Consider the following 412,778-nt stretch of genomic DNA (forward strand, 5'->3'; position numbering starts at 1 on the left):
AGGGGGGGGGGGGGGGGGGGAGGGGGGGGGGGGGGGCGGGAGAGAGATCATAGAGAGATAGTATGGGAGGGAGGGAGGGCGGGAGAGGGAGGGAGGGAGGGAGGGCGGGAGAGGGAGGAGGGAGGGAGGGCGGGAGAGGAGGGAGGGAGGGAGGGCGGGAGAGGGAGGGAGGGAGGAGGGAGGGCGGGAGAGGGAGGGAGGGAGGGAGGGCGGGAGAGAGGGAGGGAGGGAGGGAGGGCGGGAGAGGGAGGGAGGGAGGGAGGGCGGGAGAGGGAGGGAGGGAGGGAGGGCGGGAGGGAGGGAGGGAGGGGAGGGAGGGAGGGAGGGAGGGAGGGAGGGAGGGAGGGAGGGCGGGAGAGGGAGGGAGGGAGGGAGGGCGGGAGAGGGAGGGAGGGAGGGAGGGCGGGAGAGGGAGGGAGGGAGGGAGGGAGAGGGAGGGAGGGAGGGGAGGGAGGGAGGGAGGGAGGGCGGGAGAGGGAGGGAGGGAGGGCGGGAGAGGGAGGGAGGGAGGGCGGGAGAGGGAGGGAGGGAGGCGGGAGGGAGGGAGGGAGGAGAGGGAGGGAGGGAGGGAGAGGGAGGGCGGGAGAGGGAGGGAGGGCGGGAGAGGGAGGGCGGGAGAGGGAGGGCGGGAGAGGGAGGGCGGGAGAGGGAGGGCGGGAGAGGGAGGGCGGGAGAGGGAGGGCGGGAGAGGGAGGGCGGGAGAGGGAGGGCGGGAGAGGGAGGGCGGGAGAGGGAGGGCGGGAGAGGGAGGGCGGGAGAGGGAGGGCGGAGAGGGAGGGCGGGAGAGGGAGAGTGAGGGAGGGAGGGAGAGTGAGGGAGAGAGGGAGGGTGAGGGAGGGAGGGTGAGTGAGGGAGGGAGAGTGAGGGAGGGAGGGTGAGGGAGGGAGGGAGAGTGAGGGAGGGAGGGAGAGTGAGGGAGGGAGAGTGAGGGAGGGAGGGAGAGTGAGGGAGGGAGGGAGGGTGAGGGAGGGAGAGTGAGGGAGGGAGGGAGAGTGAGGGAGGGAGGGAGGGAGAGTGAGGGAGGGAGGGAGAGTGAGGGAGGGAGGGAGGGAGAGTGAGGGAGGGAGGGAGAGTGAGGGAGGGAGGGAGGGAGAGGGAGGGAGGGAGGGAGAGGGAGGGAGGGGGAGGGAGGGAGAGAGGGAGGGAGAGAGGGAGGGAGGGAGGGAGGGAGAGGGGGAGGGAGAGAGGGAGGGAGAGGGGGAGGGAGGGAGGGAGAGGGGGAGGGAGGGAGGGAGAGGGGGAGAGAGAGAGGGAGAGGGGGAGAGAGGTGGGAAGAGAGAGGGGGGGAGGCGGGTCGGGGAACAGGAGCGCGGGTCGGGTCAGTCAGGGGGGGAGCGGGTCTCGGGACTCGGGTCGGGGCGGGGGGGGGAAGCGGGTGTCGGGTGGGGGGAGCGGGTGTCGGGGAGCGGGGGGGGGGAAAAGCGGGTCTCGGGTCTCGGGTCGGGGGGGGGAGGGGGGGGAGCAGGAGCTGGCCGTGGGAGGAGCCTCATTCACGCAGCCCCAGTGAGGCCATTCAGCCAGGGCTAGGGGCTGCGTGCTTCGGGCCCCTCCCACACAGTTCGGCGCCTGGAGCTACTGCACTTGCGTGCCGACTGTAGCGCGCATGTGCAGAGGTCCCGGCACTGTTTTCAGCGCCGGGACCTGGCTCCGCCCCCCCCACAGCTTGTGCTGACTGCGCCGAGGGCCAGAGGACCTACAAGTAGGTGGAGAATACCGAGGATTTTTTTAGGCGCCGTTTTAGGCCCCAGCTCGGAGGGGCGCCCGTTTTTTTTCTTGTGGAAACTTGGGCCCCTCGTAACCATGATACGGAGATATCAATACCCCAGACCTACCTGTTCTGCTGGCTGAAGGATGATGAAACATTTTCCAACATTCTATTGACTCTGGATCAGTACCTATGGACTGAAGGGTAGCTAATGTAACACCACTTTTTAAAAAAGGGAGACAGAAAACGGGTAATTATAGATCAGTTAGCCTGACATCAGTAGTGGGGAGAATGTTGGAATTAATTGTTAAAGATGAAATAGCAGCCCATTTGGGAAGCAGTGACAGGATCGGTCCAAGTCAGCATGGATTTATGAAAGGGAAATCATGCTTGACAAATCTAGAATTTTTTGAGGATGTAACTAGTAGAGTGGACAAGGGAGAAGCAGTGGATGTGGTGTATTTGGACTATTAAAAGGCCTTTGACAAGGTCCCACACAAGAGATTAGTGTGCAAAATTAAGGCACATGGGATTGGGGGTAATGTATTGACATGGATAGAGAACTGGTTAGCAGACAGGAAGCAGAGAGTCAGAATAAATGGGTCCTTTTCAGAATGGCAGGCAGTGACTAGTGGGGTGCCGCAGGGTTCAGTGCTGGGACCCCAGCTCCTTACAATATACATTAATGATTTAGATGAAGGAATTGAGTGCAATATCTCCAAGTTTTCAGATGACACTAAACTGGGTGGCAGTGTGAGCTGTGAGGAGGATGCTAAGAGGCTAAAGGGTGACTTGGACAGGTTAGGTGAGCGGGCAAATGCATGGCAGGTGCAGTATAATGTGGATAAATGTGAGGTTATCCACTTTGGTGGCTAAAACAGGAAGGCAGAATATTATCTGAATGGCGGCAGATTAGGAAAAGGGGAGGTGCAACGAGACCTGGGTGTCATGGTTCATCAGTCATTGAAAGTTGGCAAGCAGATACAGCAGGCGGTGAAGGCGGCAAATGGCATGTTGGCCTTCATAGCTAGAGGATTTGAGTATAGAAGAGGTCTTACTGCAGTTGTACAGGGCCTTGGTGAGGCCACACCTGGAATATTGTGTTGAGTTTTGGTCTCCTAATCTGAGGAAGGACATTCTTGCTATTGAGAGAGTGCAGCGAAGGTTCACCAGACTGATTCCCGGGGTGGCAGGACTGACATATGACGAGAGGCTGGATCAACTGGGTTTGTATTCACTGGAGTTTAGAAGAATGAGATGGGATCTCACAGAAACAAAATTCTGGACAGATTAGATGCAGGAAGAGTATTCCCGAAGCTGGGGAAGTCCAGAACCAGGGGTCACAGTCTAAGGATAAGGGCTAAGCCATTTAGGACCAAGATGAGGAGAAACTTCTTCACTCAGAGAGTTATTAACCTGTGGAATTCTATACCGCAGAAAGTTGTTGAGGCCAGTTCGTTAGATATATTCAAAAGGGAGTTAGATATGGCCCTTACGGCTAAAGGGATCAAGGGGTATGGAGAGAAAGCAGGAAAGGGGTACTGAGGTTGAATGATTAGCCATGATCATATTGAATGGTGGTGCAGGCTCGAAGGGCCGAATGGCCTACTCCTGCATCTAATTTCTATGTTTCTAAACAAAAACTGCACAAAAGTTAAAAAAGGCGGTATTTCTAATCAATGTTTGGTTCTGTTCCATTTTTAAATTCCTTTACATAGTCATACTCCAGCAGGCAAACAAACATATATTACGCTCCTACTGGTGTAAAAGTAACTGTATACAATGTATGTTTCTTTTCTGTCATTTAGTCATAAACTATTCACTTCCACTTAAAAATGCGGTGCATTCCTCTTTACATCGCCTGCAAGACTTTTCCTATTTCTGACACATAATTTTCTCGTTTCTTCCAGGGGGTAACTCTATTTATGTTTTATAACATATTCTTGACAATGAATTGCTTTTCAACAAATTATTTCTCAATGAATCAGCAAAAATGCTAAAGCCATTCATCGTTTTGGGAATAAATTTTCTGGTCAACTAGGACAGCATCACTAGTGCTGGAAAATGGAACACTTTTTATTTCAGGTGTCCCGTCTCAGCACCATACATTCTCAGGTCAGGTATAATAGTCAGATACACAGGCAAGCGCTCTCAAATACAACCTTCAAAAAGAATTCCACCTAGCTGTGTCACAATTATCCACTGGCCAACTTGGTGTCAAATTAAGGGCTGTTTTTAATGCAGAGAGCCCACGCCCACCGAGAACTGGATTGATCCTGCCACAAGTCATTCCACAACGGACTTTTACTGTCAACAGATAGAGAAAATCATCCCATCAATTTCGGTGAATTTGGACTTAAGTCCCGAAGATGGTCTGTTTACCTGAGGGATGAAGGGCATCATCAACAGCTCCCATGTGCACAGGCGGCTGAAGAACAGGATATAGCCCCAATTTTAAAAGATCAATAATTATAACAAAGCTGTTGCCATGTTTATTTCTGATTGACAATTCAAGTTTATGCTTTCAATTCCCTACCTGGCAAATTACTGATCACAGTCACATCACTTGAGAAGGTGCCAAAAAGAGGCAAAATAACTCACCAAAAGAGAGGGTCAGAAATATCAGTTGGAGTGACACCCTTTCCCACTCCAAATGCACCTATCGCGTTGTGGACAGATCAAAAGCAAGGACAGAGCCCGAGCTCAGCCTATAAGCACACAGTCAAGGCTTCAAAGCCAATGATAGCCAGGAGCAATTACTGTTTTAGAGACTGTAATCTAACCTTGGTGTGCAGGTGACAGTTAAAGCCACGTGAGCTGTGCTCTCGCAGTCGAAGACATATGAACCCCTCAATTATGTCCCTGTGTTATAATCGTTCACAGAAATCACATGCATACAAAATTTTTAAAAACACAATCACGCCAGGTCTTCAAAAAGGTAGAAAAACAAAATACTGCGGATGCTGGAGATCTGAAATAAAAACAGAAAATGCTGGAAATACTGAGCACGGCCAGGTCAGGGAGCATCTGTGGAGAGAAAAAGAGTTCATGTGTCAGGTCCATGACCTGCTGTTCGAACGAAAGTTCATCGACCTGAAATGTTAACTCCATTTCCTTCTCCACAGATGCTGTATGACCTGCTGAGTATTTCTAGCATTTTCTGTTTTTACTTCAAAAGGTAGATATCTATTTGAAAATGTCTCACTACAAAGGCTAACTATATACCAATCAATAAATAGGGAGATATGCTCCACATGCCCGATGTCAACAAAGTACACCTAACTCACTTCCTTCTGGGTGCTTACGCACGAGACGCTCAACCAAGGGTTGTTCTGCAATGACAAATGGTAAACAGAAGAGCTCCCAGTTCTCATTCACTGTAATTCATTCCTACATATGTGTAGCTAGGTTTGATCAGGTTTGACTATACGATATTTTACGTTAGCATGTCACGAGCAATTGTTTCTTGCATCAGCCTTGTTTGGATCTCTGTGATACATTAGCAAGAGGTATTTGTAAACTCCATCAGGTGCAATTGCCTGAGCTGTTACCCACCCCACTAAAGACAAGCACTGTCAGTGTAGGTGGAAACACTCGAAGCACTTTGAACAATGCCCGGTGCAGTCAGTGGGGTGAAACAAAGCCGCTGTGCGATCGGCACCCACCTCACTCACCCAGAAAGCAGTTGCGCACCCAAAATAGCTCCAACCTGTTGTTTGCTGCCCGTCACCCAGCGCACGGGGAGGGCTGTCGCCCCCGGGGCCGGGGGAGGGCTGTCGCCCCCTTCAGCTCCAGCCGCGGTTAAAGGCCGCGGGACCGGCGTCGGCCTGTCAAAAGCTGAGAAACGCCCTATCAGTGTCATAACAAGACAAAGCTTCACGGGCAGCCAGAGAGCCGAGGCTGGGGGTCCGGAGGCCGAGACAGCTGCTCCCCCGCCTCCTGTCAGCCCATCCCCCGGGGGCGGGGAAGGCTTTGCCCGGTGCAGGGAGCTCCGCAATCAGCTGACAGCCTCGGTGTAAACAAGCCCGTCGCGGCCTGCCAGCGGAAGGGGCCCGGAAGTCCCACATGCCCGGGGCCCCGGGCTCTCGGCTCTCGGCTCCCCCTGACGCTGACCCCTCCTCTCACCTGCTCGCCGCCTCGCCGCCTGCTCACTCCCGGCGCCGCACCGCCGCACTCTTTCCCCGCCTTTCCCTCACTTCCGCTGCAGCGTGAGCCGCCGTGCTGGAAGTGTATCGGTCCGCCGCAAACAGTGCCCCTATTGTCCCGAGCACAGGCTGGATCTTGGCTGTTGTGGGACCAAGCTGCGCAATATGCATTCACATCAGCTGCACCAGCAACCTGGCTTAGGCAGTCCCAATATTTTCAGAGTGGGATAAACAGTGCAAGCTTTTTTTTTAATGTCATGAAAATAAAATAACTTTTCTCCAAATAGGCGAGATACTTACCATGTCTTTCGAAAGTGTTATGACTTTCTTTCGTCAAACAGTTGACAGGAGTGTGTGCATTCTGTATTGAGTTGCAACGCCAAAAATGGCATCCCATTGTCGTCATATTATGTCACCAGGTGTTTTGGCTTATCTCTTGTCAACAAAGCCCTTTAAAAGGTGTTAAGTTAGCCTCCTCAACTGAGGCATGTCACAATGGACTTTTTAAAAAATCCTCAGGATATTGGCATCCCTGGCAAGGCCACATTTATTGCCTTGAGAAGGTAGCGGTGGGCCAACCCTTCAGAATTATCCTCGAGTCTTCAGGAATTAAAATTAATCTCCTGGACACTGCTGCAAGCAAACCGGAAAGAAAATCACTGGCATTAAAAATTGTTTTTTTTTCATTGAACGCTTTCATTTATAAAAATATTGGAGATGGGAAAAATGCTGTTTGACTAGCAGTCAAGCATCATCCAATCAGGTAACAAAGAATCTGTTCACTTTCCAGTTGGCATTGGAAGGTGATGTGCCACGAGGATGGACGTGTCAGGCGACCAATCGTGGGAGGTTGGGTGAGGGAGACCAGGTGATGAAACCTCCTGGAATATCTCCAACCATTGAGAACAACCCTGTATTCAGCAGGTGTAAAGTCCTTACTCTACAGTATGAAACCACACGAGGCACATTATGGGGACAAGGTCACTGTGACCTTAACTCTTTATTCACAGGACTCCAAAGACGATGACCCTGCATGGGACCTCCCTTTTTATACCTGTGTGATCAGGTAAGAAGTGTCTCCCACAAGTTCACCCCTTGTGGTCAAGGTGTGCATCTAGCTTGAGTGTACACACAGTAATACAGTGGTGTTACATTGTGGTTACATACATGACATCATCTCCGCCCCCCTCCCCCCCCGCTCCCAAAGTCTTATTGGGATCATCATAGGTTTAGTCTTTCAGGTGTTCTACATTCCCTCGTAGAGTGCCGCAATTGGAGCTATGGTTGTTGGGCACTGACGTGAGTGTCTGTCACCTGTGGTGATTCCGGCCTGTCCGGGCTGACCGCAGGGACTGTGCATTCTTCTGATTGCTCTTGTTGCTCGTTCACTGGTGGTCATGTGAGCTCCATCTCATGGTCTTCTTCAGGTTCCTCCGTGTCGATGCTGAACCTTTTTTTTACTTGGTCCAGATGCTTACGGCATATCTGACCATTGTTGAGTTTTACCACGATGACCCTATTCCCCTCTTTGTCAATTACAGTGCCCTCAAGCCATTTGGGTCGCATGGCGTGATTGAGGACGAATACAAGATCATTTATTTCTATACCTCTCCCCCTCGAATTATGGTCATGGTACTCGTTTTGTGACTTGCGCTTGCCCTCAACTATGTCAGTCAGGACTGGGTGAATGAGGGACAACCGAGTTTTGAGTGTCCATTTCATTAGTAGCTCTGCGGGCGGGACTCCCGTGAGCGAATGCGGTCGGGATCTATAGGCCAGCAAGAGGCGCAATAGATGGCATTGTAGGGAGGGCCCTTGAATCCTGAGCATACCTTGCTTAATGATTTGAACCGCACGTTCCGCCTGGCCATTGGGGGCTGGCTTGAACGGCACAGTCCTGACGTGGTTGATCCCATTGCCCGACATAAACTCTCGGAATTCGTAGCTTGTGAAATATGGGCCATTATCACTAACCAGGATGTCCGGCAAGCCATGGGTTGCAAAGATCGCACGTAGGCTTTCCACGGTGGTGGAAGACATGCATGAATTCAGAATGATGCATTCGATCCATTTCGAGTACGCATCTACCACAATAAGGAACATCTTTCCCATGAACGGGCCCGCATAGTCAACATGAATGTGTGACCATGGCCTGGTCGGCCAGGGCCACGGGTTGAGCGGGGCCTCCCTGGGGGCATTAACCAGCTGGGCACACGTCGTGCACCTGCGAACACAGTGTTCCAGGTCTGAATCAATTCCAGGCCACCAAACGTGTGACCGGGCAATGGCCTTCATCAGCACAATGCCTGATGAATGCCTCCCTGCCTTTCTGGGGTATAACTACCCGGCTGCCCCATAGTAGGCAGTCGGCTTCGATGGCGAGCTCATCCATCCGTCTGTGGAACGGTCTGACCTCCTCAGGGCATGCTCCGTGTGCGGGCGCCCAATCCCCAGTCAGGACACATTTCTTAATCAAGGATAGGAGGAGATCTCTGTTTGTCCAGATTTTGATCTGGCAGGCTGTGATGGGGGAGCCTGCGTTGTTAAAGGCATCGACAGCCATGACCATCTCAGCGCTTTGTTCTGCTGCCCCCTCAGTGGTAGCCAGTGGAAGCCTGCTGAGCGAGTCAGCGCAATTTTCAGTGCCGGACTGATGCCGGATGGAATAGTCATAAGCAGCCAGCGTGAGAGCCCATCGCTGTATGCGAGCTGATGCGTTGGCATTGATAGCCTTGCTGTCCGACAACAGGGATGTTAATGGCTTGTGGTCCGTCTCTAATTCAAACTTCCTACCAAAGAGGTACTGATGCATTTTTTTTACACCATAGACACATGCAAGCGCCTCCTTCTCGACAATCCCATATCCCCGTTCTGCTTGAGAGAGTGACCTGGAGGCATAAGCCACAGGTTGTAGTTGACCCACAGCATTGCCCTGCCCACACCCAACCCCATAGGACGATGCATCACATGTCAGAAACAATTTTTTACAGGGGTCATACAGGGTCAACAACTTGTTTGAACAAAGTAGATTTCGTGCCCAATCAAAAGCCCGTTCCTGACAGTCCCCCCAAAACCAATCGCAACCCTTACGCAGGCGCACATGTAGCGGCTCCAACAACGTGCTCAAGTTCGGCAGAAAGTTCCCGAAATAGTTCAACAGTCCCAGGAATGAACGCAACTCTGATGTGTTGCAGGGCCTGGGTGCTCGTCGAATCGCCGCTGTTTTGGATTCAGTGGGCCGAATCCCATCTGCAGCAATCTCCCCTGCCCAGAAACTCAACCTCAGGAGCTAAGAACACACATTTAGACTTCTTGAGTCGCAGGCCTACCCAGTCCAGTTGGCGTAGCACCTCCTCCAAGTTGTGGAGGTGTTCCTCGGTGTCTCGACCCATGATGAGGATGTCGTTCTGGAATACGATCGTTGCAGGAATGGATTTAAGCATGTTTCGTTGAAAAATCGCGGCCACTGATCGAATGCCAAACGGGCACCTGTTATAAACGAACAGTCCCTTGTGCGTGGTGATGGTGGTCAGTAGTTTAGATTCGTCGGCCAGTTCCTGGGTCATGTAGGCTGAAGCGAGGTCCAACTTGGTGAACAGCTTGCCGCCTGCCAGCGTGGCGAAGAGGTCCTCCGCTCTCAGGAGCAGCTATTGATCTTGTAGGGACACCCGATTGATGGTGATCTTGTAGTCGCTACAGATCCTGACAAAGCCATCCGCTTTTAGGACGGGAACGATGGGGCTCGCCTAGTCGCTGAATTCAACAGGCGAGATGATGCCCTCTCTCAACAGCCGGTCCAATTCGCTCTCGATCTTTTCCCGCGTCACATACTGCACCACTCTGGCTTTGTGGTGCACTGGCCTGGCGCCTGGGGTGATGTACATCACTACTTTAGTGCCTTTGAAAGTCCCAACGCTAGGTTGGAATAGTGAATCGAATTGTTGTAGGACTTGTGAGCACGAACTTCGCTCCACAGCTGACATTGCATGAACATCCCCCCATTTCCAGTTCATCTCGGCTAACCAGCTCCTCCCCAATAGTGCGGGACCATTGCCTGGGACAATCCAGAGCGGCAGCCGATTCACTAACCCATTGTGTGTGACAGCCAACATTGCACTGCCTAGCACCGGAATGATTTCTTTAGTGTAAGTCCGTAATTGTGTCTCAATATGTGCTAATTTGGGTCTTCTGGCTTTAAGTGGCCATAGCTTCTCAAATTGCTGAATGCCCATGAATGACTGGCTGGTCCCAGTGTCCAGCTCCATGCATACTGGCATACCGTTTAATAAAACCCTCATTATCAGTGGTGGCGTTTTGGTGTATGAACTATGAATATTCGCCACATGGACCCGCTGAACCTCGGCGTCCATCGATTTGCCCCAAAAGTCATCCTGCCTCAAAGAACCCTCTTCTGGTCCATGCGCCTCATATATTAGTCTGGTTGCAGACTTCCTGCACATTCGAGCTAAGTGGTCACTGAGATTTCAGTTTCTGCAGACAAACTGTTGAAATCTGCAAGATCGAGCTGAGTGTTTTCCCCCACACCTCCAGCATGGGTTAAAGTTTCCATTGTTGGGAACAAAGGGATTATGGCCAGGCATCCGCGCTGACTGTCCCTTTGACTGCTCTTAAGTACCCTATTAGTGGTTGTCAATGGCCCCATCCCAGGCTGCATTGTCCACTGTGATGGTGTGAATGTCCTTTCAGCCTGCCATTGTCTCTGTTGAAGTCCTACTCTGGGATCTATTGCTACCTGGGGAGTGTCGGACTGCCCCTGCCTGCCTGCGGGGCTCTGAGTCGCATTGATGATGTTGACTCGTTGATCCATCGCCGTATTAGAGGCAGAATTGCGCGCGTATATTATTTTCGTCTCTTCCTCCCCCGCCATGAAAGTTTGAGCTATCAACGTCGCCGCTTCCAAGGTCAAATCCTTGGTCTCAATTAATTTGTGGAAAATTCCCGCATGACCGATGCCCTCAATAAAGAAGTCCCTTAGCATCTCCCCCCTGCAGGCGTCTGTGAACTTACAGAGGCTGGCCAAACACCAGAGTCCGCTATGCTCTGTCCTTCACGACTTCGGTGGGTGTAGAATCTGTGTCGGGCCATATGTTTGCTACTCGCCGGTTTGAGGTGCTCCCCGATCAATTTGCTAAGTTCTTCAAAGGTTTTGTCCGCCAGCTTTTTGGGTGTTAGTAAGTCCTTTATGAGCGCGTAAGTCTTTGGTCCGCAGCTGGTCAAAAGATGAGCCCTTCGCTTGTCGGCCACTGCATCCCCCAGCCATTCTTTCATAATGAAGCTTTGCTGAAGCCTCTCGACAAAATCGTCCCAGCCTTCCCCAACACAGTACCGTTCCTCTGTGCTACCGGTGGCCATTCTCGTGGGTCATGAATTCCCGTTTCTCGTCGCCAATGTAAAGTCCTTACTCTACAGTATGAAACCACACGAGGCACATTCTGGGGACAAGTTCACTCTATGACCTTAACTCTTTATTCACAGGACTTCAAAGACGATGACCCTGCGTGGGACCTCCCTTTTTATATCTATGTGATCAGGTAAGGAGTGTCTCCCACAAATTCACCCCCTGTGGTCAAGGTGTGCCTCTAGCTTGAGTGTATACAGTAATACAGTGGTGTTACATTGTGGTTATATACATGACAGTAGGAAATTCCAGTATTTTTACCTAACAACAGTGAGTATATCAGGATGGTATATGACTTGGCGGAGAACTTGAAAGTGATGGTTCTCATGACATTGCTAATTGACATTAGGCCAGCGAGGGGAAAATCATCCAAATTCAGTGACTCCTGCTACAAAGAGCTTGCGTGTGATATCAATTGCGAACAAAATCTGGCTTAACTATAATGGCCACCATGGTGAAGTAGCCTGCCAACTATCATTGTCCAGGTTCACACACAAATAATGACAACTTGGGTGAGATCACAGAAAAAGCTTGTAAAATATACCATAACATGAGCCAGTGCCTTCAAAACAGCAGGAAAGAAAAGTAGGATGGGGTGAAAAAGCATCATTTGGTCGTGGAAAGTTCTCACACAAGTTCTTGTAACAGATCAGATTAGTATGATGGGTACTAAGTATAAAATCTGTCAGGTTGGCTGTCGAACAAAGTTGACAGATTTTACCTCTGCTGAAACTCAGTTTTTAATGTTAGCTTTTAAGCAAACATTTATTTATGAAATAGTACTTGTTTTCGGGCGGGTGCAATGATACAATCATGTCATCAATCAAATCTCAGCTCCCGACTAGTCTATAATCAAAGTGTTTCTGTGCATTCCTCTGTTGTTTTAAACATCGTTCTGTGTACTGTCAAAAATGGCATACACTTGAAATACTGCAGATGTGGTACTATTTTGCTAAAGTGTCTGAGCGAAACTGAGGTTAATGCAGGTGAAAGGGAAAAGCCTCCAGTGGCTGGAGTCATTCCTGACACAACTAACACAACAATTGCATTTATATAGCATCTTTACCGAAGCACTTCACAAGAGTATTATCAGACAGAATTTGACACCAATATTAGGACAGGTGACTTTAAGGAGTGTCTTAAAGGAGGAAATATAGGTGAAATGGTTTAGGGATGGAATTCCAGAGCTTAGGGCCTAGACAGCTGAAAGCATGGTCGCCAATGGAGGGATGCACAATATTAGGGATGTATAAGAGGTCAGAATGCTGAGTTCTTGGAAGGTTGAAGGGCTGGAAGAGTTTATAGAGATGGGGGGGGGGGAGGGTGGTGAGGCCATGGAGAGATTTGAACACAAGGATGAGAATTTTAAATTTGAGGTGTTGCCAGACTGGGAGTCACTGTAGATCAGCGAACACAGAGATGATGGGTGAATAAGACTTGGTGTGAGCCAGGAAGGCATTGAAATAGTCAACGATGGAGGTAATTAAAGCATGGATGAGGGTTTCAGCAGCAGATGGGCAGAGGAAAGGGTGAAGATGGGCAATATTACAGAGATGGAAGTAGGCAGTCTTGGTGATGGAGAGAACATGGGATTGGAAGTTCAGCTGAGGGTCAAAGAGGATGGCGAAGTTGAAAACAGTCTAGTTTAGCTTCAGATAGTGGTAAGGAATGGAGATGGAATCGGTGGCTAGGAACAGAGTTTGTGGCGGGGCTGAAGACAATGGCTTCAGTGTTGCCAATATTTAATTGGAGGACATTTCTGCTTATCCAATACTGGATGTCGACAAGCAGCATGACAGATCAGACACACTGGAGGGGCCGAGATGTGGTGAGACAGGGCGGTACAAAGGAAAACCATTGTGATTGTTGAATGCCAATCATCACAAGCCCAGGACTCTTCGCTGCAGGAGTTACTCAGGGAAGAGTCCTTGACATAATCATTTCCAGCTGTTTCACCAATGGCCTTCGCTCCATCATAATATCAGGAGTGGGGCAGTTCACTGATCATTCCACACTGTTCAATTCCATTTATAACTCCTCCAATAATGAAGATGTCCATGCCGACCTACAGGAGGACCTGGATAATATCCAGACTAGGACTGAAAAGCGACAGGTAACATTTGTACCAGGTAAGGAGCATCTTTAATGAGAGAAATCCCAGCCATCTCCCCCGACTTTCAATTACATCACTATCACCAAGTCCTCCACCATTATTTTGGGTCACCATTGACCAGAAGCTTAATTGGATCAGTGATATTAATACTCTGATTACAAGAGCAGGGCAGGGGCTGGGTACTCTGCAATGAGTGTCTCACCTCCTGACCCCTTTTTGTCTTTCTATCTTCTACAAAGCTCAAGTCAGAAGCAATGTTCCCTTTAAGCTGCGCAGCTCTCGGGAACTCCCGCGCAGTTGGCTCGCCGGCTTTTCAATGTGAAAAGCCACGCATGCACAGTATTTTGAATGGGCCACGCAGCCGCGTACCCCAAAAAATTAAAAAGGAGTTTGACGGAAAAGCCACCACTTACTTGAATGGGTGCATCGACAACAATACTCAAGAAACTCGACACCAGTCAGGACAGAGCAGGTCACTTTATCAGCACCCCCTCCATCACCAGCACACTGTGGGGGCAGTATGTACAACCTACAGGTGGCACTGCAACAAATCACCAAAGTTACTTTGACAGCACTTCCTCCCTTGCGACCTCTACCACTGAAAATACAGAAGCATCAACTCCATGGGAACACTATCACTCCAATTGCTCCTTCAAGTCACAAATCATCCTTCATTGTCACTGGGTCAATATCCTGGAATTCTGTACTTGACACATTGTTGGAGCACTACCACCACAAGGACTGCAGTATTACAAGGAAAAGGCCCAACACCAACATCCCAGGGATGGGCAATAAGTGTGGTCCTGCCAGTGTCCCCCACAGTTCAAGAACAAATAAAAAAATGTCTGTTTTATAGCTGGTGGTTATTTGGATCTAATTTATGCTGCAAAAATATCCTTCCAGACCACATGCAGTTCATGCTGCTGATTTTGAGGGCTCACAGCAGAAATGCGGTAAGTGTCCTGTGCAGAACAAATATTAGCTAGCATTTTCCTGTGCGCATAGGAATTCTGATGTTATCTGGGTGCCTTGCGTCACTGCAGCTTTCTCTGTTTGCAAGACTGCTAAAGTGGGATGAAAGTGCAAAGGGTTTAGAAACTGATTATTCAGTTGATTTTATCTGGCCGAACCAGTCTTGAAGTTTTACTATAACAGTCTGAGAATGGTCAGTACTGTGAAATCCATCCCATTTATATTATGGTGGAATTCCACAACTGCAGAATAATAAATTGGTCACCTTGTGACTTTATTTTCTCGTTGATATCAGGTACCTTTTCCATTCAGACCAGCAAGTGGAAAAAAATCATTGCTGGCCAGGATTAGGAGGGAGGGTTGAACTGCTTAACTTTTCAGTGGCCTGAAAAACATAGTTGCATCTTCCTTCAACAGCAGCATTTCAATTGCTTGTGGCAGTCATATTGTCTTTGAAGACAGCAGCCAAACTCCATCACTTTGAATGAGTCTGGTGTCTCTGGAGACATCAGTACCACCTGATTTACTTTGCACTGGTCAGGCTGCTATTGGCTGCATTGTGAGGTAAATGGAGAATGAAACTTGTAAAAGATAAGAATGACAAAGGGATGGGCACATTGGATCTAATGCCCTTTTCTGGCTTCTAAACATTCTTTTGAGCAACATAAAATCTGAATATTTGCAATCTGAGGTTAGAGCATGAGATGTTAAATTTAAAACATCTCGTTCTCTGAGCTTAGGTTGTAAATATTCTAATTGCAGATATATACATACATCATATGCACACACACACACACACATATATATATATATCTACTATAGGGTGGGATCACTGATATGTAGGCAGTTTAAAAAGAGGGAAAACCCACTAAGTTCAAAGACTTTGGTCCCAAAAATCTGAGAGCTTATATTCCTGTTACTCAATTACCATTTCGTCACAAAAAGGGTCTATTGACTTAACTTGACCCGATTCTAATTTTTCACAACATGTCAGGTCAAAGCAATCACTAAAAGCTCTCCACAGTGGAAAGAAATCCATTCCAGACAGAACACTGATTAGTGATTACTTACATCAATTCTAGAGGAAAAAGCCAACAGTCTAAAACATTAAGAGAATTATGAAATTGAGCTACTATGCAACCAGTCATATAATGCCAATGAAAGCTGTTCTATTTCCATGCTGGATTGAAGGAATGGTTCTCGATTAATTCTGCAATATTCCTGTCTCCAATCAGCATCTAGATCTCCAAAAGCTGTATTATTGGATCTAATGTTTCAGCAGTTATTTCACTCTTTGTTCAATGTCCCTTTTCTATAATGACAACACAACACAGCAGTGCATCAGTGTATCAGATTCAGAAGATATCATGCTTCAGCACACTCCTGCTTCCTCCATTCCCAACTGAGTAGTATCTTGGGTACAGTGCAAGGTGAGAGGATGTGACAATGCAGCAGCAAATTATATCAAGTGTGTGGTACCCTGGACACAGTAGCAAGCTAAGAAAGAGTTTGGTTAGAGGAAGTGATTGTGACTAATAGTTATGTTCATATGAAATTGTTTGAATATTTTTTTGATATGAAATAAAAAACACTATCAAAGAAAAAAAGCAGAATGGGCAGTACTGCTGATATGTGACAAGGGATGGTGGCGATGGCAGCAATTCATATAGTCGATCTCTTTTGGTAATACGAGAGAGCATGGTGCTTTAACCAATGCCTCAGCACATTTCTTTCCCACAGAAGAGCAAATAAAACATTTGGAACATAAGGCCCTCAGTGGCTCAATTGGTAGAAAACTCCCCAGTGTAACTGTTAGAAAAATATCCTGGAATGAGATCAGACAACATATTTGAATATGAGTGCCTATTTGCTAAAAAAAAATTCTTTGCAGCAACTCACAAACATTGCCATAGCAACTATAACCAGACGACTGCAAGATCACAGATTTATTTAAAAGGGGAAAACCTGCTTTTTTCACAGAAGGAGGAAGGGAGAAATAATAAGAAAGCATCTGGAATAGCAGTATAGAACAATGAGAATGAGAGCAAAATGTGCAAGAGCCATACAAAGAGAGTTAGCTAGAAAACAGAAAATGTGAAAGACAAATAGAAAGATACAAAAAGGAAGATAGGACAAATTAGGTCCCCCCCCCCCCCCATTTACTGGCCATGTTGTGATGGATTCTGAGCAAATGGTGGAGGGAAAGTCAGTCTATAACCCTGTTGCATTTTCCTTCACCCTGATGTAGCATAGTGCCCAATGAAATCACACCGATGCATACACATTTTATTTAAAAAGCTTCTGAAGTACAACAGTGGATTTTCTTCCTCTACTGTCTATGGACCACCTCAAAAATCACTGTATATAAGAGACATTGCTGATTGCTAGATGGCATTAGTTGGACAACTCCAACAGCGACAGGCCGGAACGCTGCACCGCCATAGTTGCCTGGGAATATAGATGCTTCGATGTCGACATCGCCGCCCTAAGCAAGACCCGGCGGGCAGGGAAGGCCAGCTCAAGGAACAAGGTGGAGGTTACACCTGAATAGTGACAGATTAGGAAAAGGAGAGGTGCAACGAGACCTGGGTGTCATGGTACATCAGTCATTGAAAGTTGGCATGCAGGTACAGCAGGCGGTGGTGAAGAAGCATGTTGGCCTTCATAGTGAGAGGATTTGAGTATAGCAGCAGGGAGGTTTTACTGCAGTTCTACAGGGCCTTGGTGAGGCCACACATTGAATATTGTTTTAGTCTCCTAATCTGAGGAAGGACATTCTTGCTATTGAGGGAATGCAGCGAAGGTTCACCAGACTGATTCCCGGGATGGCAGGACTGACATATGAAGAAAGACTGGATCGACTAGACTTATATTCACTGGAATTTAGAAGAATGAGAGGGGATCTCTTGAAAGATATAAAATTCTGACGGGATTGGACAGGTTAGATGCAGGAAGAATGTTCCAGATGTTGGGGAAGTCCAGAACCAGGGGTCACAGTCTAAGGATAAGGAGTAAGCCATTTAGGACTGAGATGAGGAGAAACTTCTTCACTCAGAGAATTGTGAACCTGTGGAATTCTCTACCACAGAAAGTTGTTGAGGCCAATTCGTTAGATATATTCAAAAGGGAGTTAGGTGGCCCTTACGACTAAAGGGATCAAGGGGTATGGAAAGAAAGCAGAAATGGGGTACTAAAGTTGCATGATTAGCCATGATCATATTGAATAGTGGTGCAGGCTCGAGGGGCCGAATGGTCTACTCCTGCACCTATTTTCTATGTTTCTATGTTACACCTTCTTCTGGAAAGGGAAACCAGAGGAAGAACGCCACCTCCACTGAGTTAGTTTCGGTATCAAAAATGCACTGGTCGACCGCCTCAGAGACTCCCCCTGCGGAATTAACAAACATCTCATGATTCTCCGACTCACCCTATCCCAGAACCAATGCGCCACAGTCATCAGTGCATACGCCCCAACACTTGATGCAACAGATGAGACCAAAGAGGGTTTTTACTCCAGCCTCGAAAAATCCCTGTCCCGCGTCCCTACGGATGACAAACTGATCTTTCTCGGCAACTTCAACACCAGTGTCGGCAAGGACACAGCCCTCTGGGGAGGCGTGATCGGCAGAGAGGGGGTAGGGAAAACCAATTGCAGCGGTACCCTGCCCCTGACAAAATGTCTCGAACACGACCTTGTCATCACCAACATCTTGTTCCGCCAGAGGGACAAGTACAAGGCATCGTGGCAACACCCTCGCTCCAAACACTGGCACCTGCTCGACTATATCATCGTCCGAGCCAGGGATCACAAGAATGTGCACATCACCAGCGTCATGACAGGAACTGACGATTGCTGGACGGACCACCACCTAATCCATTCCTTCAGCAACATCAATATAGCCCCACAGTGGTGACGGCAGGAGAAGCAGTGCCGCAAATAAGTCAATGCCGGGGCACTCAAAGACCCAGCTAGGAGAGCCCTATACAGTCAGTGCCTCACTGCTAACCTGGCGTGCTTTGATGACCCCGAGACGCAGAATGCCCACAGCACTTGGTCTGTCCTCCAAGCCTCCATAACCAGTGAAGAGATGCTCGGTCACTCAACCAGGAAACACCAGGACTGGTTTGATGAGAATGACCAGGAGATCCAAGAGCTAATAGATCGCAAGCATAGGGCTTTTCTGAGCCTAAAACAACAACCCAAATCGGGAGCAACAAGGCAGCATTACAGACGGCTTAAGGGCAAGGCCCAACAAAAATCCCGTGACCTAAAGAACATATGGTGGGTGGAGAAAGCACAGGAGACTCAGCAGCTGACTGACAGCCATGATGTGCCCAAACACCCAAGGCCCCATCCCACTGCTGGGCAAGAACGGGGAGACACTCATCAAGGATACCGAGCCAGTCAGGACCTGCTGGAAGGAGCACTTCGAAATTTCAACCGAGACTCTGCCTTTGACACGAGTGTCCTCGACTCCATCCCACAGCATTCTACCCGCCACCACCTCAGCAAAACCCCAGCCCTGCACGAGGTAGAAAAAGTCATCCGTCAGCTTAAGAACAACAAGGCTACGGGAGCGGATGGAATCCCCACTGAGGCACTAAAGTATGGCGGAGAAGCACTATTGACATAAATGCATGACCTCATCTCTCTCATCTGGAAGAAGGAGAGCATGCTGGGAGATCTCAGAGATGCAGTAATCGTGACCATCTTTAAAAAGGGGGGCAAGTCCAACTGCGGCAACTACAGAGGAATCTCCCTGTTATCAGCCACTGGGAAAGTTGGTGCTAGAATCCTCCTCAATCGTTTTCTCCCTGTGGCTGAGGAGCTCCTCCCGGAGTCAGAGTGTGGATTTCATCCCCTACGAGGTACAACGGATATGATTTTTACAGCATGACAGCTGCAAGAAAAATGCAGGGAACAGCACCAAACCTTGTACATGGCCTTCTTTGACCTTACAAAGGCCTTTGACACTGTTAACCACGAGGGACTATGGAGCGTCCTACTCCGTTTCGGCTGCCCCCAAAAGTTCGTCACCAACCTCCGCCTGCTCCACGATGACATGCAAGCCGTGATCCTTACCAATGGATCCATTACAGACCCAATCCACATCCGGACCGGGGTCAAGCAGGGTTGCGTCATCGCGCCAATCCTCTTCTCAATCTTCCTCGCTACCATGCTCCACCTTACATTTAACAAGCTCCCCACTGGAATGGAATTTATTCCACTCCAGCGGGGATCCTGTTCAGTCTTCGTTGTCTCCAGGCCAGATCCAAGACCATCCCAACCTCTATTTTCAAGCCATACGCGGACGATGCTTGCGTCTGCGCACAATAAGAGGCTGAACTCCAAGTCATAGTTAACATCTTCACTGAGGCATACGAAAGCATGGGCCTTACACTAAACATCCTCCACCAGCCTGTCCTCGCTGCACAGCACTGCCCCCCAGTCATCAAGATCCATGGCGTGGCCCTGGACAACGTGGACCACTTCCTAAACCTTTGGAGCTTCTTATCAACAAGGGCAGACATTGACGACGAAATTCAATACCGCCTCCAAGTGCGCCAGTGCAACCTTCGGCCACCTGAGGAAAAGAGTGTTCGAAGGTCTGGCCCTCAAATCTGCCACCAAGTTCATGGTGTTCAGGGCTGTAGTGATACCCGCCCTCCATTATGGCTCAGAGATGTGGACCATATACAGTAGACACCTCAAATGGCTGGAGAAATACCACCAACGATGTCTCCGCAAGATCCTGAAAATCCCCTGGGAGGACAGACGCACCGACGTTAGTGTCCTCGACCAGGTCAAAATCCCCAGCATTGAAGCACTGACCACACTCGACCAGATCCGCTGGGCGGGCCACATTGTTCGCATGCCTGACACAAGAACCCCAAAGCAAGCGCTCTATCGCAACTCCTTCACGGCAACCGAGCCAAAGGTGGGCAGAGGAAACATTTCAAGGACACCCTCAAAACCTCCTTGATAAAATGCAACATCTCCACCAATACCTAGGAGTCCCTGGCCAAAGACCGCCCTAAGTGGAGTAAGTGCATCAGGGAGGGCGCTGAGCATCTTGAGTCTCATCGGCAAGAGCATGCAGAAACCAAACACAGGCAGCGGAAGGAGCATGTGGCAAACCAGTCCCACCCACCCTTTCCCTCAACAACTGTCTGTCCCACCTGTGACAGAGACTGTAATTCTCATATTGGACTGTTCAGTCACCTAAGAACTCATTTATAGAGTGGAAGCAAGTCTTCCTCGATTCCGAGGGACTGTCTATGATGATGAGTTAGATGGATGTACTGTTAAAAGCTGTCTTATTAGGATAGTGCACTTGGTCAAACTTTGCTATTGAAGAATTATTTTTATTTGGAGGCAGTGGGTGAGGAGGTTCTATCTGCAACTTGCTAATAGTTGCTACTTTGCCACTGGTACTGGAGATTTTTAGGGGATATGAACCACAGGACGCAATGTTGGTTCCATTGGGATGCCCCTACGACTTTTCATAGATTCATTGAAACTTATAGTACAGATGGAGGCCATTCAGCACATCATGCTTGTGCTGGCTTTTCAAAAGAGCAGTTGTGCTTCATTCCACATCCCAACTTTTTGTCCATAACCTGTATGTTGCTCATCCTCAAGTACCTTATCCAACTCTGTTTCAAAATTATTTATGGAATCAGCTTCCACCATCCTTTCAGATGGTGTTCAGAACCTGTGATGAGAAGTCAGAGGAAAGGGCAGTAGGGCAACAGGATAAGCAGGCAACTGAGGCCTTGCTTCAGGAAGCGGTCATCCAAGATGCAACTTGTTATGTCGATAATGTACTTATGAATGACTCCACGAGGCAATGTGTTGTCCTCAAACTGTAGTGACCTTGGTCCTTTATTCCAAACTACAGAATGAGGCACAAGCATGGTGTGCAGCCTTTTATACTGGGCCCTGCCACCAGTGCAGGAAACCCCCGGTCTCCACCATTTGCACCCTCTAATGGTGCCAGCATGTGTATATACACAGTGTAAATCTTATTGATAGTACATCAGGTAAACAAGTCTCCATCTTATGCAACCACACAGTGATTACACAGAGCGTACACCCATAGTCTGCATATACAACATAACTCATAAGGGACATCCTGACCTAAATAAGATCCATGCCAACTGCAAAATCAGTCCTATTGTGATCTCCGTCTGACAACAGCAAAAACTAATTTATTTACTGCCAAGTAGCTCTCCTGACAACTACCAAGGCTTACATTTAAAAAGCATTCTGCTCATTTTTTTCTGCACATATCCCATTAACGCTTTTGAAGGAAAATTAAACTGTGTCCCTTCCTACTGTTTTTTTTAACCACCATACCTCTCCTAGGTGCCTATAATTGTGTACGTTTTCAATCTAAACCTCCTATTTCTCCTCAGTGTTCCTTCGGTGCCAGAGGCTTTGTAGTGGCTGGCTGATTATATTCCAGCAAGAGTATTGAAGGACTGAGGTGACATCTTCTTTTCTTTCATTGTGGGCCATTTTCCCCTTTCAGAAAAAAGTAGAGAATGTGAAGACACTCAACGTGCCATCATGTAGAATGCGATCCAGTGCCAGAAAGCATAAGGAACAAGATAACATATCGTATTAGCCTTCCACTGTTTCTGCATATGCTGTGCTTGAAGAAACACTTCCGGGGAAAGAAGTGCGTATGAAGGGTATTGTGATACTTCCTGCATAGTTGATAGTGATCAAAGTAGTGAGGGCACGATGGCTGGAAATGAGAAATATGCTTATTCCAGTGCACTGTTACAAGATATGATTGCCTTCTGTAGCCTTGCCTGTTCTGAGGATGCCAGTAAACTTCTTCCAACATTGCATAGTCATGTGGGGGGGGGGGTTATAGAATTTTACAGCACAGAAGGATGCCATTTGGTCCCTCATGTCTGTATGGCTGTCTGAAAGAGCTCTCCACCTAATCCCATTCTTCTGTTCCAGCCCCATAACCTTTAAAATGTTTCTTTGTCAAATATTTATCCCCTTCCATTTTAAAAGCTATTATGGGTTCTGCTTCCCCCAATAGTTCTGGTTTGGCATTCCATGACATAATAACCCTCTGCTTAAAAAATGTTTCCCTACCTCTCCCTTTGTTTATCTGCTGATGATAATAAAGGATGATATCAGGGCAGTTGTGAGAGACGATATTGGCTCTAATGAACAAAATGTTGAATCGTTGTGGGTGGAGATTAGAGATAGTAAGGGGAAAAAGTCACTGGTGGGCGTAGTTTATAGGCCCCCAAATAATAACTTCACGGTGGGGCGGGCAATAATCAAGGGAATAATGGAGGCATGTGAAAAAGGAACAGCAGTAATCATGGGGGATTTTAACCTACATGTCGATTGGCCAAACCAAATCGCACGGGGTAGCCTTGAGGAGGAATTCATAGAATGTATACGGGATTGTTTCTGAGAACAGTATGTTACAGAACCTACAAGGGAGCAAGCTATCTTAGATCTCGTCCCATGTAATGATACAGGAATAATAAACGATCTCCGAGTAAAAGATCCTCGAGGAATGAGTGATCACAGTATGGTTGAATTTGTAATACAGATTGAGGGTGAGGAAGTAGTGTCTCAAACGAGCGTGCTATGCTTAAACAAAGGGGACTACAGTGGGATGAGGGCAGAGTTGGCGAAAGTAGACTGGAAACACAGACTAAACGGTGGCACAATTGAGGAACGGTGGAGCATTTTTAAGGAGCTCTTTCATAGTGCTCAACAAAAATATATTCCAGTGAAAAAGAAGGGCGGTAAGAGAAGGGATAACCAGCCATGGATAACCAAGGAAATAAAGGAGAGTATCAAATTAAAAACCAATGCGTATAAGGTGGCTAAGGTTAGTGGGAAACTAGCAGATTGGGAAAATTTTAAACGACAGCAAAGAATGACTAAGAAAGCAATAAAGAAAGGAAAGATAGATTACAAAAACATAAAAACAGATAGTAAAAGCTTTTACCGATATATAAAACGGAAAAGAGTGACTAAAGTAAATGTTGGTCCCTTAGAAGATGTGAAGGGGGATTTAATAATGGGAAATGTGGAAACGGCTGAGACCTTAAACAATTATTTTGCTTCGGTCTTTACAGTGGAAGACACAAAAACCATGCCAAAAATTGCTGGTCACGGGAATGTGGGAAGGGAGGACCTTGAGATAATCACTATCACTAGGGGGGTAGTGCTGGACAGGCTAATGGATCTCAAGGTAGACAAGTCCCCTGGTCCTGATGAAATGCATCCCAGGGTATTAAAAGAGATGGCGGAAGTTATAGCAGATGCATTCGTTATAATCTACCAAAATTCTCTGGACTCTGGGGAGATACCAGCGGATTGGAAAGCAGCTAATGTAACGCCTCTGTTTAAAAAAGGGGGCAGACAAAAGGCAGGTAACTATAGGCCGGTTAGTTTAACATCTGTAGTGGGGAAAATGCTTGAAGCTATCATTAAGGAAGAAATAGCGGGACATCTAGATAGGAATAGTGCAATCAAGCAGACGCAGCATGGATTCATAAAGGGGAAATCATGTTTAACTAATTTACTGGAATTCTTTGAGGATACAATGAGCATGGTGGATAGAGGTGTACTGATGGATGTGGTGTATTTAGATTTCCAAAAGGCATTCGATAAGGTGCCACACAAAAGATTACTGCAGAAGATAAAGGTACGTGGAGTCAGAGGAAATGTATTAGCATGGATAGAGAATTGGCTAGCTAACAGAAAGCAGAGAGTCAGGATAAATGGGTCCTTTTCGGGTTGGAAATCGGTGGTTAGTGGTGTGCCACAGGGATCAGTGCTGGGACCACAACTGTTTACAATATACATAGATGACCTGGAAGAGGGGACAGAGTGTAGTGTAACAAAATTTGCAGATGACACAAAGATTAGTGGGAAAGCGGGTTGTGTAGAGGACACAGAGAGGCTGCAAAGAGATTTAGATAGGTGAATGGGCTAAGGTTTGGCAGATGGAATACAATGTCAGAAAATGTGAGGTCATCCACCTTGGAAAAAAAAACAGTAAAAGGGAATATTATTTGAATGGGGAGAAATTACAACATGCTGTGGTGCAGAGGGACCTGGGGGTCCTTGTGCATGAATCCTAAAAAGTTAGTTTGCAGGTGCAGCAGGTAATCAGGCAGGCGAATGGAATGTTGGCCTTCATTGCGAGAGGGATGGAGTACAAAAGCAGGGAGGTCCTGCTGCAACTGTATAGAGTATTGGTGAGGCCGCACCTGGAGTACTGCGTGCAGTTTTGGTCACCTTTCTTAAGGAAGGATATACTAGCTTTGGAAGGGGTACACTAGGCTGAGACGATTCACTAGGCTGATTCCAGAGATGAGGGGGTTACCTTATGATGATAGATTGAGTAGACTGGGTCATTACTCATTGGAGTTCAGAAGGATGAGGGGTGATCTTATGGAAACATTTAAAATAATGAAAGGGATAGATAAGATAGAGGCAGAGAGGTTGTTTCCACTGGTCGGGGAGACTAGAACTAGGGGGCACAGCCTCAAAATACGGGGGAGCCAATTTAAAACCGAGTTGAGAAGGAATTTCTTCTCCCAGAGGGTTGTGAATCTGTGGAATTCTCTGCCCAAGGAAGAAGTTGAGGCTAGCTCATTGAATGTATTCAAATCACAGGTCGATAGATTTTTAACCAATAAAGGAATTAAGGGTTACGGGGAGCGGGCGGGTAAGTGGAGCTGAGTCCACGGCCAGATCAGCCATGATCTTGTTGAATGGCGGAGCAGGCTTGAGGGGCTAGATGGCCTACTCCTGTTCCTAATTCTTATGTTCTTATTCTGATCCTAAATTGATGTCCTCTCGTTATTGACTCACAGACTAGTGGAAAATATCTCCCTCACCCTGCCAATTTACCTTACCAAAACGCCTTACGGTTTTGAATTCCAAAGCATCTCTTTTCAAGCCAAGTTTCTGAAGATGACACTCACTGCCGATGCCATCTCCTTCTACTAGATCTGCATCAGGCCCTTTGTGGGACTCCTTCCTTCTGTTGAGGTCAAAAAGTTGGGTCCTCCTTTGCCGGATTTCAAACAGCAACACCTCAATTAAAAAGTCACTAAATGTGGTAACTTAATGCCCTGAAGACTTACTAGCCTCAAACAACGCTGTGAGCCAAAATGTTTCAGACACAAAATGGCTACCTAGTCTCTTTCAGCTTCTTTGGACAGTTTAATGCTGGATTTCTCTCCTCTGAAAATGGGCAATTAGCATTGGAGACACATTCTAAAGCCGGAATCTTATCAGCCCTGCCATTGCAGGTCGGAAGTCTGCTCTGAACCCGACTCCGTGTCAGTTTCGCAAGTGCCAGGTCTACGTGCGGATTGCAGACCCAACAGCAAGTGGCGGGCCAGTCAAATAAAATGCTTAACAGGTACTTTAAAGATAGTTAAAAGATTTTAACCAGGCACTTACCATTTTACCAAGTTACTGATGAGTTTGCTGTACCTCGGGGAACACGTCAGTAAGTATGTCAGTTTCTCAATGACTCTCCATTGCTTTGACTAATTGACAGCTGCAGAAGTGGTATAAAACCATTTCACAGCTGCTCACTTTCCAATGTCATAAGCTGAAGCCTTCAGAATTTGGAAGACACTTTTGAGCTGTAAGCAGTTTGGAAATGTTTGTAGTGAACGCTCTGTCACCTCCTTGAAGCAACCTCTCTCACCATTGACACATCGCTTCTGTCAATTCAACCTCACCTGCCATCTATTTCAGCAGCATCGCTGCCCTTGAAAAAAATCTCACTTTGGTCCTTAGAATCCCACCACGATCAGCCTTAACACCAACATTACTAAACACACCAGCATCACCAACAATAACCTTCTCCGCAATTACCTAATACTGCACAGGACACAGTGCATCAGCACCCAACCACCTTGCTGCCCGGGATGCCAGGGATGGCTTCACCATGGCCACATTTACTTCACTTGATGCTGTACACCCTGGCTGCCACATGATGTGTCAAGTTGGCACCACCCCACACCAGCTCCATAAAGCATCCCTGTAATGCCCAAACCATTCCTTTCCCACACATGGTGGCACCCTTATGTCTCACCATTCACTACAACTCACTAAGCCACTTCCAAAGATGCACACAAATCTGTCCAAGAATGCAAAGTTGAAAATAAAGATTTCAATGTTTGACAACACATCAACATAAACTTTACATGAACAATGGCTAAAGGACCCAACGCTTGTGTGTTGTTAGTTGGTGTGATTGGACAAGGTTGAGGGTGAGTATGAGGGGTGGCTAGTGAGATGGGGATGTGATGATGTAGATAGAGAGGGGTGGATGGAGGTGCTAGGTAAGTTGGTGTGAGTAAGGATGTGCAAGGGTAGATTAGGGAAGGCAGAGTGATGGGGATGTGATGAGTGACTCAGCAGGATGAGGTTGAGTGTGGCTTTGCAGTAATGTTTTGTGATCTACTGAGATCATTGAAAGGTTTGCATCACTGCAGCAGCTCCTTCTGATGAAATCCCTGCTTGTACCTGTGGAATTCCCTGCCAGTTCATTGGATATATTCAAGAGGGAGTTAGATGCGGCCCTTATGGCTAAAGGGATCAAGGGGTATGGAGAGAAAGCGGGAAAGGGGTACTGAGGTGAATGATCAGCCATGATCATATTGAATGGTGGTGCAGGCTCGAAGGGCCGAATGGCCTACTCCTGCACCTATTTTCTATGTTTCTATCCTTCTGTGCAACATGCAACCAGGTTGTGTTGGTGTCCTGGGGAAGTCTGTTCCTGCCCATTAGAAGGTACGAGGACCTCCCTGCATGCCGCAACTCCCTCCATAAGCATCCGGAGGGAGTGATGGGAGAGCCTGGGTGCAGGCTTGCACCTCTGTACATTGCTTGTCAGTGTTTGCAGCACCTCAATGCTGCAGAACACTGACAGAACAACTGTTAAAATGAATGTGGGCATGGTCCCTTTAACGAAACCGGCTGATAACGGACCCATTTCCTGTTAATTGGCCTGGAATCTCGCAGGGTGGGCTTAACAAACCCCATCAATGGAAGATTGTTTCAAGAGGGCGAACTGCAGAGAGGAATGGGTAACCCACATGCCGCTGATATCGGCTGCACCCGACTCGCCACAGGTGTCGAGAAACGCGGCCTAAGGGCTGGATTTTCACGGGGAAGGCGGGGGAGGGGCAGCTCCGAAGCAGGGTGGGAAACCCAGGAGAATGGGTTTCCTGCAGGCCCTGCCAACTTTAATGACGGGATCTGATTTTCATCCGAAGCCTCTGTTTGCGACCCACAGCCAGCCAGATGGAGAGGCTAGCTGGCTCTAGGTGGGTTTGCCTGCGGCACTAGGCCGCTCAGAGAAGGGAGGAATTGGGTGGAGGCTGGGGCCAGCCTGTGGAGGATCGGGGCAGTGGAGAGAAGGAAGATTGAGGCCAGCTTCAGGATGATCGAGGGCAGGGGGAAGGAAGATTGGGGCTGGCCACCAGGATATCGGCAGGGGTGGGGGGGTGGTGGCGGTGGGGGACTGGCCACCAGAGGATGGGGTCGGCCTTAGGATCATTGGTGGCAGGGGGTAAGGAAGATCGGGCCCAGTCACAGGAGGATCGGGGCCAATCTCAGGATCATCGCTTGCAGTCGGGGGGAGTGTGGAGTCTAGGAAGGCGATTGGAGGCCTTGTGAGGGGGGTCTTCGATCACAGGGGGTAGGTTAGGCAGGGACCCTAGATCCAGCAGGTAGCTATAAAGACATTTACCTCCTGGATGCAGCAGTCGTCGCCTTGCTGTAACTGCTGGGTTTTACGAAGTGTGTAAAACCCAACCAGCTACAGTTAAAAACAAAATGGAGTTTAAAGGAGAGGCTTTCAGCCTCATTAAAATATTTAAATTGATGTCCCGCCCTCTGGCAGTGGGTAGGCTGCCCACTGCCATCCTGCCCCACCCCCACCACCCCCACGGTCACCCCGTCCCGCCTCCGTAAAAACTGGAAATGGGCGGGTTGGCGGCAGATTCAGGTTGGGATTCCGGTTTTTAACAAGCTCCAACCCCACCTTTGTTTTAGATTACAACCAATGCATCCACTATCTCTGCAGCCACTTCCTTTAAGACCCTAGGTTGTAAGCCACCAGATCCAGGGGACTTGTCCACCTTTAGTCCTTTTATTTTACCAAGTATTACTTCATTAGTGATAGCGATTGTAGTAAGTTCCTCCCTCCCTATAGCCCCTTGATTATCCACTATTGGGATGTTTTTAGTGTCTCCTACTGTAAAGACCGATACAAAATATTTGTTCAACATCTCTGCCATTTCTCTGTTCTCCATTATTAATTCCCTAGTCTCATCCTCTAAGGGACCATTATTTACTTTAGCCACTCTTTTCCTTTTTATGTACCTGTAGAAACTCTTACTATCTGTTTTTATATTTCGTGCTAGTTTACTTTCATAATCTATCTTCCCTCGCTATCTTTTTTTTGTCGTTCTTTGCTGGCTTAAAACAATTTCCCAATCCTCTGGCCTCCCACTAGTCTTGGCCACAATGTATGCCCTTGTTTTCAATTTGCTACCATCCCTATTTCCTGAGTTAGCCACTGATGGTTATCCCTTATCTTACAGTCTTTCCTTCTTATTGGGATATATTTTTGTTGCGAATTATAAATATCTTCTTAAATGTCCGCCACTGCTCATCAACTGTCCCATACTTTAGTCTATTTTCCCAGTCCACTTCAGCCAACTCTGTCCTCATTCCTACTTAGGACGCTGGTTTGAGAACCAACTTTCTCACCCTCCAACTGAATTTGAAATTCAACCATGTTATGGTCACTCATTCCTAGAGGCTCCTTTACTACGAGATCATTTATTAATCCTGTCTCATTATACGGTACTAGATCTAAGATAGCTGTTCCCTGGTTGGTTCCGCAACGTACTGTTCAAGGAAACTATCCCGGATATGCTCTATGAACACTTCCTCAAGGCTATCCTTGCGATTTTGCTTTGTCCAATCAATATAAGAACATAAGAAATAGGAGCAGGAGTAGGCAATATGGGCCCTTGAGCCTGCTCCTCCATTTAATATGATCATGGCTGATCCGATCATGGACTCAGGCCCACTTCCTTGCCCGCCCCCTATAACCCCATTGTTCCCTTATCGGTTAAGAAACTGTCTATATCTGTCTTAAATTTATTCAATGACCCAGCTTCCACAGCTCTCTCAGGCAGACAATTCCACAGATTTAAAACCCTCTGAGAGAAGAAATTCCTCGTCATCTCAGTTTTAAATGGGCGGCCCCTTATTCTAAGATTATGCACCCTAGTTCTAGTCTCACCTATCAGTGGAAACATCCTCTCTGCATCCACTTTGTCAACCCCCTCATAATCTTATATGTTTCGATAAGATTATTATATATGTGGACTTGTATTTACTCTGTATAGCCACCAGAGGGCTCATCCCCTGGAGTCCCAAGGGATCCCATAATCCCTTGGGAGCACAGATATTTAAGAAGGCTTCACAGGTTGGAGAGGCACTCTAGAGACCTGCAATAAAAGACTAAGGTCACACTTTACTTTGAGCTCAGTGTTCAGTCTGACTCTTTCTCCATACGCAACAACTGGCGACGTGATACAGATAGCGAACCCAAAGATGCAGAGAACAGTGCACATCCTGGAGAAATTCTCGGAGGGAGATGATTGGGAGCGACTCAACCAATACTTTGTGGCCAATGAACTCGATGGGGAAGAGAGCGCTGCCAAACAAAGGGCGATCCTCCTCACTATCTGTGGGGCACCAACGTATGGCCTCATGAAGAATCTGCTCACTCCAGCAAAGCCCACGGAGAAATCGTACAAAGATTTGTGCACACTAGTCCGAGAGCATTTGAACCCGAAGTAAAGCATACTGGTTCTACACCTACAAAAGATCTGAAGGCCAGGAAGTGGCGAGTTATGTCCCCATGCTAAGACGCCTTGCAGGACATTGCGAATTTGAAGGACATTTGGAGCACATGCTCAGAGACTTTTTCGTACTTGGCATTGGCCACGAAACCATACTTCGCAAACTTTTGACTGTAGAGACCCCAACCTTGAATAAGACCATAGCGATAGCCCAGGTGTTCATTGCCACCAGTGACAATACGAAGCAAATCTCTCAGCACACAAGTGCTGCTACAAGTACTGTGAACAAAGTGATGTTGTTTTCGAATCATAACGTACAGGGCAGGTCACACATACCTGCAGCTGCACGTCCGCAGATGACTCAGAGTCCACTATTAAGGGTGATGACTGCAAGGCCATTAACACCTTGTTGGCGCTGCGGGGGTGATCATCGTTTCCATTCATGCTGATTCAAAGAGTACGTTTGCAAGGGCTGTGGAATAATGGGACAGCTCCAACGAGTGTGCAGGCGAGCTGCAAAGCCTGTTAAACCTGCAAACCACCATGTTACAAAGGAGGACAGATCCATGGAGGATCACGACAAACCAGAATCTCAGATAGAGGAGGCAGAGGTACATGGGGTGCATACATTCACCATGAATTGTCCCCCGATAATGCTGAATTTTGAACTAAATGGACTCCCGGTGTCAATGGAGCTGGACACGGGCGCGAGCCAGTCCATCATGGGCAAAAAGACTTTCGAAAGGTTGTGGTGCAACAAGAACTCAAGGCCAGTCTTAACTCCAGTTCGCACGAAACTAAGAACTTACACTAAAGAACTGATTCCTGTAATCGTCAGTGCTACCGTAAAGGTCTCCTATAATGGAGCAGTGCACAAGCTACCACTCTGGATGGTACCGGGCGATGGTCCCATGCTGCTCAGCAGGAGCTGGCTGGGAAAGATACGCTGGAACTGGGATGACGTCCGAGCGCTATCGCCTGCTGACGACACTTTGTGTGCCCAGGTCTCAAACAAATTTCCTTCGCTGTTCAAACCAAGCATCGGGAAATTCCAAGGAACAAAAGTGCAGATCCATCTAAATCCGGGGGCGCTACCCATCCATCACAAAGCGAGAGCAGTTCTGTACATGATGAGAGAAAGGATAGAGATCGAGCTAGACCGGCTGCAAAGAGAGGGTATCATTTCACCGATCGAGTTCAGCGAATGAGCCAGTCCTATTGTCCCAGTCCTCAAGGGAGACGGCACAATCAGAATCTGTGGCGATTACAAAGTAACTGTCAATCGTTTCTTCCTGCAGGACCAATACCCACTACCAAAGGCCGACGACCTTTTTGCAACGCTGGCGGGAGGAAAGATGATCATGGATCTGACTTCAGCCGACATGACGCAGGAACTGGGGGAATCATCGAAGGCCCTCACCTGCATCAACACGCACAAAGGTCTTTTTGTTAATTACAGATGCCCGTTTGGAATCCGATCAGCGGTGGCGATATTCCAGAGAAACATGGAAAGTTTACTGAAATTGGTCCCGCACACCGTGGTCTTCCAGGACGACATTTTGGTCACAGGTCGGAACACAGTCGAGCACCTGCAGAACCTGGAGGAGGTTCTTAGTCGACTCAACCACATAGGGCTCAGGTTAAAACGCTCGAAGTACGTTTTTTTGGCACCTGAAGTGGAGTTCTTGGGAAGGAGGATTGCGGCGGACGGCATCAGGCCCACCAACGTGAAGACGGAGGCAATCGAGAACGCACCGAGGCCACAGAACGTGACGGAGCTGCGGTCGTTTCTGGGACTCTTGAACTACTTTGGTAACTTCTTACCAGGTCTCAGCATACTGTTGGAACCACTACATGTCTTACTATGAAAAGGGGGCGAATGGGTTTGGGGCAAAAGCCAAGAAAATGCCTTTGTAAAAGCGAGAAAATTGTTATGGTCAAACAAATTGCTTGTGTTGTATGATCCATGTAAGCGTTTGGTACTAGCATGTGATACGTCGTCATATGGCTTCGGGTGTGTATTGCAACAAGCTAATGATTTCGGGAAACTGCAAACCGGTTGCTTATGCATCCAGGAGCCTGCCTAAAGCTGAGAGAGCCTACAGCATGATTGAAAAAGAAGCGTTAGCGTGTGTCTATGGGGTAAAGAAAATGCATCAATACCTGTTTGGGCTAAAATTCGAATTAGAAACTGACCATAAGCCAATTATATCCCTGTTTTCCGAGAGTAAAGGGATAAATACCATCGGCCCGCATCCAGAGATAGGCGCTCACGTTGTCCGCATACAAATACGCCATCCGCCACAGGCAAGGCACAGAAAACTGCACCAATGTTCTCAGTAGGCTGCCATTGCCCACCACGGGGGTGGAAATGGTGCAACCCGCAGATCTAACCATGGTTATGGAAGCATTTGAGAGTGAGCAATCACCCGTCACTGCCCGGCAGATCAAAACTTGGACAAGCCAGGACCCCTTATTATCTCTAGTCAAAAGCTGTGTGCTTCACAGGAGCTGGTCCAGTGTCCCAGTGGAAATGCAGGAAGAGATAAAGCCATTCCAGCGGCGCAAAGATGAAATGTCTATAGAGGCAGACTGCCTTCTGTGGAGTACTGGTCCCCAAGAAGGGCAGAGACACCTTCATCAATGACCTCCACAGTACCCATCCAGACATCGTAATGATGAAAGCGATAGCCAGATCCCACGTGTGATGGCCCGGTATCGATGCGGACTTAGAGTCCTGCGTTCACAGATGTAATACATGCTCGCAGTTAAGCAATGTACCCAGAGAGGTACCGCTAAGTTTATGATCTTGGCCCTCCAAACCGTGGTCTTGGGTACATGTCGTCTATGCAGGCCCGTTCTTGGGTAAAATGTTCCTTGTGGTTGTAGACCGCATACTCCAAGTGGATTGAATGTGAGATAATGTCGGCTAGCACGTCCGCTGCCACTACTGAAAGCCTGCAGGCTATGTTTGCCACACACTGCCTACCCGATGTCCTGGTGAGCAACAACAGGCCATGTTTTACCAGTGCTGAGTTCAAAGAATTCATGACCCGTAACGGGATCAGGGGAGCAGGATGTTTCGGGTCAAACTTTCAAATGGACTCATTCACCGGAACACTTGGACCAAATCAAACTCAGATTCACGGACTACCCTGAGCAACCCATCTTGGACTCTACCTTGTTTGATCACCAACATACACACCAGTGGCAACTGGCACCACGGTTCACCACGAAGCAGAACCCATCATCCATAGCAGCCCTGCAGGACCCAACACACCAGGCAGCCCAGCAAGGCCAGTTGCACAGCAGCCCAGCAAGGCCCAACAAATGATTCAACAACACCAGCTTTCACACCAAGACGATCAACCAGGGCAAGAAGGTCCCCAGATCGACTCACATTGTAAATAGTTACACTATTGACTTTGGCGGGGGTGGGGGGGGGGAGTGTTGTTATATATGTAAACTTGTATTTACTCTGTACAGCCACCAGCCACCCAATCCCTTGGGAGCACAGGTATTTAAGGAGGCTTCACAGGTTGGAGAAGCACCCTGGAGACCTGCAATAAAAGACTAAGGTCACACTTTACTTTGCGCTCACAGTGTTCAGTCTGACTCTTTCTCATACACAACAAAGATCACCTCTCATTCTTCTGAATTCCAATGAGTAGAGACCCAACCTACTCAACCTTTCCTCATAAGTCAACCCCTCATCTCCGGAATCAACCTAGTAAGCTTTCTCTGAACTGCCTATGAAGGTTAAAATCACCCATGATTATTGCCGTTCCTTTATTACAAGCCTGCATTATTTCTTGATTTACACTCCGTCCAAAGTGTAGCTATTGTTAGGGGACTATAGACTACTCCCGCCAGCAACGTTTTCCCTTTATTATTCCTTATCTCCACCCAAACTGATTCAACATCTTGATCTCATCCTTTATTAACAGTGCTACCCCACCTCCTTTTCCTTTCCGTCTGTCCTTCCGAGTTGTTAAATACCGCTGAATATTTAGTTCTTAGTCTTGGTCACTTTACAACCACGTCTCTGTAATGGCTATCAGATCATACCCATTTGTATCTATTTGTGCCGTCAACTTATCTATTTTGTTACGACTGCTACGTGCATTTATACAAAGAGCTTTTAAATTTGTTTTTTTACCATTTTAACCTGTTTGTTTCCTCTGTCCTTCAAATTCACTTTCTACATTTTTGTTTTCCAATTCCAGCTTTACTCCGCTCCCTACTGACTCCATTGTCAGGTTCCCATCCCCTTGCCAAGCTAGTTTAAATCCTCCCCAATAGCACTAGCAAAACCTCCCGCGAGGATATTGCTTCCGGCTCTGTGGAGGTGCATCCCGTCCGGCTTGTACAGGTTCCACCTCCCCAGAAGCTGTTCCAATGCCTCTTGAATCTAAAGCCGTCCTTCCTGCACCATCTCTCCAGCCACACATTCATCTGCTCTATCCTCCTATTTCTGTTCTCACTGGCTCGTGGCACTGGGAGTAATCTGGAGATTACTACCTTTGAGATCCTGCTTTTTAATCTCTCTCGTAGCTCCCTAAACTCTGCCTGCAGGACCTCATCCCTCTTTCTTCCTATGTCATTGGTCCCGATATGGACTGCGACCTCTGGCTGTTCACCCTCTCCCCCCAGAATGCCCTGCAGCCGCTCAGTGACATCCTTGACCCTGGCACCAGGGAGGTAACATACCATCCTGGAGTCACGTCTGTGGCTGCAGAAACGCCTGTCTGCTCCCCTGACTACTGAATCCCATACCACTAAAGCTCTTGCAATCTTCTTCCTCCCCCGCCTTGCATCTGAGCCACCCGTGGTGCCGTGGTCTTGGCTCTGGCTGCACTCCCCAGAGGAACCATCGCCCCCACCAGTACTCAGAACAAAGTACTAGTTGGAGAGCAAGATGGACTCAGGGGACTCCTGCACTACTGCCTAGTCCTCCTCTACTGATCGGCGGTCACCCACTCCCTCTCTGCTGGCACACTCTTAAGTTGCAGGGTGACCACCTCTAGAAATGTGCTATCCATGTAGCTCTCAGTGTCGCGGATGCACTGCAGCGACACCAGCTACACAGGACACAGGACATCAGTACCTGACCATGTTACTGCCCGGAACGCCAGGTTTGTCTCACCATGGCCACATTTACTTCACTTGACTGTGTTTATCCTGCCTGACACATGATGTGCCAGGTTGGCACCATCCCACACCAGCACCATAAAGCCTTTCCTTTCAATGACCAAGCCTTTCCTTTCACACTCATCACTATTGCAGGGGGTACCGTTATGTCTCACCATTCTCTGCAACTCACCAAGCTACTTCCAAAGGTGCACAAATCTGTCCAAGAACACAAAGTGTTGAAAATAAAAGTTTCAATGTTTGACAAACACATTAACAGAAGCTTTACATGAACATTGGATAAAACACCCAAGTGGTTACTCGTTTTAGTTGGTATGACTGCACTAGGATGAAGGTGGGTGTGAGGGGTGGTTAGTGAGATGGGGATGTGTAATGTAGACAGAGAGAGAGGGATGGGTGAAGGTGAAAGGTAAGTTAGTGTGAGTAAAGATGTGCAGGGGTAGGGTAGGGAAGACATAGTGATGGGAATGTGATGAGAGGCACAGCAGGATGAAGGTGAGTGTGGCTTTGTACTCACATTTCCTGATCTAATGAGATCACAGCACCCAGGCACTCCTGACAACATCCCTGCTTGTGACCCCCTCTGCAATGTGCAACCAGGCTGTCTTGGTCTCCTGGGGAGGTCTCTTTCGCCCATTAGAAAGGACGAAGACCTCCCTGCGTGCTCTGACTCCCTCTATAAGCATATAGAGGGAGTCATGGGAGAGCCTGGGTGCAGTTCTGTACCTCTGTGTAGGGATTATCAATGTTGTACAACATTGACGGCACAAATATCAAAATTAAGGTGGCTATGGTCCCTTTAAGGAAACTGGCTCAAGACGTGTCATGAATGATATCACCAGACCTGCTCCATTTACTTGGGCTGGGAAACTCGCTGGGCGGGCTTAATAGGCCCCATTAAGGTAAGTTGATTGTGTACAGCGGTATTGAGTCATCTATGGGGTTGGGATCTGACTCCACGGAGGTGTGTGGGGGGCCTGACCCATCCACCTCCATGGCACGAACCTGGTATTGCAGTACTTCCAGGAACGGTGCAGTGGCTCTAGGCCTTTTGGCTAAGAGCATTGGCGCAGAGTGATCCTTGATGTGTGCAAGGTGACCTCTGGCGTTTGTGATTTGACAAAGAATTGGGATCTGACACCGACATCGACAGCACCGGACCCACGATGGAAAGGAAAGTTCCGGTCAGTATTTTTCAAACTTTGGAACTGGTTAGATGGACTTTCACTTATTTTTTCTGGTCCGTTTTGAAATTAATTTGTTTTTAAATTCACAGATTATTTAGAACTTTCTATTTTCTTACTCAGCAGATCTTTAAAGAAAAATATTGATATTCTTTATAAGCAACAAAGCTTCCCGATTTTGATTTTAGACACATGATCAACTGGCTGAAAGGAAATGCTCTCTCCAATGCTGTCCTCCACGCACTGGGGAAGTGCTTTACAATGAAAATAATGTATTTTGTTAATGTACTCGGTTTTTCAGAATTATCCAACAGTTTTGGGAGCATCCCTGTGCACCAATGTTTCACAAACTGCTTTAATATCACAAAGGACAAAAATAACCTTACCGCCGATATTGTTTTAGAAGAAGAGTTATAGAAAAAAAAATGCTTGCAATTTATATAGAGCCATTCATGACCTTAGGAGGTCCCAAAGTATTTTACAGCTTTTGAAGCACTTTTGAAGTGTAGTCACTCTTGTAATGCAGGAAATGTAGTGTCTCTGCACCTTGTTACAAACTCACATATATCAGACACGGTCACTCTGTGACCTTCACTTTATTCCCAGGACCAAGGAGTGCTGACTCTGGGTGGGACCTCCCCGTTTATACCTGGAAACCCAGGAGAGGAGTGTCTTCCGCAAGCTCACCCCCTGTGGTCAGGGTGTGCATTTCAAGGGTACAGGTACAGTGTGCATGAGTTACAGTTACATAAATATTGTCATTGCAAGATGGTGAAATACATGACATCACCTCCCCCCTTAAGTATTTTGGTTTCAGAGGTTAAGTCTATCGGGTGGTCGACGCTCTCTCGTGGAGCGCCGCAGTTGTGGCTCTGGTGGCTGAGCCTCAGCACGCGTCTCTGTCACTTGAGGTGATTCCAGCCTGTCCGGGCTGGCTGAAGGGACTGTGCATGCTGCGGACTGTCTTTGTTCTCATACGCTGGCAGTGGTGTGGGTGCTATCTCATGCTCTTCTTCCGGTTCCTCCGTGTCTATGCTGAACCTTGTCTTTACTTGGTCTAAGTGTTTGCGGCATATCTGCCCATTGTTTAGTCTGACCACCATGACCCTGTTTCCTTCTTTGCCAATTACGGTGCCCTCAAGCCATTTGGGTCCCAAAGCATGGTTAAGAACAAATACCGGGTCATCTATTTCTATACACCTCCCTCTTGAGCCTCGATCATGGAGCTCGGTTTGGGACTGGCGCTTGCCCTCAACAATGTCTGCCAGGGCTGGGTGAATGAGGGACAGCCGCGTCTTGGGCGTGCGTTTCATGAGGAGTTCTGCTGGCGGGACTCCCGTGAGCGAGTGCGGGCGGGACCTGTAGGCCAGCAGGAGGCGCGATAGGCGGTACTGAAGGGAGGGTCCTTGGATGCGTAGCATGCCCTGCTTTATGACTTGGACCGCCCATTCCGCCTGGCCATTGAAAGCCGGCTTGAACGGTGCTGTCCGAACGTGCTTGATCCCATTGTCCGACATAAACTCCTGGAATTCATGGCTGGTAAAACACGGGCCATTGTCGCTGACCAGGATGTCCGGCAAGCCGTGGGTCGCGAAAACCATACGCAGACTCTCCACAGTGATGGATGTCGTGCACGAGTTCAATATGATGCACTCGATCCACTTCGAGTTTGCATCAACAACAATCAGGAACATTTTCCCCATGAACGGGCCCGCATAGTCTACATGAATACATGATCATGGTCTGGTGGGCCAGGGCCACGGGCTGAGTGGAGCCTCCCTGGGGGCATTGCCCAGCTGGGCACACGTCGTACACCTGCGAACCCAGTGTTCCAGGTCTGAGTCAATCCCCGGCCACCATACATGTGACCGGTCAATGGCCTTCATTAACACGATGCCAGGGTGCTCGCTGTGGAGTTCCTTGATGAACGCTTCCCTTCCTTTCTGGGGCATGACTACCCGGCTGCCCCATAACAGGCAGTCAGCTTGGATGGAGAGTTCATCCATCCGTCTCTGAAATGGCCTGACTTCCTCGGGGCACGCCCTGTGTGCGGGCGCCCAATTCCCAGTCAGGACACATTTCTTTATCATGGATAGGAGGGGGTTCCTGTTGGTCCAGAGTTTGATCTGTCGGGCTGTGATGGGGGAGCCTGCGGTGCCAAAAGCCTCAATGGCCATGACCATCTCGGCGCTTTGCTCCGACGCCCCCTCGGTGGTGGCCAGTGGGAGCCTGCTGAGTGCATCAGCGCAATTTTCGGTGCCTGGCCGGTGCCATATGGTGTAGTCATATGCAGCCAGTGTGAGGGCCCATCGCTGTATGCGAGCTGACACGTTAGCGTTGACAGCCTTGCTGTCGGACAACAGGGATATTAATGACTTGTGGTCCATCTCTAGCTCGAACTGTCTACTGAAAAGGTACTGGTGCATCTTTTTCACACCGTACACACACGCGAGTGCCTCCTTCTCGACCATGCCGTATCCACGCTCTGCCTGGGAGAGCGACCTGGAGGCGTAAGCCACGGTTGGAGTCGGCCGTCATCGTTACCCTGCTGCAACACACACCCAACGCCGTAGGTTGACGCATCGCATGTTAAAGCCAGTTTTTTACAAGGGTCATACAAAGTCAACAGTTTGTTGGAACACAGCAGGTTCCTCGCCTTATTGAAAGCCCGTTCTTGACAGTCCCCCCCAAAACCATTCACAACCTTTACGCATGAGCATGTGTAACGGCTCCAACAATGTGCTTAAGTTCGGCAGAAAGTTCCCAAAATAGTTCAAAAGCCCCAGGAATGATTGCAACTCCGACGTGTTGCCGGGCCTGGGCGCCTGGCGAATCGCCTCAGTTTTTGATTCAGTGGGCCGGATCCCGTCTGCGGCAACCCTCCTGCCCAGGAACTCGACCTCTGGGGCCAAAAACATGCACTTGGCCTTTTTCAGCCGCAAGCCTACCCGATCCAATCGGCATAGCATCTCCTCCAGGTTGCGGAGGTGTTCCTCGGTGTCTCAACCCGTTATAAGGATGTCGTCTTAGAATACAACCATTCCAGGGGTGGACTTGAGCAAGCTTTCCATGTTTCGCTGAAAGATAGCCGCTGCCGAACGAATGCCAAACGGGCACCTGTTGTAGACAAATAATCCTTTGTGCGTCGTGATGGTGGTCAGAAGCTTGGAATCTTCCACCAGTTCCTGAGTCATGTAGGCCGAAGTGAAGTCCAGATTCGTGAACAGCTTTCCACCTGCCAGCGTGGCAAAGAGGTCCTCCGCTCTCGGGAGCAGTATTGGTCTTGCAGCGACACTCGGTTGATGGTGGCTTTGTAGTCACCACAAATCCTAACCGAGCCATCTGCTTTGAGGACGGGAACGATGGGACTTGCCCAGTCGCTGAATTCAACAGCCGAAATTATGCCCTCTCTGAGCAACCTGTCCAGTTCACTTTCAATTTTCTCACGCATCACATACGGCACCGCTCTGGCTTTGTGGTGCACTGGTCTGGCGTCCGGAGTGATGCGTATCACTACTTTAGTGCCTTTGAACATTCCGACACCGGGTTGAAAGAGTGACTCGAATTTTTGCAATACCTGCGAGCATGAACTTCGCTCCACAGATGAAATGGCGTGCACATACCCCCATTTCCAATTCATCTCAGCTAGTCAACTCCTCCCCAAAAGCGTGGGACCATTTCCCGGGACAATCCAGAGTGGCAGCCTGTTCTGAAATCCATTATGCGTTACCACCAAGTTTGCACTGTCCAGCACTGGGATGGTTTCTTTGGTGTACGTACGTTCCAGTTTGGACCTGCTAGCTCTGTGAGGCCATAGTCTCAAATTGTTGAGCGCTCATGAGTGACTGGCTCGCTCCCGTATCCAGCTCCATGTGCACCAGGATGTCATTCAGTAAGACTTTCATCATCATGGCTGGCGTTTTAGTGTATGAGCTGTGGACGCCAGCCACATGAACTTTCTGAACTTCAGCATCCATGGTTGTTCCCCAGGCCTCATCCTGCATTGCAGACTCCTCGTCTGGTTCCTGTCTCGCAGACTAGCCTCGCTACTGCCTTTTTGCACATCCTGGCCAAGTGTCCACTGACGTTACAAATCCTACAGGTATAAAGCTGGAACCTGCAGCTTTTGGCAGTGTGTCTACCCCCACACCTCCAGCATGAGCTGAAATTGCTGTTAACAAAAGGGCTATTCCCAGGCATTCCTCTCTGATGGCCCGTTTGGCTGTTTCTAAGCACTCTGATGGAGGGTGTTAATGATCCCATCACGGGATGCATTATTCCCCGTGATGGCGTGAATTGCCGATCCCCTTTCCATTGTCCCTGTTGTGGGCCCACCCTGGAGCTTGTTGCTGCCTGGGCAGTGTCGAATTGCCCTTGCCTGCCTGCGGGGTTCTGTATCACTTTTACAACATTAACTCCCTGGTTCATCGCAACGTTAAAACCAGGGCTGCGTACGTAAATTAGCTTGGTCTCCTCTTGCCCTGCCATAAAGGTCTGAGCTATCAACGCCGCCCCTTCTAAAGTCAGGTCCTTGGTCTTTATGAGATTTCTGAAAATGCCGACATGATTAATGCCCTCGATGAAAAAGTCCCTTAACATCTCTCCCCTGCAGGCATCGGAGAACTTAGAGACTGGCCAAATGCCGCAGTTCCGCCACGAAGTCCGAGACGTTTTGACCCTCCCGACGCCGGTGAGAGTAGAACCGGTGCCGGGCCATATGTACGCTACTTGCTGGCTTGAGATGCTCACTGATCAGCTGGCTGAGCTCTTCGAAGGACTTGTCCGCTGGGGTGCGAGCAGGTCTTTCATCAGCGCATACGTCTGTGGACCACAGCTGGTCAGTCGATGCTCCCTCTGCTTGTCAGCCGCTGTCTCTTCCAGCCAGTCCTTTGTGACAAAGCTCTGCTGGAGTCTTTCCACAAAGTCGTCCCAGTCCTCACCCACACAGTAGCATTCCTCTGTGCCACCGGTGGCCATCCTCGTGGTTCGGTGATTCCCGTTTCTCGTCGCCAAATGTAGTATCTCTGCACCTTGTTACAAACTCACGCGAGGCATGTATATATCAGACATGGTCAATCTGTGACCTTCACTTTATTCGCAGGACCAAGGAGTGCGGACCCTGGATGGGACCTCCCCTTTTTTACCTGGAAACCCAGGTGAGGAGTGTCTCCCGCAAGCTCATCCCCTGTGGTCAGGGTGTGCATTTCGAGGGTACAGGTACAGTGTGCATGAGTTACAGTTACATAACTATTGTCATTGCAAGATGGTGAAATACATGACAGGAAATGTTATGGAACGTTCAGTATCCTACATTAGCAAAAAGACTAAGTGCCAAATATCACAATGGCTTAAATACCATTAGTATCTGCAAACATTGCTTGAGTGCTTTAAAATGGATACTGTGAGTTTGCTTTATCAGCAAATAGTAAGTACATGCACGTACGTGGGTTTGCATTTATTTTCAGAAGAAACTTTTAATGACTTTTATATTTGGGCTTTTTAAATGGCAGAGACGTTGAACAAATATTTTGTATCAGTCTTCACGGTAGAAGACACTAAAAATATCCCAATATTGGATAATTAAGGGGCTATAGGGAGGGAGGAACTTAATACAATCACTATCACTAAAGAAGTTGTACTCAGTAAAATAATGGGACAAAAGGCGGACAAGTCCCCTGGACCTGATGGCTTACATCCTAGGGTCTTAAAAGAAGTGGCTGCAGAGATTGTGGATGCATTGGTTGTAATCTACCAAAATTACCTGGATTCTGGGGCAGTCCCAGCAGATTGGAAAACCGCAAATGTAATGCCCCTATTTAAAAAAGGAGGGAGACAAAAAGCAGGAAACTATAGACCAGTTAGCCTAACGTCTGTCATTGGGAAAATGCTGGAATCCATTATTAAGCAAACAGTGGCAGGACATTTGGAAAAGCATAATTCAATCAAGCAGAGTCAGCATGGTTTTATGAAAGTGAAATCATGTTTGACAAATTGGCTGGACTTCTCTGAGGATGTAACGAGCAGAGTGGATAAGGGGGAACCTGTGGATGTGTGGGGGAACCTGTGGATTTCCAGAAGGCATTCGATAAGGTACCACATAAAAGGTTACAGCACAAGATAAAAGTTCACAGGGTTGGTGGTAATATTAGAGGATTGGCTAACTAACAGAAAACAGAGAGTCGGGATAAATGGGTCATTTTCCAGTTGGCAAACCGTAACTAGTGGGTGCCGCAGGGATCGGTGCTGGGGCCTCAACTATTTACAATCTATATTAATGATTTGGATGAAGGGACCGAGTGCAATGTAACCAAGTTTGCTGATGATACAAAGATGGGTGGGAAAGCAAATTGTGAGGAGGACACAAAAAATCTGCAAAGGGATATAGACAGGCTAAGTGAATGGGCAAAAATTTGGAAGATGGAGTATAATGTGAGGAAATGTGAGGTCATTCACTTTGGCAGAAAAAATGGAAAAGCAAATTATAATTTAAATGGAGAAAAATTGCAAAGTGCTGCAGTACAGAGAGACCTGGGCATCCTTGTGCATGAAACACAAAAAGTTAATATGCAGGTACAGCAAGTAATCAGGAAGGCAAATTGAATGTTGGCCTTTATTGCAAGGGGGATAGAGTATAAGAGAAGAGAAATCCTGCTACAACTGTACAGGGTATTGGTGAGGCCACACCTGGCGTACTGCGTACAGTTTTAGACTCTGTATTTAAGGAAGGATATACTTGCATTGGAGGCTGTTCAGAGAAGATTCACTAGGTTGATTCCAGAGATGAGGGGGTTGACTTATGAAGCTAGGTTGAGTAGGTTGGGCCTATAGTCATTGGAGTTCATGAGAGGTGATCACTCATGAGAGGTGTACTTATCGAAACATATAAGATATTGAGGGGCTCGATAAGGTGGATGCAGAAAGGATATTTCCATTCATACGGGAAACTAAAACTAGGGGACATAGTCTCAGAATAAGGGGCCGCCCATTTAAAACTTAAATGAGGAGGAATTTCTTCTCTCAGAGGGTTGTAAATCTATGGAATTCTCTGCCCCAGAGAGCTATGGAAGCTAGGTCATTGAACATTTTTAAGTGGAGATCGACAGATTTTTGACCGATAAAGGAATAAAGGATTATGGTGAGCGGGCAGGTAAGTGGAACTGATCAGATCAGCCATGATCTTATTAAATGGCGGAGAAGGCTCGAGGGGCCAAATGGTCTACTCCTGTTGTGTATGCAATAACTCCATATACTGAATACTCCAAACAGACCTGGCTGTGCTTTATTAGGGCCCAAAGTGATTACATTATATGATGGCTGGCCTTTTATACCTGGGCAGCACATGCGTGCGCACAGCCCAATGACCTCCCACAGTGGCACCACCTGATGGCTAGTAAACCCAAGCATACATACATGACAATATCCCCCTTTAAGATATTAGTAACGGTCTTTTTACAAATTGAGACGGTCCGGGGCTTTCCGCTCCCGAGTTGAATGTCTCAGTTCAACTCCAGCCTTGGGCGTGCATTCTGAGTCTGTTATGACTGGGGGCTGGGTAGCCGATCTGATGGGAGTGGCAATGACCACGTCAGGGATTGAAAGTCCACATTCATTGATGACAACGGAGTCCTCTGATGACTGAGGATAGGTTGGTTGGTTACTGATTGTGTCTTCCTGAGACTTCCGGTTCATCCATGTGCCGCAGCTTTATCTGATCAACATATTTCCTGCATGTCTGTCCATTCTTGAGCTTGACGATAAACACTCTGTTACCCTCCTTAACTGTACCAGTGATCCATTTGGGACCTTGACCATAATTCAGTACTTACACAGGATTATTGATCGAAATGTCACGTGACACAGTAGTGCGATCATGATACCCTTGCTGACTTTGACGTCTATTCGACACGATTATTCAAGTCAGGGTGGACAAGAGAGAGCCTGGTCTTGAGACGTCTCTTCATCAATAGTTCAGCAGGGGAGACCCTGGTAAGCGTATGGGGTCTTGTCCTGTAACTAAGCAATATGCGTGACAAGCGAGTTTGCAGTGAACCTTGAGTTACACGTTTCATACTCTGCTTGATGGTTTGGACCGCACGCTCTGCTTGACCATTAGATGCAAGTTTGAATGGTGCTGACCTCACATGTTTGATACCATTGAGTTTCATGAACTCTTGAAACTCCATACTGGTGAAGCAAGATCCGTTGTCGCTTACAACGATGTCAGGAGAGCCTTCGTGTCATGCGTAGCAAACATGACACGAAGGCTCTCAATGGTAGCTGTGGATGTGCTGAATGACATGATTATACACGCTATCCACTTGGAATAAGCATCCACCACAACTAAGAACATCTTTCCTAGGAAGGGACCTGCAAAGTCGATGTGGACCCTGGACCATGGTTTAGATGGCCATGACCACAGACTCAGCGGCGATTCCACTGGTGTTTTACTAAGCTGCATGCAAGAGTTGCACTGATGCACACATGATTCCAGATCAGAGTCAATTCCACGCCACCATACATGAGAACTGGCAATGGCTTCCATCATGACAATACCGGGATGCATACTGTGTAGATCATGCACAAATTTCTCTCTGCCTTTCTTGGACATAACAACACAATTACCCCCCAGTATACAATCTGATTGAATGGATAGTTTGTTTTTGCGACGGATGTAAAGTTTGGTCTCCTCACACAACTAAGGATACAACATTTCACAACCGATAATATCGAGTCCTGGCTGATCCAGGCCTTAACTTGTTGGGCCGTGACAGGGGTTCCTTCACTTTCAAAAGCATCCATGACTAACAGTAGGTCTGCAGGTTGTGGCGTTTCCACCTCCGGTATGGGCAACGGCAGATGGCTCAATACATCGGCACAATTCTCAGTGCCAGGTCTATGGCGAATTACATAATCATAGGCAGATAATGTCAGCGGCCACCTCTAGATGCGGGACGATGCATTGGTATTGATACCTTTTGTTTTCCGAAAACAATGAAATGAGTGGCTTGTGATCTGTTTCCAGTTCAAACCAAACAGGTACTGATGCACCTTTTTAACCCCATACACACAGGCTAGTGCTTCTTTCTCTACCATGCTGTAGGCTCTTTCCACCTTTGACAAACTTTTTGAAGCATATGCAACAGGTTGTAATTTGCCCGACTCATTAGCTTGTTGGAGCACGCAACCAACTCCATATGACGAAACATCACAGGCCAATACTAGATGCTTATACGGATCGTAATGTACCAGCAGCTTATTAGAGCAAAGCAGATTAGTAGCTTTCTCAAAAGCTCTATCTTGAGACGCACCCTAAACCCAGTTGTCGCCTTTTCTGAGCAGCATGTGCAGTGGCTCTAAAGGTGCTCAATATAGGTAAGAAATTACCGAAGTAGTTGAGTAGACCAAGGAATGAATGCAGCTCCATCACATTCTGAGGCTTCGGTGCATTTTTGATGGCCTTGGTTTTTGAGTCCATAGGCCTGATACCGTCAGCAGCAATTTTCCTCCCCAGGAATTCGACTTCCAGTGCCATGAAGACGCACTTCAAGCATTTCAGTCTGAGTCCCACTTTGTCCAGACGATGTAGAACCTCTTCCAGGTTGTTCAGATGTTTGGCGGAGACACGACCTGTGACCAGTATGTCATCTTGGAACACGACGATTCTGAGGACGGACTTTAGTAGACTCTCCATGTTCCTCTGAACTATGGCTGCAGCCGAGCGAATTCCAAAAGGGCACCTGTTGTAGATAAACAGTCCTTTATGAGTGTTGATGCACGTAAGTTTCTTTGACGTGTCGATTAGCTCCTGTGTCATGTAGGCCAATGTCAGATCCAGTTTAGTGAACGACTTCGCCCCGGCTAGCGTTGCAAACAGTTCATCAACCTTCAGTAACGGGTATTGATCCTGTTTCGAAACTCGGTTGATCTTAACCTTCCACAAATCCTGACAGTGCCATCACTTTTCAACATGGGAACAATGGGGCTGGTCCATTCGTTAAATTTGACTGGTGATATGGTCTCTTCGCTGGAGTCTGTCCAGTTCGATTTCGAACTTCTCCCTCATCATGTATGGAACTGCCCGAGCTTTATGATGGACTGATCTTGCATCCGAGTCCATGTGGATCTGCAACTTGGCTCCCGTGAAATTGTCAATGCCTGGTTCAAAAGGCAAGGGGAACTTGCTCAGCACTTGAGCACATGGAGTATCCTCCTCCGACGACAACGCTTTGATATCGTTCCAGTTCCATTTGAGTTTTTCTAACACCTTGATTACTGCACTGCCAATCACCGTTATGAGTTCTTTAGTGTACATACGCAACGTGGCATTGACTGGACTCAGCTTAGGCCTCACAGCGTGTCGAATGTCCTCTGGCTCATTATTGATTGACTTGCACTCGTGTCCAATTCCATCAATACCGGCACACCATTAAGTTTTACATTAACCATTATCGGTTGGCTCTTTGTTAGGAACGAATACAGTCCACACACTTCCTCCTCTATTATCTTGGATTGCATATCCAGATCCGCGCTAGACTGGTCATCATCCTCCATGCGGTGTGTCGCAGCACGCTTGCTCAGTTGCGAATACATGTGTTGGAGATGCTCCACTCTCGAACAGCCTTTACAAATATACTGTTTAAACCGACACTGATGATGCTGATGATTTCCCCCATAACGCCAACACGGTGATATTGGATTCATTCCCATTGGCGGACTTTGAGCAGCCACAGGTTTCACGTACACAGTCGGGCAGGTCTTGCCATATGCAGCTCTGCCAAACGACGATACTATCTTGTTTACAATACTTGCCGAGTTCCAATTTTTCAATGATATCTGCTTTAAGCTTTTGTCCGTCGTCATGCATGATTGAGCAATCGTGATGGCCTTGCTCGTCTCCGCCGCCAGTAGCTTATGCAGCATCGCCTCGTGGTTGATGCCGATTACAAAGAAGTCCCGCAGTATGTCTGCCAATGCAGTTTCAAACTTACAAGGTCCACAACGAAATCCGATATATCCTGGGCCTCAGAATGAACGTGCGTATAGAATCGATATCATGAGATGATGATGCCTTCATCTGGTTTGAGATGGTCACGTACCAGAGCGCACAGTGTTTCATAGTCCTTGTCCGTTGGACTTAAGGGCGAGAGGAGATTCTTTATGAGTCCATAGATTTTCGGACCGCAAACCGTGAGGACGACCGCCTGGCGCCGAACTGCGTCTACCTCTTTCTCCATTTTGTTGGCCACGAAGTACTGGTTCAAGCGGGCTACAAAGTCTGCCCAATCTTCTCCCTCCATGAATCACTCCAGAATTCAAATTGTGCTCATTTTTGTATGTGAAGGTTCTTGTTACCTCGTCGCCAAATGTTGTGTATGCAACAACTCAATCGACTGAATACTGTAAACTCCGAACAGGTATAAACCTGCTCTACTTTATTAGGGCCCAAAGTGATTACGTTACAAGACGGCTGGCCTTTTATACCTGGGTCGCACACACGTGCGCACAGCCCAATGACCTCCGACAGTGGCGCCACCTGGTGGCTAGTAAACCCAAGCATACATACATGACAACTCCTGCTCCTATTTCTTATGTTCTTAAAAGAAGAGACATTTGTATATTCGTCAGTCCTCTCAAATTGTTCTTCTAGGATGTACCTTTTTCATTATCTAAGGGATAGAAATTCATTATAGCCAAGGAATGGACAGTGTTTATATACAAAATGGTGAATTAGTGCCAGGTGAAAATTGTCTCGCCTGCACACAAAATTTGTCCTCACTCCTCATTAAAATGATTGCAGTCATGATTCTCGACTAATAACCCAGGGGTTGAAATTGCCCTGCAATCCAATTGGGGGCGGTAACCTGCTCGGGGCGGAACTTCCTGCGCCCGGCACGTAATTGGGCTTACCGCCCTTCAAAGGAAGTGGCGCACAATTGCGCGCACTCTACTTACTGATTGGGTAGGACCAGCAGCGCTAACGGAGCACGATCGGGACCGCTAAAGCAGAGGGCTGCTGTGCTCTCTGCAAGGCCTCTGATGGCCTCCACTGGACCACCAGGACAGTGTGTGACCGGGGCTGCAGTCCGGCACCCATAACAGAGATCCGCAAAGATGGCATCTGCCTCGCAGGCCGTGGGGCAGTATCCCCCACGGGGCAGAAAGGGGTCGGCCCGTGGCGCTGAGGGGTCCAGGGTGCTTCCCGCGAGGCGTGGCATTGCCGTGACAGCACCTTCGCAAACCACCGGGCAATTTCAGGGATTGTATGATGGGGATATGGTGTACTACGGGGATCTGGAGTTTCATTCATGTGAATCGGAGTCTGATGAGCCAGTCACAGACAGCCTATCCAGAAGGCCGATTGTCTCATTGATCCGCCCTCCCTCCTGTTCCTCGTCCTCCTCCGCCTTGTCCTTCTCTGTATTGTCCTACTCCTCGTCCTCTTCCACTCTGTCTGCCTCCTCCTTGTCTGTTTCCTCATTGTCCTCCTCAGTCTTGTCGTCCTCCTGAGGTAATGTTGCAATCCCACATTCCCCATGACTGTGAGGATGTGTGGTGAGCAGAAGCCTTTAGCAAATAGTGAGTGACTTCTGCACTTGAATTATCACTCCCTGTCACCAAAAAATCTTGCAATAACTAAAGACAGCTGTTTCAGTTGCAGGAAGTAGCAACTGCAAAACCCTGTCAGGTACAGCTGATTGGGGTTGGTACCCTTAAATAACGTTGCTGCAGCCTGCTTTCTGTTTGTAGACCCCAGTTCTCCCTGTCGTAGTTCTGTGCTACCGTTAAGGTAACGGCTAAATCCAATGTTGGAGATCGGGTGTCCAGTGAGCATTGCACACTCACTGATGTCACGATCTCCACAATGAGGAGCTCTCTGGTGCTAAGGTTTACCGGCAGCATTACCAACACCTCCGATATGGCATGCGTCGCTGGAACTGGCATCCGCCGGCATTACAGCTGTCAACAGCATTTCAGCGCCATCTCCTGATGCCAACATGTGGCGCAAACCACACAAATGTTTCCCCCTTAGTTTTTATATGGGTGGTAGTTCAAAGTTCCTGCTCCTGATCTCGATACAGTTACCCCTACTGGAAGTACATTTGTGTGGATGCTGGATGAGGACATGATTGGACTCGGCTGTGATGTTCTCCAGACTTAAATAACCACTGCCATATAAACAATGGTCACTTGGACAACATACCGGAGAACGATCGCTGCTAGTGGAACTTTATACCAGTGACCAAGTCATCTCCTTCTGAAGAGGGGAGAAAATGGGAGGATAAAAAAGGTGGTGAATTGCCTAAAGAGTCTTGAAAGAGACTGTTCACAACCTAGACATCATATTTGACCCCGAGCTAAGCTTCTGACCCCATATCCTCTCCATCCTATCCTCTCCGCCTACTTCCACCTCTCTAAATTTGCCCACTCTGTGCTTGGCTCAGTCCATCTGCTGCCAAATCCCTCATTTATGCCTTTGACAACTTCAGATTCAACTAATTCCAATGCTTTCCTGGTGGCATCCTCCATCCTCCATAAACTTCAGTTCTGCTGCCTGTACCCACACCAAGTCCCACTCATCCATCACCCCTGGACTCTCTGTCCCCCATAGCTTGAAATTTAAAGTTCTCATCCTCGGCCTTCATAGCCTCGCCCCTCCTTATGTCTATAGCCTTCTCCAGTCCTACAACTCTCTCAGAACTCGGACCTCTTGTATATCAACCAATCCCTTTGCTCCACCACTGAGCTGCCTAGGCCCTAAGCGGAATTCTCTCACTAAACCTCGCCACCTCTCTCTCTTCCTTTAAGACATTCCTTCAAACCCACCTCTTTGACCTAGCCAATATTTTCTTCTTTGGCTCAGTTTTATCTGATTGTGTGAAGCGCCTTGGGATGCTTTGATATGTTAGAGGCAATACATAAATGCAAGTTGTTGTTTTGACTCCACCAGGTTTGTTAACACTGTTCAAAATATAATCCCAAGTGTGCAATGACATTATGTCAGCTCACATGTGAATGTACCAGGATTTTTTTCGAACAAAAACACGTTTAATAATGATCTTGCCAAACTTTGACGTTCTGTCAATGTGATCTGTTCCAGTAAAAAGGTTCTCCAAGGATCCGATATGGCAGAATGTTATCCTGTGCTAAGAACTAGCAATAAAAAGCCCCCAACCAAACAATAATGTGCCTTTAAGAAGAATACTATCCATATGTCTACTTTGAAGAAGCCATTATTATTGTAAGTGCCTTTAACTGACATAAACTCAGTCTATGGTATTAATTTGCTTATAATGAGACTGATAAATAAGGATTTCTAAACTACATTATTTTAATAACAGAATGGTTTATAAATTAGTTATATTCATAACGGGAACTAGAACATCAGGATTATTAAGAGTTAAAGCCTAGCTTCTGGAATTATTTTTTGTATTCTAATACTAACAATCATTGATCTAATTGTTCTTGGAAAAACATGAACAGAAAGTATGTTTTGTTACTACAATTCCTCAGGAACATTGGCCCAGAAACTGCTGGAAAAATAATGGCGAGCTCACGATACCTGCCATTATTAGCTCGTAAAATGAACAGCAATTTGTGGCGAAGAAGAGATACACCATGAGTTCCAATTCTCCACAAAATTGCTGGATGATTTGTGCTGCTTCGAAACGAAAAAATTGGAACCTAGCTGTGAGCCTCCTCATTGACAATCATTGTGTTTCAAGAAATTGCTGGATTTGCGACATTAATGCAAATGAATCTCGCCGCAGCCATTTCGGGCTGGCAGTTACACTGTGTAGGGACCCTGTCAGTGGGATGATTTATGGTCCTGACATGCCACTCAACCATGGAGTCACAGAAAGGGAACAATGAAACTGAGAAGTCTCACTCCCACAGGTAACAAATTGTTCCCAGAGGTTTTTTCAATTTCAAATTTAAAAAAAAACTTACTTTTCTGTTTCTTTTCTGTATCGCTTAATCCACTCTTTCTTTCCCTCTTTATTTATATTTCTATCTCTGATTTGACTTTAATTTACCCCCTTCTCTGTTACTCACTATTTCTTTCTCCATCATTTTGTTTCATTGGTTATAGAAATTGAGCACAACGTTTACAAGGTCCCAGATGCGACGTTGCTGTCAATGCGTTGTTATCAATTTGCTTTTCCAGTAATTTGCAGCACAAATATCGTGTAATCTGAAGGGTGAGGAAAAACGTCCAATCACATCGTTCGCTGTGAGATGTGTCATTCCAGCAATTTATGGGACAGTAAGATATATATTTTCTTGAATTGAGCCAATTATAAACCAGCATCTTCAACTGCCTTCCAGACCTGCAAGAGCAATATATTTGCTTATTGTTTTTGTTAAGTCTTGAATAAAGAATCTGACCAGATACTGTAAGCTTAAAGTAACGTGTGATCGTAGTCCTTTATTGCAGGTCTCCAGAGTGCCTCTCCAGTCTGTGAGGCCTCGTTATGTACAGTTGCTCCCAAGGGATTGTGGGATCCCTTGGGACTCCAGGGGATGAGCCCTCTGGTAGTTAAACAAGGTATTTACTGGTTTACATATATAACAGTTTTCTTCTAGATTTACTTACAGTGCTGGGATTATGAATAATACACCACTAGAGAGAGGATGTTAACTGTATATATGATTTTGCAGTCAGCATTTATGTAATGTAGTGTATTATGTGTATACATTATCGCAGTCAGTGTATTATATATACATTAATTCTATCTATCTAGCTATATATATATATATATATATATATATAATATACATTTGGCAGTTGAGCTCAGGATATAGCATTTTTCTTTCCTCTGCAACTGTACCGAACATATTTGGAATCCCTAAGACCAGGTTCTGCACCAACTTTTCAGTTTATGGATAAAAAGCATCATTATAGAAAATTGTTTAAATACGTCTCATTATATACCCCATTTGTCAAGTTGTAGTGTGTTTTCTAATACTGCTGAGGGAGTTGCAGATGCAACAATCAAGGGCTTTGGTGAACTTTTTTTAATGCTCATTCTGACTGTTGCTGTCTGACAGGTTTGCATTGGGGAGTAAAACTACTTTAACTTGAGAATGTATTTCAAGATTGGACACTATTCAAGACGACAATATTACCATATGTAGCATTTTGGCATCACATGAGAATACTATCTCAAAGAATAACAGGGTCTTGAAGGACCTTTCCTCTTCATTTGCTACTTGCTCATTGTTATCATTTGAGTGTCTGTGTCAGTCACCATAGTAATGAGTATGTGTGATCATACCATGCATTTTAGCTTATAAAACGTAGTTTAAACCTTTTAACTACTGATTCCCTTTTGTTGAAACTCACAAGATTTTGATTGAAAATTCAATTTTTCCACAAACAATTAAGCATCACACAACAGAGAAGACTAATTTAAATGAATCTATTTAGACAGTTTTCTGCATGGCTTCAATGGGTAATTGTACCAAGTGATGTAGCATTTTGTCATTCAGACCCAATGGGTTCAGGTCCAATCTTCAGTTTTTGTTGAGCCGATCGCAGCCCAGGTGCTATGATTAATGTAACCCTGGGCTCGGGTAGACAAAAACAGGCACCATTTCTGCCCCTGATTGCCAATCAGTAACCCTAGAGCATGGCTACGGGCCGGGTCAGACTCGCTTCCCATGGATAGCCAGCTGTCACTTAATAGCTAAGCTCACACACTAGCCCATTAGTTGAGGTACTGGAACAGTATGACAGCATGGCTCAGCACGCTCAAGAGAAAATTGAAAGGAAATAAAATACAGTTTACTGAATTGCTACCTCCTACCCAATTTTCTTCCCACCTCTCTCCTGAAAACATTGCTGGGATATAAGAAAGAAAGACTTGCATTTATTTAGCACCTTTTACGACCACTGGATGTCTCAAAGTGCTTTACAGACAATGAAGTGCTTTTTTTGAAGTGTAATCACTGATAGTTCCATGGTCACCTCTGGAACCTCACACCAAGTGGGCAGTATTCATGTAGGAACCTAGAAAACTGGTACGGGGTGAATCAATAGGCCATTTAAGCACGGAGGATCACCACCCTACATCCACACATACTTTCCAATAGTGGTTATTGGATAGTGATCAAGAATGGAGTGCAATCCTCGCTATCCCAGGGGCACTGAGCCCAACCGTAGCAGCCCACCTATGGAGATCAGCTAACAGCACTGATTGGGAATCAAAACTAGGAACTTTTGGTTTGTATGGCTTAGTAATGCTAATTTTATGTGCTGTGCAGGGTTAATTATGTCACAAGTAGTGACATCAGTGGTGGTACCACACTGAAGGTAATTCAGAAATACTGCACTAATTGTATATCAGTGGGATATATGCTGCAATTTTGTGGTAACCACTGCTTAAGTTGCACTGTAACTAGGTTTACCTACATTTTTTAGTTTCTGGGATTTCAGATGAGACAAGATTGTTTAAAAAAGGATTGTGGGAGTAAAATGAGCAACAATACAATTTTTTAAAAAAACAGACGCACACACACAATTCTTCATTCAACACTAAGTTAAAAATGCTTCCTTAATTAGATCATGGGTTGTAGAATCACAGTATATGATTATGTTGTTAACAATCCTAATTTTACTATGCTCAGTATTTTATGAACATCCGAACAGAATGATGATTTGGAAAAATGTGAAGGTGTAAATATAGAGATTGAATCTTTGACCCATGGTACATAGTGTTGAGCTGTGTTTTACCAATGCATTTGGTAGTGCTTGTAGCTATCACAGCACCTCTGTATTTTTCAATTAAACTATTTTAACACAACACCTTTTTTAAAAAAAAAAAATCAATGCACCCATATTCATTTTCTGCAATATTTAAAATGTTACTGTGCCACTTACTTGAAATTAAACTACTTGGAAGACATAAGCAGTGATTCTGCATGCTTGGCACAGCAAAACGTTATTTAATTGAGAGCGCTCATCAAACACAGTTGACAATATTAAAGTGAGTTTTTGGCTTTCAGGCTCATTTGATTCAGGACGCATTCAGGTTTCAGTAAGGCATGCTCCTTTTACACTGTTTGGTTCTGCGTACTGGAACTTTAACTGTCTTGTTTAGGCCTCTGTACAGATCTCTTTCCCAATAGTTAGAAATTACAATTAGGGAGCATTCTGAACAATTAACAGGGGCTAGTTAGTTTAAAAAATTGTCCAGTAGGTCGAACAGACCCTTTTTGCACTTTACAAATCAAAACCGACACCATTTTGGATTTACACTCCATACAGTATGTAAGGGGACAAAAAGTATACTTGAGTAAGAAGCATAAGGGAATTAGGAGGTTCTGAGGAATCGGGAGTTAGAAACATAGACATAGAAAATAGGTGCAGGAGTAGACCATTCGGCCCTTCGAGCCTGCACCACCATTCAATAAGATCATGGCTGATTATTCCCTCAGTACCCTTTTCCTGCTTTCTTTCCATATCCCTTGATCCTTTTAGCCGTAAGGGCCATATCTAACTCCCTCTTGAATATATCCAATGAACTGGCATCAACAACTCTCTGCGGCAGGGAATTCCACAGCTTAACAACTCTCTGAGTGAAGAAGTTTCTCCTCATCTCAGTCCTAAATGGCCTACCCCTTATCCTCTGGTTCTGGACTTTCCCAACATCGGGAAAATTCTTCCCGCATCTAACCTGTCCCGTCCCATCAGAATCTTGTATGTTTCTATGAGATCTCCTCTCATCCTCCTAAATTCCAATGTATAAAGGCCCAGTTGATCCAGTCTCTCCTCATATGTCAGTCCAGCCATCCCGGGAATCAGTCTGGTGAACCTTCGCTGCAATCCCTCAATGGCAAGAACGTCCTTCCTCAGATTAGGAGACCAAAACTGAACACAATATTCCAGGTAAGGCCTCACCAAGGCCCTGTACAACTGCAGTAAGACCTCCCAGCTCCTATATTCAAATCCCCTAGCTATGAAGACCAACATACCATTTGCCTTCTTCACCGCCTGCTGTACCTATATGCCAACTTTCAATGACCGATGAACCATGACACCCAGGTTTCGTTACACCTTCCCTTTTCCTAATCTGTCATTCAGATGATACTCTGTCTTCGTGTTTTTGCCCCCAAAGTGAATAACCTCACTTTTATCCACATTATACTACATCTGCCATGCATTTGCCCACTCACCTAACCTGTCTAAGTCACCCTGCAGCCTCTTAGCGTCCCCTTCACAGCTCACACCGCCACCCAGTTTAGTGTCATCCGCAAACTTGGAGATATTACACTCAATTCCTTCATCTAAATCATTGATGTATATTGTAAATAGCTGGGGTCCCAGCACTGAGCCCTGTGGCACACCACTAGTCACTGCCTGCCATTCTGAAAAGAACCCGTTTATCCCGACTCTCTGCTTCCTGTCTGCCAACCAGTTCTCTATCCACGTCAGTATATTACCCCCAATACCATGTGCTTTGATTTTGCACACCAATCTCTTGTGTGGGACCTTGTCAAAAGCCTTTTGAAAGTCCAAATACATCACATCCACTGCTTTTCCCTTGTCCACTCTGCTAGTTACATCCTCAGAAAATTCCAGAAGATTTGTCAAGCATGATTTCCCCTTCATAAATCCATGCTGACTTGGACCTATCCTGTCACAGCTTTCCAAATGCGCTGCTATTTCATCCTTAATAATTGATTCCAACATTTTCCCCACCACTGATGTCAGGCTAACCGGTCTGTAATTACCCGCTTTCTCTCTCCTTCCCTTTTTAAAAAGTGGTGTTACATTAGTCCATAGGAACTGATCCAGTGTCGATAGACTGTTGGAAAATGATCACCAATGCATCCACTATTTCTAGGGCCACTTCCTTAAGTACTCTGGGATGCAGACTATCAGGCCCCGGGGATTTATCGGCCATCAACTCCATCAATTTCCCTAACACAATTTCCCGCCCAATAAGGATATCCTTCAGTCTTCCTCTGTCTTACGGTATGGATTGTAATATTGACCGATTTTGTAAAACTCGCTTATGTATGTAAAGCACACTTATACACACGCTTACATTGGGTTAAGAAGATGGAGGTAGCAATGCCTGATGGTTAATGAACCATTTTAAGTAGCCAACACTGCATTGACCCTTAGCACAGAAAATAGAAGATGAAAACATACACTCAGTACTGAATAACAAGGACAGTGGAGAATCAACATTCTAGAAAGATATGAAACCCTGGGAAGCAAGATCAATCAACATGTCATGAGAAACTGAGGCAAAGTTGAACACATTCCAGAAGGGTGATACCATGGGAGATGGACAGGTGGGGAAGAACCACTCAGAGCCAGTCTGAGCAGTAGGCCAATCGGTGGTTTTATAGGAGGGTCACACACCTCGGAGAACTGTATAATTGTAATTGTAAAACCTCTGATCGAAAAAGTGTTCATCGGAACATTTCTCGAGCATGTTCGAATAAACCGGTTAACCGAGGTTTTGTCTGCGTGATTCCGTGGTCGCTATACCATACGGGCAGGTGTCGATTCCTTATATCAGGGAGTCCACCTTGAGGAAGAGAAGTCTTCTTTTTACCCCAACACAGTGTCAAACTGAAAAGGTGCAATACTATTGCTTCCATGGAGTGTCACTCACTTTGCGCTGAAGTCAGATCTGGCCCTAACTCTGGATGTTCACTACAAACTCAGCATCAATGCAAAATGAAACACTAATGCTAAACTTGCAGCACAAGTGCACTCTTAGTAGTTAATAAACCAACGATTACAAACTAATCGTGGAATCACAGAAATTTTACAGCCATTTCAGTCCATCGTGTCCGCGTCAGCCGACCAAGAGCTATCCAGCCTAAACCCACTTTCCAGCTCTTGGTCTGTAGCCCTGTAGGTTATGGCACATTAAGTGCACATCCAAGTATCTTTTAAATGTGGTGAGGGTTTCTGCCTCTACCATCCTTTCAAGCAGTGAGTTCCAAACTCGCACCACCCTCTGGGTGAAGAAATTTCCCCTCATATCGCGTCTAAACCTCCCCCTAATTTCTTTAAATCTATGCCCCCTGGTTGTTGACCCCTCTGCCAAGGGAAACAGGTCCTTCCTATCTGCTCTATCCAGGCCCCTCATAATTTTATACACCTCAATTAGGTTTCTCTTTAGCCTCCTCTGTTCCAAAGAAAACAGACCCAGCATCTCCAATCTTTCCTCATAGCCAAAATTCTCCAGTTCAGGCAACATTCTTGTAAATCTCCTCTGCACCTTACCAGTGCAATCACATCTTTCCTGTAATGTGGTGACCAGAACTGCACACAGTACTCCAGCTGTGGCCTAAAAAGTGTTTTATACAGTTCAAGCATAACCTCCTTGCTCTTGTATTCCATGACTCGACTAATAAAGGCAGGTATTCCATATTAACCACCTTATTAACCACCTTATCTACCTGGCCTGCTACCTTCAGGGATCCGTGGACTGCACTCCAAGGTCCCTTTGTTCCTCTACACTTTTCAGTGTCGTACCATTTAATGTGTATTCTCTTGCCTTGTTTGACCTCCCCAAATGCATTACCTCACTTATCCAGATTGAATTTGATTTGCCACTGTTCTGCCGACCTGACCAGTACATTGATATCTTCCTGCAGTCCGCAGCTTTCTTCTTCATTATCAACCACATTAGTGTCATCTGCAAACTTTTTTATTATGCCCGCAACATTTAAGTCCAAGTCATTGATATATACCATAAAAAGCAAGGGACCCAGCACTGAGCCCTGCAGAACCCCACTGGATGCAGCCTTCCAGTTACAAAAACACCCTCAACCATTACCCTTTGCTTCCTGCCTCAGAGCCAATTTTGGATCCAACTTGCCATTTTGCCCTGGATCCCATGGGCTATTACTTTCGTAGTCTGCCATGTGGGACCTTATCAAAAGCCTTGCTAAAATCCATATAGACTACATCATAAGCACTGCCCTCATCGACCCTGCTGGTGACTGCCCTTGATTAATCCATGTCTTTCCAAATGAAGATTTATCCTGTCCCTCAGAATTTTTTCCAATAATTTTCCCACCATGAGGTTAGGCTGATTGGCCTGTAATTACCCGGTCTATCCCTTTCTCCATTTTTAAACAAAGGTACAACATTAGTAGTCCTCTGGCACCACACCAGAGAGGATTGGAAAATGATGGTCAGAGCCTCTGCTATTTCCTCTTTTGCTTCTCTTAACAGCCTGGGATACATTTCAACTGGGTCTGGGGATTTATCCACTTTTAAAGGTGCTAAGCCCCTTTATACTTCCTCTCTCACTATGTTTATCTCGTCTAATATTTCACACTCCTCCTCCCTCATTGCAAAGTCTGCATCACCCCTCTCCTTTGTGAAAACAGATGCAAAGTATTCATTAAGAATCTCACCTATGTCTTCCAGTTCCACACACAGATTTCCTTTATGGTCGCTAATAGGCCCCACTCTTTCTCTAGTTATCCTCTTGCACTTAATGTATTTATAAAATATCTTTGGGTTTTTCCCTAATCATGCCTTTTTTAGTAGATCACATGATAAATATCTTAATTACTATCTATGTAACTCAGGATGTGGTATTCTGCCCTTGTGTTTTTTGAATATATTGACATCACAATTTTAAGGTTTTTGCACTCAGGTTCAGCATCACCAGTTAGTCCCATAAGTAAACCTCCCTTACAATCTGTAATGCATACTTTACTGCCCAACTATGTAGTTAAACAATAGCATGACCCAGCAATCATAACAGAAAATCCTTGCTTTGTTTATAAGATATTAAAATGCTTCATGTGCCACTCCTCCCTTTATGGAAAACTGACTGAAAAGCACTCAATCATAACTTCAACAGTATAGGGTTTTCAAAGTATGATTAAGTTCCCTATGCTCCTCAGTTATGAAAAATAATAAAGATGCAAATTACTCAACATGGGCTCACCACTCAAACTTTTCAACAGCAAGTTAGTTCAGATTCTTAAAAGACATTGTTTTTCCTGTTGCTATGAGAACACAGCTCACCCAGAGAGCGAGGCAAAGAGAGAGAAAGAACAAACACTCGCTCAATGTACTGTCTCCATTAACTGTAAGATGAAAGGGCTTGGCCCTCTGAACTGCCAATGGTGGGGCTAAGAGAGAGAGGAATGCACAAGAGATCAGAGTCAGAGGAGCGGAGAGTTCGGGAGAGGGGAGGGGAGGGGGAGAGGTGATTGCAGAGTTGCTGGAGGAGGTTACAGAGTTAGGAAGGGATGAGGCCATGAAGGTGAGAATGTTAAATTTGTGACATTGGGGGACCTGGAGCAATGTAGGTCAGTGAGCACAGGGATGATGGACCAGGTGCAGGATAGAATACAGATAGCAAATGTTAGATGAGCTGAAGTTTAGATACGTTGGAGAAATGGAGGCCAGCCCAGAGAGCATTGGAGTCAAGTTTGAAGTTGACAAAAACATGGATGATTGTTTCAGCGACATATTGGCTGAGCTGGAATGGAAGTGGATGATGTTGAGAATGTGAAAGAAGTGAGTTTTTGCGATGGTGAGGATATGGGTTGGAAGTTCACCTCAGAGTCAAATAGAACACTGAGATTGCCAACACTCCATGTCAGCCTGAAATAGTGATTGGGGAGGGGGAATTGAGTCATTGGCAAGAGTATGGAGTTTGAGGTGATGGCAGAAGATTATGGCTTTGATCTTCCCAATGTTTAGCTGGAGAAAATTGCAGCTCATCCAAGACTGGATGTGAGACAAACAGTAGAGGAGTTGAGAGTTGGCTGGGTGTCATTACTGTACATGTGGAAGCTACAGATGGTGTCACCAAGAGGCAGCATGTTGATGAGGAAGAAATGGGGGTGTGTGGCAAGGGCAGGTTCTTGGGGGACTCTGGAGGTAACGGTGCAAGGGCTGGGACAGGAGCCATCGTTGGAGACGCTCTGGCTACGAGCAGATAGTTATACATGGAACCAAAAGAGAGCATTTCCACTGAGCTGGAAAATAGTTGTGAGGCATTAGTGGAGGATCAGTTACTACCCTTTGATGAGAGTAGGTGTCTCCCCGACATTTGTGTAACCATGCCCCTGTGTGAATGGAATAGAACAGCCTGTACCATCTGATGTTGCAAGGAATAATTTTCTCTCAATGGTATGAAAGGTTTGAGATTATACATAACGATCCTTCCACTGAATAACCTCAAAAGCAAGGATTAATTAGGAACAGTCAGCGCGGATTTGTTAAGGGAAGATCATGTTTGACTAACCTGATTGAATTTTTTGAGGAGGTAACCAAGAGAGTCAATGAGGGTAGTTTTTATAGGTTTTAGCAAAGCTTTTGATAAGGCCTCACATGGTTGACTGATCATGAAGGTTAAAATCCATGGGATCCAGGGCAAAGTGGCTAGTTGGATCCAAAATTGGCTTCGAGGTAGGAAGCAAAGGGTAATGGTTGATGGATGTTTTTGTGACTGGAAGGATGTTTCCAGTGGGGTTCAGCAGGGCTCAGTAATGTGTCCCTTGCTTTTTGTGGTATACATTAATAATCTAGATTTGAATATAGGGAGTATGATTAAGAAGTTTGCAGATGACACTAAAATTGGCTGTGTGGTTGATAATGAAGAGGAAAGTCATGGACTGCAGGAGGATATCAATCTACTGGTCAGGTGGGCAGAGCAGTGACAAATGGGATTTAATTCAGAGAAATGTGATGTAATGCACTTTGGGAGGGTTAATAAGGAAAGGATATACATAGTAAGCAGTAGGCCACTTAAAAGTGTAGATGAACAAAGGGACCTTGGAGTGCTTGTCCACAGATCCCTGAAAATAGCAGGCCGAGGCATAGATTACAAGAGCAGAGAGGTTGTGCGTAAATTGTATAATACTCTGGTTAAGCCACAGCTGGAGTACTGCGTGCAGTTCTGGTCGCCAAATTATAGGAAGGACGTGATCGCACTAGAGAGGGTGCAGAGGAGATTTACTAGGATGCTGCCTGGAATGGAGAATCTTACTAGAAGGACAGATTTGATAGGCTGGGTTTATTCTCATTGAAACAGAGGAGGCAGAGAGGAGACCTCATTGAGATGTACAACATTTTGAGGGGCCTGGATATAGTGGCGAGCAAGGGCCTATTTCCCTTGATGGAGGGGGCATAGTTTTAAGTGATTGGTGGAAGATTCAGAGCAAATTTGAGGGGAGGCTTCTTCACGCCGAGGGTTGTGGTGGGTCTGGAACTCACTCCCTGGAAAGGTGGTGGATGCAGAAACCCTCACCACATTTAAAAGGTGCTTGGATGGGCACTTGAAGTGCCATAACCTGCAGGGTTACGGACCTAGAGTTGGTAGGTGGGATTAGACTGGATCACCTCTTGTTCGCTGGCCAAGATACGATGGTAAGTACTGTAGCGAATAGAATACGGTCAGGGTGATCTCCTAGACTAGTTTCGATCGCCTGGATGGGTCAGAGAGGAATTTTCCCAGATTTTTTTTCCCCAATTAGCCTGGATTTTTATCTCGTTTTTGCCTCTCCCAGGAGATCACATGGTTCCGGTTGTTTCGATGCAAGGGGTGTCGTAGTTGTGTGGGGCGGACTGGTTGGGCTGGGTGCTCTTTATTTTCCCCATTGTTCATTGGTTTATATGTAACTTTCAGGGCTGCTGACCGAGGGCCGTGAGACTCTTTGTCGGCCGGTGCGGATACGATGGGCCGAAATGGCCTCCTTCTGCAATGTAGATTTCTATGTTTCTATCAGCGTAAGGCTTTTAAAGCACAGAATAATAAAAAAAGGCAATAATTTAAACATTAAAAATCCTACTAAGCTAAGTTTATTTTTAGACCCGTTAAAATATGTAAATTTATTTGACAAAAAATTAAATGTTTGTTTTAAATAATGAATTAAATTACATTTTGATTCATTTTAAATGTGATGGTTTTTAAAATTTATTTTCAGTGTTTGTGTGTTTTTAGAGGTATTCCCATTCTTACTTCATCATAGGCCGTCTCTCAAAATCGAGGAACAATTGTACATCCCTGTCTGGAGTAAAAATAAAACTGGGAAGGTCGCTCAACCATGGCTAACAAGGGAAATTAAGGATAGTGTTAAATCCAAGGAATAGGCATATAAATTGACCAGAAAAAGCAGCAAACCTGAGGACTGGGAGAAATTTAGAATTTAGCAGAGGAGGACAAAGGGTTTAATTAGGAAGGGGAAAATAGAGTATGAGAGGAGGCTTGCTGGGAACATAAAAACTGACTGCAAAAGCTTCTATAGATATGTGAAGAGAAAAAGATTAGTGAAGACAAACGTAGGTCCCTTGCAGTCAGAATCAGGTGACTTTATAATTCGGAACAAAGAAATGGCAGACCAATTGAACAAATACTTTGGTTCTGTCTTCAAGAATGAAGACACAAATAAGCTTCTGGAAATACTTGGGGACCGAGGGTCTATCGATAAGGAGGAACTGAAGGGAATCCTTATTAGTCAGGAAATTATGTTAGGGAAATTGATGGGATTGAAGGCCGATAAATTCCCAGGGCCTGATAGTCTGCATCCCAGAGTACGTAAAGAAGCGGCCCTAGAAATAGTGGATGCATTGGTGATCATTTTCCAACAGTCTATCGACTCTGGATCAGTTCCTATGGACTAGAGGATAGCTAATGTAACACCACTTTTTAAAAAAGGAGGGAGAGAAAACGGGGAATTATGGACCAGTTAGCCTGACATCAGTAGTGGAGAAAATGTTGGAATCAATTATTAAAGATGAAATAGCAGCGCATTTGGAAAGCAGTGACAGGATCGGTCCAAGTCAGCATGGATTTATGAAAGGGAAATCATACTTGACAAATCTAGAATTTTTTGAGGATGTAACTAGTAGAGTGGACAAGAGAGAGAGAACCAGTGGATGTGGTGTATTTGGACTTTCAAAAGGCTTTTGACAAGGTCCCACACCAGAGATTGGTGTGCAAAATTAAAGTACATGGTACTGGGGGTAATGTACTGACATGGATAGAGAACTGGTTGGCAGACAGGAAGCAGAGAGTCGTGATAAACGGGTCCTTTTCAGAATGGCAGTCAGTGACTAGTGGGGACCCCAACTATTTACAATATACATTAATGATTTAGATGAAGGAATTGAGTGTAATATCTTCAAGTTTTCAGATGACACTAAGCTGGGTGGCGGTGTGAGCTGTGAGGAGGACACTAAGAGGCTGCAGGGTGACTTGGACAGGTTAGGTGAGTGGGCAAATGCATGGCAGATGCAGTAAAATGTGGATAAATGTGAGGTTATCCACTTTTGGGGCAAAAACACAAAGACAGTATATTATCTGAATGGCGGCAGATTAGGAAAAGAGGAGGTGCAACGAGACCTGGGTGTCATGGTACATCAGTCATTGAAAGTTGGCATGCAGGTACAGCAGGCGGTGAAGAAGGCAAATGGTATGTTGGCCTTCATAGCTAGGGGATTTGAATATAGGAGCAGGGAGGTCTTACTGCAGTTGTACAGGGCCTTGGTGAGGCCTCACCTGGAATATTGTGTTCAGTTTTGGTCTCCTAATCTGAGGAAGGACGTTCTTGCTATTGAGGGAGCGCAGCGAAGGTTCACCAGACTGATTCCCAAGATGGCTGGACTGACGTATGAGGAGAGACTGGATCGACTAGGCCTATATTCACTGGAGTTTAGATGTATGAGAGGGGATCTCATAGAAACATATAAAACTTTGATGGGACTGGACAGGTTAGATGCAGGAAGAATGTTCCCGATGTTGGGGAATTCCAGAACCAGGGGTCACAGTCTAAGGATAAGGGGTAAGCCATTTAGGACCGAGATGAGGAGGAACTTCTTCACTCAGAGAGTTGTTAACCTGTGGAATTCTTTACCGCAGAAAGTTGTTGAGGCCATAGTCAAGAGGGAATTAGATATGGCCCTTATGGCTAAAGGGATCAAAGGGTATGGAGAGAAAGCAGGAATGGGGTACTGAGATGAAATGATCAGCCATGATCTTATTGAATGGTGGTGCAGGCTCGAAGGGGTGAATGGCCTACTCCTGCACCTATTTTCCATGTTTCTATGTTTCTATGTTAATCCCCTAGTAACGGGACCAAGACGTCTTGCAGCAGAGCACCTCAAGGGCTGCTGCTGTGATGAGGCCGGGGGGGTGCGGGGTGGGGTGATGTAGGCAGAATTACCTCAGTGGATCGAGGAGAAGATGTTTGCGAAGAAACGTCTTCCGAGTCAGAAGGAAGTTCTTCCTCCTGTCTCACATCTGTCGTGCTGGATGGTGGTACGGCACCTTGGGGTGCAGTGCCATATCCCGAAACTATCGCGTGTCGCAAGGCATCAACAGAGTCGGTTATTCACCCCATTGCCGCAACCATCTGCCCCATGCTCACCAATATTCTGGCAGATAGTGTGGCAATCAACCCACCATGCGCCTGGAGGAGTTCTCGACCTATGTCAACGCTCGCCCTCGACAGTGACACCATGTCCTCGTTGATATCTGCCCGTCTCAGCACGTGCCTACCTCGCTGACTCAACCTCCATGGAGTCGGCGTGGGCATTGGATGATTCGGAGTGCCCTGCTGCAAGCTGCTTGGCCCCACTACTTCATCCGTTGAGGATGATGTGGCCGCAGGTACCACAGATGGCATTTCCAGCTGATCATCTTCCTCCTCGATTGTATATTCTTCTTCTTCACCCCTGGTGAGCATGACCTGCAGTGATAGTGGTGATGCTCCAGGGGCCACCCGTTGCACTTGGGGAGCCTGGGAAGCTGGACAACATTATTGAGGTTGGTAGAAGAGAAGGGGAAACATGAGAATGCTTGTGCTGTGAGGAGCAACACTACTGCAATAAATGTGAACGAGAGATGTTACATATGATTAACATGAGAGTACAGAAGAGTACAGAAGCTGCATACATAACATTACATCATTCATATATTATAATCAAATGGCATTAAATTACTTTAAATTACCACTGGTTTACCACTGGTTTACACATTACTCACATGGCACAACAACGGGATCTGCACCACCACGGGTGGCAGAACGATTATGCCTGCCCACCAAGGCTGCGGCATGCTCCTCCAGATCAGTCAGAGGGTGCAGGTCAGCAGGCCCTCCTCCGGTCCGCCTCCGCTCTGCCTGATTCTTAGATATCTTTCTCTGCAAACGTGACAAGAGCATGGCATAAGCTAATTGACTAGATATTATTATAGAAACACAACAGATATTGTAATCCACAAGTAGTCACCCTACATGCTATTCATCATTAACGTTAACGTTATATGCTAATACGGTTTGTATCCAATGGGTGCATGGTTATAACATCTACGTTCAGAGAAAATATGTAATAAGATTGTGTTTAGGAACTAATGCTTGACACCAAACATCCCACTTACAATCTCCAGGAAAGGTCTCCATCCACGGGCTGTGCCATTCGTCGCCTGAGGGGAGGGAGGCGGTTTATTGAAATCGATGGTGGACCCCCAGGGGAGCGGAATCAGAATCGCCGGTGAGCTTGGCAATGACAAGACTGTAATGGGAGGGGGCACTGTGTCCATGGGCTGTGCTCGGAGACCTCTGTGTGGCCGGAGCTAATGTCCCAAAGTGTCCATGGGCATACAGTGAGCCAGGGCAGCTCTTCCCAAGTCCAGGCTGGGTCATTGTGTGATTGACAGCAGCCACAGAGCCTCACACAGTCTGGGCAAAGCTGACCGAACCCCTCAGTGCTCAGTCGTGCCCCCATATACCAACCTAACCAAAAAGGAGACGGTGCCCTAGTTAAAGGGTTGCTGACAGCACACAGGCAGTGATATAATTTAATAATTCACCTTGTAAATTAAAATGGTAGAAATGGCGAGTGTTTGTTTGTTTCCAGTCATTCCTTTGGCCCCAATTTTCCATCAAAGTGTTTAAATAATAATTAATACTGTCAATTAAGTTTAAGGCATCTCAGCAAAATTACAGTTAAAGGACGCAGGTTCCAACCTTATCTTATCAGTCCAAATCTTAACATAGAAGCTACCCAGGATTACCCAGCTTAATTACAATCTGGCAGATTTATATTCTAATGAATGACTCAGTACATTATTACAATTATAAATTTAATAATTTAATACTGACTCTTGCCGATGAAACACGACTGTTCCAGCACTTGCGGCACTGGTCTGTCTCTCGCCTATCGTGGGCCACAGATGAGACAACAGCGGCGTTATCCACTCATATTCTTTTGTAAATCTGGGGGGGGTAGGTTTCCCACGAAATTAACCTCGGGTTAATTTGCCCCACCGAGTCTCGACCTCGTGTACTAAGGCCTCTTTTTTGCTTCTTCTGAAAAGACTTTTGTCCTCCTTCTTCCTGCAACCTCCTCCACATTCTCCCCCAACTCCTCGTGGTCCATCTCCATCTTATATTCTTCTCAACTCCTTCAAAAAATGCCTCCTCAAAAACCTTCCTTCTCTCTCTCCCTCCCTTTGCCTTCAGAGAATGCACAGATGACCCCTGACCACCTGAATTGCAGGAAAAGTTCTTCGCCTGAAAAAAAAAACGCGCATGCGCAGAACTGCCATTGCTATGGACGCCAACCTTGCACGACTGAATACGTCGCTATCGCCCATTTCACATCGCTATGGCTATCGCCCAAATTAAAAAGGCGAAACATGCAGTTTTTAAAATGGACATGCGCCCATTTTGGGCGATAGCGTTCATAGTGGAAAGTCTAGCCCCATGTAGTAATAAAATGTCACTAAACTCATCTCTCAACATTGATTTATTTTTAAAAATTGTTGGGCAGGTGTTATGTATGCAACACCTTGTAACCAGCATTCTACCGCCACCAGAGGGCGCATCTGTTGGAGTCCCAAGAGATCCCAGCATCCCTTGGGAGCACTGCATATTAGCAGGCCTCCCATGCTGTGCCAGCACTCTGGAGTCAGAATAAAAAGACTAAGGTCACATTTACTCAAGTCTACAGTACTCAGTCACATTGCTTTATTTGAGACATAACAACTGGCAACGAGTAATAGATAACGAATCATCACGTGAAAATGCAGAGAACTGTTGGTACCCTGGAGAAATTCTCAGAAGGTGATGATTGGGAAGTTTCATGAAGCGACTCGACCAATACTTCGTGGCCAATGAGCTGGAAGGGAATGAGAACACTGCTAAACGAAGGGCGATCCTCCTCACCGTCTGTGGGGCAACAACCTATGGCCTCATGAAGAATCTTCTTCCTCCGGTGAAACCAACAACCAAATCGTATGAAGAACTGTGTACACTGGTCAGGGAGCACCTAAATCCGAAGGAGAGCATTCTGATGGCAAGGTATCGATTTTACACATGTCAACGGTCTGAAGACCAGCAAGTGGCAAGCTACGTCGCCGAACTAAGGCGCCTTGCAGGACATTGCGAATTCAATGGATTCCTGGATCAAATGCTATGAGACTTTTTTGTGCTTGGCATTGGCCATGAGGTTATCCTTCACAAACTATTGACTGTTGAAACACCGAACCTGAGCAAAGCCATACCGATAGCCCAGGCATTTACGTCCATCAGCGATAACACCAAACAAATTTTGCAGCATAAAGATGCATCGGCAAGTACTGTACACAAAGTAACGTCGTTTTCAGGCAGGAATGTATATGGCAGAATGTGCACGCCTACAGCTGCATGACCTCAGATGACTCAGTCAGCCATCAAGTGTGAATGCGAGGCAATTAACACCTTGTTGGCGCTGCGGAGGTGATCATCGAGCCCATCAATGCCGCTTCAAACACTACATGTGCAAAGGCTGTGGAACAACGGGACACCTCCAGCGAATGTGCAGACGAGCTGCAAACCCTGCAAACCACCACGTTGCAGAGGAAGACCAATCCATGGCGGATCAAACTGAACTAGAGACTCGAACCAAGGAGGCAGAAATGTACGGGGTACACACCTTCACCATGAAAAGTCCACTGATCATGTTAAAAGTTGAACTGAACAGAATTCCAGTATCCATGGAATTGGACACGGGTGCGAGTCAGTCTATCGTAAGCAAAAAGGTCTTCGAGAGGCTGTGGTGCAACAAGGCACAAAGGCCCAAGCTGAGCCCTATTCATACCAAGCTGAGAACTTACACCAAAGAGATGATCCCTGTAATTGGCAGTGCAGCAGTAAAAGTCTCCTATGATGGAGCGGCGCACGAACTACCACTATGGATTGTACCAGGAGATGGTCCCACACTGTTCGGCAGAAGCTGGCTGGGAAAAATCTGCTGGAACTGGGACGACATCCGAGCGCTTTTGTCCATCAACGATGCCTCATGTGCCCAGGTTTTGAGCAAGTTCCCGTCATTGTTTGAGCCAGGCATCGGAAATTTCTCTGGGGCGAAGGTGCAGATCCACTTGGTTCCCAGTACACGACCCATCCACCACAAGGCACGTGCGGTGCCATACATGATGCGAGAGAAAGTGGAGATCGAGCTCGACAGGCTGCAACGAGAGGGCATCATCGCACCGGTTGAGTTCAACGAGTGGGCCAGTCCGATTGTTCCAGTTCTCAAGGGCGTTGGCACGGTCAGAATTTGTGGGGACTATAAAGTAACGATTAACCGTCTTTCGCTGCAGGACCAGTACCCACTACCCAAGGCAGACGACCTATTTGCGACGCTGACAGGAGGGAAGACATTCACCAAGTTGGACCTGACCTTGGTCTCCATGTCGCAGGAGTTGGTGGAATCTTCGAAAGGCCTCACCTGCATCAACATGCACAAAGGTCTGTTCATCTACAATAGATGCCCATTTTGGATTCGATCGGCCGCGGTTATTTTTTAAAGGAACATGGAGAGTCTGCTAAAATCGGTTCCGCGCACCGTGGTTTTCCAGGACGACATATTGATCACAGGTCGGGACACCATCGAACACTTGCAGAACGTGGAACAGGTTCTAAGTCAGCTAGATCATGTGGGACTCAGATTGAAACGCTCAAAGTGTGTTTTCCTGGCACCAGAGGTCGAGTTCTTAGAAGAATCGCGGCAGATGGCATCAGACCCACCGACGCCAAGACGGAGGCCGTCAAGCACGCGCCGAGACCACAGAACGTGATGGAGCTGCGGTCGTTTCTGGGACTCCTCAATTACTTTGTTAATTTCCTATCCGGGTTAAACACCTTGCTAGACCCTCTATATGTGTTGCTACGCAAGGGAGATGACTGGGTATGGGGGAAATCACAAGAGACTGCTTTTGAGAAAGGCAGAAATCTGTTATGTTCCAACAAACTGCTTGTTCTGTATGACCCATGTAAACATTTAGTGCTAGCTTGCGATGCATCTTCGTACGGGGTCGGGTGTGTGTTACAACAAGCAAACGAATCGGGAACATTGCAATCGGTCACTTATGTGTCCAGGAGTTTGTCCAAGGCTGAAAGGGCCTTCAGCATGATTGAAAAAGAAGCTCTGGCATGCGTTTATGCGGTGGAAAAAAATGCACCAGTATCTGTTTGGGCTTAAGTTCGAGTTAGAAACTGACCATAAGCCGCTCATATCACTATTCTCAGAGAACAAAGCTATTAATACCAATGCCTCTGCTCGCATCCAAAGATAGGCGCTCATGCTGTCTACATATAACTATGTAATTCACCACAGGCCCGGCACAGAAAACTGTGCTAATGCTCTCAGTCGGCTACCATTGCCCATCACCGGGTGGAAATGGCACAGCCTGCAGACTTGTTCCTGGTGATAGATGCATTTGAAAACGAAAAGTCACCCGTTACGGCTGGCCGGATCAGGACCTGGACAGCCAGGATCCTTTACTGTCCCTTGTAAAAAACTGTGTCCTCCATGAGAGCTGGTCCAGCATCTCAGCAGAGATGCATGAAGAGATCAAGCCGTTCCAGCGACGCAAAGACGAAATGTCCATACAACTGGACTGTCTTTTGTGGGGTAATCGCTTGGTTTTGCCTAAGAAAGGCAAGGAAACGTTCATACGCAACCTACACAGTACCCACCCAGGCATACTAATAATGAAAGCTATAGCCAGATCCCAAGTGTGGTGGCCTGGCTATCGACTCAGATTTGGAGTCTTCCGTGCACCAATGCAACACTTGCTCTCAACTGAGCAATGCACCCAGGGAGGCACCGCTAAGTTTGTGATCATGGCCCTCCAAACCGTGGTCTAGGATCCACATTGACTTCGCTGGCCCATTTCTAGGCAAAATGTTTTTGATTGTTGTGGATGCTTATTCAAAATGGATTGAGTGTGTAATAATGTCTGTAAGCACGTTCACTGCCACCATCGAAAGCCTACGAGCCATGTTTGCCATGTCCTTGTTAGCGACAATCAGCCGTGCTTCACTAGCGCTGAATTCAAGGAATTCATGACCAACAATAGGATCAAGGACATCACATCTGCCCCGTTCAAGCTCGCATCTAACAGCCAGGCAGAACGAGCAGTTCAAACCACCAAACAAAGCGTGTCGGAAGGCTCCCTGCAGACCCGCCTGTCCCGAGTCCTGCTCAGCTACTGCACAAGACCCCACTCGCTCACCGGGGTTCCCCCTGCCGAACTGCTCATGAAAAGGGCACTCAAAACAAGGCTCTCTCTAGTCCACCCTGATCTCCATGATCATGTCGAGGGCAGGCGTCATCAACAAAGCAGGTACCATGATCGCACAAATTTGAAACGCGATATTGAAGTCAATGACCCTGTATTTGTACTCAACTATGGACATGGTCCCAAATGGCTTGCTGGCACTGTCGTAGCCAAAGAAGGGAGTAGTGTGTTTGAGGTCAAACTTGCAAATGGACTAACTTGCAGAAAGCATTTGGATCAAACCAAACTGCGACTCACAGATAGCCACGAGCAACCTGAAGAGGACACCACCAACTTCGACCCTCCGATACACACACAAGTGGCAATCGACATCACGGTTGACCAAGAAGCTGAACTCATCATCCCCAGCAGCCCAGTAAGGCCAGCTGTGCAGCAGCCCAGCGAAGGTCCAACCAACTCACCTACACCTGTGTTTGTACCGAGACAATCGACTATGGAGTGGAAAACCCCAGATCGTCTCACCCTGTAAATAAGTGTACTATTGACTTTGGGGGGGGAGTGATATTATGTATGCGACACCTTGTAACCAGCATTCTACCGCCACCAGAGCATCCTTTGGGAGCACTGCATATAAGCAGGTCTCCCATGCTGTGCCAGCACTTTGGAGTCAGAATAAAGAGACTAAGGTCACGCTTACTCAAATCCACAGTACTCAGTCACATTGCTTTATTTGAGACATAATAGCAGGAGTATACAAAATGTAGTTTTCAGCTTAACACGAGCAAAATATTCTTACCAACTAATGGCTATAGTACAGTTGTAATTAAATAAGGCATTAGATTCCATTCCATTTGCTGGCTTGTTATTAGCTACTTTAGGCTTGGATACAAAATGACCAATCACACCAGCAAATGATTCAACACAGATTGTCTCATCGTGCAATTTAGTTTATAATATCCAATTCACCACATATTCAGAACTTTAAAAAAGCAGTGATGAAACAACACTGCACTAACAAAAAATAAAGACCCCAAGCAAAAAAAAGGGGACACTGTACCCTCAGGATTCATCACAAGGTTACATTTTAAAAGTGCAAAAACCTCCTAAACTCACTCTCTGCCCTTTATAGAAGCACACTGCAACACAACTAGGTCCACCTGTTACAATCTGCAATCCTTTTTTTTCCTTTTCATCTTCTTCTCATTAGGTGGGGCAACATAAAAATATGCTCCACACTTCTCTCCATGTTCTGTGGCAGCTCATGGAATTGATCAGTAGGCTGGATGTAGTCTGCCTTTTCATGCTACTTCTATCATCTCTTGTTTGTGTATGCCTACCGATGTTCCTGGTGATTTTCTTTGGGGTGAAGAGGGGAGAGACAAACAGGACAGGAAAAGAAAGAGGAAGTCCTGATGACTGTTGCCACAGTTTTTCACTGACATGTGCTGCCTCTTGCATTGCACCACAGGAACTGAGTTGATAAATCACATGAATAACAAGACTAAAAAGGCACTGCTCAAATTGGGCTTCCTTCAGGTCCAGATCTGATCTAAACACATTGATAAGTAAAGGTTACCACCCAATAGTCTCTGTATCATCGGGCTAAATGACAACACACTGTATATTGACAGCTCATGAATTTAAAACTAATGTATCAGGGCTATTACCTCCATTTTGTGAAGGTGCCTCGATGAAATCAAGTGCTTTCCAACAAGAAGGGCAAATCAGAGTTGTCCCAGCACACATCCTGGTAGACAGAGTGGGATACCTGCCCACCCTTTCACCCAGGATGGGATGTAAGATAAGAGATCCAAGAGGAATATAACTTTATACAGTAGAAGTTATTTAAAAATTATATCACCTCGATGGGAACAGACTCATCACATTTAACTCAATGTCCTGCCCAATAACAACTTGCATTTATCATAGCAAACCGTTCCATGGTGCTTAACAAGAGTGTCATAAATAAAAAATGTTGACACCAAGCCACAGCAGGAGATATCAGGACAGGTGACCAAAAATGTCATGTTTTCAACTATCATTGTAACCCATGTATAAGCTGACATAAGTTGTACACCTTGAGAACACTGACCACAGGGGGGTGAACTTGTGGGAGACACTCCTAACCTGGACTTTCAGGTATAAAAGGGGAAGCTCCACCCACCTTCATCACTTGAGGTCTTGGTAATAAAGGCAACTGAGTGACCTTCTCTCTAGTATGGGCCTCGTGTGCATTTATACTGTATAGTAAGGACATATCATTGGCGACGAGAATCTGGGATTTAAACCACGCGAGCATGGCCACTAGCAGCACAGAAGAGAGGTACTGTGTTGGTGATGATTGGGACGATGTTACTGAGAGATACAGCAAAGTTTTGTCATTAAGGAATGGTTGGGACAGGATTCGGCCGACAAATGCAGGACTCATCTCCTGACGGTTTGTGGATCCAGAATGTACTCCCTAGTGCCAGAGAAGCTGGCGGACAAGATATTCGAAGAGCTCAGTAAGTTGATCGGGGAACACCTTAAACCGGCGAGCAGCATGCACATGGCGAGACACCGGTTTTACACGCACCGGTGGCGAGAAGGGCAAAGCGTTCCAGACTTCATGGCAGATCTCCGGCGACTGGCGAGCCTATGTAAGTTCCCAGATGCATGCAGAGCGGAGATGCTGCGAGACTTTTTTATTGAGGGCATCGGGCACGCTGGGGTTTTCAGGAAACTGATTGAGACCAAAGTCTTGACCTTGGAAGTGGCGGCTCTGATAGCCCAGACATTAATCTCAGGGGAGGAAGAGACCAGAATGATGTATGACAAAAAATCTTGGCTCAAATGCGGCAAACGACCAGGGAGTCAACATTGTTAACACGGCACGTAGTTCTCTAGGCAGACAAGGGCAATTGGACATGCCCCAGCATGTAGTCAAACCCAAAGGGAGAATTCAACAGAGACAATGGCTAGCTCAACAGCGATTCATGCCATTGCGATGGACAATGCGGCCAGTAATGGGGCCATCAACACCTGTATATGGTGCGCTTAAGGACAGCTACGGAGACAGTCAGAGACGATCGACTGGTAATGGACCTTTTGTTTCCAACAACAGGACCTCCAGATCACGCTGGAGGTGTGGAGGCAAACACCCAGCCAGAGCTTGCAGGTATCAGCAATGCACCTGCAGAAACTGCAATGTCAGCGGTCACTTGGCGCGTATGTGCAGGAAGCCTGCAGCCAGGTTCATGTACGAGGAGGACGGGCCCGATGTAAGCCCTACGAGGCCAAATGAATACTGGGGGAAATCGCTGGAAGCTGAAGTTCAGCGAGTTCATGTGGAGCACATATACAGTTCATATACCAGGACGCCATCGATAATGATGAAAGTGCTCCTCAATGGCATCCCAGTATTAATGGAGCTAGACACGGAGGCCAGCCAGTCCCTGATGAGTATCAAGCAGTTCGAAAGGATGTGGGTATCCAAGGCCAGGAGGCCAAAATTAGTGGCGATTGACGCACAGCTATGGACATATACAAAGGAGATCATTCCGGTGCTAGGCAGCGCCACGGTAGTCGTGACCCACAAAGATTCGGAGAACAGGTTGCCACTCTGGATTGTCCCGGGGGACGGTCCAGCACTACTGTCATGAATTGGAAATGGGGCGATGTCAATGCAATTTCTTCTGCGGAGCGAGTATCATGCTCACAGGTCCTGGACAAATTTGATTCATTATTTCAACCTGGCATCGGCACTTTCATGGGGGCCAAGGTAGTGATTCACATAAACCCGGATGCCAGGCCAGTACACCACAAGGCCAGAATGGTGCCGTACGTGATGTGGGAAAAGATAGAATGCGAATTGGACCGCCTGCTAAGGGAAGGCATCAACTCGCCAATCGAATTCAGTGACTGGGCGAGCCCGATCCTGCCGGTGCTCAAGGCGGATGGGTCGGTCAGGATATGTGGTGATTACAAGGCATCCATCAATCGGGTGTCACTCCGAGACCAGTAGCCGCTACCGAGAGCAGAGGACCTCTTTGCGACGCTATCCGGTGGCAAACTTTTTTCAAAATTGGACCTGACTTCAGCTTACATGACCCAGGAGCTGGCAAGTGAGTCGAAGAAGCTGACCACCATCATGACACATAAGGGGTTGTTTGAGTATAACAGATGTCCGTTCGGGATTCGTTCGGCCGCCGCGATCTTTCAGCGAAATATGGAAAGCCTCCTCAAGTCGATTCCAAGGACGGTGGTTTTTCAAGACGACATCCTCATCACGGGTCGCGATACTGAAGAACACCTCCACAAACTGGAGGAGGTGCGACGCAGACTGGATCGGGTAGGGCTGCGACTGAAAAAGGCGAAGTGCGTCTTCTTAGCTCGAGAGGTAGAATTCCTGGGGAGGAGGGTAGCAGCAGACGGGATCAGACCCACTGTGTCCAAAATGGAAGCGATCCAGAGAGCACCCTGTAAAGTCCTTACACAATACCACAAATTCACACGAGGCACATTCTATGGACAAGGTCACTCTGTGACCTGCACCTTTATTCACAGGACCAAGAAGTGATGATCCTGCGTGGGACCTCCCTTTATATACCTGGATGACCAGGTGAGGTGTGTCTCCCACAAGTGGTCAATGTGTGCATTTCTCAAGTATATACAGTATTGCAATGTTGTTACATGAAGGTTACATACATGACATCACCTCCCCCCTCAACATCTTATTGGGATCACAGGTTAAGTCTTTCGGGTGGTCTGCGCTCCCTCGTGGAGCGCCGCAGTTGGGGCTCTGGTTGTTGAGCCTTGGCCTGCGTGTCTGCCCCCTGTGGTGATTCCGGCCTGTCCGGGCTGACCGCAGGGACTGTGCATGCTGCTGAATGTTCTTGTTGCTCGTTCACTGGCGGTGGTGTGAATCTCATGCTTTTCCTCAGGTTCCTCAGAGTCCATGCTGAACCTTTTTTTTCACTTGGTCCAGATGCTTGCGGCATATCTGCCCATTGTTAAGTTTAACCATTATGACCCTATTCCCCTTTTTGTCTATTACAGTACCTTCAAGCCATTTGGGCCCAAAAGCGTGATTGAGAACAAATACGGGGTCACCAATTTCTATACATCTCCCCCTTGAATTACGGTCATGGTACTCATTTTGGGACTGGCGCTTGCCTTCAACAATGTCGGTCAAGACAGGATGAATGAGGGATAGCCGAGTTTTGAGTGTACATTTCACAAGGAGCTCCACGGGCGGGACCCCCGTGAGCGAGTGTGGTCGGGACCTATAGGCCAGCAGGAGGTGCAATAGGCGGCATTGAAGGGAGGGACCTTGAATCCTGAGCATGCCTTGTTTTATGATTTCGACCGCATGTTCCGCCTGGCCATTGGAGGCCGGCTTGAACGGTGCTGTCCTGACATGGTTGATGCCATTACCTGACATGAACTCCCGGAATTCGTAGCTAGTGAAATATGGGCCATTATCGCTGTCATGTATCTCACACTACTGTACATAACTGTATCTTACCATGCTATACATGACTGTAACTAGAGATGACCTGTAATCACAAGCTTACCTTACCACCAGGGGTGCACTTGCAGGAGACACTGGATACCTGTCCCAGACAGGTATATAAGGACAGGTCTCAGGCAAGTGAGGCATTCGAGAGCTGTGTAATAAAGGTGCAGATCCTGAATGACCTTGACTTCAGTATGTGCCTCGTGTGAATCTGTACTGCAGGGACAGGACTTTACAGTGGCGACGAGTTATGGGATTACAGAATCTACAGAATGGCGACCAACGGCTCAGATGAAAAATACAATGCTGGAGATAATTGGGAGGACTTTATAGAAAGGCTCCAACAAAGCTTCGTAACCAAAGACTGGTAAGGCGATGATAAGGCAGACAAGAGAAGAGCCCATCTCTTGACCAGCTGTGGCTCGAAAACATACGACTTGATGAAGGACCTGCTGGCACCCGAGAAACCAGCAAGCAAGTCATTTGAAGAGTTGAGCACACTGGTAAGAGACCACCTGAAGCCAGCGAGCAGCCTACACATGGCCATACACAGGTTCTACAACTACAGACACTGTGTGGGCCAGAGCAAACCCGATTTTGTGGCGGAACTTCGGAGGTTGACTAGCTTATGTGAGTTCTCCGATGAGCTAAGGAGAGAAGTACTGAGAGACTTTTTTATTGAAGGAATAAGCCACGCAGGTATATTCCGAAAGCTCATAGAGACCAAGAACTTGACCCTAGAGGCAGCAGCACTGGTTGCACAGATATTCTTGGCAGGAGAAGAAGAAACGAGGTTGATTTACAATGCGGGTACGACAACCAACGAAACATCGGAACAAGGGGTTAACAGCGTGAAACAAGCCACTACCCCCACACACAGACAAAGGCAGGAGAGCAGGCCCTCAACAGCAGGCAGTGGCGCCAGAAGCCATCAAGGGCCACATGAACGGCCGTTCACACCTCATCAACCCACAATGCGAGCAATCAACTACAAACTGAGAGAAGCTCAAGAGAGATCAGCCAGATGCAGCTCATCCTTTGGAAACAATGGAAGCATTCTGTGCTGGAGATGTGGGTGAAGGCACTCATCAAGGGGGTGTCGATTTCAGCATGCTGTTTGCAGAAACTGTGACTATACAGGGCATCTGGCCCGCATGTGCAGAAAAACGGCAGCTCGGCTGGTATATGAATCGGAAGGGTCGGAAAGCGGACCAGAAGATGGTGGGTCAGTACCCGGGACACCGAGGTACAGCGGGTCAACACGATCAATGGCCACTGCTCTTACAACAACACGCCTCCAATAATGATGAGGGTCCTACTCAACAGGATACCCGTCAACATGGAGCTGGATACGGGAGCGAGTCAATCTCTCATGAGCGCTCAACAATTTGAACAGCTGTGGCCGCACAAAAGAAACAGACCAAAACTCGCAACGGTCGACACCAAACTAAGGACCTATACCAAAGAAATCGTCCCAGTCCTTGGCAGTGCCATGCTCTCAGTCACACACAAAGGGACAGTGAACCGACTTCCCCTGTGAATTGTCCCCGGAGATCTCCCAGCACTGCTGGGGAGAAGCTGGCTGGCAAAACTAAACTGGAAATGGGATGATGTTCATGCCATGTCATTAGAGGAACGGACCTCCTGCTCAACAGTTCTAAGTCAATTTGAACATCTCTTTCAGCCAGGTGTGGGCACCTTCAAAGGGGCTAAAGTCAAAATCTACATCACACAGGATGCTAGACCGGTCCATCACAAGGCCAGAGGTGTACCCTATGTGATGAGTGAAAAGATTGAACATGAACTGGACAGGCTTCTGCGGGAAGGCATTATCTCACCCGTGGAATTTAGCGACTGGGCAAGTCCCATCGTCCCAGTCATGAAGCCTGATGGATCCGTACGAATCTGTAGAGACTACAAATCTACCATAAACAGAGTCTCCCTACAGGACCAATACCCGCTGCCCAGAGCGGAGGACTTATTTGACACATTGGTTGGAGGAAAACTTTTCTCAAAATTAGACCTCACATCTGCGTATATGATGCAAGAATTGACCAACGAGTCTAAGCTACTCACCACCATCAACACACATCGAGGCCTTTTCATATACAATCGATGCCCATTCGGCATCAGGTCAGCAGCTGCTATATTCCAGCGCAACATTGAGAGTCTGCTCAAGTCCATCCTTCGGACGGTTGTATTTCAAGACGACATACTCATCACGGGCAGGGACACCGACTCACATCTCCGCAATTTGGAGGAAGTACTAAAGCGGTTGGATCGGGTAGGCCTAAGAGTAAGAAATCCAAGTGCCTGTTTCTCGCGCCCGAGGTTGCATTTTTGGGCAGAAGGATTGCCGCTGATGGAATCCGCCCAACAGAGTCCAAAACCGAAGCAATTCGCCTGGCACCCAGGCCCCGGAATGTCTCAGAACTGCCCGCTTTTCTTGGGCTACTCAATTACTTTGGAAACTTTATGCAGAACTTAAGCACGCTGCTGGAGCCTCTCCACGTGCTACTCAGAAAGGGGTGCGATTGATTTTGGGGGGATGCCCAGGAACGCGCCTTCAACAAGGCATGCAATCTTCTGTATTCCAACAGTGTTTTGGCTTTCTTTGATCCAGGTAAAAAGTTAGTTCTTACATGTGATGCGTCAGCGTACAGGGTCGGGTGTGTTTTACAATGTCAATAGTGCGGGTAAATTACAACCCATAGCTTATGCCTCCAGGTCACTTTCGCGGGCGGAGCGCGGGTACAGAATGGTGGAGAAGGAGGCGCTCGCGTGCGTGTACGGTGTCAAAAAGATGCACCAATACCTTTTCGGGGCCAAGTACGCATTAGAAACCGACCACATGCTCCTCACGTCCCTACTATCCGAGAGCAAGGCAATAAACGGCAACGCCTCGGCACGCATTCAACGGTGGGCACTTATGCTGGCCTCTTACGATTACACAATAAGGCACAGACCAGGCACAGACAACGCGCTTAGCAGGCTACACCTGGCGACCACGGAAGGGTCTGACGAACAGGACTGTGAGATAGTCATGGCAATCAATACCTTTGAGTCCACAGGTTCGCCCATGACAGCTCACCAAATCAGAGCTTGGACGACCAGCGACCCCACGTTATCCCTAGTAAAAAGATGTGTCCTAACCGGTGACTGGACAGAGGATCGCGATGCCTGCCCCGAGGAAATCAAATCTTTCCAAAGGCGCATGCATGAGCTGTCACAACAAGCAGACTGCCTGATGTGGGGCAGCTGATTAGTTATGCCTCTGCGAGGCAGAGAGGAATTCGTCCGGGAGCACCACCGCGAGCACTCGGGGATCGTTCTCATGAAGGCCATAGCCAGATCCCACGTCTGGTGGCCTGGCATTGACGCGGACTTGGAGCTCTGCGTCCGATGGTGCACCATTTGTGCCCAACTCAGTAATGCCCCCAGGGAGCTCCCCCCTGAGCCCCTGGCCCTGGCCCACCAAACCGTGGTCGCGGCTGCACGTAGACTATGTGGGCCCATTCATGGGCAAAATGTCCCTCGTGGTTGTAGATGCATTTTCAAAGTGGATCGAATGCACCATTTTAAACTTGAGCACCACCTCCACCACTGTGGAGAGCCTTGGAACTATGGGTTCTGGGGGAGGTGGGACCAGTACAAACCGGACGGTCTGCACCTGGGCAGGACCAGAACCAATGTCCTAGGTGGAGTGTTTGCTAGTGCTGTTTGGGAGGAGTTAAACTTATGTGGGGGATGGGAACCAATACAGGGAGGCAGAGGGAAACAAAAAGGAGGCAAAAGCAAAAGACAGAAAGGAGATGAGGAAAAGTGGAGGGCAGAGAAACCCAAGGCAAAGAACAAAAAGGGCCATTGTACAGCAAAATTCTAAAAGGACAAAGGGTGTTAAAAAAACAAGCCTGAAGGCTTTGTGTCTTAATGCAAGGAGTATCCGCAATAAGGTGGATGAATTAACTGTGCAAATAGATGTTAACAAATATGATGTGATTGGGATTACGGAGACGTGGCTCCAGGATGATCAGGGCTGAGAACTCAACATCCAGGGGATTCAACATTCAGGAAAGATAGAATAAAAGGAAAAGGAGGTGGGGTAGCATTGCTGGTTAAGGTGGAAATTAAGGCAATAGTTCGGAAGGACATTAGCTTGGATGATGTGGAATCTATATGGGTAGAGCTGCAGAACACCAAAGGGCAAAAAACATTAGTGGGAGTTGTGTACAGACCTCCACAAACAGTAGTAGTGATGTTGGGGAGGGCATCAAACAGGAAATTAGGGGTGCATGCAATAAAGGTGCAGCAGTTATAATGGGTGACTTTAATATTCACATAGATTGGGCTAGCCAAACTGGAAGCAATACGGTGGAGGAGGATTTCCTGGAGTGCATAAGGGATGGTTTTCTAGACCAATATGTCGAGGAACCAACTAGGGGGGAGGCCATCTTAGACTGGGTGTTGTGTAATGAGAGAGGATTAATTAGCAATCTCGTTGTGCGAGGCCCCTTGGGGAAGAGTGACCATAATATGGTGGAATTCTGCATTAGGATGGAGAATGAAACAGTTAATTCAGAGACCATGGTCCAGAACTTAAAGAAGGGTAACTTTGAAGGTATGAGGCGTGAATTGGCTAGGATAGATTGGCGAATGATACTTAAGGGGTTGACTGTGGATGGGCAATGGCAGACATTTAGAGACCACATGGATGAACTACAACAATTGTACATTCCTGTCTGGCGTAAAAATAAAAAAGGGAAGGTGGCTCAACCGTGGCTATCAAGGGAAATCAGGGATAGTATTAAAGCCAAGGAAGTGGCATACAAATTGGCCAGAAATAGCAGCGAACCCGGGGACTGGGAGAAATTTAGAACTCAGCAGAGGAGGACAAAGAGTTTGATTGATTAGGGCAGGGAAAATGGAGTACGAGAAGAAGCTTGCAGGGAACATTAAGACGGATTGCAAAAGTTTCTATAGGTATGTAAAGAGAAAAAGGTTAGTAAAGACAAACGTAGGTCCCCTGCAGTCAGAATCAGGTGAAGTCATAACGGGGAACAAAGAAATGGCAGACCAATTGAACAAGTACTTTGGTTCGGTATTCACTAAGGAGGACACAAACAACCTTCCCGATATAAAAGGGGTCGGAGGGTCTAGTAAGGAGGAGGAACTGAGGGAAATCCTTATTAATCGGGAAATTGTGTTGGGGAAATTGATGGGATTGAAGGCCGATAAATCCCCAGGGCCTGATGGACTGCATCCCAGAGTACTTAAGGAGGTGGCCTTGGAAATAGTGGATGCATTGACAGTCATTTTCCAACATTCCATTGACTCTGGATCAGTTCCTATGGAGTGGAGGGTAGCCAATGTAACCCCACTTTTTAAAAAAGGAGGGAGAGAGATAACAGGGAATTATAGACCGGTCAGCCTGACATCGGTAGTGGGTAAAATGATGGAATCAATTATTAAGGATATCATAGCAGTGCATTTGGAAAGAGGTGACATGATAGGTCCAAGTCAGCATGGATTTGTGAAAGGGAAATCATGCTTGACAAATCTTCTGGAATTTTTTGAGGATGTTTCCAGTAGAGTGGACAAGGGAGAACCAGTTGATGTGGTATATTTGGACTTTCAGAAGGCTTTCGATAAGGTCCCACACAAGAGATTAATGTGCAAAGTTAAAGCACATGGGATTGGGGGTAGTGTGCTGACATGGATTGAGAACTGGTTGTCAGACAGGAAGCAAAGAGTAGGAGTAAATGGGTACTTTTCAGAATGGCAGGCAGTGACTAGTGGGGTACCGCAAGGTTCTGTGCTGGGGCCCCAGCTGTTTACACTGTACATTAATGATTTAGACGAGGGGATTAAATGTAGTATCTCCAAATTTGCGGATGACACTAAGTTGGGTGGCAGTGTAAGCTGCGAGGAGGATGCTATGAGGCTGCAGAGCGACTTGGATATGTTAGGTGAGTGGGCAAATGCATGGCAGATGAAGTATAATGTGGATAAATGTGAGGTTATCCACTTTGGTGGTAAAAACAGAGAGACAGGCTATTATCTGAATGGTGACAGATTAGGAAAAGGGGAGGTGCAAAGAGACCTGGGTGTCATGATACATCAGTCATTGAAGGTTGGCATGCAGGTACAGCAGGCGGTTAAGAAAGCAAATGGCATGTTGGCCTTCATAGCGAGGGGATTTGAGTAGGGGCAGGGCCTCGGTGAGGCCACACCTGGAGTATTGTGTACAGTTTTGGTCTCCTAACCTGAGGAAGGACATTCTTGCTATTGAGGGAGTGCAGCGAAGGTTCACCAGACTGATTCCCGGGATGGTGGGACTGACCTATCAAGAAAGACTGGATCAACTGGGCTTGTATTCACTGGAGTTCAGAAGAATGAGAGGGGACCTCATAGAAATGTTTAAAATTCTGACGGGGTTAGACAGGTTAGATGCAGGAAGAATGTTCCCAATGTTGGGGAAGTCCAGAACCAGGGGTCACAGTCTAAGGATAAGGGGTAAGCCATTTAGGACCGAGATGAGGAGAAACTTCTTCACCCAGAGAGTGGTGAACCTGTGGAATTCTCTACCACAGAAAGTTGTTGAGGCCAATTCACTAAATATATTCAAAAAGGAGTTAGATGAAGTCCTTACTACTAGGGGGATCAAGGGGTATGGCGAGAAAGCAGGAATGGGGTACTGAAGTTGCATGTTCAGCCATGATCTCATTGAATGGCGGTGCAGGCGAGAAGGGCCAAATGGCCTACTCCTGCACCTATTTTCTATGTTTCTATGTTTCTATGTTCGCAATGCACGGCATTCCTGACATATTGGTCAGTGATAATGGTCCGTGCTTCACCAGCGCAGAATTGCAAGATTTTATGAGTGACCATGGCATAAGTCACGTTAGGACGGCACCGTTCAAGTAGGCCTCCAACGGCCAGGCGGAGCGAGCAGTGCAGATCATTAAACAAGGCATGCTCAAAATCCAAGGTCCCACGCTTCAGGGCCGCCTGTCGCGACTGCTGCTGGCATACAGATCTCGTCCACATTCATTGACTGGAGTTCCTCCCGCGCAACTATTGATGAAACGGACCTTCAAGACAAGGCTCTCATTAATCCTCCCAGACATGCATGAAATCATTGAGGCAAAGCACCGGAAGCTAACTGAGTACCATGACCGAAATTCGAGGGGGAGGTGGAATGAGATAGGGGACAAAGTGTTTGTGCTAAACTATGGCAGGGGTCCCAAATGGCTTGCAGGGACAGTAACAGGCAAGGAAGGAAACAGGCTACTGGTGATACAAATGGACAATGGCCAGATCTGCCGGAGGCATGTAGACCAAGTCAAAAGTAGATTTACCAACACCACTGCTGAACCAGAAGCAGACTACAATGTGTAACTCACACCACACCTGGTGGACAGACAGAGGGAACAACCTGAGGAAAGGGCAATCCCAACAGACAGCCCAGGTGAGACACCAACAATCATACTGAATGAAACAGACAGCCCAGGCGAGATACCAGCAATCTCACTGAAAGAAAAACAGACACCAAGGCAAACAACTGAACCGCAACTAAGACGCTCCACGCGAGAGCGTAGACCACCTGAGAGACTGAACCTATAAAGACAATAAGACCTTGGGGGAGGGTGATGTCATGTATCTCACACTACTGAACATAACTGTATCTTACCATGCTGTACATGACTATAACTAGACATGACCTGTAACCACAAGCTTACCTTACCACCAGGGGTGCACTTGCAGGAGACACTGGTTACCTGTCCCAGACAGGTATATAAGGACATGTCTCAGGCAAGTGAGGCATTCGAGAGCTGTGTAATAAAGGTGCAGGTGCTGAATGACCTTCACTTCAGTATGTGCCTCGTGTGAATCTGTACTGCAGGGACAGGACTTTACAATCGCTAACAAGGATGTCTGGCAAACCGTGGGTCGCAAAGACCGCACGTAGACTCTCCATAGTGGAGGATGTCGTGCACGAATTCAAAATGATGCACTCGATCCATTTTGAGTACACATCAACCACGATGAGAAATATTTTCCCCATGAACGGACCCGCGTAGTCTATGTGAGTGCGTGACCATGCCCTGGGGCATTTCCCAGCTGAGCACACATCGTGCACCTGCGAACACAGTGTTCCAGGTCTGAATCAATTCCCGGCCACCAAACGTGTGACAGGGCAATGGCCTTCATCAGCACGATGCCTGGCTGCTCGCTGTGGAGTTCCCTGATGAAAGCTTCCCTGCCCCATCGTAGGCAGTCGGCTTGGATGGAGAGCGCATCCATCCGCCTGTGAAATGGTCTGACCTCCTCAGAGCATGCTCCGTGTGCGGGTGCCCAATCCCCAGTCAGGACACATTTCTTAATCAAAGATAGGAGGGGATCTCTGTTGGTCCAGATTTTGACATGGCGGGCTGTGATGGGGAGCCTGCGCTGTCAAAGGCATCAACGGCCATGACCATCTCAGCGCTTTGCTCCGTTGCCCCATCAGTGGTGGCCAGTGGAAGCCTGCTGAGCGCATCAGCACAATTTTCAGTGCCCAGCCAGTGCCGGATGGTGTAGTCATACGCAGCCAGCGTGAGAGCCCATCGCTGCATGCGAGCTGATGCATTGGCATTGACAGCTTTGCTGTCTGACAACGGCTTGTACATAAGAACATAAGAATTAGGAACAGGAGTAGGCCATCTAGCCCCTCGAGCCCGCTCCGCCATTCAACAAGATCATGGCTGATCTGGCCGTGGACTCAGCTCCACTTACCTGCCCGCTCCCCATAACCCTTAATTCCCTTATTGGTTAAAAATCTATCTACCTGTGACTTGAATACATTCAATGAGCTAGCCTCAACTGCTTCCTTGGGCAGAGAATTCCACAGATTCACAACCCTCTGGGAGAAGAAATTCCTTCTCAACTCGGTTTTAAATTAGCTCCCCTGTATTTTGAGGCTGTGCCCCCTAGTTCTAGTCTCCCCGACCAGTGGAAACAACCTCTCTGCCTCTATCTTGTCTATCCCTTTCATGATTTTAAATGTTTCTATAAGATCACCCCTCATCCTTCTGAACTCCAACTAGTAAAGACCCAGTCTACTCAATCTATCATAAGGTAACCCCCTCATCTCCGGAATCAGCCGAGTGAATCATCTCTGTACCCCCTCCAAAACTAGTATATCCTTCCTTAAGTAAGGTGACCAAAACTGCACGCAGTACTCCAGGTGCGGCCTTACCAATACCCTATTGGTCATCCCCCTGCAAAACAGATACACCGCTTTGAGTACTGTTGGGGGGGATGACTCATCATGGGAGGGCAGCAGCAGCCAAGTTCATGGCACCGAGGCTGGCTCTGCTGCACAGGAGGGCAGGAAAAAGAGTGGGAGCGCGATAGTGATAGGGGATTCAATGGTGAGGGGAATAGATAGGCGTTTCTGCGGCCGCAACCGAGACTCCAGGGTGGTATGTTGCCTCCCTGGTGCAAGGGTCAAGGATGTCTCGGAGCGGGTGCAGGACATTCTGCAATGGGAGGGAGAACAGCCAGTTGTCGTAGTGCACATTGGTACCAACGACATAGGTAAAAAAAGGGATGAGATCCTACGAAACGAATTTAAGGAGCTAGGAGCTAAATTAAAAAGTAGGGCCTCAAAAGTAGTAATCTCGGGATTGCTACCAGTGCCACGTGCTAGTCAGAGTAGGAATCGCAGGATAGCGCAGATGAATACGTGGCTTGAGCAGTGGTGCAGCAGGGAGGGATTCAAATTCCTGGAGCATTGGAACAGGTTCTGGGGGAGGTGGGACCAGTACAAACCGGACGGTCTGCACCTGGGCAGGACCAGAACCAATGTCCTAGGGGAAGGGTTTGCTAGTGCTGTTGGGGAGGAGTTAAACTAATATGGTAGGGGGATGGGAACCAATGCAGGGAGACAGAGGGAGACAAAAAGGAGGCAAAAGCAAAAGAAGAAAGGAGATGAGGAAAAGTGGAGGGCAGAGAAACCCAAGGCAAAGAACAAAAAGGGCCACTGTACAGCAACATTCTAAAAGGACAAAGGGTGTTAAAAAAAACAAGCCTGAAGGCTTTGTGTCTTAATGCAAGGAGTATCCGCAATAAGGTGGATGAACAAATAGATGTTAACAAATATGATGTGATTGGGATTACGGAGACGTGGCTCCAGGATGATCAGGGCTGGGAACTCAACATCCAGGGGTATTCAACATTCAGGAAGGATAGAATAAAAGGAAAAGGAGGTGAGGAAGCATTGCTGGTTAAAGAGGAGATTAATGCAATAGTTAGGAAGGACATTAGCTTGGATGATGTGGAATCTATATGGATAGAGCTGCAGAACACCAAAGGGCAAAAAACGTTAGTGGGAGTTGTGTACAGACCTCCAAACAGTAGTAGTGATATTGTGGAGGGCATCAAACAGGAAATTAGGGGTGCATGCAATAAAGGTGCAGCAGTTATAATGGGTGACTTTAATATGCACATAGATTGGGCTAGCCAAACTGGAAACAATACGGTGGAGGAGGATTTCCTGGAGTGCATAAGGGATGGTTTTCTAGACCAATATGTCGAGGAACCAACTAGGGGGGAGGCCATCTTAGACTGGGTGTTGTGTAATGAGAGAGGATTAATTAGCAATCTCATTGTGCGAGGCCCCTTGGGGAAGAGTGACCATAATATGGTGGAATTCTGCATTAGGATGGAGAATGAAACAGTTAATTCAGAGACCATGGTCCAGAACTTAAAGAAGGGTAACTTTGAAAGTATGAGGCGTGAATTGGCTAGGATAGATTGGCGAATGATACTTAAGGGGTTGACTGTGGATGGGCAATGGCAGACATTTAGAGACCGCATGGATGAACTACAACAATTGTACATTCCTGTCTGGCGTAAAAATAAAAAAGGGAAGGTGGCTCAACCGTGGCTATCAAGGGAAATCAGGGATAGTATTAAAGCCAAGGAAGTGGCATACAAATTGGCCAGAAATAGCAGTGAACCCGGGGACTGGGAGAAATTTAGAACTCAGCAGAGGAGGACAAAGGGTTTGATTAGGGCAGGGAAAATGGAGTACGAGAAGAAGCTTGCAGAGAACATTAAGGCGGATTGCAAAAGTTTCTATAGGTATGTAAAGAGAAAAAGGTTAGTAAAGACAAACGTAGGTCCCCTGCAGTCAGAATCAGGGGAAGTCATAACGGGGAACAAAGAAATGGCAGACCAATTGAACAAGTACTTTGGTTCGGTATTCACTAAGGAGGACACAAACAACCTTCCGGATATAAAAGGGGTCAGAGGGTCTAGTAAGGAGGAGGAACTGAGGGAAATCTTTATTAGTCGGGAAATTGTGTTGGGGAAATTGATGGGATTGAAGGCCGATAAATCCCTAGGGCCTGATGGAGTGCATCCCAGAGTACTTAAGGAGGTGGCCTTGGAAATAGCGGATGCATTGACTGTCATTTTCCAACATTCCATTGACTCTGGATCAGTTCCTATGGAGTGGAGGGTAGCCAATGTAACCCCACTTTTTAAAAAAGGAGGGAGAGAGAAAACAGGGAATTATAGACCGGTCAGCCTGACCTCAGTAGTGGGTAAAATGATGGAATCAATTATTAAGGATGTCATAGCAGCGCATTTGGAAAATGGTGACATGATAGGTCCAAGTCAGCATGGATTTGTGAAAGGGAAATCATGCTTGACAAATCTTCTGGAATTTTTTGAGGATGTTTCCAGTAAAGTGGACAAAGGAGAACCAGTTGATGTGGTATATTTGGACTTTCAGAAGGCTTTCGACAAGGTCCCACACAAGAGATTAATGTGCAAAGTTAAAGCACATGGGATTGGGGGTAGTTTGTTGACGTGGATTGAGAACTGGTTGTCAGACAGGAAGCAAAGAGTAGGAGTAAATGGGGACTTTTCAGAATGGCAGGCAGTGACTAGTGGGGTACCGCAAGGTTCTGTGCTGGGGCCCCAGCTGTTTACATTGTACATTAATGATTTAGACGAGGGGATTAAATGTAGTATCTCCAAATCTGCGAATGACACTAAGTTGGGTGGCAGTGTGAGCTGCGAGGAGGATGCTATGAGGCTGCAGAGTGACTTGGATAGGTTAGGTGAGTGGGCAAATGCATGGCAGATGAAGTATAATGTGGATAAATGTGAGGTTATCCACTTTGGTGGTAAAAACAGAGAGACAGACTATTATCTGAATGGTGACAGATTAGGAAAAGGGGAGGTGCAACGAGACCTGGGTGTCATGGTACATCAGTCATTGAAGGTTGGCATGCAGGTATAGCAGGCGGTTAAGAAAGCAAATTGCATGTTGGCCTTCATAGCGAGGGGATTTGAGTACAGGGGCAGGGAGGTGTTGCTACAGTTGTACAGGGCTTTGGTGAGGCCACACCTGGAGTATTGTGTACAGTTTTGGTCTCCTAACTTGAGGAAGGACATTCTTGCTATTGAGGGAGTGCAGCGAAGATTCACCAGACTGATTCCCGGGATGGTGGGACTGACCTATCAAGAAAGACTGTATCAACTGGGCTTGTATTCACTGGAGTTCAGAAGAATGAGAAGGGACCTCATAGAAACGTTTATAATTCTGACGGGTTTAGACAGGTTAGATGCAGGAAGAATGTTCCCAATGTTGGGGAAGTCCAGAACCAGGGGTCACAGTCTAAGGATAAGGGGTAAGCCATTTAGGACCGAGATGAGGAGAAACTTCTTCACCCAGAGAGTGGTGAACCTGTGGAATTCTCTACCACAGAAAGTAGTTGAGGCCAATTCACTAAATATATTCAAAAGGGAGTTAGATGAAGTCCTTACTACTCGGGGGATCAAGGGGTATGGCGAGAAAGCAGGAAGGAGGTACTGAAGTTGCATGTTCAGCCATGAACTCATTGAATGGCGATGCAGGCTAGAAGGGCTGAATGGCCTGCTTGTGCACCTATTTTCTATGTTTTTATACAGTTGCAGCAGGACCTCCCTGCTTTTGTACTCCATCCCTTTCGCAATGAAGGCCAACATTCCATTCACCTTCCTGATTACCTGCTGCACCTGCAAACTAACTTTTTGGGATTCATGCACAAGGACTCCCAGGTCCCTCTGCACCTCAGCATGTTGTAATTTCTCCCCATTCAAATAATATTCCCTTTTACTGTTTTTTTTCCCCAAGGTGGATGACCTCACACTTTCCGACATTGTATTCCATCTGCCAAACCTTAGCCCATTCGCTTAACCTATCCAAATCTCTTTGCAGCCTCTCTGTGTCCTCTACACAACCCGCTTTCCCACTAACCTTTGTGTCATCTGCAAATTTTGTTACACTGCACTCTGTCCCCTCTTCCAGGTCATCTATGTATATTGTAAACAGTTGTGGTCCCAGCACCGATCCCTGTGGCACACCACTAACCACCGATTTCCAACCCGAAAAGGAACCATTTATCCCGACTCTCTGCTTTCTGTTCGCCAGCCAATTCTCTATCCATGCTAATACATTTCCTCTGACTCTGCGTACCTCTATCTTCTGCAGTAACCTTTTGTGTGGCACCTTATCGAATGCCTTTTGGAAATCTAAATACACCACATCCATCGGTACACCTCTATCCACCATGCTCGTTATATCCTCAAAGAATTCCAGTAAATTAGTTTAACATGATTTCCCCTTCATGAATCCATGCTGCGTCTGCTTGATTGCACTATTCCTATCTAGATGTCCCGCTATTTCTTCCTTAATGATAGTTTCAAGCATTTTCCACACTACAGATGTTAAACTAACCGGCCTATAGTTACCTGCCTTTTGTCTGCCCCCTTTTTTAAACAGAGGCGTTACATTAGCTGCTTTCCAATCCACTGGTACCTCCCCAGAGTCCAGAGAATTTTGGTAGATTATAACGAATGCATCTGCTATAACTTCCGCCATCTCTTTTAATACCCTGGGATGCATTTCATCAGGACCAGGGGACTTGTCTACCTTGAGTCCCATTAGCCTGTCCAGCACTACCCCCCTAGTGATAGTGATTGTCTCAAGGTCCTCCCTTCCCACATTCCTGTGACCAGCAATTTTTGGCATGGTTTTTGTGTCTTCCACTTTGAAGACCGAAGCAAAATAATTGTTTAAGGTCTCAGCCATTTCCACATTTCCCATTATTAAACCCCCCTTCTCATCTTCGAAGGGACCAACATTTACTTTAGTCACTCTTTTCCGTTTTATATATTTGTAAAAGCTTTTACTATCTGTGGTCCGTTTCTAATTCGAACCTCCTGCCAAAAAGGTATTGGTGCATCTTGTTCACCCCATAGACACATACGAGTGCTTCCTTCTCAACCATCCCATATCCACGTTCTGCTTGAGAAAGCGACCTGGAGGCATAAGCCACAGGTTGGAGTTGCCCCTCAGCATTGTACTGCTGCAACACGCACCCAACCCCATAGGACGATGCATCACATGTCAGAACCAATTTCTTACAGGGGTTGTACAGGGTCAACAACTTATTTGAACAGAGTAGGTTACGCGCCCGATTGAAAGCCCGTTCTTGACAGTCCCCCCAAAACCAATTGCAACCCTTATGCAGGAGCACGTGTAGCGGCTCCAACAATGTGCTTAAGTTCGGCAGAAAGTTCCCGAAATAGTTCAAGAGCCCAGAAATGAATGCAACTCCGATGTGCTGCAGGGCCTGGATGCTCGTAGAATCGCCTCCGTTTTGGATTTGGTAGGCCGAATCCCGTCTGCAGCAACCCTCCTGCCCAGAAACTCGACTTCGGGAGCCAAAAACACACACTTAGGTTTTTTGAGTCGCAGGCCTACCCAGTCCAGTCGGCGTAGCACCTCTTCCAGGTTGTCGAGGTGTTCCTCGGTGTCCCGACCCGTGATGAGGATATCGTCCTGGAATACGATCGTTCCAGGAATGGATTTGAGCAGGTCTTCCATGTTTCTTCGGCCGCTGATCGAATGCCAAATGGGCACCTGTTGTAAACAAACAGTCCCTTGTGCATGGTGATTGTGGTTAGTAGTTTGGATTCGTCGGCCAGTTCTTGGGTCATGTAGGCTGAAGTGAGGCCCAATTTGAACAGCTTGCCGCCTGCCAGCGTGGTATTGGTCTTGTAGGGACACCCGGTTGATAGTGGCCTTGTAGTCGCCACAGATCCTGCCCGAGCCATCCGCTTTTCGGACGGGAACAATGGGGCTCGCCCAGTCGCTGAATTCAACAGGCGAGATGATGCCCTCTCTCAGCAAACGGTCCAATTCGCTTTCAATTTTCTCCCGTATCACATACGGCACAGCTCTGGCTTTGTGGTGCACTGGTCTGGCGTCCGGGGTGATGCGAATCACTACTTTGGTACCTTTGAACATCCCGATGCCAGATTGGAATAGCGACTCAAATTGCTGTAGGACCTGTGAGCATGAACTTCGCTCCACAGATGGCACTGCGTGCACATCCCCCCATTTCCAGTTCATCCCAGCTAACCAGCTCCTCCCCAACAGTGCGGGACCATTGCCCTTGACAATCCAGAGTGGCAGCCAGTTCACTGATCCATTGTGTGTGACAGCTAATGTTGCACTGCCTAGCACTGGAATGATTTCTTTGGTGTCCGTCCGTAATTGAGTCTCAATGCATTCTAGTTTTGGTCTGCTGGCTTTGAGTGGCCATAGCTTTTCGAATTGTTGAACGCTCATGAGTGACTGACTGGCCCCCGTGTCCAGCTCCATGCATACCGGGATGCCGTTTAATAGGACCTTCATCATCATAGGTGGCGTTTTGGTATATGAGCTGTGAATGTTTGCCACATGAACCCGCTGAACTTCAGCGTCCATTGATTTGCCCCACATGTCATCCTGCCACGCAGACCCCTCTTCTGGTCCATCCGCCTCGTAAATTAGCCTGGTCGCAGGCTTCCTGCACATTTTGGCACTGAGGTTACAATTTCTGCAGGCGAACTGTTGAAACCTGCAAGTCCTAGCAGCATGTCTGCCCCCACACCTCCAGCATGAACTGAGATTCCATGTTGTGAACAAAAGAGCTGTTACCAGGCATTCCTCGCTGATTGTCCCTTTGACTGCTCTTGAGCACCCTGTTAGTGGGTGTCAATGGCCCCATCCCAGAACACATTGTCCACTGGGATGGCGTAAATGTCCGTTCAGCCTGCCATTGTCTGTGTTGAAAACCTGTTCTGGGGTCTATTGCTGCCTGGGGTGTGTCGAACTGCCCTTGCCTGCTTGCTGGGCTCTGAGTCGTGTTTATGATATTGATTCCCTGATCCATCGCCACGTTGGAGTCAGGGTTGCGCGCATATATTATCTTGGTTTCCTCCTCCCCCGCCATAAAAGTCTGAGCCAGCAACGCCGCTGCTTCGAAGGTCAAGTCCTTGGTCTCGATTAACTTTCTGAAAATCCCCGCATGATCGATACCCTCAATAAAGAAGTCCCTTAGCATCTCCCCCCTGCAGGCGTCTGTGAACTTAGAGGCTGGCCAAGCGCCGGAGGTCCGCAATGAAGTCCGGTATGCTCTGTCCTTCCCGACGTCGGTGGGTATAAAATCTGTGTCGGGCCATGTGTACGCTGCTCGCTGGTTTGAGGTGCTCACTGATTAGCTTGCTGAGCTCTTCAAAGGTTTTGTCCACCGGCTTCTCGGGTGCTAGCAGGTCTTTCATGAGCGCATAAGTCTTAGATCCACAGCTAGTCAGTAGATGAGCCCTCCGCTTGTCGGCCGTTGCATCTCCCAGCCAGTCCTTCGTGACAAAGTTCTGCTGAAGCCTCTCAATGAAATCATCACAGTCCTCACCAACACAATACCGTTTCTCTGTGCTACCGGTGGCCATTCTCGTGGGTCGTTGATTCCCATTTCTCGTCACCACTGTAAAGTCCTTACACAATACCACAAATCCACACGAGGCACATTCTATGGACAAGGTCATTCTGTGACCTGCACCTTTATTCACAGGACCAAAAAGTGATGACACTGCGTGGGACCTCCCTTTATATACCTGGATGACCAGGTGAGGAGTGTCTCCCACAGTTCACCCCCTGTGGTCAATGTGTGCATTTCTCAAGTATATACAGTATTGCAGTGTTGTTACATGAAGGTTACATACATGACACACCCAAACCCCGTAACACGACGGAGCTGCGTTCGTTCCTGGGGCTCCTGAACTATTTTGGTAACTTTCTTCCCAAATTGAGCACGCTGTTAGAGCAGCTACATGTGGTCCTACACAAAGGTCGCGATTGGGTCTGGGGGGACAGCCAGGAAAGGGCTTTTGATAGAGCACGCAATTTATTATGCTCCAACAAACTGTTAACGTTATATGACTCGAGTAAGAAACTTGTTTTAACATGCGATGCGTCATCCTATGGGGTCGGGTGTGTGTTGCAGCGTGTGAATGCCAATGGTCAGTTACAGCCGGTAGCTTATGCCTCCAGAAGTTTGTCCTGGGCAAAAAGGGGCTACGGGATGGTAGAAAAGGAAGCACTAGCATGTGTATATTCTGTAAAAAAAATGCACCAGTAGCTGTTTGGCAGGAAATTTGAGCTGGAGACAGATCACAAACCCCTAACGTCCCTTTTGGCCGACAACAAGGCCATAAATGCGAATGCATCGGCCCACATACAGAGGTGGGCACTCATGTTAGCCGCCTATGACTACACAATTCGGCACAGACCGGGCACTGAAAACTGCGCCGATGCACTCAGCAGGCTCCCACTAGCCACCACTGAGGGGGGAACTGAGCATGATGCTGAGATGGTCATGACTGTTGAAGCTTTCGAAAGCAAAGGCTCACCTGTGATACAGCCCGTCAGATTAAAATCTGGACAAATAAAGACCCGCTACTGTCCTTAGTTAAGAAATGTGTCCTGAATGGGGACTGGGCAGCCACATACGGGGCATGCCCTGAGGAATTTTCTCCGTTTCATAGGCGCAAGGATGAACTCTCGATTCAGGCCGATTGCCTACTCTGCGGAAACCGAGTAGTCATGCCCCAGATGGGCAGAGAGGTGTTTATCAGAGAACTTCACAATGAGCACCCGGGCATTGTCATGATGAAGGCAATTGCCAGGTCACACGTTTGGTGGCCAGGGATAGATGCAGACCTGGAACTTTGTGTTCGCAGGTGCAACACGTGTGCTCAGCTGGGCAACGCACCCAGGGAAGTTCCCCTTAGCCCCTGATCCTGGCCCGCCAAGCCATGGTTACGCATCCATGTGAACTACGCAGGTTCTTTGATGGGAAAAATGTTTTTGGTTGTAGTAGACGCCCACTCCAAATGGATTGAGTGTGTCATTTTAAATTCAAGCACATCCTCTGCCACGGTAAAAAGTCTACAGGCAATGTTCGTTGCCCATGGTCTACCGGATGTCTTGCTCAGCGACAATGGCCCGTGCTTCACAAGCACTGAATTCCAGGACTTCATGGCAGGCAATGGAATCAACCATGTCAGAACGGCACCGTTCAAGCCGGCCTCAAACGGCCAGGTGGAACGAGCAGTGCAGATAATCAAACAAGGGATGCTCAGAATCCAAGGGGGTTCCCTACAAAGCCACTTATCATGCCTCCTGTTGGCCAATAGAACCCGACCATACTCGCTCACAGGGGTCCTACCCACAGAGCTGCTAATGAAAAGGACGCTCAAAACCAGGTTATCCCTTATACACCCTACTATGAAAGAAATTGCTGAGAGCAGGCGTCAGTCACAATGTGACTACCATGACAGGAATGCGAGGGCGCGATGTATTGATGTCAATGACCCTGTTTTTGTCCTCAACTACGCTGCAGGGTCCAAATGGCTCGCAGGCACTGTGATTGCCAAAGAGGTGAATGGGGTTTTGGTAGTTAAACTTACCAATGGACAAATCTGCCGCAAACACGTGAATCAAACTAAAAGGAGGTTCAGCAACCCCATAGAAGAAGCAGAGGAAGAGCACGACGTCGCGTTTACTCCACCACAGGTGACCGAACACCGGAACCAAGTGGAGGAGAGCCCAGTCACTGTGGGCAGTCCGGACAGGCCTGAGGCACCGCAAACAGCAGACACTCAGGCCAGCGCCCAACAACCGGAGCCCCAACTTAGGCGCTCTACAAGGGAGCGTAAACCACCAGAGAGACTCAACCTGTGATCCCAATAAGACTTTTGGGGGGAGGTGATGTCATGTTTTCAACTATCATTGTAACCCATGTATAAGCTGACCTAAGTTGTACACCTTGAGAACATTGACCACAAGGAGGTGAACTTGTGGGAGACACTCCTAACCTGGACTTTCAGGTATAAAAGGGGAAGCTCCACCCATCTTCATCACTTGAGGTCTTGGTAATAAAGGCAACTGGTCACAGAGTGACCTTCTCTCAAGTATGGGCCTCGTGTGCATTAATACTGTATAGTAAGGACATATCAAAAAGCTTGGTTAAAGAGGCAGGATTTAAGGAGCATCTTAAAGGAGGAGAGAGGGGTAGAGAGGCGGAGAGGTTTAGTAAGGGAATTCCAGAACTTAGGGTCAATGCAAGTGATAGCGTAGCTGCCAATGGTGGAGTGATTAAAATCGAGGGTGCACAAGGTGCCATAATTGAAGGAGCACAGAGATCTCAAAGGCTTATGGGGCTGGAGGAGATTAGAGTGATAGGGAGGGATTTGAAAACAAATGAGAATTTTAAAATTGAGGTGGTTGGACCTGGAACCAGTGTAGGTCAACAGTGTGAACGGGATGTGGTGCAAGTTAAGATGTGGGGAGCAGAGTTTTGGATAAGCACAAGTTTATGTAGAGTGGAAGATGGGAGGCCGGCAAAGAGAGCATTGGAATAGTAAAGCCTAGATCTAACAAAGGCATGGATGAGGGTTTCAGCAGCAGATGAACTGAGGCAGGGTCAGGATTGAGTTCAGACGCTGTTACAGGGGGGGATGTAGGCAGTCTTGGTGATGAAGCGAATATGTGGTCGGAAGCTCATCTTAGGGTAAAACACAACACCAAGGTTCTGAAAAGTCTGGCAAAACTTCATAACAGTTATGGGGCTAGAACCTCGACTTTTGAGCTTTTCGCCTAAAAATGGGTATTATTTCCGGCATGGGCGGTAAAAAAAGGGTTTTCAGATCGTTGGTTTCTCGCCCGTTCTCAAAACACCTAGTTTACATTTTTGAAAATAGGCGTTACCGTGAACGATATCAAATGGGCGGGAGCGTTAAATTTTTTTGACCTTCTGCCGTAAAGTGTGGCCGCCCTTAGCAATGGCATGGCAACGCTCAATTCCTGCGATTCAGGAGATCAAGAGTCACCATGACATGTGCAGAAGAGGAGACAGAGAGAGGGAGCTCAGAGGGACTGAAGTGTGGCTGGGTGTGGTGTGGCTGCTTTGGGAGGAAGGAGGGAGACTTTAGAGCTTCACAGCAAGTAGGCAAACAAAAAGTAGCTGTTAACTGCCACATATTTGATCGAATTTACTCTACAGTGGAGGGAGATGAGGAGGCATCACTGCACGCTGTGGAGACTGACGCTGGAGAGAGCAGTGAGGTAGGAGAGGAGCACATTGGAGACCGCAAAAGAACCAGGAGGTTCTCGGACGAGGCAAATGCCTCCCTCCTGCAGGAGGTCGAGTCACGCTGGGGTGATTTGATGCAGGAAGAGCATGGGAAGCTCACCCCAAAGGCCTAACAGAGGATATGGACCGAGAAAGCAGAGGTGGTCTCATCGGCGACCTACGAGGTGCGTGAGGGCAACCAATGCCGCAAACGATGGAACGATCTTGTGGGATCCGCTAGAGTATTACATTGATTTACATGTACTTATGTATTTATATAATTTCATTTGTAACAGTCATGAGTGACTATCAGCAGATGTGAGGTCTTGCACTTTGACCGGGAATGTTTTACTCAAAGCCTGCGGTCATGGTGTACGTCTTTAGGTAAAGACTGATAATAATCATAATAATCATGATTACATCTGTTGGTTATGTGTTGTATCAGTGTCTGTGACAGTACCTAGCAATGGTATCATGCAATGATCCCATGGCATGTCGTCCTGTCACCTTTTACAGAAGAAGCTATCGACGATGACGTCCATGCAGAGGTGAACGGGTGGGGGGCCACCAGTCCCCAGCGACATCACTGACATTGAGGAGCGAGTGCTAGCACTCGTAGGGAAGCACCCCCGGACAGCCACGGATGCATCTGCAGACCCTGAAGTGATGCCACGTGAGTAAAGCTTACACTATTGCGTGATGTAAAGTCAATTGATGCCACATCAACTCATATCCGACCAATCATACATGATAGGTGATTTCTAAAAGTGTCATAGAAATAATGCTGGCCTAATGAAAATCATTGCAATCCACAATGTGTTGATGGTCATGAAATGTGATGTTTGTGATGATTTTGAGAACAGTGGTGCTTTTGTCGTGCATATGCTATGTGTAGCGCTGGACTCACCTTGTCACCCTAGCACCCCACTCTCCTCTAACAACCTCATTTGTGTCTTGCAGCTCAGCCAGCAGCGCGGCCCCAGGCAAGGCCATAGAGACCAGAAGGTGGGGGCGTGGGGCAGGAGTCGGCGGACGATCCTACTACACCTGGTGTTGAGGAGCTCCGATTGTCGCCCATCAATCCGCTGGGTCTGTTCTCGATGGATGAGAGCTCGGACTTCGAAGAACCTGCATCGCCATGCTCCAGAATCCATTCCACCCCAAGGCCATCTATTGATCCTCCCGTCATTCTCGCCTCCACTCTGGAGGTGCCGGCCCCAAGCACCTCTCTACAGGGCACCCCATTTGTCCCCAGGACGTCGCCGACCCTGCAGAGGCCTCGTGGACGCAGCAGGTCTATTCCACAAGCGTGACATGACAGCGGAGAGATGGTTCAGTTGTCCAGGAGGACTGTAGACATTGGTGTCCAGCTCATTGAAGCTTTGGAGGGCATATCCCGACAGCTGGCCACAATGTCCGAGTACATTCCATGTATAGCGGAGTTCCTGGATGCGATAGCCAAGAACACTGCTGCCACAGGCCTCCCAGTGGTCCCAGAGCGCGGCACTCCACCCCTAGGTTCGGCACTACCACTGCGAACAACAGATGCGAGCAAGGACCAAGATCCTGCTTCTGCATCAGAGAATGTTGCCCCCTCGGCACCCCCCGCTCCCGTACCCTTCCAACCAACGCATCTGCCTTCATCTCCCCCCCAATGAGGCACCACCTGAGGAGCTTCTTGACCAGGTGTCATGGAGTGAGGAGGGGAAGGGATAGAGGTGGGGAGAAGAAAGAGAGGGGGGAAGGAAAGTGAGGTGCATGTCCGCAGGTGATGGCTGCTTTATATCTCCATCTGGATGTATGCAATTTGTTGCAATGTATGGGGGCTGGGGACCACGCTCCTGCTTTGCCTTTGTATTCTGTGTTGCTGGACATGTTGACCATGTGATTTATGCCAATGGTGGAAAAAGTGGGATGTGGGTGGGGGTTGGGGTTATTGGCTGTGTTACTTATGATTTCAATCCAATGCTGGTATTAAACTTTTGTTCTTGAACATAACCTTGTTGCGCACTGTCTCAGATAGCTGGACCATTACACACTGGTGATTCCTTACCGTGAAAGGATTAAATACAATTTAACATCAATCAACGTAAACTTTAACTGGCACCAAGTGATGGGCACCATTGATGTCTGAGTTGCACACACACAGCAGTGTATCAGTGTTGTCACTCACATCAGCGCTCTTTCAGGCAAATCTTTCCGAATTCAGCTCCTCATGTAAGAGTGGGACTAAACAAATGCCAGCCACACCGCTGGTGTCCGTCCCGGTTAGTTCCACTTTTTGTGGGCGGTTTTTTGAGCGGGCGATATTCTGGGCGATATGTGTGGAAGGTGATGAAATTGACGGTGGCCAATCTCCATGGCCGCTGGTTTGGGTAAATATGCTCTTTACGACAAAAAACAGTCGGCGGGCATTATTATTGAATCTTGGCGTTAAGTCCATGAGGAAAGTAACGCTGGGCGATAATATGGGTGTTGAAATCACCTATTCTGCTGATTTCACCCTAAAAATGTGGGTGGGCAGTAATATTTTTTCTCGGCGTTAAGCCCATTGGGAAAATAACGCTCGACGATAAGTCTCCTAAAAAAGACCGTCAGTTTCCATTTTGTGCCAAAATGGGCGATATATGGGCGTCATACATCATTTCAGCTATTAAATGGATGTTAAGTGGGCGTTAAGCATGCAAAAAAAGTGGAAGTTCTAGCCCATGGAATCATAAAATAATACAGCATAGAAGGAGGCCTGGTTCAAGGGAGAGAGATGTAAATGGTGGTCAGGATTTTGAGGCGGGGACCAATGACAATGACTTCAGTTTCCTCAATATTTAGTTGGAGGAAATTTCTGCTCATGTCGGCCAAGCAGTGTGACAGATTAGAGACAGTGAACCATTCAAGAGAGTTTGTGGTGAGAGAGAGCCGAGTGTTGTCAGCGTACATGAGGAACCTGATGATGTGTTTTCAGATGATATCACCGGGGGCAGCATGCAGATGAGAAATAGAAGGGGGCTAAAGATAGATCCTTCGGGAACTCCAGAGGCAACGGTAAAATAAGCCATTGCAAGTGATTCTCTGGCTATGATTCATAAGATAAGAATGGAACCAGGCGAGTGCAGTCCCATCAAGTTGGATGACGAAGGAGAAGCATTGGAGGAGGATGGCGTGGCAAGTGGACTGAAGGCTGCAGACAGGTTGAGAAGGATGAGGAAGGATAGTTTACCATGGTCAGTCACATAGAATGTCCTAGGTGACTTTGATAAGGGCTGTTTCAGTACTGTGGCAGAGGCCGATACCTGAATGGAGGGATTCAAACATGGAAAGATGTGTATGGATTTGGGAGGCGACAACACGCTAAAAGACGTTGGAGGGAACGAGAAGTTGGAGATGGGGCTCATGGAGTAAATTTCTGGACCTTTGGTAGTTTTCAAGAAGAGGGATCAAGGGTGAGTTTTTGAGGAGAGGATTACGGTAGATTTGAAGGAGAGGGAGACAGTACTTGAGGAGAGAGAACCGTTAACAAGGTCAGCTAACATGGGAGCCAGGAAGGGAAGTTGGGAGATCAACAGTTTGGTGGGAATAAGGTCGAGGGAGGAGGTGGATTTCATGGATAAGATGAGATAGAATCTAAAGATGTGAGTTCATGGCTAGGGCAGTGGGGAGCATTAGGAGAAGTTAGGTCCGGTGGGCTAGGGGAAGGGAGGGAAGCGGTAGAAGCAGTTGAATGGATGGTCTCGAACTTTGTGCCAAAAACGTCCATGAGCTCCTCACACTTATTATTGGAGGTGAGAGAAGGAATCCAATCAAGGGAGAAGAGTCAGATTCAAGTTTAGTAAGGGTACAAGAATCATATAAAAAGACATTTTGTGCTTAGATGGTTAATGCAGCGAGGGAATAATGAAATACGTGTCTACATTTCTGCAATCGTATCTGTTTAAGGTACTTTGTAAAGTGCTTTACATACTGACTGAAGAAATAAAGGTATTGAACCTGAAGCAACGACTATTTTTGTTACAAGTCAAGTAAAGAGACAGTATGTCTCATTACCTACATAATTGGCGAAGCTAGCCAGTCTGAACTTATAACTTATTGCTCTGATAACTGGGGTGGTGTTGACATCGAATGCAAGATAGAAACAGGAAAATTACACCACAAAGGGCAATTACCTCACCCGTTGTATTAACTACTTAATTGGTGTTCAAGTCATGCTTCAAAAAATGTAAGGGTGGTGTGGGGGGGCTGGGAGGCTAATTGGGAAGGTCCATATGAAGTTCATGGCATGATGGGTGGCTCTGCTGCACAGAAGAGCAGGAAGAAGAATGGGAGAGCTATAGTGGTAAGGGATTCTATTGTAAGGGGAATAGATAGACGTTTCTGCGGCCGCAATCGAAACTCCAGGATGGAGGAAATGTTGGAATCAATTATTAAAGATGAAATAGCAGCGTATTTGGAAAGCAGTGACAAGATTGGTCCAAGTCAGCCTGGATTTATGTAAGGGAAATCATGCTTGACAAATCTAGAATTTTTTGAGGATGTAACTAGTAGAGTGGACAAGGGAGAGAGAACCAGTGGGTGTGGTGTATTTGGACTTTCAAAAGGCTTTTGACAGGGTCCCACACAAGAGATTGGTCTGTAAAATTAAAGCACATGGTATTGGGGGTAATGTATTGACGTGGATAGAGAACTGGTTGGCAGACAGGAAGCAGAGAGTCGGGATAAACGGGTCCTTTTCAGAATGGCAGGCAGTGACTCATTGGGTGCCGCAGGGCTCAGTGCTGGGACCCCAGCTATTTACAATATACATCAATGATTTAGATGAAGGAATAGAGTGTAATATCTCCAAGTTTGCAGATGACACTAAGCTGGGTGGCGATGTGAGCTGTGAGGAAGATGCTAAGAGGCTGCAGGGTGTCTTGGACAGGTTAGGTGAGTGGGCAAATGCATGGCAGATGCAGTATAATGTAGATAAATGTGAGGTTATCCACTTTGGTGGCAAAAACACGAAAACAGAATATTATCTGAATGGCGGCAGATTAGGAAAAGGGGAGGTGCAACGAGACCTGGGTGTCATGGTATATCAATCATTGAAGGTTGGCATGCAGGTACAACAGGCGATGAAAAAGGCAAATGGCATGTTGGCCTTCATAGCTAGGGGATTTGAGTATAGGATCAGGGAGGTCTTGCTGCAGCTGTACAGGGTCTTGGTGAGGCCTCACCTGGAATATTGTGTTCAGTTTTGGTCTCCTAATCTGAGGAAGGACGTTCTTGCTATTGAGGGAGTGCAGCGAAGGTTTACCAGACTGATTCCCGGGATGGCAGGACTGACATATGAGGAGAGACTGGATCGACTGGGCCTGTATTCACTAGAGTTTAGAAGAATGAGAGGGGATCTCATAGAAACATATAAAATTCTGACTGGACTGGACAGGTTAGATACAGGAAGAATGTTCCCGATGTTGGGGGAGTCCAGACCAGGGGTGACAGTCTAAGGATAAGGGGTAAGCCATTTAGGACCGAGATGAGGAGAAACTTCTTTACTCAGAGTTGTTTACCTGTGGAATTCTCTTCCGCAGAGTTGTTGATGCCAGTTCATTAGATATATTCAAGAGGGAGTTGGATATGGCCCTTACGGCTAAAGGGATCAAGGGGTATGGAGAGAAAGCAGGAAAGGGGTACTGAGGTGAATGATCAGCCATGATCTTATTGAATGGTAGTGCTGGCTTGAAGGGCCGAATGGTCTACTCCTGCACCTATTTTCTATGTTTCTAAGTCATGGACAAATTGGGAGAAACAAACTTAAAGTTGGCCGTTCAGAAATGACAGAAGAAACCGTGTGGTATCATGGAGATCAGTGTAAACTGTACAAGAAAAAGAGGTCAGATATCTCATCATCATCACAGGCAGTCCCTCAGCATTGAGGAAGACTTGCTTCCACTCTAAAAATTAGTCCTTAAGTGGCTGAACAGTCCAATAAGAGAACCGCAGTCCCTGTTACAAGTGGGACAGATAGTCGTTGAGGGATAGGGTGGGTGGGACTGGTTTGTCGCACGCTCTTTCTGCTGCCTGCGCTTGATTTCTGCATGCTTTCGGCAATGAGATTCGAGATGCTCAGCGTTCTCCCGGATACACTTCCTCCACTTAGGGCGGGGCCAGGGACTCCCAGGTGTCAATGGGGATGTTGCATTTTATCAGGGAGGCTTTGAGGGTGTCCTTGTAATGTTTCCTCTGCCCACCTTTGGCTCGTTTGCCGTGAAGGAGTTCAGAGTAGAGCGCTTGCTTTGGGAGTCTCGTGTCTGGCATGCGAACAATGTGGCCTGCCCAGCGGAGCTGATCGAGTGTGGTCAGTGCTTCCATGCTGGGGATGTTGGCCTGGTCGAGGACGCTAACATTGGTGCATCTGTCCTCCCAGGGGATTTGCAGGATCTTGTGGAGACATCATTGGTGGTATTTCTCCAGCGACTCGAGGTGTCTACTGTACATGGTCCATGTCTCTGAGCCATACAGGAGGGCGGGTATTACTACAGCCCTGTGGACTATGAGATTGGTGACAGATTTGAAGGACTGGTCTTTTCCCCAGGCGGCCAAAGGCTTCACTGGCGCACTGGAGGCGGTATTGAATCTCGTCATCAATGTCTGCTCTTGTTGATAAGAGGCTCCTGAGGTATGGAAAATGGTCCACGTTGTTCAGCGCTGCACCATGGAGCTTGATGACTGGGGGGCAATGCTGTGTGGCGGGGATAGGTTGGTGGAGGACCTTTGTCTTACGGATGTTTAGCGCAAGGCCTATGCTTTCGTACACCTCAGTGAATACGTTGACTATGACTTGTAGTTCAGCCTCTTTGTGTGCAGTCGCAGACATTGTCCGCGTACTGTAGCTTGACGACAGAGTTTGGGGTGATCTTGGACCTGGCCTGGTAGCGAGGAAGATTGAGAAGAGGGTTGGGGCGATGATGCAGCCCTGCTTGACCCCGGTCCGGATATGGATTAAGTCTATAATGGATCGGTTGGGAAGGATCACGACCTGTATGTCGTCATGGAGCAGGCGGAGGATGGTGTCGAACTTTTGGGGGCATTCGAAATGGAGGAGGACGCTCCATTGATCCTCGCAGTTGACAGTGTCAAAGGCCTTTGTAAGGTCGAAGGGAGCCATGTATAAGGGCCGGTGCTGTTCCCTGCATTTTTCTTGCAGCTGTGGCACTGTAAAAATCATGTCCGTTGTGCCCCGTAAGGGATGAAATCTGCACTGTGACTCCAGGAGGAGTTCCTCAGCCACAGGGAGAAGACGGTGTGGAGGACTCTAGCAACAACTTTCCCAGTGGCTAATAACAGGGAGATTCCTCTGTAGTTGCTGCAGTTGGACTTGTCTCCTTTTTTAAAATATGATCACGCTCACTGCATCGCTGAGATCTCCCGGCATGCTTTCCTCCCTCCAGAGGAGAGGTGAGGTTATGCATTCGCGTCAACAGTGCCTCTCCATCATACTTCAGTGCCTCAGCAGGAATTCCATCCACTCCTGTAACCTTGTTGTTCTTAAGCTGTCTTATGGTTTTTTTCTACCTTGTGCAAGGCTGGGGTTTTGCGGAGGTGGTGGCGGGTAGCATGCTGCGGGATGGAGTCGAGGATACTCAAAAGCAGAGTCTCGCTTGAGGAGAATAACTCATAACTAGATGGAGAATAAATGCTGCATTTGATTTTTTTTTCAACAGGAACAGGATGTGGATAGTTCTTGTACTACTGCAATAAAGTGGATGAATTAACTGTGCAAATAGATGTTAACAAATATGATGTGATTGGGATTACGGAGACGTGGCTCCAGGATGATCAGAGCTGGGAACTCAACATCCAGGGGTATTCAACATTCAGGAAAGATAGAATAAAAGGAAAAGGAGGTGGGGTAGCATTGCTGGTTAAGGAGCAAATTAAGGCAATAGTTCGGAAGGACATTAGCTTGGATGATGTGGAATCTATATGGGTAGAGCTGCAGAATACCAAAGGACAAAAAACGTTAGTGGGAGTTGTGTACAGACCTCCAAACAGTAGTAGTGATGTTGGGGAGGGCATCAAACATGAAATTAGGGGTGCGTGCAATAAAGGTGCAGCAGTTATAATGGGTGACTTTAATATGCACATAGATTGGGTTAACCAAACTGGAAGCAATACGGTAGAGGAGGATTTCCTGGAGTGCATAAGGGATGGTTTTTTAGACCAATATGTCGAGGAACCAACTAGGGGGGAGGCCATCTTAGACTGGGTGTTGTGTAATGAGAGAGGATTAATTAGCAATCTCGTTGTGCGAGGCCCCTTGGGGAAGAGTGACCATAATATGGTGGAATTCTGCATTAGGATGGAGAATGAAACAGTTAATTCAGAGACCATGGTCCAGAACTTAAAGAAGGGTAACTTTGAAGGTATGAGGCGTGAATTGGCTAGGATAGATTGGCGAATGATACTTAAGGGGTTGACTGTGGATGGGCAATGGCAGACATTTAGAGACCGCATGGATGAACTACAACAATTGTACATTCCTGTCTGTCGTAAAAATAAAAAAGGGAAGGTGGCTCAACCGTGGCTATCAAGGGAAATCAGGGATAGCATTAAAGCCAAGGAAGTGGCATACAAATTGGCCAGAAATAGCAGAGAACCCGGGGACTGGGAGAAATTTAGAACTCAGCAGAGGAGGACAAAGGGTTTGATTAGGGCAGGGAAAATGGAGTACGAGAAGAAGCTTGCAGGGAACATTAAGACGGATTGCAAAAGTTTCTATAGATATGTAAAGAGAAAAAGGTTAGTAAAGACAAACGTAGGTCCCCTGCAGTCAGAATCAGGGGAAGTCATAACGGGGAACAAAGAAATGGCGGACCAATTGAACAAGTACTTTGGTTCGGTATTCACTGAGGAGGACACAAACAACCTTCCGGATATAAAAGGGGTCGGAGGGTCTAGTAAGGAGGAGGAACTGAGGGAAATCCTTATTAGTCGGGAAATTGTGTTGGGGAAATTGATGGGATTGAAGGCCGATAAATCCCCAGGGCCTGATGGACTGCATCCCAGAGTACTTAAGGAGGTGGCCTTGGAAATAGCGGATGCATTGACAGTCATTTTCCAATATTCCATTGACTCTGGATCAGTTCCTATCGAGTGGAGGGTAGCCAATGTAACCCCACTTTTTAAAAAAGGAGGGAGAGAGAAAACAGGGAATTACAGACCGGTCAGCCTGACATCGGTAGTGGATAAAATGATGGAATCAATTATTAAGGATGTCATCGCAGTGCATTTGGAAAGAGGTAATATGATAGGTCCAAGTCAGCATGGATTTGTGAAAGGGAAATCATGCTTGACAAATCTTCTGGAATTTTTTGAGGATGTTTCCAGTAGAGTGGACAAGGGAGAACCAGTTGATGTGGTATATTTGGACTTTCAGAAGGCTTTCGACAAGGTCCCACACAAGAGATTAATGTGCAAAGTTAAAGCACATGGGATTGGGGGTAGTGTGCTGACATGGATTGAGAACTGGTTGTCAGATAGGAAGCAAAGAGTAGGAGTAAATGGGGACTTTTCAGAATGGCAGGCAGTGACTAGTGGGGTACCGCAAGGTTCTGTGCTGGGGCCCCAGCTGTTTACATTGTACATTAATGATTTAGACGAGGGGATTAAATGTAGTATCTCCAAATTTGCGGATGACACTAAGTTGGGTGGCAGTGTGAGCTGCAAGGAGGATTCTATGAGGCTGCAGAGCGACTTGGATAGGTTAGGTGAGTGGGCAAATGCATGGCAGATGAAGTATAATGTGGATAAATGTGAGGTTATCCACTTTGGTGGTAAAAACAGAGAGACAGACTATTATCTGAATGGTGACAGATTAGGAAAAGGAGAGGTGCAACGAGACCTGGGTGTCATGGTACATCAGTCATTGAAGGTTGGCATGCAGGTACAGCAGGCGGTTAAGAAAGCAAATGGCATGTTGGCCTTCACAGCGAGGGGATTTGAGTACAAGGGCAGGGAGGTGTTGCTACAATTGTACAGGGCCTTGGTGAGGCCACACCTGGAGTATTGTGTACAGTTTTGGTCTCCTAACCTGAGGAAGGACATTCTTGCTATTGAGGGAGTGCAGCGAAGGTTCACCAGACTGATTCCCGGGATGGCGGGACTGACCTATCAAGAAAGACTGGATCAACTGGGCTTGTATTCACTGGAGTTCAGAAGAATGAGAGGGGACCTCATAGAAACGTTTAAAATTCTGACGGGGTTAGACAGGTTAGATGCAGGAAGAATGTTCCCAATGTTGGGGAAGTCCAGAACCAGGGGACACAGTCTAAGGATAAGGGGGAAGCCATTTAGGACTGAGATGAGGAGGAATTTCTTCACCCAGAGAGTGGTGAACCTGTGGAATTCTCTACCACAGAAAGTTGTTGAGGCCAATTCACTAAATATATTCAAAAAGGAGTTAGATGAAGTCCTTACTACTCGGGGAATCAAGGGGTATGGTGAGAAAGCAGGAATGGGGTACTGAAGTTGCATGTTCAGCCATGAACTCATTGAATGGCGGTGCAGGCTAGAAGGGCCGAATGGCCTACTCCTGCACCTATTTTCTATGTTTCTATCTCTGCTAGCATGAATCAACGACGAGAGACAATATGCAACTGTGTAATGTGCCCGGTCGATCGAGAAAGAACCGGGAATGAAAATATCTGGAGGGTGCAAGTATCAGAAGGAGATGGGTTACTAATACAATGTTGTTGTATGGGAAATAAACTTTTGGTATAACGACGATCACTTTTATGTGGGGTTGGGAAGGGGGAAGGGGAATGTTCCTGGAGGACAATACAAGGAAATGATCAGAGATTGCCTTATCTGTGATAGTCACGCTGGGAGTAGCGAGGCTATGTGATCGAAGTGGCATTCATGAATACGGGCAACAAGTTATGTTTATATAGCGCCTTTAATGTAGTCAAATGTCCCAAGGCACTTTGAGTATTATGCGATAAAAATTTGACACCTAGCCGCATAAGTAGAAATTAGCGCAGGTGACCAAAAGCTTGGTCAAAGGAGGTAATTTTTAAGGAGCGTCTTGAAGGAGGAAAGAGAGGTGGAGAGGTTTAGCCAGGGAGTTTAAGCTTGGGGCCTAGGCAACAGAAGGCACTGTCACCAATGGTTGAGCGATTACAATTAGGGATGTTCAGGAGGGCAGAATTAGAGGAGAGCAGACATCTCGGGGGATTGTGGGGCTGGAGGAGATTTACAGAGATAGGGAGGGGCGAGGCCAAGGAGGGATTTAAATACAAGGATGAGAATTTTGAAATTGAGTTGTTGCTTAACCAGAAACCAATGTAGGTTAGCGAGCACAGGGGTGATGGGTGAGCGGAACTTGGTGCAAATTAGGACACGGGCAGCCGAGTTTTGGATCACTTCTACTTTACGTAGGGTAGAATGTGGGAGGCCAGCCAGGTGTGCGTTGGAATAGTCAAGTCGAGAGGTTACAAAGGCATGGATGAGCTGAGGCAAAGGTGGAGATGGGCGATGTTATGGAGGTGGAAATAGGTGGTCTTAGTTATGCTGTGGGTATGTGGTCAAAAGCTCATTTCAGGGTCAAATATGACACCAAGGTTGTGAACAGTCTGGTTCAGCCTCAGACAGGAGGTGAAGAGAGGGATGGAGTCAGTGTCTAGGGAACGGAGTTTGTGATGGGGACCGAAAACAATGGCTTCGGTCTTCCCATTAGTCAACTGGAGAAAATTTCTGCTCATCCATAACTGGATGTCGGACAAGCAGTTTGACAATTTAGAAACCGTCATCAGCGTCAGTTTCCACATGCACGCTGTGTTTCCAGATGATGTCGCCAAGGGACAATATGTAGATGAGAAATAGGAGGGGGCCCAAGGATAGATCCTTGGGGAACACCAGAAGTAACAATTTGGGAATAGGAAGAGATGCCGTTGCAGGTGATTCTTTGGCTACTATTGGATAAGAATGGAACCAGGCGAGTGCAGGATGACAGTGGAGAGGCATTGGAGAAGGATAAAGTGGTCAACCGTGTCAAAGGCTGCAGACAAGTCAAGAGGGATGAGGAAGGGTAGTTTGCCTTTGTCACAGTCACAAAGGATGTCATTTGTGATTTTGATGAGAGCCATTTTGGTACCGTGGCAGGCACGCAAAGTGGAGTGGAGGGATTCAAACATGGAATTGAGGGAAAGATGGGCACAGATTTGGGAGGCAACAACAGGTTCAAGGACTTTGAAGAGGAAAGGGAGATTGGAGATGGGGTGGCAGTTTGTAAAGATAGAGGGATCGAGGGTTGTTTTTTTTGAGAGGGGCGATGACGGCAGATTTGAGGGAGAGGGGGACAGTACCTGAGGAGAGTGAACTGTTAACAATGTCAGCTAACATGGGAGCCAGAAAAGGAAGCTGGGTGGTCAGCAGTTTGGTAGGAATAGGATCAAGGGAGCAGGAAGTTGGTTTCATGGACAGGATGAGCTCGGAAAGGTAGGAGAGATTTGAGGAGGAAAAGAGGGCAGTAAACGCAGAGACAGTGTGAAGAGTAGAGATGAAGGTTGAAATTACCAAGGATGAGAAGTCACTCTATGCAGAGGCTGAGGGAGGAAAACAGAGAAGATATCCGAGAGAGAAACTTGGCATTGAAAGTTGGGTGGGTGGTACAGAACAAGGATTTTAAATGAAAGGCTTGAGGGGTGGAACAAGATGAGATGCTCAAATGAGGAGAAGTTGCCAGAGTAGAGAGACAGACCAAGGTGTGATTTAGAGACAAGGGCTACACCACCACCATGGCAGTATGAGTGGGGCAAGTGGTGGAAGGTAGTAGTAGTTACAGCTGACAGATCGGTTTGTGATTGTCCAGTCTACTGGCATTTCACTCAAGTGAATCAGTCAAGTTGCCTAAACGGAACAACAGGATCTGGCTGTCTCATTAAACCAGCAAATGGTTTCATAAGGCATCACTGAGGTAAAGAGATTTCAGCAGGTCCTTGCATAAATAACTTGTATCCTATCAATCCATATGTCGAATGTTCTATAAAAAGCATAGTACAGTACTTGAAAGATAGGAGGATCATAAGCTGTGAAAAGCAGCTGGAACAATTTTGAAATGCAAAGGAAAATAAAATAAGTGTATATTAAGCACATGTAAAATCAATGTCAGGTACAGTAATGGAGTCCCCCTCAATGGTGTGACTGAAGACATTGGCAGCTGTGGTTCAGTGGGTAGCACGCTTGCCCCGGAGTCAGAAGGTTGTGGGTTCAAGTCCCACTCCAGAGAATTAAGCACAAAAATCTAGGCCGACACACCAGTGCAGTACTGAAGGAGTGCTGCACTGTCGGAGGTGCCGTCTTTCAGATGAGATGTTAAACTGAGGCCCCATCTGCTCTCTCAGGTGGATGTAAAAATTCTCATGGCATTATTTTAAAGAGGAGCAGGAGAGTTATCCCCAGTGTCCTGGCCAAAATGTATCCCTCAATCAACATCACTAAAACAAAACAGATTATCTGTTCATTATCACATTGTGGTTCTGTGCGAGCTTGCTATGTGCAAATTGACTGTCCATTTCCTACATTACAACTGTGACTACACTTCAAAAAATACTTAATTGGATGTAAGCGCTTTGGGAAAGGTACTATATAAATGCAAGTCTTTCCTTTCCGTGGACAGCCCTTTACTGCTGCAGGCATCTTTAGAAGCTGAGATCTAAGGTATACTGTGACAATAATAACTTGTGTTTTACAAGCAAAATATCCTTGGCTTAGAGGGCCTATAAACAACTGGAATTAGAAAAGGCAGTCAGTTAACTGAACTATTTCTTCAGGAAGGTATCAGCTGTACTGCCATGTGTGCTCCAAATAAGAAGCAATGGACTATGCAGAAAAGTGCAAGTGACACCATTATAACAGTGCAGAGAGAAGTGTTTTTTCTCCACAGTTCTGAGGCTTTTTAATACTGTATTCGCTTCTCCTGATTTTTCAGGAATAAATTATTGTAATGATTAAGTATACTTTTGATCTACTGCTAAATAAGAAGTCCACAAAGAAATTTGTGTCTTGTTTTAAAGCAGAATAAATACAAATATATTTAACTTTGCATTTAATCTCATTCATAATTTATCGACTTTCTTTTGGTTAATGCAGTATCTCAGCATTAAATAGTTTACATCTCAGTGCAGATTCTGAAGTTTTAAGCATCAGATTTAAAGGTAGCATTTCACCATACAAGAGGAACCATGTCAAAAATTTGCATAATCAGCATTGCTATGGCAACACAATTTTATAAGCTAAAATACTTCAACCTTTACAGGTAACAAACTGTACACTCATTCAGCATCTGTATTTCAAACGTAACTGTACACGAGACTAGCTATAAATATATCTTCAAGCATATAAAAAAAGGACAGACAACTAACTTATGGTCAGACACTGAACCTGTCATTTTTGAAAAGTATCTTATTTCTTTAAAATCTGAGCTTTGGCTCTGTTAATTTTTTCCACAATTAACTGATCAGTGGCTGGTGTGCACTTTGCAAGAATAGTGTTCAACTCGCTTTCATTCTTGCGTTCTGTTGCAGTTTCCACAGCTTGGTCTAAGTCTCTGTGTCAAAAAAAAGATAAAACAGATTAGAACTACACCTGGAGCACAATTCAGAATGCAATACAAAGACCAAAATACCATCAGTTTAAAAGATAAGATCAAGTGCTGAAATCTGAAATAAAAACTGAAAATGCTGGAATTGCTGTAAGAAAAAAGGATAGGTTAATATTTTAGGTATCTTCAACAGAACTCTGGTGAAGGGCATCACTTCAAACATATTTCCTGATAAATCCATAATGAAATTTCAGATGGAATATCTATGTCTACATCTTTTTAAAAATGTTATATCTGCATGTATTTCCTATCTACAAAACGTGATTTTCTGCTGTCACACTTTTGAGTCAACTTTTTACTGTTACAAATTCCCATGTCCATATTTATAATGGGCTTTGCCTATTTAATTATGTCACTCTATAAATAAGGCTAAAGTAGCCTACAGATATTATACAGGCTGAGTGTCCAAAATCCGGAGTTCCAGGATCCGGAATATTCAGGAATCCAGACAGATTGGTGGCAGGGTCATCCGGAATCCGTAAAATGTTCCGGAATCCAGAACTGCCGACCTCAAGGTCCCACCACCGCCTGACCTCGGGCCTCACCCCACCCGATCTCGCCCCTCCTCGGGCCCCGCCCCTCCTCGGGCACCGCCCCACGGCCCGCTCAACTTCGGACCTCGCCCCACCCAGCCTCAGGCCTCGCCCCGCCCTGCCCTGCCCGACCCTCGCCGCTTGGCCTCCCGACCGGGCCTGGCCTCGGGTCACCCAGCCTCGGGCCCCGCCCGACCTCGGGCCTTGCCTCGCCGCCCTTACCTTGGGGCCTCCTCACTGGCCCGCCCGAACACCATCTCCACGATGGGGCCGCCCGACCAGCTCTTCGGTGGGCCCCACCCAAACTCTTCCCCAGCGGTGGGGCCCCGGCCGGTGACCCAAACAGCTCCTCGACAAGTACCCCCACCCCCTCTTTGACGATGCGAAATCCAGAAAAAGCCGAACCTGGGCGTTTCCGGATGTCAGAAACACGCTCCGAAGTCCGGAAAAACACGAAAACCGGCTTGGCCCCGGTCCCGAGGTTGCCGGATACGGGACGCTCAACTGTACTAGCAATCCAGAGGTTGAGAGTTCAAATCCTACTGTGGCAGGTTGGGTAACGGAGTCAATAAATCCAGTAATTTGTGGCTGGTATCAGATAAAATGACCATGAAAGTTGCTGGATTGTTGTAAAAGCCCAACTGGTTTGCCATTGTCTTTCATGAAAAGGACCTATTACCCTTATCTGGTGTGGTTACAGTGCTACATCACACTATTGACCTATAATGCCCTCAGGAAAAATAAAGGTGGACAATAAATACCTTCTTACCAGTGTTGCTCACATCCATAATTTTAAAAAACTTGCCACTTTCCTCATAAATTGATCAAGAAGCTTTCTGATCTGAAAATAATTTTTCTGAATGTTTTTGATCCACTAATTCTTAATTTTTAATTCCTATAACTGAAATTTCTAATGTCCAAAATAAAGGTCAAAAATAAAAATTCAACAAAATTACATATTTCACAACAACATTAAATTTATCCATTGAATTCACTTTTGTGTCTTTTTATGCTTTCATACTTGAAGGCCTCAGCCACTCCCAAAAGCCTGAACTTGGACCTGATATTTTAGTGAAGAGCTAAGTAAGATGCTATGAACTGAATTTGGATTCTGCACTTTGAGCATGTGCTGCGTACCAAATTTCCTAGGATGCACAAGTACCGTTCAGTTCGCTGTACTGAAGGGATATTTTTCTTTAACATCTAGAAATTCTACTCAGTTATTTTTCTAAATTATCTGGAGAAAAATAGCAAATGTTGGAAGCTTTACAATCATAGAATCTTACAGCACAGAAGGACATCATTAGCCCCTCATGACATGTTCTCCTTGAAAGAACTATCCAATTAGTCCCATTCCCCCACTCTTTCCCCATAGTTTTGCAAATCTTTCCTTTGCAGGTATTTATTCAATTCCCTTTTGAAAGTTACTACTGAATCTGCAACTACTGACTCTGATCTTTAATTCATATTAAAGTTTTTTAAAAAATCTGTGTGCACGAAAGGAAAAGTTAAGTTAACTTGTGTTTTTGTTTTGAATTCTATAAACTTCATAAAGTGCATTGTGCTAAGGGGGGGGGGGGGAGGAGACAGAGTTAGAGAGACAGAAAGAAAAACAGAAAATGGGTTCTAGCTGTACATCATGGAAATGGAGTCTTCAGAAGGAGATGAAAAAGTTGATTAAAACATACATCTCTAAACAGGTAGGAATATCTTTAGTGTTCAAATATTACCTACCACAAGCAGTGTGGGAGAGTACTTTATATTGAAGATGCTCTTCTACATATCCTACTTACATTTATACTGATCCTTTAATGTAGCGAACTGTACCAAAGTACATTAAGATTGTAAGGGGAGATGACCAAAAGTATTGTCAATGAGTTAGGTTTTAAGGAGGCTTTTGAAGGTGGCAGAAAGCGGTCACAAAGCAGAGGGGATTATAGAGAGTTCCATTAAGTTTGGATTCCTAAATATTGCAGTAAACTTCTTTCTACTTACCCAACTATTATATATCCTTTCACTTTCTGCTCTGGGCTGACTTTTGCTACGTATTTCTTAGCCTCATACTTGTTACGATGCTTTACGCAGATTTCAACAAAAGGCTAGTAGGTGGAAAAAAGAAACAAAGCTTTAAAACAGCTAAAAGAACAATTCCAGTAAACATTAACTATGAAAACACACTGTGGTGTTCTGGATCACAGAACTCATACCATATACCCTATCGGGGACTTTTTGCTTTTAGAAAATTTTTCAAGTTCCTCCCAATCTTCTTTCTTTGCCAGTGCAGCAATCTTCAGCCACCAAAACCTGAAGGACATACAAAAATAGCTGTTGCCCTTCAAGGTGATTCAGATTTTTATAATCTGATGTCCAAGATAAAACAATCACTTTTAAGCATGCTGTTTGTTTTCAGAGCTGAAAGATATAGTAACTTAACAAAATCAAAATCCATCATCGCCATGCATGCTGTATCAAAACAGAGGCACAGCAATTATTAATTAATATCCCGTTGAAGTAGCTAAACCAAAAATAAGTATTCCTTAAGATTGTGCCATTCTTAACTTTGTATCAGTATTGTTTCTCATAATCAGTTAAAATTACAAACTGTTTTCCCCATTTCTGGCAATGATTTAAAACATACACCACTTTTTTTTCCCTCAAGTTCACCTTTTTCTATTGTGGTCCCTGAATTATCAAAAATCTGCATCACACTATTTAACAGCTGAAACATTAAGTAAAGCTTCTTGGAAATAAAATGTTAAAATAAAAAAACATTTAGGAAGTGGTTTATTACAGCATGGTGCAACAGCAGTGAAATACACAGGTCTAATACTTGATCGAGTGGGGCATCAAGGAGCCCGAGTAAAATTGAAGTCAAACTGGAATTGGGGAAAACACTCCACTGGCTGGAGTCATACCTAGCACAAAGGAAGATGGTTGTGGTTGTTGGAGGCCAATCATCTCAGCCCTAGGATATTGCTGCAGGAGTTCCTCGGGGCAGTGTCCTAGGCCTAACCATCTTCAGCTGCTTTATCAATGATATTCCCACCATCATAAGGTCAGACATGGGGATGCTCGCTGATGATTGCATAGTGCTCAATTCCATTTGAAACTCCTCAGATAATGAAGCAGTCCATGCCCGCATGCAGTAAGACCAGGACATAGAAACATAGAAAATAGATGCAGGAGTAGGCCATTCGGCCCTTCGAGCCTGCACCACCATTCAAATATGATCATGGCTGATCATTCACCTCAGTACCCCTTTCCCACTTTCTCTCCATACCCCTTGACGACATTCAAGCTTGTGCTAATAAGTGGCAAGTAACATTTGCGCCACACAAGTCCCAGGCAATGACTATCTCCAACAAGAGAAAGTGTAACCACCATCCTTTGACATTCAACAGCATTACCATCACCAAATCTCCCACCATCAACACCCTGGGGGGAGGTCACCATTGACCAGAAACTCAACTGGACCAGCCCCATATATACCATGGCTACAAAAACAGGTTAGAGGCTGGGTATTCTGCAGCAAGTGACTCACCTCCTGACTCCCCAAAGCCTTCCAACATCTACAAGGCACAAGTCAGGAATGTGATGGAATACTCTCTACACGCAATCCAGGACAAAGCAGCCCACTTGATTGACAACCCATCCACCACATTAAACATTCACTCCCTCGACCACCTGTGCACCGTAGCTGCAGTGTGTACCATCTACAAGATACACTGCAGCAGCACACCAAGACCTCTTCGGAGCACCTCCCAAACTTGCAACCTCTACCACCCAAGTACAAGGGCAGCAGGCGCATGGAAATACCATCACCTCCAAGTTCTCCTCTAAGTCACACACCATCCTGGTTTGGCAATATATCGCTGTCCCTTCATCATTGCTGGATAAAAATCCTGGAACTCCCTCCCTAACAGCACTGTGGGAGTACCTTCTACCATAGGTACTGCAGCAGTGCAGTAAGGCAGCTCATCACCACCTTCTCCAGGGTAATTAGGGATGGGCAATAAATGCTGGCCTTGCCAATGATGCTCACATCCCAGGAAACAAATGTTTAAAAATTTCAGCCGTACCAGGTAGAGGTCAGGTTTCTCTTCATAAGGTGAAGGAAGAAGCACAAAAAAAGCATACGTAGGTCCCTTGCAGTCGGATTCAGATAAATTTATAATGGGGAACAAAGAAATGGCAGACCAATTGAACAAATACTTCGGTTCTGTCTTCACAAGGGAAGACACAAATAACCTTCCGAATGTACTAGGGGACAGTGGGTCTAGTGACAAGGAGGAACTGAAGGATATCCTTATTAGGTGGGAAATTGTGTTAGGGAAATTGATGGGATTGAAGGCCGATAAATCCCCGGGGCCTGATCGTCTGCATGGACTGGAGGGTAGCTAATGTACCACCATTTTTTTAAAAAAGAGGGAGAGAAAACAGGTAATTATAGACCGGTTAGCCTGACATCAGTAGTGGGGAAAATATTGGAATCAATCATTAAGGATGAAATAGCAGCGCATTTGGAAAGCAGTGACCGGATCGGTCCAAGTCGAGGTCGAGAGAGGCGGGAGTCGGCGAGAGGCAGCGGCCTATAAAGGCTCAGCAGTCGGGCAGTCCGGGGAGCGTCGAGAGAGGCGGGGCTTGTACAGCTCCAGCTGGGAGAGAAAGCAAAAAAGTAGAAAAAAATCAAAAGGGGACGTCACAGCCAAGGGGGTAAGTGATTGGCTGGTGATTGGTGAGTAGCTTTACTTTTTCTTTCTTTTTTTATATCAGTCAGTAACTTTTAACATTGTTGTTGCCAATTTAACTGCATCTAAGGGTTAAGTCATGGCACGGGAGCTCAGTCACGTGATATGCTCCTCCTGTACCATGTGGGAACTCAGGGATACTTCCGGTGTCCCCGACGACTACGTGTGCGGGAAGTGTATCCGCCTCCAGCTCCTGACGGACCGCGTTGCGGAATTGGAGCCGAGGGTGGATTCACTCTGGAGCATCCATGATGTTGAGAATGACGTGAGTAGCACGGGTAGCGAGTTGGTCTTGCCGCAGGAGAAGGGTCCACAGCCAGCTAGGGAATGGAAGACCAGCAGGAAGAGTAGTGCAAGGAAGGTAGTGCAGGGGTCCCCTGTGGTCATCCCCCTGCAAAACAGATACACTGCTTTGAGTACTGTTGAGGGGGATGACTCATCAGGGGAGGGCAGCAACAGCCAAGTTCATGGCACCGTGGCTGGCTCTGTTGCATAGGAGGGCAGGAAAAAGAGTGGGAGAGCGATAATGATAGGGGATTCAATTGTAAGGGGAATAGATAGGCGTTTCTGCGGCCGCAACCGAGACTCCAGGATGGTATGTTGCCTCCCTGGTGCAAGGGTCAAGGATGTCTCGGAGCGGGTGCAGGACATTCTAAAAAGGGAGGGAGAACAGCCAGTTGTCGTGGTGCACATTGGTACCAACGACATAGGTAAAAAAAAAAGAGATGAGGTCCTACAAAACTAATTTAAGGAGCTAGGAGCTAAATTAAAAAGTAGGACCTCAAAAGTAGTAATCTCGGGTTTGCTACCAGTGCCACGTGCTAGTCAGAGTAGGAATCGCAGGATAGCGCAGATGAATACTGGGCTTGAACAGTGGTGCAACAGGGAGGGATTCAAATTCCTGGGGCATTGGAGCCGGTTCTGGGGGAGGTGGGACCAGTACAAACCAGACGGTCTGCACCTGGGCAGGACCGGAACCAATGTCCTAGGAGGAGTGTTTGTGGTGCTGTTGGGGAGGAGTTAAACTAATATGGTAGGGGGATGGGAACCAATGCAGGGAGACAGAGGGAAACAAAAAGGAGACAAAAGCAAAAGACAGAAAGGAGATGAGGAAAAGTGGAGGGCAGAGAAACCCAAGGCAAAGAAGAAAAAGGGCCACTGTACAGCAACATTCTAAAAGGACAAAGGGTGTTAAAAAAACAAGCCTGAAGGCTTTGTGTCTTAATGCAAGGAGTATCCGCAATAAGCTGGATGAATTAACTGTGCAAATAGATGTTAACAAATATGATGTGATTGGGATTACAGAGACGTGGCTCCAGGATGATCAGGACTGAGAACTCAACATCCAGGGGTATTCAACATTCAGGAAGGATAGAATAAAAGGAAAAGGAGGTGGGGTAGCATTGCTGGTTAAGGAGGAGATTAATGCAATAGTTAGGAAGGACATTAGCTTGGATGATGTGGAATTTATATGGGTAGAGCTGCAGAACACCAAAGGGCAAAAAACGTTAGTGGGAGTTGTGTACAGACCTCCAAACAGTAGTAGTGATGTTGGGGAGGGCATCAAACAGGAAATTAGAGGGGCATGCAATAAAGGTGCAGCAGTTATAATGGGTGACTTTAATATGCACATAGATTGGGCTAACCAAACTGGAAGAAATATGGTGGAGGAGGATTTCCTGGATGGTTTTCTAGACCAATATGTCGAGGAACCAACTAGGGGGGGAGGCCATCTTAGACTGGGTGTTGTGTAATGAGAGGGGATTAATTAGCAATCTCGTTGTGCGAGGCCCCTTGGGGAAGAGTGACCATAATATGGTGGAATTCTGCATTAGGATGGAGAATGAAACAGTTAATTCAGAGACCATGGTCCAGAACTTAAAGAAGGGTAACTTTGAAGGTATGAGGCGTGAATTGGCTAGGATAGATTGGCGAATGATACTTAAGGGGTTGACTGTGGATGGGCAATGGCAGACATTTAGAGACCGCATGGATGAACTACAACAATTGTACATTCCTGTCTGGCGTAAAAATAAAAAAGGGAAGGTGGCTCAACCGTGGCTATCAAGGGAAATCAGGGATAGTATTAAAGCCAAGGAAGTGGCATACAAATTGGCCAGAAATAGCAGCGAACCGGGGACTGGGAGAAATTTAGAACTCAGCAGAGGAGGACAAAGGGTTTGATTAGGGCAGGGAAAATGGAGTACGAGAAGAAGCTTGCAGGGAACATTAAGACAGATTGCAAAAGTTTCTATAGATATGTAAAGAGAAAAAATGTTAGTAAAGACAAACGTAGGTCCCCTGCAGTCAGAATCAGGGGAAGGCATAACGGGGAATAAAGAAATGGCAGACCAATGGACAAGTACTTTGGTTCGGTATTCACTAAGGAGGACACAAACAACCTTTCGGATATAAAAGGGGTCAGAGGGTCTAGTAAGGAGGAGGAACTGAGGGAAATCCTTATTAGTCGGGAAATTGTGTTGGGGAAATTGATGGGATTGAAGGCCGATAAATCCCCAGGGCCTGATGGACTGCATCCCAGAGTACTTAAGGAGGTGGCCTTGGAAATAGCGGATGCATTGACAGTCATTTTCCAACATTCCATTGACTCTGGATCAGTTCCTATCGAGTGGAGGGTAGCCAATGTAACCCCACTTTTTAAAAAAGGAGAGAGAAAACAGGGAATTATAGACCGGTCAGCCTGACCTCAGTAGTGGGTAAAATGATGGAATCAATTATTAAGGATGTCATAGCAGCGCATTTGGAAAGAGGTGACATGATAGGTCCAAGTCAGCATGGATTTGTGAAAGGGAAATCATGCTTGACAAACCTTCTGGAATTTTTTGAGGATGTTTCCAGTAAAGTGCACAAGGGAGAACCAGTTGATGTGGTATATTTGGACTTTCAGAAGGCTTTCGACAAGGTCCCACACAAGAGATTAATGTGCAAAGTTAAAGCACATGGGATTGGGGGTAGTGTGCTGACATGGACTGAGAACTGGTTGTCAGACAGGAAGCAAAGAGTAGGAGTAAATGGGCACTTTTCAGAATGGCAGGCAGTGACTAGTGGGGTACCACAAGGTTCTGTGCTGGGGCCCCAGCTGTTTACACTGTACATTAATGATTTAGACGAGGGGATTAAATGTAGTATCTCCAAATTTGCGGATGACACTAAGTTAGGTGGCAGTGTGAGCTGCGAGGAGGATGCTATGAGGCTGCAGAGTGACTTGGATAGGTTAGGTGAGTGGGCAAATGCATGGCAGATGAAGTATAATGTGGAAAAATGTGAGGTTATCCACTTTGGTGGTAAAAACAGAGAGACAGACTATTATCTGAAGGGTGACAGATTAAGAAAAGGGGAGGTGCAACGAGACCTGGGTGTCATGGTACATCAGTCATTGAAGGTTGGCATGCAGGTACAGCAGGCGGTTAAGAAAGCAAATGGCATGTTGGCCTTCATAGCGAGGAGAATTGAGTACAGGGACAGGGAGGTGTTGCTACAGTTGTACACGGCCTTGGTGAGACCACACCTGGAGTATTGTGTACAGTTTTGGTCTCCTAACTTGAGGAAGGACATTCTTGCTATTGAGGGAGTGCAGCGAAGGTTCACCAGACTGATTCCCGGGATGGCGGGACTGACCTATCAAGAAAGACTGGATCAGCTGGGCTTGTATTCACTGGAGTTCAGAAGAATGAGAGGGGATCTCATAGAAATGTTAAAAATTTTGACGGGTTTAGACAGGTTAGATGCAGGAAGAATGTTCCCAATGTTGGGGAAGTCCAGAACCAGGGGTCACAGTCTAAGGATAAGGGGCGAGCCATTTAGGACCGAGCTAAGGAGAAACTTCTTCACCCAGAGAGTGGTGAACTTGTGGAATTCTCTACCACAGAAAGTTGTTGAGGCCAATTCACTAAATATATTCAAAAAGGAGTTAGATGAAGTCCTTACTACTAGGGGGATCAAGGGGTATGGCGAGAAAGCAGGAATGGGGTACTGAAGTTGCATGTTCAGCCATGAACTCATTGAATGGGTGTGCAGGCTAGAAGGGCCGAATGGCCTACTCCTGCACCTATTTTCTATGTTTCTATGTTTCTAAGTCAGCATGGATTTATGAAAGGGAAATCATGCTTGACGAATCGTCTGGAATTTTTTGAGGATGTAACTAGTAGAGTGGACAAGGGAGAACCAGTGGATGTGGTGTATTTGGACTTTCAAAAGGCTTTTGACAAGGACCCACACAAGAGATTGGTGTGCAAAATTAAAGCGCATGGTATTGGGGGTAATGTACTGACGTGGACAGAGAACTGGTTGGCAGACAGGAAGCAGAGAGTCGGGATAAACGGGTTCTTTTCAGAATGGCAGGCAGTGACTAGTGGAGTGCCGCAGGGCTCAGTGCTGGGACCCCAGCTCTTTACAATGTACATTAACGATTTAGATGAAGGAATTGAGTGTAATATCTCCAAGTTTGCAGATGACACTAAACTGGGTGGCGGTGTGAGCTGTGAGGAGGACGCTAAGAGGCTGCAGGGTGACTTGGACAGGTTAGGTGAGTGGGCAAATGCATGGCAGATGCAGTATAATGTGGATAAATGTGAGGTTATCCACTTTGGGGACAAAAACACAAAGGCAGAATATTATCTGAATGGCAGATTAGGAAAAGGGGGGGTACAACGAGACCTGGGTGTCATGGTTCATCAGTCATTGAAAGTTGGCATGCAGGTACAGAGGGTGGTGAAGAATGCAAATGGCATGTTGGCCTTCATAGTTAGGGGATTTGAGCATAGGAGCAGGGAGGTTTTACTGCAGTTGTACAGGGCCTTAGTGAGGCCTCACCTGGAATATTGTGTTCAGTTTTGGTCTCCTAATCTGAGGAAGGATGTTCTTGCTATTGAGGGAGTACAGCGAAGGTTCACCAGACTGATTCCAGGGATGGCTGGACTGTCATATGAGGAGAGGCTGGATCAACTGGGCCTTTATTCAGTGGAGTTTAGAAGGATGAGAGGGGATCTCATAGAAACGTATAAGATTCTGACAGGACTGGACAGGTTTGATGCGGGAAGAATGTTCCCGATGTTGGGAAAGTCTAGAACCAGGGGACATAGCCCTAAATGGCCTACCCCTTATCCTAAGACTGAGATGAGGAGAAACTTCTTCACTCAGAGTGTTGTTAACCTGTGGAATGCCCTGCCGCAGAGAGTTGTTGATGCCAGTTCAAAGGATATATTCAAGAGGGAGTTAGATATGGCCCTTATGGCTCAGGGGATCAAGGGGTATGGAGAGAAAGCAGGAAAGGGATACTGAGGGAGTGATCAGCCATGATCATATTGAATGGCGGTGCAGGCTCAAAGGGCCAAATGGTCTACTCCTGCACCTATTTTCTATGTTTCTATACCTTTGCTGTGGTGTGCCTTCCAGGCTGCAGTTATTGGGGCACTGATTTCCATTCCCCAGCTTGGGGTCCCCCATTATGGTAGACACTTGAGCTTCGCTGGATTGCAGATTTCTTCCACTATGGGGTACAACGGACATGATCTTTACGGTGCGACAACTGCAAGAGAAGTGCAGGGAACAGCACCAACCCTTGTACATGGCCTTCTTTGACCTCACAAAGGCCTTTGACACGGTCAACTGCGAGGGACTATGGAGCATCCTCCTCCATTTCGGCTGTCCCCAAAAGTTTGTTGCCATCCTGCACCTGCTCCGTGACGACATGCAAGCCGTGATCCTGACCAACGGATCCATCACAGACCCAATCCACATCCGGACCGGGATCAAGCAGGGCTACGTCATCGTGTCAACCCTCTTCTCAATCTTCCTTGCTGCAATGCTCCACCTCACACTCAACAAGCTCCCTGCTGAAGTGGAACTAAACTACAGAACCAGTGGGAACCTGTTCAACCTTCGTCGTCTCCAGGCCAGATCAAAGACTGTCACAACCTCGGTCGTCGAGCTACAGTACAGACTGAACTCCAAGTCATAGTCAACATCTTCACTGAGACATACAAAAGCATGGGCCTTACACTAAACATCCATAAGACAAAGGTCCTCCACCAACCTGACCCTGCCACACAGCACTGCCTTCCAGTCATCAAGATCCACAGCACAGCCCTGGACAACGTGGACCACTTCCCATACCCTTGGGAGCCTATTATCAGCAAGATCAGACATTAACGACGAGGTTCAAGACCGTTGCCAGTGCACCAGCGCAGCCTTCGGCCGCCTGAGGAAGAGACTGTTCAAAGATCAGGCCCTCAAATCTGGCACCAAGCTCATGGTCTACAGGGCTGTAGTGATACCCGCCCTCCTGTATGGCTCAGAGATGTGGACCATATACAGTAGACACCTCAAATCGCTGGAGAAATACCACCAATGATGTCTCCGCTAGATCCTGCAAATCCCCTGGGTGGACAGACGCACCAACATTAGCGTCCTCAATCAGGCCAACAGCCCCAGCATCGAAGCACTGACCACACTCGACCAGCTCCATTGGGTGGGCCACATTGTTTGCATGCCTGACACAAGACTCCCAAAGCAAGCGCTCTACTCGGAACTCCTACATGGCAAGCGAGCCCCAGGTGGGCAGAGGAAACGTTTCAAGGACATCCTCAAAGCCTCCTTGATAAAATTCAACATCCCCACCGACACCTGGGAGTCCCTGGCCAAAGACTGCCCTAAGTGGAGGAAGAGCATCTGGGAGGGCGCTGAGCACCTCAAGTCTTGTCGCCGAGAGCATGCAGAAAGCAAGTAAGGCAGCGGAAGGAGTGTGCGGCAAACTAGTCTTCCCACCCACCCTTTCCTTCAATGACTGTCTGTCCCATCGGTGACAGAGACTGTAATTCCTGTATTGGACTGTTCAGTCACATAAGAACTAATTTTTTTTTTTTTTTTTTTTTTTTAAAAAGAGTGGAAGAAAGTCTTCCTCGATTTCGAAGGACTGCCTATGATGATGGATTGCTATGTATAGCCATTTTCCAATCCTCATTTTACACTTGCTAGCCTGAAATACTAGTTATACTTTAACCGTCTTTTTACTTAAAATGACAAAAAAGGGCTGATTTAATCACTACATAAATTGCTACAGAGATCTAAATGAACGATTTTAATAGGGACTCGCTAATGTTTTGATCTTACCTTTTGTCAGGAATTTTAAAGTCTTTGTAAAGTTGCTCAGCTTGTTTGTGCTTGCTTTCCAGTAACAGTCTGTAAACAGTGTCATGTAAGGAGCAATCTAGGTAGGTTTTACCAGATTCTTTCTGCAAGCGAAACTGATATCGCAGCAATTTTATCTGTTCTTCTGTGATCTAGAATTTGATAAAGTGAGAAGAGTTTAAATACATGACTGGATTGCTATTTGCAATTGTCTCAAAACAAGGAGGCTTCTTCTGCGTATTCATTCTGTATTAAAGCTTTTGTTTTTCCAATGTTCTTGCCTCCTTTTCTGAATGCTCTGACCCTGGCAGGGATATTGTTCCGTGCAGGCCTTGGGTTTCTCCTCCAAGTGGTTATTTTGCATGCATAAACATAGGCAATGAGTGTTAATAGGCAGTTCAACTATAGAGGGCATTCCACTCAACCAAAACGCACACATTCCAGTACAGGTTACTGATTAGCAACCGGCAGCAAGTACTTTGGCTAAGTTTTCTCCCTGGTCTGAAGGCATCAAGGCCAATTGCAGTTTTCCAAATGCTGTCTAAACAAAGTCAATACAGAACATGAATCAAACTCAAGTTTTGATTATCTGGTCATTATCACATTGCTGTTTGTGGGACCTTGCTGTGTGCAAATTGGCTGCCACACTTCCTACATTATAACAGTGATTATACTTCAAAAGTACTTCATTGGTTGTAAAGCGTTTTGGGATGTCCTGAGGTCGTGAAAGACATTATATAAATGCAAGTCTTTTTCTTTACTATCATACCATGCACTACATTTACCCACAAAGCCACAGGTAGATGTGGGATGCGGGGACTGGGGGGCAGGGTGAGAGAAAGGGAAGGCATTTAGTCTACTAAAATTGTCTTACTGAATTATTCAATCTGTGAAACATCAAGAAGTGTATCAGACTGTAGGAATTGTGCACAACATACAATATAATTTAGAGTAGATTATGGAGTACTTTTCATAAGTAGTAGCTTGTCACTAGGGCATTTTGATTACACTGCACATTAGTTATGAGGATGATCATAAGCAATCAGCTGCTGCCACTTGCTGTTCAGGCAATGCACATATGAAAAATGATCACTTGGGTGATATCCTGGAGGGCCCCTTGTGGAACCATATCCCAGTACGAGCCCCTGCATTTAGGAGCGGAGGGGAAAAAATTATAGTGGGGGAAAAATTAGACACTTGACTGAAGACATAGAAACATAGAAAATAGGTGCAGGAGTAGGCCATTCGGCCCTTCTAGCCTGCACCGCCATTCAATGAGTTCATGGCTGAACATTCAACTTCAGTACCCCATTCCTGCTTTCTCGCCATACCCCTTGATCCCCCTAGTAGTAAGGACCTCATCTAACTCCTTTTTAAATATATTTAGTGAATTGGCCTCAACAACTTTCTGTGGTAGAGAATTCCACAGGTTCACCACTCTCTGGGTGAAGAAGTTCCTCCGCATCTCGGTCCTAAATGGCTTACCCCTTATCCTTAGACTGTGACCTCTGTTTCTGGACTTCCCCAACATTGGGAAGGAGACACTTTGAAGGAGAGTGTTGTAGCGCTGGTTGTCTGCAACAGTCCAATGTTCAACTGAGTCTGTCTTGGGGAATCATGCCACAAAATACTGAGAAACAGCCAGCAGATATATTGGGACAGTTACCTGGTTTCTGAAAGGGATCCCTCTTTACCTTCCTTCCTTCCTACCTAAAGAATTCTCAACAGCAACCACATTTAATGTGTGTACATAATCTGATGCTGCGAAGTGCTTACAAGTAAATTCCGAGGTATCTTCACGCACGCAGCAAGTAACTAATCATTGAAGAATTCCAGCCAACTCTTCTAAAGGGCAAGTTCTGAAGATACCTGAATAACGATTTTTGTAATTATACTTAAAATATACTCTATTTTGATGATGACGCTTCAAATTTCCTAGCCAATGTTCTTCTGTTCAGTTCCTATTTAGTGCTTTTCCCAAACTTTAAACCAGCTGTATTAAAGAGCCACTCTGATTGAATGACAAGGTAGAGCAGGTTTTGAAAGCATTATTACACCCTGTATGACATCCTCCATTACAAGGCAGATTTCCATTACTACAAATTGCATTTATATGGCACTGTTGATGTAGAAAAACAGCCCAAGGCCCTTCACAGAGGCATAATCAGACAAAAATGGACACAGAGACAAAGAAGATGTTAGCAGAAGTGAGGTGGGTTTTAAAGGCGGCCTGAAAGGAGGAGAGAGATGGAGAGGTTTAGGGAGGGAATTCCAAGTATGGGGCTTAGATGGCCATTGGCACAGCCACCAGTACTGGGGCGTAGGTCGAGGGGGATGCACAAGTTTCAGAAAGAGAGTTGAGGGGAAGGGTCATACAGCTGGAGGTGGTTACGGAGGTAGGGAGGAGCAAGGCCATGAAATGATTTAAATACAAGGACAAAAATTTAAAATTTGAGGTGTTGGAGGACCAGGAGCCAATGTAAGGATAGTGAAAATATTTAATCTGTTGAAATCTGCTGTAGCATTTCTAAATTATATATTTTTTTTAAATCATAAAATTAATTTCAGTGAAATTTTGGAAAAGACTTGCATTTATATAGCACCTTTCACAATCACCGGACATCCCAAAGCACTTTACAGCCAATGAAGTACTTGTTGAAGTGTAGTCACTGTTGTAATGTAGGAAACGCGGCAGACAATTTGCGCACATTATCATCAAGCTCCCACAAACAGCAATGTGACCAGATAATCTGTTTTTAGTATGTTGACTGAGGGATAAATATTGGCCAGGACACCGGGGATAAACTCCCCTGCTCTTCTTCAAAATAGTGCCATGGGATCTTTTACTTCCACTTGAGAGAGCAAACGAGGCCTCTGTTTTAACATCTCATCCGAAAGACAGCACCTCCAACAGTGCAGCACTTTCTCAGCACTGCACTGGAGTATCAGTCCAGACCTAAACAGCCTATAGTTTAGATGCATCTCTCCTAATAATATTCATGGTTAAAGGCTTCTAAAAAATTGCTCAGTGGCACATTGCGGCAATGCAATAATAGTGCAACACAGAGTATTGAAGAAATGACTTTGCCCAGAACAGAGACTGTGGACTTCAGTTGAATTGTCTGGTGATATCTGGGAAGGGCAGGGATTGGGACGAAGAAAACAAAAATAGGTAACTTGTGGCTAGTTGAAGAAAAGCATTGGTAAAACACTATTAGCTTCTAAAAATAAATATCCCTCACATCCATAAAGGAAAGAAAAACCAAAAAGGCAGCAGTGCAGGCTTGTGTTTGAATCCTGTTGTCATCACTGGGGCAGTGCTGATTGTTCACTTTACAGCACTGCATCGAGTTGGGCAAAGCCTGGCAAATTGCCACAGCACTGAATGCGATAGTCAAACTCGCAAATAGCATCAAAATGGAAGTAGAAAACAATGAAAACAACATCACTGTTTTCCTCCATGGGGTCTGTAAACATTACATATCTGCAGCATAACTAAGACCACCTATTTCCATCTCTAACATCTCCCTTCTCTGGCCTTGCCTCAGCTCATTCGCTGCTGAGGCCCTCATCCATACCTTTGTTACCTCTAGACTTGACTATTCCAACGCACTCCTGGCTGGCCTCCCACATTCTATCCTACGCAAATTAGAGGTGATCCAAAATTCGGCTGTCCGCGTCCTAACTCGCACCAAGTCCCACTCATCCATCACCCCTGTGCTCGCTGACCTACATTGGCTTCCGGTTAAGCAACACCTCGATTTCAAAATTCTCATCCTTATTTTCATATCACTCCATGGCCTCGCCCCTCCCTATCTCTAATCTCTCCTCCCGCCCCCCCACCAACCAAGATGTCTGCACTCCTCTAATTCTGCCCTCCAGAGCATCCCTTATTATAATTGCTCGACCATTGGTGGCCGTGCCTTCTGTTGCCTAGGCCCCAAGTTTTGGAACTCCCTGCCTAAACCTCTCCGCCTCTCTTTCCTCCTTCAAGATGCTCCTTAAAATGTATCTCTTTGACCAAGCTGTTAGTCACCTGCGCTAATTTCTACTTATGCGGCTCGGTGTCAAATTTTTCTCTCATAATACATTTGTGAAGCACCTTGGGACATTTCACTATGTTAAAGGCGCTATATAAATACAAGTTGTTGTTGGACACAAAGTTTATTGAAGGTCTTCTTCCAGTGGTTGCAGCGATGCAATTTTGTTGGAACTTTTTAAACTACATCTAGCAGAGAAACAAAACAAATATTTGTATTTTTAATACCATTTCTATACATACCTTGGCAGCAAATTCATTCTTAGCTTTATTGTATTCATCCACAGCATTCTGCAAAGCGGCTACTCGTCCTTCGATTGTCTGTTAAACAAGAAATGGTCATTTTTAAAAAAAGGAAAAAAAACTTTCACGACCTCAGGACGTCCCAAAGCATTTTACAGCCAGTGAAGTACTTGGAGTGTAGTCACTGTTGTAATGTAGGAAACACGGCAGCCAATTTGTGCACAGCAAGCTGCCACAAACAGCAATGTGATTGTGATCATGAGCAGATAATCTATTTTAGTGATGTTGGTTGAGGGATAAATATTGGCCAGGTCACTCGAACTCCCCTGCTCTTCTTCGAAATAGTGCCATGGGATCTTTTATAGCCACCTGAAAGAACAGAAGGGGCCTCGGTTTAACGTCTCATCTGCAAGACACCTCTATCAATACAGCACTCCCTCAGTACTACACTGGAGTGTCACCTTAGATTTTTGTGCTCAAGTCTCTGGAGTGGGACTTGAACTCATAACCTTCTGACTCAGAGGCGAGAGTGCTACCCACTGAGCCACGGCTGACACACCTGAAAAACAAGGGGGATACAATTTAAAACCAGAGAAAGGAGTAACTGACGACTAGAAAAAGGGGCAATTTAAAACTAGAAAATTCATAGGCAAGACAAGACAAGTGATCTGGTGCCATCTAATGATTTACGTTTACCACATTTACACTCATCACATGATCAGCAATTTGACGGCGAGATCTGTAATTTTGCAGAGAGCTCTGAAGGCTGGTAAAATGCCAATTTCTGATCAGCAGGATATGTTTTGCACAAGGCTGCGATTGCAACACGTTTAAAATTAGCACACTTTGCCAGCTGCCAACGGTTATCAATTGCAGCTTTGGAGAAGCGAGTACAACAATATAGGTACCAATACATAGAGACATAGAAAATAGGTGCAGGAGTAGGCCATTCGGCCCTTCTAGCCTGCACCGCCATTCAATGAGTTCATGGCTGAACACGCAACTTCAGTACCCCATTCCTGCTTTCTCGCCATACCCCTTGATCCCCCCTAGTAGTAAGGACTTCATCTAACTCCTTTTTGAATATATTTAGTGAATTGGCCTCAATAACTTTCTGTGGTAGAGAATTCCACTGGTTCACCACTCTCTGGGTGAAGAAGTTTCTCCTCATCTCGGTCCTAAATGGCTTACCCCTTATCCTTAGACTGTGACCCCTGGTTCTGGACTTCCCCAACATTGGGAACATTCTTCCTGCATCTAACCTGTCTAACCCCGTCAGAATTTTAAACGTTTCTATGAGGTCCCCTCTCATTCTTCTGAACTCCAGTGAATACAAGCCCAGTTGATCCAGTCTTTCTTGATAGGTCAGTCCCGCCATCCCGGGAATCAGTCTGGTGAACCTTCGCTGCACTCCCTCAATAGCAAGAATGTCCTTCCTCAAGTTAGGAGACCAAAACTGTACACAATACTCCAGGTGTGGCCGCACCAAGGCCCTGTACAACTGTAGCAACACCTCCCTGCCCCTGTACTCAAATCCCCTCGCTATGAAGGCCAACATGCCATTTGCTTTCTTAACCGTCTGCTGTACCTGCATGCCAACCTTCAATGACTGATGTACCATGACACCCAGGTCTCGTTGCACCTCCCCTTTTCCTAATCTGTCACCATTCAGATAATAGTCTGTCTCTCTGTTTTTACCACCAAAGTGGATAACCTCACATTATACTTCATCTGCCATGCATTTGCCCACTCACCTAACCTATCCAAGTCACTCTGCAGCCTCATAGCATCCGCCTCGCAGCTCACACTGCCACCCAACTTAGTGTCATCCGCAAATTTGGAGATACTACATTTAATCCCCTCGTCTAAATCATTAATGTACAGTGTAAACAGCTAGGGCCCCAGCACAGAACCTTGCGGTACCCTACTAGTCACTGCCTGCCATTCTGAAAAGTACCCATTTACTCCTATACTCTTTGCTTCCTGTCTGACAACCAGTTCTCAATCCATGTCAGCACACTACCCCCAATCCCATGTGCTTTAACTTTGCACATTAATCTCTTGTGTGGGACCTTGTCGAAAGCCTTCTGAAAGTCCAAATATACCACATCAACTGGTTCTCCCTTGTCCACTCTACTGGAAACATCCTCAAAAAATTCCAGAAGATTTGTCAAGCATGATTTCCCTTTCACAAATCTATGCTGACTTGGACCTATCATGTCACCTCTTTCCAAATGCACTGCTACGACATCCTTAATAATTGATTCCATCATTTTACCCACTACTGATGTCAGGCTGACCGGTCTATAATTCCCTGTTTTCTCGCTCCCTCCTTTTTTAAAAAGTGGGGTTACATTGGCTACCCTCCACTCGATAGGAACTGATCCAGAGTCAATGGAATGTTGGAAAATGACTGTCAATGCATCCGCTATTTCCAAGGCCACCTCCTTAAGTACTCTGGGATGCAGTCCATCAGGCCCTGGGGATTTATCGGCCTTCAATCCCATCAATTTCCCCAACACAATTTCCCGACTAATAAAGATTTCCCTCAGTTCCTCCTCCTTACTAGACCCTCTGACCCCTTTTATATCCGAAAGGTTGTTTGTGTCCTCCTTAGTGAATACCGAACCAAAGTACTTGTTCAATTGGTCTGCCATTTCTTTATTCCCCGTTATGACTTCCCCTGATTCTAACTGCAGGGGACCTACGTTTGTCTTTACTAACCTTTTTCTCTTTACATATCTATAGAAACTTTTGCAATCTGTCTTAATGTTCCCTGCAAGCTTCTTCTCGTACTCCATTTTCCCTGCCCTAATCAAACCCTTTGTCCTCCTCTGCTGAGTTCTAAATTTCTCCCAGTCCCCAGGTTCACTGCTATTTCTGGCCAATTTGTATGCCACTTCCTTGGCTTTAATACTATCCCTGATTTCCCTTGATAGCCACGGTTGAGCCACCTTCCTTTTTTTATTTTTACGCCAGACAGGAATGTACAATTGTTGTAGTTCATCCATGCGGTCTCTAAACGTCTGCCATTGCCCATCCACAGTCAACCCCTTAAGTATCATTCACCAATCTATCCTAGTCAATTCATGCCTCATACCTTCAAAGTTAGCCTTCTTTAAGTTCTGGACCATGGTCTCTGAATTAACTGTTTCATTCTCCATCCTAATGCAGAATGCCACCATATTATGGTCACTCTTCCCCAAGGAGCCTCGCACAACGAGATTGCTAATAAATCCTCTCTCAATACACAACACCCAGTCTAAGATGGCCTCCCTCCTAGTTGGTTCCTCGACATATTGGTCTAGAAAACCATCCCTTATGCACTCCAAGAAATCCTCCTCCACCGTATTGCTTCCAGTTTGGTTAGCCCAATCTATGTGCATATTAAAGTCACCCATTATAACTGCTGCACCTTTATTGCATGCACCCCTAATTTCCTGTTTGATGCCCTCCCCAACATCACTACTACTGTTGAGGTCTGTACACAACTCCCACTAATGTTTTTTGCCCTTTGGTGTTCTGCAGCTCTACCCATATAAATTCCACATCATCCAAGCTAATGTCCTTCCTAACTATTGCATTAATCTCCTCCTTAACCAGCAATGCTACCCCACCTCCTTTTCCTTTTATTCTATCCTTCCTGAATGTTGAATACCCCTGGATGTTGAGTTCCCAGCCCTGATCATCCTGGAGCCATGTCTCTGTAATCCCAATCACATCATATTTGCACAGTTAATTCATCCACCTTATTACGGATACTCCTTGCATTAAGACACAAAGCCTTCAGGCTTGTTTTTTTTAAAAACACCCTTTGTCCTTTTAGAATGTTGCTGTACCGTGGCCCTTTTTGTTCTTTGCCTTGGGTTTCTCTGCCCTCCACTTTTCCTCATCTCCTTTCTGTCTTTTGCTTTTGTCTCCTTTTTGTTTCCCTCTGTCTCCCTGCATTGGTTCCCATCTCCCTGCCATATTAGTTTAACTCCTCCCCAACAGCACTAGCAAACACTCCCCCTAGGACATTGGTTCCGGTCCTGCCCAGGTGCAGAGTACTGCGGCAAAATAAAAACATTTCTGGAACATATTTTTATACAATTTTAAGTAAACGGGATAAATGCACATTAAAAAGGTAATGTTAAGCAGTCCCTTTTTCTGTGTGTCAGGGCAGTGACTAATACATGAAATTGACCAGCTCCATCCACATTTTCAATGAGAGTTTGCTTGCATTGGTGGACTCAAACCAATTACTTTTTTTTTAAAAACTGTCAAACTACTCTTACTGTCATGCAGCTCTAATTTCAAGTTCTGTCATAATCTGTGCTTCCCAGATTTTAAATTTACATTACAAATTAGTATGTGGTTACTGATTAAATGCATATTGGTCATTGTACTAAAACCATCATTGCCTTAAATCAATTCTGCATTGAATTACCGGGGTGTCTAAATAAGACCGGGCCAAATCCAGGCCACTTCAAATTATCTTTGCACTAAGCTCCAACTTTGCTGTTAGTTATATTGTTTGATTCAACTTATTGAATACTTAATATTTTTAGTGTAAACAAAAACATCATCAAATCTGTCAAGCACAATGTTTTGATCCGTACCACCAGTTGAAATAACTGCTCTCCCAGCAGGTTTGTGGGAACAAACTGGGTTGATGTATAGCTCTCCATCTCAAGCTTTAGTCAGGACCTGCCTGAGGAATCTACAGCACCATAAGTGCTGACTAAGGAGGAGAGCAGCACTTGTGGGAGCAAGAACCACATGTCAATCTGTGCACTCCTGCTGATGAAGCCAGTAGTTAACGGGAAGATCAGCTGTTTCTAGCTGAGATTTTTCCTGAGACGAGTGCTTTTCATTACCACTCACGTCACCCACCTGCGGTTGTTACTGGGTGTCGGAGCAAAAGGAGGGCAGCCCACTCTGGAGCAGCTGACTGACCCAGGCTCCCAAAGGCTGAGCCAGAGGATGCAGGCAGCCCTGTGCTCTATAGGCAGCTACCAACCAACAGATGCTTGGATCCATGCCCCAGGAGAACATGTTGGATTTACATAATGCCTTTATCATAGAAAAAAAATCCCAAAGTGTTTCAGTGATATCAGACAAAAAAAGGTGCATGCTGAATCACCACAATTCCTTCCTACTATGCCCTAGACAATGATCAGCCGATCTACCAGAGTCCTGATGCTTGTACTCAACGCCCACATTTCTGCTTCCTAATGCCTCGGACTCGAGATTGATGATACTGTTTCTCATTGCCTACAGTTATAGAGACAAAGAGAGCTAAAAATAGAAGAGCAAGAATGGGAGAGAGAAAAAGAAGAGAAAAGGGGGACCGATAGAAATGAATGCAGAAAGAGACATGCAGCAGTAAGGGGAGAAAGAGAGAGAATGAGGGGGAAGTGGAGAGAATCAGTGGGAGCAGGGAGATGATACTGTCTACTGATAATTCAAAGCTATTTTTGCACTGCAAAATGTAATTATTCAATAATTTGAATGAAGTAACTTTGAATAAAGAGTAGCCTATATTGTAAGTTCACACTTTAAATCAGACACAAACCACTCACCAATTGCATTACAAGTTTCTGGCTCGTTACTCCAAAAGGTTGGACACTCCTGACCTCGTGAATATGGCCTCGATTTCTACAGCTTTTGTGCAACGTTGGCAGAGCCAGCATTCTCTGCACTTGATGTTGCATAAAAGTGCAGTTAGTGATCTTTATCACTGCCTCTAATGGTCATGAGGAAAATAAAACCTATTTCAGAAAGGTCATAGTGGATATCAGTGGAAACAGAATTGTGTTCTTACCGATTCATTGGAGTAACTGGAACGTACATAGAAGTTCCCAAGCTCCTGGTGGTTGTCATCCTGGTTGAACAGATCTTTGAGTGTCTCTGGCTCCTGGTGCTTACAGAACTGTTGGTAAACATTCAGTGGTCAATGACCTTCACAATTAAAACAAATGTATTCCCTTTTCAATACAAAATATTCAATACCTACATTACATGAATGATCAAAATTCGCTTATCAGAGAACAGCCAAAATGAAACAAAATGGGAGCTACGGGACGTTTGTTAAAACCACAATGATTCTATACTTGTAGTGAAAGTAAATAGCTAAAAACAGGATAACAGACAAACATATCAAATCAGAAGTTACTCAATCCTATCGGTATCTGGTAATTTTCCCTGCTGTGTATTCAAAAACTAATAAAAAGCAAATTGAATACAGCTGAAGTCACCTTGAAAGTGGGAACACTAAAAGAGGATTTCACCAAACAAATTTATACACCTTTATTAAGGTTATTCTACAACAATAGCATTTCGAATTAATGGCACACCTCATTGTACTAATATTCAGATTTATTTTAGAAGAGAGGTGCAGGGGTGGGGGAGAGAAAGACGGGTGGGAGAGAGAAAGAGGGGTGCCGGGAGAAGGGGAAGAAAGAGGGGTGCCGGGGGGGGGGGAAAGAGAGAAAGAGGGGGTGGGAAACGGAGAGAAGTGGACAGAGAGAGAAAGAGGGAAAGAAAGAGAGATACAAATAGAAAGAGGAAAAAAATGGAGAGAGGGGAGTGACAAATAATAAAGTACGTTTACCAGAAAGCATACTCGTGACTTCAAAATTTTTACACTCACCGTCCTACACATATATTTTGCTCTATTAATTAAAATTTTGCCCATATTGATAGGAGGCAAATCTCTGACTGCTGTCAGGGTGCTACATGAAACAGGTTTTGGCAGACTCAACCCAGTTGTGCCCTATAATGTAAATTGCTTTTTGACACCTTCACACCAAGGCCCTTAAGAATGACTTTCGTGGGAAGTGAAAAAATTCACATTGGTGCAAGTAGGGAAGGAACCACCAAGATTGGTGTTAAAATATACTGTTGGGGCAGATTAGGAGCTTTACTCTGCATCTGATCCAGACCACTACATGATCTTGTTGCATTGGCTCCAAATATCAGGTGTCAAAAGTGGAAAAGTATCCCATTGCATTCCCTTCACCTTCATTTTAAAGCAAACAGCAAAAATCACCCAAGAATATAAAATTGAGAAGGAGCAATGACTAACACCACTGTAAGACTACCAGAAATGCCAATATGTATGTACAGGTAGTACATAACACGGCACATAACCCATACCTGGCGATAAAGACTCAGTGCGACTGGTTGATTCTGTAGAGTCATAAAGAAATCTCCTCTGTTCATCTCATTCTTCAGATGTGTCACAACAGTATAGACTGAAACAGAGAAAAAGCTTCAAAACAGGAAAGGAATCAACATTCCCAGTGCAAAGTTTTAAACAAACGTCTAACACTCCTTACAGTATTATTCAGTTTTGTTTAGAAAGTTATTCCGTGTGTCGTTAGCCACTTAATTTTATTGTCAAAAATAGACTTAGTGGAATTAAATAATTCAACATGCATAAACTTCTTACCTAAGGTCTTAACAGAAGTCTGTTTATCTCTGTAAATGTTATGGGGTTTTTGCCAATCTGGCTTAAAAAGGAACTCAGAGGCATTTGCCATGGGTATGCTTCCAACCCGCATGACAAGAAGCATCACCAGACTATGTCCCCCTCCTCGACAGAGTCCAAATTACACCTTCCCAATAAATGCCACATCACACAGCATGAGCTATCCTGCTACCTCTAAACTAACCGTTTTCTACAAGACCCAACTACACACATAACTCCAATGGGAGCTGCCCCCCAGAACTGTACCTACACCACTCAACAAATTCCCGCAAACACAAATCCACCTTTTGTACCATATTTACTTTCAGATTAAAAGACAACACAAAAACCCCTAAAGCCTGGGAGCAAAACCTAGTGTGCCAACTAACAGAACAGGAATGAAGAAAATATGGAAGCAAACATTCACAAACGCCACCTGCAATAGAACGTGGAAGTGCCAGCTCTGGATAAGACATCAGTGTACCACACCCCACACTTGGTCCACACCTGGTTACCCGTCCCATGGCGATGAATGCTGGAGCGCTGCACCAAATGCAATACTCTGCTACACGTGTTCTAGATCTGTACCCACATTCAGCCTTTCTGGGCAACTATCTACAAATCTACAAAGCCACAAATAGCATGCAAACCCCAAAATCCCTGCAGTTGTAATCCTATGCATGTTGGGTTTACTCACTAAGACGGGGCCCCTCTCCCTCTCGCAAAGCAGACCAGTGCAATTGTCACTACCATGTTGAAGCACCCTCCACTATGAGGAAACAATAGTCTCCACTCAAGAAACGTGTGTGAAAAATCTGTGGGATATATTCAGTCAGAAAGGGTGATGTATGGATTACGCGCAGAACTTGGGAAATAATCAAGTAATCTTGAAACAATTGATGGAAATCGGCAATGCAGGATCCTTTACATCAGACCCACAGAACCCATTAAGAAAGGCAAAGTGGGACCATAAAAGCAGGAGCCATACTGCCTCATATTTCCAAGGTCCTCGACATCCCTTGGCCCAGCCAAACCTCACTGACCATTCCCTCCCCTCCCCACCTGATAGAACAGTGTGTGTAACATGTGCACTATGTACTGGCTGCCACAGTGCACCATGTATATCTCTAAGGGCCATGTGACAAACTGTACAATTACATCAGAAAAGTATGTACTGTAGTTTAAGAAAAAAATAAATCGACAAACAAGTTGGCCCTTCCCTTCTCAACCCGTTTGCCAGATTAGGCAAAATAAAACCGTTGCTCTTTTTTTTTTTTAAAAATCAACAACTCCTCCCCAAAATAAGGTTGTCCACATGTTCTATCCTTCCAAGGTTTTTTTCATAAAATTGAAGTTTTTACCAGGATTAAAAGCCAATCGCTTCTATACATTGCAAGTTTCAAGCTTGATTATTAAGAATGGCCTCAGGGATTAAAAAATGATGAAACATGACAAAGCTCAAGTGGAAAAATGATCCAATACAATAATTGTCATCAGTTAAAAGTAAAGGCTGCTAGTTTTACTTCTATATTAATATTTCAGTTACCTAAATCAGTGTCTCCACTTTCTATCGCTTTAAGCAGTGCCAACTGACTCCTTTTCATCTTCAACAGTAAGGGCACCTGCTCACCAGACCTTGGCTCATACTCTAAAAGCTAGAACAAAACAAGTGTTATAAATCCTATAGAAATGATGTCAACCTTCTTCAGTGATTCTCTCCATGCCTCAGTGCAGCTACACATCAAGAAAAACAAAGCTGTACTTTGCAATAAATTAGGAATAAAAATTACATCTATAATTTATCATATATTGGGCCAGAATTTACTGTCAAAAATAACAGTGAGGTTAACGGCATTCACTGTTATTTATGTGCAAACCACACAGCAACTTTATACGAGGGCAGATGCATGGTTAGACACAAAAATCCAGATGTTGCTGTTCGAGATGCGGCGCTCTGCTGTTAGCTGCCCAAAAACGGCATCTCGCTAACTGACTCACCATTCCAAGACATTCAACGACGTGAAGTTCCTATGCTTGCATGGTAGATATGAAGTAAACTCGCCACAGAAAGTTAGGGATTATCCATTTCAGTCTAAGTATCCTTTTTAACTGCATGATAAGTTTTAATTATTGTCAAACAACCGCTCTGAAAATTACCTTTTATAAGTATGGAGTCTCATTCCTTCAGCTTTTAATTGCTTTTGGAGATTAATTTTTTTTTTTTTTAACTTTTTCTTTGTCTCTTTTTTTCTCTCTTAATGCAATCTCTCTTTCCCTGTCTTTCTGTATCTGATTTGACATTGAATTCACTATTCTAACTTCTATTTCCTGTTCATTAACAATTCTTCAATCTGATTGGTTAGAGACACACAGTTACTTGTCCTGTTCACATAGATCGGAGATGTCCTGTAGAGGACACATCTTGATCTCCCACTTTACAGCAAGTTGCAATGCAAAAAGCTCATGGAAATTAAACGGGCAAAAGCAAGTCTAACAAATGGTGCCCTGTTCCTTTGCCAGCTACAGTAAATTATGGCTCAATAAAAATCTTAATGCTGCATGTACTTTCGAACTGTGCCATTTGATTTCTTGTTGCCATGTGTTTGCCACATTTTTTGTCAGCCTTCCCTTCATTATAAATGCCTACATCTACATTTATAAAATATTTTTCCTAGATAAACTTATAATGTTGATGTGCAATCATAGGTGGCCCTAGAGCAGCTTTGAGGAGCAGCCTGTACCATCTCAGCATTGATTTTATTTTTGACTGATTTTTGCCTAACTTCAAATTTCCTGTTTTAAAAGTTAGATTTTTGTTTCTCATTGGCACATTGATAATTCATTTATGTTTTAATATTTATTCATTTCAATGGCCTGTTCTCGGTTGTTGCTGGACCCAGCCAAAGCCGATTGGCTCAAAGTCTTGCCGGCCTGTTTCTTTATCTTTAAGTCTGTCCTCCCAGTCAGTAAAATGCAGGCTACAGTCACTGACCTGCTCCAGGTCAATGCTGCCTGCTTCATACACTCGCTAGCCATTGCCTGCACCCAGCAGTCTATCAGTTAGTCTTCGCAGGACGTAGTCTACCTCTCCACATTCTTGCTATTGAGTTCCGACACTCACCCACAAGCCACTGGTCGGCCACCCCATGCCCCTCTCAACTTGTGTTGTATAAAATTGGACTACATATCAGGCAGCTCGGGCTGCCTTCTGAGTTTTCTGTACAATCTCAGCTGCCATCTTAATTTTTTTAATACAGCAGTTTGGGAATCGATAAAAGTATTATCTCGCTGAGCCACTCAACCACTCCCTCGTTCTCCCACCTCACTGTATGTTGAACATTACAGGCAAGAGGGCACTTTAAAGGATCAAATACATCTCAGAGTTCAGAGGACACTGGTAAACCAATAAAGCTTCTCTTTTATCTTGTTACTTGCTTAAAATCTAATCTGTTACATCTCCAACTTTTGCCAGTTCTGATGAAGAGTCATCGACCTGAAACGTTAACTCAGTTTCTCTGCCTGACCTGCTGAGTATTTCCAGCATTATCTGGTTTTATTAAAGCTTTTCTCTTCTTGTTTATTTCATCATACCCCTACATGTACTAATACTTTGCAACATATTCTAGCCCATGTCTTATCCTTTATATTACACTGCATCTAAAATTGCAGTTTCCTTTGGTCTTTACTCCATTATCATATATTCAATAATGAATTGAACCTCAAATAAGAGACCACCTGCTTTTAGCAACACAGACTGTTCAAACTATTCTCAAAGTGCTGTTTCAAAATGACAGAACTTCTGTTGAGATACCATATTGTTTGACTAAGCCTGGCTAAATTCTGGCTAAACTTGAAATGAAGTAACATCTCCAGCAAAAGCATTTACATATTTATAAGCCACATATAAAGGATATGGCTAAAAATAATCAATCATCAGAAAATCACTCCTCCAATCTCCTGGAAACAACAGGAGGAGAGAAAGGAAAATTACAAGAACCACTAAATGCTTAGCTAAGGCAAGTGATATATTGGGGTAGAAATTCCAATCTCCAGTGCCCGTACGAAGTTTCTACGGACCCGGGACGGCATCGGAAAAGCCGGTTTTCAGCACGCAAACGCATGCACTGAAAGCCGGCTTTTCCGATCTGTCAAGCTGGAGCCCGACAGATCGTAGACATCTCGGGAGCGAGGACATTTCTTGGGCAAGATTGCAAGATTTATGCATAGCCTACTTTTACAGGCGGAAGTGTTTTAAAACATACAAAACCATGATAAAATTAAATTATAAACACATTTTATTGTTACAAACCCTCCCCACTATGCTAAGTTTATTTTTAACCATAATTTTCATTTTTTTTTTTTAAATTGGGAAAATATTTTATTTTTATAAGACATAATAACTTTAATTTCAATTAATTTTAAGTATGTGTGGTCTGTTTTTTATGTTTTATTATTTTGAGTGTTTAGTTTTGTTCCCATTAATAGCACTGAGAACTCGTAGATATGCGAGTCTCAGTGCTATTAATGGGAACCTGTGACATATGGACCTGACTGGCTGAGCAGTCACACGTAACTGCATCTTCTGCGTGGGAACCCTCCGTACCGGCATCCGGGGCGCCTCCTAGACCACCAGATAGATTCGTAAAAATCCTTTGGCGAGGAGGTCATTGCCCCGCGGGAAGACCTAGAGGGGAATTTCTGGGCCATTAAACCAATAACGAGGCTACATTGCTGGCATTGGATTTAAACTCTCCTTGTTTTCAGTAATACTGCATCAGCAGTACAATTATTTACAGAATACAGATTTTCTTTAAAGCTTCCTTCCCCCTACTCATTTACCATTGATACAGCTTATATTGCCGTTTTATTATTATTAGGTAGTGGGAACTGTACATAGTCAATTACCGATGTTTTTTTGCCCAAAACAAATACTCCTGCAGTTTCTGCTCTATCGCCAAATCAGAGCAGGCCGGAGAGTGGAAGGAGCAACATGGCAGCATAGCACTCCAGGGAGCAGCACGTACTGGAGCAGGAGAGCAACGGCAGCGAAGAGGGACGTCACCAAGATCCAGGTCGGTGATTGGAGCGTGGGCAGGTACAGCAGGAGCGGCGAGGTCCGGGCGAAGGAGCGGAGAGAGAATGTAGAGCGATGTGATCGGGGCCCCAGGAGAGGAGAGTGTTTGGGGCCCAGAAGAGGCGAGAGCCCAGGGGCAGCATGGGCCAGCCCACACTGCGATATGTGTGCGCACTAGGTCTGTGCAGCACAGCTGGTCTCCAGTCGTCTTGATTAATCTCTGCCACTGGAGCAAGACCTAGCGTGCAACGGTTACCACACATTAAAAAAATCCACGCACAGGCATCTTCCATCCTTCAAGGTTTAGTTTGGGAACTGGAATTTTAGGTTCTTCACTGAAACACCTGTGAACTTTTTGATGTGGAAGCAAGTCATCCTCGATTTGAGGGACTGCCTATGATGATGATGATAAGAAAATACAATGTCATACAGAGAACTGAAATCTAGCAGGATTCACTATTCCAAAGTGCTACCACAAAATATTTTGTGATTAGTAAATATTGTTTTAAAAATAGGAAATATAACATTAAGTTAATGCAAGGATTGAATTTTATTCACCTTTATTGCCAGCTCTGTTCTGCCACAATCATAAGCCTTGGCAGCAATTTCGGAATAGGAAATGCCAGGTGTGTCCCCAAGTTTGTTGTTGATTGCACGAGCAATGCTGTCATCAGGCTCCTCCTTTTGCTGGACCTGTGGATCACAGAAGATGGCAATTGTTTGGGGAAGGGTGAGGTTTATGCAAATGCCTTCCAAGTTATTTGCCCACTGCAACACTAGGCTGAGAGATTAAAAAAGAAACGTTCACAAATAATGGGCTGGATTTTCAGGTTTTTGTGATTTCGCCCGTTTTCAGGCGCAATTCGTAGCAAAATCTTTAATTTAGCGCCAGGTTAGCGTGAGCGCCAGAACGCGCAACTTTTGGCAAACGGTGATGAGTGTTAGCATTAGCGCTAACTCCGGCGTTGAACAGATTTTGTGGCGATGTTCACGTGGACGATGTTGCGTGTGGCTGCACAGCTCTCATTATAGCGATGCTCAGCTTCTGCCTGAGGGTTCCGGAGGAGGGTCATGAGCCAGATGGCGAGGCCGTAACCTTTGTCCCCGAGCATCCAGCCCTTGCCTTGTGTTTGACACTGCAACAAGCCTGAGACAGTGCTTTAACGCAAGATGAAAGTATCACAGATGCTCCCTGGCTATTGGCCAATGACTGCCATGTTGCGCCGAGTATGGCCGCAGACGATCTTAACATTCATGGAGTAGAATCCCTTTTGGTTTCAGTAAACCTCTTGATTGTGTAAAGGTGCTCGCAGGACGATGTGCGTACTGTCAATGGCACCCGTAACCTTGGGGAAGCCAGCAAATCATCCAAAACCTACAGCCCTCTCATTCTGGGCCTCCTTGGTCACTGGGAAGTAAATGAAGTCCATCCTGCGTGCGAACAGTGCAGTGGTCACCTCGCAAATGCTGCAATGCATGCTGGGAGATGGAGCATATATCCCCTGCTAATGTCTGAAAGGAGCCGGAGGCATAGAAGGCAAGTGCCACAGTCACTTTCACCTCAACGGGCAGTGCAGTCCTGTTGCCGCTGGTAGGCTTGAGGTCTGCCTTTATGAGCTGGCATATCTCTGTCAGCACTTCTTTTCGGAAGCACAGCCTTCTAACGCACTGTGCCTCAGAGAGCTGGAGATATGAGTGATGGTCCCTGTAAATTCTTGGGGTGTAAGGCCTCCTCCCCATACTTCTGCGACCTCTTCGATTACGTTGCAAAAGATCATCAATAAGCCTTCTTCCAGCTTGAAGCCGACCTAGCATGGCTCCCATCTTTTAAAATGTCCTTAAAAAAAAAAACAACTAGAAACTCACATAAACTTCACAATCAAAAGTATTCAGTAAGGCAGCGTTCGTCTGCTAATCCTTTTAATCAGTCGCAACTGCGGTTTTCTCCTCAGACTTCAACATGGCGCCGCTAGTGTCTGATGCGCCCTCGGCCGACTGGTTTTTCTTGGCGGGTTCCCAAGCAGACGCTAAATTGGGCAAAATGCTCAAAAGTTCCACCCGGGGCATTAGCGCAGCAATGCACGATGATTTATGTCATCCAAACGGTCAAAACAGTGGCACCATTGCCGAAAATTCTACCCGGGCGCAAAATCTTGTGTGCCTTATTTAACGGCCAAAAAAATCATTTTTACGCCCGCTGAGGCGTTAAATGGCGTGCAAATGAGCTGAAAATCCAACCCATTGTGTATATTCATGGCTGTCAGAAAATTTACTACTTAAAGAATTAAAACAAATGGTTTTGATTTTTTTTGCATGCTTGTTCCTGGGATGTTGGCATCATTGGCAAGGCCAGCATTTATTGCCCATCCCTAATTGCCCTTGAGTCACCTTCTTGAACCACTGCAGTCCATGTGGTGAAAGTACTCCCACAGTGCTGTTATGGAGGGCGTTCCAGGATTTTGACCCAGCAATCCATGCGGAAACTTCAAACTTGCGGCTACTATGTGGTCATAGGTCCTGGAAAATCCAGGTTGATATTTTCAAAACCTGGAACTACTATATATCTACTGTAGTGTTCAGTCTGATTCAATTGTAATGCTCTAACTATTCGGGCCAAAACCATAATCTCAAAACATCTGTGCAATCAAGGTCTACAATAAACCAATTACCATAGAACTGTTCATCTGCTGTGGCATAAAGGAACAGGCTTCACTTTGCAAATGTGGAATTTACAAAGCAAAGATTGACATTAACTGAAGATCAGAGCTGCTACTTTGTTGGAAATTCCAAGAATGAAAATAAAATGCTACAAGATCATTTACTTGAAGAGGGAAAAATTGCAAGGTTATGGGGAAAGAGCAGGAAAATGAGACTAACTGGATAGCTCTTTCAGAGAGCCGGCACAGGCACGATGGGCCGAATGGCCTCATTCTGTACGATTCTACAATTCTAAGACTATTGCCCAAGTCCTAATGCTTTGCACTCCCCACCAAGTTCTAGTGCTCGACACCCCCGCCCCCCCCTACCCCACCATCTGCTTGGGTCTCAGTGCTGTGCCCTTACCCTGCCCGCAGTTGCTGAAACAGGAGTGAGGGGTAAAAACAGAACAATAGAAGAATTGTGAAGAGATGGAAGCAGGCAGAAACTCCTGCCCCCATAAAATGCCTGCAATCCTTCCAGTGAATGCTAGACGCATTTACAAGTTATGTCACGCTTACAAGTTATGCAAGGGTAGAACTAGATTGGAAGTTAAGCAGTTCTTCTTTTCCCCAGAGAATAGTGAATCTGTGGAACAGGTTGCCAGCTCATGTAGTGAACGCTGATTCACTGTATTCCTTCAGGACTGAGCTGGACCGGTTCCTGGCAGGAGTGGAGTTCATCTTGTATAAGAGCTAGGTATCCTGTAACGTAAATCAGGAAAGAAGTGATTTCCTGGACTAGTTTCGATTGCCTGCTGAATGGACCAATTGGTCTTTCCTGTCTGTCATTTTCGTATGTTCCAATGGAACAGACATGAAAATAAGACGACTGATATCATTTCCAGTTCTGGTCTACCTCAAAAAAGACTGCTTAGGCCAGAACTGAGTGTATACTGAAAAGCAATCAGAACTCTGGGAGTTGACATAACTACATACAGCTTTGCCTGGTCCCTGGGGTCAGGGAATTTCAAAAAAATCTTGAAAACATAGGGAAAAATTAGAGTCAGGTATGAGTCACGCGAGATCAGGAAGGTCCCTGATTCAATTACTGATTTGTACTAAATTAGCTGATTTCAACCTGAGCAATGGCAGGGATATTTTAAAATGAATCAATGTTCCCGCTAAGCTGTCTGGAGGTCCCATGCAGCCCAGGACCAGCTTTTGAATGGGAGATTTCAAAATTTTGAATGTGTCGCGTAGCCTGTTAAAGGTACCGTGAACCACCCCCACCCCCCCAAAAAAAAAAGTGATGGGGAACACTGGCATCAATGACCCCATGCTGAATTAGCCAGCCGTGCTCTTGGTCACTATCCAGTAACTGCTGGAACACATACATACTTGGATGTAGGATGAAGGCAAGTGCAGTCTTGGCTTTCGAGACCTCTAATGGTCAGACACCTACTGATGCTCACTGTCCAGGCTCATACATGAAAAATGATCAGTAATGCAAAGCATTAAAGAGCTGCTGTCAACTACAGAATCTTATCCCAGAGTTGCCATTATCAATACAGGAGGGGCAAGAGATAAAAGTAGACATTTTTCATTTTATTGACGTTTAAAAACAAAGATAGATTACTGAACACTTATTCTTGAGAAGGGAAACAAAGATGAAACATTTACCTTATAGCAGGCCCAGTGAGCCAAGATCCGACTTTCTCCCTGAAATTCTGATATTTTCAGATACTTACAAATCCTTATTGCAAGAGGATAGAGTCTACGCAAAACTAATCTGAAGGGATGAAAAAGATAAACAGGACTGAAACTATTCCCTTTTTAAAACTTGGTCAATTATGTCACGTCTAGGGTGGCACATCAGCATAGAAACATTATATGCCATGGAATGGCCAACTGCAGAACTGTATCCAAGAATGCTTATATGGCAGGATTTTGGTTAACTACATCACTGCAGGAGGAATTTCCTTGCCAAAATGTTAGGAACATTGAAGAATATTACCCCAAAACACTCTCGCACGTTTAGGAGCCAGCTTGTCAACAGCATTAGAAGAGAGCAGTGATCAAATCAGTCAGGCACCATTTCAGTCGGGTAAAAAGTACTATTCTTTTTGAAGCAAATCATTACAAAAACAATAGGCACACCGACTACTTCATAAGTTACCTGTCTATTAGAACGTCAATAGTGAGCTGTTTATATCTGAATTTGTAAGTCAAAGGTAAACTTGAAAATAATCAAGATACAAGAATGCTTACTAGCTTTAATATACAAAATGAGCCCAAATACAAGAAGCTCTGAATAGATATCAAATGCCATAAAGTATGACACACATTAAAGACTTTGCTGGTGAGAAACATTAGAACCAAATGGTAAGATATACAATATCCCTTTACAAAATCCCCAAATCAGAGAGGTACCACTATTAAATTACTGTGATTGAGTATACCTCAATGTTATTCTGTATAATCAACTACAAATTATCACTCAATAAACTTGCATGAGATAGCAACGCTATTAGCCTACATCAAACACCGTTAATGTCTCACTACATTGATGTCATGGAGCCACTTGTCAATATTTCCTGCAACACTTGCTGAATCAAAAAGCAAGGGTAATTTTAAGACTACGATCTAACGTGGGTTCAGATGACAGCTCTGATCAATCCTCAGTTTGTGATGTCATCTCATTTACTCACTAAATCTTCCATTCACTTCCAAGTACAAGTATCTGGAACTCTTTATCTGTGATAGTTCCAGGATTATCAAAATCCTAGGTTCATCAAAATATCATTTAATTCACATCTTTTTTTCAAACAGGATGTTATGCTTTTTATTATCCTTGCTACTGTCACTTGTGGCAACACTTCCTCCCACAGTGGGGAGATTATATGTTCTGGAACATTCAGCTGGATTTTCGGCAAAAACGTTAGCAATACGTGAAAATGACCGTTTTCTCCGCGCTACCGTTTTTAGGCCGAACATTTGGCCTTTGAGGTCTGCGCCAGGGCCACGTCGGTAAGGGAGTCGTTCCGCGATTATTTGCAGCACAAAACGAGAGCTTCGGCAACTTTAGTCCGGGGTCGTTTGCGCTGCGAGAGGCCTTGGGAGGGGGAAAAAAAATTCCCCAAAACAATTACAAGACCCGTAACTAAGTAATCGCTGCAAAAAAAATTAAAACATAAAACTTTAACTTACCTTTTTTGCAGGTTTTCTGACTTATTGCTGCTGGCAGGGCTGCACCGACAGGTTTGACCTGTCGCTATTCTGGGTACAGCGTACGGGTCGGGAGAGTGCCGAAACTCGATCGCAAACGCAATCTGCGTCATTGCATGTCGCCGCACATCTCCCTGGCAGTACGTGGAAGCGCTGCCGCAAACAGGTATCCCGCCTGGGCTTTGCGACCGGATTTCCGCCGCGGAGGGTCAAATCGCGGCAAAACTCGGTCGCAAACCTCTCAAAAATCTGGCTCATTAACTTCTCCTGGACCACCAACATTGTCATTGTGATCAGCCTATAGAAGCTGTGCTGCCAGAAGCTCAGACTGGTCTGGTCTTCACCCCCAAAAACACAATCTATTAGCCCAGCCACTAGCACACAAAATCAACCATTGAAGGGAATCAAGATCAAATGACAGTCAAGACTGGGACGAGAAGCTGGGCCCTCTGAATGGGAATGGAATCAGTAAGCGGTGTTATTATAACTACAAGTCTGCTCTATAACTATTCACAGTTGAGGCTTTTTGCATTTTTGATTGCATCTTGAAAAGTACTGTTAAGTCTAAATGGACAACAGGAATTCTAGTAAGAATGATAACTAATAAAATTGAAAGATAGCATGAATCATATTTACTGAAACATCACAAGCAGAAATTAATATAACTAAATAAATAACTGGTAACAAAAACTTTTGTTGCAATATATGCAGTTCCAAAAAAGCCAAGTATCTTGTTTACAGCAGTTATGCAACAAAATCACCCTAGTCACAGATCGCATACAAGGATACTGGGGATAACTGAGAGGGATGCCGACGATATAGTCTCGAATAGCGTTCAATACCCGTAGATCTCGGGCCATCTTCACAAATGTATCTGGTGGAAAGTTGCTGATGAAGCATTTACCAAACGATGCTGCCTGTGTCCAAAGTAAACATCAACAAGGTCAGTTTATATTGTGCACTTGAATTTCATATATTATTTAACTCCTCCCCATTGAGATTAAAAAACAAATGAGACAGGTGGCATAGCTATTTATGTTATAAAATGGTCGCAAATTATCACAATATCATCACTTGTGAACCAGAGTGTGCCAGCTTTACAAGGTCTACAATATTGTGCAATAACACACTGGCAGTTACAAATGCAGGTTGAACCTGCCTTATCCGGAACCCTCGGAACCTGGCCTGTTCTGGATAAGGGATTTTTACGGGCGAGGGGTGGTCACGTTAAATTGGATGGTACATGTACTAAGCAAGGGGATATTGGGGCTGGGAGTGCGGCAGAGAGATTATTGGGGGGACGGGACGGCGGTGGATCATCGCGGGGTCAGACCAGCGATTGCAGGAGTCGGCAGCGAGGAAGGACTTCAATTTGTTCATGTCGGAGTTCTGCGCATGCGCCACCCGGTGGCCGGGAATGGTTCTAGACGAGGGGTGGTTCTGGATAAGGGAGTTCTGAATAAGGAAGATTGAACCTGTATTACAATACCAGCCAACTCATTACATTCTGTTATTAAAAATAAACAATCATTTCATCTTCAGGTGGTAATAAGAGAGCAAAAATAGTTGGAATTGCAGAAAACCTCAATCAGATATACCAATGTTAAAGGAGCAGTAAATTATTATAGTCTGGAACATCAAATTGCTGCTTTAGTTGTTATAGAGAAAACTGTCTCAGGGATATAGGTAGTGAACTGCATATTCCATTGTTGAACTCTGAAGCTGGTCAGATGCACTGAAATGTTCCAAGTCCTGTATACTCCTACACCTCATTTAAGTGTCCCTACAGGCAACAATGAGCTAAGTCAGTACATAGTGGGCTGATTTTGACACACCTAGAAAATTATTCTGCTGTATAAAGATTTTTCCTGTGACTTACAAAGAAACATGACTAAATAATGGAAAACTCCTAACTTTAAGGTAGGTTTCTGGCTAGTGGCTGTTCAGGCTATGCAACTGTCACATAGAGCTGCTGCTCTGAACTATTGACATTGTTCTCTCGAAGGATTTGCTGAGTAGAAGCTCAACAATACAACCATGCTTTTGAAGTTTCAAAAATCTAATGATCATGCAGAAGAAAACATTCTGCCACAACACCCCGATCTGGAATGATCCTGAATTGATGCCAGTTTTGATAAAATTATCACATTGCCTTCCAAACTCTCCAACATGTCAATAAATCTTTAATATAGTATTTTGTTTCACCCATGCAAACTTTCTGCCTTTCTGTCCTGAATGCGTTGATTCTTTGCTGGGGTACTGATTCATAACTATCAGTCACCTTACAGTACTTCCCAAATGGCCCAAATGACCATTCTTCACCCGTGAATGCAAATAGTGAATGTTGGTTGGCATTTGACTCTGGTGGGCATCACTACTGGGGCTGAACCTGCCTTCACCTCCAATCCACATTACAAACAAGTTTCACTAAATAGTGATCAGGAGCAGGAACTTGGATATTGAAGCCATTGTAACATCTTACCCACCACTCATGCTAAAACCAACCAGATACCGAACAGGAATGGAACCTTCCTGGTTTGTATGGCATAGTGACTCGTATTATGAGCTCACTAATCAATTGGAGGAGCTCTTTAACCCGATAGTTTTCAAACTTTTGTATGCAAGCGACTGTCTGCAAATTCCTATATTCCTTTGCACCTTCTGCAAATATTGGTACACTACCAGGGATCCCTCGAGTTAACTCTGAAAAAGTGTCAGCTGCCCAAAGAAGAAGTAAACAATGCAATCACTGCTGAAAATGCTGTTATTAGTATATTAAAAAAAATGCCAGGTTAGTAAAAGACAGAAGTCGAATGACAGGCTGATAGAAATCTGAAAACCTTGTGAAGCCCTAGGATCTGGGAGCATAATTTATCGTACCTTTTATCGCAATATTGTTGATGGCACATAAATTGATACTACTGTTATTGATCTGCACATCAGAATTTAAAATCAACATTATGGGCCCAAGTTTCCACATGATTTGCGCCTGATTTTTAGGAGCAACTGGTGGAGAACGGACTATCTTAGAAATCGCAATTCTCCACATTTTTTTTTCTGCAGTTCTAGTCAGGTAGAACAGTTCTACTTTGGAACAGAATTTTTTCTTCAAAAGGGGCGTGTCCGGCCACTGACGCCTGATTTGAAAGTTTCCACAGTGAAAACGTACTCCAAACTAAAGTAGAATGGAGCAAGTGAAGATTTTTGTAGAACTGAAAAAACCTGTTCTACACATTAAAAAATCAGGCGCAGGTTACAAATTAGGCGCCCAGAACGAGGTGGGGGGAGGGGGGGGGGGGAAGGGAACTCATTAAATTCTACAATAAATCCTTATTTATACTTCTACAAATATTATACAAATAAATCCAACCTGAATAAACATTTATAAGCAAAGAAAAGATTAAATAAACCATCTTCCTACCTGTGTGAAAGTGCTTCAGCCAGGGAGAATGCTGCAGCCGTTCGTTGCCACTGAGCGGGAGGGGGGGGGGGGGGAGAAAGCCGTTCGTGCCGCTGAGCAGGAGGGGTGGGGGGGAGGAGACAGCGGTTTGTTGCCGCGGAGGGGAGGGAGGGGAAGGAGACAGTGAGAAGGGTAGCCTCAGTGCCGATGGCAATGTGATTTTATTAAAAAATGTTCAAAAATTAAACAGCTACAAAGAACTACAAAAATGGCCGAGTGCCAATGTTTTTTTCACACTAAGCATGCGCGAACGCTCCAACGCGCACGCGCAGCGTTGCCGGCAGGAAAAAAACTAATTTAAATAGTACCCGCCCCCTCCCACTTACAAAATCGGCGCGAGTGTAGGCTCCGCCCCCCTGCGCGCCGCGCCAAACAGACAAGGAGCTGCAAAGCGCTCGAGAATAGCGTGTTTTTTTTCTGGCGCCGTTTTAGGCGCGAAATACGGGCGCCCAGCTCGGAGGGGCGCCCGTTTTTTATCCTGTGGAAACTTGGGCCCATTATTACAAGTTTGATTCAGAAGACTCTTAAAAGAACAAGGCTTCAAGAATTCAGTAAATTTTATTACTGTAGAAGCAAAAGTTCACATTTACCTACTATCTGAAATGTTCCAGCAGTACTCTTGGATAGTCCATTAGGCTGAACAAACTAGGTTTTATATTGCAGAATAGAAATTTTCCCCTATTCAATCACATTCTCACAACTCATTCACTTATGAGACTACTTATAAACTTGCATCAAAATTAATTACACTCGAAGAATAGCTGTACATGGGGAGAACATAAATCATAAACTTTGGTATAAAATACCTGTGATGCAAATTTATCAGACACCCCCTAGGGGTTAAACCACAATAATATTTTACAAAAGACAAGAACGGTCTCTTGCTTTTACTTCGTGCTGTGCCCCATCTGCCAGATGTGTATCATTTCAGTCTTACCCTCAGCAGAGTCTTCTGCATCTCAGGTTCATACTCATTGCCTGCTGCCTCAATGCACTGCTGTACAGCCTCAAACAAGAGGTTTTGCTCCTTTATCTCTCGTAGATACTCATCTGCCTTCTGACTCTCTTTCTATGAACACAAATTAAGATTGCATTTAATCTAACAGACACACTAAAGTTACATGTTCTCCAAAATTACATGTTAATTCCAGCAAGATGTAAATAAAAAGATACTGCTTTTTCCTACAAAAATTAATCAAACCCAGTTAATCCTAGGTCACTTTACAGAGGCCCGCTCTCTCTCCCCATCTTCTTGGACTCAGATACTATGTAAAGGTGACAACTCTCAACTGGGAGCCTCTGTCAAAGCTGATCTGTACTTGCACTTCACAAGTCAAAACCAGCTGACAGAGACAGACCTGAACCAAAGAGAGATCACACAAAGGCCTCAGTGTTTGGGACACTTCTCTCAGGATACATTGTGCTAAAATCAGCATAGCACTAACATTTCTAAACCACTCCCTGGGCTCGCAATCTGAACAGGAGGAATATAAAAGGAACTGGGGAAATGGAGTTACAGGAGAGCACCAGCACTGGCACAGACAAAGGGGGCCAAATGGCCTCCTCCTGTGCTGTAAATTCTATCATCCTATGAAAACTTTCCTTATTGAGTCCGTGACCAGGGAGTGGTTTAGAAATGTTGGTGCTGAGCTGAGTTTAGGATGACCATGTCGATTTCCCAGGCTGCGACCAGTAGTGCCTGGAATATCCATGTTCCAGTCCAGACTCCTGGGCAATTGGCAGGATTAGCAACCCTACTCAACACACACACCCATTTACCTTGCTCTTCTTGCATGCTCGCATACACTTCATGGAGAAGGAAAGCTGGGTGGAGAAAGACAAAGGAGACCAAGGCTCAGAGAGAGAGAGAGAGAGAGAGAGAGAGAGAGAGAGAGAGAGTGTGAGAGAGAGAGAGAGAGAGAGAGAGAGAGAGACAGACAATCTGCATCTTCCCTGATCTCTCCCCTTGAGTCACTCCACCCAACAGACATGTCTCAAAAAAGGGCTGGTGGCAAAGAGACAGGGGGAGATGTGTCCAAATAAAAGAGAGGAACAGCTAGCAAAGATGGGCAAAAGACATCATGAAGAAACAACTGGGCAGAGATTGGGAGAAAGATATACATCAGAAAGGCAGAATGATATTGGACATATGGTCCATGTTCCCCCTAAGGTGCGCACCAATCGGGAGGTCCTGCACAGGCCGCTCATCAGCAGTTGCCGCTGAACCGCAAATTAGAGGGAACATTGCATATGATGGACTGTGGTGGGAAAGGTAGCGAGATGATAGTAATTGACATTGACAAATCAAGGAACAGTCAGAGATACTGGGGCACAGAAAAAAAACTCAGTGCATAAAGAGGTACAGGCAACAAAGAGAGACGTAAACATATAAAAGGGAACATAAACACAGAGTTAAAGAGACAGTCACATAATTGGAGAAGGACTCACTGTGACCAATGCTGCAGGAGATCTACTAATGTTCAAGAGAAAACTATTTTAAAAAGTTAATGGACTGAAAGTAGAAAAGTAGCCAGACCCAGGTGGTTATGCATCCCAGAATACTACGGGAGGTTTGGAAGGAAGTAGCAGAGGCAATAACCTCTGGAATTGTGCCAAAGGACTGAAGGATGGCAAATGTTACACCATTCAAAAGAGGGGCATCCAAAATTATCGGCCAGTTATTCTCACTTCAGTCATGGGTTAAGCTTCTGGCGTCTCTAATATATAATGAAATTAGTGAACTTAGAAAGCCATGCCCTGGATTTGTAACATTGCTTCAATAATTTAACTGAATGTAACTTTTTGAGGGAAACCACAGTGCATAAAGGGATTGTGGTAGATGTATATATGAATACTCAGAGGTGATTGATAAGATGCAACGCAAGTTATTGCAAAAATGAAATCACGTGGTATTAATTAAAATGTAACTGCATGGCTGGAAAGATAGCAAGGTCACAGAAAGTAGAGAATAGTGGTAGATTGATTTGGGGAGGGAGGGGATTTTAGGGTTTTTAAAAATGCTTTTGTTGGCAGTGGTGAATCCTTAGATCTTAAATGATTTGAACATAGGTACAATTGGAATGATACTGATGTTAAAGGGCATGATGAACTGTGAGAAAGAATGCAGAAGAACATAGACAGATTACCAGAGTGAGCAGAGGAGTGGTAATGCAGTACATTGCAGAGGAATGTGAAGTGGTATACTTTGGGAAAAAGAACAGTGAAAGGAAATGTCCCTAAAACAGGAAGATTCTTAAAATATATGAACAGAGATCTAGACATACAGATACAGAGATCTTTAAAAGGTGAGAGTGTGCAGATAGAAAGGGCCACAAAAAAGTAAATGGGATTTTTTGACTCAGTTAAAAATCTATTTTCCTTCCAAAAGTGAAGTCAATCTAAAACAACTTTTAGTTATATAGCACCTTTAACGTAGAAAAATAAAGTCCCAAGACTTATTTTGTAAGGAAACATGAATGCCAAGCCAAAGGAGATATGAGAAGGGATGATCAAAAGCTTGGTCTTAGAGGATCATCTTAAAAGGAGGTGGAGAAACAGAGGAGGTTCGGGAGGGAATTCCAGAGCGTGAGGTCTAGGCAGCTGAAGGCACAGCCGCAAATGAGGGGTGGGTGGGGGCGAAGGGAGAGGGGTATTACAGAGATCGGGTAGGATGAGGCCATGAAGTGATTTAAACAAAAGAAATTGAATTTTAAATTTGAGGCATTGGGTGGACTGGGAGGCAACATTGGTCATCAAGGACAGGGGTAATGGGTGATGGGTAAGCGTGGCTTGATACAAGATAGGATATGGACAGCAGAGTTCTCGATGAGCTAAATTTTAGAGGGTGGAGTATAAAACATATGACTAAAGTTCTTTGACCCAATTTAATTTTGATCTGTCAAAATAGAATATTTGTGATTAAGGGGCAATGACTCGAAACACAAAATTACAGGAACAATAACAGCAAAACATACCTCATATTCTTTATGAGCTTCCAGCAGAAGTGCACCAGGTGCCATGGAGGCAATTTTGAATATATTTTGACAAGCAGCTGAAAGCAACAAAGTAAATAACCAATGACACAAGAAGCTAGCAGAACCACATACTTCACGGTCACCAAATGATATTTAAAGACAAAACAGCACTCTTAATTAAGACAGATACCCAATTTTGGAAAATGTAACATGGAAATAGGATTACGCTGATCTGAAATGTTTCAAATCATGTGATTTTTTTTGAAAAAGGGAGGTGCTGCTGATATGTTACTTATCATGAAATAAAATGTCTGCTTTACCCAATATGTTCATGATTTTGCATGTGGCTAGTCATCAACCTCAGCCATAGTATCACAGTGAGATGCTGAGCATAGACTTTAAATGATCCCATAAGAAGAAGAGAAATTGCAAAAGCCCTGCCTGGCACTTCCCAATGCCAGTTACAAAGAGTACTGATAGATGCATGGAGTAGGCCTAAGACTAGGGATGGAAAGGGGAGTCTAATCTTCAAGAACAGTTTAGAAGTTCAAGATAGTCAGAGAATACTAGGACTCTGAAATAACAGAAAATGCTAGAAATACACATCAGGTCTGGCAGTAACTAGAAGAGATAAAAATGGGATAGCATTCGAAATGTAGAACTGAGGGGTTAAACTTTCCTATCATTTTCGGCGGGTTCTCGGCGGTACAGCTCTTTTTCCGCCCGGCGAAAGTTTCCCCATTATTTTTTTTAGTGGTATCGCCCAAATCTGAAAACGCCCGCCGGAACCAAAACGCCAACATACATCGTTGAGAAAATCGACAGAACGTAAGTTTGGCTTCAATGAAAGCCCATCCAGATCGCCGAGGGAACTGCCCTGTAAAAGCTGCTTAAACAGGGCAGTAGGTGAGTACTCTGCAAAGAAAGGTAAGTTAAAGGTTCTTTTATTTAAATTTTAAAACAGTGATTAGGTGTAAAAGTGTCTTGGGAATGTTTTTTGTTTTTATTTATTTTTGTGAATGTTTTTTTTTAAAGTTTTTCCCCCTCCCTAGGCCCAACCGCAGCCTCGGACTAAATTTTTTTTTTAAACCGCCTGTTTTTCTTAGTTTCTCCTTAACCGCCAAGAATAAAGGTCGAAGCCCATTTTCTCACCGGGCGACTAGTTTTAACATAAGTGTAAATTTTCACCAGCGTTACTTACCAAACGTTAGCGGTTTTTCTGAGCAGGCAATCAGGCGTTAAGGTGCTCTCAGGAAAGTCTAGCCCTACCTCACTCAAAATGGGCTAGAATTTCCCCAGCCTAACGTACTTTTTAACGCGATTTTTCCCACGTTAAAAATGATTTTTTGTTCTTAAAATTAAGTGCACAAAATATCGACAAAAAGCAGATTGCCCTGGTGCAACGCGGAAAAAAAATACACCACCTAAGTTTAGCTTTTCGGTGAACCAGTTTTGGGATGAAAAAAAAAGCACGAGAAAATAAGGCGTTGCAGCCTCAGAAACGTCTAAGTAGGAAGACCTGCAAAAAAAGATAAGTTAAAATTTTTATTTTGAAATTCTTTTCAGCTATTACTTAGTTAAGGGTCTTGTAAATGTTTTGTGATTTTTGATTTTTTGTTTTTTGCAATTTTTTTTTCTTTCTCCCCTCCCAGGGCCTGTATTTTTGACGTTGATAAGCCTCAGGCTAAAGTTGGCAAAATCGCAGTTTTTAACGCCAATCGTCGTGCAACGCCCTTTTTCTTTTAATCATAAGGATAAACAAATTTACTCCCTTAAAACATGGTGAAATTTTTATTCTTATTTATTCACTAAAATGACGTTACTTATCAAATAACGACAGGCTGGGGAATTTCTAGCCAGAGTGTTTCTACACCTAAAACATTAACCTATCTTGATCTCTTCAGAGGCTTCATATTTCCAGCATTCTCTGTTTTTATTCAAAAGCTCCAGGTTTACACACAATACACTTGTAAAATTGAACTACATATAGTTAATACCAGCACTCCTTATTGAGTAAACACAGTACTTACGTGGGACCTCATGTAGAAATTCATGACTAGAAGAACTAATGATTCGAACACCATCAATTTCAGGCACTAAGTGAACATCTTCATCTAGATAAAATCTGAACTTCAGTTAAGGATTTAAATGTTCACAATGTTTATGAATAGTGAACACAAGGGCATAACTAACCAACTACATGTAATGACCTGCTTTTCGGTAAACCAGTTACATGCCACTTCACTTGACAGAAAGTTAGAGTCAGTACAGATTTTTTTTTAAAACAATGAAAAAAATATTTAGGATAACCCAGAGAACATTTTCTTTGTTCCAACTTTATTTTTACAAACTTTTGATTTTGCATTTGTCTCTCTCATAATATCCAGCGCTTGAGGCTAAAATCATTACTGTAAATGTTCTGCAATAGCAGCTTTATATATTTTGTTTGCTGATACTCTCTCTCCTAACACTGCAGTATAGTACCTACATTTTTAACATGGAGAATGGCAGCAGAGTCAGAGTATAAATTTCTCCACGACCTGAATCAATGTTGCTCCACGAGAGAGGACACCCTTGCCAGTTTTTCCTTGCTTCTCTCTATCCCCTTCCCTCTCTCCAATCCTAGAAATGTTCCACTCCCTTGGTCGAGAACTAGTAAAACTCTGGTTTTGAAAAACATGCAACTTCTGGCAGGTTGTGTTGATAAATTCAAGAGTGGGATGAATATTAGCTGTATATTTTTTGGACTCTGGTATTGACTTGATGGACTATCATAGTCTTTTCGGCCCTGTACGTCCCTACAGGCTGATAGCAAGAGAGGGAATTCAGTGATTACAGGGATTAATAGTAGCAACAGCATAAGGATACTTAATTGTCTCCTTTGAACTTCCTGCTATTAAAAGTAGTTTATCCCAAATACCAACTACAGTAGGATTGATGCTTTTGGGTCTGTTACACCTGAAAATGCAAAGAGAAAAATTACCAAAGCTACATTCCTCTTCTGTTCTTTCACATAAAACAAACATTGTTAAATGAGGGAACCCTGCGAGATTTGTGAATTTATTAAACACTGGCTTACTGCAAATTTTAAAGTGAAGGCAGTTTTGCTGACAAAGATTTATTGGAAAACACTGCACACCACACTGCGGGCCCAAATTTCCCCAGCCGCTTAGAGCGGCATAGTTAGCCGTGGTATGCCGACTTCGTGGGGGGGGAAAAACGCGGCGAAAACTTACCGGGATAATTTGGCCATTCCTGGATCCCTGTGGTCCCGTGGCGTGGCGCTTAGAAACCTGCGGGGGGGTGGAGCTTGGTCCGTGCTTGCTCAGCGCAGCTGGCAGGGGGGCAGGGCTTGGGCCCAGCATCTCCGACTGCCGGCAGGGGGACGCATGTTCGTTTCAGCGTGCGCACATGCGCAATGTGCGTTTCAGCGGGGCAGGAAGCTTGGCAACCGGCCAATTAAAGGGAGAGTGTCCTCAGTGCCTCAGCAGCATTAGCAATGGACCATATATAAAGGTACGGTGTGAATTGTGATTTTTGGCTGGCTGAGGAAGTGGAAAGGAGTGCTGCATAGGTGGAAGAAAGATGAGAACTGTGATTTTTCAAGGTTACCCGAGTGTGTCCAATACACCAATGACGCAAGAGCGTGCAACAAGAAAGAATTTCCTCCATGAGGAAGTGGAAAAACTAGTCACGGTCATTGAAGACAAATGACTGGAGCTGACTATCAGTAAGAGTGTTCCCTCAAAAGTTCCACCCAAAGAAATGAGAAGACAATGGAACCTAGGTGCAGGGATGAATACCGCAAGATCTGGAAGCCAGTGCAAAAAGAAATAGCAGGACGTTGGTCAAGTAGTGAGTGTAAGTAATATCGTCATCTTTAAATGGAATTGCAGTGGAAAATCTGACCATCTGTGTATGTCCCAATCATCAGAAGCGCACCATGTGTAAAAAGTTATATTTTCATCTTTGCAGAAGAAATTGGCCAACAACTAAAGGGAAAGACTTAGAACAGGAGGAGGGCCACCGAATCTGCACCAACTCTCACCCCTGGAACAGAGAGTTGCTGCCTTGCTGAGTCGCATCTGCAGAAAAAGATTCAGCTCTGCACAAGCTGGACCCACAGGCGAGGGTGAGGGCGAGTCATTAAAATGCATCGTCGCCCTTCAAATCAACCTGCTGACTGGCCTGCTACGCGTGAGACTACTCATGCCACCCATCCTGCCCCCTCCTGTACTGCTAACCATTTGACTGTTCTGTTGTATTTTGCAGAAGACGACGACAATCCTGAGCATCCTGAAGATCCACCAGAAGATCCAGATACGTGCGCTCCAGACCAAGGCGGGTAGGGGGAGGAGGGATCCAAGAAAATGTGTTCACGGGAGAATGCTGATCGTGATATGGATCAGTCCATAGTACACGGTATCACACTGCCAGAAACCTCCATGAGCTCCGTGGCGACATTCTACACTTTCCGAGGTTGCGGGTCCCAGTGGCGGTGGTGGAATGCAGGTTGGAACACCCAGTCCCCCACCGTCCCAGCCTGTCCCTCACACTGGAGGGGTGCCACTAGGCAGACCCACAGTGAGGAGAAGGAGGAGCCGACCAGTCTCTCCTCAGATGCAGCCTTCATCAGATGTTAATCAGGTTATGTCATTGGGTGAGGAGACCAATGCCCTTACAAGATCACTCGTGGCAACCGTCAGTGGGGTGCATGATGAGGTGGCGACACTGTCGGGAGAAATATCAGCATTGAGACCGGAACTGAGGGCGGGCATTTCAGAGGGTGTGCAAACGATGGCAGATGCCATGAGGGAGTTAGCTGCTGCAATAAGGGCACAAAGGCCTGATACTCAAATGCCACTCCCACTTCAATCCACACACCAGCCACTGGTGAGACCCAAGCCGGGCCCCCAACCCCCACCACCATCACTGACCTGATGAGGAAGTGCACTTTCCCAAATGTGGTTGAGGGATGGGTGCAGCCTTTCTTTGCTGTTGATGCTGTTGTTGTTGAGGTGCATTGTAAAATATCCAATAAAAGATATTTTGCATTAAAACTGAATCATCCTCCATTAAGATCACACAACATTTAGGAACTGTAAAAAGTAAAAATCCCTCACCCCTACAGTCATGCGTGCCTGCCATCCCTAGCCCTGGCGGGAGGGTTAGCTGGTGCGTTCTGCAGTCGGCTAGGTAGGTCTGCTCTATTTTCAGTAGCTGATTTATCTTTCAATTTATTTTTGATGATGTTGTGCAGCTGTTGTGCTGAAGATGTTGTGGTGATGTTGTGAAGGTGTTTAGTGCTTTAGAATCCTCTAACTCACCTACCCCACCCCGCTGCCCGCCCCATCTCTGGCTATCTGCGCTGATTTCTTAAATGTAGGTAAGGGGGGGAAATTTAAAAAATCTATAAAAATTTACACCAAGGCTGAGGGTTGGGCCCAACACCAAAAAAATAATAATTTTTCAAAAAACCCAACTAAAAAAAATCCCCAAAACATTCCCAAGACATTTTTAAATTAAATTACCCCACCAGATTTTGAAAATAGTAAAAAACTAATCACTTACCTTGTTCTTGTAGACCTACTTACCTAACGCCAAGCCCCACTGATCCTCGTAGGCGTTTTTTCAATTTTTTTTAATACTTACCTACAAGTTCCCGCTCAGCCAAAGATTGCGCCAGAACGATCTGTGGATGTTGCACGCCGGCGGTCCTCTCCCCAGCGGTACGTCGAAACCGCCGGCGTGCCTCAGGTAGGGAATTTTTCGCTGACCCGGTTCTCGCCCAAAACGGCCAATACCGCCAGGAAACCAGGCGGTGATGGAGTGCAAATTCTAGCCCATGTTAACAAAGCAAAGTTCAAAAATGGGACCTGTGCCCATCTTTAATACAACTAAATTATTTAAATAAAACATATATATCCTCTCCTAATATTAAGCAATTAGAACATTACTATTTTAAAATAATGTCTCCACATCACTTCTCACGCCAGCCATTCAACATTCCATTTCATAACGGAGGAACTAGTTCCAAACCAGCTTCCATTTATACTCAAACTAATTTCTAAAGATTGTGCAAGGGCAGAACAGGTTGACTTTCTTTCTAAAATTCTCTCCCTCTGAAGAAGTGAGGAGGGAGGAGGGAGGAGGGAGGAGGGAGGAGGGAGGAGGGAGGAGGGAGGAGGGAGGAGGGAGGAGGGAGGAGGGAGGAGGGAGGAGGGAGGAGGGAGGAGGGAGGAGGGAGGAAGAGAGGGGGGGGGGGAAAGAGAGGGGGGAGGGAGGGCAGGGGGAGAAGGAGAAAGAGGAGGGAGGGGAGAGGGGAGAGAAGGAGGCTGAACGGCCGGGCCCCAAGACTTCAGGCTGGATTTACAGGTAGGTGGCGGAGGTCGGGGGGGGGAGAAAGAGAGAGTCGGGGGGGGCGGAGGTCGGGGAAGGGGGGAGAGAGAGAGAGAGAGAGAGAGAGAGAGAGAGAGAGAGAGAGAGAGAGAGAGAGAGAGAGAGAGAGAGAGAGAGAGAAAGTGTCGCTGAGATCCGGAGGGGGGAGCAGTGGTCGGATCGCCGGGGCGGGAGAGAGAGGAGAGCAGGGGTCGGGCCGGGTCCGGTCGGGGGAGAGGAGCCTTATTCACGCAGCCCCAGTGAGGCCATTCGGCCAGGGCTAGGGGCTACGTGCTTCGGGCCCCTCCCACAGTTTTGGGCGCCTGGAGCTACTGCACATGCGCGCCCACTGTAACACGCATGTGCAGAGGTCCCAGCACTGTTTTCAGCGCAGGGACCTGGCTCTGCCCCCTACAGCTCGTGCTACGCCGCGCCCAGCTCCAGAGGACCTGCAGGGAGGGAGCCGGAGAATAGGTGATTTTTTTTTTAGGCGCACTTTGTGGCGTGAAAAACGGGCGTCCAGGTCCGGGCTGCGCTGTTTTAGGCGCGGCCCGAAACTTGGGCCCACAATATGGAGAGTACCTCCGTACAGGAATGCCATTAGGCAGAGAGTGCTTAATAGGTGTTAGCCACTTCTCTACAGGGAGGGATGGAGGATTCCCTTCAGGCTACTCCCACACTTCCCATTGGATGAATGCCCCAAAATCCTGCTCCAACTTCAGCAATCCTAATTCAGAGGATGGAGGACAGAGAATAGAAAGGTTACTCCTCCTGCTATTGGTAAATTTAGGAATCCACTATTGGCCGATACAGTCTCATGTTAACACAGAAACATATATGTGAAACTCAAATCCATGAACCACATCTAATAGCAGTGTTGTGCCACTGTACAACTTACCAGACAAACTGCTTAGGTAGCATTTGGAAGTTTGTGTCAACCACACACAACTTGTCCTGGAAACAAAGCAGCACACATTTTAAATATTCACATTGATATTGAAAATAAATCAAACATTCTATCTTTCTTTTGTATAACTAGATCAATAAAGCAGCAACTGTAAATATAGGCCTGGATTTGCTGTCCTGATGACGGCGAATTGGCAGCGTTCACCGTTACTTCGTCTTTGAAATTTACCGCAACTTCAGGAGTTCGAGGAGCTAGCTGGTGCTGGTGCAGGGGCAGAAGGTAAACAAAGAAGTAAAAAGAAATCAAAGTGTGATGTCACAGCCAAGCAGGTAAGTGATTGACTGGTGGATTGGTGAGTATTTGATCTTTTTCTTCTTTTCTTATTAGTAGGAAATCTTTCGCATTGTTGCCAAATTAAGTTAATCTAAGGGTTAAGTCATGGCAGCAGAGCCCAGATCCGTGTCACGCTCCTCCTGTGCGATGTGGGAAATCAGGGACGCTACCAGTGTCCCTGACTACTATGTGTGCAGGATGTGTGTCCAGCTGCAGCTCCTGACAGACAGCATTGCGGCACAGGAGCTGCGCATGGACTCAGTCTGGAGCATCCGCGATGCTGAGGATGTCGTGAATAGCACGTTTAGTGAGTTGGTCACACCGCAGGTAAAGGTTACTCAGGCAGATAGGGAATGGGTGACCATCAGGCAGAGCAGTGGAAGGAAGGTAGTGCAGGGGTCCCCTGCGGTCATCTCCCTCCAAAACAGATATACCGTTATGGGTACTGTTAGGGGAGATGACTCATCAGGGGAAGGCAGCAGCAGCCAAGTTCATGGCACCATGGTTGGCTCTACTGCACAGGAGGGCAGGAAAAAGAGTGGGAGAGCTATAGTGATAGGGGATTCTATTGTAAAGGGAACAGATAGACGTTTCTGCAGCCGTAAATGAGACTCTAGGATGGTATGTCGCCTCCCCGGTGCAAGGGTCAAGGATGTCTCGGAGCGGCTGTAGTGCATTCTGGAGGGGGAACAGCCAGCTGTCATGGTGCACATAGGTACCAACGCTATCGGTAAAAAATGGGATGAGGTCCTACAAGCTGAATTTAGGGAGCTAGGAGTTAAATTAAAAAGTAGGACCTCAAAAGGTAGTCATCTCAGGATTGCTACCGGTGCTACGTGCTAGTCAGAGTAGGAATTGAAGGATAACTCAGATGAGTACGTGGCGTGAGGAATGGTGGAAGGAGGAGGGATTCAAATTTCTGGGGTATTGGAACCGGTTCTGGGGGAGGTGGGACCAGTATAAACCAGACGGTCTGCACCTGGGCAGGACCGGAACCAATGTCCTAGGGGGAAAGTGTTTGCCAGTGCTGTTGGGGAAGGGTTAAATTAATATGGCAGGGGGATGGGAACCTATGCAGGGAGGCAGAGGGAAGTAAAAAGAGGGCAGAAGCAAAAGGTTGGAAGGAGAAAAGCAAGAGTGGAGGGCAGAGAAATATAGGGCAGAAATCAAAAAGGGCCACATTACAACGTAATTCTAAAAGGACAAAGAGTGTTAGAAAAAAAGCCTGAAGGCTCGGAGTCTCAATGCGAGGAGCATTCGTAATAAGATGGACGAATTAACTGCGCAGATAGCTGTTAACGGATATGATGTAATTGGGATTACGGAGACACGGCTCCAGGGTAACCAAAGCTGGGAACTCAACATCCAGGGGTATTCAATATTCAGGAAAGATAGACAGGAAGGAAAAGGAGGTGGGATAACGTTAATGGTTAAAGAGGAGATTAACACAATAGTAAAGAAGGACATTAGCGTGGATGATGTGGAATCTATATGGGTAGAGCTGCGAAACACCAAAGGGCAGAAAATGTTAGTGGGAGTTGTGTACAGACCAAACAATAGTAGGGAGGTTGGGGATGGCATCAAACAGGAAATTAGGGATGCGTGCAATAAGGGTACAGCAGTTATCATGGGTGACTTTAACCTAAATATTGATTGGGCTAACCAAACTGGTAGCAATACTGTGGAGGAGGATTTCCTGGAGTGTATAAGGGATGGTTTTCTAGACAAATATGTCGAGGAACCAACTAGAGAGCAGGCCATCCTAGACTGGGTCTTGTGTAACGAGAGAGGATTAATTAGCAATCTGGTCGTGCGTGGCCTCTTGGGTCAGAGTGACCATAATATGGTAGAATTCTTCATTTAGATAGAGAGTGACACAGTTAATTCAGAGACTAGGGTCCTGAACTTAAAGAAAGGAAACTTCAATGGTATGAGACGTGATTTGGCTAGGATAGACTAGCGAATGATACTTAAAGGATTGACGGTGGATAGGCAATGGCAGACATTTAAAGATCACATGGATGAATTACAACTATTGTACATCCCTGTTTGGCATAAAAATAAAATGGGGAAGGTGGCTCAACCGTGGCTAACAAGGGAAATTAAGGATAGTGTTAAATCTAAGGAAAAGGCATAAAAATTGGCCAGAAAACGCAGCAAATCTGAGGACTGGGAGAAATTTAGAATTCAGCAGAGGAGAACTAAGGGTTTAATTAGGAGGGGGAAAATAGAGTATGAGGATAAGCTTGCAGGGAACATAAAAACTGACTGCAAAAGCTTCTATAGATATGTGAAGAGAAAAAGATTAGTGAAGACTAATGTAAGTCCCTTGCAGTCAGAATCAGGTGAATTCATAATGGGGAACAAGGAAATGGCAGACCAATTGAACAAATACTTTGGTTCTGTCTTCACTAAGGAAGACACGAATAACCTCCCGAAAATACTAGGGAACCGAGGGTCTAGTAGGAAGGAGGAACTGAATGAAATCCTTATTAGTCGGGAAATGGTGTTCGGGAAACTGATGGGATTGAAGGCTGATAAATCCCCAGGGCCTGATAGTCTGCATCCCAGAGTACTTAAGTAAGTGGCCCTAGAAATAGTAGATGCATTGGTGGTCATTTTCCAAAATTTCATGGACTCTGGATCAGTTCCTATGGATTGGAGGGTAGTTAATGCAACCCCACTTTTTAAAAAAAGGAGGGAGAGAGAAAACAGGGAATTATAGACCGGTTAGCCGGACATCGGTGGTGGGGAAAATGCTCGAATCAATTATTAAAGGTGTAAGAGCAGTGCATTTGGAAAGCAGTGACAGGATCGGTCCAAGTCAGCATGGATTTATGAAAGGGAAATCATGCTTGACAAATCTTCTGGAATATTTGAGGATGTAACTAGTAGAGTGGACAAGGGAGAACCAGTGGATGTGGTGTATTTGGACTTACAAAAGGCTTTTGACAAGGTCCCACACAAGAGATTAGTGTGCAAAATTAAGGCACATGGTATTGGGGGTAATGTATTGACTGGTTGGCAGACAGGAAGCAAAGAGTAGGAATAAACGGGTCCTTTTCAGAATGGCAGGCAGTGGCTAGTGGGGACCCCAGCTATTTACAATATAGATTAATGATTTAGACGAAGGAATTGAATGCAATATTTCCAAGTTTGCTAAGTGACACTAAGCTGGGTGGCAGTATAAACTGTGAGGAGGAAGCCAAGAGGCTGCAGGATGACTTGGACAGGTTAGGTGAATGGGCAAATGCAGTATAATGTGGATAAATGTGAGGTTATCCACTTTGGTGGCAAAAACAGGAAGGCAGATTATCTGAATGGTGACAGATTAGTAAAAGGGTAGGTGCAACGAGACCTGGGTGTCATGGTACATCAGTCACTGAAGGTAGGCATGCAGGTAACAGCAGGCAATAAAGAAAGCAAATGGCATGTTGGCCTTCATAGCGAGGGGATTTGAGTACAGGGGTAGGGAGGTCTTACTACAGTTGTATAGGGCCTTGGTGAGGCCACACCTTTCCAGAAGATTTGTCAAGCATGATTTTCCTTTCACAAATCCATGCTGACTCGGACATATCATGTCACCTCTTTCCAAATGTGCTGCTATGACATCCTTAATAACTGATTCCATCATTTTACCCACTACCGATGTCAGGCTGACCGGTCTATAATTCCCTGTTTTCTCTCTCCCTCCTTTTTTTAAAAAAGTAGGGTTACATTGGATCAGTTCCTATGGAGTGGAGGATAGCCAGAGTCTATGGAATGTTGGAAAATGACTGTCAATGCATCCGCTATTTCCAAGGCCACCTCCTTAAGTACTCTGGGATGCAGACCATCTGGCCCTGGGGATTTATCGGCCTTCAATCCCATCAATTTTCACATCACAATTTCCCGACTAATAAGGATTTCCCTCAGTTCCTCCTTCTTACTAGACCCTGAAGGTTGTTTGTGTCCTCCTTAGTGAATACCGAACCAAAGTACTTGTTCAATTGGTCTGCCATTTCTTTGTTCCCTGTTATGACTTCCCCTGATTCTGACTGCAGGGGACCTAAGTTTGTCTTTACTAACCTTTTTCTCTTTACATATCTATAGAAGCTTTTGCAGTCCGTTTTAATGTTCCCTGCAAGCTTCCTCTCGTACTCTATTTTCCCTGCCCTAATCAAACCCTTTGTCCTCCTCTGCCGAGTTCTAAATTTCTCCCAGTCCCCGGGTTCGTTGCTATTTCTGGCCAATTTGTATGCCACTTCCTTGGCTTTAATACTATCCCTGATTTCTATTGATAGCCAAAGGATAGCAGGGAGATCGTACTGCAGTTGTACAGGGCATTGGTGAGACCACACCTTGAGTATTGTGTGCATGTTTTGGTCTCCTAATCTGATAAAGGACGTGCTTGCTATTGAGGGAGTGTAGCGAAGGTTCACCAGACTAATTCCCGCGATGACAGGACTGACATATGAAGAAAGACTGGATCGGCTAGGCTTATACTCACTGGAATTTAGAAGAATGAGAGGGGATCTCATAGAAACATATAAAATTATGACAGGACTGGACAGGTTAGATGCAGGAAGAAGGTTCCCAATGTTGGGGAAGTCCAGAAACAGTCTAAAGGAGAAGGGGTAAGCCATATAGGTAAGCCAGATGGAGAAACTTTTTCACCCAGAGAATTGTGAACCTGTGGAATTCTCTACCACAGAAAGTTGTTGAGTCCAGTTCGTTGGATATATTCAAAAGGGAGTTAGATGTGGCCCTTACGGCTAAAGGGATCAGGGGGTATGGAGAGAAGGCAGGAGTGGGGTACTGAAGTTGCATGATCAGCCATGATCAGATTGAATGGCGGTGCAGGCTCAAAGGGCCAAATGGCCTGCTTCTGCACCTATTTTCTATGTTTCTATATAATCTTCATGACAAGCTAATTCGTAAGTTAACACACAGCAATTACAGGACCTAAAATACTAGAACTTCAACTTATTTGACTACTCCATGTCCTTGCAAACTGCCACCCCATCTCCAACCTACCTTTCCTCTCCACACTGCACATGTTGTCATCTCCTAAATCCATGCCCACCTTTCCCGCAACTTCCTATTTGAACCCCTCCAATCAGGTTTCTGCCCCAGACAAATTACTGAAACGACTCTTATCAAAGTCACGAATTACATCCAATGTAACTGTGGTAAACAATCCCTCCTCATCCTTCTCAACTTGCAGCCTTTGGCATAGTTGACCACACCATTCTCCTCCAATGCCTCTCCACTGTCGTCCAGCTGGCTGGGACTGCACTCGCCTGGTTCCATTCTTATCTAGTCATTCGTAGCCAGAGATTCGCCTGCAATGTCTTTCCTTCCCGCTCCCACACCGTTACCTCTGGAGCAATGTTCCCTTTAAGCAGCGTGGCCACGCAGTGCTCGAGGTCCCGCACAGCCGGTGAGCCGGCTTTCAAATAGAAAAACCACGCAGGTGCGGAATTTTGAATGGCCCGGCAACCCATTAAAGGGGCAGTGCAGGCCAGAAAGAGATTAGAGGGAACATTGCTCTGAAGTCCCCCAAGGATCTATACTTGACCTCCTATTTCTCATCTACACGATGCCCCTCAGCGACATCATCCAAAAACACAATGTCAGGTTCCACATGTGCACCAACGACACAAAGCTCTACCTCAGCACCACCTCTCTTGATCCCTCCACTGTATCTGATTTGTCACACTGTTTGTCCGACATCCAGTACTGGACGAGCAGAAATTTCCTCCAAATAAATATTGAATTTTTTTTTTAAAAAAGGCGAGAGACTAGTAAACGTTCGTATTCAGACGGATTTGGGGATCCTTGTACACAAATTCACAAAGTTAACATGCAGGTACAGCAAGCAATTAGGAAGGCAAATGGTATACTAACCTTTATTGCCAAAAGTTTGGAGTATAAGAGTAGGGAAATCTTGCTGCAACTATATATAGAGCTTTGAGAGCACACCATCATCATCATAGGCAGTCCATCGGAATCGAGGAAGACTTGCTTCCACTCCCAAAGTGAGTTCTTTGATGGCTGAACAGTCCGATAAGAGAGCCACGGACCCTGCTGCAGGTGGGACAGACGTTCGTCGAGGGAAGGGGTCGGTGGGGCTAGTTTGCTGCGCGCTCCTTCCACTGCCTGCGTTTGGCCTCTTCATGCCCTTTGCGTTGAGACTCAAAGAGCTCAACACCCTCCCAGATGTACTTTCTCCACCTCGGGCGGTCTTCGGCCAGGGTCTCCCAGTTGTCAGTGGTGATGCCGCACTTTACGAGGGAGGCTTTGAGGGTATCCTTATAACGTTTCCGCTGTCCTCCTTTGGCTCGTTTACCATGAAGGAGCTCCGCATAAAGCATTTGCTTAGGGAGTCTCTTATCTGGCATGGGTACTATGTGGCCTGCCCAGCAAAGCTGATCGAGTGTGGTCAGTGCTTCAATACTGGGGATGTTAGGATGGTCGAGGACACGGATGTTCGTGCGCCTGTCCTCCCAGGGGATTTGCAGGATCTTGCGGAGACATCGTTGGTGATATATCTCCAGGGACTTGAGGTGCCTTCTATACATCGTCCATGCCTCAGATCCTTGGAGGGCGGGTATTACTATAGCCCTGTAGACCATGAGTTTGGTGGTTGATTTGAGGGCCTGATCTTCAAACGCTCTTTTCCTCAGACGGCCGAAGGCTGCACGGGCACACTCGAGGTGATGTTGAATCTCCGCATCAATGTTTGCCTTTGTTGATTAGAGGATCCCGAGATATGGGAAATGGTCCACGTTGCCCAGGGCCGCGCCGTGGATCTTGATGATTGGAGGGCAGTGCTGAGCGGTGGTGACAGGCTGGTGGAGGACCTTTGTCTTACGGATGTTAAGCGTAAGGCCCATGCTTTCATATGTCTCAGTGAATACATTGACTATATCCTGGAGTTCAGCCTCTGAATGTGCGCAGACGCAGACGTTGTCTGCATACTGCAGCTCAACGACAGAGGTTGGGGTGATCTTGAACCTGGCCTGGATGCGGCGTAGGTTAAACAGCTTCCCACTGGTTCTGTAGTTTAGTTCCACTCCAGCGGGGAGCTTGTTGATTGTGAGGTGGAGCATGACGGCGAGGAAGATTGAGAAGCGGGTTGGAGTGATGACGCAGCCCTGTTTGACCCCGGTTCGGACGTGGATTGGGTCTGTAATGGATCCGCTGGTAAGGATCACGGCCTACGTCATCGTGAAGCAGGCGAAGGATGTTGACAAATTTTTGGGGGCATCCGAAACGGAGGAGGACGCTCCATAGACCCTCACGGTTGACAGGGTCAAAGGCCTTTGTAAGATTGAAAAAGGCCATGTATAAGGGCTGGCGCTGCTCCCTGCATTTTTCTTGCAATTGTCACGCTGCAAAGATCATGTCTGTTGTGCCCTGTAGGAGACGAAATCCGCAGTGTGATTCTGGGAGGAGCTTCTTGGCCACAGGTAGACGACGACTGAGGAGAACTCAAGCGACAACTTTCCCAGAGGCTGATTGCAGGGAGATTCCCCTGTAGTTGCCGCAGTCGGATTTGTTCCCTTTCTTAAAAATGGTCACAATCACTGCATCTCTGAGATCTCCCGGCATGCTCTCCTCCCTCCAGATGAGAGAGATGAGGTCATGTATCTGCGCCAATAGCGTCTCTCCACCATACTTTAGCACCTCAGCAGGGATTCCATCCGCACCCGTAGCCTTGTTATTCTTGAGCTGCTTTATGGCTTTGTCTACCACGTGCAACGTTGGAGGTTCTGTGAGTTAGTGGCGGGTTGCGTGCTGCGGGATGGAGTCGAGGACACTCGAGTCAAAGGCAGAATCTCGATTGAGGAGATCTTCAAAGTGCTCCTTCCAGCGGGCCCTGACAGCCTCAGTGTCCTTGAGTGTTTCCTTGTTCTTGGCCAGCAGTGGGGTGGGGCCTTGGGAGTTTGGACCGTAGGTAGCCTTGACTGCAGTGAAGAATCCTCGCATATCGTGGCGGTCGGCCAGTTGCTGTATTTCCTGTGCTTTCTCCATCCACCACCTGTCCTTTAGGTCCCTGGTTTTTTGTTGGACTTGAGCCTTGAATCGTCTGTAATGTTGTTTTGCAGCTCCCGAGTTGGGTTGTTGCTTGAGGCTCAGAAATGCTTTGCGCTTGCGATCTATTAGTTCTTCAATTTCCTGATCATTTTCATCAAACCAGATCTGATGTTTCCTGGTTGAGTGACCAACTGTCTCTTCACAGGCACTGGTTATAGAGGCCTGGAGGGCAGACCAAGCACTGTGGGCATTCAGCATCTCAGGGTCATCAAGGCACGCCAGATTGGCTGTGAGGGGCTGGCTGTATAGGGCTCTCTTAGCTGGGTCTTTAGTGCCTCGGCATTAACTTTTTTATGGAACTGCTTCTGCTGTCCCCTCTGCTTTGGGGCAATGTTAATGTCGATGATGGATCGGATTAGGCGGTGGTCCGTGCAGCAGTCGTCAGCTCCTGTCATGGCATGGGTAATGTGCACATCCTGGCTCGGACGATGACATAGTCAAGCAGGTACCAGTGTTTGGAGCGAGGGTGTTGCCACGATGCCTTGTATTTGTCCCTCTGGTGGAACAGGATGTTGGTGAGGAGGAGTTCATGTTCTCGACATTTTGTCAGGAGTGGGGTACCGCTGGAGTTGGCTTTCCCTACCCCCTCTCTGCCAATCATGCCTCCCCGGAGAGCTGTGTCTTTGCCGACCCTGGCATTAAAATCACCCAGGAGGATCAATTTGTCGCCCGTGGGGACGCGGGACAAGGATGTCTCGAGGTTGGAATAAAAACCCTCTTTAGCTTCATCCGTTGCATCGAGTGTAGGGGTGTACGCACTGATGACTGTGGCGCATTGGTTCCGGGATAGGGTAATACGAAGACCGTAATGAGCGGTCGACCAGCTCATTCTTGACGGCAAAGCCGACTCCATGAAGGCGGCGTTCTGCCTCTGGTTTCCCTTTCCAGAAGAAGGTGTAACCTCCACCATGTTCCTTCAACTGGCCTTCCCCTGCCCGCCGAGTCTCGCTTAGGGCGGCGATGTTAATGTCAAAGCGTCCGAGTTCCCAGGTAACCACGGTGGTGCGGCGTTCCAGCCTGTTGCTGTTGGGATTGTCCATGAGGGTCCTGACATTCCAGGTCCCGAACTTCATACTGACGAAGTGGAAGATGCCTGTGCCAGAGTTCTTTTAACGTGGGGTGGCCGCTGCACACCGGCAACCACACAGGCATAGCCGAGCAAGGTCTTGGTTCAGTGGCAAGGGGGTCCAAGACAACTAGAGACCAGGTACAGCTCTATAAGCCTAATTGCCTACGGCGAAGTGTTGGCCACAAGCTCAGCACCGAGTAGCGCGACTGATGGCTTGGTTGGGGGGTAGGCATTAGTAAGGTGACTTCCAAAGTTATTTTAAAAGTTAAAAGTTGATAAAGATTCCGAATTTATTGAAAAAGTTTCTAAGAGTTGTTAAAAAGTCTAAGAAGTAAATCAAAAGTAGGTTATAAAAGTTTCCCCAGTTTAAAAGTTTCTAAAGATTGTTAAAAAGTCAAAGATGTAAATCACTAATAGATGTTAAAAAGTATTTCGATTAAAAGTCTAAAATGTAAGTTTTGTAAGTTCTCCAAATTGTTTAAAAAGTTTAAAAGTTGATTAAGAGTTTAAAAATTAATTGAAAGTTGGTTAGGAGTTTAAGACATTGGATTGAACGCCGCCGCTGCGGTCCCTTCAGCCAGTTCAGCGCTGGCCCGAAGTCCCTTCGGCCGGTTGAACGCCGGCCTCAGAGTCCCTCCGGCTGGTTCGACGTCCCCGGAGTCCCTTCAGCCGGTTCGACGACCCCCCGAATCTGTCAGCACGATGAACACCTGGTGTGTGACCACAGCGGACCCTGAGCAGCCCCAGCGGGACAACACACAGCGGACCCTGAGCAGCCCCAGCGGGACAACACACAGCGGACCCTGAGCAGCCCCAGCGGGACAACACACAGCGGACCCTGAGCAGCCCCAGCGGGACAACATACAGCGGACCCTGAGCAGCCCCAGCGGGACAACACACAGCGGACCCTGAGCAGCCCCAGCGGGACAACACACAGCGGACCCTGAGCAGCCCCAGCGGGATAACATACAGCGGACCCTGAGCAGCCCCAGCGGGACAACACACAGCGGACCCTGAGCAGCCCCAGCGGGACAACATACAGCGGACCCCGAGCAGCCCCAGCGAGACAACATACAGCGGACCCTGAGCAGCCCCAGCGGGACAACATACAGCGGACCCTGAGCAGCCCCAGCGGGACAACATACAGCGGACCCTGAGCAGCCCCAGCGGGACAACATACAGCGGACCCTGAGCAGCCCCAGCGGGACAACATACAGCGGACCCTGAGCAGCCCCAGCGGGACAACATACAGCGGACCCTGAGCAGCCCCAGCGGGACAACATACAGCGGACCCTGAGCAGCCCCAGCGGGACAACACACAGCGGACCCCGAGCAGCCCCAGCGGGACAACACACAGCGGACCCTGAGCAGCCCCAGCGGGATAACAAATCAACGTTACTTTGCAGTTGTCGAAGGGACCCCGCGCCGGCCGAAAGGTGAAAGCACACCTGGAGTACTGTTTTGGTCTCGTTACCTAAGGAAGGAAATATTTGCCTGGGGCGGGGGGAGGGGGGTGCAACAAAGGTTCACTCGATTGATTCCTTGGATGAGAGGGTTATCCCAAGAGGAGAGATTGAGTAGAATAGGCCTATATTCTCTGGAGTTTAGAAGAATGAGAGATGATCTCATTGAAACGTATAAAATTCTTGAGAGCTTGACAAGGTAGATGCGGAGAGGCAGTTTCCCATGGCTGGAGAGTCTAGAACTAGGGTTCATAGTCTCAGGATGAGGGGCGGCATTTAGAACTGAGATGAAAATAAACTTCTTCACTCAGAGGGTTGTGAATCTTTGGAATTCTCTCTCCAGAGGGCTGAGGATACTCAATGAGTATATTCAAGACAGAGATCAATAGATTTCTGGGCACTAAGGAAATCAAGGGATATGGGGATAGGGCGGGAAACTGGAGTTAATGTAGAAACGCTCTTATTGAATAGCGGAGCAGGCTCGATGAGCCATATGGTCCGCACCTGCTCCCATTTCTTATGTTCTTCTTGGGAAGACCAAAACCATGGTCTTTGGTCCCCGCCACAAACCGCCCCCCGTCCCCACCACCAACTCCATCCCTCTCCATGGCAACTGTCGGATGTTGAAACAGCCTGTTCACAACCTTGGTGTCGCATTTGACCCCGAGATGAGCTTCCGACTACATATCCGTTCTGTCACCAAAACCGCCTACTTCCACCTCCGTAACGTAGCCCGACTCTGCACCAGTCTTCAGCTCACCTGTTGCTGAAACCCTCATGCATGCCTGTGTTACCTCTAGACTTGACTATTCCAATACACTCCGGGCCAGCCTCCCATTTTCCAACCTAGATAAACTGGAGCTCATCCAAAACTCTGCTGTCCATATTCTAATTCTAATTCACACCAAGTCCCATTCACCCATCCTGTGCTTGCTGACTTACATTGGCTCCCAGTCCGGCAACACCTCAATTTAAAAATACTCAACCTTATTTTCAAATCCCTCCATGGCCTCACTCCTGCCTTTCTCTGTAACCTCCTCCAGCCCTACAAGCCTCCAAGATCTCTACACTCTTCTAATTCTGGCCCCTTGCGCATCCCCGATTTTAATTGCTCCACCATTGGTGGCTATGCCTTCAGCTGCCTAGGCCCTCAGCTGTGAGATTCCCACCCTAAACCTCTTCGCCTCTCTCTGACCAAGCTTTTGGTCATCTGTCCCAATACCTCAGTGTGTGGTTCAGTGTCAAATTTTGTTTGATAATGCTCTTCTGAAGTGTCTTGGGACGTCTTACTATATTAAAGGCACTATATAAATGCAAAATGTTGTAGTATTTGACGACTGATGCTAAAACGAATACAACAACAAATTAGTTCATTTGATGGTCTCACAGTAACACAGAAGTCATTACAATCATACTTAGACTGTTCATCTCACCTTCAATGATGAAGAACCCATCCAAATGTTACCAGTGTCTGTAAACAGAGCAAGCCATTTATAATTGAACGAAACAGCAATTTGGGTAAATCCACACACTTGCGGTCCAAGGCCAGGGGGAGTCTACAACAGAAAATTAGTGATTTTTAAAATTAAGTTAAATTCACAAACTTTACTTATATTCTGTAGCGTCTACTATTTTTACATCAATTACTTTTCTCCCCATTCCCTAAAAGTACAGAGACTTCATGTCTTTGCTCTCCTTTAATTATTTGCCATCTGTAGAAGTAGTGCAGTGTGTCTTACTCTCCGATTTCCCCTACTTTAAAGAATGTGCCTCATCATACAGTCACTGCTAAGTTTGGAAAGTTACTGCATGTCATATTGCGGGGAGGGTCTGAGTCTTACTAATTCATGGCGAAATATATAATTGTGCTGTGCCACCAGGCCTGCTCAGGAAAACACAATCTTTAGTACCATTCCATTTTCTAAATTAATGCTTCCAATTAATAGGCAGGACCAAAACATTTATGGATTAGTTTAGGTCAATTTAGAAGGATCATAGAAAAAGTATTTGCCATTAGTACTTTCATTTAATTCAGCTATTCGTCAGCTGTGGCTCAGTAGTAGCACTCTTGTTTCTGAGTCAGAAGGTCATGGGTTCAAGTCCCACTCCAGACACTTGAGCACAAAAGCTTTTGAATGCAGCGCTAAACTGAGGCCCCATCACCACTCTCAGGTGGACGTAAAAGATCCCATGGCACTATTCGAAGAGCAGGGGAGTTCTCCCCAATGTCCTGGCCAATATTTATCCCTCAACCAACATCAACCAGATTATCTGGTCATTATCACATTGCTATTTATGGGACCTTGCTGTGCACACACTGGCTGCCGCGTTTCCTGCATTACAACAGAGACTACACTTCAAAAGTACTTGTTTGCCCATAATGTGCTTTGGGAGATCTTGAGGTTGTGAAAGGCACTATATAAATACAAGTCTTTCTTTTTCTCAGTGCCTCTGGAGAAGAGAGGGAATGAATAAACGTACATTTGCATAGCATTTTTCACACCTTCAGAATGTTCCAAAGCTTTTCATTGCCAATTAATTGTTTTTAATGTAGTCACTGTTGCTAGGTAGGTAACTATTCTATTGTAAATATTAAAACATATATAACACTTGGTTTGTAAATCTGGAATCACAATTACCACCGAGTGCTCTCTTAGGTGCACATGTATTTTTCTTCCTCTTCACAGCAGCTGGTGCACATTCTTCAGTCTGAAGGAATAGCGAGGTGACCCCAGAGATCTCTCATACCTCGGTCAGTGTCACGGTGTAATAACCTGGCACAGGGTGCAGTGCCATTTTATAGCATCTTACATCTGCTCAGTGTTCAGATCCACACCCATACCAATATCTGTAGCTCATTGGTCACCTGATAGTGGCATTCAAATTCAAGTCTCCTATTTGGTTGTCCAGGGCACTTGCACACAGTCAGTGTGTCAATTGCTGAATATATTTCAATCTGTACTTTGTTTCTTGTGTGAAATACACTAAGTGTCCAGTACCTGTGTGTTCAGCCAGATCTTATGCTTACCACAGATATGCAGGAGGCATTATCTAAGACATATAAATCTTTCCCATTAGCCAGAACAATTTTGGTCTGTCGATCTTGCATCAATACAGCCCAACATGTTGGTGAGCGCTGGAGTCCTGTTAGAAAATAAAATAAAAAAGTTAAATCCAGTATCTGCTGGTACATATTTACCAAAAATAAACCCCCCACCCCCAAGAAAAAAAAAGCTATTTAGGCTAGGTAATAAGGCAGGCAAATGGAGTTAAGATACAGATTAGCTATGATCGAATTGAACGGTAGAACAGGCTCAGGGGGCTGAATGGCTTACTCCTATTCCTATGTACTTTATATAAATAGTCGTGACTGATCTTCTGTCTCTGCAACAAAGGAACTTTATGTCAATATAGGCCCAAAGGTTGCTACTGCAATCTGGGATCTGAGTGAGCAGAGTAAGCAGCTATATATCTCCTTAACCAATCAGATTGAAGAATTCTGAAATTAAGAGTGCAAGGACTGAGAAGGAAGTTTAAGTTAGAGTGGGTGAATTCAATGTTAAATGAGAGAGAGAGAGAGAGAGAGAGAGAGAGAGAGAGGGGGGGACAGAAAGATTGAATGAGAGAAAAGAGAGACAGACAGAAAGAAAGAAAGAGGGGACTGCTAATGTTGTACCTTTGTTTAAAAAGGGAGAAAGGGATAAACCAAGTAATTATAGGCCAGTCAGCCTAACCTCGGTGGTGGGAAAATTACTGGAAAAAATCCTGAGGGACAGGATAAATCTTCATTTGGAAAGACATGGATCAATCAAGGATAGTCAGCATGGATTTGTTAAGGGAAGGTTGTGTCTGACTAACTTGATTGAATTTTTTGAGGAGGTAACCAGGAGGGTCGATGAGGGCAGTACATATGATGTAGTGCATATGGATTTTAGCAAAGCTTTTGATAAGGTTCCACATGGCAGACTGGTCACGAAAGTAATAGCCCATGAGATCCAGGGCAAAGTGGCAAGTTGAATCCAAAATTGGCTTGGAGGCAGGAAGCAATGGGTAATGGTCGATGGGTGTTTTTGTGATTGGAAGGCTGTATCCAGTGGGGTTCCTCAGGGCTCAGTGCTGGGTCCCTTGCTTTTTGTGGTATATATCAATGACTTGGACTTAAATGTTGGGTGTATAATTAAGAAGTTTGAGATGACACTAAAATAGGTTATATGGTTGATAATGAAGAAGTATGTTGCGGACTGCAGGAAGATATCAATGTACTGGTCAGGTGGGCAGAACAGTGGCAAATCAAATTCAATCTGGATAAGTGTGAGGTAATGCATTTAGGGAGGTCTAACAAGGCAAGGGAATACACATTAAATGGTACGACACTGAAAATTGTAGAGGAACAAAGGGATCTTGGAGTGTAGGTCCACAGATCCCTGAAGGTAGCAGGCCAAGTAGATAAGGTGGTTAAGAAAGCATATGGAATACCTGCCTTTATAAGTCGAGGCATGGAATACAAGAGCAAGGAGGTTACGCTTAAACTGTACAAAACACTGGTTAGGCCACAGCTGGAGTACTGTGTGCAGTTCTGGTCACCACATTACAGGGAATATGTGATTGCACTGGAAAGGGTGCAGAGGAGATTTACAAGAATGTTGCCTGGACTGGAGAATTTTGGCTATGAGGAAAGATTGGAGATGCCGGGTCTGTTTTCTTTGGAACAGGAGGCTAAGGGGAGAGACCTGATTGAGGTGTATAAAATTATGAGGGGCCTGGATCGGAAGGACCGGTTTCCCTTGGCAGAGGAGTCAATAACCAGGGGGCATATATTTAAAGTAATGGGGGGGGTTCAAGGAGATGAGGCGAAATGTCTTCACCCAGAGGATGGTGGGGCTCTGGAACTCACTGCCTGAAAGGATGGTAGAGGCAGAAACCCTCACCACATTTAAAAGATACTTGGATGTGCACTTAAAGTGCCATAACCTACAGGGCTACGGACCAAGAGCTGGAAAAGTGGGATTAGGCTGGATTGCTCTTGGTCGGCCGGCGTGGACACGATGACTAAAATGGCCCCCTTCCGTGCTGTAAATTTCTATGATTCTATGAACAACATCTAATCTTTCGTTTAGGCACTTTACCGCCTTCTGGACTCAACATCAATTTCAACAATTTCAAACCATAACCTCTGCCCATACTTTTTCTTTTTTTCTATTTCCCACAGCAGCTGTTGATGATTCTGCCATTTATGTCCCATCTAGATTCAGCCTTTGTTTCTTAACTTGCCCCATTACCATCTCCTTTTGCCTTGCAACATCGTCCTTTTTGTCTCTTAATCTCTTCTGCCTTCCACTCTAACACAGACCCTTCTTTCCTCCCCTCCCCCTTTCCCTGCTCCTACCCTTGTTTAAAAACCTGCTACATCTCTAACTTTTTTTAGTTCTGACGAAGGGTCATCAACCTGAAACGTTAACTCTGTTTCTCTCGCCACAGATACTGCCTAACCTGCTGAGTATTTCCAGCATTTTCTGTTTTTATTATAAATGTGAGGTATTACATTTTGGTTGGAAGAATAGGGAAGGTCACTTATTACTTGGAGGGTGCAAGTCTAGGTGGGGTAGAGGAACAAAGGAATCTCGGAGTATAAATACACAAATAACTAAAAGTTGTGACACAGGTTAGCAAGGCCATAAAAAAAAAAGCAAACCAAGCACTAGGGTTTATGTCTAGAGGTATAGAATTGAAAAGTAGGAAAGCTATGCTAAACCTGTATCGAACCTTGGTTAGATCGCACTTAGAATACTGAGTACAGTTCTGGTCACATTATAAAAAGGATATAGAGGCACTGCAGAGAAGATTTACAAGAATGATACCAGAAATGCGAGGGTATACATATTAGGAAAAGATGAACAGGCTGGGTCTCTTCTCTTGAAAAAGGCTGAGGGGTGACCTCAGAGGTCTTTAAAATGATGAAAGGTTTTGAGAGAGTGGATAGAGAGAGAATGTTTCCACTTGTGGGAAAGAGCATTACTAGAGGCCATCAATATAAGATAGTCACCAAGAAATTCAATAGGGAATTCAGAAGAAACGTCTTTAACCAAAGAGTAGTGAGAATGTGGTTGAAGCGAATATTATAGATGCATTTAAGGGGAGGCCAGACAAGCAAGCGGGAGATAGGAATAGAGGGTTATGCTGATAGATTTAGATGAGGAAAGATTGGAGGAGGCTCGTTTGGAGCATAAACGCCAGCATGGACTGGTTGGGTCGAATGGCCTGTTTCTGTGCCATATATACTATGTAATCCTATGTAATGTATTTGAATGGGGAGCCAGACAGCAAGATAGTATTTTCATGAAGTTAACGGCGGAGCGGCACATCTCCACCAGCAACTTTTCGATTTCCGCCTTTAATCACGCATCTGCCCTCGTCTGAAGTTACTGTGGCATTTGTGCATAAATAATGGAGAGCGCCATTACCCTTGTCTTTATTTTGACAGCAAATTTTGGGCCATTGTTGTAAATGACATTGCATGGACTATACCCAGGTTTGGTTTGCTGGCGATCTACAAGAAGAAATGCCAGCATGTGCATCCAATATATACAGTTTGTTCTGCATATAGAACTGCACAATTTATTTCTCCCAATGTACTATCACTCCATTAATTCAAATGTAAATATAATACTTGCTCTCTAAAACAAGTATTTCAGTTGTTGAATCAGAAATCCATCATGGACCCTCGAGGCGAGTTCTGAAACTAATTTCATAATGAATATATTAGGCAGCTTTTACAACGATACAAGAATTTAAGATGGAAAAAAGGTGTGTGTAAAATGGGATTATAGAGTTATTGATGATATCATGAACTGTCAGCAAAAACACAGTCAACCCTACAAAAGACTAAATTTCTACATATACAATCACAATTTTATTAGAGTTCATACAAATTATGAAAACAGTAATTATAATGCAACAACAAAAGTCACAGCTTCAATGTAATTCAAATGTTTACATAAATCCAATTGCCTGGCTGAGGTGGGTTACACTGCAGCAATTTGATTCCACTGTTGAATGTTAAAAGTGTTTACCTGGAACTTCAGGAAGACGTCGGAGTTTAAGGTCGTCTATATTTGTGGCAAGTGTGAATCTAAAAGCACCAGTTAATATAGCAACTCCTGAGCCATAAGCAGAGTGGAAAACTTTGGCCTCCATGACTCGATTCTGTAACACCTCCTTCAAAATCAGGGCAACAAATGAACTCCATTACTAAATCTAATTGTTTTGTCTTGAACAGCAAGTCATTAACAATTATGTAACATTAATTTTTTTATCAGTTTTATTATATTATAGAATCATCACGCATAGTACAGCCTGCTTGGGATGCAGTTGTATTTCAGTTAATTGGTACTCTCGCTCTCTCAGTACTTGGTACCAGCAGATCTATGACCCTTACATTTCTTGATAAGCCAATTCAACAATGGATCTCTTTTTTGGAACTCACACCGGAAGGATGGAATCCACGAAGTCAGTTGACAGAAAGGCAACCCATTAGCAATAGCATGATGGCACTGTAGCTACACTGCAGACAAGTTGTGCAAGAGACAAATGCTTCAAAAATGTATTTAATGCTAATTCCCTTGTACTTGGGAGAGTACAAGTAATTTCCAACTCACCCATGTCAAATTTTCACTCGTTAAAAAAAAAATGTAGTTAAACATCTACAAGACATCACTCACATCAAAAACATAATTGGCCTAAAATTGGGGCCTTGCCAGGTCCGTACGAAATGCGCCACACCCGACGAGGCCTCGCAAAAGCCGGTTCTCGGGGCCCGATGCGCATGTGCTGAGAACCGGCTTTTCAAATCTGTCAAAATTTATTCTACTTATCCCCAGGAGAAGGACATCCGCGCGGCAGAGATTGGGCTATTTGACCAACTCATGCCCAGCGAATGTCCTTCAAACTTTTACACCTGGTAAAAGAAGGCACATAGTTTACTTTTACCAGCGTATCATTTTTAAAACATAGAAAAATTAAATGTAATCATTCATTTTTATATTTAAAACCATGTTCATTAAGGCAAGTTTATTTTTAGCCCTATTAAAACACATTAAAAAAAAATTCCCAATTTTTTTTTCTAAATCTTTTAATTTCAGTGAATTTTAAATATGTGAGGTGTTTTTTTTTTTATTTATTGTGCTGGGTTTCGATGTTTTAGGGGGTATTCTCATTCATAGTAATGGGAGCCCATACAAACAGAGCTCCCATTTTTATGAGAATACTAGATAGTGATTCGTGGTCCAGGCCCACGTGATTTCAGCAGATGCATTCATACGTGAAAGACAGGTCCTCGTATGCTGCGCAGCGAATGAAGGCCTCAGACTCCCGGAATACTACGTTCCTCCGGGACCAACAGGTACTTTCGTAGATTTTTTTAAGTCCGAGGCGTTTGTACGAAGGAAGCCTCCGACCGCAAGTTTTGGCCCATAGTTTTTGTGCTCAAAGTAAGGGATATCAGTCCTGGTGAATGAATAGATTTCCAAAGCATCACCATCAAGTCTTCCAGGTTGGGGAGACCAAAAACCATGTGCGGAACAAAGCTTCCTCTACTCTTGACCAAGCTACATGGGAGAGGGAGGGGTTAAAAAGTAGGACCTCAAAAGTCGTAATCTCAGGATTGCTACCAGTGCCATGTGCTAGTCAGAGTAGAAATCGCAGATGAATACGTGGCTTGAAGAGTGGTGCAGAAGGGAGGGATTCAAATTCCTGGGGCATTGGAACCGGTTCTGGGGGAGGTGGGACTAGTACAAACCAGACAGTCTGCACCTGGGCAGGACCAGAACCAATGTCCTAGGGGGGAGTGTTTGCTAGTGCTGTTGGGGAGGAGTTAAACTAATATGGCAGGGGGATGGGAACCTATGCAGGGAGACAGAGGCAAAAAATAGAAAGAAGAAAAGTAAAAGTGGAGGGCAGAGAAACCCAAGGCAAAAAGCAAAAAGGGCCACATTACAGCAAAATTCTAAAGGGGCCAAGTGTGTTAAAAAGACAAGCGTGAAGGCTCTGTGCCTCAATGCGAGGAGTATTCTTAATGTAATGGGCATCACAGAGACATGGCTCCAGGGTGACCAAGGCTGGGAACTCAACATCCGGGGGTATTCAACATTCAGGAAGGATAGACCAGAAAGGAAAAGGAGGTAATGTTGCTGGTTTAAGAGAAAATTAAATCAATAGTAAGGAAGGACATTAGCTTGGATGATGTGGAATCGGTATGGGTGGAGCTACGGAATACCAAAGGGCAGAAAACGCTAGTGGGAATTGTGTACAGACCACCAAACAGTAGGTGTGAGGTTGGGGACAGCATCAAACAAGAAATTAGGGATGCGTGCAATAAAGGTACAGCTGTTATCATGGGCGACTTTAATTTACATATTGATTGGGCCAACCAAATTGGTAGCAATGCGGTGCAGGAGGATTTCCTGGAGTGTATTAGGGACGGCTTTCTGGACCAATATGTCGAGGAACAAACTAGAGGGCTGGCCATCCTAGACTGGGTGATGTGTAATGAGAAAGGACTAATTAGCAATCTTGTTGTGCTAGGCCCCTTGAGGAAGAGTGACCATAATATGGTAGAATTCTTTATTAAGATGGAGAGTGAGAGTGACACAGTTAATTCAGAGACTAGGTCCTGAACTTATGGAAAGATAACTTTGATGGTATGAGACATGAATTGGCTAGAATAGACTGGCAAGTGATACTTAAAGGGTTGACAGTGGATAGGCAATGGCAAACATTTAAAGATCACATGGATGAATTTCAACAATTGTACATCCCTGTCTGGAGTAAAAATAAAATGGGGAAGGTGGCTCAACTGTGGCTAACAAGGGAAATTAAGGATAGTGTTAAATCCAAGGAAGAGGCATATAAATTGCCAGAAAAAGCAGCAAACCGGAGCACTGGGAGAATTTTATAATTCAGCAGAGAAGGACAAAGGGTTTAATTAGGAGGGGGAAAATAGAATATGAGAGGAAGCTGGCTGAGAACATAAAAACTGACTGCAAAAGCTTCTATAGATATGTGAAGAGAAAAAGATTATTGAAGACAAACATAGGTCGCTTGCAGTCAGATTCAGGTGAATTTATAATGGCAGACCAGTTAAACAAATACTTTGGTTCTGTCTTCACTAAGAAAGACACAAATAATCTTCTGGAAATACTAGGGGATCGAGGATCTAGTGAGAAGGAGGAACGGAAGGAAATCCTTATTAGGTGGGAAATTGTGTTACGGAAATTGATGGGATTGAAGGCCAATAAATCCCCGGGGCCTGATAGTCTACATCCCAGAGTACTTAAGGAAGTGACCCTAGAAATAGTGGATGCATTGTTGAACATTTTCCAACAGTCTATCGACTCTGGATCAGTTCCTATGGACTGGAGGGTAGCTAATGTAACACCACTTTTTAAAAAAGGAGGGAGAGAGAAAACAGGGAATTATAGACCAGTTAGCCTGACATCAGTAGTGGGGAAAATGTTGGAATCAATTATTAAAAGATGAATTAGCAGCACATTTGGAAAGCAGTGACAGGATTGGTCCAAGTCAGCATGGATTTATGAAAGGGAAATCATGCTCGACAAACCTTCTGGAATATTTTGAGGATATAACTGGTAGAGTGGACAAGGGAGAACTAGTGGATGTGGTGTATTTCGACTTTCAAAAGGCTTTTGTCAAGGTCCCACACGAGATTGGTGTGCAAAATTAAAGCACATGGTATTGGGGGTAATGTACTGATGTGGATAGAGAACTGGTTGGCAGACAGGAAGCAGAGAGTCGGGTTAAACGGGTCCTTTTCAGAATGGCAGGCAGTGACTAGTGGGGTGCCGCAGGGGTCAGTGCTGGGACCCCAGCTATTTACAATATACATTAATGATTTAGATGAAGGAATTGAATGTAATATCTCCAAGTTTGCCGATGACACTAAGCTGAGTGGCAGCGTGAGCTGTGCAGGGTGACTTGGACAGGTTAGGTGAGTGGGCAAACGCATGGCAGATGCAGTATAATGTGGATAAATGTGAGGTTATCCACTTTGGTGGCAAAAACACAAAGGCAGAATATTATCTGAATGGCGGCAGATTAGGAAAAGGGGAGGTGCAACGAGACCTGGCTGTCATGGTACATCAGTCATTGAAAGTTGGCATGCAGGTACAGCAGGCGGTGAAGAAGGCAAATGGTATGTTCATAGCTAGGGGATTTGAGTATAGGAGCAGGGAAGTCTTACTGCAGTTGTACAGGGCATTAGTGAGGCCTCACCTGGAATACTGTGTTCAGTTTTGGTCTCCTAATCTGAGGAAGGACGTTCTTGCTATTGAGGGACTGCAGCGAAGGTTCACCAGACTGATTCCCAGGATGGCAGGACTGACATATGAAGAGAGACTTGATTGATTGGGCCTGTATTCACTGGAGTTTAGAAGCATGAAGGGAACTCATAGAAACATATAAAATTCTGACGGGGCTGGACAGGTTAGATGCAGGAAGAATGTTCCCGATGTTGGGGAAGTCCAGTACCAGGGGACATAGTCTAAGGATAAGGGGTAAGCCATTTAGGACTGAAATGAGGAGAAACTTCTTCACTCAGAGTTGTAAACCTGTGGAATTCCCTACCGCAGAGAATTGTCAATGCCAGTTCATTGGATATATTCAAGAGGGAGTTAGATATGGCCTTTACAGCTAAAGGGATCAAGGGGTATGGAGAGAAAGCAGGAAAGGGGTACTGAGGTGAATGATCAGCCATGATCTTATTGAATGTTGGTGTAGGTTCGAAGGGCCGAATGGCCTACTCCTGCACCTATTTTCTATGTTTCTATGTTTCTAAATGACATTTATAAAGCACCTCATCCCATTTTATGAATTGTTTTGTCGTGCAGTGACTGCTATTGTGTCGATAAATCTGACACCCATTTGTTCACAGTAAGATCTCACAATCAATATGGTGGATGAATAGTAAAGTTGTTTCTGGTGGTGTTGACAGAGGGATAAAGTTTGGCAAAGACACTGGGAGAATGCCCTGCTTGTCTATGAAGAGTGCAATGAGATCTTTCATGTCCTGCTGACAACTGGGACAAAACTCATCTCCCACGGCCGAAATAAAAATGTATTAAGCGACAGCACCACTTAGTCCCTAGGGGTAATTTTTCCCCGCTCACCCCCCCACCACCACCCCAAACTTCCTTTCCTCCTCTCTTGAAGGTGCTGGATCATCATGAAGTACAGTTCCATGAGCATTAAGGATCCTCTGCCACATAGGTCAATCAGCCATCTTTCTTGCAGTAGCTGGGACAGCAGAACTTTCACTCATAATTATGTGTATTTTTCTCACGAGCCACGGAATAGAGATCTAGACAGGAAACCCTGGCTGATTTCCCCTCCCCCTCCTTTGCCCAGAGATGTCAAGGTGAATTCTAGCAGCCATACGGAGGTCTTGGTATAACAGAGCAGGGATTGAAAGGGGGATCTACCTCCTCTGTTTCACACTGGCGGGTACTTTTGCCAACTAAGAAATGAAGGGAGTTCTCAGTAATTAATTTTTAAAAATAATACATCTTTACTGTAGATAAAACATCAGTTAGACTGGTAAGGACTGAAACAGACCATGAAGATTGGGTAATGAAAAGGGAAATACATGAAGGTTTGTAGGAGAGCTAAACACATCAATGTTACTTGCAATCTCTGTTACAGAGCTGGTCTTATTTGTACAGTACAATGTTTGACATCAACTTACATTTCCCATGCTGAAGTGCCTCTTAAATGTGCCAAAAATGTTGTGGATCAGAACAGTGCCGTCATCTTGTATACAGAGCAGATCTTCAGTGGCAGTCCACCCAATGTGAACCACCAGACCACTTTTCCACTGCAGGAACAAAAAGGTACAGAAAGCATAAGAAATATTCATTTCCAATTTATAGTTTAGTTTTAATACAACGACAGCCAAACAAAAACAAATCAAGATGGGCTCTCCAGATCGGTAGCCAACCAGCATGGTTATCAAAACAGAAGTTGGAGACCTCATGCCTGATTTAGCAACATGAGTGCAAACGATTGGCACCAACAGTCCGGCTGTAGAACACTTCTCGCTATCTGGTTAACATTATTGAATATATAATGAGCTGGGTATGGACCGTTGTGAGACAGGTTAGTGTTACCCCTACTGATGATGTGTTGTTGCAATAGTAATCCTGCTCAGTATGAGGGGAACCACTGGTCATCATCCAGGCAACAAGTAAAAGGTTTTATGCACCGGATGTATTAATAACATTCGCTGGCGATTTACGTTTATACATGGCTACTTAATTTGAAAGAAAAAAAGACTTGCATTTATATAGCACCTTTCACGACCACCAGACGTCTCAAAACACTTTACAGCCAATGAAGTACGTTTTGGAGTGTAGTCACTGTTGTAATATGGGAAACGCGACATCCAATTTGCCCACAAGCAAGCTCCCACAAACAGCAATGTGATAACAACAAAAAAACAGCTTTTCTGGTCATGTTCATTGAGGGATAAATATTGGCTAGGACACCTGGGATAACTCCCCTGCTCTTCTTCGAAATAGTGCCATGGGATATTTTACGCCATTTGAAAGAGCAGACAGGGCCTCGGTTTTACATCACATCCAAAAGACGGCACCTCTGACAGTGCAGCACTCCCTCAACCTAGATTTTTTGTGCTCAAGTCCCTGGAGTGGGACTTGACCCCATAAAATAGATAAGCCCTCCCAACAGAGGGCAGGGGTGGGGGCCTGGGGGGCTCATGACCAGCTAAGTGAACAAGTATTTCCCTCTCCCTCCCTGTTGCCTTGTCGCCAAATGTTGTGTATGCAATAACTCAATAGAGTGAATACTGTAAACTCCGAACAGGCATAAACCTGGCTCTACTTTAATAGGGCCCAAAGTGATTACATTATAAGATGGCTGGCCTTTTATACCTGGGCCGCACACACGTGCGCACAACCCAATGACCTCAGACAGTGGCGCCACCTGGCAGCTAGTAAACCCAAGCATACATACGAATATCTTAAAAAGGGGGATATTGTCATGTAACGGTCTTTTTACAAATTGAGACGGTCCGGGGCTTTCCGCTACAGAGTTGAACGTCTCAGTTCAACTCCAGCCTTGGGCGAGCGTTCTGAGTCTGTTATGACTGGGGGCTGGGTAGCCGATCTGATTGGAGTGGCAATGACCACGTCAGGGATTGAAAGTCCAGATTCATTGTCCATGTCAGTGATTGAAAGCCCAGATTCACTGATGACAGCAAAGTCCTTTGATGACTGAGGGTAGGTTGGTTGGTCACTGATTGTGTCTTCCTCAAACTGTTCCGGTTCATCCGTGTGCCGCAGCTTTATCTGATCAACATGTTTCCTGCATGTCTGCCCATTCTTGAGCTTAGCGATAAACACTCTGTTACCCTCCTTGGCCGTAACAGTACTGGCGATCCATTTGGGACCTTGACCATAATTCAGTACATACACAGGATCATTGATAGAAATGTCACGTGATACAGTAGCGCGATCATGATACCCTTGCTGACGTTGACGTCTGTATTCGACACGATTATTCAAGTCAGGGTGGACGAGAGCGCGCCTGGTCTTGAGACCTCTCCATCAAATAGTTCAGCAGGGGAGACCCCGGTAAGCATGTGGGGTCTTGTCCCATACAAGCGAGTTTGCAGTGAACCTCGAGTTACACGTTTCATACTCTGCTTGATGGTTTGGACAGCACGCTCTGCTTGCCCATTGGATGAGGGTTTGAATGGTGCTGACCTCACATATTTGATACCATCATCATCATAGGCAGTCCCTCAGAATCGAGGAGGACTTGCTTCCATTCCCAAAGGTGAGCTCAAAGTGATTGCTGAACAGTCCGATATGAGAGCCACAAACCCTGTTACAGGTGGGACAGACATTCGTCGGGGGAAGGGGTCGGTGGGGCTGGTTTGCCGCACGCTCCTTCCGCTGCCTGCGCCTGGCCTCTTCATACTCCTTGCGTCGAGCCTCAAAGAGCTCAACGTCCTCCCGGATGGACTTTCTCCACCTCGGGCGGTCTGCGGCCAGGGTCTCCCAGGTGTCAGTGGTGATGTCGCATTTTACCAGGGAGGCTTTGAGGGTGTCCTTATAACGTTTCCGCTGTCCTCCTTTGGCTCGTTTACCATGAAGGAGCTCCGCATAAAGCATTTGCTTAGGGAGTCTTGTATCTGACATGTGTACTATGTGGCCTGCCCAGCGAAGCTGATTGAGTGTGGTCAGTGCTTCAAGACAGAGAGTCGGGATAAATGGGTCCTTTTCGGGTTGCAAATCGGTGGTTAGTGGTGTGCCACAGGGATCGGTGCTGGGACCACAACCGTTTACAATATACATAAATGACCTGGAAGAGGGGACAGAGTGTAGTGTAACAAAATTTGCAGATGACACAAAGATTAGTGGGAAAGCGGGTTGTGTAGAGGACAGAGAGAGGCTGCAAAGAGATTTAGATAGGTTAAGCGAATGGGCGAAGGTTTGGCAGATGGAATACAATGTCGGAAAGTGTGAGGTCATCCACCTTGGGGGGAAAAAAAAAACAGTAAAAGGGAATATTATTTAAATGGGGAGAAATTACAACATGCTGAGGTGCCGAGGGACCTGGGGGTCCTTGTGCATGAATCCCAAAAAGTTAGTTTGCAGGTGCAGCAGGTAATCAGGAAGGCGAATGGAATGTTGGCCTTCATTGCGAGAGGGATGGAGTACAAAAGCAGGGAGGTCCTTTTGCAACTGTATAGTGTATTGGTGAGGCCGCACCTGGAGTACTGCGTGCAGTTTTGGTCACCTTACTTAAGGAAGGATATACTAGCTTTGGAGGGGGTACAGAGACGATTCACTAGGCTGATTCCGGAGATGAGGGGGTTACCTTATGATGATAGATTGAGTAGACTGGGTCTTTACTCGTTGGAGTTCAGAAGGATGAGGGGTGATCTTATAGGAACATTTAAGATAATGAAAGGGATAGACAAGACAGAGGCAGAGAGGTTGTTTCCACTGGTCGGAGAGACTAGAACTAGGGGGCACAGCCTCAAAATACGGGGGAGCCAATTTAAAACTGAGTTGAGGGGGAATTTCTTCTCCCAGAGGGTTGTGAATCTGTGGAATTCTCTGCCCAAGGAAGCAGTTGAGGCTAGCTCATTGAATGTATTCAAATCACAGATAGATAGATTTTTAACCAATAAGGGAATTAAGGGTTACGGGGAGCGGGCGGGTAAGTGGAGCTGAGTCCATGGCCAGATCAGCCATGATCTTGTTGAATGGCGGAGCAGGCTCGAGGGGCTAGATGGCCTACTCCTGTTCCTAATTCTTATATTCTTATGTTCCATGTTAGCCTGGTCGTGGACACTGATGTTGGTGCGCCTGTCCTCCCAGGAGATTTGCAGGATCTTGCGGAGACATCCTTGGTGATATATCTCCGGCGACTTGAGGTGCCTTCTGTATATCGTCCATGCCTCAGACCCATACAGGAGGGCAGGTATTACTACAGCCCTGTAGACCATGAGTTTGGAGGTAGATTTGAGGGCCTGGTCTTCAAACACTCTTTTCCGCAGGCAGCCGAAGGCTGTGCTGGCGCACTGGAGGCGATGCTGAATCTCCGCATCAATGTCTGCCTTTGTCGATAAGAGGCTCCTGAGATATGGGAAATGGTACACGTTGTCCAGGGCCACACCGTGGGTCTTGATGACCAGTGAGTTTCATGAACTCTTGAAACTCCATACTGGTGAAGCAAGATCCGTTGTCGCTTACAATGATGTCAGTCAGACAATGCGTAGCAAACATAACACGAAGGCTCTGAATGGTAGCTGTGGATGTGCTGGATGACATGATTGTACACACTATCCACCACAACTAAAAACATCTTTCCCAGGAAGGGACCTGCAAAGTCGATGTGGATCCTGGACCATGGTGTAGATGGCCACGACCACAGACTCAGCGGCGATTCCACTGGTGCTTTACTAAGCTGCAAGTGCACTGACGCACACATGATTCCAGATCAGAGTCAATTCCAGGCCACCATACAAGAGACCTGGCAATGGCTTTCATCATGACAATACTGGGATGTGTGCTATATAGATCATGCACAAATTTCTCTCTGCCTTTCTTGGGCATAACAACACGCTTACCCCACCGTATACAATCTGATTGAATGTTTAGTTCGTCTTTGTGATGGATGCAAGGTTTGGTCCCCTCACACATTTGCTTGGGTATGACAGACCAATCACCACTAAGGAGACAACGTTTCACAACTGATATCGGGTCCTGGCTGATCCAGGTCTTAACTTGTTGGGCCGTGACAGGGGTTCCTTCACTTTCAAAAGCATCCATGACTAACAGTAGGTCTGCCGGTTGTGCGTTTCCACCTCTGGTTTGGGCAACGGCAGACGGCTCAATGCATCGGCACAATTCTCAGTGCCAGGTCTATGGCGAATGACAATCATAGGCAGATAATGTCAGTGGCCACCTCTGGATGCAGGACGATGCATTGGTATTGATTTCATTGTTTTCAGAAAACAAAAAAGGTATGAGTAGCTTGTGATCTATTTCCAGTTCAAACCGAAGACCAAACAGGTACTGATGCATCTTTTTAACCCCATACACACAGGCTCGTGCTTCTTTCTCTACCATTCTGTAGGCTCTTTCCGCCTGTCAAACTTTTTGAAGCATACACAACAGGTTGTAATTTGCCCGACTCATTAGCTTGTTGGAGCACGCAACCAACTCCATATGACGAAGCATCACAGGCCAATACTAGACGCTTACACGGATCATAATGTACCAGCAGCTTGTTAGAGCAAAGCAGATTAGTAGCTTTCTCAAAAGCTCGATCTTGAGACACACCCTAAACCCTATTGTCGCCTTTTCTTAGCAGCATGTGCAGTGGCTCTAATAAGGTGCTCAATCTAGGTAAGAAACTACCAAAGTAGTTGAGTAGACCAAGGAACGAACGCAGCTCCGTCACATTGAGGCCTGGGTGCATTTTTGATGGCCTTGGTTTGTGAATCCGTAGGCCTGATACTGTCAGCAGCAATTTTCCTCCCCAGGAATTTGACTTCCAGTGCCATGAAGACGCACTTCGAGCGTTTCAGTCTGAGTCCCACTTTGGCCAGATGATGTAGAACCTCTTCCAAATTGTTCAGATGTTCGGCGGAGTCACAACCTGTGACCAGTATGCCATCTTGGAACAAGGCGGTTCTGGGGACGGACTTCAGTAGATTCTCCATGTTCCTTTGAAATAGGGCTGCAGCCGAGCGAATTCCAAAAGGGCACCTGTTGTAGATAAACAGTCCTTTGAGTGTTGATGCACGTAAGTTTCTTCGACGTGTCGACTAGCTCCTGTGTCATGTAGGCAGACATCAGATCCAGTTTGTGAACGACTTCCCCCCGACTAGCGTTGCAAACAAGTCATCAGCCTTCGGTAACGGGTATTGATCCTGTTTCAAAACTCAGTTGATCGTAACCTTATAGTCTCCACAAATCCATTTCAACACGGGAACAATGGGGCTGGCCCATTCGTTAAATTCGACAGGTGATATGATCCTTTCACGCTGGAATCTGTCCAGTTCGATTTTGACCTTCTCCCTCATCATGTACGGAACTGCCCGAGCTTTATGATGGACGGGTCTTGCATCTGAGTCCATGTGGATCTGCACCTTAGCTCCCGTGAAATTGCCGACGCCTGGTTCAAACAGGGAGGATAACTTGCTCAGCACTTGAGCACATGGAGTACCCTCCTCCGACGACAACGCTTCGATCTCGTTCCAGTTCCATTTGAGTTTTTCTAACCAGTTCCTGCCAAACAGCATTGGATCATTGCCTGGAACAATCCATAACGGTACATTGTGAACCGCACCATCATACGACACCTTGATTACTGCACTGCCAATCACCATTATGAGTTCTTTAGTATACGTACGCAACTTGGCATTGACTGGACTCAGCTTAGGCCTCACAGCCTTAGTACCCCACAGCCTGTCGAATGTCCTCTGGCTCATTATTGACTGACTTGCACCCGTGTCCAATTCCATCAATACCGGCATACCATTAAGTGTTACATTAATCATTATCGGTTGACTCTTTGTTAGGAACGAATACAGTCCATACACGTTCTCCTCTGGTATCACGGATTGCATATCCAGATCCGCGCTAGACTGGTCATCATCCTCCACATTGTGTGTTGCAGCACGCTTGCTCAGTTGCGGACACGTGCGCTAGAGATGCCCCACTCTTGAACAGCCTTTACAAATGTACTGTTTAAACCGACACCGATGATGCCGATGATTTCCCTCACAACGCCAAAATGGTGATATCGGATTCAATTCCGTTGGCAGACTTTGAGCAGCCACAGGTTTCGCATACGCAGTCGGGCAGGACATGCCATATGCAGCTCTGCCAAACGACGATACTATCTTGTTTACAGTACTTGCCGAGTTCTGATTTTTCAATTATATCTGCTTTAAGCTTTTGTCCGTCGTCATGCATAATTGGGCAATCGTGATGGCCTTGCTCAAATCCAGCGTCTCCGCCGCCAGTAGCTTACGCAGGAGCACCTCGTGGTCGATGCCGATTACAAAGAAGTCCCGCATGTCTGCCAACGCAGTTTCGAACTTACACGGTCCAGCTAGACGTCTAAGGTCGCAACGAATTCCGATACATCCTGGCCCTCAGAACGAACATGCGTATAGAATCGATATCGAGATGATGATGCCTTCATCTGGTTTGAGATGGTCACGTACCAGAGCACACAATGTTTCATACATAGTCCTTGTCCGTTGCACTTTAGGGCAAGAGGAGATTCTTTGAGTCCATAGATTTTCAGACCACAAACAGTGAGGAGGACCGCCCAGCGCCAAACTACCTCTGCCTCTTTCTCCATTTTGTTGGCCATGAAGTACTGGTTCAAGCAGGCTACAAAGTCTGCCCAATCTTCTCCCTCCACGAATCGCTCCAGAATTCCAATTGTGCTCATTTTTGCATGCGAAGGTTCTTGTTACCTCGTCGCCAAATGTTGTGTGTGCAACAACTCAATCGACTGAATACTGTAAACTCCGAACAGGTACAAACCTGGGTCTACTTTATTAGGGCCCAAAGTGATTACATTACAAGACGGCTGGCCTTTTATACCTGGGCTGTACACACATGCACAGTCCAATGACCTTAGACAGTAGCGCCACCTGGTGGCTAATAAAACCAAACATACATACATGACACTCCTTTTCTCCACTTTTGCTGTAGGGCTGGACAGACACTCATTTTCTAACAAAGTATCTCTACTTACCTTAATTCTGAAGTTTTATTTGCGACAAGTAAAACTTTTGAAATGTTTTTAAAGCAATATTGTATAAGGTTATTTCAATTCCAGCAAGGTATAGATTATTCACATGAGCTATTATTATTCCTTTGCCAAGTTATACTTCAAACTGGTATAACAAGAAATACAGAAAAGTAAAACTTACTGGAAAGGAGACTATTCGATTTCCCGATGAGGAGTAGATTTCCATGATGGGCCGTAAACTTGCAGACCTTTCCTTGCGCAATCCATTGATCATCAAAGCTGCAACAGACATTAATGACCATTTCACATTATTAGCACCAGTCATACCTAACTTTTTTTTCAGGAAAGATAACACTTCTAAAAATGGGAAGTGACAAAAAGATATATTAAATAAGCAACAGAGTATCTTACCAATAGGGCCAGCATATGGTGCAGCTGCAATTAAACAGTTACTGATATCCTCTTTTATCATCCACTCGGAGTACAGGTCAAACTTCCTTTACAGAGAGCAGAACAAAATGTAGTTAACAAAGCAGAAAACTTGTGTGAAGCATCAAGCATATAAACACCAATGTTTTGCATGATTGTGCCAATCTGTAAATTTCCTCTAAAGGACTACTTATCTCTATGGCCATTGTACCTATGGTAACTGTTCGCTTGCTGATCATCTCCTTGAGTTTTCTTTTGCTATAGGAACCCCCTTCATTTTGCAGATTATGACCAATTGTGATGGATGAACATGAAATGTATAAACATTTCAGATCGAGGGACTGCCTATGATGATGATGAGATCATCAGCAGCCATGTTGAGATGACATTTCTAGGACTGATCACAGTCAAGTTGTTTTTTTCTTCTCTGTCCAGTCTCCCGATCATTAATTAATTTCCTTCAACTGACAGAATGGTCAACACCAGAAACTCACTGAGTAGTGGATCACAAGACAAATCCACTTCTACCACTTTGTGTCAGGCACACCTGGGGTATATTTCTACACGCACTGAGCACTCCCACCACCTCACTCAAATGCCTATTTTTCAAGTATGAGCCCAGACATTATGTGTTGGCAGCTATTCAACCATTACAGCATCACAGCCAAGTTTAACCCTCTCCTCATCCAATGTCCAAACGCATACTCTTTTCAGCAGGAGTCACTGAATTGTAATCAGGTGCAGAAACCCTGGTGGATTTTCCCTCTCCCGAGCCCAGGGACACAGAGGCCAATTGTGGAGGCTCTACTACCGTCCCAGCCAATATCAATTTGCCCAACACCTCCTGGGAATACATTATTGAAGCTTTTTCTCTTTTGCTGGATCTACACAGCTCACTCGCTTACTATTAGCAGTGATGGGAATTCATCTGGGATTACTCTTAGGTTAAAGAGTATATTCAACAACTTACTTTTCTATTAAAAAATTGCAATATATTTTACAATAAAAAGTACAATGATCAGCAAATAACATCATTCATAGGGAGAAAAACATTATACAAATACATAGAATGCACAGAAAAGACATAGACCATTTCTCCCAACTAGTCTATGCTGGTGTTTATGCTCCACGAGCCTCCTCCCATCCGACTTCATCTAATCCCATCAACATATCCTTCTATTCCTTTCTCCCTCATGTGCTTATCCAGCTTCCCTTTAAAGACAGCTATGCTATTCGCCTCAAGTACTCCATGCGGTAGTACTTGCCTATTAATCTAAACGACACTAATGGGAGGATTGCTTGTTATGCGAGGGTTTTTTTTTGCCTCAGATGCAATTGTTTTCTGTGACATTATCCCCACGAAATACAAAATTACTTCATAGAGATAGCATTAAATGTGATGAAATTGCAAGTGAATTTATAGTCAATTCAAATGAAAAAAAACACTTTGCAAGCTTTACATTTTCATAAAATCTTCTCAATTCAGTTAATTTTAAAGAGGTCATATTCGCTGGAAATGATGAACAGCTTTATCATTGGACAGAAGCCGAGTCTAAGTCAAAGGCAGGAACCCAATACAACCGGCCCGATTCACAGCAACCCGTGCACGGGGTCCAAAACATGCCAACTGTACACCGCCATACTCTGGCAAATACCAGGAAACGAATCTGCACAGCAGCCTCGGCAATCACATGCATGTGGGGATAAAGCAGGCCGGGATCCAGCCCGTCAGTCACGGGATTCGCGGCCAGACCAGGCCTCGGCTTACAATCACCAGGCCGGGCCTCAAGGCCCCGCAGCCACGGACACTGACCTGTAAAACACGTCCCCAAGAGGGTTCCAGTTTGCCGTCACGAATGCCATATCTGCTGCCGCCCGAGCTCAGGGGCAGCTGCTGCTCCTAATCTTCGGCTGCGTTTGCACCGTCAGTGGCGGCTGGCCGGCCCCTCCATCCACTGCAACAACAGCAAACAGCGCCGCCTGTCCGGGACTACAACCTCTTCATACAGCAGCTCGATCACATCATCAGCTAGCTCTTCAAACTGTTTGGAGAGGGTGGCATTGGCAACAAAGTATTTTGGTCTAAATACTTGAGTTAGTCTGATGGGGTGTCACTCTTAAAAATAATAAAGACGAATCTTTATTAAACAAATATTTTGTATCTCTCACAAAAAGCATACCAAAAATAGTGGGGAATCAATGGACTAATGAGCGTGAGGAACTTAAAGTAATTAAGACCAATAGAGAAAAAGTACTTGAGAAACAAGCCGACAAATCCCCTGGACCCGATGGCCTACATCCTAGGATCCTAAAAGAGGTAGCTGCAGAGATATTGGATGCATTGGGTGTGATCTTCCAAAATTCCCAAAGATTCTAGAACGGTCCCAGCGGATTGGAAGGTAGAAAATGTAACCCAGCTATTCAAGAGGGAGAGATAAAACTTTGCCTGCCATCGGTTGTCAGGAAAATGCTGGAATCCATTTTAAGGAAGTGGTAACAGGGCATTTAGAATATGATTGCGCAGTATCAACATAGTTTTATGAAAGGGAAATTGTGTTTAAACATATTTATTAGAGTTTTTTGAGGATGTAACTAGCAGGGTAAAGGGAACCAGTGGATATAGCATACTTGGATTTTCAAATGGCATTTGGTAAGGTGCCACATAAAAGGTTGTTATGCAAGATAATGGCTCATGCGGTTGGAGGTAATATATTAGTACAGATAGAGGATTAGTTAACAGACAGAACACAGAGAGTAAGGATAAACGGGTCATTTTCAGCTTGGCAGGCTGTAACTAGTGGGATGCCGCAATGATTGGTGCTTGGGCCTCAGCTATTTACAATTTATATTAATGATTTAGATGAAGGGGCCGAGTGTAACTAGAAAGTTAGATGAAGGGGAACCAATGCATATAGTATACTTGGATTTCCAAAAGGCATTCGGTAAGGTGCCACATAAAAGGTTGTTATGCAAGATAAGTGGTTGGCTGTTTGATTGGTAAGTATCTCTCTTTTTCGGTTCAATTAGATTTTAAATTAGATAAGTCTAATTAGAGGGATGGCAGGGCAGCTCAGTCCTGTGGAGTGCACATCCTGCGGCATGTGGGAAGACCTGGATGCTTCGCGCAGCCTAGACAACCATGTGTGCAGGAGGTGTCTCTAGCTTCAGAAACATAAAAAATAGGTGCAGGAGTTGGCCATTCGGCCCTTCGAGCCTGCACCAGCATTCAAAATCATCATGGCTGATCATGCAATTTCAGTACCCCATTCCTGCTTTCTCTCCATATCCCTTGATCCCTTCAGCCGTAAAGGCCACATCTAACTCCCTTTTGAATATATCTAACGAACTGGCCTCAACAACTTTCTGCGGTAGAACATTCCATAGGTTCACAATTCTCTGAGTGAAGAAGTTTCTCCTCATCTCGGTCCTATATGGCTTACCCCTTATCCTTAGACTGTGACCCCTGGTTATGGACTTCCCCAACATCGGGAACATTCTTCCTGCATCTAACCTGTCCAATCCCGTCAGAATTTTATATGTTTCTATGAATCCTCTCTCATTCTTCGAAATTGCAGTGAATATAAGCCTAGTCGATCCAGTCTTTCTTCATATGTCAGTCCTGCCATCCCGGGAATCAGTCTCGTGAACCTTCGCTGCACTCCCTCAATAGCAAGAATGTCCTTCCTCAGATTAGGAGACCAAAACTGTACACAATAGTCAAGGTGTGGTCTCACCAAGGCCCTGTACAACTGTAGTAAGACCTCCCTGCTCCTATACTCAAATCCCCTCGCTATGGAGGCCAGCATGCCATTTGCCGCCTTTACTGTCTGCTGTACCTGCATGCCTACGCTCAATGACTGGTACCATGACAGCCAGATCTTGTTGCACCGCCCCTTTTACTAATCTGTCACCATTCAGATAATAATCTGCCTTCCTGTTTTTGCCACCAAAGTGGATAACCTCACACTTATCCTCATTATACTGCATCTGCCATGCATTTGCCCATTCACCTAAACTGTCCAAGTCCCCCTGCAGCCTCTTAGCATCCACCTCGCAGCTCACACTGCCACCCAGCTTAGTGTCATCTGCAAACTTGGGTATATTACATTCAATTCCTTCGTCTAAATCATTAATGTATATTGTAAATAGCTGGGGTCCCAGCACTGACCCCTGTGGCACCCCACTAGTCACTGCCTGCCATTCTGAAAAGGACCCGTTTATTCTCACTCTTTGCTTCCTGTCTACCAACTAGTTCTCTATCCACGTCAATACATTACCTCCAATACCATGTGCCATAATTTTGCACATTGTGTGGGACCTTGCCAAAACTCTTTTGAAAGTCCAAATACACCACATTCACTGGTTCTCCCTTATCCACTCTTACTAGTTACATCCTCAAAAAACTCTAGAAGATTTGTCAAGCATGATTTCCCTTTCATAAATCCATGCTGATTTGGACCGATCCTGTCACTGCTTTCCAAATGCACTGCTATTACATCTTTAATAATTGATTCCAACATTTTCCTCACCACCGATGTCAGGCTAACCAGTCTATAATTCCTTGTTTTCTCTCCCTCCTTTTTTAAAAAGTGGGGTTACATTAGCGACCCTTCAATCCATAGGAACTGATCCAGAGTTGGAATGTTGGAAAATGAGCACCAATGCATCTACTATTTCCATGGCCACTTCCTTAAATACTCTGGGATACAAACTATCAGGCCCTGGGGATTTATCGACCTTCAGTCCCATCAGTTTCCCTAACACCATTTCCTGACTAATAAAGATTTCCCTCAGTTCCCGCTTCTCGCTAGACCCTTGGTCCCCTAGTAATTTCGTGAGGTTATTCATGTCTTCCTTAGTGAAGACAGAGCCAAAGTATTTGTTCAATTGGTCTGCCATTTCCTTGTTCCCAATTATGAATTCACCTGATTCTGACTGCAAGGGACCTACATTAGTCTTCACTAATCTTTTTCTCTTCACATATCTGTAGAACCTTTTGCAGTCCGTTTTTATGTTCCCCTGCAAGCTTACTTTCATAGTCTATTATCCCCTTCCTAATTAAACCCTTAGTCCTCCTCTGCTAAATTCTAAATTTCTCCCAGTCCTCAGGTTTGCTGCTTTTTCTGGCCAATTTATATACCTCTTCCTTGGACTTAACACTTTCCCTAATTTCCCTGGTTAGCCACGGTTGAACCACCTTCCCCGTTTTATTCTTACGCCACACAGGGATGTACAATTATTGTAGTTCACTCATATGATATTTAAATGTCTGCCATTGCCTATCCATCGTCAACCCTTTAAATATCATTCTCCAGTCTATCCTAGCCAATTCACGTCTCATACCGTTGAAGTTTCCTTTCATAGAAACATAGGACTCTAGTCTCTGAATTAACTGTGCCACCCTCCATCTTAATGAAGAATTCTACCATATTATGGTCACTTCTCCCCAAGATTGCTAATTAATCCTCTCACGTTACACAAGACCCAGTCTAGGATGGCCTACTCTCTAGTTGGTTCCTCGACATATTGGTCTAGAAAACCGTCCCTTATACACTCCAGGAAATCCTCCTCCACCGTATTGCTATCAGTTTGGTTAGCCCAATCAATATGTAGATTAAAGTCACCCATGATAACTGCTCACCCTTATTGCACGCATCCCTAATTTCCTGTTTGATCCATCCCCAACCTCCCTACTACTGTTTGGTGGTCTGTACACATCTCCCACTAATGTTTTCTGCCCTTTGGTGCTTCGCAGCTCTACCCAAATAGATTCCACATCATCCAAGCTAATGTCCTTCCTTACTATTGCGTTAATTTCCTCTTTAACCGGGAACACTACCCCACCTCCTTTTCCTTCCTTTCTGTCCTTCCTGAATATTGAATACCCCTGGATTTTGAGTTCTCAGCCTTGGTCACCTTGGAGCCATGTCTCCGTAATCCCAATTACATCATATCCGTTAACAGCTATCTGCGCAGTCAATTCATCCACCTTATTAAGAATGCTCCCCGCATTGAGACTACTTGAGCCTGGCATTTCGGAGCTTGAGCGGCGGCTGGAGTTAGTACGGTGTATCCACGAGGCTGAGAGCTACATGGATAGCACATTTCAGGAGGTGGTCACCCCGCAGCTTAAAAACGTGCAGGCAGAGGGGAAGTGGATGCCCACCAGATGAAGTAAGAATGCTAGGTAGGTAGTGCAGGAGTCCCCCCGTGAGTCCACCTCGCTTTCAAACCGATATTCACTTCTGAGTATCGGTGAGGGCGATGGTGCCTCTGCAGAGTGCAGCCAGAGCCAATTCTAAGGCACCACGGGTGGCTCAGCTGCACAGGGGAGAGGGACGAAGAATAAAAGAGCTCTAGTGATAGGGGATTCTATAGTTAGGGGAACAGAGAGACGTTTCTGCAGCCATAGACGTGACTCCAGAATAGTATGGTGCCTCCCTGGTGCCAGGGTCAAGGATGTCACAGAGCGGACGCAGGGCATTCTGGGAGGAAAGGGTGAACAGTTAGTGATCGTGGTCCAAATCGGGACCAACGACATAGGTAGACAGGGGGATGAGGTCCTAGAGGCAGAATTTAGGGAGCTAGGAAGAAAATCAAAGGGTAGGACCTCAAAGGTAGAAGGATAGAGAGGATGAACATGTGGCTGGAGAGTTGGTGTAGGAGGGAGGGCTTTACATTCTTGAGGCATTGGGACCGCTTCTGGGGGAGATGGGACCTGTACAAACCGGACGGGTTGCACCTCAACAGCGCTGGGACCAATATCCTCGCGGGGAGTTTTGTTAGTGCTGTTGGGGAGAGTTTAAACTAGCTTGGCAGAGGGATGGAACCCTGAGAATAAATTCAATAGAGAAGGAAGTAAAGCAGAAATTGGATAGCAAGAATTTAGAAAGCAAACTGTAAGACAGAGGAAACAAGGGTTAGTAAGTCGTAATCAAGGAGGTCTTCCTGTGCTAAATGGTATATACGTTAATGCAAGGAGTATAGCGAATAAGCCCGATGAGCTAAGAGTACAGGTAGATACTTGGGAGTATGACATTATAACTATTGTGTTCCTAACACAGATGAGACTGCACATGGGGAGGTTAAAGTAACAGTGACCTCAGTCTTTAATAAGACACTCCAGAGTGAGGAACAGGCCTTAGGGGCCGGCTTATATACAGTGCTCCCAAGGGATGCTGGGATCCCTTGGGACGTCAGGGGATGCGCTCCCTGGTGGCGGAACATGGGAGTGCATGCTTTATAGATTAACAACAATAACCATTACAGAAACATGGCTGAAAGAGGGGCAGGTTTGGCAGATCAATATTCCTGGTTACAGGATTTTTAGACAAGACCAGAGGGGGGTAAACAAGTGGGGGTTGGGGGTCGCGGTATTGATTAAAGAAACTATTACAGCGGTGAGGAGGGATGATATGTTAGAGGGATCATCAAATTAAGCCATATGGGTCGAATTGAAAAATAAAAAAGGGCGATCACACCTCTGAGCATGTATTATAGACTCCCAAACAGTGGCAGGGAGATAGAGGAGCAAATATGTAGGCAAATTGCTGTGAAGTCCAAAAATCATAGGGTAGTAATAGTAGAGGATTTTAACTATCCTAATATTGATTGGGAAAAATATAGTGTGAAGGGTATAGAGGATGCGGAATTCTTAAAATGCATTCAAGGGAACTTTTTTAGTTAGTATGTAACAAGCCCTACACGAGAGGGGGAGTTTTGGATTTCGTTTTGGGAAATAAAGCTGGGCAGGTTGAAGGGATATTAGTGGGAGAGCACTTGGGTGTCAGTGACCATAATTCAGTCAGTTTCAAGTTAGTTATGGATAAAGACAAGGATAGGCCTGGAATAAAAGTCCAAAATTGGGGAAAAGCTAATTTTGCTAAGTTGAGGAGTGATTTGGCCACAGTGGACTGGAAAAAGCTACTTGTGGGTAAATCAGTGTCGGAACAGTGGGAGGCATTCAAGGAGGAGATCCAGAAGGCTAAGGCCAAACATGTGCCCTTAAAGAAAAAGGTTGGGAATAACAATTCTAGAGCCCCCTGGATGTCTAAGAACTTACAGGGGAGGATAAAGAAAAAAGGGAAGCTTATGTCATATACCGACAGCTAAATACTATAGCATCTTTGGAGGAATATAGAAAGTTAAGAAGCAAAATTAAAAAGGATATTAAGAATGCTAAGAGAGAGCATGAAAAAGTTTGACTAGTAAAATAAAGGAAAACCCAAAGATGTTCTATATTAAGAGCACGAGGGTAACTAAAGAAAGTGTAGGGCCTATTAGAGACTATGAGGGTAATCTTTGTGTGGAGGCGGAAGATGTTGGTATGGTTCTTAATAAATACTTTACATCTGTTTTCACAAAGGAAAGGGGCAATGCAGATATTGCTATCGAGGAGGAGTGTGATATTCTGGATGAAATAAACATATTGAGAGAGGAAGTATTAAGGGGTTTAGCAGCTTTGAGAGTAGATAAGTCCCCAGGCCTGGATGAAATGCATTCCAGGCTGCTGAGCGAAGTAAAAGAGGAAATAGCAGAGGCCTTGACCAGTTTTCTTTGGATTTGGGCATGGTGCCGGAGGACAGTATTGTGGTACCCTTGTTTAAGAAGGGAGAAAGGGATAGGCCGAGTAATTACAGGCGTGTCAGCCTAATCTCAGTGGTGGGAAAATTATTGGAAAAAATCCTGAAAGACAGGATAAATCTACATTTGAAAGGGCAAGAATTAATTAGGGACAATCAATACAGATTTGTTAAGGGTTTGACTAACCTGATTGAATTTTTTGAGGAGGTAACCAAGAGGATCGATGAGGGTAGTGCATATGATGTAGTATATATGGACTTTAGCAAAGCTTTTGATGTGCAAAGTTAAAGCACATGGGATTGGGGGCAGTGTGTTGATGAGGATTGAGAACTGGTTGGCAGATAGGAAGCAAAGAGTAGGAGTAAATGGGTACTTTTCAGAATGGCAGGTAATGACTAGTGGGTTACCGCAAGGTTCTGTGCTGGGACCCCAGCTGTTTACATTGTACATTAATGATTTAGACGAGGGGATTAAATGTAGTATCTCCAAATTTGCGGATGACACTAAGTTGGGTGGCAGTGTGAGCTGCGAGGAGGATGCTATGAGGCTGCAGAGTGACTTGGATAGGTTAGGTGAGTGGGCAAATGCATGGCAGATGAAGTATAATGTGGATAAATGTGAGGTTATCCACTTTGGTGGTAAAAACAGAGACAGACTATTATCTGAATGGTGACAGATTAGAAAAAGGGGAGGTGCAACGAGACCTGGGTGTCATGGTACATCAGTCATTGAAGATTGGCATGCAGGTACAGCAGGCGGTTAAGAAAGCAAATGGCATGTTGGCCTTCATAGCGAGGGGATTTGAGTACAGGGGCAGAGAGGTGTTACTACAGTTGTACAGGGCCTTGGTGAGGCCACACCTAGAGTATTGTGTACAGTTTTGGTCTCCTAACTTGAGGAAGGACATTCTTGCTATTGAGGGAGTGCAGCGAAGGTTCACCAGACCGATTCCTGGGATGGCAGGACTGACATATGAGGAAAGACTGGATCGGCTAGGCTTATACTCACTGGAATTTAGAAGAATGAGAGTGGATCTCATAGAAACGTATAAAATTCTAACGGGACTGGACAGGTTAGAAGCAGGAAGAATGTTCCCGATATCGGGGAAGTCCAGAACCAGGGGACACAGTCTAAGGATAACGGGTAAGCCATATAGGACCGAGATGAGAAACTTTTATCCAGAGAGTTGTGAACCTGTGGAATTCTCTGCCATAGAAAGTTGTTGAGTCCAGTTCATTGGACATATTCAAAAGGGAGTTAGATGTGGCCCTTACGGCTAAAGGGATCAGGGGGTATGGAGAGAAGGCTGGGGTGAGGTACTGAGGTTGAATGATCAGCCATGATCATATTGAATGGCGGTGCAGGCTCGAATGGCCTGCTCCTGCACCTATTTTCTATGTTTCTAATTCAGTGAACCTCTAAGGCAAGTATGTCCTTCCTCAGATAAGCAGACCAAAACTGTGGACAGTACTCCAGGTGTAGTTTCACCAAAGCCCTGTACAATTGTAGCAAGACTTCCCTAATCTTGTACTCCAACCCCCTTGCAATAAAGGCCAACATGTCATTTGCCTTCCTAATTGCTTGCTGTACCTGCATGCTAACTCTGGGTTTCCTGTCTGAGAACACCTAAATCTCTTTGAACACAAACATTTAATAGTTTCCATTTTCACAGCAAGGGAAGGACAACATATCAGTGGTACAAGGGAACCTAAAAATAAGTCAAGGTAAGGAACTTAATTGATTTAAAATAAGTAAAAATAATATAATGGGACTTAAGATAGACAAATCTTCAGGATCTGATGGTTTCCATCCCAGGGTATTAATAGAAATAATGAAATTGCAGGTGAGTTAATCATAATTTTCCAAAGCTCTCTAGTTTCAGAAACTGCCTATGGATTGCAAAATTGCAAATGTTATTCCATTATTTAAGAGGAGAGAGAAACCAGGTAACTACAAACCTGTCAATTTTAACATCGGTTGTGACGAAGTTACTGGAGTATCAGGGACAGAGTGACTGATTTGAGAGTCAGCATAATGTCTGACTAATCTAGTTGAATTTTTTGAGGTCAATGGTAGGGCGGATGAGGGTAGTATTTATGGGTGTTGTCTATATGGAATTCCAGAAGGCACATGACAAGGTTCCATACAAAAGATTATCAAAAATGAAAACACACAAAATTGGAACTTTGTAATGTGGGTTGGTAATTGGTTTGGAAATTGGAGAGTAGGGAACATTCTCTGATTATCAGGATGTGACGTGATATTCTCAGGGATCTGTACTGGGGCCTCAGCTTTTCAACATTATATATTAATGATTTGGATGAAGAAATAGTTGTATATTCAAGTTTGCAATTGTCACTAAGTTAGGAGGCATAGTAAATTGTATAGCTGGTAGCAGGAAGCTATAAATCACCATACATAAGACTACATGAGTGTGAATATCTATGGCAGATAAGTTAAATGTGGGGAAGTGTGAGGTCATCCATTGTGGATCCAAAAAAAGACAAATCAGAATATTTTCTTAACAGTGAGAGACTAGGAGCTGTGGAAGAAAAAAGGGATTTAGGAGTCCAGGTACATAAATCACTAAAATCTAGTGCACATTCACAAAAAGGCTAATGGAATACTGACCTTTATCTCAAGGGGATTGGAATACAAAAGTGAGGAAGTGATGCTTCAATTGTAGAGCCTTCGACAGGCCCACCCTGGGTACTGATTTGACAATCACATCTCAGAAAAGATATATTGACTTTAGAAAGGGATACCGGGTCTCAAAGGATTAATTATGAGGGCAAGTTTGTATTCCCTTGAGTTTAGAAGGTTGAGAGGTGATCTAATCAAGGTGATAAAGGGATTCAAAAGGGTCAACACAGAGAAGCTATTTTCTGTTGGGGGAAATCCATAACAAGGAATCAAATCCTGGATCTATGAATGCATGTTTATATCCAGCCTCCAGGTTATGTCTTCCAGCAGCTGTCACTGCAAGTCCATTTGCCCTACAAATAAATTATATATGCCTTTGTTATGGTGTAAAATTCTTTTGCGACCAGTGAACGCCACAGAATATTCATTGTATAATCAATTATAATAAAATACTGATTTCGTTCATATTAAGCTTCTTTTAGTTTGATTAGATCTTGGTAATTATTTTAATGGCTTCAAAAGGGAGCATTTGCACTGCTGATTTCTGTCCTTTGACACCCTGTGCCACCTTTACTAGCCCAATTAAAATAGACATCTGCACTGAATCATAGAAATTTATGGCACAGGAGGCCATTCGGTTCATTGTGTCTCTGCAGGCCGAAAAAGAGCTATCCAGTCTAATCCCACTTTCCAGCTCTTGGTCTATAGCCTTGTAGGTTACAGCACTTCAAGTGCATATCCAAGTACTTTTTAAATATGATGAGAGTGCCTCTACCATCCTTTCAGGCAGAGTTCCTGACCCCCACCACCCTCTGGGTGAAAAATATTCTCAACTCTCCTCTAATCCTTCTACCAATTACTTGATGCCCCCCAAGGTCAGCACTGTGTAATAGATGTACTCATCACCAACTATTTAATGCATATCCTCGCAAGAGGGACGTTGGTAAAACATTTTGATTGCTGAGGCTAACTCCCTCTTCAGAGTTCTAAGCAACAGATCATTGTACACCAGTGTCTTCCAACACTTTGCTTTCCTAATATTTCCCCTAATACATTTGTATTTATTCTGCAGTGGAAAATGCTATGCAAAAGATTAAACCATGAAAAGAAAACCTCAATTATGAAGCAAGGTTTGAATTACAATAGCAGCAGTATTCATTTCTTACTGTGTGGGTTACTTTCTATTTTTAATATGGCTTTAGATTCCAGCTTCATCATACTTGTTTGACCTGTTGATAATCACTGTTAAACAGTGAAAGGTATAATTTTGAAACATTTTTGATAGTACATTCACTTTTATCTCATTTTCTTTGTTAGAATAGTCAGCTTTTCAAGATGGTCAAATAAAATTAAAAAGTTAAAAATATTCAAACATGACCTCCTAACAACCTTCTACGTTCATATATTATTTATTTTCTATTGAGTAGTCAACGTGAAGATCAAGATCTATAGTGCCAGAATTAAACAGTGGCCTAGAAATTCGGGTCGTTTGCGCCTCCTGTTAGCGCTCCCGGGGGGGCAAACAACATTTCGCCCGGGTGTGGCACCGCTAATGACTCCCGCTAAATTCTGCAGTTTAGCGGCGGTAGCAACCCGTAGCACCCAGCCGGCAATGACATCATCACCGTGCGCAGCGACCCGTTTTTGCCCCAGAACAAAAATTGGGGCGCACCCCCTGAAGCTTTGCCAGGCGATGCCAGCGACAGCTTTAGTAGTTGTGAACCGGGCTGCAGGCGGGAAGAGAGGGAGAGAGGGGGGTGGAAGAGGGGGAGAAGGGGGGGGGGAGAAGGAGGGGAAAGGGGGGGAGAAGGGAGAGAGGATGGAGGGAGGGAAGGAGAGAGAAGGGAGGCTAAAGGGAGGGAAGGAGAGAGGAGGGAGGCTAAAGGGAGGGAGGGAAGGAAGGAGAGAGGAGGGACGGAGGGAAGGAGAGAGGAAGGGAAGGAGAGAGGAGAGAGGGCGGGAAGGAGAGAGGAAGAGAGGAGGGAGGGAAGGGAAGGAGAGGGGAGGGAGGGAAGGAAGGAGAGAGGAGGAAGGAAGGAGAGAGGGAGGGAGGGGGAAGGGAGAGAAGGAGGCTGAACGGCCGGGCCCAAGACTTCGGGCTGGATTTACAGGTAGGTGGCGTCGGGTCTCGGGGGGGGGGGGGGGGGGGGGGGGTGGGGGGAAGAGTCGCGGAGCTCTTGGGGGGGGGGGGGGGAAGAGAGCGAGGGTCGGGTCGGGTGGGAGGAGCCTTATCCACGCAGCCCCAGTGAGGCCATTTGGCCAGGGCTAGGGGCTGCGTGCTTCGGTCCCCTCCCACAGTTTTGGGCGCCTGGAGCTACTGCACGTGCGCGCCCACTGTAGAACGCATGTGCAGAGTGGGCGCGCACTGTTTTCAGCGCAGGGACCTGACTCCGCCCCCTACAGCTCGTGCTGCGCCACGCCCAGCTCCAAAGGACCTGCAGGGAGCCGGAGAATAGGTAAGTTTTTTTTAGGCGCACTTTGTGGCGCGAAAAACGGGTGTCCAGGTCCAGTCTGCGCCGTTTTAGGCGCGGCCCGAAACTTGGGCCCAAAAGTGGAACCCTTCATTAATTTAGGCCTGAAATCTTGATGTATCTTTCTCTTTCATTTGATGGCTTACCTACTGTCTATTTCTAGCATTTCTATTTTATTTCAGTTGTATGCATTCAGTTTTTCTTATTAACTCCAATCAGGAGAAATCCAACAACAAAACTTTACATATCCATGTTTGAAGATGTCACCACATGTGATTTTACTACCCTGGTCTTTGATCAAGGATACTTTAGATTAGATCAATTTTTAAAAAAGATTATACAGTACTCAGAAAAATATCAATCAGGAACAACCTATGTTTGGAGTTAAAAGGACCCTAGAGTGTTTATTTTACAAAACATTATAGAGGTAGTAATGCAGTTGAAGGCTACATACAGTACCAAAGTACTGATCAAAAAATTGCAGATATGACCTGTCTCACTTTAGAATGCCTGGGCTGGAAACTGAGGGCACCCAGGAAACATCTATAATCTGAATAGTAGTAGTTTATTGTACAGCCCAAAACTGCATTCAACATTTGTTGCACCTTACCCTTAGACGACACAAATTTTTAATTCAGAAAGCATATCACCCACTGGTAAAGCAAGTGAGCAACTGTAAAAATAACTGTGCCAGGTGCTGCTCTTCAGAGGTAATGTTCCACAGTTCAATGATTTAGTACAATATGTGCTGTTGTTCCAGTGCATGACATGGATTCTTTGTGATCTCACCAGTTAACTTGGTAAAATGTTCCAGGGCTACTTTTATTATATAAAGTTTTGTACAATTATAAAACAAAACTCCAGTCCAGAGTATTATACAGCAGTTAAAATTCCATTTGTTTTTCTTTGTATATAGATCCTGGCATACTGTCAAATTTAGCAGTGTGGAAAACAGAGTCACAATGTTAAATATCTTGTACATACAGCTTGTTAACAAACCAGCTTTTACAATCATTACTTTTTATTTTTACAATTATTCCAGTATCAAAATCAATTGTATTGCAGCAAATAACATGGTAAAACATCGTTCCAACACAACTTGGTCAACTTATAAATTAGAAACAAAATACACAATGGGAAACCATGAATTAAAGAAAACAAATCTAAGTCATGGAGAGATGATCGACAGGATTTCAGCCACACAATACAATAGCAAAATACTAAGGATGCTGGAATCTGAAATAAAAACAGAAAATGCTGGAAATACTCAGCAGGGTATCAGCCTGACCTGCTGAGTATTGCCAGCATTTTCTGTTTTTATTTAGGATTTCAGCCACATCCTTGCAGAAAGGGAAAGAAAAATCAGAGGGAGCAATCCCAATCACTCCATTCACACACCTTCTCAAGATTGATTCCAAGCAAAAGAATGGAGGAGGTTTCTTGCCAGTCATTTTATCTTTCCAATTTTCTCTTCTTTCCTTCTCTTTTCTACTAAGCATAACAACTCATGTTCAGGTACAATTTCACAGGTACCGACAATCCTCTACTGCATCATTCAAATATTCATTCATGTGTGACTTCATATGTTCATTTGAAGGGCATAAAAAGTTCAACCCTGCACTTAGCCAATGTCCATGTATGTACTTTGGATCAATGGACAATGAATAGGAGCAAGAACCAGGTAGGTATCTCCTTTCCCTAGTCTGAGGATCTGTAAGGTCAAATGTAATGCCCCACCAGTTCCTGCTTAAAACATTTAATTCAACACAGACCAGGGACTTTCCTAATCTATGGCTCAGTACTGAACTATGTGATGTAATTGCTCATTGAGCTATCCATTTATGTGAGAGAACTTCAGCACTTGACTAGGAAATGTTGTCTATTTTCTTTATTTGGGAATGATGGCCTTAAAAAGAAAATAACTAAAATGAGGCAAAAAAGAAAAAGCAAGGGCTGCAGAATGTCAAGAGTTATGTTTGCTTCAAAACTAAACTGACATATATTTTGTTCTGGCCCATATAATAAATTCTTCACAAAAAAAATGATAATACTGCCCTTTTAGTATCCTTTTCACATGGAGGTTTGATACACCAAAGCTGCACTGTTTAGTGGGATGCTGGACCCTCAGTCTGAGATTGTCTGGAACAATCTTCACATTAGAGATATATGGACAGGCAAACAGGCATAGTCTTATCTTTTTACTTAGAAGCCAGATAGCTCCAAAAAGAGAGGCAACTAGACATCAAGGGAGAATTTTAACATAGGTGAGCATGTCAGGGGTTAAATAAGGAAAAAGTGGAAGTTTGTCGGGAAACCGGCTTCAACCCACCGACTTCCAGGTTTTTCCTGAGGCGAGACAAGGGGTAGACAGCCAAGCCACTCCAAGAGGCGGGTTTTCACTTTAAATATAATAATGAAGTTGGGAGCCTCGGATTTAACCTGCTTTGCAGTTTTTACTCCCGGCAGCTGCAGTGAGGCGAGGACGACCTCGGGAAGCACTCTTTGTGGGCTAGCTTCCTCCCAGCCTCCCAAGCTCCCCCATCAATGGCCAATCCTCCCCCACCCAGGGTCGAAGATCGGAGCTTGCCTCCCCTCCCCCACCCTAAGAGTGCACTACCCGGTTCTGCGCTTCCTCTAGAGTGCTCTCTGCCTGACTGGAAGCCAAACCTGTCAATCAAGCTGACTTCCAGGCAGAGAACCCATCAATGACATCAGAAGCATGCAGTAAAGCTAAATTACCACAACATGAGGGGAACCCATGCACTACCGGACACCCCCACTCCCAACGGGTATGCAGGTAAAATTTACGGCCCAAAATACTACAGTATTCAAGCAGTGGCAGCTGACATTTGCAAATCAGTGGTCGGAAACACTGCTGATAAAAATAAGACCGATACATCAAATGGAATTTTAGAAAGTGAAAAGATAGACTATGAAAGCTGATACTGAAACATTAGCACTCTATATGCTTAATTATATACAGTACTGTCACTTAATTTCTTAATGCTGAAATCAATGTCAAGGATGGTTTTAAGTGGGCGACAGAAGTATGCAATCATATTCCCCCCTTCCCCTCCAGATCTTCCTTTAACTAAAATGGGAAAGCCTGGGATGCTCAAGAAAGAACTGGGAAAATTTGCCCAATGATAGCAAATGAGTTGGAATGTCCATGAGATTAGGATCCAAATTCAGGTCTTTCAATTTGAGGTTCAGTGGTCTACCACCATGATTATCAGGCTGCCATAAAAGTACATTTAATAGGGGAACAAAAAAAAACCCAGAAAATTAAAATTAATTGGGTAACAAAAAAACCCAGAAAATCAAAATTATTACATGCTGTAAAATCTGATAGCTCATTTGTGAAACATTTCTCTATAAAGTAAATTCCTGTATTCCATACTGATTTATGTCTGTTGTAAAATATCAACCTCTTCCCTGTGATATTTCAAAATGTTTCTACCAAAAAAATGGGATTTCAAACATAACATTAGATTCAAATTTTATAGAATCTATAATAACAGAATTTAAACTTACCAAAGCATTGTACCTAATATCATACATATCGTTACATTTCATCACCTTCAGAATTTATGGCCAATCTTTATTAAATTAGTGACTGATTTGTCCAGGCCCTTGCCAAAATACTCTACAAGTGCAATTTTTCATCTTCTAATATATTGCTAGGAAAATAGTGCATTAAAGTGGAAATGAAGAAAAAGCAAGAAAACAGAGATGCTTCTTTTATCTTCCATGTGAATACAGCACCATCAAATATTTACAGCTGTAAATGTGGTAGTTGAATGGTCACGTCACGGAAAAATCGATGACTTATAGCACCTTTTGCAGAAATCCGCTTGTTAGGATCATACTGGAGCATTTGCTATAAATAAGAAGGAATTTAAAAAAAATCTGTTTCCCAGATCTGTCACTAATTCAGGAACAGAGACACTTGTAGTACTTGAATAATAATACAGCTTGTGCTAATTAAATCATTAACCAACACATAATACTGTTTTTGATGTGTTCTGGCCGCCTCCAGCGGTCTGGCACTCTGCCGACATTTTTTTATATGGCGGCAACGGCAGTGTGCACCCCCACCCCCCCCCCACCGCCCCATTAAGGGCGACCGTGCTGCCATGGCACAGAGAGTGTACCGACAGCGACGGTGTCGCTCCCGTGGAGCAATTTACCAAAGGGGCAATTTCACGAGGAGGTCTCCGCCAGTCAGTAAGGGGTCGGCACGTGTACGGCATGGCAGGAAAACAGGCGGTGCAGTCCCGGACAGCACTCCAAAACACAGGAAGAGCAATTTCCAAAATGGCGGACCCTCTGCAGAGACTCTGTGGCAATTCCGTGCTGCCCCGTGGCCGCTGCTTTCAGGCGGCCAGAGGCCTTATCGGTAGGGACAATTTCAGCCCCCAGGTATTTCCAATAACCATTGGAGAGACACTAAGTTTATTATTGATACATATTTCACATTTTTACATAAACAACTAGAACATAAGAAATAGGAGCAGGAGTAGGACATTTAGCCCTTCGAGTCTGCTCCGCCATTCAATAAGATCATGGCTGATCTGATCAGGAACTCAGCTCCACTTCCCTGCCCGCTCCCCATAACCCTTTACTCCCATAGCGCTCAAAAATCTGTCTATCTCTGCCTTAAATATATTCAATGACCCAGCCTCCACAGTTCTCTGGGGCAGAGAATTCCATAGATTTACAACCCTCTGAGAGAAGAAATTTCTCCTCATTTCAGTTTTAAATGGGCGGCCCCTTATTCTGAGACTATGTCCCCTAGTTTTACTTTCCTCTATGAGTGGAAATATCCTCTCTGCATCCACCTTGTCGAGCCCCCTCATTATCTTATAAGCTTCAATAAAATCACCTTTCATTCTTCTGAACTCCAATGTGTATAGGCCCAACCTATTCAACCTATCCTCATAAGTCAACCCCCTCATCTCCGGAATCAACCTAGTGAACCTTCTCTGAACAGCCTCCAAAGCAACTATATCCTTCCTTAAATACAGAGACCAAAACTTACGCAGTACTCCAGGTGTGGCCTCACCAGTACCCTGTATAGTTCTAGCAGGACTTCCCTGCTTTTATACTCTATCCCCCTTGCAATAAAGGCCAACATTCCATTTACCTTCCTGATTACTTGCTGTACTTGCATACTAACTTTTTGTGTTTCATGCACAAGGACCCTCAGGTCTCTCTGTACTGCAGCATTTTTCAATTTTTCTCCATTTAAATTATAATTTGCTTATCTATTATTTCTGCCAAAGTGGATAACTTCACATTTTCCCACATTATACTCCATCTGCCAAATTTTTGTCCATTACTTAGCATTGACCTCACTTGATCAGCTCCGCTGGGCAGGCCACATAGTTCGCATGCCAGACACGAGACTCCCAAAGCAAGCTCTCTACTCGGAACTCCTTCACAGCAAATGTGTCAAAGGTGGGCAGAGGAAACTTTACAAGGACACCCTCAAAGCCTCTCTGATAAAGCGCAACATTCCCTCTGACACCTGGGAGTCCCTGGCCAAAAACCGCCCTAAGTGGAGGAAGTGCATCCGGAGGGCGCTGAGCACCTCGAGTCTCATCGTCGCGAGCATGCAGAAATCAAGCGGAGGCAGCGGAAAGAATGTGCCGCAAACCTGTCCCATCCTCCCCTACCCTCAACGACGATCTATGACAGGGACTGTGGTTCTCGTATTGAACTGTTCAGCCACCTAAGGACTCTTTTTAAGAGTGGAAGCAAATCTTCCTCGATTCCGAGGGACTGCCTATGATGATGATGATCCCTTTGCAGATTTTTTGTGTCCTCCTCACAATTTGCTTTTCCACCCACTCAAACTTGGATACATTACACTTGGTCCCTTCATCCAAGTCATTAATATAGATTGTAAATAGTTGAGGACCCAGCACCGATCTCTGCGGCACCCCACTAGTCACTGTTTGCCAACTGGAAAATGACCCATTTATCCCGACACTCTGTTTTCTGTTAGTTAGCCAATCCTTTATCCATGCTAATATATTATCCCCAACCTAGTGAGCTTTTATCTTGTGCAGTGACCTTTTATGTGGCACCTTATCGAATGCCTTCTTGAAATCCAAATACACCACATCCACTGGTTCCCCATTATCCACTCTGCTCGTTACATCCTCAAAGAACTCCAGCAAATTTGTCAAACATGATTTCCCTTTCAGAAAACCATGCTGACTTTGCTTGATTGAATTATGCTTTTCCAAATGTCCTGCTACTGTTTCCTTAATAATGGACTCTAGCATTTTCCCAATGACAGATGTAAGGCTAACTGTTCTATAGTTTTCTGCTTTTTGTTTGCCTCCTTTTTTAAATAGGGGTGTTACATTTGTGGTTTTCCAATCTGTTGGAACCGCCCCAGAATCCAGGGAATTTTGGTAGATTACAACCAATGCATCCACTATCTCTGCAGCCACTTCTTTTAAGACCCTAGGATGTAAGGCATCAGGTCCAGGGGACTTGTCCGCCTTTAGTCCCATTATTTTACCGTGTACTACTTCATTAGTGATTGTGATTGTATTAAGTTCCTCCATATCTATAGCCCCTTGATTATCCACTATTGGGATGTTTTTAGTGTTTTCTATCGTGAAGACCGATACAAAATATTTGTTCAATGTCTCTGCCATTTCCCTGTTCTCCATTATTAATTCCCCAGTCTCATCCTCCAGGGGACCAACATTTACTTTAGCCATTCTTTTCCTTTTTATGTACCTGTAGAAACTCTTACTATCTGTTTTTATATTTCATGCTAGTTTATATGTCTAAAATTTGACACAGCATTCTGCTTGTACTCGCCTTGGACAAATCTTGGGCTTGTAACTCACTGAGCCAGAGTTTAAAAAGAATGTGTAAACCTGAATAATGTTAACAGCTGTTTTAATGTATCTTCCATACCACATTAGAATTATAGAATTTTACAGCACAGCAGGGCACCATTTTACCAATGAACCCTGTGCTGACTCTCTGAAAGAACTATCCACTTAGTCCAATTCACCTGCCCTTTCTCCATACTCGTTAAAATTTTTACTTTTTAAATATTTAACCTTTTCCCATTTAAAAATTATTATGTATTTTGCTTTACCACTGTTTCTGGCTAGCGCATTGCATGTCCTAACAATCCTTTGCATAAAAAAAATGTCCTAAGCTCTCCCTTTGTTCTTTTGCTGATTCTAAGTTCATAGTTACTGATTCATCTACAAACAAACGTATTTTTTCCCTATTCATTGATCAAAAACTCTTCATTATTTTGAATATCTCTGTCAGATCTACTCCTAACCTTTTGAAGTTTCATATCCCTGATGTCATCTTAGTGAATCTCTTCTTTATCCTGTTCATGCCTTGGACATTCTTGTAGGTACCCATTAATGAACACAATATTCTAACTGCAACCTAACCAATGATTTGTGTAGGTTCAAGATCACTTCTTTTGTTTTGTACTCTATGGGGTAGATTTTGACTGCACGATCGTGTAAAAAGGGTGATAGCAGCCCGTTTTACATTTCTCCCAATTTTTATATCCATTGACTTTGATGGAAATAAAAATCGGGATAGATGTAAGATGGGCTGCTGAATCACTATCACTCATTTTATACTATCGCACAGTCAAAATCTACCCCCATTTAAAAAGCCTAGGATCTTATCTACTTTTTCTGATGGCTTTATCAACCTGACCTCTTTTAAAGACCTGTATATCTGAATCCCCAACTGTCTCTGCTCTTCTACTCCATTTAAAGTTTTAAAAGTGAACATTTCTGTAATTTACACCATTGAATTACATGAAATAACAGAGTTGAGATTGAAACACATGTACCCAAAGAAACTACAGTCTTAATCCAGCACTTAGACCACCGGGTCACTCTGCCACAAAAAATTATGACTTCAATGGCACAGTAACAATGTACTACAGTAGTACAAACCTATCCCTTAAATTCTGGCACCAGTATCTATCACTATTTTACAAATAAATATGTAGGGAGCTATTATAATTTAAAATGAAAGTAGTGATTTATTCAGAAGTACTACCAACCATCAGTAGATCTTTGCCATCTATGTCCAGATTGGGTAGTATCTTGTTGAAATCTTGTCTGACCCATCGAGGGAAGTTTGCTTTGTAGTCAGGTAGCTGTGTAACCCCAGGCCACACAGACTCACTTGGTGTGCCAAGTGTGCGGAAAATCCTGAAAAGCTGATCAATCTCAGAGTCTCCGGGAAACAAAGGTTTTCTTGTGACCTTTAACTGAAGAAAGAATTTACGTAAATTATACAGGTTACTTCTATTGGGCATACTTTTATGAAATTTTGTTTAATCTAGTCCCTCCTTTTTCTCTTTCTCTGTTGAAAATGATGACAAATGTTGGTATGCAGTTCCAAAGGTTCCAACAGAATCCCAGTGCTTTACCCAACTAGTTATTCTTCATGTTTGAGCATTGATAGAACGTCAGTAGGTTAGTTGAACATTAAGGATATTGGCCCCAAGTTTCCACACGCAGCAAAACAGGCGCCCCTCTGAGCTGGGCACCCGTTTATCGCGCCGAAAACGGCGCCTGAAAAAAAACGCGCTATTCTCGAGCGCTTTGCAGCTCGATGTCTGCTTAGCGCGGCGCACAGGGGGCGGAGCCTACCACTCGCACCGATTTTGTAAGTAGGAGGGGGCGGGTACAATTTAAATGAGTTTTTTTCGTGCCGGCAACCCTGCGCGTGCACGTTCGAGCGTTCGCGCAGTCTGAAGTAAACATTGGCACTCGGCCATTTTAAAAAGTGCTGCAGAAAAAGTAAAAATTTGTTTATTGAACCCTTGTAAAGGCTTGCATTTTAATTTTCTTGATATTTCTGTGTGTGAGGGTGAGGGAGTGCATTCTGTAATTAAAGATAGACTGTGATAAACGGGACACATGCACTTGTTTGAGACTATTCAAATTCTTTGTAGCTGTTCAATTTTTAAAATTTTTTAATAAAACCACATTGCCCTTCCATGATCAGCACTGAGGCTTCTTGCAGCTTTCTCCCTGCCGTCCGTCGGGCCCGACGGCAAACGGCTGCCTCAAGCACTGAGGCTTCTTGCAGCTTTCTCCCCCTGCCGTCGGTCGGTCCCGATGGCAAACCGCTGCCTGAAAGGCCTGCCTGAAGCACTTTCACACAGGTAGGAACATGGTTTATTTAATCTTTTCTTTGCTTATAAATTTTTATTCAGGTTGCATTTATTTGTATAATATTTGTATAAGTATAACTAAGGATTTATTGTAGAATTTAATGACTTCCCTTCCCCCACCTCCCCCCCACCTCGTTCCCGACGCCTAATTTGTAACCTGCGCCTGATTTTTTACTGTGTAGACAAAGTTTTTTCAAGCTTACAAAAATCTTCACTTGCTCCATTCTAAGTTAGTTTGGAGTACGTTTTCACTGTGGAAACTTTCAAATCAGGCCTCAGTGGCCGGACACGCCCCCTTTTGAAAAAAAAATTCTGTTCAAAAGTGAAACTGTTCTACCTGACTAGAACTGCAGAAAACTTAAATGTGGAGAATTCCGATTTCTAAGATACTCCGTTCTCCACCAGTTGCTCCTAAAAATCAGGAGCAAATCATGTGGAAACTTGGGGCCATTATATCTAAGCCCAAACCTGTCCTCACTTAATGTCCATACGAGCATTTTTTTGTAGTTGTCACTAGATAGTGATCAATTAGAGAAAACCTTGCTTTTACCACCACACCCCACACCCTCACTAACCGAGGGATGCTGAGGCCAACTGTAAAGCAACTACAGGCAACTCTCGATTATCCGCACACGGATGCAACGGGAAACCGTTGTAACGGCATTTAAAATTCTGTATGTGTGACGTCACTTTGAAACTCTGATGTTCCTTTCGAATGTTGCCTGTTGAGCCTTGGTTTTAAGCGCTCTGCCTTGCCTCAGCTCCCGCTGCTGCTCGCACACAGGTCCACTGCCTCTGTCGAGCCTGCACTTGCCGCGCTGCTTTTAAGCGCTCTGCCTTGACTCAGCTCCCGCTGCTGCTCCCACGCAGTTCCACTGCCTCTCATAGTTCATTAAAATGCCATGAACAGTTACAGGAAGTAATCAACAAGCCTAATGGTCTTTAGATCTAGAGGACTAGAATTCAAGAATTAGAAGATACTCTACAGCTATTGGTTAAGAGCACACCTGCAGTGCTGTAAGCATTAACTGTAATGTCAACTCGTTCTAACGGAGAAATCGTTTACCCGGCATAGCCCAATCCCCGAGGGACCCGGATAATCGAGAGTTGCCTGTACTAAAGTTGCAGTTCAAATCAGCCAATGAAGCAAGGACCAGGAATCATATCCTGGGTTTTTCTTGTCTGTACGAATCAGTACCACATAAGGTAATGCAATTAGACAGTAAGCCATCGGGATGCTCTGAAATAATACACTTTAATGTTAATTTAGGATTATATGAAAATCTAAAAAATAGCATACTGGGAATAACATAATGCAGTAATGGTTTAATAGTCGCAGACCTGAGATAATTTACGGTGAGGATGCAATCTAAGAATATAATACATGGTAGTATAGTGGTTATGTTACTGGACTAGTGAATCCAGAGGCCTGGACTAATGATCCAGAGATGTGAGTTCAAATCCCACCATGGCAGCTGGGGAATTTAAATCCAGTTAATTAAATAATTCTGGAATAAAAAGCTAGTATCAGTAATGGTGACCATGAAACTATTGGATTGTTGTAAAAGTCCATCTGGTTCTTTAAGGAAGAAAATCTGCCATCCCTACCTGGTCTGGCCTATATGTGACTCCAGACTATATGTGACTACAGCAATATGGTTGACTCTTAACTGCCCGCTGAAATGGCCTAGCAAGCCACTCAGTTGTATAAAACCGCTACGAAAAACAATAATAAGAATAAAACCGGATGGACCACCTGGCATCAACCTCGGCACTGGCTTCGGACACGACAACGGCACACCCAGCCCAGTCAATTGGGAGAGCTGTCCCACAGACTAGTCAAGCAACAGTCTGACATAGTCATACTCACAGAATCATACCTTTCAGCCAATGTCCCAGATTCCTCCACCACCATCCCTGGGTATGTCCTGTCCCATCGGATGGATAGACCCACCAGAGGTGGCAGCACAATGATATACAGTCAGGAGGGAGTGGCCCTGGGAGTCCTCAACAATGACTCCGGACCCCATGAAGTTTCATGGCTTCAGGTCAAGCATGGGCAAGGAAACCTCCTGCTGATTACCACCTGCCGCCCTCCCTCAGCTGATGAATCAATACTCCTCCATGGTGAACACCACTTGGAAGAAGTACTGAGGGTAGCAAGGGCACAGAATGGACTCTGGGTGGGGAACTTCAATGTCCATCACCAAGAGTGGCTTGGTAGCACCACTACTGTCCGAGCTGGCCGAGTCCTGAAGAACATAGCTGCCAGACTAGGACTGCGGCAGGTGGTGAGACAACCAACACAAGGGAAAAATCTAATTGACCTCGTCCTCCTCAAACTACCTGTCGCAGATGCATCTGTCCATGACAGCATTGGTAGCAGTGACCACCGCACAGTCCTTGTGGAAACAAAATCTCGTCTTCACACTGAGGACATCTTCCATGGTGTTGTGTGGCACTACCAGTGCTAAATGGGATACATTCAGTACAGATCTAGCAGATCAAAACTGTGCATTCATGAGGCACTGTGGACCGTCAGCAGCAGAATTGTATTCCACTACAATCTGTAACCTCATGGACTGGCATATTCCTCATGCTATCATTACAATCAAGCCAGGGGATCAACCCTGGTTCAATGAGTGCAGAAGGGCATGCTAGGAACAGCACCTGGCATACCTAAAAATGAGGCGACAACCTGAGGAAGCTGCAACACAGGACTACATGCATGCTAAACAGTGGAAGCAGCATGCTATAGACAGAGCTAAATGATCCCACAATCAACAGGTCAGATCAAAGCTCAACTGTCCTGCCACATCCAGTTGTGAATTGTGGTGGACAACTAAACAACTAATGGGAGGAGGAGGCTCCATAAATATACCCATCCTCAATGGTGCCGAGCCCAGCACGAGACAAGGCTGAAGCGTTTGCAACCATCTTCAGCCAGAAGTGCTGAGTGGATGATCCATATCCGCCTTCTCCTGAGGTCCCCACCATCACAGAAGCCAGTCTTTAGTCAATTTGATTAACTCCACGTGATATCAAGAAACGGCTGAGCGCACTGGATATAGCAAAGGCTATGGATCCTGACAACATCCCAACTGTCGTGCTGAAGACTTGTGCTCCAGAACTAGCCGCGCCTCTAGCCAAGCTGTTCCAGTACAGCTACAACATTGGCATTTACCCGACAATGTGGAAAATTGCCCACGTATGTCCTGTCCACGAAAAGCAGGACAAATCCAATCTGGCCAATTACCGCCCAATAATTCTACTCTCAATCATCATCAAAGTGATGGAAGGTGTTGTCGACAGTGCTATAAAGCAGCACTTACTCACCAACAACCTGCTAACCAATGCACAATTTGGGTTCCGCCAGGACCACTCGGCTCCAGATGTTTTAGAAATATATTAAGAGCAAGAGGATAACTAAAGAAAGGGTAGGGCCTGTTAGAGACCATGAGGGTAATCTGTGTGTGGAGGTGGAAGATGTGGGTATGGTTCTTAATCAATATTTTGCGTCTCTTTTCATAAAAGAGAGGGGCGATGCAGACACTACTATCGAGGAGAAGTGTGAAATATTAGATGAAATAAACATAGTGAGAGGAGGTATTAAGGGGTTTAGCAGCTTTGAAAGTGGATAAGTCCCCAGGCCCGGACTAAATGTATCCCAGACTGTTAAGCGAAGCAAAAGAGGAAATAGCAGAGGCGTTGATGATCATTTTCCAATCCTCTCTGGCTTCAAGTATGGTGCCAGAACACTGGAGGAATGCTAATGTGATACCTTTGTTTAAGAAGGGAGAAAGGGATAGACTGAGTAATTACAGGCCAGTCAGCCTAACCTCAGAGGTGGGAAAAGTATTGGGAAAAATCCTGAAGGACAGGATAAATCTTCACTTAGAAAGACACGGATTAATCAAGGACAGTCAGCACGGAATTATTAAGGGAAGGTCGTGTCTGACTAACATGACTGAATTTTTCGAGGAGGTAACCAGGAGGGTCGATGAAGGCAAATCATACGATGTAGTGTATATGGATTTTAGCAAAGCATTTGATAAAGTCTCTCATGGCAGACTGGTCGCAAAAGTAAAAGCCAATGGGATCCAGGGCTGTGCGGCTCTTTGTCGGCCGGCACAGACACGATGGGCCGAAATGGCCTCCTTCTGCGCTGTAGATTTCTATGTTTCTAAAGTGGCAAGTTGGATCCAAAATTGGCTGAGGCGCAAAGCAAAGGGTAATGATTGATGGGTGTTTTTGCGACTGGAAGAATGTTTCCAGTGGGGTTCCGCAGGGCTCAGTACTAGGTCCCTTGCTTTTTGTGATATACATCAATAATCTAGACTTGAATATAGGGGGTATGATTAAGAAATTTGCAGATGATTCTAAAATCGGCTGTGTGGTTGATAGTGAAGAAGAAAGCTGTGGACTGCAGGAAGATTTCAATCAACTGGTCTGGTGGGCAGAACAGTGGCAAATGGAATTTAATCCAGAAAAGTGTGAGGTAATGCATTTCGGGAGGGCTAACAAGAAAAGGGAATACACATTAAATGGTAGGATACTGAGAAGTGTAGAGGAACAAAGGGACCTTGGAGTGCATGTCCACAGATCCCTGAAAGTAGCAGGCCAGACAGATAAAGTGGTTAAGAAGCCATACAGAATGCTTGCCTTTATTAGCCGAGGCATAGAATATAAGAGTGGGGGGGGGGTTATGCTTGAACTGTATAAAACGCTGGTTCGGCCACAGCTGCAGTACTGCGACAGTTCTGGTCACCGCATTACAGGGAGGACGTGATTGCACTGGAGAAGGTACAGAGGAGATTTACGAGGATGTTGCCGGAATGGAGAATCTAAGCTATGAAGACAGATTGGATTTGTTTTCATTAGAACAGAGGAGGCTGAGGGAAGACCTCATTGAGGTGTATAAAATTATGAGGGGCCTAGATTGTGGATAGAAAGGGCATATTTCCCTTAACAGAGGGGTCAACAACCAGGGGGCATAAATTTAAAGTAATTGTTAGGTTTAGAGGAGATATGAGGGCAAATTTCTTCACACAGAGGGTTGTGGGGTCTGGAAGGATGGTAGAGGCAGAAACCCTCACCACATTTAAAAAGTACTTGGATGGGCACCTGAAGTACCGTAACCTGCAGGGTTACGGATCAAGAGATGGAAAGTGGTATTAGGCTGGATAGCCTCTTGTTGGCCAGCACGGACACGATGGGCCGAAATGGCCTGCTTCCGTGCTGTAAACTTCTATGATTCTATGATTCATTACAGCCTTGGTCCAAACATGGACAAAAGAGTTGAATTCCAGGGGTGAGGTGAGAGTGACTGCCCTTGACATCAAGGTAGCATTTGACTGGAGTGTGGCATCAAGGAACCCGAATAAAATTGAAGTCAATGGGAATCAGGGGGGAAACTCTCCACTGGCTGGAGTCATACCAGCACAAAGGAAGATGGTTGGAGTTGTTAGAGGTCAATAATCTCAGCCCCAGAACAGCGCTGCAGGAGTTCCTCAGGGCAGTGACCTGGGCCCAACCAGCTTCACCTGCTTCATTAATGACCATCCCTCCATCTTAAAGATCAGAAGTGGGGATGTTCACTGATGATTGCACAGTGTTCAGTTCAATTCGCAACTCCTCAGATAATGAAGCAGTCCATGCCCAAATGCAGCAAGACCTGAATGACATTCAGGCTTAGGCTGATAAGTGACAAGTAACATTCGCACCACACAAGTGCCAGGCAATAACTATCTCCAACAAGCAAGAGTCTTACCAAAGCCCCATGACATTCAACGGTATTACCATCGCTGAATCCCCCACCATCAACATCCTAGGGGGTCACTATTGACCAGAAACTTAACTAGATCATCCACGTAAATACTGTGGCTACAAGAGCAGGTCAGATACTGGTTATTCTGCGGCGAGTGTATCACCTCCTGACTCCTCAAAGCCTTTCCACCATCTACAAAGCACAAGTCAGAAGTGTGATGGAATACACTCCACTTGCCTGGATGAGTGCAGCTCCAACAACACTCAAGAAGCTCAACACCATCCAGGACAAAGCAGCCTGCTTGATTGGCACTCCATGCACCACCTTAAACATTCACTCCCTCCATCACCGACGCAATGTGGCTGCAGTGTGCACCATCTATAAAATGCAACAACTCGCCAAGGCTTCTTCAGCAGCACCTCCCAAACCTGCGACCTCTACCACCTCGAAGGACAAGGGCAGCAGGCGCATGGGAACACAATCACCTGCAAGTTCCCCTCCAAGTTACACACCATCCTGACTTGGAAATATATCTCCGGTTCTTCATCATTGTGGGGCCAAAATCCTGGAACTCACTCCCTAACAGCACTGTGGGAGTACAAAGACGGGAGCGGTTCAAGGCGGTGGCTCACCACGACCTTCTCAAGGGCAATTAGGGATGGGCAATAAATTCTGGCCTTGCCAGCGACACCCACATCCCAAGAACAATTAAAAAAAAATACCGCTAACTATATTTTCCTGTGTTTTGCCTACAATATAGTAAACATTTTACATATAGCCGGCACTTCCAGTAAATATCAGAGGCTGGAATCTTTCCAGCCCTGCGAGTGCGTGTTTGAAGGCGGGCCCGTTGTCAAAATAGCTTTGACAGTGGGTCCGAATCCCGCTCTAAATTCGCCTCCGTGCAAATTTCTCAACTGTAAGGTCGGCATTCGGATAGCCAACTCAACAGCAAGTGGTGGGACAGCCATTTACATAATTAAAAGGTACTGAAATGGTAGTTAAAATGGTTAAAAGCAGGCACGTACAATTTTACCAACCTTTTGACGGTTTTGCCGTCCTTCAGTTTCACGGCAGGTAAGTGTGTAGGGTTCCCAGGGACTCTCTATTGCTTTGGCTAGTTGACAGCTTTTATACCACTTCTGCAGTTATCATTTCACAGCTGTTCACTTACAATGTCAGAAGATGAAGCCTTCAGGTTTTAGAAAACACCTGTGAGCTGTAAGCACTTTGGAAGTGTTTGCAGTGGACGCTCCATTTATTGTCACCTCTTTGGAGCAACCTTTCTCACCATTGACAGGGTGTTTCTGTCATTTCAAACTCACCTGCCATCTATTCCAGCAGCATCGGTGCCCTTGAAAAAATTTCACCGTAGTCCTCAGAATCGCACCACAATCAGCCCCAACACCAACATGACTAAACATACCAGCATCACTACCAACACACCAACCTTCTCCGCAATCACCTGATGCTGCACAGTACACAGGACATCAGCACCCAACCACAATGCTGCCCATGACCACTTTTACTTCACTTCATGCTGTACACCCTGACTACCACATTATGCGCCATGTTGGCACCAACCCACACCAGCTCCATAAAGCATCCTTGCAATGTCCAACCCATTCCTTTCACACTCATCACCATTGTGGGGGGTACCCCTATATCTCACCATTCACTACAACTCACTAAGCCACTTCCAAAGGTGCTCATAAATTTGTCCAAGAACGCAAAGTCCTGAAAAATAAAGATTTAAATATTTGACAATACATCAACATTACTATACATGAACATTGGCTAAAGAACCCAAGTGCCTACCCTTGTGTGTTGTTAGTAGGTATGATTGGACAAGATTGAGGGTGACAGTGAGGGTTGGCTAGTGAAAGGGGAACTGATAATGTAGATAGAGGGATGGGTGAGATGCAAGGTAAGTTGGTGTGAGAAAGAATGTTCAGGGATAAAGAATGGAAAGCAGAGTGATGGGTATATGATGAGTGGCACAGCAGGATGAGGCGAGTGTGGCTTTGTAGTAATGTTTTGTGATCTGCTGAGATCATTGAAGGGTTTGCGCCACTGCAGCCTGGTCCTCCTGATGACGCCCTGCTTGTGCCCTCCTGTGCAATGTGCAACCTGTAATATATGTACATAAGGTCTGCCCACCACCAGGGGACACTACCGTCAGAGGTCCTAGGGTTATAGACACACTCGTGCTGGGCCCGGAATACAACCCGAACTTCACCTTTGTATCTTCACTTCTGGAAGCCATTAAAGACTGACCAGGTCACACCTAGTCACTGGCTCACAGTACGGAGTTCATACACTACAACTGACGACGAGGCAAATACGAACCCACGCAAAGTTTGCCGAGCACAACACGATTGAGTACTGTTGGAATTCTCGAGAGATTCAATGAGGGAGAGGATTGGGGAGATTTCACGGATCGTCTTGACCAGTATTTCGTGGCAAACGACCTAAACAAAGACGAGGATGCAGAGAGGTGCAGGGCAGTTCTTCTCACCGTCTGTGGCCTCACGATCTATGCACTCATCAAGAATCTGCTCTCACCCACTCTTCCTACAGAAAAGGATTACAAAGAACTATGTACTCTAGTTCGGGAACACCTTATATCCAGATATCGCTTCGATACACACGTTCGTCCAGAAGGCCAGGACGTAGCGGCATTTGTTGCCGACCTGAGACATCATGCAGGGCCTTGCAAATTTGGGCCTGCGCTGCAAGACATGCTGCGTGACTTTTTCGTGATCGGGGTCAACCACGAGGCGATCTTAAGCTGCTGGCTGCGGAGACGTTGGACCTCAACAAGGTCATCACCATGTCCACGCAGAAAAGCACGAAGCAGATATCGCGACAAAACAGGAACTCCTCGACAAGTACTGTGTACAAAATTGTATCGAAGGCCGGCAGAGCTGCATATGGCAGGGCCTACTCAACTGCATATGCAAGAACGGGAGCTGCTCAAAGTTCACCATCGAGGGCCTACTTGACTGTGCATGCAAGAACGGGTGCCGCTCAAAGCCCGCCATCGGTCGCAAATCCAAGCTCAATGTGTTGGCGTTGTGGGGGCAATCACCGACCCCATCAGTGTCGCTTCAAGCAGTATGGTATGCAGAGGACATGTCCGCAGCGGAGCAAGCGAGCTGCGGCACACCATGTGGATGATGATCAATTCAGTGTGGATCTAGTGATGCAGCCCGAGACATTTGAGAACTCCGAGGAGGAAGTGTATAGCGTTCGTGCATTCCTAACAAAGAGCCAACCGATAACGATGGAGGTAAAATTAAACAGCGTGCCGGTATCCATGGAATTAGACATGGATGCGAGTCAATCGATAATGAGCCAGAGGACTTTCGAAAAGCTGTGGGAGACCAAGGCAGAGAGACCCAAGCTGAGTCCGATAAATGCTGAGTTGCGTACCTACACCAAAGAGCTCATGCAAGTGATCGGTAGTGCAGCAGTAAGAGTGTCGTACGAGGGAGCGGTTCATGATCTACCGTTATGGATTATCCCGGGCAATGGCCCATCCTTAGTCGGCAGGAGTTGGCTCGAGAAAATAAAATGGAAATGGTACGATCTCAATGCTTGGTCATCAGCGGATGATGATTTGTGTGCTCAAGTGCTGAGCAAATTTCTCTCACTGTTTGAACCGGGAATTGGCAGCTTCAAGGGAGCCAAGGTGCAGATTCACCTAGGCTCAGACGCAAGGCCCATCCATTACAAAGCCAGGGCGGTCTCGCACATGACGAGAGAAAAGGTCAAGCTCGAATTGGACAGGTTACAACGCGAGGGTGTCATCTCACTGGTCAAATTTAATGAATGGGCCAGTCCCATTGTTCCGGTGTTAAAGAGCGACGGCATGGTCAGAATTTGTGGAGACCATAAGGTCACGATCAACCGAGTTTCGAAACAAGATCAGTACCCGCTACCGAAAGCTGATGACCTGTTCGCAACACTAGCCGGGGGAAAATAGTTCACCAAATTGGATCTAACGTTGGCCTACACGACACAGGAACTGGTTGAATCATCAAAGATACTTACATGCATCAACAGGTGCCCTTTTGGCATTCATTCGGCTGCAGCCATATTTCAGAGAAACTTGGAGAGCCTATTGAAATCCGTCCCCAGGATGGTGGTATTCCAAGACGACATCCTAGTCACAGGTCGTGACACCTCCGAGCACCTGCACAATCAGTAAGAGGTTCTGCGTCATCTGGACAAAGTGGTACTCAGGCTGAAACGTTCGAAGTGTGTTTTCATGGCACCAGAGGTCGAATTCTTTGGACGAACATTGCTGCAGACGGAATCAGGCCTACAGACGCGAAAACAGAGGCCATCAAAAATGCGCCCAGGCCCCAGAATGTGACGGAGCTGTGTTTATTCCTGGGTCTTCTCAAATACTTCGGTAACTTCTTACCCAAATTGAGCACAGTATTAGAGCCTTTGCACAAGCTGCTCAGGAATGGATACGACTGGGTGTGGGGTGAACTTCAAGACAGAGCCTTTGAGAAGGCTAGAAATCTGTGGTGTTCCCACAAGCTACTGGTACTATATGGCCCATGCAAACGTCTAGTTTTGACCTGTGATGCGTCATCCTATGGGGTCAGCTGCGTACTCCAGCAAGCCAATGAGTGAGGCAAAATACAACCAGTTGCATACGCGTCTCGAAGCCTGTCCAAGGCGGAAAGAGCCTACGGCATGGTAGAGAAAGAGGCTTCAGCATGTGTTTATGGAGTAAAAAAAATGCACCATTAGCTGTTTGGGCTTTGCTTCGAGCTGGAAACCGATCACAAGCCCCTTATATCGTTGTTCTCGGAACATAAAGGTATCAATACCAACGCATCATCCTGCATCCAGAGGTGGGCGCTAACATTATCTGCCTATGATTATGTCATTCGCCATAGACCAGGCACCGACAACTGTGCTGATGCATTAAGCCGGTTACCGCTGCTCACACCGGAGGTGGAAACACCATTGCCCGCAGAGCTACTCATGGTCATGGATGCCTTTGGAGAGAGTGAAGGGTTGCCTGTCACTGCTCAACAAGTTAAGACCTGGACCAGCCAAGATCCGACCCTATCGGTTGTAAAACGTTTTTGTAAAACGTTGTATTCTTAACGGGGACAGGTCGACCATCCCCAAGGAAATGGGTGATGAAACCAAACCGTACAGCCATCGCAAAGATGAGCTTTCCATCCAGTCCGACTGTTTACTGTGATGTAATGCCCAAGAAAGGCAGGGAGAGATTTGTACGCGAGTTACATAGTATGCATCCCGGTATTGTCATGATGAAGACCATTGCCAGGCCACCAAAAATGGGACTTAAGAGACATGCGTGCATCAGTGCAGCACTTGCATGCAGTTAAGCAATGCCCCAAAGGAAGCTCCGCTCAGTCTGTGGGGCTAGAATCCACATCGACTTTGCGGGCCCCTTCCTCGGTAAAATATTTTTTGTGGTGGTGGATGCATACTCCAAACGGATAGAATGTCATCCAGCACTTCCACTGCCACCAGTGAGAACCTGAGAGCCATGTTTTCCACACATGGTCTGCCAGACATCGTTGTCAGCGACAACGGACCGTGTTTCACGAGCCTGGAGTTTCAAGAGTTCATGAAACGCAATGGCATGAAACACGTAAGGTCAGCCCCATTCAAACCCGTGTCCAATGGTCAAGCGGAGCGGGCAGTTCAAACCATCAAGCAGAGTCTGAAACGTGTAACTCATGGTTCCTTGCAGACACGCCTGTCACGCATACTGCTCAATTACAGGACAAGGCCACACACTCGCACCGGGGTCCCGCCTGCGGAACTATTGATGAAGAGAGGCCTCAAAACCAGGCTCTCTCTAGTTCATCCTGACCTTAACGATCAGGTCGAAACCTGACGTCAACGCCAGCAGTGGTATCACGACCGCACCGCAATGTTATGCGACATATCTGTAAATGACCCAGTGTATGTACTTAATCATGGTCAAGAGCCCAAGTGGCTCCCAGGCAATGTTACGGATAAGGAGAGTAACCGGGTGTATATGGTTAAGCTCAAGAATGGGCAGATGTGCAGGAAACACATTGATCAAATCAAGCTAAGACATACTGACGAACCGGAACAGTTGGAAGAAGACACCGCGAGCTTAGACGACCAACCAACGCCCAGCCCCAAGTCGTGAGAGACACGGAAAGCTGTACTGAGATGGTCAACCAGGGAGCGAAGGGCTCCGGACCATCTGAACTTGTAATATGAACTTTTGCCAAGAACTGCGGGGGGAAATGATGTAATGTATGTACATAAGGTCTGCCCACCACCAGGGGGCACTATCATCGGAGGTCCTAGGGTCATAGACACATTCGTGCTGGGCACGGTATATAACCTGAACTTCACCTTTGTATTTTCACTTCTGGAAGCCATTAAAGTCTGACCAGGTTACACCTAGTCACTGGCTCACAGTACGGAGTTCACTGTATCATTTCATACACTAGACAACCAGGCTGCGTTGGTGTCCTGGACAGGTCCCTTCCGCCCATGGGAAGGTAAGAGGACCTCCCTGCACGCTGTGAATCCCTCCATTAGCATCTGGAGTCATGGGAGAGCCGGGGTGCAGCTGTGCACCTCTGTGCAGTGCTTCTCAGTGTTTGCAGCTCCTTAATGCTGCAGGACACTGACAGAAGAACTGTCAAAACCATTGTGGGCATGGTCCCTTTAAGGAAACTGGCTGATGACACGTTATCAGACCGGCTTCCTCTTAATTGGCCGGGAACCCCGCAGGGCGGGCTTAACAAGCCCAATCATGCGAAGATTCAGGGGAGAGCGGGCTTTCCACTGTCAGTAACCCCGGCTGCATTGATCCCACTGCGTGTGGCAAAATTGTGGCCTTAGTTTCTGTCACACTTGAGCATACAATGTCAGAAAAATCTGCTAGTTACGGTCATGTATGTATGCTTGGGGTTACTTGCCACCAGGTGGCGCCACTGTCGGAGGTCATTGGGCTCTACGGCCCAGGTATAAAAGGCAAGCCATCATGTAATGTAATCACTTTGGGCCCTAATAAAGCAGAGCCAGGTTTGTACCCGTGTTAGTTTACAGTATCCAGTCTATCGAGTTATTACAGATATAACATTTGGCGACGAGGTAACTTAAGAACCTTCGCTTGCAAAAATGAGCACAATTGGAATTCTGGAGAGATTCATGGAGGGAGAGCACTGGGCAGACAGATTTTGTAGATCGCCTGGACCAGTACTTCGTGGCCAACAAAATGGAGGAACCTACTAGTTAGGCGCAGGGTGGTCTTCCTTACAGTTTACGGTCCGAAAATCTATGGACTCAAAGAATCTTCTCTTGCCTGCAATTCCAACGGACAAGGACTATGAGGAATTGTGTGCACTGGTACGTGACCATCTCAAACCAGAAGAAGGCATCATCATCCCACGGTATCGATTCTACAAGCACGTTCGTTCTGAAGGCCAGGATATGTCGGAATTCGTTGCCGACCTAAGACTTCTAGCTGGATCATGTAAGTTCGAAAATGCATTGGGAGACAAGCTGCAGGACTTCTTTGTAATCGGCATCAACCACAAGGTGATCCTGCGTAAGCTACTGGCGGTGGAGACGCTGAATTTGAGCAAGGCCATCATGATTGCCCAGGCACGCATGACGACGGACAAAAACTTAAAGCAGATATCATCGAAAAATCAGAACTCGGCAAGTACTGTAAACAAAATTGTATTGTCGTTTGGCAGTGCTGCATATGGCAGGGCCTACTAGACTACGTATACGAAACCTGTGGCTGCCCAAAATCCGCCAACGGGAATGAATCCGATTTCACCGTGTTGGCGTTGTGGGGGCAATCATCGGCCTCATCAGTGTCGGTTTAAACAGTACATTTGTAAAGGCTGTTCAAGACTGGGGCATCTCCAGCGCATGTGTCCGCAACTGAGCAAGCGTGCTGCGACACACCACGTGGAGGATGATGACCAGTATAGCGCGGATCCGTATATGCAATCCGAGATACCAGAGGAGGAAGTGTATGGACTGTATTTGTTCCTAACAAAGAGCCAACCGATAGTGATTAATGTGAAAGTTAATGGTGTGCCAGTACCGATGGAATTGGACACGGGTGTGAGTCAATCAATAATGAGCCAGAGGACATTCGACAAGCTGTGGGATACTAAGGCTGTGAGGCCTAAGCTGAGTCCAGTCAATACCAAGTTGCGGATATACACAAAAGAACTCATAACGGTGATTGGCAGTGCAGTAGTCAAGATGTCACATGATGATGCGGTTCATGATTTTGCGGTCCCTGCAAAACAGATACACCGCTTTGGGTACAGTTGAGGGGGATGACTCATCAGGGGGGAGCAGCAGCAGCCAAGTTCATGCCACCGTGGCTGGCTCTGCTGCACAGGAGGGCAGGAAAAAGAGTGGGAGAGCGATAGTGATAGGGGATTCAATTGTAAGGGGAATAGATAGGCGATTCTGCGGCTGCAACCGAGACTCCAGGATGGTATGTTGCCTCCCTGGTGCAAGGGTCAAGGTTGTCTCGGAGCGGGTGCAGGGCATTCTGAAAAGGGAGGGTGAACAGCCAGTTGTCGTGATGCATATAGGTACCAACGATATATGTAAAAATCGGGATGAAGTCTTACAAGACGAATTTAGGGAACTAGGAGTTAAATTAAAAAGTAGGACCTCAAAAGTAGTAATCTCAGGATTGCTACCAGTGCCACGTGCTATTCAGAGTAGGAATCGCAGGATAGCTCAGATGAATACGTGGCTTGAGAAATGGTGCAGAAGGGAGGGATTCAAATTCCTGGGACATTGGAACCGGTTCTGGGGGAGGTGGGACCAGTACAAACCGGATGGTCTGCACCTGGGCAGGATGGGAAACAATGTCCTAGGGGGAGTGTTTGCTAGTGCTGTTGGGGAGGAGTTAAGCTAATATGGCAGGGGGATGGGAACCTATGCAGGGAGACAGAGGGAAATAGAAGGGGGGCAGAAGCAAAAGATAGAAAGGAGAATAGTAAAAGTGGAGGGCAGAGAAACCCAAGGCAAAAAGCAAAAAGGGCCACATCAAGATTCAAAAGGGGCAAAGTGTGTTAAAAAGACAAGCCTGAAGGCTCTGTGCGTCATTGCAAGAAGTATTCGGAATAAGGTGGATAAATTAACTGCTCCAGGGTGACCAAGGCTGGGAACTCAACATCCAAGGGTATTCAGCATTTAGGAAGGATAGACAGAAAGGAAAAGGAGGCGGGGTGGCGTTGCTGGTTAAAGAGGAAATTCATGCAATTGAAAGGAAGGACATTAGCCTGGATGATGTGGAATCGGTATGGGTGGAGCTGCGGAATTCCAAAGAGCAGAAAATGCGAGTGGGAGTTGTGTATAGACCACCAAATAGTAGTAGTGAGGTTGGGGACAGCATCAAACAAGAAATAAGGGATGTGTGCAATAAAGGTACAGCAGTAATCATGGACGATTTTAATCTACATATAGATTAGGCTAACCTAACTGGTAGCAATGCGGTGGAGGAGGATTTCCTGGAGTGTATTAGGGATGGTTTTCTAGACCAATATGTCGAGGAACCAACCAGGGAGCTGGCCATCCTGGGTGATGTGTAATGAGAAGGAACTAATTAGCAATCTTGTTGTGAGAGGCCCTTTGGGGAAAAGTGACCATAATATGGTAGAATTCCTTATTAAGATGGAGAGTGACAAAGATAATTCGGAAACTAGGGTCCTGAACTTAAGGAAAGGTAACTTCGATGGTATGAGGTGTGAATTAGCTAGAATAGACTGGCAGAGGACACTTAAAGGGTTGACGGTGGATAAGCAATGGCAAACATTTAAAGATCACATGGATGAACTTCAGCAATTGTACATCCCTGTCTGGAGTAAAAATAAAACTGGGAAGGTGGCTAACAAGGGAAATTAAGGATAGTGTTAAAACCAAGGAAGAGGCATATAAATTGGCTAGAAAAAGCAACAAACCTGAGGACTGGGAGAAATTTAGAATTCAACAGAGGAGGACTAAGGGTTTAATTAAGAAGGGGAAAATAGAATACGAGAGGAAGCTTGCAGGGAACATAAAAACTGACTGCAAAAGCTTCTATAAATATGTGAAGAGAAAAAGATTAGTAAAGACAAATGTAGGTCCCTTGCAGTCGGATTCAGGTGAATTTATAATGGGGAACAAAGAACCAATTGAACCAATACTTCGGTTCTGTCTTCACAAAGGAAGATACAAATAATCTTCCGAATGTACTAGGGGACAGTGGGTCTAGTGAGAATGAGGAACTGAAAGATATCCTTATTAGGCGGGAAATTGGGTTAGGGAAATTGATGGGATTGAAGGCCGATAAATTCCCGGGTCCTGATAGTCTGCATCCCAGAGTACTTAAGGAAATGGCCCAAGAAATAGTGGATGCATTGGTGATCATTTTCCAACAATCTATCGACTCTGGATCAGTTCCTATGGACTGGAGGGTAGCTAATGTAACGCCACTTTTTTTAAAAAGGAGGGAAAGAGAAAGCAGGTAATTATAGACCGGTTAGCCTGACATCAGTAGTGGGGAAAATGTTGGAATCAATCATTAAGGATGAAATAGCAGCGCATTTGGAAAGCAGTGACAGGATCGGTCCAAGTCAGCATGGATTTATGAAAGGGAAATCATGCTCGACGAATCTTCTGGAATTTTTTGAGGATGTAACTAGTAGAGTGGACAAGGGAGAACCAGTGGATGTGGTGTATTTGGACTTTCAAAAGGCTTTTGACAAGGTCCCGCACTAGAGATTGGTGTACAAAATCAAAGCGCATGGTATTGGGGATAATGTACTGACGTGGTTAGAGAACTAGTTGGCAGACAGGAAGCAGTGAGTCGGGATAAACGGGTCCTTTTCAGAATGGCAGGCAGTTACTAGTTGGGTGCCGCAGGGATCAGTGCTGGGACCCCAGCTCTTTACAATATACATTAACGATTTGGATGATGGAATTGAGTGTAATATCTCCAAGTTTGCGGATGACACTAAACTGGTTGGCGGTGTGAGCTGTGAGGAGGACGCTAAGAGGCTGCAGGGTGACTTGGACAGATTAGGTGAGTGGGCAAATATATGGCAGATGCAGTATAATGTGGATAAATGTGAGGTTATCCATTTTGGGGGCAAAAACACGAAGGCAGAATATTATCTGAATGGCGGCAGATTAGGAAAAGGGGAGGTGCAAGAGACCTGGGTGTCATGGTTCATCAGTCACTGAAAGTGGGCACGCAGGTACAGCAGGCGGTAAAGAATGCAAATGGCATGTTGGCCTTCATAGCTAGGGGATTTGAATATAGGAGCAGGGAGGTCTTACTGCAATTGTATAGGGCCTTAGTGAGGCCTCAGCTGGAATATTGTGTTCAGTTTTGGTCTCCTAATCTGAGGAAGGACATTCTTGCTATTGAGGGAGTGCAGCGAAGGTTCACCAGACTGATTCCAGGGATGGCTAGGCTGTCATATGAGGAGAGACCGGATCAACTGGGCCTTGATTCACTGGCGTTTAGAAGGATGAGAGGGGATCTCATAGAAACATATAAGATTCTGATGGGCTGGGACAGGTTAGATGCGGGAAGAATGTTCTCGATGTTGGGGAAGTCCAGAACTAGGGGACATAGTCTTAGGATAAGGGGTAGGCCATTTCGGACTGAGATGAGGAGAAACTTCTTCACTCAAAATAGTTGATCTGTGGAATTCCCTGCCGCAGAGAGTTGTTGATGCCAGTTCATTGGATATATTCAAGAGGGAGTTAGATATGGCCCTTACGGTTAAGGGGATCAAGGGGTATGGAGAGAAAGCAGGAAAGGGGTACTGAAGGAATGATCAGCCATGATCTTATTGAATGGCGGTGCAGGCTCGAAGGGCTGAATGGCCTACTCCTGCACCTATTTTTTATGATTTCCCGTTATGGATTGTTCCAGGCAATGGTCCAACGCTGGTCGGCAGGAATTGGCTCGAAAAAATCAAATGGAATTGGAACGATATCAAAGCGTTGTTGTCGGAGGATGATACTCCATGTGCTCAAGTGCTGAGCAAGTTCCCCTCGCTGATTGAACCAGACATCGGCAATTTCATGGGTGGCAAAGTGCCAATCCATGTGGACTCGGATGCAAGACCCGTCCACCATAAAGCTCGTGCGGTTCTGCACATGACGAGGGAGAAGTTCGAAATCGAACTGGACAGACTCCAGTGTGAAGGGGTCATATCACCGGTGGAATTTAACGAATGGGCCAGCCCCATTGTTGCTGTGTTGAAGAGTGATGGCACTGTCAGGTTTTGTGGAGACTACAAGGTTACGATCAACCGAGTTTCGAAACAGGATCAATACCTGTTACCGAAGGCTGATGACCTGTTTGCAACGCTAGCCAGGGGGAAGTCGTTCACTAAACTGGATCTGACATTGGCCTACATGACACAGGAGCTGGTTGAGATGTCAAAGAAACTTATGTGCATCAACACTCATAAAGGACTGTTTATCTACAACAGGTGTACTTTCGGAATTTGTTTGGCTGCAGCCATATTCCAGAGGAACATGGAGAGTCTACTGAAGTCCGTCCCTAGAACCGTCGTGTTCCAAGATGACATCCTGGTCAAAGGTCGTGACACCGCCAAAAATCTGAACAACCTGGAAGAGGCTCTACATGGTCTGGACAAAGTGGGACTCAGACTGAAACGTTCGAAGTGTGTCTTCATGGCACCGGAAGTCGAATTCCAAGGGAGGAAAATTGCTGCCGACAGCACCAGGACTCAAAAACCAAGGCCATCAAAAATGCACACAAGCCTCAGAATGTGATGGAGCTGCGTTCGTTCCTTGGTCTACTCAACTACATCGGTAATTTCCTACCTAGATTGAGCACTTCATTAGAGCCACTGCACATGCTGCTAAGAAAAGGTGACAACTGGGTTTGGGGTGCGTCTCAAGATAGAGGTTTTGAGAAAGCTACTAATCTGCTTTGCTCTAACAAGCTGCTGGTACATTATGATCTGTGTAAGCGTCCAGTATTGTTCTGTGATGCTTCGTCATATGGAGTTAGTTGCATGCTCCAACAAGCTCATGAGTTGGGTAAACTGCAACCTGTTGCGTATGCTTCTAAAAGTTTGTCAAGGTGGAAAGAGTCTACAGCATGGTAGAAAAAGAAACATTAGGCTGTATGTATGGGGTTAAAAAGATGCATCAGTACCTGTTTGGTCTTTGGTTTGAACTGGAAACAGATCACAAGCCACTCATTTCATTGTTTTCGGAAAACAAAAGTATAAATACCAATGCATCGTCCCGCATCCAGAGGTGGGCGCTGACATTATCTGCCTATGATTATGTCATTCGCCATAGACCTGGCACCGAGAATTGTGCTGATGCACTGAGCCGTCTGCCGTTGCCCACACCGGAGGTGGAGATGCCACAATCTGCAGATCTACTGTTAGTTATGGATGCTTTTGAAAGTGAAGGAACCCCTGTCATGGCTCAACAAGTTAAGACCTGGACCAGCCAGGGCCCGATATTAACGGTTGTGAAATGTTGTATCCTTCGTGGTGATTGGTCTGCCATACCCAAGCAAATGGGTGATGAGACCAAACTTTACAACCGTCGCAAATAAAAACTATTCATTTGGTCAGATTGTTTACTGTGGGGTAATCGTGTTGTTATGCCTAAGAAAGGCAGAGAGAAATTTATACATGCTCTACATAGCACTCATCCTGGTATTGTCATGATGAAAGCCATTGCCAGGTCTCATGGATGGTGGCCTGGAATTTACTCTGATCTGGAATCATGTGTGCATCAGTGCAACACTTGCATGCAGCTAAGTAAAGCACCAGCGGAATCGCTGCTGAGTCTGTGGTCGTGGCCATCTAAACCATGGTCCAGGATCCACATCGACTTTGCAGGTCCCTTCCTGAGAAAGATGTTTTTAGTTGTGGTGGATGCATATTCCAAGTGGATAGAGTGTATAATCATGTTATCCAGTACATCCACAGCTACCAATGAGAGCCTTCGTGTCATGTTTGCCACTCATGGTCTGCCCGACATCGTTGTAAGTGACAACGGACCTTGCTTCACTAGTCTGGAGTTTCAAGAGTTCATGAAACTCAATGGTATCAAACATGTGTGGTCAGCACCATTCAAACCCGCATCTAATGGTCAAGCAGAGCGTGCTGTCCAAACCATCAAGCATAGTATAAAACGTGTAACTCAAGGTTCTCTGCAGACTTGCTTGTCATGCATATTGCTTAGTTACAGGATAAGAGCCCACACGCTTACCGGGGTCTCCCCTGCTGAACTATTGATGAAGAGAGGTCTCAAGACCAAGCTCTCTCTTGTCCACCCTGACTTGAACGATCATGTTGAATACAGACGTCAACGTCAGCAGTGGTATCATGATCGCGCTGCTGTGCCATGCGACATTTCTATTAACGATCCTGTGTACTAAATTATGGTCACGGTCCCAAGTGGATCGCCGGTACTGTTATGGCCAAGGAGGGTAACAGAGTGTTTATCGTCAAGCTCAAGAATGGGCAAACATGCAGGAAACATGTTGATCAGATAAAGCTGTGGCACACGGATGAACCGGAACAGTCTGAGGAAGACACAATCAGTGACCAACCAACCTATCCTCAGTCATCAGAGAACTCCGCCGTCATCAATGAATCTGCACTTTCAATCTCTGACATGGTCATTGCCACTCCCATCAGATCGGCTATCCAGCCTCCAGTCTTAACAGACTCAGAACACTCACCCAAGAACTGAGACGATCAACTCGGGAGCGGAAAGATCCAGACCGTCTGAATTTGTAAAAAAACTGTTATTAATATCTTAAAGGGGGATAGTGTCATGTATGTATGCTTGGGGTTACTAGCCACCAGGTGGCGTCACTGTTGGAGGTCATTGGGCTGTCTACACGTGTGTGCGGCCCAGGTTTAAAAGGCAAGCCATCATGTAATGTAATCCCTTTGGGCCCTAATAAAGCAGAGCCAGATTTGTACCTGTGTTAGTTTACAGTATCTAGTCTATCAAGTTATTACATACATAACAGTTACCATTAAAAATATTTTGGTACAGCAGAGCCAATCACAGTTGTAAACTTCTTGTCCAACATAACTCTTATTGGTATTTTTCAATCAGCTACATCAATTGTGAATTGCTCCCCCACAAGTAAAAAAGTATACAACAGAGAAAATAAAACAGCAGCCAGTACAAAAAGCAATCACATGAACTTTGTATACTCAATATTTTTATATATCAGCAGATCTTCTGTGATATTGCTCACTGTGAGTCGGAAGTTTTGTAAGAATGGATGTTATGCCACGTAGTATTACCAGGGACACTGACATCAGCATTATAGTGGCCCTTGCATCTCAGAGCAGTAGGAAGGGGACCCTGGGCCCGGCAGTATTTTGAGAGGGATTCCAGAGACTGGAAGCATTCAGAGGAACACTAAAGAGGGAAGTTCTGGGAACACTGGGGTCTAGGGGTTTATAAGTAGTGAGAAGAGGTCCTGGGATCAGAAATGGTGGGGGTGGAGAGTCTGAGAAGAAGGGTTGCTCGCATCTGACAGTATGGAAAGAAGGATCTAACAGGCTTGTAGAAAAGAGGCGACTGGAATTAGAAAATGTAAAATTTAGTACACTATCAGTCAGTTAGCCAATTTATACAATCTGTAATAAACATAAATTTCCATAAACAAACTAAAATTGCCTCAAAATATTCAAAAGTTCATCATTATCAGTTTCAAAGCTGTATATAAAAATCTCCTTAAGCTTCAAAAATAACTCAATGATTGATTTTTTTAAAACCGAATCTTTAGTTAAAATAAAGGTGAGTGACTAAATAAGAAATACATTCTGGATAAACAACCTTTGCTTTCTTTTCTATCTTTCAATAAAGAAACCACATCTGTTCTAATCTCAGAAGTTGTCTGTGAACAGTTCATAATTGATAAACAGCATTTATTAATAATGTCAGACTTGTCCGAGACACACCCATCTACCATCAGCCATGATCTTAACGATCAGCCATGATCTTACTGAATGGTGGTGCAAGCTCGAAGAGCCGAATGGCCGACTCCTGCACCTATTTTCTATGTTTCTAACTCATGCTGATACTCAGATTGCATGCTGCAGTATTCTGCAAATTACACGTACTCATAATTTATAGATTGCACATTGGGAAATTTTGTAATTGGCACCTTCTCAGGCATGGTGAAAGTTGTTTCCAACTGTAAAAATAACTAAAGCCCAGGCTTTTGAGACAGACTGAGGCCTTGAAGTAAAAACATTAATGAAGGTTTTAATAACACAAAAGGCAAGTCAACTGGTAAATTTACTATTGTGAAATATATAAATGTTGATATTGTTAAAAGTTTATTTAATATATTAGAAACTGAGAGAAAAAGTTTTTTCAAAAAAGCATGTTGAGTGATTTGATTGATACTGAAATGTCTATATATGGTTTTCCCAATATAAAATGTTGACATGTTTGGATTGCATAATTTCATTAAAAAATGTTGACGGGTAATTGGGGATTTGCACTTGGTGGGGTGCCAGATCTGGCAACATTGGCTTATAACTGTCTAAGAGATCTCCACAAACATAAAATGTTGTATCTCATGATTGATTCCTGGAAGTCTATATATTTTTTATTCATTCTCAGGATATGGGTGTCGCAAACAAGGCCAGCATTTATTGCCCATCCCTAGTTGCCCTTGAGAAGGTGGTGGTGGGCCTTCTTCTTAAACCACTGCAGTCCATGTGGTGAATGTACTCCGGCAGTGTTGTTAGGTAGGGAGTTCCAGGATTTTGACCCAGCAACGATGAAGCTATGGCAACATTTGTCCAAGTCAGGATGGTAAATGTCTTGGGAGGGGAACTTGGAGGTGATAGTTTTCCCATGCAACTGCTACCTTTGTCCTTCTAGGTGGCAGAGGTTGCAGGTTTGGGAAGTGCTGTCAAAGAAGCTTTGGCAAGTTGTTGCAGTCTATCCTGTGGATAGTACACACTGCAGCCATGGTGGTGGATGGGGTGCCAATTAAGCAGACTGTGTTGTCCTGGATGGTGTCAAACTTCTTGAGTGTTGTTGCAGCTGCACCCATCAAGACAAATGGAGAGTATTCCATCACACTCCCGACTTGTGCCTTTTGGGTGGTTAAGAGAGGCACTGGAAGTCAGGAGGTGAGCCACTTGCCACAGATTATCCAGCCGTTGACCTGCACTAGTAGGCACGGTATTTATGTGGCTGGTCCAGTTGAGTTTTTGGTCAATGGCGGCCCCCAGGATGTTAAAGGTGGGGGATTTGGCAATGGTAATGCCACTGATTGTCATGGGGAGATGGTGTGACTTTCTCTTGTTGGAGATGGTCATTGCCTGGCACTTGTGTGGCATGAATATTACTTGCCATCTATCAGCCCAAGGCTGGATGTTGTCTGGGTCTTGCTGCAGGCAAGCATGAACTGCTTCATTATCTGAGGAGTTGCGAATGGAGCTGAACACTGTGCAATCATCAGTGAATATTTCTGACCTTATGATGGAGAGAAAGTCATTGATGAGGCAGTTGAAAATAGTTGGGCCCTGTTCAAGGATGCTGCTCTGAGGAATTCCCATTTCTGGGATTTTCTTGGACTGAGATAATGGGTCTCCAACAACCACAACCATTTTCCTTTGTGCTAGGTTTGACTCCAGTCACTGGAGAGTTTCCCCCTAGATCCCTATTGACTTCAGTTTATTAGGGCTCTTTGGTGTCATACTCGATCAAATATTGCCTTGATGTCAAGGGCAGTTACTCTCACCTCTCGAATTCAGCTCTTTTGTCTATGTTTGCTTCAAACAATCATGAAAAACAACCAAAATGATTTTGCTAGAGATTGAGAGAGAAGCAATTTATCATTTGGCTAAATGCTAATTATGTATCTTGAGAAACTGTGCACACTTCACATGCTCAGACTGCAGATTCAGTGCTCTTGAGAAAAAATATCAAGCCCAAGCCAGGCTTTTGGGAGATGCTAAGGCCTTCAACTAAAACTTTAAGAATGGTGAAGCGGGACAATAGGTCACACTGGACATATAATCAGCATGGATAAAGGGTTAAATGTGAACGTGCAAAAGCCAGGGTAGCAACAACTACTACGCTGCTGAAGCAGCAGTACAGCTGTGAGTTATCTCAAGGTTTCAGTGACAAAATAGGCACCACTCGCCTGCACTAACAGGATGAGGGATGCTGGTCTTAGAAAAGCAAAGGTCACATAACGAAGCACAATTAAGATGAGGCAGTCTGACAGAGGGCCCCTCTGGTCAAGGTGCAAGAGAGATAAGATAATATTCCAATGTGCAAACGCCCTCCCAGGACATAGTGAGGTTTGTGGAAAAGTACTGGGGACAAGCGTGGCCAGTATTGTACTTTGCTTTGAGTGACAAGGGTTTTGACCATTCAAATCAATGTGTGTCTCATGTATTGAATGTCCGGCAATTATAGGCTGAGTAACTGTATAAAATCCCTGTGTTTTCTTTGTTTGGGGAGAGCAAGTGAGGACAGCTCAGCAAGAGGCTGACTGTAGACTCGACTCTCCCTTGCAAGTAAAACAAAGACTACTTGAATCTTTGAACCCAGACCTGGTGTTGAGTGTTTATTTTGAATACTCCACTTCAATGGTATTAAAAGTAACAAGACAATTCAGTGAATACATTTAATCATGTTACTGTGAAATATATAATTTTTTAAACTTTGACTTTATTTTAAATCTTATTTTGGACATTAGACATTTCAGTTACTGAAAAAAGTAGGAAAAATGTTTTTCAAGAAACAATCTGAGTGATTTAATTGGGCCAGAAACAAAATGGTAGTAAAATGTTACCTTGTTGATATAGGATCTTTCCAGCATAAATGGGGTTTGTCCATTGTGACATGCTGACATAAGGGGCTTTCAATACCAAAGCATGACACAGAAATTAAGTTTAATGTGTACAGGAAAAGCAAACTGTATTCAAGACTTTAATAGATATAGATAGATAACATTTCATCAGTGAGATAGTTTGTAATTTTTTTGTACAACATGCTTTCATGTTTTCAACATGAAACTTTAAAAGAAAAACAGTATTCTGAACATGCTAGGAAGGCAACATTTACAAAACAAATACATTTTGTAAATTAATTGTATTTCTGAGATAAATACCATTTCTGCAAAGATGCATCCTATGCTCCAAACATCCACTGCTGTTGAGTAAAATTTACATCCCATTAAAATTTCTGGTGCTCTGTACCACAAGGTTACAACCTAAAAATTAAAAAAAACAAAGAATAAATATTTTGAAAGTTCAATTCCCCCAAACCATCTCAACATAAAAATGTTACAAATATACATGACTGATCAGGGTCAACTATAAATTTTAGAAGTAGTCAAGAGCCACAAACTGTCAGCAGATTTCAGTGATTAATTATAAATGTGAATATTTATGACTACTGAGGTCTGTATGAAGCTCAATAGTTGATTATATAAATAGAATAATGAAGTCTCTTTTTGTACCACCATGCATTTTTCCTTAGTGCAGGGAGTCAAGACTACATTCAAATTGGCACTACCTACCTCCAGTTAAGATAATTAGTGCTGATTAAACTGAGGCTTCTGTGGTTCAAAACCTTTTAGTAATGAAAAGGTGGAGCCTGCTATTATTTTGAAGTATTATCGAATAAGAAAAATAAAGTAGCTTTCATTTTTCCTGAACCTTTGTTTCCATTTAATATGATTAAACAAAGCCACATTCCATTCTAATAAACAAATTGCAAAGTGAGCAGCCTCCACATCTGGTACACTGTAATTTCTTGTAGGGATTTGTGGACTTCTGTTGAGGACAGGATAACTTTAGCTTTCCCAGTTTTTTTACTCTTTTCTTTCCTTTTAACAGTATTGCCTGATGCAGAGAATAGTTCCACAGAGGGCTAGACTTTCCACTTCACATCGCTGGTTGCCCAAAAATGGAAAGTTGGGACACATGGCCGAGCTTATTGTTGACACATCGCCTGGCGCAACTTTCGGCTCACATCGGCGAGGTGATCGCCCACACATCGCCCAGCCCAACTTTTGGCACATCGCCAGGCTGATCAGTGGAGAATAGAGTAGCTATTGCCTGGCCTTTCTCACAGAACTGGGCACTACAGACGCCATTTTGAACGCCGGAGGAAGACAGAAGGCCTCTTAAACAGGGGCTTATATAGTTGTGAATTATTTAAGGGCCTTTTAACGATAGATACACTCACAATTAGACGTTTTCTTATATTTATATAAATAAGTGAAGTTTCATACTTACTTGATCTAGCCTGGACATTGTTTACTAACAGTTGCACTAATGTTCTATTTTAACACGTTATTAGAAGACACTGCACAACAATTGTAAAGTGAAATAAAATAGCTTTAATAAAATGACAACTTTTGAACGGAATTTTTAATTACAAACACCAAAACACCCTCCCACCCAACCACCCCACCCCCCCAACAGTGACAACACCAACAATAAATGTGAACAATAGGAACAATATTAAAAAGAGTGCACCCCCCTCCATACCTGCGGCCATGGTTCCCTCCAGATCCTGCACCCCCTAGTATCGTTGCCTCACTCACCCCGTTTTGATCCCTGGGTACTGCTGCGAAGCTGGCGTGCAGTGGGTGATGGCAAGACTTCTTGCCGTGGTGGGGGGACATGCTGGGACGATTGCCTGTTGGAGGGCTGTTGGCGGGGAAGAGAAAACAGGGGTATCGCCTTCCAAGTCAGGAGGTGGTGCATCCTCCTGACCCGCCTGTGTGCCGGTGCTTGTGGTCACGGGAGCTTGGGGTGCAGCGCCATGTACCGCCAAGAACGCATGCCGCATAGCATGGTCGGAGGCGGAGATTCCACGCAACTCCAGGATCATCTGCTGCATTGCCTCCGCTTGGCTAGCAGACAACCGGGAGAATTCCTGCGTGACTCCCACAAACACCTGGAGCTGCTCACGCTGGATCACGACAGACTCCTTACAGTCGTGCCAGGCACTCCACGCGGTGGTCCAGGGTAGGCCTTTGCTCAAGCCATTGACCTGGCCTCTGTGGGGTCTGCGGCAGCACCAATGTGCGCCTTGCCAACTGCATGCCACTTGGTTCCGGTACCTCCTCAGTTGGGATCCTCATCGTGGCCGCAGGCTCCCCAGACAGAGGGAAGCAAGGGGCATCCTCCTCTGTCTCCAGGTATTCCTCCTCCTCCTCGGGCTCGGTGGTCTCCTCCTCTTCACCACCCGTGGTGAATGACACATGCAGTGGGTCAGGTCCATGTGAGCATCTGGCCTCCCGTTGCGCCTTTGGAGCTGGTAAAGCTGCAAGACACAATTGAGATTATTAGAGCAGAAAGCATTGTTGCGCTGCGCTGGCATATGTAGGAGGAACAGCACTAATCTCATAGATGTGACAGAGAAACGTTACATATTAATGCATCATACAGTGGTATCTATGGCAGTACATCTATGTGGAAATCACTGTGCCAGAGAGCTGTGGAGGTTGGATCAGTCGCAGATAGACCGTATGATAAGGGAGTGAGGGTTTATGGAGTGCGGACAGAGAAGGGGACAGATGGTCAGATGGACCACTCTTATGTTCTTATGTTGTCGACCTGAGCGTGGCAGAGTCACACAGAGGCTGCATGCATAACATGACATCATTCTTCTATGATATGAGAATGAAATTATGTCACATAGCTCTTATACTGCTTGACACATTACTCACGTGGCGCATGTGATGGTCCGGCAACACCATGGGTGGTGACCGCTCGACTGTGGGACCCCACTAGTGCTGCAGCATGTTCCTCCAGGTCGATGAGGGTCTGTATTACAGCAGGTGCACCTCTGCTGAGCCCAATTATGAGATATCTTCCTCAGCGAAGTGAATAGAGCATGGCATAAGCTACTTGACTAGGTTATGTTATTTATACACCAGTTTCAAACGTTATATGCTAATAAGGGTTGTATCCACAATTCAATGATAGTAGCTGATGTCCAAAAGTGTCCCAGGCCAGACAGTGAGCAAAGGCAGCTCTCCCCCAGTCCATGCTAGGTCCTTGTGTAAGTGACAGCAGCCAGAGAGACTTAAAACGGGCACCGGTTCATGGCCCTGTCCAGTTCTTAGCAGGGCTGATATATGTTATATAATTTAGAATAACAAGCTTACATTCAATCCAGGAAAATTACCATTATAATGATTATTATACTTAGAATGTGCATCATTAAAATATAAAGTCGTACTTACTCTTGCTGAGGCAACGAGGCTGTTCCAGCGTTTGCGGCACTGGTCAGAGCCCCTGGACTTGTGGGACGCAGACTAGACGACCTCGGCTATCTTGCCCCATAACCTGTGGTACGCCCATGGTGCTGATTTCCCACCATGCTCCCCCATGGTCAATTGGGCCCAGCGGGAGCGCAGCTCCGCCACGAGGGCCTCCTCGGAGAAGGGTTTCGCTCTCTTCCTCCCCGTCTCCACATCTCTCCCACTTTCATCGCTGTCAAGACATAGTTCTCTGTCTTTCTTTCTCTCTCTCGTTTCTCTCACCTCTCTGTCTCTGCCTTCCTCCTCTCTATCTCTCGCTCCTCTCTCGATCTCTCTCCCCCTTCTGCGCATGTGTGGATGACCCCTGACCTCCCAAAACATGGCCAACCCCAAAAAAATGTAAATAAAATTTGCGTACCCTTCGCCATCACTGGCCGATGTGACATCGCTGGGCTATCGTTTCGCCCATTTCACATCGCTGGACTATCGGCGAGCCGAAAATCGCAATCCAAAAAATGGGCGATGTTCCAGCGATCATGAAGACTGCAACATCGCTAACGTGGAACATCGCCCATTTTTTGGGCCCGAGCGAACAAAGTGGAAAGTGTTTGAGGAAGCATCACAGCTGAGGCTGATTCTGCCCTAATGTCCACATAGATGTAATTTCTTAAAAATGTCACTGACAAGTGATTAAGAGTGGAAATTGTGGTTGCCTTTTCTTCTCCCTAGGTCAGTGAAGATAAAACCAATTGTAGAGTTTTTCTTTTCACTAAGTTAGTGGTGCCAAAGCCAATTGCTACACAGGTTCAGATCAGTTGACTTAACATAGACCAGGGATCAAATCTAGTGCTTTTCTGGTCTGAATGCCTCAATACCTCACCAGGCAATGAGGTTATCCACTGAGCTATCAAAAGAGTCACCAGCAAGGAAAGTAGGGCTAAAGATTTCAATACACCGAAAAGCTGGTGGTGCCACTGCGGGCTGCAGTTAACAGCCGGCCAAATTAATTGCGCAGGCAGCACCGGTATTTTGGTGCTGCCTGCCATTTAACATTAGCGCAGTGCTGAACTTACCATGTAAGGCTGGTTTTCGGGCACTATTCAAAGCAAGAGGCCCAATGCAGCATGGCCGTAGCATCCCTGGAGCTAGAACAGCATTCTCTTAAAGCTAGCCAGTCATTTTAGAAAGCAGTGTTGGTCCTCGAAAGGCGAACTGCCTTCTAAAATGAAAAAATAAACATTTAATAATAGGCAGTCTTTAGCCCCAGGGCTCAACTGTCTTCTGAAAAAAATTAACATTAAAAATAATTCCCAACTGTCAGTCTTCAGCTCTTAAAGCTGAATTGCCTCTGCACCTAAATAAATAGTAAAAGTGCTTCAGCATTAACACAAATGGCTCAACAATCCAGGGAAGGGCACCCAGGGCCTCGTATGCAGAGGAGAATGAAGAAGAAACACAGTCATTCGATCCCAGCCACCAGCTCCTCAAGGTCGTCCTGCAAGATCACCTGCAGTGATCCCCCACTGAAAGTCAGCAGCCTTCCAACAGTCATGCTGCAACCACTGGGATAGCACTGCGTGACATCAATATGATAGGCAACGGTACACACAAGACAGTCACTAAAGGAATGCACAAGGGTGATTAGTTGATTTCTTGATGTCATAATGGATGCACATATGGACAAAGCTGGATTGGAATGTTTGCTTTGTGATAGCTTTTATTACAGCATTGTGGCCAAGAGAACACTGTGATGGTCATTAACAGAGGGAAGGTGTGGGCCAAATGTTGAAAGGGGAACTGGGGTTATGGTCATTGGTACCACAGGTAGCTGATTCCATCCTGGATATCCCAGCCAGAAAGGGGCTATCTGGGTTGCATCCTTCCTGCCGTTTCCTCCTCTTCTGCTTCATCCTCTTCCCTCTGTGGGCAGATGCTGGAAATCTGAAATAAAAGCAGAGAATACTGGAAATGCTCAGCAGGTCAGGCAACATCTCAACCAGAGATGTGAACTCCGTTTCTCTCTCCATGGATGCTGTCTAACCTATTGAGTATTTTCAGCATTTTCTGTATTTTCAGATGCCTTCTTTTACCATCTTTGCCTTACAAGCATCCAGTAGCACTCCCTGCACACTTTAAAAACTTTTAACATGTATGCACCAAGCCACTACTTTAATAAAATATTTAAAAATCCAGTCCAAAAGCTTAAATACAAACATACCTGAAAGATGTGTGTGTCCCATTAAGTGATGTTGACAGTGTCGGTGTAGGTCTGCTGCACATTCGCTTTTCAGAGCGAGCTTAGGACCCAACGTTAAAGTCAGCGCTAAGGTCCAAGTTTGAAGAGCATGGCGGCTAGTCGGCCTTGCACGATGACTGACATCACACTCTGCTGTTTTGCATTTCTTGGGCCAGCGCTGCTAACGGCAGCACTATGGCCCTCACCAAAATGGTGGCAGCCGAGTCCCGCGCCAGAGGCAGGTGGAAGTGAGACCGCTGCCATTCCCCCCCCCCCAAGAAACGGGCCTTACCGGAGAGCAGTAAGTACCTGAATTTCTAGGCCCTTGTTTCCTAGTCGTTAGTTTAATGTTTTAGCAGTTAACTACTAAATATTTTTGTTATTTAACAAGTAATTTTATTCAGAGTTGCACAAAAAGGTTCATCAATCCTCCGCTCTCATCAGGGAACCACAGTCGAAGAGAGCACAGGTTGGAGATAGGGCTACAACACTATAATGCCAATTAGTAGTTCCGCGCTCGCTTCCTGTTGAGAGCATGGGATCAGTGAAACTCCCTAAAATCTCAAGAGTTGTGCTATTATTTTTTTCCTGAACTTTGAAGTTTTAACTAGGTCTTTCATGTTCCATTCTTGTCTTCTTAGCAAGAATAGGGTGGGTGGGTATGATCGCTGAAAAAGGGACAATCTTGCTGGCCTAATAGTCTTTCCTTGTTCCTAAAATGTTCCTGCTTCCCTCAGATGAAAAATTACTTTTTTACTGCTACAATTATAATCTGATGCGGAGAGCAATAGGTGCATTGCATTGTGTAGAACAGATATTTGGGAAAAAACATTGACTTCAATGCAAAAGTGCTTAAAATGGCTTCTCTGTTTAGCATTAGTGATTAAAGCCAATAAAGTGGCGAGAATTCATTAGAACTTAAAAATGGAATGTGTTAATAAACACTTGCTTCCTTTTTATTGGCCTCATAACATCTGTTTTTGTAAAACCATGTCACATTCTGTTTTTAGAAACTTCACATTAACTGACTGAGCAACCCTTTTAAAATATGTCACATGTGAATAGGGGTCAAATCCATAAAAATTATAATGGGAATAAAAATGAATATCCAAGTCTCAATCTTATGAACTATTTCCAAACCTGCATAGACCTTTATTACCTCATGAGTATAAGTGCGCACAGGAACTCCAAAAGCCCTTGCCAATCCAAAATCTGCCAATTTGATTGCACCAGCGTCATTAATGAGCAAGTTTTGTGGTTTTAGATCTCGATGAAGGACTCTGTGAGAGTGACAGAATGCGACACCTTGCAGCAGCTGGAACAGATAACTCTGCCAAAAGAGTTGTTTCATTACGTAAACATTCAGCATCCAGAAATAAACTATTCAAACACCCGTAACAAGCAAATTTCCATATCTATATCACCCAATTCCTGTCATTGCATTACAAATCCATACCAATACTACTGTACGAGTACATACTTGGGATAACAGTGCTGCTCAAATGGCTCTGGCGTAGATACATAATCTGCTCCATGCAGACCTGAATGTCTTGTTCATTTGCTATCTGTTTTAATCAGATAAATTAGGCAGCCCTCTCCCCCAGAGAGGAAGAGTGAAACTCCCTTCATTGTAGGCATTAGGATTCAGGCACTCTCTAAACATATTTTTCTATGCCAAGTACAAAGAACAGCCTCAAAAGGCAAGCACATGCTTCCTACAAACTGAAATGTGACATGCATAAAAGTACTCTAGGAGGTGGCATGCGTGAGGTGAACAGTAAACCTGAATGCTGCTACTAAGTTGCTGGTTTCTGCAATTGACAAACAAATTGAGCAGAAGTGCAAACAAAAAGGTACTTGAAAGTAGTTTCTAAAATAATAAAGTAATAAATATCTCAAAACTTTAATAATTCTTGTAACGTGGAACACATATCTGTAGGAAAGTTTATGCACGATTTTGCCAACTGCTACTGATGGTTTAATTAGCCTATTAATACTCTCCATAGAAACATAGAAAATAGGTGCAGGAGCAGGCCATTCAGCCCTTCTAGCCTGCACCGCCATTCAATGAGTTCATGGCTGAACATGAAATTTCAGTACCCCATTCCTGCTTTCTCACCATAACCCTTGATCCCCCGAGTAGTAAGGACTTCATCTAACTCCCTTTTGAATATATTTAGTGAATTGGCCTCAACTACTTTCTGTGGTAGAGAATTCCACAGGTTCACCACTCTCTGGGTGAAGAGGTTTCTCCTCATCTCGGTCCTAAATGGCTTACCCCTTATCCTCAGACTGTGACCCCTGGTTCTGGACTTCCCCAACATTGGGAACATTCTTCCTGCATCTAACCTGTCTAAACCCGTCAGAATTTTAAACGTTTCCATGAGGTCCCCTCTCATTCTTCTGAACTCCAGTGAATACAAGCCCAGTTGATCCAGTCTTTCTTGATAGGTCAGTCCCACCATCCCGGGAATCAGTCTGGTGAATCTTCGCTGCACTCCTTCAATAGCAAGAATGTCCTTCCTCAAGTTAGGAGACCAAAACTGTACACAATACTCCAGGTGTGGCCTCACCAAGGCCCTGTACAACTGTAGCAACACCTCCCTGCCCCTGTACTCAAATCCCCTCGCTATGAAGGACAACATGCCATTGGCTTTAACCGCCTGCTGTACCTGCATGCCAACCTTCAATGACTGATGTACCATGACACCATGACTCCATAAGCTTCTAAATTGTTGTCCCCCTTCCTGTGGCACTACCGTTAATTCTTCCACCCTGTAAATTTGACTAAACTTCCTCTCTTACCAATGGTGTTATCGCTAGAACCATATTATTCCAAGGCTTGGTTGGGGGCAGGCATTGGGGGAGGGGGGGTAGTGGTGCACTGGGGTTCAGAATGGGGGGGCAGGGGGGTCATAGCCATTGTACTCACCACATGCTGGAGGAGGAAAGGAGACCAGGCCATCAGTGGGGAAGGAGAGGTCCAGATTGGGGGGGGGGGGGGGGGGTGGGTGAGGAGGTGGAGGCCCGGTCGTCGCAGGAGATCCAGCCAGGAGGCCCAAGTCGCCGTAGGAGGTCTAGCTGGGAGGTCCAGGTCGCGTCGAGTCGTCCAGCCGGGAGTCGGTGATGTGCAGTGTGGCGGGAGGCCTGAGGTAGACCCAAACTTTTGGGATTTGCGGGGTTGGGGTTAGGGTGGGGATTTAAGTCTTTAAGACCCCCTATTGGGGTCTATTAGGGCTAGGGCTGGGGCTTGGGGAAGTTTAGACAGTGGGAGGGGGGAGGTTGAGGGCCGAGGAGCTGTTTAGCAGGGGAGCTCCCTAGGGAGCTGCTACCCCGACAGCCCATCAGTGCGGATTTCGTCCCCTCCGGGGCACCACGGACATGATTTTTGCAGCGCGACAGCTGCAGGAAAAATGCAAGGAACAGTGCCAGCCCTTATACATGGCCTTCTTCGACCTTACAAAGGCCTTTGACAATGTCAACCGCGAGGGTCTATGGAGTGCCCTCCTCCGTTTCGGATGCCCCCAAAAGTACGTCACCATCCTCCGCCTACTCCACGACAACATGCAAGCCGTGATCCTTACCATCGGATCCATCACAGACCCAATTCACGTCCTGACCGGAGTCAAGCAGGGCTGCGTCATCGCCCCAACCCTCTTCTCAATCTTCCTCCCTGCCATGCTCCACCTCACAGTTGATAAGCTCCCCGCTGGAGTGGAACTAAACTACAGAACCAATGAGAAGCTGTTCAACCTTCGCCGTCTCCAGGCCAGGTCCAAGACCACGCCAACCTCTGTCGTCGAGCTACAGTACACGGACAACGCCTGCATCTGTGCACACAGAGAGGCTGAACTCCAGGACATAGTCGACGTATTTACCGAGGCGTGTGAAAGCATGGGCCTTACGCTAAACATTAGTAAGACAAAGGTCCTCTACCAGCCTGTCCTCGCTACACAGCACTGCCCCCCAGACATCAAGATCCACGTTGTGGCCCTGGACAATGTGGATCACTTCCCCGAGCTCGGGAGCCTCCTATCAACAAGAGCAGGCATTAACGACGAGATCCAACACCGCCTCCAGTGCGCCAGTGCAGCTTTCGGCCACCTGAGGAAAAGAGTGTTTGAAGACCAGTGCCTCAAAACTGTCACCAAGCTCATGGTCTACAGGGCCGTAGTAATACCCGCCCTCCTGTATGGCTCAGAGAGGTGGACCATGTACAGTAGACACCTCAAGTCGCTGGACAAATACCACCAGCGATTCTCCGTAAGAGTGTGTTAAAAAGACAAGCCTGAAGGCTCTATGCCTCAATGCAAGGAGTATTTGCAATAAGGTGGACGAATTAACTGCGCAGGCAACTAGGAACGAATATGATATAATTGGGATTACAGAGACATGGCTCCAGGGTGACCAAGGCTGGGAACTCAACATCCAGGGGTATTCAACATTCAGGAAGGATAGGCAGAAAGGAAAAGGAGGTGGGGTAGCGTTGCTGGTTAAAGAGGAAATCAACGCAATAGTAAGAAAAGACATTAGCTTGGATGATGTGGAATCTGTATGGGTAGAGCTGCGGAATACCAAAAGGCAGAAAACACTAGTGGGAGTTGTCTACAGGCCACCAAACAGTAGTAGTGAGGTTGGGGACAGCATCAAACAAGAAATTAGGGATGCGTGCAATAAAGGTACAGCAGTTACCATGAGTGACTTTAATCTACATATAGATTGGTCTAACCAAACTGGTAGCAGTACGGTGGAGGAGGATTTCCTGGAATGTATTAGGGATGGTTTTCTAGACCAATATATCGAGGAACCAACTAGAGGGCTGGCCATCCTAGACTGGGTGATGTGTAACGAGAAAGGACTAATTAGCAATCTTATTGTACGAGGCCCCTTGGGGAAGAGTGACCATAATATGGTAGAATTCTTTATTAAGATGGAGAGTGACACAGATAATTCGGAGACTAGGGTCCTGAACTTAAGGAAAGGTAACATCGATGGTATGAGACGTGAATTGGCTAGAATAGACTGGCGAATGATACTTAAAGGGTTGACGATGGACAGGCAATGGCAAACATTTAAAGATCACATGGATGAACTTCAACAATTGTACATCCCTGTCTGGAGTAAAAATAAAACGGGGAAGGTGGCTCAACCGTGGTTTACAAGGGAAATTAGGGATAGTGTTAAATCCAAGGAAGAGGCATATAAATTGGCCAGAAAAAGCAGCAAACCTGAGGACTGGGAGAAATTTAGAATTCAGCAAAGGAGGACTAAGGGTTTCATTAGGAGGGGGTAAATAGAGTTTGAGAGGAAGCTTGCTGGGAACATAAAAACTGACTGCAAAAGCTTCTACAGATATGTGAAGAGAAAAAGATTCGTGAAGACAAACGTAGGTCCCTTGCAGTCAGAATCAGGTGAATTTATAATGGGGAACAAAGAAATGGCAGACGAATTGAACAAATACTTTGGTTCTGTCTTCACGCAGGAAGACACAAATAACCTTCCGGAAATACTAGGGGACCGAGGGTCTAGCGAGAAGGAGGAACTGAAGAAAATCCTTATTAGTCAGGAAATTGTGTTTGGGAAATTGATGGGATTGAAGGCCAATAAATCACCAGGGCCTGATAGTCTGCATCCCAGAGTACTTAAGGAAGTGGCCCTGGAAATAGTGGGTGATCATTTTCCAACAGTCTATCGACTCTGAATCAGTTCCTATAGATTGGAGGGTAGGTAATGTAATACCACTTTTTTTAAAAAGGAGGGAGAGAGAAAACAGGGAATTATAGACCAGTTACCCGACATCAGTAGCGGGGAAAATGTTGGAATCAATTATTAAAGATGAAATAGCAGCGCATTTGGAAAGCAGTGACAGGATCGGTCCAAGTTAGCATGGATTTATGAAAGGGAAATCATGCTTGACAAATATTTTAGAATTTTTTGAGGATGTAACTAGTAGAGTGGACAAGAGAAAACCAGTGGATGTGGTGTATTTGGACTTTCAAAAGGCTTTTGACAAGGTCCCACACAAGAGATTGGTGTGCAAAATTAAACCACATGGTATTTGGGGTAATGTATTGACGTGGATAGAGAACTGGTTGGCAGATAGGAAGCAGAGAGTCGGGATAAACGGGTCCTTTTCAGAATGGCAGGCAATGTCTAGTGGGGTGCCGCAGGGCTCAGTGCTGGGATCCAAGCTATTTACAATATACATCAATGATTTAGATGAAGGAATTGAGAGTAATATCTCCAAGTTTGAAGATGACACTAAACTGGGTGGCGGTGTGAGCTGTGAGGAGGATGCTAAGAGGCTGCAGGGTGACTTGGACAGGTTAGGTGAGTGGGCAAATGCATGGCAGATGCCGTGTAATGTGGATAAATGTGACGTTATCCACTTTGGTGGCAAAAACATGAAGGCAGATTATTATCTGAATGGCGGCAGATTAGGAAAAGGGGAGGTGCAATGAGACTGGGTGTCATGGTACAACAGTCATTGAAGGTTGGCATGCAGGTGCAGCAGGCGGTGAAGGTGGCAAATGGCATGTTGGCCTTTATAGCTAGGGGATTTGAGTATAGGAGCAGGGAGGTCTTACTGCAGCTGTACAGTGCCTTGGTGAGGACTCATCTGGAATATCATGTTCAGTTTTGGTCTCCTAATCTGAGGAAGGACGTTCTTGCTATTAAGGGAGTGCAGCGAAGGTTCACCAGACTGATTCCCGGGTGGCAGGACTGACATATGAGGAGAGACTGGACCGACTGGGCCTGTAGTCACTGGAGTTTAGAAGAGTGAGAGGGGATCTCATAGAAACATATAAAATTCTGACGGGACTGGACAGGATAGATGCAGGAAGAATGTTCCTGATGTTGGGGGAGTCCAGACTTAGGGGTCACAGTCTAAGGATAAGGGGTAAGCTATTTAGGACCGAGATGAGGAGAAACTTCTTCACTTAGAGAGTTGTTAACCTGTGGAATTCTCTACCGCAGAGTTGTTGATGCCAGTTCGTTAGATATATTCAAGAGGGAGTTATATATGGCCCTTACGGCTAAAGGGATCAAGGGGTATGGAGAGAAAGCAGGAAAGAGGTACTGAGGTGAATGATCAGCCATGATCTTATTGAATGGTGGTGCAGGCTCGAAGGGCTGAATGGCCTACTACTGCACCTATTTTCTATGTTTCTATCCTGCAAATTCCCCGGGAGGACAGACGCACAAGCGTCCTCGTAGAGGCCAATATCCCCAGCATTGAAGCACTGACCACACTTGATCAGCTCCGCTGGGCAGGTCACATAGTTCGCATGCCAGATACGAGACTCCCAAAGCATGCGCTCTGCTCAGAACTCGTCCATGGCAAACGAGCCGAAGGCAGGCAGAGGATACGTTAGAAGGACACCCTCAAAGCCTCCCTGATAAAGTGTGACACCCCACTAACACCTGAGTCCCTGGCCATAGACCGCCCTAAGTGGAGGAAGCGCATTCGGGAGGGCGCTGAGTTCCTCGAGTATCGTTGCCGAGAGCATGCAGAAATCAAGCGCAGGTAATGGAAGAAGTGTGCGGCAAACCAGGCTCCCTGCCCACCCTTTCCCTCAACGACTATCAATCCCACCTGTGACAGAGACTGTGGTTCTCATATTGGACTGTACAGCCACTTAAGAACTCATGCTAAGAGTGGAAGCAAGTCTTCCTTGAGTCTGAGGGACTGCCTATGATGATGATGATGATTCCATCTGGAATGGTGAATAATTATGCAAATGACATTAGGCCAGAAAATTTAGTGGTATTCATACTTGAAAATTAGACAGATTTTAAAGCAATGCTACCAAATTAGTACGCACTCATATCTAAAGATGAAAATCGGCCCCATTATTTCATTCCAGAATTTTGTCTATAGACTTTTAAATGAATGCACAGCTTCCATTTAAAGAAACTACTTATTTAAAACTAAGTGAAGGAAAAGGAAAAAAATGAACAAAATATTAAATTTTTGTTAGTGGGTAGAAATTCAGATTATTTATTCAGTGTCTGATGCAACTCCTGAGGTATCCTCGGAGTTAGAAGTCTGCATGACATTTTCCCGAGTGCCTCCTTGAATCAGTGCTCTCTCCCTGGTGTTTCCCAAGTGCCTTCTCAACGCAGTACACTCTTCCCAGTGTTTCCAAAGTGTCTGGGCATACGTGGTTTGTCTGGTTTACCCAATTGTTCGGACAAACCATGGTCTCCATAAATGGTGTGGTGCATATTGAGCAATGTGGACGAGAAAGGTCACCAGTTCAATCCTAGGTGTATATATGTGATTTTTCAGGTGAAAGATAGGATGCCTCTCTATCCCGTGGTCTAATGGATTGTTAAAATGGGTAATTTTAACCCCCCAAAACGGGTGAGTTTGGGTCGGGTGGGATGTTAAAAGTGTAAAAAAATCTCAAACCAAACTGCCTCGAACCAGTCCACTTCCAGTTTTAACGGAGGCAGGACAAGCAACCAACCTGCTCCCAGGAGGCTGGCAGCTCATTTAAATATTTTAATGAGGCTCTGTGCCTCAGATTTTAACTGTCTTTCAGGCTTAACGCTGGCCGGCTGGGTTTCCCGGGCCTCAGGAAACCCAGCAGGAGGACTGTTGCATGGAGAAGTTAGTGCTTTTCCAGCTCTACTTGTGGGCTAGGAGTGCTTCCTGCCTGCTCCCCCCCCCCCAAAGCAATCACGTTTCCCACTCCATGCGATTGGATCACCCCAGCTCTCCCCCACCCTCCAAACGATGCTGTACCCACCCGCCCCCGCCCCCCTCGCTATCTTCATCCCGAGCTGCAGGAAACTTTCCTGCTCCTGGGTTGCGGCCTCCTCTGGAGCATTCCCCGCCCGACAGGGAGCCAAGCCTTTCAATCAGGCTGGCTTCTGGGCGGTGAGCCTATATAAAAAAAACACACGCACGCTGTGGAGTTAAAATTCCAGAACCCCCCCCCCTCCCAAATCCTGCCCCAGTAAATATCGGGGTCAGTGTCCAGGCTCACACATGAATGGCCGTTTGGGCAAGGGATGCTTGGAATAATAACCCATCAAGAATGTTATGACGTAGGTTCATTCTCATAATTCCTTACATGTCAGGTTCCAGACTGTGACTGCGCCAACAGTGAGGCACAACAATATAAGAAAAAAGTCAAAAAGCGATTTATCTGCTTTTGCATGCCTCTTAGGGACGAATTGGCAAAGGCCTGAGAAAAGGCCAACTGAATGTCCTCCCAGAATGACAATGGTGCCAGGCTTGAATCACTGAGCAGGGGAGGGGCAGTGAACAAAATCAAAAATGGCTGAAAATCAATGTCAGTGGCATTTGAGTGAACAAATTCTGTATGATTAGGCTAGCCTATGTAAATTATGGAAAACATATATCCTGTAAGTGAAAAAATTTATGTAAATTCTTAATTACCTTAACTAATTGCAAAGGGAGCCCAGTTGGTGGAGCAGAGTCCATAAACTTCTTCAGATCTTGATTCAGAAACTCAAACACTAGGTACAATTTCTTTTCGCTGTGGATAACGTCTAGCAGCCTAGGGCAAGAGTACATATATTACTCATGACTGCTTATTATTATGCTTCAGTGGGTCCATCATAATATTCTTGTTACTGTGAAATGGAAATGAAGAGTAGAGATTTATCATGTTTTCGGTCTCATATCAATAATTTTAAACAAAAATAACTTTACTTACTTCACAATATTTAAATGATTCAATTCTTTTAACAAGGATATTTCTCGTATAGCAGTACTTGGCACTCCTTCCATCTCACTATAAAATAAAAAACATACAAGTTTAAAATCTGAGCACATCATTTAACATAGTCACTTTCAGACCCCAGTGTATGGCTGTGATCTGCAGCAAGAGCTTATTTGTCTTCTTGTTCATCCTTTATATTGAAATTCAATCTTCAGAATTTTTCTACTGAATTCTCCAAATATCAAGTATGATTAATTTCCCCAATTTTAACTATTTTAATAATGGCTGGAGCTCGCCATGTAGATCAAAGAGAACCCTGATTAGTGAGGAAAATCAATTCCCAGCCACACATGTTAACAGAATAAAATTATCCAATGCAAATCAAGGACTTTATTAAGGTAATAGCATTTAAGGAGACAAAGTGTATCATTTAGTTTTTATTGCCTCCCCTCATTTGTCTTCCCAAAATGCATCACCACACTTCCCTGTATTAAACTTCATCTGCCATGTGTCTGCCCATTTCACCAGTCTGTCGAAGGGTCATCGACCTGAACGTTAACTCTATTTTTCTCACCACAAATGCTGCCTGACCCACTGAAATTGCCAGCATTTTCTAGTTTTATTTCAGATTCCAGCATCCGCAGTATTTTGCTTTTGTATGTCATCCTGAAGTCTGCTATCCTCCTCCTCACAGTTTACTACATTTGCAAGTTTTGTGTCATCTGCAATCTTTGAAATTGTTCCCAGCTCATTAATATATATCAAAAGGAGCAGTGGTCCTAATACCGATCCCTGGGGAACACCACTGTATGCCTCCCTCCAGTCTGAAAAACAACCATTCAGTACTACTCTCTGCTTTCTGTCCCTTAGCCAATTTCATATCAATGCTGCCACTGCCAATGCTTGTTGAATTCCATGGGCTTCAAGTTTGCCAACATGTCTATTATGTGGCACTTTATCAAACGCTTTGGAAAGTCCACAAACACAATATTAACTGCATTACCATCATTAACCCTCCATTATTTCACTGAAAAGCTTAATCAAGTTTGTCAGACATGATTTGCCTTTAACATAGCGGTTTTGGTTATCATTTATTAACAAATGTTTTCCAAGTGAAAATTAATTTTGTCCCAGAATATGGTCTCTAGGTTTCCCCAAAACTAACATTAGGATGACTGGTCTATAGTTACCAGGTTTATCCCCTTCCCTTTACAACCCTCCAGTCTTCTGGCACTACTCCCACTTCAAAGGAGGATTGATGGATTGCGACCAGAGCCTCTGCTGTTCCCACCCTTGCTTCTTTCAGCAATCTAGATACATCCCATTCAGATTGGATTACTTTTCTACTTTGAGCACCGTCAATCTTTGAAGTACCTCCTCTATCTATTTTTCTTCTATCCAATTTCTCTACCCTCTCTTCCTTTACTGTGACATTAACAGCAGCATCTTCTCTTTTGAAGACAGACGCAAAGTACTCATTCAGTATGTGAGCTGTGCCCTCAGCCTCCACAAGATTTCCTTCCTTATTGGTCCCTAATCGGTCCCACCTTTTCTTTGACTATCCTTTTACTCTTTCTGTTTATAAAGGACTTTAGTGTTCCTTTTATGTTAGCCGTAAAATAAATTTGCATATTTAGATGATTTTCCATGCCGTTGCACACATGGAGTCAAGACCAAGTGCAGTCTTCAGTTGATGCAAAGTAGAGGATAATTGGCCCTTTAAACAGATGTATTCTGCCCCATTTTAAAGTAATACATTCCATCCTTATTTTTACACAATACTTTTATTTGATATTATTTATATAGTTAAATAGCAATACTTGTGGCAATTTGAAAAGCAAAGACGCATAGTTGATTGTAGCATAGGAGTTTCTGTACAACAAAACTGAGGTGCTACAGCACTCCAATGGATTCCATTATAAATGTGGATATAAGAATTGATAATGAGAATAGTTGGCAGAAAGTACTGCAAAAATCTGAGAACAGAAAGTAAGGTTTTATAAAAATTATGGACATAATACACTTTAATTAATAATATAAAATCAAATATTAAATAAAAAGGTGAGTTTTTTTTAGTCTTTGACACTACGGGCCCGAAACTGGTCACTGCATAAGGTCCTCCCATTTCTCGGCGGTATGCCGGCGGTGCATCGTTTCAAACTTCTGGCATACTGCTGAAACCGAAGAGGACAAAATTGGTTGATTTTTTTCCGGTAGTATGTCAGCGGACGGTATGTAACCTTTTAGTCGATCTAGATCGACTTTCTCTTCGATGGACAGTGTGGCACTGAACTGCGTATGCGTGATTCTGCCCCCCCCCCCCGTTTTTTACAGAAGCGTTTATCCGCGATTTCGGGGGTCAGGGGTCACCCGCGCATGCTCAGTGAGTTGAAGAGGAGGGAGAGAGAGTGAGAAGGAACAGCAGAGTTAAAAACACATTGCAGAGTTAAAAAAGTATTCATAACAACTAATAATTCTACTGTTTGAAGAATAAGGCATATTTTACAAAGCAAAAATCATAACAACAGAAATATTATAGAAACTCTTTAAAAAATCCAAGTGCAGGAACATTGAAAAGGACGGGAGGTTGAGGGCGCCCGCCTTTGACGAGACGAAGTTACCTGCCCTTCTCAAGAATATCACAGAGAAGAACTCCGAGCTAACGAAGGGTGGTCGTGGAAAGCCCCCCCCCCCCGCCCCCAAAGGAGTACAATAGGATACGGGACGAGATCGGGGAGGCTTTCTCCTCCACAAGTACATGGAACGCACCAGGGAAAGGTGCCGTAAGAGGTGGAACAACCTGGTGAGGGTCGCAAGAGTAAGTAATGGTTTTATTTATGCACCCCGCCCCCCTCCATGTGCCATGTAAATGTAGGTTCAGTGTCACACAGATGATTTTATTTATCTTAAGGTTACGGCAATGTAGTTGTGCTTTCAGGCAATGACAAGAGGATCAACGCAGTGTTTTAATGTGTGTGTGTGTGACCTTGTGTGTGTGCAATGTTAAATGGATTGAAGAATTTTACTTTCATTTACTTTACTTTCTGCAGAAGAAGGCATCGGCAATGGCAGCCGATCAGCGGCGTATGGGGAGGACCCACAACCCAAGAGCCTCTGACTGAAATCGAGATCCGTGCCCTGTCCCTGGTTGGGGATAGCAACTGTGCAACCATCGGCATTGGAGCTGACCCACTCACACAGGATGGTAAGTTGAATAAAATGCAGTCTGTGTTGCGGTCCTCTCATGTCATGTAATGTAACTGTAACTGTAATGTTGGCCTGATGTGATGTAATGTAAGTTTATTGCATTGCAATGTAGGCCTCAAGTGATGAGCTGCAATACTGGGGGCATGTAATGCAATGCAAATATGTATTGTCTGTCTGCGATATGTAATGCAGTACTGCAGCAGTGATGGACATTTAAGTAAGATTGCAAATAGTTGGCAGAAAGTATTGCAAAAATCTGAGAACAGAAAGTAAGGTTTTATAAAAATTATGTACATAATACACTTTAATTAATAATATAAAATCAAATATTAAATAAAAAGGTGAGTTTTTTTTAGTCTTTGACACTACCACCTGGTGTCTAGCATTTTAAAATGTTGTTTTGTACTTCCCGACTCCGACGATTAAGACCACACCGACACAGAGAGACCAGATGACAGAGCCACTGCCTCCACCTCTGGTGTCACCCAGCCCTTTCCCGAATTTACCACTGGCAGAGATGAGGAAGACGAAGAGGAAGAACTGCTGATCCTGGAGCCAGTGAAGGTGGAGGTGGAGACGGAGGTGGATACACCAGCTCCATGTGGGGCAGCTGGAACATCCTCTACCATGGAGTCTGTATTCAGGGGATTCCCCCACGGCTCCTCTGATTCTGCGGGACCAAGCCGTCGCAGCAAGGCACCCCCAGCGATAGAGGTTGGTGCAGAAAAGGTCAGTTGCTGTAGGCGTGTACCAGTACATGGTGCGTCTGTCACAAGCCAGCGCGACATAGGTCGAGAGCTGCTCAAGGCCATGACCACGATAGCCGCAAACATCGTGGCTATATCAGAGCGGCAGTCACCGCGATGGAACGGACCGCCGATGCTGTCAAAGCCATGCGGCAATCGACGGGATCGGGACATGGCACAGAATCCCACCCCCGTGCCATAGTAGTCAGGTCGACAGCACCTGAGGGTGGGGAGCTGACATCATCTTCCAGCCCTGAAGCCTCGCCTTCCACATCACGAGCTTTTCCTGAGGCCCCAATTATTGCGCCTGCAATGTCTGACACCCCAACGACAGCAACAGCATTCGGGGTACAGTGCTGCATGCCGGCTTGGTACCACCACGGGGAGGTCCAGGCTCAGGGGCAGTGGGAAAGAGAAGGGCGGGAGTAAGAAAGGGAGGGGAACAGTCCAAAGGGTGGTGTAGCATGCGGTTGAGGACAATAAAGCGTCTTTTGTTGTACTTGTTCATTGAATAATTGAAGTTTAATTTGTAAAAGTTTATTAAAGTTGTAAAGGTTTTGTTAAAGTTGATATTAAAGTTGTTACAGTTGTTTAATAGTTACAAGTTTTTGACATTTTTACATAAACGTTTGAATTGAATTTAAGCACTATTGTACAGTGTCAAACTTTTGGGGTAACAGTCATCTGGGTCCCAAAATGCAGCTCTCCACAATCAAGCAAAGCGTTTATTTATAAACCTTCTCACATCTGGTTCCTCCATTAGACAGATAGTCAGCAATACAGGCTGAGATAGTACAGGCCCCATTCTTTTTAAATCTCCATAATATTTTTCAATGAAAAAAATATAACTAAAATGTCTTCTAAGTTAGTAAGTTACTCAGTACCAATAAAAATACCTTTTCCACTCTAAATCACACTGTTCACCTCTGAAATACAGAGGTGCTGCTTTAGCTGACAGTTCCCAATTTCCAAAATGGCGGCTCCGTGCACACCGCCTACTTAACATCGCATAAAACCACCTTTTCCAGGACGGTATGCAGCTCCGGTAGTATGTCGGCAGTATGCAATGTAAATCGGACTTTTTGGGCAGTACGTGGGCGGTCCTGCACGGCGGACGGTGTGCATACCGCTTGGTGGTATGTCAATGATGAATATTCCGCCGAGCGGTATGCAAGTGTTTTTTGACCAAAATCGCATTTTTGGGGGGTACGCGGGCGGTATGTCGACCAATTTTGGGCCCTACATAATTTTAGAAATTAAATATATTTTTCACATCTTTATATTATATCTTGTTACCTGTATACAAAGGATTTGAATGTTACATTTTAAATATCACAGTCAGAAAAGGGATGCATTAAATGTCAATAATTAAAAAGGTGCAAAATAATTCACTGAGGATTTTGTCACTCCAGAATTACTTGTGGGTATTTATTATCTCTTGCTACTGGTTATGGCAATATGAAACGGAGTAAATTCTGTTTATTTTGGTGCCAAAATATTATCAAATTATTTTATTTAATATGGGGTATTGCTGAAGTTTAATCAAGTAAAATCAAGGAGCCTGCCAGCAAAGAATTTCCCACTGGCTCTTCAAATTGGACCACTCTACTCAATAGAGCGCTGATTTGCACAGTAATCTAGAGCCAAATTAGAAGAATCTCTCTGCCAGTGACAGGTCTACTCCTCTAGGTACCATTAATTAACCAGACTGGCTGGACAATTATCAATAGCACGCTAAAGTACTGCTGGCCTGCTTGCCTCAGGTAGCGGATCACAAAGTATGCCATGTAGAGGTGACTTGGTTCCAAACTTCCATCCCCAGGCCTGTCATCTTGCACCCACCTCAATCCCAGAGTCCTCAAGTATACCCTGCCCCCAGCCCCCAAAAATAAAGGATGGCCACGAGCTCATCATTAGACAACTAACAAATGCAGTTTAGAGCCAATATAAACAGTAGGTACAAGGAACTCATTATGAGTAGCATGGTGAGCAATACAATTCACTTATGAGTGCATTGCTACTAACCTCCTGCATGGACAGACACCAACCTCCACCAGCTGCAGGTGTGGAGCATCTATTTGCTTTTCTGAACCTAATGAAGCTAGGCCCCAAACCTTGGATAAGTGAGCATGTCTTCGCATACCCGGCCTTCAAGTAGCACCTTTGAACAGCTGTCATAGAAAGTGTCAAAGTTTCATCACTTATGACAGCGATTGGCTTCTGCTTGGTGAAAGGACCCACATGGTGCAACTTGTGATGTGCTTGTCACCTTCATCCTCCAGATATTCAAGTTAATCGCTGCAGACAGTCTACTTCTGATAATTCAAAGTTTTTTTTGCCTGACAAATTTTTAAATTATCTAATGGGCCAAATCTTACTGGAGCGGGGCATCTCATGGCGTACGCCATTAGTTAGACACTTTCCTGCACCCTTCATCTCGAAAATTTTTGCGCATTAATTTGCTGAAAGTGCAAGTTGATAATGATGCGGCGAGGGCAATGGAGCATCTGGGATCTGAGTGAATGGCGGGACCAACAGTCTATCTCCTTAACCAATGAGATTTAAGGATTGAGTTACTAAAGAGGAGGGAGAATTAAGAGTCAATTCAAGCAAGCAAGATACAGAATCAGATACAGATAGAGAAATAAAGAGAAAGAAACATTGGATTAAGAGAGAAAAAAAAGACAGAAAGGAAAATAAGATAAATTTTAAAAATTAAAATTAAATTTTTGTTACGTCTCTGAGGAGAATTTGTTACATGCAGGAATGTGACAGTTTAAATCATAGAATGATAGAGGACAGAAGGAGGCCAGTCAGCCTATTATGCCTGTGACAGCTCTTTGAAAGAGCTAATCAATTAGTCCCACTCCCTTGCTCTACCCATAGCCTTGCAAATGTTTCCCCTTCAAGTATGAATCCAATTCTCTTTTGAAAATTACTTTTGAATCTGCTTCCACCATCCTTTCAGGTAGTGCCTTCCAGATGAGATCAACTCAGTGTGTAATTTTTTCCCCCTTCATGTCGTTTCTGGTTCTTTTGATAATTACCTGAAAATTGTTCCCTTTCTGGGCCAGAGAGGTTGATTAACATTGCATTAACAATTACCACGTTGTTAAAAGGGTACTTACACTATTAATTACCAGCTCAAACTTTCTGTGGCAAGTTTAATGGCCAATTTATGTGTAAATCCAGCAAGTTCTTAAAAATCACAGGGAGATTAGGGTGAGATGCAGTTTTCGTGAAGCAACATAAATCAACCAGCAAATTCTACAGATTCGCAACTCATAGAGTATCTCTTAATCACCTGAACTTGCTGGCTGATTTCCACAGTAATAACGCTGTGCATTGTAAACACACTGTTATTTTTACAGCTTGATTTGGTCCAATATTTTGCATCACGCAATGTAAATAATTTAAGTGCTAAAAAATTGGTTCGCAACTCCATTCCCCAACTCTGGCCAATATCTCAGGCTAAACGAGACTGTCTGCAACTTCTGCATCCTGTTCGATTCCAAGCTCAGTTTCCAACCCAATATCGTCTCCACTAGAACGACCCCATTCTTCTACCATTGTAACATCTTCCAGCTACGCTCCTACCTCAGCCCATCTGCTGCTGAAAGCCTGAAACATGTCTTTATTATCTCCATACTTGATTATGCCAATGATCTCCATCCTCCAGAAACTTCAGCTCTACAAAAACTCTATTGCTTGTATTCTATCCTGCACCAACTCCTGTTTGCCCTTCACTCACCGACCTACAGGGAGGTGTTGGGGGACCGGAAGCCAAAGTTAAAATTCTCGACGTTTTCTTTTCATCCTTCTACTGCCATGCCCCTCTGTATATCTTTAACTTCCTCCAGCCCTATTGCAAACCTCACACATTCTCTGTTCCTCTAACTCCTCAGCATCAACCCTCCCTTTGCATCACCATTACCAGCAGTGCCTTTAGCCTCCTAGGTCCCACGCACTGGAATTACCTCCAAGGCACTCCGCATCTACAATTCCCCTTCCTTCATTAATACCCTGTTTAAAAGCCACTGCTTTGACCAGTCTTTTGGTCATCCCTCTATTCTCTCTACTTTGGCTCTATGTCCATTTTCCTCATGCTACTGTGAAGCACCTTGGGAGATTTTTCTACACGAAAACAAATTGTTGCTGGTGCTGGATCCGCCTTATCAAATTCTTCATGGCTAAAAGATCCACTTGTTGAGATTTATTTTTAATATTGTAGCAGCATTTATAATAAACAAATTGAGCTTTCCTATGGATGTGGTACATAATGAGGTGGTACACAATGTCATTTACTTTTAGAGGGCTCTGCTTTAATGAGTCTTTTTCACTGACATTGTTGAACAGTTCATAAGAAAAGGTCTTAAATTAACAGAATAATGGATGTTTTGGAGTAATTAGCAAGCAGTAATCGAATTAAGCAGTTCTTATTAAAAATATTGATAGCAACACTTTATTTAAATAATCTGAGCATTGAAATTTTGATTATCAATTTAATGTACTCTTAATGACACTTAGGGCCCAAGTTTCCACACGATAAAAAACGGGCGCCCCTCCGAGCTGGGCGCCCGTTTTTCGCGCCTAAAACGGCGCCGGAAAAAAAACGCGCGATTCTGGAGCGCCCTGTAGCTCCTTGTCTGTTTGGCGCGGAGCCTACACTCGCGCCGATTTTGTAAGTGGGAGGGGGCGGGTACTATTTAAATTAGTTTTTTTCCTGCCGGCAACGCTGCGCGTGCGCATTGGAGCGTTCGCGCACGCGCAGTGTGAAGGAAACATTGGCACTCAGCCATTTTTGTAGTTCTTTGTAGCTGTTTAGTTTTTGAATATTTTTTAATAAAAGCACATTGCCATCAGCACATCAGCACTGAGAAGGCTGTAGGAAGCCTCAGAAAGTTGAGGCAGCCGTTTCCCGACGACCTCCCCCTTTTGCCGTCGGGAAATGGCTCCTCAATTTCTGAGGCTTCCTGCAGCCTTCTGTCTCCTTCCCTCCCTCCCTCCCGCCGTCTGGAACGGCTTCCTCTCCCCGCTGCGTTCGATCGGTCGGACCCGCACTCCCCCCTCAACGGCCCCCCCCCCGCCCTGCGTTCGGTCCCTCCCCGCCGTCTGGAACGGCTTCCTTCCCTGCGTTCGGTCGATTGGTTCCCTCCCGCCCGCCGTCTGGAACGGCTTCCTTTCCTTCCCTTCCCCCGCGTTCGGTCGGTTCCTTCCCTCCCTCCCTCCCGCCGTCTGGAACGGCTTCCTCCCTCCTCCACCCCCCACCTCGTTCTGGACGCCTAATTTGTAACTTGCGCCTGATTTTTTAATGTGTAGAACAGGTTTTTTCAGTTCTACAAAAATCTTCACTTGCTCCATTCTAAGTTAGTTTGGAGTACGTTTTCACTGTGGAAACTTTCAAATCAGGCGTCAGTGGCCGGACACGCCCCCTTTTGAAGAAAAAATTCTGTTCCAAAGTGGAACTGTTCTACTTGACTAGAACTGCAGAAAAAAAAATGTGGAGAATTGCGATTTCTAAGATAGTCCGTTCTCCACCAGTTGCTCCTAAAAATCAGGCGCAAATCATGTGGAAACTTGGGCCCTTAGTGTCAGCTGTGGCTCAGTGAGTAGCACTCTTGCCTCTGAGTTAGAAGGTTGTGAGTTCAAGTCCCACTCCAGAGACTTGAGCAGAAAATCCAGGCTGACAGTCCAGTGCAGTACTAGGGAGTGCTGCACTATCGAAGGTGCTGTTTTTCGGATAAGACGTTAAACCAAGGCACCGCCTGCTCTCTCAGGTGGACGTAAAAGATCCAATGGCACTACTGCAAAAAAGAGCAGGGGAGTTATCCCCGGTGTCTTGGCCAATATTTTTCCTTCATCAACATCACCAAAAAAAAAACAGATTATCTGGTCATTAACACATCGCTGTTTGTGGGAGCTTGCTATGCGCAAATTGGCTGCCACGTTTCCTACATTACAACAGTGACTACACTTCAAAAGTACTTCAGTATGTAAAAAGGAAGAGAGTAGCAAAAGTAAGCGTTTGTCCCTTAGAAGCTGAGACAGGTGAAATTATAATGGGGAATAAGGAAATTGCAGAGACTTTAAACAAATAATTTTTATCTGTCTTCACAGTACAAGACACAAAAAGCCTACCAAAAATAGTGGGGAACCAAGGGGCGTGAGGAACTTAAAATAATTAATATTAGTAGAGAAAAAGTACTGGAGAAACTAATGGGAGAAAAAGCAGAAAAATCCCCTGGACCTGATGGCCTCCACCCTTTTGTTCTAAAAGAGGTGACTGCAGAGATAATGGATGCATTGATCATTTTCTCCCAAAACGCTGGTGATTCTAGAATGGTCTCAGCAGACTGGAAGATAGCAAATGTAACCCAGCTATTCAAGAAAGAAGGGAGAGAGAAAACAGGGTACTTACAGGCCAGTTAGCCGGACATCAGACTTTGGGAAAATCATAATATGATTCGGCAGAGTCAACATGGCTTTATGAAAGGGAAATAGCATTTAAAAAATTTATTAAAGAGTTTTTTAGGGATGTAACTAGTAGGGTAGATAAAGGAGAACCAGTATATTTGGATATCCAAAAGGCGTTATCCCTGGAATATCACTAGAATTTAGACGGTTATGGGGTGATCTGATCGAAGTTTTCAAATTATTAAGATAGATAGAGAGAAACTACTTCCGCTAGTTGGGGATTCTAGGACTAGGGGGCAGTCGAAAAATTAGAGCCAGACTTTTCAGGTGTGAAATTAGGAAACACTTCTACAGACAAAGGGGCCGAAATTGGTCGATGCATAAGGTCCGCCCATTTCTCGGCAGTAGACCGAAGAGGACAAAATTGGTCAAAACATTTTTGGCGGTATGTTGGGGCAGAGGTCGTGGCCAAGGAAAGTAAAAGGTCTTTTTGTTGTAATTGAAGTATGATTTGTAAAAGTTTATTAAAGTTGTAAAAGTTTTGTTAAAGTTGTTATTAATGTTGTTAAAGTTTTGTTAAAGTTGTTACAGTTGTTTTATAGTTATAAGTTTTACAAAGTTTTTAAATTATTGTATATTTTTGACATTTTTACATAAACGTTTGAATTGAATTCAAGCACTCGTGTACAGTGTCAAACTTTTGGGGTAACAGTCATCTGGGTCCCAAAATGCAGCTCTCTATATTCAAGGAAAGCGTTCATTTATGAGCTGCTGACGTAACAATTTTGCAGTGGCATACGCTCTGCGAACACTCCGCTGTGGTGTTGGGTGTGGGGGGGCGGGGGGTGAGGGGTGATGGTGCCATGGGTTCATCTGCAAGCTCCTCATCATCCTCCTGCCCCTCATTGTCCTCTTCTTCCTCCTCCGTCTCCTGCACTCTCTCCTCAGGTGGCCCCGCAGTCCCCTGTGGCAATTCCTGTCCCCGCATGATTGCTAAATTATGCAACATGCAGCACACCACTGTGAACTGAGCAACCTGCACAGGGTGGTATTACAGCCTGCCTCCCAAGTGGTCCAAGCATCGAAAGCACTCCAATTGTCTTTTCAATGATGTTACGTGTGGCTACATGGCTCTTATTGTATCGTTGCTTGGGTTCTGTGTGAGGTTTCAGCTGGGGGGGGGGGGGGGTCAAGAGCCAGGTGGCAAAGCCATATCCTTTGTCCCCCCCAGCACCCAGCATTTACCTTGTGGCTCAGACTTGAACAGGTCAGACACAGTGCTCTCATGCAAGATGTGCGCATCATGGATGCTCCCTGGAAAGTTGGCATTCACTGCCATTATGTGCTGTGTATGGTCGCATACGAGCTGCACGCTGAGAGAGTGAAATCCCTTACGGTTTCGGTACACCTCTGCCTCCTGTAATGGTGCTCGCAGGGCAACATGGGTACAGTCAATAGCACCCTGCACCTTGGGAAAGCCAGCAATGCGTGCAAATCCCAAATCCCTGTCACTCTGTGCCTCCCTGGTCACTGGGATGTTTATAAATTCCATCCAGATTGCATACAGTGCTTTGGTTACCTGTCGAATGCATCGATGAGTAGCGAATTGAGAAACAGATCATATGTTTAAGAGATGGTTGGATGGGCACTTAAAGTGCCGTATGCTGCAGGGTTACGGACCTAGAGCTGGTAATTGGGATTAGGCTGGATAACCTCTTGTTGGCCGGCGCAGATATGATGGTAACCATAATTTTAAAAAATCCACGCATAGGCATCTCCCACCCCCTCAATTGGAGTTCAGGACTGCAACATCGGGTCCTTCATTGAAACATCTGTGAACTCATGTGGAAGCAAATCATCCTCATTTGAGGGACCGCCTATGATGATGATGATGGTAAGTACTGCAGGGAATTGAATACGGCCAGGGTGATCTCCTTGTCTTGTTTCGATCGCCTGGATGGATCGAAGAGGAATTTTCCCAGATATTTCCCCCCAAATCGGCCTGGATTTTTATCTGGTTTTTGCCTCTCCCAGGTGATCACATGGCTCCGGTTGGGGTGGAGTGTAGAATGTCTCAGTGTAAGGGGTGTCACAGTTGTGTGGGACGGACTGGTTGGGCTGGGTGCTCTTTACCTTTCCGCCTTTGTTCATTGGCTTACATGTAACCTTTAGGGCTGCTGACCGAGGGCCGCGTGGCTCTTTGTCGGCCTGCACAGACACGATGGGCCGAAATGGCCTCCTTCTGCACTGTAAATTTCTATGTTTCTATGTCCTCAGCTGATGCCTGAAAAGAGCCACATGCATAATAGGAATGTGCCGCAGTCACCTTCATCTCCACAGAGAGTGCAGTAATGTTGGTGGTACAGGGCTGCAGGTCTGCCTTAATGAGCTAGCAAATCTCAGTGATGACCTCTGTTCGGAAGAGCAGCCTTCGATCACCTTGTTGATCGGTCAAGTCCAAGTATGTACGCTTCTCCCTGAAATTCCTTCGCGTGTAAGGCTTCCTCCTCCTCATCATCATCATTCTGCAACCTCCTCCATTAACTTTATAACTCTGCTCAATAAACTTTCTCACATCTGGATCCTCCATTAGACGGTTGTCAGCAATGCAGGCTGAGATAATACAGGCCCCATTCTTTTCAAATCTCCACAATATTTTTCGATTAAACAAATATACCTAAAATGCCTTCGATCTTTCCAAGTTACACAATAACAATAAAAATACCTTTTCCAATCTAAATCGCACTGTAAAATCACTGTTCATCTCAGAAATACAGAGGTGCTTTTTAGTTGATAATTTCCGATTTCCAAAATAACGGATCCGTGCACTCCGCTCATTTCCGCCCACTTAACATCGCATAAAACCACCTTTTCCAGGACGGTATGCAACTCCGGTGGTATGTCGGCGGTATGCGATGAAAATCGGACTTTTTGGGCGGTATGTAGGTGTTTTTTGACCAAAATTGCATTTATCGGCGGTACGCTGGCGGTAGGGGGGGTATGTTAATCAATTTCGGCCCCAAAGGGTGGTAACAGCTTGGAACTCTCTTTCGCAAATGGCAATTATTGCTAGATCAATTGTTAATTTTAAATCTGAGATTGATAGCTTTTTGTTAACCAAAGGTATTAAGGGATATGGGCCAAAGGCGAGTATATGGAGTTAGGTCACAGATCAGCCAGGATCTCAGTGAATGACGGAATAGGCTCAAGGGGCTGAATGGCCTACTCCAGTTCCTATGCATTTGATAAGGTGCCACATAAAAGGTTGCTATCTGAGACAAGGGCTCATGGGTTTGGGAGTAATATATTAGCATGGGTAGAGGATTGGTTAATGGACAGAAAACAGAGAGTAGGGATAAATGGATCAATTTCCGGTTGGTAGGCTGCAACTAGAGGGGTGCCGCATCGATCAGTTCTTGGACCTCAGCTATTCACAATCTATATTAATAACGAGTGCAGTTCATCCAAGTTTGCTGATGATACAAAGCTAAGTGGAAAAGTAAGCTGTAAGGAGGACACAAAGAGCCTACAAAGGGATATAGACAGGTTAAGTGAGTGGGCAAAAAGGTGGCAGATGGAGTATAATGTGGGGAAGTGTGAGGTTATTCAATTTAGTAGGAATAATAGAAGCACAGAGTATTTTTTTGAAATGGTGAGAAACTATTAAAAGTTGATATTCAAAGGGATTTGATTGTCTTTGTACATGAAACACAAGAAGTTAAAATGCAGGCACTGCAAGCAATTAGGAAGGCAAATGGTATGTTGGCCTTTACTGCAAGGGGGTTGGAGTACAGGTGCAGTGTCCAAAATCCGTAGTTCCGGAATCCGGACCGATCAGTGGCAGGGTCGTCCGGAATCCGTAAAATGTTCCAGAATCCGGACCCGCCGACCCTGCAGCCCCACCGCTGCCTGACCACGGGCCTCGCCGCCGCTCGCCTCTGCTGCCCTTACCTCGGGGACTCCTCACCGCCCCAACAACTCCTCTGCGACGGGGCTCGCCGGCCGAACACTTCCTTGGCAGCGGGACCCCGCTCAAACACCTCCTTGGCGTAGGGCCCTGCCCGAACAGCTCCTCCATGGCAGGCTCCCACCCGAACACCTTCTCCTCGGCGGGGCCCCGCCCAAACACCTTCTCCTCGGCGGGGCCCCGCCCGAACACCTTCACCTCGGCGGGGCCCCGCCCAAACACCTTCTTCTCGGCGGGGCCCCGCCCAAACACCTTCTCCTCGGCGGGCCCCGCCCAAACACCTTCTCCTCGGCGGGGCCCCGCCCAAACACCTTCTCCTCGGCGGGGCCCCGCCCAAACACCTTCTCCTCGGCGGGGCCCCGCCCAAACACCTTCTCGGCGGGGCCCCGCCCAAACACCTTCTCCTCGGCGGGGCCCCGCCCAAACACCTTCTCCTCGGCGGGGCCCCGCCCAAACACCTTCTCCTCGGCGGGGCCCCGCCCAAACACCTTCTCCTTGGCGGGGCACCGCCCGAACAGCTCCACCTCGACGGGGCCGGCGGCCCGAACAGCTCCTCGGCGGAGGGGGAACCCACCTTTCTGACATTATGAAATCCAGAAATACCCGAACCTGGGCTCGGATGTTTCCGAATTCTTGACGTCAGAAAGACGATCCAAAGTCCGGGAAAACGCGGAATCCGGAACGGCCTCGGTCCCGGATTCTGGATGTTGCACCTGTACAAGAGTAAGGACGTCTTAGTACAATTGTACAGGGCTTTGGTGACACCACACCTGGAGTACTGTGCACAGTTTTGGTCTTCTTATCTGAGAAAGAACAAGCATGCCTTATTGGCGGTGCAACAAAGGTTCAGTAGATTGATCCCTGGGATGAGAGGGTTGTCCAATGAGGAGAGATTGAGTAGATTGGGCCGAGACTCTCTGGAATTCTGATGATCTCATTGAAACATATAAGATTCTGAGGGGGATTGACAAGGTAGATGCTGAGAGGTTGTATCCACTGGCTGCAGAGTTTAGAACTGGGGGCACAGTCTCAGGACAAGGTGTCAGCCATTTAAGACTGAGATGAGGAGGAATTTCTTCACTCAGAGGGTTGTAAAACTTTGGAATTCTCTACCCAAAATAGCTGTGGATGCTAAGTCGTTGAGTATATTCAAGACTGAGATAGATAGATTTTTGGACTCTAGGGGAAATCAAGAAGTATGGGAATCGAGCAGGAAAGTGTTGAGGTTGAAGATCAGCCATGATCTTATTGAATGGCAGAGGAGGCTTGATGGGCCATATGGCCTATTCCTGCTCAGAATTCTTATGTTCTTATTGGCTATAAAGCAATTTGAGATGTCCTGAAGTTGTGAAGGGTGCTATATAAATGCAAGTCTTTCTTACTCCCTTACATTTATTGTTTCTGTGTTGTCAAAACTGTTACTGGGCTCTGCAAATTTTGTTTGATAATGCTTCTGTGAAGCGCCTTGGGGTGTTTTACTACATTGAAGGTGCTATATAAATACAAGTTGTTGTTGTTGCATCTCTGATGTGAAATCATCAGCACAAACAGCACTAACGCTGGTAAGCAACGGCCACCCCATTCACGCACAGGCACCTTCCACCCTTCAAAATGAAAGACGGGACCTGGAACGTCAGGACCCTCATGGACAATCCCAATAGTGACAGATCGGAATGCAGTACTGCTATCATTGCCTGGGAGCTCAGACGTTTCGACATCAACGCCCTAAGCGAGACACGGCAGGCAGAGGAAGGCCAGCTCAAGGAACAAGGTGGTGGTTACACCTTCTTCTGGAAAGGTAAACCAGAAGAACGCCACCTCCATGGGGTAGGCTTCACCATAAAAAATGAACTAGTTGGCCGACTCAGAGACTCCCCTTGCGGGATAAACGAACACCTCATGACTCTTCGGCTCACCCTTGCCCGGAACCAGTGCGCTACGGTCTTCAGCGCGTACGCCCCAACACTAGAAGTTATAGATGAGACCAAAGAGGAGCTCTACTCCAGCCTCGAATGATCCATATCCCGAGTACCAACAGGCGACAAGCTGATCCTCCTGGGCAATTTTAACGCCAGCGTTGGAAAGGGCACAGACCTCTGGGGAGGTGTGCATTGGCAGAGAGGAGTTAGGGAAAACCAACTCCAACAGTACCCTCCGCCTGAAAAAATGGTGAGAACATGGCCTTGTCATAACCAACACTCTGTTCCGTCAGAAAGACAAGTATAAGGCTTCATGGCAGCACCCTTGCTCCAAGCACTGACATCTGCTGGACTACATCATCGTCCGAGCGAGGAACTGCAAGGACGTGCGCATCACGCGCGCCATGACAGGAGCTGATAACTGCTGGATTGTCCACTGCCTAATCCGCTCTGTCATCACCATCAACGTAGCCCCAAAACAGTGACGGCAACAGAAACAATGCCGCAGGAAAATCAATGCTGGAACACTCCAAAACCCTATTCAGCCAGTGCCTCACTGCCAACCTGACGACTCCCAGTGAGTGGCTCAGAGATGCAGAATGTCCACAGCACCTGGTCTGCCCTCAAGGTCACCATAATTAACACCTGTGAAGAGACACTCGGTCACTTGACCAGGAAACACCAAGACTGGTTCGACGGGAACGACCAAGAGATCCAGGGGCTAATAAACCGCAACCACAAGGCATTCTTGAACTGGAAACAGCAACACAACTCGAGAGCAATAAAGCAGGCCAAGATCCAACAAAAACCTCGCAATCTAAAGAACAGATGGTGGGTGGAGAAAGCGCAGGAGATCCAGCAACTAGCCAACAACCAAGACATACGTGGATTCTTCAGCGCATTAAGATCACCTACAGCCCAAGCACCTAAGGCCCTATCCCACTGCTGGCAAAGAACGGAGAAGTACTCATCAAGGACAGAGAGGCAGTCAGTGCTCACTGGAAGGAGCACTTCGAAGATTTCCTCAACCGAGACTCTGTCTTCGACGTGAGTGTCCTCGACTCCATCCCGCAGCATGTTACCCGCCACCATCTCAGCACACCCCAGCTCGGCATGAGGTAGAAAAGGCTATTCAATAACTGAAGAACAACAAGGTCTCAGGAGCAGATGAAATCCCCACCGAAACACTAAAACATAGTGGAGAAGTACTATCAGCGCGAATACACAATCTCATTTCTCGCATTTGGAAGGAGGAGAGCATGCCAGGGGATCTCAGAGATGCCGTAATTGTGACCAAGAAAGGCGACAATTGCGGTAACTACAGAGGAGTTTCCCTGCTGTCTGCCACAGGGAAAGTCATTGTAAGAATCCTCCTCAATCGCCTTCTCCCCTGTGGCTGAAGAGCTGCTCCCAGAGTCGAAATGTGGATTCCGCCTACTAAGGGGCACAATGGACATGATCCTCATCACGTGGCAAATCCAAGAGAAATACAGGAAACAGCACCAACCCCTGTACATGGCCTTCTTTGACCTCACAAAAGCCTTCAACACTGTCAACCGTGAGGGATTATGGAGCGTCCTCCTCAAATTCGGCTGCTCTCAAACATTTTTTACCATCCTTCCCCTGCATCACAATGACATGTAAGCCGTGATCCTGACCAACGGATCCACCACATATCCAATTCACATTCGGATCGGGGTCAAGCAAGGCTGTGTCATTGCACCAACGCTCTTCTCGATCTTCCTTGCTGCAATGCTCCATCTCATCCTCGGTAAGCTCCCCGCTGGAGTGGAGCTAAACTATAGAATGGGAAACTGTTCAACCTCCGCTGCCTCCAGGCCAGATCCAAGATTGTCCCATCCTGTCATTGAATTACAGTACACAGACGATGCCTGCGTCTGTGCACACTCGGAGACCGAACTCCAAGCCATCATCAACACCTTCACTGAATCGTACGAGAGCATGGGCCTTACACTAAACATCCATAAGACAAAGGTCCTCTACCAATTTGCCACCGCTATGCAGCACTGCTCCCCGAATATCAAAATCCACAACGAGGCCTTGGACAACATGGACCATTTTCCATACCTCGGGAGCCGACTGTCAACCAGGGCAGACATCGATGACGAAGTCCAACGCCGCCTTCAGTGTGCCAGTGCAGCCTTCGGTCGCCTGAGGAAGAGAGTGTTTGAAGACCAGGTCCTCAAACCTGACATCAAGCTCATGGTCTACAGAGCAGTGGTGATACCCACCCTCCTATATGCCTGAGAGACATGGACTATATACAGCAGGCACCTCAAAGCACTGAAGAAGTACCACCTACGCTGCCTCCGCAGGATTCTGCAAATCCATTGGCAGGATAGGCGTACTAACGTCAGTGTTCTCGCTCAGGCCAACATCCCCAACATCGAAGTACTGGCCACGCTCAATCAGCTCCATTGGGCGGGCCACGTCATCCACATGCCCGATACGAGACTCCCAAAACAAGCACTCTGCTCGGAGCTCCGACACGGCAAGCGAGCCCCAGGTGGGCAGAGGAAACGCTTCAAGGACACTCTCAAAGCCTCCTTGAAAAAGTGCAACATCCCCACCAACACCTGGGAATCGCTGGCCCAAGACCGCACAAAGTGGAGGAAAAGCATCTGGGAAGGCGCCGAACACCTTGAGTCTCTACACCGAGAACAAGCTGAAACCAAGTGTAAACAGCAGAAGGAGCGCACGGCAACCCAACAACCCCACCCACCCATCCCTTCAACCACTGTCTGCCCCACCCGTCACGAGAATTCATTTTTAGTGTGGAAGCAAGTCATCCTCGGCTCCGAGTGACTGCCTAAGAGAACGGTGCTGATATCACTAATACTAGTTTGATTACCAGGACATTTTAACAGAAGTTATTGCTGTATGTGTCGCCAATGGATGTGATGTGACTCATACTGTGTACAGACCTCTGCATTTCAGATGTTGCTTTATCCATTTGAGGTTACAGCTTGAACTGTGGATTGATGTGTTTTACAACAAATTGCCAAGCAATCAAAGTTTGATCTTTGTTGAAAGTCACACAGTTGATATTTTTAGAAAAGTTATGTAAAGTTTAGAATGAAGACGAGTAATCACTTAAAAAAATGAAGAATTTATGATGTCCATACACAGTGGAAGGATGCTGCTATAAAGTGAACATGTACTGCGTGCAGTTTTGGTCACCTTACTGAAGGAAGGATATACTGGCTTTGGAGGGGGTACAAAGACGATTCACTAGGCTGATTCCGGAGATGAGGGGGTTACCTTATGATGATAGATTGAGTAGACTGGGTCTTTACTCGTTGGGAGTTCAGAAGGATGAGGGGTGATCTTATAGAAACATTTAAAATAATGAAAGGGATAGACAAGATAGAGGCAGAGAGGTTGTTTCCACTGGTCAGGGAGACTAGAACTAGGGGGCACAGCCTCAAAATACGGGGGAGACAATTTAAAACCGAGTTGAGAAGGAATTTCTTCTCCCAGAGGGTTGTGAATCTGTGGAATTCTCTGCCCAAGGAAGCAGTTGAGGCTAGCTCCTTGAATGTATTCAAATCACAGATAGATAGATTTTTAACCAATAAGGGAATTAAGGGTTATGGGGAGTGGGCGGGTAAGTGGAGCTGAGTCCACGGTCAGATCAGCCATGATCTTGTTGAATGGCGGAGCAGGCTCGAGGGGCTAGATGGCCTACTCCTGTTCCTAATTCTTATGTATAAAGGTATCTTTAGGTGGCATAGTGATCTTTTTTTCCCCTTGGCTTTAGCTCCAATAAAATAATTCCCAAATATATATTAAGAGGCATCAAAAACAAATGAGCATTATTACGAATGTATGCATATGTATATATAAAATAATTAAAAATGCAAGATTTCAAAAGTTTAACATAAAGTACGGGCTGTCAGATATCCAAAAAAGACACAGCGGCTTTGTCAGCAGACAGCAACAGACACTTTATAAGTGACCTGTCAGTGAGTTATTTTATTAGTTTTCACTTTGGTACTGATCACAACTTACGCGTCCAGTCTTATTTTTTTCAGCGCCACCATCTCTCCCGTCACTTTATTCATGGCTTTGTAGACCACTCCGTAGGTGCCTTCTCCGATCTTCTCCACTTTCTGAAAGTTGTCCATGGTGCCGCCGCTCCCTCACAACTGGAGCTCGAGCCCTCGCCACTGTTGTTTACATGGCGCGCGCGCGCACTTGCGCGCCCTGCTTTCCAAACGCAAACCGTCTCCTCAACGCGCGCCGCTAATCTGCTCGGAATCATCCATACGTTCCCGCGTCTTCGTGGGACAATCGTGCTTCCTATTGGCTCCGTGAGACCCGGTGACATAATCACGCTCGCTGGCGCACTTCAAGTCAAACCACCACCAGTGATTTTGAAGTCCACAACGCCCATCATCCAGCGTCACACATAAAGCTGGCCAGTTGGATAAGGTACTGGAAAGGGGGAAGTACATCATTCAAATCAGTGAACTTTTACAGTGCAACTGCTGCTCTGTGAAAAGTCTCTCTATGCGCAGTACAATATTCCAGCAATGGTGTGATATTAGACGAAAACTTGCACTAACAACTCATCAGCACATCGTCACTTTTTAAGCTCAAGACCCATGGCGTAGGCTGTAAATATAAAAAAACTCTCAGAACATTTTCTTAAAACGAAGATCGCGACGATAAGTGACACGAGAACGCTTGTCTTTTTAGGTATAAAATAGGGTTTGCCAACTCTCCAGGATTGTCCTGGAGTCACCAGAAATTAAAAACCAATCTGGACAATGCTACAAACAACCTGGAAGAAGAAATTAAAAACATGTTTTCCCCCCATTTGAGCACTTTCATTTATTAGTTATAAATATAAAGATGGGGGGGGGGGGGGGATTCAAAGTGGGAGGTCATGTGACGAAACCTCCTGGAATATATCCAATCAGAGTTAGCAACCCTAGTGTAAAAACTTACTCAGGCTAGCTAGATTTTCCACTCATTGATTAAAACTGGACAAATAATGTAGTTAGTTAGATTGATAGGTGTCTATACACACACTTTTGTTTACAACTTTAGATTGGTAATTGCATACCAATATTGGGATCAGGGTAGCTTCAGAGTTCAGAAGGTTGTGTGTTTAAAGTCCTACTCCAGAGACTTGAGCATAAAAATATAGGTTGACATTTCAGTGAAGTACCCGAAGGAGCACTGCACCGTCAGAGGTGCAGACTTTCAGATGAGATATTAAACGTGCATGCTCAGGTGAATGTAATCGATCCCATGTCACTGTTGAAAAACAGGGAAGTTCTTCCAGTGTCCAGGCCAATATTTATTGCTCAACCAACATCATTAAACCAGATTATCTGGTCATGATTACATTGCTGCTTGTGGGACCCTGCTGTGCACAAAGTAGCTGCCACATTTCCTACATTACAATAGTGACATCAGAAGTGCTTCATTGGCTGTAAAGTGTTTTAGGATGTCCCTAGGTCATGAAACACTCTTTCTTTCTAACTTGTAACAGCATCTAAATACAAACTGAAACTAACAAGGTCCATAACAAAGTTTTTCTAAACCAGAGAGCAGCCAACTGCTACACTAATTCTAAAGTCGTTTTTAAAAAAAAAATATTTTATTATCCTCCAGTGTTTGGGGTATAGTGATTTACAAGATTAGAATTTAGGAGGGAGGAACAAGCATGTGATAAAAGACCACAAAGTCACTTTTACAGTATTGTGATGAATTTGTATCCTCAGATGCAATTCCCAATAACCAATTCAAGATTAAAAACAAGAATCATCAAAAACAGCAGGCAGCAACATGAAACTCACCACTGAGGATGGAGTAATGTAGTAACAGTTTCAGATTAGCAGCTGCGGCAGTTGTCGGCTGTGAAATGCACTAACTGGCAGGATGTGTACTTTCACGCCTGCGCAGAGCCATTAAATTTGGCCATTAAATTTTGAATGTTGAGTGCCTATTATTTCTTAAATATTTTTAAAAAATCTCTGCTTAAGTTGATAAAGTGCCTAAGTTTGGTTAATGGCAGAATCAGAGAAATTCTACAGCTAGTAATTAAATTTTAACAAGTCAATTTAAAAAAGAGAAGCTACATTTTGGTACTTCCCAATACAGTGCACAGCATAGGTTGCAGAACAACATTTGCACCATAACTTAGTTAGCAACTGCAACTGTTCAAGAGTGAGTCAATGCATTGCAATTGTTTTCACAATTATTTTGATTACAAAATATATTTAATTTTGTGGTAAATTGCAAGTACACAAATTACAACTCTACACATTTCAGTTTATGTTCAAATTTCTCATTCCCCTTCACAGTCCAATTCTATTCCACTCTGCCAGTCAGGCATCAATAAGAAGCCAAAACTTCTTTGCACCTATACTAAACTTGCAGTGTAGATAATGTATAAAGGCCTCAACTGACTAAAGTGAAGCAGAGCGAGAATTCCTCCTCCACAGAGTCACTCACTGCTTCATTCTAGTGTCAGATCAAGCCATAACACCAGGTTCAGGCTGCATTTACACTATAAATTCAGAGACAGTTGTGGCATAAATGTACCCTTCCCGAAGAGCACTAGATGGGCCAGGATTCAGTGAAATGAATTTATTTAGCCCAGGGATAATAGGAAATAGAGCTAGCAAATTATTAGATTTGTGCATAATTAAGGAATCCATAGTTTTTGAATACTTGGCTGTTTACCCCTGAAAAATGGAAGCTAGTTTTTTTCTTGAAAGACAACATGTTTATATTCACTTTCTTTCCCCATCTCCAAAGTTTAAATATTTTCTCCACTCAATCATAATTTATATATTACAGCTTAGACTCACTCCTTCCTAAAACTTGCATTGATTAGCAACAGACAATCTATGAATCAAGCATCCTTAGGTTGAAAACAAAAAATATTTATTTTCTGGCCTTGTGTTGCAAAAAATTTACCAACATATAGATTATACAACACTCATCTATTTAGTAAAAACAAAATTGTAATTTTCTCTTCTAGCAACTGAACTAGAAAAGAATAGATTGAATTTGCCTCCATGACCTCTTTGATTTGTGTGTTTGCAATTACAAGTACAGTGTGTTCAACTAGGCCATCTACTTAAAATATGTGAATTATTTTAATAAGTACATTGGAATAACACAAAATTTGTCAAAAGAAAGTGTGGTTCTGTTCATACATATATTAAAAAAATGACTGAATTTGCATAGTGGGTGCAGGCTGTGATTTAGTGTTGGTATATTTACTGTAGGATAACTTCAAAAACAACCTGGACTAGATACACCTTTGCTAAAATATCTATGGACCACCCATCATTCTGTACACCTATATTATCCAGACTTAAAGAAACTATATTTTATAAAATTTTCTTATGCACATTTAGTGATTTTAATTGTGAAAATGATATATATATTATACACACACACACAAAAGGTTTTTTGTTAAAAGAATGTCTACTTTCCACACCAAAAACTTTAAAATAAAATTTCTTTGTATTTTTGTTCAGTACTAGAAATCATGGGGAAACAGTTTATCAAACCTTGAACAGTAGAAGTTCAAAAGAAAACAATGGACTGAATTTGGAAGTACACAAATACAAGTTTTGAGAAACAATCAACCGCAACATACAGCATTTTATTGACCCAATAGCAGATCAATATTTTGCAATCCTGAACAATGAAAACAGGAATGCCAAAAACAATTGCATGCTTGTATGTTTCAATTAAATAATAATGAATAGATAACATTTTGTTTGGGTTTAATATATAAATGGAGCATCACATGAAAATACAGCTGAACTGTATTTATCCTTTCAAGCTGTGCACCTTGTCCTTTATTATATACTGAATAATGTTTTAACCAAACCCTGACTGAAGGTTCTTTCTATTCCAATTATAACATTGAAGTGTCCAATCAACATATTTGTTTGTCATTTTCTCATTGTTTTGGTATAGGTATAGCTTTGATTGGTGCTATAAAGAAAGTAGAAAAGTCCTGTCATAATGTCTGCAGAGACTAATTTAACAATGTTCTTCTCTTCCAGTAGCTGAACTATGCTAGAATCCACATTGTTTCATGTTTTTAGTCTGTACTTACACTTTTTTGGACAATCTAGTTTCAAAAACAATTGACTTCAGTACTTGATTCTCCAATTGAAACAATGCATACATAAAAATGAAATGCCTAGAACAGGAGCAATTTTCTTCCCCAATCAATTTTAGTTAATAAATTGCACGTTATAACAATGTTGTTGTTACTGTGTGCTTTTCTACAAATGTAGTATCTCCATTTGACAATTTTACTTACATGTACTGTATGCTGTACAGTAAATGATTCATTTTGCTGCAGTCAAGCTCAAACTGTTCCCTCAAAAACTAGTTTCAGAAAATTTCACAGCAATTCACAGCTCCTTTGAGTGGGAATTGATTAAACCCAAACAACACCTATCTGAGCAAAATAATGTTGTATTCTTCACATTCCATCAGAGATTACAGAAACCAATCACTCTGTAACCTCTAGAGCAATATTTGGCCACCACAACTCAAAAACATAACAGAAGTCTAAATGAAAGTACTTCTGAACAATTTCTATAAACCTGTGACAGCACTGAAATCTGTATACTTGCTTCTTACAATATTCAAAATTGAACAACCATAACACCTAACATTTTACAAGTAACAGAACATCCTTAAGGTGAAGAGAAATTTACAGTTTGCCATTTCTGCTTGGATATGAACATTTAAAGGCATCTATTCACCTTAAAATGTCAACATTTTTACTGTTCTGGCCAGAGTCAATCTTTTAGGGGGGGGGGGGGGGGCAGAAAAGAGAAAAAGGGCAAAATGTTAAAAACAAGACTATAATCTTCTTGTGCTGCTTAGAAGCAAACATACACAGATCTCAGTTTTAAAGATTATTAATTCCCTACCCTCCCCAACCCCAAAATACATTCAACATTAGAAACCTCAGATAATAAATTATTACATTTTCAGTATCACATAAAAGTTTGTTTCATTTGTGTTTACATCAATATCCCTGAAGTCCATTGTAGACTTTCTTCACTGGTCCTTGTTTGAGCAGATTCTTCATTTCTACAGGATGGAAACATACAATAATTAAACCTATTTTTGTATTCACAATCTGCATTGATTTAAGTAAACATTTTTCCAGAGTTAAGATGCACCTCAATGTGTTAGTGAACCCACACACTGCCCCCAGATTGGTAGGAATCAGATTTGCACTGACATTTCTCTACAAGAGTTACTGATTTTTGCTTAACAAAAACAAATCTAAAATTCTATGTTTAAAATAAATAAAAGGTCTATTTTCATGAATTTAAACTTTAAATATTCTAAGCAAGACATCCATCACATATCTGAATTTCACCAGTAAATTTAGATTTGCTTCATTAACAGTTAAAAACATTTAACTTGGAATAAGTGATTGCAAAGACCATCGGCAGCTTTTGTTCCTCATACAGAATTCGGTAGGACATGGGCGAATTACTGTCATATTAGCTGAAATATTATAAAGATTTAAAAAATTTTTACAGTACATTATCATGGATGGATTTAGCAGTCCAGATTGGAATATCTATTTCTGTATAAAGATCTGACAGGGTGAATTGATGCTCAGAACTCGGATGTCAAATAATCAGATTTTCTTTGGAGTGGGGGGGAGGAAGGGGTTGATAAGGAAAATTAATGCAATATCAATTGATAGAGATTGATTACCATGATTAATTACCATGATTAGTCATCAACTTCATTATTGTTGGTCTTTTTCGTCTAGCAATTCCTAATTTCCTCCCTTTGAATCTTGTGAATGATCCTGTGGTGGAGCTACACCCACCAATGAACAGTACTGGAGACAGGTGAAAAAGGATGTAATGGAGTAGGGCAAAGAGTAAAACAAATATCATTTGACCAAAATGACACAGCAGGGACCTGACTTTCAGCTACTTCCTTACTTTCCCCAGTCAGTGACAGCAATATGTATTTGTATGTGAATATTGAGAAAAGAAAAAAGGAATGTGTCATTATAGGTCAGTTTAGAATTTAGCCACAGTAAAATACGGATGTTGTTTGACAGCAGAAAGGAAACAATTTAACAAATTAATACTTGCCCTCCTTCTGATCATCAGTAAGTTGTTCCTTGGGGAAATCTACATCAAATGTTATTATTAGGGAGCCTCTAATATTGTTGTTGTCAAAGTTTGGCAGCCCCTCTCCTTTCTTCCATAGTTTTGCACCTGGTTTTGTAATCTTGTCTCTAACTACGTGGACCTGAGAAAAGATGCAATAGAATCAAAAATTTTATAACGAGATAAACATTAAACTTCCAAATACAAGCTTACAATCACAGAAATCAGCATGACAGATTTAATTGTGAACACGATTACCAGAATGGTCTATAACTGTACTAATTTGTCATAAATCACCAAGCACAAAGTTCTCTAGTCTCAATAAAGACAATTCTGATTCATGTTAACAAAAAGCTATGTATCAACTACAATCTTCTTACCTTGTGACCATCCAAATGAGAAATAGCCATTTCAAAACCGATCAGTGCTTCCACTAACGAAATTGTGACATTAGTGTAGAGGTCATCACCCCGTCTCTCAAATACTGGGTGCCTAAAACAAAGGAAAATTACTAATGAGAACAAAACTAGTTTTTAATTAAAGAATTTCTTAGTATAATTTAGTACAGTATCTTCAATTATAGCAATGGCAACATTTTTGCAAACACAAGTCTTTAATCTAGCCTGCACCACAGTTCAGATATCACACCTCCAAATATGAAAAAGAGAGAAAGTTATACAATTCCTGCTGGCTCTTTTTCAGACTTCAATAAACTGGTTATTTGCCAAGGGCGAGAGCTGGAGATTTGCATGCAACTACCAATCATTCCTCAACAATTACTCTCTAATCCACTGTGCTGTGAGACTCTTTATCCAACATTAAGGGCCCAAGTTTCCACACGATAACAAACGGGTGCCCCTCCGAGCTGGGCGCCCGTTGTTCGCGCCGCAAAAAAAACCGCACGATTCTGGAGCGCCCTGCAGAATCTACCACTCGCGCCGATTTTGTAAGTGGGAGGGGGCGGGTACCATTTAAATTAGTTTTTTTCCTGCCGGCAACCCTGCGCGTTGGAGCGTTCGCGCACGCGCAGCCATCAGCACTGAGGCTTCTTGCAGCAGTGAGAAGGCTGCAGGACGCCTCAGAAAGTTGAGGCAGCCGTTTCCCTCCCCCCCCGGGAGTAATAATGATATGATGATCATCCTCCTCCTCATCCTCATCCTCATCCTCCACCACCACCACCACCCCGCCAGCGGGAACGAACGGCTGCCTCCTTCCTCCTTCCTCCTTCCTCCTTCCTCCTTCCTCCTTCCTCCTTCCTCCTTCCTCCTTCCTCTCCTCTGGCTGAAGCACTTTCACACAGGTAGGAAGATGGTTTATTTAATCTTTTCTTTGCTTATAAATGTTTATTCAGGTTGGATTTATTTGTATAAGTATAAATAAGGATTTATTATAGAATTTAATGACTTCCCTCCCACCCCCTCCTCCTCGTTCTGGATGCCTAATTTGTAACCTGTGCCTGATTTTTTTTAATGTGTAGACAAGGTTTTTTCAGTTCTACAAAAATCTTCACTTGCTCCATTCTAAGTTAGTTTGGAGTACGTTTTCACTGTGGAAACTTTGAAATCAGGCGTCAGTGGCCGGACACGCCCCCTTTTGAAGAAAAAATTCTGTTCCAAAATGAAACTGTTCTAACTGACTAGAACTGCAGGAATAAAAATGTGGAGAATTGCGATTTCTAAGATAGTCCGTTCTCCACCAGTTGCTCCTAAAAATCAGGCGCAAATCATGTGGAAACTTGGGACCAAAGTGCTTGATAAATAAATAATTCAACTCAGAATCATACCACACAAGAGATCATTTGGCCCAGTGTGTCTGTGCAGCTCTTTGAAAGTACTATCCAATTAGTCCTACTCCCCTGCTCTTTCCCAATAGCCCTGCAAGTTTCTCCTTTTCAAGTATTTATTCAATTTCCTTTTGAAAGTATATATTGAACCTGCTTCAATCACCCTTTCAGGCAGTGTATTCCTGATCAGAACAACTCGCTGCGTAAAACAAATTCTAATTTCCCCCCTGGATTTTTTTGCCAGTTATCTTAAATCTGTGTCCTCTGGTTACTAACCCTCCTGCCAGTAGAAACAGTTATTTCCTATCTACTCTATCAAAACCCCTCAATTTTAAGCATCTCTATTAAATCTCCCCTTAACTGTCTCTGCTCCAAGGAGAATAATCCGTGCTTTTCTAGTCTCTCCACATAACTGAAGTCCCTCATCCCTGATACCATTCTGGTAAAATTGCCTCTACACCCTTTCCAAGGCTTTGACATCCTTCCAAAAGTATGGTGCCCAGAATGGGACACAATTCTCTGCTGCGACCTAACCAGTGATTCATAAAGGTTTAGCATAGCTTCCTTCCTTTTGTATGCGCTTCTATTTATAAAGCCAAGGATCTTGTATGCTTTAAAAAATATATAAATAAAAACAGCCATGTCAACTTTTCCTGCCACTTTCAAAGATGTATGTATATACAAACATAGAAAATAGGTGCAGGAGTAGGCCATTCGGTCCTTCGGGCCTGCACCACTATTCAATAAGATCATGCTGATCATTCACCTCAGTACCCCTTTCCTGCTTTCTCTCCATACTCCTTGATCCCTTTAGCCGTAAGGGCCATATCTAACTCCCTCTTGAATATATCTAACGAACTGGCATCAACAACTCTCTGCGGAAGAGAATTCCACAGGTTAACAACTCTGAATGAAGAAGTTTCTCCTCATCTCGGTCCTAAATGGTTTACCCCTTATCCTTAGACTGTGTCCCCTGGTTCTGGACTCCTCCAACATTGGGAACATTCTTCCTGCATCTAACCTGTCCAGTCCCATCAGAATTTTATATGTTTCTATGAGATCCCCTCTCATTCTTCTAAACTCCAGTGAATACAGGTCCAGTTGATCCAGTCTCTCCTCATATGTAAGTCCTGCCACCCCGGGAATCAGTCTGGTGAACGTTCGCTGAGCTCCTTCAATAGCAAGAACGTCCTTCCTCAGATTAGGAGACCAAAACTGAAAACAATATTCCAGGTGAGGCCTCACCAAGGCCCTGTACAGCTGCAGCAAGACCTCCTTGCTCCTATACTCAAATCCCCTAGCTATGAAGGCCAACATGCCATTTGCCTTCTTCACCACCAGCTGCACCTGCATGCCAACCTTCAATGACTGATGTACCATGACATCTAGGTCTCGTTGCACCTCCCCTTTTCCTAATCTGCCACCATTCAAATAATATTCTGCCATCATGTTTTTGCCACCAAAGTGGATAACCTCATTTATCCACATTATACTGCATCTGCCATGCATTTGCCCACTCACCTAACCTGTCCAAGTCACCCTGCAACCTCTTAGCATCCTCCTCACAGCTCACACCGCCACCCAGCTTAGTGTCATCTGCAAACTTGGAGATATTACATTCAATTCCTTCATCTAAATCATTGATGTATATTGTAAATAGCTGGGGTCCCAGCACTGAGCCCTGCGGCACCCCACTAGTCACTGCCTGCCATTCTGAAAAGGACCCGTTTATCCCTACTCTCTGCTTCCTGTCTGCCAACGTTCTCTATGGTCTTGCACCCTCTTTGAAATTGTACCATTTAACTTATATTGTCTCCACTCATTATTTCTTTCAAAATGCATCACTTCACACTTCTCTGGATTAAATTTCATCCGTCATGTGTCTGCCCATCTTCCTGAAGTCTGCTACTATCCTCTTCACTGTTTACTACAACAATTTGCACCTTAATGTTGTAAAAATGACCCAAAACACTTCATAGGAGCGTTATCAAACAACATGTGACACTGAGCCACACAAGGAGCTATTAGGGCAGATTGGTCAGAGGTAGGTTTTAAGGAGCATTTTAAAGCAAGAAAGAAAGGTAGAGAGGCAGGCAGAGGGAATTCAAGAGCTTCGGGCCTTGCCAGCTGAAGGTACAGCCACCAATGGTGGAGCGATTAAAATTGGGGATGTTCAAAAGGCCAGGATTAGTGGAATGCAGAGATCTTGGGGGTGGTTGTAGGGCTGGAGGAGATTAGAGATAGGGAGAAGCAAGGCCATGGAGAGATTTGAAAACAAAAATGAGAATTTTTTAAATCGAGATGTTGCTTACCCAGGAGCCAACGTAGGCCAGCAGGCACAGGGGAGATGCGAGAGCAGGACTTGGTGCGAGTTAAGATACGGGCAGCAGAGTTTTGGATTATCATGGTACATGTCGGTACCAACGATATAGGTAAGAAGAGGGAAGAAGTCCTACAAGCTGAATTTAGGGAGCTAGGCATTAAATTAAAAAGTAGGACCTCAAAGGTAGTAATCTCTGGATTGCTACCAGTGCCACATGCTAATCAGAGTAGAGGGAGCAGGATAGTTAGAATTAATACGTGGCTTGAGCAGTGGTGCAAGAGGGAGGGATTCAAATTCCTGGGACATTGGAACCAGTTCTGGGGGAAGTGGGACCTGTACAAAAGGGACGGTCTGCACTTGGGCAGGACTGGAACTGATGTCCTGGGGGTAACATTTGCTGATGCAGTTCGGGAGTGTTTAAATTAATATGGCAGGGGGATGGGAACCTTTGCAGCGAGACGGGGCAAAGTAATATGGAGTCAGAAACAGATGGTAGAAAGGTAAAAAGCAATAGTGGAAGGCCGAATAAACAAAGGCAAGAAACAATAAGGGCCACACTACATCATAATTCTAAAAGGACAAAGGGTGTTAAAAAAACAAGCCTGAAGGCTTTCTGTCTTAATGCAAGTAGTATCCGTAATAAGGTGGATGAATTACCTGTGCAAATAGCTGTTAACAAATATGATGTGATTGGGATTACAAAGACGTGGCTCCAAGATGATTAGGGCTGGGAACTCGACATCCAAGGGTATTCAACATTCAGGAAGGATAGAATAAAAGGAAAAGGAGGTGGGGTAGCATTGCTGGTTAAAGAGGAGATTAATGCAATAGTTGGGAAGGACATTAGCTTGGATGATGTGGAATCTATATGGATAGAGCTGCAGAACACCAAAGGGCAAAATATATTAGTGGGAGTTGTGTACAGACCTCCAAACAGTAGTAGTGATGTTGGGGAGGGCATCAAACAGAAAATTAGGGGTGCATACAATAAAGGTGCAGCAGTTATAATGGGTGACTTTAATATGCATATAGATTGGGCTAACCAAACTGGAAGCAATACGGTGGAGGAGGATTTCTTGGAGTGCATAAGGGATTGTTTTCTAGACCAATATATCGAGGAACCAACTAGGGAGGAGGCCATCTGAGACTGGGTGTTGTGTAATGAGAGGGGATTAATTAGCAATCTCGTTGTGCGAGGCCCCTTGGGGAAGAGTGACCATAATATAGTGGAATTCTACATTAGGATGGAGAATGAAACAGTTAATTCAGAGACCATGGTCCAGAACTTAAAGAAGGGTAACTTTGAAGGTATGAGGCGTGAATTGGCTAGGGTAGATTGGCGAATGATACTTAAGGGGTTGACAGTGGATGGGCAATAGCAGACATTTAGAGACCGCATGGATGAACTACAACAATTGTACATCCCTGTCTGGCGTAAAAATAAAAAAGGGAAGGTGGCTCAACCGTGGCTATCATGGGAACTCAGGGATAGTATTAAAGCCAAGGAAGTGGCATACATATTGGCCAGAAATAGCAGTGAACCCGGGGACTGGGAGAAATTTAGAACTCAGCAGAGGAGGACAAAGGGTTTGCTTAGGGCAGGGAAAATAGAGTACGAGAGAAAGCTTGCAGGGAACATTAAGACGGACTGCAAAAGCTTCTATAGATATGGAAAGAGAAAAAGGTCATAACAGCGAATAAAGAAATGGCTCACCAATTGACCAAGTACTTTGGTTCGGTATTCACTAAGGAGGACACAAACAGCCTTCCGGATATAAAAGGGGTCAGAGGGTCTAGTAAGAAGGAGGAACTGAGGGAAATCCTTATTAGTCGTGAAATTGTGCTGGGGAAATTGATGGGATTGAAGGCCGATAAATCCCCAGGGCCTGATGGTCTGCATCCCAGAGTACTTAAGGAGGTAGCCTTGGAAATAGCGGATGCATTGACAGTCATTTTCCAACATTCCATAGACTCTGGATCAGTTCCTATCGAGTGGAGGGTAGCCAATGTAACCCCACTTTTTAAAAAAGGAGGGAGAGAGAAAACAGGGAATTATAGACCGGTCAGCCTGACATCGGTAGTGGGTAAAATGATGGAATCAATTATTAAGGATGTCATAGCAGCGCATTTGGAAAGAGGTGACATGATAGGTCCGAGTCAGCATGGATTTGTGAAAGGGAAATCATGCTTGACAAATCTTCTGGAATTTTTTGAGGACGTTTCCAGTAGAGTAGACAAGGGAGAACCAGTTGATATGGTGTATTTGGACTTTCAGAAGGCTTTCGACAAGGTTCCACACAAGAGATTAATGTGCAAAGTTAAAGCACATGGGATTGGGGGTAGTATGCTGACGTGGATTGAGAACTAGTTGGCAGACAGGAAGCAAAGAGTAGGAGTAAATGGGTACTTTTCAAAATTGCAGGCAGTGACTAGTGATGTACCGCAAGGTTCTGTGCTGGGGCCCCAGCTGTTTATATTGTACATTAATGATTTAGACGAGGAGATTAAATGTAGCATCTCCAAATTTGCGGATGACACTAAGTTGGGTGGCAGTGTGAGCCGCGAGGAGGATGCTCTGAGGCTGCAGAGTGACTTGGATAGGTAGGCAAGTGGGCAAATGTATGGCAGATGAAGTATATTGTGGATAAATGTGAGGTTATCCACTTTGGTGGTAAAAACAGAAAGACAGACTATTATCTGAATGGTGACAGATTAGGAAAAGGGGAGGTGCAACGAGACCTGGGTGTCATGGTACATCAGTCATTGAAGGTTGGCATGCAGGTACAGCAGGCGGTTAAGAAAGCAAATGGCATGTTGGCCTTCATAGCGAGAGGATTTGAGTACAGGGGCAGGGAAGTGTTACTACAGTTGTACAGGGCCTTGGTGACGCCACACCTGGAGTATTGTGTACAGTTTTGGTCTCCTAACTTGAGGAAGGACATTCTTGCTATTGAGGGAGTTCAGCAAAGGTTCACCAGACTGATTCCCGGGATGGCGGGACTGACATATCAAGAAAGACTGGATCAACTGGGCTTGTATTCACTGGAGTTCAGAAGAGTGAGAGGAGATATCATAGAAACATTTAAAATTCTGACGGGTTTAGACAGGTTAGATGCAGGAAGAATGTTCCCAATGTTGGGGGAGTCCAGAACCAGGGGACACAGTCTAAGGATAAGGAGTAAACCATTTAGGACCGAGATGAGGAGAAACTTCTTCATCCAGAGAGTGGTGAACCTGTGCAATTCTCTACCACAGAAAGTTGTTGAGGCCAATTCACTAAATATATTCAAAAAGGAGTTGGATGTAGTCCTTATCACTAGGGGGATCAAGGGGTATGGCGAGAAAGCAGGAATGGAGTACTGAAGTTGCATGTTCAGCCATGAACTCATTGAATGACGGTGCAGGCTCGAAGGGCTGAATGGCCTATTCCTGCACCTATTTTCTATGTTTCTAGGTTTCTATCTCATTTATGGAGGGTAGAACTGTGTCGGCTGGCCAAGAATGCATTGAAATAGTCAAGTATAGAGGTAACAACGGCATGGATGAGGGTTTCAGCAACAGATAAACTGAGGGCGATGTTACTGAGGTGGAATTAGGCAGTTATAGTGATGGCATGGGAATGTGGTAGGAAGCTCATATCGGGGTCAAATGTAACACCAGATTGCAAACAGTCTGGTTCAGCCTCAGGCAGTTGCCAGGGAGCGGGATGAAGTTGATAGGAAGGGAACAGAGTTTGTGGCAGGGACCAAAGACAATGGCTTCAGTCTTCCCAATATTAAATTGGAGGAAATTTATACTCATCCAGCACTGGATTTCAGACAAGCAGTCTGACAATTTAGAGACAATGGAGGGGTCGAGAGAGGTGGAAGCGAGGTATAGCTGTATATCGTCAGCGTACATGTGAAAAATGACTGTTTATGGATGATGCCGAAGGACAGCATGTAGATCAAAAATAGGAGGGGGCGAAGGATAGATCTTTGGGGGACACCAGAGGTAACGATACGTTAGCGGGGCGAGAAGCCATTGCAGGTGATTCTCTGGCTTTGACTGGATAGCTAAGAATGGAACTAGGCGAACACAGTCCCACCCAGCTGGACGATGGTGGAGAGGCGATGGAGCAGAATTGTGGTCAACTGTGTCAAAGGCTGCAGACAGGTAGAGAAGGGAGAGGACGGATAGTTTACCTTTGTCACAGTTAACTAGGATATCATTTGTGACTTTGGCAAGAGCCATTCGGTACTTTGCCAGAGGCAGAAAGCTAATTGGTGGGATTTAAACATGGAGTTCCAGGAAAGACTGGCATGGATTTGGGATGCGACAACACGTCCAAGGACTTTGGAGAGGAAAGGGAGATTGGAGATGGGGCGGGAATTTGCAAGGATGGAGGAATCAAGGTTTTTTTTTGGGGGGGGGAGGGGGGGGGGGGGATGGTGGTTTTGAGGAGAGGTGTAATGACGGAAGATTTGAAGGCGAGGGGGACAATATCCGAGAGGAGAGAGAACCGTTAACAATATCAGCTAACATGAGAATCAGGAAGGGAAGTAGGGTGGTTAGCAGTTTAGTGGGAATAGGGTCGAGAGAGCAGGAGTTGGGTCTCATCGACAAGGTGAGACTGGAGAGGGCAGATGGGGAGATGGGAGAAAATCAGAGAAACGACATTTCCAAACTTTGTTATGTGAAAACTATGAAAATTATACCCCCTATACCACAGTCCAGGTCATTAATATACATCAATGAGTCAGAACTTTCTTCAACTCAGGATGAGTAAAACCAAAGCCCTTCTGTTCATCTCCCACCAACAAAAGAAAATTAATACTCAAAGCTTGCAATTTTGCCTCTTCCCTGGTTGCTCACACAGGCCAAATCCAACAATGTGCAAAGCTGGCATCCTGAATGACTTGGAGCAGAGATTAAAACCCATATCATAGACATCACAAAGACCACCTACTTACACAGCTCTGCAACATTATCTTCCTCTGCCCTTGCTGCACGCTTGCTGCAAAAACCTTCATCCACATCTTCATCACCTCTTCTCAATCACCTGAGTTTCACCCCAAATGAACTCCAACTCTTGCAAAACTCCACCGACCTCAATCGGCTTCCATTCTTCAATTTACTTAATTCAAAATCCTCATTATTACAAATCCTTCCATGGCCTCAGCGTTCCCTACCGTTGCAGCTTGCTCCAGCACGGTGTACCAGGAGGTGCCCTCTGCTCTTCCAATTCTGACTTTGTGAATCCTGTCCCACACATTTGATGGTAGAGCCTTCAGCTATCTCAGCCCTACACACAAACTCTCTTTCTAAACTCTTCACTTTTCTAACTATCTGGCCACTTTCAAAAGCCTTCTCTTTGACCATGCCTTTGGTCATTCCCCTTCCCACTCTTCTAACCTGTTCTGTTGGTTATTTGCCCTTATTTTAAGTGACTTGCTAGCTTAATGGTGCTATATAAATGCAAGTTGTTGTAATTGATCTCATAATGGCCCTACATAGAGTGCTTCAGCAGTGGCTTAAAGAGACAGGCCATATTAAAGGCAGCTCAATAGCAACAGCTAAACATCACAACAGATCCTATATTATTCATGTTCAATGCCATGGGAGATGAGCTCTTTTTTTTTAAAACAAAGAAAAGTTAGATGTTGATCACTCTTTCAGTTAGGAGTGAAGCCATCAGAGGTAGAGAGTTTACACTAGCAATTTCCCTAAATGATTGCCCCAGAGGATATTCACTTCTAGATACAAAGTTGAACCATCGACGTATGCACTTCTATTATAATGGATACTGCTTAGCATACTTACTGTAACAACTATTTTGTTGGGTATATAGCAAGACATTCATGTAACATTTAGTGTGGATACAGATGGGAAACATTTTCAATTGCTTACACAGTTTATCGTACTGGTAAATTAATTCAGGATTATGTAACAATTATGGATTTTTGTACAAAATAAAAGTCTTTGAAGGTTCCAACAAGATGGTATTTCATTAAATTGCTGCAATAAAACATGTCTTCTTCACTCAGAGTTGTGAACCTGTGGAATTCTCTACCACAGAGTTGTTGATGCCAGTTCATTAGATATATTCAAGAGGGAGTTAGATATGGCCCTTATGGGTAAAGGGATCAAGGGGTATGGAAAGAAAGCAGGAAAGGGGTACTGAAGTGAATGATCAGCCATGATCTTATTGAAGGGCCGAATGGCCTACTCCTGCACCTATTTTCTATGTTTCTATGTCATCTAGTGATCTGACGAGATCTGCATCAATTCAGCAGGCAAGTTTGAAGAAGCTTTAAACTTCGGATTGAAAGTTGCAGGGTGAGGAGTCCAACCCTCTACCACCAGAGCTTCTTGGCTGTCCTTATTTTTGTATGAAAAAGAAAATGACTAGCTGGGACAAAAAAGGAAATTCACTACTTGGATCATTAATCTTGTATAGAGAAGTAAATCAAAGAATTTCTCACTTTAAAACCTTTATTCTGAATTTCAGATCCCCAGGTTCTCCGTCTATGTGAGGTTCACCTGTACAGAAAACAGAATGTACAACTTCATCTCCACACAATAAAGGTATCAGTTTTATAAATACCAAAACCACTTGCTGAAACCAATTTAGAAATACAGTTTTTGCCAGCATTTTACAAAACCAAAAAAGGAGTTGAACCCAGTATTGGATTTTTTCTTTTACACAAGTTTGTTTTTACAGACACATGTGCATACATCTTTGTCCTAATGAAACTTTTGGTACAGCTTAAGTGCCAGTGCTCTCAACAGAGTGAGCAGGTCATGACTTCAAGCCCCATTTTAGTACATAAACTAGGCTGATACTTCAGGGACTGCTGCATTGTCAGAAGTGGCATCTGTCGGATGAGATGTTAAACTAAGGCCCTGACCTGTCTGCCTCTTCAGGTGGATGTAAAAGATCTCATGGCACTATTCAAATAAGAGCAGGCAAACTCTCCTGCGTCTTAGCCAATATTTAATCCCTCCACAAGCACCACCAGAACAGATTAGCTCATCATTTATCTCACTGCAGTTTGTGGGACCTTGTTGCGGGCAAACTGACTACCACATTACCTACATAAAAACAGGGACTACATTTCAAAAGTAATTAATTGGCTGTGAAGCACTTTGGGACATTGAGAATGTGAAAGGTGATATATAAATGTAAATTACTCTTATTTATATTACTGGGACATTATGCACCTGTATAATTTTCTTTACACTCATGCTCAAAAAGAATCGGGACTCCAATGAGAAACAAACCTCATTACAGTTGAAGATTACTAGTGGCTCAGAAGCTGGAGTAGTGGAACACTGAATTCACTACCACCAGCCCAGTACAAATTTGAGCTTCAACAGATATTCAATCTTCTTCTCCTATTTTTGCCAGATTTCAATTAGGTTGAGACACACACAATTTGCCTGGTTTTCATCAGACTGGATAAGTGATTAATATTTAGATACACAAAGTGGTTCCCATTAGTCCACAGCTCTTCACAGATTAGGTTCCTTTTTATGGTGACGTTTTATGCTGTAATCTAGAACCAGTATTTTAATGTGTAATTCCAGTTTACCATCACTGACGTTAATTTAAAAAAAAATCTACATTAAGCACAGAGTTTGAAAAACACTGGTCCGGAATCGCAACCGCCCCCCCCTGCTGCCGCACATCAGAAGAGGAGAAATGGATGCCAAACAGTAATAGAAGAGGTGACCCGAAAGTATAATTGAATAGATCGTTTTTAAGGGGATTTTGAAGGCAGAGAAAAAGTAGCACCGGGAAGGGGTTTAGGAAGGGAACACCAGAGAGTAGGGTTGAGACAACTGAATGCCCTTCCATTGGTGGTGGAGCAATGTCAGGGCAAGATCACAGTAGGTTAAAGGCTCCTGGAGCAGGAGCAGACTGAAGTGAGCTGGAACAGGTAGGGAAGGGCAAGCTGTGGGGGGATTTGTAAATTCAGTATGTTGAGGAACGACTGGAGATCAGCAAGGGCATCGCAATAGGCAAGCAGGTACAGATCTGGATACAGTCGGCAGAGTTTTGAATACTGGAGCTCAGGACACCAGTGGTGGCAGCATTTGGGAAATAGAAGCAAGAAACAACTAAAGTATGAATAAAAATTTCTCAGTGACGGGTAAATGAGTTCGAGAGTGATGTACTGAAATCCGAAACTAGAGTATTAAATTTAAATAAAGCCAATTACATAGGTATGAGGGGCGGGTTGATGGTAGATAAGCAATGGCGAACATTTAAAGAAATACTTAATAATTCTCAACGAATGAACATTGTATTGAGAAATAAAAACTGCACAGGAGAAGTGATCCATTCTTGGCTAACTAAAGAGGTTAAGGATAATATTAGATTTAAAAAAAAAGAGGGTTATAATGTTGCCAAGAGTAGTAAGACTGAGGATTGGGAGAGTTTTAGAAACCAGCAAAGGATGACCAGAAAATTGAGAGAAAAAAATAGAATGAGAGTAAACTAGCAAGAAATATAAAAATAGATTGTAAGAGCTTCTACAAGTATGTAAAAAGGAGGAGAGGAGCAAAAGGTAAACATGGGCCCCTTAGAGGCTGAGACAGGAGAAATTACAATGGGGAATAAGGAAATGGCATAAACATTAAACAAATATTTTATATCTGTCTTCATAGTAGAAGACAAAAAAACATAGTGAGGAAGCAAGGGTCTAATGAGAGTGAGGAACTTGGAGTAATTAATATTAGTAAGGAAAAAGTATTGGAGAAATTAATGGGACAACAAGCCAACAAATTTCCTGGACCTGATGGGTTACATCATAGGGTTCTAAAAGAAGTGGCTGCAGAGATAGTAGATGCATTGGTTGCGATCTTCCAGAATTCCATAGACGGACTCAGTGGATTGGAAGGTAGCAAAAGTAACCCTGCTATTCAAGAAAGGAGGGAGAGAGAAAACAGGGAACTACAAGCTTGTCAGGAAAATGCTGGAATCCATTATTAAAGAAGTGGTAACAGGGCACTTAGAAAATTAATATGTTAACATGGTTTTATGAACAGGAAATCATGTTTGACAAATCTATTAGTTACATTCTCAAAAAACTCTAACGGTAGATAAAAGTGGATACAGTATATTTGGATCTTCAAAAGGCATTCAATAAGATGCCACTCGAAAGGTTGTTACTCAAGGGCTCATGGGGTTGGGGTGATATATTAGCATGGATAGACGTTTGATTAAAGGACAGAAAACAGTAGGAATAAATTTGTCACTTTCAGGTTGGCAGGCTGTTACTAATGGGATGCTGCAAGTAACAGTGCTGGGCCTCAGCTATTTACGATCTATATTAATGACTTAGATGAAGAGATTGAGTGTAATGTATCTAAGTTTGCTGATGATACAAAGCCAAGTGGGAAAGTAAGCTGTAAGGAGGACACCAAGAGGCTGCAAAGGGATATAAACAGGTTAAGTGAGTGGGCAAGAAGATGGCAGATGGAGTATAAGGTGAGGTTATTCACTTTGTTAGGAAGAATAGAAAAACAGAATTAAAAAAAAAAAAATGGTGAGCAACTATTAAATGCTGGTGTTCAGAGGGATTTGATTGTCTTTGTACATGAAACACAGGAAGTTAAAATGAAGGCACAGCAAGCAATTAGGAAGGCAAATGGTATGTTAGCCTTTACAGCAAGGGGGTTGGAGTACAAGAGTAAGGAAGTCTTGCTTCAATTGTACAGGGCTTTGGTGAGACCACACCTGGAGCAATATGTACAATTTTGGACTCCGTACCGAAGAAAAAACTTGCCTTCGAGGGTGTGCAACGAGGGTTTATTAGATTGATTCCTAGGATGAATAGGGCTGTCCTATGATGACAGATTGAGTAGAATGGGCCTTTACTGTCTGGAGTTTAGAAGAATGAGGTGTGATCTCATTGAAATATACAATATTCTGAGGGGGCTTGACAGGGTAGATGCTGGAATGCTGTTTCCCCTGGCTGGAGAGTCAAGAACTAGGAGGCGTAGTCCCAGGATAAGGGGTTGGCCATTTAGGACGGAGATGTGGAGATATTTCTTCACTCAAAGGGTTGTGAATCTTTGGATTTCTCTACCACTGAGGGCTGTGGATGCTGAGTCATTGAGTAAATTCAAGGCTGAGATCAATAGATTTTTGAATTCTAAGGGAATCATGGAATATGGGGATCAGGCAGGAAAGTAGAGTTGAGGTCGAAGATCAGCCATGATCTTATTGAATGGCGGAGCATGATTGAGGGGCCATATGGCCTACTCCTGCTCCTATTTCTTTCTTATGTTCTAAAGTAAAAGGTACAATGCACAATATTGTGCAGATGGAATTAAGCAGTTTTGGTGACAGATGAGAAATAGGATTTGAAACTCAGCACACCCAGGGTTATAAGCTGTCTGGTTTTGCCTCAACAAGCAACTGGGAAGGAGAACGGAATTTGTTTGGTGGAAGTCAAATCAAGTGGCTGAAATCTCCCCAATGTTAGGTTGGAGGAGTTCTGGTTCATCTACAATCTGATGTCGGATAAGCATGGAGGAGAAGCAGTTTGCCCACTAGGCCAGCCTTCCAAGCAACATTGCAGCCCTTGACCCCTCTTTTAAAGATGAAGTGACAGGAAAAGACAGAAATAGGGCTTCTTGCTGCCCAGCAAATCTTGAGGTACTAAGCAGGTTATCATATCCTTTAGTTTCAAACAAACAAAAGCCACCAGTCAGTGTAAAGTCCCTTACCATCCCATTACTTTGAAAGGCATGCCTTAATAACAATAGCCAAGGAGCTCCCTTGCAGCCCACTGTTCAGCACTGACTTGAATGGGGCCAAATTTAGTATCCTACAACATACCTTCTCCAATGAAAGGATACTCCATTCCATCCCTAACACCAGGTTCTATCTCCACCTCAAGTGTCCTCTCCTCATTTACAAGCCTAAAATTTAAAACAGAAAAAGGAGTGTATGTATTTTTAAAAAAACATACAAAAGTTTATTTACCAAATTGATTACTATCTATACGTCAATATATGTGATAGCATTTCTCAAATGTTATCCATTTATTTGGGACAGGCTACATTTAGAAAATCTCTCCCACTTCGAAAAGTTTTTTTAAAACTTATGAAATGCTTTTTCCAATAAAATAACTGGTACAGGTACTCCAAACACTTCAGGGTTCAATTGAATACTTTGATAAATTGTTATACCAAAATTGCCATATTAACAGCCTCATAGAAGGGAAGATGGGTAAGTGTTAAGCAGCAGTGGCCCTAATAGTTCTGTCCAAATATGCACTTTATCCAAGAGCAAAAATTGCTTATTAATACTTTATTAGTCCAGTTTATTTTGCAATTGGTGCTGCCATTCTCTTTATTGAAAGAATATAAAGTTGAAAATGTTAAAACTAAGACTTACTTAACATTGGGGCACTCATCACAAACCATCTCCTGGGTCATCTGGAACCTTCCAGGGCCCAATTGTGTGGTTCTCATTTCCTGTCTACAGTTGCATTTCCTCTTCCCTGGAGCTTGCTTTGCTACTGGCTTGTTTCTTACAACCTGTAAAGTTCACAACTGTTGTTTAGTCCTTGAAAATACTTTCAGATCTCCAAATAGTTTAAAAAGCATTGTTGAAAAGCAAAGGAAACAAAAAAAGAAAAAAAATGGTTATGCTTTTCAGATTAAATGAAAATCCAAAGACTTAAAAAAAAACCTGATTTATCAGGTTTATTTGAGCGAGGACTGAACTGATGTGCATTGGTTCCTAACTTTTCATTCTGTTTAATTATTTTAAAAACATTGCATTTTCTCAATAAAGCACAAATAAAGCTTTTGGTCACTTGTGCTAATTTCTACTTATGCAGCTCGGTGTCAAACTTTTATCTCATAGTACTCCTGTGAAGCACCTTGGGACGTTTCACGACGTTCAAGACGCCATATAAATAGAAGTTGTTGTTGTTGTTGTAGCAGTAAATCAAAGCACAAATGAAGGTCTAAGTCATAGCATTGTGCTGTAAAGACAATGAAGTCAATTGCTCCTTCTCTTGTTGGCTCAATGTATAAGTGAACTGTGTGGTTCAGCACTGAGCCAAACAGGTCAGGAAAGTTACAGGTCAGCCAGGGTGGTAGCTATGGTGATGATGGGGCAGGAGTACAACTGACCTCATTGCCCCCATGCTTTGGGGGAGAGAGTGCTGGAAGGGAGGAAGGCTAGATTCTCACTACCAATCACCATCTAGCAACACCTGCTGGGCTACAAACACCAGCCCAGAATTTGTGCTTGGGATGACAGTGAACTAGCAGCGTTCGTCATCATTCCACCTTTGAAACTGACCGCAACTTCGGGAAATCCTAAAGTTGCCATCTGCCAATGACAGCTTCAAAACTGGCTGTGCTGTGCCTCCGCCCCCCCCTCCCCCTCCCACCACCCAGAGTGTAATCAGCTAAATCAGGGAAACGGATGAAAACTGCGGCTCTTCCGCAGTAAATAAACTGCTAAATTCCTCACTAAAAGTTAGACCCAAAGGGATTAGATGTAATTAGCAGTTTGACAGCGTTATTAATGTTAAACAAATGTTAGTTGCCTAGAAAACTAATTTGATTTTGCGCAGTGTGAAATTTGTCCATTTAAATAAACATTAAAATTTAAGAAACCTTTCCCCCAAATTTTTTTTTATATAAAGTTGTCCATCTTTATTTCAGGTTAACAATTGCCCCAGGCGAGAGCCCCAATCTTTGTTTTGCTCTCTCTAACATTTTTTTTAAAAGTTCGATTTTTAAGAGCTTAGTCATTTCCTTGTCTATGAGAATTCTGCATTTTGATTGACTGCTTAGGCAGCCTGTTGACGTCACGGCAGTCCGCACAAGGGGATCCCCATTAACCTCTGTTGATTTGAATTGAACATCGGAAAACCCAAAGTTCTCGACACAGGGATCGCGAGATTCTTGTGCAAAGCATACTTCGGGGCCAGCAGCGAATACTTTTGCTTCGCTGCCGGCCCCAAATTCCAGGCCACTATGTCCAATAATATAGTCTAGGCAAACATGTAAAAAATATTTACTTTAGTAAAGTATCAGAGGCTGCCTGTTGAACTATTCCCCATCAGAGTCAATGCTTTGAGGGAAGTTGGGCGTGAGTGAGTGGCAGAGAAAAATCTGGTGGGAAAAAAAATCTTTAACAGCTTAGACAATTTAGTGAGTAAACAGATTTTAATATATAATTCCTTATTTACAAGAAAACCGGGTTTATTGATGAGCTGCAATCCACAAGACGTAATCCTATCCAGAATGCATTCCAGTTGGGAATACCCAAATAACACATTTGAATTTTTACATTGTATATATGTTTCTAAAGTACATTGTGAAATATGTCTGCCAAATTACAGTGTCAAATATGTGAAGTGTCGATCAACAGAAAAATGGTTTGGTGTAATTTTTTGTTCGAAGAATCATTCATGCTCGAAATTAATTTAATAACCAAAGAACTACTCCTTCCCAAGTCTGCTAAAGTACACAAAGTACATAAAGTAACAGATTAGTGACGCAAATGTAATTTTGCAACCCAACAACAGATCACAGGTGCAACAAAGAACAGTTCCCACTCAACTATGTCTCGCATAACAATATTTTTTAGAATACATCTGGTGTTATTTTGGTTTTTCTGTTAATGCAATTTAAGAATATGAAGCCCTTGGTTTGTTGGGCAACAGTGGTGGAGGCTGACTACGTTCATGCTTTTCCAACCAGAAACAACAGAGGCAGGAGTCAACCTACTTTAAGCAATATATGCTTGTAGTGCCACTTCCCAATGTCAACAAAGCACTCTGCAACATTTAATTACAACATAATTGAAAAACTAACAACAAAGATCTGCAACTATTTTATTACATCCTTTTAACATAAGTTTTGCATAATACACTCCTAACCGTCTTAACCACCGTAACGTAAAGAGTAAGTGACAGCACCAAACAAAGTTCTCAGTGGCCTCATTTCCACAAGGGCACCAATGTTTCGATGGCTAATTAGATGGCTGAACTAGGCATCACATTTAAACTCAATGATCTATTGTTGAGAAAGTTCCACCTGGTGTTTTGATAAGCAGTGCAATTTAAATATAATAGCTTATTTAGTTATACTAAACACTCTCCATCTAAATTTGTTTTGTTAATTACAACCAGTGAAATCTCAAATTATTGTAGATTTTGCACAATATAGCATCTATACTATAGTCATCCCTTCTTTATCTGTAATTACCAGTTTAATTTTTTTAATTGACTAACCTTAATTCAGCTGCCTCTGCACATACCTCAGTGAGGCCTACATCTATGCAAGTGTACAATGCAGAAGACGATTTGTCACAATGAACAAGCGCAGCAGCCACCACATTTTTTGTTGTACTATTTCCCGACTGTAATTTTTGATATAAATTGCAGTTTATTTTGAACAGTTTTAACTTTAGGACTCCTTAAAACATTAAAGAATTATATTTAAAATTCTCTATTATTCTTGTATATGAGAGTTTAGATAGACAAGAGTAATGTGAATTAAAGATTGGCTTGGGATTAGCTGTCGCTTTGAGTTTCTTTGTCTCTCTGGCAACAGAGCTAGCAACATACATAACTGCTGTTTCAGCCGCTTTTCAATAGAGAGTAAATTTGTCCGAGATAATTTTCTTTCCTAACGTGTCTGCATTCAGAAGTTTTAGTTGAAGATACTTGATATCTGGGTTCGTTCCTTTTGATGTGTTAACAAATGCAAAGTTACAGATTCGGGGGAAGTAGACAAATTCATTATCTCCTATCTGAGCCATTGGGGTCATCTCAAAAGGGAGACTGTATGGGCTAGAAATTTCATTTTTGGTGATAGCGGTATTTTTTCGCTATGACTCCGCTACCGATACGAGGCATAAAATTCGGACTTCAGTTTGCCCAACAGTAAATATCGGCACTGCACGAGGATTCGTAGCACAAACCGCAAATTTTCTGCAACTTTTCTCCGAGGCCGAGAGAGGCCTTCAGAGGATGGAAAACACCCCAAAATAAGTTGCAATAAGCAAAAAATAAAACATCACAAAACAATTACAAGACACTTATCTATCAAATTGCTGCAAAAGAATTAAAAAGTAAAAACTTTAACTTACCTTTTTTGCAGGTCTTCATACCTACCGCTGTACCAAGGGCTGCAACGCAGGTTTTTCCAGGGCGTTTTTTTTCGTCCCAACTACGGGTGCGCTGAGCACCAAATTTTTGGCAAAAGCGCTATTTTGAGCCTTGCACGCCAGCAGTCCTCTTCCCAGTGGTACTTAAAAACCGCTGGCGCAGAATTTCTCCAAATTTCCCGGTTCGCCGTTTTTTTTGCCAAAAACAGCAAAATATCGCCAAAAAACAAGCGCAAGGCAGGCGGATTTGTAGCCCTTAATATGTCTTAAGTTTAATACCTGTGACAAAAAAACTTCTTGCATAGAAATATTGCCATTACTACTTATCTTCAGTTCAGTGTTCAAGATCAGAGGTCAGTTTTCAACCTTAAATCATAATCATAGAATGATACAGCACAACCTTGTTTCAGTTTGTATATTTTGACACCAACTCCGTGGGGTAGGCAGGATTGTATCAGAAAGTCTATGAAAGACTGGCATCTCCAGAAGGCTTGCACATTACTAGAATGTCACAAATATGATCTAAAGAAGATAGTTATATTCTTGTGGCTGACTCTACATTTTCTGTATTTACGCTTCTTTGTAATTATTATATTTGCAAATAATTCTGCCAGTTGTAACATGAACACAATGGTCTGACAATGTGGTATTTATCAAATTTCAGAATAGTGCGCGCGCGCTGGGCATCCAATGGCAATGTCATTTCAAGGTCATAATATTTTGGCGTGGTATCCAGTGTTCATTTTATTCAAGTGGTGTATAGCAATTGATTGTTAATTGTATTCAGGTGGTGGGTATTAACTGGGGACTCTTTCATATATATGAGAGTACACCTCGGAAGGGTTGCAAGCTTATCTTGGGGATGCACAGTATGTAACGCGTTTCTGTATATAAAGGCTTGTAAACAATTAAGACTAGGCTCTAGTACTCTATCCTTCACCACCTGGCTATCCAACTTTTACATCCAGTGCATTTATACCCTGGTTCAATGAGGAGTGTAGAAGAGCAAGTCAGGACCAGCACCAGGCGTACCTAAAAATAAGGTGTCAACCTGGGGAGGCTGCAACACAGGACTAATTGCATGCTAAAAAGCAGAAGCAGCAGGTCACAGGCAGGGCTAAGCAATCCCACAATGAATCAGATCAAAGCTCTGCAGTCCTGCCACATCCAGTCGTGACTATTAAACAACTAACAGGAGGAGGCTCCATGAATAGCCTCATCCTCAATGATGGCGGAGCCCAGCATGTGAGTGAAAAAGTCAAGGCTTAAGTGTTTGCAACCATCTTCAGCCAGAGGTGCCGAGTGGATGATCCATCTCGGCCTCCTCCTGAGATCCCCACCATCACAGAAGCCAGTCTTCAGCCAATTCGATTCACTCACGTGATATCAAGAGAAGGCCGAGCGCGCAAGATACAGCAAAGGCTATGGACACCGACAACATCCCGGCTGTCGTGCTGAAGATTTGTTCTCCAAAACTAGCCGTGCCTCTAACCAAGCTGTTCCAGCACAGCTACAACATTGGCATCTATCAGACAATGTGGTAAACTGCCCAGGTATGTCCTGTCCACAAAAAGCAGGACAAATCCAATCAGGCCAATTACCACCCCATGAGTCTACTCTCAATTATCAGCAAAGTGATGGAAGGGGTCGTCGACAGTACTATCACTTACTAGTTACTCACCAATAACCTGCTCGCCGATGCCCAGTTTGAGTTACAACAGGACCACTCGGTTCCAGTGGTGAGGTGAGAATGCTCTTGACCGAGTGTGGCATCAAGAAGCCCTAGTAAAACTGAAGTCAATGGGAATCAGGGGTTAAACTTTCCACTAGCTGGAGTCATACCTAACACAAAGGAAGATGGTTGTGGTGGTTGGAGGTCAATCATCCCAGTGCCAGGACATCGCTGCAGGAGTTCCTCAGGGCAGTGTCCTAGGCCCAACCCCCTTCAGCTGCTTCATCAATGACCTTCCCTCCATGATAAGGTCAGAAGTGGGGATGTTCGCTGATGCCATTCGCAACTCCTCAGATAATGAAGCAGCCAAGCCTACATAGAGCAAGACCTGGACAACATTCAGGCTTGGGCTAAGTGACAAGTAACATTCGCACCACAAAAGTGCCAGGCAATCACCAAGCGAGAGTCTAACCACCTTCCCATGATATTCAATGGTATTACCATCGCCGAATCCCCACTATCAACATCCTGGGGGTCACCATTGACTAGAAACTCAACTGGACCAGCCATATAAATACAGTTGCAACAAGAGCAGGTCAGAGGCTGGTCATTCTGCAACGAATGTCTCACCTCCTGACTCCCCAAAGCCGTTCCACCATCTACAAGGCACAAGTCAGGAGTGTAATGGAATACTCTCCACTTGCCTGGATGAGTGCAGCTCCAACAACACAAGAAGCTTGACATCATCCAGGACAAAACAGCCCACTTGATTGGCACCCCATCCACCATTTAAACATTCACTCCCTCCACCACCAGTGCACCGTGGCAGTTGTGTGTGTACCATCTACAAGATGCACTGCAGCAACTCACCATGGCTTCTTCGGCAGCACCTCCCAAACCTGCAACCTCTACCACCTAGAAGGATAAGAGCAGCAGGCGCATGGGAGCACCATCACCTGCAAGTTACACACCATCCTGACTTGGAAGTACATTGCCGTTCCTTCATTGTCTTGGGTCAAAATCTTCAAGCACCTTCCCTAACAGCACTGTGGGAGTACCTTCACCACAAGGACTGCAGCCGTTCAAGAAGGCAGCTCACCACCACCACCTTCTCACGGGCAATTAAGGATTGACAATAAATGCTGGCCTTGCCAGCAACACCCAGATCCTTGAACGAATAAAAGAAAAATTAAAAGGGCAACCATGACATGCAATCCCAGTCGTGGCACGCACAAGGAAGACTTGATCTCTTTTTGGAAACAGCCTCTCAGTTGTTGGAAAATTGTAAATCATAACAGTTGCTTTGATTACCATAACAGTCATTGTATACTTTTCACTTTAAATGCAAGTTTTTATAACCCAGAAGTGTCATTTTTACACCAGTGAAAACACTGGATTTGGGGGAATATTTTTTTTCAACTTTCTCCACTAACAGTTTGGTTTTTGAAACCAAGAATTCGAGAGCATTGCATAACCACACATATGTAGCCATTAAATGGAGAGGCATCAAATTTCACAACTTAAGTTAAAATAGTAAAAAGTATGCTAATTTTACAGTGTTATTTCAAGGTGATAATATTTTGATGATTGTCATTCAACTACATGTTAATTCTGCATTGTCAGCATTAGTAACCCATTCAATTCCACTGTCATAATGCTCACTGTTTATACAAAACAGTCACACATATATTCATGGCTTGATTTTTTTTTTTTTAAAAGATTAGTTATGAAGTTTCCTCTTCTAAAATAACACTAAAGTTTAAACAATGGATAGAACTTGAACTGCTAGTAGTGACCTTAAACATATTGACAAATGGACAAGGACAGTGTGTCCAGATATAAAACACCAAAAACTGATTAAAACACATGCAGCAATTACTAAATACTGTATTTTGCTTGCTTTTATACTTACTTCTACAAAATTGCCTGAATACACTTCTTCGAGTGTAACTTCAAGGTCCACTACAATGTCACTTCCTCGAGGAATGTTCCGGTCCTGATGCCGTGGGCTTCCTCCAAACATAAAACCAAAGTCTCCAAAGAAGCTACAGGATAAGAATAAGCAAAATTTTATAACGGCGTATGAAAATGAAGTCTCAGGAATCTTCCTTTTAATTTTTATTTTTAACATTTACAGGCACAACAGCTTCCCCAGATGGATCACAGGTGAAGATATAATTTCCGATCCATAAAGACCAAGAAGATCCCAAGTTCAGTTCTTTGTCTGTGCTAAGTTAGCTGATATCAGCTGGGATGGTAGGGGGGCTACCATCAGCTGCAGTGCTGCTGAGTCAGAGAAGAGGGTGGGGTAAAATTACCCACAGCTCCAATTCTTGATCGCTACAAAATAACCTCTAGTTTAAGGACTAGCCTGGTGCTTTATGTCAACTTTAAACTGTGACAATGGGGAATAAAGCTCACCCTTCCATCCGTAACAAGTGAAAATAAATTAAATATTCCTTTGGAATCCAGTGAAAACTGGATTTATTTGAGATGCAAATTGACTGACAGAAATCACAAGTTACTAAAGGCTAGAATTTCGCCAACTTTGCGACCGGGTTTTCACCACGATTTGACCCCCCACGGTGAAAACACAGTCGGTAGGATGTTCGGGCACCTTTTTGCGGCGGCGTTCCCACATACCACCAGGGAGAGGTGCACCGCCGATAAACGACATGCAACGTTGCGGATTGCGTTAAAGTCGTACTTTTGGCACTCTCACCGCGCCCAGAATACAGACGGGTCAAAGCTGCCGATGCAGCCCTGCCAGCAGAAGCAAGTATGAAGACCTACAAAAAGTCACGTTTTTATTTTTTAATTCTTTTTCAGCAATTTAGCAGATAAGGGTTTTGTGAATGTTTTATGAATGTTTGTTGCAATTCCGCACCCACCCCCACCCCACGGCCTCTCTTGCAGCGCTACTGGCCTCAGACTAAAGTTGCAGAAATTCACAGTTTGCACCGCGAATCCTCGTGCAATGCCGACGCGGAAAGGCCGAAATTTAGGCCTAAAAGCAGTAGCACAGCGAAAACGGTAATTTTGGCGTAAAACCACCGTTTTCGCTGACAACCGAAAATCTAAGAGTAGAGTCCCACAGGTTTAGAACTGGCCAGAAACATAGCACTAAAGTATTTTAAGCCTGACATTAAAAGTGCAAAGAGTCCTACTTACTGTGAAAATATGTCATCATGGGAACCTTGACGACCTTCCTTTAAACCCTCTTCACCATACACGTCATACTGTTTTCTCTTCTCTTCATCAGACAAAACCTATCAAAGTATAGTTAACAGCGATCATTAACTTGATCAGTTACTGACTGTGCAGCCTGTGAGTGCAGCTCAAGTAGAACCTCAGAGGCACATTGCACTTCTAGCTACAATCACCGCAAGACAGTTTCTTCCAAAACAACCACCACATTTAACACTACCTAAACCCACAGAACCAATCTCTGAAAATGTTTATCCATGATTCACAATAAATGGTAGGATACCGAGAAGTGCAAAGGAACTTTGGATTGTGTGTTCATAGATCCCCGAAGGTAGCAGGACAGGTAGATAAGGTGGTTAAGGAAGGCATACGAGAGACTTTCCTTTATTAGCCAAGGCATAGAATACAAGAGCAGGGAGGGTCTGCTTGAGCTGTATAAAACGCTAGTTGATCAAGCTAGAGTACTGTGTACAGTTCTGGTCACATTACAGGAAAAATGTGATTGCACTATAGAGGATAGAGAGGAGATTTACGAGGATGTTTCCAAGATTGGAGAATTTTAGTATGAGGAAAGATTGGATAGGCTGGGATTGTTTTCTTTGGAACAACGGGAGGTTGTAGGAAGACTTGATTGAGGTGTGTAAAATTATGAGGGGCCCAGACAGAGTGGATAGGAAGGACCCATTTCCCTTATCAGAGGTCAATAGCCAGGGGGCATAGATTTAATGTAATTGGCAGAAGGATTAGAGGGGAGTTGAGAATTTGTTCCACCCAGAGGGTGGTGGGGAGTCTGCAATTCACAGACTGAAAGGGTGGTAGAGACAGAAACCCTCATCACATTTAAGAAGTACTTGGATATGCACTTGAAATGCTATAACCTACAAGGATATCGACCAAAAGCTGGAATTTGGCTGGATAGCTCTTTTTTGGCCAGCACAGACACAATGGATCGAATGGCCTCCTCTGTGCCGTAAGATTGCATGATTCTATGATCCCAGGTCAAGTTCAGGGAAGCTAAACCAAAGATCCTCTTCATCTCCAACTCAAGGCAGATGGGCTTGCATGCATCCTACTTATATGACAGAATGCATTAGAGAAAAAAATAATCCTATTAAAAATTTTGTACTGCAATAATAGAAGTCCAACATTGCAAGTCAGGACTTTACAAACATTCCTCTATAAAACACAAAAGTCTGAATTAAAATCTTGTCCCTGGAATTCCGTTCCACAAATCACCACTGCCCTCGAAAACGCCACTCCTTTGCCCAAAACAAACTGTTAAACCTTAGAATTGAGCTTGATTTTTCCCATATTAGTCATCAAGAAATTTTCCAGATTGAAAACAGATTCCAACATTGTATGATCAGTGAAAACTTCCTGGGAATAAGAAGACTCCAAATTCTTTATTCACATATATTCAAACTATGCTAACGTGCTTTCTGGGGAAAAGGAGTGTTCTAAACCCCAGCTTGCACCACACTTCCCATTTTAGGGCACACCCCACAATCTGATTAAAAGCTGAACTTTAGAAAACAACTCTACAATAAACCTTGCTCGGCGAACAAGGTAAGCACAGAACTGTTAACTGTGCCACAATAAATCACTTATGACTGGGCGCGGAGAGGGGGAGAAAGCAGCAGAGAATTTTCTGGACTGCAACATATCAAATTAAATAACCTAGGATTGGGGAGACTATGCTCACCTGCTCAATTCATTTCTGAGTTGTAATTCGAAGTTGGTACCCTCAATGAACACTTCAAATTTTGATTTGCTCATGCTTCTAACAAGCACACAAAAAGCAAAGTGGGTAAGGGGCATTCTTGATGTATCTTTCAAACTCGACTACCTCTGTTTCAGGCATTAACTTAGTAAAGGCTTAGACGAAATATATGTAAATATAATTAATCTTAGAGAGCGAGTTACAGGGTACTAGAAAATTTTAACTTCTCATTCATTCCCTCCCAGTATCTCAATTTTTCCAGGAGGAATGCCAAATTCAGCAAGCTGGTGTATTGTGTATGCGTGCTTACTTTAAAAGTTGAGTTTTTGGTTGAATTTAAAGAAAAGGTTCTATTTTTAAAAACACTCATACTTACATAAATGTAAACATAAAATCATAAACAAAATTTTTGAAAAAAGTGCTGGTATGAGTTCTATAAAATACTGTTCTCCTCTGGAGCAAATCATATGATCCATTTTATAGATGTTCTGATAAATAAAATGTAATTAAAGGTACAATGTAATCATAAATTAGCATTTTCATAAAGCCAGGACCCTTCACATATACTTTCTACAGGAGCCTTGCGGGATGATTTATTACATCATTACGTACATACAAATATTCAAGAAGTTTCTCTGGGATGCAGTAGCTCTGAGATAACCTGGAGATAGAGTTTGGAACAAAGTCAATCCGATGTGGCAGACTCAGTAATCCAATATCTGAATCAGACAAATCCATTGTGCTCAGGGGTACTCCAGGGCCTGAAATTGGTCGACACGCTGCCCAAAAATGCAATTTTGGTGAAAAAACACCTATATACCAACGTCATACTGCCCGATGAAAATTCATCAGTGACATACCGCCGGGCGGTATGCACATCGCCCACCCATGCACACCGTCGACATACTGCCCAAAAGTGCAAAATTCATGACATACCACCGAAAATGCATACCGTCCTGGAGAAGGTGCTTTTAAGTGGATCTTAAGTGGGCGGTATGTACACAGAGCTGACAGGTTTGTTTGATCTTTATAGTTCTCCACAGTTTAATGTATTTTTAAATGGATTTTAGTATTTTCTAGCATTAGGCAATATAAATGGTCTAATAAAGCCTTATTTAATGCTTTATTAATGAAGTATAATAAAAATGTTTAGTCTCTCCCACACCCCAGGCGATCTCAGGCTGCCCCACAGCTATCTCCCCCCCCCTCCCCACAGCACTCTCAGGCCAGCAGTCTCTGGCCTCTCATTGGTGCCTCAGGGGGCGGGGCTTCACAGCAGCATGCGCGTGTGCACAACTCAGAAGTCGAAGATTCCCGAGTCGAAAAGCCTCCTCCGCTGCACACCGCCAGCTGCACTCCGCTCAGCTTACCGCTGAGAAAAATGCGATGAAATTCTCGCCCACTCAGCCCCAGTGGTACCGGGCAGTAAAAAAATAACACACCGCCCGGGGACCGCCGAAAAACGAACAGACCGTGTGTTTGACTAATTTCAGCCCCCCAGTCTGACTCATTAACGAAACTTGGAGGGGTAGGCCTGTACTTGGGGTATTTCCCACTTAGCTCCAGATAATCCTACAAGCCAATGTCCGAATGGGTAGTGTTGTCCTAGATGGACAAGCGACAGGGGGTTTTATTCAAAATCATAAACAGATTATCTGGTCATTATCACATTGCTGTTTGAGGGAGCTTGCTGTGCGCAAACTGGCTACTGTGTTTCCTACATTACAACAGTGACTACACTTCAAAAAGTACTTCATTGGCTGTAAAGCAATTTGGGACGTCCAGTGGTCGTGAAAGGCGCTATATAAATGTAAGTCTTTCTTTTTAATAAACAGAAAAGTCTGGAAATACTCAGCAGCTCAGGCTGCATCTGTGGAGAACCATAAATCAGTCACTCAGTCAGCATTTCCTCAGCACTGGAAGATATTTCAGACAATCATTAAGAAAAGGGAAAGGGGGGAGGAAAAATAAAAACACACATAAAAAGAATGACCCATGAAGTGCCTGGGTGAAGAGAAGCAGATGATTAAATGCATGGCAGGTGATATTAGCAGGCATAATGAAGAAATCAAAGAAAAATGCTAGAATCAAAGTGTGCGAATTGCTAAAGGAAGATAGGTAGAAAGGGAAGTATGAAAAAACAGCAAGGTAGAGCAGGCTATAGGTGCCTGGGAGTCTGGTGGACAGATCCCACCCCAAATACCAACTTGCTCCTTCCCCCCCATCCCACATTGTCAGCACCGAAGACCAGAGAGAAAACGACAGCTACAGTTAAGGTTTGAAGTTGTTCAGGTCAGAGGGCTGCAAAATGCCTAGTAGAAAGATGAGATGCTGTTCCTCAAGCTTACATTGAGTTTCATTGGAACAGAATAGAAAGCTAAAGACAGAGGTCAAAATGGGAATAGAACTGAGAATTGAAATGGCAATCAGCAGGGAGCTCGGGTCTGCACTTGTGGACAGAACAGAAATCTTCAGCAAAGCAGTTACCTAATCTGTAGTTGGTTTCCCGATGCAGAGGAGAACCCACCATGAGCAGTGAATACTGAACTTTATTAGCTGTACGGCATTTTGGAACTGAGGTCATGGAAGGTCACTATATAAATGCAAGTTCTTTCTTTACTAAGCTGGAGGAAGTTCATGTAAATTGCTGTTTCATACAGGAGTGTTTGGGATTCTAGGCAGGAGGTGAATAGGCAGACATTGCATCTCCCAAGCTTACTGGAGTTATTAACTGGTAAACTGCATGGTTTTAGTTGGCTAAACTCCAAAAGTACTGTTGTACACATTTGCACGACCCTAAACTATTAAAAGTACTGTGCATTTCTGAACTTTGGTTAAAAAAAATGGGCACATTCTAGAAAATATGTACACGTTAGTTAACAAAATACTGTTTAATAGTTATATTGTTTTATGAACTGCAGTTTAAGTAAAATCACGCATTAAACCAAAAGTATGAGACTGCAAAAGTGTAATAAAATATGAAAATCGAGAGATTACAGCACTGCTCCAGCAGTCTGTTGAATTAAATTAGTGAGCGACCTCTCACCTCTTCACCAGTAGCCAATGAGCTGAAGCCACACAGTCTCCCTGACTTGTCATCATTACAACTCAGAACTAAAAAAAAGTGACTAAGAGATTTCACATGGAAATGTACCTGCAGCTCATCCTCATACAGTAACACTGACAATTCACACTCTCAACCCCCCACACGCACACTGCATGCCCCGCACCTCACCTCATAAGCAGCCCCCAAGTCATGGAACTTATCCTGCGCTGCCGGGTCGTCCGGGTTTCTGTCGGGGTGCAGCTGCAGCGCCAGTTTGCGATAAGCCTTCTTGATATCCTTTACCGAGGCGCTTTTAGAAACCCCCAAAATCTTGTAGAAATCCCGCCTATCCCACAAAAAAGACCAAAAAATATAAAGAAAATTCGCACGATTCAATTAACACTTTATAACACAACAGCACCTTCCTTTACTGAAGCGGATACCAGCCCAGACCAGGGCAATCCCGGCAACGTTTTTGATTTTTACTTTGGTTAAAGACAAGTGAGCAAGTTTTCTCCCGGTGGTTACACTGGAGCCGGTCTAACGCGGCAATAGCCGTGATATTCATTCACATTCAGTGAAGGTGGTGGTGGGAAAGCAGCAGGAATCTGGGCTGGAAATGTAACAATGTACCCCGGCGCGAGCTCTTTGGGCCACTCACCCGGTCAGCACCTCCCCGCTCAGACACATCAGGACAATACAGACGGAGCGCAGGCCCGCCGCCATGCTACCCACTTTCCTCTTCGTTTTTTGTTTCCGCTGCTAAAGTTGCTCGGTGCGAGCGGAAACTACCGGCAGAAGCACGTCAACAGCAGCGCCGCATCCACAAGGGGAGGAGTCCAGGCCTCCAACACATCCTCCCGCTAAGCCGGCAGTTGGGCTTCTGATTCGTTCGACACAAATGTGCAAGAACATTTGGTTGGCTGACAGGGGCAAAGATTTTTTGCGTGCGTTCAGGAAATGAGGTTGGTGTGTATAATTTTAATCATCCAAAAATGCAAAGGAGAAAGTACTCTTTCATTTCCATACTCTGCTTAGTTGTAGAATGTATTTATATTTATTGATATTCTATATTGTAACACGTTGAATCACAAAGTTTCAATAAATGATGTAATAAAAACATCATGCTGGATAATGAGCATACAACATGAGAAAATACTATTGCATTAGAAAATTGACAGCCCTGCAAAACTTCATTCATATATGCCTCAGTGACTCGCCTCTGAGTCAGAAGGTTGTGGGTTCAAGTCCCACTCCAGGGACTTGAGCAAAAACAAATCTAGGCTGATACTCCAGTGCAGTCCTGAGGGAGTGCTGCACTGTCTTTTGGATGCGACTTTAAATCGAGGCCCCCTCTGCTCTCTCAGGTGGATGTAGAAGATCCCATGGCACTATTTCGAAGAAGAGCAGAGGAGTTATCTCCGATACAAAAGCAAAATACTGCGGATGCTGGAATCTAAAATAAAAACAGAAAATGCTGGAAATCTCAGCAGGACCAGCAGCATCTGTGGAGAGAAACAGAGTTAACGTTTCAGGTCTGTAACCCTTCGTCAGAACTGGAAAAGTTTGAGATGTAACAGATTATTAAGGAAGTGCAGGGGCAGTGAAAGGGGGAAGGGAAGGCCTATGATAGGGTGGAAGACTGAAGAGATTTAAGAGACAAAAGGGATGATGGGCAAAAATGAGATGGTAATGGAACAAGTTAAGAAACAAAAGATGAGTCTAGATGGGGTGTGAATGGTGGAATCATCACCAGCTGCCATGGGAAAGAGGGAAAAAAGGGGGTTGTAAAAAAAAAGGGAAAAAAATGCATTGGCAGAAGTTATGGTCTGAAATTGTTGAATTCAATGTTGAGTCCGGAAGGCTGTAAAGTGCCTAAACGAAAGATGAACAGCTGATCTTCTTGTGTTGAGCTTCATTGGAACAGTGTAGGAAGCCGAGGATGGAGAGGTCAGAGTGGGAGCGGAGCGGAGAATTAAAGCGACCGGAAGCTCGGGGTCACGTTTACGGACTGAACGAAGATGTTCTGCAAAGCGGTTACCCAATCTGCATTTGGCCTCCTTCTGTGCTGTGAATTTCTATGATTCCATGATACCCTTCATCAAAATTGAATACTGATTTATAGACCTATTTCCAGAATTTCTATTTTAATTTCAGATTTCCAGCATTTGCATGATCCACTTTTTCACTGTGGGGGCAGTTCCTGTGCACCCACATTAATATCACCCTCCAATAAACTGCACTGTCCAAGTAGGTGTGGGGGTGGGGGGGAACTGCTATGGCAGAGTGGATGCAAAATTTATATTTTATCATAGAAATTTACAGCACGGAAGGTCATTTGGCCCATCGTGTCCATGCCGACCGACCAAGAACCATCCAGCCTAATCCCACCTTCCAGCTCTTGGTCCGTAGCCTTGTAGGTTACGGCACTTCAAGTGCATAATCCAAGTACTTTTTAAAATGTGGTGAGAGTTTCTGCCTCTACCACCCTTTCAGGCAGTGAGTTCCAGACTCCAACCCCCTCTGGGTGTAAGAATTTTCCCTCAAATCCCCTCTAAACCTCCAACCAATTACTTTAAATCTATGCCCTTTGGTTGTTGACCCCCCTGCTAAGGAAAATAGATCCTTCCTATCCACTCTATCTAGGCCACTCATAATTTTATAGACCTCATTAAGGTCTCCCCTCAGCCTCCTCTGTTCCAAAGAAAACAATCCCAGCCTATCCAATCTCTTCTCATAGCTAAAATTCTCCAGTCCATACAAAAGCAAAATACTGCGGATGCTGGAATCTAAAATAAAAACAATAAAAATAATAAATCTCCTCTGTACCCTCTCTAGTGCAATCACATCTTTTCTATAATGTGCTGACCAGAACTGCACCCAGTACTCTAGCTGTGGCCTAACTAGTGTTTTATATAGTTCAAGCATATCCTCCCTGCTCCTGTATTCTGTGTATCGGCTAATAAGGGCATGTATTTCATATGCCTTCTTAGCCACCTTATATACCTGTCCTGCTACCTTCCGGGATCTGTGGACATGCACTCCAAGATCCCTTTATTCCTCTATACTTCTCAGTGTCCTACCATTTATTGGGTATTTCCTTGCCTTGTTAGCCCTCCCCAAATGTATTACCTCACACTTCTCCAGATTTAATTCCATTTACCACTATTCTGTCCACTTGACCAGTTCATTGATATCTTCCTGCAGTCTACAGCTGTCTTCTTCATTATCAACCACACAACCAATTTTTGTATCATCTGCAAACTTCTTAATCATACCCCCTACATTCATATATACCACAAAAAGCAAGAGACTTAGTACTGAGTCCTGCAGAACTCGACTGGAAACAGCCTTCCAGTCACAAAAACACCCATCAACCATTTGGTTCCTGCCTCTGAGCCAATTTTGGATCCAACTTGCCACTTTGCCTTGGATCCCTGGGGCTTTTCTTTCATGACCAGTTTACCATGTGGGACTTTATCAAAAGCCTTACTACAATCCATGTACACTACATCAAACACACTACGCTCATCGACCCTCCTTATTATCTCCTCAAATAATTCAATCAATTTAGTCAGATACGACCTTCCCTTAACAAATCCATGCTGACTGTCTTAATCTATATTTCCTTGACTCATCCCGGAACAGAAGTCCTGGTAAGCAGGCAGTGACACTGAAACATGGGAGGGTGAAACTATCTCTAATTATTTTGGGGGTGGGGGGGTCCAGATTTTTGTGTTCTTCAAGGTGAGTAATTGGAGTGCTAGAGAATGGAACTCTACTACTTTTCGACACACCAAGTACCTACAGGTTGTGTATGCATAGAAAATGCAGTGTACAATTCTGTCCATTATATCTTAACCTTAATCAAGATTGTCAAGTACTGCATATTTCCATTTCTCACACAAGCCATCCAAATGGTCTCTGAATAAATCTGACTAGTTAGTATTAATTGTGCTGTAAACATGTGCCCAATAAGAACTAGAGTAAGATTACCCAAATTCGGTAGAGTTGGAAAGTTTGCAGTTGCCATAGAGGAGACTCTTATTTCAGTAGTTTAAGGTGGAATCAAGTCCAGGCCCCCCAAAAAAGATAATTTTAAATAACGGACTCACGAACTTTTGCAAAGCTGCAGAGCTCTGTAGACGAATGTGCATTTTGCGGTGAGTGAAACTACAGCTACAGTACTTGAATATGTGTCGGTCTGTCAGCTTGTGCCGGTGTTTAGGTGCAATCTGTCACTTTTTTTTGATCACAGGCTGCGCTCCTTATATTTCCCTCTTGCAAGCGGCTCTGCAGGATGGTGCTGACTTGATGTTTCCCGATTGTGGGTTGCGACCCTTCTTGCCTTGCTTTGCAGATGCTCCTCGTTACTTGCCCAAGTCGGAGCTGCGCAGCTGCGCAAACTGAACCGCGGGCGGGCAAAGAGCGCGCCCAACGGCCGGGCAAGGGGGGAAGGATCGGTGGGCGAGCAGCGGCCTGTCAGCCCGGCTCCCGGCCTCGGACACCCTGCGGGGCTGTCGGCGAGGCGAGCGGAGCGGAGCGGGTAAGGACCATTGTGTTGCGCCGCGGCACCTGGCGCGCTTTTTTGACGACGATCTAAATACTTAATGCGCAGCCAATCTCAGGCCGGACAGGGGCCCTGAGCCGATGCCTGTTGCTCGGCGGGGGAGAGCTTAATTACTGTGAGGGCTGTTCCAGGGATCCAATTCTGTTGGTGGAGCTTGGAAGGAAACACTACTTCTCTCACCTTTTGTGTTTTTGTTTCATTCTGCAATGGTCATTTTTCAACAATTCCCTTACTGCTTCTAAGCTGCAAATGCAGTCACGTTGATGCTTTCTGTTGTGTATCTGTAAAGCATGCACTCCTATGTTCCGCCACCAGGGAGCTCATCCCCTGAAGGGATCCCAGCATCCCTTGGGAGCACTGTATATAAGTCGGCCCCGAAGGCCTGTTCCTCACTCTGGAATGTCTTATTAAAGACTGAGGTCACTGTTACTTTAACCTCCCTGTGTGCAGTTTCATCCATGTTAGGAACACAATAACTGGTGACGAGAATACGAATCCAATGCAAAGATGCAGCAAACTGGGCATCCTGGAGAAGTTCTCGGAGGGTGAGGACTGGGAAACCTATGTCAACGGCTAGACCAGTACTTTGTAGCCAACGAGCTGGACAGAGAAGAAAGCGCTGAATAAAGGAGAGCGGTCCTCCTCACAGTCTGCGGGGCACCGACCTACAGCCTCATGAAGAATCTTCTGGCTCAGGTGAAACCCACAGATAAGTCGTATGAGGAGCTGTGTACACTGGTTCAGGAGCATCTTAATCCGAGGGAGAGCGTGCTGATGGCAAGGTATCGGTTCTACACGTGCCAGTGATCTGAAGGTCAGGAAGTGGCGAGCTATGTCGCCAATCTAAGGCGACTTGCAGGACAATGTGAGTTTGATGGCTACCTGGAGCAAATGCTCAGAGACTTTTTTGTACTGGGCATTGGTCACGAGACCATCCTGCGAAAACTTCTGACTGTAGAGACACCGACCCTCAGTAAGGCCATTGCGATAGCACAGGCGTTTATGTCCACCAGTGATAACACCAAACAAATCTCTCAGCACACAAGTGCTAGCAATGTTCATAAATTAACTGGAACTGTGTTTGCGAGCAGAAATGTACAGAGCAGAACCTACGAGTCTGCAACTGCCAGCAGGCCTCAGGTGACCCACATGACAGAGTCCCCAACAAAGGATGAATGCAAGACAATTCATACCTTGTTGGCGTTTTGGAGGCTTCCATTCAGCCTATTCATGCCGCTTCAAAGGGTATGTTTGCAAGAGCTGTGGAACAATGGGGCACCTCCAACGAGCTTGCAAATAAGCTGCAAGCTCTGCAAAACCTGCTAACCACCACGTAGCAGAGGAAGATCGGTCCATGGTGAATCAAAGCAATTTCGAGCCTCAGAGAGAGGAGGCAGATGCTGAAGTACACGGGGTGCACACATTTTCGACGAAATGTCCACCTATAAAGCTAAATGTAAAATTGAATGGCTTACCCGTAGCCATGGAACTGGACACTGGCACTAGCCAATCCATCATGAGTGAAAAGATGTTTGAGAGACTGTGGTGCAACAAGGCATTCAGACCAGCCCTAAGAGCCATCCACACGAAACTGAGAACGTACACCAAAGAGCTCATCACTGTCCTGGGCAGCGCCATGGTCAAGGTCCCCTTTGAAGGCGCGGTGCATGAACTGCCACTCTGGATTGTCCCGGGCGATGGCCGCACAATGCTTGGAAGGAGCTGGCTGGGCAAAATCCGCTGGAACTGGGATGACATCCGAGTGCTATCACATGTCGATGAGGCCTCATGTACCCAGGTTCTTAACAAATTTCCTTCCCTTTTTGAGCCAGGCATTGGAAACTTCCGGGGCGAAGGTGCGGATCCACTTGGTCCCAGAGGCACGACCCATTCACCACAAGGCGCGAGCGGTACCTCATGTGATGAGGGAGAGAGTGGAAATTGAGCTGGACAGGCTGCAATGCGAGTGCATCATCTCCCCAGTGGAATTCAGCGAGTGGGCCAGCCCGATTGTTCCAGTACTCAAAAGTGATGGCATGGTCAGAATTTGCGGCGATTATAAAATAACTATTAATCGTTTCTCGCTACAGGACCAATACCCGCTACCTAAGGCAGACGACCTATTTGCGATGCTGGCAGGAGGCAAGATGTTCACCAAGCTCGACCTGACTTCGGCCTACATGACGCAGGAGTTGGAGGAGTCTTTGAAGGGCTTCACCTGCATCAACACGCACAAGGGCCTGTTCATCTACAACAGATGCCTGTTTGGAATTCAGGTGGCTGCAGCGATCTTCCAGAGAAACATGGAGAGCCGACTCAAATCGGTACCACACACGGTAGTCTTTCAGGACGACATATTGGTCACGGGTCAGGACACTGCCGAACACCTACAAAACCTGGAAGAGGTCCTCCAGCGACTGTATCGCGTAGGGCTGCGGCTGAAGAAGTCGAAATGCGTCTTCATGGCAACAGAAGTGGAGTTTTTGGGGAGAAAGATCGCGGCGGATGGCATTCGGCCCATAGATGCCAAGACAGAGGCTATCAGGAACGCGCCCAGGCCACAGAACGTCACGGAGCTGCAGTCGTTCCTGGGACTCCTCAACTATTTTGGTAACTTCCTACCGGGGTTAAGCACTCTTTTAGAGCCCCTACATATGTTATTGCGCAAAGGTGAGAACTGGGAATGGGGGAAAAAAAAGTAATTGCTTTTGAGAAAGCCAGAAACATTTTATGCTCCAACAAGCTGCTTGTATTGTATAACCGGTGTAAAAGACTTGTGCTAGCATGTGACGCGTCATCGTACGGAGTCGGGTGTGTATTACAACAAGCTAACGTTGCGGGGAAGTTGCAACCTGTCGCCTATGCTTCCAGGAGCTTGTCTAAGGCGAGAGGGCCGACAGCATGATTGAGAAAGAGGCATTCGCGTGTGTGTTCGGGGTAAAGAAAATGCATCAGTACCTGTTTGGCCTCAAATTTGAACTGGAAACCTATCACAAGCCCCTCACATCCCTGTTCGCTGAAAACAAGGGGTAAATACCAATGCCTCAGCTCGCATACAAAGGTGGGCACTCGCGCTATCAGCGTATGACTATACCATCCGCCACAGGCCAGGCACCGAGAACTGTGCGGATGCTCTGTCGGCTACCATTGCCCACCACGGGGATGGAAATGGCGCAGCCTGCAAACTTGCTGATGGTGGCACAGGCCGCAGACTTGTTGATGGTCATGGAAGCGTTTGAAAATGATAAATCACCTGTCACGGCCCACCAGATTAGGACTTGGACCAGCCAAGATCCTCTGCTGTCCCTAGTAAAAAAAACTGTGTACTGCATGGGAGCTGGGCCAGCATCCCCGTTGAAATGCAAGAGCCAATCAAGCCGTTCCAGCGACGAAAGGACGAGCTGTCCATTCAGGCAGACTGCCTGTTGTGGGATAACCGTGTAGTGCTACCAAAAAAGGGCAGGGAGACGTTCATCTCGGATCTCCACAGCATACACCCGATATAGTAATAATGAAAGCGATAGCCAGATCCCACGTGTGGTGGCCCAGTATCGACCCTGACTTAGCGTCATGTGTACAGCAATGCCGCGTGTGTGCTCAGTTGAACAACATGCCCAGAGAGGCACCACTATGTTTGTGGTCCTGGCCCTCCAGACCATGGTCGAGGATCCACGTCGACTATGCGGGCCTGTTTCTCGGTAAAATGTTCCTGGTGGTGGTGGACGCTTTTTCAAAATGGATTGAATGTGAAATAATGTCGGGAAGCACCGCCACCGCCACCATTGAAAGCCTGAGGACCATGTTTGCCGCCCACGGTCTGCCTGACATACTGGTCAGTGACAACGGGCCATGTTTCACCAGTGCCGAATTTAAAGAATTCATGACCCGCATTGGGATCAAACATGTCACTTCGGCCCCGTTTAAACCAGTCTCCAATGGGCAGGCAGAGCGGGCAGTACAAACCATCAAACAGAGCTTTAAACGAGTCACAGAAGGCTCACTCCAAACCTGCCTGTCCCGGGTACTGCTCAGCTACCGCACGAGACCCCACTCGCTCACAGGGGTGCCCCCAGCTGAGCTACTCATGAAAAGGACACTTAAAACCAGACTCTCGTTGGTTCACCCCAACCTGCATGATCAGGTAGTGAGCAGGCGGCAGCAACAAAATGTAAACGATGGTCGCGTCACTGTCACGGGAAATTGATCTGAATGACCCTGTGTATGTGCTAAACTATGGACATGGTCTCAAGTGGATCGCGGGCACGGTGATAGCTAAAGAAGGGAATAGGGTGTTTGTAGTCAAACTAGACAATGAACAAATTTGCAGAAAGCACCTGGACCAAACGAGGCTGCGGTTCACAGACTGCCCTGAACAACCCACAGCAGACACCACCTTTTTCGAGCCCACAACACACACCCAAAGGATCAACAACACCACGCCGGACCAGGAAATTGAACCTAATATATCCTTGCTATACAGCACAAATGCACATGAGGCCCAAACTAGAGAGAAGGTCACTCAGTGATCAATAACCTTTATTAGCCAGCACTGAAGTGGAGAAGATGGGTGGAGCTTTCCCTTTTATACCTGAAAGTCCAGGTTCGGAGTGTCTCCCACAAGTTCACCACCTAGTGGTCAGTGTTCTCACGGTGTACAACTTAGATCAGTTTATACATGGATTACAATGACAGTTGAATACATGACATCACCTCCCCCCAAAGTCTTGTTGGGATCACAGGTTAAGTATCTGGTGGTTTACGCTCCCTTGTAGAGCGCCTGAGTTGGGGCTCGGGTTGTTGGGCGCTGGCCTGAGTGTCTGCTGTTTGCGGTGTCTCAAGCCTGTCAGGACTGCACACAGTGAGTGGGCTCTCCTCTACTTGCTTCTGGTGTTCGGTCACCTGTGGCGGAGTGAACTCTACATCGTGTTCTTCTTCTGCTTCTTCTATGGGGTTGCTGAACCATCTTTTTGTTTGATCCATGTGTTTGCGGCAGATTTGTCCATTGGTAAGTTTAACTACCAGAATCCTATTCCCCTCTTTGGCAATCACAGTGCCTGCAAGCCATTTGGGCCCTGCAGCGTAGTTGAGGACAAAGACAGGGTCATTGACATCAATACATTGCATCCTCGCATTCCTGTCATGGTAGTCACATTGTGACCGGTGCCTGCTCTCAACAATTTCTTTCATGGTGGGGTGTATAAGGGATAACCTGGTTTTGAGCATCCTTTTCATAAGCAGCTCTGCAGGTGGAACCCCTGTGAGCGAGTGTGGTCGGGATCTATTGGCCAACAGGAGGCGTGATAAGCGGCTTTGTAGGGAACCCCCTTGGATTCTGAGCATCCCCTGTTTGATTATCTGCACTGCTCGTTCCGCCTGGCCGTTTGAGGCCGGCTTGAACGGTGCCATTCTGACATGGTTGATACCATTTCCTGCCATGAAGTCCTGGAACTCAATGCTTGTAAAGCACGGGCCACTGTCGCTGACCAAGACGTCCGGCAGACCATGGGCGGCAAACATTGCCCGTTGAGTTTCTACCGTGGCAGAGGATGTGCTTGAATTGAGAATGTCACATTCGATCCATTTGGAGTAGGCATCTGCTACAACCAAAAACATTTTTCCCATGAAAGGACCTACATAGTCCACATGGATGTGTGACCATGGCTTGGCGGGCCAGGACCAGGGGCTAAGGGGGGCTTCCCTGGGCACATTGCCCAGCTGGGCACACGTGTTGCACCTGCGAACACAAAGTTCCAGATCTGCGTCTATCCTTGGCCACCAAACGTGTGACCTGGCAATTGCCTTCATCATGACAGTGCCCGGGTGCTCATTGTGGAGTTATCTGATGAACGCCTCTCTGCCCATCTGGGGCATGACTACTCGGTTTCCCCACAGTAGGCAATCGGCCTGAATCGAGAGTTCATCCTTGCGCCTGTGAAATGGTTTTAATTCCTCAGGGCATGCCCCGCACTTGGCTGCCCAGTCCCCATTCAGGACACATTTCTTGACTAAAGACAGTAGCGGATCTCTATTTGTCCAGACTTTGATCTGACGGGCTGTCATGGGTGAGCCTTCGCTTTCGAAAGCTTCAACAGCCATGACCATCTCAGCAGTATGCTCGGTTGCCCCTCGGTGGTGGCTAGTGGGAGCCTGCAGACTGTATCGGCGCAGTTTTCAGTGCCCAATCTGTGCCGAATTGTATAGTCATAGGCGGCTAACGTGAGTGCCCACCTCTATGTGGGCCGACGCATTTGCATTTATGGCCTTGTTGTCGGCCAAAAGGGACGTTAGGCGTTTGTGATCTGTCTCCAGCTCAAATTTCCTGCCAAACAGGTACTGGTGCATTTTTTTTACTGCATATACACATGCGAGTGCTTCTTTTTCCACCATCCCGTAGCCCCTTTCTGCCTGGGACAGACTTCTGGAGGCATAAGCTACCGGCTGTAACTGACCATTGGCATTAACATGCTGCAACACACACCCGACCCCATAGGACGACGCATCGCACGTTAAAACAAGTTTCTTACATGGGTCATATAGCGTTAACAGATTGTTGGAGCATTACAAATTGCATGCTCTATCAAAAGCCCTTTCCTGGCTGTCCCCCCAGACCATTCGCGACCTTTACGTAGGAGCACGTATAGCGGCTCTAACAGCGTGCTCAATTTTGGAGGAAAGTTCCAAAAATAGTTCAGGAGCCCCGTCGTGTTATGGGGTCTGGGTGCTCTCTGGATCACTTCTGTTTAGATCTGATCCCATCTGCTGCTACCCTCATCCCCAGGAATACTACCTCTGGAGCTAGGAAGATGTACTTCGCCTTTTTCAGTCGCAGATCTACGCGGTCCAGTCTGCGTAGCACCTCCTCCAGGTTGTGGAGGTGTTCTTCAGTATCGCAACCCGTGATGAGGATGTCGTCTTGAAAAACCACCGTCCTTGGAATCGACTTGAGGAGACTTTCCATGTTTCGTTGAAAGATCGCAGCGGCCGAGCGAATCCCGAACGGACATCTGTTGTACTCAAACAACCCCTTGTGTGTTGTGATGGTGGTCAGCTTCTTCGACTCACTCGCCAGCTCCTGTGTCATGTAAGCTGAGGTCAGGTCCAATTTTGAAAAAAGTTTGCCACCGGATAGTGTCGCAAAGAGGTCCTCTGCTCTCGGTAGCGGGTACTGGTCTTGGGGTGACATTCGATTGATGGTGGCCTTGTAATCACCACATATCCTGACCGACCCATCCGCCTTGAGCACTGGCACGATCGGGCTCACCCAGTCACTGAATTCAACTGGCGAGATGATGCCTTCCCTCAGCAGGCGGTCCAGTTCGCCTTCTATCTTTTCCCGCATCACGTACGGCACCACTCTGGCCTTGTGGTGTACTGGCCTGGCGTCCGGGTTTATGTGAATCACTACCTTGGTCCCCATGTAAGTGCCAATGCCGGGTTGAAATAGTGAGTCAAATTTGTCCAGGACCTGTGAGCATGATATTCGCTCCACAGAAGAAATTGCATTGACATCGCCCCATTTCCAGTTCATGACAGCAAGCCAATTCCTCCCCAGCAGTGCGGGACCGTCCCCCGGGACAATCCAGATTGGCAACCTGTTCTCCGAATCTTTGTGGGTCACGACTACCATGGCGTTGCCTAGCACCGTTGTATATGTCCTTTGTATATAGAAACATAGAAAATAGGTGCAGGAGTAGGCCATTCGGCCCTTCTAGCCTGCACCGCCATTCAATGAGTTCATGGCTGAACATTCAACTTCAGTACCCCATTCCTGCTTTCTCGCCATACCCCTTGATCCCCCTAGTAGTAAGGACCTCATCTAACTCCTTTTTGAATATATTTAGTGAATTGGCCTCAACAACTTTCTGTGGTAGAGAATTCCACAGGTTCACCACTCTCTGGGTGAAGAAGTTCCTCCGCATCTCGGTCCTAAATGGCTTACCCCTTATCCTTAGACTGTGACCTCTGGTTCTGGACTTCCCCAACATTGGGAACATTCTTCCTGCGTCTAACCTGTCTAACCCCGTCAGAATTTTAAATGTTTCTATGAGGTCCCCTTTCATTCTTCTGAACTCCAGTGAATACAAGCCCAGTTGATCCAGTCTTTCTTGATAGGTCAGTCCCGCCATCCCGGGAATCAGTCTGGTGAACCTTCGCTGCACTCCCTCAATAGCAAGAATGTCCTTCCTCAGGTTAGGAGACCAAAACTGTACACAATACTCCAGGTGTGGCCTCACCAATGCCCTGTACAACTGTAGCAACACCTCCCTGCCCCTGTACTCAAATCCCCTTGCTATGAAGGCCAACATGCCACTTGCTTTCTTAACCACCTGCTGCACCTGCATGCCAACCTTCAATGACTGATGTACCATGACACCCAGGTCTCTTTGCACCTCCCCTTTTCCTAATCTGTCACCATTCAGATAATAGTCTGTCTCTCTGTTTTTACCACCAAAGTGGATAACCTCACATTTATCCACATTATACTTCATCAGCCATGCATTTGCCCACTCACCTAACCGATCCAAGTTGCTCTGCAGCCTCACAGCATCCTCCTCGCAGCTCACACTGCCACCCAACTTAGTGTCATCCGCAAATTTGGAGATACTACATTTAATCCCCTCATCTAAATCATTAATGTACAGTGTAAACAGCTGGGGCCCCAGCACAGAACCTTGCGGTACCCCACTAGTCACTGCCTGCCATTCTGAAAAGTACCCATTTACTCCTACTCTTTGCTTCCTGTCTGACAACCAGTTCTCAATCCATGTCAGTACACTACCCCCAATCCCATGTGCTCTAACTTTGCACATCAATCTCTTGTGTGGGACCTTGTCGAACGCCTTCTGAAAGTCCAAATATACCACATCAACTGGTTCTCCCTTGTCCACTTTACTGGAAACATCCTCAAAAAATTCCAGAAGATTTGTCAAGCATGATTTCCCTTTCACAAATCCATGCTGACTTGGACCTATCATGTCACCTCTTTCCAAATGCACTGCTATGACATCCTTAATAATTGATTCCATCATTTTACCCACTACCGATGTCAGGCTGACCGGTCTATAATTCCCTGTTTTCTCTCTCCCTCCTTTTTTAAAAAGTGGGGTTACATTGGCTACCCTCCACTCTATAGGAACTGATCCAGGTCAATGGAATGTTGGAAAATGACTGTCAACGCATCCACTATTTCCAAGGCCACCTCCTTAAGTACTCTGGGATGCAGTCCATCAGGCCCTGGGGATTTATCGGCCTTCAATTCCATCAATTTCCCCAACACAATTTCCCGGCTAATAAGGATTTCCCTCAGTTCCTCCTCCTTACTAGACCCCCCGACCCCTTTTATAACCGGAAGGTTGTTCGTGTCCTCCTTCGTGAATACCGAACCAAAGTACTTGTTCAATTGGTCCGCCATTTCTTTGTTCCCCGTTATGACTTCCCCTGATTCTGACTGCAGGGGACCTACGTTTGTCTTTACTAACCTTTTTCTCTTTACATATCTATAGAAACTTTTGCAATCCGTCTTAATGTTCTTTGCAAGCTTCTTCTCATACTCCATTTTCCCTGCCCTAATCAAACCCTTTGTCCTCCTCTGCTGAGTTCTAAATTTCTCCCAGTCCCCAGGTTCGCTGCTATTTCTGGCCAATTTGTATGCCACTTCCTTGGCTTTAATACTATCCCTGATTTCCCTTGATAGCCACGGTTGAGCCACCTTCCCTTTTTTATTTTTATGCCGTAGCTGTGTGTCAATCGACAATAATTTTGGCCTCCTGGCCTTGGACGCCCACAACTTGTCGAACTGTTGATACTCATCAGGGACTGGCTGGCACTCGTGTCTAGCTCCATTGATACTGGGATGCCATTGAGGAGCACTTTCATCATAATCGGTGGCGTCCTGGTGTATGAACTGTATATGTGCTCCACATGAACTCGCTGAACTTCAGCTTCCAGCGATTTCCCCCAGTGTCCATTTGGTCTCGTCGGGCTTACATCGGGCCCGTCCTCCTCGTACATAAAGCTGGCTGCAGGCTTCCTGCACATACGCGCCAAGTGACCGCTGACGTTGCAATTTCTGCAGGTATATTGCTGATACCTGCAAGCTCTGGCTGTGTGTTTGCCTCCACACCTCCAACATGAGCCGTTGTTGGAAACAAAAGGTCCATTACCAGTCGATCGTCTGACTGTTTCTAACTGTCCTTAAACGCACCATTGACAGGTGTTGATGGCCCCGTTACTGGACGCATTGTCCCTTGCGATGGCATGAATCACCATTTAGCTAGCCATTGTCTCTGTTGAATTCCCCCTTTGGGTTCGACTACATGCTCGGGCATGTCCGATTGCCCCTGTCTGCCTGGAGAACTGTGTGCCGCGTTAACAATGTTGACTCTCTGTCCATTTGCTGCATTTAAACCAAGATTTTTGTCAAACATCATTCTGGTCTCTTCCTCCCCTGAGATAAATGTCTGGACCATCAAAGCCGCCGATTCCAGGGTCAAGTCTTTGATCTCAATCAGTTTCCTGAAAATGCCAGCGTGCCCGATGCCCTCAATGAAAAAGTCTCTCAGCATCTCCGCTCTGCATGCATCTGGGAACCTACATAGGCTCCCCAGTCGCCAGAGATCTGCCACGAAGTCTGGAACACTTTGCCCTTCTCACCGCCGGTGCGTGTAAAACCAGTGTCTCGCCATGTGCATGCTGCTCGCCAATTTAAAGTGTTCCCCGTTCAACTTACTGAGCTCTTCATAAGTTTTGTCCGCCGGCTTCTCTGGCGCTAGAAAGTCCTTCATCTGGGAGTACGTCCTGGATCCACAAACCGTCAGGAGATGAGCCTTGCGTTTGTCGGCCGAATCCTGTCCCAGCCATTCCTTAGTGACGAAACTTTGCTGTAGTCTCTCAATAAAATCTTCCAAATCATCACCAACACATTACCTCTCCTCTGTGCTGCTAGTGGCTTTGCTCGCGTGGTTTAAATCCCAGTTTCTCGTCGCCAATAATATATCCTTACTATACAGCACAAATGCACATGAGGCCCATACTAGAGAGAAGGTCACTCAGTGATCAATAACTTTATTATCCAGCACTGAAGTGGAGAAGATGGGTGGAGCTTCCCCTTTTATACCTGAAAGTCCAGGTTAGGAGTGTCTCCCACAAGTTCACCACCTAGTGGTCAGTGTTCTCACGGTGTACAACTTAGGTCAGTTTATACATGGATTACAATGACTGTTGAATACATGGCAGAACCCATCACGCCCAACAGCCCAGCAAGGCCAGGATCACCCAGCAGCCCTGAAGGGCCGACAACACGCCAGCCCAGCGAGGGCACAGCCAACACACCAGAACAGACATTTGTACCGAGGCGGTCCACCAGGGAAAGAGGCTCCCGACCTCCTCACCTTGTAAATAATTTTCACTTTGACTTTGGCGGGGGGAGTGATGTGTCTCTGTAAAGCATGCACTCCTATGTTCCGCCACCAGGGAGCTCATCCCCTGAAGTCCCAAGGGATCCCAGCATCCCTTGGGAGCACTGTATATAAGCCGGCCCCTAAGGCCTGTTCCTCACTCTGGAGTGTCTTATTAAAAACTGAGGTCACTGTTACTTTAACCTCCCTGTGTGCAGCCTCATCTGTATTAGGAACACAATACTTTCCTCCTCCCTAAATCCTCATGGTTGAAATCAACTTGTGCCAGTTTCTTATTTAATTCATTTTTTGCTAAGAGCCTCAAAACTTTGGACCTCTTTCCGACAACCTCGGAAGGCTTTTAACAACTAAAGCTTGACATCGCTTAATCACAACCTCCTGATTTATGTGGTCTTCTCTCACTGTTTTCAATCTCAGTATTAATCTTGGCCTTGGTTTCCCAGTTTAAAAAAAGCTGATTTGATATTTAAAGATTGTCTGTAGATCTCTTCCATACATATGTATAGAAGTACGAGGAAGTCAATGTAATAAATTGGACTACCTTTAACAAAGGCATTGGATCAACACCAATTACAGTTTAGAAGCCGCCTCAAAGATCCAGAAAGTTAGTACAATCCAAGTAGAGTAAATATGATCTGCACACAAATACAAGCTGTACGTGAAGACGACATCCTATGGTAAAGATTAAGTATATGCCTTATATGTACAAGTAACAATTTTTGTAACAGCCTAGATGTCAGAGGATAGTGAGTCTCCAGTAGGAGACCATGGAGGCAGAAAGGCTGATGCATTACAATTTCAATGCTGCAAGTCATATTAATAGCTATTAAAATCAAGGCCCATTATTACTGACATGAGCAGAGAGGGTTCCCTTCTGTGCACAGTTTCATTACATCTGTGAGACCCCTATGTTACAGAAGTGCAAAGCACCAAGAATAACAAAACTTGTATTTATATAGCACCTTTAATGTAGTGAAATATCCCAAGGCGCTTCACAGGATAGAAGATAACTAGTAAATGATTTTTCAATTTGCCATCTTTGAAGTGATTATTGGGGATTTTTTATGTTGTAGTACACATTGCCCCCAATTCTCTGTTAACTCCATGCTGAGCTCATGTCACTTTAAATAGACTGCATGCCACCAACTTCATGGAGAGAATTTTTCTTCACAAACGAGTGTATCCAAATATATTTTCAGTGAATGAGCAAATCTTTTGGATACCACCAAGTTTTCCTTATGTGGATAAATTGAGTTCCACTTTAACTAATATATTAGTTATATGTTCTATCAGGTAAATATTCTGCACAAATATACTTTTAAAGAAAGATCTTTTGAAGTAAACAATGTTTGAGGTATTTTTGTAGGTGTATTGATGGGTAAAGCTGAAAGAATAGGCATTGATTTGATAATGGATAGGTGGAAGTTAGAATTAGCTGATCGAACTGAATGAAGCCAACATTTTCAAATGTGCAATTTTATTAATGAAGCAAAGTTAGTCTTGATTGTTTCTTTTAGAATGTAAACCATTTTTTTAGCTTCTATTGTTGTCATAAAGTGAACCTTGTGATGTGATGTAAAATATATTTCCTCTTCAGCAGAAATGGAGCAGCCAAATGTCCGTCTTTGGGTGAAATATGAAACCTTCATTGTTGGGGTTTTGCAGATCCCACCTCCTTCAAAATTCAGCATGCATTATCTTCGTAAGATGGCAACATATGTTCGTACAAAGGGAGGAGATGGTGGCTACCCCAGACTTTCTTGGCCCATGTGGAGGCACATTGCCTGTGGGAAGTTGCAACTGGCTGAAAATCTGGCATGGCTGTATTTTGAAACGTTTGATTGTCTTCTTGAGAGAACTGCAGAGGAGAGGCTGGAGTGGGCTGAGGCAGTATCTCATTGCAGGTCGGAAGAGGAAATTGACAAACTGAAAAACAAGGCATGAACATTTTTTGGGGAGAATTAATTTCTTTCTTTGTAATAGAGAAATTATAGCTTTGCATTTTAAGTTAGACATAGAACTTCTCTGTAATCTATTGCTGACTATTTCTTGCTGAGCTTTGAGTAATGATATAAATAATATGCACCAAGAACATAGGCTGCTGGCACAAAATCTGGACAACATCCCCATATAAATTATTGTATGTTTTATTAAAAAGCAACCCAGTGAATAATTTCAAGGCTGTATTAAAATGACAATTAAACGGTACTTTTGTGATTTCTAACATCATCTGGGTATTTTCGTTTAGAAAGTAGCCTTATGAACACCCGGGAAACCATTACATAGAAAATAGAAACATAGAAAATAGGTGCAGGAGTTGACCATTCGGCCCTTCGAGCCTGCACCACCATTCAATAAGATCATGGCTGATCATTCCCTCAATACCCCTTTCCTGCTTTCTCTCCATACCCCTTGATCCCCTTAGCCGTAAGGCCCTATTTTATATACAATTGATACTAGCTTTTTCAAACAAAAAAAAACCCTTTTGCAACGAGTGGGAATGACATGCTACCTCTAATGGTAGAGTTTTGAATCCCAGTCACCACTGTTACTCAAATTAATTTTCCCTCATTCTTGGCCAGAAAATGGAAGAGTATATGGTACTGTGTCTTTTGGGGTGGGCATGGAAATGCCTGTCCCAATGTATTTGCTGTCCATTGATGGAGGAGCAACAACTGTAATGCTGGACATATCTTTGACCAAGTGTGCCGCCACCTTAGCTGAAGAGCTGTAATGGTAGGATGGGATAGAGAGGGGCGAGTTCACAAGAGCTTTGCTCATTTAGTGAAATTTGCTCCGTGTTATTGAAATACTGGATTTTAAAATAGGTCAGTTTTTAATTCGTAATGTAAATTTCAAATATTTTTCTTCGTGGGTAACAATTCAGCTGAGTTTGGAAAATACAATTTTCCTCAGTTTTTTAATGGTTCATGGCATTTTATCTGATTTCTTCAATGAAAGCCTGGAGTTCCTGTATACGAGTATGATAGAAGAAATACAGTAATGATTCTTCCAGCACTGATCTAGTAAAAAGCTGTGATTAGCAATACATCTATTATATACCTGTACCGATTTATAGTATCCCTAGCTAACAACACAGCCTTGCTGCTTCGTCCTTCTACCTCAGCCCAATTCTATTGCTCAGCAGTGCCCAGCAGAGATTATCCATCTCAGCACAGACTAGGAATGGTATCTGAAAGCTTTCTGGTCCACTGCATTTTCTTACCGAACCATTGGATAGTTGGAAATAGTTTTAATTACTGTCATATCTAGTTGGTTACAAATTGGTGCTCATAGAAAAATCACGTTTCAGAGAATTTTCGTTACAAAAAGAGTGAAGACTAATAATGCTGTTGGATTAGGAGACTCTAATCTCAGTCCTAGCAAATCTTAACAGCTCCTCCACTGAGGAATGAATTGTTATTATTGGCTAGGTTTGTTGGGCAGAAGGCCAAATCGAGGCACGGTGTTTTGTCAATATAGAAAGCTGGGAAATCGGATGATATCCTTATCACTGGCTATGAGGAATTTTGAAAGAGATTAAGGATATGTCCTCTGGTCCATCCAGCCTCATGATCTGACTTAAGTGAAGACTGCATGAGGATAAAATATAGGTACTCAGAGTTTGTCTTAATTTACTGTAATAGTCAAGCAATTTTTAAAATGGATCATCTTATGACCACTTTGTAAATAGGAAAAAAATGAAATCAGTATCATGCTCTTGATAAGTAAGACCTCCGTGTTAACTGCATTGGAATAACTTTAATAATACTTTAATAGGTTTTATAAAAGGTTGAAATGTTTTCAAAAAGATTGTTTTACTTATTTGTTCCATGTTGGCAAAATACTTGGAAGGTATTTATAATTCACGTGATTTTTAAAAACGCTAATGTAAATTGAGCTATTTTTCCCCCACAGCTGTCAGTGGATACACTGCAGTTCCTGCTGTTTCTGTATGCTCAACAGCTGAACAAAGTTTCCCTACGGACATCCTTGATTGGAGAGGAATGGCCAAGTCCCAGGTCACGATCACCTGATCTGGATGGAAAATCGAATTCTCAGAGCAAGGTAGGCTTTTGTGATACAAATAAAATGCTGCATATACCTGGCAAATAAAGAGACAGTGCACAAACAAGGAAATGATTTGGTATAATTGCACCATTTTTTGAGTTTGATTTTAAAAAGCTGTTCAACACATTGTGCTAGAAATTCACCTCGGTTCGATTTTTCGCCAAAAACGGCGAACCGGGAAATTCAGAGAAGTCTTGTGCCGGCGGTTTTTAAGTACCACCGGGGGGAGGACCGTCGGCGTGCAAGACTCAAAATAGCGCTTTCGCCAAAAATTTGGCTCACGGCGCACCCGTAGTTAGAACGAAAAAAAATGCCTGGGGAAAACCTGCATTGCAGCCCTTGGAACAGCGGTAGGTATGAAGACCTGCAAAAAAGGTAAGTTAAAGTTTTTATTTTTTTAATTCTTTTGCAGCGATCCGATAGTTAAGTGTCTTGTGAATTTTTGTGATTTTTGTTTTTTGCAACATTTTTTTGGGTGTTTTTCCCCTCCCTAGGCCCAACTTGCAGCGATATCGGCCTTAGAGAAAAGTGGCAGAAAATTTGTGGTTTGCACCACAAATTCTCGTGCAACGCCGATTTTTACCACTGGCCGAACTGAAGCCCAAATTTTAGGCCTCGTAGTGGAGTCATAGCGGTATTTTTAGCGAAAAAACTCACTATCACCAAAAAACTAATTTCTAGCCCAAGCTAGCTCAAGTTGGGTATAAACTTGACTTCACTTAATTGAGCTCGATTTTTTAGTTAATGGGCAGCAAATCTAGCAAAATAGGACAAGACATAATTCAGCATTTCCCTGTGTCAATAATTGCAATGGAGATTTAAGAATTGCATGCCAAAAAATGAATAACCTGAAATAGCAAGTATTCTCCATGTCCCTTTCACAAATGGAGCATGCTGGTTTACTTTACTGCTGATATCTTCCATCAGTGCTCGACTAATTTTCAGTGCAAATAAATACTTGAATATAATCTTTCTCCTCAATCGGCTGCCTCCTCCTCGTCACCCTGCTGAACTCCTGCAGCCACAGTCCTCGGGCTGGCCACTCCTCCCTACAACGCTCCCGCTGGGGGAGTCGGGCCGCCTTGTGGGGGCCCGCCAACTCTTCGGGGCCCGCCGACGCTTCTGGGACCGTTGACTCTTGCATAAGAACATAAGAAATAGGAACAGGAGTAGGCCATACGGCTCCTCGAGCCATTCAATAAGATCGTGGCTGATCTGATCATGGACTCAGCTCCACTTCCCGCCCGCTCCCCATAACCCCTTATCCCCTTATCGTTTAAGAAACTATCTATTTCTGTCTTAAATTTATTCAATGTCCCAGCTTCCACAGCTCTCTGAGGCAGTGAATTCCACAGATTTACAACCCTCAGAGAGAAGAAATTTCTCCTCATCTCTGTTTTAAATTGGCGGCCCCTTATTCTAAGATCATGCCCTCTAGTTCTAGTCTCCCCCTTCAGTGGAAACATCCTCTCTGCATCCACCTTGTCAAGCCCCCTCATAATCTTATATGTTTCGATAAGATCACCTCTCATTCTTCTGAATACCAATGAGTAGAGGCCCAACCTACTAAACCTTTCCTCATAAGTCAAACCCCTCATCCCCAGAATCCTCATCTCTGAACTGCCTCCAAAGCAAGTATATCCTTTCGTAAATATGGAAACCAAAACTGCACACAGTATTCCAGGTGTGGCCTCACCAATACCTTATACAGCTGTAGCAAGACTTCCCTGCTTTTATACTCCATCCCCTTTGCAATAAAGGCCAATATACCATTGACCTTCCTGATCACTTGCTGTACCTGCATACTATCTTTTTGTGTTTCATGCACAAGTACCCCCAGGTCCCGCTGTACTGCGGCACTTTGCAATCTTTCTCCATTTAAATTGCTCTTTGATTTTTTTCTGTCAAAGTGCATGACCACACACTTTCCGACATTATACTCCATCTGCCAAATTTTTGCCCGCTCACTTAGCCTGTCTATGTCCTTTTGCAGATTTTTTGTGTCCTCACACATTGCTTTTCTTCCCATCTTTGTATCGTCAGCAAACTTGTCTATGTTACACTCAGTCCCTTCTTCCAAGTCGTTAATATAGATTGTAAATAGTTGGGGTCCCAGCACTGATCCCTGCGGCACTCCACTAGTTACTGGTTGCCAACCAGAGAATGAACCATTTATCCCGACTCTGTTCTCTGTTAGTTAGCCAATCAAGACCCGCCTGGGCCCACCGACTCTTCAGGGCCCGCTGGAGCCCGCCAACTTCTGGGCCCGCCGGCTCTTCGGGGCCCACCGACACTTTGAGGCCCTCTGCACACTGATTGGCTGACATACATACTTACCCCAGCAACAGCACTTATAGGCGCAGTCCACCCAAACACGTGACCGCCCCTCATCCGGCAAAATCCAGTCCCGAGGGTGCCGGATAAGGAAGGTTCAACCTGTATCTACAAAGTTAACATTTTCCTGCAGTATTAAAAGTTATACTTTTGATCATTAGTTTACTGTTTATTCAGGTAAAACATGGAATTTGGTCAACCATACCGTGCAGGCTTAAAGTGTATTTCTTTTAAGACTTCAATTTATTAAACTTTATTTTGTGAAGTTTTATCATTAAATATAAGCTCAGTTCCTAAGTGATTTTGTTTTTTAAGCTCCTTTTTATTGTTTATGTATCAAAGAACAGAAAAGGTCACAAGACCCATCTATACTTGCCTCCATCCTCTTCCTGCAACTGATTTAGGGTTCCTCGCCAAAAAAATTGTCTCTGACCCCCACATAGGACCCAGACCTATTAATTATTATCCATTTACTGTTGCCTCCCTCATGATGATATAGCTTCTTCTTCCAGAAGTTTATCTATTGTCTCCTTTACAGACTGTAAGGAATCAGTCTTAACTACCTCTGGAATCTAGTTCCATAGGTCAACCACTCTCTGGGAAACGTAAAACTTCCAGACATCCAACCCTATTCCGTGCTTGCTCAGTTTATATGGGTAGCCCCTAGTTCTATCTATCTCCATCAACTCAAAACACACTGTCCCGTAATTTGCGGCCACTACGAAGTGCGTAAGCGTCTGTAAGGGCTGCGCAAGTTCCGGGTTTCCATGCGAGAAGCGCATGCGCGAAAACCTGGAACTTGCGATCTGACAAGAATTTTCTTGACCGATCCAACGCATCCCCGGTTAAACAACATCCGCAGGCGGAGAGTTGGGCTATTTGTCTAACTTCTGCCCAGTGAATGCCCGTGAAATTCTTACCCTGGTACCTCCCAGACCACCAGGTATGTGGGCAATTTATTTGCGCATCGGAGGCATTTCCCTATGGGCAGCTTCCAACTGTAAATTCGGTGCTATTATCTTTTATGTTGTTCTTCTCTTTAACCATCTCAAATACTTGGAACAGATTGCCTTTATGTCTCCATTTCTCCAGTTCTCAGGCTGAGGATTGTCCTTGTTGCATTGCTGTAGCAAAGCGCCAGTCACACACAATGAGCTGAATGACCTCCTTCTGTGCTGTAAATATCTATGGTTCTCGAGTCAGAATGTCCTTCCTGAAGTGGGTGCACCAAAACTGGACACAAAACTCTAAATGAAGTCTTACCAAAGCCTTGTATCACGCTATCATTATGGTCCTTATTTTGTTACGAATGGTCCAGACAATACAGTCCAGGAACCAGCTTGCCTTGGAGGCTCTGAAGGATCACTCACAGCTTTTCCCCCCATCTGTTACCTTTAAACAACACCCACTCATGTTGTATTCCATGCCCTAATTAAGTGTGCTTGTCGATAACTGCATATTAGGCTGTATTGAAAACCGTTTGCCAATATCTCCAATCTATCAAGATCCATTTGTAATCTGTTACCTTCTTTTTAAGGTCTTATTTTGCTACACAATTTGGTGTTATTGGCAAATTTAATTACCGTGCTGCCAATGTCCTCATTAATTAGTATAATGAACAGCAGAAGAAATAACAACACACCTTAGTGTACCCCACGTGATACTGTCTCTTGGCCAATTTGATATCCATCTTCCCATTCCACCCCCACACAATGAAACCTCATGTTTTATCAAAAACCTAATGGTGTACTTGTTAAACACATATAGTATGTTTGCAATGTTTTTGTTTTCTAGTCATTAAGGTGAGGAATGTCAGTCTTTGGAAATGTAGTGTTTTTTTCTATGTTACCCAGTGTCAGCATCAAGCAATCAGGTACTGATGGCCAGTTATTCAACTTCCTCTACTCTGTTTGGCAATTTGTCTTAATCCCATTTTAAGAAAACCGTTTACTGTACCAGGATGATTTTTTTCCTATTTGCTACGCCAACAATCCCTACAGTCTTTCTTTGTGAAATTGCCCACATAAATTAATCTGCGTCAAATTAGTTGACATATATATCATTTAACAAATCAAGAGTATTTCCAAGCTGTAGCTAGTGATCATTTTTTATTGCCTGTTTATATTAGCAAAATGTTTAAATCAAAAAGCATTCTACTACTGAAATGTTTCATCATAAATTGATGAGAATTGTTTTTTGTCTTTGTATAATCCAGAATATGGATGACCATAACCATCTGGTATTTGTTCTGAACCACTTGTCAGAGTTGTTGGAGCTTCTACTAGACCCTGAGCAACTCACCGTTTCAGCCCACACAACCCATGACAGTATGATATCTGTAGAAGCAGTTAAAGCATTAAACTTTCTCATTGAAGGAAGTATTGGTCGGAATGAAGTAATTTATCCTGTGCATGAACTTGCTCTCTGGCAACCAATTCTGGCCACAACTGGCTACTCCAAGCTCTCCAAGATGTTCTGTTTCCATAAACTAGAGGCCTGGCTGAGAAGTGTGCTGGGATCAAATCCATTTGGTACTGCAGTCTGCTTCCAAAAAGGGAAGAAACTAGCATGGGCACAGCAAGGTAATTTAACAGGACTAGATCTGGAAAATAAAAACAGTACAATAAATTGTAATCTGAGGTCTTTGTCCAAAACAGCAAAATATCTGTGTTTGACAAGAAACTATATTCAAAATAACTTTTTTAGGGGACTGGGTGGTGTGTGGGGGAGGGGGAGGGTGGGGGAGAAGCTGGATAGTAAACATAGGTTCTGTTCTTTTTTGCAGTTCTGGTAATACTTTGTGCAATTTTCACTGGCCCATAAAAATGCTGTTGAATTCAATAATTACAACACAAGTCTTTAGCTACAAAATCCTGAAAACCCTTCAGCATTATGTCAAGGCTGCCAATATTTTTTTATTTTTTAACTGGCCATCTCTCACCACTATAAACAACAACAGTTTGTATTTATATAGCGCCGTTAACGTAGTAATGCATCATGGGAGTGTTATAAAACAAAATTTGACACTAAGCAACATAAGGAGAAATTAGGGCAGATGACGAAAAGCTTGGTCAAAAAGGTAAGTTTTAAGGAGCATCTTAAAGGAGGAAAGCGAGGCGAGAGATTTAGGGAGGGCATTCCAGAGCTTAGGGCCTAGGCAGCTGAAAGCACGGCCACCAATGGTTGAGCGATTAAAATCAGGGATGCTCAAGAGACCAGAATTAGAGGAGTGCAGATATCACGGGGGTAGGGAGGGAGGTTGTGGGGATGGAGCAGATTCCAGAGATAGGGAGGGGCGAGGCCATGGAGGGATTTGAAAACCAGGATGAAAATTTTAAAATTGAGGCATTGCTTAACTGGGAGCCAATGTAGGTCAGCAAGCACAGGAGTGATGGGTCAATGGGAATTAGTGCGAGTTAGGTCACGGACAGCGAGTTTTGGATGACCTCACGTTTATGTAGGATAGAATGTGGAAGGCCAGCCAGGAGTGCATTAGAATAATCTCGTCTAGAGGTAATAAAGGCATGGATGAGGGTCTCAGCAGCAAATGTGTTGAGGCAGGGCTGGAGATGGGCGATGTTATGGAAGTGGAATTAAGCAGTCGTAGTTATGGCGTGTTCCAAATTAGCTATGTTCCAAATATATTTAGAAAGTGAAAGTAGGAAACCTGCTCTCATTTGCTGGTGGTGATGCCTGCTTGGAAGGAAATGTGTGAGAGCTGTCCAATGGTGCCTTGCCCTCCTTTTTAGCTTGAAGGAGGCACCTCATGGCCTCTGCTCAACAGCTCTCTCTGACGCTGAGTTGAAATTAGAAATACATTGTTAGGGTGATAATTTGCATCTATGATTCCCAATCACTCCATGGGCCACTGTGTTATACACTGTATACACAGTGTTAAAACACTGTACTGCATTCCTGGCTTTTATATATATTGTATTGGAGATATACAGTTCTGTCTATGTTCTGCAGTCAGGAAACATGAGAATGATCATAAAGGCTGTCTAAAGTAAAGAGCATTTAAACGCTATATTCTTTAACATGCTCAGTATTTTAGTTGGTTTATCCTGACCTGTCTTGTGTTGAGCTAATTTATTCTAATTAATATATTTTGTTATAACAAAACTGCAAATTGAATTTAATGATTTCTAAAGTTGCCTTTTTATAAGTGAAAATGTTTTTGAATTGTTGATGAATTTGACATTATGTGTCGCTGAATTTTGGAAAGTCATGAAAAGCTGGTATCAAAAGTTGCTCGGATGCATGATCTCTAAAAAAAAATTTACTTGAATGACAGGCAGGTTTAAAAACAGAACATTATATCAGGTTTTGAAAGATTTTTTTTTAAATTGTGCTAGTAACTATTATGTTGGCATGCATGTTTGGTATGGTGCGACATATATCAATATGCTATAAATATATACATTTTTAAACTTGGATGAGGGGAAAGCTTCCCTAGTGAATAAATGGATGCAATACGAAGCCATACATACCAGAAAGGTGAAGATTTGAACCTTGATCTATGAGGTAGTTGATTCCAGTCAGTGAAATGATTGAAACCCCACAGTCAGACCCAGTTCCCTCAGGAAAAATCAGCCAGGGTTCCCACTCCTGATCATATAATGACCCATAGTTGAAAGGGCAGGTGTTCGGATATTGGTTGAGAACAGGATCAGTCTTTATTGGCCTCCAAGGTCAAATATTTATCAAAACGCACTGGCTTAACTTAAACACAATCACTTGAATAAGGTATGGAAGGGTTGCTGGCACTTATGGAACTCTACCCAGTCAACAGCCTGTGAGGCAAAAATGAGAGAAATACTTAGATGCGTAAAGCCTTCTATTTTAATTCAGTCACACATACAATTTAAAAAATCAAATATAAGGAATCTTCGAATAAAGATCCTGCTTTGTTTTAAGAGATACAAGTATTACAAGACATTGCTGCAAGAGTTCTTCAGGGCAGTGTCTTATGCCCAACTATCTTCAGCTGCTTGATCAATGACTTTCACTTCATCATAAAAATAAAGACTTGTATTTATATAGTGCCTTTCACAACCTCAGCCAATAAAGTACTTTTGAAGCGTGGTCACTGTTGTAATGTAGGAAACAAGGCAGCCAATTTGTGCACTGCAAGGTCCCACAATCAACAGTGTGATAATGACCAGATAATCTATTTTAGTGATGTTGATTGAGGGAAAATATTGGCCAGGACGCACTGGATAACTCCTTTTCTTTGAAATAGTGCCATGGGATCTTTTACATCCACCTGAGATGGCTAATGGAGCCTCGGTCTCATCTGAAAGATAGCGCCTCTGACAGTACTCCCTCATACTGCACTGGAGTGTCAGCCTCGCTTTTTGTGTTCAAGTCTCTAAAGTCAGAAGTGGGGATCTTCGCTGATGATTGCACAGTCTTCAGTTCCATTCACAATTCCTCAGATAATGAAGCAGTCCATGCCTGCATGCGGCAAGGCCTGGACAATAAACAGACTCGGACTGATAGATGGCAAGCAACATTTGTGCCACACAAGTGCCAGACAATGACTATCCAACAAGAATGAGGTACCAACCTGGGGAAGTTGCAACACAGGACTATATGCATGCCAAACAACGGAAGCAGCCTGCTATAAAGAGAGCTAAGCGATCCCACAATCAATGGATCAGATCAAAGCTCTGCAATCCTGCCGCATCCAGTCATGAATCGTGGTGGACAATTAAAACAACTAACTGGAGGAGGCTCCATGAATATCCCCGTCCTCAGTGATGGCGGAGCCCAGCATGCAAGTGCAAAAGACAAGGCTGAAGTGTTTGCAACCATCTTCAGCCAGAAGTGCTGAGTGGCATCCCCGTGAGGTCCCTACCATCACAGAAGCCAGTCTCTTTAGCCAATTCAATTCACTCCACGTGATATCAAGAAACAGTTGAGTGCACTGGATACAACAAAGGCTATGGGTCCCGACAACGTCCCAGCAATCATGTTGAAGACTTGTGCTCCAGAACTAGCTGCAGTTCTAGCCAAGCTGTTCAAGTACAGCCACAATACTGGCATCTATCCGACAATGTAGAAAACTGCCCAGCTATATATCCTGTCCACAAAAAAGCAGGACAAATCCAATTACCGCCCCATCGGTCTACTGTTAATCATCAGCAAAGTGATGGAAGGTGTCGTCGACAGTGCTATCAAGCAGCACTTACCAACAACCTGCTCACTGATGCTCAGTTTGGGTTCCGCCAGGACCACTCGGCTCTAGACCTCAATACAGCCTTGGTCCAAGCATGGACAAAAGCTGAATTCCAGAGGTGAGGCGAGAGTGACTGCCCTTGACATCAAGGCAGAATTTTACTGAGTGTGGCATCAAGGGGCCCTAGTAAAATTGAAGTCTATAGGAATCGGGGGGGGGGGGGGGGGTGGAATTTTCCACTGGCTGAAGTCATACCTAGCACAGAGGAAGATAGTTGTGGTTGTTCGAGGTCAATCATGCCAGCCCCAGGACATCGCTGCAGGAATTCCTCAGGGCAGTGTCCTAGGCCCAACCATCTTCAGCTTGCTTCATCAATGACCTTCCCTCCATGATAAGGTCAGAAGTGGGGACGTTCACTGATGATTGTACAATGTTCAGCGCCATTCGCAACTCCTCAGAAAATGAAGCAGTCCGTGCTCGTATGCAGCAAGACCCGGATGACATTCAGGCTTGGGCTGATAAGTGGCGAGTAACATCCGTGCCACACAAGCACCAGGCAATGACCATCACCAACAAGCAAGAGTCTAACCACCTCCCCTTGATATTCAACGGTATTATCATCGTCGAATCCCCCACCATCAACATCCTGGGGATCACCATTGACCAGAAACCTAACTCGACCAGCCACACAAATATTGTGGCAACAAGAGCGGATCAAAGGCTGGGTATTCTGTGGTGAGTGTCCGACCTCCTGACTCCCCAAAGCCTTTCTACCATCTACAAGGCACAAGTCAGGAGTGTGATGGAATACTCTTCACTTGCCTGGATGAGTGCAGCTCCGACACCACTCAAGAAGCTCGACACCATCCAGGACAAAGCGGCCTACTTGATTGACACCCCATCTACCACCTTCAACATCCACTCCCTCCACCACTGGTGCACCATGGCTGTAGTGTGGACCATCTACAAAATGTACTGCAGCAACTTGTCAAGGCTTCTTCGGCAGCACTTCCCAAACCTGCGACCATCACTTGCAAGCTCCCCTCCAAGTTACACACCGTCCTGACTTGGAAAAATACCGCCATTTCTTCATCATCGCTGGGTCAAAATCCTAGAACTCCCTCCTGAACAGCACTGTGGGAGTACCTTCAACTCGAGGACTGCAGCAGTTCAAGAAGGTGGCTCACCATCACCTTCTCAAGGGCAATTGGGGATGGGCACTAAATGCTGGCCTTGCTAGCAACGCATACATCCTGGAACGAATAAAAAAAAGTCTGATCACCTCCCCTTGACATTAATTTGCATTACCATTGTTGAATCTCCCACTAGCAACATCCTGAGGGTCGCGATTGACCAGAAACTTAACTGGACCGGCCACATAAATACTGTGGCTACAAGAGCAGGTCAGAGACTGGGTATTCTGCGGCGAATTACAAACCACCTGACTCCCCAAAGCCTTTCCACCACCTACAAGTCACAATTCAAGAGTTTGATAAAATACTCTCCATTTGCCTGTATAGGTGCAGCATCAACAACACTTAAGAAGCTCAACACCATCTAGCACAAAGTGATCTGCTTGATCGGCACCTCATCCACCACCTTAAACATTCACTCTCTCCACCGCCGGCGCACCATGGCTGTAGTGTGTACCACCTACAAGATGCACTGCAGCAACTCGCCACAGCTTCTTCAACCGTACATCTCAAACGCGTGACCTCTACCACGTGGAAGAACAAAGGCAGCAGGCACGTGGGAGCACCATCACCTCCTGACGTGGACATATATTGCCATTCCCTCATCGTCGCTGGGTCAAAATCCTAGAACTTCCTACCTAACAGCACTGTGGGAGTACCTTCACCACACGGACTGCAGCGGTTCAAGAGGGCGACTCACCACCACCTTCTCAGAGGTGACTAGGGATGGGTAATAAGTGCTGGCTTTGCCGGTGAAGCCCACAGCCCAAGAATGAATTTTTAAAAATTAGCTCGCTATTCCATTTGTGGAGGTGCTATCTCTTAAACACTATTTTCCTGTTTCAATGATAGTAACTAAATTAACCTGGCATCAGCATATTATTGACATCGCTATAATGGATAGTAGAATCTTTAGCAAGTAGTTTTGGTGCTCATCAAATTAACTAGAGTAACTATAACAACCATGTGATTTCTGAAACACAAGTTTAAGTGGGTAATTATTTTCCCATTTTATATTTTAATTCATTTACAAGAGACAGTTATTGATGAGATTTATAATTTAAACTGTAGTTGAATTTATGATCTTATGGTGTAAAGTGGGTTTGTTCCAGCCAGCCACTGACTTGACATTCAGCCATTCAACAATCTAAACATTATACTGAGCTACTTTCTCTCTTTCTAAGTTGAAGGTACTACAAAGCGGGCAAAGATTGCATGCAATACTTACACAGCACCTAAAGGCCACAAGGTGGTGGTAATGACACAAGTGTACAAGCAAACTCTGGCTAAGAGCTCAGATCAACTGGTTGGAGCTCATATTAAAATTCATCGTTGCAATGACTGCTATATATATCTCTTATCTCCTTTAAGGTGAGAATGGTGTTTGTGAAACAAAAAGTTGTAGAATTTATATTTTTAGTTTTAAACTGATATAAAATAAAGCTGACTCATTAAACAGCTTTATTGGTAACACTATTATACTTTTACTACTGTATGAAACTCTAGTTTTTAATTTTTTGATAATGTTTAAATGATCCAGATTATATAGAATGCACTAAGCTATGTCAATACTAGTCTTCCCTACTTCAGTGTAGGGGAACTTTGTATTACTTTTGTATTATCAGAAAAGTCATGTATTAATTTAAGTAGAGCATCTGTACACTCAGTAAAAATGTCCAGTGAATCCAAGATGCATGAGCTGCATTCTGCAGAAAATTGATGTACTAACATATTGCACCTTGTAAAATTTAAGTTTGTGTCTGTTCTTGTGATTTCCCAGATAGTGAGTTACTGATGATAGCTGGTTTGCCTGGTGGAGGCACAAAATTGAGTCAATGCATTTCCCACAGGGAACGCATAAAGTCCATCTGGACTACTATTAAGACAGCAGTGTGCCAAGGGCCTTGGAGTAAGTTACTTGCTCAGTCCTAAGCCAGAAAATGATTCATTACTGAAGGGGATTCAGGTCTATAGGAAGGGGCCGCAGAAAATTTAGATTGGAGTGAGGTGAATACATATGAAGATTTGTTTTTTGTTGTGTACTTTATGTGCATATTGGTTTCTCGTTGCAGGTCTGTCAGTATTGAGAAGTGCAGAAATACCACCTTTGTTCTTGGTCCTGTCCAAACAACCATCCACGTCCATAGCTGTGATGACGTGAAAGTAATAGCCATCTGCCGCAGACTTTCAGCCTCATCATCGTCTTCGTGTACTTTCCACTGTCTCACACCTACGCACCCTCTCATCATGTCTGGGAACATGAGCTTAACATTTGCCCCATACCATACTTATTATCCAATGCTGGAGGATCACATGGCTAGGACAGGGATAGCCACAATTCCCAATTATTGGAATAAACCGATGTGTATTGGTGTGGACAACAATGAAATGCCTGTCTATCAGCTGCTGTCCCCCAAGGAATTTTATCTATTTGTGATTCCATTTGAAATAGCGGGAGACACCATGGAGATCCCTGGAGGACTACCGCCACCATATGAAAAGGCTATAAGACATAGAGAGCAGAAAATCCAGAACTGGCAGAAGACTGTTAAGGAAGCAGGACTTAGCAAGTTAGTAATTGTACACTGAAAATGAACATTATGTTCCTGACTGAGTTAAGTCTCTCTTTCTGAATGCAGTGACTGTTGCTGAGATTGATTTCATGTATGCCAGTAGCACTCAAATATGTGCCCAAATAGCCATCATCCATATGTAAAGCTCGACGGTGATTGTCAGGAGTCTGTTTGTCTACGGATCTACGGATCATCAGAACTAACCTGTATTCTGTCTTGACATTCCCGCGTGCATTTTTCACTAACAATCTAACAGATTTGTCCTGGTCAAAAATTTAGAATGTTGTCAGAACTTTGCTAATATTTTTACTCTTCTCTTCCAGAGAGCAACGCAAACTGTTTCAGAACCTGGTGGAGCAGGAGTTCTGTGAATGGCTAGATCAAACTGGGCATCGTCAGCAGCTGGACAGTCTTATCCCTGCTCCTCCTTCTCCAAAACAGACTACATCTTGATAATTCATAGGCTTTATGATGAGAAATATGCTAATAGTTATAACTCAAACATATTTGGGCTGTTCCTTTACTGCACCTCTTTCAAATATCATTGTATGTTTTTTTGTGGGGTTGCATAATTCAATTGTAGTTGGGCTCTAATGAAGTATGTGTCTTGAATAAGAATGGCATAATAAAATTTGTAAGCGCACATTTGAGACATTAGTGCTATTAACTATTTCAATAGAATTAGATTAGACTTTGTAATTTGGGTCAACAATGTCATTCTTATAATTATGATACTGTTCAAAGATTCTTTTCACCTTTGTTCTTAGCATCAATATGATGGCAGTAGTTTATATAGGTTTTATTTTTTTATTCATGCTGTATAGCTATTTTATCCTTGGCTCTAATTAAAATTCACTTTCCACACAAGGAACATGTCCTCTGACTCAGCTTTGCATATCAGGGAGAGAAAGAACAAAGCATTTATTTATTTATTTAATATGGTAACTTGAATATTTTATTAGCCTTTTTGATATATGTGTCTCTATTTCCTCTCTCCTCTCCCAACCATTGCTCACTTCGCTCTGCAATTCCAAAAGTCTTGACTGTTCCTGACACCATCGGGATTTTTACAGGAAACTGAGAGAGCCTGTTGCATATTTCCTTAATAATGACTTTACCTCAGTGTTGTCTTAATTTTTATTTAGCCATACTCAATTCTCCATTGTTGGCTTATTTTTATACAAGCTAAAGTAATTTAATTTTGCCCCAGCACTTGGGTGGCTGTTCTTGTATTATCAATTTTCTTTTCCACTGATACCCTGCTTCTGGGCTGAAGTACTTGAATGACACCGTGGCTCCTAGCCAAACAGTTGTGTGAACTGTTAAATTGGCACCGCCGCAAGCACTTAAGTATGTTCACTTTTCTGTTGATTATCAACCAAAGTATTTGCTGGAAACATTGTTTTTCCAACACTTGAAATCATCTTGCTTAGTTTTTTTCCCCTTCGTTTTCTTTGGTACTCCTCTCAAGATGAATGCTTACTCCATTTGCAGCAGCCATCCTTCTACCTTTCCCATGTGTATATTATACATGATCCTCGACATAAGTTTTGGCAAGCCAGTTGATTCTGGAGAACATTTGTGCTGAGCTCGATCCTGGTTCTGCTTGATTTTCACATGCATACATTTCCAACACAGTTCATGGATAACAGTCTGGAGCAGGAATTGTGGATCATGGATAACAGTCTGGAGCAGGAATTGTGGATGATTTACCCCTCTTTAACCAAGGGGTGCTGAGACCAATTATATCACTTCTACTGCTGGGGTTGAACCTGGGTCCTTCCATGCTCCAATGGCTCAGCTGCATACTTTCTAAACTTGCTGATCCAGCAGGAGAGCATCTTTCAAACAACTTTTAATCACTTTGAAAATTAAAATCCTTCATTTACCTCGAGTCAAAATTTAAAACCATTTACTGTAACAGTCTTGAAAACTGCAATTGTGGGGTCAGTAACTTTTGTTGTTGCAGTAGTGATTTTATTATCACTTGGGAATGTTTTGTATTATCCATGATGAATAACATTCTGTAAGCATACAGTATGGAATAATATGCAAAATAATAAAATATACTTTAGTGCTAATTGAGGAGTTATAAATTTATCCTCACACCATTTCAACAAAATAATATAAAATGTTAAATCCCAACTTTGCTGTGTTCCTCTGGTTTGTTATCTAGTGCACCACACTAAATACAGCTATGGGTTAATACACTGATGATATTATGTAGAATTGGCATTATTTCTGTTGGTGTTTTTTATGCTTTCATTTCAATTTAATTTTAGAAAAGGTGAAAACCCGATGTCAGTTTATCTGTGGGACTAATCTGCGATTGCTAATCATTATTTTGATCCTCTGTTTTAAAACTAATCTTTGTCCATCTTTCTGAGGGCGTAACAGCCCCATCAAATTCTGCATATGGTCTTGATCAGCTGCAGGGGTAACAACAATAGTCCAAGGGGTACTCCCTATTAACTTTCCACTGCAGGGAGATGTCTGCCTCCAGTTGGCACCTCCCTGCAGTAGCATAGCCAAGAGGGAGATTTGAAAAGGTAAATTATTTCGAAGCATTTTCCAATTCTATTTTTGACTCACCCAATTAATGAGCCAGCATTGACTAATTCAGTTTCATCTTCCTCTATGAAGGTGCTTCATGTCATCCTGCAGCATTGGTTGAGATTGTATGGGGTATTATGGACTTACCTTTAACTTAACCCTTTTAGGTTACACTAAATTATATTGTAAAATAAATTCCATTAAAGGCTATAGGGCTGAAATTGGTGGACATACCGCCCAAAATCGCGAAATTGATCAAAAAGTACCTACATACCGCCCGGCGGGAAAATTAATCAGCGACATACCGCCAGGCAGTATGCATACCGTCCGCCACATGGAGCACCCAACAGACTGCCCAAAAGTCCAACATTGGTAGCATACCGCCGACATACCACCGTAGCTGCACACTGTCTGAAAAAAGATGGTTTTATGCCAATGGTATGTTGGTATATAAACGACAATGTTCCTTCCCCCCCCCAGCGATCTATTCCCCCAGTGCTCTATTTCTCTCCCTCCCCCCAGTGATCTAGTCATCTCCTGTAAGATCTAATCCCCCCCCAGTGATCTAGTCCTCCCCCTGTCCCCAAGATCTAATACCCCCCAGAGAGATCTAATTCTCCCCAGAGATCTAATCCCACCCATGAGATCTATTCCGCCCCCCCCCCCCCGCAGAAAAACGCAAAAATAAATAAATAACAATACAAGTATCATAAATAAATTAAAAACACTGCACAAAACAATTAAAAATCTAAACTTCACTGGAGGCACTTACCTGCAATCCGATGCTGGCAGTCTCTGGCCTACGGACTGCTCTTCTCTGGAACGGAAGTCGATGGAAGAGCGTGCGTGTGCAGAACTCAGGACCCGAAGAGTCCTGAGTCCCAGACAACTTACCCTGCACAGTCCACGCCGAGCGTATGTCATCACCCTGCAATTTTATCAAATCATACAGGGGCTTTGCACACTCTGCAAAGCCTGGGATAAAATTCCTTTGCTACCCCACCAAACCCAAGAATGATCGTAGGCCTGTTTTCGAAGTGGATAATGACAGTTGCCGTATTATCTCCACCTTGTGAGAGTCGGGGGATGATCTCTCTGGAGAAATGGACACGCCTAGAAAGGTGACCCGTTCTTTTACTAATTGAGCCTTACGGGGATTTACCTTTAGTCCCGCCTGAGCCAACAATGTCAAAAGTTCGTGCAAAAGGGACAGATGCTCCTCCATGTTGTTGCTTGCCAGCAGTAGGTCGTCTACGTACTGCAGCAAGCAGGTAGGGCGGGAAAAGTCTTTTAAAATTGCAGCCATTCTTTTGTGGAATATCGTGGGGGCATTGTGGAACCTCTGAGGCAGGCATGGCCAAGTGTAGCTCCGATCCTCAAATGTGAATGCAAATTTGTACTGGTCTTCCCCTTTAACAGGGATACTCCAGAATCCATTGGTGATGTTGAAGGTCAAGAAGTACTTGGAACCAGCAGGAATTTGAGATAATATGGTAGGAGTTTCTCTTACTACCGGTGAGCAGGCTGGTGTTACAGAATTTAACTTTCTGTAATCAATAGTCAGTCGCCAGCTGCTATCAGGCTTTTTAACCGGCCATGTGGGTGAATTGGTCATGAAAGTGCCTGTCTTAAGAACACCCTGCTCGACTAGGGATTTTATGGTGTCTCGGATGTAAGGGTGACTCTCCCTTGGGATGGGGTACTGTTTAGTGAATGAGTGGGGGGGTCCTTCAATAGATTCCTCACCTGCCATTTTTCCACAGTCATGCTTGCATGTGGCAAACACCGCTACATGTTCCGGAATTAGTTTTGCCACAGCTTCATTTTTGCTTCTTGGAGCGTCATACTCAGGTGGCTTTTTAATAGCAAAAACTGAGTGAGCATCTGAAATTTCGATCACTCCTGCCTTATCTCTCAATCCCATCCAAACACAGTCCTGATTATAATCTATCACCACGCCATACTGATCCAACACATCAGTCCCTAACATTCCCCTTCCATCGGGGATGGTCATCAGCATAGGTGCTGGGACCTTACAGGTGAGGCCTCCCAACTGAAGTTCAGTGGCCTTGCTTGTATACTCCATGGTTGTTTCACTGTTAAACCCATTAAGGGTCATATAACCCTTGCTCGCCGTTGCATGGCGTTCAGGGTATTGGGTGTATGTCATGTATCCTACATGGCCACTATTTGTACGATCACACGGTGTGCCACCAGAGGGCACAGCAGTGGTAGATTTGTAGGTTACCTGTACAGATGTGCCTGGCCAAGTATAAAAGGCAGGTCACCCGGTGTGATCCTCACTCCGGAGTTATCAATAAAGGACTAAGGTCACTACAGTTCAAGTACAACACATTGCCTCGTGGAGTCATTATCAGAGCATCCAAGGACATAACAGTATGGATGATGGTAACAGCTGAGCCAGTATCTGTCATGTATCCTGTTGGTACTATCTCAAGGTGTGCCACCAGAGGGCATAGCAGTGGGAGACTCGTAGGTTACCTGTACAGGTGTGCCTGGCCTTGTATAAAAGGCAGGCCACCAGGTGTGATCCACAATCTGGAGTTAACTAATAAAGGACTAAGGTTACTACATAGAAACATACATAGAAACATAGAAAATAGGTGCAGGAGTAGGCCATTCAGCCCTTCGAGCCTGCACCACCATTCAATAAGATCATGGCTGATCATTCACCTCAGTACCCCTTTCCTGCTTTCTCTCCATACCCCTTGATCCCTTTAGCCGTAAGGGCCATATCTAACTCCATCTTGTATATATCCAATGAACTGGCATCAACAACTCTCTGCGGTAGGGAATTCCACAGGTTAACAACACTCTGAATGAAGAAGTTTCTCCTCATCTCAGTCCTAAATGGCTTATCCCTTATCCTTACACTGTGTCCTCTGATTCTGGACTCCCCCAACATTGGGAACATTCTTCCAGCATCTAACCTGTCCAGTCCCGTCAGAATTTTATGTTTCTATGAGATCCCCTCTCATCCTTCTAAACTCCAGTGAATACAAGCCCACTCGGTCCAGTCTCTCCTCATATGTCAGTCCTGCCATCCCGGGAATCAGTCTGGTGAACCTTCGCTGCACTCCCTCAATAGCAAAAACATCCTTCCTCAGATTAAGAGACCAGAGCTGAACACAATATTCCAGGTGAGGCCTCACCAAGGCCCTGTACAGTTGCAGTATGACCTCCCTGCTCCTATACTCAAATCCCCGAGCTATGAAGACCAACATACCATTTGTCTTCTTCACCGCCTGCTATACCTGCATGCTAACTTTCAATGACTGATGTACCATGACACCCAGGTCTCGTTGCACCTCCCCTTTTCCTAATCTGCCACCATTCAGATAATATTCTGCCTTCCTGTTTTTGCCACCAAAGTGGATAACCTCACATTTATCCACATTATACTGCATCTGCCATGCATTTGCCCACTCACCTAACCTGTCCAAGTCACCCTGCAGCCTCTTAGCATCCTCCTCACAGCTCACACCGCCACCCAGCTTAGTGTCATCCGCAAACGTGGAGATATTACACTCATTTCCTTCATCTAAATCACTAATGTATATTGTAAATAGCTGGGGTCCCAGCATTGAGCCCTGCAGCATCCCGCTAGTCACTGCTTGCCATTCTGAAAAGGACCTGTCTATCCCGATTCTTTGCTTCCTGTCTGCCAACCAGTTCTCATTCCACGTCAGTACATTAATCCCAATACCATGTGCTTTAATTTTGCACACCAATCTCTTGTGTGGGACCTTGTCAAAAGCCTTTTGAAAGTCCAAATACACCACATCCACTGATTTTCCCTTGTCCACTCTACTAGTTACATCCTCAAAAAATTCTAGAAGATTTGCCAAGCATGATTTCCCTTTCATAAATCCATGCTGACTTGGACCGATCCTGCCACTGCTTTCCAAATGCGCTGCTATTTCATCTTTAATAATTGATTCCAACATTTTCCCCACTACTGTTGTCAGACTAACCGGTCAATAATTCCCCATTTTCTCTCTCCCTCCTTTTTTAAAAAGTGGTGTTACATTAGCTACCCTCCAGTCCATAGGAACTGATCCAGAATCGATAGATTGTTGGAAAATGATCACCAATGCATCCACTATTTCTAGGGCCACTTCCTTAAGTACTCTGGGATGCAGACCATCAGGTCCAGGGGATTTATCAGCCTTCAATCTCATCAATTTCCCGAACACAATTTCACGCCTAATAAGGATTTCCTTCAGTTCCTCCTTCACACTAGACCCTTGGTCCCCTACTATTTCTGGAAGGTTATTTGTGTCTTCCTTCATGAAGACAGAACTAAAGTATTTGTTCAACTGGTTTGCCATTTTTTTGTTCCCCATTATAAATTCACCTGAATCTGACTGCAAGGGACCTTCACTAATCTTTTTCTCTTCACATATCGATGGAAGCTTTTGCAGTCAGTTTTTATGTTCCCAGCAAGCTTTCTCTCATACTCTATTTTCCCCCTCCTAATTAGACCCTTTGTCCTCCTCTGCTGAATTCTAAATTTCTCCCAGTCCTCAGGTTTGCTGCTTTTTCTGGCCAATTTATATGCCTCTTCCTTGGATCTGACACTATCCTTAATTTCCCTTGTTAGCCATGGTTGAGCCACCTTCCCTGTTTTATTTTTACACCAGACAGGGATGTGCAATTGTTGAAGTTCATCCATGTGATCTTTAAATGTTTGCCATTGCCTATCCACCGTCAACCCTTTAAGTATCATTCGCCAGTCTATTCTAGCCAATTCACGTCTCATACCATCAAAGTTACCTTTCCTTAAGTTCAGGACCCTCGTCTCTGAATTAACTGTGTCACTCTCCATCTTAATAAAGAATTCTACCATATTATGGTCTCTCTTCCCCAAGGGGCCTCGCACAACAAGATTGCTAATTAGTCCTTTCTCATTACACATCACCCAGTCTAGGATGGCCAGCCCTCTAGTTGGTTCCTCAACATATTGGTCTAGAAAACCATCCCTAATACACTCCAGGAAATCCTCCTCCACTGCATTGCTACCAGTTTGGTTAGCCCAATCTATATGTTCAAGTACAACACACTGCCTCGTGGAGTCATTGTTAGAGCATCTAAGGACACAACAACTGGTGACGAGATTACAAACTTTCACACGGAAGTGGTTACCCTTGGTGCGTTGCAGCAGTTCGTCGATGGTAATGATTGGGACGCCTTTCTGGAGAGGCTAGAACACTTCTGTACATTAATGATTTAGACGAGGGGATTAAATGTAGTATCTCCAAATTTGCGGATGACACTAAGTTGGATGGCAGTGTGAGCTGCGAGGAGGATGCTATGAGGCTGCAGAGCGACTTGGATAGGTTAGGTAAGTGGGCAAATGCATGGCAGATGAAGTATAATGTGGATAAATGTGAGGTTATCCACTTTGGTGGTAAAAACAGAGAGACAGACTATTATCTGAATGGTGACAGATTAGGAAAAGGGGAGGTGCAAAGAGACCTGGGTGTCATGGTACATCAGTCATTGAAGGTTGGCATGCAGGTACAGCAGGCGGTTAAGAAAGCAAATGGCATGTTGGCCTTCATAGCGAGGGGATTTGAGTACAGGGGCAGGGAGGTGTTGCTACAATTGTACAGGGCCTTGGTGAGGCCACACTTGGAGTATTGTGTACAGTTTTGGTCTCCTAACCTGAGGAAGGACATTCTTGCTATTGAGGGAGTGCAGCGAAGGTTCACCAGACTGATTCCCGGGATGGCGGGACTGACCTATCAAGAAAGACTGGATCAACTGGGCTTGTATTCACTGGAGTTCAGAAGAATGAGAGGGGACCTCATAGAAACGTTTAAAATTCTGACGGGGTTAGACAGGTTAGATGCAGGAAGAATGTTCCCAATGTTGGGGAAGTACAGAACCAGGGGACACAGTCTAAGGATAAGGGGGAAGCCATTTAGGACCGAGATGAGGAGGAATTTCTTCACCCAGAGAGTGGTGAACCTGTGGAATTCTCTACCACAGAAAGTTGTTGAGGCCAATTCACTAAATATATTCAAAAAGGAGTTAGATGAAGTCCTTACTACTAGGGGAATCAAGGGGTATGGTGAGAAAGCAGGAATGGGGTACTGAAGTTGCATGTTCAGCCATGAACTCATTGAATGGCGGTGCAGGCTAGAAGGGCCGAATGGCCTACTCCTGCACCTATTTTCTATGTTTCTATGTTTCTATGTTTCTTCACAGCAAACGACCTGGCAGGAGTGGCTGATAAGCGTCGCGCTACCCTGCTAACCAGTTGTGGGCCCAACGTCTATAGCCTCGTCAGGGACTTGCTGCCACTGGCGAAGGTAACGACCAAGTCGTACAAGGAGCTTGTAATCCTGATACAGGAGCAACTCAAGCCCAAGGAGAGCATCCTCACAGCCAGACACCGGTTCTATACCCACCGACGGGCCGAAGGAAGGCCAGGAAGTCGCAAAGTATGCCGCAGACCTCAGGAGGCTGGCGGCACCGTGTGAATTCGGCACCCACCTTAACGATGCGTTGCGGGAAATTTTTTTCATTGAAATTGGCCATGAGGGCCTTATTCACAAGCTACTGTCGGTGTATACCACAGTCACACTGCAGAAGGCCATCTCTGTGAGCCAGTCATTCATGATCTCGACCTGCGGTTCTAGGTAGATGTCTCACCCTCAGGGCTCAAACCCGGCAGGTTCTGTGCACAGAGTAGTGCCGTTCAGGGGTTGGACTGTAAAGCGTGAATCCTCTCAGGAAAGAGAGTCCCTTAACTCAGAGTCCGCCGAGGGGGGATAATCGAGTAGCACCATTCTGGCATTGCAGAGGAAATCACAGGGCTCACCAGTGCCATTTTCAAGATTATGTTTGCAAAGGCTGAAGCACAAAAGGCCACCTCCAGCGAATGTGTAAGAGAAATAGGACTCACTGTGTCGATGAGGAGTCCGCAGATGGCCATGAATCCAGCGTGGATTATGAATTGTTAGATAGAGAGACCGCCCAGTCCCACGGGGAGGTACATACCTGCACCACCAAGTGCTCCCCGCTGAAGATGGAAGTCGAGTTAGAGAGAGATCCAGTCTTCATGGAAGTGGTCACGGGGGCGAGCCAGTCAGTGATGAATCAAGGAGCCTTTGAGAGACTATGGGACAATCAGGCTGAACGACCCGAGTTGGCACCGGTTCAGGCAAAGCTGCGCACCTACACCAATGAAATCATCCCAGTCGTTGGTAGTGTGAATGTAAAGGTGCTCCATGATGGCGCGATGCACAAGTTACCTCTGTGGATTGTTGCAGATGATGGACCAATGCTGCTCAGCAGAAGCTGGATGGAGAAGATCCATTGGAAGTGGGAAGACGTCAGCCCTCCAGCGATCGAAACCCTCTGCGCCCAGAGGTAAAGCAAGCCCTCACCTGAGGGTGAACCCGGCATCGAAAAGCAGACCAGCACGGCACCCGAGACACAGACCGCTCAGCACCACTGCGTGGAGATGATCCAGCTGAGACAATCCAAACGCACCTTCCAGGCTCCAGTGACAGGACTCCGGAGGAAGAAAATCAGATCCTGAAGCGACTTCCCAACTGCGGAGGCAGAACCCGGGGAGAAGAGGATCACCCCAGTCGACATCGTGGATGAAGGAAAGATGGCGCCCGAACCATGAGGTGATGCACTGAAGACAAAGATGGCCGCGGCCAGACCACGAGGTGCAGCGCTGATGGAGCAACACGTGGCACCAAACCGAGAAGCAGATTGGGGTAAAGAAAGCAAGCCTCTCTTAAAGGAGGCCGGCAATCCACTACAATTAAAGGGACAGTTCCACAGATTTAAGCAATGTAACAGTAATTGTCAGTTAGAGACAAAAGGTGTAACGGATTATGTAAAGTGTGTAACTGATCATGTAAAATGTGTAACGGATAATCAAAATTGTATACATGCAACCAGCGAGGAAAAGTCGCTCGATTATGTACAATGTGTAATTGATAATCTGAACTGTGTATATGCAACCAGCGAGGAAAAATCACGTGATCGTGATCGGACCCGTAGAATGTCCATCATAAGTAAGGAACAGCTGTGCGATGCAGGATTCCCACCATACGCAGCCAATGCAGCGGACAGACACCCATCGGGTGCTCACAGGTCCAGCGAGCTACCCACTGCTGTAGCCTGCGTCTTGGGGACCAGAGTCAGGCACCACGAAGTGTGGCCACAAGCAGCCAACACACACAAACTGCGAAGCAAGTAACCTCAGCAGGGCAACGGCAACGGTAGTGATACCATGCCCTGGGTCGGCTCCATCTCTCAGGCAACCGATGGCACCAACTGCCACGAGCCTGAAGGAGCAGACTGCACCAGGCCATACCCCTAGATGTAGGGTCACCCGCCACTGTTCCCCCAGAGGAAACAAGCACCAGCCAGGATTCCAAACCAAACGATGTTCAGGCCAGCGAGTCAGCAATTCCCTGTGCACTGCTCGACGACAGCTCCTCAGGGAGCAGCTGGGACCCAGGGTGTAAAGAAAGGACGGGGGAGTCACAGACATCTGTGAACCTGCCTGACGCTAGGGACCATGGCAACAGCCCCGAGCTAACCCACTCCCCATTGCCAGCACCGGGCACTGAGCCGCCACCAGACTGCAGGGACACAACCCAGCAGCTCCGGAACTAGCTTGTCCTCACTCACCGATCACCGCCTCGACAAGGCATCTAATGTACTGTCGCACCACTGAACTACAACAAAAAAAAATGCAAAACCCACTTACCTGAACTTGAATATATATGAATGTCAGGAGCTCCCGCCACATTAATGTGGGAGGGGTGGGGGGGGTGTGGGGGGGAGAATGGAGTGGTCAGGAACACACACACACAAACAACAACCACCAGCACGCTACTGCACCAATTACGCACCCAAGGTTGAGCTGGCCTGCTAGAGGTCAACCAGATAAAACCCACATAGAGCTAAGCCCAGAGCACAGTTAATGCAGAGGCGATTTGCCCTGAGGGTTCAGGGGGGAATGATGTCATGTATTCTACATGGCTACTGTTGGTACTATCACAAGGTGTGCCACCAGAGGGCACAGCAGTGGGAGACTCATAGGTTACCTGTACAGGTGTGCCTCGCCTAGTATAAAAGGCAGGCCACCAGGTGTGATCCTCACTCTGGAGTTAACTAATAAAGGACTAATGTCAGTGCAGTTCAAGTACAACACACTGCCTCGTGGAGTCACTGTTAGAGCATCTAAGGACACATAAGCATAATTTGCTGCCTGCCCCCTTTTAAGACAACAAGGACTACTGATCTCCCGCTACCATCACGTCGGAACTTGACTTCTGACCAATCTTTGGGGGCTGAACCCTGTCATAGGGTCGATCCTGGAATGGGTCTTTCTAATGAGTGTGCATCGGCGATTGTGTGCACCGGTAAATGATTTTGCATCCTCCCCGTGGCCATTTAGGTTTGTATAAAAGTTATCAAGAGGGCTTGGATTCGTCCCTCGGGAAGTATCTGTGCATTGCAACATGGTTCGGTGCTGGTCTGGGTCTGCTGCAGTCTTTTGCTATGAATGGCCTACCTTCTTACAATTAAAGCACTGCCCCTTAAAGGGGTAGTTTCGAGATCCCTCCACCATTGACACTGCTTTATTTGCAGTGGGTGGTGACTTCACCTTTAACTGGTCTTTTATCATCTCCCAGGCAATTTGAATGTTGGTCTCTATATCTGTCCACTGATTGGTGGGCCTCATGGCTATTCCCAGGGTGATTTTAACTAAACGGTGGAGTTGGGTCAGTAACATCGATTTAAATTGTTCCTGATTCTTTCCTACTGTAGCATTTGCGGGTGCCTGGTTCTGCATGCGTTGAGAGATATCGTACAGGCGATTACTGAAGGCTCTAGAGGTCTCTTCTGGGCACTGCTTGGTCTGATTAAGCAGAGCCACTAAGTTCAAGTTTTGGATCCCTAAATGGTTTAGGATCCCGGTCATGAGTGCATCAGCCACTGCAGCAGGCTGGAGGACTGCTTCTGGCAGATTATCTTTTAGGGAAGTGGAACTGGCCAAGAAGAGGACTCGCGTTAAGTCTCTCTCTTCCAACTCAGGATGACCATCCTGAAATTTGCCCATCTCCTATTAACTTCCAGTGGGTCGTCATTAATGCTACACGCCGTAGCATCAGTTACCAGATATGGGCCGTGAATTGGCATGGTTACTGGTGATGTGGCCATGCCCATTACGTCGTGAAGAAATGGTTACTACGACTACGATTGGCTATTGTGTCTCCACGGTATTCCATTCTACACCACTCTCCTGGGATTATACTGACTTCCTTCCTCTTCCCAACCTGTCTCCCCCTCATCCCCTTCTGCTGTCTCTGTTATGGCTCCCCGTGTTACTGCAGATACCAGGGCCTACTGCTCCCCTAACTTACTTTTTAGCCTCGCTATGTCTAGTTGGCACTGGGAGTGATCTGTCTCCCTATGTGGCTTCTTAATTACTTCCCTTAATGCACCCGTAGCATCTTCTATCTCTTGCTGGAGCCTCAAGTTTTCCAATTTATATTTTTTTAACTCTAATTTGTTTTCATTTGCTTCAACAGCAGCTGCTGTGGCATTTAAGTTTAAGAGACTTTGTTATTGTAGCAATGAAGTTGCCTGTTCGGCCCCTCTTTCTAATTGCTTAATACTGTGGTTTCATTGACCAATTTCTTGTCTTAAATACTATATTTCTCCCTCTTTTAACTGCTTCACAAGCTGGAGGCCTTCTTCCTTTTATTGTTTTATACCTTCAATCTCTCTTTCTTTTAGTTGAATCTCTTTTACTTGCAATTCTTTCAAATTCTGTATCACTTTGGCGTCCTGTCTCATTAATTCCTCATCTCTCCGGGCACAATAAAATGCACTGAATGCCACAAGACCATTTGCCCATTTTAGCCTTAGCTCACCCTTATCTACTCCCTCCTGGATAAGTGCCACCAGCTCCCCAAAGGATGCTTGTTGACACTTATGAAGGTACCGTGCCTGTGCCTTTAACTCTTCTAAGTCTTGTATCGGGAACTTTTTAGACAACTTCCCCTGATGAACTAGCTCAACAATTCTTTTTATTGTTGGCTTTCTGTCCATGATCGATCCCTTCATCCTGTGTCTTTTAAATATAACTACTGGTGGGTTCCCATTTAAACAGTTGCAACCCACCCCACTTATTAGTTACAACTATCGAGATGACCACTCCTTAAGACGCAATTTCTCCCAATCCGTTTAATCGTTTCAAGCTATACTTCACAACACAGTTTAGAATCGCAACTCCCGAAATTTCCAATTGTTCAAAAGAATCATCAACAAGCTGTCTCGCCAGTTGCCCGCATTCTCGACCAATTGTACGATTTCTAAATCTCTGGTGTTAAATTTGACAGTGAGACAATTCTTTTAAAAACAGTTGGAACAGTTTATTAAAAAACACACACGGATGCACATATCAGCAGTCGTCGATTATCCTACGGGTCTATCTTAGCTACAACAAATACAATGAGGTTATAATAAAGAGTGATATACCTTACTTCCCTTTGGCTGGCTGGTTCAGGAGAGAGAGAAAAGTCTTTGCTTGAGTTCTTTTATACCTCTCAAAGCCATTGTCCCTCTGAAATTCTCACGATTGGACCTTGGTTCCAGGGCAGTTCCTTATTGGCTCTCCTCACACATGTGGCTGTCTGGCCTGGCTCAGCCATCTCTTGATTAATTTAAATGGCTTTCCAATACACAAAACCCATGTGGCAGCTCTGTGGGCTTCCATTTTGTTTCTTTCAAAACTCAGCCCATGGTGGCAAACTGTGGGCTTTCATTTTGTTTCAACACAAACAGGCCTTTCTGTATAACCTACACTTTTAACATTTATACATACACAGAATCAATTTTAATCATTAATAAACACTTTTATTCTTACAAGAGAGAGGCTACAGAAAGCTGCTCCTTTAAGCTTCCTGACAGATATCTATGAAACATTGTTAGTGGAAGCAAGTCTCTATTTAATCTTGGACATCTAAGATACATGGCAGAGGGTAAATAAAATAAAATTACAGAATGATTTCTGTAAGTACAATGAGATATACTCTTGTAATGTGCTAATAAAGGCTGGAATGACGAAAGGACATTTAGCCACTCAGGCATTTGTAATCAGATTACTCTCTTCCACCCATTCCCCAGTTAACCCCCTACTTTAAGAGACATAAGTTCCTTCCTCTACCTTGAAAACATGCGCTGTTTTATAATGTTATGGATTGTCTAAGTTGGTTGCCTTAGCAATAGGCAGAGGAATTAAACATTAGTAGGCAAGTTATCCTAGTCTATGCTTACTTCCTAATGGACAGATTACTATAGAGATGCACTAACAGATAACTCTTGGTTGAAGCTCAGCACGGGAGTTAAAGAGGAAGGCATACCTTGAAACCTGCTGAAATGTGAGTTAGCATTTAAAGCAGTAGTTTTCTGTAGAACCAGCGAATCATGTACTTTTCATGGCCTAGTTGTCTTGTGCTTCTTGGTGGCCCTGTTTAATGTCAGAACATCCCATTTAAAGCACAACAGCTGAGAGAAATGGGATAAGGAAAATTAAAATGCACTTTAAAGAATGTTTGTAAACAACTAGCTGTAACACCAATACTTCAGCCTTCTATCAACTGATTGAGCACTGCTCAGTCTGAAGTGGCTTATCATTGAAAGATAAATTAAGGTTTGTAAAACTATCCGACAAGAATCTATTTTTGATTATCAACTGTAGCATAGTCCTGTAACTTACCTGCCATTTTCCACCTGTGCTTTACTTGCCTCCTTTCTTGAAGGTGTTGACTTTCTCACTGACACATAATTCCGCAGCCACTGTGTATTTCTCATGGTTGTTATTCATATGGTACCTAAGCTTGATCCTGTCCCCAGTCACATGCAGACTCTCTGTGGAGGACAGGAGTCACTGTGCAGGAACTGTTTCAGCTGTTTAACAGGAAATTGCACAGTGTTGTCTTTTTAATGTCCCAGTGGTACCTGAAGCAAACTATGTGCAATACATTTTGTCAGTCCTTAGCTGTGGCATGCTTTCCCTAACCCGAGTCGCTAATTAATGGTGGAGAGGGCTCAGGTGAGCGTAAATTTAAAAAGTCAAAGAGCAAGGAGAAGTCAATAGAGCAGGGTACCACTAGGGGAAATGATAACCAGAGCGTAACAGGAAGGAACAGAATGTATAAACATAAGAGTGTATCAGAAAGTGGGGTCAAAGCAGGGCAAAATGGTAAAAAAACAAAATTAAAAGCTCTTTATCTGAATGCACGCAGCATTCGTAACAAAATAGATGAGTTGACGACACAAATAGATATAAATGGGTATGATCTGATAGCCATTACAGAGACGTGGTTGTAAGGTGACCAAGGCTGGGAACTAAATATTATGGGGTATTTGACAATTCGAAAGGATAGACAGAAAGGAAAAGGAGGCGGGGTAGCTCTGTTAATAAAGGATGAAATCAGGGCAGTAATGAGAAATTATATTGGCTCAGAAGATCAAGATGTAGAATCAGTTTGGGTAGAGATAAGGAATAATAAGGGGAAGAAGTCACTGGTGGGTGTTGTAGTCTATAGGAAATAATAGAGGCTTATAAAAAAGGAACGGTAATAATCACGGGCGATTTTAATCTTCATATTGATTGGACAAATCAAATTGGCCATGGTAGCCTTGAGGAAGAGTTCATAGAGCGTATCCGGGATGGTTTCCTTGAACAGTGCATTGCAGAACCAATCTGACAGCAGTCTATCTTAGATCTGGTACTTTGTAATGAGACGGGATTAATAAACAATCTCCGAGTAAAGGATCCTCTAGGAAAGAGTGATCATAGCATGGCTGAAATTCAAATTCAGTTGGAGGGTGAGAAAGTTGGATCTCAAACCAGTGTCCTAAGCTTAAATAAAGGAGACTACAAAGGTATGAAGAGAGAGTTACCTAAAGTGGACTGGGAAAATAGATTAAAGTGTAAGTCGGTTGATGAGCAGTGATGGACATTTAAGGAGATATTTCATAACTCTCAACAAAAATATATTCCAATGAGAAGGAAAGACTTTAAGAGAAGAGATAACCATCTGTGGCAAACTAAGGAAATAAAGGATGGTATCAAATTGAAAATAATGGCATACAATTTTTTAAATTATATTCAACTTTTAAACTTTTTAAACAATTTGGGAGAACTTTTAAAACTTACATTTTAGACTTTTAATCGAAATACTTTTAAACATCTATTATTGATCTACATTCTTGACTTTTTAACAATCTTTAGAAACTTTTTAAACTGGGGAAACTTTTATAACCTATTATTGATTTACATCTTAGACATTTTAACAAATCTTAGAAACTTTTGAAATAAATTGGGAATCTTTATCAACTTTTAACTTTTAAAATAACTTTGGAAGTCACCTTCCTAATGCCTGCCCCCCAACTAAGCCTCGGGCCATCTACCATCAATGGTGCTATTCGGTGCCGAGCTTGCGGCCAACACTTTGCCGTAGGCAATTAGGCTTATAGAGCTGTGCCTGGTCTCCAGTTGTCTTGGACCCCCTTGCCACTGGACTAAGACCTTGTTCAGCTAAGCCCGTGTGGTTGCCGGTGTGCAGCGGCCAGCCCACGTTAAAAGAACTCACGCACAGGTATCTTCCACTTCGTCAGTATGAAGTTCGGGACCTGGAACGTCAGGACCCTCATGAACAATCCCAACAGCAACAGGCCGGAATGCCGCACCGCCATAATTGCCCGGGAACTCAGACGTTTTGACATTGACATCACCGCCCTAAGCCAGACTCAGCGGGCAGGGGAAGGCCAGTTGAAGGAACATGGTGGAGGTTACACCTTCTTCTGGAAAGGGAAACCAGAGGCAGAACGCTGCCTTCATGGAGTCGGCTTTTCCGTCAAGAATGAGCAGGTCGACCGCCTCAAAGACTCCCCCTGTGGGGTTAACGAACACCTCATGACTCTTCGTATCACCCTATCTCGGAACCAATGCGCCACAGTCATCAGTGCGTACACCCCTACACTCGATGCAACGGATGAGGCTAAAGAGGGTTTTTATTCCAACCTCGAGACATCCTTGTCCCGCGTCCCCACGGGCGACAAATTGATCTTCCTAGGTGATTTTAATGCCAGGGTCGACAAAGACACAGCTCTCTGGGAAGGCGTGATTGGCAGAGAGGGGGTAGGGAAAGCCAACTCCAGTGGTACCCTATTACTGACAAAATGTCTAGAACGTGAACTCCTCATTACCAACACCCCGTTCCACCAGAGGGACAAATACAAAGCATCGTGGCAACACCCTCGCTCCAAACACTGGCATCTGCTTGACTATGTCACCGTCCGAGCCAGGGATCGCAAAGATGTGCGCATCACCCGCGCCATGACAGGAGCTGACGACTGCTGGATGGACCACCGCCTAATCTGATCCATCATCGACATTAACATTGCCCCAAATTAGAGGGGACAGCAGAAGCAGGTCCGCAAAAAAATTAATGCCGGGGCACTTAGAGACACAGCTAAGAGAGCCCTATACAGCCAGCGCCCCACACCAATCTGGCGTGCCTTGATGACCCTGAGATGCTGAATGCCCATAGCGCTTGGTCTTCCCTCCAGGCATCTATAACCAGTGCCTGTGAAGAGATACTTGGTCACTCAACCAGAAAACATCAGGACTGGTTTGATGAAAATGATCAGGAGATCGAAGAACTAATAGATCGCAAGCAAAAGCATTTCTGAACCTCAAGCAACAACCCAACTCGGGAGCTGCAAAACAACATTACAGATGGCTCAAGGCTCAGGTCTAACAAAAAATCCGGGACCTAAAGAACAGGTGGTGGATGGAGAAAGCACAGGAGATACAACAACTGGCCGACAGGCACGATATGGGAAGATTCTTCGCTGCAGTCAAGGCCACCTACGGTCCAAACTCCCAAGGCCCCACCCCACTCCTGGCCAAGAACAGGAAAACACTCTTCAAGGCCACCGAGGCTGTCAGGGTCCAATGGAAGGAGCACTTTGAAGATCTCCTCAATCGAGACTCTGCCTTTGACTTAAGTGTTTTCGACTCCATCCCGCAGCATGCGACCCGCCACTAACTCAGTGAAACTCCAACCCCGTTGCACGAGGTAGGCAAAGCCATAAAACAGCTCAAGAATAACAAGGCTACGGGCGCGGATGGAATCCCTACTGAGGCACAAAAGTCTGGCGGAGAGGCGCTGTTGGCGCAGATACATTGTGGTGTTCCTGCACCGTACTACTAACTCACACGAGGCATGTACTGTAGACACAGTCACTACGTGACCTTAAACTTTATTCTCAGGACCAAGGAGTGCTGACCCTGGGTGGGACCTCCCCGTTTATACCTGGAAACCCAGGTGAGGAGTGTCTCCCACAAGTTCACCCCCTGTGGTCAGGGTGTGCATTTCTAGGGTATAAGTATAGTGTACAGGAGTTGCATGAAGGTTACAGTTACATGAAGATTACCGTTGCATGATGGTTACATACATGACATCACCTCCCCCCCACGTCTTTTTGTGTCAAAGGTTAAGTCTGTCAGGTGGTCGATGCTCTCTCGTGGAGCGCCGCAGTTGAGGCTCTGGTGGCTGAGCCTCGGCATGCGTCTCTGTCACCTGAGGTGATTCCGGCCTGTCCGGGCTGGCCGCAGGGACTGTGCATGCTGTGGATTGTCCTCGTTGCTCGTCCACTAGCAGTGGTGTGGATGACAGGTTCCTCCGTGTCTGTGCTGAACCTTTTCTTTACTTAGTCCAAGTGTTTGCGGCATATCTGCCCATTGTTTAGTCTGACCACTATGACCCTTCTTTGCCAATTACTGTGCCCTCAAGCCACTTGGGTCCCAAAGCATGGTTAAGAACAAATATCAGGTCATCCATTTCTATACACCTCCCCCTTGAGTTTCGATCATGGAACTCGGTTTGGGACTGGCGCTTGCCCTCAACAATGTTTGCCAGGGCTCGGTGAATAAGGGACAGCCGTGTTTTAAGCATGAGGAGTTCCGCTGGCGGGACTCCCGTGAGCGAGTGCGGGCGGAACCTGAAGGCCAGCAGGAGGCGCAATAGGCGGTACTGAAGGGAGGGTCCTTGGATGCGTAGCATGCCCTGTTTTATGACTTGGACCGCACATTCCGCCTGGCCATTGGAAGCCGGCTTGAACGGCGCTTTCCGGACGTGTTTGATACCATTGCCCGACATAAACTCCTGGAATTCATGGCTGGTGAAACACGGGCCATTGCCGCTGACCAGGATGTCCGGCAAGCCGTGGGTCGCGAAAACCGTACGCAGACTCTCCACGGTGATGGATGTCGTGCACGAGTTTAATATGATGCACTCGATCCATTTCGAGTATGCATCGACAACAATCAGGAACATTTTCCCCATGAACGGGCCCGTATAGTCTACGTGAATACGTGACCATGGCCTGGTGGGCCAGGGCCACGGGCTGAGTGGGGCCTCCCTGTGGGCATTGTCCACCTGGGCACACGTCGTGCACCTGCGAACCGAGTGTTCCAGGTCTGAGTCAATCCCCGGCCACCATACATGTGACCAGGCAATGGCCTTCATTAACATGATGCCAGGGTGCTCACTGTGGAGTTCCCTGATGAACGCTTCCCTGCCTTTCTGGGGCATGACTACCCGGCTCCCCCATAGTAGGCAGTCGGCTTGGATGGAGAGCTCATCCATCCGTCTCTGAAACGGTCTGACCTCCTCGGGGCACGCCCTGTGTGCAGGTGCCCAATCCCCAGTCAGGACACATTTCTTTATCATGGATAGGAGGGGCTCTCTGTTGGTCCAGAATTTGATCTGGCGGGCTGTGATGGGGGAGCCTGCGGTGTCAAAAGCCTCAATGGCTATGACCATCTCAGCGCTTTGCTCTGCTGTCCCCTCGGCGGTGGTCAGTGGGAGCCTGCTGAGTGCGTCAGTGCAATTTTCGTTGCCTGGCCGGTGCCGTATGGTGTAGTCATATGCAGCCAGTGTGAGAGCCCATCGCTGTATGCGAGCTGACGCATTGGCATTGACAGACTTGCTGTCGGACAACAGGGATGTTAATGGCTTGTGGTCCGTCTCTAGCTCGAACCGTCTACCGAAAAGGTACTGGTGTCTTTTTCACACCGTAAACACAAGCGAGTGCTTCCTTTTCGACCATACCATATCCACGCTCTGCCTGGGAGAGTGACCTGGAGGCATAAGTCACTGGTTGGAGTCGGCCGTCGTCATTACCCTGCTGCAACACACACCCAACCCTGTAGGACGATGCATCACACGTTAAAAACAGTTTTTTACAGGGGTCATACAAAGTCAACAGTTTGTTAGAACACTGCAGGTTCCTCACCTTATTGAAAGCCCGTTCTTGACAGTCCCCCCAAAGCCATTCACAACCTTTACGTAGGAACATGTGTAACGGCTCCAACAATGTGCTTAAGTTCAGCAGAAAGTTCCCAAAGTAGTTCAAAAGTCCCAGGAATGATCGCAACTCCGATGTGTTGCCGGGCCTGGGTGCCCGACCGATCGCCTCCGTTTTTGATTCAGTGGGCCTAATCCCGTCTGCGGCAACCCTCCTGCCCAAAAACTCAAACCTCTGGGGCCAAAAACACACACTTGGCCTTTTTCAGCCGCAAGCCTACCCGGTCCAGTCGGCGTAGCACCTCCTCCAGGTTGTGGAGGTGTTCTTCGGTGTCTCAACCCGTTATGAGAATGTCGTCTTGGAGTATGATTGTTCCAGGAATGGATTTGAACAAGCTTTCCATGTTCCGCTGAAAGATAGCTGCCGCCGAACAAATGGCAAACGGACACCTGTTGTAGATAAATAATCCCTTGTGCGTCTTGATGGTGGTCAGAAGCTTGGATTTTTCAGCCAGTTCCTGAGACATGTAGGCCAAAGTGAGGTCCAACTTGGTGAACAGCTTGCCACCTGCCAGCGTGGCAAAAAGGTCCTCCGCTCTCGGGAGCGGGTATTGGTCTTGCAGCGACACTTGGTTGATGGTGGCTTTGTAGACGCCACAAATCCTGACCGAGCCATCTGCTTTAAGGACAGGAACGATGGGACTTGCCCAGTCACTGAATTCAACGGTCGAAATTATGCCCTTTCTGAGCAGCCTGTCCAATTCACTTTCAATTTTCTCACGCATCACATACAGCACTGCTCTGGCTTTGTGGTGCACTGGTCTGCCGTCCGGAGTGATGTGTATCACTACTTTAGTGCCCTTGAACGTTCCGACACCGGGTTGAAACAGTGACCCGAATTTTTGTAGGATCTGTGAGAATGAACTTCGCTCCACAGATGAAATGGCGTGCACATCCCCCCATTTCCAGTTCAACTCGGCTAGCCAACTCCTCCCCAAGAATGCGGGGCCATTTCCCGGGACGATCCAGAGTGGCAGCCGGTTCTGTGATCCATTATGTGTTACCACCAAGTTTGTACTGCCTAGCACTGGGATGATCTCTTTGGTGTATGTCCGTAGCTGCATGTCAATGCATTCCAGTTTGGGCCTGCTAGCTCTGTGTGGCCATAGTCTCTCAAATTGTTGGGCGCTCATAAGTGACTGGCTAGCTCCCGTATTCAGCTCCATGCCATTTAATAAAACTTTCATCATCATGGGTGGCATTTTAGTGTATGAGCTGTGGACGTCAGCCAGGTGAACCTGCTGAATTTCAGCATCCATGGCTTTTCCCCAGGCATCATCCTGCATTGCAGACCCCTCGTCTGGTTCCTCTGTCTCGCAGATTTGATCGGCACAGCCTTTTTGCACATCCTGGCCAAGTGTCCACTGACGTTACAAATCCTACAGGTATATTGCTGGAACCTGCAGCTTTTCGCAGTATGTCTACCCCCGCATCTCCAGCATGAGCTGAGATTGTTGTTAACAAAGGGACTGTTACCAGGCATTCCTCTCTGATTGCCCATTTGGTTGTTTCTAAGCACTCTGATGGTGGGTGTTAATGGTCCCATCGCGGACGCATTGTTCCTCGTGATGGTGTGAATTGCCGATCCCCTTTCCATTGTCCCTGTTGCGGGCCCACCCTGGAGTCTGTTGCTGCCTGGGCGGTTTTGAATTGCCCTTGCCTGTCTGCGGGGTCCCTAGCCGCATTCATAATGTTAACTCCCTGGTCCCTCGCCACGTTGGGACCAGGGCTGCGCGCGTAAATTAGCTTGGTCTCCTCTTCCCTTGCCATGAAAGTCTGAGCTATCAACGCTGCCCGTTCTAAAGTCAAGTCCTTGGTCTCTATGAGCTTCCTGAAAATCCCGGCATGATTAATGCCGTCAATGAAAAAGTCCCTTAACATCTCCCCCCTGCAGGCGTCTGTGAACTTACAGAGACTGGCCAAGCACCGCAAGTCCGCAACGAAGTCCGAGATGTATTGTCCCTCCCGACACCAGTGTGTGTAGAACCGGTGCCGGGCCATGTGTACGCTACTTGCCGGCTTGAAATGCTCACTGATCAGCTGGCTGAGCTCTTCAAAGGACTTGTCCGTCGGCTTTTGGGGTGCGAGCAGGTCTTTCATCAGCGCATACGTCTATGGTCCGCAGCTGGTCAGTAGATGCACCCTCCGCTTGTCAGCCGCTGTCGCTCCCAGCCAGTCCTTCGTGACAAAGCTCTGCTGGAGTCTTTCCACGAAGTCGTCCCAGTCCTCACCCACACAGTAACGTTCCTCTGTGCTACCGGTGGCCATCCTCGTGGTTCAGTGATTCCTGTTTCTCGTTGCCAAATCTGGTGTTCCTGCACCGTACTGCAAACTCACACGAGGCATGTACTGTAGACACAGTCACTACGTGACCTTAACCTTTATTCCCAGGACCAAGGAGTGCTGACCCTGGGTAGGAGCTCCCCATTTATACCTGGAAACCCAGGTGAGGAGTGTCTCCCACAAGTTCACCCCCTGTGGTCAGGGTGTGCATTTCTAGGGTATAAGTACAGTGTACAGGAGATGCATGAAGGTTACAGTTACATGACGATTACCGTTGCATGATGGTTACATAGATGACATACATGACCTCATCTCTCTCATCTGGAGGGAGGAGAGCATGCCGGGAGATCTCAGAGATGCAGTGATTGCGACCATTTTTTAAAAAGGGGACAAGTCCGACTGCGGCAACTACAGGGGAATCTCCCTGCTATCAGCCACTGGGAAAGTTGTTGCTCGAGTTCTCCTCAATCGTCTTCTCCCTGTGGCTGAGGAGCTCCTCCTGGAATCACAATGCGGATCTCATCCCCTACGGGGCACAACAGACATGATCTTTGCAGTGCGACAATTGCAGGAAAAATGCAGGGAGCAGCGCCAGCCTTTATACATGGCCTTTTTCGATCTTACAAAGGCCTTTGACACTGTCAACCGTTTCGGATGCCCCCAGAAGTTTGTCAACATCCTTCGCCTGCTTCACGATGACATGCAGGCCGTGATCCTCACCAACGGATCCATTACAGACCCAATCCACGATCGGACCGGGGTCAAACAGGGCTGCGTCATCACTCCAACCCTCTTCTCAATCTTCCTCGCCGCCATGCTCCACCTCACAATCAACAAGCTCCCCGCTGGAACTTTACTACAGAACCAGTGGGAAGCTGTTTAACCTACGCCGCCTCCAGGCCAGGTCCAAGATCACCCCAACCTCTGTCGTTGAGCTGCAGTATGTGGACGACGCCTGCGTCTTTGCACATTCAGAGGCTGAATTCCAGGATACAATCAATGTATTCACTGAGGCATATGAAAGCATGGGCTTTATGCTTAACATCCGTAAGACAAAGGTCCTCCACCAGCCTGTCACCGCCGCACAGCACTGCCCTCCAATCATCAAGATCCACGGCGCGGCCCTGGACAACGTGGACCATTTCCTATATCTCGGGAGCCTGTTATCAACAAAGGCAGACATTGATGCGAAGATTCAGCATCGCCTCCAGTGCACCAGTGCAGCCTTCAGCCATCTGAGGAAAAGAGTGTTTGAAGACAAGACCCTCAAATCTACCACCAAGCTCATGGTCTACAGGGCTGTAGTAATAACCGCCCTCCTGTATGGATCTGAGGCATGGACGGTATATAGAAGGCACTTCAAGTCACTGGAAATATATCACCAACGATGTCTCCGCAAGATCTGCAAATCCCCTGGGAGGACAGGCGCACCGACATCAGTGTCCTTGACCAGGCTAACATCCCCAGTATTGAAGCACTGACCACACTCGATCAGCTTCGCTGGGCAGGCCAAACAGTTCGCATACCAGATACGAGAGTCCCTAAAGAAATGGTTTATGCGGAGCTCCTTCATGGTGAACGAGCCAAAGGAGGACAGCGGAAACATTATAAGGTCACCTTCAAAGCCTCCCTGGTAAATTGTGACATCACCACTGACACCTGGACGACCCTGGTCAAAGACCGCCCGAGGTGGAGAAAGTACATCTGGGAGGGCGTTGAGCTCTTCGAGTTCAACGCAAAAAGCATGAAGAGGCCAAGCACAGGCAGCGGAAGGAGCGCGCGGCAAACCAACCCCACCAACCCCTTCCCTCGACGAATGTCTGTCCCACCTGTATCAGGGTCTGTGGCTCTCGTATTGGACTGTTCCGCCATCAAAGAACTCACTTTGGGAGTGGAAGCAAGTCCTCCTCAATTCCAAGGGACTGCCTATGATGTCAATGTGGCCAGGATTAATGGGAGGCCAGAAGATTGGGAAACTTTTAAAAACCAGCAAAGAATGACATAAAAAAAAAATAAAAAGAGGGAAGATAGATTATGAAAGTAAACTAACAAGGAATATAAAAACAGACAGTAATAGTTTCTACAGGTACATAAAAAGGAAGTAAGTGGCTAAAGTAAATGTTGGTCCCTTAAAGGATGAAACTGGGGAATTAATAATGGGGAACAGGGAAATGGCAGAGACTTGGAAGAAATATTTTGTATCGGTCTTCATGGCACAAGACACTAAAAACATCCCAATAGTGGATAATCAAGGTGCAACAGGGAGGGAGGAACTAAATACAATCACTGTCGCTAAAAAAGAAGTACTTGGTAAAATAATGGGACTAAAGGAAGACAAGTCCCCTGGACCTGATGGCTTGCATCCATCCTAGGGTCTTAAACAAAGTGGCTGCAGGATGCATTGGTTGTAATCTATCAAAATTCCCTGGATTCTGGGGAGGTCCCAGTGGATTGGAAAACCGCAACTGTAACATTCCTATTTGAAAAATGAGGCAGACAGAAAGCAGGAAACTATAAACCAGTTAGCCTAACATCTGTCATTGGGAAAATGCTGGAGTCCATTATTAAGGAAGCAGTAGCAGGACATTTGGAAAAGCATAATTTAGTCAAACAGAGTCAGCATGGTTTTATGAAAGAGAAATCATGTTTGACAAATTTACTGGAGTTCGTTGAGGATGTAACGAGCAGGGTGGATAGGGGGGAAACAATGGATGTGGTGTATTTGGTTTTCCAGAAGGCATTAGATAAGGTGGCACATAAAAGATTACTGCACAAGATGAACGTTTACAGGGTTGGGGGTAATATATTAGCATGGATAGAGGATTGGATAACTAACAGAAAACAGAGAGTCGGGATAAATGGGTTGGCAAACAGTAACTAGTGGGGTGCCACAGGGATTGGTGCTGGGGCCTCAACTATTTTCAATCTATATTAATGATTTGGAAGAATGGATCGAGTGTAATGTAGCCAAGTTTGCTGATGATACAAAGATGGGTGGAAAAGCAAATTGTAAGGAGTACAAAAAAAATCTGCAAAGGGATATAGACAGGCTAAGTGAATGGGCAAAATTTTGGCAGATGGAGTATAATTTGGGAAAGTGAGAGGTTATCCACTTTGGCAGAAAAAATAAAAAAGCAAATTATTATTTAAAGGGAGAAAAATTACAAATGCTGCAGTACGGAGGGACCTGGGTGTCCGTGTGCATGAAACACAAAAGGTTAGTATGCAGGTACAGCAAGTAATCAGGAAGGAATATGGGATGTTGGCCTTTATTGCAAATAAAGCAGAGAAGTCCTGCTACAACTATACAGGTTATTGGTGAGACCGCACCTGTCTCCGTATTTAAGGAAGGATATACTTGCATTGGAGGCAGTTCAGAGAAGGTTCACTCAGTTGATTCCTGAGATGAAGAGGTTGACTTATGAAGAAAGGTTGAGTAGGTTGGGCCTATACTCATTGAAGTTCAGAAGAATGAGTGGTGATCTTATTGAGACATATAAGATAATGAGGGGGCTCGACAAGGTAGATGCAGAGAGGATGTTTTCACTCATTGGGGAATCTAGAACTAGGGGGCACAGATTTAGAATAAGGAGTCGCACATTTAAAACTGAGATGAGGAGAATTTCTTCTCTCAGAGGGTTGTAAATCTGTGGAATTCTCTGCCCCAGAGTGCTGGGGAGGCTGGGTAATTGAATATATTTAAGGCAGAGATAGACAGATTTTTGAGCGATAAGGGAGTGAAGGGTTATGAGGAACGGGCAGGGAAGTGTATCTGAGGCAATGATCAGATCTTATTGATTCTCATGATCTTATTGAATGGTGGAGCAGGCTCGAGGGGTCAGGTGGCCTACTCCTGCTCCTATTTCTTATGTTCTTATGTTCTTTGGCCAATTCTTGCTTCAGCTGAGGTCGAGAAACTCAGCACAGACCAGCGATCAAACTTGGGAGTTTCAGAGCTTACCTATAGCCACCAGAACATCTGTTCAGAGCTTTATTTTTGTTCAGCAACTTAATTGAAACAAATTACTCCAATTATTCTCATCCCTGATTGTCTGCATGTTTTTATTGAACTGACTCAGCAATGCTGGTAAATTTATCCACAACAATAATCCAACGGGCATAACAAACAATTCAGAGGAATTCACGCTCTGGTAATTTTATTATCTCATCAGTTTTTCTAGAAAACTTGCCTGGATTTGAAATGACTGACTCGATATTTTGATCTAATTTCCATGACAAAAGGTCTGTGTCCTGTAAATCCTGTAGCGTATAAAAGCAGTGTCCTTGTTTCTCATAGCGCAATTGTTAGCAAGGGGACTCCAAAGATGGGAAAAGTAAGTATGACTGAAATATATCTTTGCTTATTTCATTTTTTTTTTGGTTTAGGTTGTTTAGCAGGAAATTGCACAGTGTTTAAATATGTTGTTTTTGTGATGACCTAGTGGTATATGAAACAAACTATGTACAATGCATTTTGTTAGTCCTTAGGTGTGCCATAATCACATAAGAGAGCTGACAGCCTGCTATTTTCTTGTCCCGTGACAATATGCAGCGTGTTGGCACTAAAAGCAGTGTTTGACAATACTCGGGCTATCCCAGTAACGTGTCGGAAAGAGCGCGTACTGGGGGAGGACACGATCGGGTTCGATTGAATGCCCCTCAGGCTCAGATTATTAGTCTGCTGACACTCACATGAAGAATGACAAGTAGGATTAGCAATCTTTGCTTTGATGTCAGGATTCAATGTACCAAATACTGCGGCAATGATTGGGGTTGCTCGTTATCATGACTTTCTTATTCGGGCCCCTGTCTCTCACTGTCTCATTCTTTATGATTTATAAGCTTCTTGTTTAGTTACGAGACAGGGGTGCCATATGCCTTACAGTATCGAACCAGGGCAATCTGACAAGTACCTAAACCAGTTGCTCCAAAAAAAATGTATTATTTTATTTCTGAAACCTGAGGTGTATATAACAGTTATTTCTCAGCTCACCAGTGTGAATCAGGCTTACAAACATTGAAACCCCCAATCTGCCCCGTGTAGCCAAGCATGAGCGAGTGTCTGTAAGGGGGGCGGGGGGGAGAAGGAAACATAAAGATGGAAATTGCAGAAATAGGAAAAACGGAGAAGCACCTCTCCATTCAAGTGTCAGCTGTGGCTCAGAAGGCAGCACTATCGCTTTTGAGTCAGAAGGTTATAGGTTCAAGTCCCACTCCAGGTATTTGATGACAAAAAAAAATCTAGGCTGACACTCCAGTGCAGTGCTGAGGGCGTGTTGCACTGTCGGAGGTGCCTTATTTGAGATATTAAACTGAGGTCTCGTCTGCTCTCTCAGGTGGATATAAAAGATCCCACGGCACTATTTTGAAGAAGAGCAGGGGAGTTATCCCTCGTGTCCTAGCCAATATTTATGGATGCGCTTATTTGTACTGCAATCATCCTCCATCCTTTGTCTATGATTGGTCCCCTTGAAGGATAAGCCACATCCTGAAGTTTCACAAGAACGTGCAACTGGAACCGCCCATCTCGAGGTCTCACTGACTTTGCAAATTGTAACTCGATCCACTTTGACTTCCTGAAGCAACAGAAGACAGAGCTCCCCAGAAGAGAGCAAGGGTCAGCCAAAGTCCTGTACCCCAGTCCAAGTGCATTCCTCCCCCAGCCGAAGTGCCTTACCTCAGTCCAAGTACATCCCTCCCCCCAGCCGAAGCCCCATATCCCAGCGCAAGTACATGCCTCCCCCAGCCAAAGTGCTTTACCCCAGTGCAAGTGCATCCTCCGCACCCCACCATAGATGGGGCAGGCATTGTGTATGGATTGTTAACAGGTTTATTGGGTATGAAGTGAATATTGACAGTGTCGTGACTTCTGGATTTCATCCACTCCAATGATGACCCTTGTAGGGGGTTAGCAGAATGTGATCTGTCTTCCCTGAGTTCCCTCTCTCCCCTCCGATCCCCCCCTTCACCAGTCTCTCTCTCCCCCAGTCTCTCTCACTCTTCCCCCAGCCTCTCTCTCTCCCAGTCTCTCTCTCCCCCCAGCCTCTCTCTCTTCCCCCCCACAGCCCCTCTCTTTCTCTCCCCCAGCCTCTCTCTCTCCCCAGTCTCTCTCTCTCCCAGCCTCTCTCTCTCTCCCCCAAGCCTCTCTCTCTCTCCAGTCTCTCTCACTCTCCACCCCCCCCCAACCCGGCCTCTCTCGCCCCCAGTTTCACTCTCGCCTCAACCTCTGTCTCTCTCCCCCAGCCTCTTGCTCTCCCTCCCCAGTCTCTCTCTCTCCCCTAAGCCTCACTCTCTCGCCCCCAGCCTCTCTCTCTCCCTCCCCCAGTCTTCCACCCCCCTCTCAGCCCCCCGCTGCTTCTCTGCCCACAACCGCCGCTCTTGGCCCTATGCCCCCGCCGCCACTCTCAGCTGGCCATGGGCCCTCTCAGCCCCGAGAGGGGTTGGAGTGGGGGAGAAAGTCGGGGCCAGCATCTAAATGGGGCAAGAGATTCGGGGGGCAGAGTCGGGGGGCAGAGAGTTGGGGGACAGAGAGTTGGCAGGGGGGAGAGAGTCGGTGGGGAGAGAGTCGGTGGGGAGAGAGAGTCGAGGCCAGGGCCTGAACGGGTGAAGAGAGTCGGGGGAAGAGAGAATCGGGGCCAGGGCCTGAGCGGGCAAAGAGAATCGGGGCATGAGTGGAGTCTCGAGCCTCAGGGCCTGCTTCTCAGCACCACGTGGAGGGAATGATTCAGGGCCGGGAGGGTTTGGGGGTGGAGTTTGACAGGGGATGGGGCTGGACAGATGCATGTCTGTCAAAAAAAGTGCAGTACAAATAGTTACACTGAATATTTATCCCTCATTCAATATAACAAAAAAAAATTATCTGGTCAGTATCACATTGCTGTTTGTGGGAGCAAGCTTGTGTGCAAATTGGCTGCTGCATTTCCTACATTATAACAGTGACTACATTCCCAAAGTACTTAATTGGCTGTAAATCGCTTTGATATGTCAGGTGGTCATGAAAGGTGCTATATAAATACAAGTCTTTCTTTCATTTCCACACAGGCTAGGTATATATTTTCTCTGTTGAAAGCTTTGACAAACCATTGTATGGATTTGACACACATTGTTTTGAGATAGAACGTTTTTTTCCAGTGACACGTCTGTCCTCTCAAGTGGGTGTAAAAGATCCCATTGCACAGTTTTGAAGAAGAGCAGTGGAGTTTTCCCCAGTGCCCTGGCTAACATTTATTCCTCAACCATGATCACTAAATTAAGCAATCTGGTCATAAGCACATAGTTGTTTGTGGGAGCTTGCTGTGCACAACTTGGCTGCCGCATTTCCTACATTACAGCAGTGACTACACTTCAAAAGGAGGTTGTGAAAGGTGCTATAGAAATGCAAGTCTTTATTTTCTTTTAGAACAAAGTGACCTGGGGGTTCACATACACAGATTTCTGAAAGTGGCATGGCAAGCTGATAAAGCTGTTAAAAAAGCATATGAGATTCTTGGCTTTATAAAAGTGGCAGAGAGTATAAATGCAAGGAAGTGATGGGAAATCTTTATAAATCACTGGATAAACCTCAGCGAGAGCATTGTGTCCAATTCTGGGCACTTTAGAAAGAATGTCAAAAGCCTTGGAGAGGATGCAGAGGAGAATTACCAGAATGGTTCGAGGAATGAGGAAATTCCGTTATGTGGAGAGCCTAGAGAAACTGGGATTATTCTCCTTAGAGGTTTTTTTTTAAACAGCAAGTTGTAACGGAGAGGGTGGATGAGGATAATGTGATGCATGTTGTGTATATGCAATTTCAAAAGGCGTTTGATAAAGTACCGCATAATAGACTTGTTAACAAAGGTGAAGCCGATGGGATTAAAGGGGCAGTGGCTGCATGGATACGAAATTGGCTAAGGGACAGAAAGCACAGAATAGTGTTGAACGGTTGTTTTTCAGACTGATGGGAAGTGTGCCGTGGTGTCCTCCAGGGGTTAGTGTTGGGAGCACAGCTCTTTTTATATATATTAATGACCTAGAATTAGGTATACAGGACATAATTTCAAAGTTTGCAGATGACACAAAACTCAGAAATGTAGTAAACAATGAGGAGGATAGTAACAGACTTCAGGAGAACATAGACTGGTGAAATGGGCAGGCATATGGCAGATGTAACTTAACGCAGAGAAGTGATTCATTTGGTAGGAAGAATGAGGCAAGGCAATATGAACTAAACGGTACACTTTTAAAGGGGGTGCAGGAACAGAGAAACCTATACACGCACAAGTCTTTGAAGGTGGCATGAATAGTTGAGAAGGCTGTTAAAAAGACATATGGGATCCTTGATTTTATAAACAGAGGCATAGAGTACAAAAGCAAGGAAGTTACATTAAACCTTCATAAAACATTAGTTCAGCCCCAGTTGAACAGTTCTGGGCACCACACTTTAGAAAGGATGTCAAGTCCTTAGAGAGTGTACAGAGATTTACTAAAATGATACCAGGGATGAATGACTTCAGTTATGTGGAGAAACTAGAGACACTGGGGTTGTTCTCTTTAGAACAGAAAAGGTTAAGGGGAGATTGTTGAAGGGTTTTGAAAGAGTAAATAAGGAGAAACCATTTCTAGGGACAGAAGGGTCGGTAACCAGATGACACAGATTTAAGGAAATTGGCAAAAAGAACGAAAGGTGCCATAAGGAAAAATATTTTTACGCAACGAGTTGTTATGATCGAGAATGCACTTCTTAAAGGGTGGTGGAAGCAGATTCAATAATAACTTTCAAAAGTGAATTGGGTAAGTAAAAGAAAGACTTGGATTTATATAGTGCCTTTCATGACCACCAGACGTCTCAAAGTGCTTTATAGCCAATGAAGTACTTTTGGAGTGTAATCACTATTGTAATGTAGGAAACATGGTACCAGAAAAGGAAAATTTTGCTGGGCAATGGGGAAAGAGCAGGAGAGTGTGACTAATTGAATAGGTCTTTCAAAGCGCTGCCACAGGCTCCAGGGGCCGAATGGCCTCCTTCTGTGCTGTATCATTCTATGATTGTATGACCTAAAAGGGTGGTGGAAACGGATTCAGTAGTAATTTTCAAAAGAGAAGTGGATAGATACTTAAAAAAAACCAATTTGCAGGATGTTGGGGAAAGAGCAGGGGGTGGGGCTAATTGGATAACTCTTTCAAAGAGCCGGCACAGGCCCGATGGGCTGAATGGCCTCATTCTGTGCTGTATGATTCTATAATCTATCATCCTTTTGATCTTATGGTGCTACAACTGCAACGAGATGTGAAGCATTGTATCAGATTCATTGCTGTAAAGCTTATTTAGTAACAGGTGAAGATTTTGGCAGTCAATTATTTTTATATTTAGACACCGTATGTTGGGAGGAACTATAAAAGGCTGACCAATGTTAATTTATTGAGAAACTGTTGCTAATCATGGAAATGGAAGAAAAAAATAACTACCTTAAATTTCAAAAATGTATCAATAACACAAATTTATTTTTTCCCTTAATTGTAGATTACTTTCTACGAAGAGAGGAATTTTCTGGGCCGCCGTTATGAATGTGACTGCGATTGCTCAGATTTTCACACCTCCCTATCCCGTTGTAACGCAATCAAAGTTGAGAGCGGGGCCTGGGCAGTGTACGAACGGCCTAACTTTACAGGATACTTGTATGTTCTTACCAAGGGTGAATATCCAGACTATAAGCGCTGGATGGGATTCAATGATCATATTGCTTCATGCCACAGGATCCAACAAGTAAGTTTATTTTTGTTGTATGCAATTTCTGAACATTTGAACCTATGTTTTTAACAGCAGGCTGGTTAAGATCTATGTCAAAAACTAGAGTATACTGTTGACTCTGCATAACTATGCAAACAATGAATGACACATAATTATATAATTACATTCAGCATTACAGTACTATAGCTGTGATATTTGCCTCTTCCTCCATTATAATACACGGTTAGAATAAAATATCAGTAACACACACGTTTTTAATATTTATATACTTGATAGAACATATTTATTTGCATAGACATTAAATACTATTTCAGCAATTTGAATGAACACTACTTATAATTCAATAAATAAGTTATTTAAAAAAAGTGAAATGGGGGAATAGCATATAAACCAATATAAAACGTTTCCAGATTTAATCAAATTTTACATATGTGTCTGAGAGCTGATCGAAGCATAAGGAAAATTGGTTTAGTTTAATACCGTTTGGAGTGCCCTATTTTTGCATAAAACATTATAATTAGTAGTAGTTTTGGAAATGCGAGCTTGCTCTCCCAACAGCATTGGTGAATCGATAGACTGTACAGACCAGTAAGGAGTAAGATAATATTCCAGTCTGTACTGAGCTCGCTGATTTGAGTTAGCCAGGGCAGCAGTAGAGGTTCTACAGTCCATCTCAGTGCTCCTGAATAAGTAAGGAGGAAGTCAACAAGATTTCTGCTCCTGATTGCTATACATTCCTGCTGGAAATGTGTGGATGTTGGAAGAGGACAAGATCAGGCTGTGTTATGATTAAATAACCAATTGACATACTCTAAGCTTACAAAACAATGGTACTTGGGCGAGCACCATAGGGCCATACTCTAGTCGGGAGTCTTTGCCTTGAAGAGAGAAGCGGAGAAAATTAGCAGAACAAAATTGAGGCGTTTACTCGTGAATTAATACCATTGTCTTCAGGAATACATGCTTTGTGTTTTACAGACCAGCACAGGCAATTACAAGATCAGAATCTGCAATAAGGGCGATTATGAAACTCAAACAATAGAGTATACAGACGACTGTCCATCTGTCTTTGAACAATTCCACATTCAAGATATTGACTCCTGCAGTGTCCTGGATGGTGCATGGGTTTTCTATGAACATCCAAATTACCGTGGAAGGCAGTACCTCCTCGAGAAGGGTGTATACCGGAAAGCTGCAGATTGGGGAGCAACCACCTCAACAGTGCAGTCCTTCCAGCGCATCATTGAGTAACTAAGCAAGCAGTGCACTTTTTGCAGGTTTCAATTTATTAATTTGATTCTAAACATTTAAATAGCATTAATAAATGACATTATTATGTCTATCTCAGAGGAAAGTTTGCTCAACATGTAAGGGTCGAGTTTTCGACTTGTTGCACTCAAAATGCGCGTGAAATTGCACTTGGTTAGGTTACGCTAACATTTATTTGCATAATCAAAAACAAAATCTTCCATGAACCAGCGCAATGGAATTATTGTTTCTTTTTTTTCTTTACATTAAAAATTCCTCAATGTATTTAAGTGTGTAACCTGGTGCATTTTATTTATACAGCTGAAAATGTGGTTATCACAAAAAATAAGCATTTTTAATAAGAATGTCCAGTCCTCCACCTGGGAGTAATCTGATTTAACATCACCGAAAATGACTTAAAAAAACTACTGAACCATTTAATAGTTTAATTGGTGTACACTAGTCAGTTAGTAAATTAAGTATTTAAAAAAAATGAAAAACGTATAAAACACGCCTACTAATGTCTTTGTGCCTGAGAAAATGAGCGCAATTTGAAGAGCCTCCCGAACCAGTCCAATCAGCGGAATCTCGCAATTTTGACCTGGGGCGTGTGCCCAGTTTTGTGAGCGGGGCCTGATTCAGGCAAATTGAATCGTGCACCAGTGTAAAAGATCGTGGAAATGACGACTGTAAGTGGTTTTGGGCGCACCACACTTATGTTTAAAATTCTGATTGCCCTGATATAACTAGTGGAAACAAACGGACCCCTTCAAGTGTTTGCTCCTTGGAGCATAACTGAACTAAACCAATATACTAATTTACGTTATGACTCTTAATGCTTAAAAGTGCATTTCATGATAACTGCTAAATAAGTGCCTAGTTAAGCAGTGTTATAAGGATCAGCAGCCTGCATTAGTGATGATGGGTTTTATTGAAATTAAAAAGGAAAAATATGAAACTATTATATTGACTCAAATTAAAAACGTTTTCTCTGAATTAAGTTATGTGCTTTTTATTTATTAAGAATGAAATCAATGATTGGGTAATCATATTTCAATCTTCCAAAAAAATCTAGACTGCCAGTGGCAAAGCTTCAATGTTTTTCTGCCTGTGGAATTCATTATCTGGAACTATGTCACTTGTAAATAGAAATTGAAATAGAGAGTTAACCATTTCTGCTTAAGCTCTGGCTGTAACTTGCGCTCTTGTACCTCTACAATCTTACGACGTCGTCCTGTGCTCCCTATAATCACGAGGGTCAGTTTTATGAGACATTTAGCTTTGGTCTACTTATGCCTAAGCTGCATGAAATTGTGTTTTCCCAACTCATTTAATTTAATTTTTGTTTTAAACTTATGATACAAGCATCCACTACCAGGAATACAATATGCTGCTATGCTTTAGATTAATTCACTTATCTTCCGCAAGCTTTGACTGAATTGTATCCTGATATACATATGCTTAACATATTGGGAGCACCATTATGACAAGGACACAGCAGTTCAAGGAGGCCCACCACATTTGCTGGAGTATTAGAAGGGGAAATAACTGTGGACTTGCCATCATGCACATCCCATGGACAACATGAGTTAAATTGATCATCAACTGATCACACACTGTAATTAGAGGCGTGAGTGCTATCACTGAGCCACAGCTGGCACTTTTCTCGTCAGAAAACTAGGTGTTTGGCTAGCTTGCAGCTAATCCTCCAATTGAAAAATTCTTGGTTTTCCTCCATCCCAACTATATCATGGAAGAGCCGTTATCAGATAGTCAAATGGGACTGTGGTTGATGACACCCACTGTGGCATCAATCCTACAAGGACTCAATGGGAAAAGAAGTAATTGGTCCAGGAATGATGAGAAATCCTTCTTTCATTTATTTATGCCTCTACAAAAGTCAGTAGATCCTTCTGAGTTACATTATCCTTGCAGAACTCTAGACATGCTCCAGAAGCCTTTACGAGTAGCAGGCAGCCTCTTGGTAGTGCTGATAAATAAGATTTTCCAGATTTATAATCCAGGCTAATATATAAAGGGGTGTGGGGCAAGGAAAACATGGCAGTTGGAATTGAATGGAAACACACTTAGGAACCGTGCTAGTACAACCCATGACTATTATATTCCTAGTGTTTGGATCTACTGGAAAGGGCAATGTCCAGTGGATCGATTGGGCCATTCCACATATTTGAGCACTCTGTGGGAGGAAGTGATAACTTATTCATTCCAAATTCAATTGGTGTGTTTGCCAGGAGTCAGGTGGGTCTCAACAAAACTGCTCTCCCCTTTTGGAAAAATGTGGTGAATAAGTGTCTGAGCAGAACTTAACAAAACAGTAATTTCAGGTATTTCTGGAGAAATCTCTCAGCCTTTCACATTGATACCCCTCAGAGAAATTAAAATATTGATCTGATTTTTTTGACGATAACTCACTCACACCTACTGTAAGAGGAATTGTATTGGTTCAACATGCCCCTAAGCTGTTCGCCAAACAGGATCATCATCTCCATCAGGTGCAATGCAGTTTTATTAGAAAGACTTGCATTTATATAGCGCCTTTCACGACCACTGGACATCCCAAATTGCTTTACAGCCAATTAAGTACTTTTGGAGTGTAGTCACTGTTGTAATGTAGGAAACGTGGCAGCCAATTTATACACAGCAAAGTCCTACAAACAGCAATGTGATAATGACCAGATAAACTGTTTTTAGCGATATTGATTGAGGGATAAATATTGGCCAGGACACCAGGAATAACTCCACTACTCTTCTTTGAAATAGTGCTATGGGATCTTTTACACCCTTCTGAGAAAGTAGACGGGGCCTCGGTTTAACGTCTCATCCAAAAGACGGCACTGCACTGGTGTATCAGCCTAGATTTTTGTGCTCAAATCTCTGGAGTGGAATCTTGAACCCACAATCTTCTGACTCAGAGGCAAGGATGCTATCAACTGAGCCACTAGCTGACATACTTAATGAGATCAACATCCTGAACAAGTTCAACTGCTTCAACATAACCCCGATTATGTAGATTTTTTTTCCAAGTCAACTCTTTCAACTGGTGACCAGAAGTTGTTGTTTTCAATTGCTCTGCAAATTTAATCATTACATGCATCTGTATCAAAACTTGTCTTTTTTAAAATGTGGCTTTGCTTGTAATATGTTACATATTATCAGCAAACATATAATTATTGATCACACATCCAAGAAAATGTCTAAAAGACTGTGAATGTAGTAACTTACTGTAATGTGAGACTCTCAATTATATTTGCATCTGGATATCTACAAATTGGGCAACATTTTACATCAATTAGGAATTTACAATTATGGGTATATATACTATGGTAAATTACAACTTAATACAATTCCCACAGATAAGAAAGTATTTGGGTTTTAAAAAGTGCCCTTTCCATAAATCAGTGTCAAGTCAGTCAGTGTTTATTTTTTTAAAAGTTGTCGGCATTTGCTTGAGGAGCATCATAGTTCATTTATGAAATTCTTTAGCTCATATCCACCAGCTCAAACTGCCACATATTACACCGGTGCCAATGACCAAGCCTCGAGACTCAAGTAAGAATGTAAAATGTTCATTTTAGCTTAGAAAATACTTCAAATATGGTAACAAAACACCATCAAATGTGAAAGTAGTTCAAAGACAAACTTCTCACTTAAATGACTACACATTTTTTATCATAGACACAGGCCCTACACACACTTCAATCGCGCAAGTCAATCAAGCCTGGTGGAATCGTATATCCATACTATACTATCAATGTATAAATATTACATTATGAAGAAAAATTATTCTGTCGTGCTAACTTCCAATTAAAAAGGGCACTTAAAGCAGATGGGATGTCTGAAATGTAAGATTATCATGACACCATAGATCTAGCTCACTGAGGGCATCCATCCCTCAAATGGATGTACCAAAGTGTGGTTGAATCTGCCATAAATTTCTCAAGTTAATGTATTTGTAGACAAACTAACCAATGCATTGCACCTCACTTTGAGGTATAGGACAGAAAAATAAAATACCAAGTTTGATTAGTTTCCAAAACATTTTCACTTTTGTGAAGAGCAAAATATCAGTAACACAAAAGCAAAATACTGCATATGCTGGAAATCTGAAACAAAAGCAGAAAATGCTGGAAATACTCAGCAGGTCAAGCAACATCTGTGGAGTAAGAGTTAACGTTTCAGGTTGATGACCTTTCGTCAGAACTGGAAAAAGTTAAGATTTTAAGCAGGGGCAGGGAAAGGGGGGGGGGGGGGGGGGAAGAGGAGGAAAGAACAAAAGGGAAGGTCTGTGATAGGGTAGAAGGCAGAAGAGATTAAGAGTCAAGAGATGGTGCATGGCAAAAGGAAATGGTAATGGGACAAGTAAAGAAACAAAAGATGAGTCTAGAAGAGGTATAAATGGGAATGGCAGAATCATCAGCAGTTGCCATGTGAAAAAATAGGGGCAGAGGTTATGGTCTGAAATTGTTGAACTTGATGTTGAGTCCAGAAGGCTGTAAAGTGCCTAACTGAAAGATAAGGTGCTGTTCCTCGAGCTTACGTTGAACTTCGTTGGAACAGTATAAGAGGCCGAGGACAGAGAGGTCAGAGTGGGAGTGGAATGAAGAATAAAACTGACAGGTGACCGGAAGCTTAGGATCACGCTTACAGGCTGAACGAAGGTATTCTGTAAAGAGGTCACCCAATCTGCATTTGGTCTCCCCAATGTAGAGGAGACTGCATCATGAGTAGCAAATACAGCTAAGTGAAGGGGAAAAAGGTTCCTGAAAAGGGTTGGTGTCCAAGATTAACTGAGCCAATTACAGACTGAAATATCAGTAACCCTGTTTGAGCTGTATGGTCTTCAGGACCAAAACGCTCTCTTAGATAACACTGATTTCTTTAACGTATAAAATTGAGATATCTTGATTCTCCTTGGTGAGTTGTACAATGAGACACAAAAATGTGTTGCATTAATTAAATCTTGGCTAGCAGTTTGTAAGCGTGTTCCTGTTGGGTGAATTGGACACATTCATCTATTAAATTATGAAACCGAAATCTCCATCTCCACTATACTACCAGGTGGTTCTATTTTGTGAAAAAGCATTACTTCTGGGAATATGGAAATGGGAAATGGCTGCAAAGTATAAGACCAACAACATTTTCAAATAAATTTTATTCCCACTATTTTAGCTCCTCCCGTCATTTCACTGTTCCTGGGCAAATGCTACCTTTCAACTACCTGCAAACTGAGCCAATTACAGGTTGACTTATTGTTTCACAACCCTTGTGGGGATAGGGTGAGTGTTCAGATTGCAGCTCTCCTGGTGGCAATTCTGAAATGATTATGGGGAAATTCACTTCCTAATACTCAGTGCAACTCCAAATTGTATTTCCATTTTGTTAACCCAAAAATAACTTTTACATTTGAAATTTGCATTGATCCCTAAAAAAATGGATAAATATATAAAAGCAATGATAAAAATGCAATAATGTACATTTTGCTGGTAATGACTGATAATGTTTGTCAAGATCACAGACGCTTAAGTTCACATTATTTTACATGAAGCTTTCATCAAAATTCAACAGAACCAGCTGTTGGGTTCATGGCTTCAAAGATTTCCGAGAGAGGTAATATTTCACTAATGAAGTCTTTGATTGTACTCTAGCGACCCGTTGTGCCTCTAGGTGTGCTGGTTCATCTGATTTCAGGTAGCTGCAGCAGAACTGGTTGGTGATTCAGATGAGTTCCAAATGAGAAGCAGTTCCCTCCTCCTCCTACAACCAGCACTTGGCGCTCCTTCACTAACAACACACTACTGTGATTGTGCAACATTAGAGGCCACTTCACAAGGTCCTGCAAGCAAGGCGGAAATAATTAACAATTTGTCTGAATATCTAAACTATATTGAAAGACTTGCATATGATGCAGTTTCTCTCCATATTACCCTTACTACTTGTGTCGTGAGTAATGTCTTATGTCAAATCTGTGGTCAACATTTATAATGGAAGTCCATTTGGCTGTCACACTGTGGTTGCAAGCCTCTGTGGCAAGAGTTGCTCATGTGTGATTGCCTTTTTTTTTAAACCCATCTAATTTTCATTTGATTAAACAACAATCCTTAGGGCACTCTGGACTGCATAATTTTTCAGATGCCTGATTCCGGGCCTGGCAGAACAACTTATCCACTAGTGGCTGAGCCTACCACCTTGGGTCTTGTGCTCCCCACATCACCTTCAACCTCTGACCTCTCCCCCATTTCCTGACTGCCTGACCCACTTCCCTGCCTCCGTATAAATACCAACACCCTTCCTTTCCCCTTGGGGCTACCAATTTTCATACTGGATAAACTAACACTGAACCTTTAGAAGCACTCAAAGTGATTATTCCGTACAAATATATCATATTTCCTTGATAAGCGTCGTTAACAAATTGCCTTTTTTAACTTCCATAATTTTAAAGAGGTTCTAATTTTTTGTTTACTTAGCTTTCATGCCGCTGCAAGCGCACAGCAACTTCTGTTAAGGGAGGGCTGCTTATGTAGTCATGGGAATGACAAAAGAATATACCCTCTAACGTACCACGAGCAATACCATGGAAGATTGACTAGCATTTAATAGCAAGTCAAAATGCAAATATTTACCCTATTCATATTCCTCAAAATCATTCTGAAAATTTTTAATTAAAATTACTACTTTAAAAAAAAGGATCAGTTGATCTGTATAATTATTGTGCTTATTGGAAAATATATCAAAGTTTTTCTGGCACATAATCCGAATGCATAGTTCTTGCTTTTTTTCCTCCAGTGATAATTTATTCTGAAATGGATATATATTCAAAACTGATATATCCAAGAGAATATAGCCACATTCCTCTTTGCATTTAGTGATACTAGTCAACAATTGTAAGCGAAGTGTGACAGGCTATTGACAACACACTGATCTCCCATCTTACTTTGCCAATACTCTTCAATACTAATCTCAGGAAAAGAAACCTAGACCTTTGCCTCAATTTCCACTCTTGATTTCTGAGTTTCCAAGGCAAAGAATATCTTAATTAAGCACCAAATTAAAAATGGCGTTGTAAATTTGTGACAGATACAGAAGAGATGGAGATAACCATCGGACGTATTTTTCTCCAGCCGCTAATGTGAATGAAAAAATCAGCATAAGTATAAAAAAGGAAGCCTAACCTTTTCATTCATATTTGCCACTAGTAGAAACTATACTCCCATGTCACCAGTTATGTGGGATCAGTGACATTTCAGAAGACTTTATGGAGTGTGCTTCTTTGAAGTTGAAACAACTAGGCAGCTGTGTAGTGAAACTTGCTTACAAGCTATGTTGTTGATGGTTAACAAAATGACTAAAATTAGCTGGCGAGACAAATTCTTGAACCAAGTTCCAAAGATGCATTTTGTTCTCATCTAATACAATGCTTGAACAGTTATTACTTACTGTGTCAATGCAGTAGTCAAAACTCTGTCCTGTTTTTAGGTCAATAAGAGTTACTTCAGGGATTGAATCAGAGTGGATTGACACTCCTCCCAGTAAAAGAAGATTATCATGAAGAATATGGGCTGTGTGCGAGTATCTGAAAAGTAATTGTAAATGATCAAACTCCGAGAGGCAATTTTAACCCTACTCTCCCTCAAGTCCCCTGGACCCTGCCGCCCGCCCAAAGCCGGCGGTGTCATTCTTTAAAATATGCAGATCAGGGTCTGCTGATGTCATCAGGCCCCGACTGCAATTTTCACTCAGGCCTGAGCGTGGAAGACCAGCTGGAAAGATGAAGAGGCTCGAACAGGTAAATTTCTTACCTTCCTTTGTGGAACCAAGAGCAGCAGGACTTCCCCTTGGTTTCCTGATCAAACTACCCTGCCTCTTCCTTCCCAGAACCCCCTTCCCCACACTTACTCAAGTGCTGGCGGGCGGTCATGGGCTGCCCACGATTCCAGAGGCCAGCTACTGGCCAATTCCCATCCGTTCTGGGCCTAGGAATTGTATTCCTGGCTCGTTAATGAGGCCGGGGAGTTAAAATAGCCGACTCACCTCTCCACCCACCCACCAAAATCCTGCTGGAGTTAAAATCAGGGCCCAAGTGTACCAAAATGACCTTTTCAGTTTCCCCAAGCTACAGTACATTATTTAATCCGAAGGTTTATTGTAAAATGTGTTTCGTTTTACAGGATATAGCTGTGAATGATGATGACTGCTCCTTAAAGTGTAAAAATTCACACAAGTTCACAGTAGAGGCAGCTTTACTCTGCATTTAACCATGCTGTTCCTGATGATGACAACAGGTGACAAAACTGAAAAATGTATTCTATTTATCCTTCACTTTGATGAGCGCAAAAAATTATCAACTTTGCGTACTGAAACAGAATTGAAAGAGATAATAAGAAAGTTAAAAGTAAAATATTAATCACAACTTGAATGCACACAACAAGCAAATAAATAAACCTGCATTTATACAATACGTTATTACATGACAAAAATCTCCCCAGGTGCTTCACACCCAATGAATATTGTATAATCAACATTATAATCTTTACATTATTCTTGACTAAACTGATTGTCACAAATTAAAAACCTTGCGACAATTAGGCTATTTGACAGTGAGCAGACAAACTAAACTTCCTCCATCATCTAAACATATTGATTGACAGGCGACTCAAAGAACTGTAATGATAACTCTTGGTTGGAACAACCTACTCTGTCTACTGAGGATATTTACCGTGCAATGAAAGAAGAAACCAATTCTATCCTTTCCCAAATAAATCCAGATAAGGCTGGTCTAAGATGGAAAATGGATCCTAAAGGGATCTGGCCTGTTCCTAATCCTCCAGCAATCAGCACACCACCCTTCCATATACAGGCACTGTGGGAATGGCGGCTTTCTGGAGTGGGCCCATCAACTGGAATCTGCAAAGGAAAAAAAAACACAGGTGCATCATGCAATTAAGTTAGGGGATTGCAAGGTTTGATTTTAGGACTTCGAACAGTAACATGTTTTCAGTGATTTTTTATATTCTAAATGAAGATGCGTGTGGAACATTTAGCATACTATACCTATCTAGATGTTTCATTATCTCCTCTTTCAGGATGTCTTATAATACTTTACCCATAGCAGATATTAGACTTATTGGCCTGTAGTGTCCTGGCGTGTTCCTATGTCCCCTTTTAATAACTGATGTTATATTAACTACTTTCTAATCCTTGAGCACTGTTCCCATTTCTAATTATTCCCTAAAGATACTGTCAAATACCTGACGAATTTAATTGGCCACTTGATAAGTACTTTTGTATAAAGTCCATCAGGACCCATTGCCTTGTTTCATTTTGACTTTGCCAGCCACGAATAACTGCCTTATCGTCCATTTGTATTTCTTTCAATACTCCATCTCACCCCAAAATTCAATTTCTGTGCTGGAGGGTCTGCCCATAGTCTCCACCATGGACACAGTCAGGAGTTAATGTTGTATGTGTGCCATGCATTGGTCAGTTGACCTTATGTCACCTTCGAGATCTTTCAATGGATCCTACATTTCCATTTTTACCTGCTTGAAGCAAATCTATTCATAGAAATACTTGAGATTTCTTTTAATATTTCCCCACTATACAAACCTCACTTTCTGCTTTACCTCTTGACTAGTTTCGTAAACGTCAATACCTCGGTTTTTATATTTGTCTTGATCCACTGTGCCAGCCCTTGCTTAATACTTTAGGTACAATTTCTTTTTTGTCCTTAGTCACCACATTATTTTCATTGTTGCTCAAATTGGTCTTTTCCCTCTGTTAAAATTCTGTTCAGCCTGCTGTGCATAGTACCTGTACATACCAGGATCAATAAAAAGCAATAAAACTGTAGATGCTGTATATCAGAAACAAAAAACAGAAGATGCTGGAATCACTCAGGTGTAGACTCTTCATCAGAACTGGGGAAAATGACATGGCTGGCATTTAAAAAGGAACATGACAAAGGAGAAGGAAGGGAAAGCAACACATCTACACCCACAAAGAAGTAAAATGGCCGATAGTGTTTACACTGAAAACAGATGGTTCTAGTCCGTTTTAAATGCAGTTCACACCATTTGTTCCAGTTCTGATGAAAGATTAATTCCTGAAACATTAACTAGTCTGTTCCTTCCACAGAAGCTCACTGTCATGTTGAGTGTTTGTAGCATTTTCTGTTTTAATTTCTAAATATGGTTCACTTTTCTTCCATCCTTTTCTTCTCCAACAATACTGTCCAGGCCAGTTCCTTCAGCTCACCCCTCATTATCTTAAAATCCGCCTTTCTAAAGTTAAATATTCTTAGTGTACTCTTACTTTTCCATCTTAAGCCTTATAACACCACTTGCTATTGCCAAGGTATTCTCTGACTCTGACCTGCTCGACCATCTCATCGTTGTTAATATCAGGTCCAATACCACCTCTGTTCATGTAGGTTCCTGGACCAATTGTTCGAAGTAGCAATGTAAATTGTGTCTTGCATCATGGTTAGTTTCTTCCCCCTCATGCAGCTCATCCATATCCACAGGGTTCTCACCTTATCTGTCCTCAGAATAGATAGGCCTATCTCTGCTATAATCAACTTCTCATTCACAAAAGGCTACACCCCCTTTGCCTTTTCTATGTCTGCAAAGTAATGTTTATCCCTGCAGAAACAGAGTAGGCCATTCGGCCCTTCGAGCCTGCACCGCCATTCAATAAGATCATGGCTGATCATTCCCTTAGTATCCCTTTCCTGCTTTCTCTCCATACCCCTTGATCCCCTTAGCCGTAAGGGCCATATCGAACTCCCTCTTGAATATATCCAATGAACTGGCATCAACAACTCTCTGCGGCAGGGAATTCCACAGGTTAACTTCTTAGTGAAGAAGTTTCTCCTCAACTAAGTCCTAAATGACCTACCTCTTATCCTAAGACTATGTCCCCTGGTTCTGGACTTCCCCAACTTCGGGAAAATTCTTCTCGCATCTAACCTGTCCAGTCCCGTCAGAATCTTATATGTTTCTATGAGATCCCCTCTCATCCTTCTAAACTCCAGTGAATAAAGGCCCAGTTGATCCAGCCTCTCCTCATATGACAGTCCAGCCATCCCTGGAATCAGTCTGGTGAACCTTCGCTGCCCTCCCTCAATAGCAAGAACGTCCTTCCTCAGATTAGGAGACCAAAACTGAACACAATATTCCAGGTGAGGCCTCACTAAGGCCCTGTACAACTGCAGTAAGATCTCCCTGCTCCTATGCTCAAATCCCCTAACTATGAAGGCCAACATACCATTTGCCTTTTTCACCGCCTGCTGTACCTGCATGCCAACTTTCAATGACTGATGAACCATGACACCCAGATCTCATTGCACCTCCCCTTTTCCTAATCTGCCGCCATTCAGATAATATTCTGCCTTCGTGTTTTTGCCCCCAAAATGGATAACCTCACATTTATCCACATTATACTGAATCTGCCATGCATTTGTCCACTCACCTAACCTTTCCAAAGTTACCCTGCAGCCTCTTAGCGTCCTCCTCACAGCTCACACCTCACAGCTCACAGCTCACAGCCACCCAGTTTAGTGTCATCTGCAAACTTGGAGATATTACACTCAATTCGTTCATCTAAAGCGTTAATGTATATTGTAAAGAGCTGGGGTCCCAGCACTGAGCCCTGCGGCACTCCACTAGTCACTGCCTGCCATTCTGAAAAGGACCTGTTTGTCCCGACTCTCTGCTTCCTGTCTGCCAACCAGTTCTCTATCCACATTAGTACATTACCCCCAATACCATGCGCTTTGATTTTGCACTTCAATTTCTTGTGCGGGACCTTGTCAAAAGCCTTTTGAAAGTCCAAATACACCACATCCACTGGTTCTCCCTTGTCCACTGCTAGTTACATCCTCAATAAATGCCAGAAGATTCGTCAAGCATGATTTCCCTTTCATAAATCCATGCTGACTTGGACCGATCTTGTCACTGCTTTCCAAATGCGCTGCTATTTCATCCTTAATGATTGATTCCAACATTTTCCCCACTACTGAAGTCAGGCTAACCGGTCTATAATTACCCGCTTTCTCTCTCCCTCCCTTTTTAAAAAGTGGTGTTACATTAGCTACCCTCCAGTCCATAGGAACTGATCCAGAGTCGATAAGACTGTTGGAAAATGATCACCAATGCATCCACTATTTCTAGGGTCACTTCCTTAAGTACTCTGGGATGTAGACTATCAGGCCCCGGGGATTTATTGGCCTTCAATCCCATCAATTTCCCTAACACAATTTCCCACCTAATAAGGATATCCTTCCGTTCCTCCTTCTCACTAGACCCACTGTCCCCTAGTACATTCGGAAGGTTATTTGTGCCTTCCTTCGTGAAGACAGAACTGAAGTATTTGTTCAATTGGTCTGCCATTTCTTTGGTTCTCCATTACAAATTTACCTGAATCCGACTGCAAGGGACCTACGTTTGTCTTTACTAATCTTTTTCTCTTCACATATTTATAGAAGCTTTTGCAGTCAGTTTTTATGTTCCCTGCAAGCTTCCTCTCGTACTCTATTTGCCCCCTCTTAATTAACCCCTTAGTCCTCCTCTGTTGAATTCTAAATTTCTCCCAGTCCTCAGGTTTGTTGCTTTTTCTAGCCAATTTATATGCCTCTTCCTTGGTTTTAAACTCTCCTTAATTTCCCTCGTTAGCCACGGTTGAGCCACCTTCCCCGTTTTATTTTTACTTCAGACAGGGATGTACAAATGCTGAAGTTCATCCAAGTGATCTTTAAATGTTTGCCATTGCTTATCCACCGTCAACCTTTTAAGAATCCTTTGCCAGTCTATTCTACCCAATTCACCCCTCATACTGTCAAAGTTAACTTTCCTTAAGTTCAGGACCCTAGTTTCCAAATTAACTGTGTCACTCTCCATCTTAATAAAAAATTCTACCATATTATGGTCACTCTTCCCCAAGGGGCCTCGCACAAGATTGCTAATTATTCCCTTCTCATTACACATCACTCAGTCTAGGATGGCCAGCTCTCTAGTTGGTTCCTCGACATATTGGGTGGCAGTGTGAGCTGCGAGGAGGATGCTATGAGGCTGCAGAGTGACTTGGATAGGTTAGGTGAATGGGCAAATGCATGGCAGATGAAGTATAATGTGGATAAATGTGAGGTTATCCACTTTGGTGCTAAAAACAGAGAGACAGACTATTATCTGAATGGTGACAGATTAGGAAAAGGGGAGGACCTGGGTGTCATGGTACATCAGTCATTGAAGGTTGGCATGCAGGTACAGCAGGCAGTTAAGAAAGCAAATGGCATGTTGGCCTTCATAGCGAGGGGATTTGAGTACAGGGGCAGGGAGGTGTTGCTACAGTTGTACAGGGCCTTGGTGAGGCCACACCTGGAGTATTGTGTACAGGTCTCCTAACTTGAGGAAGGACATTCTTGCCATTGAGGGAGTGCAGCGAAGCTTCACCAGACTGATTTCCGGGATGGCGGGACTGACATATCAAGAAAGGCTGGATCAACTGGGCTTGTATTCACTGGAGTTCAGAAGAATGAGAGGGGATCTCATAGAAACGTTTAAAATTCTGACGGGTTTAGACAGGTTAGATGCAGGAAGAATGTTCCCAATGTTGGGGAAGTCCAGAACCAGGGGTCACAGTCTAAGGATAAGGGGTAAGCCATTTAAGACCGAGATGAGGAGAAACCTCTTCACCCAGAGAGTGGTGAACCTGTGGAATTCTCTATGACAGAATGTTGTTGAGGCCAATTCACTAAATATATTCAAAAAGGAGTTAGATGTAGTCCTTACTACTAGGGGGATCAAGGGGTATGGCGAGAAAGCAGGAATGGGGTACTGAAGTTGCATGTTCAGCCATGAACTCATTGAATGGCGGTGCAGGCTCGAAGTGCCGAATGGCCTACTCCTGCACCTATTTTCTATGTTTCTATGTTTCTAAAACCATCCCTAATACACTCCAGGAAATCCTCCTCCATCGCACTGCCACCAGTTTGGTTAGCCCAATCAATATGTAGATTAAAGTCGCCCATGATAACTGCTGTACCTTTATTGCACACATCCCTTATTTCTTGTTTGATGCTGTCCCCAACCTCACTACTACTGGTTTGTGGTCTGTACACAACTCCCACTAGCGTTTTCTGTCCATTGGTATTCCGCAGCTCCATCCATACCGATTCTACATCGTCCAGGCTAATGCCCCTCCTTACTATTGCATTAATTTCCTCTTTAACCAGCAACGCCACCCCGCCTCCTTTTCCTCTCTGCCTATCCTTCCTAAATGTTGAATACCCCTGGATGTCGAGTTCCCAGCCTTGGTCACCCTGGAGCCATGTCTCTATGATGCCAATTATATCATACCCATTAACTGCTGTCTGTGCAGTTAATTCGTCCACCTTATTCCGAATACTCCTCGCATTGAGGCAGAGCCTTCAGGCTTGTCTTTTTAGAATTTTGCTGTAATGTGACCCTTTTTGTTTTTTGCCTTGGGTTTCTCTGCCCTCCACTTTTACTATTCTCCTTTCTATCTTTTGCTTCTGCCTCCATTTTATTTCCCTCTGTCTCCCTACATCGGTTCTCAACTCCCTGCCATGTTAGTTTAACTCCTCCCCAACAGCACTAGCAAACACTCCCCCAGGACATTGGTTCCGGTTCTGACCAGGTGCAGACCGTCTGGTTTGTACTGGTCCCACCTCCCCCAGAACCGATTCCAATGCCCCAGGAATTTGAATTCCTCCCTTTTGCACCACTCCTCAAGCCACGTATTCATCTGAGCTATCCTGCGATTGCTACTCTGACTAGCACGTGGCACTGGTAGCAATCCTGAGATTACTACTTTTGAGGTCCTACTTTTTAAATTTAGCTCCTAGCTCCCCAAATTTGTCTCGTAGGACCTCATCCCGTTTTGTACCTATATCGTTGGTACCTATATGCACCACGACAACTGGCTGTTCATCCTCCCTTTTCAGAATGTCCTGCACCCACTCCGAGACATCCTTGACCTTTGCACTAGGGAGGCAACATACCATCCTGGTGTCTCGGTTGCGGCCGCAGAAACGCCTATCTATTCCCCTTACAATCGAATCCCCTATTACTATAGCTCTCCCACTCTTTTTCCTGCCCTCCTGTGCAGCAGAGCCACCCACGGTGCCATGAACTTGGCTGCTGCTGCTCCCCACTGATGAGTCATCCTCCTCAACAGTACCCAAAGCGGTGCATCTGTTTTGCAGGGGAATGACCGCAGGGGATCCCTGCACTGCTTTTCCTGTTGGTCACCCATTTACTATCTGGCTGTGTACCCTTTACTTGCGGTAAGATCAACTCACTAAACGTGCTACTCACGTCATTCTCAACATCGTGGATGTTCCAGCGTTCATCCACCCGCAGCTCCAGTGCCGCAATGCGGTCCGTCAGGAGATGCAGGCGGATATACTTCCCGCACACGTAGTCGTCAGGGACACCGGAAGCGTCCCTGAATTCCCACATAGTACAGGAGGAGCATAACACGTGTCCGAGCCCTAGATAAACTTAATTTGGCAACAACATTGCTAAATGTTACTTACTGATAAAGAAAAAAAAAAGAAAAGCTACTCACCAATCACCAGCCAATCACTTACCCCCTTGGCTGAGACGTCATCTTGAGATTTCTTTCTTGCCTTCCCTCCCTGCTGCAGCTGTACCGGCTGGGCCTTTATAGGCCTCTCGCCTCACGAACTCCCGCCTCTCGCTGCTCTCCTCAAACTGTTGGGCCTTTATAGGGCCTCTCGCCTCACGCCGCTCTCCTCGAACTGTTGGGCCTTTATAGGCCTCTCGCCTCACGAACTCCCGCCTCCTGACTGCCACCGCTCTCCTCGAACTGTTGGGCCTTTATAGGCCTCTCGCCTCACGAACTCCCGCCTCCCGACTCTGCCGCAGCTCTCCTCGAACTGTTGGGCCTTTATAGGCCTCTCGCCTCACGAACTCCCGCCTCCTGACTGCCACCGCTCTCCTCGAACTGTTGGGCCTTTATAGGCCTCTCGCCTCACAAACTCCCGCTTCCCGACTGCCGCATGTCATGTTGAACCAGGTCCATGTGATGCCAATGAATTTAGTCTCCCTCTTGTGCAAGGATCTCAAAGTCTCCCAATTCATTCCTAAGACTCCTAGCATTCACATTTAGAACTTTGAAGCATCCACTGCCCCTCATCCTTTGTTTGACGTGTTTATTTATTTTGTCATTATTTCTTTGGTTATAACCTTAAACTGTCATTAGAGTCATGGAGAACATAAAGTTTAAGATTTGCTAGGATGACTACGGGTATGGGAAACTATAATTGTAAGAGACTTGTGATACTGGACTATTTCCACTGGAGAATAGAAGTTAAAGCGTAGCTTTTCAATAAAGGTTTTTAAAATTATTAAGAACTTTGATAGAATGAATAGGGAGTCAGTGATGACTGTCATCAACTTAAAATTATCAACAACAGAGTGAGAAAGTTAGGAGAAATTTCTTTACACGGAGGGTTGTTGGAGCATGGAAGCTTTACCACAGGAAGTGGTTGATGCACAGACCACTATCATTTCAGGGAAAATTGGAAAAATATTTGAAACAGAAGGAAATCCCTTCCTGAAAGAAGGGATAACAAAACATCTAGATAGGTATAGCATGCTAAGAAAGTTTTAAACAACATTGATTTCACTTACATGTGCCCAGCTGTAATCTTCCAGGTTAAGGAAATGCCAGTCACCTAGTGCCAACTCTCGGACAGAGCGACCGCCATAGATGAACAGATATCTCCGACCTTTAAAAAAAATGTAATGATCTCCAATTAGGCACAAAACACATCAGTTCCAAACAACGTCCTTATCTGGTTTTGTGTCATATTCTTTCTAAAATAATATCTTATATTAAAAATAAAAACCGAATCTAGAGGCCATTAGGTAGCACCAGCAGTAAACTAGTGAGCTCTCAACCAGACTGAATCCTAACCCCACTAAAACTAAATGATCTCCCCTAGAGGGGAGACCTGGTTAATTTTTGGTGGGTTGCTAAATAGAGGACTTTGTGGTTCACGTTTTGGATGGGGCACGAGGGATTAGCATGACTTGTGGAAGAGAGGCACGCCATTAATGGAATAAGAAATAATATTGACAGTAAGTCGGTTGAAAGGATTTGAAAATAAATAACAGAACAGAATGGTAATGAAATACAAATAGCCTTCTAAGTTCATAGCATTTTCTGAGAAAACTGAAAACAAATCTGAGTTTTTATTGGTGCTGCAATGTTTGAGAGTTTGGTCAAGTCTACATTTGTAGCTCTGTAACTCTGATTAAACTTACACCTCCACTATAGAATCTGGAGCAGAGAAATTTTACATAACATTAAGATTTTGTCCATGCAGATAGATACCAAATGATCAATATTCATTTGCAATTAAATTTCCTCGGTCAAAGCCAGTAATTTCTTTCCAGTTTTGTTGCTAGAAATTGGGGGAAAAAAGCAGAAAATGATTTGAAACCCTTTCTTACCATTTTGTCTTGTTTTGTAATTAACGGCCACTTTTATTTAATATAGTTTTGTTCTTGTCTATTATTTTTACCTTTGCAAATCACTTCTGTTGCTGTGTGTCGCCAGCGTGGTGATGGTGCAGTGCCACTGCATTCAATCTCCTTGACTGACAAGCTGATATTGGAGATGGCACCATCGCCAATGTCACATTTCAAACAAAGAAGACTCAAGACTGGCTTCAGTGGAGACGTGCGGCCACCGAAGATGATACAACAACCGTCACAAAGTGCAGTCATGCTGTGAAACATTCGCTCAGCTAAAATATGAACAAGAAATACAAGCTTAATGCACCAAGTACAACAGATTGCAGTTTACATGAATATTTAGCACAGGCTCTTTATGTGAAACCAAAAAGTCAAGTAGATTTTAGTGCAAACCACTTGATTTACACAGAGATTCTAAATAGGTTTCTGTATGAATTATTTTTATATCTTCTGATTTTTGTCAATGCAGCAAGTCAAAATATTACTGAAAACTGATGAACTGTTCTGCCCTGGTTGCAGTAAAATACCTGGGATTAAACAGATCTGATGAGCAAGAATAAGGATTTTTTTTCTCTTATTTTTTCTTCTATCCCCATCTCTGCTGACAGCATTGACTACTTGGTTGGGTATGGTTCATTGCCAAAATGACTGTTATTTATGTTTCAACAGTGTTGTCATCCTATTCAACAGCAGGATGCATCGCAGCCAAATCCAATCGAGTTCTCGACCAACATTCACACAGATGCGATTCCAGCAGGGGTCAATGGAGAGCAATCAGGAGTAGCATTCTGATGCCAACTGTAGCACCCATATCACTGCCCCACTGAAATCAACTACCTGAGCAGAGATGAGGGACTGAACCCAGGACCTATCTGGTCTATATGGCTGTTGTTCACTGGATAAACTCGCTGACCCATAGGGAGAGCCAAAAAAAAGGATTTAAAAGCAAAATACATACATACACACACATTCCACATTCATACATGAGCATTAGAAACCTTAGTATAAAAATAGTGATTTAAAAAAAAACTCAACATGTACCCTTTTATAAGAGCATGCTTGTTCAGGTTCCTCCACCCCCGCATCCCCCCCCCGCCCCCCCTCATCCGTATTACCCATGCCTGCCATACAATGCCTAGAAATTCATTTTGGGTGGTGATGTAAACCGGACGGTATCGGATTGGCCACTTGTTAAACGCAGCGCTTGATACTCAGGTCCATTAATCAGGCGCTGCGTAAAACGGGTGGCCGATCCAATACTGCCTGTTTTACGGGATAGAACATAAGAACATAAGAAATAGGAGCAGGAGTAGGCCATTTGGTCACTCGAGGCTGCTCCGCCATTCAATAAGATCATGGCTAATCTGATCATGGACTCAGCTCCACTTCCCTGCCCGCTCCCCATAACTCTTTACTCCCTTATTGCTCAAAAATCTGTCTATCTCTGCCTTAAATATATTCAATGACCCAGCCTCAACAGCTCTCTGGGGCAAAGAATTCCATGGGCTACACTTTCCTATGAGCCCCTCTACACCCGATTGCCCGCTTAGAAAAACCGCTAACGTTTGGTGAGTAACGCTGGTGAGAATTTCCACTTTTATGTTTAAACTAATTAATACTAATTGCCCGTCGAGAAAATGGGCGTTGCACCTTTATGGTCAGCGGTTTTCTCGGCAGTTAAGGGGAAACTAAGTAAAATAGGTGGTCTTTACCGGAATGGATGGTAAGTATTTAAAAGTTAGTCTGAGGCTGCGGTTGGGCCTAAGGAGGGGGGAAAACTCCAAAAAAAATTTTCAATAAAAAAAAATAAAAATGTAAAAAGCATTCCCAAGACACTTTTACACCTAATCGCAATTTTAAAATTAAAATTAAATAAATAAAGAACCTTTAACTTACCTTTCTTTGCAGAGTACTCACCTACCGTCCTGTTTAAGCAGCTTTTACAGGGCAGTTCCCATGGTGATCTGGACGGGCTTCCGTTGAGGCCAAACTTATGCCCTGGCGATTTTCTCGGCGTTGCATGTCGGCGGTTTGGTCCCGGCGGGCGTATTCAGATGTGGGTGATACCATTAAAAAACTAAGGGGGAAACTTTCGCCGGGCGGAAAAACAGCTGTACCGCCGAGAAAATCGCCGAGAACCTGCCGAAAATGATAGGAAAGTCTAGCCCCATAGATTTACACACCTCAGAGAAGAAATTCCTCCTCACCATAGTTTTAAATGGGCGGCCCCTTATTCTGAGACTATGTCCCCTAGTTTTAGTTTCCCCTATGAGTGGAAATATCCTCTCTGCATCCAGCTTGTCAAGACCCCTCATGATCTTATATGTTTCAATAAGATCACCTCTCAATCTTCTGAACTCCAATGTGTATAGGCCCAACCTACTAAACCTATCTTCATAAGTCAACCCCCTCATCTCCGGAATCAACCGAGTGAATCTTCTCTGAACAGTCTCCAATGCAAATATATCCTTCCTTAAATAAGGAGACCAAAACTGTACGCAGTACTTCAGGTGTGACCTTACCAATACCCTGTACAGTTGTAGCAGGAGTTTTCTGCTTTTATACTCTATCCCCCTTGCAATAAAGACCAACGTTCCATTTACCTTCCTGATTACTTGCTGTACCTGCATACTAACTTTTTGTGTGTCATGCACAAGGACCCCCAGGTCTCTCTGTACTACAACACTTGGCAATTTTTCTCCATTTAAATTGGAATTTGCTTTTCTATTTTTTCTGCCAAAGAGGATAACCTCACATTTTTCCACATTATATTCCATCTGCCAGATTTTTCCCCACTCACTTAGCCTGTCTAGATCCCTCTGCAGATTTTTTGTGTCTTCCTCATAATTTGCTTTCCCACCCATCTTTGTATCATCAGCAAACTTGGCTTCATTACACTCGGTCCCTTCATCCAAGTCATTAATACAGATTGTAAATAGTTGAGGAACCCGCACCGATCCCTGCGGTACCCCACTAGTCACTGTTTGCCAACCGGAAAATGACCCATTTATCTCGACTCTCTGTTTTCTGTTAGTTAGCCAATCCTCTATCCATGCTAATATATTACCCCCAATCCAGTGAACGATTATCTTGTACAGTAACCTTTTATGTGGCACCTTATCGAATGCCTTCTGGAAATCCAAATACACCACATCCACTGGTTCCCCCTTACCCACACTGTTCGTTACATCCTCAAAGAACTCCAGCAAATTTGTCAAACATGATTTCCCTTTCCTAAAACCATGCTGACTCTCCTGGATTGAAGTATGCTTTTCCAAATGTCCCACTCCTGCTTCCTTAATAATTGCCTCCAGCAATTTCCGAACAACAGAGGTTAGACTAACTGGTCTATAGTTTCCTGCTTTTGGTCTGCCTCCTTTTTTTTTTTTTAAAATAGGGGCGTTACATTTGCGGTTTTCCAATCCGCTGGGACCACCCCAGAATTCAGGGAATTTTAGTAGATTACAACCAATGCATCCAATATCTCTGCAGCCACTTCTTTTAAGACCCTGGGATGTAAGCCATCAGGTCCAGGGGACTTGTCTGCCTTTAGTCCCATTATTTTACCGAGTACTACTTTGTTAGTGATAGTGATTGTATTATGTTCCTCCCTCCCTATAGCCCCTTGATTATCCACTATTAGGATGTTTTTAGTGTCTTCTATCGTGAAGACAGATACAAAATATTTGTTCAACGTCTCTGCCATTTCCCTGTTCTCCATTATTAATTCCCTAGTCTCATCCTCTAGGGGACCAACATTTACTCTAGACACTCTTTTCCTTTTTATGTACCTGTAGAAACTCTTACTATCTATTTTTATATGTTGTGCTAGTTTACTCTCATAATCCATCTTCCCTCTCTATCATTTTTTTAGTCGTTCTTTGCTGGCTTTTAAAAGTTTCCCAATCCTCTGGCCTCCCATTAGGCTTGGCCACTTTGTATGCCCTTGTTTTCAATTTGATACTGTCATGTATGTACTTTTGGGATCACTAGCTACTAGATGGCGTCACTGTTGGAGGCCATTGGGCTGCACGCACGTGTATGCAGCCCAAGTATAAAAGGCCAGCCATTTTGTATATTAGTCACTTTGGGCCTTAATAAAGCAGAGCCAAGGTCATACCTCTTGGAGTTAAACAGTACTCAGTCTAACAATTATTGCATACACAACAGATACACTCCCTTATTTCCTTATTCACCCACGGATGGTTATCCCTTCTCTTAGTCTTTACTTCTCATTGGGATATATTTATGTTGCGAGTTATGGAATATCTCCTTAAATGTCTGCCACTGCTCATCAACCGCCCCATACTTTAACCTATTTTCCCAGTCCACTTTAGCCAACTCTGCCCTCATACCTTTGTAGTCTCCTTTATTTAAGTTTAGGACCCTGGTTTGAGAACCAACTTTCTTACCCTCCAACTGAATTTGAAATTCAACCATGTTATGATCACGCATTCCTAGAGGATCCTTTTCTAGGAGATCATTTATTAATCCTGTCTCATTACACAGTACCAGATCTATGATATCCTGTTCCCTGGTTGGTTCCGCAACGTACTGTTCACGGAAACTATCCCGGATACACTCTATGAACTCTTCCTCAAGGCTGCCCTGGCCAATTTGCTTTCTCCAATCAATACGAAGGTTAAAATTGCCTATGATTATTGCTGTTTCTTTATTACAAGCCTTCATTATTTTTTGATTTATACTCCATCCAAACAGTGTAGCTATTGTTAGGGGGCCTATAGACTACACCCACCAGCGACTTTTCCCCCTTATTATTCCTTATCTCCACCCAAACTGATTCAACATCTTGATCCTCTGTGCCAATATCGTTTCTCACTACCACACTGATCCCATCCTTTATTAACAGTGCTACCCCACCTCCTTTTCCTTTCTGTCTGTCCTTCCAAATTGTCAAATACCCCTGAATATTTAGTTCCCAGTCGTGGTCACCTTGTAACCACGTCTCTGTAGTAGACAGCCTGCTCGCACTCCTGGTCATGTGCCAAAAGTCACGACAGTACTATAGTGGGACCTTCCCATTTGATTATGTCTTCTTTTGGGAGAGACTCGTGGCTTGACTCCTGAATCAATGCACCAAGATTACAAATTTAACAGAGTAAAAATTCAGACATGCATCATAAGGTGGAGCTCCAATAAACATCACCGTGCCAGTTTCCATTTTGGAGACTTTGAACAGTGCATTGTTTTAAAGGGAAGCATTTATGTAATAGAAAATAGAAACATAGAAATTAGGTGCAGGAGCAGGCCATTCGGCCCTTCGAGCCTGCACCGCCAATTAAATAAGATCATGGCTAATCATTCAACCTCAGTACCCTTTTCCTGCTTTTTCCCATACTCCTTGATCCCTTTGGCCATAAGGGCCATATCTAACTCCCTTTTGAATATATCTAACGAACTGGCCTCAACAACTTTCTGCAGTAGAGAATTCCACAGGTTAACCACTCTCTGAGTGAAGAAGTTTCTCCTCATCTCGGTCCTAAATGGCTTACCCCTTATTCTTAGACTGTGATCCCTGGTTCTGGTACTCCCCAGCAATGGGAACATTCTTCCTGCCTTTAACCTGTCCAATCCTGTCAGGATTTTATGTTTTTATGAGATCCCCTCTCATTCTTCTAAACTCTAGTGGATACAAGCCCAGTTGATCCATTCTCTCCTCATATGTCGGTCCTGCCATCCCGGGAATCAATTTGGTGAACCTTCGCTGTACTCCCTCAATAGCAAGAACGTTCTTCCTCAGATTAGGGGACCAAAACTGAACACAATATTCCAGTTGTGGCCTCACCAAGCCTCTGTACAACTGCAGTAAGACCTCCCTGCTCCTATACTCAAATCCTCTAGCTATGAAGGGCAACATGCCATTTGCCTTCTTCACCGCCTGCTGTATCTGCATGCCAAACTTCAATGACTGATGTACCATGACACCCAGGTCTCGTTGCACCTCCCCTTTTCCTAATCTGTCATCATTCAGATAATATTCTCTTCCTGTTTTTGCCACCAAAGTGGATAACCTCACATTTATCCACATTATATTGCAACTGCCATGCATTTGCCCACTCACCTAACCTGTCCAAGTCACCCTGCAGTCTCTTAGCATCCTCCTCACAGCTCACACCGCCACCCAGCTTAGTGTCATCTGCAAACTTGGAGATATCACATTCAATTCCTTCATCTAAATCATTGATGTATAAAGACAGTTACTCTATTTACATTTGAAACTGCTGCTCCAATATCAAGCTGAGCTAACACCATGTAACAAATGGGGCTTTGAGAAATTGCTGCTTTTTAAAATTTATATTACAGGTGCAATATCCCATCTCTGGAACTCCGAAAACCGGAATTGTCTGAAAACCGGACATTTTGCGCATAGCTGATGGAGTTGTCTGGAATTATTGTCCGAAAACCGCACATTTTTGAGGCAAAACCCAAAATCCGGCATGGTTTCGGTTGAGGATTCCGAATTTCATACAAGAAAAACAAGTCTGAAATCTGGAATCCTTGACCGAATCCTTGCCAGATTTCAGACCTCACCGTTCAAAGCCCGGCATGGATTCCGTCACGGATTCCAGATTGCAGACTTGATTTTCTTGCCTGAAATCCAGAAAATCCCAAAATCCGGAATGGATTAGGTCCTGAGGATTACGGATTTTGGACGTTGTACCTGTATAGTATTGTATTTTTTTTTAAAATCAGCTTTTTCCATTATGATACCGAATTGGTACTTGGCATCCTAAAAATTGAATACACACTGGTGGAAAAAAGGTCAGTGATGGCTTCTTCTCCTGATCACTGCCCAATTAGACTAGAACATGATCAAGCTCAGCTACAATGCAACCATAGTTAATTAGCTGTGACACTCATTGTCTAAGCTCACACATGAAGGGTAGGCACGAGGACAAGGTACCACTGTGCTGTCAACATCTATGAAGCTGTACCCCAACATTAATTACCACCTGCAGAAGAAAAGGGCATCAAATGGACAAAATACAGATCGGTGATGCTTCTTGCTGCTTCTCTGATAATGTACCAATCAATCTTTAATATTTAGCAGTGTGGAGAGGGTGAAAGGGAGAGGACAGGCATTATTGCTTCAGCAGCTTAAGCTTTCATTGTGGCAATATGGCATGTGCCACATTATCCAAGGCAGCAGAAATTCAAAAGTTAATTACATTTTTATACCTGTAGTGGTGATGAATATTACCACTACTATTTTTAAACTTACTCAATAAATGGATTGATCCCTTATCTCCTGCAGAGCTGCATTTCCAAACTGATCCACTTTTAACCATCAGTGATACATCCCTGAGGCGTCCATGCTGGCCAACTCTGTTGCCAAATCCTCCACTGATAACAACTATATGCGGGGCAATAAGTGCAGAACAATGGGCAAACCTTCTCAGATGAGGATTTTCTGTCTCTGTCTCACACAGAAATACAGAGATCCGCAGTGGTTCAAGAATATCTAATTTGTTGATATGGAAGTCTGTAGAGAGAAAATATGTATTGTGATTGTAAAAAAAGCAGAGTGCTTTGCCAATGTTCACAGAAGATAACACTGCTACTGCACATAGTGGTCTGAGCACGATAAGTTATACTGCTACACACCAATTTTAATTTTTTTACAATTTTGAAATAAATTCAATACCCCTGGGTGTGTGCATACTTGAACATAATGGTACAGGTTTTTTTCGCACATGCAGACAGCAGACCAAATACATGCATTTTGTGTGAAAACTGAAAGAAAAAAACTTTAGCTGAACATAGAAAATAGGTGCAGGAGCAGGCCATTCAGCCCTTCTAGCCTGCACCACCATTCAATGAGTTCATGGCTGAACATGAAACTTTAGTACCCCCTTCCTGCTTTCTCGCCATACCCCTTGATCCCCCGATTAGTAAGGACTTCATCTAACTCCCTTTTGAATATATTTAGTGAATTGGCTTCAACTACTTTCTGTGGTAGAGAATTCCACAGGTTCACCACTCTCTGGGTGAAGAAGTTTCTCCTCATCTCGCTCCTAAATGGTTTACCCCTTATCCTTAGACTGTGACCCCTGGTTCTGGACTTCCCCAACATTGGGAACATCCTTCCTGCATTCAACCTGTCCAAACCCGTCAGAATTTTAAACGTTTCTATGAGGTCCCCTCTCACTCTTCTGAACTCCAGTGAATACAAGCCCAGTTGATCCAGTCTTTCTTGAGTTGTAAGTTCTAAAACAAACAGTATTTTTCATGAGATGTGGATCTTTTTTTCTGCAGAATCTGGAACAAAGGATGTCATAGCAATTGATGTCACTGACGGTGCTGCATTTGTGGTGTTCATTTCTTGTCACTATCAACACCTGACCCATTAATTTGTTGTTACCTTCAATCTTGGCAGATTTGTAACTTGCAGTACTGGCACTGGTGGTGGATTAGGTCATCATCTTCATAGGCAGTCCCTCGGAATTGAGGAAGACTCCCTTCCACTCTTAAAATGAGTCCTTAGGTGGCTGAACAGTCCAATACGAGAACCACAGTCTCTGTCACAGGTGGGACAGATAGTTGTTGAGGGAAAGGGTGGGTGGGACAGGTTTGCCGCACACTCTTTCCGCTGCCTGTGCTTGATTTCTGCATGCTCTCGGCGATGAGACTCGAGGTGCTCAGCGCCCTCCCGGATGCACTTCCTCCACTTAGGGCGGTCTTTGGCCAGGGACTCCCAAGTGTCAGTGGGGATGTTGCACTTTATCAGAGAGGCGTTGAAGGTGTCCTCGTCACGATTCCTCTGACCACCTTTGGCTCGTTTGCTGTGAAGGAGTTCTGAGTAGAGCGCTTGCTTTGGGAGTCTCGTGTCTGGCATGCGAACGATGTGGCCTGCCCAGCGGAGCTGATCAAGTGTGGTCAGTGCTTCAATGCTGGGGATGTTGGCCTGGTCGAGGACGCTAATGTTGGTGCGTCTGTCCTCCCTGGGGATTTATAGGATCTTACGGAGACATCGTTGGTGGTATTTCTCCAGCGACTTGAGGTGTCTACTGTACATGGTCCATGTCTCAGCCATACAGGAGGGCGGGTATTACTAAAGCCCTGTAGACCATGAGCTTGGTGGCAGATTTGAGGGCCTGGTCTTCAACCACTCTTTTTCTCAAGCGGCCAAAGGCTGCACTGGCGCACTGGAGGCAGTGTTGAATCTCGTCGTCAATGTCTGCTCTTGTTAATAAGAGGCTCCCGAGGTATGGAAAATGGTCCACGTTGTCCCAGGGCCACGCCGTGGATCTTGATGACTGGGGGGCAGTGCTGTGTGGCGAGGACAGGATGGTGGAGGATCTTTGTCTTACGGATGTTTAGTGTAAGGCTTATTCTTAAGTACGCCTCAGTAAATATGTCGACTATGTCCTGTAGTTCAGCCTCTATGTGCAGACGCAGGCGTCATCCGCTTACTGTATAGCTCGACGACAGAGGTTGGGGTAGTCTTGGATCTGGCCTGGAGATGACGAAGTTTGAACAGGTTTCCACTGGTTCTGTAGTTTAGTTCCACTCCAGCGGGGAGCTTGTTGACTGTGAGGTGGAGCATGGCAGCGAGGACGATTGAGAAGAGGGTTGGCCGATGACGCAGTCCTGTTTGACCCTGGTCCGGACGCGGATTGGGGTCTGTAATGGATCCGTTGGTAAGGATCATGGCCTGCATATCGTCGTGGAGCAGGCGGAGGATGGTGACGAACTTTTGGGGGCATCCGAAACGGAAGAGGACGCTCCATAGACCCTCGCGGTTGAGTGTCAAAGGCCTTTGTAAGGTGGAAGAAAGCCATGTATAACGGTTGGTGCTGTTCCCTGCATTTTTCCTGCAGCTGTCGCGCTACATAAATCATGTCCATTGTGCCCCGTAGGGGATGAAATCCGTATTGTGACTCTGGGAGGAGCTCCTCAGCCAGAGAGAAGACGGTTGAGGAGGATTCTAACGACGACTTTCCCAAAGGCTGATAACAGGGAAATTGCTGATAATACAGGTATGGTTGCTGTGACAGATCATGTTTAATGTCACACACACCTCTCCTCACAGCAAGCTGATTTCTGAAAATAGAGCTCCTAAGTGATGTACAAGAGAAGCTATACTTCAGAAAAGCCAATCTGGCCCAGTTCAACAATAAAAGTAGCAAAGAGCTTCACAAGCTTAAAGAAAGATAAGTTGTCAGAATTCAGTCAATGGGAAAAGGAAATGCCAGCACAGCGCAGCAGCAAGTGCATGTTTGATCCTATAGGGTAATAATTGAAGGTAGAAAAAGATTTTAGGAGGAAGCAGAGACAATACAGAAAACAGAACCATCATTTGTGGTGAGACATGAGTGTCTGATTAAACACTCGAGAACACACTAGGCAGTCCACAATAAACATGCCACAACAGAGCAGAAAAGACGGTGGTCAGTAAACAACTAAGGGAGCCAGAATAGCAACTGGAATCTTTGACAGAAAAGGCTCCATGAACATGATGAATAATAAAACACTACTCTCACCCTTCAGCCTAATAACAAGGAGTGGTAAGAGTAATGCCAAAGCCACGCAACAACAATTTTAATGTCAGTGAATTTGTATGAACTGTTACTCCGGAACCTCCGGAACATTGCTGATGAAATGTTCTGATTTAAAAGTTATTATTTTGAGGAGGGAGCTGTATCAATTATCATATCCACAACCAACTATAGGAAGCTCCCTGACTGCCCCTTACGACCTGGTAGTTTTTGTATGATTGGCAGCCGAATGTATTTAAAATGGTTAAGCAGCAAGGAGTACATTTGTAAGCTCTCAAGTCTTATCTAGTTTGTTGCCAACCGAACTTAATAACAAATACTCCAACTTTCCTGTCGATGTGGTGGTTTTCTACAGCATAAAGCTAGATACCAGTATATAAAAAAGCTTGAGGTTTGACTTATGGGCCAATGCGATGGGCAAGTGACTGGGTGAATTTTCAGTCACTTCCACGTTCTGTGCTTGTGAATATTCTAAACTAATGATTTAGTAGTTCCTTGTCTCCAGAACACCGACAGAATTTAAAAAAAATAATTAGATTCCCCAAATCCAGTTATCTAATTCAGTTTACTTTTGCTGACCTTACCTGGAGGAGGAGGGAGCAACAGACATTTTTTTAGGTCTCCTTTTGATGCACTCAGAATCAAATAGTGAGAACACTTCAGGTGCCATTCCTTGATTAAACATAAATAAATATGGGGGAGGGGGGAGAAAGAGGTAAGAAATAGTTCTCAAATTAATTTAAATTAAAGCATTCTTTGAAATATCATGAAATGAAAAAATATCTGCTTTAATTGTTAAAAGTTGGCATTCAGTAGGGTGCTTTACACCATTAATAACAAATCTATTCACTTTATCATGTTAATTGTTAAGTACCTGTAATTGATTTGAAATTAGGGCAGATTAAAGTGGATTTAAACAGGACTTCATTAATAGTATGGACTTTCTTTTAGCTGCCTAATTGGCTAATAATAGGTTAAAAAGTACTTTCCGTGAAGTCAACATTTTTTTAACGTCAGGAAGAAACGTTACTTTCAAAACTGGTTTATGCATTCTTTACCTTTCTCGAGTTTTATTTTGGAATATTTTTCCGAGAAATTATGGGACAGAACAAATATATTTTGAAAGTTGAAGGGCTGTTCCACTACTCAAACAGCTAAGCAACACATTTAATTGTAACGAATTACATTTACCTCATACTCATCAAAAGGTTCCAACATTTCTATCCTTTGCTTCTCCTGTTCTGGAATAAATCCAACATAAAACTCGTTCATGTCAATACAATGACATTCCTCCCAGCCCTAAAAGAGACATGTAAGGAATTGCAGACAAATAAATGTGTCACTTGGAGAACAAATTGATTAATAGAAACATAGAAAATAGGTGCAGTAGAAGACCATTCGGCCCTTCGAGCCTGCACCACCATTCAATATGATCATGGTTGATCATGCAACTTCAGTACCCCATTCCTGTTTTCTCTCCATACCCCTTGATCCCTTTCGTCATAAGGGCCACATCTAACTCCCTTTTAAATATATCTAACAAACTGGCCTCAACAACTTTCTGTGGTAGAGAATTCCACAGGTTCACAATTCTCTGAGTGAAGAAGTTTCTCATCTCGGTCCTAAATGGCTTACTCCTTATCCTTAGACTGTGACCCCTGGTTCTGGGCTTCCCCAACATCGGGAACATTCTTCCTGCATCTAACCTGTCCAATCCCATCAGAATTTTATATGTTTCTATGAGAGCCCCTCTCATTCTTCTAAATTCCAGTGAATATAAGCCGAGTCAATGCAGTCTTTCTTCATATGTCAGTCCTGCCATCCCGGGAATCAGTCTGGTGAACCTTCGCTGCACTCCCTCAATAGCAAGAATGTCCTTCCTCAGATTAGGAGACCAAAACTGTACACAATACTCAATTCCTCTCGCTATGAAGGCCAACATGCCATTTGCCTTCTTCACCACCTGCTGTACCTGCATGCCAACTTTCAATGACTGATGTACCATGACACCCAGGTCTCGTTGCACCTCCCCTTTTCTTAATCTGTCACCATTCAGATAATGTTCTGCCTTCCTGTTTTTGCCACCAAAGTGGATAACCTCACATTTATCTACATTATACTGCATCTGCCATGCATTTGCCCACTCACCTAACCTGTCCAAGTCACCCTTGCAGCCTCTTAGCATCCTCCTCACAGCTCACACTACCACCCAGGTTAGTGTCATTTGCAAACTTGGAGATATTACAGTCAATTCCTTCGTCTAAATCATTAATGTATATTGTAAATAGCTTCAGTATATTAATCCAGTCATAAGTTCTGAAGATAAGACTTGGGGAAAACATTTAACATGGCAAAGGATCAGTCATGTTGTGAAAAAAATGAACGGAGTTAGTTATCAGCAAGTTGAAAGTGTACTGAAGCTCATTCTGTATTCCATTTGTAGAGTCCAAATTTGGCCCACCCATTTTTTCGGCGCATTCATCAGAGATACACCAACTTGAGGGCGAAAACGGCGCCGAAAAGATATCCCCAGGTTCTGGCCGCTCTGTGGCCTCTCCCACGTATGAGGCATGAATTGGCTAGAATAGACTGGCAGAGAATACTTAAAGGGTTGATGGTGGATAAGCAATGGCAAACATTTAAAGATCACATGGATGAACTTCAGCAATTGTACATCCCTGTCTGGAGTAAAAATAAAACTGGGAAGGTGGCTCAACCATGGCTAACAAGGGAAATTAAGGATAGTGTTAAAGCCAAGGAAGAGGCATATAAATTGGCTAGAAAAAGCAACAAACCTAAGGACTGGGAGAAATTTAAAATTCAACAGAGGAGGACAAAGGGTTTAATTAAGAGGGGGGGAAAATAGAGTACGAGAGGAAGCTTGCAGGGAACATAAAAACTGACTGCAAAAGCTACTATAAATATGTGAAGAGAAAAAGATTAATAAAGGCAAACGTAGGTCCCTTGCAGTCGGATTCAGATGAATTTATAATGGGGAACAAAGAAATGGCAGACCAATTGAACCAATACTTCGGTTCTGTCTTCACGAAGGAAGATACAAATAACTTTCTGAATGTACTAGGGGACAATGGGTCTTGTGAGAAGGAGGAACTGAAAGATATCCTTATTAGGCGGGAAATGGCGTTAGGGAAATTGATGGGATTAAAGGCCAATAAATCCCCGGGGCCTGATAGTCTGCATCCAAGAGTACTTAAGGAAGTGGCCTTAGAAATAGTGGATGCATTGGTGATCATTTTCCAAAAGTCTATTGACTCTGGATCAGTTCCTATGGACTGGAGGGTAGCTAATGTAACACCACTTTTTAAAAAAGGAGAGAGAAAACGGGTAATTATAGACCGGTTAGCCTGACATCAGTAGTGGGGAAAATGTTGGAATCAATCATTAAGGATGAAATAGCTCATTTGGAAAGCAGTGACAGGATCGGACCAAGTCAGCATGGATTTATGAAAGGGAAATCATGCTTGACGAATCTTCTGGAATTTTTTGAGGATGTAACTAGTAAAGTGGACAATGGAGAACCAATGGATGTGGTGTATTTGGACTTTCAAAAGGCTTTTGACAAGGTCCTGCACAAGAGATTGGTGTACAAAATCAAAGCGCATGGTATTGGGGGTAATGTACTGACGTGGATAGAGAACTGGTTGGCAGACAGGAAGCAGAGAGTCGGGATAAACAGGTCCTTTTCAGAATGGCAGGCAGTGACTAGTGGAGTGCCGCAGGGCTCAGTGCTGGGACCCCAGCTCTTTACAATATACATTAATGATTTGGATGAAGGAATTGAGTGTAATATCTCCAAGTTTGTGGGTGACACTAAACTGGGTGGCGGTGTGAGCCGTGAGGAGGACGCTCAGAGGCTGCAGGGTGACTTGGACAGGCTACGTGAGTGGGCAAATGTATAGCAGATGCAGTATAATGTGGATAAATGTGAGGTTATCCATTTTGGGGGCAAAAACACGAAGGTAGAATATTATCTGAATGGCGGCAGATTAGGAAAAGGGGAGGTGCAACGAGACCTGGGTGTCCTGGTACATCAGTCACTGAAAGTGGACACGCAGGTACAGCAGGCGGTAAAGAAGGCAAATGGTATGTTGGCCTTCATAGCTAGGGGATTTGAATATAGGAGCAGGGCGGTCTTAATGCAGTTGTACAGGGCCTTAGTGAGGCCTCACCTGGAATATTGTGTTCAGTTTTGGTCGCCTAGTCTGAGGAAGGACGTTCTTGCTATTGAGGGAGTGCAGCGAAGGTTCACCAGACTGATTCCAGGGATGGCTGGGCTGTCATATGAGGAGAGACTGGATCAACTGGGCCATTATACACTGGAGTTTAGAAGGATGAGAGGGGATCTCATAGGAACATGTAAGATTCTGACGGGACTGAACAGGTTAGATGCGGGAAGATTGTTCCCGGTGTTGGGGAAGTCCAGAACCAGGGGACATAGTCTTAGGATAAGGGGTAGGCCATTTAGGACTAAGATGAGGAGAAACTTCTTCACTAAGAAGTTAACCTGTGGAATTCCCTGCCGCAGAGAGTTGTTGATGCCAGTTCATTGGATATATTCAAGAGGGAGTTAGATATGGCTCTTACGGTTAAGGGGATCAAGGGGTATGGAGAGAAAGCAGGAAAGGGGCACTGAAGGAATGATCAGCCATGATCTTATTGAATGGTGGTGCAGGCTCGAAGGGCCTACTCCTGCATCTATTTTCTGTTTCTATGTTTCCCATGGCGTGATCTGTCCATTAGGGGGCAGAGCTATGGCCTGCGCGAAAAACAGTGCCGGCAGCTCAACGCATGCGCACAGGAGGTTTCGTGCATGCTTAGTAGCTCCTGCCCCCAGCCAGAGATCCCTCGGAGAAGTCCTCAGAGTCGTCAGAGAGAGTCGGAGTCCGAGAGAGAGAGAGAGAGAGAGAGAGAGAGTCGGAGTCCGAGAGAGAGAGAGAGAGAGAGAGAGAGAGAGAGTCGGAGTCCGAGAGAGAGAGAGAGAGAGAGAGAGAGAGAGAGTCGGAGTCCGAGAGAGAGAGAGAGAGAGAGAGAGAGTCGGAGTCCGAGAGAGAGAGAGAGAGAGAGAGAGAAGTCGGAGTCCGAGAGAGAGAGAGAGAGAGAGAGAGAGAGAGTCGGAGTCCGAGAGAGAGAGAGAGAGAGAGAGAGAGAGAGAGTCGGAGTCCGAGAGAGAGAGAGAGAGAGAGAGAGTGAGAGTCGCAGTCCGAGTGAGAGTGAGAGTGAGGAGTGAGGAGTGAGTGAGAGAGAGAGAGAGAGAGTGAGGAGAGTGAGAGAGAGTGAGAGAGAGTGAGAGAGAGAGAGAGAGAGTGAGAGAGAGTGAGAGAGAGTGAGAGAGAGTGAGAGTGAGTGAGAGAGTGAGTAGAGTGAGTGAAGTGAGGTCGCAGTCCTCGAGAGAGAGTCGCAGTCCTCGAGAGAGAGTCGCAGCGCAGTCCCGAGAGAGAGAGAGAGAGAGAGAGTCGCAGTCCGAGAGAGAGAGAGAGAGAGAGAGAGAGAGAGAGAGAGAGAGAGAGTCGCAGTCCTCGAGGAGAGAGAGAGAGAGAGAGAGAGAGAGTCGCAGTCCTCGAGAGAGGAGAGAGTGTGTGTCGGAGTCTTCGAGAGAGTGAGAGAGAGAGAGAGAGAGAGAGAGTCGGAGTCCTCGAGAGAGAGTGAGAGTGAGAGTGAGGAGTGAGAGAGAGAGTGAGAGAGAGAGAGAGTCGGAGTCCTCGAGAGAGAGAGAGAGAGAGAGAGAGAGAGAGAGTCGGAGTCGGAGTCCTCGAGAGGAGAGAGTCGCAGTCCGAGAGAGAGAGAGAGAGAAGAGAGTCGCAGTTCTCGAGAGAGAGAGAGAGAGAGACGCAGTCAGAGAGAGAGAGAGAGAGAGAGAGAGAGAGAGAAAATCGCAGTCCGAGAGAGAGAGAGAGCGAGAGTCGCAGTCCTCGAGAGAGAGAGAAAGAGAGAGAGAGTCGCAGTCCTCGAGAGAGAGAGAGCCGCAGTCCTTGAGAGAGAGAGAGAGAGAATATCGCAGTCCTCGAGAGAGAGAGAGCGAGAGAGAGAGTCGCAGTCCGAGAGAGAGTTGCAGTCCTCGAGAGAGAGAGAGAGAGAGAGAGAGAGAGAGAGAGAGAGAATGAGAGTCGGAGTGCTCGAGGAGAGAGAGAGAGACAGAGAGAGAGTCGGAGTCCTCGAGAGAGAGAGAGAGAGAGAGAGAGAGAGAGAGAGTCGGAGAGAGAGAGAGAGAGAGAGAGAGAGAGAGAGAGAGTGAGAGAGAGAGAGAGAGAGAGAGAGAGAGAGAGAGAGTCGCAGTCCGAGAGAGAGAGTCGCAGTCCGAGATAGAAGAGAGAGGTCGCAGTCCGAGAGAGAGAGAGAGAGAGAGAGAGAGAGAGAGAGAGAGAGAGAGAGTCGCAGTCCTCGAGAGAGAGAGAGAGAGAGAGAGAGAGAGAGTCGCAGTCCTCGAGAGAGAGAGAGAGAGAGAGAGAGAGAGTCGCAGTCCTCGAGAGATAGAGAGAGAGAGAGAGTGTGTGTCGGAGTCTTCGAGAGAGTGAGAGAGAGAGTCGGAGTCCTTGAGAGAGAGAGTGAGAGTGAGAGTGAGTCGGAGTCCTCGAGAGAGAGAGAGAGAGAGAGAGTCGCAGTCCTCGAGAGAGAGAGAGAGAGAGAGGTCGGAGTCCGAGAGAGAGA

General features: G+C 44.9%; 7 protein-coding genes across 22 annotated transcripts in view; 2 read left to right on the plus strand and 5 right to left on the minus strand.

Moving 5' to 3' along the window:
* The window catches only part of rab5b (RAB5B, member RAS oncogene family), an 87,093-nt gene extending 81,159 nt beyond the window's left edge, over positions 1–5,934 (minus strand). For 2 of the 5 annotated variants that reach the window (XM_070875957.1, XM_070875958.1), the window contains exon 1: positions 5,831–5,915. The gene's annotated coding sequence lies outside the window, so the exon portion shown is untranslated. Of the gene's footprint in view, positions 1–1,832; positions 1,884–5,379; positions 5,793–5,830 lie in introns of those variants that run through there. The other 3 variants (XM_070875960.1, XM_070875959.1, XM_070875961.1) reach the window with 3 other exon arrangements.
* Positions 5,935–111,179: 105,245 nt separating this feature from the next.
* vps16 (VPS16 core subunit of CORVET and HOPS complexes) lies at positions 111,180–195,258 on the minus strand. The gene is made up of 24 exons (XM_070875962.1): positions 195,067–195,258; positions 193,236–193,321; positions 193,006–193,103; positions 185,260–185,388; positions 179,576–179,720; positions 175,534–175,649; positions 173,939–174,061; positions 161,550–161,605; positions 157,142–157,231; positions 156,304–156,398; positions 154,274–154,350; positions 151,237–151,368; positions 147,629–147,756; positions 145,791–145,826; positions 145,295–145,403; positions 141,534–141,668; positions 137,448–137,556; positions 135,589–135,686; positions 134,255–134,362; positions 128,449–128,526; positions 124,149–124,318; positions 114,477–114,573; positions 114,265–114,368; positions 111,180–111,682 (listed from the first exon to the last, which is right to left on the minus strand). Exons 1-24 carry the CDS (start codon positions 195,114–195,116, stop codon positions 111,538–111,540), a joined length of 2,514 nt encoding a protein of 837 aa, XP_070732063.1. The 5' UTR covers positions 195,117–195,258; the 3' UTR covers positions 111,180–111,537.
* Positions 195,259–207,382: 12,124 nt separating this feature from the next.
* On the minus strand, positions 207,383–276,728 carry LOC139259966 (cyclin-dependent kinase 2-like). Its single transcript, XM_070875974.1, has 7 exons — positions 276,433–276,728; positions 256,142–256,219; positions 255,862–255,982; positions 247,609–247,779; positions 241,103–241,204; positions 215,025–215,234; positions 207,383–210,830 (listed from the first exon to the last, which is right to left on the minus strand). The coding sequence occupies exons 1-7, from the start codon at positions 276,546–276,548 to the stop codon at positions 210,726–210,728; spliced, it is 903 nt and encodes a 300-aa protein (XP_070732075.1). The 5' UTR covers positions 276,549–276,728; the 3' UTR covers positions 207,383–210,725.
* Positions 276,729–279,893: 3,165 nt separating this feature from the next.
* Positions 279,894–316,318, minus strand: dnajb11 (DnaJ heat shock protein family (Hsp40) member B11). 3 transcript variants are annotated; one of them, XM_070875973.1, is made up of 10 exons: positions 316,198–316,318; positions 311,637–311,793; positions 306,646–306,743; positions 305,387–305,519; positions 298,062–298,204; positions 297,501–297,583; positions 293,134–293,191; positions 282,944–283,055; positions 282,546–282,705; positions 279,894–281,511 (listed from the first exon to the last, which is right to left on the minus strand). In XM_070875973.1, the coding sequence occupies exons 1-10, from the start codon at positions 316,215–316,217 to the stop codon at positions 281,447–281,449; spliced, it is 1,029 nt and encodes a 342-aa protein (XP_070732074.1). In that variant the 5' UTR covers positions 316,218–316,318; the 3' UTR covers positions 279,894–281,446. The 3 variants fall into 3 exon arrangements, with proteins under 3 accessions (XP_070732074.1, XP_070732073.1, XP_070732072.1); XM_070875972.1 differs by lacking the exon at positions 316,198–316,318 and adding an exon at positions 315,567–316,004; XM_070875971.1 differs by lacking the exon at positions 316,198–316,318 and adding an exon at positions 312,109–312,300.
* On the plus strand, positions 312,832–345,869 carry tbccd1 (TBCC domain containing 1). 7 transcript variants are annotated; one of them, XM_070875968.1, is made up of 8 exons: positions 315,809–315,993; positions 316,468–316,713; positions 329,035–329,372; positions 331,353–331,502; positions 336,055–336,421; positions 342,398–342,584; positions 343,286–343,783; positions 344,110–345,869. In XM_070875968.1, the coding sequence occupies exons 3-8, from the start codon at positions 329,037–329,039 to the stop codon at positions 344,237–344,239; spliced, it is 1,668 nt and encodes a 555-aa protein (XP_070732069.1). In that variant the 5' UTR covers positions 315,809–315,993; positions 316,468–316,713; positions 329,035–329,036; the 3' UTR covers positions 344,240–345,869. The 7 variants fall into 7 exon arrangements, with proteins under 7 accessions (XP_070732064.1, XP_070732065.1, XP_070732069.1 ...); XM_070875963.1 differs by lacking the exons at positions 315,809–315,993; positions 316,468–316,713 and adding an exon at positions 312,832–312,982; XM_070875964.1 differs by lacking the exons at positions 315,809–315,993; positions 316,468–316,713 and adding an exon at positions 312,832–312,982 and having other exon boundaries at positions 342,404–342,584.
* A 25,530-nt stretch (positions 345,870–371,399) lies between these two features.
* Positions 371,400–378,052, plus strand: LOC139259115 (gamma-crystallin S-like). Its single transcript, XM_070874835.1, has 3 exons — positions 371,400–371,408; positions 376,574–376,816; positions 377,780–378,052. The coding sequence occupies exons 1-3, from the start codon at positions 371,400–371,402 to the stop codon at positions 378,050–378,052; spliced, it is 525 nt and encodes a 174-aa protein (XP_070730936.1).
* Positions 378,053–381,469: 3,417 nt separating this feature from the next.
* Positions 381,470–412,778, minus strand: part of lcmt2 (leucine carboxyl methyltransferase 2) — a 51,225-nt gene continuing 19,916 nt past the window's right edge. For 3 of the 4 annotated variants that reach the window (XM_070875977.1, XM_070875975.1, XM_070875978.1), the window contains 8 exons: positions 407,304–407,411; positions 406,697–406,784; positions 402,836–403,096; positions 395,640–395,864; positions 394,744–394,841; positions 386,784–386,971; positions 385,505–385,640; positions 381,470–383,903 (listed from right to left, as the gene is read on the minus strand). In XM_070875977.1, coding sequence (XP_070732078.1) covers positions 383,745–383,903; positions 385,505–385,640; positions 386,784–386,971; positions 394,744–394,841; positions 395,640–395,864; positions 402,836–403,096; positions 406,697–406,784; positions 407,304–407,411 — 1,263 coding nt within the window. In that variant the 3' untranslated portion in view covers positions 381,470–383,744. The remainder of the gene's footprint in view (positions 383,904–385,504; positions 385,641–386,783; positions 386,972–394,743; positions 394,842–395,639; positions 395,865–402,835; positions 403,097–406,696; positions 406,785–407,303; positions 407,412–412,778) is intronic. The other variant, XM_070875976.1, reaches the window with a different exon arrangement.

This window comes from Pristiophorus japonicus, chromosome 3 (assembly GCF_044704955.1).
Source record: "Pristiophorus japonicus isolate sPriJap1 chromosome 3, sPriJap1.hap1, whole genome shotgun sequence".
NCBI classification, from domain to species: Eukaryota; Metazoa; Chordata; class Chondrichthyes; family Pristiophoridae; genus Pristiophorus; species Pristiophorus japonicus.

Excerpts from the sequence above, each read along its gene's own strand:
- tbccd1 (XM_070875963.1), top strand. The coding sequence starts at position 312,922 with ATGCTGGAAATCTCAGCAGGACCAGCAGCATCTGTGGAGAGAAACAGA. Across the intron at positions 312,983-329,034 it reads AAACAGAGTTAACGTTTCAG|AAATGGAGCAGCCAAATGTC; the intron begins GTCTGTAACCCT and ends CCTCTTCAGCAG. Across the intron at positions 342,585-343,285 it reads TATCTCTTATCTCCTTTAAG|GTCTGTCAGTATTGAGAAGT; the intron begins GTGAGAATGGTG and ends TTCTCGTTGCAG.
- dnajb11 (XM_070875971.1), bottom strand. The coding sequence starts at position 312,173 with ATGGCGGCGGGCCTGCGCTCCGTCTGTATTGTCCTGATGTGTCTGAGC. Across the intron at positions 297,584-298,061 it reads GATGAGTGCCCCAATGTTAA|GCTTGTAAATGAGGAGAGGA; the intron begins GTAAGTCTTAGT and ends TTTAAATTTTAG. Across the intron at positions 283,056-293,133 it reads TTCAGAATAAAGGTTTTAAA|GCACCCAGTATTTGAGAGAC; the intron begins GTGAGAAATTCT and ends CCTTTGTTTTAG.
- LOC139259115 (XM_070874835.1), top strand. Across the intron at positions 376,817-377,779 it reads CATGCCACAGGATCCAACAA|ACCAGCACAGGCAATTACAA; the intron begins GTAAGTTTATTT and ends TGTGTTTTACAG.
- vps16 (XM_070875962.1), bottom strand. The coding sequence starts at position 195,116 with ATGGCATTCGTGACGGCAAACTGGAACCCTCTTGGGGACGTGTTTTAC. Across the intron at positions 175,650-179,575 it reads ACGTCTTCCTGAAGTTCCAG|GACTCCAGCGCTCACCAACA; the intron begins GTAAACACTTTT and ends ATTTTCTAACAG. Across the intron at positions 157,232-161,549 it reads CTACCTAAGCAGTTTGTCTG|GTGTAACAGACCCAAAAGCA; the intron begins GTAAGTTGTACA and ends TTGCATTTTCAG.
- LOC139259966 (XM_070875974.1), bottom strand. The coding sequence starts at position 276,548 with ATGGACAACTTTCAGAAAGTGGAGAAGATCGGAGAAGGCACCTACGGA. Across the intron at positions 241,205-247,608 it reads TGCGCACTTATACTCATGAG|GTTGTAACCTTGTGGTACAG; the intron begins GTAATAAAGGTC and ends TTTAATTTTTAG. Across the intron at positions 210,831-215,024 it reads ATGGCAAAGATCTACTGATG|CAAATGCTCCAGTATGATCC; the intron begins GTTGGTAGTACT and ends TCTTATTTATAG.